General features: G+C 43.3%; 5 protein-coding genes across 14 annotated transcripts; 3 read left to right on the top strand and 2 right to left on the bottom strand.

Moving 5' to 3' along the window:
• The first annotated feature begins 22,065 nt into the window (after positions 1 to 22,065).
• Positions 22,066 to 47,970, top strand: rflnb (refilin B). Its single transcript, XM_060848265.1, has 4 exons — positions 22,066 to 22,268; positions 22,482 to 22,741; positions 43,979 to 44,088; positions 45,700 to 47,970. Exons 2-4 carry the CDS (start codon positions 22,526 to 22,528, stop codon positions 46,031 to 46,033), a joined length of 660 nt encoding a protein of 219 aa, XP_060704248.1. The 5' UTR covers positions 22,066 to 22,268; positions 22,482 to 22,525; the 3' UTR covers positions 46,034 to 47,970.
• A 7,848-nt stretch (positions 47,971 to 55,818) lies between these two features.
• Positions 55,819 to 62,447, bottom strand: liat1 (ligand of ATE1). Its single transcript, XM_060848441.1, has 2 exons — positions 61,323 to 62,447; positions 55,819 to 57,160 (listed from the first exon to the last, which is right to left on the bottom strand). Exons 1-2 carry the CDS (start codon positions 61,492 to 61,494, stop codon positions 56,718 to 56,720), a joined length of 615 nt encoding a protein of 204 aa, XP_060704424.1. The 5' UTR covers positions 61,495 to 62,447; the 3' UTR covers positions 55,819 to 56,717.
• Positions 62,448 to 62,503: 56 nt separating this feature from the next.
• On the top strand, positions 62,504 to 74,789 carry exo5 (exonuclease 5). Its single transcript, XM_060848439.1, has 6 exons — positions 62,504 to 62,623; positions 67,798 to 67,894; positions 69,122 to 69,387; positions 70,310 to 70,414; positions 70,785 to 70,957; positions 73,065 to 74,789. Exons 1-6 carry the CDS (start codon positions 62,557 to 62,559, stop codon positions 73,530 to 73,532), a joined length of 1,176 nt encoding a protein of 391 aa, XP_060704422.1. The 5' UTR covers positions 62,504 to 62,556; the 3' UTR covers positions 73,533 to 74,789.
• Positions 74,790 to 82,001: 7,212 nt separating this feature from the next.
• On the top strand, positions 82,002 to 103,212 carry LOC132830592 (tapasin-related protein-like). 5 transcript variants are annotated; one of them, XM_060848438.1, is made up of 9 exons: positions 82,002 to 82,137; positions 84,410 to 84,589; positions 87,241 to 87,348; positions 87,821 to 88,159; positions 89,527 to 89,853; positions 94,746 to 94,838; positions 95,549 to 95,565; positions 97,429 to 97,465; positions 101,595 to 103,212. In XM_060848438.1, the coding sequence occupies exons 1-8, from the start codon at positions 82,092 to 82,094 to the stop codon at positions 97,441 to 97,443; spliced, it is 1,125 nt and encodes a 374-aa protein (XP_060704421.1). In that variant the 5' UTR covers positions 82,002 to 82,091; the 3' UTR covers positions 97,444 to 97,465; positions 101,595 to 103,212. The 5 variants fall into 5 exon arrangements, with proteins under 5 accessions (XP_060704421.1, XP_060704419.1, XP_060704417.1 ...); XM_060848436.1 differs by having other exon boundaries at positions 87,241 to 87,531; positions 101,598 to 103,212; XM_060848434.1 differs by having other exon boundaries at positions 87,241 to 87,531.
• Positions 103,213 to 112,372: 9,160 nt separating this feature from the next.
• rap1gap2a (RAP1 GTPase activating protein 2a) lies at positions 112,373 to 466,513 on the bottom strand. 6 transcript variants are annotated; one of them, XM_060848310.1, is made up of 25 exons: positions 466,453 to 466,513; positions 395,264 to 395,299; positions 223,646 to 223,730; positions 186,513 to 186,548; positions 177,046 to 177,090; positions 174,764 to 174,796; positions 171,487 to 171,699; positions 162,738 to 162,841; positions 160,863 to 160,941; positions 158,522 to 158,575; positions 156,766 to 156,849; positions 155,199 to 155,299; positions 153,515 to 153,644; positions 145,960 to 146,115; positions 145,235 to 145,306; positions 143,889 to 143,975; positions 143,474 to 143,608; positions 137,040 to 137,177; positions 135,506 to 135,606; positions 133,281 to 133,394; positions 128,020 to 128,140; positions 127,324 to 127,429; positions 125,543 to 125,619; positions 124,437 to 124,487; positions 112,373 to 118,042 (listed from the first exon to the last, which is right to left on the bottom strand). In XM_060848310.1, the coding sequence occupies exons 3-24, from the start codon at positions 223,718 to 223,720 to the stop codon at positions 124,476 to 124,478; spliced, it is 2,073 nt and encodes a 690-aa protein (XP_060704293.1). In that variant the 5' UTR covers positions 223,721 to 223,730; positions 395,264 to 395,299; positions 466,453 to 466,513; the 3' UTR covers positions 112,373 to 118,042; positions 124,437 to 124,475. The 6 variants fall into 6 exon arrangements, with proteins under 6 accessions (XP_060704293.1, XP_060704288.1, XP_060704289.1 ...); XM_060848305.1 differs by lacking the exon at positions 466,453 to 466,513 and adding an exon at positions 417,522 to 417,667; XM_060848306.1 differs by lacking the exon at positions 466,453 to 466,513 and adding an exon at positions 417,522 to 417,667 and having other exon boundaries at positions 124,437 to 124,484.
• Between the last annotated feature and the right edge of the window lie 30,328 nt (positions 466,514 to 496,841).

Genomic DNA, 496,841 nt, shown 5'->3' with positions numbered 1-496,841 from the left:
TTAAATTTCCTGAGCAGTTCATTTCGAGAGCAGAAGCTGTTAAATATATTATATCCTTACCACCATAACACAAACACTTATAAGCAGGATTTCTGTTATATGGGGCGAGAAACTGTTTTTGGAATTGCTCGGTTGCATTTTCTGGTTTTTCTGTAAATAAAATTCTACTGTATTCCTTATGGAATTCATAATAATGCAGTACTGTTGTTAGAACAATTTTACTTGTATCAACATGTAGAGGCTACAATAATTCAGTGTAACTTTATTCAAATTTCTGACAGTTCAATGTGTTTGCATTACATTCCAACGCTTAATTTAAATCAGATCATTTAAGTTATCTAGCACAAAAAATAGGTTTGAATTATTGAGTAGACTGTAATTCCTTTGGAACTGCTCAGTGTTAAACTTGAACAGTCATTGTCAATTCATGCAAAGGACTTCAAAGATATGGGGATATAATTTTTTTTTAAATTGCCAATGCACATTGTTTTAAACCTGGTTTTAAAAAAAACAGGAACTTCTCTCTCTGTTACACTCTAACACACAGATAAATATACCTAATGGGGTGGATATTGTTTCAAGTTTATACACTAATTTATTCTCTCTGTCTTGTGAAGGCACTAATGCTTGCTGGGTACAGTTTCATAGATATATGCAGCCTGTCAATACCTTTATTCAGGTGCAGTGTTCCAGGCAATGAATGTTCGTAGGTTGTTCTACCAAAGGGAGCAGTACAGTTCAGCACTTCCCCATCAATAATCTCTTTTGTCTTACATCCAGAACACACCTGGGTAGCCATCAGGAATGGAACCTTTAAGATGTCTTATTCCTCTCCTCTTCTCTCCCCACCCCCATCCTGATCATCTGTCTGGTTATTGTGGCCCAACTGTGATCTGTTAAGCAGAACTAATTCACCAGAAATAGAACCAAGATCAAAAATTCTAAATATGTGCAGCACAATTCTGCACCCATTGGGGAAAGTCTTTGGAACTTGTGTTAAAACTTCAGATTTTAATAAAATAATTACTGACACAAGATACTGGAATTAAGTAAATTCAGTAACTGCTCTTCACCGATGCAGACTACTCGTAGGTGTCAGACGTGAAAGAGTAAGACCGGTTCTTTTTACTGAATAGATCTGTTGAATACCTATTGCTTGCAGCTTTCAATCATTTGCCTTTGAGACTAAAATATTTTTGTTGTTTTGTGCATGAATAAGAAACATGCCACTTTAACTTCAAAAAACATGTTAAAGCTATGTAGGTGGCCATTTGATATTTGTGAGGAAACCTAATACCATCCACTGAAACAATGTGCAAGGCATTGGTGACCACCGCCCAGACAGGCTATGGGATTGCAAGCTATACCTTAAGCTTTGTATTCACAGCCTGGTCCAAAGCAAAAACTTTGGAATTGAGGGAGATATTCACAACGCTAAAGAAAGCAAAAGCTCTGTGGTAAACCAATGTTTAGAGAAATCAGTCTTGGTACTTGGCTCCATTATTATTGTCTTTTACACTGGCTGTGTCTGGAGAAACAATGTCCATCTTGCTTTATGTCCCAGTGTAAATGAAAAGCCTTACAAGCAACATAGTTTATCTTGGAATGGATTTTCTTAATTTTCCTTGGTTTGTGTAGCACTTAAGTTTGTTTAAATCTGGGTTCTTCCATTGGACTTTTATATATTTGATTTCAGGATGTAAATTTTATGTTATTTATTTCTGATTTATGTCCAGTTTCACTACTTCCAACATGGGTGTTCAGTTCAGAAATGTTTAAACCTTGTGTGGTGCTGTGTTGAGCCTGTGGTGTATTTTTGGGTGATAACTAGAGTGTTGGAGCTGTTTGCATATTATTTCATCATGCAGACCAGTAAAGATATATTTATCTCATTTGTCGGTGTTTATTTGTGTTGGCGTGATATTTAGGGTTGTGTCAATTAACTGATTATAATCAGTTTTAATATTAATATAAGCAAACATAAATATAAATAATTGATTTAATTAAACAGCTTACTAAAGCAGCCAAGAAGGGAAAAAAGGAGCGATTGTCTATTGTTGATTTTTGTCCAGAACCTATTACTGAGAACTCTGCCATAAAACACTATCACCTTGAATTAATACCATGTGACACTTGCATGCAAAATATTTGATCCCTCTGCATTGTATTTCTTTACTTGTTACTTCAATGGTAGTCTTATCTGTTCACTTTAATTGTTAAAGCTTTGTAAAATTGCATGCAAAGGAATGTCATTTGAATGTCACGCTCAACTATGGCATAATGTTATTTCAAGGCTGCTGTTCTTTAGTCTATAAATTCATTGTTGCAGGCCCTTAGGCAAGTAAACTTTGGGCGATGAATATAATTAATTCCACATGACTGAAACCACATTGAATTATTGGCATAATCCAAATTGTGTTTTGTTGGTTAGCTCCAGCGATTCTAAAGTAGGGAATGGTTACAGTAGATTGTTTCCATCTATGTCCAACTTACAGTTTGACTTTGCATAACTTTTACTTTAGGGATAAGGTTTGTTATTTGAAGTAATCTGAATACTGTTGATTGCTGAATCACAGTGAGAGCATTCCGATGCCAAAAAGAACACATGCCCGATTCTCTGTCCTAGCTGTGTTTGTTGGTCAGCGCTTAGGTCAGTGCCTGAGCATGCAACAGAAAGATCAACCAGAGAGTACACTTCTGATGACATCCTGGAAGAGCTGTGAATCTATGTGTGTGAGAGAGAATATCCAACTCAGGACGGCATTATCTCTGATCAAGATGCTCTGATGCTCACAACCTAGACTTGAGTGGCCATATGAGTGAGGTATCAGAGAGGTGCTGTTACCTGTTGAGCTGTACAACATAGCAAGTATGAACCTCCACAAGAAAAGAGGATTTTTTTTAAAGTTGCATCTTTTATGAAAGGTTTGGACTTGTAAACAGTATTTGGAAGTAGCAAATTGGAGAAGATGTACTTATTTTGATTTATTGGACTGTTCTTTAATTGTCATTCAAGATAAATATAAAAACGTATGAGACTAAAACTTGTGTAATAGTGTCTTGTAAATGAGCCGTGTCTTGGTCAACCTGTTAAATACATTTTAAATAAAAAGACATGACCATAATATTATCATTTCCCTCAGTGCTCTATTACATTAAAATATTTAAAAGATAGCTAAATCCCCCTGTTTCATATGAAGTACATTTTTAGTGATTGATTAAACTATCTTTTTCCTTTGCAAGGTTAAATTCCAATCCCTAGCCTAAATAACGGCTGAACGCTACTGCTACTCATTTACTGCGAGTTGTCAAATCCAAATCTGCAAAGAAGGAAAAGGTACTGTGAAGGTGATGCAAATACAAAGACTAACTTTATAAAAATGAATGGGTGAGTATCATGTGACTATGTTGGAGAGCAAGCAGGAAAATGGAGTTGGGGCTGAGGTCATCCATAATGGTAGTGAATGGTGTAGCAGGCTCGATGGGCTTGTTTACTCCTCCTCCTAGTTCGTCTGCAATGTGGAATCTCTGATTGGAAGGGGTTAGCGGGAATTCAGATACCTATCACACCCAGTTCTACACCAGTTAAAGCTAAAGGAACAAAAGACATTGTGGTTTGGGGATTGGGGGCAAACACTGGCAATCAGAGAAACAAGTGCCCTAACTCCCAAACTGTAGCCTACTTGGCAAGAAATGCTGTGCATCAGGTGTGAAATTTCAAAATATTGTCTGAATGCCTTACTGAACGTTTGCTTGAAGATCTTTATGACATACCAAATAAGATGGGGAAAAATGCAGCTTGTTTGAAGAACCAAGATTTTGTCCAATGTTCATTTTAAATATTTCTAAACTGATCACTGGGAAAGCCTTTCAAACTGCAACAGGCAATGCCATTAATTTGCAGGGTAATTGCTTGTACATGGGTGCTTAAATAGTGCCTTAAACTAGGCTAAAAATGGTCTTGTTTTCCAGTTACGATGCATACTAAAGCTTAAGTAGCTGCATTCAATGTTGAAGTTGTTGTCAGCAGAGGATTGCTAGCTCCAAATTTCCCTCCACATCACACACTGTCCTAGCTTGCATGTATACTGCTGCTCCTTAATCGTATCAGAGTTATAGAGATGTACAGCATGGAAACTGACCCTTCAGTCCAACCCGTCCATGCCAACCAGATATTCCAACCCAATCTAGTCCCAACTGCCTGCACCCGGCCCATATCCCTCCAAACCCTTCCTATTCATATACCCATCCAAATGCCTCTTAAATGTTGCAATTGTACCAGCCTCCACCACTTCCTCTGGCACCTCATTCTATACCCGTACCATCCTCTACATAAAAATGTTGCCCCTTAGGTCTCTTTTATATCTTTCCCCTCTCACCCTAAACCTATGCCCTCTAGTTCTGGACTCCCTGACCTCAGGGAAAAGACTTTGCCGCCTTCCCCTATCCATGCCCTTCATGATTTTGTAAACCACTATAAGGTTACCCCTCAGCCTCCAACGCTCCAGGGAAAACAGCGCCAGCCTGTTCAGCCTTTCCCTATAGCTCAAATCCTCCAACCCTGGCAATGTCTTTGTAATCATGAATTGTTGGAGGTCAATTATTTCAGCACCAGAAAATTTGATGCAGGAATCCTGTAGGAAGTGATTTACCTACCCATCATAGCTATTGGAATGATGACCTCCCTACCCCTCAAGATCAGAGTGGGGATATTTGCTTATCGTAGAGTGTACAGTTCTAATCTCAATGTTTTTGATACTGGTGCAGTCTATGATTGGATAACGCCAGAAGGCACACAACATTAAGTTATAGTCCCAACACGTTTATTTGAAATCGCAAGCTTCTGAAGTGCTACCACTTCATCAGCTGAAGTGAAGAGAAGCCACATGGGCAGAGAATTTATAATCAGAGAGATTAAAAGATCATAGAGATGGTGTGAAGAGTGTTGACAAGCTAAATAACAAGTCTCTGCAGATGATAAGAGTGTCAGACGGTGAGTGTAAAGTGTTAACAGTTGAATAACAAGTGAAAGGATGATGTATAATCTGATTAATTAAGGCAGACCTGGATACTACTATCACACGTGGGAATGCCACCCACCACGTGCATGGCAGATTCTCATGTGACTCAGCCTTTGTTGCCTACCTCAGGCCGCAGGCAAGAACGCCCAGAGGCATGGTATATTGGCGAGACCACGCATATGCTATGACAACGAACGAATGGACACTGCACAACAATTGCTGGGGAGGAATGTTCCCTCTCAGTCGGGGAACATTTCAGCAGACAAGGACATTCAGCCTTCAATCTTCGGGTAAGCATCCTCCAAGGCAGCCTTTGAGATATGCAACAACGCAGAATCGCTGTGCAGAAACTGATAGCCAAGCTCTGTACCCATGAAAACTGCCTCAACCATGATCTTGCTCCATGTGACCTCACCACGCTTCTGTATTCGTAAAATCTTCTGACTTTGTCCACCCCAGCCCAACACCTCCATATCAATCTCCATAACATTCGGGCTTGGGTCAATAAATGAGAAATAATATTTGTACCATGGAGATTCCGGACAATGACCATATCCAGCAAAAAAAATTTTCTCCACTTCTTGCCTTTGAGTAAAATACCATCTCTGAATTTCCAGCACATTTAAGATCCTGGGGTGTTTACCTTTAACCAGAAATAAACATAGTATAAGAGCAAGAGTAGGCCATACAGCCCCTCAAGCCAATCTTACTATTCTATAAGAGCGTGGCTGAACTGCTATGAATTCCTCCTAGCTCTCCACTCTGACATTTCAAAGATGTATCTACCTATGCATTAAATATTTCCAGTCATCTAGCCTGTGCAACACTCTGAGGTAGAGAATTTGCTCAACCATCCCCAAAAAAAACACTGATCACAAGCAGAGACAGACAAGGAATTCTCTGGCAAATAACCTGCTTCCTGACTTTTCAAAGCCTTTCTGCCAAAGCACGATTGTAATGGAATGCTGTCCATTTGTCTGAAGCAGGGCAATTCTGACAACAGTCCAAAAGACCAATGTCCTCTACTAGGGTAAGTAACCCTGTGGATTAATACCTCATTCACCACCTGAAACATATACTTTATGCTGATGGTATAAGGAGTATCAGCAATGTGTACCACCTGCACTATACACTGCAGAAACTCACCAAGGCTCCTGCCACAACACCTTTCTAAGTCATGACCTGTACCACCTCAAAGAATGAAAGCAACAGGCATATGGGAACTGCCAATTCCTTCTACGACCAATACCATCCTGACGTGGAAATACAATAATTCCTTCATCGCTGGGTCAATGTCCTGGACTTTATTGGCTGTAAAGTGTTTTGGGACATCCTGGGGTCATTTACAATTTATTATACATCTGAGTCTTTTTAAAAAGCTAACAGTTGCTAGATATAATAATTCAGTATGCTGCAAAGTGAAAATAGAATCTGTTATACTTTATAATAAAAATCTCAGAAATGTATGGGAGAGTTTGTTTTATCTCTGCATAGCTGGTTGTAAGCTAACTTTGTCTGAACTGACCATAAGATTAACAATGTGTTCCTAACAAACATCTACTTTAACACTACCTCCAACTTCACAGTGTGGGGGTGGGGGTGGGTGTGCGTGGGGGGAGAGTGAGGGAGAATGTGTGGTTTTACAAAGGAATGCATCTAGAAACCACACAAATGCCTCTCAGCTGCAAAAGGAATTATTCTTTTTAATTTGGTTCTGGCAGAAAACCTTCACCTTGGAGCTACGATTATTCCAACAGTCAAAAGCAATTTCTGGATTAAGGCTCAGCAATAGAATATAGTCTAAATTTTAAAAATGGATTAAATATGAGAAGTTCCAAGTGAATTAGCAGTGCTATGAAGAGGAATATAAAATTTAAATTCTATGAAACCTTTTTGCTCAGTTATTCAGTAAAAGAGGCAACAAAAATACAAATTATTGTTGTTGAGTCCAGCCCGGTGATGGGCAACAGAGATCACCCACATTTTATGCTGGGCTGATTCTTGATCAGACCCTCCCAGTGGATCTCTGTAAATTGCGAGCTGTTGGGCTGAATTTCTGATTTTGGGGGCCAAGGTTGGGTTTGTTATCACAACCGAGCTTAGCTGTTTTGAAGCTCTCCCACCACCCATCCACACGCGTTCTTTTATGAGTTGCTTGCTCTGGCATATTACTCAATCTATTTAAATGCTGCCAGATTACGTTAACCTTCGGTACAGTCACTGGGCACAGTGTAAAGTAGAATCTTCCATGGCTATTCACCCCTGTGGTAGAAAACATAAAAATACTTCCACTAATGTGTGGGGCTTTGGGTTACCTTAGAGAACAGCTGGGCAATACTGTAAGTCTGTACTTCATCCTGAATGAGCCATTAGGATCATCAAACTATTCTGTAGAAGATTTAGCACTAACACAGCTGTGTCCATCTCCCTTTGCTTTCATGCTCTTCCTCCCCACACCAACCCCCTTCCAAAAAGGTATGAAAAATCCATCATACTTCTATTGGGGTAGTAAAACAGACATTTTATCTGACTCCAGAGTGTGCTTTTCCTGCTGTGTCTCCAAGCAACAAAGACTGTCATTATGGCCTTTCAGAAAGTGCTGGCATTACTGGAGCTGTCAGACTCCGTCTTTGAGTAAGCCTGGCACTGTGTACACACATCATTAAACAACTGTGAAGAGTCATATTTCTGGCGATCGACTTGCTGGTAAACAGGGCCTCAGTGGCACTGAAACTGCTCCAGCTTTTCTATGGTTTAATATTATTGACAATGTTTCTGACAACACATAGATCTGAGGCTGTTGATCTAGTGTAGTAAGAGATATTCAAGATGAAAGGGGAAAGATTTAAAAGGGACCTCAGGAGCAACTTTTTCATGCAGCAGGTGATGCGTGTATGGAGTTAGCTACCAGAGGAAGTGGTGGAGGTGGGTACAGTAACACCATTTAAAAGGCATCTGTTTGTGAATATGAAGGGTTTAGATGGAAATGGGCAAAATGCTGGCAAATGGGACTTAGTCAGTTTAGGAATGAATGAGTTGGACCAAAGGGTCTGTTTCCGTGCAGTATGAGTCCATGTGTTGTTCTGGAATGTGTCGCCAATTGTTTGGGTTACACCTGAGTGAGCAAATCAAATAATCACTGGTGAAATTGTGAAACTTTCGTTTATCCTGGTCTTCCAACCACCCTGATGGATTAATTTTCGTATTTATACTTTTGCCAATAAGAATTTCGAAGGTCTAAAGTTTTTGAGGTGTTGACCATACCAAACTGCAGGTAGCCCAAACAGATTTATGTGATTACAGGTTTCAATATATAATAGACAATTTCAATTTGAAAGTGTCCAACTAAACTCAATAGACATTAAATCCCCTTTTTCCCTCTCAGAAATATTAAGAATTCCGGAAAACAAGACCCCAACAACTAAGCAATCGGGATAGGATTTGTCAGTTCTCTGACATGGAAGCATCCTCTGTTGAGATCGCACAAAGAGAGCGAGACCAGCTCAGCCAATCTCACCCAATCTCACCCCACTGCAGTCACCCGTTCCTCACATCTGCTGGTGTCTCAGCCCCCCCCGCCTCTGGTTAATACACTAAACACAATGAATTCATTGTGGAGTGCAATGAAGGCTTGTTTAAAGACTGTACAAACACAAGGTCTTCCGCGATAAAGTCTTCTAATGAAACTGTTTGTGACACAGAAGTGCAGAGGTAGCATTCAAAAGAATCTTCTGCCATTGATGGAGAGAGTTGAGTTGGCAGCATCCACACAGTAGGTTTTGTTTATTCCAAATTATTTAACTTCACTGTTGCTAGTGGCAAACTAAGTACAGCCCAATTTCAAATTGTTATTTTTCCCTTGGCCCAGGTTTCAACTCCTATTTGTCAAAATAAACAAAATATCAGTTCATCGCCCACCAGCATTCGTGACAAATCCACCAGAGCATTCGCTCGGCATTTCCCCTTGCTCCGGCTGACAGAGGTCCCATGGGAGAAAGATTGCAAATAAACCTCTCCACTGCCTGTGAGGAATACACTGAGAACACACAAAGTACATTTCTTTGCACAATAATAAGGTGTTCTGGCTTATGATGCGAGTGCCACACTAATTGCCTGACTTGCCAGATGAAACCAATTATCATTCTGTTCTCCCAGATTGATAAACATAATTGCTGTTGCCCTCCTTTGGTGCCTGCTCCCATCCCCTTTAATTGAAGAGTAATTTGGTTTGGGTTGTATAACTGCAAATAGCTGTTGAACAGTATTGACCAAAGGGTGAATTCAAATTCTGAACTGGGGCATCCATGACAGAAAGACACTAGCAGACGTAGACCATCAGGTCTATTCTGCCACTCAATGAGATCATGGTTGATCTAATAATCCTCAATTCCATTTTGCCCATAACCCTTGATTTCCTTACTAATTAAAATTGTTTATCTCAGCCTTCAATATGCTTAATGACCCAGTTTAATAGCTTTCTGCAATAGAGTTCCACAGAGTTACTACTCTTACACAAAAAAAATCTTCATTTGTCTTAAATAAGTGGTCAGTACTCAGCTTGTGTCCTCTGATCCTAGACTCTCCTACAAGGGAACATAACCTCTCCTCATCTACTCTGCCAAGGGAGCGTAACCTCTCCACATCTACACTGCCAAGAGAGCGTAACCTCTCCTCATCTACACTGCCAAGAGAGCGTAACCTCTCCTCATCTACTCTGCCAAGGGAGTGTAACCTCTCCACATCTACTCTGCCAAGGGAGTGTAACCTCTCCACATCTACACTGCCACAAGGGAGCGTAACCTCTCCTCATCTACCCTGCCAAGGGAGGGTAACCCATCCACATCTACACTGCCACAAGGGAGCGTAACCTCTCCACATCTACACTGCCAAGGGAGGGTAACCCATCCACATCTACACTGCCACAAGGGAGGGTAACCTCTCCACATCTACACTGCCAAGGGAGTGTAACCTCTTGACATCTTCTCCCACAGGGGAGCGTAACCTCTCCACATCTACACTGCCAAGGGAGGGTAACCCAGCCACATCTACACTGCCACAAGGGAGCGTACCTCTCCACATCTACACTGCCACAAGGGAGCATAACCTCTCCACATCTACACTGCCAAGGGAGGGTAACCCAGCCACATCTACACTGCCACAAGGGAGCGTAACCTCTCCACATCTACACTGCCACAAGGGAGCATAACCTCCCCAGATCTACACTGCCACAAGGGAGTGTAACCTTTCCATATCTACACTGCCAAGGGAGTGTAACCTCTCCACATCTACACTGCCAAGGAAGTGTAACATCTCCACATCTACACTTCCACAAGGGAGTGTAACCTCTCCACATCTACACTGCCACAACGGAGTATGACCTCTCCACATCTACACTGCCAAGGGAGGGTAACCTCTCCACATCTACACTGCTAAGGGAGGGTAACCTCTTGACATCTTCGCACCCAAGGGAGGGTAACCTCTCCATATCTACACTGCCAAGGGAGGGTAACCTCTCCACATCTACACTGCCAAGGGAGCGTAACCTCTCCACATCTACACTGCCAAGGGAGCGTAACCTTTCCACATCTACACTGCCACAAGGGACGTAACCTTTCCACATCTACACTGCCACAAGGGAGTGTAACCTCTCCACATCTACACTGCTAAGGGAGGGTAACCTCTTGACATTTTCTCCCACAAGGGAGGGTAACCTCTCCATATCTACACTGCCAAGGGAGTGTAACCTCTCCACATCTACACTGCCAAGGGAGGGTAACCTCTCCACATCTACTCCCACAAGGGAGTGTAACCTCTCCACATCTACACTGCTAAGGGAGGGTAACCTCTTGACATCTTCTCATACAAGGGAGGGTAACCTCTCCATATCTACACTGCCAAGGGAGGGTAACCTCTCCATATCTACACTGCCAAGGGAGGGTAACCTCTCCACATCTACACTGCCAAGGGAGCGTAACCTCTCCACATCTACACTGCCAAGGGAGCGTAACCTCTCCACATCTACACTGCCAAGGGAGCGTAACCTCTCCACATCTACACTGCCAAGGGAGCGTAACCTCTCCACATCTACACTGCCACAAGGGAGTGTAACCTCTCCCCACATCTATACTGCCAAGGGAGGGTAACCTCTCCACACATCTACACTGCCACAAGGGAGTGTAACCTCTCCACATCTACACTGCCAAGGGAGGGTAACCTCCCCACATCTACACTGCCAAGGGAACGTAACCTCTCCACATCTACACTGCCACAAGGGAGTGTAACCTCTCCACACATCTACACTGCCACAAGGGAGTATGACCTCTCCACATCTACACTGCCACAAGGGAGTGTAACCTCTCCACATCTACACTGCCAAGGGAGGGTAACCTCTCCACATCTACACTGCCAAGGGAGCATAACCTCTCGACATCTACACTGCCACAAGGGAGTGTAACCTCTCCCCACATCTACACTGCCACAAGGGAGTGTAACCTCTCCTCATCTACACTGCCACAAGGGAGTGTAACCTCTCCCCACATCTACACTGCCAAGGGAGGGTAACCTCTCCATATCTACACTGCCACAAGGGAGTGTAACCTCTCCACATCTACACTGCCAAGGGAGGGTAACCTCTCCACATCTACACTGCCACAAGGGAGTGTAACCTCTCCCCACATCTACACTGCCAAGGGAGGGTAACCTCTCCATATCTACACTGCCACAAGGGAGTGTAACCTCTCCACATCTACACTGCCAAGGGAGGGTAACCTCTCCACATCTACACTGCCAAGGGAACGTAACCTCTCCACATCTACACTGCCACAAGGGAGTGTAACCTCTCCCCACATCTACACTGCCACAAGGGAGTATGACCTCTCCACATCTACACTGCCACAAGGGAGTGTAACCTCTCCACATCTACACTGCCAAAAGGGAGGGTAACCTCTCCACATCTACACTGCCAAGGGAGCATAACCTCTCGACATCTACACTGCCACAAGGGAGTGTAACCTCTCCCCACATCTACACTGCCACAAGGGAGTGTAACCTCTCCTCATCTACACTGCCAAGGGAGGGTAACCTCTCCACATCTACACTGCCACAAGGGAGTGTAACCTTTCCATATCTACACTGCCAAGGGAGCGTAACCTTTCCATATCTACACTGCCACAATGGAGCGTAACCTTTCCACATCTACACTGCCAAGGGAGGGTAACCTCTCCACATCTACACTGCCAAGGGAGGGTAACCTCTCCACATCTACACTGCCAAGGGAATGTAACCTCTCCACATCTACACTGCCACAAGGGAGACCGGCACGGTGGCACAGTGGTTAGCACTGCTGCCTCACAGCGCCGGAGACCCGGGTTCAATTCCCGACTCAGGCGACTGACTGTGTGGAGTTTGCACGTTCTCCCCGTGTCAGCGTGGGTTTCCTCCGGGTGCTCCGGTTTCCTCCCACAGTCCAAAGATGTGCGGGTTAGGTGAATTGGCCATGCTAAATTGCCCGTAGTGTTAGGTAAGGGGTAAATGTAGGGGTATGGGTGGGTTGCGCTTCGGCGGGTCGGTGTGGACTTGTTGGGCCGAAGGGCCTGTTTCCACACTGTAAGTCTAATCTAATCTAATCTACACTGCCAAGGGAGCATAACCTCTCCACATCTACACTGCCACAAGGGAGTGTAACCTCTCCACATCTACACTGCCACAAGGGAGTGTAACCTCTCCACATCTACACTGCCACAAGGGAGTATGACCTCTCCACATCTACACTGCCAAGGGAGGGTAACCACTCCACATCTACACTGCCACAAGGGAGTGTAACCTCTCCACATCTACACTGCCAAGGGAGGGTAACCTCTCCATATCTACACTGCCACAAGGGAGTATGACCTCTCCACATCTACACTGCCAAGGGAGGGTAACCTCTCCATATCTACACTGCCACAAGGGAGTGTAACCTCTCCACATCTACACTGCCAAGGGAGCGTAACCTTTCCACATCTACACTGCCACACGGGAGTGTAACCTCTCCACATCTACACTGCCAAAGGAGGGGAACCTCTTCACATCTACACTGCCAAGGGAGCGTAACCTTTCCACATCTACACTGCCACACGGGAGTGTAACCTCTCCACATCTACACTGCCAAAGGAGGGGAACCTCTTCACATCTACACTGCCAAGGGAGCGTAACCTTTCCACATCTACACTGCCACACGGGAGTGTAACCTCTCCACATCTACACTGCCAAGGGAGCGTAACCTTTCCACATCTACACTGCCACACGGGAGTGTAACCTCTCCACATCTACACTGCCAAGGGAGGGTAACCTCTTGACATCTTCTCCCACAAGGGAGGGTAACCTCTCCATATCTACACTGCCAAGGGAGTGTAACCTCTCCAAATCTACACTGCCACAAGGGAGTATGACCTCTCCACATCTACACTGCCAAGGGAGGGTAACCTCTCCACATCTTCTCCCACAAGGGAGTATGACCTCTCCACATCTACACTGCCAAGGGAGGGTAACCTCTCCACATCTACACTGCCACAAGGGAGCATAACCTCTCCACATCTACCCTGCCACAAGGGAGCGTAACCTCTCCACATCTACACTGCCAAGGGAATGTAACCTCTCGACATCTTCTCCCACAAGGGAGTGTAACCTCTCTTTATCTACTCCAAGGGAACGTAATCTCTCCACATCTGTGGAAAAGGAAATGGAAGATATTGACTGTAGGGAAATAGATGGTGACATCTTGCAAAATGTAACCTCCAGATTACAGAGGAGGAAGTGCTGGATGTCTTGAAACGGTTAAAGGTGGATAAATCCCCAGGACCTGATCAGGTGTACCTGAGAACTTTGTGGGAAGGTAGAAAAGTGATTGTTGGGGCTCTTGCTGAGATATTTGTATCATCGATAGTCACGGGTGAGGTGCCAGAAAACTGGAGGTTGGCAAATGTGGTACCATTGCTTAAGAAGGGTGGTTAAGGACAAGCCAGGCAACTATAGACCAGTGAGCCTGACCTTGATAGTGGGCAAGTTATTGGAGAGAATCCTGAGGGACAGGATGTACATGTATTTGGAAAGGCAAGGACTGATCAGAGATAGTCAACATGGTTTTGTGTGTGGGAAATCATGTCTCACAAACTTGATTTAGTTTTTTGAAGAAGTAACAAAGAGGATTGATGAGGGCACAATGGTGGATGGGATCTATATGGACTTCGGTAAGGCGTTTGACAAGGTTCCCCATGGGAGACTTATAGCAAGGTTAGATCTCATGGAATACAGGGAGAACTAGCCATTTGGACACAGAACTGGCTCAAAGGTAGAAGACAGATGGTGGTGGTGGAGGGTTGTTTTTCAGACTGGAGGGCTGTGACCAATGGAATGCCACAAGGATCGATGCTGGGTCCTCTACTTTTTGTCATTCACATAAATGATTTGGATGCGAGCATAAGAGGTACAGTTAGTAAGTTTGCAGATGATACCAAAATTGGAGGTGTAGTGGACAGCGAAGAGGGTTACCTCAGATTACAACAAGATCTTGACCAGATGGGTCAATGGGCTGAGAAGTGGCAGATGGAGTTCAATTCAGATAAATGTGAGGTGCTGCATCTTGGGAAAGCAACTCTTAGCAGGACTTGTACACTTAATGATAAGGTCCTAGGGAGTGTTGCTGGACAAAGAGACCTTGGAGTTCAGGTTCATAGCTCCTTGAAAGTGGAGTCGCAGGTAGATAGGATAGTGAAGAAGGCGTTGGTATACTTTCTTTTATTGGTCAGAGTATTGAGTACAGGAGTTGGGAGGTCATGTTGCGGCTGTACAGGACACTGTTGGAATATTGCATGCAATTCTGGTCTCCTTCCTATGGGAAAGATGTTGTGAAACTTGAAAGGGTTCAGAAAAGATTTACACGGATGTTGCCAGAGTTGAAGGATTTGAGCTATAGGGAGAGGCTGAACAGGCTGGGGCTGGAGTGTCGGAGGCTGCGGGGTGACCTTATAGAGGTTTACAAAATTATGAGGGGCATGGACAGGATAAATAGACAAAGTCTTTTCCCTGGGGTCGGGGAGTCCACAACGAGAGGGCATAGGTTTAGGGTGAGAGGGGAAAGATATAAAAGAGACCTAAGGGGCAGAGGGTGGTACGAGTATGGAATGAGTTACCAGAGGATGTGGTGGAGGCTGGTACAATTGCAACATTTAAGAGGAGCTTGGATGGGTATATGAATAAGGAAAGGCTATGAGGAATATGGGCCGGGTGCTGGCAGATGGGAATAGGTTGGATTGGGATATCTGGTCGGCATGAACAGGTTGGATCGAAGTCATTTATAAATATTGTAAATAACTGTGGCCCCAAGCACTGACCCCTGTGGCACTCCACTAGTTGCAGGTTGCCATCCCGAAATGCCCCCCTTATCTCAACTCTGTTTTTTATTAGCTAGCCAGTCCTCTGTCTATGCTGATGTACTACGTCCAACATATTGGGTTCTTGTTTTATTAAAAGTAGCCTCACGTGCAGAATTATATTGAAGGTCTTTTAAATGTATTAAATCTACTGGTTCCCCTTTATCAATCCTCAAAGAACTATAATATATTAATCAGGCTTGGTATCGCTTTCATGGAGAAACAGAGGAAAAATGGCTGTCAATGTATTCACACTGAGATGAGGAAGTTTTATTTCATTAAGTCTGTGGGGGTAGCCTGTTGAGCTACTGAGCTGCGTCTGAATCATAATTGAGCTTTGGTCATGAAGAATCCTTCATGTGCAATCCCTTGTTAAACATGTCAGTAAAATTAACCTCTGCCTCCAGAGGTATGCGTACTCATAAATGATCACATACTCTGAGAAATAAAAGGTGGCCAAAAGTTTGGAATAGGAGTGGAGGCAAGGACCTATTTGAAGGCGTTCATTTTATCACCAGCTCAGTGATCTCCACAGTAAAGGGCTAAATCTTCACTGCACTCATGGACACAAGAGTTGGAGGATCCCTAACCACCTTTTGCTAGCCAAGATACTTCTTAGATGTGAGCAATGCCTCACTAATATAACATACTTCCTTCTTGGGATGCAGAAAGAGGCTTCTTAACTTTGACATGGTAACCTTGTAACCAGATCTTGCACCTAAAATGAGTGAATCACACATACGGCAGGTGGAAGTGCAAATATGACATTACGGATGTGAACGTGGTATATTTACAATGATGTGTCACCCATGCTACATAAGTGCAATGGGTGTATTTTTTTCTATTTGTCCTGCTACTAGGTGCAGTACCAGGAATCATAGGTGGGGGTGGGGGAAGGGAGCCTGCTCTGTAGTAGAACCTGTTTGTGGCCAGAGTCCAGATAAACTGAGAGAATCCTGCCCAGTTGCAGGCACACCTTCAACTGCGATTTCTACAGGGTTGGAGAGCACAGGCAGGGAGGAGCAGGAGGGGAACCTCAAACATCCTCCGAGGAGACCTCTCGGGGGATTGCGCCTCCAGCTGAGTACCGACTGGCAACACTCTGCCCTCTGAGAGAAAGGGACACCTGGTGTGAGGTTAAGGTCCCTCACATCTCTCTTGCTGTGGAGTAGATGCTGATCAGCAAGGACTAAGGCGTTGGCTGGCAAACATCGCTGGCAGCTGCTGAGTATTCTACTAGACTGAGAATGAATGACAGCCACTGACCTGTCCACATGGCCAACCAAAAACACAGATACCATCGTATTGATAACATTAGCTGACTCTTCCAACCTTCAGTTGACTGAGAGTCTCCAACAACCCTGTCTGCTGGCCCTGTGGCCATCTGTCAATTTGCACAAAGTTATGAATGGCTGACACCACGTGCTCCTGTCCTGTCTGGGGATGAACAGGATCCTGGTCTCTATCAGTCCTCCAAGGGCCAGGGGCTGAGGCCTTGCCTCCTTGCCCAGCTGTGGAGACACGGCAATGATGTGCTCACAAGAGTGCACCCCCAAATCTAGTCTGGATGGATACCCCCTGGAGGTGGAAGTCTCTGGGCTGGTGGAAGATGCAGAAGGCTTTTTCGGTGTGTGTCCTTTGAGGAATCTGTGGCCACTTCTTCAGGGGTGGGGGGAGGAGCTGATAATGGGAGGCATCAGCCTCTTCAGGGTAGAAGTTATATGGATGACATTGTAACTGCAGCATGAAGAGAGGCCATTGCTACAAGAATAAAGGTAGATGTTTCAGTATCATAAGTATATGTTCACAGTGGAGTTGATGCAGGAGCACAGCACAATGAAGCTTACTTGGTTTGTTTCAACACTGAGGTCACAGCAACATCCCCAGTCATCACAGCCCTCTCCAGCCATTTTGAGGATCTCCTTAGCGGGCATGATGACACAAATAACACCCATTAACCCCAGGCTACCCCCCACCACCCCACCCCCATCCTCAGCCCACCTTAGCCCTCTCTACTGGTTATGCAACACTTCTCCTAAGACCAAATGAAGGATTGAGGGTGGTGAAAGTGGTGGAAGAACTGTTAGATATGGAGCAGGAGCAGAAGTGGTGACGTGTCCTGCGTAAGTACGTAGGAAGTGCAGAGGGCAGGAAGGGATATTAGTTTGAGGCGATGGGTGGGTGAGAGCCACTGAGTGGAGATGTTGCACAAAGCAGTGAGTGTTGTAGACCACTGACCTTGGTTGGAGGTGTGTGCAGCAGTGAGTGTGACATAGCAGAGAGTTGATGATGGCACTTCACCTTGTGAAGTGTGGGTTACTCACCTTCTCATGGCACTGCTGGGCATTCTGTTTGGCCTATGAAATGTTAGTGACCCAGACTGCCAACTGAGTCCTGGCTTGCATGTGGGTTGGGTGCCTTCCTTGCTGGCCCACAGGGAAAGGATTGCCCCTCTTCTCTGCCACCCCATCTATCATCACTTCCAAGTCCCTTTCTCCAAAACAAGGTGTCAGTGTCCCTTCCTGAGACATCTTGGAGGACAGAAATGTTGGGACAACAGCAGACAATGAAATGTCGTTCCTGATTTGCAGCATTTTAAAGTGGTTAATTGTAACTGTTATCTAATAGTGAATAATTTAGTCAACACAGATAAATGATACTTACATTTGTTAAAAGAAAATTTAATCTCAGACAGTAAATACACGTATGTTTACAAGATTACACTTTTCACAGAATGAAGAAGAATGCAAAGTCTCACAATTACATGCAAGGCCTGCCTATTTCTGGAGAGTGTCCAGGCTTTGTGAAAGAAGGAAACGTGGGAGGTCCCCAGTGGCTCAGCATAGGCATGTGGAGGTTTTATAGTATGTTTGTAACATCCTCTATGTAAATAGAGGTCTGTGTTTTGTTTGTTTAAATAGTTTGAAGCTCCTGCTGATGGAATCAGCTGCCAAATGATGCCAAGTAGTGAGAGCAGCAGAGATCTGTGCTCTCCATTCCACACACACACACACACACACACACAGACACACACACACGTACACACACACAGAGTGATCGCCATGGCTTCATGGCTTGGACACAGATTGCAGCTTGGAGAACACAAGTGCCTTTGTAGATAACGCTTGATCCATTGATCAATCGAACAGATTTTGATTACATGAGAGGGTTAGAAAGGAATTTTCCAAACTGTGTTTTTCTCTTACAGACCTTAGGCTTTTTCCTTCCACAAGCAGATTTTGTGTTTGGAGGGAGGTTTGGAGTTACATATGAGGGAAGGTGGGAGTATTTAGATAGGAAGGTGCTGCTACTGCTGCTATTGTAGTGGAGGGCTGGCTCTCAGCATGGTTAGCACTGCTGCGTCACAGCACCAAGGAAACAGGTTCAATTCCAGCCTTGGGTGACTGTATGGAGTTTACATATTCTCCATGTGTCTGTGTAGGTTTCCTCCGGGTGCTCTGGTTTCCTCCCGCAGTGCAAAGATGTGCAGGTTAGGTAGATTGGCTATGCTTAAATTGATCATAGTGTCTATGGATGTGCAGGCCAGGTGGTTTAGCCATGGGAAATGCAGGGTTAGAGGTAGGGGTAGGATGCTCTTTGGAATGTCAGTGTGGACTCGATGGGCCAAATAGCCTACTCCCACACTGTAGTGATTGTACAATAAGCCAGCTGATCTTTTCTTATCTGTCAATTTCTTCTGTGGGAAATGATTTTTCCAATTATTCTCAGGGGAGATAAATGCAGTATGAATGATGGGAAATCAATGGCAAGGTTTCAATTCACTTACCAAAGTCAGACACCTCCAAAAAACTAGCTCTTGAATGGAACTGATTAAAATCCAAGATTAACCCCTTCGTCCACTCAAATACCAGGTTGATGCAGTGATAGTACTCTTTGAACCAGAGCTTCCTGGATTTCAGCGTGTGTTGTAGCTATAATTGTAAATCCAGCATGGATGGAGGGTTGCAGTGCTCGAGGATGCCAGAAACAAAGACCCTGCCTGGTTGTCACATTGAATGTGGGAACAATCCCACAGCTCCCTTTCACAGAACAGACCTTGTTCTGGCCAACATTTACTCTCAACAGATTCACAGTTCAGTTAACAGAATTGGTCTCTGTTTGCTTACATAACATTTGTGACTGCATATCACATGAAATCTACTGTGTAAGATACTTTGAGGATGTGCGCTGTTATATAGACACACGTTCTTTCTTAGGAATAGCATGGAGTGTGACATATAAAAAAGGTGAGAGAAAATATGTGTGCTTCCTAAGAGGCTTTCAAAACATTGATCTGTTCAAACAATGTTCCAATTCACTTTGCAAGTAAAATAAAATGTATTTGGGATGAGCAATTCAAAATTCAATAGCCAGTAAAAGCACTGACAAGGAGTGACAGAAGAGTTCTAATGTCCTCCAATGTATGGGTGTCAGGTTATTGTGTTAAGAGTAGCCACAAACTAAGAGCTTATTGTATTGACTGTAATTTAAAACAATCAGAAAATTAAAATGTACCAGTTTAATAAGAAGCACCTCTTTCAGAGTGGGAGCTCAAGTAGGCTGCCACTCTGTCGAAACAAAATACCCGGATGCTGGAAATATGAAATAAAAACAGGAAGTGTGAGAGAAACTTAGCAGGTCTGGTAGAATCTGAGGACAGAGAAACTCCCAGTATCTCTGCTTCTATTGACTCCTTCAGAATTTTGAAGGAAGAGTCCGGAAGAGTCCAACTGGACTCGATCCTCTAACGTTGTTTCTCGCTCCACAGAGTAAAAAGTGAGGTCTGCAGATGCTGGAGATCAGAGCTGAAAATGTGTTGCTGGTTAAAGCACAGCAGGTTAGGCAGCATCCAAGGAACAGGAAATTCGACGTTTCGGGCCAGGGCTCTGGCCCGAAATGTCGAATTTCCTGTTCCTTGGATGCTGCCTAACCTGCTGTGCTTTAACCAGCAACACATTTTCAGCTCTCTCTCCACAGATGCTGCTCAGTTTCTCTAGCACCTTTCTGTTTTTTCTGTCGTGAGTCTGAAAGTAAAATTTCACAACACTAGTAATGATTATGAAAGTTGGCCCCAAGGTGCTTTAGAATGGGAGGTGATCTCATTGAATCACAGAATTGTTACAGTGCGGATGGGGGCCATTTGGCCTATCATTGTTTGTACTGGCACTCAGCAAGATTCTGAAGGAGTCAATAGAAGCAGAGATACTGGGAGTTTATTTGCCCTTGCCAGGAAATTTAGAGTACTGAGGCACGGTCTGAGGATAAAGGGCTGATCATTTAGGACTAAGAGTGAAGCAAAATTTCTTCAATCAAAGAGTAGTGAATCTTTGGAATTCACTAGCTGCACATTCCATTATTAAATACATTTAAGGCTAAGAGAGACTGGTTTACAATCTCTTGGGGAATCAAGGGATATGGGGAGCAGGTGAGAAAACAGATTTCAGACAAAAGACCAGCTATGATAGTATTGAATGGTAGAGTTGCCACAAGGGACAAAATGGTTAACTCCTGCTCCTATTTCCTATGCATCATCAAACAGAAAACTGTAGTGAAAGCTGTCAAAGTTTAACCTAACCTTAAATGTACTGTTTTAAAAAAAAGTGAAATCAAAGAGGGTTTTGTATGCAGTGTTGCCACTCCCTCCTACACACAACCACATCATTTATAAATCCACATTAGCCCCTTTAAAAATGCAAAAAATACTCTTTGGCATTCTCTTACAGCTTGGTAAAATTAGACACATTGGACAGGATTGAAAAATTGAAAGCAGAGAAAGATGGAGTTGAGTCCAGTGTTGCTTGATGGAGTTGACAATTCCTTCTCAGGAGTGTAATGAGTTTGAGGCTTGTGCTCCATGTCTTCTGGCTCTTGACAAAACACTCACATATAATTCAGCATGAAAAATGATAGTCTCATCAAGAGAGGCAAGAATGAATGGTTGGGTGCGTCATTGAATATTTTTGACATGGGGTGGGCAGGCAAGGGAATCAAAGATCATTGGGGTCAAGTCCAAGGGTGTGGACAGGGCTCTGTCAATAACCAGGGTCCAGCTCTCTTGGGTGGACCCCAGTGTACAGTGGGTCAGGGTCTCGGGACCTTGTTCAGGAGCAGCACCCAATACTATGATGGGGTGGATTTAGGCAGAGAATACGAAATTCAGAACCCAAACTGATGAGTTGTGACCCGATTGAATGGTGGGGCAGGTTTGAAGGGTCGAACGGCCTTACTATAGGTTAGCATGCTCATCCCATCTCAAAAGACTCAAACCACTTCCTACAGGTCTAACTTGACCTGAAAGTGCCGGATACAAAGTCAAGGAGAAATACGCCTGAAATCCAACTCCCTCACTTTAACAGGTTTCAAAATTCAACCTTGAACATTACCCCCACCTTCCACCCTCCAACTAAAGTGAAGACGATGCGGTTTGTGTACACATCAGAACACACCCCACATTCTCCTCCCGTTGGCAGATTTCCACACCACCACACACAGACATCCCCGACCTGGGTTTATAAATATTCCGTCCTGACACCACACTGGCCTTTTAAAATAAAGTCATGTTACAGCGAGCGAGCAGGCGGCTGTTGAACTGTGCGAAGGTGGAAGGGGCGGGCCGGCCAGCAGCACACAACGGCCCATTCAGATGATTTTGCAAAGTCTGTTCTGGGTTGTCCTAAATTCATTTCCCTCTGCCTCCTCCCCTCGCCCCGCCTCACTCATGATCCCCAGCTCCAGCCAATGTGCCGACTTGGAGGCGTTCCCTTTAACCTCTCTCTCTCTAATCAGCAGGCTTTGTAGAAACAATGAAATCTTTGAGCGGGCCGGAGTTTTGACTTTGGTGAGGCTTTAGCATTTACATACCAGCATTCAGGTCTGTGTGTGGGAGACAGATACACACACAGCTGACGGGGCAGAGTAACTTAGCAATTAATAGTTGAATTCTAGGCTACTTTGTAAAACTTTATTATTATATAAAGAATTGCAGGCCACTGGATCACAGTATTAATTTTGCAGGTTTTTAATTTAAAACATTTATATTTATACACACAAGCGTACACGAGAGGTGTTTCGGTGTGAGGTTATCGGAAAGCAGCGATGGTGGGTAGCCTGAGCCTGCAGGAGGTATCTGGTCCCCTCGTGGAGCCCAAGCGCCTGGGCGAGCGGGTCCTGGATAGTCCCGACTCCGGGCTTCCCCCCAGCCCCAGTCCCACGCCCAGCGTCTGGCTGCCGTCCCCGGGAGCTGCAGAGAACCGGCTGCTGGAGCAGGAAGACGTCGGCTTCCCGCTCAGGAGAGGACCGTCTCTACAAACGGTGGGTATAAGCCGTGAACACCGGGGTGTGCAGGGAGATGGGGCTGATTTCGGTACAGATTCCAGAAGCTACTCTCTCACCGTGTTAACTGAGGGGACGGTACTGCAGGTTGAAAATTCTTTTGCAAGGATTTTTCCCCAAATGCTGATCGATGGCTTCATTATTAACGTTAACACAACTGAGTGGAATTGAGCAGCAAAGGTTGCTGAACCGGTCTCTTTATAGATAAATGTCAATATTTTAAAGAAAATAATCTTGAAATCGTGAACAAGGATGTATCGTAGATTTAACATTTTTCAAAAATAAGTGGAGACTTAAATATTTAGTGAGAGCTGTTTGATCAGATTTTAGGAGGTGCTGTAACTTTCTTTTTTAAATGCTTTTCCTCAATTTGGTTGTGTTTTGTGTGGACGGGGGATAGTTGGTGCCCCTTGTGACTCAGTTTAAATGAAGAGTATGTTTTGAGAGAAGTACCGTGGAACGAGCCTTGCCGAGTTGGTGGTTGGTGGTGGCGGTGTATCTCGGAGGGGTCCATGATTACTTTTCCTAGCGTGGAGTTTATAAACTTGTTGCATTATGCAGTAGGAAGCTGGAAGGACTGCTACGCGTAAAAAAAAATCCTCTGGGCGAGCCGGCTGTAGGCTTTTGGAAAGGTGGTCACAACATAGTTTCAATGTCAAAAGAGACTGTGTGTGTGTGAGATGGGGTGGGGTGGGGGTAGGGGTTTGCCTGTAAGATGGGCTGGTGGATAATGACAGGCGCTGCTGTGGGTTACTGCTCCTGGGTGCGGTGGGTGCGTGCGTTATATTTCGCCAACAGCACACGTGTCACTTGCCAATTTATCAATGCATTTGTCTCGAATGTTAATCATCACGTCAAACCATGGCTGAATTAGAAATCTAGGCGGTTGATGGTAAACGGCACGTTTTGAGCCACACCGTGAATGTGAGTGACTCAGTTGGTCACTGGGGAGATGCACCGTGTTGTTCGTGCTTCTGTCAGTCATGAATCTGCGATTTGCTTTCACCTCCTCCTGGCCTCTCCCTTCAGCGGTTGTGAAACAGCCGCCCTCACTGAAACCGTGTGCTGGAGATCAGAGTTAGGGTATGGTGCTGGAAAAGCACAGCAGGTCAGGCAGCATCCGGGGAGCAGGAGAATCGATGTTTCAGGCAAAAGCCCTCCATCACCGACCTGTTTGTTTCAAACCAGTTGACTCCGGCTTTCTGGGTTCTGAGACTGAGAGCAGCAGCTGAAACTGTTGATTTGAAAGATCTCCCATTATTCTGATCCATAATAAGAGCCAGCATGTCAAGATAAATTTGCCATACTCCTTACCAGACCAGAGAGCTGGTCTCTGGGAGAAAGGGACAACTGATGGTGGTTTGATCAGAAGGGCACATGCCTTGGGCAAAGGGAGAGGTTGAGAAGGAGACTCCTTTTTGTGGTGACCTCAGCGATGTGGGATTTGAACCCACACACTTGTGTCATCACTACCTCACAATCCAGCGAGGCGAAAGTGAGGACTGCAGGTGCTGGAGGTCAGAGTCCAGATTAGTGGGGGAAGACATGGAGTTAATTTCCCAGTTTCCTTGGTAGCTGGTTTGTGAAGATTAAAGTGGTGCTGGAAAAGTACAGATCAGGCAGCATCCGACAAGCAAGAAAATCTCTTTCAGGCAGGAGTCCTTCATCAGCCCTTCACCAGCACCACTCTAATCTTCACAAACCAGCTACCTCTAACTCCACCCCCCCCCCACTTACCAAATCATGCTAAGAGCCAACATGAGAACAACTCAGGTTCTGCCGATCTACATTATGATGCTACTTACCATTCTGCTTTCAAAATGCCAATTTTCCCCAGACAATGGCTGCTATGGGCAAAGCTGTTTTGGGTTTTTTAAGGCAAGAGTCTCAATGTATTGAGGGCTTTTTTTTGATTTTATTTTTTACTGCGTCCTAATGCCTTGGTGTCCTGCTGGAGGCTAAGCACCCAGTGTTGCTTGTTCATCTTTCAGTCTGTTTGTAACAGTTCCGGCCAGTTGGGGAGGTTCGGAGTGGAGCAGTGAATAACAAAGTGCAGTCTCCATTTGTCTCTTGTCCTGTTGTCCAGCTCAGATTGAGTTGGTCGAAAACACTCCCTCTGACTTTTTTCTAAAGACCTGAAAATGTTTGACCAGTCTGAATCCATTGTCAGGTGCAGAAATTCACCAAAGATCCTCAGACAGCACCTTCCAAATCCATGACCACTTCCACCTAGAAGGACAAGGGCAGCAGATACATAGGAACACCACCACCTGCAGGTTCCCCTCCAACCACCTGACTTGAAAATATACTTCCTTCAGTTGTGGGTCAAAATCCTGGAATTGCCTCCCTACCGGCATTGTGGGTCACCTTCCAGCAAGTGGAATGCAGCAATTCAAAAAGGCAACTCATCACTACCTTCTCAAGGGCAACTAGGGATGGGCTGTCAACGCTGGTCCAGCCAACGATGCTCAAGTCCCACAAATAAAAAAAGAACTTGCGAGTGCATCTTTACGTCCAGTGTAGTCACTCTTCCTGAGAATCTAAGAAGTCAGGTGAGGAGTGGGACGTTCAGAACTCGAGCCTGCCCTGCTATTCAACAAGATCATGGCTGATCTGCCCTCGGCCCCAATCTGTCTCTCCACAGCCCAAACTCTTCAATATTTCAAATAAACTATCCACCACCTCTTTAAACAGTACCATTGCTCTTGTCTCCACAACCTTCTGGTTAGAAAATTCCAAATAACTGTTACCCTTAGAGATGAAATTCCTTTACATCTCAGTTTTAAATGAGTGTCCCTTTATTTTGTAACTACATCCCCCCCCGTTCAAGATTTGCCACCACCATTGGAAACATCTTTCCGACATTTACCCTGTCAAGCCCCCTCAAATCTTGTATGTTTCAAAACAATCATCCTTAATCCTTTTAAATGTTATCTGGTTTCTAGCTGCTGTGGACAATGGAGGAATTTACATCCCCTTTGTGAAGGGTGATTCTCTGCAGTAGAATAGAACACTTTTGCTGTGTATGTGGTAATGTTGATGCACTGACTTGGAAATTTGCAATTTTCAGGTTGTGACATCTTACATAATTTCATCCATTTTAAAAAAAGGAAATTATTTTTATCCAGAGATCTGGTAACAGGAACCTGAGTTTTGGAAAATATCCATCTCTACCATGGAGTATGAGCAGTAGCCCCTCACCATACCCCTAGGAGGGGCTCTTGGCTGATCTTATGGGAATGTTTTGTGCAGAATAGAGGTTGCTTGGTTAAAAGACTTTCTTTTTTCCCTCTTACTTTATGCTTCCCCCATTCAAAAATAGAAGATATTTTAAGATCTCTTCTGTTTCAGTCAATTGGTGGACACAAGCTGTTTTCTTCAAAGGCTCCATTTAGCATACATGCTTACTAATATAGGTGCCAATAGGAAACTCTCTGGATCTGAATTTGTTATTGGGACACTAATTAGGTAAATGCTAATGTCTTGAGTTGTGTATTTTAAGTCTTTGAACTCAATGATAAGTCAACAATCTGACTTCTTCCATCCCACCACCACCACCACCTGATATTGCCATCTTCCCAACCAAGAGTCAGTTGTTGCTGTGTTATGATGCACTGTTGTCAGCAGCTTCCCAAGTACCTGGTTCGAGTGGGCCTTTTCATTGGGCTGGGACAGTGAGCCTTGGTGGTCAATTGATTTAAGGCTGTCGTAGCTAAACCCAATCCATACCTCAACTAGAATTACTGGATAGTGATAGTAAGCAAGGGACCTAGTTTTTTTCCTCCTTTTTTGCCTCAGCTGAAAGATTTGATCAAATTGTTATAGCCTGACCACTGTCCTTGCTTATTACCAACTGGAAATTAAATCTTTCACTTTAGGTTAATGTAATCTGTCATGATCATAGAGTTATTGCAGCATAGAGGAAATTAATCTCATCCATCCAAGCTGAAATTCTGTATCTCAATGCTGTAGATGTTGCTCTTATGTCATTGGAAAGGTATTTTTGCAAACAGAATTCATATGCACATTGTCCATGTTTCAACTTAAATAGACAAGTTAATCTCTGATTAATTTCAAGGCATCAATCGGTCTGGTTTAAATACAAATATAAATTTGAATATAAATATAAAAACTGCCAGTCATCATCTAACCGCATTCCCCATGGCAACAACTCTATCGATCAGAGTCCACTTACTAACCAAACAGCTCTCTTCTTGTACAGTTGGTGCCCTGTGCATTAGTATTCTTGTAAATGTCTTGAGTACAAGATTAAAACCTTTGACAAATTGCCTATTTTGTCAGCAGTGCCATTAGATTGTACGACAGTGCTGGCTTCCGGTCTTATGTAAAGCCCTCCCTCTCCTTGTATTTTAAGACACTTTAAAATCTACCTCCTTGAACATACTGTACTAATGTCTCTTGTTTTGTCAAGCTTCATGTATAACGTTCATGTGAAGCACCTTGGGACAGTTTGCTATGCTGCAAGCCTGGGTTGTGCTATTTCTGCCTCCCTTCATGTAGCCAAGATAAAATGATGCACAATATTTTGTATTCGACTGATGAACCAGAAGCCAGCCTCATACCCATTGAAAACAGACAGAAGTTTTTGTATGTGTTTTGGTACCTTTGTGGAAAACATAGTGAATCAAGGGCATGCTTCCTGAGTGATGTACCTAAAATCAAAGCCATTTGATACAGATGGTGGTGGAGGGTTGTTTTTCAGAATGGAGGCATGTGACCAGTGGAATGCCACAAGGATCGGTGCTGGATCCTCTACTTTTTGTCATTTATAGAAATGATTTGGATGCGAACATAAGAGGTACTGTCAGTAAGTTTGCAGATGATACCAAAATTGGAGGTGTAGTGAACAGTGAAGAAGGTTACCTCAGATTACAACAGGACTTTGATCAGATGGGCCGATGGGCTGAGAAGTGCAGATGGAGTTTAATTCAGATAAATGTGAGGTGCTGTATTTTGGGAACGCAAATCTTAGCAGGACTTATACACTCAATGGTAAGGTCCTAGGGAGTGTTGCCGAACAAAGAGACCTTGGAGTGCAGGTTCATAGCTCCTTGAAAGTGGAGTCGCAGATAAATAGGATAGTGAAGAAGGCGTTTGGTATGCTTTCCTTTATTGGTCAGAGTACTGAGTACAGGAGTTGGGAGGTCATGTTGCGGCTGTACAGGACATTGGTTAGGCACTGTTGGAATATTGCATGCAGTTCTGGTCTCCTTCCTATGGGAAAGATGTTGTGAAACTTGAAAGGGTTCAGAAAAGATTCACAAGGATGTTGCCAGGATTGGAGGATTTGAGCTATAGGGAGAGGCTAAACAGGCTGGGCTGTTTTCCCTGGAGTGTCAGAGGCTGAAGGGTGACCTTTATAGAGGTTTACAAAGTTGAGGGGCATGGATAGGATAAATAGACAAAGTCCTTTCCCTGGGTTGGGGGAGTCCCGAACTAGAGGGCATAGGTTGAGGGTGAGAGGAGAAAGATATAAAAGAGATCTAAGGGGCAACTTTTTCACAGAGGGTGTTACACATATATAAAGGGCTGCCAGAGGAACTGGTGGAGGCTGGTACAATTGCAACATTTAAGAGGCATTTGGATGGATATATGAATAGGAAGGGTTTGGAGGGATATGGGCTGGGTGCTGGCATGTGGGAGTAGATTGAATTGGGATATCTGATTGGCATGGACAGGTTGGACTGAAGGGTCCATTCCCATACTGTACATCTGACTCTAAAATAAATTATATGTTTTAAAATCGAATGTACTCTACCAGACTGAAACCTGAGTTAGGGTCTGCAATATTTTGTTATTCTCCAGAGCTAAGCAATTGGAAGAGTTACCTGGCTGTCCAACTGCAAACAAAAAAAAACTAAGACTGCAGTCTGTACTGGATTGTTTATTTGGATCTGAATATTGACTCTGGCAGCAACCAGAATATAAAATAACAGCCAGTGAATTGCTCTGAAAGTGTAACTTCTATGAGTAAGAGGTTCGATCTCAGCTTTCGTCATATCCTTCCAGTATCTACAAATGCCCCCTTTCCCTAGTTTTTGGGAAATAGGAATTTGAATATTTACTTTGTTTGATCGCCTGTATTTGATCTAAATTGGCTTCAGATCTCTTGGCGGCGTGACCCGGATAGAAAAATCGATTTGGTGTTTGTTCACTGTATCCACAAAGCACTGGGAGGGGACTGGCTGACTGTCCAGCACCTGATGTCCCTCGTGATCGTGATCCAAGTGTTGGGTATCACTTGGATGCCACAAGTCAGCAGCAGGACATTGGGTTGCAGCCCATTCTATTTTTAATTTAATTTGTTCTTTTTCCTTTTAGGGCAGAACTCCCCCATCTCCCCAACCACTACTGCCACCCCACATTTTAATGAAATCCTGGCAATCCTTGTCCCTTGTTGACATTTCCTTCATGTGTAATCTAAATGGGTTGCATATTGAGAGAGATTGGGGCAGAATGGATAAGATGAGTGGTATTGCTCATTCTCTCGCACTGAATCTATAAAGGGGAAGAGAAATTTTGCCACTGTCTTTGTGAAGACCCACTTACCTAATTTTAATACCGTTGAAACTCAATTGATTGTAAGTATGTTGTTTGAAATTTTGTCAAAACCCTGTGGAGTTGCTGTAGTACGAGCCATATTGTCTACAGTCAGATTTTGCTTCAATCCACTTCACTTTATTTCTACTTTGTTTCACAGACCTGTCTCTCTCCCAGCGTTCTGTGGGCTATTTTGAATTTTGTTGAACTAGATCCATTGGTTCATACACTCACACAAAGTCACGATTGTTCAACTCTGAGGAACAGTCTTTCTGCCTGTTGAAACTCTTCTGTGTAGCTTTATTTTTAATCCTCCCACACAGTCTTGAAAATATTGCTTTTAAACTCGCTGAACACATTTGCCTTTTAAAAATTGTCGTCAAAGACTTTATAAAGGTTTAGGAACACTCCCTGTATAGTGGAATGCAAACGCCCAGGTATTTAAAGAGGGTGGAGATGTTTTGCCATTTCTTTGCGAGAGAGATTCCAGCTTTGATCAAAAGTGAAATTATTCTGCCAGTCTCGATCTGTTCACTGGCAGTGGAATTTAAGCTCTAATTGCTCAGCCCTGCCAATGTTCAGTTTTGTCTGAGTAATTGTGAATCTTATTTGAGTGGTAAAGATTACCTCTAACAGATAAAAATCAAAGGGATGATTGAGAAACAAATCTTGCATGTGAATAAAGCACTTGCCACAATCTCAGAATTGAAGGGTTTAGTCCATCATTGCAGATTGTCATTTCGTCCATTTGGTTAATACTGGCTCTCTGCCTGGGATCTTGCACATCCATCTAGGAAAGTAAACAGAAGGCGGCACCTCAGACAGACTAGCACTCCGTCAGTGCTCCAGTGGAATGTCATTTTGGTTTTGCAATCTAGAGTGGGAACGTGAACCCACAAGTTTCTGACTGTTAACACACTTCACTCAATGAGGCCACAGTTCACTCCCAAAGAGAGAAAAGAGTATTAAATGTTGGTTAAGTCTTGCCAGTTTCGGTAACTGATACACCAGGACAGGAGAAACTTATGAAAAAAAAGTAGAAGTTTTGGATCTACACCAGATTTAGTAAGTTGAGTTGCCTTAACAAGGAAGTTGCTTGTATAGTATTTATTGATTCCAAGAGGTAATCTTGCTGTTTCAACTGACCATTTTGCTGTCATTCAATTGATTGTGAAATATGTTGCCTTTGTGTAAATAACCTTGCTGGGGTGGCTCTTTGGTATCATTCCAGACTCTGCTAGTCTGTTGGGAACAATCCAGCAACTTGGAATACAGGGAATCTTTGTATATAATTTCTAATATTCCAGTTTTATAGAGCCCACTTGCCCTGCAAATTAGACCTATTAATTTAGTGAGTAATGCCTAGTGTTTCTTGATGCCCACACCACAAGTGCGCCCCCCCCCCAAAAAAAACCCCATTCCTTTTTAAATGAATAGGATTGTGGAAGGTAATTTTGTTTTTCTTTCTTTGACTTTCCAATATATTTCTGGGTCAGTTTAGAAGCAAGCTTGCTTATAGACTGTGTTTCCATGCTGTATGACTCTTTGCTCTAGCCAGTCCATGCTGAACATAATCCCAAACTAAACTAAAGCCCCTGTCTGCTCCTGGCCCAGATCCCTCCAAATCTTTCCTATTCATGTGTCTATCCAAATGTCTTTTAAACATTAATTGTACCTGCATCCACCACTTCCTCAGAAAGCTCATTCCATATGCGAACCACCCTCTGTAAAATAATTTGCCTCTTTAGTCTTTTTAAAATCTCTCTCCTCGCACCTTAGAAATGTGCCCCCTCCTCTCATTATTGTATAAACTTCTATCAGGTCACCTCTCGACCTCCTGTGCTCTAGTGAAAGAAATCCCAGTCTATCCAGCCTTTTCTTTATAACTCAAACCTTCCATACCCAGTGACATGCTGGTAAATCTCTTCCAGCTTAACAATATCCTTGTGATAACTGGGTGACCAGAACTGGACACATTATTCCAGGAGTGGCCTCATCAGTGTCCTGTACAATCTCAACATGACTTCCCAATTTTGACTGAACAATGAAGTGTGCCAAGCATCTTTCTAACCACCCTGTCTATATGTATTGGAAACTTCAAAGAATTATATACCTGCACGCCTAGGTCCCTCTAACACTACCCAAGGCCTACCATTAATTGTATAAGGTAAAAACAATGACTGCAGATGCTGGAAACCAGATTCTGGATCAGTGGTGCTGGAAGAGCACAGCAGTTCAGGCAGCATCCAACGAGCAGCCCTACCCTTGTTTGTTTGACCAAAATGCAATAGCTTGCGTTTATCCGGATTGAACTCCATCTGCCATTTTTCAGCCCATTGATCCATTTGATCAAGATCCTCTTGCAATCTTAGAAAACCTTCTTCATTATTTACTGTCACCAATTTTGATGTCCCCTGCAACCTTACTAACCGTGCCTTCTGTATCTTCATCAAAATTATTTATACAAATGACAAACAGAAGAGGAGCCAGAACCGATCCCTGTGGAACACTGGTCACAGGCCTCCTGTCCAAAAAGCAATTTCTCCACCATTACACACGTGTTGTTAAGCCAAATATATATCTAATTGGCAAACTCCCCCTGAATCCCATGTGACCCAACTTTACTCATTAGACTGCCACATGGAACCTTGTCAAAGGCTTTACTAAAATCCAAATAAACAACGTCTGCTGCCCTGTCATCAACAATCTTTTTGGTAACTTTCTCAAAAAACTCCAAGTTTGTGAGACACGATTTTCTTTGCTATCATGCTATCCCTAATCCATTATTGCCCCTCTAAATGTCCATAAATTCTATCTTTTGTAATCACTTCCAACAATTTTCTCACAACTGAAGTCGGACTTGCAGGTCTATAGTTCCCCAGTTTCTCGTTAAACCTTCCTTGAGCAAAGGTACAACATTAGCCACCCTCCAGTCATCAGGCACCTCACCCGTAGTTATGGATGATGCAAATATTTCTGCAAGATGTCGTAATTTCCTTCCTTTCTTCCCACCATGTTCTGGGATACCTTAGATCTAGTCCCTGAGATTTATTCACCTTTATATTCTCTAAGACCTCCCAAGCTACCTCTTCTATACTATGATTTTAAAAACATCATCATTTATTTATCTGCATTCTCTAGACTCCCGTTTCTTTCTTTGTGTAGTAAAAACTGACATGAAATATTCACTTAGTATCTCTCTCATCTGGGGTTCAAAACAAAGATGACGACCTCGATCTTTAAGAGGCCTTGCCCTTTCTCTAGTTACCATCTTGCTTTTGAAGTGTTTGTAGAATATCTTTGGATTATCCTTAACCTTATCTGCCAATGCTCTCTCCTCTTTGTCCCTACATTCTTTATAATGGAGAGATTTCATTGAACCAAGCTGTCTATATCTAAAATAAGATTCTTTTATTCTTGACTAGAGCCTCCATATCTTTATTCAACCATTGCTCTTTAAGCTTACCAGCCTTACCCTTCACTCTAACAGCAACATAATGTCTCTGAACTCATCATCACACTCTTGAATGCCACCCACTTGTCAGACGTACACTCCAATCAACTTTTGAAAGTTCTTGTCTTATTAAAATTTGTCTCCCTCCAATTAAAAACTCTAACTTTTATGGAAGACTTTTCCTTTTCCATAACCATTTCAAAACTAATAAAATTATGATCTGAGTCATAAATTCAAGCTTGGCTCAAGACTTCAGCCCATGATTTTGGCTAATATCCTGTTGTAGGGCTGAGACATTATTCTCTGGAATGGGCATTAAACCGAGGTCTTGCATATCCACCCAGGACAAATGTTCGGAGAAGAGCAAAACTGGTTGATCATCATTTTGCTATTTATTTTTGGAAATTGCCATTTGTAACTTCCCTCCCTGTTTCACAAATAATGAAATGCTTTTGAGGAGCAGTCACAAATTATTGGCTGTACTCCTGTTCTGTGTCCCAAGGTGCAGAGATGCCACTCCAATTGCTTGGCAGATGATGGTGGCTTTTACATAACTTTCAAAGGACGGTGCGATAATGAAGACCCTGTCAGTCAGCAGGAGATGCCAAATATCAATTCATTCTGCCTCTCTAAAGCACGGTGTATTTTAGCATCAAAAGTCACTATACAATTGAAGGTTGTAAAACACTCCTGTAAGTTTGGCCAACTTCAAACATTCAAAACGCTAAGGAAGGGTTATTGGACCTGAAATGTTAACTCTGCTTTCCCTCCATAGATGCTGAGTTTTTCCAGCAATTTTTGTTTTTCAGATTTTGAGCATCTGCAGTTCTTTGGTTTTTCTTTACATTTTCACACTTTCAAAACCTACCAAACATGTTAAGGTGTTGTTGAACCCCAAGCCTTTGAGCACTCAAATTGAAATCAAAACCTCACCTGGAAGCTGAGTGTTTTCTAATTTTAAATGCATGTATTTTTTCATTACTGATTCCGTTTCCGACTGAGGTGGTGGTATGGTCCACTGGATTCTGAGCTATGGAAGCCGTGCATCAAGGTTAAAACAGTCTCCAGTTTATTTCCCCTACCCTTGATAGGGGGAAATCTAATTCCCCTTCTGCAGCAAGATGTGACAGTAATTCAGGACACGAGTTATAAGTTTGAAACAGTGTCTTCTGATAGTGCTCTCAATTATTGCAGTGTTTGAGTTGGGACTGGAAAGGACCTGACGTCTTGAAAGTTTTTGAGGCTGATCTCGACGCCTGGACTTGCCCTTCTCTCAGCATTTCCTTTTTGTAAATAAAAACAAATTCTGAATGCGAATGGCCCAGACTGTTCGGCCTCAACAGGGAGGGACCACAGCAGGAACCAAACGCAATGGGTGGTGATGGTGTTGCAATGTTGCTTAAAAGGAATTTCATTTGAATTATTTGCCTAGAGCTAGGTGACAGTCCTCCAAATATCTGTGCAACGTTTAGACAAAATGGAGCAGATGCAGGTACAGTTTTAAGTCTGTGTGAGTAGCAGTTACATTTACTGTTAGATGATACTTTAGTGATTGGGGGGAGTTGCTCCCATGAATTGAATGTTAAGACTTGTTTGCAGCTCTGGCACTGACTGTAAAACTGGGTAGTGGCTGCTTGATTGCAGACACTCTGCTTGTCTCTGTGTAAAAACATTGTACTGATGTTGTATTTTGATAACTTCCCCTTCTCAGCTGGGGAATTACCAGAGGAAGATTGAAGACCCTGCAGTTTAAAAGTGGGAGGGATGGGAGAAGTTCCATGGAAAATTAAGTGTGGATTCTACGCAAGATGATAGCCTCTGCATTTGTCAAACCAAGAGCAAAGTTGGGTTGCCTTGTGATTTTTTTTAAGTTAGCAGTTCCAACTATGAATGGGTTTCTCTGTAAACATTGACCTGACTGCTAGTGTGTTCTTTGATTCTGACTTGCTTTTTCTGATATATGATATTTTAGGATTGTACTTTAAATGGGAAATTTTGTTTTGGAGGCTTTTGTGAAATGTAATTTATTCACGGAGCATATTCAAATTTTGCTTCTATTTCCTGATAAATTTGCATTGACAAATGAGATTCATTTGTTGTGTGTTTGCTTTATCAAAATAGCACTATGGGATTGGCAGCATAACATACTGTACTATTCTTTTAATTTTGCTGCAGCTACTGAGAATTTACATGTTGATCTTTAGGTTGGACGTGTGTTTTTAAAAAGGGCTACATGCCAAGTTTGTTTTACGAATGGTTATCGGATATGCGCGTGTTGGTTCTGTCGTGAGTTAGCTGATCTGGAACTAATTTCTTCTCGCTTTTGATTCATATCTGCCTCATTCTTAACTGAGGAAGTCTTTGTGTGATCTAAACACTGCATTCTGAGCAGCTCCTGCAGTGAGAATTGCGGTCAATGTTGTGTTTAAGTGGACTGTCGCTTGACGGGAATTGGACTGTACTGGGGCTGGAGGAATTCTGAGGGAAAGGGGTACATGGCTACTAAAGGTGTCTGTTGGCAACTTGATCGTCTTACCAAACGTCCATAGGCTCATGATTTTTCAGAGGTGACTGGAAAGTACTGAGCAATTAGAATATCAGACCGAGTCTTTTATCATCTGCAAATAAAGGGGCTATTTGAAGCCATAACTGAGAGCACCCAAAGTTCAAACTGGGGGGTTGGGCTTGTATGGCCTGATCACTTTGGCTTCATTGTGGTCTTCATTCTTAACAAAACATGTGGGTTGAGTTTAGAGTGGTGCTGGGAAAGCACAGCAGGTCAGGCAGCATCCGAGGAGCAGGAAAATCCATGTTTCAGGAATGGAGTAAAAAATGAGGTCTGCAGATGCTGGAGATCACAGCTGCAAATGTGTTGCTGGTCAAAGCACAGCAGGCCAGGCAGCATCTCAGGAATAGAGAATTCGACGTTTCGAGCATAAGCCTTTCATCAGGAATGGAGGCAGGGAGCCTCCAGGGTGGAGAGATGTGCAGATTGTTTAGTTTGAATTCAAGTGAACTGTCCTTTAGGATTAAATCTCCTGTTGTAAGCTCACATTCATATTTGGAAAATGTAAACCACCTCCTCGGATGCTGTCTGGCCTGTGCTCTTCCAGCACCATACTCTCGACTCTAATCTCCAGACTCTAATTCAAGTGTTTCTTGAGGTACACATTCTGCTCCATTTCTCATGTGGGCGGAAGTGAGTACTGTAGGTGCTGGAGATTAGAGTCGAGAGTATGGTGCTGGAAGAGCACAGGTCAGGCAGCATCCGAGGAGGAGGAAAATCGACGTTTCAGGCAAAAGCCCTTCTCCTGTAGTTTCTTGAACAATCACTTCATAAAGCAAAGTGCACTAATTTGGTGACTCAAAGGGCCCAAGGTTTTGCAGCCCATGTGTTGAATGGAGAGCCCTGAGAAAAGTCGGTGCTGATTTCAACCAGTTGAGATTGTGGCTGTTAAAACTGACCATTGTAACTTTGAGTTAGAAAAGCGAGGAACACAGTGGATTCTTTCTTAGTCGGGTATTCATGCAGAACATTTCCATGTGGCTCTTTCAACAATGTTGAAAAGCTGCCAACTCTCAACATGGGCTTATGTACCAAGTGATTGTCAATTGCTTTGTTCCCTCACCTAAACAATTTAAACGCATTTTCTTTGCCTTAGTCCCATCCCCCAATCCAGACAGCAAAGTGTCAAAGATAATGTGTCACGTATCATATATTTCACAGTTAAAGGAATAGCCTGCATGTGACCGTGTACGCTAGTTCAGTACTGTGCAGATTTGTTCCTTTTCTGCTCCCCACCAGTTATTGTTTGCTGCTAATCCCCTCTGGGATCTTGTCTAATTCCAATGTACAGTTTTCATGAGTGCTGTTATCTAGTAGTAGCACTTAACATCCTGATACACACGAGGGGTGAGATTTCAGTGTCCCTGCTGAGCCTGATTAGTCCTCACCCAACAACTTCACGTGTAGTTTTCTAGCAAGTTAGAGGTGTGAAATCATTAAATAGCAATCAGTGGGAATCTTCTGTTCCTCCCCCTCCCCTGAAATCGGGGGCACTGGGGGTCATATGTTATTCTTGTCACTGCCCCAGGCAAATGTCATCGAGCTCCCTTGCGGGCAGGGAGTTCAATCTGTATTCCAGTTTGAGGTCCCTAAACTTCCTCTCCCTCTCCCTCTGTTAAACTCTCTATTATTCAAGGCAAAAGTGGGGACTGCAGATGCTGCAAACATTCTTCAATCCAACTTGATTTATGGTTTCACTTTTAAAAGATTTGATGGAACCCAACTCAGATTTTTCTCTCCATTTTGTCTTCAGGTCAGGTTAACTAACCAGTTCCTTGATGAAATGATTGGTAAATTTAAGACATTACTTCTTTAATTCCTTTTTTTATTTTTCTCCATTTAGTAGTTTTAAGTGGATGATTTGAATTGGCAAACCGTGAAAAGGCAAGTACGGCAATCAGTCCTTTGGGGTAGTACCACTGCAGTGCAGGAGGCCACATATACACACGCTGGATTAGTGGTGCTGGAAGAGCACAGCAGTTCAGGCAGCATCCGAGGAGCAGGAAAATCAACGTTTCAGGCAAAAGCCCTTCATCAGGAATACAGGCAGAGAGCCTGAAGGGTGGAGAGATAAGCTAGAGGAGGGTGGGGATGGGGAGAAAGTAGCACAGAGTACCAGGGAGTTGCAGTGGGAGAGGAACTCCGAGATTCTTGTAGAGAGAGGAGGAAAACTTTTTCAAGGCAGGCATCCTTGCAAGCCTCTCCCACTGCAACTCTCAGGTACTCTGTGCTACTTTCTCCCCACCCCCTCCCTCCTCTCACGTATCTCTCCACCCTTCAGGCTCTCTGCCAGTATTCCTGATGAAGGGCTTTTGCCCGAAATGTTGATTTTCCTGTTCCTCGGATACTGCATGAACTGCTGTGCTCTCCCGGCACCACTAATCCAGAATCTGGCTTCCAGCATCTGCAGTCATTGTTTTTACCCCATATACACATGCAGCAGGGCTCCACATGTTTGAGAACCTTGTCAATCAGATGTTGGTTCTGGTGAATGATTTGTTGATGCAGTAAAACTATGATAACCAGCATTAAGTGCTTTTTTTGTTTTGTAATTTTAGAAAAATTGAGTAGCAGCTGACGTCATTCAGGAAGCTAAAGGAGGTGGTTGAAGAGCCTGGTTACATGTACATGTTTTTTAAACTTGTCACCTTGGAGTGAATGTTTATCTTTTTTAAAATGTTGGAAGTGCTGGCTTGTTCAGAGTAAAACCTGGATAACCTAGTGTTTCAGAGTGACCGGAGAAAGGATGTAAGGCTGAGAGGACAGGAAACTTACTTTTACAGAAAAATATGCTCATGTATTTTTGGGTCACTGAATTATCTTCCTCAGTTTTGGAAATCATTCGCAATTAAAATTAATGGAAAACCTATTTTCAAATGGTGTAGGGAATGTTGTTCTGTGCTTGGGTAACTGCTCACGGAATTACCCAACAAAGGAACTCTGAACAGGAATGCCTTGGCAACAAGCTTTCTGTAGCTTGCTTTTTAAAACAAATTATTGTTCCTCCTGGTGTATTTTTACTACTTTTGATAGCAAATGTTTTTTTAAAAAAACACTATTTTCAGTGTTCTTTGAGTGTTTCCAACCACCACCCAAAAAACATGTCTCCTTCTTAGTTGAATGTTTGTCAGATGTAATTTTGCTGTCAGACCCACAGTATAATGGAGAGCTGTAATACCACCATGGAGTGGGAGGTGCAGTGATAGAGGTTAAAATATGCATTCATGGAAATCTGTTTCCATAGTTTATTTTCGGTTGGGCATATTAAATACCTTCTTAATAGCTTTCAATTGGATCTCCAAAAGTTGTTACTCAGTAAACATATAGCTACTGTAATGTGGAATCCATAATTTGGCTTAAACTTTTGGACTTTTCGAAGGCGTTGTCTGCTTGGGGGTGCGTTGTTCAACACGTGGTTGAAAGTACTCCCTGATCCAATACTACCAAAACCAGATTAGCTACCCATGCATCCCTCTTTGGGATGCTGTTGGTACTGACTGCCTACATAAGTATTTCAAAAATTGACTTCTGTGAAGTAGTCTCAAATGTTTTGTACTCGTAGGGCACTGTAGATGAGGACATGTTTTATAATGTGTGAGGTCAGTTGACTTTCTTCATGCTCTGTTTTCTTCAAATCTCCTGAACCATTCCACTTTCCAATGAATGTTCTCCTTGAAGGGAGTGAGCAGTTTATTGGGATATTTATAGAAAAATATAATTGAGACAAAGATGAACACAGATTGTGTCATGAAGTCATACGATCAGGAGCATTATCCTGATTATCGTTAAGTCTGGAAAAGCTTTTGCAAAGACCAGGTCTAGCTCTTTCTCCCCCTGGGAAGGAGATGCAGAGTTGAAATATGTGGAAAAATAGAATTTAAAAAATCATCACTGGCTGTTTGAATAGACTGTAAACAAATAACCAGAACTGAAGCTGTCCCAGAACTGCTTGCCTAATGCTGCAGTTGGCCATAGTGTTTCAACATATAGTTACTCGGGCAGTTTGTAGTGTGGCTGGCTATGTGAAGCATCCTGTTAAGAAAAAGGCAAGATTTTAAGCTAGAGACCAATTTTTTAAAAACCATTTTAGAGTTAAGTGCTACAGTAATCTTGGGAAAGTTCAAACATTGGGTGCCTCAGATGGCCTTAAATTGATGGATCACTAATTGCAAGTGGAAATTTTTATGCAAGATTGTGGTTAAAGGAGTGATGTTGCCTAATTTCCTGATATCTTCAATTATTTCATATAGGAAAGCCAACCATAACCTCTGTGCTATCTTCCCACCCCCATTCATTGCATTAAATGAGTACAACGATTTGGGACTGCATTTTGCTCATTGGAATAATTTCTCCAACTTCCAACCCATCGTTCTACCATCAAGGTTTACTGAAGTTGTTCTCTGAATTTATCTTTCCCATTCTATGAACACACACTCTTCCATTTTGTAAATGTAGAACCTAAATATCTCTAATCTTCCCTTCTGTGTAGGGAGACAAAAATGCCAATTTATAAGTTTTCACATACTCCATGCATTGAAATGTGACAGCCGTTTTTTTGAAATTATTTCTTCCCACCCTGACAGTGAGTATGTACTGAAACTGCATGCGGTCCTGGCACACACCTTCAGTTCCAGTTACTTGTTTTCTCTCTTTGTTCTAAATGCGTGTAATCAAGGCTTTTTAAAAGTTTAGTTTTTTTTCCTCTCTTTCCATCCCTGTAAGGGTACAGAAGATTTATAAATTTAAGTGGACACCCTTTGCCCAGCTAGCTGCCTTTCTAGTCAACACCTGGAGAATGTATAATAGGCTATTGGAAGCATTACTAAGCCTCAAACTGGTTATGGACAGCATGTGTGTATTCTGGTAACTCTGACATTTTCTGCACTTCAGATTATTAGCTAGAGTCATAGAGATGTACAGCATGAAAACAGACCTTTCGGTCCAACCCGTCCATGCCGATCAGACATTCCAACCCAATCTCGTCCCACCTACCTGCACCCAGCCCATATCCCTCCAAACCCTTCCTATTCATATACCTATCCAAATGCCTCTTAAATGTTGCAATTGGACCAGCCTCCACCACATTCTCTGGCAGCTCATTCCATGCACGTACCACCCTCTGCGTGAAAAAATTGCCCCTTAGGTCTCTTTTATATCTTTCCCCTCTCACCCTAAACCTATGCCATCTAGTTCTGGACTTCCCGACCCCAGGGAAAAGACTTTGCCTATTTATCCTATCCATGCCCCCTCATAATTTTGTAAACGTCTATAAGGTCACCCCTTAGCCTCCGACGCTCCAGGGAAAACAGCCCCAGCCTGTTCAGCCTCTCCCTGTAGCTCATATCCTCCAACCCTGGCAACATCCTTGTAAATCTTTTCTGAACCCTTTCAAGTTTCACAACATCGTTCCCATAGGAAGGAGACCAGAATTGTACGCAATATTCCAACAATGGTCTAACCAATGTCCTGTACATCCGCAACATGACCTCCCAACTCCTGTACTCAATACTCTGACCAATAAAGGAGAGCATACCAAATGCCGCCTTCACTATCCTATCTATCTGCGACTCCACTTTCAAGGAGCTATGAACCTGCACTCCATGGTCTCTTTGTTGAGCAACACTCCCTAGGACCTTTCCATTAAGTGTATAAGTCCTGCTAAGATTTGCTTTCCCAAAATGCAGCACCTCGCATTTATCTGAATTAAACTCCATCTACTACTTCTCAGCACATTGGCCCATCTGGTCCAGATCCTGTGTAATCTGAGGTAACCCTCTTCGCTGTCCACTACACCTCCAATTTTGGTGTCATCTGCAAATTACTAACTGTTCCTCTTATGCTCACATCCAAATCATTTATGTAAATGACAAAAAGTAGAGGGCCCAGCACTGATCCTTGTGGCACTTGCTGGTCACAGACCTCCAGTCTGAAAAACAACCCTCCACCACCACCCTCTGTCTTCTAACAAACTTTTGTTGAGTTTCCTATTTGTCGGCCCAAAGCATGGTGCGATGTAACCCCCTATTTCTTGTTTTGGGGGGGGGGGGGGGGGGGGAGAAAGCACCACTTATTTAATTGTCAATATTTAGAAACAACCAGCAGCAAAGTGGCTTACACAGGCCCCTATGGAGGTGGCTTGATAGCTCTGCACATAGTTGAATACTGGAGCTTAGTAATTAAGGGGAAATTCAAGGATAGCTGTTTTTTGTCTTGAGAAACTGCTTTTGAATTAAGTTAATAGTGTATTGTCAGTGAGTGAATACAGAGGGGATGGGTGGAAAATTACATGGACTGGCAATTATCGTCACAGCCTGACAGTCCTTAAAAGGCAACCTGCCTTGTGCAATCGACTATTGTTGTGTGTGGATATAAAAGATTAATGTTTTTACAGCCTGTGAAAATTTAGAATGGTTAGAGTTTTTGGCACTAATTGCTTGATCTCTTTATAAAACAAGGGAATGGCAGACATGGGCAGTGAAACAAGAAAATGCTGGCATTTCAGAACTCCCGCTTTTGACAGATCTGCCCAATTTGCCTGTTGGGACTTGACACACATTTAATTACCTAGTTCAGTGACAGGGTAAAAACAATGACTGCAGACGCTGCAAACCAGATTCTGGATTAGTGGTGCTAAAGCAGCAGTTCAGGCAGCATCCGAGGAGCAGGAGAATCGATGTTTCGGGCAAAAGTTCAGTGACAGCCAACCTCGGGAAATGTGGGTTGAATACTTGGGACAAAAGGAGAAGGGTGGAGGTGTGATTGCTCAGTAGAAATGGGGAATGAAAACCTCCATATATAAATATTGTGGGACTCCTGTGAAGGAGCACGAAAGCAAAACCATCCATACTCCAGAAAAAGCATGCACTCTCTGCAAAAACTGCTTGATGAGGGTTTTCATGTGTTTTCACCTTTCCCAAGCCTCCCTCAGAAGTTTGGGCTGGAGAAAGCTGTAAGTGTTTCCTCCCTGGCTTGTGAATTTAGACCATTGTCAGTTGTTGCTCAGTTGGTAGCATACCCATTCCCCCTCTGAGTCAGGAGGTTGTGGGTTCAGGCCCCACTCCAGTTACTTGTAATCCAGTACAGTACTGAAGGAGTGTTGCACTGTTGTGGGTGCTGTCTTTTGGATAAGATGTTAAAGTCAAGGCTCTGCCTGCCCTCTGGTGGTAAAGGATCCCATGACACCAGTTCAAAGACCAGCAAAGGAGTTCTTGGAAGCATTTTGACTGAAGTCCATTTCCTAATCAACATCTCAAAAGGATACTGTCCAGTTATTATCACATGACTGTTTGTTTGTTGTGCCCAATACTGTAATTGTTTCCACATTACAGTAGTGACCACACTTGCTTAATTAGCTTTAGTGTTTTGGGACATCTAATAGAACAGATCTCAGCTGGGTACACATGTAGCCCTACAAACTCACTCTACGCTTGAAGTAGATGCAGTCTCGATAACAATAAATCACAGGAAACAGTTGATAAAAAAAATCTGCCTGTACATCAGAATGCACTTTTGGAAATTGCAGAATATCACATGTAAACAGGATTTTCAAAAGGTGATGAGCCCTAAGTCATCCTTTGATTCCAGTGGTAGTGCTTGTACTGTTTATCTGGTGCTTGCGTCCTCTTTCCCTCTTGAGCGCATAGTAAGATGTTAACTCCCATTTAAGTTTTGTTTCATATCCAGTAATTTGATGGTGAATGAAAGCAGCTCATGAACAAGGTTTACTCTTTTGGTGGGGGGGGTTGGGTGAACACTCAATTCTATAAAATTGATCTGCGACCCATAATAATTGATTCAAACTTCACTGTCTATATTAAAACTATTAATAAAACCTGACCAACTGCTTGTCACTTGTCTGATAGAAGCTATCAACCCAAAATGTTAACTTTTGTTTTTCTCTCTCTCTCTACCACTACTATCTCACTTATTGAGTGTTTGGATACCAGTTTTGCAACATTGACATTCATTCACTAATTTGTCACTGGTGGCAGGTATGTGATCACAGCAGCATTTGACTATCTCTGGCTAATGCCATCTCACTTTCTGTCTTGGGATTTGTATTGATTTATCTATTACTGGGATTCTGTTCCATGTGGACATTGGAGCAGGAGAATGGATTTTTTTTTCAGGCATTTTAAAATACAGCTGACAGCTAGTTCAGCTGCAGGACTAGAGCTGAGATGCATTGACTGCACCTTACACCTCTTTACTATCCGTTACTAATGTGTGTCAATTCAGAAGACTGTCATCATGGTTGGCCACACTCTTCCTCTTGATGGAGACAAATTCACAAGTTTCAAGTACATTTCTATTCTTGGAACTCAAACAACTAATTGGTTTTGATGTCAACTAGTTGTAAACACAGCTGTTGGTCTCTGAAAGGAGGTGCTTGATTTAAAAACAAAGACAGCTGTCTTACTGATTTACCACACCACTTGTATTCCAAATCACAGTTAAGGTTCAGCAAATTTGAGATTTTATCCCCCTCCTTGAATGGAGTTTGCTGCTTTTCAAATACCATGAGTTTCACGATACTCAGTTGAAGACTGCCTTTGGAGCTGAGGTTCATAAGGCTGCATTGTCCACACTAAACTCTCAAAGCTTACATCTTTTGCCATTTTGTTTTTTGTTGCAGGACGCTCCAGTTACTTCCTCTTTCCTAATCACAGGGTTTGGGCCAAGGCTGCAGCCATCATCATTTGGAGAAGGTGTTGAAGTGGACCCTTTGCCACCGAAGGAGATTAGGTAAATAATATGACGCTTGGTGTTGGAGTTGCGAGATGTTTTGGGCTTTTTTATCCCCCCAGTGGTAAAATGGGGAAAAAAATTGTAATTGAGCAATACAAATTTTGCTTCCTCTTACCTTTATAAAAATCCATGTTGGGATTATTATGGACTGATAAATGGAGCTGGCACCATGAGCAAATTCTACATGTCCCATTTCTGCACTGTACCCAGCATTACAAACTGAACACTTTCTAGATATTTTTGTTAAATCGGTGTGACTGGCTGTACGCTCTCAAAACCAGATTGGTTGTTTTTAACCTATTTTTCTAATCAACCTGTTCAGAGTTATTACGTATCTCTGGAGAGAGTGGGACTTGAACCCGGGCTTGCACTACACCACAAACTCCTGGCAGCAATGGGTTCCCTTGTCACCCAAACTTTATTGCTAGCTATCTTGTAATAAAATGTGGCAGGCTGTTCCTGTTACATTGCTATATGTAAGTCTTCTGGGTAAAATTTCAGTTGGGTACCTGGTTAGCTCCATTTTAAAAGGAATAAGTGTGCTCCTGTTATGTTTCCCCATTTACTAGATATTTTTAACAAATGACTTCAATCAAGTGTTTTAGCCCTTTTGCCCCTAGGCTGGTCAACCAGCCAGCGGCTTGACCTCTAACCCCCTCACTCCTTTTATACGTTGGTTATGTAGGGCTGACAAATTGGTTGCTGCATCCCTCCCCCCTCATTCTTTGAGACTAGCTGCTCCTGAAGTCTCAAACTGGGTATTCCAATACCTACGGTGTTTATTTGCTGGGATATCTTTAATGATTCCCATTGTCCTCTGATGGACAGATACTTCCTTTTCAGCACCAGGACTTGGAACAAATCTTAACTAGAAGGTCAAATTCTAAAGCAAGATATTTGTGTGTGACATTTTAAAATGTTTGGTGGACTGTTAGCTGCTCTTCCTGAACTGGCCTTGCAAGTTCTGTAGCGTCTCGACATACAAACGACCCTGTTCACAAACAAATCAGTTTACGCACAGGATTGTACGTAAAATTTTGCTTCAACGTACATACGAAATTCAAGGTACAAACACAAAGCCTGTGTGAGACCATGTGATTTCATTGTTCTGCTTTGCTACGCACTTGTTGAACGCAAAAGCTTTCGGGCCCCGCGTGATCTCATTCAGTTTGTCTTTGGTGCATGCGCTGTGAACAGCTGTCCAAGCATTCTTGTGCTATCCGAACAATGGGAAATATTGATTCAGTTCGCGAACTTTTAGGTACGTGAACCGGGTCCCGGAATGGATTAAGTTCCTAAGTCGAGGCACTACTGTAGTCACAAATGTATTTTCTGATAACTTTAGATTTGCCATTCGTGGGTCATCAAACTGAAACACCACCACCTCTTTCCCCCCCCCCCCCCCCCCCCCCCCACTCCACCTAAATAGATTGTGCCTTGGAGAGCTTTGTTAGAAATGGAAACAAGCATGTTTGATTCCTCGGTAGTAACATCCTGGCTATTTCCTCTAGGCTACCATCCAGTAGAAGACTCTTGTGATTTGGCATGCTGGTTTTGTATAGAAAAGTTAATGTTTTGAATAAAAGGTGCCTTGTCTGCATGTTCCAGGTACACCTCTTCTGTGAAATATGATTCGGACCGACACTATGTCAACAATGTACTCCTCCAGCACACACTGGGTGTTGATTCTTGCAGCCAGACAGTCATCTGCGTTCCCAATTGCACATGGCGGAACTACAAGACGGAGCTGAGATTTGAGCCGCAACACCAACCGTGGAGGTTCCGCAGCACTATCATTGTGTACCCAAAGTATGCAAAGACAGTCTATACAACCACTGTGGATTACAACTGCAGAAAAGCAGCACGAAAATTCTTGTCCAGTGTGGAACTTGAAGCCACAGATTACAATGGCAGTGAAATGGTGTTCCAGGATAGCCAGTGACTTGACTTAACCACAGTCTGTGTTTTTTTTCTTCTTCGAAAGAGGATTTTAAAAAAAGTTTAACTTTTTAGACTCTCCAAAAAAAGCTTCTGAATCTCTTCAATACTGTATTTTTTTTTGCTCCTTGCAACATAGCCTACATTGTTTCTTTTTTAATCGCACAATAAAATTTAGGAATTTCCTTTTAGAGATTTTATCGCCATTAATATGTATAAGACAGGAATAGATTAAGGAAGCAAAACACACACAACCAGTTGTGATATTGATTGTTTTAACATGCACAGGCTGGAGATGGGTGTTGAGGTGCAAGGTCTCAGCTGTTACCCATTTACTGGGAGCCTGTTTCAGTCTCTGGCAGAATGGGTGCTTGGTTCCTGAGGCTCTGTTGAGAAGGAGTCGAGCTTGGCTGTGTCTGGTCATGACCAGCCTATACAGAGACTGGAGATGCTGAAGGCTTTGCTTTCATTTTGGGTATATGAGACTGGGGTTGCAGGCAAAAGACTGTAAATGTGAACCTGAGGAAATCTCACTGCATGCATCAATTTGTTCTAATCATTACATAAAAATATTTCTTGTGCATTTGATACATGTTTAAATGCTGTATTTGAAACATGGATTAATTCATTTGAAGTACAATTAGCAGTGTAAGGTTTGGAATAAGTAAACCTGAGGTATATTGGAATTAATTTCTCCTCCACTGTGATAAATCAAACAATTGCCATTGGTTCCAATGTGGAATATTTTAGATCTTTTTCTAGTTTGTCTCCTGCTTGAATGAGAGTTTGTACAAATGATGTACACACTGGTAACCACATTTTTTGTGAAAGTATTACAATTCCCCTATGGTCCAACTGAAGTTTAAATGTAATAGGACTTAGTTTTGAAATGTACTAATTGCCTGGTAAATGGTAACATGATCCCATATTTGCTTATATTAAACAATTTCATTTTATCGTTATCTTCGCCTCCCTCCACTCCCACCCCACCCCTTAATCCTCTTAAGTGTGAAAACTACATGGCTGTTGTATGACAAAAGGAGTTATTCTCCTGATTTAGAATTGAGTAGACAAACCAGATGGATGCAGATGAGAGCTTCATTCTCTCCTTGCTATCAAGACATCTGCTTGCTCCTCGAATGAGTCTTGCCGACACTGGACCATGACCTACCTGCACCATTCATTAAGCACTGTCTTGCGAACAACTTTCTGACCTGCTAGAATTTACCTTTAACTTATATCAGGCATTACCTTCTCATCATACTGTTGTGGTTTATTCTCATTGTGATTAAAATGAGTCAAATGATGTTAAAGCAGAGAATTTACTCTACGAAATTTAACAAAATTTTATGGTTTGAAAAGAAAAAGTAATTATCTTGGGTGATCACTCATCAACTGCTGATCACTGAAGCTGTTCAATTCAAATAGATCTGATTTTTTTTTAAAACTTAGAATCAACAAATCAGTGGTGGTAAAGTGAGTGAGTGATTGTAAAAGGTTACATGGAAACAAGATTTATTTCCAGTTTGATTGTGGCCGGGAGATGGACCGTTCCTTTAAGACACTTTGGCTATTAGCATTTAATATTACCAGATTGTTCCATCTCCAGTTGGAAGATAGGGTATTTGGTATAGTTCAGTCAGTTTTGTTTTGGGAGGGTGAGGGAAGAAGGGAGAATTGGGGAGGGTTCAGCCACTTTAAAACTGGTCAAGCACTTGTAACTTTTAGAAAGGTACTAATGAGAATGCTTCCCATTTCTTCCTTTTTTTTTGGAGAGGTTAAAAAGACCAAAGAAGGAAGATTTTTTTTAACGCACTTGTCTAGAATGTGGTTCAACAAATGTTTGCACAAATACACCAGGTTAGTCAAAGCAGTTTTAAGAAACAATCTGTAGAGGTCTTGCTTTTAAAACTGGCTCAATAAATGTGGAATATTTTAATATATCTGCATTCATGTGATTATTAAGGTTACTAGGTTGATTGCCAGAGACCATTGACTTTTGGACCTTTGTGTTTTAGAAGGTAACTTTTTCAGGCCTCTGAATGGAGTTGAGTTTGACACTGCTTCAAGGTGGCATTGAAAAGGTCAATTTAACCCATTGTAAACAACTGCATTCGCTTCAAGTTTGCACACGTACTTGACAAATATGTTGCATTCTAAATACCTGACACCTGACTAGGCTTTACAGCAATGATTTAAGTGGGTGGGGAAAGACATGATTCTGGCATCTTGGCGAAATGTGACACTTGTCCTGAAATAGTTCAGATAATCCGTGAAACAGATCAGCTCTGCTCATGCACATTTGGTAATTGAAATGGACTAGATACATTAACCCTGTTTTAAAAGGGCATGGTTATTTAACAATGAATTCGGTAGTCTCTTCCACTTGCAAAATTTTGAATAGATATTGTTTTTATTAAAAACTGAATTTTAATTGAACTTTGAAGCAGTAGAAATATGTAGAACTTTGCAAATCAGCACAATGCAGGTATTTCCCAAACTTTGGACTCACATTTACACTGAAATTTTGGAAGGCATTTTCCCAAACCTACAGCATCCACTTTAAGTTTTAAAAGTCATTATTAGGATAAAATCTCAAATGTGCTGGTTATAATGTGTTGAGTAACACATAGCCATTGGATTTGAATGGTAAAATGGTATGTCACTTTATAATTGTTTCAACTACAATAGATTGGAAAAGTGAGAACCCACCAAAATATATCAATTCCATTTTTTTTTAAGCCAACACTCCTTAATGCACATCATGGCTCAATTTCCTTTGCTCAACTCAGCCCTCCTAACTCTGTGAATATTTCATACTTGCCAGTTTTATGCCATAGGCTTATCAGTCTTTAGATTGTGGCTGCAAGTCTGTGAGGATGTTATTTTGCAATCTTGCATAACCGTCCATTTTTATTTGTTCACAAATTTCTTTGGAGGATTTTTGATGATGGTATATAGGATGTTATGGTTGTAGGTTTGCTCGCTGAGGTGAAAGGTTCATTTTCATGAAATATTCATGAAAATGAACCTTCCAGGTCAGTGAGCAAGCCTAAATCCAGAACCTTAACCTGAGCTACAAATCTTCTCAAATCTCAGTAGGATGTTATTTTGGATGAGGTAGATGAGGAAAAGATGTTCAGTGATGGTATGAGGATGTAATGGACATACTGTTAAGGTTTCAAGACTATGGGAGGAATAAACTGTTTGCACAGTGATCGCAAATAACTTGCGACTTCTGCTGATGATGGGTAACTGAATAGAGTAAAAAATGAGGTCTGCAGATGCTGGAGATCACAGCTGAAAATGTGTTGCTGGTCAAAGCACAGCAGGCCAGGCAGCATCTCAGGAATAGGGAATTTGATGTTTTGAGCATAAGCCCTTCATCAGGAATGAGAGAGAGTAGCCAAGCAGGCTAAGATAAAAGGTAGGGAGGAGGGACTTGGGGGAGGGGCGATGGGGTGGGATAGGTGGAAGGAGGTCAAGGTGAGGGTGATAGGCCGGAGTGGGGTGGGGGCGGAGAGGTCAGGAAGGAGATTGCAGGTTAGGAGGGCGGTGCTGAGTTGAGGGAACCGACTGAGACAAGGTGGGGGGAGGGGAAATGAGGAAACTGGAGAAATCTGAATTCATACCTTGTGGTTGGAGGGTTCCCAGGCGGAAGATGAGGCGCTCCTCCTCCAGCCGTCGTGTAGTTGTGTTCTGCCGGTGGAGGAGTCCAAGGACCTGCATGTCCTCGGTGGAGTGGGAGGGAGAGTTAAAGTGTTGAGCAACGGGGTGGTTGGGTTGGTTGGTCCGGGCGGCCCAGAGGTGTTCTCTGAAGCGTTCCGCAAGTAAGCGGCCTGTCTCCCCAATATAGAGGAGGCCACATCGGGTGCAGCGGATGCAATAGATGACGTGTGTGGAGGTACAGGTGAACTTGTGGCGGATATGGAAGGATCCCTTGGGGCCTTGGAGGGAAGTGAGTGTGGAGGTGTGAGCGCACTGCCCTCCAAGGCCCCAAGGGATCCTTCCATATCCGCCACAAGTTCACCTGTACCTCCACACACGTCATCTATTGCATCCGCTGCACCCGATGTGGCCTCCTCTATATTGGGGAGACAGGCCGCTTGCGGAACGCTTCAGAGAACACCTCTGGGCCGCCCGGACCAACCAACCCAACCACCCCGTGGCTCAACACTTCAACTCTCCCTCCCACTCCACCGAGGACATGCAGGTCCTTGGACTCCTCCACCGGCAGAACATAACAACACGACGGCTGGAGGAGGAGTGCCTCATCTTCCGCCTGGGAACCCTCCAACCACAAGGTATGAATTCAGATTTCTCCAGTTTCCTCATTTCCCCTCCCCCCACCTTGTCTCAGTCGGTTCCCTCAACTCAGCACCGCCCTCCTAACCTGCAATCTCCTTCCTGACCTCTCCGCCCCCACCCCACTCCGGCCTATCACCCTCACCTTGACCTCCTTCCACCTATCCCACTTCCATCGCCCCTCCCCCAAGTCCCTCCTCCCTACCTTTTATCTTAGCCTGCTTGGCTACTCTCTCTCATTCCTGATGAAGGGCTTATGCTCGAAACGTCCAATTCCCTATTCCTGAGATGCTGCTTGGCCTGCTGTGCTTTGACCAGCAACATGTTTTCAACTGAATAGAGTAAGGCTTGCAAGGCTATTGATGTATAGTAGAATAGTAGGACGAGCTGGATTGCTCTAGATAGCCAGAATGGACTTGAGCCAAATGGCTCCCTGTGCTGTCTTGATTCTGACGTTTTTGTAGGAAGGTGGGATGTTGCAATACTGCCCCAAGTAATTGTTTTTCACAATATTTTGCATTTGGCCAAAGGTACATTTCTACCTAAGGATATATAGGTTCAGCATCAGACTTCCCTTTTTTTCAAATGTTGTATTGCATGATCTGTAGTAGCATAGTTCTGCCAGAAAATGGGTTTAACATTGCTTCAATGTACAGATTTAAGCAGAGGAAGAATGTTAAAGTGAGCAAACTTGATTTTAGCTCAGTAACTGCAATTTAAACCACACTTGTCTATCAGATGAAACTGTTGTAAGAGTCATGCTAGTCCTTTCTCTAGTATAAACTAATGTGATGCACTTTATAGGTGGAGATTTGAAAGTGTGCTACACACCCCCTCTATAAACATTTAAATGGATAGTTATAGAATGGCTTCATTGTATTATAGTTTGGATTAAAGTTCAATACTGTGAAAGCCATACGCCAGGAATAGCATTCCACAACATGAGGAATTTGAGAGGCTGAGTAATGTTAGTAGTAACGTTTTGCATTCTCTTATTCCATTCTCACTTCTTGATCCTAAAGGTTAAAGAGTTGACTGTATCTAAAACACTATAGCCCCTCTTCCTTGAATATGATTAAAACTGATGATTGGGAGTTGACATTTTCCTGCTACAGTAATCTGTTCAGTGATCTGTCACTCGTTTAATCTTGTATGATATCAGAACATTGTTTAACCTGACATCGATATATTTTGATAACTTTTTTAAGAAAAAGCTTTTTGTATTGTTGAACTTTGATTTGAAAAGCGTGTGAATAACAAATCAAAACAAAATGGCTCATACCAGAAATGTGTTGTATTAATATGCTGATTTTACATTTTGCATCTAATTTCCCTCTATTTACTGAAATAGATATCGTTTTGGGGTAGTGTAGCACCACAACATGGTTATATCCAAAATGCTGAAAATGTGTTGCTGGAAAAGTACAGCAGGTCAGGCAGCATCCAAGAAACAGGAAATTCGACGTTTTGGGCATAAGCCCTCCTGAAGAAGGCCTTATGCCCGAAACGTCGAATTTCCTGTTCCTTGGATGCTGCCTGACCTGCTGCGTTTTTCCAGCAACACATTTTCAGCTCTGATCTCCAGCATCTGCAGACCTCACTTTCTCCCCTTATGTCCAAAATGCCAGACTTCACCCCCTGATGCTGCCTGACTTTTTCTGTTATTCCAGCCTCCTGCTTGTCTACTTTGGATTCCAGCAACGGCAAGTTTTTTTTGTCTCCAACATTTTTATAGTCTTTGCTCATAAGACAATCCCTCCATACTGTGAATCATCCTAATGTAAAATTCTGGGGATCTCCTGTACATTTGACAGCAAGCGATCTTGAGTTAAATCTAATGTTTGAATCTAGCAAACAACACTTCCAATAGTCCAGCTTTCCCTCAGTACTACAGTAAAATTTCACCTCAATTAGGCACTTAAATCTGTAATGGGAGTTGAACCCACATTTTTGATTCAGAGGCAACAATGCCAACAGCTGAGCGACAGGCAATACATGCTGGATCCTCTGATTTAAAAGTCTGATCTAGCAACTGAGCTACTCAGACTCCAAAAGAAAGAAGTGCAACTTTTTCATTCTGCGACATTTATATTCACCCTTGTAGTAAAACAGAATTGCATCATTAGTACCTTCAATGAAATTATTACAACAAAACTTTGGGTCAAGCCAGATTAACTTATTGTAAACCTTTAACAGCAAGGAATAGAGCCAGATGGAACTTTTTAGTGAAAAATACTTTTTAATAATTCAATATACACTCAGTCTAAAGTTTTGAATACAACAAACTATTGAAGAGAATAATTCTTGAGGAATACTTCAATTCTAAAGCAGTCAGACCATGTGTTTTTCTTTTGTAAACATGTAACATTCAGATGTATTTTTAAATTGAATTCTATTTTGTGAGGGTTTATTTTTAAAATTTGTAGTGAATAATTTGTGCTATCTTCATACTCTGAAAAGAGATGGCTTTTTTATCCCATGAATGAAAGATTTTAATGGAACATGTATGTACATTCTACAAAGTGTTTTTCTATAAGGGAGAAATTTTACACTCTTGGTAATCAGTTGGATTCCTAGTACAGGTCAGTAACTCCACTTATCACGAGATATGACCTTTCAGTGGTTGTTTGCTAGATTACAGAATCTTGCTGTTGCTGATCTCTGCACTATTTTGGGATCATGTTTATAGTGACTGACTACAAATTTATAGAAGGTAGAAATTAACCTGTGCTGGGCTGTGATTAAAGGGGCCTACAAAACTGAACAATGAGTGAATGACTGAAAAATACCTCTGATCTGTTGATTGCAATGTCCAGTACTGTATATCTCTACATATATACAACTTACATCTCACTTAAAGTATAATATTCTGATGAGACAAAAAGCAATATTTTAGAATGGGCCATTTTTGGTGTGACAGAGAACTAGAACAATGCCTGACTACCCTAACTAGGACTGAAAGAAATCGGAGATCATTCTGCCTTGAACTACTTACCTCTTATGAAAAGTGGTCTCTGCTGCAATCAGAAGCTATAGAGTTGTCACTTTGAAGGAACTCATCCAGTCAGCATGCACTGCATAAGCTCATAACCTGTTCCAGAGATTCTGTTCTCTTACAAAAGGAATTACCTGATACTCAACCAAAATACGAACTACTGCAATCCTAATCCTCCTGCATTTAGTAGGACCAAATTATGATCTAGAACACCATTAATTTCTTCCTCATACCTTTCAAATTGTGAACTAATTCATGATCATAATCATAATTTTTTTAAGAGTCCTAACTCTCAACCTGCCTTAATAACTAAGATGCTTTATAACAGGGCTTCTCTAAATGAGAATTGGGACTCCTACTGGGATAGCACTCTGAAAATGTAGGCTTTCTCCCTTCCTCATTACTCTCTCATGAAAACCCGAAATAGGGTCATAGGGAAGATATTTGGGAAGTACTGCTTTGTACTGTGAATGAAGCTAGTTGCCACATTTGGCACTTTTTTCAAAGCCTCCGTTCTCTCTTTTGGTCGAGAAGTGAATTAAAATTGGTTAAGCTGCATTTGAAATATTGATTCTAAAGTGTAACCTATCAGACTACATTGGAGCACTCCATACTATCAGTTGAGGGAACCTATGTTTTTGCCCTTTTCCCTGGATTGCCAATAATTTAGTTCTACGTTAACACATTATTGGTGTTTTCTGTTTAATTGAGGCAAAGTGTATACATGTTATACTCTGCTCAATAGGGCATTCATTCCGCTTTTGTTTTTCCAATTAGGTCTCTATTCTGTAGATAATCCATGGTAATGTTAGGTAACCTGCTTTTGGGCTTCTGCCAATGCACCTTTGAGGCTGGTTGTAAGTGGGTGTGTAAGAGAATCTAAAGATAATTAAACTGAAGCAATTAAATGACATAATTTACTACCTACATAAAAGGTGGTTATTACTTGTCTCATTTCAATTAAAGTGTTTGCTGATCCAACATTAATTGCTTGATTGGCTACCACAATCTCTGGCTTGCTAGTCTGATCAAGCATCCAATGACAACATCTGTTGAGAAACACACTTATTGGGGTGATATGTTCAAAGGTGATCGTTACTGAGATCAGGCAAGATTTAAAGATCTTAAAGGGGGCAGGGGTGGGGGAGTGAAGAGGCAGAGAGGATTACCAGAATTTAAGACCGTTGAAGTTACAATAGTTAATGGTGTGGTAAAGGGAATTAGAATGCATAGACCAGTGTTAGAGGAATGCAGAATCGTCGATTGTAGAATGTCTAGAGGTTACAGAGAAAGAGAAGTGAAAATCCACTGAAGGAGTTGAATTAATGGAAATCTCAATGGACCAACAAACAACGCCAATCAGCAAGAATAGGGAAGATGGTAAAGCATGGTAAAATGGTGAGGCTTAGAATTCAAATGACAGAGATTTGAATCATAAATTTATGTAGGGAGGAAAATAGAAGGCCAGTCTGAAAGCATTGCAATAATTCAATCTGGAAGCAATAAAATGAGGGTTTCAGTGACACATTAACTGAAACACTGAGGCAATATTATGGAAGTGGGGTACATGGTCTAGATAATGGAAGAATAAAACACTGGAAACTTAAGAGTGTCAAGCAGGAAGATGACTGAGCATTGTGACTGTATCTTGATATAAAGCCTCATCCATACAAATAATGCCCTTGCACGTGCTCACTGCTAGGATATTTTGGTGCTGAGAAGCATTGCTTGCTTGCTTTCTTTATCTACAAAGAGTGACATCACATGACTGCATAGTCAGGAAAGGAGATCACTATGTAAAATTCTTTACCATAGATAAATAGCTTGAAAGTGTCTGTTTTAAAATATAGTCCACTGCATCCTTTTGAATCAATGATAACTGTGCATGTGCAGCATAGCATGGAACTTGTGATAATCCATACCAACTGAACAGTGAAATGACAGACCAAATATTTGATTAATTGCACCATGGGCAAATTTAAAATCAGGAACTTTGTGTAGAATAGTTTAGAAATACATGGAGGCTGACAACAATTTCTTGTTCAAATTACTTTTACAAAGTTGCATAAACAAAAATGTAAATGGACAATTTCAGATGGGTTAAATTTAAATGCACAAATATAGCAAAATTGATTCTGACAATTGATTTTAGTATACTTTGATTTAATATCTTTTTGATTAAAATCATTTTACCGAAGCATTTTTACATCCGAACGCTGTGTTGATTTTCTATCCCAGAACTCTGCAACTTGTCAAATATGCTGAAGTATAGAAAATATTTTGAAGCTGGAGATTTAACAAAGATAATCCTGAGGCTTAATCTAAAAATCAGGTGTACAATAAGGCAGGATCTTCATGAAATGAACAATTCCTGTTGAAAGAGCAGATTTATTTGACTCACCTAAACAAAATCATGCAATAATTTGTGCTCAAAACTAACTATGGCTTTTAAAATAGCTCTGTTTTTCAATCCCTCTTTAATCCACTGGTAGACAAAATAATGTTTTTGATGCACTAATTGTCCACTAGCAACATCTCAAATTCTCCCCTTGCATTTTTGAGTACATATCACTAACTTGTGAATTTATCAGTTTTTGAAGTATCTTAATTCATATTAATAATATTCATCACAATTTCACATCTTAAGTAAATAATCAGACTGAGGGTACAGTTGGTGATCCAGTTTCGAGTATTGCCAACATGAAACCTGGAATGGCTATATAAAGATGTGTGGGAACAGCCAGAACTGGCTCAACAGTAATTTTTTCACTTCCATGGAATCTCCTTTGGGCTGCTCATTCTGTTCAAGATGGATTGCAGCAATGGACTTTGTTTGCAAATCAAATTATGAGCAGCTTATAAGAACAACAAAACTTCATAGTAAAATAAAAAGTACACTTTGGCAACCTAGTTTATAATTTACATGTAGAGAATATGTTCGAACATCTAAACAAGTACGGTTTGGTCTCAATTTGAATGAGTAAAAACACCATTAATCTGAGCAGTTGTAGGTTTAAGTGCCTACTGATTTTACCTGATAATAACTGGAAACCCGAGTGGCCATGTTAGATACAATGATTTTGGTTATTTCCCTCCGTCCCCCCAAAAAAGAGAACATAAGTGGAGGCAAAGCCTTAATTGTTTTCTTCAGACCTCAAACTGTCATGTCTTTACAGAAGAGGTTACCAAAGAGTTTTGATAAACAATAGCCTTCCTCAGTCCTAGTTGTTCAGTCTGAGATCTGCTTTTAGAACATTTCAGAAACCATACAAAAGGGGAATTTAAACCACCTTCACAGTTATGTTTGTAGGTTTATAACTGCAAGGAACATTGTGATTAGAAGGTTATGAGCTGGGATGCCAGCTCAGGCAAAAATGTACTTTGGCCTTCAGAGTCTTTGGCCCACAAAATAAGGATTGGAGTGATCCTTTATGGCTAGTTGCTGTAATGTCTTACTGCTGATAATATATGGATTCTCCTTCTGAGACTGGATAACAGAAAGCTCCTGTTGGCAACGTTCAATATCCTTGCGAGAACGTTTCTGGGCAGCCAGGTACCTCAGCTGCCGATTTAGCTTGTAAAGTCTGATCCTCTCCTCTTCTGCTACGGGATCTTCAAGAATTCCATCCCACCGCAGAGTCTCATTTATTGACGTGGTGAGCTGATCTACAGAGTAAAGGGAATCACCATCGGAATCCTGACTTCTGTCGGCTTTACTGCTGATATTCTTAGGTTTTGGACTTTTCTTGGTGTCACCTTGACTAACCGGTGGTTCAGTATTTGGAGGTGTAGAATGCGTATGTCGTTTACTGCTTTTCCCATGTTTGTGAGCTATAGAGAAAGGAGATGTTAGGATCTGGAAAGCAATGATTGATTATAAAGAGACAGCTTACTTGAAGATTTTAGTCAGTTTTAAAATAATTAGACGGGGTGGAGGATTAGAGATCAAAATTATTGAGGAACAAAGGGCAAACAAGAATGGTAATAATTGTAATGAAGAATCAAAGCCCAGTTTTGGTCCCCAGACCTCAGGAAGGACATACTGGCAGTGGAGCGTGTCCAGCGGAGATTCACACGGATGATCCGTGAAATGGTAGGTCTAACATACGAGGAACGGCTGAGGATCCTGGATTGTATTCATTGGAGTTTAGAAGATAAAGGGGAGATTTAATAAAAACTTACAAGGTAATACATGGCTTGGAAAGGGTGGACGCCAGGAAATTGTTTCCGTTAGGCAAGGAAACTAGGACCCGTGGACACAGCTTTAGAATTAGAGGGGGTCAATTCAGAACAGAAATGTGGAGATATTTCTTCATCCAGAGAGTGGTGGGCCTGTGGAATTCATTGCCGCAGAGTGCAGTGGAGGCAGGGATGCTAAATGTCTTCAAGGCAGAGATTGATAAATTCTTGATGTCACAAGGAATTAAGGGCTACGGGGAGAATGCTGGTAAGTGGAGTTGAAATGCCCATCAGCCATGATTGAATGGCGGAGTGGACTCAATGGGCCGAATGGCCTTACTTCCACTCCTATGTCTTATGGTCAAAAGCATTATTCCATAATTGGTGTTAATAGCAAATTTTGTCAGCTTTGATTGAAAGCAAAAACATGCAAACAAGATATAGATACACAGCAAAAAACAAAATCAAAATGGAGGAAAGAGTTCACGGTCTGAAGTTATTGAACTTATGAGTCCAGAAGGCTGAAAAGTCCTTAATTAGAAATTGAGGTGTGATTCCTGCTCCAGTTTTTCTGGTTTTTTTTAGGCAGTTTATTGGAGGTAGATTACAGCAACTCAGACTGCCGTGGCATGGAAGTACAACTTGTTCGGGATTCAAGATTCATTATCATTGAAAGAATTAGAATTGTTTTGCAATATCACTATCGCTTTACTTAACTCAACAGTCTCAGGGAGAGAGAGAGACAGAGAGAGACAGAGAGAGACAGAGAGAGACAGAGAGAGACAGAGAGAAAGAAAGAAAGAGAGAGAGAGACTGTCCATTTGATGGTGATATGGAGTATTATATCTGCTCAACAGTTTATGCTTGCTTAACATTTAGCTTTTGCCTAGTGAACCGTTGCATGACTCCCGTCTCACTGAGATCAGAAAAAGAGAGCTGAATCACTAGATGAGTCTGCCACTTGGTATTTTTGTTCAACTAAATATCACTGCATTATGAGGTTTGACTATTGTACTGTCATTTATCTCTTTAGCTATAATCGCTTCCTTGATTTCTCTCCAGATTACAAAATATCTTTTCCATATCCTGATGGGAATGTAAATATGCAATCTGCTTAGGGTGTCTGCCAATACCACCCTGAATTATTTAAAAGAAAGTATGGAAGAATGGCTATTTCAATTCCCTTTTGAGTAATTGATAATTGCCCCAAGTTGCTCTTCTTATACTGTGAATTTACTGACATGAAACATTTGCAGGAGTGGCTGCCATGAAGTTTTACTCTGCACTCATAATAAAACAGCTAATTTGTAACAATAATAAAACGTAACTCAGATTTGGAGCAAGTTAGCAGTCTGGTGCTTCAGCTACCATTTACAAAACATTTCAGCATGTGGTGCCACATGAACCCTGTGATTCTGTAAATAATCTACATCATTCCCAGATATCTATTTATTCTGTAACTCAGTAAGAGGAGAATTCACATTAGGATTAAGCAATACTATTCCAGGCATCCACTCATGCCTGCTCTGTTACAACTTGTAGTCACAGGATGCCATCTACTGGAATCCATGCAATCTGCAATAATGTAACCCCTATCATAAGAATTTGGCAGTACTAAATTCCTATTATAATAATGTTTTGACATGTGATGCTGCTTTAATTATTCAGTAATGAGAGGCAAGTAAGGTTTGATTGAATAGATTGCATGGATTCAGAATAAATCTGAACTCCACTGAGCTTTAGGTAGCTTTCCACACCAAACTTCCAGCTCTGGTACAAAATAGTAAATGGGAAACAGTCCACATACATTTATGTATATTCACTGCCATTGCCCTATTTCTCCATGGAGAATGATATAAATGAAGGTAAATTATCTTTAAATGAACACTCTTGAGGCTTTTTGAGACTTTTAAAGATGGTTCTTTTGTCCAGCATCTTGAAGAATGCATGAAAGTAAATCGGGTTTACAGTTAGCAATTTGTTTGCAATACAACTCAAATGCATTTACTGTTATAATGCCAGAACAAGTGACAAACTTTACTATGAAGTTGACTGCAGTCAAAAAAATCCATATCTTGCAATTGTTAAATACCATACTTCTATGGCTGCAAAAGATTGAATGCTTTTGAGCGGATACAGAAGAAATTGACCAGATTGCTTCCAAGGATGAGGAATCACAGTTGTGCGGATAAACTGGAGAAACTGAGGTTGTTCTCTTTACAATGGAGAAAGTAATGAAGGCTTTAGATAAATGAAAAAAGAAAATTCTTGTGAATGGTTGAAAGGATGACAACAACAGAGCATAAATTTAAGGTGACTGGTAAAAGAGGTAGCAAAAAAGGATAAGCTTTTACATATTACGAGTAGTTAGAATTTGGATTGTTTTGCTTGATCAGTTGATGGGAACAGATTCAATTTCCTAGAAATTGGATAAATTATTGATGGAGAAAAAAAATTCAGGGACATGGAAAAAAAACGCAGGAGAGTTCTTCAAAAGAGCTGGTGGAAACTTCATTTATGGGACAAGTACATCATTGACAAGACCAGCATTTGTTAACCATCCCTAATTCACCTGAATGGAGTTGCTTGCTCGTGCCACTTCAAACAGTAATTTAGAATCAACCACAATGCCCAACACCAGGAGTCAATTACAGGGGCCATATTAGGCAAGAAAGGCAGACTTCCCTCACTCTCAGGACATTAATGAACCATTCAGATTTTTATGAAAGTCAATGATAGTTTTCATAGTTGCCATCAATGAGACTAGCTTTCAATTTCAGATTTATTGGTTCAATTTAAATTCCATCAGCTACTATACTGGGATTTGAACCTGTATTACCATAGCATTAACCTTGGTTGTTACATTAATAGACCAGTCACATGAACACCATGTCACAGTCTCCTTCTATACTATACTATTCTATCACTCTGTGATGTAGAGCTTCCACCAGCAAGGGAGTAAAACATGAACTCTTAGCTTCTTAGAAAAGTAAAGTATTATACATGCTGGAGATCTGTAATTAAAAGAGAAGGTGCAGGAGAAACTCAGCAGGTCTGGTAGCATCTGTGGAAATGGCAACAAAGTTAACAATTCAACTCCAATATGACTCTCCTCTGGACTCTTCTTCAAGCACTTACTGTTCTTATTCCTCTTTATTTATGTTTAGGTCATTAAAACAGTGCTAGGATAAAAGAACATGGAGGATAAATCCATATTAGCAAGATATTAAAGCAAAACTGAAAACAAAAGCAGATTGGATGCAAGATGAATTCGTACTTTTGCTGAATTCAGGCCCTTCATCAGAAAATAATTTCGATGTGTAGGAATGATGTGGGGGTATCCTAGTGATGGGTGATTTATAACAACATTTAGGAAGGCTGTATCTTACCCTGATGATCTGTTCTATATCATTTTAAGGTTTAGTAGCCCACAGTTTACATCTTATTTCAAACCTTTACCAAATTTTTCAACTCTCCAATTTCCACCCCTTTCTTTAGACTTCCTATGGAGCTATTCATTTTTTTAAAAAAGCATTTAATTTGGTTAATCACCCAATAGATCATTCCCGCGGCATGTCCTCTTTGTGTTGTGTTTTTATATCTACAGTTTTGCTCCCTCCAATCAACTTTCTGATACCAGTATATTTCTATATTCATGAATAAGTGCACAAGACCAAAATGCTGTCTCCTGTCATCACAGGTGCTGACAGACCAGTCATTTTTCTTGCAGCTTTCTGTGGTTACCTTTACTAAAGGCAATGTATACATTTCACAATCATAGATTTTAATAATCCAAGTTTGATATGTGCCTTACCCAGAACGGTCTCATCTGAAGTCGATGGGGTACTTGAAGAATTTCTTCTTGTCTTAGAGGATTTCTTCTTTGCCTTGTCTCTCGTCTTCTTTTTCTTCTTTTCTGCTGACTCAACACTTAAATTTGCCATTGATTTCATCTTACATTTGCTGGCTGATATTTTGTCCTCCATTACTAGTTAACCTTGCTCAATTTGCAATTTTATTAATTTCCCCTTTTCCTTTTAATTTTTTTTTGTCAGAGAATCTTTTGTTTCATTTCCGTAATATTATTGACCCGTTTCATTCAGGTAAGGATTTTCAAAAGAACATTTGGATGCACTAATCCTTAGGTCTCAAAGGCACATTTTAAGTAAGAAACTAGCTTTCCTCCTCTTTTAAACTGCCCAAAATTTTAATTTGTAGTCATTCCCTCCATTTATTCATCGTTAAAGTAGTTTTTTTTAAAAAAATTACATAGTATATCCTTTGATTTGTAGCAACTGCTCTCAACTACAACAAACAGACCCCTAGCCTGTACTTCATGCTTATTCCAACCGCCTCTTGTTTAATCTATCAAATTTTCTTATTATTAATTTTCGCATTCTTTTCCCAAAGTTAAATTATTTCGATCTCTCTCACTCTATTTAAAGTTACCGACCCTATCTATTCAGACTGCAGGCTGCTATGTTTTAGCCACCCCGGACTCCCAACGACTCGTCACCATGGAGACGCCTCTTCCCTTTTCCTTGACAAATCCGCCTCGGAACATAGTCCCCGTGACAATAACAACAATGCCATTCAAAAATCAAGCTCAAATGATCAGGGATCCTTCAGGGATTTCCAGCTAACAACATACTATGGCTGTGACTCTATTTCTCTTCGCCGTTCCCCCCCGACTCATCTTTTTGATTCATGTATCATTCCGCGGCCGGCCCAGCCTGAGCTCCGTCCGGCTGCGGCTGTAAAATGCCCCTGTCGGCTCTCTGGTTTTCCATTCCAGGTTTCAAAGTCGTGGCGTTCTCAGCCGTGCTTGGCGGGAGGAGAGGTGGCGAAAGCAATGAGGAGCGTTATGGGTTTTGGAATCTAACAATAGTTAAAGTGCGCCTGAAGTGTGAACTTCGAAGCGGAACTGACCTTCGGCGTGAGTTTCGACGGCACTGGAGGGACGGTTGAGGTGGACGGACAATCACAGGCAGGGAGGGGGACGGTTGAGGTGGACGGACAAAACGCCGTGCCGGAAGTCGATTGGAGCGATGCAGCCGGAGCTGAGTGACGAGGAGCTGCTCACGTTGGAATTGGATTTGTTCTGCACCGAGTGTGGTACCTGGTTCATTGATGCTAGTAGATGAAGCATTTACAATGAGGCTGATCCTGTCTGTTATAGAGTCAAGCAGCACGGAAATGCCCTTCGGTCCAACTCTACGCTGATCAGGTTTCCCAAACTAAACTTGTCCCCTTTCCCGTACGTTTGACCCATTTCCCTTCCAACCTTTCTTATTCACGTACCTGTCCACATTTTTAAAAAATATTGTAGCTGTACCTACATCCACTACTTCATCTGTCAGTTCATTCCACACACAAACATCCCTCTGTGTGGAAAAAGTTGCCCCTCAGGTCCCTTTTAAATCATTCCTCTCTCACCTAAAAAATAAGCCACCTTAGTTTTCAACTCCTGCACCATAGGAAAAGACCGTTGCTGTTCACCTTATCCATTGCCCCTCATGATTTTATAAACCTTTATAAATTCACCCCTCAACCTTCTACACCCCAGTGCAAAAGTCCCAGTCTCTCCCTATAACTCAAACCCTTTATTCCTGGCAACATCCTCGTAAATCTTTTCTGAATATTTTCAATTTAATAATATTTTTCCTATAGGGCGAGCAGACACGAATACAGTATTCCAAAAGTAGCCTCACCAATGTCCTGTATGATCTCAGCATGATGTCCCAACTCTTATACTCAATGATCTGAGCAATAAAAGCAAGTGTGCTAAGCAACTTCTCAACCACCCTGTCTACTTGTGACACAACTTTCAAAAAACTAGGTCCCTAAGTCTCTATGTTCAACAACACTACCCTGGGCCCTACCATGAGCTGCCTGTTTTCCTGTTCAGGTGGCTGTTTAAAGATTCTTTAACAGTGGAAGTAATAGCCTAATGATATTCCCACTGGACTATTAATGCAGAAACCCAAGTTTGAGTCTGAAATTAAATGTCTAATGATGACTGTCGATTCTTGGGGAAAATGTAGTTGAATAATGTCCTTTTAAAGAAGGAAATTGCTGCCTCTTGTGACTCCAGATTCACCGAAATGAAAATAGATGCAGGTCAAAACAATGGTGCCCACATCCCATGAACTACTAAAAATAAGGTCTTGTGACTCAGTCTGAAGTGTCAGGGTTCAAGTACCATCCAGAATTGGAGTGGAGACTGACCCTCCTTGCTGGTGCACTACTCAGAGCATAGCACTGTTATTTGGAGAAATTGAGCACTGCAGATGCTGGAGATCAGGGTCGAAGATTGTGGTGCTGGAATAGCACAGCCAGTCAGGCAGCATTTGAGGACCAGGAGAATCAACGTTTCAGGCATAAGCCCTTCCTGATGAAGTGGGGAGGCTGTGATTTAACAGTAATGTCACCGGATTTATCAGGTTGAGGCTAATCCTTAGGTTTGAATTCCACCTTGGTTAAAGTCAAATTATATTAATTAATTCCATTGAAAAATCAGGAGTTGCAAACTAGTGTTAGGAAACTATCATCAGCTGCTGTAAAACTTTATCTGCTTCACGGTCGTTCTTACCAACTCTGGCCTCTGTGATTCCAGACCTGCAGGTAGTCTGCTAGCCACAATCCAAGGGTAGGTGGGGATGAACAACAATAGTGATGACACATCCCATAATAGAAAATTAAATCATTCTCACATTCTTGCTTGTGAGAGCTTGTGTGCATACTGGCCAATATTACTATAGCTACTACACTTTTTAGATGGCTTCATTAGTTGTAAAGTGCTCTGGAATGTCTGATGGTTGTGGAATGTGTTATATAGGTGCCAATCTTTCTTTCCGGAACACACAATTTCTTAGTAACCTGACTAATATTCTTCTCAGGGAGAAAGTGAGGTCTGCAGATGCTGGAGTATCAGGGCTGAAAATGTGTTGCAGGAAAAGCGCAGCAGGTCAGGCAGCATTCAAGGAACAGGAAATTCGACGTTTTGGGCTCAAGCCCTTCATCAGGAATGAGGAAAGTGTGTCCAGCAATCTCACCCCACCCCAGTCCGGCCTATCACCCTCACCTTGACCTCCTTCCAGCTATCACATCTCCATCGCCCCCTCCCCCAAGTCCCTCCTCCCTACCTTTTATTTTATCTTAGCCTGCTGGACACACTTTCCTCATTCCTGATGAAGGGCTTGTGCACGAAACGTCGAATTTCCTGCTCCTTGGATGCTGCCTGACCTGCTGTGCTTTTCCAGCAACACATTTTCAGCCCCAATATTCTTCTCAATCAACATGACCAAAATACACATTGGCCTAAAATAAGAATAGAAAATGCTGGAGCTATTCAGCAGGTCTGGCAGATCTGTGGAGAGAAAAACCATAAACATTTCAAATCTATTTCAACTTTGCTGAATATTAGCTCAAATGTTAGCTCTATTGATCCATAGATACGTGTCTTATTTCCTGCATTTTCTCTCTTTATTTCAGATTTCCATCATAGGCAGAATTTGACTTTTGTTTTTCCAGCATATTCTATTATTTCAACTTGTAATTTTTTTTGATTTTCCGTTTTTGAGACTTTGTTGTGTTTAAATTGGTTACCACATTTACAAGTAAACAATTTTAAAAAGTAATGCAGAATCTGTTTTCTGGGGTCCTGAGGATAGGCTGTAAATACTGTATTTTTTTTCTCTGTAATTTCAATTAGAAATACTGCACTTCTTTTTAAAGCAAGCTGCTCGACCCTCATTGTAAGTGCTATTTTAAACTGCTGTTTGTTCAAGCAGTGGGGAAGTCTAGTTGCAGATGAGCCTGAGCCAAGGGGTGTGTATGAATGGAGCTTTTGGTGGGCAACAGGTACCTGATGGACAACTGGGCACCACCCACCAGGCCAATAACAACAATAGCAATAACAATATCAATAAATGATTTTGATGCGAGCATAAGAGGTACAGTTAGTAAGTTTGCGGGTGACATCAAAATTGGAGGTGTAGCGGTCAGCGAAGAGGGTTACCTCAGGTTACAACAGGTTCTTGACCAGATGGGCCAATGGGCTGAGAAGTGGCAGATGGAGTTTAATTCAGATCTTAGCAAGACTTATACACTTAATGGTAAGGTCCTAGGGAGTGTTGCTGAACAAAGAGACCTTGGAGTGCAGGTTCATAGCTCCTTGAAAGTGGAGTCGCAGGTAGATAGGATAGTGAAGGCGGTGTTTGGTATGCTTTCCTTTATTGGTCAGAGTATTGAGCACAGGAGTTGGGAGGTCATGTTGCGGTTGTACAGGAAATTGGTTAGGCCACTGTAGGAATATTGTGTGCAATTCTGGTCTCCTTCCTATCAGAAAGATGTTGTGAAAGTGGAATGGGTTCAGAAAAGATTTACAAGGATGTTGCCAGGGTTGGGGATTTGAGCTACAGGGAGAGGCTGAACAGGCTGGGACTGTTTTCCCTGGAGCATCGGAGGTTGAGGGGTGACCTTGTAGAGGTTTCAAAATTATGAGGGCCATGGATAGGGTAAATAGGCAAAGTCTTTTGCCTGGGGTGGGGGAGTCCAGAATTAGAGGACATAGGTTTAGGGTGAGAGGGGAAAGATATAAAAGACAACTAAAGGGCAATTTTTTCACACAGAGGGTGGTACGGGTGTGGAGTGAGCTGCCAGAGGATGTGGAGGAGGATGGTACAATTGCAACATTTAAGGGGCATTTGGATGGGTATATGAATAGGAAGGGTTTGGAGGGATATGGGCTGGGTGCTGACATGTGGGACTAGATTGGGTTGGGATATCTGGTCGGCATGTATGGGTTGGACTGAAGGGTTTGTTTCCACGTTGTACATCTCTATGACTCTAATTGTGGACTGAAATAGGAAAAGAACAGTTTTTAAAACTGCACTTGGAAAGAAAGACTGCACTTCTTTTTAAAGCAAGCTGCTTGACCCTCATTGTAAGTGCTATTTTAAACTGCTGTTTGTTCAAGTAGTAGGGAAGTCTAGTTGCAGATGAGCCTAAGCCAAGGGCTGTGTATGAATGGAGCTTTTGGTGGGCAACTGGTCACCACCCACCAGACCAATAACAAAGGCCTTCCACAACAGTGTAATTGTCACCCAGGTAACTGAACAGCTTGTGGATGTGAATGTTTGGGTAGGAGTCATTGGACCGTCAGAAAAGAAGGAGCTAGCCTCTCTGCAATAAAAACAATTTGCACCTGAAGAAAATCTATTTTCTTTCATCAGTTGCTGTGAGCTATGGCTCTTAACCAATAAATCAGATACTTTATTGGTGTGACCCAGTCACCCTGTACCTCCTACAAGCAATTAAAAGTACTTGGAACGTTGAGGAGCAGCAAGCCAGACAAGTTGAACAGGGACCATTAAACTGCCTTCACAGACTTTCCCTCTGCCATGACTCCAGTATTTTACATTCTGTGTCGGGAGTTTTATAAGGTAGTTAGAGTTTCAACTAGTAAAGTTATACATTCGTTCATAGTTATTTACCTGTAGCTAAAATAAGTAAACAAACAAACCTGGTTTGTGCTTTATGTCAACCTGGGTCTGAAAGATGATACATTGGGGAATTTCGTGCACTGTTATAAAATGTGAACTTTGGTGATGACTCTGGGGAAAGCTGGGTTTGATTGCTAGTGCAGGACCCCAGTGAGACATAACAATGCTAAATACATGCATTTTTTTTAACTACCCATCTTTTGATTAATCTTTGTCACTTCTGTGTTTCGCCTGAGCTGTCTTTGTAGTTCACCACATGCTTCCGTCATGGAAATAGGTTGAGATTTTCAATTAACAAATCATAGTTTTTTAAAATGTGCTTCCCCTATCTTTCTGAAACCTTTCGCCCCCTTTGTGATGACAAAGTAGGTTTTCATTGCTGGAAAAGTTCAGCAAGTCTGGAAGCAACAGGTATTGATGTTGGAGTTCTTTTTGAATAAAATGGACAATACAAGAATGCATTTAAGGTTGTGAAATTATTGATAAATTGCATCACCTATTGTCATTTATCTTCACACATCATTCTGTCTGTCAACAAATTTACTTTTTTTTGAATGAGTATGCAATTTACTTTGAAGTTTAGCAAGTCAAATGTTTCTTGGTAATGTCGGGTATACATTTCCTGAGATATGATACAGCTTTGTCATTTTTGTAGCCAGTTGGTGAGAGCTATAAGTCGTCAGTTTTAGCACAACTGACATTGTAAATCAGTTTGAAAAGAAAATATGTAAAGTTTACAGAAATATGTATCTTGACCTGTTTGTTTAATTTCTGATCTCCTAGATAAACCTGAACTATGTGAGGGAGATAATGATCGCACCTCTAGCAGATCTACTGAATCTTGCTGTACTGGACAAGTAACTGTTGAAGAAATTTGTAGGTAATTTTTAAGCTTGTATATTATTGTGGCTAATACTTGTAGTACATTGTAATAAGTCTTGGCTTAGAGGTATGGGTTAGTTTGCTCAACTGTGGTGTAAATAATTGAACGTGTCAGTGCTCTTTATCAGTTGAGCTTTTTGCAATTTTAATTAAAACATTCTTGGTGCCTTCCCACAGGCTCCAACACTGGCAACTGCAGTTCTTGTGAAATCCTTTTTTTTAATACTTTTCAGTGAAATGGAAGAAGAAACAAAGGTGCAGAGTACTAAATGTGTTAAAGATTGGAAAGTGTTGACATCCAAAGCCATCCTTGTTCAGAAGTCACTGAAAGCTAGCATTCAGGTGCCGCAAGCAATTCTGAAGACAAATGGTATATTTGTCATAATCACAAAATAATGTATGTTCAAGAGCAAAGAAGTTTTGCTTCAGTTGTATAGAAACTAGTGACACCATAGCTGGAGTATTGAATGCAGTCTGATCCCATGCCTAAGGAAGGATATAAATGCTGTAGGGGGATTACAGTGGAAATTCACCAGATTAAATTGTGGTACTGTCTATGAAGAGAGATTGTGGAGACTACCTGGTATTCTGTGTTCAGAGTTTAGCAGTCTTCCAGGAAGTTACACAATTCTGAAAGGCATAAACAGTATATACAGAAAGGATGTTTATTCTGTCTGTGGTATATAGAACTAGGTAACATAGCCTCTTACTTTGAGACTGTTTAGGACTGAGATGAAGAAGAACTTCTTCACTTGGATGTTGTATCTTTGGAATTCTCTCCCTCAGCAGGCTGTGTAAGCTCGGTCATTAAGTACATTTCAAGGCAGAAATTGATATATTTTGAGTCACCAATAAAATTGAAGGATTTTAGACAGCGTCAGCATATAGATTGAGGTAGTTGATGACCCATTATCGAGAATGGCTGTACACATCTAAAGGGCTGAATGATCTCCTGCTGCTCCAATGTTCCTATGACTGTTTTGGAGAAGGAAGCTTCTGTTTCAGGTTGAGCAATGCAATAATTAAAATTGCCCTTAATTGCATGCTTGAACACTACATGTCACCCCTGGTTTTGACAGCTGGTCACTAATTACAAGTATTTCCTATTTCTCTATGAAAAGAAGAATTTGATGCTGAGGTGCTCTTTACTTACTTTTCCTTCTGCCCCCATAATTGAAAAGTAAATTTGGGCAATCAATCTTTCTCTCCCCTCCCCTGACCCTAGTGGAAACAAGCAATCCTCCAATCAGCTAAATGTGTCTGAACAGAAAAGCCAGGTGCGACCTGAGGGCAGTGGCAGTAAACGGAGAAAGCAAGATGAAAGGATCCCGCTGGAGCGCTTTGGTCGAAAGTACCTGAATGTCACTGACCTGAGTCGACAGGCTTGGTGCGAGCAGCAAGTGGTTTATGGTCTGGAACTGCCACACATTGAACAACTGCGAGAAGATGTTCCAGTTGTGAAAGCTGGTAGCTGTCTACACCTGGCAAGAGGTAACCTTTTAGACTGAAATGAACATTGCTAGTCCTAGCGTCAGTCAGTGCTTAGGGTCCATAGTCACCTCATTTATGAATATGTTTGCTTCCAAACTTTGCCTTGTTATTTAGTTCTGAGCTGCATCACAACCAAATCTCATCCTATCCACATATGTAGGGGGAGATGGTGTAGTGGTGATGTCATTACACTCGTAACCCAGAGGTACAGGCTAATGCTTTGGGGGTTATTCCATCATGGCAGCTGGTGGAATCTAAATCCAATTTATAAGTCCGTCTCAGTAATGGTGACTGATTGCCAGATTTTTTTTTAATGACAATCTACTGTTCTTACCTGGTCTGGCTCACATAAGAATCCAGACTGTCAGCAATGTGATGACTCTTAACTACCTGCACAAATGGCCGCACAAGCCACTCTGTACAGGGGCAACTGGAGATGGGCAACAAATTCTGACCTTGCCAGTAATTACCATTTCCTATTAAATAATTTATAAAGCAGACATTTTTCACTAGGGACACCAAGTAATGATCAGAAGTTGGAACTGTGTGTCATGTCTATTCTTCATATTTTCTTTGATCTAATGTGATAGAGGAGGAATCAAAAGTGGATTTTCTGCTTCTGAATGAGGCCTCATTTACCTGCTGTTTTTATTAAACTACTGCCTTGGCAGACACAAGGCTGATGTTGAGATTTAATTTAATCACTACTCCTGACATTAATTTAAGAACCAGTGCTGCTTCATTGATGAACAAAGTCAGCTGGGATTGAAATGTCTTTCTTCAAAAGTCAATAGTTTTCAAACATTTTAGTGGCAGGCTTAACCTCCCTCTCCGTCAGTCCTTCCATCCGAATTCACACTGCAGTTCTGCTGTGGTTGTTAAAGGGCAAGTGTGAATAAGGTTATTTCTGCTTCTGTTTTAGAATTGGAGGTCCAGGATATTGTCCCAATAAAAGTAGAGAGCCGAGAAGATAGCTGGGCTGTGAAGATACTTAATCTTCTCTCAATGATCCAGTTCTTGCAAGCAGGTATATAAAAACATTGTCAGGTTTTACCTTAAAGGTAGGAAACTTCTTTCATCATTTATGCTACAAAATAATTTAATGTAGCCAGGAAATTTGCTTTTGCTTTGTAGCATTTTCCACAGCGTCATCCAGTTTTTCTAACACGCTGGATAGGTTTTTAAAAATTTGCCTCTTCAGAATATAACAAGCCTTATTATGGTGAGCTGCACCACCTATGTAATCAGCTGAAAACTGTCTAGCTGAAAGAGAGTCGGGTTTGAGTCATTGTCAACATAGGACTCAAATTTATAACCATCTGCATGAGTAGTGAATGTCATTGTGGCTGTCCACTCAGCTATACTCTAACCAAGTGATTTGGTTGTGTATTGAATAGGAGAGCGTGTCCGAGAGCTGCCAGTGTTTGGAGAGCTGGAGGGGATTTTTCTTGTTGGTGTTGTTGATGAGCTGTGCTATAATTCCAAAGGTGAACTGGAATTGCGTGAACTGAAAACACGTGGTCAGCGAACATATCCCAGTGTAGCTCAAAGGAAGAGTCATCAGTTACAAGTAAGTGGGGGCAAACATTTGCAAAGGATCTGTTTTCATTGGCTCACTTTAGCTGTTTATTTAAACATTGACACCATGCTTTGTATCATTTGGAATAAAAATGACCACCCCATTCTGAAACCTCATTGAATTGGTAAAGCATATGTACTGATTATGTTTTGAATCACTGCTTAGTAGAGTCATAGCAACACAACGTGAATTCTAACTTTACAGTTCAATGTGTTCATGGAATTTTTGCACATCAATGCAGTTTCAAAGTTGGGATTGTGGAAGTATTTTCATGAACTGTCTCTTTTTGGTTAATTTGACAAACTTTCTGACCCATAGGTGAGAGAGTTTATGCCTCCTCTTAAGATTCTAGTGGACAAATGTGTTCCGTGCATTTGCTGGAGTTGAGAAATCACATTGAATTATTATCACACCAGCAGTTCAGTTGTGGATTAAAAATATTGGGGGTATCTTAAAAGAGAGTAAGTTTGTAGATTTATTGCTGTTTTTGGTTTCATTCTTTCCTCCTTGCTTCTGTTTGGCCAGTGGTTCTCGAGCTTTATTGACTGAAGGACCAACTTCTAAAATACTTACAATACTATGGCCATAATTATTAATGATACTCCTCTTTCAAGTTGTGCATGGAGTGTGTTCGAAATGTACTTGGGTAAATGGGTGTTTGAGATGGATGTGCCTTCCTTTTTAAAATATTTCTTTTAAAAACTCTCACTCAATCAAGCTGAACTCACCCAATGCCTACCAGCAGCCTTGGTTACTGCAGGTCTACCTGATGAACTTTGTGCCACTCTGAGTGCTGCCCTCTGCACACTTGTGCTTCGAGATAACTAGCCTCTCTGCACATCATCTGCACTCCACTCCTTACAGCAAACCCGCTTCTGGCTGCTGTTCAGTTGTTCCCTTACTAATTTCTCTGGAAAGCAGTCTATAGTCGTTGGCTTGAGAGGCACTATTGGATTAATTTCTGGTCATTCTCAATATTCTTTTGAAAGTATTATCGCTTATTCATTAGTATTCCCAACTCAAGATAATAAACAGAACAACTAATTATTTAACTAATAGAAAATATAATTACCTACAAGATTTTTCAAAGTGTCAAGACCTTCGACCTCATGTTTATCTGATTAATTCTCTTGTAAACATATATTCTAAAACTATAAAATTCTTTATTATAGAATTTATAGAAAATGTTAAATCCTTAAAAAAAGAATAACTTTTCCATACAACTTTTGTCTTGTCATCTCTAGTTACAAAGTCTTGTTACTCCCATTGTATTTCTGTGATTCAGTGCAGTTTGATAAAGCATCAGTCAGGAATTGCAGGGTTTCATGTTGATTGATTAGTTACTGGTTGGACTTGAATTTAAGTATCAAGTCATTTAACAATAATTGACTGTTAACTCCTATCTACACTGTGCATATATTGGAAGCGTGAAGTTCGGTTTCTCTCCAACTACAGAAATCAATTGGAAAATCTCTTGTTTTTTTCTACCATTTGCTGGCTTTTAATCCTGTAATTATAGTCACTGAATGTGATAGCTGCCTGATTCAGAATACTGGACCATTTAGTCTGACTGATCAATATCCCTCCCTCAACCAATTTCTCATTAATATTTGTGGGCCACTGCTGCAGCACAGTGGCTCTTGGTGGCTCTGCACAGAACAGTTCTAGCATTCTTAAAGGGGAAATTCTTCAATAAGAAAGCTCACTGTTTAAATGCCAGTATTACATTTTTTAGTGTTGTTGGGTTTTGTGATTCCAACCAGCAATTAAATATGCTGTCACAACATTCCAGTTGGGAAGACGTTATAGATTACTCTCATGTCATTTTGTACATGGATTCCAAAGCTTTTAAAAAAAAAAGAAATACACTGCAGAACCAGGGAACAAGTGAAGACTTCTGGTGTGTGAAATGAATAGCAAAGATATGTTGAAGTGAAATAAAGAACTGTAGATGCTAGAGATCTGAAACAAACAAAAAGAGAAATTTGTGAAGAAACTCCGGTCTGGCAGCATATGTGGAAATGTTAACATTTTATTGAAGTGATATTGGCTCTGTATTGATCATTTCATAAAACTAAATCCCCTTTTTTATTAACAGGTTAATATATACAAACTTCTGTTTGAGGCTATGATAAAAGGCCAACTGAACAAGGACACTATTACTCACCATCTTTGCTTAAGGACAGAGCAGCCGTTTAGTTCAGAGATTCTGTTGCATGCTCAGAAGGTGGGGTTTACCATAAGCACATTTGGTGACCTTCTGGATTTAATGTTGCTAAACCTGAGATATGCAGAGATCCCCAATATTGACACCATGAAAATAGAATACTGTTACCAAGCAGATGCCTCTCTAATTGGAACAAAAGAGGTCAACTTTGAAGAGGAGTGGGTTAAAAGTGAGCTAAAGCATTATTACTCCTTCTGGAGGGGCCAGAGGGAGGCCAAGGGTGTGGATATTGAGGAGGCGTGGAAATGTCGGTCTTGTGACTTTGCTGACATTTGTGAGTGGAGACAAAGTAAAGCTGAAGAAGCTACACAAAAGAATCAGGCAAATCGAAGCAAGTGAGGATTGCAATCAACATCTGGTTTTAAACGCAGACCAACAGATTTGCCTTCTAACTGGAAGGAAGCCACAGTCACGGTATCACTGTAGGATGTAAGCACAGTACAGGTTGACGATCCTTTATCCGAAATGCTCGGGACTAGCTGTTTTTCAGAATTTGTAATTTTTCGATTTTCAGAACAAGTGAGAATTTAATGGTGAAAGTTTTAAAAATCTTACTGGAGGAGCAGACTTTTTATTAAGGACGTGCTTGGCCATGCCCCCCATGTTGCATCTGAGTGACACACATCGAGTGGGTATCGACTTGGGGGTTTTCACAGAGAAACCCCAGGCCTGTCAGTGCTTGGTCACAACCCCACCCCCCCAACATCAGCATCTTAGTGACATGCATTGAGTGGGTGTCGACTTGGGATAAAAGTTTGCTCGCCAAACAACCTTGGTAATGAGAAAAAAACTTCACAAAAAACCTTTTGGATTTTGGAGCTTTTCAGTTTTTGGATGTTCGGATAAGGGATTTTCTACCTGTAATATCAGAATGCTTCTTGATACTGCGAGAATACTGATTTTATTCTGTGACTTTACTGCCAAGAACAATAACTTGGCTTTCTGCAGAGGGGGTTTCCATTATGCCTTTCTGCTCCCTCACAGTTCTGTAAAGCAGTTTCCAATCTAATATATTTTTGTATGTGAAGTACCTTGTGATACTGTTAATTATTGATATTTAGTTAGTGGCCTTTTGGGTAGATGTGATTTCCAACAGGCTAAGCTTATCAGGAGTTAGTGTCTCCTTCAGCATTTGTCAATATCTGCCCAAATGCTGCTACTGTCTTTTAACATGAAAGCCTTGCCCATCATGTTTTTATATGAGAGTGTCCTGATCTTAAATGGTTGATGTAAAAAGTGGGGTGGAAGAAAACCATTTTGAATGCTCTAATTTGATGGACCATGCAATGAAATGATTTTTAAGTGTAGCCATTGTTGTAAAGTGGAGCTAATAATTTTGTTGATGTACAGGCTGTACAATGCAACTGGTCATTATCACAAAGTTTGCCAAATTGCTCTCTCTCTCTTTTCAGAGCTCTTTGCTGTCGGTTTTATATGATTCAACCTAAGCCACCTTATTGATCATGCCCAGGGAACCATAATTATAAGCTGTGAGGAGAAATGATTTGGAGATGCCGGTGTTGGACTGGGGTGTACAAAGTTAAAAATCGCACATCACCAGATTAGTGTCCAACAGGTTTAATTGGAAGCACTAGCTTTTGGAGCGCTGCTCCTTCACCAGGTAGTTGGGTGGTGGTGGTTGTCACAATCACCTGATGAAGGAGTAGCACTCCAAAAGCTAGTGCTTCCAATTAAACCTGTTGGACACTAACCTGGTGTTGTGCGATTTTTAACTGTGAGGAGAAAGTTTGGGAGAAAAAGTAATAATGTTTAGCATTCATTTCATTTTATTCCTTTATCCTGTTTACCTTTATTCCCTTCCTCTTCCTGTTTTTTTTTTAAAGATCTGATTCCTTGGAAGTCCATGCCTCCAGCTGTGTCATCTAAATAGCTTTGACTCAAGCATGAATCATAACTTTAGAGCAGGGGCATCACTCAAAGGTTGGAGCAATGAAGGCAAGCATGCTAAATGCCTTTTTAACCACCCTGTCTACCTGTAACGCAAATTTCAAAGAATGTGCTGGAACCCCCTTTGAAGGTATAATGCTTCAAGAGTATACTGATCTCATTTAACCTCTCAATCAGTGCTAGATCGTTATGGATTCAGAAGGTCCATATTATGGTGAGGCAGTCCTTTTCAAGCAGTGCTCTGCCACTTGTGGGGCACCAGCACATGGTGCCATACCATGTGACTGCATCATGCAAAAGACCTACCAAAAGTTTTTTATAAAAATCTAATTGTAGGGGTAAGTCAACAATGCACACCTTTGTTTACAGTTAGTAATATAGCCTGCACAAATTGAAGGGCAATAAAACAAGGTTTTGGGGGATGTTACTTTGAAATAAAGGTGATCCCATGAACATAAGATTAAGGCTTTGTACTTTGAGATATTAGCATCTGCATGTTTAGCCAAATTCCTTTACACTGAGCTTGATCGTGAGTTTTGAATACTGGTGTAATGTTTGTTTTTGATGGCAATCAAGGAATTTCATAGGAAAAGCTAAGCAGTATTCCATAATGTAATCAGAGCCTTCAGTCTCTATTAGAATTAAGCTACACCTATTAATAAGCTAGATATTACAATTATTAAGTTCCAGAAATGTCTAAATTCTATAGGAACAGCTTTTGGTAAAGTAGAACTTCTGGTCTTGGCTGTAAAGTTCAACGCACTACATCTACACATATGGAAGTAAAGAATTATGGAATATGAAATTCTGAAATAAAAACAAAGCACTAGAGAAATCTGGTAGCATCTGTGGAGAGAAAGAGACAGAATTAATGTTTCAAGTCAAATAATTCTGCAGAACTGAAGATGGCTGAAAGATTATGGATTTTTGTGCTGTGCAGACAAAGAGGCAGGAAGAGCAAGTTGAACAGATGGTGAGCCTGCCGGGAGCAAAAGGCAAATGAAGTGCTGATGGTAGTAGAGGAGATCTATAGATGTAAAATGTGTTTTATGGAAGTTTTAAGTAGCAGAAAATAGGCCAGTTCTGCTCTTAACATCTAACAGCTTTTCTACATCTGTGTCTCTCCTTTACCATCCTTTTGCTGTGGACAGCCTCACCATCTGTTCAACTTTTTTCTCCTGCTCCCCTTTAGTTAACAGCAAAAGTGCTATCATTTTCCAGCCCCCTTCAGTTCTGAAGGACTTGAAACATCAACTCTATTTTTTCTCTCCACAGATGCTGCTGGACCTGCTGAGTTTCTTCACTATTGTATTATTTTCACTACATTCACACAGATTATTTTTCTTTATGGTTTTATTGTCTAAATGGTCACTAATGTAATGTCTCACATGCATTCCTCTATCAAGTTTCCTTAACTTGGAGTATTTTAATGTTACAATGTAAAACATAATCCGCACTTTGTTTTTGTTATAAATAAACAACACTTTATGTCTCATTTATTTGAATGGTATGTTATTTCCTGAACTTTTCTAAAGCTGGCATACTAAAATTGTTTACCAAGTTCTGATTGATCCTGTCAGATTTTTATGCTGTGATAGAAATACAAGTGTTTCTGTAACTTTAGCATTGCATGGATGATACATGTGGATCTGTAAAGAGGCAAAGTGCTACATGCTCTTTTTAGGAATAATACTTAATATTTGTTCATGGGCTGTGGGTGTCACCAGGCCAATGTTTATTGTGCATTGCTAATTGCACTCAAGGGTACTGGTGAACTGCCTTCCTGAACTATTGCACCTACCATAGTGTTTAGAGGAGAGTTCCAAGATTTGGCCTAGCAACTTTGCAGGAACAGCAGTACGGTGCCAAGTCCAATTGCTGTAGCTTGAAGGTAATGCTCCTTGCTGCCTTTGTCCTTCTCGGTTGCAGGTTTGAATGGTGCTGCTGAAGAACCCTTGAGTTGCTACAGTGCACGAGTGGTTTCAGCAATTCGAAGTGCGTGCGGAACTGACACAGTTATTGCAGTGCACCTGTGTGGATCTGGTAGCATTTACCATCTACAATGAATGTTTAAAGAAGTGAATATGTTCTAATCATGTAGGTTTTTTAAAAATCTGTGGTACTGAGCTTCTTGAGTCGCTGAACACAAGAATTAGGGGCAGAAGTAGGCCATTCAGCCTGCTCCAGTATTCAGTAAGATCATGGCTGCAATGGTGATGTTTTGAGTTTCTCATTCCCATCTACCCTGATAACCTTTTGAGTTGTTGTTCAATAAAAATGTATCTAACTTGTCCTTTAAAAGTATTAAATTATCCTGTCTTCACTGCCTTCGGAGAAACCGAATTATCACCTCTATCTGAAAGGGTGACCCCTACTTTTTATAGTCCCTAGCTCTGGGCTCACCCACAAAAGGAAACATCCCTTCTTTGTAAAGGCTGTTTAGTATCTTGTATGCTTCAAACTATATGTGAGATTAGATTAGATTACTTACAGTGTGGAAACAAGCTCTTCGGCCCAACAAGTCCACACCGACCCGCCGAAGTGCAACCCACCCATACCCCTTACCTTACACCACAGGCAATTTAGCATGGCCAATTCACCTGACCCGCACATCTTTGGACTGTGGGAGGAAACCGGAGCACCCAGAGGAAACCCACGCAGACACGGGGAGAATGTGCAAACTCCACACAGTCAGTCACCTGAGGCGGGAATTGAACCAGGTCTCTGGTGTTGTGAGGCAGCAGTGCTAACCACTGTGCCACCGCGCCGCCCACAAACTAGTAAACCCTCTCTCTTCTAAATTTCAGTAAAAGTACCAAGTCTGTCCAACCTTTCCTCATAAGACAAGGGTAGCTTTTTATTTATCACTTCTACCATTTACAACAGAAACAGTAAAAACAAGACAGCGTCGCTCCAGGACTGAGGGTGACGGACTACACACTCGTACATGGCATAAAGTGCATAAGAAGTGCAAAACACACAAGTTACAGTGTAATAGAAGAATGATAAATAATAGACATTTTTCTAACAGCAAATCAAAGTTGTGCTAAAAATTTTAGATGGGAAAGTGCCTGATGGCTTGCGGGGGGGGGGGGGGAAGAAACTGTTGCACAGTCTGGCCCTGAGAGTCTGAATGCTCTGTAATCTTCTGCCAGATAGCAGGAGGGAGAAGAGTTTGTGTGAGAGGTGTATGGGGTCTTCCACAATGCCCTTAGCTTTTCAGATGCAGCATGTAGTGTAACAAGCCATTAATTCCAGGTATCAACCTAGTAAACCTTCTCTGGTCCATCTCCAATGCATTTCGATGTTTAAATAAAGAAACCAAAACTGCACATGTATTCAAGGTGCTGTCGTATTAATGCTGTATTTAACTGAGGCAAAATGTCCGTCTTTCTCTGTTCATTTCCTCTCACAATAAATAGTATTTCATTAATGTTTCTAATTGCTTGCTGAACCAACGTACTAATATTTTGTAATTTGAGAATTAGAACACTTACATCCTCTATCCCTCAATTCTGCAGTTGTTCTCCGTTTTGAATCGTACTATTTTTTTATTATTCTTTCTGCCAAAATGAACAGCTCCACGCTTTCCCACGTTACATTCCTGCCAGATTTTTGCCCACTCACTCAACCAATCTAAATCCATCTGCATGTATTGATCCCGACTGAATGTGTTAACAACGTTGAAGTAGATGCTGAAGCCTAAGCTCTTTCATGCAGTATTGTGTGGCCACATGTTGGCAAAAATCTTAAAGGGTTTTGACCAACTTGGGCTGTGGTGAGATGTGTGGTAGGATCAGTCCAATGAAGCCCCTCTTAGCAACTCGAGCCATATTTATGCTTTTCACAAGTGATGTGGTACAATTAGAGCTAGGCAGCGGTGTGTTGCCAATTGACAGTAATTATTGCTTATTGCTGAGTGTCGAGTTATTCTGGGAATAGTGCATGGTAAGACAAGGCGGAAACCAGACTTGAGAAATGCAACAGGCATGTGGTAGGCAATTTAATGCAGTAAATTTGGTAAAGTTAAGCAAGAAAACTCACTAAACCTCATGGGGGGGAATACATTGCAACTTTAGCCAAATAAAAATTTAATCCATATGTCTGCTTGATGTAGAATAGTTTTGTTTCTCAAATTTGTACTCATAGGAGGCATTTCTCAATTCTATTTTTTTAAAAATGGATGAGAAATTCAAAAGAAAATATGAAGGTCACATCTATCGGTTTATAAGTATGGTATGTTATAATTGCTTTGCAGCATAGAACTTAACCATTGCTAAAGAGAAATACAAAGTCCATGTTTTTCATCCTAAACTCATTCAGGTTCAGATGCTATAAACCAGCCCTGAAACTGTGTATAGTTGAATATCTAAGAGTTCAGACAAATATTATTTGTGTTATCACAAAAAAGTAGTCTTCAGGATATTACAATTAAATGTGGCTTTGACTATCCCACATCCACAAAGTAAGGTCACCACAGTCCTACTCCTTCATTAAAGGTAGGTAGAACTGGTAGTGGTTTAACCGGTGTGTCACCACAGCTCAGGGGAGGGGAGAGGTCCTTCATGGTAACCTCAGCTGGTGTATGAAATGAACCTGTGCTGTAGGTATTGCAAACCAGCCATTCAACCAGCTGAGCTAACTGACTCGTCAATATGAAAAAGGCACAATGCCTTCATACAATTGCAATAATGCATGATTTTTGTGACATTGCAGTGCAGAATTTCACCGTTTAATATTAAGGTTAATTATTACAAATGAGTGTAACTACTGACAAATTCTCTGCAAAGCAGTTGGCTGCTACTTTGAGTCCCTCAAACCTGCTCCACCACTCAAAAGGATCATGACTGATCTGTCATTCCTCACGTCTACCTTCCTACCCTTCCCTATAATCATTTATTCACCTACTGATCAAGAATCTATCTATCTATCTATCTCACTCTTAAATACACCGTATAAATACATCTCAAATACCCACCTTCAGCTGCTTCTTCAATTACCTTCTCTCCATCATAAGGTCTGAAGTGGGGATGTTTGCTGATGATTGCACAATGCTCAGCACTCTTCATGACTCCTCTGATATTGAAGAAATCCTTATCCAAAAGCAACAAGATCTGCACAATATCCAGGCTTGTGCTGACAAGTGGCAAGTAGCATTCATGCCACACAAGTGCCAGGCTGTGAACATCACCAATAATGGACAAACTTACCACCACCCCTTGACATTCAATGGTGTTACCATCACTGAGTCTCCTACTATCAACATTCTGGGAGTTCTCATTGGTCAGAAACTCACCTGGACTCACTGCATGAATGTTGTTGCTATGAGAGCAGGTCAGAGGCCAAGAATACTGCAGTGAGTACTCCCCTCCAGAATGCCAAAACCCTGTCCACCATTTACAAGGCACAGTCAGGAGTGTGATGGAATACTCCCCACTTGCCTGGATGAATGCAGCCCCAACAACACTCAAGCTTGACACCATCCAAGACAAAACAGCCAGTTTGATTGGCACTATATCCATAAGCATCCTTTCCCTTCACAGTGCTTGGTAGTAGCACTGTGTACTATCTATATGATGCACTGCAGAAATTCACCAAACATCCTCCGACAGTACCTTCCAAACTCACTACCACTTCCACCTAGAAGGTCAAGGGCAGCAGATATATGGGAACATCACCAAGTTCAAGTTCCCCTCCAAGCCACACACCATCCTGACTTGGAACTATGTCAGTGTTTCTTCCCTGTCACTGGGTCAAGATCCTGGAATTCCCTCCTTAATGGCATTGTGGGTCAATTCACAGCAGGTGGACTGCAGCAGTTCAAGAAGGCAGCTCACCACCACCTTTTCAAGGGCCAACTAGGGACAGACAATAAATACTGGCCAGCCAGTGATGCCCACATCTCAAGAAATTTATCAGCTCAGTCTTAAATAGGTACCGCCTTATTCTGGTCATATGCCTTCTGGTCCTAGATTCGCCCATGAGGGGAAACATCCTCTCAGCATTGACCCTGTCTAGCCCAGTAAGAATCTGATATATCTCAATGATACCACTTCTAGTGAGTAGGGTCCCAACCTGTTTAGCTTTTGCTCATACAGCAATCCCTTTATATAAGGAATCGTCTGAGTGAATCTCCTCTGACCTCCCTCAAATGAAATGACATCTTTCCTTAAATAAAAGGACCAAGCTGTGCAGATATGGTCTAGACTGTTCCTTGTGCAGCTTGTAATCCCTACTCTTATAATCCAACCCTGCTGAAATCAGAACCAACATTCCATTAAGCCTTTCAGACTCCTTGCTGCACCAGTGTGCCACTTTTCTGTGTTTCATCCACAATAATGCCCAATACCCTTTATGTTGCAGCTTTCTGTTGTTTCTCTTCATTTAAATAATAATCTGTTCCATCTTTTTCCCTTGTAAACTAACTTGGCATTTTCCCATAGCACATGCTGGTAATATCCAGTCGGTCAAAGACTACTCCAACATTTCCAATTTCCCTTTTCGCTCTTTAAAGTTCCCCTCTTCCGCTCCACCCCTGCCCCCCCCCCCCCCCCAAATAAAAGCTGTCCTGCAAACATCCATGGCAACCTTACTCCGACACTCAGTCGCTGTTTAACTGTATTGGAAAATCTTGAATGTAGACTAAATACAGTTAGTAAAAAATGAGGTCTGCAGATGCTGGAGATCACAGCTGCAAATGTGTTGCTGGTCAAAGCACAGCAGGTTAGGCAGCATCTCAGGAATAGAGGATTTGACGTTTCGAGCATAAGCCCTTCATCAGGAATACAGTTGCCTGTAATTGGTTTCTTTTTGCAACGTCCATTAAAGGTGGAATACCACACGAGAAATGAACAACACTCCACCTCTCGCTTAGACCTCGCAACAGTCTATTCTCATTTCGAAACTGGTGTCCCTCCAACTGCAACGATCAGAAGCTTCCTCGCTAAATCGAAACCGAAAGTGTCACCGCGCCTGAACTGAGAATGCACAATGTATCTGGAAATGTTCCTGTTGCTTTTTTGTATCTTTGCTGCCGGTAAGAAGGTCGGACGCGTCCACCAGGATAAAAGAGGCAGAGCGTGTTTGAGCATTGTCAATGATCTGCCCTTGTGTTCCACAGTCGGCCGAGGGCAGCGGCGTCTCGAACGTGACACTGAATACTCATGGGATCCTTAACGTGCAAGACCTGGTTAAAATGGCAGCTTAACTGCCTATATTTCGGTTGTTGGTGATATCTGTAGAATAGTCTTCAATGAACGTGTCAGTCTGAGATGAAAACCATTGGGTCACAATGTCAATGAGGGGCGAATAAAATGGCTTTTGTGACCCCTCCCATTTTTACCATGTAGTCATGTTTAGGCTCTATACCTCTATCGTAATCTGCTCTAGTTTGATTAGACTGGAGCCTGAGAGTGAGTAACTAACCAAAGCAGAGAAAAAGGCACCGCCTGTGTTGTTTACAGAAATCTGAGGGTTTTACTTAAGGGTTATCTATGGGCCTGTGGACTGAATTGAGTGGACAGAGTGGTGTGCAGTCTGGTTGAAAGCCTTTGAAACCTACAACTGGATTTGAAATTCAGCGGAAACCAAGAGTAGGAATTAATAGGTCCTTTTCAAATCAGCAGGTAGTAACTGGAGCTTAGTGGCTAGCACTGCTGCCTCATAGCACCAGGGTCCAAGGTTCGATTCTAGCCTTGGGGTGCTCCGGTTTCCTCCCACAGTCCAAAGATGTGCAGGTCAGGTGAATTGGCCATGCTAAATTTCCCACAGTGTTAGGTGCATTAGTCAGAGGGAAATGGGTCTGGGTGGGTTACTCTTTGGAGGGTTGGTGTGTACTGGTTGGGCCAAAGGGCCTATTTCCACACTGTAGGGAATCTAAACTAGCGAGGTGCCAGAGGGATCAGTGCTAGGACCCCACAATATATATTGGATGAGGGACCAACATGTAACATCTCAAAGTTTGTAGATGGTACTAAGTTGGGAGGGAGGGTGAACTGTGACGAGGATGCAGTGGTCTTTCGGGATGATCTGGGCAAATCAATGGCAGATGCAGTATAATTTGGATAAGTGTGAGTTTATTCTCTTTGGAAGTAAAAGTAAGAAGGCAGATGGCTACCTGAATGGGTACAAACTGTTAGAAGGGAGTGTGCAGCAGGACCTGGGTGGTCCTTGTGCATCAGTCGCTGAAGGTAGGTATGCAGGTGCAGCAGGTGAAGAAGGCAAATGGTATGTTAGCCTTCATTGTGAGAAGCTTTGAGTACAGGAGCAGGGATGTGTTGTTGCACTTATACAGGGCCTTGATGAGGCCACACCTAGAATATGGTGTGCAGTTTTCGTCTCCTTTTCTGAGGAAGGATGCTATTACTCGAGGGAGTGCAGCGAAGGTTTACCAGGTGGGTTCCAGGGATAGCAGGACTGATGTATGAGGAGAGATTGACTAGGTTAGGATTGTTCTCGCTGGAATTCAGACGGGTGGGGGAATCTCATAGAGATTTGTAAAATTCTAACCAGACTAGATAGGGTAAATGCAGGGACAATGTTCCCAAAGGTGGTTGTGTCCAGATCCAGGGGTTACAATCTAAGGATTCAGGGTGGACCATTTAGGATGGAGATGAGCCATTTCTTCACCCAAAGAGCAGTGAGCCTGTGGAATTCATTACCACAGGAAGTAGTTGATGCCAAAACACAATGTATTCAAGAGGCTCAGCTAGATTTGGCACTTGGGGTGAATGGGGTCAAAGGTTATGGGGAGAAAGCAGGGTTAGGCTATTAGGTTGGACGATCAGCCATGGTCATAATTAATGAGTGAGCAGGCTTGTAGGGCTGAATGGCCTCCTCCTGCTCCTATGCTTCTATGAAATAAAGAGACCTATTTATACTTAACTTCATATTAGGATTGAGGCTAGTTTGACTGTAGTCAACTAAGTAATATAACAGCGATGTGCATGTACACTTGGATTTAAGGCTACTTTAATTTCAGGAGTCACAAAGAATCTGCATGTAAAATGAGTAGGCTTCAGAATGAAGCCCACTAATGAAAACTTTAGGAGGAGGGCAAAATCCTAGCTAATATTCTCAAGTTCTGCAATCTTTTGATCAAATGGCAAATTGATCTTGTTACGAATGGACGAAATGTTCAACTTTTAGTTTACTGTATGTTTTTGAACTTTGAATGCATAGGCCACTGTGAGATTAATTTATATGATGAGAATCAGTGTGACAAGATTTGTTTATTCATTAAGGTGTCTGGGTATTTTGTGGAGTGGTGTTAAAATTTTATTTTTTAGCTGTTTCTATGTATTTTTAAGGAATCGTGCAGGCACAGTATGGCCGAAGGATTCCAGGCAGAAAGTTGGACTGCGTGTTTGTGGAACAAAAACAAAATGAAGGGACTGATATGTTTGGACCAACGACCCTCAAGAGGAAGGCAAACCTACTATTTGGTGATATCATTACGAATGAGGAGGCCATTATTTTTAAAGTTCAAGGTAAGGATGAAACATATCCTCAAATCGATTCTCTCAGGCGTGCCCCCTACTGTACACAGAGTAAAACAGCATGGAAACGTTTTAATGCTCCCTAAGTTACCTGTATTAAAGTCCTGCATTGTTTATTTTGTTAGAGTAGCAGATCTCCAATGGCATTGCTCATAATAATTCAAACAATACACTGATATCTAAGGAAAGGCGTAATAAATGCTGTAAAACACATTTGAAGGGTAAATTGTAACACCCATCAACTCCTATTGGGAAATTAATAGATTTAAGCGCAACACTGGTTTTATATTTAGCCTGATTTTATTTTAAGTTGCTGGTGATTAATATTGGCCTAAGATTTGAACAGATGTTCCATATGATCCTACAGTTTCCCAGCAGACAAGCTCAGTCAAAAATATCCTCAAGACGAATTACTGTCTAGCTAAATTTCAGTATGTATTTCTTTAATTGTACAACAGTAATTGAATCCAAGATCTGAAGCTAAGCAAGAAAACTCATAGGGTAACGCATGGCCAGCTGAAGGCAATACTTTAAAAGGACCAGAATCACATCAATCCTGGTCTTTATTGAGTGGTTGAACAGGCTTGAAGAATCAGATAGCAAACTCCTGTTCCTAAGTTTTATGTTTCTATGTCCTGCACTACAGTTTCAGTCAGTGTCTTTTAAAGTGTGCTCAAGATATTTTCTGATTAATCTGCTCAGAGATGCTATAACACACCTCTGAAGCAGGTGGGACTTTAACCTATGCGTTGGTACCAAGCAACAGGGACACTGTCACTGTAACACAATGACCCTATGTGCACTCAATTATATTTTTGAATCAACTTGTTCAGAGATGTTGTCACACACCTCTGGAGCAGATGGGACTTCAACCTAGGATTCCTGGCTCAAACTCAGGGACAGTACAACTGTACCACAAGTGATTGACTTTGTAATTTGTTAAAATTAAATCTATTTTTCCTAATCAACCTGCTCAAAGATGTTATTACACACCTCTAGAGCGGGTGGGACTTGACCCTGGGCCCCTAAGTCTAGGTAAGTTGTCACCTAATGTAGGGTCCCCTTCTGTGCAATCAAGTGAAGCCTCAAAGAATGCCATTTACCTGCATATAGAGTCATAGAGATGTACAGCATGGAAACAGACTCTTTGATCCAACTCGTCCATGCTGACCAGATATCCCAACCCAATCTAGTCCCACCTGCCAGCACCCAGCCCATACCCCTCCAAACCCTTCCTATTCATATAACCATCCAAATGCCTTTTAAATGTTGCAATTGTACTAGTCTCCAGCACATCCTTTGGCAGCCCATTCCACACACGCATCACACACACATTTAAGTAAGGGAGGACAATTGGTGCCACCAAGCACCAAGGGTTTGATGCCTTCTGGTTAGGGGAGGAATATTGAGGAAGGCCTCCTTTCACTAAAGTGCTCAACTTCAAATAGGTACTGTTTTAAGACCATAAGTGATTGAACATAATTGACATACAATTAATATGGAGTTTAGGAGAGACTTCGTGCATGGTCTTTTGATTGTAATCCAATAGAGTATAAAATTGATGCAGTCATTTAGGATTAACGTTAGCCATAGGTTATGTGACTTGCCGTGTCAGAGTACACAACGTGAAAGAACGAACAATCTTGCGCACCCCCCAGTTCAATTTGGTGCATGTGGAGCTTAACATAGTGAAGCAATTCATTTACTGAGTCTTCCAATAAAGTGAAGTTTTGGGAGTATACCTGGGCAGGTTGCTGTGCTTCAATTGGCTTCTGCATTTCTTATATTACTCCAATGATTACTTGTCAAATGTAATTCCTTGGTTTAAAAACTCTTGGAGATATCCTGAGCTTGTGAAAGGTGCTAAATAAATGCATTTCTTTCTGTTTCTTGGAGGAAAATGTATTAACAAGAATCCATTGTTGGAAGAAAAAAATTCTGCACAATTTCTGAAATGGTAACATGACAGGGTTAGCTTACTCAAGAAGGTTGACCTGTTTCAATCAAAAAGTGGACTTCACTGGACTTCACCAATTTCCTCATTTCCCCTCCCTCACCTTACCCCAGTTCCAACCTTGCAGCTCAGCACCATCCTCATGACCTGTCCTACCTGCCAATCTTCCTTCCCACCCATCCACTCCACCCTCCTCTCCGACCTATCACCTTTTTCCCCACCTCCTTTCCACCTATTGTACTCTTAGCTACCTTCTCCCCAGCCCATCCCCCTCACATTTATCTCTCCACCCTGGATGCTCCCAGCCCCATTCCTGATGAAGGGCTCCTGCCCGAAACATTGATTTTCCTGCTCCTTGGATGCTGCCTGACCTGCTGTGCTTTTCCAGCACCACTCTAATCTTGACTCTATTTCAATCAAAAGTTAGACAGCATTTTCAGTGTTTAGTTGGAAGACATCTTTTGGGACTCTCAGGTCTACAGGTTCTTCAGCTCTTTGAAGTCAGTCTATGAAAAATATGTATATTTTCAATTTCTAAATTCAATGTACTCAGAAAGGTTTCTAGGATCTTACAATGTGGGAGGAACAGCAAACTCTGCTTCATTAGTATTGAAACTTTTCTCTGATTTGCATCTGTTTCTAATAACTTGCTGTTAATTATTATGTGAATCAATCGTTTTTTTAACAGAATCTTCATTAGATATTTTCCAATATGCGGACAAGAAACTGGACACAGTGGGATGTGAAATTAGTCGGTATTCTACTCATGGCATCCATGTGCCCTGGCCACACCAGGGTAAGGAGACCATTGAGGACGTATGGTTCACAGTGACTTTAAAATATTTACCTAGCAGATTCACTGTAACCAGCTTCATGAGGATGGTAGAAGAGCCCGATAGCCAGAAGGTTGAGAAAAGTGAAGCAAAAACTGATGATGAAGATTTAGTCATCGCTGACACTGACACTCTGTTAGTTCAAGGTAATATTTGAATGTTGACCAGGTAAGTGCATGTTCAGAGTGAGTGCTGCAAGAATGTGTGCGCGATGTGGGCAATATTTGTTTTTCATAAGCTTATTAAAACTCTTATCAATTTCAATAATAATGCAAGAGATGAAACATCGGATGTAATATAAACAACTTACAACCGCATATTTAAGATGCTGAACTTGAGGGAAAGTACAGTTTCAAACAGTTTTGGCTGAGTTGTGTGTAGTGAGTTAACTGTTACAAAAATGGATGGTAATGACTTTTTTCTTAAATTTGTTAGTGGCCTATATTGTGCACACCAGGACCCCATTGATCAGAGCCAAATTGAAGCAAGACCTTGTTCTGGACTGTGGCTACACGATTGATCACAGCACCGACTTTAACATTGACTGGCGATACCAGCACAAAGGGAATAAGAAGAAATTATTTGCCTACAACGGGCGACATCAGCGGGTTGAATACATTGAGAAAGGAGTTGAATTATTCATGGACCAGATCAAGCAGGGAAATGCTTCACTCCTCCTAAGAAACATTGGCGTTAAAGATGAGGGATCCTACCTTTGCTCTGTGTATGTGCCTCCACTCTTTGGAACTCACACCATCGAGGTGGAGATTATGGGTAAGGTTTTCAATCACATAAATTAGCTAGAGTTGAAAATGAACAGATGACGGTGGAAATGTATTAATTTGGTAACAGAACAGTGCAGAAGTCAGCAGAAGGATCATTTTCACCTTACTGCCTCCTGAATAAAGCTGAAGTTGTATTCTGGAAATTGCGCCTAGATTAATTATTCCAACCTATAGCCAGGTGCATTTTCTGATCAGGTTGAAAAGTCGAGTGTAAGTTGTTCAGATTTGTACCAGCAAAGCAAAAAATCTTCACCCTGGTTGTCAGAAAGATATTTTCTAATCAATTCCTCAGAGGTGTTATATTAAGTATGTATCTCTTTAATTGTACAACAATGATTGAATCCAGGGTCGAAGCTGAGCAAGAAAACTCATAGGCTCATGCATTGCCAGCTGAAAGGCAATACTTTAAAAGGACCAGAACTACATCAATCCTGGTCTTTGTAGATTGGTTGAACAGGCTTGAAGAATCAGATAGGTAAAAACAATGACTGCAGATGCTGGAAACCAGATTCTGGATTAGTGATGCTGGAAAAGCACAGCAGTTCAGGCAGCATCCGAGGAGCAGTAAAATCAACGTTTCGGGCAAAAGCCCTTCGTCAGGAAGAATCGGATAGCCAACTCCTGTTCCTAAGTTATATGTTTCTATGTCCCGCAGCGCAGCTGGGAATTGAACTTAGTTACTTAGTCCAGAGGCAGGGACACTACCAGTGCACCACACATATGCCTGCCCTGATCAATGTGATTGCAATCCAGTTCAGTTGTGCACCAGCTGTTTGCTGTTTACTATAGAGGGGCTCAGTGACTTGCTCCTGGTCTTATGTTCTCCACATTCGAAGAGGAATCATACCAGACTCAAAGTGTTAACTCAATTCACCTCTCTACAGATGCTGTGTGTCCATCTGCTGAGTTTCTCCAGCATTTTCTGTGTTTGGATATGGGTTGAGATTCTGCTGTAGAGACATATGAGCCAAATTTAGCAGTGTAGGCTTGGGGGAGCAGTGCAAGATTATTGTTGTCCTGTACTGAGCAAATGCTGAGGCTTCATAGATGGATGTTATTATCTGTGCCCTGCTGCTGTCATCATAATTTTCCATCAAATACAAGCTGTTTCACCAACTTTTGATATAGTGTGTTAACAGTGTAACATGATTGTACAGAAAATATTACTGTCAAAGGCTGTATGATTTTAAAAAAGGTATTTCTTGGTTACTTGTCATGTTCTCAATGGAAAGCACTGTTATTCTAATTAAATGGATTGAAAGCTGAAAATCCTAAGTGTTAAAAATCACCTGTAAAACTTGAATGTGTGTTCAGTTGTTGTGAAGTTGCAATACAGTATGTTTGCTTATTTTCTAGAGTCGCCCATTGTCTCAGTGTACCCCAATTCGGTTTCCCTTATAGAAGGGGATGAGCAAAAGCTGGTCTGTGACGCAGGGAGGTATTATCCACTTGATGTAGAGGTGAAGTGGCTGCGGCAGAAGGGTGAGAGGCACATGCTGCCCGTTTACATGACCAATGTCGTCTTCTCACCCCACAAGCGGAACATGGATGGCACCTACAACGTGACCAGCTTTTTCCGGTTCACAGCGTCCCTCAGTGACAACGGTGTTACCTATACATGTCGAGTTGAGCACGTCAGCATAGACAAACCAATCAAACGCTACATCCAAGTGAGTGTAGAAGGTAAGCAATGAACAGAGTCCTGTGGTACTTGCTTTTAATTGTTCATGGTAAAACTTTCAATTTGCATTAAAGTTAGATGCCATGGCTTTTCATGACTTTCATTGAATCTCTCAGATTTCTGTTGAAGTTGCACCAGTTCAGTGAAAATATCTATTAATTCACCTATCATAAGTTTTGAAATCCATCTGATCCATTCATTTAGCCATCCCAAAGGTCCACCCTTTGTGTCAGTTGTCTGTCTGTCATACACCCTTGTTTTCTCAAAATCTGCTTCAGTCGGGAAAAAGGAGCTGAGCGAAGCTGGGAAATCTGCACACATTGATATGTTTCTCTCCAATGGAATGGAGATGGCCCATCATAGTTACTTTCCATAATGTCCAGGTTTTTACTAAGCTTTTATAATACTTTGTACCTTGTGCCGATATTGTGGAGAATGTTCAACCAATTGTAAGAAATGTTCTTGCAAATACTTTGTTACTTTTTGTTGTGCGTTCAGCATGTATTCATTCTATAGTTTATGCCCCATTTGCATCAGCAAGAGCTCCTTTAGCCCGCTTAGTTTTGGCATATCGGGCTCCATATTCTAAGATGGCTATTGCCAATGTCACTGTCAGATCCTCTGACAGGGAAGCAGAGGTCAATCTTTGACTCTTTTCCTCATAATGGACCATTCTGCCTTTGCCAGGAAAACCAGCCTCCTAAGAACTATCCTTGGTGAGACCCTGTGGTAGGAAGTTAAGGATAGCATCAAATTGAAAGAAACAAATGCACAATGCTACAGAGATTAGTGGTAACCCAGAGTATTAGGAAGTTTTAAAAACCATCAAAATATGACAAAAAAAGGGAGAAAATAAACTTCATGGGTATACTGGCAAGTAATTTAAAAAGGACAGTAAGGGCTTTCTTCAATGTATAAAAAGCAAGAAAAAGACAATGTGGATTCCTCAGAGAATAAGGTTGGTGAAATAATAATGAGGAACCAGGAAATGGTAGTGAAGTTGAATGAGTACTTTGCATCAGGTTGTGTCATTAAGTACATTCAAGGCTGAGATAGACAGAGTTTTAGTCAGAAGGGGAATTGTGGTGTGTAGGGAAAAAGCAGGAAAGTGTATTTGGGAATTGTCAGATTAGCCATGATATCATTGAATGTTGAAGGAGACGAGATGGTCTTAATGGCCTATATCTTAAGGTTTTATACAAGGTGCCAATGAAGGAATCCAAACGAGTTGCGGCAGCATATCTTGCAGATGGTACACACTGTTATGATGTGAGCTGGTATTACTATTGGAGAAGACAGATCCAAGAACAAAATCTGGTTTATTGGATCATATTTTGTTTTAATATGGCTTTCTTTCATTGAAACACATTGCTACAGATTCAGCATGAACAAAAAAACAGAAATTTATTTCACTAAAAGCATAACATTAAAATAAGACAAGCAAAGCTATTTAAATGTAACATAGTTTGAAAAATATAAAAACACAAAGTGAGCATAATCCTAGCTACTTCGCAAAACCATCACTTTACAAGATCCAGAGAAATTCCTTCTCCATCGAATTTGTAGGTTTGACTTAACTGCTTCTTCTCAGTTCTGGTCCCATGAGCTGTGAAACTTTTTCACTTGACAATTGATACCACTGAGAGCTTAGACTTTCTCAGCATCATAAAAGTCTGAGGGTTATAATCAAACACTTCTGGTCTGGAAGTTTCACAGACTACACCTTTCACTGAGGTAATTCATTTCCTTAACTGCTTTGAACAGTCTCCCATTCTAGAAAATGCTGTACCTGTTTCTCAGTCTGGTTAGATCTCCTTTCATCTCCCCAAAAGCTTTTGAACTAAATTTAAAATACTTATCCTAGCTTCTGCTAAGCTAATGGCATAATGTTTTCTTTCTCTGGTCACAAACCCACACGATATAACCACATTTCCATTAGCACTCTGGGAGGTATAAACTAGTTTAAAGTTCTGGAAAGACTGACCAAGTTAATGTTTAAAACACCCTTCACAAAAATGGACAAACACACATATGGCACTAGTTTGAGATACAAACTCTCAACGTAAGTTAATGTATGTAAGTTATACACTTTTCGTTACAACACTGCTGCTGCTGTGCATCAGTGTTGAAAGGAATAAATGTTGATGGTTAATGGCGTGCCAGGTAAGCAGACTGATTTGACCTGAATGGTGTTGGGCTTCTTGAGCATTACAGCTCTAAGGGGAGAGCGCTCAATTACACTCCTGATTGTGCCTTGAAGATTGACAAACTTTGAGGAATAAGGAGGTCACTCACTCTCAGCAGTATTCAAATTCAGTTCCTAGTCAGTAAAAACAGCTAGAATGTTAATAATAGGAGATTCAGAGAATGTAATGCCTTTGAAGTTTGGGGTAGCAAATTGGATTTTATTTTCTTAACAATGGTCATTGCCTGGCAGTTATATGGCACAAATGTATCGTGGACAGCGAAGAGGGTTACCTCAGATTACAACAGGATCTGGACCAGATGGGCCAATGGGCTGAGAAGTGGCAGATGGAGTTTAATTCAGATAAATGTGAGGTGCTGCAGTTTGGGAAAGCAAATCTTAGCAGGACTTATACACTTAATGGTAAGGTCATAGGGAGTTTGCTGAACAAAGAGACCTTGGAATGCAGGTTCATAGCTCCTTGAAAGTGGACTCGCAGGTCGATAGGATAGTGAAGAAGGCGTTTGGTATGCTTTCCTTTATTGGTCAGAGTATTGAGTATAGGAGTTGCGAGGTCATGTTGCGGCTGTACAGGACATTGGTTAGGCCACTGTTGGAATATTGCGTGCAATTCTGGTTTCCTTCCTGTCAGAAAGATGTTGTGAAAGTTGAAAGGGTTTAGAAAAGATTTACAAGGATGTTGCCAGGGTTGGAGGATTTGATCTATAGGGAGATGCTGAACAGGCTGGGGCTGTTTTCCTTGGACCTTTGGAGGCTGAGGGGTGACCTTATAGAGGTTTACAAAACTGTGAGGGGCCTGGATAGGATAAATAGGCAAAGTCTTTTCCCTGGGGTGGGGGAGTCCAGAACTAGAGGGCATAGGTTTAGGGTGAGAGGGGAAAGATATAAAAGAGACCTAAGGGGCAACTTTTTCACGCAGAGGGTATATGTGTATGGAATGAGCTGCCAGAGGAAGTGGTGGAGCTGGTACAATTGCAACATTTAAGAGGCATTTGGATGGGTATATGAACAGGAAGGGTTTGGAGGGATATGGGCCAGGTGCTGGCAGGTGGGACTAGATTGTGTTGGGATATCTGGTCGACATGAATGGGTTGGACCGAAGGGTCTGTTTCCATTCTGTACATCTCTATGACTCTACTTAGCAGCTAAGCCTGATTGATGTCCAGACCTTGTTACATATTGACAAGAATTAAGTTTTTTGGGGAGTTGTAAATTGTGCAGAGCATTGTGTATCATCAGTATTCTTGCAATTACTTTGTTACTATTTGTTGTACATTAAAGATTACTTACAGTGTGGAAACAGGCCCTTTGGCCCAACAAGTCCACACCGACCCGCCAAAGCGCAACCCACCCATACCCCTACATTTACCCCTTACTTAACACTATAGGCAATTTAGCATGGCCAATTCATCTGACCCGCACATCTTTGGACTGTGGGAGGAAACCGGAGCACCCGGAGGAAACCCACGCAGACACGGGGAGAACGTGCAAACTCCACACAGTCAGTCGCCTGAGGCGGGAATTGAACCCGGGTCTCAGGCGCTGTGAGGCAGCAGCGCTAACCACTGTGCCACCGTGCCGCCCATTAAGCATATCATTATTCCATTCTTCGTTCCCCATTTGCAACAGCAATGACTCTTTTAGCCTACTTAGTTTTGGCATTATGGGTTCTACATTTTAACATGGCTATTGTCAATATCACCATGAGATCCTTTGACAGGGAAGGGTAGGTCATTCAAACCATCAATGTTCCCACTCTGGCCTTATGATGGAGGGAAGGTTATTGATAAAGCAGCTGGAGATGATTGGGCTAAGAATACTACTGTGAAGAATTCCAACAATAATGTCCTGGGGCTGAGATGATTGACTTCTAACGACTACAATCATCTTCCTTTGTACTAGATACAACTTTAACCAGCAGAGAACTTTGCCCCTGATTCCTATTTACTTCAGTTTTGCTGAGGCTCCTAGATTCCATTCTCAGCTCTATTGCTGTCTTGATGCCAACAGCAGTAGAGTCACTCACTCTTGGGTTCAGCTCTTTGGTCCTTGTTTGAGCCAAGTCTATAATGAGGTCAGGAACTACTCTGAGGGCATTACAAATGAAACAACGGAATTCCTTGCAACAGCGATTAACTGGATTTTTAAATAGCTGTTGGAAATTTATAACAAGAAAGATATCTGGCAAAACTAAAACCATCAGAAGTTAGGATAAAACCTGGGAACTGGACATGAGGTTGAATAAATAATTTGAATTAAAGAGTACAAAGTCAGTATAATGTTCGCAAAGTGCACAGGGTTGCACAGAGTGTTGAAAATTTTAGGGTCCTTTCCTTGGACTCTTGTTTTGCATCAACATAAACGACCTTGGAAATAGACATTAATTTGTTAATGATCAAACAATTTTGAAATTGAGTAGAAAGGCCAATAAGTTAACTCTGTGAAGATGTATTTAGAACAGCTTTGCAGTTGAGTAAATAAGTTAAATTCTGCCAATAAACATATTGAATGAAACATTAACAATGAGTGTTCTGTTTTGTGGTATCAGTTTGAAGGATAAATGTTGGCCAGGATATCCCATTCTTCTAATTCTCCTTTCAGGGTAACAACTCTTCACAACATACACAGTGACCTGTCGTAGAAGTCTGAAAATAAAGACACTGATTAAATGTTTCCTTGATTCCACAGCACAATCTCGGACACTTCAGTTTCTCTTACTGTCAATTGTGATCATCTTAATCTGCGCTGTTGTGATCACGCTGCTGATTTACTTGAAAAAAGGTTAGTATTTTGCTATTACCAATGCTGCACTGTTAGTCGGCTTTGGCTGTACAGTCTCTCGACTTCCACAATAACACCTTCTCTCTGGGCTAAACTTCACTCGGTACTGCAGAGCTGAGCTTTGCTGAAAAAAGACAGGTTTTGTCAATGCTTTTCATCTTGTACTCCTCAGGACATTTCAGAAGAATATCCATAAATGAGAAAACCAGCATTTATACTGCATGAGAGTAGTGTGTTGATTGGTTTGCAGTTGGACCGCAACTAGACTCTGGTCGAGGTGTTGCCTAGAAGTGTGCATCCATGTATGTAATGCTGATTGACACTTAATAGCCAGGCTTTGTTTAAATTTTAAACTTGGCAGGTTGCCTATGATTAGTCAGGGCATTGCTTTCAGAGTTGAACCAGGAAATGGTTGTCATGTGTTATGTTGATTTGAAATCGGTATAGTCCGTATATACCACTATTTCTATCTGCAAAGATCAGGGCTATGTGCATTAATGTATGCAACTTTGAGTATACAGCAACACCACTCGCCATAAGAGTACACTTACCAACTTCTCCTGTCATGCAGTACAAACATTGATTTCCCCCTTGAATTACCCTTAAAAAACCTTCCCAATCTCTTAAGTAGTGTCAGCACCAACTTTCTATCTGTTCATGACATGATGTGGTTGTGAAATTTTAATTGTTTTCTATCCTTTTATTTACAGTTGCAGAAAAAAACAAGGTAAGAGCAATATAATTCAAAATTTAATAAAAGCCACAAAGTTTTGCAATGAAACTGTGCAAGGAGAGGAAAATTTTAGTAAGATTTAATGTGCAGAGATTACTTGATATATTCACAATGCAGTTGTGTTGTTTTTTTTAATTCCCCCTGACTATGAGAAAGAGGTTCAACAGGTTGGGCCTAAACCGATGGGATTTTTAAAACAGAGCGATGGCCCAAAGGGCTGATGCTGAGAAGCTGTTTCTCCTTCTGAGAGAATCTAGAATTAGGAGGCCCAGTTTCAAAATATAGGCTGTATGATTTAAGGTGGAGTTGAGGACATTTCTTCTCTCTGAGGGTCTTTTGCATTTTATAGGGAATAGTCAGCAAATGTATCAAGACTGGGTTTTAGATTAGATTAGACTTAGTGTGGAAACAGGCCCTTCGGCCCAACAAGTCCACACCGACCCGCCGAAGCGAACCCCACCCATACCCCTACATTTACCCCTTACCTAACACTACGGGCAATTTAGCATGGCCAATTCACCTGACCCGCACATCTTTGTGACTGTGGGAGGAAACCGGAGCACCCGGAGGAAACCCACGCAGACACGGGGCGAACGTGCAAACTCCACACAGTCAGTCGCCTGAGTCGGGAATTGAACCCAGGTCTACAGGCGCTGTGAGGCAGCAGTGCTAACCACTGTGCCACCGTGCCGCCCACACGGAGATCACAAGTGGCAAGATGCTATCAAAGGAGCCTTGGTGAGTTGCTGCAGTGAATCTTTAGGTGGTATTCACGGGTGCCACTGATTGGCAATGGTGGAAGAAGTAAAAATTGAAGATGGAGTGTCAACCAAACAGACTCATTGTCCTGGATGATATCAAGTTTCTTGAGGGTTGATGGAACTGCAGCCATCTTGGCAAGTGGAGAGTGTTCCATTACTGACTCGTACCTTGTAGACAGTGGGCAGGCTTTGGCCAGTCAGGAATTGTCCCAAAATTTCCAGCCAGTGACCTGCTCTTGTATTATTTATATGGCAAGTACAGTTCAGTTTGTTGAGAGTGGAGGATTCTGTATTTATGATGCCATTAAATGTCAAGGGGAGATGATTACACTCTCTCTTGTTGGAGATGGAGATTGCCTGGCATTTGTGTGGCATGAATATTTCTTGCCACTTACCAGCCCATGTGTGAGTGTTGTCCAGGTCTTGCTGCATTTGTACATGGACTGCCTCAGTACCTCAAGGAGTCGTTAATAGTGCTGAACATTGTGAAATTGTGAATAATTGTACCCCTCTTGTCCCTTGGCACATTCTCCCTTATCTCTAATCCCTGCTCCCCATATGGTCCAAGAGTGTGGCATAAGTAGGCTTCCACTCTCAAGCCCTCAGCCCCCAGCCGCGTTTCTCACCTGCCAGGAAGGCAGGCACTCAGGCTGGAGATGAACTGAGGCCCTTAGCTCGATATTCATGGACCATAAGGGCCTTAATGAGTATTGAGTCACGAAGAACCCGACTTTAACTGTTGAAGTTGTAAGAAAGGGGGCAAATATTTCTCCAGGGCCAACCTGTATGTCTTGCCACCTCCATAGAGGGAATAATCACACCATTTGAATTTGGAATGGTCAACTTTTTCACTGTGCTGAGGTGGGAGTAGATAACAGAGATGTTGGGTGGAAGTCGTTGATGTTACTAATAGTGGAGTTTGAAGTTCAGCTCAGGTTTAATTAACAATTTAAACTTGTTAGTCAAAGTAAATGTGATTCAATGCTTTTTTTAATTCCCTTACCTTTCAACTTTTCAGAATAGCCCTCAAAGTCAATGTGTTATCACCAAATGGAAATGCGTTGTCTAATGTTCTTCCTTTTTATCTCTTCAACAGAAGAAGCCATACTGAGCACTGTAAATGAGGATTCAATGTAAGTCCTGATAAGGAAGGAAAGTAAAAGCTGTTATTTATACGGACTTTTAGTGTGTCCCTTGGAGCATTTGCAAACACCTCAGCAGCAATGAATTATCGGGTACTTTGAAGGGCTGAGTGTGCAAGCAAATGCTGCAGAGAACCTGTGCATGACAGAGAGCAAGCAAGGCAATTGGCTGATTCATCAGTTTTGATGCTGTTCTCAGAGGGAGGAATGTGGATCAAGACACAGTACTAATTCACTGCACTTGTTCAAGTAGATGCTTTACATCTGCTTGAACCAGTGGAAATGGAGGACAGAGCCATAGAATCAGAGATGTACAGCATGGAAACAGATCGTTCGGTCCACCCTGTCCATACCGACCAGATATCCCATCCCAATCTAGTCCCACTTGCCAGCACCCGGCCCATAACCCTCCAAACCCTTCATATACCCATCCAAATGCCTCTTAAATGTTGCAGTTGTACCAGCCTCCACCACATCCTCTGGCAGCTCATTCCATACACGTACCACCCTCTGTGTGAAGAAGTTGCCCCTTAGGTCTCGTTTATATCTTTTCCCTCTCACCCTAAACCTATGCCCTCTAGTTCTGGACTCCCGCACCCCAGGGAAAAGACTTCGCCTATTTACCCTATCCATGCCCCTCATAATTTTGTAAACTTCTATAAGGTCACCCCTCAGCCTCCGACGCTCCAGGGAAAACAGTCCCAGCCTATTCAGCCTCTCCCTATAGCTCAAATCCTCCAACCCTGGCAACATCCTTGTAAATCTTTTCTGAACCCTTTCAACTTTCACAACATCTGTCCGATAGGAAGGAGACCAGAACTGCACACAATATTCCAACAGTGGCCTAACCAATGCCATGTACTGCCGCAACATAACCTCCCAACTCCTGTACTTAATACTCTGACCAATAAAAGAAAGCATACCAAATGTCGTCTTCACAATCCTATTTACCTGCGACTCCACTTTCAAGGAGCTATGAACCTGCACTCTAAGGTCTCTTTGTTCAGCAAACTCCCTATGACCTTACCATTAAGTGTATAAGTCCTGCTAAGATTTGCTTTTCCAAAATGCAGCACCTTGCATTTATCTGAATTAAACGCCATCTGCCACTTCTCAGCCCATTGACCCATCTGGTCTAGATCCTGTTGTAATCTGAGGTAACCCCTTCGCTGTCCACTATACCTCCAATTGTCAACTGCAAACTTATTAACTGTACCTCTTATGCTCACATCCAAATCATTTATGTGAATGACAAAAAGTAGAGGACCCAGCACCGATCCTTGTGGCAAAATAAATAACAGGGGCATAAGACCTCGGAGGATTTGAACCCACACTGCTTTGGAGGGGAGACCCTTAAACACACGCCTTAGACCGCTCAGCCATCACTGCAGGCACAGTTTAATGTCTGATCTGAAAGACTGGCACCATAAAGGGCACATTACTTCCTCAGGAATCTGTTGATGACTCCATTGTCAAGTCCTAGATTGAGGTTTAATCTGCAGGATTCTGGCTCAAACTAAGAATGCTCCTGTTTGAGCCATGTTCATCGCAGCGTGAATTTCACTTCACTTTCACTTGTCTCCGAACGTCAGTCACTGTGACAGCATACCCATGACAAGATAAGGTCCTGCATAAGGCTCACTTATTCCTGACCCAAGCACCTGTATTTTCTCTATTAATCTGAGCATGTTTATGTTTAAAGTTTAAACTAAGTTTAGGTCAGTTGTTTGTTGAGCAGACCATTCCAAATTGTTCTCTTCATCTTCCATTGTGTTTGTTTTAAATTATGGAGAGCCAGCAGAACATTCACTCCTTCTAAGGTCAATTTAATTGCCAGCCCGATCCCAGACCTCCCTTTCTCTTGATGAGAAATATAACAGAGAGCCAGCAGTATAACTCCAAACTACTGGATAGGTAGTTGGTGATTGGTTTTGTATCCATCCCATTTGTATATTTTTGTTTGCATATTTTATACAAACATAGAAAATAGGAGCAGGAGGAGGCCATTCGGCCCTTCGAGCCTACACCACCATTCAATGTGAGAGGGCTGATCATGCAATCTCAGTACCCCACTCCCGGTTTCTCCCCAGACCCCTTAATCCTTTTAGCTGCAAGTACCACATCCAGCTCCCTCTTGAATGTATCTAATGAACTGGCCCCAACAGCTTTCTGTGGTACAGACTGCTTTCTTATCTCAGTCCTGAATGGCTTACCCCTTATTCTTAGACAGTGACTCCAGTTCTAAACTTCCTCAAAATCGGGAATATGTTTTCCACATCTAGATTACCCAACAGGATTTTAAATGTTTCCATGAGAATCCCCCTCATTCTTCTAAATATCAGTGAGTACAAGCCCAGGTTCAGTCAGACCTGCCATCCCAGGAATTGTTGGACCCTCTCAATAGCGAGAATGTCCTTCCCCCTTCTCGGAGATCAAAACTGCACACAGTACTCAAGGTGTGGCCTCACCGACGCTTTGTATAACTGCAGTTGCAAAATGTGGTGCTGGAAAAGCACAGGACTTCAGGCAGCATCCAAGGAGCAGGAGAGTCGATGGTTTGGGCAAAAGTCCTTCATCAGCAACCTGACCTGCTGTGCTTTTCCAGCACAACACTTTTCACCACTCTGTGCAGCATCTGCAGTCCTCATTTTCTGCAGCAAGACCTGCCTATCCTGTATTCAAATCCTCAATTATACTCAGTTTCCTGCTGCTGTTGTTCCGTGAAGAGTATTTCCCATGAACGACATTCATCAAAACAAGTCATGTACCACTTTCAATTGACAATTCTTCATTCAGTTTTCTTCAGATTTGTTCCAGAGTCGTGCAGTCAGTCCTGCAGTTTGTATGTTTTAGAGAAGTATTGTTTTAACATTTTATATGAAAATATCATCCCTTACCATTCCTTCGGTACTACACCGAACATACCTAAGTCCCTGAAGTGAGATCTTCTTATTCAGCATTGAAGAAAATGAGGGCAAGTGCTTCCAGACAACCCTGACTCGGCCATAATTCATTATCAGGTCACTAACTAGATGCTGATTTTTTTTTTGTAACAATGAAGAGGGTCACCTGCATTAAAGAATGGTGCCAAAGCCTCACTCCCAAACTTGGCATCCACCACTTTCATCATGAGGGTGTATGCAGGCAGGTTGTGGATTACACCACTGGGCTTCACAGAGGCTGCTACATGTGAGTTGTGCTTCACTAGATCGTTGTCCACAACATGACGTGTGCATTTTACACTATTAGGAAAAGGCCAAAAACTACTCAAAATTATTTTGAGAAGGTAGCACCCTTTTTGGATGGTCAAGGGTCAGGGTTGCTGAGTATCCCTTGGAAAATATCAAGTGCCTTTTTAGATTATTAAAAGTTGACATGAATGCATGTAAAAAGTAGGATTCATAGCTTGTCAGATCTCTCTTGATGTAGTGGGAAGTGCTGGGGCATTTAAAACTTTGGCTTGTAAATTTAAAAATACGTCTATAGTTTTTAAGAAATCAATGCTTGCTGTTTCACTCTGTTGATGTCAGCTGAGGGCTACCATTATAGAAGGATAACTGCTCCCACAAGCTATAATTATCACAGCAGTGTGCCTGTCAATTCATATTTTAATTCACAACTACAAATGCTTCTGAAGTCCTTGATACATGTTTATGAATGCAAATGCTCATTTTTTTATATAAAAGATTAAATTGTTGAAGGAATTTAAATGGAGTGAATAGATTTTTAATCATTGGGAGTGTTTCTTCTCCATGTCTGACAGCCCCTGTGCCTTCCGCTGCATTGCCTTTGGAGGCAGCAGGACTGAATTCTTTTAACACCTGGCTGCTCTGTGCAATCCATAAGCAGGCCATCCTGGCCACTTCCTGACAAGTCAGGTTTCAGGCTCCCACACATCATTCCTGACCCAGGATGGAAACTCACTCCAAAAGAATGCAGTCAAGGCTGTACAGAATGAGACACATGAATTCAAGTGACAAATCATTGAGAGATATTATTGATTGAATGTGAATAGAAACCTGTGTGTGTAATTGTCCCCTTTCTCCTGTCAGGAGAAATTACATTCCCTGATGAAAGTGGGCTATAGCTGCAACTTATTGCTTTATTGAACTCCCCCCAGAAGCTGCGATATTCCAACTTGGTCCATCAAGCCACGACATGACCCTGAAGGATGCTATTTGTCTTCAAGGACTGGTTATGACGATAGTCACCAGCGAGAGTATTCGCAGTTTGAAACTGAAAGTTGAGCATTGTGGAAAGGTGACTTTATTGAGATGGTAAAACCTTTCAGGCAATATATCCCTGCCTGCTGATATGGTTAAGACATTTCTTTTGGTCAGTCTGTCCACATTGTCTCGAATGTTAGCATTAACCCAATTTTTTTATAGCCTGGCTGAGGTGTTACATTTTATTTAATTCCATTTTTTTAAATAAAACCTTTCATCTCTTTATGTTCACCTTCTTTTTCCAAAGAAGGGAAGATAAGGAGGGCAGATTCATTGTGTGTGGAGGTGGTGGATATTAAATAGGCATTCACTGGGGCTCCTATAAATAGTGAAAGCCTGAAACTACTGCTGTTGGGTTAGGGGATGTGTGCTTGTAATGCATTACTCTGCAAATAACATATGCCAGTCCTCTCCATCACTATGCCCAAGCGGAGCTGGCAAAAAGCAATTCCTAGTGAATTTATTTTCTCTCTCTCCACTATCTCCCATTGGCTCCATAGCTGATTCCCAGTCTAAAGAGCACTGTGAGAGTATTGTCACCACCAGAGGATTTCACTGCTTCAGGGAGAGAGGCATTCCATCACCAACTCGGGGCAATCAGCAACAGGCAGTAAATACAGCCTTGCCAGTGTCACCCACATCCTGAGAACTGAAATAAATACCGGGAAAACTTACAACCACCGCCTCCATCTCCCAACATTTGATTGCCACCTCCTTTGTTTTGACAACTGAGTTCCAGCAATCTATTGGTTTTATTGGTTGGTTGCGGGAGTCTTGAATCGACCAGGGCTCCTAGCTTTCATTCATTTTCTTCTTTAGCTATTTTAGGGTCTTCCATGGTTCTGGGTATGTTGCTCCTTTTTCCTTGCTGTATGTGTTAGTCTGCATTACTCCTCATGGCCAACTGCTCTGGCTATTTGCACATTTTGCCCACCCCATAGTGCCATTTCCGAACCGGCCTGATAAAACTCCATTGTCTGCCCGTTTCGGTTTGATATCCTCTGCAGATCTGACCATTTTGCACCAAGATCCTGAACCCAGGTCACCCACTTAAGCTCTTTCACAGTCCTACGCAGAAATGTGCCTCAGATCTGAGGACAGGGAATCCAACTAAAATACAGTAGAACATCACCGGGGGTGAGCTTTACAAGCACTTGTTGCTTTCTCTTATTTTTGTAAAACAGTTATGCCAACATTTTCTGCTCTTTTTAATTGTCCTATTTCTGGTGTAAAAAGTTTACATTGTCAATGAAAGCAGTTTGCTTACCTGTGTACATTGCTCATTATGGCACACAGTTCTTTGCAAATGGGACATCTATGTAATAAGTGAGAGCTGTACACATTTCCTAATGTAATGAATTGAACGAAAACTTGATTTTACTGAGTTTGTCTTAGTCATAGGGGATATACTTTTTATTCTGTACTTCTTTCACTGGAATAAATGTGCTGATTCTGTGATTTCTCAGACTTAACACTGATACAAAAATAAATGCAAATAACAGTTCGAATGATCTCCAGTCTTTGAGTTCTTAATAAGTAAATAAATATAATTTTTAAAAAAAGTTCTTATTGCCAGTCTTATTCAGTGATGCTCCAATGTGGCACTGAGGGAATGCTACACCGCTGGGGGTGCCATCTGTTGAATTCAGACCCCAGCTGCTATCTCAGGTGGATATAAAAGATCCCATGACAATATTGAAGATGGACAAAGGCATTCTCCTTTCCTACTGAAACCTTTGGGCAACAAATCACTGGGTTGGGCAGAGAAAGTAAATCATATTGAAAATGCAATCAAATCCGAAACTAGTTTTTCATATTCGGTGAAACTAGTGGGACAGGTTTTTAATCATCTAATTATAATACAGACCCTGATATGATCTTGTAACCAATAACAATATCAATAGGCATTTTATTTGTATGAATGTGCTAGTCAATATTTAGCCCTCACTTGGCATAATTCAAACATTCACAAGAATTTTTAAAAAAAGAGTTTTTTATTCTCATCTCAGTAATGTTTATGGGACGTTATTTTGTGCAAATTGGCTGCTGCTTTTGCCTAAATCATAATGGCAGCCATGCTACAAAAGCAAGTAAATAATTGGAAAATGCTTTGAGGTATTGTGAAAGGCACTGCATAAATGCAAGTTCTGTGTTCTTTCGGAGGGTTCACGGGATGGGCTCTTGTGGGAAGAGGAAAATTTCCAAGTTAGTGCACTAGGAGGCGAGCTTTAAAGTAGAAGTTGAGTTATGCCTTGGGTGTCAAATAGAGGAAGTATCACCCATTGATCTATGGGATCAGATGACAATCCATAAGACATGGAGGCACAGGTATGCCATTTAACCCTTTGAGTTTGTTGTAGTTAATGCTGATTCTCAGTAGTTTGAATCTTTTAAAAAAATAAGATGACTGATGGAATCAATAATGTCCACACCGATTTTCAACATGTATGTTGTTCATGTCAACTGTGGCTCAGTTGGTCTAGCACTGGTGCCTCAAAGGTTCAGGTTCAAGTCCCATTCTAGAACACAAAAAAAAGTGGCTGTTGTCACTTCAGTGCGGTGCTACATTGTGCCACCATCTTTCAACCATGACTATAACTACAAAAGTACTTCATAGGCTATAACACACATGTTGCCAGGAATAGAAAGTTAGAGTTATAAAGAGAGGCTGGGTAGGTTGGCACTTCTTCCACTGGACCATACGAGGTTGAGAAGTGACCTGATAGAAGTTTATAAAATCATGAGGAGTATGGATAGGGTTAATGGTAGGTACCTTTTCCTGAGGAAGGGGGTCTAGAGAGCATTGTTTTAAAGTGACAGAAGCGAGATTTTAAAAAGACACGAGGGGTAAATGTTTTGCACACAGGCCGGTTCGCGTGTGGAATTAACTTTCTGAGGAAGTGGTGGATGCAGACACAGCTACAACATTTAAAAGATACTTGGATATGTACATGAACAGGAAAGGTTTCGAGGGATATAGGCCAGGAGCGAATAATTGAGTTTGCGCATATGTTTGGCATTGACTGGTTTAGATTAGATTACTTACAGTGTGGAAACAGGCCCTTCGGCCCAACAAGTCCACACGGACTCACCAAAGCACAACCACCCAGATCCATTCCCCTATATTTACCCCTTCACCTAACACTACGGGCAATTTAGCATAGCCAATTCACCTAACCCGCACATGTTTGGACTGTGGGGAGAACCCAGAGGAAACCCATGCAGACACTGGGAGAATGTGCAAACTCCACACAGTCAGTCACCTGAGGCTGGAATTGAACCCTGGGTCTCTGGCCCTGGGTCTATGCCACCCACCCACTGCGCCACTGTGCTACCCTTTGGTTGGACTGAAGGATCTGTTTCTGTGCTGTATGGCTCTATAAGATGTACAAAAGTCATGTAACAAGCTCTAGAAATGCATATTGTAGCTATTGGATGAGGCAGAGAAAATAAACCATGTTGAAAATGCAAAATGAAATCAAATCTGAAACTAGTGGGATAGGTCTTTAATCATTTGATTGTAACATGAACCCTGATATGATTTTGTAGCTCATAGCAATATCATTATGTATTTTATTTGTATGATTGCATTATCTCCAGGATATTGTCCATCCAGGGTTACCTGTAATGGACTGGTTTTCAACAGTAGCTATAATTTGAGAGAGTCGTAGAGTCATATACAGCACAGAAATGGATCCTTCAGTCCAACTTGTCCACACCAACCAGATATCCTAACCTAACTAAGTCCCATTTGCAGCAATTGGCCCATATCACTCTAAACCCTCCCTATTCATATACCCATCCAAATGTCTTTTAAGTATTGCAATTTTACCAGCCTCCATCACTTCCTCTGACTGTTTATTCCATACACGCACCACCTTCTGTGTGAAAAAGTTGCCCCGTAGGTCCCTTTTATATCTTTTAAACCAATGCCCTCCAATTTTGGCCTCCTCCACCCTGTGGAAAAGATCTGGTCTATTTACCCTATCCATGCCCCTCATGATTTTTAAAAACTCTATAAGGTCACCCCTCAAGTCTCCGGCGCTCCTGTAGTCTTCAGACAGCTTTGTATGTGTAACAGGGAGTGTTGTGTGAAACATCCTCGAAACTTACAACATATGTTTACAAATTCACACCTAATAAATAGAATTGGGTCTTTGTTGTAGCCTTTGCCTCTATTGCATGACTAGGTCATGTGGTAACGTCATTGAAAATGATTGATGGCAAAGGATGTGGAGACTGTATGTTGAAATCTGATTAGAATATAAATTGTACCAGCCTGCCTGGCCTCCCGTGTAGTAAGGTGAATGATTCATTGAGTTTTTTTTAAAAAAACAATCTGGCATAAAAGAGTAGAACAGCATAGCTCCCCCATCCTGCTAAAGAAAGACAGATCAGCATTTTTAATGAATGCTTCGTCAGACCAACTCTGACTAAGAGCCACATGATGAAACTGTTATTCCAGTTATGTCTGTGCTGGTTAACAACAACTATCTAACCAGTCCAGCTTTCATGTTCCCACTATTAATTCCCCACAGACCTGTAGATTTTACCTGCTTGGGTATTTATTCAATTCCTTGTAGCAAGATATGGTTCAATCAGCCTTCCCACCCTTTCAGACAATGCTGTTCAATTTATAATGAGCTGCTGCATAGAGAGATTTATTGGCACTACTGAATTCAGAGTAGACTATTGGGCCATGAGAGCCTGCTCTGCTAATCAATAGGATTGTGGCTGATCATGGCCTTAACTCCATGTTGCTGCCTACTCCAGGCTACCTTAGAACCCTGTTGTCTTGTAGTGCAGTGGTCATGTCCTTACCCCTGCACTGAGAGACCTGGGTCGAAGTCCCAGCTGCTCCAGCTTTTGAATGGAGCTTTTGGTGGACAACAGGTACCTGATGGACAACTGGGCACCACCCACCAGGCCAATAACAACAATAGCAATAGCAATATCAATATGGGCGGCACGGTGGCACAGTAGTTAGCACTGCTGCCTCACAGCGCCTGAGACCCGGGTTCAATTCCCGACTCAGGCGACTGACTGTGTGGAGTTTGCACATTCTCCCCGTGTCTGCGTGGGTTTCCTCTGGGTGCTCCAGTTTCCTCCCACAGTCCAAAGATGTGCAGGTAAGGTGAATTGGCCATGCTAAATTGCCCGTAGTGTTAGGTAAGGGGTAAATGTAGGGGTATGGGTGGGTTGCGCTTCGGCGGGTCGGTGTGGACTTGTTGGGCCGAAGGGCCTGTTTCCACACTGTAAGTCTAATCTAATCTAAAAAAAACATCTGTGGAGAAAGTGAGGACTGCAGATGCTGGAGATTAGAGTTGAAGAATGTGGTGCTGGAAAAGGACAACCGGTCAGTCAGCATCTGAGGAGCAGGTGAGTCAACGTTTCAGGCATAAGCCCTTCATCAGAATGAGGCCATTGCCTGAAATGTCAACTCATTCCTGATGAAGGGCTTATAATTTGACTGTAATAACATCTGTGAACAGGGTGATTACAAAATAAAAGGAGAGCAAAAAATAAAAGCAGCCCACGGGTGGGGCCTCTTGTGGCACAGTGCTTGTGGCATGAGAGGCCTGGTGCAAGTCCCACCTGCTACAGAGCTGTGTCTAAATAGGTTGATTAGGTCTGAACAAAATCAAACTAACAACGAACTTAAAAATATTCAATGACCCTGAACTCCACTACCCAGCTAGACTTCATAGAATGTGAGTTCCCTGTTTGGATCAGATTAACAGCCCCAATCAGGGTGCCCTGGCTGACAGATAGAGGCATGTCAGAGATTCTGACACTCTGGGGTGCTGACTCTGAAGAGGACTCTCCACCTGTAAATAAAGGTTGACTTGGTGCCGAGATACCGAACTCTGTGAAGTTATTTCACCCATTGGAGCAGAGAATTCCACAGCCTAGACTTCTGAGAGAAGAATGTTCCCCCTTCTTAAACTAAATGGGAGACCCCCTAAATTTTATACTGTGTCCCAAACTACAAGTCTTTCCTACAAGGATAAGCATCCTCTCAGCATTGACCCTGTCAAAACCCCCTCTGGATCTTCTTTGTTTCAATAAAATCACTTCTCATTCTTCCAAACACTGATGGACGCAGGCACCACCTGTCCAATATTTCCTTGAGACATCACCGTCAACATCATGAAGTGTGCTAAATTAAATATTAAGTTATAATTTCATTGGTTGGCAGGACATGGGACTGCATAAGACTGCATATTTTGCTGAACAAGGGAACTGGCTGGAACCAGCTGTTAATATGCACCATAAAACCACACTCCACTCCATGGAGTGTCAGGAGCGAATCTGATAGATACATAGAGAGCAGGAACAGGCCATTCAGCCCCTTCAAGTCTGCTCTGCCATTCAGAGTTGATCCTTTATCTCCTATGATCACATTGAATGAGATAGAAACCTTGATGTTGACACTCCAGGGGTGTGATCAGCTCTTTCCAAACCCTTCAAGAGTTGGGACCATTCTGGAGTAATAGCTGAGGTCTGTTCAGTTATTGGATCCTCCCAATGCCTCAGATACATGTAAATTGTACCTTGCATAATTAAGAAATGCGTTTGGCTTTGTTGTAACTATTGAGAAAAAGTCGAACCCCAATATTTGTTTGTTCTCCAAACACAAAGACGGTTCAGAACTGATCTGCTTTAGTAACTGTGTGTGTACATAAAGATTTTTAATGAATAAAGTATATGTTTGCAATACAAAAAATAGCTGGATATTAAAAATCAAATTCCTCAGCTATCATGGATGGATAAGGAGAAACCATGTGAGAAATTCTGTATTTTTTGTATTAAATTACTGTCATGTAGAGAGATCCATATAATCCAGCCCTTAGTGCCTGTGACTGCTGGATTCAAATGTGCAGAGTGCGGAGATTGACGCAGGGGAGCAAAGGTTACTGCTTTACCACCCTATACCCACATCTCTCTCACTCTCTCTCAAACTGCCCAAGATAACTGTGCACCTTGTGGTTTGATAAACAGCCGGTAAACCCCTTTGCTGCAAACAGAGACTTTTAAAGGGAGTTTTCAACCCAGAAACAGTGATGGCAGGGCTAAGGGATCTAGCAGGTAAAAACAAGGACTGCAGATGCTGGAAACTAGATTCTAGATTAGAGTGGTGCTGGAAAAGCACAGCAGTTCAGGCAGCATCCGAGAAGCAGGAAAATCGACGTTCGGGCAAAAGCCCTTCATCAGGAAGCAGCTAATGCCGCAAAGGGAACTGCTTCAGACAGAGCTAATACGTAAGGGATATAATCATGAAACATTATGTATTTCCCTATTTTAAAATTTGCACTGTTAACTAAGGTTAACTCTGCAAAGTTGTATTTTTCTGCATGTTTGGGGTTTGAGTGTGTGTTTGTGTGTGCTAGAATCATAAAGCACAGAAACAAACCCTTTGGTCCAACTCACACATGTGACCAGATATTCTAAACTGAACTGATCCCATTGTCTGCATTTGGCCCATAACCCTCGAAACCTTTTTGCATTCATGTACCTGTCTAGATGCCTTTTAAATGTAACTGTATCCATCTCTACCACTTCCTCTGGCAGCTCATTTCATACACGTACCACCCTCTGCGTGAAAAAGTTGCCCCTCAGTTTCCTGTTAGATCTTTCCCCTCTCACCTTAAACCTATGCCCGCTAGTTTTGGATTCCCCTACCCTGGGAAAAAGGCATTGAGCGTGGGACATGTTTGTACATTTTAAAAATATTTTTAGTATTTTATTTACCAAACTGAACTGTATCAATAAAACTGATTTCTAATGTGTTAACTCGAGAGTACATGTTTGGCTTAATTCTTGCAAACTACATAGCTACAGGCTAGTACATAATGAATTGGCAATCTAGTATCATATTCGAAAATTGAAAAACCCATTGTTGTCACCAGGTGGGAAAAGAGAAAAAAAAAGTTACCCCTCCTGTACCAATAATCTTTTCTTTTCTTGTGTGTGTTTTCAATTGCTGCGTGGTATGAAATGGTAGAATTACTTTGATGACTGATTTATTTTGCTAACGTATATGCATAAACGTTATGGACCAGTAGCAGGAACCTGAAACTGCAAGGAATGAGAGAAGTTATTTATTTCACCAAACCCCGCACTCTCTGACAGAGCATGTGGTAGTGACACCACGGGTAACCAAACTGGCCCTGATTTGCCCCCTACCATTTCAGACACTTCAGTAAATCACTACATCACTGTGCAACCTGGCTATTGCTCCTGTCGGAAAAGACGTCCTGCCCGTTTGGAGCTGGCGAGGGGAGAGGATGGTCTCTTCTGCAAAAGTGCTGAGTCACACTTCCTGTTGCCCCCCCCCACCACCCCAACATTTGCAAGCCCCACCCCTGTGGCTCCCCCTCCTCATTGCAATGTCACCCCTGAGCCTGGGTCCCTCCGGCCCCTGGAGCCTCAGCTGAATATAGTTCCAACAGCAGTCACTGTCTCCCCATGGGGTGCTGCTCAGTGCAGAGGAACTGACCTGATCTTAATTTACTCTTCACAGGCTGACCATCTCTGACCCTGTATCCTGTTTGATTTTATAAAAATGTTGATTTTTACAAATGTTTGTAAATTCAGAATTTACAAACTCTACGGTCCGTTTTTAACCTGGAGTCTGTTGCTCTCCAGAAGGTTGTGAGTGACCCCCAGAACCTAAAGGCAGATTGTTAATTTACATTAATCTGATATCTTTCACATGGAGGCCATGTTGAAAACAACCAGGTGACCTCTTCCTGATTAATATTTGTCTTTGATTTTGTCATGGGATGTGGGTTTGGTTTGGTGAGGCCAGAATTTATTGCCTATCTCAAATTGCGCTTGAATTGAATGGTTATTAGGCCAGTTCAGAGGTTAGTTAGGAATCAACCACATTGCTGGGGGTCTGGGGTTACAGAATGTCTGTTCAGTCATGTAGACATCACTGGCTAGTTCTGCATTTATTGCCCATCCCTACTTTCCCCAGAGACGGTGGTAGCCCTCTTGAACTGTTGTAATCCATTTGGAGCAACAATGGTAGACTTTTCTTTCCCAAAGGGGCACCAGTGAACCAGGTGTGTCTTTACAACAATGAACAATAGTTTCATGGTCACTGTTACTGAGAATAGCTTTTAATTCCAGATTTCCTTTGATTAATTGAATTCAAATTGTGTTACTTGCCCGGGTGGGATTTGAACCAATGTCACAAAAGCAATGGCCTGCTCCAGTGATAGTACCATTACACATTATTCTGGTATAACGTGTTTTTCATCAACACAAATTGGCTACAGGGCAACTGACAAATTGTGGACAGTTTGGAGAGCGCAAACTTTCTACTGAATGGGTATAGTGATTTTCTATAGCAATCCTCTACTGTGCAATTTTCAATAACAGATTCTCACAGTGCAAAGTCACAGAAGAACATAACTCTCACATTATAGCAGAACGACATGTGCGTCATCACCTCCCTCACCAAAACAACATTGTTAGAGCATATGAACGGGTCATTATGACAATACTGATTGTGGGATCTTGCTGTGTGTAATCTGGTTGCTGTATTTCCAACATTCTGGTACTGACTACACCTGAAAACTATGAAGTTGGCTGTGAAATGTGTTGGCATGCCCAGGGATGTTGACAGGCACTATATAATGGTTAAACCTTTCATGATGAACACGCTATTCCTGTTCCTGAATGTGCAACACTTTGAATTCATCGCTGGGTGAAAAATATATGATTGTGAGTCAGCAGCTGTTTTGACACCTGGAATAATGTTTCTTTTCACTGTAGATGTGCTGGTTTATTACAACCTCATTATCTACACCGTGGTATCATTTTCTAAGAGTAAATGGCAGTTTCTTGGTAGCAAAACTGTCATGCCAGGACGGTGTTGCTATTTCTGTACAGGCATGTTTGAACAAAGTCCTCTGATCTATCATGGAACTTTTGCAGCATGGAAAGAGGCCATTCAGCCACTGTGTCTGTACCTGCTCTCCAAATCAGAGACACACTAAAGCTTGAGGAAGCTGCTTCCAAGATGCAATGGGGAAAGACCACCAGCTATTGTCTTTCAGCCAAAGTTAAATGGGAATCCATTCAGTTAAGGGTGCCTCAAGTATATGTAACTATAGTCTTGTACAAGTAAAAAATGTCTTTGGTTTGTTTGTTGGGTAGAGTCAAACTCCAATGTTTGTTTCTTCATATTTTATTGTACAGAACTGAACTGTGTTATTGACTCTAAATATTTCTGCAGATATTTTTATGAATAAAGTACATTTTTGAAATGAGAATAAGCTCTCGAAGTCAGCATATCACATTCTCTTGTGTTCTCCTCATAATCCAGGATACCGCTCCTTTTTTAAAAAAACACAGGCAATTCACTGGTGAATAAGTTGAGTGAACCTGCCTCCACCACACTCTCAGGCAGTAACATTCCTGACTCCAGGCATTTATTGAAAAAGTGCATAAGTTTTTGCTTATTTGACTAATTAATTCAAATCTGTACCTTCTCTTTCCTGAGTATGTACACTTCCTCAAGCTCCAGGTCGAACCATATTCCCTCTGGCTTCTACGTACGGAGCTTATAAACGTGCTATGAACCTATCATAAGAAGTACCTAGATTAAGACTCGAAATCATTTTGACACAAAATACATTTATTATTGTGTAGCGTCACACAGAAACATGGGCAAAATATACAAACAAGGATATTTGACATCCTCCAGTTTTTACATCACAACGAAAGGAATTTTGCCAAAGTAGCAATAAATTAATTGTACAATATTTACATCTGTGGATAGGTCAGGCAGCTTCATAAATCTCTGCCACATCTCATTAACAGTTCCACACACATAATCCTAACCATTCACCTTAGTTCATGTCAAAAAGTCCTCAACTGTAGGTCCTGGTCCCACTGTTTTGAATTTCAAGTGTTTTGCATTCTGTGTTCGATCAATACACAGGAGTTAGCAGGAGTGTAGCTCCAGGAACCTCTTGCATTTCAAAGATGACACCTACTGGGGCGTGTTTATGTATATGTGTGACAGTGAAACAGAAGAAAAATCACATTATAGACACATTGGCATTAGGCTTTAAGTGATGCCATCAACTTCAATCTCCTGAGAATCATTCTGTTAATGGCACTTCACCATTCAATGCAGTAAACATCCTGAGGTTCTTCATAAAGGCAAAAGAATACTAAATGTTAGTGAAAATACTTGGAGAAGTGGCTCCAAGAAGTCTTTTAATAGCAGATACAAAGGGGCAAGGAAGAATGTTTCAGACAGTGAGATTGCTGATATCTTTGGCACCGTGGTGAAAGGATGGAAAAGATGTACAGCCCACTGGAGTTTGACAATAACAGACATGCCAACTCACCAAGTCTCTGCAGTCAGACCTCCCTTACAGAGTCTGTTCAGTCCATCTCCCTTTGATTTATAACTTAGCTCAGCCCTAAGGGAAGAGGACAAGGCTTAGCTGACCAGCTTTCTCCTTGAGCTAACCTCACTGACTGAGAGAAAGCCAGTGTGATTTTCACCACTCTGCAGTACCAATATGAACACATTCCCCCAATATAGAACGAATATTGTCATCAGACTAACTGTGTGTGCAGTCTCAAACTCATGACCATAGGGAAGGTATCCACCAGTTAGAAGCCCACTAAGTGATTTATCTCTCCATCCTTAAACAAACAGAATTACAAATTAAATTGAATTTTATGATTTATTTAAAAGACATATTCAGATTTATCCAGAGCTGTAATATTTGCAACCTCAAATAAATACTTTCCATACACCTGTCAGCCATTTTGTTCAATTTGTCAATGGTGAAGGTCAAACTTGGAAAATCAAGATGACAGAATTGATATCTGGTTATAGGCTGTGATAATACCTGAGGCAATAAAGTGGTTAAGTGCTGCTTTTTTAAATAGGTTTTTTTGTGTTTTCTATTTCTCTGTTTATCATTCCTTTTGTCAACAGCGTGATATTTATAATGTTTGTAATGTCTTAAGGGAAATGCATTTATTTAAATTCAGTCTGAGGTGAACCTCTCTTGAATGTCCATGCAGGGGATGAGTGACTGTGCAGGGAAGTGTGGGGAGCCAGAATCTAACCTCTATCTGTCACCTCCAGATTCCACAAACCAGGACAAGAAGTTTTCCAAGATGCAAGAAGTGGGGAGTACAATCTTAAATTCCAACACCCACGGATATTATGGTTGGTTACAAGGAATATCTTGCAAATTCAGTTCAGATTTTGGTAAGCACACAGAAGAACACAGAAGACTTGATTTTGAATTTGTGCAACAACCATACAAGATGACTTCCATTAAATCCGTGATTAGACATTCTCTGGGCATCAGGAAGGCTCCTAAATCTGCTGCCTCTAAGATCATAGGTGATTTACAGTCAATTCAATCAGAGGCACCTTACAGAGGGCCAACATAGGACAGAACCATCTAGCTGTGTCTTGTGGATGTGGTGTTAAAATAATCATTTCAGTTCTGAAATAAGGGCAAGAATACAAAACATGTGTTGAAATGCTTGGAAAACATTTTAGAATTTCAAAGAAGGAGATGTTGCCAGATTTTGGCCCTGCCTTTACTCCGAGAGTGAAGGGATTTTAAATGGTGCAAACTTCCGTGACAGTTGGAAAATAATTGGCCAAGCACATTTCAATTGCGACAGGCTGGTGAGTGGAAGGGAGAGAAAGGACAAGTAAGGAGTTAAAATGAGTAGAAGAGAGGACAATGAGAGAGTGAGGAGAAATGAAGGAAACAGACAGAATGGAAGTCCACTCTAATGAGAGAGACAGAGAAGCAGGAGAGAGAAAGTCAAAATAAATTGATGAGAATGAAAGGAGACAATACAACAAGAGATTTAGGTGGGAGACAATATTTATGGAACTCCAAGAGGAAGCAGAGAGTTAGAGATTCGACAGAAAATAGGAAGAGTGACTAGGAAGAGTGCTATGTAATGAGCCAGATTTTATAAAAGATCTTAAAGTAAGGGAATATTTAGGAGGTAGTGAACATAATATGGTAGAGTTCAGATGGTAAAGAGAGCAGGCAAAATTGAATGTAATGATGTTACAGTTAGCTAAAGGTAATTGCAGGGGCATGAGAGAGGAACTGACCAAAATTGACTGGAAGCACAGCCGAGTGGGGAAGACAGTAGAGCAACAATTGCAGGAGCTTCTGGGTGTAATTGAGGACACAGTACAGAGGTTCATCTCAAAGCGGGGGAGGGGGGGGGAGGTGGTGGTGGTGGAATTACAGAGCCATGGCTGACGAAGGAAGCCAGAAATGTTTCAAAGATCAAAGAAAAAGAGAGAGAGCCTATAAAGTGGCCAAGAGCAAGCAATGGGAAATCAGAAGATTGGGAAGACTACAAAAACAGAGAATAACAAATAGAGAAATAAGGAAGGAGAGGATCAAATATGAAGGTAAGCTAGCCAGGAATATTAGAAATGATAGTAAATTTTCTTTCAATACATCAAAATAAACGAGAGACAAAAGTAGACATTGGGCCGCTCCAAATTGATGCTGTAAGGCTAGTGATGGGAGATGAAGAAATAGCTGAAGAACTTAATAAGTACTTTGTGTCAGTCTTCACAGTGGAAGACATGAGTAATATCCCAACAATTAAGGAGAGTCAGGGGCAGAGTTGAGTATGGTAGTCATTACAAAAAGAAAGTGCTAGAAAAGCTAAACGGTCTAAAAATTGATAAATCTCCTGGCCCCAGTGGGTTACATCCTAGAGTTCTGAGGGAGGTGGCTGAGGAAATAGCGGCGGTGTTGGCTATGATCTTTCAAAAATCACTGGAGTCAGGGAAAGTCCCAGATGATTGGAAAATTGCTGTTATAACCCCCTTATTCAAGAAAGGATCAAGACAAAAGATGGAATATATATATATATATTTATATATATATAAATGATCTGGATGAAGAAACTGGGGGCATTGTGGTGAAGTTTGCCAATGATACAAAGTTAGGCAGACAGGCAGGTAGTACTGAGGAGGTGGGGAGACTGCAGAAAGATGTAGACAATTTAGGACTGTGCTCCAGTAAATGGTTGATGAAATTCAATGTGAGCAAATGCGAGATTTTGCACTTTGGAAAAAAGAATGCAGGCATAGACTATGTTTTAAATGGTGAGAAAATTACGGTGAGTCAAAGTACAAAGTACAAGGGGATCTGGGAGCGCTAGGCCAGGATTCTCTCAAGGTTGACTTGCAGGTTGAGATGGTGGTTAAGAAAGCAAATGTAATGTTGTCATTTATCTCAAGACAGTTGGAATGTAAAAGCAGTGATGTGCTTCTGAGACTTTATAAAACTCTAGTTAGACCTCATTTAGAATACTGTGTCCAATTTTGGGCCCCATACCTCAGGAAGGACATACTGGCACTGGAGTGTGTCCACCGGAGATTCACATGGATGATCCCTGGAATGGTAGGCCTAACATATGATGATCGGCTGAGGATCCTAGGATTGTATTCATAAGAGTTTAGAAGGTTGAGGGGAGATCTAATAGAAACTTACAAGATAATGCAAGTTTAGGGCAGCAGACATGCCTTTTTCAAAAGAGCTCTCTCTCTCTCTCTATAAAATGGCTGTTGACAATTCCACTGTAATCTCCAATTAATTAAAAACTCAACATGATGATACAGTACACACTGACCAATCAGTTTCTGAGTGGTGTCACTTTTCTGAAAATAGAAAGACATCAGTCCACATCAAATTGAGAAGTTTATCAAACACTGTTCCATGGGATAGTATTAAAGTAAGGCAAAACTTTGGGGGTTCTCACAAAATAAAGGATTTCTGTTTCTCTTGCCAATTTTAATACTGAATAAAGTAGGTTTGGGACAACAAGAGAGAACCAGGGAATAGTTGGCAGCTCTTCCAGGGCTGGAGGAGAATGCCGACACCAACCAGAATAGTCTTTGAATTAGGAATCAAGGGTTATTTCTGTATACCAGTTACCCTTTTGTCAGGAAGGGACACTGAACGTAGATCAAGCTATTAGAAGTCAGTGAATCGGGTGGACATGGTGAAGTTTGGATCTCTCACATTTAGTAAGTGGTTCTTGGGTGAGGGTGGCACCATGGGTTGGGGGCACTTGTTCATGGCAACTTTGGGGTGACACTAATAATTGTTGGTGTTCTGCAACACATGGACTTACTGCCACAGGAATGGGGTGGAAGGCTGCTCAGGCCAGATTCACTTTAGTTCCCAAACTGCGCAAGAGGTGAGTAATCATTGCTGACCATCCAGTGCCCATCTATAAGGGGCAAGATCTGGTGCCTGCCATCTGACTTTCAAAACAAAGAATGACAAAGATAAAATAAAACTGGATAGCAAAGTGCTTGAAGCTTTCACAAGATATATCAATCACATTGTTCAGGGAACAAACTAAAATGAATTATAATCTTGTTGAGCATGTTTTACTATAATCCTTCAAAGACCCAGGACCGAGAAAGGCAGATTTTTTTTTTTTACTTTGAACATCTATCGCATTTAAATGTAACATCAGATATACAGATGACAAACCTAGCTGGACACAACAAACATTTTTGTTAATTGGCAGTGTAAACATGGTGGATAACAAGTTACAACACAAAGTTTAGGCTCTGGTACAATTACTGTGCGAAGCAACATTGGCAGGGATTCAGGTACGACCACCTCACTGCCTCAGAATGACTAGACAAGGGAGGATGTGTTTGAAGATTGAGATCCCTGAAGTCTCCTGGTTTTGTTGCCCTCTGTCCTTGGACAGGAGGCAGTGAGATCACCTCAAATGTTTTCCCAGTGGGCTTGGAGACCTCTAGGAGGTCTGTTTTTAGGATATGCAGAATCTCTTTCAATATATCTGTCCCAGATACATCCCATCATAAGTTGCAAAGAAGCAAGCTTAATGCTTTTGAAACAGTACCTCACCAGTGAGGTGCCCATAGAACACTTCTTTTCAAGGGGCTGCAGCACCAGGCAAGGGAAGGATACAGGGGACATTGAAGATTATCCATATCTTCTACAGCGTACATGCGTTAGACTGCTGAATTACCTAAACCCTGACAGTAACACATCTCCGAGTGGGCCCTGAATAGGCCTGCCTTGAAGCTGGAGTGGACTACCTGAACCCCTGTAACAGCAGATGTAGGACAGAATTTCCTGGTGATTTCCAGCCTCCCAGGACACAGGAAGGTGTGTTTCAGATGCAGAAAGGACGGGTGCAGCTCAAGGTGAACCAGCTGTAGCTACATTTGCGGTGAATGGAAGTTTCCACTAGCTGTTGGAGGGAATGAAGGGCGCCTTTACTGTCAGCTGGATTATCCCTGAAATGGTGTTCACTGAAAAACAATTTATAGAGAGTATAGACAGCAGAACACTCAAAATTAATGAATCTAAGTATTTTCAAAATAAACTTTAAAAGCATTTTCAAAACTAGACTTTGGTCTGTGTCATACAGCAATCCTTAATGGTTTTATGTGAAGTTGCTTTGTGCATTATTTTGACTCTGTAACCTTGACAATTTAAAATTGTTTAAAGCCTCTGTTATAACAAGAGTAACTAATCACCAGCCTATGCCACTTGTATAAGCAAGTTCATATTTACTGTGCATAGTTTTCTGTTTTTGCAACCATAGTGTTGATTAAAATGATTTTCCTCAAAATTACAGGATCCAATAGGCGGAAAAGCGAAGAAGTAAACTTTGTAGCTGGTGCTCATCTGGGTTCATATATAAATACCAATCAGTCAGACATGGATTAGTGAGAGAATTGTGATTTTATTCTTCAAATATTCAACACTCCCTCAGATTTCTCTCCAGACTTTATGCATAGATATACTCTCCATGCAGTTTTAGCTGTATCTGATTAAAGACAGGGGTGTCAAGGGGCTAACTGACCATGCAGACTGCAGTCCCTCACGCAATTTTTTTCAGAGACCAGCAATTCAGTTCAGGGATTGATATGAAACCTTGTTGGGCTATTTTTCCTTTAATCTGCCATGGGATGTGGATGTTACTGGCAACACCAATACTTGTTGCTTATCTCTAATTGCCCTTAAACTGAGTGGCTTGCTAGATCAGTTCAAAGTCAACCACATCACTGTGGGTCTGTATTCATTGTAGGCCAGACCAGGGAAGGAAGATAGATTTCCTTCTTTGAGGGTGGCACGGTGGCTCAGCGGTTAGCACTGCTGCCTCACAGTGCCAGGGACCCGGTTTCGGGCGACTGTCTGTGTGGAGTTTGCACGTTCTCCCCGTGTCTGCGTGGGTTTCCTCTGGGTGCTCTGCTTTTCTCCCACAATCCAAAAATGTGCACGTCAGGTGAATTGGCCATGCTAAATTGCCCCATAGAGTGAGGTGCATTAGTGAGAGGGAAATGGGTCTGGGTGGGTTACTCTTCAGAGAGTCGGTGTGGACTTGTTGGGCCGAAGGGCCTGTTTCCACACCCTTCAGGGAAATCTAATCTAATCCATTAATGAACCAGGTGAGTTTTCTTTGATGATTTAAGTTAGCTGCCTGGTCACCTTCACCAATTACATTTATATTCTAGATTTGTTAATTTAGCAGCAATGGTGAGAGTCTGAACCCATGTCCCCAACTTGTGACTCTCAAGTACACACCCAGCAACATGACTATATCACCATCTCCCCATATTCATCCACTGCACGAATGGTGATGGATTTAAAACATAGGCTATGAGGGTATCTAATTGTCTAGCTCCTGTCCAGAGGTGAAATTAATCCTGTGGGAGCTAAAGGGCTTCAAGGAACCAGACAGTCTCACTGAGGCCAGGGCAAGAGGCTTAAGAGAAAGCTGTGGAAGGTTTAAATTTCAAGTCCAACATGGAACACGTAGAGTCATAGAGTCGTAGAGATGTACAGCACGGAAACAGACCCTTCGGCCCAACCTGTCCATGCCGAACAGATATCCCAACCCAATCTAGTCCCACCTACCAGCACCCAGCCCATATCCCTCCAAACCCTTCCTATTCATATACCCATCCAAATGCCTCTTAAATGTTGCAATTGTACCAGCCTCCACCACATCCTCTGGCAGCTCATTCCATGTACATATCACCCTCTGCTTGAAAATGTTGCCCCTTAGGTCTCTTTTATATCTTTCCCCTCTCACCCCACCTATGCCCTCTAGTTCTGGACTCCCCCACCCCAGGGAAAAGACTTTGTCTATTTATCCTATCCATACCCCTCATAATTTTGTAAACCTCTATAAGGTCACCCCTCAGCCTCCGACGCTCCAGGGAAAACAGCCCCAGCCTGTTCAGCCTCTCCCTATAGCTCAAATCCTCCAACCCTGGCAACCTCCTTGTAAATCTTTTCTGAACCCTTTCAAGTTTCACAATATCTTTCCCATAGGATGGAGACCAGAATTGCATGCAATATTTGAACAGTGGCCTAACCAATGTCCTGTACACCGCAACATGACCTCCCACCTCCTGTGCTCAATACTCTGACCAATAAAGGAAAACATAGCAAACGCCTTCCTCAGTATCCTATCTCCCTGCGACCTATGAACCTGCACTCCAAGGTCTCTTTGTTCAGCAACACTCCCTAGGACTTTACCATTAAGTCTATAAGTCCTGCTAAGATTTGCTTTCCCAAAATGCAGCACCTCGCATTTATCTGAATTAAACTCTATCTGCCACTTCTCAGCCCATTGGCCCATCTGGTTCAGATCTTGTTGTAATCTAAGGTAACCCTCTTCGCTGTCCACTACACCTCCAATTCTGGTGTCATCTGCAAACCTACTAACTGGACCTCTTATCCTCATATCCATATCATTTATGTAAATAACAAAAAGTAGTGGACCTAGCACCGATCCTTGTGGCACTCCACTGGTCACAGGCCTCCATTCTGAAAAACTTTCCACCACCACCCTCTGTCTTCTACCTTTGAGCCAGTTCTGTATCCAAATGGCTAGTTCTCCCTGTATTCCATGAGATCTAACCTTGCTAATCAGTTTCCCATGGGGAACCTTGTCGAACGCCTTACTGAAGTCTATATAGATCACATCTACTGCTCTGCCCTCATCAATCCTCTTTGTTACTTTTTCAAAAAACTCAATCAAGTTTGTGCAACATGATTTCCCATGCACAAAGACATGTTGACTATCCATAATCAGTCCTTGCCTTTCCAAATACATGTACATCCTGTCCCTCAGGATTCCCTCCAACAACTTGCCCACTGCCAAGGTCTGGCTCATTGGTCTATAGTTCCCTGGCTTGCCTTTACCGCCCTTCTTAAACAGTGGCACCACGTTTGCCAACCTCCAGTCTTCCGGCACCTCACCTGTGACTATCGATGATATAAATATCTCAGCAAGAGGCCCAGCAATCACTTCTCTGGCTTCCCACAGAGTTCTCGGGTACACTTGATCAGGTCCTGGGGATTTACCCCAAACAGATCCAAAAAAGCATCAGACCAGACTCGAAACGTTAACTCTGATTTTATCTCCACAGATGCTATCAGATCTACTGAGTCTCTCCAGCATTTTTTGGTTGTATCACTCAATTTATGCTAAGGTGAGAGGGTCATCTTATGAGGAGGGATTTATTAAAATGGACCCGTCTTTGGAATTTAGAAGAATGACAGAACATCTCATTGAAATGTATAAAGTTCTCAGAGACCTTGATGCTGCTACCCTAGCTGGGAAGTTTAGCATCATTTGTCCCATTGATAAGCAGATGGCTATTGAAGATTGAGATGATGAACTTCTTACACATAATGTTGTGAAGCTTTTGGTTTCTATAACCCAGAGACCAGTGGAGTCAATGGCTGTACTCAAGACTGAGTCAATGTATTTTTATACGGTGAGTGAATCAAGGAATGTGGTGATAAGGTGGAAATGTTGAGATATTGATCTCAGCCATGATCTTACTGAATGATGGGTCATTCTTCAGTGGGTATGATTTACTCCAGCTCCTGTCTCTTGTGTTCTACTCTGCACTTTCTGCTTTCATTTTCGATGTGTGACATTTTGTTACGAGTAATCAATCCAGTGAACCTTCATTACACTCTGACTGAGGCAACTCGATTTTTCCTTTGATAAAAAATTGTGTAAGGCATTCCAGATGTCTCTTACAAGTGCTCTGGGATCACACAGAATCACCAAAGTCCTACAAAACTGGAGCGAGGTTTCTGCTAGTTAATTGGGAGAATGTGAGGACTGCAGATGCTGGAGATTGGAGTCAAAAGGTGTGGTGCTAGAAAAGCACAGCCGGTCAGGCAGCATCCAAGGAGCAGCAGAGTCAGTGTTTCGAGCATAAGCTCTTCATCAGGAATGGGGGGATGGCCCAACGGGGCTGAGAGATGGGGGAGGGGGTTTGGTGGGAAGGTAGCTGGGAATGTGATAGATTGATGGAGGTGGGAACTGATGGTGATAGGTTGGAGAGGAGGGTGGAGCAGATAGGTGGGAAGTAAGATTAACGGGTAGGACAGTTTAAGAGGGCAGTTGGAGGGATGAATCTGGGATAAGGTGGGGGGACATGAAATGAGAAAACTGGTGAAATCAACATTGATCCTGTGTGGTTGGAGGGTCCAAAGGCAGAAGATGAGGCGTTCTTCCTCCAGGTGTCGGGTGGCTAGAGTTTGGCGGTGGAGGGGGCCCAGGACTTGCATGTCCTTGGTGGAGTAGGAGGGGGAGTTGAAGTGTTCAACCACAGAGCAATGGGGTTGTTTACTGTGTGTCCCAGAGATGTATTTATTATCCATACCCTGAAGTCTTCTACCTCCCAATCAATTCCTTAACTATTTACTAGACTAATACCTGGAACAAACTGGTGTTTTATGACAGAACTTTGGACAGGCTAGGATTGAATTCGCTGGAGTTTAGAAGAGCAAGTGGTGTTTTGAATGAAACATATCATACAGTCACAAATTCATCGAGTCATACAGCACAGAAATAGATCCTTCAGTCCAATTCGTCCTTGCCGACCAGATATAGAGTCATAGAGATGTACAGCATGGAAACAGACTCTTCGGCCCAACCTGTCCATGCCGACCAGATATCCCAACCCAATCTAGTCCCACCTGCCAACACCCGGCCCATATCCCTCCAAACCCTTCCTATTCATATACCCATCCAAATGCCTCTTAAGTGTTGCAATTGTACCAGCCTCTACCACATCCTCTGGCAGCTCATTCCATACACATTAGGTCTCTTTTATATCTATCCCCTCTCACCCTAAACCTATGCCCTCTAGTTCTGTACTCCCCCAACCCAGGGAAAAGACTTTGTCTATTTATCCTATCCTTGCCCCTCATAATTTTGTAAACCTCTAAAAGGTCACCCCTCAGCCTCCGACGCTTCAGGGAATACAGCCTCAGCCTATTCAGCCTCTCCCTATAGCTCAAATCCTCCAACCCTGGCAACCTCCTTGTAAATCTTTTCTGAACCCTTTTAAGTTTCACAACATCTTTCCCATAGGAAGGAAACCAGAACTGCACGCAATATTCCAACAGTGGCCTAACCAACGTCCTGTACAGCCGCAACATGACCTCTCAACTCCTGTACTTAATACTCTGACCAATAAAGGAAAGCATACCAAATGCCTTCTTCACTATCCTATCTACCTGCGACTCCACTTTCAAGGAGCTATGAACCTGCACTCCAAGGTCTCTTTGTACAGCAACACTCCCTAGGACCTTACCATTAAGTGTATAAGTCCTGCTAAGATTTGCTTTCCCAAAATGCAGCACCTCGCATTTATCTGAATTAAACTCCATCTGCTATTTCTCAGCCCATTGGCCCATCTGGTCAAGATCTTGTTGTAATCTGAGGTAACCCTCTTCACTGTCCACGACACCTCCAAGTTTGGTGTCATCTGCAAACTTACTAACTGTACCTCCAGTGCCATTTGCCAACATTTGGACCATATTCCACAGGACTCATCCTATTCATATACCCGTCCAGATGCCTTTTAAATGTTGTAATTCAGATCCTGAGGGGTCTTGATAGGGAAGATGTGGAAAGGATGGGTGAATCAAGAACTAGGGTGACTGTTTAAAAAAATAAAAGTTGCCTTTTTAAGATAGAAATGAGCAGTTTTTTTTCACAGGGTCATGGAGTCATAGAGATCGAGAGCACATAAAAAGGCCCTTCAGCCCATCGCATGTGTATCAGTCAAAAATAATCCCATTTCCCATCACTTGAGCTATAGCCTTGCAATGCCTTGGCATAATGAGCCTTTGGAACTCTCTTCCTCACAATGAGGAGAAAAGAAGAGCATTTGAATTTTTTTTAAGTCAGATGGAGATAGATTCTATTTAAGCAAGGGGTGAAAGGTTATTAGGGGTAGACAGGAAAGTGGCATTGAAGTTACAATCAGATTAGATTAGTTACAGTGTGGAAACAGGCCCTTCAGCCCAACAAGTCCACACCGACCCGCTGAAGCGCAACCCACCCAGACCCCATTCTCCTACATTTACCCCTTCACCTAACCTGCACATTTTTGGACTGTGGGAGGAAACTGGAGCACCCGGAGGAAACCCACGCAGACATGGGGAGAATGTGCAAACTCCACACAGTCAGTCACCTGAGGCAGGAATTGAACCCGGGTCTCTGGCGCTGTGAGGTAACAATGCTCCCCACAAATCAGCCATGGTCTTACCGAATAATGGAGAAGATTTGAATGGAGGGTTTGTGACTCCTGTTCCTAATTCACATGTTCTTGCATATATTGCTAGGAATATATTGATAAGGAATGAAGAAGGACTGACCTTACAAGTGCATAATGCCAGGTGGGGCACTGATTCTTGTTAGTGACCCTGCTGAAAACAATTGGAATAAAATCAGCTCAGCTGCTGGTTAGTTTTTAAAGGATTACTAACAATAGAATCATGAATCAGCTTTGAACTCAACAAAGTTAGATCACAACCACTGCTCCTCATTTCACAGTGCTGTAAAACATCTCTTGTGACCTTGACCAGAACAAACCTCTCCTTTCTCACAACCTGCTTTTCCCTTGGATTGAAGCTGTCATTTAGATCACTTCTGCCCTCCACCTTGTTGTTGACCTTTCCTTTTCTTCCTTCTTTTCATCTACCCTTTTCTCTGGACTCTAAATGGTAAATCTGTAATGTTCTGTCAGCTCGATGGAAGGTAAACCCCGCTTCTGTCCTCACAGGTGCTCAAAGACCTGCTGAGTGTTTCCAGCATTTTCTGTTTTTATTTTAGATTTTCAGCATCTGCAGGTTTTTGTGCTGTTACTAAAGGAGGCTAGAACACTATACTGGAGACCCATATAGATAGCCTATAGGGCAGATGTAACATGGGATTACTTGAACATTGCACTGATGCATACAGCTTAGAAATCAGGTCCTGATGAAGGGCTTTTGTCCGAAATGTCGATTTTCCTGCTCCTCGGATGCTGCCTGACCTGATGTGCTTTTCCAGCACCACTCTAATCTAGACTCTGTTTTCTAGCATCTGTAGTCCTCACTTTTGCCTAGCTTTAGAACTCAGCCTATGTAGGAAGCTGAACATTTGCTGAAAATGGGGATAGACCACCGAGGAAAGGCCATTAGTTACCAGCTCTTTGCCAGAATAATTCAAACCTAATCCCACTATTGCTGTTTTCTCCATCTTTCTCTGTTTCTCTGTTTATCTCTCCACAACCCTTCAAAGGTTCAATGGTTGCTGTCTCTGACCACTGTCCAGCTTCTCCATTGGACCCTCTCAAAACAACGTGAAGATTAAATCACTGAGCCAAGATGCTGCTGAACAATTGCGATCGTGACAAAGGTTATCGTGAGAAAGTGCTTTAACTGAGGAGTTATTCAATGTTACGACAAAGAAGAGATGGACTCCGCAGCCCTGCACTTACCGGGTTTGAGCTGTGATGGAGTTTATCAAATCTGAATTTTAAAGTAGTTCTTGGAGAGGTTTTACTCTTGGCTGTATCTGTGGAGAAAAGTAAAACTTTCAAAACATATAGATTGACAATGCAGTGTGCAATGAAGGGAAGAGGCTTTCATGGAAGGAGCTGTAGAACTTTATTTCAGATTTCTTTATTTTCAATTAGACGACACATGGGCCAAAGCAGGACAAGGTTGGGTGGAGTAAAGGAGATAGGTCAAGATGCGATGATTAGTTCACTGCACATTCTGTCAGCCTGAACCATATCACACCATCTCCAGACATAACACAGGCAGAATTACCTCTCTGAGTTGTAACCAGTTTTATTTTACAGACAGGAATTAGAAGGCCAAGTTGCACTCTTTTCCCATCCTCACGTAAGCTACACCTCAGGATTGCTCCCTCTGAATTTAGCAGTTGTTCCAAATTTAAGTTACAGGCACTGGGTATGTGAGTAGAGAAGATTTGGTCAATTATTTACTCACAACCTCTTCAAACCACACCTTCTGAACAGGTAAACCCCCAGCGGGATAACAAAATGTGTTCAAGGTTCCACACGTTATTCCAGAACTCTGTGTTGCTGCCCTGTGAAATATTTAAACAAATGCTCTACCATTGACTGATTAACATTGATATTTCCTGCTGTTGGGTTTCACTCATATAGCCCATGGTTTCATTAAATAACCTGAAACCGCAGCAATCTGACAGTCAGATACTCTGAGGTTCGGTGACATTTGTACCTTGGGAAAATGCATATTTTATTAATTATCGGGATATGAGAGCTTGGTGGTGGGTGTAATATTCATCACCAACTCCTAGTTCCTCTGAAAATACAGTGCAGGGTTCCTCCAGGTATGATACAGCTTAGTGACCTGCTCGACTATTTCAGAAACATAAAACCAGGAGTAGGCCATTCAGCCCCTCAAGCCTGTTCCACCATTTAATGAGATCTGTGGCCTAACTCTATATACCTGCCTTTGGCCCTTTGCTTAATAAAACAATTATCAATCTCAGATTTAAAACTAACAATGATCTAGCCATTTGTGGAAGAGTGTTTCAAAATGTTATCACCTTTTGTGTGCATAAGAGCTTCCTAAACTCTCTGTTGAACAGCCTGGTCCTAATTTTCAGACAACACTCCCTAATTCTCAAATCTCCAACCAGTGGAAATGATTTATCTTTATTCAGAGAGCAAACACATTGGTATAGGACTGGAGTCCCATATTGACCAAACTAGCCTCTGCTTCCAGAGATTTTAAACTGCATTCAAGTTGCCTTGCTGAGATTGAAACCCACCTTCTTTAAGCCTTTGGATTTCCAATGCATTAACATAACCCACACGTTCAAACTGGTGAAAGTTCTTAAGTTCAGTCCTCTCTGTCTCTGCAACAAGTGTTTACTATTGTATTCGTTCATGGGATGTGGGCATTGCTGGTTAGGCCAGCATTGATTGACCATTCCTAAATGCCACCAAGAAGATGGTGGTGAACTGCCCTTTGGAATCTCATTGAGATGTAGGGACTTCCACAGGGCTGTTAGCAAGAGAATTCCAGGATTTCAGCATAGTGTGTGGCTGGGCGGGGCATTCCAGACATACAGACTAAGGTCTGCACCCAGGTTTAATGCTGGCAACTTTGAATGGGAAATAGCACTCTGGCTTAACCCCTCAATTGTCCTGTACAGTTGATGGGGCAATTGGTTAGGTTCTCGGAATGACAGGTGAGAATGTCGAACTCTAGAGATGCAGACCTGTGGGACTCTTGCACAAGCTCATTTGATTTGGGCTGCTTTGGTTTTCATTGCTGTAGACAAAGACATCTTGTCGGAAAGGAGATGCTATGGATGGCTGATTCCCCTGTGTGAATAGAGAGAGCATTTACCAGTCAGACACATGATATAATAATGACCAATAAGTTGTACTCTACATGACCATACATTTACACAATAGCAGTATAAAGAATGATGAGGCTATCAGCACCTACAATTATGTGAACCAAATTGCAATTCTAGTATCCTCACATACACAGTTCAACACGGAAGTCCAGAGGTTCCTATGAGATTTTCTGTTCTTCTGCAAGTGTACTGTTTCTAGTTCTTGTCTATAGATCTTGTACTGAAATCACTGCTCTAACATGAACTTGAGATTCTTGCCAACTGAATTTAGACTAAATGGACTAAAAAAAAATTAGGGCCAATACATTTAATAGTAGACAAGTCTTTAATGATATAAGTGGTAATTATTGCTGAACAGTCACTGAAACATTAACAGGACACCTCACTTCCTCAGAAGAATGTTTGATGTTACACATAATTAATGCCTGACCTAAGGATCAAGAATAATTATCCTCAACAAGCACTGCTATACTGACAAATGCACACCAAGGATTAACCTCACCCATCTTACTTGGTCCAGCTTTCCCCACCGTGCATCCTGTATATACTCACTGCACTGGACTCATAGTCCTCCAGAACTTCATTGTCACCAGCCGTGCTGCTAAAGCTACTTGTGCTTGATGAAGAACGGGAGATGTTGCTCTTGCCATTCTCCTTGAGTTTACTGCAGATCCTGGTGAAGAATGATGAGAGACAGCATGAGGACCACGCCACCTCCCCCCAACTTGGGCTGACAATAGGAGAGCACTGTCAATGGTGGCTGCAAATGGGATCTGAGGATGAGCGCAGGTGGGGAGAGAACAAGTCTCAGAAAGAGGTGTATGAGCAACATGGCTACAGCATCAGCAGATTGAAAGGATATGGGTCTAGAATCTGGGAAAGTCAATGAGTGTAAGGAAACTTGATAGATTTTTAATCAGTGAGGGAATAAAGACAGGAAAGTGGAGTTGAGGATTATCAGATCAGCCTTGATTGTAATGAATGGCAGAGCAGACTGAATGGGCTGAATGGCCTTCTAATCCAGTGTCTTATGATCGGTTCATGAACAACTAAGGATGAGAAGGCATTGGAGAGAGTGCAGGGAAGATTCATAGGAATGGCTCCAGGGGTGTGGAACTTCAATTATAAAGATAAATCTGAACTGTTTTCAGAACACAGACCATGGAACAGCCTTCAGCCCACCATGTCTATGCTGACCATGAAGCCATTCCAAACCAGCCCCATCTTCCTACACATAGTCCATATCCCTCTATTCTCACACTGTTCACATGGCTGTCTAAATGCCTCTTAAACATTATTATCATACATCTGCCTCCCTAGCAGCACATTCCTGGCACCTATCACCCCCTATGTAAAAACACTTGTCTTGCACATCTTCTTTAAACTTTCCCCCTCTCACCTTTAATCTATGCTCCCTAGTATTTAACATTTCTATCCTGAGTAAAGGACTTTCAACTATCCACTCTGTCCATTCCTCTATCAGATCACCCCTCAGCCTCTAATGGTCTAGCAGAAATAAGCCAAGTTTAAGTAACCTTTCCTTATAGCTAATCCAATCCAGGCAACATCCTGGTAAACCTCTTTTGCTCTCTATGCAAACGTCCACATGCCTTCTCTCATGTGGCAAGTAGAACTGCACAGTCCAAACGTGGCCTAACTAAAGTTTTATATATCTGCAACATGACTTGTCAATTTTTATACTCAATGCTCTGACTGATGAAGGTAAGCATGCTCTATGCCTTATCAGCTTATCCACTTGTGTTAACACTTTTAGGGAACAATGGACTTGCGCCCCATGATCCCTCGGTCTATCAAAGTTTCTAAGGGTCTTGCTGTATTCTTTACTCTTTACTGTATACTTTCCACTTGCATTTGTCTGCCCAAAATGCAACACCCCTCAGCTGTTCAGATTAAACTCTATCTGCCATTTCTCTATCGAAATTCTACTGAGCTATGTCCTGCTGCATCCTTTGATAACATTCCTCACTATCTGTAACTCCACCATTTTTGGGTCATCTGCAAACTTACTAAACAGACCACCCACATTTTCATCCAAATCATTTTATGTATCACAAGCAAGAGGACCCAGCACTAATCGTAAAGTCATAGAGTCATAGAGATGTGCAGCATGGAAACAGACCCTTCGGTCCAACCCGTCCATGCCGACCAGATATCCCAACCCAATCTAGTCCCACCTACCAGCACCCGGCCCATATCCCTCCAATCCATTCCTATTCAGATATCCATCCAAATGCCTCTTAAATGTTGCAATTGTACCAGCTCCACCACTTCCTCTGGCAGCTCATTCTATACACGTACCACCTTCTGCGTGAAAAAGTTGCCCCTTAGGTCTCTTTTATATCTTTCCCCTCTCACCCTAAACCTATGCCCTCTAGTTCTGGACTCCCCCACCCCAGGGAAAATACTCTGTCTATTTATCCTATCCATGCCCCTCATAATTTTGTAAACCTCTACAAGGTCACCCCTCAGCCTCCGATGCTCCAGGGAAAACAGCCCCAGCCTGTTCAGCCTCTCCCTATAGATCAAATCCCCCAACTCTGGCAACATCCTTGTAAGTCTTTTCTCAACCCTGTCAAGTTTCACATAGGAAGGAGACCAGAATTGCATGCAATATTCCAACAGTGGCCTAACCAATATCCTGTACAGCTGCAACATGACCTCCCAACTCCTGTACTCAATACCCTGACCAATAAAGGAAAGCATACCAAACGCCTTCCTCACTATCCCACCTACCTGCGACTCCACTTTCAAGGAGCTATGAACCTGCACTCCAAGGTCTCTTTGTTCAGCAACACTCCCTAGGACGTTACCATTAAGTGTATAGGTCCTGCTAAGATTTGCTTTCCCAAAATGCAGCACCTTGCATTTGTCTGAATTAAACTCCATCTGCCACTTCTCAGCCCAATGGCTCATCTGGTCCAGATCTTGTTGTAATCTGAGGTAACCCTCTTTGCTGTCCACGACACCTCCAAGTTTGGTGTCATCTGCAAACTTACTAACTGTACCTCTTATCCTCACATCAAAATCATTTATGTAAATGACAAAAAAAAGGACCCAGCACCGATCATTGAGGCACTCCACTGGTCACAGGCCTCCAGTCTGAAAAACAACCCTCCACCACCACCCTCTGTCTTCTACTTTTGAGCCAGTTCTGTATCCAAATGGCTAGTTCTCCCTGTATTCCATGAGATCTAACCTTGCTAATCAGTCTCCCATGGGGAACCTTGTCGAACGCGTAACTGAAGTCCATATAGATCACATCTACTGCTCTGCCCTCTTCAATTCTCTTTGTTACTTCTTCAAAAAACTCAATCAAGTTTGTGAGACATGATTTCCCACGCACAAAGCCATGTTGACTATCCCTAATCAGTCTTGCCTTTCCATTTACATGTATATCCTGTCCTTCAAGATACCTTCCAACAACTTGCCCACCACCGACGTCAGGCTCATTGGTCTATAGTTCCCTGGATTATCTTTACCGCCCTTCTTAAACAGTGGCACCATGTTTGCCAACCTCCAGTCTTCCGGCACCTCACCTGAGACTATCGATGATACAAATATCTCAGCAAGAGGCCCAGCAATCACTTCTCTAGCTTCCCACAGAGTTCTCGGGTACACCTGATCAGGTCCTGGGGATTTGTCCACCTTTAACCGTTGCAAGACATTCAGCATTTCCTCCTCTGTAATCTGGACATTTTGCAAGATGTCACCATCTATTTCTCTACAGTCTATATCTTCCATATCCTTTTCCACAGTAAATACTGATGCAAAATATTCATTTAGTATCTCCCCATTTTCTGTGGCTCCACACAAAGGCCTCCTTGCTCATCTTTGAGGGGCCCTATTCTCTCCCTAGTTATTCTTTTGTCCTTAATATATTTGTAAAAACCCTTTGGATTCTCCTTAATTCTATTTGCCAAAGCTATCTCATGTCCCTGTTTTGCCCTCCTGATTTCCGTCTTAAGTATACTCCTACTTCCTTTATACTCTTCTAAGGATTCACTCGATCTATCCTGTCTGTACCTGACATATGCTTCCTTCTTTTTCTTAACCAAACCCTCAATTTCTTTAGTCATCCAGCATTCCCTATGCCTACCAGCCTTCCCTTTCACCCTGACAGGAATATACTTTCTCTGGATTCTTGTTATCTCATTTCTGAAGGCTTCCCATTTTCCAGCCGTCCCTTTACCTGCGAACATCTGCCTCCAATCAGCTTTCGAAAGTTCTTGCCTAATACAGTCAAAATTGACCTTTCTCCAATTTAGAACTTCAACTTTTAGATCTGGTCTATCCTTTTCCATCACTATTTCAAAACGAATAGAATTATGGTTGCTGGCCCCAAAGTGCTCCCCCATTGACACCTCAGTCACCTGCCCTGCCTTATTTCCCAAGAGTAGGTCAGGTTTTGCACCTTTTCTAGTAGGTGCATCCACATACTGAATCAGAAAATTGCCTTGCCTTGCGGGACATCGCTGGTCACAGATCTTCACTCAGAAAAATACCCCTCTGCAACTAATAACTAGTCTTCTGTGACCAAGCCAATTATGCACCCAACTTACGAACTCACCATGGATCCCGTGTGACTTCATCTTCTGAAACAACATACTATGAGGGACCTCGTCAAATGCTTCAGAAAAGTCCATGTAAACAACATTCTCTGCCCTACCCTAATCAATTATCTGTCACTTCCTTTAAAAACTCAATCAAATTTGTGAGGCGGGACCTGCTTGCATAAAGTCACGCTGACAATTCTCAAGTCCATTTTTTTCCAAATGCAAGTAAATCCTGTCCCTAAGAGTTTGCTCCAATAATTGCCCTACTACTAATGTAAGGCTCACCAGCCTATAATTTCCCGGATTATCCTGTTGCCTGTCTTAACAAAAGGACAACTTTGGCTATTCGCCAGTCTTCTGGGGTTCCACTTGTGGTGACTTTTTGCTCGTAGATACATATTCTTAAGGGGCTTGACAGGGTAAATGCTGAGAGGATGCTTCCCCTCATAGGAAAGTCTATGACCAGAGGATATAGGCTCAGAATAAAAGGGCAGTAATTTACGACTGAGATGAGAAGGAATTTTTTTCTCCCAGAGGATTGTGAGTCTTTGGAACTCCTTGCCATGAAGAACTGTGGGGGCACAGTCCTTCTGTGTATTTAAGGTCAAGATAGATTCTTGTTCAGAGGGGAATCAGAGAAAAGGCAGGAAAGTGGGCATGAGGCATCTCAAATTAGCCATGATTCTATTGAATGGTGGAGCAGGCTCGAGGGCACGAATGGCCTACCTTTGCTCCTATTTCTTATGGTGCTATGGTCTAGGGCTGAAAGGAGATTTCATAGAGCTATTCAAAAACATGAGGGATCCAGACAGAGAGGGAGGCAGGGAGAAACTGTTCCCACTTGCAAAAGCTTTAAGAATGAGAAGGTACAGATTCATGCAATTAGTAAAGGGAGCACGAACAATATCAGGACAGAGTTTTTTGACACAGTGAGTAATTACGGTCTGGAATGCGCTATTTGAGAGTGTTGCAGGAGGTGGGATGGTCATCAGAAATGGAAGAATGTACAAGGTTATGGACAGGAGGGAGAACGGCTACTCATTTGGAGAGCACGATACAGACAAGATGGGCTAAATGGCCTCCTTGGGCGCTACAATGATACTAAGAACATCTGACTATGTTTCCTACTGTGATGCATATCGTTAAAAATGCAGTTTGAAACAAAAGGTCAATGGAAATGTCAAGAGAGGGAAGTCCTTGTGTTTCTGCTGGCATTTTACACTGCACTGTGAAGATTACCTGTCTTTGTTGGGACCCATTTCGGGAGAGCTTGGATTCGACGATGCTTCCCGTCTGATGTCCGATGAGATCTGACCACTCTCAGCGGTCTTTGACAAACTCGAAAGACTTTCACTATCCGAGATAAATTGAAGACAATATGTCAGTGCCACAGCTTGAAATTGTGCTAACCATTCTCCCTGTGCATCTATGTCTTAATGTTACGCGAGTGATTCGGAGAGGCTTGGAATTATTCTGCAACAGTCCTGATGCAATGAAAGCGATTCCTTACATACCTCAAACAAATGCTGCCTTCATAGCTAAATAAAAAACTGAAAGAACTGAAGATGCTGGAAATCAGAGACAAAAGCAGAAATTACTGGAAAAACTCAGCAGCTCCGGCAGCACCTGTGGAGAGAAATCAGAGTCACTGTTTTGGATCCAATGACCCATCTTCAGAACTGTTCTTCAAAACCAGTTTCTCTCCACAGATGCTGCCAGACCTGCTGAGCTTTTCCAACAGTGAGCATTCATAGCTGCCTGGCTTCAGTGCAAGTGGTTTTTGTTCTTTGTGAAAGTTAACCTATGGAAGGATATAGCACTAGAAATGAAGGAAAGCATGAATATCAAAAACGGTTTCTGTGGTTGAACAACTCTGCGTCATTCCCTGTATTCACAGTCTTTCCCCGACTGTAGCACAGCTATAACCAGTGAGAATGAAATGAAGGATTTTGCAGGATCACAACATTAAGGAACCCTTCATGTGTAACGTTAGATGGCCATCATAAAGGAGCAAAGTCCGATTGTGGGAAAGGACATTAGGGCAATCCTTCCTGCCTGGAGCTCAGTAAGGTGATTTTATTTGCTTTCTCTGGTCTTTAACTGAAAAATATCTCTTTTACACTGTCAAATGCATTATCCCATGCAAGTGCAAAGCTTTAAATGTGCGCATCAACAACTTGTATTTACCTAGCACCCTTGACCTAAAAAGACAATCCAAGGCATTTCACAGGAACTCTGACACTGGGATGGGTGACTGAAAGCTTGGTCAAAGTGAAAGGTTTTAAGGCACATCTTAAATGAGGAGAGGGTGTGCAATTTCAGGACAGAATCACTGCTTAGGGCTTTGTTTGTTTGTGGAATGGCTGCGAGTGTTAGGTGATGGGAATCTGCAAGAAGACAGCACTGTAAATAAAGTGGAGTTGAGGCTGAAATGAGATCAGCCATGATGGTATTAAGTCGTGCAGAAGGCTAGAGGGGCTGAATTACCTACTCCTGCTCCCAGTTCTTATGTTTTTGTATTGTAGGAGAGCAGAGATGGCAATGGAGGAGGTTACAGAGAGAGGCAAAACCACTGGAAACAAGGATAATGATATTTAAATCAAGGAATTGTTAATCAGCACAGCAACACAAGAGCCCTCAAAAGGACTTTTACTTTGAATAGGTTATATACATGGTAACTGATCCGATGATATCACTTACCAGAGTTAACCTCCCTTGGTACATATTAATATCAGAATACTCCCTGGCCATTAGACTTGGATTTACAAATAGAGGAACAGAATATAAAGGGAAAGCAAGCGTTGCTAGGATTTGATTGTTCATTGATTGGTACTTAGTTGGAGTATTGTGGAGGATCCTGGGCCCCAGTACTTCAGGAAAGGTGTAAAGGACGCTAGATGTCACCAAGGATGAGGAATTTCAGCCCAAAATGGAGGGAGTTTGGCCAAACAACATGAGCTTTTCGGCCCACCATGTCTGTGCTGACCATGATGCCATTCTGAACTAATCCTATTTCCCTGCACATGGTCTGGATCCCTATAATCCCTGCCTGCTCACATGTCTGCTTAAATGCCTCTTAAATGTATTATCAAGAAAATAGGAGGAATCCAGAGAGCAAAATGGGGAATAAATAGTTTCAAAATCATTGGAACTATAGCCGTAGAGAAGATGAAGCAAAATGCAATCATCCTGAGAACATTTCCATCTCAATGCTCTACCTGAAATAATGAAAGTTGATTCCCTCAATAACTTCAAAAGAGAGCTGGATGGGTACTTCTCAATAAGGAGCTCACCAGTATATGGTCTAAAAGTGGAGACGTGGGACTAAACACAACTACTCTCTCTTAAAGGTTCAGTGCAGATATGACAGACCAAATGGCCTCCACCTGCTCTGATGTAAATTTCTATCATTCTATTCTACAAAAGACAGAGCAAATTAAGCACTCCAGACATCACATATTTACCAGCGTGGTCTCCCATCCAACTGACTGTCTGAGCTTGTATGAGGTCGAGGGAAGACAGCTGATCTCCTTTTCCCTGGACTCTTCAGAAGTTTTACTTGCTGCTAAAGTAAACGAAAAGTTTGTTACAGTGAGAGATTTGCTATGTCACTGCATACATGGATGAAGTATGGGCCACAGAGCTGGGAGAACAGCAAATGTGGTTCAGAAGTCAGCAGAATCTGACAAATTATCTAGGTTCAGGTCGTTTCTCTTTATTCCGATGATAGTGCCATGGACTGTAGATCATTTATATCACAGGTTATATAAACTGTTGGTTAAGGTCACATCTGTAGTTGTAAAACCAAAGCCAGGAAACAAAGTTAACATTAACAGTTAACCTCTCATAAGGTCGGACAATACTCCAACCTTGTGAATTGATGTGTTTACAGCATTTTAATTCAAGCACAATTACCAATTTAAGAGGGAGGTGGTGACATGTTGGTAGTGCACTGGCATAGTAATCCAGAACACCAGCTCAACGTTCCCTGGACATGGGTTCAAATCCCACCATGGCAGATGTCAAAATTTGAATTTAATTAAAAATTTAATGTCAATCATATAATCACTGTTACAATAGTCACAAAAACAAATCTAGTTCACTGAAGTCCTTTAGGCAAGGAAATCTGCCGTCCTTATTGGACGTGGTCACACACTACAGATGATTCTGGACCCAAGTAATGCCCTCTGGGTAATTAGGGGCTGGACAATAAATGCCCACATCCCATGAATGAATAAAAAGAAACCATGACCTTCCTACCATCCGTGCAAACAGGACTGATGTTAAGCTCACAGGTTCCCCTGCAAAATTTAGCCCTGAGAATTGAATCAATATCTGAGGTAACTCTTGCCGGATATGGTTCAGTGTCCTGTGCAGTTACCATGTACATGTCCTAGATATCCTAGATCTCGGAATTCACCCATTCCACAACTGAGCCTCAGGAGACACAGCAGGTATTTATACATCTCTCACAGCTCAGCTTGGTGATGCTGACAGTGCAGGCATTTTGGCATGCTCTCGTTGTTTTCACTAGCTTCAGTCGGGAATACACCACCTCTACCCCCCAACCCCCACCCCCAATCCCTGCAAATCTGCATTTCCCATGGCTAATCCACCTAGCCTGCACATCCCTAGACATTATGGGATATTTAGCATGGCCAACCCATCTTTGAACTGTAGGAGGAAATCCAAGCAACTGACAGAAACTCACGCAGACAGGGGGAGAATGTGCAAACTCCACACAGACAGTCTGCCCGAGGGTGCAATCAAACCTGGTTCCCTGGCGCTGTGAGACAGCAGTGCTGACCAGTTTGCCACCATGCTGCCCAAGAGCTAACTCAGGAACAATGCCCCCAAGGGTCTCTGCCTGTTGCTTTATCATCGTATCGCGTAACGTCACCATGAGTGGATGTTCCCGTAGAATGGAAATGAGAGTCGCAGCTAAGTTACCGAGAGGCACCTTGATGCATGCCCAAGGGTCGAGTGACGTGTACTCACATTAGGAGGGTGCTTGATGATGTCTACCACATTGTGAGAGATCCCACCACTCTGGCTGCCTGGCAACCCTCCGCTGTGATGCTTCTTGTGACCTGACACCATGGTCTCCATTGAGTGGCTGCGGACACGGAGAGCCCTCTAATTTGGAAAGAAAGATGTGAGTGTGCAGTGCAGAAAGAGTCTCTGTCTTTGAATCCAAAACCACAAGTATTATACATCTGCTTGGCTTGTTTTAAACTATGTGTGCTTCTCAGCTCACTATGATTTTCCTCCTGGTTGGCTCAGCTTATATTTACACCAAGTGTGAGAACTATGCAGGCTCCCTGCATTTTCCATTCCCAAAAGCCAGTTGATAAAGGATGACACTGACAATTTTTCATTGTCTCACATTTAGTTTCAGACTGACATATTCCAAGCATATGTCTCCTAGCTCAAGCACATCACAGTGACAGCAAATGTTACTTTGTAAGATATTTTATCCAAACCCATTTGGCTAAGTTATGACTTAGGGCTGTGGCCATCATATCCTGAGGGGGGAACCTGAACGCAAACCTGCTAGACCAGAGGTAGGGGCACTACCATTGAGCAGTAAGGGCTCTGGTAATGTCTCTTTAAATTTTTAAATCAGCGAACAATGAGGCAGGTCTAGAGCATGTGGGATTTGAACTAGGCCTTACTGCCAGACTCACTGAATGTTTCAGCAATTTTGGTTTTCATTTCAAATTTACAGCATTCTGAGTGTGTGTTTTTTGTGTTTAGTCATTTGTTGAATATATGGTATCACCCTCAGATGAATCTGCCTTCAGAATTTGTGTCAGCACCAATCTCACAAGGGTGTCATGGGCGATATTTCTTCACTCTGCAAATCTGAGACTATCCAAAACTCCTTTACACATTGGTCTCATTTGCACCAATGCCACCCGACATACTTTATATCCCACTCTCACTGAAAACATACAATGTTGGGGATGGGGATGGGGGGGGCAAGGCCAATGTTCTTGTAAAGTGCCTTGAGAACATTTACGATTAAAGGTGCTATATAAATACAAGCAGTTGTTGTCACAGCCACAGCAGGGCATTTGAGTGCAATTACCAATTTAAGGTTAATTTCTGAGTGGTCCAACCAAACCCTATCTCAGAGTCGAGAGTGTGGTGCTGGAAACGCACTACAGGTCAGGCAGCATCCAAGGAGCAGTAGATTCGACGTTTTGGGCATAAGCCCTTCATTAAGAATCCCAAAACGTCGATTCTCCTGCTCCTTGGATGCTGCCTGACCTGCTGTGCTTTTCCAGCACCACACTCTCGACTCTGTTCTCCAGCATTTGCAGTCCTCACTTTCTCCAATACATGTCTCAGCTTTAAATAAAACACAGGACCAGAAAGAGCAGGTTAATTCTCATTTTCACAATATCCTCCATCAGATGAGTATGTGGACAGTGGGAGAGTAAAGCAGATTCTGCAAAGCGCATTTTTCCAAACAAGATTCCATGTTTTTTCCTCCTTTATTAATGGAATAAGGGCATCATTAGCTGAGCCAGCATTTATTGCCCAGAATGCGTTAATAGTCAACCACATTTATTCTTTCTGCTTGGACATTTGCGATCATCATACATAAGTAACATGTGGGAACCAAAGCTGCAATACCACTTTGTCATCTCTGTTTACAAAGTTAAAAATCACACAATATCAGGTTATAGTTCAGCAGGTTTATTTAATTATAGTCCAACAGGTTTTACTGGAAGCACTAACTTTCGGAGTGCAGATCCTTCATCAGGTGGTTGTGAAGTATAAGATCGTAAGAAACAGAATGTATAGCAAATGTTTACAGTGTGATGCAACTGAAATTATTTATTGAAAAAGACCCAGATTGTTTGTTAAGTTTCTCATCTTTTAGAATGAACATGTTGGTTTCAGTTCTTTCATATGTAAATCGCAGAACTTTTTTAAAGTTACATACTGAAATGAAGTTTAACAATTGGTGTCATGTTGACCCAGAGAATGCATTTAAGGTGTGAGGTGCCCTGTGTGAGATTGTGCCCCACAATGTTCAGACTGATTCTAATCTAAAAAAATGGATTCACAGAATCTTACATGGATTCATGCAGTTTCTGAGCAAAATATAATGTAATTCTGCAAGTACAAATTCACCTCACAAATTTATATGTGTATGTGTGCACATGTGTGAGTGTGTGTGTGTGCATGAGTGTGTGTATGTGTGCATGTGTGTGTCTATGTGTGCATATGTGTGTAGGTGTGAATGTGTGTGTATGTGTGCATGTGTGTGTGTGTGTTTGGGGGGGAAGGGCGCGAGGAGTTTATGAGTGTCTGTGAGAGAGTGTATGTATGTGCGGAAGTGTGCATGTAAAGGGGTATAAGTCTGTGAGAGAACGCCTGTGAGTGAGTGTATGTATGAGCGCAAAGAGTGCAGAAGATTACACTCCACAGCGACCTGATGAAGAAGCAGCGCTCTGAAAGCTATGATTTGGAGATGCCGGTGTTGGACTGGGGTGTACAAAGTTAAAAATCACACAACACCAGGTTATAGTCCAACAGGTTTAATTGGAAGCGCACTAGCTTTCGGAGCGACACTCCTTCATCAGGTGATTGTGGAGGGCTTGATCGTAACACAGAATTTATAGCAAAAATTTACAGTGTGATGTAACTGAAATTATACATTGAAAAATTGATTGTCTGTTAAGCCTTTCATCTGTTAGAATACAGTGATAGTTTCACTTCTTTCATGTGTAAATCACAAAACTTTTTTTTAAAAGTTGCATTCTCGGGTTAGCTGTTAACAAAGGTGATAGCTAGACAATATGTTGAATGTGTTCTCTGTCTATGACCTGATGTTTAGATTGATTCTAATCTAAAAAGTGAGATAACAGAGTTTTACATAAATTCATGCAGTTTTTGAGCTCAGAGTTCACATGAAAGAAGTGAAACTATCGCTGTATTCTGACAGATGAAAGGCTTAACAGACAATCAATTTTTCAATGTATAATTTCAGTTACATCACACTGTAAATTTTTGCTATAAATTCTGTGTTATGATCGAGCCCTCCACAATCACCTGATGAAGGAGCATCGCTCCGAAAGCTAGTGTGCTTCTAATTAAATCTGTTGGACTATTACCTGGTGTTGTGTGATTTTTAACTCTGAAAGCTAGTGCTTCCAAATAAACCTGTTGGGCCATAACCTAGTGTTGTGTGGCCTTTAACATTGTCCACCACAGTCCAACATCAGCTCCTCCATATCTGTTTTCAGCCCTGGTGCAGGTAGGCTGTGCAATGTTAATTTTGTCCCATTTCAGAACCCCCAATTCCCAAATACAAAACAAAACTCCATTTCATAGCAGCTACTAGTTTCTCCTCCCTGTTTGAAGTGGAAAATCAACTCTTCAAGGATGACTGGGTCTGGAATGTGAAAAACATTTCACCTTAAAAATATTGAGACATTTTGTCATTAGGGCTTATCTTTATCTGTGACTCACCACAGCTGTGTATTCTTCTGTATTATTGTTTGCAGATTAAAGCAGTCAAGGATGGGAAAGAATTCAGGGTGAGAGTATTAGCTGCCTCTCTCAAATGATTCCAACCTTGATTGTTTTTATATGTGTATCACCAGGTGACATTAAAGATAGGGATTAAAGCACTTTTCTTTTCAACTTTGCTTTTGCCTCAAGGCAATCAGCTGGAGGTGATAAACTTTTCAGTATCAGAAGCACACCTAAGTAGCATGCAGAATTTGTGCGCTTATTGTTCCCTTCCTTTCCATCTGTCATTCGTGTTTTTTTTAAAATCTCTGTCATAAATGAAAGAGTCGACTGTGTAATTTTAATTACAGAATTTATATCTTATGTGCTCAGCCTGAGCAAACTACCTCACAATGAATCAATGCGTTGGACAAACCCAACAGCTCACAAAGAGCTCTGAGAGAAATAATTAGGGTCAGAAGTCACACAACACCAGGTTATAGTCCAATAGGTTTATTTGAAATCTAAAGCTTTTAGAGCCCTGCCCCTCTGTCAGGAGTGCTCCGAAAGCTTGTGTTTGCAAATAAACCTGTTGGACTATAACCTGGTGTCATGTGACTTCTGACTTTCTCCAACCCAGTCCAACACTAGCACCTACACCTCAGAAATAATCAAGACATTATACAGGAAGGTTGACGTTGTTTGAAGGATCAGACTAGAGCTTCCCTTCACGTAATCATGTCTATCCTCAAGACAGCAGAAGGAGCCTGTTTTAATATCTCCTCAGTAAGATGCCATCTTCACTGATCTCACACTGAAGTGTTAATCCAGATTGTGTACTCAGTCTTTGGTCTAGCACATGGACCCATAGCCTTCTGACTCAAAAGGTGGTTGTGTTGCTACTGAGCCAGGTTGTAATTTAAAATCGAAGCCATTCAACATTTTAAGTGAAAAATGCCAACAAATCAAGCAGAAAGCCATGACCGGAGGGTTTGAGCTATAGGGACTCTTTTCACTGGAGCATCGAAGGCTGAGAGGTGACATTTTCAAAGTTTATAAAATCATGAAGGACACAGATAAGGTGAATAGCCAAGGTCTTCTTCCAAAGTTAAGGGAGTCCAGAACTAGAGGGCATATTTTTAAGATGAGAAAAGATATAAAAGGGACCTGAAGGGCAACTTTTTCCACAGAGTGTATGGAATGAGCTGCCAGAAGAAGTAGGGGCAGGTACAATTACAACACTTAAAAGACATTTGGACAGGTAGATGAATAGGAAGAGGTTAGAGGGATATGGGCCAAACTCGGGCAAATAGAACTTGTTAAGTATGGGATACCTGGTTGGCATGGACGGGTTGGGCCAAAGGGTCTGGTTCCGTGCGGTATGACTCAATTAACAACAAATTCTGGCAATATCCAGCAATTTGAGAACCAAGAAAGAAGGGAGATTAATAACGCAGGTGGATTGCAATGTCGGGTTTGGTTTTAGACAGACTTTTTTGAGGAGGAAATACTGACAGCGCACAATTAGTCAAACACCAGCAGCCCAGAAGATAGGTTGCTGGCTTGTATTTCCCGGGGTTAGAAAACTGATGGGTGACCCTAACCCATCTTTACAACAATAAAAGGGTTTGAAAAGGGTCAATGTCTCAAAATCTTTTCCACTAGCAGGGAAATCGAAAACAAATCTTAAAATGAGGGTCTGACTATTAGGGTTTAAATCAGAAAGCACAATTTCACAGAAAGGTTAGCAGTACCCTTCCCCTCAAAAGGCTGCAATTGTTAAGACTGAAATTGCTAGACTTTTGTCCAGTAAGGGTTAAAATCAACAAGGTAAAAACAATGACTGCAGATGCTGGAAACCAGATTCTGCATCAGTGGTGCTGGAAGAGCACAGCAGGTCAGGCAGCATCCAACGAGCAGCGAAATCGACATTTCGGGCAAAAGCCCTTCATCAGGAATAAAAGCAGAGAGACTGAAGCTTGGAGAGATAAGCTTGGGAAGGTTGTGGGTGGGGAGAAAGTAGCATAGAGTACAATGGGTGAGTGGGGGAGGAGATGAAGGTGATAGGTCAGGGAGGAAAGGGTGGAGTGGATAGGTGGAAAAGGAGCTGGGCAGATCGGACAAGTCCGGACAAGTCATGGGGACAGTGCTGAGCTGGAAGATTGTCAAGGAGATGAAATAAAGGAGGAGTTGCAGAACAAATCAGAAGTCCAACAGAATGATAGAAAATGAGTGGGTGGGTCAAGTTCTGGGAGATGGAATGGGTTGGGTAGTTGTTTCTGACCAGGTGCAGACACAATGGGCTGAAAGGCCTTTTCTGTGCTTTATGTCTCTCTGATTCTATGATAAGTTGAATGTCCTACTGTCGTTTCGATATTCCCCTTTGTATTCATCCAGCTAAGAAGAGCACATCTGATACAGTCACACAGTACAGACAAAGGCCATTGGTCCATCATGTCTCCACCAACAAAATAATCCCATCACCCATCTACACCAGTTCCATTTGCCAGCGCTTGGCCCATAGCCTGAAATGTTTTGACATTTCAAAGGCTCATCCATGTACTTTTTAAAAGTTATGAGGTTCCCCACCTCTACAACCCTCCCAGGCAGTGGGTTCCGGATTCCCACCACCGACTGGGTGAAAATGTTTTTCCTCAAATCCTCCCCAAACCTCCTGCCTTTTATCTTAAAGGTGAGCCCCTTTGTTATTGACTCTTTAACTAAAGGGAGCAGATGTTTCCTATCGACAATGTCTACGTTCCTCACAACCTTATGTACCTGAAACGGGTACCCCACCACCCCCACTCAGCTTTCTCTGTTCTAAAAAAAAAACAACCTGTGTTTATCCAGCCTCTCTTCATCGCTGCACTGCTCCAGCCTGGGCCTCATCCTGGTCAATCTTCTCTGCACCCCCTCCTGTGCAACCATATCTGAATGTAACTTGTTCAAATAGATGGCTTTACCTTGAAAGACTCCAGGAATCCTCCATGACCGCCATTTTCCATCTTATCTTCGTCAGAGCCCAGTCCCAACATTGCCTGTGTCTGATTGTGGAGCTCATCGTGCAAGTTGTCCAGCAGTGCTGCCCGTGTGCGGTTCTGTGCAATGAGATTAAGGACACAGATTTCTTAGTGAGACCGAGAACAAGAGCTTCCTGGACATTCTGTTACACACTGTATAAGCTAGACTCAAGCCAAACAAAAATATACAATATACAGTACTGCCTGACCTGACGTATGGTAATATCGTTCCAAAACAGCACTGAAAATGGGCTATTTAAATTAAATTGCATACGCAGCATTTTAGACATCAGTACTGACGTGATTGTTGAAAATCACTCTGCAGCATTCCTTGAATGTTTTAAATGTACATCCTCACCTCCAGCTTTGCAAACTTCTCAGACTTGTAACAAGCCGTTTCTGCATTGATGAGCTTTGTGAGTAGAAACTCTCTGAATTCAGGGCCCTGCACATAAAAAGTACACATTCAGGAGCTTGATTTCTGAGTAAAATCTATTGATATATATGATTATGTTGATGCTGTGCTGTGAATCTCCATAATGCACTGTCACAAAATGCAGGGTGGACACATTTACAACTATGGGTGTCTTGCCAATGCATTCTCAGTCTCAGTCAATGGCATCATAAAGGCAACAGGAACAATAAAGCTCTCCTTACACAGTGGAGCAGTAGATGGCTGAGTGAATCAGCATGAACAGACCACGTTATATGACTCTAAGGCAGAATACATGGATCCATACCACCTACAATCAGTATAATGTGTGACAGCCATCACATGACTCTGGGCTATATCATTGGGGGATCATTAAGTTAAAAAAAATCCAAGAATCAAATTTCAAAAGCATTTTGTAAAGCATTCCCAGGGCTAACACTAACTTACTAATAACACCAGGGATGAGAAAGAACCATCAAAGTTATCCATCTAATACATCAGCTATCCCATTATAGCAGTTCAATGTATTATGAATGGCCCCAAATCTTTAACTTGTGTTGATTTATTTGCTATTTTATTGCAGTCATTTACAATTTTGAGTAGTATTAACAGCATAAGAATGTAAGAAACAGGCCACTTGTCCCCTTGACTATGCTCTGCCATTTAATAAGATCATAGAATCAGAGAGTCACACAGTCAGACCCTTCAGTCCAACTGCTTAATGCTAACCAAATATTCTAAACTGATCTGGTACCATATATCAGCATTTGGCCGTTATCCCTTTAAACCCCTCCTGTTCATGTACCAATCCAGATGCTTTTTAAATTTGGTAATGGCACCCACCTTAACCACATCCTCTGGTAGCTCGCACCACATTCTGCATGAAAAAGTTGCGCTTCAGGTCCCTTTTAAATCTTTCCCCCATCACCTTAAACCTACACTTATCTTCATGACTTACCTTCAACCCCAAATTTATCTTTCCAAATGCATTGATTCACTCTCAAAGTCCATTGACCTTGATCTCGAACATACTCAACGAATAAACATCCTCAAGCCATTTGGATGGAAAATTCAAAAGATTCTGAGTGGAGAAATTACTCCCCATCTCAGTCTGAAGTGGCCATTCCTTATTCAGAATACACCTCCAGCTTCTAAACTCTGCAGCCATGGGAAACTACTTTCAAAATACTTTTTGTAAGAAGTACCCACCCTTTAAGTACATAAGGAACTTTTCTTGAACATTACTTGGTACATGCATTAGGCCTTCTTACCTTTTTAAACACTGGTGGGCTGGGCAGTGGGGGCCCAAACTGACGAACACCCTCTCGGGCAGTGACAGCAACCTGCCAAGGGAAGGGAAGATTATTATCAGTGAACCTTCTCTGAACAAAGTTAAGCTCACAGTACACTAAATGTCATTTATCTGAACGTCAGTTAATCCCACTTCATGAGCAACTCCAGGTTTATAAAATGGCTATTGGCTTAGTATAGGAGAGTAACTTATACCACTTAATTAAATCAATTTTACCTCCTTCGTCTGTCGTCTACTATGGATTGCTGAGTTTACTGTAAAGTAGATAGCAATGTGACAAAAACGTCATAAGTTACCAGAATAGGCAAGTTGGCATCAATACACCATATTTGTTCTTGTGGTTCTGTTCGCCGAGCTGGGAATTTGTGTTGCAGACGTTTCGTCCCCTGCTTAGGTGACATCCTCAGTGCTTGGGAGCCTCCTGTGAAGCGTTTCTGTGATCTTTCCTCTGCCATTTGTAGTGACTAGAAGATCACAGAAGCGCTTCACAGGAGGCTCCCAAGCACTGAGGATGTCACCTAAGCAGGGGACGAAACGTCTGCAACACAAATTCCCAGCTCGGCGAACAGAACCACAACAACGAGCACCCAAGCTACAAATCTTCTCCCAATCTTTGAACCATACTTATTTTGCTGTGGGTTATTCTCCCCTTTTCTTTTAACCAATACATTTTACTTCAGTTACCTTGTAAGTAGTTATATCTGTACAATAAGTCTCCACTTGCACCACAATGTATGCATGAAGGAAATTAGAAGCAATCATATCTGGAACAAACGGTGTGTTTTCCTCTTGGAATACAATTGCCACAATGTCATTCCCGATGTGCCGCTTTCTTTGCAGCTGCAATGGAGAAGCCAGAAAGGTTAGCCAAAGTGAATCCTGCATCTTAACTTAGGACAGCATCATATTCTCAGTTGCCCACGGAGAACATGAATACTTGGTTATCACCGTGTTTGATATTGGGAATTTTTATTGTCTAAACTTTGGTTTATCACCATTTCCTGTGAAGGAGCTGGCTGAATGGATATCTCACAGAGTCATAGAAATGTACAGCATGGAAACAGACCCTTCGGTACAACACGTCCATGCCGACCAGATATCCCAACCCAATCTGGTCCCACCTGCCAGCACCCAGCCCATATCCCTCCAAACCCTTCCTATTCATATACCCATCCAAATGCTTCTTAAATGTTGCAATTGTACCAGTCTCCACCACTTCCTCTGGCAGCTCATTCCATACATGTACCACCCTCTGTGTGAAAAAGTTGCCCCGTAGGTCTCTTTTATATCTTGTCCCTCTCACCCTAAACCTATGCCCTCTAGTTTTGGATTCCCCGACCCCAGGGAAAAGACTTTGCAATTAATATATATCAGCAGTTATTTCAGGAAAGGAAATCCTGGATATTTCACCTCTCCCCAGCTTAGCGATACTGACAAATACTCTGTCATCTCTATTAGTCAAGATCATGTAACTCAGCGTAGACTTGGTACTGAGTTTGGGATCTTCATCTGACTCAAATGCAGACACATCATTGTGGAAAGTTAAGAAATTAACATTGGAATGCAGCAAGCTTTGCTTTCTGCAGGACCTTATAAACCCACACTTATAAAACCCTCGAATACTGGAACTTTGTAGTATTATTGCGATCTCCACAATGTCCAAGTAGTCAAGTCATGGTGCAAATGAGAAAGCTTTCTGTGGTAAGTTTCATTTAAGGCAAAGTTACATTATCATTAAGTGACTTATGCCATAAATTATAACTGAGCTGTGTAAACAGCTATAACTGTTTTTACACTGATTATGTGGACCTCTTGATCAACTGTAACATTTGACCAACCTACACACTATTGTCTCCGAGGTGCTGGTTAATAAACAGTTTGTCCCATTCCCATTTCCACAATGTGCCGCTTTGAAAATGTTGGCTCCCTTTTGATGTTAGGTAAACACATTGCTCGAATTGATGATAGCTTACTGAAAAATATAAACCTATGTGTGAATGGGGATAGAGAACAAATGTGACATGATCACTGGCAGGAAACTCTTAAGAGTCATAAAGTCATAGGGTCATACAGCACGGAAACAGACCCTTTGGTCCAACCAATCCATGTCTCACATAATCCCAAACTAAGATAGCCTTGTTCTGGAAACAGCTGAATCTTTATCTACAGCTACAAATAACTTTTGATTTTATCTGAAATTCAAAGTAAATGCTTTATTATGATGTTGTTGAAAAAGAATACTTCCCTGTTTATACATTGAGTAACCAACTGGAATTTGGACAGCTGTTTTTTCATTGGGACACTCCTTTCTCTGAAATTAGAGTTTGTTATTCAACCCTATGTTCTTCCAAAGAAAGAATATTGCGTATTACACAGGATACTCAGACATATAGATTACTTCTGGATGGGGATGGTTGATTAGGGAAATGTCATTCAACCCATAGAACCTGTTCTGCCATTCAATCAGATCATGGGATAAGCTGTATCATAACTTTATTTATCTCCTTTCCTCATTGAACTCTATAATATAAAATACAATTGATTAACAGATAATAAACCTGAATAACTCAGCACTTCTGAGACTTGCAAATCACAGTGAAAGTCAAAACTTCCCATTCGCAAGAGTCTTGAGCTAATACTGTCAAAGTGTTTCAGTGCTACCTCATTTGGCCTTCACCTGAAGACGGCCTTTAGGAATGAGAAATATCAGCATTGCTACCGCATCAACTATGAACCTGAGTAATAGTTTTATTGTCTATCCCTTCAATTCGCTGCAAGACTTCCTCTCCTAAACTATTTTCCTACAGTGGTATCATATACCCTTCAGCCATAACTTAATTTTACTGAAGTAGAAAAAGATGTAGCCCCCTATCTTCCTTGATTTCCTAAGAGTTCAAAAATTCTGTGTATCCTGGCCTTGAATATATGCAATGTTGTATTGTTCACAATCCTCTGCGGGAAACATTCCATAGATTCATAACCCTTGGAGTAAACTGCTCATTTGTAAATGATGGACATTGTGTTCTTCACACTCATATTAACCCAATAAACATTCGTATGTGCAGGCGACACAAACACAGACACACAGAGATGGACACACACACACACACACACACACACACACACACACACACAGATGGACAGACTCACACACAAACAACATATACACACGAGCATGTGATTGAACAGGTAGACAAATTACAGATGAAATTGAATGCAGATAAGTGTGAAGTTATTCATTTCGGTATGAGCTGTGTGCAGCGACATTGTAGTACATACGTAGTATAATTCTTAAGGATGATATGTGTTAGCCACAAGTAATGACGGTGCTAGGACAGGTTGAGAGTGGAGTTAAGTGTAAAGGATCCTGAGGTTTTTTAAAAATAGGCAATAAGAGTGCAAAAGCAAGGAAGTTATGTTAACTTGTCTAAAACACTGGTTCGGTCTCGGCTAGACCTTTACACACAGTTCTAGGCACCGCACCTGGGAAGGATGTGAAGGCATTTTCTTTCAGAAAGAGAATTTTTCTGCCATATCAGTTCAGTTGATAAACTCAGATCGGGTAAAGGATTCACTGTGGCAGTTTTTAAGTATCTGGAAACGTAAAGTTAAAATGACAGGAGCAGATTGTAAGCCAGATAGGGCATCTCTTTTAAAGCGAAGAGTATTGATGATGTTCCCGGGAAAACGTTGACAGTAGAAGAGATGCTCACATTGCTGCTCTGGAGGAGAAAGTGATTAGTGATACAATGAGGATCGGGCAGCTGATGGTATATCAATCAAGAAACAAGCAGTTCTAAAAGCTTGGACAAAGTAATGCGCCACCAAGGTCATTCTTATTTGTAAAATAATCTGTCTTTGTTGTGGTTCTGTTCGCCGAGCTGGGGGTTTGTGTTGCAGACGTTTCGTCCCCTGTCTAGGTGACATCCTCAGTGCTTGGGAGCCTCCTGTGAAACGCTTTTGTGATGTTTCCTCCGGCATTTATAGTGGCTTGTCTCTGCCACTTCCAGTTGTCAGTTTCAGCTGTCCACTGCAGTGGCCGGTATATTGGGTCCAGGTTGTACAAAACCAATGTAGTGTACAAAATCCCATGCAAGGAATGCACAAAACACTACATAGGACAAACAGGAAGACAGCTAACGATCCGCATCCATGAACACCAACTAGTCACGAAACGACACGACCAGCTATCCTTAGTAGCCACACACGCAGATGACAAGCAACATGAGTTCGACTGGGACAACACAATTATTATAGGACAAGCCAAACAGAGAACAGCCAGGGAATTCCTACAGGCATGGCACTCATCCACAGATTCAATCAATAAGCACATCGACCTGAACCCAATATACCGGCCACTGCAACGGACAGCTGGAACTGACAACCGGAAGGGGCAGAGACAAACCACACTAAATGCCGGAGGAAAGATCACAGAAGCGCTTCACAGGAGCCTCCCAAGCACTGAGGATGTCACCTAGACAGGGGATGAAACTTGTGCAACAGTGGGTGAATGTTTGCCAAGGTCCGTCTAGACCCCATGAAGCCACCGCGCCACCCCCAAACTCCCTTCCCCACACTCCCCTCCTCTTGTCCAGGTTTTCAGGAACTCGAGTATGTCTGCATTCTTTACCCCTCAGGGCAATCTGTGGACAATTTGCAGTCTGCCCAGGTCACTTGGTGCTCAGGTTCTAGTTGTACGTTAGGTTCCCACTGAGCTGGGAGAGCAGTCATTCCCACTGTATGTATTCCCTGACATCAGGGTGTCAGTTGAACATAAGACATAGGAGCAAGAGTAGACCATTTGGCCCCTCAAGTCTGCTTCACCAGTCAATACAACATGGCTGGTCTTGAGCTTGAATTCCACTTTCCCATATTTCCTGATTGCCTGAGAGACCAAAAATTATATTTATCCCAACCTTGAAATGTGTTCATTGATGAAGCATCCACAGTTATTTGTGATAGAGAATTCAACAGATTCTCAAGCTTTTGCATGAAGTGATTTCTCCTGATCGCAGGTGTCCCTGTGTTTTAGATTCCCTGATTTGCAAAATCAATCTCTTAGCATCTACCTCATGAAGCCTCTTCAGGATCTTCTATCAATCAATGAGATCACCTCGGCTTCTTCTGAACTCCACAGAACCAAGGCTGAGTTACTTTGTCTCTGTTCTTTTCATTCACTTGTCAAATGCGGGCATTGTTGGCTGCCCAGTATTTATTGCCTATCCTCACTGCCCTTGAGAAGGTGGTGGTGAGCTACCATCTTGAACTGCTGCTGTCCTTGTGCTGTAAATTGACCCACAATGCCTTTTGGGAGGGAATTCCAGGATTATGATCTAGCAACAGCAAAGGAATGGAGTTATTTCCAAGTCGGGATGGTGAGTGAGATTTGGAGATGAACTTGCAGATTCCCATGTATCTGCTGCCCTTGTCCTTCGAGATGGAAGTGGTCGTGTGTTTGTAATGTACTGTCTAAGGATCTTTGGTGAATTTCCTCAGTGCATCTTGTAGATGGTACACAGTGCTGCTACTAAGTGGAGGTGGTGGAGGGTGTGGATGCCTGTGGGTATGGTAACAATCAAGCGGGCTGCTTTGACCTGGATGTTGCCAAGCTTCTTGAGTGTTGTTGGAGCTGCACCCATCCAGGCAAAAGTGGTGAGTATCTAGCCTCTGATTTGCTCTTGTAGACACTATGTTTATATGGTGAGTCCAGTTGAGTTTCTTGTCAATGGTAACCTCCAGGATGTTGATAGTGGGGGATTCAGTGATGGTAACACCATTGAATATCAAGACACTTTGGCTAGATTACCTCTTTGTGGAGATGGCCATTGCCTGGCATTTGTGTGGGGCAAATGTTAGTTGTCACTTATCAACCCAAGCCTGAGTGTTGTCCAGATATTGTTGCATTTAAACATGGACTGCTTCAGTATCTGAGGAGTCGCGAATGGTACTGAACATTATGCAATCATTGGCGAATATCCCCACATCTGACCTTATGATGGAGGGAAGACCATCGATGAAGCAGCCGAAGATGATTGGGCATAGGATACTGCCTTGATGAACTCCTGCAGAGATGTCATGGAGCTGAGATAACTGACCTCCAACAATCACAACCATCTTCCTAAATGCCAAGTGTGACTCCAACCAGCAGAGAGTTTGCCACTGATACCCATTGATTCCAAAATTACTACAGCTCCTTGATGCCACACTCGGTTGATTATGATCTTGATGACACAGGATATCACTGTCACCTCACCTCTAGAATTCAGCTCTCTTGTCCATATTTGAACCAAGGGTGTAATGAGGTCAGGAGCTGAGTGGCCATGGCAGGACCCAAACTAGGTGTCACTGAGCAGATTATTGCACATGTTGCTTGGTAGCATTGTTGATGACATCTTCCATCACTTTGCTGATGATTAAGAGCAGACTGATGAGGCGGTTAGTGGATAATCTTATAAAGGGTGAATGGATATTTGGCCTTTTATAAATGTAGTCTGGAAGAAATTCTTCCTCATCTCAGTCCTTTCTTCTTAGACTGATATAAAAATGCACAAAACATCTTCATTAAAAAAATTCATTTTCATTTGTGTCTTCGGACCAGAGAGTTGATTGACTCAAATAAACATTGATCTTCAGCACCTCACCTTTCTCAAATATGAATGTTATTTTCATAAAGGAGTCCAGTGCTGTGGCTTAAAACTCTTTCACGGACAGAATTCAAAATGGAGGAAAGGCAGTGGTGTAGTGGTAAAGTTACAGCATTAGTAATCCAAAAGCCTAGCTTAATATTCTGGAAGCATGGGTTTGAATTGCGCCACAGCAGATGGTTAAATTGGAGTTGTTTAAAAAGCCCATTGATGGTTGTGAAAGGCCCATCTGATTCATTCACATACTTAAGAAGGAAATCTGTTGCCTTTACCCTATTGCTCCAGACCCACCACAACAGAGGCTGAGTCCCTTTGGGCAATTAGGGATAGACAATAAGATTAGATTAGATTACTTACAGTGTGGAAACAGGCCCTTCGGCCCAACAAATCCACACTGACCCGCCGAAGCGAACCCCACCCATACCCCTACATATACTCCTTACCTAACACTACGGGCAATTTAGCATGGCCAATTCACCTGACCCGCACATCTTTGGACTGTGGGAGGAAACCGGAGCACCCGGAGGAAACCCACGCAGACACGGGGAGAACGTGCAAACTCCACACAGTCAGTCGCCTGAGGCGGGAATTGAACCCAGGTCCCTGGTGCTGTGAGGCAGCAGTACTAACCACTGTGCCACCGTGCCGCCCTAAAGTGCTGGCCTCGCCTGCAATGTTCATATCCTGGAGAGAAAGGATTTGTGTTCCTGTGACAAATGCTTTTGGAATGTGTACAGCAAGCTCCCAACAACAGCACTGCGATTATAACCAGTTAATCTGCTTTTGTTAATGCTTGTTAGCATTTCTTCTTTGAAACAGAGGACAAAGGAATGATGGGTTTGATGTTTTAAATGAAAATAGTGACTAAGTAAATCACTTTTTTTTTCTCTACAGAGGGAGTCACTGCTTGGGGCATCATGACAAGGAAAGTAGAAGTAGGGCAAACCTTTTTTGGAACACGCTGAGTACGGATTACAATTTTGTCACGGGATTATTTGAAGCAAGGAATGTTTCAAAGGAAAAAGTGACAAATAGATGCAGAGGAAGATGCAACACGCTAATGAACAAACAGGGGAGTGGGATTCATTTTGCAATGATTAGATTAGATGACCTACGGTATGGAAACAGGCTCTTCGGCCCAACAAGTCCACACCGACCCTTCGAAGAGTAACCTACCCAGACCCATTCCCCTACTCTATATTCACCCCTTACACTATGGGCAATTTAGCATGGCCAATTCACCTGACCTGCACATCTTTGGATTGTGGGAGGAAACCGGAGCACCCGGAGGAAACCCATGCAGACACGGGGAAAATGTGCAAACTCCACACAGACAGTCGCTCAAGGCTAGAATTGAACCCAGGTCCCTGGTGCTTTGAGGCACCAGTACTGACCACTGAGCTACTGTGCCGCCCCATTTTTTAGAGATTAGATGTGATGATTAGATTCCTTACAGTGTGGAAACAGGCCCTTTGGTCCAACAAGTCCATACCGACCCTCTGAAGAGTAACCCACCCCCCTACAAATTGGTACAGATAGTAAAGGACAGAGTTTATCTTTTGCACGACATACATGTTACGGTTATATTGACCTACCTGCTGAGAGTCCCCTTCTGTAAATGGCAGCTTTGTAGAAACATGGAACATAATCTCTCTATCTTTGAAGATGGTGTAGACAGACTCTGACCCTGTTTGACCATGGGCAACATCAAGGCCTCCTCGGAAACTGCATTGGAAAGTTAATATATACCCACGTTATACTCTTTTTTGAGTGAAAACTTTCAAAATCAGTTACAACCTGTATAATCCTTATTCAACTTTATTTCTGCACATTTATAGGTCATAACATTAAAAGATGGAAAGTGGGAGTAGCCTTGGCTGAGAGACTGTCGATGAAAGTTTCTACTTTGGGTGTAATTGGTGACTTGGAAGCCAGTTATGGCCAATGTTGCGATAGTTTTGAGAGGAATTCCTTTTTGCTTAAATTTTCACTCGCAGCATAATCTTCCATGAACCAGCGCAATCTGGCAACAGCTTTCTGGGCAATAAATACTGGCCTATCCAGAGATGCTCTCACCTCGACAATGAATGAAAAAAAGAGCAGGCAAAAATCAGGGAGTTCTGTGGCACATACATTGTCTCCGATTCCATAAAGCCTATATGCCGTCAACAAGGCACATGTCAGGAGTATAATAGAATACTTTCCATGGGTGCAGCTCCAGTGACATTCAGGAAAATCACCATCATCCAGGAAAAGCAACCTTCCTGACTGGCAATCAATTCTTCACCTTAAACATTCACTCCCTTCAGCGCCAATGCCACAGTATACCCTACACGATGCACTGAAGAAATTCACTGAAGCTCCATTAACAGTGGAGGGCTCCATTAAAGCCCTCTTCCACTTGAAAGGACAAGGGCAGCAGATACATGGAAACCATCTCCAAGATCCCCTCCACCACCCCAAGCAACTCACAATCCTGACTAGGAAATACATTGCTGTTCCTTCAGTGTCGTTGGGACAAAATCCTGGAACTTCCTTCCTAACAGCATTGTGGGGGCTGCAGTGCTTAATGAAGGAGAATCACCATCACCTTCCTCGGGGCAATTAGGGATGGGTAATAAATAATGACCTAGCCAGTAATGCCCACATCCCATGAATGATTTTTTAAAAAAAGGCTACAACAATTAGCTTCTTAAACAATCAAAAGTATTAAAACCTTTCAAAACATGCATTTCAAGTGTCCTTAATTTTAATGGTCCCTTGCATTTGGACACATGCAGCAGCAAGTCTTCACAATAATTAAGTCGATCTGGGGTAGGTGTCAGTTTTATGAGTGGGGCCAGTGTGTCTCTTTAACTCGTGTGAGAAGTGTGACGCAGCCTGTGCTTGAAACTGCTTGACATTCTCCTGCAAGGTTAGCTAATTTTGGATGAACTGTTCTTCAGTAATCTGTCATGATTTGGAGATGTCGGTGTTGAACTGGGGTGTACAAAGTTAAAAATCACACAACACCAGGCTATAGTCCAACAGGTTTAATTGGAGGAAAGCTAGTGTGCTTCCAATTAGATTTGTTGGACTATAACCTGGTGTTGTGTGATTTTTGACTAAGTAATCTGTGCAATTTTAAAGAAGTCCTGCATACTTTACAGTATGTGCTAACAAACAAATAATTTGACTGAAAACGTAATATAAAATTAACTAAAGCATTGAGTTTGACTGTAGGAAAAGAGGATTTCTGAATTAGCAACAAATACTCAGAATGTGCAAGCTTTTGCTCACCCTTTAAAATCCTTGAGCTCAACTGTGTCTCCGAGTAAATTCAAGAATTCCTTAAAAACAGGGCTTTCCTCATTGTTGCCAAATAATTCGGCTTCAGTGGTCTGCAACACAGGAATAAACATACATTACAATTTCTTTTAAAACAAATACTAGAACAAGTGAAGTGTGAGAATGCAGGCTTGGTTCAATCACTCGCAACAAACTGTAATTGCATTGAGTTAACCCTTATCTGGACAATTATTACATGATATATCCGAGAAACCCGAAAACAGCCTGACCAGGGATGTGTTGTTGAACATGTTGGGTGTTGCTGCAAGGTTCCAGCAGTGAAACAGCCTTAAGAAGGGTCTGTTCTGACCATTCTGACGATCAGTCACTAGACCCAAAACGTGAACTGTGCTTTTTCTCCACAGATGCTTCCAGACCTGTTGAGTTTTTCTAGCAATGTCTGTTTTAGATACTTTTAATCGATCTGTTCGGAAATGTTATGACACACCTCTGGAGCAGGTGGGATTTGAACACAGGCCTCCTGGCTCAAGGATAGGGACACTACTACTGCCATAAGTGCATCTGTCAATACTTCTCCATCTAACTCGTTGCATATATTCTTCTATTCCATTTTCCTATATGCAACACTTACCTGGAAATTGTGCTCAAGTCTGTATCAAACCTTTAGATTCAAAGGTGACAGTGTTACCAACTCAGCTATAACTCTCATTAAATTGTGTGGGCATCATTGAATCATCATATGTGCTCTATCAAACTTAGAGAAATGTTGGACTGCATATTACATCCTCCAGGAAGTATCTTTTTGGAAGGGAGACAAGGAATATAGGAAGGTTGGCTAAGCCTCCATCATCCCACTCACTCCCAAGCTCACCCCCATTATACAGAGGCTGGGAGCACTCTGAAATAGGAAGCCTGGCCACCACATATAAATAAATACTTAATGGCCAATTGAGCTGATCAAATGACAAAAACAAATGCTGAATTTCTATCTCGCAAATGCATACTTCAATAATTTGTACCGCATCAGAAGGATTACAGCTGCAATGTTAAGATTTCTATCAGTGTCTCTTGATGTTCCAAAAAGCAATCGCCACCTCAGGGCAGCCCACATTTACCCTGACCTTTCTTCAGGTTAACCAATGGAGATGCATTAATCTTACATCATGCAACTCCACAGAAATTCAGTTTAGGTGGCAAATGTTTACCTGCAAATAAAACTGTGCGCCCGCATGTTCTTTTGTGTGTGTGAAATAGTTAACAAAACATGAATTGAGTGAAATTAACATTTAAGTTATGTCTTTATAAATGGGTTAGCTGGAAATCCCCTCATCTGAATGCACAGGAGACTGTAAAAACGCCTGTGACTGATGTGGCTGTTACCTCAGGCCCTGTAACTACTCTGTCAACTGGCTCATATTAACATTAGGGAACATTGCTTGGCGTTAGCTCCAGGTTGCGACCATAACATACCTAATAAATATGAAGTGAAGCTATTTTGATAAATGCTGGTATAAATAAAGATTGAATCTTATGTTTTTCTAGGACAGTTATTACTCACCTGTCTGACCTTCTGATAAATGACACCAAACTTGAAGTTGTTATTGATCTCGTGTTCATCATATGCCACTATGAACTTGGATCCCTTAGAGACAATGAAACAAATGACAAATGACGAGAATGACTTTACAAAATTATTCTGTCCCTCATTTTCCACTGGCTTCTGAGAGAAGTTGGGAGTTTGATCATGATCGGGACGGTCATGTCCTGGTTAAAAACTCAACTTTACCTCATTAGAAAAATAAATCCGGAATTAAAAATCCAGTGATGGCCATGAATCCATTGTGGATTGTTCAGGGAAGGAAACCTGCCATCCTTACCTGGTCTGGCCTCCATGTGAATCCAGACCCACAGCAATGTGGTTGACTCATAACTGCCCTCTAGGCAATTAGGGATGGGCAATAACTAGCCAACGCTGCTGATGTCCCATGAATGAATGAGAAAAAAGGATAGACTTGGTCTGCAATGGTTAGAAAACATATTCAGTGAGTAGGGGAAAGTTGCTGGTTGGAAAGCTATGGGTTGATGCATCTCATTGGGGTTTTACTCCTGGGACATGTTTTGAATCTAACACAGATTGAAGGAATGAAAGACTCCTCTTTCTCTCTGTGACCAGGAGATCCTGTTTGGTGGGACTCTGGGTTGTCATAATGATCCCTAGCTGGTGCAAGCACCGAGCACAAATCGCTCTCGAACTCAAGGTTTCTGAGCACAAATTGCCAATCGCACTTGGAGAGGACAATGTGGCGCCATCATTGATATGGTACGGATTAAAGGACATTGACAGGGCAGATAGCTGGAGCTTCATTACTGTGTCTGATGTCTTCAGCCTATTTGAGTTGACAGAAAACCAAGCAACAAATCCTGATGTTTTGTTACTTCCACAGCTGCCAAAATTATTTTAACAATTAGTTGACAGGATCTTGAATTAGGTTGAATGCTTTCTTGAACAGTGGTTAAATGTATTTAAATACGTTTGACAGGAATATCTGATCAGTGATTTCTGTCTCAGTGAGGGTTCAACCAGTTAGACATTTGGTGCTGAGGAAGCAATAATGAAGCAAATATTTTGGAACTTTATGACAACTTACAAATATTACATTTCAATTCCAAATGTGCATTGCATGAAAGTAAATCAATCTCCTGTAGATTTTGCTGAAAGGGATGGAAGATGCCAGTGAATACCCAAAAAGTACAACGTTAAACTCAAAAGTATAATATTTTCGCCATATTTTTGATAACTTTTTCATTACACATTCCTGTATCCACAATTCAACTGCAAACAAGTGCAGGGAAATGGGGTTAGTATGGATGGACATTTTGGTTGACATGGACCAGTTTGGGCCAAAGGGCCTGTCTCTGTGCTGAAGGACTCTATGACTCTATAGCAGCTTTGATAAACAGGTAAGTACATCACATCCTCAGGCAGGCACACTGCAGTAGCACCATTGGTTGGATGGTGTAATTTCATCACGTAGAAAGGTATATTGACTGCTTCACCGACAAGTGCACAGAAGAATTTATAATGAAAATATGACAATAAATATAGACTACAACTGAATTACGTTTGCACATCCTAATCCAATTATCTTCCACCCTTTTGTCAAACTGAAGACTGCACTTGACTCTTCCTGTGCAACACCATTGCCAATACCAATGTATTACATTGTGATTGTTTTCTGCTATTCCCACTGAAGAAGAAAACTCAGAATACAGTTTGGGCGTCCAGGAATAGCATAATGTTACTGAAAACTTACCTTAGGATAAAGTACGGGGGAGAATTTCACACAGGTCAGGTCATCACAGAGAAGCTGAGAAAGAGAGAGGCAATGGTCCTTTAGAACAATTAAAAGTTGCTTTTCAGTGTAAATGCAGTTATAATTTCTGCAAATTTATTTCTCACCATAAAGACCAAAAGAATTGTAGATGCTGCAAATCAGAAAAAAAAACAGAAATTGCTGGAAAAAGCTCAGCAGGTCTGGCAGCATCTGTGGAGAGAAATCAGAGTTAATGTTGCAGGTCAAGTGACCCTTCCTCAGAACCTTCCTCAGTTCGAAGGAAGGGTCACTGAACCTGAAACGTTAACTCTGGTTTCTCTCCACAGATGCTGCCAGATCTGCTGAGCTTTTCCAGCAATTTCTGTTTTTGTTACTTTTCACCATGTCAAAGTTAAAAAATCACACAACATCAGGTTATAGTCCACCAGGTTTAATTGGAAGCGCTAGCTTTCGCAGCGGTGCTCCTTCATCAGGTGGTTGTGCTCCGAAAGCTAGTGCTTCCAATTAAACCTGTTGGATTATAACCTGGTGTTGTGTGATTTTTAACTTTGTACACTCCAGTCCAACACCGGCATCACCAAACCATGTTCACCATGTCAGGTTATTTTTCTTCCAGGGCCAAAGTTATCAAATTCAACAACAAGTAATAGAGACTTTGTACCTGCCTGTGATGCATGTAAGCGTGCAAGGGCTGTTCCATGAAGAATTCCTATAACTTTGTCAGAATTTTTAAAAGTTAACTTGATTTGCAAGACACAGCAACAAGAACTGTATCAATTACTTAATCAACTGTCATTTACAGTACATCTTTTCACAGTCCCCAGTGAAGGTGAGAAGATGTCTGTTCTTGGGCTACACACTATCTGCTAGGAGAAAGTGAGCACTGCAGATGCTGGAGATCAGAGCTGAAAAATGTGTTGCTGGAAAACCGACATTTTGGGCAAAAGTTCTTCATCAGGAATTCCTGAAATGTCAATTTTCCTGCTCCTCGGATGCTGCCTGACCTGCTGTGCTTTTCCACTCTAATCTTGACTCTAATCCGCAGCATCTGCAGTAGCCACTTTCAGCTGAATGGTCCAACTCTGTTTCTATGTCTTATGGTGTAAGCATCTACAGATTTAAATGTGGTACATTTGGCATTTTTCATCCAAATATTTCTACCAGTTTCCGTTCAGGATGAAAATGATTGGCAAAAGAGCCAGAGTGAGAGATGATTTAACTCAGTGAGTTGCTGTGATAGAAGATGCTGAAAGAGCGATGAATGTGGTTTTAACAATAACTTTCAAAAAGCAATGGGGATTGATAGATCTTAAAAGGAAAAAATAAATGCAGGTCACGAGTTACTAGCAGAGGATTGAGACTAACTGGATGGGTCTGTCAAAGAGCCAAGAGAGAGGCAATAGCTGGAGAGGCTGTGCTTTAAGTTTTAATATATGTTTGTAGAATTATGTTAAAATAAAAGCAGACAACCTGCTCAGAAAGCAGACTCTGGCCATAAATCAATAGTGTGCTAATCCTCTTGTGATAAGTTGTGAGGGTTTTGTGGATGTCCCATTCTGGAGCTTGTTCTGTTTCACTAATTGAACCAAACTACAGAGAGATGTCCAACAGATTTCCAGCAGAACTATGCAGAATTAATTTTGGCCTCCTCAGCTGTGATCATTCTAATACCACACAGAGATCTGCTGATCTAATAAAGAGACTGTATTACGTAGGCTCACATCACACTTCTACCTGTGAGACATGCTACTTCACAAAACCAGCTGTCAGTGTTCACATTATCAAGGTGTCCTTGTATTCTTTTCTTTCTCTGTAGGTTTCAATTAAGTTGCACTTCTGAAGCATGGCACAACATCTGTGATTAACATGTATCCAAAACGACCGCAAAGATTAATGTTAGTGGCAGAAGTTAATTCCAATTAATTGACAGCCCAAAAATAAAGTAAAGCTTCTTAAAAGGGATGGGTTGCAAATAAAGATTACAGAGGCTTAAGCGATTTATTCAGAAAATGCAGAAGCTTAACGTATTTATTCAGGAAACATTGCAGCTAAGGGAAGCACATTTAAAATATATTAAAGAGAGCTCTCTTGTAGCATCAGGTAATTTACTTTGCAAATAAATTGCCTTTTCTGAGCCCTTTTATCATGTTCAAATAAAACGCTATGGTGTGTAAACTTTGTTTTGCTCAACCCTTGGAAATAACTATAAACCGATAATAGATATCAATGGAGCAATGTATTAGTCTGAGAAATGTCTAAGTGGCTATGAATAAACATTGGAGTAAAGAACAGAGTGATTGGTTGCAATGACTTAGCTTACCTTTGCTATCAGTGGAATACTGGGAATTCGGGATACTCCATCGAGAGGGAGTCGCTCGTGGATTGTTTTCGATTTGGACCTATCAAAACAAATGTCAAAATGAAAGTTTCATGCATTTGAAATTGAAACATGCAACTTCTTCAGTGTCTGCAGACGCGATAGCCCGTTATGGGTTGAATGGTTTAAAATCGAATAACCTGTGACCATCAGATCTGGTTTCCATCTGATACAGATATCAAACGTGCACAGGCTTTAGGATGATTACCGATGGACTGCAAACCAGTTGCGTAACATTTGTGAGATGCTCAGATCCTTCCAGGATCAGGGATTCGTCATTGCTCAGAAAACCCTGCTTCTGCCACTTCAACTTTTTAAAGCTAAGTCCTGGCATTCAAATGGGCAATTGGCCGCCACAGGGCATGTTTAGAAGCAGCACGGTGGCACAGTGGTTAGCACTGCTGCCTCACAGCGCCGGAGACCCGGGTTCAACTCCCGCCTCAGGCGACTGACTGTGTGGAGTTTGCACGTTCTCCCTGTATCTGGGTGGGTTTCCTCCGGGTGCTCCGGTTTCCTCCCACAGTCCAAAGACGTGCAGGTCAGGTGAATTGGCCATGCTAAATTGCCCGTAGTGTTAGGTAAGGGGCAAATGTAGGGGTATGGGTGGGTTTCGCTTCGGCGGGTTGGTGTGGACTTGTTGGGCCGAAGGGCCTGCTTCCACACTGTAAGTAATCTAATCTGAAAAAAGCTCACAGGGTTTCACATCTCATAACATCGCTTGCCTCAGTAATAGGACTGCTTATTATAAGCGATGGCATGGTAGCTCAGTGGTTAGTACTGCTGCCTCACAGCACCGGGGACCTGGGTTTGATTCCAGCCCCGGGTGACTGTCCGTGTTGAGTTTGCACATTCTCCCTGTGTCTGTGTGGGTTTGCTCCGGTCTCTTCCCATAATCCAAAGATGTGAAGGTCAGGTGAATTGGTCAGGCTAAATTGCCCATAGTGTTCAGGGATGCGGAGATTAGGTGCATTATTCAGGGGTAAATAGAGGAAAATAGGGTCTGGGTGGGTTACCCTTCGTAGGGTTGGTGTGAACTTGTTGGGCCAAAGGGCCTGTTTCCACACTGTAGGGAGTTTTTAAAAAACAAAGTTACTACTAATCTGGGTTAAAGAAACCAGTTCTGCAGTAGTTTTGTATGTCAAATTGCAACCATGTGAATTCATGGTTTTAAATGGAGAGGCCACAAAAATGCAACTATGCATTCATACCGAACTTAGAGAAAGAATAGCATTTATGTAGTGATTTTCGCAACTAGAGGATACCCCCAAAGTACATTAGAGCTAATGAAGTGCTTCTGAAGAGCTGTCACTACTGTCATGAAAGACAAATGGCAACCAATTTGCACAGAGCAAGCTCCCACAAACAACAGGATGACCATTTTGTTTGTGATGTTTATTCAGCGATTTGGGAGGGTGGGGGGATGTTAGTTGAGATACCAGTTACAATTCCCTTGTCTCCTTTGAAATAATCAAATGCCTGCGTCAGACGGCTGACAGAGACTCCGTTAAATATCTCTTCCTTTCAATGATGCAGCATTACCTCAGTACTGCACTGGGGCATCAGCATTCAGTTTTCCTGGAATGGGGTTTGAGCTCATAACCCCCTGGCTCATAGCTGCTATTAAGTGTATCAGCCTTGACTAACTTGCAAAAGGCTGACACACTTCGTAGCATTACCCCATGTACAGACAGAATAAAACAGTAGAAACTGTTGGCTTACTGTGAGAAAATGCTTTGGAGATCTGCTAGTGGATTAAGGGAAATGCCATAGTGGCCTTGTAGCATTTGTGTATCACACAGCAGAGCTTGCCTCTATTACCTGAGTATGATCCTCAAATATTCTTGCTCATCAGTATCTTCATACTTGACTGAAATGACCAGGTTTCCCAGAACACCGCAGGAGGTGTAAAAATTCAAATGCTCCTAAAAGAATGAAAGGTGTTATTCTTATCTTGCCAAAGAATTTGTTTGAATTAAAGAGGTCGCCTCCGCAGATAGGTATTACATCAAAGGATGTACTTTTCATTCTTTCTAACCTCAAGATAAATATCTCTTGAATGACAACCAAAGATGGTTTGTTGTGGGAAAGCAGGGCTTTTCCGATAATCTCTTGGCAACTTGAGGTCACACAATTGCATATTAGGCTTGTGCAGCTGTCTTTGTGCATGCCTGCATATCTTTAATTGAGCTGATTTAACTTCTGTTAATTTAACTTTATACAAGTGGAGTATAAAGACATTCACCTCACATACCTCCCTTGGTTGGTTTTTTATAGCATGTTATTGAACAGACAAGATTTGGGGATCTCCCTTGGCATTGCTCAGAGCTGAGAAGGAAATGGCTTCCAACACTGGCTTGAAGTACAGGAGTCACGCAATTGAGTTTACACTTGCACAAATGTTAGAGTGTAGCTGTGTCACTTGGCTGTTTCGATCTGGAATGCACTGTCCAATTGGGCTTTGGAAGCCCTTTTAATCGTACTTTCAAGTGCAATTAGTGTTCAACAGACCGACATGTGTTAGGCAGCAAAAGACTTGGAGATTTATAAAGGATGTTATTGTAAACCTACAGCTTCAGCATAAACACTAGTTTCACATTTCCCTGCTGGAACCTTCCCCTGTCTGGAAGCAATTCCCCACTGGGGCAGCACCACCTTAGACAGCAGTCCAGGCCTCATTTCCCATCTCACCAGAAAGACGGCTCTTCCAATACTAATACTGCCTTGGTGCTGTACTAGTGTTACAGACTAGCTTCTTCTTTGCTCAACTCTCTGATGTGAGACATAAACACGCAAACTTCCTAATCAGGGAACCAGCGTGCTACTAACTAAGCCACAGCACAGAAGGAATTAACCATGGAATTGCATCGTAAATTAATTTCTGCCTGAGGACAACAATCTGTTCTCATTACTCATTTCTTTTCCATTTATTAATTAACCCAGGATGTGGCAAGACCAGTATTTATAGCCCATGGAAATTTTTTTTATTCACTCGTAGGCTCAGCATCTATTGCCCCTCCCAATTGCCCTTGAGAAGCTGATAGTGAGCTGCCTTCTTGAACCACTGCGGACCACATGTAGTAGGTAGACCCATGATGCCATTAGAGAGGGAAGTCAAGGATGTTGACCTAGTAACAGTGAAGAAACCATGTGTTATTTCCTCATTAGACTGGGCAGTGGCTTGCAGGGGAACTTGCAGGTGGTGGCATTCCCATGGATCTGTTGCTTTTTCCCTTGTAGGTGGAAGTAGTCAAGGTGCTGTCTGAGGATCTTTGGTGAATTTCTGCAGTGCATCTTGGAGATTGTACACTGCTGCTGCTACTAAGAATCAATGGTGGAGGAAATGGATGCATGTGTATCTAGTGCCAATCAAGTGGGCTACTTTCATGAGGTTGGTGTCAAGCTTCTTGAGCTTTGTTGGAGCTGCACCCATCCAGACAAGGGGGGAGTATTCCATTACACTCCTGACTTGTGCCTTGGAGACGGGGGACAGGCTTTGGGGGAGTCAGGAGGTGTGTTACACACTACAGTATTCCTAGCCTCTGACCTGCTCTGGAAGCCACTGTGTTTATGCAGTGAGTCCCGTTGAGTTTCTTGTCAGTGGTAACCCCAGAAAGTTGACAGTGGGAAATTCAGTGATGGATGTCAAGGGATAGTGGTTAGATTGTCTCTTATTAGAGATGGTCATTGATTGGCATTTGTGTGGGGCGAATGCGACTTGCTATTTTGTCAGTTCAGGCCTGGATATTATCTAGATCTTATTGCATTTGGACATGTACTGCCCCAGTATCTAGGCAGTCACGAATGGTGCTGAACATTGTGCAATCATTGGCAAGCGTCCCTACTTCTGACCTTATGATGGAGGGAAGGTCATTGATGAAGATAGTTGAGTAGGACACTCCCCTGAGAAGCAATGAACATTCTTCCAGTACCATTGCAGCACATGTGGTGTTGTTATTACTGGTAAATTCCAATGTTGGCAGAATCTTGTATCACTTTAAGTTTGATTCATATTTCTATTGTGCGTGTGTCAAGGTAGGAAGGATTGAACTTCATTGTTAAGGTCTGTGGGTAGTCAGGGGTGTCTGGAAAGGTACTTAGATGCATTTAAACAAATTTTTGAAGAACTCTTGAAGTGACCAGTTCAGTGCTTTAGAAAGCTCAGGGTAGAAGAGAGAGAAAAAAAATTGTTGTCCTGTGGCACAGGGAGACAGAGATAGAAACAATTTACTTTGGAAAGAAAGAAGCACCCAGAGGGTCAGTGAGTGTTATCTTTCAGATAACAGCAGGTCAATCAGTGAGGAAGAGTCTATAAGAGCAGCAGTACAGGTTAACAGTGTCCAGAATAGGAAGGACTGGAGAAAAAAAAAGTTTAACATCAGTAAATGAATGCTCAGAAATGAAAGGCTGTGGACGAGATATTCAAGGAATCCATGTTAAGATGCAAGTGAACTATGTTTGCAATTTGCTCAAGTTTCTCATGAAGAGACATTAACAAAAGAAGATGTCATTGAGTGAATACAGAGGTTCTCCAGGAATGCTCCAATCCCTGCTCACTGAACAGGGAACTTTAAAATGGAAACTAAGTGCGGTTTGACTATCTGTGAGGTTGTTGTTGTGGATAAATGAGTTAAAACTTTATTGCTGATGTTTGTAGTCAGTAAGCAATTTAGATAATTCTTATATGTTATAAAATAGTTTGTTAATTTTTCCTTGTGTGTAGTATACTTTCTTGTTATTTTGTCAAAGGTACTTTAGAAGCCCCTTGAGAATATATTCAATGACTGATCACCATGGTGACCAATTTACAAAAAATAAAACTTATGGTGTATTAAAGGCAGAGTTCACTCTGGAATCGGAGGTGTCCCATATTACCATCATATAGGGTAATAACAAAATTAATTTATAATGGATTAAAAGTTCATTCATTCAAGAAAAGTTGAAGACAAATATATTCAGTCAGGATAACTGGCCAAATAAGAGACAGGATCAGGTGAATTATTCAACACAGTGAGTTCTGATGCTCTGGAATGTATTGCCAACCGGCTGGAAGAAGTAGATTCAAAAGGGGAAAATTGCCTGGTGAAAGGGGAAGTAGACAGTAGAGTGTACGGGTTTAACGTCACCATAGTCTCACCAGACCACAGGGCTCTTATTAGACAGAGTGATGACAGGTGAGGGGATTAGTTTGAATATGATTGGATGATACTGTCTTAGGCATTAGAATGGATATGATGGATAATATAGTCTTGTGTATTTATTCGGAATGTAAAATAAGCAAACATGGTTAGGTAAAGTTATGGGTGAGTATAAGTGCAACCTTTTGAGTGGAGTTATTATTTGCAGGATTGGTCGATTGGAAGCCTGTTATCCGATTGAATAGATAAACGTTTGATTGCGCAATCATGATTTTTTTTAAGCGATTGCCATTTTCGGATCTGTACATCTCCCATATGTGAATGAATAATAATAGATGACAATATTGTCTGGTTTGTCTTTCGTTATGTAGATGCCCCCCTTCAGGTGCTTATTCAATTGTCTTTTAAAACCCACTTTTAAGCTTAAGTGGGGACAGCCAGTGTGTTTGGAGTGGGGGGGTGGTGGACAGTGTGTCTGGAGTGGAGTGAGGACGGTCAGTGTGTCTGGAGTGGGGGGGGGAGTGGGGACGGACAGTGTCTGTGGAGTGGGGGGGGAGTGGGGATGGACAGTGTGTCTGGAGTGGGGGGGTGAGTGGGGAAGGACAGTGCGTCTGGAGCAGGGGGGAATGGGGATGGACAGTGTGTCGGTGGGGGGAGTGGGGATGGACAGTGTGTCTGGAGCGGGGGGGGACTGGGGATGGACAGTGTGTCTGGGGGGGAGTGGGGAAGGACAGTGTGTCTGGAGTAGGGGGGAGTGGGGACAGACAGTGTATCTGGAGCGGGGGGGGTGGGGGTGGACAGTGTGTCTGGGGGGGGGGCAGTGGGGACAGACAGTGTGTCTGGAGTTGGGGGAGTGGGGATGGACAGTGTGTCTGGAGTGAGGCAGAGCAGGAACAGCCAGTGTGTCTGGGGTGGGAGGGAGTGGGGACACACAGTGTGTCTGGGGGGGGCAGAGTGGGGACGGCCAGTGTGTCTGGAGTGAGGGGGAGTGGGGATGGACAATGTGTCTGATGTGGGGGGGAGTGGGGATGGACAGTGTGATTGATGTGGGGGGTGAGTGGGGGTGGACAGTGTGTCTGGAGTGGGGGGGAGTGGGGATGGACAGTGTGTCTGGAGTGGGGGGTAGTGGGGAAGGACAGTGTGTCTGGAGTGGGGGGGAGTGGGGATGGACAGTGTGTCTGGAGTGGGGGGGAGTGGGGATGGACAGTGTGTCTGGAGTGAGGGAGGAGTGGGGAAGGACAGTGTGTGTGGAGTGGGGGGGAGTGGGGAAGGACAGTGTGTCTGGAGTCGGGGGGAGTGGGGATGGACAGTGTGTCTGGAGTGGAGTGAGGACGGTCAGTGTGTCTGGAGTGGGGGGGGGAGTGGGGACGGACAGTGTCTGTGGAGTGGGGGGGAGTGGGGATGGACAGTGTGTCTGGAGTGAGGGAGGAGTGGGGAAGGACAGTGTGTGTGGAGTGGGGGGGAGTGGGGAAGGACAGTGTGTCTGGAGTCGGGGGGAGTGGGGATGGACAGTGTGTCTGGAGTGGAGTGAGGACGGTCAGTGTGTCTGGAGTGGGGGGGGGAGTGGGGACGGACAGTGTCTGTGGAGTGGGGGGGAGTGGGGATGGACAGTGTGTCTGGAGTGGGGGGGGAGTGGGGACAGACAGTGTGTCTGGAGTGAGGGAGGAGTGGGGATGGCCAGTGTGTCTGGAGTGGGGCGGGGAGTGGGGACAGACAGTGTGTGTAGTGTGAGGCAGAGCCTGGACGGACAGTGTGGAAGATTGTTGCATTGGGGATCGATGTGGATGGTCAGCAGTTTGTGAGCCCAGTCAGACCACATGGGGGAAGCCTCCTGCATTCAACTACTGCAAGCCCTTTATAGAAAGATTGCAATGTTTATCACTGTAATTGTATTTCTCATTTTTCTAATGTATACAATGAATAACTGTAAGGTAATGTAACTTTTTTCATTTCTCCATTTTGTATCTAAGATTTGTACTCTGTACCTAAGATGGCACTTTTGGGGTGACTTTGTAAATGTTTCAGTGTACTCCTGCATTTAAATATAGGTGACAATAAACCTCCTGTGGGCAGCATTCCACCCTGTGGGCAGCATTGATCCAAGGGAACCTGTGTTTCATCTGTTCAAAGAGGGAGTAAAGGGTTGAATAACCCTATCACCACTCTACAGGAATAGGGCAGGGAATGAAACTACTTAGCACTTTCCAATTGCTATCACAGGTCTGCTGGGCTGAATGGCCTCCTGTACACCATATGAGTTTATGATTTTTTACATCATGTGGCTGGTATCCTGCAACTCACTCTGAACAAATATCTGGAGGGCAAGATTTTGTGCTCAGGACGTTTCACAAGGAAAAGCTATAATTATATAGTGTCAGCTTGAGTCCAGTGCCAAAAATATAGTTCAGAATAGAAACGGTGTGTTAACACATGAACAATTGTGTAGCTTTAGGACAAACTATACTGAGGGTTTGGCAACTGTTTTGCCGGATTTGGAAGAACTGTACCTGTCTCGGAGATGATTGCTGTTGGTGCAATGTGCCAAATGTGAAAAATGTTCCATTCCTCATGTTGATGAGGAGAAAACAAACTTTTTAAATAAAACAAGATACAGCGATGTTATTTGTGCACATTCCATTTCTAAATAATTTCTTGCTAAATAATTTCTTTAATACTCATTCCAAGTAATTGGATGTTGACTTCTGCTCCTAAATTTGGGAATTTGGTGGTGGAATAGGACACTCAAGTGGAGCTGCTCCGCTCCACCTGTTTCTACCTTTTTCCTTTTTTTTAACCTCTCCCCTCCCTTCTCTCAGCCTTGGACATCTGCCCCCTGGCCTCTGATTTCTGGCCTCTGAAACAGGGGACTCTGTCAATGACTAGGGGCCTGAAGCAGGGACTGTGACAATGACCAGGGGCTGAAGTAGGGATTCTGCCAATGACCAGGGGCCTGAAACAGGGACTCTGCCAATGACCAAGGGCCTGAAGCAGGGATTCTGCCAATGACCAGGGGCCTGAAGCAGGGCCTGTGACAATGACCATTAGCGTGAAGCAGGGATTCTGCCAATGACCAGGAGCCAGAAGCAGGAACTGTGACAATGACCAGGGGCCTGAAGCAGGGACTCTGCTAATGACCAGTGGCCCAAAGTGGAGCAAGGCAATATCCAGTGGTCAGACCACATGGAGGCTCCCTGCGCTGATCTGCTGTGGTGAGTCCTTAGACAGAGACTGAGATGCTGGTCGTTTTAACGCTGCTTCTTGTTTTTCTGACTTATGGTCATGTTGTGCTTAACTTCTTTTCTTCATTTCTCTATTCTGTCACAAAGGATTACCTTTTTTACCTAAGATGGCGCTATACGTGGTGACGTATAAACTTTTAACTGTACTCATTTGAGTACATGTGACCATAAAATTAGAACATAGAACATAAAACGGTACAGCACAGAATAGGCCCTTCAGCCCACAGTGTTGTGCCAACCATTGCTCCTCAAATATACGAACTCTCAAATTTCTGTGACCATATACATGTCCAGCAGGCTCTTAAATGTTCCCAATGACCTCGCTTCCACAACTGTTGCTGACAACGCATTCCATGCTCTCACAAATCTCTGCGTAAAGAACCCGCCTCTGACATCCCCTCTATACTTTCCGCCAAACAGCTTAAACTATGACCCCACGTGTTAACAATTTCTGCCCTGTGAAAAAGTCTCTGGCTATCGACTCTATCTATGCCTCTCATTATCTTGTGCACCTCAATTAGGTCCCCTCTCTTCCTTCTTTTTTCCAATGAAAAAAATCCGAGCTCAGTCAACCTCTCTTCGTAAGATAAGCCCTCCAGTCCAGGCAGCATCCTGGTAAACCTCCTCTGAACCCTCTCCAAAACATCCACATCTTTCCTATAATCGGGCAACCAGAACTGGACACAGTATTCCAAGTGTGGTCTAACCAAAGTTTTATAGAGCTGCAACAAGCTCTCATGGCTCTTGAACTAAATCCCCCTGTTAATGAAAGCCAAAACACCATATGCTTTCTTAACAACCTTGTCCACTTGGGTGGCAATTTTAAGGGATCTATGTACCTGCACACCAAGATCCTGCTGCCAAGAATCCTGTCTTTGATCCTGTACTCAACTTTCAAGTTTGACCTTCCAAAATGCATCACTTTGCATTTATCCAGGTTGAACTCCATCTGCCACCTCTCAGCTCATCTCTGCATCCTGTCAATGTCACGCTGCAGCCTACAACAGCCCTCTATACCGTCACTGACACCTCCAACCTTTGTATTGTCTGCAAACTTGCTAACCCATCCTTCAAACTCCTCATCCAAGTCATTAATAAAAATTACCAAGAGTAGGGGCCCAAGCACAGAGCCCTGTGGAACACCACTCACCACTGACTTCCAGGCAGAATACTTTCCTTCCACTACCACTCACTGTTGTCTGTCGACCAGCCAATTCTGTATCCAGACAGCTACATTTCCCTGTATCCCATTCCTCCTGACCTTCTCAACGAGCCTACCATGGAGAACCTTATCAAATGCCTTACTGAAGTCCAAATCCACCGCTCTACCCTCATCAACTTGTCTAGTAACATCCTCAAAGAACTCAATGAGATTTGTGAGGCATGACCAGCCCCTCACAAAGCCGTTCTGACTGCATTTAAACAAGCCATGCTCTTCCGGATGGTCATAAATCCTATCCGTCAGAATCCTTTCTCACACCTTGCAGACGACAGACGTGAGACTGACTGGTCTGTAATTGCCGGGGATTTCCCTATTTCCTTTCTTGAAGAGAGGAATTACATTTGCCTTCCTCCAGTCCTCAGGTACAACTCCAGTGGAGAGTGAGGATGCAAAGATCTTCACAAGCAGCGAAGCAATCACATTTCTCGCTTCCCAAAGCAGCCGAGGACAAATCTGGTCTGGCCCTGGCGACTTGTCAATCTTAATGTTTGTCAAAATTTTCAGCACATCAGCTTCCTCAATCTCTATCCATTCCAGCATGCTTACCTGCTCCTCAATGGTTTCATTCACAACAAGGTCCTTTTCTTTCGTAAAGACAGAAGCAAAAAATTCGCTTAGAGCTTCCTCTACCTCCTCAGACTCTATATTCATTAATTAATTCAATTAAATTCAATTTGTCTGTATGTCTATTTGACTTAGGAATAGAAGTAGGCCATTCACCCCTTCAAGCCTAATATAAGCCTGTTAGTCACGCCCCAATCCTGTGCTAGGTCCTAACCAGCTGCTGGTTCAGTGCCACAGAAATGAGGTTTTCCTGTAGGTGGGAACATCTCAACAGACTAGCAAATCAAAACTTGGTAGCAATATTAACATTTAAGGCAATTGCTCTCAAAATTATTTCTCGATTGATAATTTCATTCTGTACAGTGGGTCAACTGCATGGCATGCCAATCACTTCCTGGGCCACTGACCTTATTGAGAAAGTGCTTCCTGTAAACTCTGGCAGTACTGTTGCATTCCAGCTTGTATCCAAAGGTGCTGGGACTCAGGCTCTCTACCACATCCTCCTCGCAGAAACTACTCTCGGATGATGTTGGAGTATTAATGGTATCCATTCCTTCAATCCAGTACCCTCCAAACTGGGGGAGGATAATGGACTGATATGGCCCCGCTTTCTCGATGACCTGGATAACACAGTTCATTCCATTCGTTAATCCTCAGGTAAATATCTGCACCTTGTCCAGAGGGCATTTAGCATTTTAATTCTCCTCTGAAGAATTTTACTCAAGGATATTTCGGGGAGATATTTGGGGATGATTACTGCCTGGTGGCCATTGAACTGATGAAGTGGACCCAATATCCATTGTGAAACCCGACTGATTTTATGAAAATAATCATGTGGCCTTTCATCCTCCCCACTATTTCACCAACCAGATGTAGCACGATGAATTTTCTTTTGATAGGGACACAGAAAAACACACCTCAGGCTTTCATTGCACAGGGCAATGTTTCTAGACTGGCTGCAAAAGAGGGAGGTGTCCCAGCCCAGAAAGGAGACATTTCTGTGTCACCTGAGGGAGAATCACTGGGGCTCTGGTGAACCTAGATCATTCAAGTGGATCCTATTCTGATCTTGTAAAATGCGCCCTGCAACGCCCAATGAGGAAAATCTGGTTGGAAATTGGGTTTTAGTTGGCCACTTTGCACAAACACCAAAACTGGTGATCTGCTCAAAACCTAAAGAAGCCAATCCTAAAGGTGAAAAACGAAATTAGTGATGTAAGACGCTGAATAAGACTCAAACCCTAGTCAATGGATAATATTCCATTTGAAACTTTTGAGTGAGTTTAAGGCATAGAGCAGAAGTAGACCATTTGGCCCATTGAGTCTGTGCCACCATTCAATGCGGTCCTAGCTCATTGGATCAATCTCAACTTCACTTTCCTGCCTTATCCCCTTTAAACATTGATTTCTCACTGTTTAAGGGAAGGGATGAAATGGTAAAATCAATCAATGCCAAGATCTAGATCTGATGAAATATCTATGAATTAGATAGGTACAAATGTTGTGGTCCTGTTCGCCGAGCTGGGAATTTGTGGTGCAGACGTTTCGTCCCCTGTCTAGGTGACATCCTCAGTGCTTGGGAGCCTCCTGTGAAGCGCTTCTGTGATCTTTCCTCTGGCATTTATAGTGGTTTGTCTCTACCGCTTCCGGTTGTCAGTTCCACTGTCCATTGCAGTGGTCTGTATATTGGGTCCAGGTCGATGTGTTTGTTGATAGAATCTGTGGATGAGTGCCATGCCTCTAGGAATTCCCTGGCTGTTCTCTGTTTGGCTTGTCCTATAATAGTAGTGTTGTCCCAGTTGAACTCATGTCGCTTGTCATCTGCGTGTGTGGCTACTAAGGATAGCTGGTCGTGTCATTTCGTGGCGAGTTGGTGTTCATGGATGCGGATTGTTAGCTGTCTTCCTGTTTGTCCTATGTAGTGTTTTGTGCAGTCCTTGCATGGGATTTTGTACACTACGTTGGTTTTGCTCATGCTGGATATCAGGTCCTTTGTCCTGGTGTGTTGTTGTCTGAGAGTGGCTGTTGGTTTGTGTGCTGTTATGAGTCCTAGTGGTCGTAGTGGTCTGGCTGTCAGTTCAGAAATGTTCCTGATGTATGGTATGTGGCTAGTCCTTTGGGTTGTGGCATGTCCTCATTCCGTTGTCTTTCCCTTAGGCTTCTGTTGATGAAATTGCGGGGATATCCGTTTTTGGCGAATATATTGTATAGGTGTTCTTCTTCCTCTTTTTGCAGTTCTGGTGCACTGTAGTGTGTTGTGGCCCTTTTGAACAGTGTCTTGATGCAACTTTTTTTGTGTGTGTTGGGGTGGTTGCTTTCGTAGTTCAGGACTTGGTCTGTGTGTGTGACTTTCCTGTATACCTTTGTGCTGAATTCTCCGTTCGGTGTTCTCTCTACCATCACGTCTAGGAATGGGAGTTGGTTGTCCTTTTCTTCCTCTCTAGTGAATCTGATTCCTGTGAGTGTGGTGTTGATGATCCGGTGTGTGTTTTCTATTTCTGTGTTTTTAATGTTTACAAAGATGTCATCTACATATCTGACCCAGAGTTTGGGTTGAATTTGCAGTAAGACTGTTTGTTCTAAACTTTGCATTCTAACCGCTTCTGCTATGAGTCCAGAGATGGGTGAGCCGTTGATTTGTTCATATATTTGGTTGTTGAATGTGAAGTGTGTTGTAAGGCACAGGTCCAGTAGTTTGAGTATGCAGTCTTTGTTGATAGGTTCCCCGTCTTGTTGTCTGTTCTGTTTGTCCAGCGGGTTGGCTATTGTTTCTCTGGTTAGGGTTTTGTCGATAGAGGTGAACAGTGCCGTTACATCGAATGAAGCCATAGTTTCTTCCTTGTGTATATGTATATTTCTGATGATGTCCAAGAATTCCTGTGTTGACTGTGTTGATTGTATAGAGTGTCTGGATCCACTGATCAGGAGTTTCAGTTTCTGCTGTAGCTCTTTAGCCAGTTTGTGTGATGGTGTCCCTGATACGATGGGTCTGAGTGGGATGTCTGGTTTGTGCACTTTAGGTAGTCCATAGAATCTGGGGGCGGTGTTGCTTTCAGGTTTCATTCTCTGTAGATCAAACCTGGTTATCTGTCCTTTTTTTTGCAGGTTCCTCAGTGTGTTGATTATCCTATTGGTGAGCTGTGGGGTGGGGTCAAACTCTCTCTTTTGGTAGGTGTTGGTATTTGCAAGTAGTTGTTGCGCTTTCGACACGACCAGCTATCCTTAGTAGCCACACACACAGATGACAAGCAACATGAGTTCGACTGGGACAACACTACTATTATAGGACAAGCCAAACAGAGAACAGCCAGGGAATTCCTAGAGGCATGGCACTCATCCACAGATTCAATCAATAAGCACATCGACCTGGACCCAATATACAGGCCACTGCAATGGACAGCTGGAACTGACAACCAGAAGCAGCATTTAAACCACTATAAACGCCGGAGGAAAGATCAGAGAAGCGCTTCACAGGAGGCTCCCAAGCGCTGAGGATGTCACCTAGACAGGATGAAACGTCTGCAACACAAATTCCCAGCTCAGTGAACAGAACCACAACAACGAGCACCCGAGCTACAAATCTTCTCACAAACTTTGAATAGGTACAAATACTTCACGAGTACTCTCATTTTCTCACAGCAAGCCTCTCTGAATAAATTATTTGAGTATTTAAGATAGACTTACCTCATCAATACTGGGATAGGGGATGTAATCATCCTGGAAAACAAAACAAGCACGTATATGAACCTGTGTAAATTGATGGCAAAAATATCTATTTAAATACAGCATGTGGTAAAATCTCTGACACTGACAGTGTCCTTTTCCTGTCAACCTGCAGAAAGGATGTTAGCATTCATTGTTGACTAGGTATATAAAACAAAAAGTGTAGCACTGGAAAAGCACAGCAGGGTCAGGCAGCATACGGGAGCAGGAGAATCGACTTTTCAGGCATAAACTCTTCATTCCCGAAACATCAATTCTCCTGCTCCTTGGATGCTGCCTGGCCTGCTGTGCTTTTCCAGCACCACACTCTTCAACTCTGACCTCCAGCATCTACAGTCCTCACTTTCTCCTAGCTATTTAAAACCCCTTGTGTCTTAATTCTGTGCAAGTATTACAACTAACCCAGGTGTTAAAACAGAAAGTTAGAGGTTATCAACATAACCTAAACCTGACAAGGAATTGAGATGATTTAAAGGAGTGGGAGGATGTGTGCAGCAGCAATACCAACATTGGCCAACTCGTCTGTTCTTGCATTTCAGACGCTATAGAATGGACGTCCCATTTTATATAAAACAACTGGTCACAACCGATCAATGCTAAATGGGTAACAAAATTTACTGTTTTTCTGACCGTCAGGTAACTGCTCCCTTAGTGCAGCGACAAAACAACTTCCAAGTTGGAGCATGTTGGAGCAGAAGGTGGCAATTAGCAAATCAAACCTGTTTTGCCATTGATGGAGATTAAGCACTTCACGCCACACATCTGCTTTTGCCTCATATTCATTAAGACCTGTGATTATCCAAAATGCATCAACCTCAAATTTAAGAATACTAATTTGAGTAATTGCAGAATTGTCATTTGCAGAAGGGAGTTCCAAATTTTGTGTTGAGAATTACTTCCTAACTTCACTCCTGGAAGGTTTGGCACTAATGTTTAGACCATTCCTCTGGTCAGTGAACAATAATAATTTCAATCTGAAATGGCCCAGCAAGCCACTGAGTTCAAGGGCAATTAGGGACAGGAAGCAAATACCCTTGCCAGTGATGTTTCTATCCCTTGAAATAACTTTTTAAAAAATTAATTCCCTTTATTATCTTGAACTTTTCAACTAAATCATCTTTTACCTTCCTGGGATTACAACCGCAGTTTGATTGCACTTTAAGGTCAGGTATCACTTTGGTAAACAGAAACCACACTCCCTCCCAATCCTTCCTAAGATGTGGTATGTCAGAGGCGTTCATAATGTGTGCTCCCCAGTTTGTGCCACATCACTCAAACAAAGTTAGCAGGAAACACAAGCCCCTGATATTGCTGCGCCACAGCATTGATTGGGACTGGCTACTTTCCTCTCTCACTCAGCAGGAAGTCCCACATCGGACGGCTGTCAGTCAATCTAATTTACGCTTGTGAAGACAGTGATACTTGCTATGACGTTGCTCTCTAACAGATAGCCACTTATTGTCCCCATCTCCCTTCCCCTCATGGACTCCCTCCCATCTTCTCTCCGACCCTCATTCCCACAGCTCTCACAGAGGAGTCATGACAATTTTCAGGCCTTAAAAATAGGTCACAGTGGGAAAAATATTTGGGAAGCACATCCTATGCTGTTTGGTATTATTTTCATTTGGTACTAAGCTAGGGGGAAGCAGCAGTCTAATAGCATAATCGCTGGACCATTCATCCAAAAGACCCAGGGAATATTCTGGGGACTTGGGTTTGAATCCTGTCAGGACAGAAGGTGGAATTTGAATTCAGTAAAAAAAGAATTCATTGTTGATTGCCAGTGGGAATAAAAACCATCTGGTTTACTAACACCCTTTAAGGAGGGAAAATGTCATCCTTACCTGGTCTAGCCTACAAATGATTCTAGATGCACAACAATGTGGCTTACTCTTAATTGCCCTCTGGGTAATTAGGGATGGGCAATAAATGAGGGTCTTGTCAGAGATGCCCTCATGAATGAAAAAAATCGTTCCAATTGCTGTGACTTACTTGGGCATCAATACTTTTGAGACGTTATGTTCCCTATTAGAGATCCTGTCATAAGTTTGGGCAAATACTTGAGTGTTGTCCAAATATTAGAGTGATCCAGAGCTTTGTTGAATGAGACATAGACAATATCTGGGCCCCTCGGCACAGAGCAGATGCCTGAATTTCCTACATAGCTACAGTATCTAACAAAGGATTCCTGGAGTCAGACTGGTATAACAATATTTAATTAAAAGCTACAGTGAGTAACAAACCTTCTGCCTGTTGCTCTTGTCCTTCTGCTCATCAAATTTTAGAGTCTGTTGGAATCAAAAGAATGTTAAGGCTTATTTGGAAGCAATAAAATAAGTTTACAAGGTCAACCAACAATACACGTTCTATCCTGTATCTCAGAGCCATGAGAACTACTGCAGGGAAGAAACACAGTTAGCTAGATAGTAGTGTGGCTGTCCGATTCAAAAATAACTCAGCAGAGGCAAATTTTCCGTCATTTTCAGAGCATCCCCCTTCAGTCACTGCTGGGGATTGGGAACACCGAGAGTGGTGTATATTGTAAGGTTGGTGTTGGTATCCTTGCACCAGTCAGCTGCTAACACCCTGTTTCATTGAGGAGGTGTAAGACGATGAGTGGGAAAAATAATTAGATTCATCAATGGCCATCCTATCCAACTTTGGGTATTGTCTTCCTCAACTGCTGGCAATGCTAACTTCTCCAAGAATGAAGGGAAACAAAAGGAGAGATTCTCAGGCCAAATCTGAGGGGCGCCCTCCCAATATCTCTCCTGGTTCCAGGAGCGCTCATTTGCCATGTCATAGTGCTCATATTCTGTTGACTCTTCACTCATTCACACTGCCCTCTGGCACTACCCTCCCCTCAGACATTGTAATGAAGCATCTGTTGGTGGGAAAAAGGATATGGATTGAAGTCAAGTGCAATGCTCATTCGGGTAACATGAAAAATGTAAGTCACCCAATCGTATTTCAAACAGGCCTCTCCTGCATCAGCATTGGGACAAACTGTACTTAAAACTGTGATGTTAGGAAATTCGAGAAAAATCATTACGCTAGGGAGGTGAGAAACGTTTCTGTAATTTCTCCCGTTTCTGTTCTGGGGAATGTGTCGATCCAGCAAGGCCACATGTAAAGCCCATCCTGCCTGCTCCAGAAAGGTAGCTAATAGAACTTCTCTTTGACTCATTGCAATCTTGATAGTGGAAGTGTTCCGACAATGATGTTAAGTTGGGAACTTCTCACATTGGTCCAATGGTAATGAAGGAATAGTCATGAATGACTGAAGCAGGTTGGTATATAGCACCAAGGGAACCCTGAAGCAGATGATGTTCCCCTGACACTTGCAAACCTTTTTGAATTCACAGAAGCAGAAGATCCCACTGAATTAGTTAGAGTTTGAGTTTGGAAGCACTGCTTAAGCTTATGAACCTGTTATGTAGCACCAGTGATTGTGAAAAACTTAAGTGATGAATTATTATTGTAGCCAACATATTTTGCCACATTAAAATATGTTGACTTTACTGCGATTGTTCCTAACTCTTTCACAGCCAGTACAGTGAATGCTGACAACATTTGCTCTTACACATGTCCTGCATCAGTACTCAAGATGGCATATTTCTCTTGGAATGAATTGAAAATGCATAGCTTCTAAACACCCAGTCAGACTCCCATTACAACATGCTCCTGGCCCTAGCTACTTTGGAGATTACTACAAGAAATGCTCCATTAATTTACAAACCAAGCACATGGCATGATCCAGTCAGGTGATAATTTGCGGCACTAAAGCAAAGATTGTTAATGGTGTGAAACTGAGTTGTGTGTGCAGTGCAGAATGGAGTCAAATGTCAGGGATAAAACCTGATCATTTAATACTCAGGACTCTCAACAGTTGAGCAATGATCTACAAGACAGGGTTGCTGCATTCATTCAGTTTTGTAGAAACATTGCTTTTGTTTAACAACTGATGTTAGATGATTAATTACAGTATTATGTGATGCTGAACTCAAGCCCTGGCACATGACCAGCATTGTTCTTATCTAGTGCTTTTCAACGTGAAGAGAAAGCTTGATCTCCCCACGGGGGCTTCTTATTGGATTTCAGTCTTTGTTTATAGCACAATGAAGTGACAAAGTCACACTACACTCCGTCTCGACCTTAGTATCACCTCACGTCGTCAGTGTTGAGCGATGATTTGATTGTGCAAGCTGCTAATCAATTGCTGCCTTCTCCCCAGTTCCTTCCAGTGAGCAAAAGGCAGGAGATGGTCAGGCTGAGGTAGAGTGACCCTGTAAACTAATCTGCTGTTAGCAAACTCATTTAGGAGGTGGGCATCTAGAAAATCCAATGTATCGGGTGATGCTATGACTTCCCCTGCCCCTTAGTTTGGCCAGAAGAGGAAATTCTGTCCAAAAAACTGTAGCTTAATAATCGATAGTGCAAATGTAAGGATGGATAAATAACTTGGAGGGTTGTTGATTGCTTTTGGGAATTAGGGAATATTTATCCGAACATATCAAATGGAAGTCAATGAGAGGGGAGATTATATACAGTCTGTTAAAGGAGCATTAGATGATAAAAAGCTTTTCTTTGCTTGCGTGACAAGATTTTGAAATTTATTTCACAAATAAATTCTTATAATATATCCATACGTAATGCGGTGAGTTGCTATTCTGGGTATTATAGCAATTCCAGTACAATTTGTACTTAAAACTGCACGTATTTTGAAAGTGCTTTTTCCTTCTCAAGTTTCCATTCAAACTTATTTGCCCATCAAGGCTAACCTCTACCATAAACCAATGCCACTGGACAGCTTTTTAAATGTATGTTCTTCCAGCTCGGCGAACAGAACCACTACAACAAGCACCCGAGCTACAAATCTTTGCACAAACTTTGAAGAAATACTTTAAATAATCCTCAGAAATATTTAAGAGTGATAACTTGGTAAAGGCTGACTTACACAGCGAAAAAATACTTGTAAAAATTCTTTTAAATAACGTCGATCTGCCAACCTGAATTTCAATTCTTGAGAATTGCTTTTAGAAAGTACAACATTATTACTTAGAGTTATTAGTAATAGTTGCTGAGTAAATTTTAAAGAAATAATTCAAAATCTTTCAAAATGTATCGATGAGGAACAATGTGCCTGAAGGTTTGAGCTTAATTTTTGTAGCGGACTCAAGTTCTATGAATGCATGCAATGGCGAAAACTCCTAATGGTGATTACTAGACAGAGATATTGCTTAACATTCTATTTTCTTTCATACTAATATTGCAGAGGATTATACTGAAAACATTGTAGCAGGAATGTCAGGCCATAATATAGACAGAAATATTATCCAACATAGAGGTAATGTCTATATACTTATTCATTCATTAGATGTGAACATTGCTGGCTATACTGGCATTTGTTGCTCATCCATAATTATCCAGGAGAAGGTAATAGTGAACTAGGATTGGGTTGGAGGGTTTGAGCTATAGGGAGAAGCTGAATAGGCTGGCGCTGTTTTCCCTGGAGCGTTGGAGGCTGAGGGCTGTCCTTTAGGATGTTTGTAAGATCATGAGGGGCGTGGAGATGGTGAACAGCTAAGGTCTTTTCCCCAGTGTAGGGGAGCACAAAATTAGATGAGAGGTGAATGATTTAAAAGAGACCTAACAGGCAGCTTTTTCACACGGAGGGTGGTGTGTGTATGGAATGAGCTGCAGAGAGATTGGTGGAGCCTGGTACAATTACAACATTTAAAAGGCACCTGGGCAGGTTTATGAATAGGAAGGGTTTAGAGGGGTGTAGGGCAAATGCTGGCAAATAGGACCAGATTAATTTTGGATATCTGGTTGGCATGGTGAAGGAATGGGGATCCATTCCTACATTAGGATGGAGTGTTGTTTGAAGGGGAATTTGCAAGTGGTAGCACTCCACTTGTACTTGCTTCCTTTGTCCTTCTAGGTGGTAGCGAATCTGGGTTTGGAAGATGGAGCCATGATGTGTTGCTGCAGTGACCTTGTGGATGGTACACACTGCTGCTACTGTGCATCGTTGGTAAAGGGAGTAAATACTGAAGATGGTGGGTGGGGTGCCAAGCAATCAAGCTGCTTTGTCCTGAATGGAATCAGCTCTCTTGTGTGTTGCTGGAGCTGCACTCATCTGGGCAAGTGAAGAGTATCTCATCAACATTTGAGAGAAGTTTCTCCTCCAATCACATGGCCATTCTTGCAGCCCGCCCATGTTTACTGAAGACAGGTGAACCAGTGAGCTACTCAGCAGCAAACAGAGAGGGGAACACCCTGGGATTGGAGAAGTAGCGCTAATCTGTGGAAGGCTGGAAAGGTTAGGGTATAGCACACGTTTGCCAGGTAGGGATGCGGAGGAGGGAGAGCACACTTGCCAGGCCAGGTGGGTCAAGGCCCCTGGGGTGAGGGCAAGGAACAAAATGAATGGCCAGAAAGAAGGCAGAAGAGAAGCAAGTGGGGGTGAGGCAGGGCTATTGGCAAGGAGAGACTGCTCACAAAGAAATACTTAGCTAACTGGGTGTCAGGACAACCTGAAACCGCAGGAAACATATCAATGCAAATTGACGTCCTTTTAATGCAGAGTACGTCAGACACTAAAAGAAAAACCTTTCATACAAGGCTACGGCTGTTGTTTTGCTCCAGTTTAAATACTGGGTGTCTGGAAATTTAAGCTTTCCTTGTGTGTCATGGCTTTATGTTTAATGGCAGGCTGTTACTTATTGAGGATATTGATTAATTTTTCTCGTTTGGCTGAGTCTAAATAGTCAACACAAATGCAGAAAACAATTTTATGACATGGTATCTCGCTTGTTAAGAGTTAATGAGAACAGAAATGAGAACAGAAAATCAAAAATTAGCCAATGAGAAAACTCAAGAAGAGTCCAAAGGGGGGATAACAATATTTTTACCCTGGATGACAGTAGTGGGTTCAGCGATAGTAATGATATTGAACATTAAACAGCAATGGTTGGGTTCCCACTTGTTGGAAATAAACATTTGCCTGGCATTTGTATGTTAGTTGGCACTTGTTAGACCAAGCTTGAATGTTGTCAAATCTTGCCACAAATGGACATGGACTGCTTTATTATCAAAACATAGGAGTAGCAAGTGGTGCTGCACTATGTGCGATCATTTGCAAATATCCCCAATTCTGACCTTATTCTGGAGCAGAGTGCATTGATGAAGCAGCCGAAGATGTTTGGGTCTAGAATATTACTCTGAGGAACTTTGTAATCGATATATATCCTTATATGCAGCACATGAAGCATCGGAGGCTGAGGGGTGTCCTTAAGGAGGTTTGTAAAATATGAGGGGCATGGATAGAATAAATAGACAGGGTCTCTTGTCTGAGGTGGGGGAGTCCAGAACTGGAGGGCATAGGTTTGGGGTGAGAGCAGAAAAATATAGGGGAGACCTGAGGGGCAACCTTTTCATGTAGAGGGTGATGTGTGTGTGGAATGGGTTGCCGGGGAGGTGGTGGAGGCTGGTACAGTTGCAATGTTTGAAGGGCCTCTGAATGGGTATATGAATGGGAAGGATTTAGAGGGATGTGGGCCGGATGCTGACAGATGGGACTGGATTAGGTTGGGATATCTGGTCGGCATGGACAAGATAGACTGAAGGGTCTGTTTTCGTGCTGTACATGTCTATGACTCTGACATATACACTATATAAAATGGATCCCTCTTTTCATGTCCTTACCAATATGTGGTGGCACACCTTTGCCACATAATCAGCATATAGTTTTGCTGATATACTGTACATCAATCTAGATCTTATCTCTAGGATTCAGAGGGTTAGCATCAAATTTTTCATAACAAAAACTGACCAGCAGGAAGCAATAGCAATATGTTAGAAAAAAATGCCAACTGAAAATAACCTCTGTGTTTCCAAAATGATTGAACTAGACACGGCATGGGTTTCAAATGATTTGGATGTATGTGTTTTGCATTGCTGTGGGATTTAATCTCCCGAATATAACACTGTAGTACTTGTCTCAATGCCCAGATAGAACACTTTTCTGTGTCCCCACTGTTCCAAAATTCTGTTAAAATGATAAACTGTGAAAAGTACCTTCCCTTACTGTGCGCTCTCTGCAGAAGATTATCGCTTATTAACTGATTACAAGCAAACAGTATAAGCACGAGTGGGGGAAGTGTTAGCTAACTGTTCATTTTTGCCATCTGTGGGACTGCTGGATATGCATTGCTTGTACATCTTAAAAGGAACAGCAAGTTCTTGGAAATTGAGGTATATGGTTCTGAAAGAGTTAATACCTGATTAAGCGCAGTAAACCCTGCCGATTATGATGAGGTCATGGGGACTTTGTCCATATAGAGAAGGTGGTATTAGAGGAGAGATATTTCTCCATAGCTAAGTTGGTTATGTTCATATAAACTGTAAATGGTTGCAGTAACTCAAAAATCTTCATATGTTTACTCAACTCCTTTGGCTATAAATTCTGTGAAAATGACCTTAACCTCCACAGTTACCTGATGAAGGTACTCCAAAAAACCTGTGCTTCCAAATAGATCTACTGGACTATAACCTGGTGTTCAACACAGACATCTACTATAAACCGACTGACTCCCACAGCTATCTGGACTACACCTCCTCCCACCCTGCCCCCTGTAAAAACGCCATCCCATATTCCCAATTCCTTCGTCTCTGCCGCATCTGCTCCCAGGAGGACCAGTTCCAACACCGCACAGCCCAGATGGCCTCCTTCTTCAAGAACCGCAGATTCCCCCCAAACGTGATTGACGATGCCCTCCACCGCATCTCCTCCACTTCCCGCTCCTCTGCCCTTGAGCCCCGCTCCTCCAACCGCCACCAAGATAGAACCCTACTGGTTCTCACCTACCACCCCACCACCTCCAAACGGACCCCACCACCAGGGATATGTTTCCCTCCCCTCCCCTATCAGCGTTCCGCAAAGACCACTCCCTTCGTGACTCCCTCGTCAGGTCCACACCCCCCACCAACCCAACCTCCACTCCCGGCACCTTCCCCTGCAACCGCAGGAAATGTAAAACTTGCGCACACACCTCCTCCCTCACTTCCCTCCAAGGCATCCTTCCATATCCGCCACAAGTTCACCTGTACCTCCACACACATCATCTATTGCATCCGCTGCACCCGATGTGGCCTCCTCTATATTGGGGAGACGGGCCGCTTACTTGCGGAATGCTTCAGAGAACACCTCAGGGACGCCCGGACCAACCAACCCAACCACCCCGTGGCTCAACACTTTAACTCTCCCTCCCACTCCACCGAGGACATGCAGGTCCTTGGACTCCTCCACCGGCAGAACATAACAACACAACGGTTGGAGGAGGAGCGCCTCATCTTCTGCCTGGGAACCCTCCAACCATAAGGGATGAACTCAGATTTCTCTAGTTTCCTCTTTTCCCCTCCCCCCATCTTGTCTCAGTCGGTTCCCTCAACTCAGCACCGCCCTCCTAACCTGCAATCTCCTTCCTGACCTCTCCGCCCCCACCCCACTCTGGCCTATCACCCTCACCTTGACCTCCTTCCACCTATCACATCTCCATCGCCCCTCCCCCAAGTCCCTCCTCCCTACCTTTTATCTTAGCCTGCTTGGCACCCTCTCCTCATTCCTGATGAAGGGCTTATGCCCGAAATGTCGAATTTCTGTTCCTTGGATGCTGCCTAACCTGCTGTGCTTTAACCAGCAACACATTTTCAACTATAACCTGGTGTTGTGTGATTTTTAACTTTGTCCACCCCAGTCCAACACCGGCACCTCCAGGTCATGGATGAAACTAGTAACACTAGAAAAATGGCCATCTTAATCTGTACTTGATCACTTCAGGCTTGAAAGATCCCTCACAGAAATAAAATGTGTTTCCTTGGCTATTACCAGGTGCAGTGACATAAATTTATCAGTACACTGTGAATGAAAAGACAACAAATCCCTTTCCGTGGTTCTTTGATGAAAACTGAAACAGCAGCTCCTCAGTTGGGTGGGGGGGGGGTCACTGACTAACTCTTTCAGCTGATGTGTTAATTAACCTGACACACACGGGACCTCTGGTCTCACTTCCACTCTTGGTGTGTGGTGAGCTCACTGATCTCAGCTGTGGAGTCATTGGGGTGAACCAACTGACCAAGCAAATACTAAGGGGAAGCAAAACGGAACAGAACAAGAGTTACAGCTATTGCATAATACTCAGTGCTCAACAGTGTATGTCAGGGTGAAATCTGTATGTGTATATTTAAATGCATGCATTTATGAACATTTATATCTGTAAAGATTGGGTGTCTGTGTGTATCTTTGTAGATATTTGTTTCTCTGTTTATGAACCACATGTGTTGTGGTGTTTATGCACACGTGTGTTGTGGTGTTTATGCACACGTGTGTGTGTGTGTACACGTGTGTGTGTGTGTGTGTGTGTGTGTGTGTGTACACATGTTTGTTCATTTTCCAGATCATTCTGTTCAGGGTGTGGTAGTGACTGAAAAAGGTCAATTTGTGTTAACTTCAGCCAGAAAAGATAAAATAGAACACAATGGCCGTGGGGCCTTCAGATTATTTTTGCAGCATTTATCAGTAAAGGATTTCAATTGTTGGAGAGAGTAATGGAAAAGGCTTTATACGAAGGAGTGAAGTCTTAGTCAAATGTGAGTTTGAAAGAAGGAAAAAGGACGATGTAGTGTGCACTGTGCAAGAAAGGGGTCATTTCAGGACAAGCTTTCTCTTGGGAATCTTTGTTAGGTGGCAGCATGGTGGCTCAGTGGTTAGCTTTGCTGCCTCACAGCACCAGGGACCTGGGTTTGATTCCAGCCTCAGGCGAGTGTCTGTGTGGGCTTTGCACATTCTACCTGTGTCTGCGTGGGTTTCTTCCCACAGTCCAAAGATGCGCAGGTTGGCTGGACTGGCCGTGCTAAATTGCCCATAGTGTCCAGGGATGTGCAGGCTAAATGGGTTAGCCATGAGAATTGCAGGGTTACAGGGATAGGGTAGGGGATGTGTCTGGGTAGGATGTTCTTCAGAGAGTTGGTATGGACTCGATGGGCTAAATGACCTGCTTCCACACTGTAGGTATTCTATGATTCACTGCCTCTCTCCTCTACTTTAAAGATAGGCTTTAAAACAGACCTTTCTGACCAAGCTTTTCAGTGTCTAATCAGGTATCTACTTATGTGGGTCTATGATATATTTCATTTTACAATGTCCCTGGCAAACCAGCCTGGATGTTTTATGATGTGAAATGTGCTGCACAGACACAAGTTGCTGTTGTGTGAGCCATTAGCCCCGTGTCGCAATTTCAAGATCCAGTCTTACGTTTTTGTCCTTTTTACCGTATGACTGAAAATGCTGCCTGTTACCATGACAACAGTGCCCAGATGTGGTGCGTTCCACATGTCCATCAGCATCGGCCTATCTGAAAAATCAAAACCTATTTCTGGGTACGTTCTAATCAACCTGTTCAGAGATATGAGGATTCTACATTATTACGCACTTCGGAGCAGTGGGACTTGAACCCGGGATTCCTGGACAAAGTTACTTCTTTATAGTTTGTGTTGCACAGATCAGCCTTTTTAAAATAATCGATTGTCAAATTTATTGGTCTGCTCTAATCACATCGGTTAAGTCTTATTGCAATTATGACTCTCTCTGGTAAGAAAGGCCAGTTTGCTCGGTAATAGTGGGTCTTCAGTACAAAGAGTCACCTACCTGCATCTTATCCAGCATTTCAAAGAATTCTGTTGACTGTTGGGAAAGAAGAAAAACAGAATTAATAGATGCAGGCTTCAAAATGAGATTATCCCAGCAAGGATACAGCTATTCTTCATCTTCCCATACATCAAGCTTTCTTTATAACTTCAACAGAGGGAAGATGCCTACCTGTGGAGTGTCTAATATCTGCAATAAATCAGAATCCTCACATGCACTAAACAACAGAATATCCACTTTATACAAAGGCTGGTGGCAGCCTCCACTTCATGAGCAGAGCCTTGCCCCTGGAAACGTAGATATTCTCCTCAGGAGGTAATTATTGGGTGTCAGCTACCACTGGTTCTGCCAATGGCTGTGCTGAATGTTCAATCTCACATGTAGGCTGTGATCACCCATATAGCCCTGCACTAAAGCTATCCATATAGTTCCACTGCTCAGCTGTCTATATGTACTCTGGTCATCTGTGCATTTCAAAGAGACAATATTGTGGATACTGGAAATCTGTAACTAAAAAATAAATAGAAAACTCTGCAGTGTCTGAGACAAAGAGTTAATGTTTCAGCTTGATGACTTTCCAGCTGAACATAAAGATATTCAAGGTTTAACAGAATTTTAGTAAGTTCGTCAAGGAAAGGCGGACCTAAAGAGAGGGCCCTGTGATGGGGTGGAGGCCAGCAGGGATTACAGGGCAGATCCCATGGATTTGGGCCCAGTCAAAAGGCCTTTCAAAAAATGGTGAGTGACACCAGGAGCCCAGGAGGGAAATCACAGACCCTGATACTGCTCCCTGTCAGAGACCCTGGTCATAGCTGCGACCCTCAGTCTAACCAGCAGTGGGAGCTCCCTGGAACCCCAGTCTCCAGGCGTTGACCTCTGATGCACCAGGCCCTGGGTGAGACCAGCAACTTTGGCCTATTCAGCCCCTCCGTTCCAGTTTCCAGTAATTTCCATTGGCATTGAGTGAGGGTGAGGATAACTCACTGTCACATAGCAATGCTGCCCATTGTTGTTTCTATTCAATGTCCATTCCAATTCCACCCATGCTCCCTAACCCCCAGCAACTTTGATGGAGTCAGGCCTACTCCATTAGTAGAGGTGCCTCAGGTAAATTACAATTGAATGTTTAAATAATTCATTTGCAAAGCAATGACTTTGTAATATAAATATGAACATAGGATGCATAGCAGGGCTTGGTACCTCTCCATGAGGTCAGGATTGGTCTATATTTTCACTCCATTTACTCATCTTACCTTTACATTTTCTCCTCATGAAAAGTGATTGATCTCAATTATAAAAATATTTAATTGACTCGGGGAAAATGTTACGGATTTTTGTGAAAGTTACATAGAGAAGAGTAGGTAATGCCTGTGAGAGATGGTTCTCTGAATGATCAGGGTGCCCATTAGCAATGTTTACAAGCACACGGGATACAGTCAGAAATCTTCAGCAACTCCCACTGAGCTCCACACTACGTAGAACAACATCTTCAAAGTGGCAGCTTTGCAGTGGCTTTTATCCGGGTGAACTGCTTTCCTTTGAAGACTTACTTCAAAGTGCTGGAGAGGTCGGTGTTGGGGAATCTCATCCTTGGATTTCGTGGTGGGGTCATCCACTTTGAAATCAAGAAAGATGAATCAGGGAATGTTCGAAATGCAGATGAGGAACTTCGGAGGAATTGAAGGATTTTGGCGTCCAGGAGCACAAACCATGAAGAGCCGCGAGGGTACCATGAGGGTACAAAGGGCAGCTAAAAAACAAACAGGAACAGAGGACATTCAGCCCCTCAAACCTATCCTGTCATTGGATCACAACTGACCTGTCTCCTAACTTCTTTTATCCATCTTTGCTTTGTAATATTTGATGCCCTTGCCCAACAAGATTCTGCTCATCTTGGTTTTGAATTTTTCAATGAACCCCTGGTGTTTGTTTTTTGGAGGTGGGGGGGGTGACAGATTTCTTACTTTACATGTAAGGAAGTGTTCTTGATTTAACCCATGATAGCCATAGCTCTGATTGTCCTGTCCTCTTACTCTGGACACGCGCACCAGGGAAACAATCTCTTTGATCGCTTTAAATCCCTTAATAAAATAATTGCTTTCACCACAAGAGGGTAGGAATTCACAAGGGAGAGTGAGATGACTCAATTGGACAGAGTTCTGGTTAAACCCCAACTAGAGAGCTGCATTCAGTTTTAAACCCCAGAGCTCAGACAACATGTTGGACTTGGAGGGAGAACAGGGTAGATTCACTTCAGTTACAGAATGGCTAAAAAGGTTAAATGAGGAGAGCAGACTGCATGACACTTGAAGGACAGCACAGTACTACAGATGCTGGTGATCTGAAATAAAAACAGAAAGTGCAGGAGAAACTTGGCTTCATCTGTAGAGAGAGAAACAGAGTTGATGTTTCAAGTCAAAACTTGGACACGGGATTTTTAAAAATTCATTCATGGGATGTAAATGTCGCTGGCCACACCAGCATTTATTTCCCAGCCCTAATTGCCCAGAGGTCAGATAAGAATCAGCCACATTGTTGTGGGTCTGGAGTCACAGGCAGGCCTGACCGGGGAGAGTCATATTGGACTTGAAACGTTAACTTTGCTTTTCTCTCCACAAAAGCTGCCTGACCACAAGACCATAAAATGCATGTTCAGGAGTAGGCCATTCTGCCCATCGATCCTGCTCTGTTATTCAATGAAGTCATGGCTGATCCGATAATTCTCAACTCCACTTTCTTGCCTTTCACTCACAATCCTTGATTTCCTTAAAAATCTGTCTGTGACTGCTGAATGTACTTAATGACCCAGCCTCAACCACCCTCTGCGATAAAGAATTCCACAGATTCACTGCGCTCAGCGAGAAGACATTCCACCTCGTCACTATCTTTTAGGTGTGTCCACGTATTCTGAGATGATGCCATCTGGTATTAGACTCTTGCACAAGGGGAAACAACCTGTCCACATATATCATGTCCAGTCCCCTCAGAATCATGTAGGTTCAATATGGTTACCTCTCACTCTTCTAAATGACCCACTGTCCTATTGACTTTTTCCAGTAGTTTCTGTTTTCATTACTGAAAATGCTTGACTTGTGTTCCTTTGCATTGAGAAGGTTTTCGTTTATGCTTTCATGGGCTGTGAGTGTCACTGGCAAAGGCAGCAGATTTTCCTCATCCTTAATTGCCCGTCAGCAGGTGGTGGTCTGGTACCCTCTTATTGAGTGGCTCGTTAGTCTATTTTGGAGGGCAATGAAAGGTTGACCACACTGCTGGTCACAATGCCATATTTCCTTCCCTGAAGGGCATTATGTGAACCATATGAGCTTTTTTAATTATCCAATAATTTTGGTCACCATCACTAATAGTTTTTGTTTAACTACTGATTAATTAAGTTGACCAGTTGCTTTGGTGGGTCTTGAATGCATGAGGTGAATTTTACTGTCCCACACTGGTGTATTTGACGATGAGTGGCCAGGTGGCCATTCTCCCATCCATTCTCAACCTTTCTCCAATATTCCAGGGGGCAGGAAAGGTGAGAGGCAGCCTGGTTGCCTTTTGGCCGATTCAGTGGACAATTGACTAAAAGGTCTCATTCACCCCTGCTGCAGTTTTTCAATCAGCAGTTTTGCAGGCCGCTGGTGGGCAGCAAGGGGGCATCTCTTTTTGGGGGGAATGGGGGAAGGAGGTGTGATGGTCTAGTGGTAGTATAACTTGAACATTAATCCAGACAGGCAGGTAATGTGCTGGGGACCTGGGTTCAAAAGCCTCCATGGAAGGTGGTGGAATTTGAATCCAATTTTTTAAAATCTGTAATTAAGAGTCTGAGAATGACCATGAAACTACAGTTGATTGTCAGATAAATCCACCTGGTTTTAGGGAAGGAAACTACCATCCTTACCTGGTCTGGCCTACATGTGACTCCAGCAAGCCAGGCAACATTAGGAGGTGCAGAAGTCGATGTTTCGAGTGTAACTCTTTACCAGGAACCACTTGACTTCTGCATCTCCAGGTTGCTTGGCTTATTGTGTTCTTCCAGCCTCCTGCCTGTCTCCTTTGGATTCCAGCATCTGCAGTTTTTTTGTCTCTACATGTGACTCCAGATGCACAGCAACGTGGCTGACTGTCAACTGTCCTCTGGGCAATTAGGGATGAGAAATAAGTACTGGCCTAGCTAGCGATGCTTAAATGCCATGAATGAATTTTTAAAGATACCCTGTGTCCACCAGGGGCAGCCTCCCACAAGATGGCACCCCTTCATACAGAACTCTCAGATAGCTCCCCATTTCTGGCCACCCAAACCTTGCTTTCCATTACTACCCCATGTCCTTCCCCTGCCCACCTCATAGGGGTCTCTCAGCCATACTGTGCACAAAACCTTTATGCTAACCTGATGTCGTGATGGCATCTCTCTTCTTCCTTGGAACTGCCTGCAGTCCCAGCAATGGCCACTACACCCCTATTAGTGCTGTTGCGACCACAGAGGTGGTGAGATGCCAACCAGCTTTTAGCTCACACCCACAATACCACCCCCCCCCCCCCCTTCCCCTCCCACCCCTTGCACACCTTGTAACATCCAATCTCCAGACGATCAGCCAGGACCTCCAGATTTCTTATCCAGCAGTAGTACCTAACTATTCCTCTACCACCTCCCAAAAAGATGAACTGTTTGACTTATTTTTGAACTGATGCAGGTGAAAAACAGAGAAACCATCTCCTCTCCCACCCAAGGGGGCACAGGAAGCATATTGCGAGCTCAACTGTTTAGAAATCAAAAAGAGTTTTTCATTAGAAATGAAGGATTATTCAGGATTTGGCTATGTGAGTCATGGGGATGTCTGGTGGAATTTGCAAAATGACTGATACAATCATTGTCCTTCAAACAATGATTAACACTCAGTTATGACATCAAGCACTCCCCGATCAGCTGTTTAACATAGGGAACATTCCAGTTAAAATTAAAAGCCAAAATTGCTGGACTATCTCCCTCCGGTTTCTCTTCGTGGTTTCTACATACTATGTTTGCACATCTGAGCAACTGTTCAGCAAAACAATTTGTTGCTACCTGAGTTTTGCAAGGAAATAATTTAATGTGTAACGGGGAGTCTGCACAGCTGTGCTTTGACTGGATGCACAACAACTCTCCAACATTTGCAAAATACTGTGGATACTGGAAACTTGGAATAAGAATAGAAAAAGCTGGAGGAACTCTGCAGGTCAGCCAGCATCTTTGGCAAGAAAAACTGAGGTAATATTTCAGTACTGTGACTGCTCGAATTGGAAAAAGGTTAGAGCTGAACAACGTCTAAGCTGGTACAGAGGCAGGAAAAAGGAGAATGGACAGATGAGGAATGAAAGAAAACAATGGAAAATGGGAGAGATTGACTATGTAAAGGGATAACATGTAAGATATGAGAGATTGATAATGGGGTCAGTAAATAACAAATGACCCTTCTGATAAATGGTTACAGTGGAGTAGCCATTATATACCAATTCTGTTTCTCTCTCTCCATGGATGCTAAGGATACTCTGAGATATTTTGGAAGTTTGATCCACTGGGATTAAAAAACAATTTGATTAGGTTTGTTAACCTGGGCCAATCAGGAAGCCCTCGCTGACCAATATAAACAGAGGATTCTGGGCTTGGGTGTTCTTGGAGAAGGAGCACGCGGTGTCCACCAAGACCCTCGAGACTTTCAGGGAAAGGTGGGCATCGCAGGGTGTGGAGTGCATTATTTCCCCCTCCAACTCTATTTTGATTTAATCCGTGCGCTCCCCTTCACTGTTTGATCACACAGCATTGCCTTTTGTGAAGGGCACTGCTTGTCACTGGCCACTCAGGTGTTTCCTTTCTTCCTGGTGGTGGAATGTGAATAAAGTTTTCTGCACTTGTTGGTCTTCACTGTGTCCTACACCTGCACACACACAACATGGGTGCTGGGGAATAAATAGACACTAGCACTGTGTGAGATTTTGGGGGGAAAAAAGAAAAAAAAAGAGAAAAGAGAAAAAAATATATAACCTGGGTATTTAGAATCTCCTCAGTTCAGTGAACTAACTCTGAGCTGGCTGGCCACAGCCAGTGTACTGTGTGCAAGTAAATAAAAGGTGATTTGATGACAGGATACCAGCCTCTGTGTAGTTATTTCAGTGCAGTATTGGTTTAGGAAGATCAGACTTGCGAAAATCATTACCGGGAATGTACTGACAGACTTAGGGAGGTTGACCTCACAATGATTGACATAACAGCTGACCAATGGCAACAACTGAGGGAGTGGGCTGAGGCAAGATGAAAGTACAGACAAACAATGGTTCATATGAACATATGAATTATGAGCATGAACAGGCCATTCAGCCCTTCAAGCCTGCTCTGCCATTCAATAAAATCATTGCAGATCTGACTGTGGTTTCAACTCTGGATTTCCACCTACCTCAAATAACCTTTGACTCCCTTGTTAGTGATAAATCAATCTATATCTGCTTATAAGAAAATTTAATGACAGACCCTCCCACCCTGCCTCCATTAGTCTCTGGGGAAGACTATTCCAAAAATTCATGATCATCTCAGAGAGAAAAAAGAATTTAATCTCCACCCTAAATGGAAGACCCCTTCATTTTAAACCATGGCCCCTGGCTCCAGTCAGAGGAAACATTCTTTCAGCCACCATTTTGTCAAGACTGCTCAGGACCTCAGTGAGACCACCTCTCAATCTTCTAAACTCCAAAGGATGGTGGCCCAGCCTGTTCAACCTTCCTTCATAAGCCCCCCTTGTGCCACCTGCCCAATCCCAGTTATTAGCCGATCGAACCATCCCTGACCTGCATCTAACACATTTATATCCCACCTTGAGGAAGGAGACCAAAATGTATACAGTTCTCCACAAGTGGTTTTAACGAGAATCTGCACAACTTTAGATTAACTTTTACATTCCACTCCCCTTGTATTAAATGTCAACATTCTATTTGCCTTTGTGTGATGCCATCTCCTGGAATATGTTCAACCAAAACCGACAGTCCGTGAGAATCCCTCATCGTCTGCACAATTCCCCAATACCACAGCTAAATGATTCTCTCTTTCAAAACACATTACTCATTCTTCGAAGATTGACATGAGTCGATAGTTCAACTTCACAGATACGGTATTTTGCCTGGTTTCTCATTGTGTTGACTTCTAGTACCTTTTTTTTAATTGAAAATGGTTTTTATTTTTTACAAAATTATAAAAGTACAAAAGATAATCTTATGGTACAACAACAATAACAATAAACTGCCCACTATTCTACTTTACAGAACTAACCAAAACTATTGCAAAGACACTGAACCATCCTCCCACATTACAATGCAATAAATAACTAAAAATAACAAATTAACATTAATTTTTAAAACTGACAAGCAACTGCCCTCCTCTTCCACTCCTATTAATGAATGTCTTACTCTTACAGGATCTTTAACTTTTTTTTTACCTTTAGAATGCAGGCTTGGAATTTCCACCCGAACATGTCTCAGGTTTCCAGCAGAGCCATTAGCAAATACTGAGTTCAGTATCCCAAAAGTTTACTCACTATTCTAAAGGGGAAAAAAATGTTTCTCGGAACTGTTCAAAACTGGATCTGGTCTCAATTTTTCTGCTGTATGGGTGATTTCTTCTTGTTAAAGGAAGATTTACACTGTTAAGAGACAGATATTGAAATTCAGTGGCAACAATTTCTTCCTTCTTAATCTGACAGGCAGACAAGTGGCACAAGTGTTTGCAGTTCCTGTTAAAAGGCTGGTGTGCATCCAACAGGAAGAGCTGTCGCCTATTGTGAAAGTATTGAGTAAAATTGACGAGCCCTGTCCATGTGGTAGTTTGCATTTTGTTGCTATGCAGCAAGTGGATGGAAACATTCCGAATGAATCAGATTCATCAGTGCAATGTGATCGAGTGGATGGTCAGGACTAGACTGGGTGAGCAAGAAGGACAGCACATGAGCATTAAATTTCAACATAAGTCTCACATTTCACAGACTTGGCCTTTTCAAAGACCTGGAATGTCATGTATATTGAAAATGTATTGAAGTTCCTCGGAGTGGAACTTGGTGTGTTGCACTCAGGGTAATTCCCAAATTGAAATGTTTTATCCTTTAGTTGCATACCTGACGTGAAATGTACATTGTAAATTTTAACACTATTGCAAAATTCAACTAGTCTCCATACCTGCAAATGCCCGAAACGCCGACCCTCCTGTTCCTTGGATGCTGCCTGACCTGCTGTGCTTTTCCAGCAACACACTCTCGACTTTAGACTTCATACAGCATGTTCCACCCAATAATATATATTATGAATGAAGTATATTTTTGAGGAATAAAAGACCTGGAAGATCATTAGGTGCTGACATTCTCCCTGTTTGAACACAACGAGCAGGTTAAAGGGGAGGCTTTTCAGGAGAGCTGGAAACCTAACTGGTTTGAGAATTTTCCAGAAAACTGTTGGGGCACCAGGACACTTAATAAAAAAACCTAACCAGTATAGAATGTCTGATCACCGTAAGTTACTGAGGAAACATTAATCTGATGATTTGTTGTAAGTGATATTAAAAGTCACATCAAATATGCCTAAGTAAATGTTCTCCTGTACTGGGAATGGCAATCAGAGCTTCAGGAAGAGCAGGCACAACAGCAGCAGGACAAGAACCTGCTGGCCCTGCAGTTATGGCCAATCAGCTTCCTGTAATCAATTATGGGTGGCATAGTGCCTCAGTGGTTAGCACTGCTGCCTAACAGTGACAGAGACCTGGGTTCAATTCCACCCCTGGGCGACTGTCTGTGTGGGGTTTGCACATTCTCCCTATGCTTATGTGGGTTTCCTCCCACAGTCTTAAAAATGTGCAGGTTAGTAGATTGGCCATGCTGTGTACAGGAATGTGCAGGCTAAGTGGGTTAGCCTTAGGAAATGCAGGCTTACAGGGATTGGGTGGGATGGCCTTTGCAGGGTCAGTGTGGACTCGAGGAGCCAAATGACCTGCTTCCACTCTGTAGGGATTCTATAATTACATTGTTGCTGCACTCAGAATGGCCGCTGTGCTTCCAACGTTGCAATCCCATCTGCACTTGGGAGCAGCCCACTGCTCAGTCCTTGTTTGGCACATTTCAGAGTCACGTGATGAGGTACTATTTAAACACAAGTTCTTTATCATTACCAGTAAGCATTGGTCCTCTGAGTTCACACACCCACAGGTTTTAGTTATTTGTTATCATCATACCAAGCATTCCTGGTGCATAGTTATTGAGAAGATCAGGTTCAGGGGGCCCACACTGAAAATGGAGGGTAATTCTGCTGATGTTTCACATCAAATGGGAATATGAAATATAAAAGAAACACTGTTACTGGATGGACTGAATGAATGCAGCAGGCAGTTTGATAAGTTCCTTCTTTAATGCTTTGCATGTGGTGATGGAAAGGCTTTAGGATAGACTACTGTCTTCATTATATACAGTCGAGATGTGGTGCTGGAAAAGCACAGCAGGTCAGGCAGCATCTGAGGAGCAGATGAATCGACGTTTCGGGCTTATTCCTGATGAAGGGCTTATGTCTGAAATGTCGACTCTCCTGCTCCTCGGATGCTGCCTGACCTGCTATGCTTTTCCAGCACCACATTTTAGATTAGACTTACAGTGTGGAAACAGGCCCTTCGGCCCAACAAGTCCACACCGACCCGCCGAACGCAACCCACCCATACCCCTACATTTACCCCTTACCTAACACTACGGGCACATCTTTGGTCTGTGGGAGGAAACCGGAGCACCCGGAGGAAACCCACGCAGACACGGGGAGAACATGCAAACTCCACACAGTCAGTCGCCTGAGGCGGGAATTGAACCCAGGTCCCTGGCGCTGTGAGGCAGCAGTGCTAACCACTGTGCCACCGTGCTGCCCTTAAACTTTCTTGACTCTAATCTCCAGTATCTGCAGTCTTCACTTCCTTCAGCCTTCATTATATAGTCTGGTTTTCTAGAATGGATCACCTAACCTGTAACTATGCTGTTCAACCTCCAAGCTCTTAAATTCAATGTTTACAAGCATTGACAATGGAACAGGAACAGTATGGCACAGGAACAGGTCCTTCAGCCCATCTAGTCTGTGTCGTCCACATTACCATTCTAAACTAATCCCATCCTCCTGGACTTGTCCTGTGCCCTTTTTTCCCTGCCTGTTCATGTGTCTATTTAAATGCCTCTTAAACATTGCTGTTGTATCTGCTTTGACCACCTTCCCTGCAGTGTGTTCCAGGCACCTACCATCCCCTTTGCAAAAAAACTTGTCCAACACATTTCCTTTAAACTTTCCCCCTCTCACTTTAAATGTATGCCCCTAGTATTTGACATTTTCACACTTGGAAAAAGACTCCTCCATCCATACCTCTCACAATTTTAAATTACTTCAATTCGGTCGCCTCTTGGCTCTAGTGAAAACAATCCAAGTTTATCCAACCTCTTGTTATAGCTAATACATTAAAATTCAGGCAACATCCTTGTAAATCTCTTTTGCACCCTCTCTAATGCCTCTACATCCTTCTCACAGTGTGCCAATCAGAACTGCACACAATACTCCAAATGTGGCCTGACCAAAGTTCTATACAGTCGCAACACAACTTGCCAACTTTTATGGTCAATGCCCTGACTGACGAAGGCAAGCATACTGTATGCTTTCACTACCACCTTATCCACTTGTATTGCTACTTTCAGGGAGTTAAGGACTTGCACCACAAGATCTCTCTGTTTAACAATGTTCCTAAGGGTCCTGCCATTTATTATATACTCTCCATAATTGCGATGTTAATTATTGCAATAGCATTGAGATGAGACAGATTGCTATTTCAATGCCACATCTCTCATTTACCTTGACAGCAGAATCAATGTTGAAATTCTTTTCTCTTTTATTTTATCTCAAAAATATACTTTATTCATAAAATATTTTGATGGTCTGTACAGTTGGTCATGCCATATATACGTAAACATTTGCATACAGAGATCAGAATTTATCATTTTTATATACCGGTCTGTACGTTTATCAATCATAGCTCCATATATTTAGCTGAGGCGTCAGCAGAGCCCAAATGACTGCGTGGGCCTCCTGTTCTTCTCAGACAGGAAGATGTTACACGGTGGTCTTTCCCCACCGTGCCTTGGCGGCAGTTTCCCCAAGCTTCAGCTCGTCCCTCAACACGTAGTCCTGGACTTTGGAATGTGCCAGTCTGCAACACTCAGTCGGGGTCAACTCCTTCAGCTGGAAGATCAACAGGTTTCAGACCGGCCAGAGAGCGTCTTTCACTGAGTTGATGATCCTCCAGGCACAGTTGATGTTCGTCTCGGCGTGCAACCTGGGGAACAGACCGTAGAGCACGGAGTCCCACGTCACGGCGCTGCCCGGGACGAACCTCGACAAACACCACTGCATTCCTCTCCAGACTTCCTCTGCGTAGGCACCTTCCAGAAGGAGGTGTGTGACAGTCTCGCACCCCCCTGCAGCCGCTTCGAGGGCAGTGTGCGGTGTGGGAGAGAGTCCAGGCATGCATAAAGGATCTCACAGGCAGAGCCCTTCTCACCACCAGCCAAGCCATGTCTTGATGCTTGTCGAAATACATCAGACCAATGCAGAGTGCTTGATTCTCCACTGGAATCTTATGTACAGAAACCCCAAGCGTCAACACCATTTCTCACCCGCATCTTACTCAAATGGACACAAACATTTCACATCTCAGCAAAAACCGCTGATTCTAGCAAGAACAAGGAACCCGATTGTTTTCGGCTGGTTGAGAAAGACAGAACTGGAGCCTTTATTACAGTTACAAAGTTTTATTTACAGAGACCTGCAAACCTAGCCAACCCTCTCCAGCCTGCACCTATATATAGAAGCACAAGTGAATCCTCTGGGAATGGCTACCATGTTAATATAACTAAACACTCAAATAAACTACAGTTAGCTCTGAGATTTTAGGTGGGATGGGGTGAGTAGCAGACCTGATGGGCATAAGCCCTGAAGCTGGGGTTGGGTGAGAAAATGCGCTGGCAATACTAGGTTTTCCAATGTTTACCTTATCCACAGTGAAAGGCTGAGCCTCTTGACATAATGACACAAACTATTCTCTCCCTGCCATGATCTTATTGATGGACAGAGCGGCCTTGAGGGGCAGTACGGTCTACTTCTGCTCCTATATAATACATTTGCAAAACACAGGTAACAGGCTGCAATCCCCTGTTTTATTCTACACTCCTCAAGCTCGCCCCCTTCTCTCACTGGCAGTGCTTAAAAGCAGATCAACAGATGGCTGCTAACTGTTGCTTTGCAAAAGAACAGTGTTACAGCTGGTGCTGCTGGCACAGTGTGGCATGGGGAACAGCTGCCAACAGGGATAATTATATACAGCGCTGTGCATTAGTGCTATGATTTTTTTTAATGTCTTGGATTGTCCTGTCAATGTTACTTGCAGCAGTAGAACAGGAATGAATCCTGTGCCCCAGCACCAATGTGTAAAGATGGAATGATTTGTTAGGACTGCCTGAGTTGCAGTTCTGGTGCCCAAGACCCTGACACTTTGGAAGTGGCAGGGGATGAAAGTGCCAGAGAGATAGAATTCCAGCTGCTGGTGACCCGGAAAATCCCAGGCAGCGACCTGGTGATCTGCCCTTCCCCAGAATTGGCAGCATGACCATTCCCATCAAACCAAAGCTGGCGACTCAGTGCCAATCTGTGGCACAGACGGCACTGCATTCCATGTCCCCTGTAGGTGAAATCTCATTCATCATAGTTTCAATTAGATTACATTACTTCCAGTGTGGAAACAGGCCATTCAGCCCAACAAGTCCACACTGACTCTCTGAAGAGTAACCTACCCAGACCCATTCCCCTACACCTAACACTACGGGCAATTTAGCATGGCCAATTCACCTAACCTGCACATCTTTGGACTGTGGGAGGAAACCGGAGCAAACCTACCCAGACACGGGGAGAATGTGCAAACTCCACACACACAGTTGCCCGAGGCGGGAATTGAACCCAGGTCTTTGGCACTGTGAGGCAGCAGTGCTAACCACTGTGCCAATGTGCCGCCCTCATTTCTTTGCTTGAGACCAAACAGTTCCAATCCCAAATTGAGAGGACAAGACCTTGCTTTGCTCCAGAAGCAATTAATTAGACCGATGCACTGCAGGTCCGGCATCAGGTCCTGTGAACAACCCAGACACTAAACACATGTACTCACTGCATTCTTCAGCGTAGCATACATTTTTGAGTGCATCCAAACCAAGGCTTTGCTCTGTCGTGTTGGTTTAAGTCGTGTCATGGAAGGGTAAAGCCTGGAGACACATGAGTGGCACACCCGACTCTACTCCTTATCGGTCTCCCTTTCCCCTGTGTCTGCTTCTTTCCCTGGAGATAATGGTGAGCATTGATTTCCACTGCAGCCACTCTCTGGGAAAGTCGAGCTTTTGGAATGGGTTGGACAGGAAGCAGAGGCTCAAGCTGCACATCTGCATTCTTTCTCACCTCCTTGGCCCCCATCCAAAAGCCGCTGTGTAGTCGACACAAAGGACCTGGGCTATTAGTTGGAGGCAGTTTGTTTGCAGGAGTTATCTCAGGGTAATTACATTCTAATACAGAGCCACGCATTAACAGAGCTTTGAAAATCGAACCATAACCTATCGAATAACGACAGGCAAGTCTGTGCATGTGCTGAAAGCCACAATTCATCGCAGGTGTTAAACTGACTTGCCTTTCTTCACTTCACTGTCACAGCTCTAATAAATCACTGCAATACGCATCATTTGGGTCAGACCCTTAAATGGGAGCCATGATGTGGAGGTGCCAGTGTTCGACTGAGTGGACAAAGTCAAAACTCACATGACACCCAGTTATCGTCTAACAGGTTTAGTTAAAACCACAAGCTTCCAGAGCCCCCGTTCCTTCTTCAGGTAGCTAGAGAAGGGATTGCTTTCTTGTTTGAGGTGAAGATGACCATCCTTTCTCAGCCTCATTCTCCTGTCTTCTCCCCTGTAATCTTTGATCCTGTTACCAATCAAGAACGTTTCTATTTCTGCCTTAAATGCACTCAATGACTTGGCCTCCATAGCCCTGTGCGGCAATGAGTTTCACAGAGTTACCAACCTCTTGGCTGAAGAAATTCCACCTCTTCTCAGTTAGAAAAGGTCGTCCTTTCAATGGGTCAGCGGGTCATCATCTCTCCTGCTGATGGAGATACTTTCTCCACGTCCACTCTATCCAGGCCTCTCAGTATTCTTTAGGTTTCATGGAGATACCCTTCTACTCCATTTCAGGTTCCCATTAAATGCTGTGATATTATTCCTTCCTGTTCCATGAAGGACTGCATTCTACTGCTGGTCCTCTCGCCTGAACGTATTCGCTCCCAGCTCCCTGGGGATACTTTCTCATTGAGAATGCTGTAAATGTGGTGGCTGGAGCACAAAGTAACAAATTACACATCCCTAGCCTTTGATTTTCCATCCATTATGATGCACTGGGACAAGTGCTGTGGTCCTGACACGGCTTCCCCAGTGGGATTAATTCAACTTCAGATTAGGAACCGTACTTCCACCCCTCAATGATACCTCGAATAACTGAGTGCACAAAGCAAGGGCCACAGCACTTTCAGTAGGAAGTCAGGTTAGAGGTAGGGAATTAGTTCTGGGATCTATAAAGGGAATCTTGCACACCAAGAGATATACAGGCAGCAGTGCCAGAGACACAGATTTCAGAAAAATAAAATCGGCATTTGTATAGTGCCTATTGCAATCTCAGACTGTCTCACAGTGCTTTAATGCTAATGAAGGTAGAGTAGGGGGTGATAGCCAAGGGGTTTTCGAACTGAGTTTTAAAATCAATTTCAACTCTGGTATGGTGTTCATAAAACCCCTACGGTGTGGAAGCAGGCTAGTTGGCCCATTGCATCCATACTGACCATCCAACGCAGACCACCCCCTTACTCTATCCCTGTAACCCTGCACTTCCCATGGCTAATCCACACATCTTTGGACTGTGGGAGGAGACCCATGCAGCCACAGCAGGAACATATAAACTCCACATGGCTAGTTGCCCAAAGACGGAATTGAACCCAGGTCCCTAGGGCTGTGAGGCAGCAAGGCTAATCACTGAGCTACTCATTGTGAAGTCACAGAATTAAAGCGGCCATTCGGTCTATCATGTCTGCATCAGCCCTCTGAGCATTTGGACTTAGTGAAGTGAGGGAGATTAGTTAGGGGGACACTAAGGGATCATGAGCAGATCTCTTGGGGAATTGCTCCCCAGGAGCCAGAGAAGCAGGTGAGTACCCTTTACACCCAAAATCCTTCAAAACCTGGATGGCTTGGTCCAAACAGAAGAGCATTCATAACGACCGTTAGATGACCAGGTTAAACATGTGATGCAGTTTGTGTTGTTAAAAAGCAGTGTCAGGTTAGCGCTCATGTAATCCAGTGAATGCTCCAAAGTTGATGAGTTAATTCTTCTCCGTGCTTTGCATTTTAATTTTGACTGACCTGGAGTTAAACTCGAGAGATATAAAAACCTATTTCTCCCTATGGAAAGGCTCAAGCATCATACAATCATCAAAATCACCAGCTGGGCCATAGTGCTGACTCTGAAGGATCTGTTCAATCCAGACCCCAATGATTTCCCCATAACCTTAAAAGGACATACTCTTAAAATTCCTGTTCAACTGTGTTTTGAAAATAGAATCTGACTGCATCACCCTTCATATGATTCTAGACAGCCAGAAACTCCCACTACATTTAAAAAGTACTTGGATGTCCAACTGCATAGCTGTGACTAGCAGAGCTATGGACAAAGTTGGGGATGGTGGGATTCGACTGTGTAATCTATTGGTGACCAGCATGGAGACAATATGCTGAATGGCCTTTTCCTGTGTCCTACATTTTGTATGATTTCAGCTGTCTACTACCTTTTCTCCTGGTGTTAGCTTTAACTGAACAGCTAATGTTTTGATATATAAAGACTGCGGATGCTGTAAATCAGAAACAAAAACACAAACAAAAATTGCTGGAGAAGCTCAGCAGGTCTGGCAGCAACTGTGGAGAGAAATCACAGTTAACATTTCAGGTCCATGTGACCCTCCCAGCGATTCATGTTTTTCCTTTGATATATGTTTACACAGAAGGCAATGGCGCAGTGGTATCATTGCTGGACTGTTAATACACAGACCTGGTTAATATTCTGGGGACCCAGGTTCAAATCCCATCACAGCAGATGGTGAAATTTGAATTCAATAAGTATCAGGAAATAAGAGTTTAATGGCAACTGTTGTTGGGGGAAATGCCCATCTGATTCACTAAAGCCCTGTAGGTAAGGAAGCTGCCATCCTTACTTGGTCTGGCCTACATGACTCCAGACCCACAGCAATGTGGTTGACTCTTAACTGCCCTCTGAGCAATTAGGGATGGGCAATAAATGGTGGTGAATGAATTTTAAAAAACTCAGGCCATAGGCTGACACAAGGGGAGTGCTGCAAATTGGGTCCGTTGGTTAATATTGTTCTCAGTGCGGCATACCTGAACCTGTTGCGTAACATCAAAGACAGACAGTGTCAGTCGCACCTTGTATTTGACTTTGAGTGCCATCCTCTCATCTGTGCAACTTTTCAACAAAGAAAATACAAAGGCGTTACAGTTTGTGGGGGTGGGGTGTGCAGTGAGGAAGACAGGCACTTGGCACCTTGTAGGAAGTCAATCATTAACAGGACCCTTTTTAGAAGGTGATTTACTGATAGCTCTCCAGCCCCCTGGTCACGTACTGAAATACACTCCTGTCTGATACGTTTGCCAGACAAAAGTGCACTCTGCTGATGAAATCATCCACAATTAAAAAGAGTGACTGGAGAAGAACCTTTAAGCAATTAGGAGAGAAAGTGCCAAAATGTCTTGCTCAGGATGTTCTTTATCATCTCTGATCTAATTTCTTGAATCACCGCTAGCCTTTTATGTTGGTCACAGGTCTGTGAAGGGCAGTTAAGTGCAGAAATAGGTTGTCTTCTGTGGGGATAACTTGTGTGGAATCACAAATCACTTCAATTTGACCAAGTGAAGACATTGATCAAATTGAAGTGGCAAGTGGATGAATTTAAAATTGAATGTGCGTTGTGGCTTTTAAAGTGCACACTTTGTAGTTTCAAAGGCTGCACTTAAAGGCATGCTTTTTCAAAAAAAGACAAATTCTGAGCTCATTAAAATCTGGTACGTCGGCACTGGGGATCAGAATGTTGCAACATGGATTAGACAGTATTAAGGCTTCCTTAAACTCTGTCTCTGAAAGGCTTAACACATACTAAACCCTCGTTGCATCTTCAACTGCATTACACTTTTTCTGCTTGAGACTGTCTGATTTCATAGATGTGGAAGTGCCGGTGTTGGACTGGGGTGGACAAACTCACACTAAACCCAGGTTATAGTCCAACAGATTTATTTGGAAACACTAGCTTTTGGAGCGGTGCTCCTTCATCAGGTAGCTGATTTTTAACTGATTTCATAGTCGTACAGAACAGAAACAGAGCCTTTAGTCTATGCTGATCAGGTTTCCCAAACTAAAACTAGTCCCATTTGCCACTGTCTTTCATGGGGATGTACGTGTCTCCAACAAGCCCATGATTTGTTGTGTATTACTAATTGCCCCTTGGGAAAAAAAATGATGGCTAGACCACTTCAAAGGGCAGTTAAGAGCCAATAACATTGCTGAGAATCTGTAGTGACACCAGGTAAGGATAACAGACTTCCTTCCCTAAAGGACTTTAGTTTTAACAACAGTAGTTTATACACTATCACCAAGAATAACTTTTAATTGAACTTAAATTCCATCAGCTGCCCCAATGGGTTTCAAACCCACAACCCCACAGCATTCACCTGGGTCTCCAGGTTACTAGCCCAGTGACGTTATCACTGCACCAGCACCTTCCCATATTCCTGGCTCCTCATGTCCACTAGATATATGGTTACAAAGGTTTCAAGCCTCCAGAATTTAAGCGACAACTTGAATCTGTATAGCGTCCTTAACATCCAATGGTGTTTCACAGAAACATTTGGAGTTGGATCCTATAAGGAGCTATTAAGGCAGGTGGCTAAATGATTGTTTAAAGAGATAGATTCTAAGGAGCATCTTAATGATGAAGGTAATAATAGAGAGGTGAAGAAGCTTAGACAGGGTTTGCCAAGATGAAACATTCATCCAATTACTCTGGCAGATCTTTTTGACTGGTTTGTATTTTGATCTTAATATAAAGCAACTTTGACCTTAACCAATATAAATGGTCAATTCTATTGCTGGGATTCAAACCGTGTGCAAGCAGTAATTTGAAAGCACTTGCTTCACGTTCTAACTAGCTCCCTCCTTATTAGAACTTTAATTGATTTGCAATAAAGAGTTGGATCCACGTGGAGAGCTCATATCCTCCAGCGTGAAGGCTGAAGAACCAAATGTGGGTCTTGCAAAGTTCATGAGTGCTTCAGCCCCAGAGGCTTCAGCACAGTCCATAAGTGCAGTGCAAGGGGTGTGGAGGGGCTGTGTGCAGGGTAGGGGGGAGTGCTGCAGGGTAGAGGGAGTGCTGCAGGGCAGGGGGAGTGCTGCAGGGAAAAGGGAGCACTGCAGGGCAGGGGGAGAACTGCAGGGCAGAGAGGGTTCTGCAGGGCGGGGGAGTGTTGCAGGACAGAGGAAGCGCTGCAGGCAGAGGGTGTTCTGCAGTAGAGGGAGTGCTGCAGGGTAGAGAGAGCGCTGCAGTGCAGGGGGAGTGCTACAGGAGTGCAGAGGAACTATAGCACTGCCAGAGATGCTGTCCAGTTGAGGAGATGGTGAGTTGCCACTCTGTCTGCTCCCAGGTGGATGAAAAGTGCTCTATAGCAATAGTACCCAGAAAAGGGAGTTCTCTCTGGTGCCCTCACCAGTATTTATCCCACAATCAGCTGCATTGAACAACATTATGTTCTAGTGGGGCCACTCTGCACAAGCTGGCTGTCGTTTTTCTTACCACATTGACTGTTCTTCAAAGGTAATTCATTGACTGTAACACACTGCAGGGTGACCCAAGGTTGTGAAAGGTCATTAATATATACACGTTCTTTCTAAAATATAAGAGAACACAAAAAAAAGGAAAAGGCCAGTCACAGTACAGCAAAAAGAACTGATCAAATTAAGGGTGGTGGTGGTGTTGAAGTCTTAATTTGATCTGGGGATATAAAGGCTTTCATCATGTGATGTAAGACAAGGTGATGGGTTACCTGGAGCACTCGTTCAGAAGCATGTTGCATGTAATTTTCCAACAGTGACATTTTCACATATCCTATGTGGAAGCTTGGTTCACATTAAACACTGCTGAAAATGTGTTGCTGGTTAAAGCGCAGCAGGTCAGGCAGCATCCAAGGAACAGGAAATTCGATGTTTCGGGCAAAAGCCCTTGATCAGGAATGCCCGAAATGTCAAATTTCCTGTTCCTTGGATGCTGCCTGACCTGCTGCGCTTTAACCAGCAACACATTTTCAGCTCTGATCTCCAGCCTCTGCAGACCTCACTTTTTACTCACATTAAACACTGCCCAATACTCTTGCTTACTTCGGATACCAGTGGACAGTTTATTAAACTGCTCATCTCCTGCACTGTTGTTTTAACTTTAAGAAGTTACAGAACTTTTCACAGAAAATCTTCTTTGGAGCAGACATTTGGCTCCTGGATTACAAAGCATGCGATTCTCCTGTCCACTCTGGCTCTCATTTCATGAAACACTTCATGTGTTTTCCAAACATCAAGTACCTGCACTGCTCATCAGTATTTAACTCAGTAAAAAACAAGCATTTAGTTCAACTGGTATTCACCAGAAAACTGTTGAGGGTCTCATGAGATATTGGAATATTTTATTTGGATCACAAATACAATTTAATATCTTACGGATGCTTTGTGATTTAGCTGTTAAAAAAGGTAGAAGGAAGACTTAAGAACACAAAAAGTTATTAAATATAGGCACATTTGTAGCTTTACACAGTATGCCAAGTGTACAGTAGGGTGTGGGACAGAAGTTGCATATAGTGCTACTCAGTGAGACCATTAAATTCAGGAGACTCAGAGGGAGGCTGCTGTTTTATCTCCCAAGCAGGAGGCTGGAAGAACACAGCAAGCCAGGCAGCATTAGGAAGAGGAGACGTCAACGTTTCGGGTGTAACCCTTCTTCAGGACTTGGGGTGGGTGTAAGGGGAGCTGCAGATAAGTGGGGGGGAGAGGTTGGTGGTGGGGCTGTGAGATCAGGATAGGTGAACACAGGTAGAGGATATGACCTGGTTGGTCGATGGAAGGAATGAATCTGGTTGGTAGCTGGAAGGAAGGGTCGATGGGAGGAATGGAAGGAGGGGGAAGGGCTGGGAAGGGAGATGGGGAACAGTAAGGGAGGTTATTTGAAATCGGAGAACTCAATGTTTCTGGTTTGTCACTGGAAGGAAGGGTCGATCAGAGGAATGTTATCTCCCAGAGCTATGTATGGACCAGGCCAGACCCCTCAAAACATTCCAAAAAGGTAGCCTAGACCCTAACCTTGCTCGTTGTTTCAAGCAGGTGCAGAGAATCAGCTTGTCAAACCACTTAGTTTTAAACAAAATAGAATGTATTTACAAGATTACTGAATGAAGCACAAACAACAGAAAACAGAGGAGAGAATAATTTAACCTCTCCGAAAACTCAACAGACCATCCCAGCTTAATGATGCTGTTCCAAATACCTGCAACAATCCCCATAAACACCCTTTGGCACAAAAGGTAAAATCAAACACAGAGTCTTCCAGGAGAGATGTCAGAGAGAGAGGAGGAACAGCCTGGACCTGCTTCTTTGGGTCCAGCAGCTTTTTCCACACGCTGCTCAAAACCAAACCAACAAGACAAAAGCTGAGCTGGGAGAACTGGCCACTCCCTTTCACTACACAAGTGTTCTTTTTTAAAACATGAAAGCCTTCTGCCTGAGGCAGTATCTGTTAGTTATTATCAAATTGGCCCTAAAACCCTTCAACTCCAGACTTTTTGGAGTCTGTGTTGTGTATGACCTTTCTGAAAAAAAAAGCCAAGGACAACATAACTTTGTTAAAGGAACAGCTTCATCGCAGATAGATCTTCCCACTATCAGAGAGAGGCAGGATTGTCTGTTCCTCCAATCAAAATGTTGTCTTGCTGTCTCGTGATTGTCCAATGAATGGCTAGTCCTCTCCTGCACTTCCTGCTGATAGGGTCACTAATGAGCCTATCAGGAACAAACACAGGAAGGAACCAAAATCTGATTGGTGGAGCAGCTGGGAAGTGATGTTGCTGTTGTGAGTGAGTTGCTGGGGGAATTTCAGGGATTGTCACTAGGAGCAGGGCATAGGGAAGATTGAAGACAGGCCCCAGGCCTCAGAGGGATTGCTGAGCCCAAGCCTCTGGGAATGCTGCTGGGAGTTGAGCCTTAGAGAGGTTTGTTGCCAGGAGCCTGGACTTAGGAAGGACTGCTTTAGGGATCTAGGACTTGGAGGCTTTTCTGCTGGGGTTCAGGCCTTTAGGATTCCTGGGAGCCTGTCTGGAGGTTGCTATCAGTTGGGGTCAGAGGATGCCACTTGCTACCAAGGGTGAAGGTGAATGAGAGTATGTGCCTACATGAAAGGGTGGAGGGGTTGGGAAGGGGAAGGCTGAGAAAAGGTGTGGGGTGTGGAATGGAGAAGTCTGCAAAGGAAGGGAGGAGGCTTCAAGAAGGGTTGGGGGCAGCTTGAAAGAGGAGGCTGCAACAATGAAGGTGACAAGGAAAATGGAGAGCAGGGTAAATAGAGATAATAATACTGGAGAGATATTCCCTTGCTTTGACACCTTCAGCAATGAAGAGCTAGTGAGAAGTTCCAGGGCTGATCCTCGTGACTCATCACTGACTAAGGCCCTGCACTGGCCAATTAATGTCCACTTTAGGACCTCCTGGCAGGTGGAGGTGCCGGTGTTGGACTGGGGTGGACAAAGTCAGAAGTCACATGACACCAGATTTCAAATAAACCTGTTGGACTATAACCTGGTGTACCGTGACTTTTGGCAATGTGTAGCCTTCTTGGTTCAGGCAGCTGATAAACCCTATTACACCAGTATATGGTGGATTTGAGTCCCTAAACCGGGTGACTGAATAGTTAGCAATTTCTTTATTTTACAATTGTATGCCTTCAGTGCAATTGATGAATGCACTTAGTCAGAAGAATTCAGACTTGAAAGCTAACATTACAGCTTCTAAGGATCAGTGCTGGAATTAATAAAGGGAGAGAAGTGCAAGAGAGGATTTTGTTCAATCACGGTGTGGAAAGTGAAGAAGAAATGAAAGTTTAAGTGGGCTGAACTCAGGTATGGTATTGACTGCCACCTTTGGCTCAAGGTTGTGAATTAAATGCCAGACATGCATATCAATCTATTCCATGTCAAGGGTGAAATAAGAGTTGATTTTTAAGCTTAAAACAAAGTTTCTTTGATAATGAGTTTGATTAGACAATTGATCTGCAATTTCCCTTTTACTGAGGTTGGACAATGCAGTTATTGTAATCCATACACAAGGGAAGGTCAGCCCTGTAAAGTGTCAATCGTTGAAAAAACCTATAGCTGTTCTTCCGGCTGTGTAACACAATACCTTTTGTGTATCAGTATATAACATGATCCCAAAAGGTGTGCCCATACTTTACTCTGAGATCATCAAAACTCACTACTTGCTTGGTTCAGGTCAGTTGGAAAAAATACATTTGAAAGAATGCACCATTCACAATCATAATTAATAGTGATATTGTTTCATGTACACCCTGCCTTTCAAAACCAAATGCATCCAGTTTATGATGTAGGAGTCATTATGGCCTAGCTGTATACTTGTGTTGCCGTGGTTGTGGGTATGTGTCGCCGAGCTGGGAAGTTGATTTGCATACATTTCGCCCCCTGTCTAAGTGACATCTTCAGTGCTTTGGAGCCTCCTGTGAAGCCTTCACAGCACCAAAGCATTGAAGATGTCACCTGGACAGGGGATAAAACATCTGCAAATCAACTTCCCAGCTCGGCGACACATACCCACAACCACGGCAACCGGCACCCAAGCTACAAATCCTTACACAAACCTTGTATATTTGTGTTTTCAAGTCATGGAGTCATACAGCATGGAAACAGGGCCCTTGGCCCAACTCTCCCATGGAGAAAGTGAGGTCTGCCGATGCTGGAGATCAGAGCTGAAAATATGTTGCTGGAAAAGCGCAGCAGGTCAGGCAGCATCCAAGGAACAGGAGAATCGACGTTTCGGGCATGAGCCCTTCTTCTGGAATGAGGAAAGTGTGTCCAGCAGGCTAAGATAAAAGGTAGGGAGGAGGGACTTGGGGGAGGGGCGATGGAGATGCGATAGGTGGAAGGAGGTCAAGGTGAGGGTGATAGGCCGGAGTGGGGTGGGGGGTGGAGAGGTCAGGAAGAAGATTGCAGGTTAGGAAGGTGGTGCTGAGTTCGAGGGATTTGACTGAGACAAGGTGGGGGGAGGGGAAATGAGGAAACTGGAGAAATCTGAGTTTATCCCTTGTGGTTGGAGGGTTCCTAGGCAGAAGATGAGGCGCTCTTCCTCCAACCGTCATGTTGTTATGGTCTGGCGATGGAGGAGTCCAAGGACCTGCATGTCCTTGGTGGAGTGGGAGGGGGAGTTAAAGTGTTGAGCCACGGGGTGGTTGGGTTGGTTGGTCCGGGTGTCCCATGCTGACCAGGTTTCCTAATCTAAACTAGTCTTCAGGATGTCGCAACTAAAAACAGTAGCTTTGACTATCTCACTTCCCACCCACACCCCAACCCCATCCTGCCCTACCACCACTTAAAAGGTAAAATCTCCATAGTCCAACTGGACTGTAGTCTGATCTCTCACGAATATGACTGTGGTGATTTAACCTGACGGTCACCATGCCTCAGTTCAGGGGAGGGGTTGGGAAGGAGACCATTACAGTAACCTCAGCCGGTGTGGTAATTGAACCCATGCTGTTGGCATCACTTTGCATTGCAAACTGGCCATCCAGCTAACTGAGCTAACCAACGCCCTCCCCACCACCAAATCATCCAAACTGAGAGACAGCAATAGGCTAACTAGATCCGTGATAATGTATCAAGCTGAATCTGCAAATGTCCCTCTCCTGTGAACTAGGAGGCTGCAGTGCTTTTATAAGCCACAGTTCACTCAGTTGTTAATAACAGCTACTGATATTTGTCTAGCGTTGGGATTGATCCTCAGGGAACAGAAACAAATGCAGCTTCTTTCAGGTCCATGTAAAGGTTAAGCCTACAGATAAGGGGGACCAAGAGAGGGTCCAATCTGAATTTGTAACAGGTCAGCCATGTCTCTTGAACCTAAATGAACCTTTTGAAGAATGAAAGCAGGGAATCGATCAATGGATCAAACAAGCAATAACCGAAATTGTTGGAGGAACTCAGCAGGTCTGTCAGCATCCATGGAGAGAAAACAGAGTTAATGTTTTGTGCCCAGTTTATCTCCAGCATCTACGTTTCTTTGTTTTATTTTTGAATATCAACGGATGGGTTTATACAGACTTCCAGAAGATATTTTGTAAAATTCCACATTGATGAAGCTCAGGGATATGCAGAAAAACAATTGACCTGGTTAAGGAACTGGCTGCACAGCAGGAGACAGAGGGTATGGGTAATCAACCAGTACAATGTGATGAGTGGTGTCAGATAAAGTTCTGTTCAATGTATTTGTTAACTGCTTAAAAAACAGAATAGGAAACGATCCAAGTTGGACATTTGGGTTAGGATTGGCGTTACAGTATATAGTATTGATGAGATTTCTAATCAGTTTATGGGAATCAAGGATCATACAAAAGGCAGGAAAGTGGAGTATTCTCAATTCCTCCGCCTCTGCTGTATCTGCTCCCAGGAGAACCAGTTCCACCACAGAACACACCTTCTTTAGAGATTGCAATTTCCCTTCCCATGTGGTTAAAGATGCCCTCCAATGCAGCTCATCCACATCCCGCACCTCTGCCTCAAACCTCACCCCTCCAACCGTAACAAGGATAGAACCCCCCTGGTGCTCACTTTCCACCCCACCAACCTTCGCATTAACCGCATCATCCGTTGACATTACCGCCACCTCCAAGCGGACCCCACCATCAGGGATATATTCCCCTCCCCACCCCTTTCCGCTTTCCGCAAAGACTATTCCCTCCGTGACTACCTGGTCAGGTCCACCCTCCCGTTCTGGTACTCTCCCCTGCCACCACAGGAATTGCAAAACCTATGCCCACACCTCCTCTGTCACCATCATCCAAGGCTTCAAAGGAGCCTTCCACATCCATCAAAGTTTCACCTGCACATCCACCAATGTCACTTATTGTATCCGTTGCTCCCGATGTGGTCTCCTTTACATTGGGGAGACTGGACGCCTCCTAGCAGAGCGCTTCAGGGAACATCTCCGTGACACCTGCACCAATCAACCACACTGCCCTGTGGCCCAACATTTCAACTCCCCCTCCCACTCTGCCGAGGACATACAGGTCCTGGGCCTCCTCCACCGCTGCTCCCTAACCCAACGCCTGGAGGAAGAACGCCTCATCTTTTGCCTCGGAACATTTCAATGCCAGGGCATCAATGTGGACTTCACCAGTTTCCTCATTTCCCCTCCCCCCCACCTTACCTCAGTTCCAACCTTCCAGCTCAGCATTGTCCTCATGACCTGTCCCACCTGCCAATCTTACTTCCCACCTATCCACTCCACCCTCTTCTCTGACCTATCACCTCCATCTCCACCCCCATTCACTATTGTACTCTTTGCTACCTTTTCCCCAGTCCCACCTCCATCCCCCCACTCCCCCACCTCCACCATTTATCTCTCCACCCTAGAGGCTTCCTGCCTCCATTTCTGAATTTGGGCTTTTGCCCGAAATGTCGATTTGCCTGCTCCTCGGATGCTGCCTGACCTGCTGTGCTTTTCTAGCACCACTCTGATCTAAATACTTGAGGATTATCAGATCAGCCGTGATCTCACGGAATGGCAGAGCAGACTGAATGGGCTGAATGGCTGATTTATACTCCTCTATCCGATGGGTTTATAATCTTACGTTCTTATAAAATTACAAAGAGGCATTAATAGATTAAGTTAGAGCAAGACTATGGACGATAACTTGCAATGTGGGTAAATGCATGGTCACTTCCTTTGGGCAAGAAAAGGTTACATTCGAGTAGAGGTCGTTCTGCTAATGTTCTGTTAATGTGAATCCGTTGTAAAGCGGTTGACAAGTTGGGGTCACTTCTTCTAAAGTGCGAAGTTTTAAAGTGTGTATTGGTTATAACGCTGTTCTGGTCCCATTAGTTTAAATGGTGCTGCTATTACGTGATTGTACAGGAACGGAACCACTGCGTTATAACAAAATCAACTGTATTATATAAATAAGCAATAGCTGGGAACAGTGGAGAACAAAAGACGAACACTGTACACAGATCACTAAAATGAACAAATCATTAAACAAACTGAAATGCAACATCCACTCTTGAAGTGAGAGGTGTGGTATGTAGAGAAGGAAAGTATTGCTCCAGCCATACAAAGCCATGGTTAAATCACAGTTAATTATTATTTGTGGTTCTGGTCGTTGCACCATTGAAAGGATATAGCAGGTGGAAGGAGTAAAGTGCTCATTCATCAGAATGTTACCAGCGCTCCAAGTGTTGGATTCTGAGCAGAGATTAGAACATAGAACATGGAACAATACAGCACAGTACAGAGCGCTTGGTCCTCAATGTTGCTGCCAATCTTTTATCTTATTCTAAGATCGGAGTCTGGAACATCAGAGGCTGAGGGGTGACCTTATAAAGGTTTACAAAATTATGAGGGACATGGATAGGGTAAATAGACAAAGTCTTCTCCCTGGGGTGGGGGAGTCCAGAACTAGAGGGCATAGGTTTAGGGTGAGAGGGGAAAGATATAAAAGAGACCTAAGGGACAACTTTTTCACGCAGAGGGTGGTACGTGTATGGAATGAGCTGCCAGAGGAAGTGGTGGAGGCTGGTACAATTGCAACATTTAAAAGGCATTTGGATGGGTATATGAATAGGAAGGGTTTGGAGGGATATGGGCCGGGTGCTGGCAGGTGGGATTAGATTGGATTGGGATATCTGGTCGACATGGACGGGTTGGACCGAAGGGTCTGTTTCCATGCTGTACGTGTCTATGACTCTATGATCAGACGAACCTACATCATCTTCATTGCACTATTTTCCATGGGCCTATCCGAGAGTCACTTAAATGTCCCCCGTATATCTGACTCTACTCCCACTGCTGGCAGTGCATTCCACGCACCCACCACTCTCTGTATAAAGAATCTACCTCTGACATATCCATTAAACCATTCTCCAGTCACCTTAAAATTATGCCCCCTCGTGATAGCCATTTCCGCTCTGGGAAAAAGTCTCTGGCTATCCACTCTATCTATGCACCTCATTACCTTGTACATCTCTATCAAGTCACCTCTCATCCTTCTTCACTCCAATGGGAAAAGCTCTAGCTCCCCAATCTTTCTTCATAAGACATGCCCTCCAGTCCAGGCAGCATCCTGGTAAATCTCCTCTGCACCCTCTCTAAAGCTTCCACATCGTTCCTATAATGAGGTGACCAGAACTGAACACAATATTCCAAATGTGGTCTAACCAGGGCTTTATAGAGCTGCAGCATAACCTCAATCCCCGTGCTAATGAAATCCAACACACCGTATGCCTTCTTAACAACCCTATCAACTTGGGTGGTAATTTTGAGGGATCTATGTACATGGACCTCAAGATCCCTCTGTTCCTCCACACTGCCAACAATCCTGCCTTTAACCTGGTAATCTCCCCACACTATCTCCACTCCACCAATCTTCATGTCATTGGCAAATTTACTAACCCACTCTGCCGCTTCCTCATCCAAGTCTTTTATAAAAATCACAAAAAACAGCGGTCCCAGAACTGATCACTATGGAACACCACAGGTCACTGAAACCCAGGCTGAGTACCTTCCATCTATCACCACCCTCTGTTTTCTATGGGTCAGCCAATTCTGTATCCAGGCAGACAGGTTTCCCAGTAGCCCATGCCTCCTTATTTTCTGAATGAATACAAACACCGGGCTTATATTCCTGAAATACTATCGGTTAAGGAGCGACTTTATTGAGGATGTTTCATTCTTGAAGGAAGTTGATATAGAAAAGCTGTTTCAGTTGATTAGATTGTCCACAGCAAGGGGATAGAAGCTTAAAATTAGAGCCAGACCATTCTGTAGTCGAGTTAGTAAACACTTCAGACAAAGATGTGGCCACTCACTCCCACTAAATGTGAGAGAAGCTATTTCAGTTGTAAATTTGAGGTTGTTAGACTCCTGTTAGTCAAAGTCACTAAGAGATAGGGAGCTGAGACGCATCCATGGAGTTAGAATACAAATAATCATGGTCTCACTGAGGTGTGAAGTGACCATGCATCACAGAAGGTCAACTCGAAGGTGCAATGTGACTGTGGAAGTTAAAAATATTGACCGATATTTCAAGGTAGCTGGAGCACAAAAATGCAGAGGTCTTGCTAAACTATACAAAAGTACTGCATAGAGCTGTGGCCACCTTAAAGGGGGACATACTTTGTGCCGGAAGCTGTTCAGAGGAGGTCACTAGATGGATTTCTGGGATGAATGGCTTTTAAAGGAAAGGTTGAGCAGCTTGGGCCTCTACTCACTGGAGTTAGAAGAAGGAGGAGTGATCTTATTCAAAGTCACAGGAATCTGAAGGGTGGATACTGAGTGGACATTTGCCCTCAAAGGGGGTCTTGAGTCAGGGTGCAGTGTTTTGAAATAAAGGGTCTCCCTCTTTGGATGGAGATGAGGAAGAATTTCTTCTTTCAGGGAGTCTTTAAGGAATTCTCTTCCAAAAAGAGTTGTGTCGTTTAATAGATTCAAGGTTTAGTTAGACAGATTTTTGATTGACAAGGGAATGAAAGGTCAATGGGGGAGGCAGGAGAGTGTTATTAAGGCCATTATTAGACTAGTCATTGAATGGTAGAGCAAACTAGAGGGGCTGATTGGCCTACTCCTAATTGTATGCCTTACCTGCGCTCCACAGACAGGATCAATTGAGAACCAGATGTGGTTCAATATCCTGATTTGGATGTTTGTGCACTGGTGTTCAACTTAAGAAGGAAGGTGAATATATATATTGGGGACAGCAATTCTGATCAGCTCACCTATATTTGCACATAAATGTCACCATGGGTAACATTTTACAGATGGCTGCCAAACATACTCAGTGAATGACTGAACAAACACAGGAGTAATCTATTTTGTTTGTCAATTGATATTGTATCACACCTATTCTGGAAAGTCATTTACATCAAAAATTCCCTGCAGATAAAATATTAGTGTCATGTGGATTTTCAGCCTTAGCCAATAATGAACAAGCAGATAATTGTTTCTGGTTTCTTTTATACATGCAATAAACTAAATAGGATCCTGAGAGAATTTGGATTAATAATAAAGATGGTAGGACATCTTATACTTCAACAATTAAAATGTTATTTAGTATCAAAGTTAATTATAAAGAAAACAGTGGCAGGGCAGTTTTACTCAGTGATTTATGATTGCCAAGGGTGGTGTAAACAGATTTAACAATTTACAAATGGATTTGGATTTATGTTTCAAAAGGAAATAATTTAGAGGAAATTGGAATGGAGCAATAAAGGGGCACTACTCAGATATTTCTTTTAGAATATGGATCGGGCAACTTCTTCCTGATGAACAGCTTATGCTCGAAATGTCGACTCTCCTGCTCCTCGGATGCTGCCTGACCTGCTGGGTTTTTCCAGCACCACACATTTTGACTCTGACTTTCCAACATCTGCAATCCTCACTTTCTCCCAGTGCGGATAGGAGCAGAGTGGCCATGATAGTTTTGTCTTGCACTGTATTCATTCTCTGAAAGGCCTCTTTGTAAAGCCATCAACCTGCGTCTCTGTGTCTCTCCACAGATACTGCCTGACCTGCTGGGTTTTTTCCCAATATTTTTCGTTCTGCATTTCAGATTGCCAGCGTCAGCGGTATTTTGCTTTTGTATCAGTTGGTAGCAATTTTGTGCCGAGTCTCAACATTCACAGGCAGGATTCACAAACTTATCATCTTAACAATTTAGAAGCAGGTCATTTGACCCCTTGCACAAGTCCAGCCATTCATTAAGATCATGCCTCATCAGTTTGCAACCTCAACTCCACATTCTCACTGACATCCCCAAAAACCTTTCAATCCCTTTCTTACCATGGGCCTTTATTCTCTGCAACAATCTTTGATAGGGGACCTTATCAAATGCCCTTCGGAAATTTCGGAATAGTACATCCACTGGTGCACCTTTACCCATAGCATTTACTATATCAAAAAACTCCAATAAATTGGTTAGATGTGATTTGCCTTTCACAAGCTACACTGACTCTATCTGATTCCCTTGTACTCTTCTAAGAGTCCTGTGACAATATCTTGAAAAATAAAATTATAGGAAAGATATTATCAAGGGGGTTCAGAAGAGATTTACCAGGATGTTGCCGGGTATGGAAGGTTTGAGTTATAACGAATGGCTGGATAAGCCATTATAACGAAGGGCGACACGGTGGCACAGTGATTAGCACTGCTGCCTCACAGCGCCAGAGACCTGGGTTCAATTCCTGACTCAGGCGACTGTCTGTGTGGAGTTTGCACATTCTCCCCGTGTCTGCGTGGGTTTCCTCCGGGTGCTCCGGTTTCCTCCCACACTCCAAAGATGTGCAGGTTAGGTGAATTGGCCATGCTAAATTGCCCGTAGTGTTAGGTGAAGGGGTAAATGTAGGGGAATGGGTGGGTTGCGCTTCGGCGGTCGGTGTGGACTTGTTGGGCTGAAGGGCCTGTTTCCACACTGTAAGTAATCTAGAAACAAAAAAGCTGAGGCTTTTTTCACTGGAGCGTAAGAGGTTGCAAGGTGACGTTATAGAGGTTTATAAAATAATGAAAAGTATAGATCAAGTTAATGGTAGTTGTCTTTTCCATGGGATAGGGGATTTCAAGACAATGGGGCATATTTTTAAGGTAAGAGGAGAGAGATTTAAAAAAAGACAAGAGGGGCAATTTTTATACACAGAGAATGGAATGAACTTCCAGAGGAAGTGGTGGATGCAGGTACAATTACAATGTTTAAAAGACATTTGGATAGATGCATGAATAGGAAAGGTTTGGAGGAATATGGGCCAGGAGTAGGCAGGTGGGTTTAGTTTAGTTTGGGATTATGTTTGGCACGGACTGGCAGGACCATGCTGTATGACTCTATGACTCTATTTTCCAACATTTATCAGCTAACTGGCCAGCATTTTCCAGTTCTTTGGCTCCACCTGTTTTTGAATAAAGGAATTACATGCTATTACCCAATCTAATGGAATATTCCCTGAATCTAGGGAATTGTGGAATATTTAAACTATCATGGCAACTCTCTCCCTGGTCACTTTTTTGAAGATCCTTGGGTGAAATACATCAGGATACGGGGATTTGTCAGTCTGTGGCCCCAACAATGTATTCAGTACCACTTCCCTGGTGATTGTCATTTTCCTAAGTTATATTCCTAATTTGCAACTATTTTTGAGATGTTACGTGTACCCCCTACACGAAGGCTGATGCAAAGTAACTGGTCAATCTGCCACCTCCATATTTTCCATTCCTGGTAGCGTTTCCACAGACAGTCAGACAGTACCCGAGGAGTAGGAGAGTTGACATTTCGGGCATAAGCCCTTCATCAGAACATTCTTCGGCTCTGATCTCCAGCTTCTGCAGTCCTCACTTTCTTCTAGCATTCCCACAGACATCTGGCAATCACGGCCTAAGAATGTCCAAAATGGAGGAGCAGCATCTGGGAAGGCGTCGAGCATCTCGAGACTTGTCATCAGGAAAATGTGGAAACCAGGGCAAAACTACAAAAGGACTGTGGGTGCTGCACCAACGCCCCATCCGTCCTCATCCTGAGATCTCATTCTGCCCCCAGTCTGATAGAGCTTGCAGTAGCCTCATTAGTCTGGACACCACTATGGACTCACTCTGAATAGTGGAGAGAGTCATCCTCATCTGCAAGGGAGCGCCGATAAATGAATCATTTCCCTCTATTAATTGCCTAGACTTATTTTCTGTGGGACCATGCTCACTTTTCTTTTTTTTAAGTATTCATAGAAACTCTTACGATCTGTTTTTATGTTTCTATGTAGTTTTGTAGTTTCCCCCTCTTTCTTTACCATTTTAAATATTTTGTCCAATGTTCTGGCCTACCATCTGTCTTTCTGCAATTATATGCTTTTTCTTTAAGTTTGATACTTGGTTTGATGGATGATGGGTCTACTCCTTGGAAGTCTTGTATCTTGTTGAAATGCATCTATACTTTGTTTTCTGATGTATCCCCTAAAATAATACTGTTAGGATCTCTTTTGACCTGTCTCTTAACCTAATTTGCCAGTTCACTGGGAGCAGGCCCCTGTTCTATTGCTATGGTCAGGGATATTGGATAAAGGTTGAAATTTAAAATGTTGGTGCTGGGTTAGCAGAATGGTTACAAATAATCCGAGTATTTCAGGAGAATTGAATTTGACAATTTCATTAAAGGCATTATTGCATCTTTGCAAGATTGACGAGTAATCCTTAATTGACGAGTAATGTCCATGTTATGAATAGTGCTTGAGGTATTTTTTTGTCTCATGAACAGGATGAATATAACCAAGCTGAGGCAATCTGTTATGAATGTACAGTTTTACACAGTAATTGCCATCTTTACAGCACTGATATTGTCAAAGTAAAACACCATACCTTGCTGTTTGCGAAAAGGAATCACCCAATGTGTCAGATAAGGTAATGTACATCATTCCATAATGACACTTCGTTTCTAACCTGGAGGTAGTTTGAAATATGATGAATAGTGAAAGAAAAACTGGTGGGCACTGAAAATGCAGGAGAAAAAGCACTAGCCTTTCACCTTCACCATCTGGGGACAAACCCAGCCCCTGATGGATGGAATAAAAATCCTTCTGTCTTGTCATCGTACGACCTTGAAATAGTGGATCTTGCAGTCACTCCTGAGATTCAGGCTTATTTCTAGATTTACTTCTGGATTTCTTACAGTTATTACATTTCGGTAGTATGAGATTTTTATTTTGATTCATTTTTTGTTTTTTTAGTCGTCAAAAACGCAAAACAAAATCCTCCCCCAAAAAGCACGCATTTTCTTTTAAAAACGGAGTTACAGTTCTGGTCTTCCTGTTATAGGAAGGATATTGCTGAACTGGAGAGGGTTCAGAAGAGATTTACCAGGACGTTGCTGGGAGTGGTGGGTTTGAGACATAAGGAGAGGCTGGGGAGTAGGAGGTTGAGAGGTGACCTTATGGAGCTTTATAACATCATGAGAGGTACAGATAAAGTGAATGGCAGGTGATTTTTCCCTAGGATAGGGTATTTCAAGACTAGGTGGGCATATTTTTAAGGTGAGAAGAGAAAGATTTCAAAAATATGCAAGGGGCAATTTTTTAACGCAGAGCGCGGTTTGTGTGTGGAACGAACTTCCTGAGGAAGGGGAGAATGCGGGAACAGTTACAATGTTTAAAAGACATTTAGTTAAGTACAGGATTAAGGAATGTTTGGGGGAAACATGGCCCAAGTACAGATAGGTAGGACTAGTTTGGGATTATGGTCAGCATGGATTGGTTAGACTAAAGGGTTTGATTGCATGCTGTATAACTTTGTGACTAAGACTCTTTGACTGCTATGTGAAGCAAATTCAGACAGCCTCTAATCAGTTCTGATCCTTTATTATCGCAATAATTGTTTCAGAAGCAAAAAACTATGAATTCTGTATAGAAACAGAAAATGCTGCAAATACACAGTATGTTTGGCAACATCTGTGGAGGGAGAAGCACAGTTAGTGTTTCAGGTCAATGGCCTTTCACCTGACTGTTAACTCTGTTTCTCTCTCCATAGTTCCTGTTTTCTTAACAGTACATTGTCTCAGGAGGAAGTTACATTTTTAAGTATCTTTCTTGTAAGTAAACTTATACAAAAATTCTTTTATTTGAATTTTCAAACTAATCACATGCACCGATAATATAAGCACTTATAGATGTTTCCTAATTCTAGTGTGTGTTTCATATCAATATGAACATTTACAATTCCTTTCCAATCAGACTCTGAAAATGCTTTGGCTAAACAATCAATTTCAAACAGAGAGAGTTTGAATAGGATATTGATGAGGCCACTTTTAGGAGACTGTATAGTTCTGGTCGACCTTCTATCAGAAGGATGTTGTTAAACTTGAGAGGATACAGAAAAGATTTACAAGGATGCTGGAGGGTTTGAACAATAGGGAGAGGCTGAATAGGCTGGGGCTTTTCTCCCTGGAGCATTGTAGGCTGAGGGGTGACCTTAGAGAGGTTTATAAAATCATGAGAGGCTTGGATAGAGTGAATAGCCAAGGCTTTTTCCTGAGAGCGTGAAGTCCAAATCTAGAGGCCATAGGATTCAGGTGAGGGGGGAACAGTTTAAAAAGGATCTGAGGGGTAGCATTTTCGTGCAGAAGGTGGTGCATATAGGGAATGGGCTGCCGGAGGAAGTGGTGGAGGCTGGTACAATTACAACATTTAAAAGGCATCTAGATGAGTATGTGAATAAGAAGCGTTTAGAGGGACATGGGCCAAGTGCTGGCAAATGGGACTAGGTCAGATTGGGATATCTGGTCGGCATGGACGAGTTGGACTGAAGGGTCTGTTTCCATGCTATATAACTCTATGACACTGAAACTTGTGAGCCGAGATTAACCTGATAGATACTGAGCAAATAACGTTGCTTCATATCTTTCAAATCTTAGTTAGTCTGGGAGTACAAAGTGTAAAAATGAAGTTAGGATGCTTATGTTATTACACATACAACTACAAATCCCCTCTGGTAACAGGTTATTTCACAGAAACATTCTGACACCTTTTGTCATATTCTCCTGGCTTTCATCATTTCTGGAAATATTAATAGTTTAAACCAAAATTATTTTCTAAAAGTAAGCCACATTCAGCTAATTATCGTTACCTTTGGGTAAACTCAGAAGAGTTGCCAAAATAGCAAAGGGCAGAATTTGAATGCGGCAGGGTTTCCCATGACCATTTAACACCCTGAAGAGCATTAAATGTCTTTTAACTGGCCTTCTACCCAAACCAGGGAGCAGGGATGTCTTTGAGTGTTAGCTTTCTGGTGTCAGGAGCGCCACCAGGAGTAGTGGCCATGGCTGAAATTGCACCCAATCGCATGGAGAAAGAGCTAGGACTATTGGTACATTGATGGGAATGTGGCGGTGGTGTTGGTGAGGAGCAGATTTCACAGTGGGATCTGGTTTGGACTATAGAGACTGGGAGTAAAGGGGACACGTCAGGGGGATTGTTGCAGGTGACATGGTGGGAGCAGTTCTTCAGGGAACTTCCAATTGGAAAGGGAGACCATGACAGAGGCACCTCTTTACTTCCTGGTTGGAGACTCAGGCAGCAGGGCTTCCTGACCTCCACCCTATAGTTGAATAAATGCAGGTGGATGGGAAATGGACATTAATGGTGACTTGGCAGAAGCCTTGCCCACTGCCCCTTAAATCACAGCACCCATGGAATTGTATGAACCTCCCTGTCTCAAAATCTGCTTGTGGGGTAGTGTAAAATTCTGCCTAAGGAGCCAACAGTTCCAGCAACAGAATAATCAACTTCTCTTTGTCTGATCATTTTTAAGTCTTTCCTGGGATGTGGTTGTCATTGTTAGCATTTGTTTCCCATTCCGAATGGCCCTCAGGAAGATAATGATGAACTGCTGCAGTTTCATCTGTTACTGGAATACCCAAAGGTACTCTTAGGGAGGCAGTTCCCACACTCTGACCCAATGACAATGACAATTACCAACCAGAGATTCTCTAACAGTGATTTGAAATGAGACAAGCCTACAATGGCATAGTATCTTGTGGTGGAGTGGTAATGTCCCTACCTCTAGGAGGGATCTTGTAATGTAGTGGTAGTGATCCTATCAGTTGACTACAAGGTCCTGGTCCACACCCTACCTCTTCCAGAAGTGTGACATATGGACACTTTCATTAACCACAATGGCATGTGAACAATACAATGAGAGATCTGTTGGTATACTACAGTGCTCAAAAGGTGGGGTTTCATTTTAGCTACCAAATCTTATTAGTGCAGAATGGAAATTGTGCTTAAAATATTGCAGTCTTATGATCTGGCACTGTATTCACCTATTCTGAATTAGTTACACTGAAAGACAACGTTCAATTGTATAAGAACTCCATGCTCAGATTTGTCTAGTTTTCCTCTTGAAAGAAGGTCATTCTCGAGTAATCCTTATGAGTTCTGATCTCTTTGTTACGTAATAAATATGGAGCCCATGAAAAGGCACAAACAGTTTTATAAAGATAGAACCAGAATGAAATATTTCAACTGCTGACAAAGACTGAACAGGTTTGTGCCCTTTACTCCAGGAAAAAGAGGACTTTGGGGTCTCCTAACAGTACTTTGAAAATTGTTCATTTTCCATACAGGCCGTGATCTGTTTAAAAGGCAGGGCTGGCTTAAGAGAGCAAATGGCCTATTCCTGCTCCTATTACTTATTCTCGAATGAAGGGATTTGATAGGGCTGAGTAAGAGAATATGTCTCCAATCGTGAGGAACAGCAAATCTACAAGCTATAAATGTAAGATGGTCACTCGGGAAATCCTGTTAGGAATTCACAAGAAACACTGTATGCAGAAAATCACTAGAATGTGGAACTTGCAAACACAGGAATCATTGGGGTGGAGAGTGTTGATGCATTTAGAATGGATAAATCCATGGGAAAGAAAGGAATAGAAGGTATAGAACAGAATATGTAGAGCATAAACATCAGCATAGACCAATTGGCCCAAATCTCCTGTCTCGGTGTTGTCAGTCTTATATAATCAACTTAAACAGTACACATTAGGTGAGCTTTTCTCTGATTTAGCCCTACACAAATATGATAAAATATACAGTTAGTCCACGACTCATTGTGATGAGAATTTGGAGTGTTCTACATACCCGAGTGGATGGTGGAGCTGTGAGAGGTGGTGATAAGTGTGGTTCGAGGGAGCTTGTATTGGATCCATTTGCCATCTCTTGTTTCCTGTCAAAGTAAAAGAAAGTCGTTGAGAGTGTGTGAAAGCACAAAATATGAAGAGACCATTTAACCTATCAAGCCTTCTCTTTGCACAGACTAAAGTTAAGCAAATGAAACTGCAGGATATTTATCCCATCCCATGACATCCATGCCATCAATCTCTGAGCAGCGCTTTCCCCCTCCCCTCTGCAACAGCTCAAGAGCTTTGATCCCCTCTGAAAGGAGATACTTGCATTTTTTGAGAACTCTTTCAAGGCTCCTGGATGATACTGCTTTTATTTATTCATGGGATGAGGGTGCTGGAGGCTAAGCCAGAATTTGTTGTCAATTTACAGTGAGCTCCGGAGTTTCATGTAGACCAGACCAAGTAAGGATGGCAGTTTCTTTCCCTAAAGGACATCAGTGAACCAGACGGATTTTTCCCAACAATTGGCAATGGATTCATGGTCATCATTAGACTCTTAATTCCAAATGTTTTAAAATTGATTCTAATTCCACCATCTGCTGTGACAAGATTTGAACACTAGCTAGGCCTTTGGATTAACAATCCATTGATAATACTACTAGACCATTAGCTAGGCCTTTGGATTAACAATCCAGTGATAATACTCCTAGACCATTAGCTAGGCTTTTGGATTAACAATCCATTGATAATATTACTAAGACCATTAGCTAGGCCTTTGGATTACTAATCCAGTGATAATACTACTAGGCCATTGCCTCCCAATACATCCAATAAAGTACATTGTCTTAAAATTTGATCACAGATGGAATGTAGGAAATACAGCAATCAATTTGCAAAGAGCACACTCCCAGAATTAGCAATGTGATAATACCAGATAATGCATTTTTTCTAACTTTTGACCAGGACAGCACAAATCCCACTTCTCGCATTTGAAATTATGAGTGGAATCATTTATATTCAATCAGGAAAGAAGACAGAGTTTTGGTTTAACATCAAGAGGATAACATTGCTGACAATGCACTGTTGCTCTGTAGTTAAATTTTAATCATTCATGGGATATGGGCATCGGTATCAGCATTTACTGTTTATCCCTAATTGCCCAGAGGGCAGTTAAGAATCAGCCACAATGCTGTGGGTCTGGAGTCACATGTAGGCCAGACCAGATAAGGATGGCAGTTTCTTTCCCTAAAGGACATTAATAAACCAGTTGGGCTTTCCTTTACAATCGGCAATGAATTCATGGTCATATTAGGCACTTAATTCTTCTATTGAATTCAAGATCCACCATCTGCTGTGGCAAGATTTGAACCTGGGTCCCCGGAACATTACTTGAGTCTCTGGACTAACAGTTCAGCAATAACACTACAAGGCTATCACCTCCCCGCTGTGCTGGAGTGCAATCCTGAAGCTTGCCCTTAAGTGGGACCTTTAGTTTCAGAGGCAAGAAAGCTGCCTACTGAGCTGCAGTGCTACGTATTTGTAAGATAGAAAAATATGACAGGTACAGTTTATAAACTGTGTATTGTCTTGCATTAAGACATTTGCCAAACTCTTGCGCAAAAAGCTGCCTATTGTTGGCACAGGCTCTTAGCAACAAAGCTAATCATTGATGAAAGAATGACCCATTAACAAGCACATAAAACTGCTGATTATTTGCTATTTGTTTCACACCTGGAAATCACACGGCTCATAAACTCTCATTCCAAGCAATTTCTCCAACCATCGTTGCGAAAAGACAAGGAAGGAGACAAAGGGTCTGTTTCTAAGGCAATCTCATTAGGGCCAATTTATGGTTGGCTCATTGATTATCCACTGGATTATTTGTTTGCTTGCTAAACAAGCTTTTCATGTTCAATTCCACATCCCAAATTAATGGCAGAATTAAGAAAGATCTATCCTGGCCAATGTAGCTGCGAGAAACTTCATTGTGGGCTGCACATTCCTGTTGAAGGGCTGGTGTCCAAAACGTCGATTCTCCTGCTCCTTGGAGCGGCCTGATCTGCTGTGCTTTTCCAGCACCACACTCTCAGCTGCAGTTTGGGATATACTTTGCGCAATATGGGGATCCAATATAGCGCTCTGCTAAAACCTATAAAATTAGAAGCAGGGTAAGCATAAAGGACACTTCCATGTTTGGCCCTGATTTTCCATCTGCCCCCAAGTGTCGATGGGAGGTCCACATGTAAAATCTGAATTTTCCAGTGGTTGGGAATATTATGGAGGCAAAAGTGAGGACTGCAGATGCTGGAGATTAGAGTCTAGACTATAGTGTTGGAAAAGCACAGCAGGTCAGGCAGCATCCGGGAAGCAGGAGAATCGACATTTCAGGCAAAAGCCCTTCATCCGGAAGGAGGCTTGTGGGCCAGGGGGTGGAGAGATAAATGGGAGAGAGGTGGGACTGGGGGGAAGGTAGCTGAGAATGTGATAGTGGATGGAGGTGGGGGTGATGGTGGTAGGTCAGAGAGGAGGGTGAAGTAGATAGGTGGGAAGGAAGATGGACAGGTAGGACAGGTCACGAGGGCAGTGCCAAGTTGGAAGGTGGGATAAGGTGGGGGGAGGGAAATGAGGAAACTGGTGAAATCCTCTACGTTGGGGAGATAGGACATCTACTCGCAGAGCGCTTCAGAGAATATCTCCAGGACACCCAAACTAACCAACCCCACCGCCCTGTGGCCAAACACTTCAACTCCCCACCCACTCCGCCAAGGACATGCAGGTCCTGGGCCTCCTCCATCACCACTCCCTAACCACCTGATGCCTGGAGGAAGAACACCTCATTTTCCTCCTTGGGACCCTCCAACCCTACGGCATCAATGTGGGATTTCACCAGTTTCCTCATTTCCCCTCCCACCCCCCACCTTATCCCTTCCAACTCAGCACCGCCCTCATGACCTGTCCTACCTGTCCATTTTCCTTCCCACCTCTCTGCTCCACCCTCCTCTTTGACTTATCACCATTACCCCCACCTCCATCTGCCTATCGCACTCTTAGCCACCTTCCCCCCAGCCCCAGCTTCCTTCCATTTATCTCTCCACCCTCTTGGAGTCTAGTGCCAAAGAGCACCACCTTCTGTTACGAATAGGTAGTGCTGCATCTCTGGCAATATGCTTCCTCTAGCTGAACTCTTGTCTAAATATTAACTCTCTGGCTCCCGATCCCGACAACCGTCTGCTTCTACCACCCTGCCCCTACTGGGAGACCTCTGTTGCAACTGGGAAAACTGTTTGGAGTTCTGTGTGAGGGCTACATAGAATATGCACACACAGAAAAAGAGACCATTCAGGATTTGGAGTGTGCTGGTGATGGTGCGCTACCTGACAGGCCACTATCCCAACTGAGCTGCTGAAATTCTTTTCTCTAAGAAGTTTGTTTTGACCATCCAAAGCAGAGCTGTAGAGTACACATCCCGATTCCTCATTACCAGACTTGGGACAGTGAATCGACAGCCAATGAATCTGTCTCTCAGATAGGGTCAGATGGTAAACCAAGGGCTCACTGTATTAAAGATCCCACAATGCCACTTTCAAGAAGGACACAGGAGTTTATTCTAATGCCCAGGTCAATTTTATCGCTCAATCAACATCATTAAAATGATCTGATCAACCCTCCAATGCTGCTTGTGGGGACTTGCTGTCCTTAGGATTGTCTGCCGCATCTCTTACATTACTACAGTAACTGTCCTTCAAAATGTACTTTGTGATACACTGGTGTCACTGCAAGGCAGTCTGTAACTCCAAGTTGTTTGCTCTGCTCTGAAATCAGAATGCCCATGAACTCTGAAGAAGTGCAGCACTGTTGTGAAATGGATTTGATTAGTACTCAATGTCGCCTGAGATCATTCAACAGACATGATGAGAAAGGCCTTCTGAAAAACAGCGCAGTTTCTCCATCATGAGTGAGCCCTCACTCACCCCTTCACATCAACCATTCCCTCGGATTGCTAATGTGGACGTGGAACCAAGTTGCTGTAGGAATATAAGGTCTGATTGATTCTTAAAAGAAATACTGAAGTTTATCTGCTTATCCTTCTACAATTCCGCTGGAGGCATGATACAACAATAATGGAATTGTTGGCTAATTCAATCTTTATCAATTAATCCATACCAGACCCGGACACAAAGAAAATTCCCAGAGGTGGAGAGCTTTTGGACAATAACTTATCGAATGACATATCACAGATGAGTCATGTATTCTTTTCCAAAATGTGATTTTCTGAAGGAAGTCTATTTAATTTTAATTTGAATAAATCAACACTAACTACTTCCATTGTCTCCCCAAGGAATCAGCAAATGTACTGGAAATGAAAAAAAAAAGACTCAATTAATGAGACAAACCAGAAAAGAATAAAGATGGTGTTTTAGCCTCCTCCCAGACAGATAAAAACAAAATAATCCATTAACTTGCAGAATCAATCGGAAACCCTCTGGCACTCCTCATTGTTGGAGACTGGAGACTGGAGACACTTCCCACCATCTGTATTACAGCCCATGTTACATTGCAGATTTAACAAAGCAACAATACAAAGTCAAGACATCAGAGTTTAGCACTGACAATCTGCAGTCTTACTACCACTCAACCATCTGGGACCCGGAGGAACTTTAACCTGATACATATTGAAGACATTTTCGAGAAGGGTGAAATTTCCCAGTTGTTTTAAATATAGGATTTTTAATGTAAGAAGTTTAAAAACAACCCTAACAAAAAACTCAATGGGAATCATGGAGAGAAGCTCCCTTCCAGTCGGAGTCACAGGGAGCACCATGAAGATGGTTGCAGTTGTAGAAGACAATCATTTCAGTTCTGGGTCATCTCTTCAGGAGTTCCTCAGGGTAGAGTCTTAGGCCCAACCATCTGCTGCTTTATCAATGACTCTCCCTCATCATAAGGTCAGAAATGGGGATGTTTGCCAATAATGTACAATAATGTTCAGCACAACTCCTCATATACTGAAACAGTCCATGTCCAAATCCAGCAAGATCTGGACAACAATAGCTTTGGGCTGCCAGGTGGCAAGTAACGTGAACACTACACTGTGTTGTACAATGACCATATCAAACAAGAGGCAATCTAATCATCTCCCCTTGACAATCAACGGCCTAACCATTGCTGGATTCCCTAATATCAACATCAACATAGTTTACCATTGACCTGTAACTGAACTAGACAATCCATATACATACTGGACTACAAAGTAGGTCAGGGCTGGGATTTTGGTGGCAAGTAATAGATCTTCTGACTTCCCAAAGCCTAATCACTGTCTACCAGGTACAAGTCAGATATGCAATAGAATATGCTTTGCTTACCGGGGTAAATGCAAATCCAACAACACATAAGAGGTTCAACAGTATCTGGGACAAAGACGTCTGTTTGATTGGCAGACACTACACGCTACCAACAACATTCACTCCCTTCAATACCAATGTACAGTAGCAGCAATTTGTATCATCGAGAAGCTGCACTGCAAGAACACACCTTCAACGGCATCTTCCAAAGCCGTTATCTCTGTTGCTGAGAAGGACAAGGGCAGCAGATGCATGGGGATGCTGCCATGTCAATTCCCCTCCAAGCCACACATCATCCTGACTTACAATTACATCGCTGTTCCTTCACACTCTCTAGGTAGCAACCTGGAACTCTCTTCCAACAGGACGGTGGATGTGCCGACATTCTCATGGGCTGCTGCAGTTTAGGAAAGAGGTTCACCATCTCTTCCTCAAAGTTAATTAGGGATAGGTACTTAGCCAGTGGCATCCAAACTAATACAATTTTTAAAAAAGTAAAAAGACATATATGGTGTTTTCAGATACAATGTGTGGAATCTTGCCACCTTAGATTTTGTGCCAATGGTGAGGTGAGTTCCAGGGCAGGAACTTGACCACATCGGGATCGGACCTTCCAAGTGAATTTTCCAGAGGATGCATGATTAAGAACCTGCTTCAGGGATCGTCATTCCTTAGGGGTGGTAGGCAGGGTAAACAGGATTCAATGCACATAATTTGAAGAGCCATCAATAGCCTTCACAATGGCTACACAGGGATGTGTGTTCCAGTGGCGTGGATGAGATGCTTGTGAAGAAGGAAGGGAAATAATCAAGGTCTGTAGCCTGTTGAGTGGTGGGGGTCCTTGTACAGGAAATGCCAGCAATTTCCTTATCGTTATATATTAACCAGTAATCTAGAAACCCAGACGAATGTTCTAAGGACCTGGATTCAAATCCCACCATGGCAGATAGTAAAATCTGAATGCAATTTTGAAAATTCTGCAGTAAAAAGCTAGGAATGTGACCATTGTCAATTGTCATAAATAACAAACTAGTTCACTAATGGCCTTTAAGGAAGGAAATCTGCCATCCTTACCCAGTTTGACCTACACATGACTGCAAACTCACAGCGACGTGGTTGGCTCTTAACTGCCCCCTGGGTAATTAGGGATGGGCAATAAATGCTGGCCGTCATCCTGCGAATGAAGTTTTAAAAAATCTTTCATATAGGTTTGAATTACATTCCATCACAAGCCTCTGAGTTTGGAAGGTGTTAGGCCTGTTCCTATGCCTGGCTCCTCCTGTTGAGTGCCATCAAGTTCCAGACCTCAACAATCCCCACATTGCACTTGCCTCCTCTAAGCCCAAAAAATGGGAAGAGTGTAACATCCAGATGATGTCACTGGAATGATAATCTGGAGACCCGGCTACCGTACTTTGGAGATAGAGATTCCAATTCCATTATGGCAGCTGATTTTTTAATCTATAAAAAAATCTGAAATTGAAAGTCTCAGTAGTGATATTCGTGAAAGAACTATTGATTGTTGTAAAGACTCATTGGGATCACTCCTGCCCTTTGGGGAAGGGAAATCTGCCGTCCCCACCTGTTCTGACCTGCATCAGGCTACAGATCAATACCAATGTGATTGCCCCTTATTTGCTCTCAAGAGAAATGACGGGGTTTGACTACAAATACTGGCCTGGCCAGGAATTCCACATTCCATTAAGGATTATAAGAAGATTTGCCACGTTCCAGATGGGGTGTGTCACCCACTTAATGTTGGCAATTATAGAGAAAGCACGCAATGTTGTGAATGTACAAAACCAGCTGGTTTTAGCATTTGGGGTAGATGAAAGGTTAACACACAAACTTTCATCCTATTCTTCCCTCTTCAGGCACCAATTACCTGCTGTATTATTCTGTTTCTGTTTCAGATGTGCAATGTTTAAAAAAAACTCTTCTGTGAAGGTTTAAGACCTTTCATGATTACTTTGGTACTTTTAAAAAGCGTAAATATTGTATTAAATTGTTACAAATCAAGGAGGGAGATGCCTTTCCCTTAAATCACTTTTCTTTCCTAGGTCTATGTTAAAGCTAAACACACAGCATTGTAGCAGGATTCCACATGGATTTAATAGCCAAATCTCCAAGTCCTTTCCTCTTGGCCTGGTGAGTGGTGTCTCATCTCTGGTCACTTAATTCTGGTGGGACCTACTAAGAATGACAACTGTAGATATTTGCTGATAGTTTTAGGCTGGACTGTAATCTTTCCCTGTCATTGCGGAGTTAGCACAAGGGCCAGTCCTTTGTATCTGTCAACTGGTTCCTTATTTGCCCCCATTCCCCTTTAATGGGTAGAAAACTGACTCTATGACTCTAAAACCACAGATGGCAAAAAGGTACCCCCTCTCCCAAATCAGCAATGTTGTGACAAGGAGAGTAGCTACATATGTGAGGCACTGGGAGGGGCTGGCCAAGACACTAGGACAACCCCCAGCTCTGGATTTGTTACATTCGCTAGAACAGGCGGACATAGATGCAGTTTAATGCCTTGTCCACAAGATGGCACCTCCTGCCAAGCAGTACCCCCTCAGAAGAACACTGCTGGAGAATAGCCTATATGACATGATCCAGGCCTGGACTAGGGCTAGAATCCAAGACCTTCTGACTCAGGGATGAGATTCTTACCAAGAAGGTGAGGTTGGAAATTTCCTGGCATTTCAATGTCATGTACAGCACATGACATTGGCTCATGAGTATAAACTGTACACAATGCAAACCAGGAGGCCATTTGGTAGATTTTGAATCGTCTATCTCGTGAGAGTCACATTCTCTTCAGACACCTGACTGAGAGTAAATTGGACCTGTGGGCATTTCTTGACACATGTAATGTGCTCTGTGTATAATCTTTCACTTTAATGGATTCCAAATGCAGTGCTATTGCTGAAGGAAGTACTTATGGTCTCATCATCATTATCCAATCTCTCAAATACATCATGAAACTATTAGAGAAAATGAAATATTTCCAGGATTGGAAGTAAACAATCTATTTGTTGAAAAATGAGACAGAAACCATCCGTTCAGAGAGCTGGTTAACTAATGTTTTGTATTGAATTACATTCTGGAAAAACTAAACCATTCTTCCTTTGAAATATTTTGTGTCAGTGTGATGTTATTTCTCCTTCCATGATCCAAAAAGCTGTAATGGTATCAATTAATGTGTTTGTATGGATTATGTAAACAGGTTCCTCAGTTGGCTGTCCATCACATCTGGTCCGTTAAAAGCAGAGAGGTAGCAAAACATTCAGATCAAAAACAGGCACTGGCTATTTGTTATAAAACCTGAAAATGCCCAGACTGTGTTTATAGAGTGAAGGAACAGTTTGTTCTATATTGGTGAGTGGATTTTCTTTTTTTATTTTGGTGTCTGAGTGTTGGAGGCAAATAAAGCAATGATAATTCTGCGACGCCTGCTCAGCAGCCACCATTTTGAGCTGCTTGTCCAAAGTGAGCAGGAATGATGGAAGTGAAAGAAAGGCTGGTTTCTGGCTGGTGAAGCAGTGGCCATTGGTTTGGTTAGCTTCTTGAAAAGACTGAGATTGGCTTGGCTTCTTGACAAAACAAGTTGCGTCTTCGTCCGCACTGAGCAACGGATGTGGTAATTGCAGATGAGTGAACAATGTTGTGCCTGGGAGGGGCTCATTGACTTGGGCTTCAGATCGGGCAGCAGGCAAATTCAACTTATCACCGCACTTTTCAGGACCTAAGAAATGACAAACAGTGGAGAGACTAGCTGCAGGTCAGGTTTGGAATTGCAATTCCAGTCTATGTTTTTTAAAATTCATTCACGGTATGTGGATGTTGCTGGCTAGGCCTGAATGTATTGCCCATTGTCAGTTGCCCCAGAGGGCAGTTAAGAGTCAACCACATTATGTGATGTGGAGTCACATGTATGTCTGATCAGGTAAGGATAACAGACTTCCATTCCTAAAGGACATTAGTGAACCAGATGGGCTGTTATGAGAGTAGTTACATGTGCACCATTGATCAGGCTTTTTAAATTTTAATTTTAGTTTTTAAATTTTAAAAAGATTACTTTTTAATTTAAAAATTACAATTGGAATCTAAAAAGCCTGCTCAATTTAAGTTTCTTTTACTGAATTCAAATTTCACCATCGGTTATGGTGTGGTTTAAATCTATCTCCTCAGAACATTTGATTTAAGTTCGGGATTGCTAGTCTAGTGACGTTACCATTGCCTCCCCAAATTTATTTGGGTCTATTTCCACGCTTACAACATTTTCAGATTTAGTTGGACGTGTTTATCATCATGAAGCAAACCTGCTACATTTCTACAAGGAAGGCCTTGAATTAGAATTGCTGCATAGAATCAACTCAGCATGACACGTGTGGAGCACTATTTGTCTTCACGTCATCCATCCCTTTTCCCGCTATTAATAGTGTTTTAGTTATTGCTGTCCCTAATAAACTTTCTAAAGGGTGTCTTTGTTTTCTGCAACTATCAGCCCTTCACCTTGGGGGCAATCAAAAGCGTCACTTAACAAGTCAAAATAAAAACTGGAAATCAGAAACAGAACTTGTTGGAAAAGCTCAGCAGGTCTGGCAGCAGAGAAATCAGAGTTAACGTTTCGGGTCCACTCACCCTCCCTCAGAACCACTTGATAAGCCAATGCATGTTGTTTCCATTGGTCCCATTGCTGTTATTATTGCCGTGCAGTAATTCCCCAACACGCAGCAATTTTTATTTGCTTCACCACTCATTCCTGGTACACATTGGATAACGAGGAGAAAGTGAGGTCTGCAGATGCTGGAGATCAGAGCTGAAAATGTGTTGCTGGAAAAGCGCAGCAGGTCAGGCAGCATCCAAGGAACAGGAGACTCGATGTTTCGGGCATAAGCCCTTCTTCAGGAATGAGGAAAGTGTGTCCAGCAGGCTAAGATGAATGAGGAAACTGTGTCCAGCAGGCTAAGAACTTCCTCATTCTTGAAGAAGGGCTTATGCCCGAAACGTCGAATTTCCTGTTCCTTGGATGCTGCCTGACCTGCTGTGCTTTTCCAACAACGCATTTTCAACACATTGGATAACACAAATTTATTGTCACTTCAGCAGTTATAGAGTCATAGAGATATACAGCACGTAAGTAGACCCTTTGGTCCAGCTCATTCATGCTGACCAGATATCCTCAATTCTTTTTAAAGCTTATTATTGTCTACTGACCCTCATTCAAAGCATAAAGTCCACTGCTTAAAATCTGCTCTGCAAGAGTCTCCCAGCTAATATCTTGACTGTACAAGACTGATGTCATTATCTCATTTCATTCTCACAACATGAACTCGACCTGCCAACATTTCAGAGAATTGTTTCAAAGTATTCAGGTGCTCCAAGATATAAACTCAAACTGTGACAAGATCAGAAAAAAAATGTTATAGGGGACAAAAGCACATTGTACATTTTGCACAGGGTAATGCCTCCTCCTCCCTCTCCTCCTCCTCCTCATATTTCACCATGTTACTGACATTAATCTTATCGATCACTCTTTTATTATTCATGTTGTCCAAAAGCAGCAAGTTATTTCCATCGATTGCCCACTAGGAGGCTTTGATTCTTATTTCAATGGGCATCTTGGAAAGAAAACGAGGTTGAACAATATCAAAATTCACACATGAATTGAATTTTACCAAACAAATAATGGATGTGCATTAACTATTCCTCTCTCCTCTTCGAATTTTCAGCCCTTGCTGCTCCTTACATTCGCTCTGCTCCTTTCTATGAATGCCAAGATCTTCATTTTTTTCCATGAAGATTACTCATCCCAGCTCTTGGTAATCATTCCCTCGCCCCCGCCCCCCCCCCCATTACAATGACTACACATCCAGAATACTTTATTGGGTGTGAAGAGCTTAGAGACACTTTGAAATTGTGACAGCTGACAAGTAAATGCAACTTCCTCCTTTTTCTTAATTGTGCACTGCTGTCTGTGTACTTTTCATCAGCAACAGGAGCACCTTTGCCTTTGAAATAGTGTCACATTGACAATCTGATTCTGGAACTATTCATGCAGTCGTAACATTCATCGGTGCACAGCTGGCTGGACAAATCTAGCTTGCTATCTTTCAGCCACAGAGTTACTGTGCTCAAAGTAATCTGGGTGACTTCTGCCCCTTCTCGGTGGAATCAAACTGGGTTATCCTCCTAAATGAAACCCACCGTAATTTCCCTGCAAATAGATTTTCATTGTACTGAGAGGACACCATGGACCATTGATCTCCAGGTGTCTGTGGGTAAGATGAAACTCTTCAGCACCCAGCTATCCTCCAGCTAAACAATGCTACAATGCTCAACAGTGCGGGCGGCACGGTGGCACAGTGGTTAGCACTTCTGCCTCACAGTGCCAGAGACCCGGGTTCAATTCCCGCCTCAGGTGACCGACTGTGTGGAGTTTGCACGTTCTCCCCGTGTCTGCGTGGGTTTCCTCTGGGTGCTCTGGTTTCCTCCCACAGTCTAAAGATGTGCGGGTTAGGTGAATTGGCCATGCTAAATTGCCCGTAGTGTTAGGCTAGGGGTATAGGTGGGTGGTGGGTCGGTGTGGATTTGTTGGCCTGAAGGGCCTGTTTCCACACTGTAAGTAATCTAATCTACACATTTGAGTCCCACAATGCATTGCACACAATCTCAGGCCAACGTGCATGGCATACCAGCATCTTCTCATTCACTCATGAGATGTAGGTGTCGCAGGCTAGGCCAGCTATTTATTTATTGCGTTTTTGTAACTGGCCAGTGGAAGGTCAAAAATCAATAACTTAAAAGGGTTCAGAAAAGGTTTACAAGAAGGTTTACACCGTGGGCGGCACGGTGGCACAGTGGTTAGCACTGCTGCCTCACAGCGCCTGTAGACCCGGGTTCAATTCCCGACTCAGGCGACTGACTGTGTGGAGTTTGCACGTTCTCCCTGTGTCTGCGTGGGTTTCCTCCGGGTGCTCCGGTTTCCTCCCACAGTCCAAAGATGTGCGGGTCAGGTGAATTGGCCAAGCTAAATTGCCCGTAGTGTTAGGTTAGGGGTATGGGTGGGTTGCGCTTCGGCGGGTCGGTGTGGACTTGTTGGGCCGAAGGGCCTGTTTCCACACTGTAAGTCTAATCTAAAAATGTTGCCAGGGTTGGAGGGTTTGAGCTATAGGGAGAGGCTTAATAGGCTGGGGCTGTTTTCCCTGGAGCATCGGAGGCTGAGGGGTGACTTTATAGAAGTTTACAAAATCACGAGGGACAGGGATAGGGTAAATAGACAAGATCTTTTCTCTGTGGTGGGGGAGTCTAGAACTAGAGGGCATAGGTTTAGGTGAGAGGGGAAAGACGTAAAAGGAGCTTAAGGGGCAACGTTTTCACACAAAAAGACAGGCGTGTATGGAATGAGTTGCCAGAGGAAGTGGTGGAGGCTGGTACAATTGCAACATTTAAAAGGCATCTGGATAGGTATATGAATAGGAAGGGTTTAGAGGGATATTGGCCAAATGCTGGCAAATGGGACTAGATTTATTTAGGATACCTGGTCATCATGGACGAGTTGGACAAAAGGGTCTGTTTCCATGCTGTACATCTCTATGACTCTATAACATTGCTGTGGGTCTGGAGTTACAACTGGGCCAGACCAGGTCAGGACGGCAGATTTCCTTCCTTAAAGGAAATTCATGAACCAAATGGGTTTTATGACAATTGCCAATGGGTACATGGTCACCACTACTCTAGATTTTTGTTTGACTCAAGAACTCCCACCACATGGTGAGATTCCAAACCACATCTCCAAAACGTTAGCTGAGGCTTCTAGATTACTATGCCACTGATATTGCCACTGCACCATCACCTCCCCATTAGCCCCAGCCCTTTCTGATGGGAATGCAATTTGTGCAAAATCATCAAAGTTCATTATGTAGACCCTGGTTGTAGACAGGCAGAATAGGGACATAGCCTGGAGAATTTAATTTGGTTTAAGCATTAAGTGTCCCTGCAGTGGCACCTTGAGGAGGAGGGTGAAAAATAAAAGGCAAGGTAAAGCTTTGGAGTCATGAACTCAGAGGCAGTAATGGCCACCAGTTGGCACTGCTTACCCCTCTCCTTCACTCTCACATGTCTCGTGTTCCCCACCCTTTGCTTTCATGGCTCTACTCACGTTCCCAATCCCCTCCAACCCCACTTTCACACAGAGGCCATAGCACTTCCAAAATGGGGTCACGGTGGGGAGAAAGGTCAGGAGGCACTGATGTAAGGGAAGTTTTGAGGCTTAATGGGGTATAAGCACGACTTGTTTTATCCAAATGCAGTTCCAACTGGCACCCAGCCTGTTTGCAGGGAGCCCTGGGTGACAGTTGTTGCAATATTCAACCAACCCAAAACTGACATTCCATTCTCGATCATGGTCATAGGTTGCAGCTTTAAATATTACAGAGTTGCTTTGCTGCATTTACAAACAGCTCAGCAACATTGTCAAAAGACATGAGAAACACCGGAAAACATGTGCAAAGAATTCTAAATCAGGAATGTTAACCTCAAAGGAAAGTCTAAAGTCTATACAGTTTGTGGTCATGTTGGGGAGGCTGGGGTGGAGGTGGGTAGATTGGAAATTCTGGCTGGCAGGTCTTACAGGTTGCTAGTGGGAATACAGCAGGCTAGTGGGAATTCTGCTGTATCCAGGGACACTTTCTACGGGAAACAGATGGTGGGAGTTTTACTTTGGCAGAGACGCTCTTTGAGAATCAGAAGTATGCCATAGCAGTGATGCAGTCAGTGCAAATGAGGCAGGAACGTGGTTAAAGGGACATTGACCCTGGCATCTGAAAAGAATTGATGATGACTTGACAGATTTGTCAGTCCTGGCACAGGGTCTGAACCAACAAGCCTCTCAATCAGAGCCATCAACCAAGTCAAATTGATGTCCAAATGTAACATAGCTACATTCACTTCAACCTCCAAGAGTATGACATTCATTTCCACCTGTTAACACTTCCATTTGCAATTCTTCATGATGGACTTTGAAGGAAAGGCAGCGAACTGAAGAAAATTCCACGGTGACACAATTATGAAAAATGTTTTAGTTTGATTATGATCTGTTTGTAGTTTGGATGTTGGGTGAGGACTGGCAGTTAGTGAAAAGTAAATACTGTTGGTTGTTAAATGCCAATCAGTACTGGGGCAGGGAACCTAGTTACTGTTGTGGTTCTGTTCGCCGAGCTGGGAATTTGTATTGCAGACGTTTCGCCCCCTGTCTTGGTGACATCCTCAGTGCTTGCGAGCCTCCTGTGAAGCGCTTCTGTGATCTTTCCTCCGGCATTTGTAGTGGCATTGCAACACAAATTCCCAGCTCGGCGAACAGAACCACAACAACGAGCACCCGAGCTACAAATCTTCTCACAAACTTTGAACCTAGTCACTCATTGCCGAAGTGATTGAAACTTGTGCGGTGGTAGCTCACCCTGAAAGTGGGGCCCTCACAGTAAAGAGAGCAAAAGGAAAGAGGGTCTGTGTGGCAACCTATGGCAGCTCAGTGAAAATGAAGTCAGTCCTATCAATGAAAACGATCTGAGGTCATTACCTTGCTTATCGTTTGCTGCTCCAGCCTCAGGTTTTCATTGTGAAACATTGGGAGATGGAAGTCAACTTGGACAAACCCTTTTTTTAAATCAAGCGAACTAAAATAGGGAGGGAGTAAAGTTGCTGAGAGATATTGGCATAAAGGTGGAGATGTTGGCATGGGACTGGAGGTGTTGGAATAATGTTGAGGGTTTTGGTATAGAGCTGGGTTTTGGCATTGGGCATGGGGTTGGCAAGAGAGAAGAATGAAACACTGTGTGAGTGATCTATTGATATCCCTTTGTGTGTCTCTCAGCTTTTGGAATTGGCAGACAGCCACTTTACCACGTGCACCCAGTTGACTATTGCTGCTGACTAAATAAATGGTCTCTAACAGATTACTGAGGATATTTTGCAGAACTGTTCTTTTCACGAGTGCCTCCATGATTCAAACAGTCTGCATCTTGATGCCAGCATGGCCCCCATTGACCTGTATTGTTGGGGAGAAGCAGCTTGATCAAGTGATACGGAACACAAGCCCAGAATTTACACAGCCTCCAGATGTTTGAACTGCAAGAGCAAAATGAGATTGGATTACCAACTTCAAATCACTTTAGTGGGTTGGACCCCTTCATTAACGGACTGTTAATTGGAATTGGCTAATGCAATCAATTTGGAATCTATCCTCCTGTGCACTCTGTTTAAGGGGATGTGCTAATACTCCCAGGGAAGCATTTGTGTGAGTGTAATTTGATCACGCAATAATTTGAATATAGTAAATATATTGTAAAACGTACACAGGACAATTTGTGCAGCAGTACATAATAGTGGGATACTATTCCTTGAGCTTTACGCTCACATCTGCAGATTGATGGCATTAATAACTTACTATGACTTAGGCCTGATGACTGTGACCTTATCACAACAACTTTATTAAGGAATAATTTAGAATCAAATCTACGAAATTTGGTAGCCTATATGCATCATACATATTGATTGACCATTTCAATTTGTTCAGAGAGCCTCTTAATGTACTATGAGTTGCGGAGTCATCAGATGAACAGAGCTTCCCATCAGGATTGTGAAAGAGAGATGCTGTCATATCCAACTGACATGTAATGTGCTCAACATTGTTCACAGTTCACTGGCACCTTCACACACAGTGGAGGACAGTTTTGGCAAATGTTGTGCCACCTGCCCTTTGCAAAGTATTACACCCACAGGAAGAGTTTAAAATGAAAACTCATTTTACTCGTACAGCGAGAGAAGGAACTTTGCGAGGCCAACGTCTAGACTCCCGTGATGTCCCTGTTAACTGCCTGACATTCAGCTACAGTCAAATATTTACCTTCAGAGGTATATTGGCTTGAATTTATCCTCTTGACCAAAATCCAGAAAGTACCACCGATACCTGGTTAGTTATCGTGTTATAGTTTGCTGTGTGCAAATTGTTGGCCATGTTTCCTACATTGCAACAGTTGCTGTCATCCTCAAAATGCATCCTTGACTGCAAAAGGGTTTTGGGATGTCTTAACATCAAGAAAGGTGCTATATAAATGCCAGCTTTCCTTTCCCTTTTTACATGTGAAGAAGGTCGCAGACAACTAAGTTCAAAGTTCAGTCAGGATATGAACATATGAATAATGACGGACAGGAAAGCCATCGCAAAGCCACTGCTGTCGTCCCAATGCTGGCCATCGATGTTCCTTCTGGTCGGGAAACCATGCTTGAAAGGTCTCACACACCAACTGACGTGCAGGCACACTGGCTTCCAATTCTGGAAGTCACTGCCACACACTGACCTCAGAGGTAAATGAGGGGAATGTAGCTGTCTACCATCTACAAGGCATAAGTCAGAAGGATAATGGGATACTGTATGCTTGCCCGGATGCATGCAGCTCCAACAACATTCAAGAAGCTTGGTATCACCCAGGATGAAGCAGTCCCAATGGTTGGCACCCTACCTACCTGATCATTAACATTCACTCCCTCACTAATGCACAGTAGCAGCAGTGTGTACCATCTGTAAGATGCACTGCAGCAACTCACCAAAGCTCTCTTGACACCGTCTTTCAAATTCAGAACTTCTACCATTTAGAAAGACAAGGAAGCAAATATGTGGGAACAGCATTCCCTGCAACTTCCCCTCCAAAACCACACAACCCACCAAATCCATATATGCCTTTCCAACAGCACTCCGGAGGTGTCTACAACCTATGGACTATAGCAGTTCAAGATGGCAGCTCACCACCTTCTCAAGTTGAATTCCCCTCACCTGAAGCAATGAAACCTAGCATGGCTTGGGGATGGAGGGGGTAAGTGGTGACAGGGAAGGACACCTGGCCTACTATGGTGTCCCTGCTTGAGTGATGCAGGGTTATGTTCCATGGGGATGCCTCCCACAGTCGAACAGCTTTAAAAAAAAAGTTGGTTGAGTAAAGCAGAGCAGGAAACCAGGTGCCCAGGCTTCCTGTCAGTGTCCTCCACAGGTTGGCACAGCAGTGGGCAGCATGGTGGCTCAGTGGTTAGCAGTGCTGCCTCACAACTCCAATGACCTGGGTTCAAATCCCACCTCAGGCAACCCATTGTGTGGAGTTTGCATGTTCTCCCCGTGTCTGTGTGGGTGTGCTCCAGTTTCCTCTCACGATCCAAAGATGAGCAGGTTAGGGGAATTGGCCATGTTAAATGCCCCATAGTGTTCAGGGATTTGTAGGTGAGGTGCATTAGTCAGGAGTAAATGTGGGGGAATGAGTCTGGGTGGGTTACTCTTCAGAGGGTTGATGTGGACTTGTTGGGCCAAAGGGCCTGTTTCCACACTGTAGGGATTCTATGAAAGAAAGAGACCCCCTACTGTGGGCTTGTAAGAGGGAGCTCCTTGGCAGTGACCCAACCACCTTGCCTGTTCTTTCTTTGTTTTATTCCTTCACAGGATATGGCTGCTGCTGGCTAGGCCAACATTTAGTAGTAAAAAGTGAGGTCTGCAGATGCTGGAGATCAGAGCTGAAAATGTGTTGCTGGTTAAAGCACAGCGGGTCAGGCAGCATCCAAGGAACAGGAAATTCGACGTTTCGGGCCAGAGCCCTTCATCAGAAATGAGGAGAGGGTGCCAGGCAGGCTAAGATAAAAGGTAGGGAGGAGGGACTTGGGGGAGGGGCGATGGAGATGTGATAGGTGGAAGGAGGTCAAGGTGAGGGTGATAGGCCGGAGTGGGGTGGGGGCGGAGAGGTCAGGAAGAGGATTGCAGGTTAGGAGGGCGGTGCTGAGTTCAAGGGAATCGACTGAGACAAGGTGGGGGGAGGGGAAATGAGGAAACTGGAGAAATCTGAGTTCATCCCTTGTGGTTGGAGGGTTCCCAGGCGGAAGATGAGGCGCTCCTCCTCCAACCGTCGTGTTGTTATGTTCTGGCGATGGAGGAGTCCAAGGAGCTGCATGTCTTCAGTGGAGTGGGAGGGAGAGTTAAAATGTTGAGCCACGGGGTGGTTGGGTTGGTTGGTCCGGGCGTCCCAGAGGTGTTCCCTGAGGCGGCCTGTCTCCCCAATATAGAGGAGGCCACATCGGGTGCAGCGGATGCAATAGATGATGTGTGTGGAGGTGCAGGTGAATTTGTGGCGGATCTGGAAGGATCCCTTGGGGCCTTGGAGAGAAGTAAGGGAGGAGGTGTGGGCGCAAGTTTTGCATTTCCTGCGATTGCAGGGGAAGGTGCCAGGAGTGGAGGTTGGGTTGGTGGGGGGGTGTGGACCTGACGAGGGAGTCACGAAGGGAGTGGTCTTTGTGGAATGCTGATAGGGGAGGGGAGGGAAATATATCCCTGGTGGTGGGGTCCGTTTGGAGTTGGCGGAAATGACGACGAATGATACGCTGTATACGGAGGCTGGTGGGGTGGTAGGTGAGAACCAGTGGGGTTCTGTCTTGGTGGCGGTTGGAGGGGCGGGGCTCAAGGGCGGAGGAGCGGGAAGTGGAGGAGATGCGGTGGAGGGCATAATCGATCACGTCTGGGGGGAATCTGCTGTCCTTGAAGGAGGTGGCCATCTGGGCTGTACGGTATTGGAACTGGTCCTCCTGGGAGCAGATGCGGCGGAGACGAAGGAATTGGGAATATGGGATGGCGTTTTTACAGGGGGCAGGGTGGGAGGAGGTGTAGTCCAGGTAGCTGTGGGAGTCAGTCGGTTTATAGTAGATGTCTGTGTTGAGTCGGTCGCCCGAGATAGAAATGGAAAGGTCTAGGAAGGGGAGGGAGGAGTCTGAGACAGTCCAGGTGAATTTGAGGTCAGGATGGAAGGTGTTGGTAAAGTTGATGAACTGTTCAACCTCCTCGTGGGCCAACATTTAGGCCCATTCCTAATTGCCCAGAAGCTAGTCAAACGTCAGCCCCATTGCTATGGGTCTGGACTCACCTCTAGGTCAGACCAGATAAGGACAGCGGTTTCCCTCCCTCATGGACATCAGTGAGTTGGATGGGGTTTCTTTAACAATTGGCAATCATTTTCATGGTCATCAACAGACCTTGATCACAGACTTCCTTTTATTGAATTCAAATTCCACCATCTGCCAGAGCTAGCAAGAGTCGCGCAGTCCTCTTTCAGGAAGGTCTGCTGAACAACATAACAATCAGGCAGCGGGAACACCTCCGAGCCAGGAGACAGGTTCGAGTCCCACCCTCTCCACAGCAGTGTAGTAACACCTCCAAACAGGTTGATTAGGAGATATCGACTGGAGTCCTGCTGCCTGACTTGTTTAAACTTCTCTGCATCAGGAAAACAGCAAAAAGCCTTGGTAACCGGCCAGCCCCAGAGCGAATGTCGTCATGTCGAAAGGGTTCAGAAAAGATTCACAAGGATGTTGCCAGGGTTGGAGGGTTTGAGCTATAGGGAGAGGCTGAACAGGCTGGGGCTGTTCTCCCTGGAGCATCAGAGGCTGATGTTATAGAGGTGTATAAAATCATGAGGGGCATGGATAGGATGTATAGTCAAGTTTTTTTTTCCCAGGGTAGTGGAGTCCAAAACTTGAGGGCATAGGTTTAAGGTGAGAGGGGAAAGGACCTAAAGGGTAACCTTTTCATGCAGAGGGTGGTGCATGTGTGGAATGCTGTGCCAGAGAAAGTGGTGGAAGTTGGTACAATTACAACATTGAAAAGACCTCTGGATGGGTACATGAATACGAAGGATTTAGAGGGATATGGGCTAAATGCTGGCAAATGGGATTGGATAAATTTAGAGTATCTGGTCGACATGGACTAGTTGGACGGAACTCTCCCTCCCACTCTACCGAGGACATGCAGGTCCTTGGACTCCTCCACCGGCAGAACATAACAACACGACGGCTGGAGGAGGAGCGCCTCATCTTCCGCCTGGGAACCCTCCAACCACAAGGTATGAATTCAGATTTCTCCAGTTTCCTCATTTCCCCTCCCCCCACCTTGTCTCAGTCGGTTCCCTCAACTCAGCACCGCCCTCCTAACCTGCAATCCTCTTCCTGACCTCTCCGTCCCCACCCCACTCCGGCCTATCACCCTCACCTTGACCTCCTTCCACCTATCCCACCTCCATCGCCCCTCCCCCAAGTCCCTCCTCCCTACCTTTTATCTTAGCCTGCTTGGCTACTCTCTCTCATTCCTGATGAAGGGCTTATGCTCGAAACGTCGAATTCTCTATTCCTGAGATGCTGCCTGGCCTGCTGTGCTTTGACCAGCAACACATTTGCAGCTGTGATCTCCAGCATCTGCAGACCTCATTTTTTACTAGTTGGACGGAAGGGTCTGTTTCTGTGCTGTATGACTCTATGACATGACGTTCAGTGATAGTGGCAGCACGACTCAGGTGCAGGGCCTGAAATCAATTCTCCACCACAGCTGTCAAGTTAATCTCAGCAAATAACAAAAGAAAATCTACCCTGGCTGCCATATCTTAAATCACACAGAGACAGCCGACTGCAGGTTTCTGTGGAAACACACAGTTATGGACACAGCCTTAGAATGGTCTAAATCGCCTGGCTTTATCATGACAGCCATTCAGAGCTGGCCACTGGGCAGATGACAAACAACTGCTGATTTTCGCTGTGGGCTGAATTCACTTCCACGGCAACATCGGGGGTGAATCTGCCCCTTAGCTCCCTCCCCCATAACCCAGGTGACAGCTCTTTAATTAATACGAGTAGGACCAGCGTCTCTCCCCAGGAGGATGGCTTCATTGGAGGGTAACAGCTTCTGTGAGTAGGCTAAGGAACCTTGATATTTTAGTGACAGACTCACTTATTGAGGTAAACCCGGGGTCTGACTGAAGTCTGGCAGGTAGGACCTGGTGAGATGGAGTGAAGGGCAAGGTGGACAGGGTGCTGCTGAGGTGGTGGTCTGTTTGGTTGAATGGGGAGAGAGTTCCAACTGGCACTGGGCCTTGGTACAGGGAACGCCCCTCCCAGTTGCCCATTACCCACAGTGGCAGCTTGTGGCCTGCAATTGGGTTTAATTGCCCACGTTAGGGCTAAGAGTGGATGACCCATCTGATGTATCCCCCATGATGCTTCAGGAGGTAGACGATAGGGTGCCATTGATGGCACAACACCCTCATTTACTGCCTCCTCCACTCACCTTTTTTGGTGTATTTGTAAGACCAGGAGTGGTACTGATGAGAAGAAGGTACTTTCTGGCTTAACAAGGTGGGGCTGGGGGTTAGGGGGGTGGGGGTGGGGGGTTGCGGTCCTCCATCCCTAGTAAGTAGCAGTAATGCCACAACTAAAATTGCTAGTCAGACTCAGTGGGTCAGAAATCGGCAAGAGTTACATCTGCATTCCAATGTAAAAGGGCTACGTAAACCTGCCAATTTAGCAAAGGCCCAACCTCTTCATCTGTGCAAGCTTTGAGCACAATATTAATTCATAGGCTGGACTGGGCCCTTTATCAAGCACAACAGACCTCTAAAATAGGTGTGAGCACTCTTAACTATGGGACTTAGAAGCCTAAAGCCCAACCATCCATAACTCAGTGGTGATGGACTCAGGTCCTCTCTCCTTGGGATTCTTCCTCTTGGCTGCCAGTAAATGATCTTTTGCTTTGGAGTCAAGCAGGGCAAGGATTGGCATCAAAAGCACCCCAATACTCATGCTGCCAATAGTTGGCTTCACGGGTTGTTAAAAAATGTATTCCCTTGTGGGACATGGGCGTCACTGGCTGGACAGCATTTATTGCCTGCTTCTAGTTGCCCTTCAAAAGGTGGTGGTGAACTGCCTTCTTGAACCACTGCAGCCCATGTGCCGTAGATAGACCCAGAATGCCGTTCGGGAGGGAATTATATAGGATTTTGACTCCCATGTTGGTGAAGGAATAGTGATGTGTTTCCAAGTCAGGATGGGCGAGTGGGACTTTAGAATCCCTATAGTGTAGGAAATAGGCCCAACAGGTCCACACTGACCCTCCGAAAAGTAACCCACTCAGACTGATTCCCCTACTACTCTACACTTACCCCTGACTAATGCACCTAACCTACACTTGCCTGAACACTATGGGCAATTTAGCATGGCCAATTCACCTAACCTGCACATCTTTGGATTGTGGGAGGAAACTGGAGCACCCAGAGGAAACCCATGCAGACACAGGAAGAATGTGCAAACTCCACACAGACAGTCGCCCGAGGTTGGAGATGAACCAGTACTAACCACTGAGACACTATGCTGCCCCACCGTGCCTTCTCTCAAGTGTATCTCCAGAGGAGTTCATTTGGGCTTGTCAGAACACCCGACAGCTGCACTACGTCCACAAAAGTGTTTGGGTTCACCAGAAAAATTTTGGAAAATAATGTTCAAGAATAGGCAGGCAACCTTAACCAGTTCTGAAAAGGGATCATGTTGGACTTGAACCATTAACTGTGTTTTTCTCTCTCCACAGATGCTGCCAGACCTGCTGAGTTTCTTCAATGCTCTTTATCTATGTTTCAGGCTCCTTAGACAGCTCTTTAAGGAGCTGGTCATTAATCAGCAACAAGTATAATTCCACGTCCCCTCCACAATCCTACCCTGAATGACTCTTGGAAAACTTCACAGTGTCCCAGAGGCATTGGGATCCTGAGGTGAGTTCCAGGAGCACATTTTGCAAAGCCTACCTGTACCAGGTTCTAACCCCAAGAACGCTGGCTACAATGTAAATGTCTAATAAGTCCAGGCCTTGATTTTGTGGCTTGTCCTTAAATATAGGGCTGGCTTGCTCAGTCAGCTGGAGTGCAACAAGTGACATCAACAAGGTGAGTTCGATTCCCCTACCGACTGAGGTCATCTTGGCCTTTGCATGAGATATGACGATCCTTAGGATAAACTCAGCACCAAACATCTCTCTCTAATGATAGAACTGACTATAGTGTCTTTTACTGTTAACTTCCAGGCTCACACTGAAGAGAGGTCACTTTGGCAAGGGATTAGCTGCTCACAGTAGCGACAGTATCATCGCCGAACAAGCAGTCAGGAGAAGAGTTGGGAAGTAGGGCCGAGCAGAACAGAGAAGGTGGGGTTAAGAATCGACAGAAATATTGTCATCAATGGCTTTAGTGTGAATTCCAGTTCAATGCATCATTTTCTGGACCTCTGTTAAAGTAGACACTTCTTGCCCAATTTACACACAAACTCTTCCCACGTTTGAAAAGTGAAATCAGTGGAAATGAGAAACACCCTTACATTCTCGAAAGGATCCAGAGATATCCAAAGCAGCTCACCTAGGGATTTCACTTTAATGCATCACCTGTTACATATCAGTGAAAGTAGTTGTCATTGCAAAACTCTTACCAGCAGCAGCCAATAACCTGCGTTTTTGCGGTGACGTGAGATTGAGGAAAGAAATATTGGTCAGGAAGGCCATCAATTAAGTTGGGGACCTTTAAGTACTCCCTGAATAAGGGCTATAACATTTATCTAAAGGATACCTTTTCTACCACTGAGCACTTGCTCTGTGTTGCATTGAAGTCACACCTTAAACTATGGCTCAAGTCCTGAAGTGGTCTTTGAACCTACAGGCCTTCAAGGTGTTAAGACTGAAATTTAAACGGCCATTACGTTAACATAGAAATACGGACAATTTACAGCACAGAAGGGGCTATTTGGTCCATGTCTACGCCAGCTGAAAGAGAACTATCTAGTTTACACCCCACTGTCCAGATCTTGGTCTGCAGCCCTGTAGATTATGTCACTTAAGCTCATAACCAAGTATTTTTGAAATAGGTTGAATGTTGTTGCCTCTGTCACACTTCCAGACAGCAAGCTCCAGGCTTTCATCACACTCTTGGTGAAAAACCTAACTTCTCTAGTCCTTCTGCCAATCACATGAAATCTCTGCCGCCTCTGTGCCTCCTCACTCTGTGAGGGAAATAGGTCTTTCTTATCCACACTATCCAGGTTCTCAATCATTTTTACACTACAATTAAACCTTTGCGTTAAATAGCCGCCTCTATTTGAAAGAAAACCACACCAACCTTTTCAATCTCCTCTCACTTCTAAAACTCTCCATTTTTAGCAACATTCTTATGCAGTATATTCTGGATCAGTGGTGCTGGAAGAGCACAGCAGTTCAGGCAGCATCCAACGAGCAGCGAAATTGACGTTTCGGGCAAAAGCCCCTTTACCTCTTCTGTACCCACTCTAATGCAATCACATTGTTCCAGTAATAGTGACCAGAATGATGCACAGTCCTCTAAATAAGCCCTAACTACTGTTTGATATGGTTCAGCTTAACTTTGCTCAATACCTGCCTATTAAAGGAATACATCTGGCATGCCTCCTTAACTACCCTATCTACCTTTTGGAATCCATGAGGCATGTTGTTCAAGCTTCCTGGTTCCCATTCTCAATATTTGATCTCTGTTGTTTACTTCCATTTGCTTTTGGCAAATACATTACCACACACTTCCATTCACCACTTTTCTCCCTACCTGTTGACAACTTCCTTCAGTCTGCTGCATTTTCACCCTCAATCTTTGTACCATTTTCAACTTCTTAATTATGTCTCCTACAATTAAGTCTAAATCATTGATATTTATTATAATAGGCCAAAGGACCTAATACTGAGCCCTATGGAATCCCACTGGAAATAATCTTCCAGTCACACAATCTCCCATCAATTCCAATCCTTTGACCATGTTACCCTTGAATCTCTTGCTAAATCCACGTAGATCAAATGCATTGTACAACCCTCATCATCCTCTCTTGTTACCTCCTTAAAATATTTAAGCAGCTTGTTAGAGATAACCTTCCTTTAAAATATCGGTGCTGACTGTCCTTGATAAATTTGTGCCTTTCTAACTGATGATTTATAATGTCTCTCAAAATCTTTTCTAATAATTTGCCCATGACTGGTCTGTAAATTAATCAGTCTATACTTCCTCACTCCATCAATAAACAGTCCTCAAGGAAACACGTTGTTCACAAAACAAGGAACAACTGTACAGTAAGGGCAACATTTAGCCATTCATTGTGATTGTCACATAAATTCTGAACATTTCAGACTTGACAAGACATGGTAGCTCAGAGGTTAGCACTGCTCCTCACAGCGCCAGGGACCTGGGTTCAATTCTCACCCTCAGGCGACTGTCTATGTGGAGTTTGCACATCCTCCCTGTGTCTGTGTGGGTTTCTGCCCACAATCCAAAGATGTGTACGTTGGGTGGATTAGCCTTTCGAAGTGCAAGATGGTGGGGGGAATGGGATGCTCTTTGGAGAGTTGCTGTGGGCTGAATGGCCTGCCCCTATACTGGAGGGATTCTATGAATATCTCCATAAATGAGACTGTTCAGTGACAATGTCTCAAATGGAATTGTGCCCATCTCCTGACAAGAAATATTTAACATCTGTCAATGGGAATAGTTCCAAAAAAGATGTTATTGTTAATTAACATTTTCAGACATGTTAGAACACACCTCAGGGGCATGTGTGTCTTGAAACCAGACTATCCAGCTCAGAGATGGGAGCACTACCACTGCACCACATGAGCCTGTGAGAATAATTTGTAGATATTTTCTGATCAGCTGTTTACAGATGCCAATACCCACCTCTGGGGCAGGCAGGGATTGAACACAGGTCTCCTAGTTCATGGGTAGGGACACTACCACTGCATGACAAGTATATTTCTCAATTCAAATCAGTTTTACATTTTGTTATGCTCATAGGTGTGCTTCGAAAGCTGTACTGACAACAGTGGGAAGTCTGGAATATCAATGAAGGTGACATAGCCACCTCAAACTCAATGAAAATTGATTTAGAGAGAGATCTGAGTGTTCAGATCCATTGTTCCCTGAAGGTGGCAATGCAGGTCGATAGGGTGGTCAAGAAGGCGTATGGCATGCTTTCCTTCATCGGACGGGGTATTGAGTACAAGAGCTGGCAGGTCAACTTACAGTTGTATAAGAGTTTGGTTTGGCCACATTTGGAATGCTGCATACAGTTCTAGTCATCACATTACCAAAAGGATGTGGATGCTTTGGAGAGGGTACAGAGGAGGTTCACCAGGATGGTGCCTGGTATGGAGGGCGCGAGCTATGAACAGAGGTTGAGTAGATTAAGATTAATTTTATTAGAAAGACGGAGGTTGAGGGGGACCTGATTGAGGTCAACAAAATCATGAGAGGTATGGACAGGGTGGATAGCAAAAAGCTTTTTCATAGAGTGGGGTACTCAATTACTATTATTATATTACTAAATAATATTTCCTCCTCACCATGAGTTCAAGATGAGAAGAGAAAAGTTTAAAGGAGATATATGTGGAAAATTCTTTATGCAGACGGTGGTGGGTACCAGGAACGGGTTGTCAATGGAGGTGGTAGAGGCGGGTATGATAGCATCATTTAAGATGTATGTAGACAGATAATGAATGGGCAGGGAGCAGAGGGATATAGATCCTTAGGAAATAGGTGACAGGTTTAGATAGAGGATCTGGATCGGCGCAGCTTGGAGGGCCAGAGGGCCTGTTCCTGTGCTGTAACTTCCTTTGTTGTTTGAGTGTAGAACTACTCAAGATGGTGGATTCGGTCCACTCCTCTGGGAGGATAAAGGTGAATATTCAGAAGTCTCCATAAGTTTTGCACTGCTGACCCATTAGGCAAGGACCAATTAGCAGAAATCCTGCACTTTGCTCATTGCCCCTGAATCTTGGACCCCGAACAATTGGTTTAGGTATTTTTCAATGCTTACCAAAAGGACACTCAGCCTGTAGCTGCCAATCCAAAGCAGAAAGCAAGCCTCAGAAGTTGGCAGCCAGAAACACGGATGTTCGGTTTTGCTGTGATGGTCTACTATTATCTCTGCTGGAGCCAGGCATGCACCAATGTGTCCTGGTGCACCGAACCCAGACCAGGAACTGCTGCAGTTCCACTGGATACACTGTTTGTATGCAATGCTGAGTTAGAAGGACAGAATGAGTGTTTTGGAGTGGTGGGGTGTGTGGAGGGTTGGGTGGGGGAATGTAGTGTGGAAAAGGTGGCCATGGAGAAGTTAATTTAACATTTGGTTAGATATATAAATATTTCCAGATAGTTGCGGATGAGCTGGAACACTTGATAATTTCAGGATCATGGCACATTTCCCTCTTGTGAGGTCTGCTGGTGGGAGGGATTCTCTCCTCAACAGGCCCTGCCAGCCTTCTCCACTCCTGGGACCACTGGAAGGCCACCTGAGGTATAACTGACCCTTGCCATGGCTGTGCAAATCTCAGACATCATTACCCTTGCCGGTTCTCTTCACCAACCTCTTCAAACACTTACAAAGCTCACATCCATCACTGCACAGCATCTCATCTCCTGCCTGCAGCAGCCACTGCTCCCACTAGTGCTATTGGTGCATCAAGAGATGCTGGCATCTGATTGGTGTTGACTCTTACTCGTTCTCGTTCTTCACAGTTCTGATGAAAGGTGGTTGACCTGAAACATTAACTTCTCTTCTCCGCAGGGAAACTGTGTGAAACAGGTCCTTTTACCACTGTTCAAAACACACAGAAATGTAATGCAACATACATAAAATCTGATCAAAGAGAATGCTGGAGAAACTCAGCAGGTCTGGTGGCATTTGTGGAGAGAGAAAAACAAGAGTTAACATTTTGAATTCAATATAACTCTTCTTCAGAATGGGATTCATTTCAGATTACTAGCATCTGCAATATTTTGCATTCATACAAAAATCTGTGTGTTTTGAGCATTCCTCTTCATTCATTTGAATGGCATTGGCCTCCATTAATAAAAAAAAATGTTTCTTTACCTTAATCCTGTTTGTCTTTCCCCTTGGTAATGAAAAACAGGAATATGTTGGTTTAGTCTGTGACTAATGAAGTCACTTGAACACCTAACCTCAAAGTGTTCTATTCCTGAGAATTGAGATTCTATTATTGATTTGTTAACCATGAAGAAAAACAGACACATTTTTATGTTTCATTACAGGAGAGATTTCAGACTCTCAGATCTTCCCATGGAAAGGGTTTTGCCTGAGGCAGAAGAAACAAACAATTGACTTACAGGCCAAAGAAGCATTTTGACATTCCCCTGCTCCCTCCTTCACTGTGCGAGGAAAACTAAGCTGCAATATTAATGGGAATATGGGAGTAGGAATAGACTGGGCAGGGGTGGGTGAACTGAGCAATGAGCTTCCATGGGCATACAGAGAGAGTGGGTGTGGGGATGCAGTGGGAGATGGTGTCTCACAATGTGGCTAGAGTCACTAATAGAGTCACAAGATCTTTTTAACCCTTAGGCCTCGATCAAACATTGGATTTGTTTTTGTGCATGCTGCAGCCCTGAATCCTCTGCTGAGGCCAGGCATCCTTCTCTTTCCAGCCCTCAAAGAAACCAATGATTAAGGTTCACAAACATTCCCAACTGGGTCCTTTCTAACCCTGGAGCCATTCTCTACAAACTTGCCTGGCATTTTCAGCTCCTTGGTCAGAGTTGTGTGACCTGGGGTTAAAGTCATGCCAGGAGACCAAATGATGTAACTGTACTCTGACTTTTCAATGTCCATTCTAACATGTCCCATCCTCTTCACTCATATTTAACTCTTAATATCACCTTTCAGATATGTCCCTTGGATGCTGGAAATGCCAATACTTCCTAGTTTGGCCTCATAATACAGGTTGATGAGAGTTACCTTTGAGTATAGGAGTTGGGATGACATGTTGAGATTGTACAGGATGTTGGTGAGGCCTCTTCTGGAGTACTGTGCACAGTTCTGGTCACCCCACTATGAATCACTCTTTTCAGCCAGCAGCTTTGTGACTGTCATTGCAATGTTCCTACCTGTTGTTTCTTGGCTACCAACAATGAACATAAAAATATTTGCTTATTATACCCTCTGACCATCTTCAGATGTTTAGTCCAGTGTCCTACCGGTGCTGGTCATTGCTTTTCTGCACTGATTGTTATTAGTAAAATGGGGGAGTCCAGAACTAGAGGGCATAGGTTTAGGAGGTAAAAACAACGACTGCAGATGCTGGAAACCAGATTCTGGATTAGTGGTGCTGGAAGAGCACAGCAGTTCAGGCAGCATCCAAAGTGCAGCGAAATCGACGTTTCGGGCAAAAGCCCTTCATCAGGAATAAAGGCAGTGAGCCTGAAGCGTGGAGAGATAAGCTAGGGGAGGGTGGGGGTGGGGAGAGAGTAACATAGAGTACAATGGGTGAGTGGGGGAAGGGATGAAGGTGATAGGTCAGGGAGGAGAGGGTGGAGTGGATAGGTGGAAAAGGAGCTAGGCAGGTCGGACAAGTCCGGACAAGTCATGGGGACAGTGCTGAGTGGAAGTTTGGAACTCGGGTGAAGTGGGGGAAGGGGAAATGAGGAAACTGTTGAAGTCCACATTGATGCCCTGGGGTTGAAGTGTTCCAAGGCGGAAAATGAGGCGTTCTTCCTCCAGGCGTCTGGTGGTGAGGGAGCGGTGGTGAAGGAGGCCTAGGACCTCCATGTCCTCGGCAGAGTGGGAGGGGGAGTTGAAATGTAGGGCCACGGGGCGGTGTGGTTGATTGGTTGCATAGGTTTAGGGTGAGAGGGGAAAGATATAAAAGATACGTAAGGGGCAACGTTTTCAGACAGAGGGTGGTGCGTGTATGGAATGTGCTGCCAGAGGAAGTGGTGGAGGCTGGTACAATTGCAACATTTAAAAGGCATTTGGATGGGTATATGAATAGGAAGGGTTTGGAGAGATATGGGCCGGGTGCTGGCAAGTGGGACTAGATTGGCTGGAATATCTGGTCAGCATGGACAAGTTGGATCAAAGGGTCTGTTTCCATGCTGTACATCTCTATGACTGTATGACTGCCTATAACCACAAGGCCTATTAAATTACATATTAACTGTGGTCAAGTGAAAACTACTTAAAAGTTTATTTCTTTGACAAAACATCACTTGATGCCTATAATATAAATTCTTGACAAGATCTTGCTGACACTACAAGACTCCTAACCTTTTCCATAATTGGCTTTTAAAAGGCGCATCAATGTTGCTGACTAACTGAGCTACAACAGCAGGATCACCATGACTTAAATAAATTTACAGCACAGGCACAGGCCATTCCTCATCCTTCTCTTTCTTTTGAACAGAAAGGAGCAACGAGCACAGATGTTTTCTCGGAGAAATGTTTGACTGATCATTTGTTATGGTCGGCTCAGTGCAGGTTCCCAACAAATAGAGTGAGAATGGGACATTATAATTATGAAGACTGGCAGGTCATAGCATTGGAAGGTGGGGAACCTAGCAGCACTCCGAGGATATTGAAGAGGCTGTGCTCTGGCAGAAATAAAAAGGATGCTGCAGCATTACAAAGGGCTGCAACACCTTGGGGGCTGGGAGGCGTTGTAAAGGGAGGTGGTTGGGATTAATCAAAAGGGGAACACTTAGCAAAGAGTCTGCCAGTTGGATGATGGATGAGAATCGCAGCTCTGTGAGAACCCAGGAAAGCACCTGGGTTATGCATGACGGGGTTGAGGACTTTGTGGGGAACGGGCGAATGTGGAACCAGAGAAAGCTGCTTGACTGCTTTGAGATGAACCATGCTGCACAAAGACTAGGAATAGATCGAGTGAAGGAAGACTGGGGATAGAAGCAGCAAGAATAGATGCTGAATTAACTTGTCAGACTGCAATTTTCATTGCTGAAAGTATTCTAAGTTACACTCCTACTGGATGAATTTGAATTTATCCTATTCTCTATTTAAATTCTCTTCATGACATTGCATCAATTCAGTTGAAGAACGTTTCTCAATGCTCTTGAAAAATGAAACCCCACCTTTCACATCATCTGTAGAGCCATATATCGACACTAATTGTCCACTTATTAACTGCGCTAATGTGTAAGAGAGGGAGTAATCCTGTTGTTAATTATGATTACTGAGTCACATACTCCGCGGTAAACCTCAACAAAGAGTTAAAGGTGAGTGCAATGATACAGGACGGAAGTTCAGGTTGTGTATGTACCTTGAAAAAAGATGAGATAATGAGATTCAGGAGGGCATCAGCTGCACGCAGCACTGTGATCACTGGTTGTTAATCATTCAGGCATGATTACAGCATGACGCCCAAATCACTTGGCTTCCCATCCAAATCCAACAATTTCACAGTTTCCTGGAGTTTTCTAGACCTGCAAATTGAGATTTCTAATGGAGACTCACACTCTTTTTTTCATTCCCAGGGACATCAGCAGTAAGACAGATGCAGTAAAAAACAGAATGAGATTGATTTATTGACTGCAGAGGCCAATACTGCAATCAGTTCAGTTCAAACTGGCTGTACTAACTTCTCCGACAATGGAAAATGACCTCTGTTTGAGCAAAGTTTTTTTTAATATTAAAAACAAATTTAAGCAGAATTATTTGCTTCTCATCCTTTACCCTCACATGTCTGCAACCATTCTATCATTTTTCAGCAAGGAGCACTGGGCAGGTCTGGGCCCACAGCTTTGTGGCTGACTTTCCCAGGCACAATGGGACCATCAGTGCGACTTTGCATGCAGCTCATTAGAGTACTGCAGCTGTCTTGCAGATGAAAATGCAAGGGTGAAGCACTCAAGATTTTCCAATGAGTTGCAGTCTGTTGACAAGACCCCCACCAGAGGCATATAGCTTTAGAATGCTACCCAAGTCTACAGGGGGGTTGCTTGTGGACAATGGCATAGGCACTTAAATGAATAGCTGCCTCAATTGGTAGAGTGTTCCTTGTTGTGCTGGGACAGGCCAATGGCTAGATTTTGACCAGATGTTTCACATAGCTATGGCACTACATCTTGAACAGACCAGGCGGATCAGGGGAAGAAACAATCATTGAGTGTGACAACACGATATATTTCATAACTGCTGATAACAGGATTGCAGGTTATGGATTTGAAAGGAAATTTTGAACACATAACAGCAATATCCAAATCTCTACTTAGAAAACTAGAGGGCATGACTATATAATATGTGGGAACCATGTGGGATGGGTGACTGGCAATGTTTTTCCTCTAGAGTACTGCCAATGTATGGAGCGAGGTGTGAATGTGGGGATACTTCAGACCCTACAGGAGGCAGAGAATGGAAAGTCATTTCCCCAAATGACTGGTGTATGCCTGGAGAAGTTCATCTGATAATAAGTCATGGATGTTGTGGAATTTCCTTAATGATCTGGTAGAATAGAGATGAATTCACCAGTTTTAAGCACAAGCATTTCCGTCTACTCCACTGTTTCCGTCAGAGGAAGGAAGACACAAAGAGGTTGCAAAATGTAACTGTTAGTTCCTGACAACTCGGCTGTCAGAATCCTATTGATCTTTGTTACCATTTTGGTGAACATTTCTCTTTATTAAATCCAGAGGGCTATGAAGGAGCTTAACAGTGATCACCACTGGTCTTTTCTCATCCTTCCTCGGAACACAAAAGAGGAAAATACATCTTGGACTTTCTTGTGCCCACAGCAACTTCATCAAACTCACCAAATCTGTTTGGTCCCAGAAACTGAAGATGAGAAGCAAACATCGCTAAACGTAAGTTGCTTAAATCTAAACACAGCGATAAGAATTCTTTATAGATTCTTTTCTATACTCACCCATTGATGGAATTTCGGTAGCAGAATGAAGATAAAACTCCCAGATCACTTTGCCTGTTTAAGTCAATAAGCCTTGCAATACCTTTTCAGTTGCTCAGTCAATAAAACCAAAATTAGCTGCTGCTTATCGGAATACAACTACTGGGAAGCAGTCTTTAGTGAACTCATTGCTGGACAAGTTCATAATATTCATAATGAATTCTGAGAGGTAATGTTTCACGAGATACACTAGACCTCTGGGTTTAGCCTCACGCTAAAGTTCCCTGTAAATGTGTATGCAGCATAAGCTCTGAATGTGCATTCATACAGTCATTCACATACAGAAGCTCGGTCTCTTATGCATGTGCTATAACATGCATAAGCTTTTCAAGCCTTTCACTATAATTCTTACAGATGTTCTGCAACACGTTTTATTACCAGCATCCTCCCTGCTGCACGCCCCTCACTACAATACACATTCTAACTCACTCCTTCTCAAAATGGATTTACAAGAGCCTCGGAACCAATGCAACCAATGTTGTCATTTGTCACCCTTAATGGATGGAAAATGTATCTTCAAAACCATCCATGTAAAGTGGTCATCAATAAATTTAGTAGTAAACTCAAAAGAACCTTGTTTACTCTCAGAGTATAATGATGGAGACAGATAGCATTGATGTGTTTAAGGGGAAACACAAGAGGGATAAAAGAAAAGAATATGCGGATAAATGGGGCGGAGGAGGTAAGAATAGATCGTAAACAGTGGTGTAGACTAGTTGAAGCCAAATTGCCTGATTCTGTAATATGAATATGATGTAATTGTATGTAACTTCTCAGATCTGTCTCTTCACTTTGAGTCTGAAGCCCACTGGAGCTTTAAAATGCATCAGCATTATTTGGTACCAGGGTTCGAAAACTCTTAAGATGTCTGGAAAGCAGAAAATCAGAACTCCCATTGTTTTGAAATATTTATTTGCAAATATTTATTCATGTATGACAGATTTTATTTTTTTGAGTATGTAAAGATTTTCAAAGATTCTGGGGGCATGATGTTACTGCAAAGGACACAATCCTCATTAACTTCTGAACTTGAACACCATCTCAGCTGATGAGATGGTGAATTCAGTAAAATGCCCACTCATCACTTCCCAGCTGTTATCCCATGAGCAAACTCAGTTTTCTTTGAGTAGATCAGTGCAGAATGGAGATTGGAAGGAAAAAAGGGGTGTAGCTGAAGAGTGATTAAGCAGAACTTCATCGTGCAAAGTGAGTGAAAATCATTACTTACTGTTTCTCATCACTGCTATTTGCTGAGATAAAGGTATTGTTGGTAAATCCTACATTTGTTACCCATCTCGTACTGTTCTTGAACTGGGTGGCTCACTAGGACACTGGAGAATTAGGAGCACCACATTATTGTGGACCTGGAGTTACAAAATGTTCAGACTGCATAAGGATGGCAGATTGTCTTCCCAATAAGACATCACAGAATCACATGATTGCTATGCTGCAAAAGGAGGCCATTCAGCCCAGTGTACCTACACCAGCCCTTCAAACAAATGCCAACCTCCTGTCTGTTCCCCACTAAGTTGCTCTCTATTTCCATCCAATGCCAAACTGAATTAATGCCCTCTTGAATGCCTCAACAGAACCTGTCGCCTCCATATTTCCAGGCAGCACATTCCATTTCTTAACTATCTGCTTTTTGGAGGCATCAGGGAAACAGATAGGTTTTATAATTATTAAGGTCACCATTAGCATTTTAATATTGCTGATTTATTCATTTAAATTAAACCTCAGCAACTAATATAGTGCAATTTGAACCTTCATACCCTGAGCTTCTCTATTATTAATCAGTCTCGTTACCACTATGCCATCTCCTCCTGAATCAACACAGCCAGAAACTCGATTTGGAGCTTATAAATTATATTGGCCTCAATCTTTTATCTTGAGTCTGACCAAAAGACTCAACTTAGGGCCTGATCACATGATCACATTTTATTCCTAAACCACTCACACCGAAACTGGATTAATGGGTTCATTATTCATTCGTTATTATGGACCGTAAGTGGTTGCAAATTAGTTAATACGTTCGTTGATATTAATCAAAGTTACTACATTTCAGAAGTAATTTCTTGGCTGTGAAAGACTTTGGAATGTTCTGTATGTATGAAACAAAAATATTGTTGTCCCTCAGTCGGCATCATTAAAACATCTTGTCTGATCATTATCACATTTGTCTTTGTGGAAGCTTGTTGTGCATAAATTGCCACATTTTTGGAATTATGGCAGCAACCGCACTTTACAAATATTGGGAGCTCTTGTGGTGTAGTGGTAGTGTTCCTACCTCTGGACCAGGAAGACTACGCTCAAGTCTCACCTGCACATGAGCTGTGTAATAACATATCTAAGCGGATTATCCACTTTATAAGCAGTTCATTTGCTTTTGTATGCCCTGGCATCATGAAAAGCACTATATAAATGCAAATTGTTAAGTTCTTTTTCCTTTTATATAGGGCCAGTTGCAAGATGTTCATTCTGTTTACAAATGGTGGAATTCAAGCTGTGCTCATAAAATGTACAAAGATGTACTTGAATGAAGGGGAGGACAAATTATAAAAGCCACAACATTTGAGATATAACACAAGCCTCACTTTCACTTTAACATCGTCAGATGAACAAAAACCATACAATTCCAGACCATTGCTTCTATTAACCCAAGGTCAGGAGGAGTAATAGCTGGAGCTCATCATTATTTTATTCATTCTCACAAAATCGTTTCTACTTTTACTGAGCAGTTGTGGTCCCCTTGTGAGATCCAGAATCATGTGTACACAAAGTAATGTCACATTTATTTCACGGTATCACAGAATGGTTCAGTACAGTAGGAGGCCACTTGGCCCATCATGCCTGTGCTAACTCTTTGAAAGAGCTTACCAATTAACCCTGTTTTTCTCTTCTTTGTTCAGAACCTTACAATTTATTTCCCTCAAATGCTTTAACTGTCCTGTCAGGAAGCAAAGTTTGGGTTCTAAGACCTTGTTACATGAAAAACACAGTTGCCTCTGGACCTTTTGCCAAATTACTTACAACTGAAATAAAATGGAATGAATCAGCAAAATTCCAAGTCATTTTGCTTTCCTGTGGAAGTGTATGACATCAGATGCCTAAATTCTTTCCTAAGCTAAATTTGTTTTGGAGTGCAGGGTGTATGGTGGTGAAGCCAATGACAAATAGATGTCTTTCCTCTATGTAGCTGCTGTCATCATCAATTTCAATTTGTTAGATTTGGATTTGAGTTTATAAAGTGTCTTAATGCAGATAGGCCTGTCACTTTCAATTACTCAGTGAACATGTCATCATCATATTCTTGTTTTTTTTTAAATGGCATCGTCTCGTGCATCTTTCATAACAGGGCTTTCAGAACAAGGACAGAAAATCACTTCTCTCTTGCAGACTCACATCAGGTTTACGACAAGATGCAATTGATATACTGGCCTCGTATCTGGCTGCTTTGTCCTGTGGTCTCAGAGCTGCCTCATACACCTGCAATAGGTTTTGTCTGCTCTCAGCTGCGTCATGGTCGCTTTTCATACAGCCTCTCTCATGGGACAGAGTGACAAATGCAGGCAACCTTGTTTCATTGATGCCAGAGTCACCGTGATATCTACCATCCTCTTACCTCCTCCACATTTCAGTTTATGGAGGGGAGGAATTACTGGACATGAAACATGTCCTCTTTTCTAAATTAAATGGCAGAAGCGTTTGGATTAAAATAACACTGCTTCACATCTCCACAGCTACACCTCAAAGCTCCAGACTGGTAATTCTTTTGACCTCTAATGGCTGTTATATAGATAAATGCAGCTGCCAGTTTGCACACAGCCAGACTGTAGCCTCGAGATGACAGAGTAATTAATTTGCTTCTGATAGTGTTGGGCCAAGTATGGAATATTGGTCAATAGGTCTTCCTGTTTAAATAATGGATATGTAACATGCAAGCTAACCACCAGAACAGGATTTCCATCTTGTACAAAGAAAATGCCCTCCTTCAACAATGAAAACAATAGTTTAGCCACTGAGTTAAATTGTCAGTCATGTAAATGACTGAGGAAGGGTCACCGGATACAAAATGTTCATTCTGATTTCTCTGCACAGATGTTGCGAGACCTGCTGAGCTTTTCCAGCAACTTCTGTTTTTGTTTGTGGTGTAAATAACTTTGTCTGAAATATTCTGGCTTAATTATTCCTTTGTTTAATCACACACATAGTCACATCAATTCATTCACGCATCAAAGCTTCCAGTTTGGTCCATCTTCCAATTTTAAGTCTGGAGGTAGGTTTGCTCGCTGAGCTGGAAGGTTCATTTTCAGACGTTTCGTCACCATACTAGGTAACATCTTCAATGAGCCTCCGGATGAAAATGTTACCTCGTATATTGACAAAATGTCTGAAAATGAACCTTCCAGCTCAGTGAGCAAACCTACATCCAGAACCTCAACCTGAGCTACAAATCTCCTCAAAACTCCCTATCTTTAAGTGTGTGAGGAAGCAGGAGCAGGAGTAGGTCACAAGTAGCCCTTGAGCATGCTCCATCATTCGGTAGGATCATGGTTGAATCTCTATATTGATCGTCACTGGGAAGGTGAAGGCCTAGTGGTATTATGGATAGATGATTAATTCAGAAACTCAGCTAATGCTCTGGGCACCCAGGTTTAAATCCTGCTGCTGCAAATAGTGGAATTTGAATTCAACTAAAACAAAAATCTAAAATTAAAAATCTGCTGATGACGAAGAAACCTTTGCCAATTGTCGGAAAAACCCATCTGGTTCACTGATGTCCTTCAGGGAAGAAATTCAGCCACCCTCTCACCTGGTCTGACCTATATGTAACTGCAGACCCAAAGCAATGTGGCTGGATGGCAGTTTCCCTCACTAAAGGACATTCATTTTAAAAAAAGTCATCATAATTCCAGCTTTCATTGCACTCAAATTCCACCATGTGCTGTGGCAGGATTTGAACCCCAGAACATTATCCAGATCTCTGGACTAACACACCTACGATAATACCACCAGGCTGGCATCAGCTTTCCAAGATCTAAGCTCTGCAGTCCTGCTACATCCAGTTGCAAATGATTAAATAACTCACTGGATGAGGAGTCTCCACAATTATCTCTATCCTCAATGATGGAAGAACCCAACCCATCAATGCAACAGATAATGCATAAGCAACAATCTTCAGCCAGAAGTGCCAAATGGATGATCCATTTCAGCTTCCTCCATTTGTCCCCATCTCACAGATACCAGTCTTTAGCCAATTCGATTCACTTCACGTGATATCAAAGAAGCAGTTGGAGCCACTGGATACTGCAAAGGCATTCGGCCCTGACATCATTCCTATAATAGTAATGAAGACTTGTGCTCCAGGACGTGCCACGCACCTAGCCAAGATCTTTCAGTACATTTGCAACACTGGCATCTACACACCAATGTGAAAAATTGTCCAGATGTGTCCTGTACACAAAAACTAAGACATATCCAATCCAGCAAACTACTGCCCCATCAGTGTACTCCCAATCATCAGTAAAGTGATGGAAGATGTCGAGGAGAAAGTGAGGTCTGCAGATGCAGGAGATCAGAGCTGAGAATGTGTTGCTGGAAAAGCGCAGCAGGTCAGGCAGCATCCAGGGAACAGGAAATTCGACGTTTCGGGCATAAGCCATTCTTCAATTCCTGAATTCCTGAAGAAGGGCTTATGTCTGAAATGTTCCTTGGATGCTGCCTGACCTGCTGTGCTTTTCCAGCAACACATTTTCAACTCTGATGGAAGATGTCATCAAGAGTGCTTTCAAGCAGCACCTGCTCAGCAATAACCTGCTCCGTGACACCCAGTTTGGATTCTGCCAGGGCCTCTCAGCTCCTGACCTCATTACAGCCTTGGTTCAAACATGGATAAAAAAGCTGAATTCCAGAGGGGAGGTGACACTGCCAGCCTGTGACATCAAGGCTGCATTTGACTAAGTGTAGCATCAAGGAGCCCTAGCAATAATGGAATCAATGTGTTTCAGAGGGCAAACTGTCCAGTGGTTGGAGTCCATGTACCAAGTAGGTACATAGAAAGATGGTGGTGGTTGTTGAAAGACAGTCATTTCAGCTCCAGGACAACTCTGTAAACATGGGCACCACTCCTAATTATGAAGCAGCACACAACACAGTCATTCTGGCAAATCTGGTAGTCCAACCCCAGCGAAAGAGTTTGATGGAACAAGGCAAGGTGCTACATCACCAGAAATTGAGGATTTGCAGTGAAGGAAGACAGGATATAACCTGTGGAGGGAAGAATGAAAGTCTTCACTCTCCTCCATTCCCAGTCCTGTGACGGTGTCAGGGAAGTGAAAACATTCCCATTTCACAGGACTGCTATGAACTATTTATATGGCATATTCAGCAGCTGGTCAATGTGTTTTCTTGGCAAATACTAAAGCCTTTAGTTCAATGTAAAGCAAAGTACAGTAGACAAATTGGATGTAACTTTAGCAGAGTGACAATGAGCTGTAAATTCATGAGACCTATTACTACTGTCATGGTGTGAAAATGGACTTGAGAAGGAAGCTATGGCTCATGGAATAAAAGGGGCAGTTGTAATGAAATGTTTTGAGTTGGAGGAAGGTTTGCTGTGATGTTCTCCAAGGCTCACTACTGGGACTCTTGCTTTTCCTGATTTCACAGTGATCTCGATTTTGATGTGTAGCAAAGCTTGAAAATGATATAAAACATAAATATAAAACACAATCATAAATTGTGAGGACGACCGCACAGAAATCCAAAAAGATATAGAAAAGTTGGTGGGGTGGGCAGATAGGTGACAGGTGAAATTCAACACAAAGGAATGTGAGGAGATGCATTTTGATAGAAAGAACATGGACAGCTAGTAATAAAATATGGGGTAAGGGTTAGACCTTAAGAGGTTGCAGGAGCAGAACAGGATGTATATGTGCACTGATCACTGAAGGTGGCCAGATATATGGAGACAGCACTTAATGAAGCATACAGTATCCTAATCTTTACTAATGGGGGTATAGAGTGCTGTGCTGAATTTACTTAAGATACTTATTAGACCTCAGGTAGATGCTATAAAAAGGGAAATGAGCACACTGGAGTGAGTGCAAAAAAGGTTGACAAAATCGATTCCAGGGATGAGAAACTTCAGGTATGAGGGTGGATTGGGGAGTTTAAGGAGTTTGGGGAGTTTGGAGAATTTGAGGAGTTTGGGGAGTTTGTGGAGTTTGGACAGTTTGGGGGGGGGGGGTTTGGGGTGTTTGGGGGGGTTTGGGGGAGTTTGGGAATTGGGGGGATTTGGTGAGTTTGGGTGGTTTGAGGAGTTTGGGGGGTTTGGGAAGTTTAGGGGGTTTGGGGAGTTTGGGGAGTTTGAGGAGTATGAGGTGTTTGAGGAGATTGGGGGGTTCTGGGGGGGTTTGGGGAGTTTGGAGAGTTTGGGGGGTTGGGGAGTTTTGGGGTGTTTGAGGAGTTTGAGGAGTTTGGGGGTTTGGGGGTTTGGGGAGTATGGGCGTTTGGGGAGTTTGGTGGGGTTGTGGGGTTTGGGGAGTTTGGGGGTTTGGGGGAGTTTGTGGTGCTTGGGGGAGATTGGGGAGTTTGGGGGTTTAGGGGAGTGTGGGGAATTGGGGGGTTGGCAGGTTTGTGGGGTTTGGGGGAGTTAGGGGAGTTTGGGGAATTTGGGGAGTTTGGGTGGTTTGGGGAGTTTGGGGTGTTTGGGGTGTTTGGCGGGTTTGTGGGGTTTGGAGGAGTTTGGGGAATCTGGGTCACTTGGGGGTTTAGGGGAGTTTGGGAGTTTGGGGGTTTGAGGGGGTTTGGGGTAGTTTGGGTATTTTGGGGGGTTTGGGATGTTTGTGGAGTTTGGAGAGTTTGTGGGGTTTGGGGAGTTTGAGGAGTTTGGGGAGTTTGGCAAGTTTAGAGGGTTTGAGGAGTTTGGGGGGTTTGGGGGGTTTGGAGGGTTTGGGGAGATTGGAGAGTTTGGCGGGTTTGTGGGGTTTGGGGAGTTTGGGGGTTTGGAGGAGTTTGGGGAGTTTGTGGAGTTTGGGGAGTTTGGGGCAGTTTGTTGAGTTTAGGGGGTTTGGGTATTTTGGGGGATTTGGGGAGTTTGGAGGGTTTGTTCGGTTTGGGGAGTTTGGAGGGGTTTGGGAGGGTTTGGGGGAGTTTGTGGAGTTGAGGGGGTTTGGGGAGTTTGGAGTGTTTGGTGGATTTATGGGGTTTGGGGAGTTTGGAGGGGTTTGGGAGGGTTTGGAGGGGTTTGGGAGGGTTTGGGGGGGTTGAGGAGTTTGGGGGAGTTTGGGGAGTTTGGAAGGGTTTGGGAGGGTTTGTGGGGGTTGGGTGTTTGTGGAGTTTGGGGAATTTGGGGAGTTTGAAGGGTTTGGGGAGTTTGGGGGTTTTGGGGGGAGTTTAGGTCTGTTTGCCTTGAACAGGAGGTCAAGAAGAAATCTGCTAGAAGTCTTCAAAATGATGAATTAGATTAGATTAGATTACTTACAGTGTGGAAACAGGCCCTTCGGACCAACAAGTCCACACCGACCTTCTGAAGAGCAACCCACCCAGACCCATTCCCCTAAATTATCCCTCCACCTAACACTATGGGCAATTTAGCATGACCAATTCACCTAACCTGCACATTTTTGGACTATGGAAGGAAACCGGAGCACCTGGAGGAAACCCATGCAGACACAGGGAGAAAGTGCAAACTCCACACAGGCTGTTGCCTGAGGCAGGAATTGAACCTAGGTCTCTGGCGCTGTGAGGCAGCAGTGCTAACCACTGGAGTTTGTAGGATAGATTCAGACAAATTGTTCCCATTCGTGAAATGATCGAGCACAAGAAGGCATAGGTTTAAAGTGACCGAGAAAGTTGACGTGAGAAAATGGTTTTTCACATAATGAGTGGTTTGGGTCTGGAAAGCAGTGCCTGGAAATGCGATGCAGTGAAGTCAGTTGTACCATTCAAGAGGGGCACTGGATGATTTTGCAATAGAAACAATGAGCAAGCCTGTGGGCAAAAGTCACAATGCTCATTAGAGACCCAATAACAGATACAATAGGCCAAATGTCCTTGTACTGCATTGCAATAATTCTGACATTCACTTTTAATTGGTGACCTTACATGTCTATTCATTAACTGTGATGGCAACATGTATTTAGCATTTTCCCCAACTTACTGATAAGGAAATGACAGCTGCAAGTTGCAAGTAATGAACAGGTTATCTTATACGCTCAAAGGATAGTTCCTTTGAAATTTACATCTCATGATATTTCAGTGATTATAGATTTAGGCTGTAAGCTGCTTTCTTTGAGTAAGATATCGCAATGCTGTTGGTTGCACTGGTGTAGGAGATCATAATTAATAATTTTTTAATCTCTTAATTTTTCTACTTTGATTCTGACACAAAAGTGAGCCCCTCAAAGAGCAAAGATCAAAAACAGAAACTTGCATTTCTGTAGCATTTTTACTGAATTAACTATCCCAAGTTGCTTCAGAACATTGTTATCAAATAAAATTTGACACTGAGCCACATAAGGAGATATTAGGACCAGTGACAAAATCTTGGTCAAAGACGGAGGTTTAAAGGACATCAGAAGTCGCAGCAGTAGTTGGCCATTCAGCCCCTCAAACCTGCCATGTAATTCAATAAGGTCATCGTTGATCAGCCCCAAAGCCTCAATTCCTTTTTCATGCTGGGGCCTTGTTGCCCGCAACTACCCAGTAATTCAAAAATCTTTCTACGTTCTCTTTAAATACTTTCAATCATCTAACCTCCACAACTCTCTTGGGTAGAGAATTCCAGACGTTCAGAGAGAAGACATTGCTTCGCATCTTGGTTTTAATGAGCATCCCGTTATTCTGCAATCACGCCCCCGTAATTCGAGACTTCACCCATGGGGTAAGCATCTTCTCAACATTAACCGGGCCCAGCCACCCAGAGTCTTCTATGGCTCGTTAAAAACATCCTCCATTCTACGAAAATAAAAGCCTGACCTGTTTGTCATAAATCAACACCTTCACTCCAGGAATCAATCTGGTATGGAGGGGCTGCTTAAAATTAGGAGAGTAAGGCAGAAAGGTTTAGGGAGGAAATTCCTCAGTTTAATTACATCTGCTAATGATGGAGTCATCCAAATCAGAATATGACAGCATCCTGGGACTGAACAATGTAGAGATTTCGGATGATGGAAGGGTGAAAAAGGATTTGCAGAGGCAAGGATATAGGGAGTGCACAGAATTATATACAACTGGAAAAATAAGACTTTAAGACATAACTGGTAAGTAAGACATCAACTTCCTTCAGACACTGTCTGAACTACAACATCTTTGGTAATCTCCTGGCTTTATCTTAAATTTATGATCATTCAGTTTTTCCAACCTAAAATTCGGTACCTCTTCTTAGAGTTTGTGCAGGAGAAAATAAATGTCTCCTAGTATTGGAAGGTCAATTTAGTGCAATACATTAATAAACATGGCCAGGCCAGGAATTCTATGAATACTGAAAAGTTTGGGTTTTTTTTCATTTCCAGCCATTATGTCTATAAATATTTATGAGGAAGCAACATCTGCAAACAATATCATTTCAAAGCCATTATGCTGCAGATTAAATCACTGTAAAAGAAACATAGAATTAAAAGCAACAGTTCAGTGAGGTTTTCAGATGTTTGAATCAATGGTATTGGAAAGAAAAGAAATGGGTCTGATGTATGCTCTCACTAACTCATAGAGTCATAGAGATGTACAGCATGGAAATACAGCCTTCCGTCCAGCTTGTCCATGCCGACCAGATATCATAAACTAATCCAGCCCCATTTGCCTGCATTTGGCCCATATCCCTCTAAACCCTTCCTGTTTCATATACCCATCCAGATGTCTTTTAAATGCTGTAATTGTACCAGCCTCCACCACTTCCTATGGCAGCTCATTCCACACATGCACCACCCTCTGTGTGAAAACGTTACTCCTTAGGTCCCTTTTAAATTTTTCCCTCTCACCCTAAACCTATGCCCTCTAGTTTTGGACTCACCTTTTCCAGGGAAAAGACCTTATCTATTCACTCTATCCATGCCTCTTATGTTTTTATCAACCTCTATTAGGTCACCTATTGGCCTACGACTCTCCAGGGAAAATAGCCCCAGCCTATTCAGCCTCTCCTTCTAGCTCAAACCCTCCAACCCCAGCAACATCCTTCTAACTGTTCTGTTACAACACTGGCTGCAGTGCTGAAGTCTGCGGTGCAACTATACAGATATGCAGTTATACAGGGAATTGGTGAGACCACATTTCCAATATTATGTGCAGTTTTGATCTCCTTGTCCACGGAAGCATGCAAATGCATCAGAGGCAGTTCAGACAAAGCTGACCGATTGACATCTGGAATGAGTGGTTTGTTTTATGAAGTTAGACTAGGCAGATTTAGCTTGTTTTCTGTTGAATGAGGGATAATTTCAGCAAAATTTATGAGCTTGAATAGTTTAGACGAGATGGACTCAGAAAGGATGTTTACATCGAGAACAAGAGGACATTGTTTTAAAATTAAGAACCACCTTTTTTATATAGGGATTTTGTTTCTCTCGGAGAGTTGCATAGCATTGAAAATCTGTCTCAGAAGGTAATTGAGGAATGACTATTGAATATTTTTATTGCAGAGTTCGATAGATTCTTGTTAACTCAGGGATTATAGGTTATTTTGGATCAATGGGAATGTGGGATTTGGAACACAAACAGACAAACTTGATCTGGTTGAACAGCCGAAGAGTTTGAAGGGCTGAATGACCTACTTCTGATTATAGGTTCTAACGTACTGAGAAAGAAAACAGGCATTTATTAACCAGGAATCAGCAAAAGATATTTATTATGTCATTCAGTCTTTCAAACTTGTGTTTTCACCCATTGATATTTTCACTTACCCGTTCCCTTGACCTCTTTCCTTCACTTGTTCTTTGTCTGACAACTATTTTGAGGTATCAAAGAAAAATTCTTCAGGCAGACTTTACTGGGCCTTTTGCCTTTATTAGCACCAGCAGTGCCTCAGTTGGTAGCACTCTTGGGTCAGATGGTTGCTAGTTCAAACCTCACTTCAGCACAAAAATCAAGGGCTGACAGTCAAGTGTAACACTGGGAAAGTGATGCACTGTTGGAGATAGTATCTTTCGATAAGATTCCTGCCTACTCAGTTCTCATGGTACTATTCCAAAGAGAAAACAGAAGAATTCCCCCGAGTCCTGGCCACATCTCAAGCACAGGTTTTCTTTTCATTATTGCATTGCTGTTTTATGGGAACTTACAGCATGAGAATGGTTGCTGTGTTTATATGTAGCAAACACCCACAAATAGCAAGGTAATAATCCCAGAGTGGGATGCTGATTGAGAGTTAAATATTGGGCAGGACACCAGGGAAAATTTTGTCCCCAAACAGTAAAATGGGATCTTTTATGTTCACGGAGAAAGTGAGGACTGCAGATGCTGCAGATTTCTGAAGAAGGGCTCATGCCCGAAACGTCGATCATTCCTGAAGAAGGGCTCATGCCTGAAACGTCAATTCTCCTGCTCCTTGGATGCTGCCTGACCTGCTGCGCCTTTCCAGCAATACATTTTCAGCTCTTTTATGTTCACCCCAGACAGAGCTATGGTTTAAAGTCTTATCTAAAAGAGCACCCCAAACTGTGAAAAACTCACTCAGTCCTGCAGTGGAGTGCTAGCCTGGTCTTCTGTGTTTACATGTTACCAAAATCTGAATGGAACTGGACTAGCCAAATCAGTACAGTGGCTAAACGAGACAGCTCAGAGGCTAGGAATTCTACCAATTAACTCACGTCCTGCCTCCCCAAAGCCTGTCCACCATCTACAAGTCACAAGACAGGAGTGTGGTTGAGTATTGCTCCAACAACACCCAAGTAGCTTGACAACATCCAGGAGGAAGCAGCCTCCGCTTGATTGACACCACATCTACCAGCATCTACTCCTCCATTGAAGTTCAGTAGCAGTGGTGTGTACCAGTAACAAGATGCACTAAGAAATTCACTAAACATTCTTAGACAGCACCTTCCAAATGCACAACCATTTCGAACCACAATGGCAGCAGATACATGGGCGCACCACCACCTTCAAGCTCCACACCAAGTCACTCACCATCCTACTTTGGAAATATATCATCATTCCTTCAGTGTCGTTGGGTCAATATTGTCAGACTCCTGGCCTAACAGTATCAAGGGTCTACTACAGCACATGGACTGCTGCAGTTGAAAAAGACAGTTGTGGCTTGAGCACTTACCCCTGTGATAATGGGTCGTAATGGTCTAGGAGATGTAAAGCAACTTGTAAAACACTACCTTCTTAAGGTCAACTAGGAATGAGTAACAAATGTTGACAACGTCTCATGAATGAATAAAAAAGTCTTACGGTTAGTCTTGAACCTGCAACCTTCTGACTCAGAGGATTGAGAAAATTACTAATGAAGCAAAGGTTGATACTGACACCAATCAATTAAAATCAAAACAAGTTGCTTTACATCTCCTAGACCATTATGACCCACTATCACCATACACAGAGGCCACAATTATTTACAATATCGATTAATGACTTGGTTGAGGAAGGTGAGTGTACGATAGTCAAATTTGTGGATGACACAAAAGTCAAAGGGAAGCGCAAGGAAGGCAAGTGCTGAGCATGAACAAAGAGTCTGCAAGGGATATAGACAAGAAATAAATGGGCAAAAACTTGGCAGATGGAATACAATGTGGGAGAATGAGAGGTGGTGCACTTTAGCAGGAAGAATAGAAGAACTAACATTATTGACGTGGAGACACACTGTAGAAAGTTACAGTACAGAGACATTTGGAAGTCCTCATACGTAGGTCACAAAAAGCTAGCATACAGGCTTTGCAAGTAATAGGGAAGGCAAAGGGATTAGATTAGATTAGACCTACAGTGTGGAAACAGGCCCTTCGGCCCAACAAGTCCACACCGACTCGCCGAAGCGCAACCCACCCATACATTTACCCCTACCTAACACTACGGGCAATTTAGCATGGCCAATTCATCTGACCTGCACATCTTTGGACTGTGGGAGGAAACCGGAGCAAACCCACGCAGACACGGGGAGAACGTGCAAACTCCACACAGTCAGTCACCTGAGTCGGGAATTGAACCTGGGTCTCAGACGCTGTGAGGCAGCAGTGCTAACCACTGTGCCACCGTGCCGCCCAGATTGTTGATCTTTATTTCAAAAGGAATGGAGTATAAAAGTAGGGAAGTCTTGTTCAAGTGATACAAGGCACTAATTAGACCATGCTGGGAATAGAGTGTATAGTTTTGGCCTCTTATCGAAGGAAAGGTATATTTTTCTTCTGTGGGACAGGCTACAGAACATTCACGAAGTTGATCCTTGGCGTGGAGGAAAGGTTGAAGAGACTGGTCCTGTACTCATTGCAATTTAGAAAAATGAGAGGCAATCTTATTGAAACATACACGATTCTTCAGGGACTTGACAGTGTAGATGTGGAATGGGTGTTTCCCTTATAGGAGAGTCTAGAACCAGAAGGAACAATCTCAGACGAAGAGATCACTCACTGAAGCCAGAGATGAGGAGGAATTTCTTCTCGTGGGGGCAGGGAATCTGTGGACTTCTTTACTTCAGATGGCTATAGAGGCTAGGTCATTAACTACGTTCAAGGCTGAGACAGACAGATTTTTAATCAATAAGGGAATCAAGGGTTTGGGGAATAAGGCAGGAAAATGGAGTGGAGGATCATCTGGCTAGCCATGATTACATTGAATGGCAGAGTAAGACTCAAGGCAGGATGATGAGTGACTTGGAGTGGAGCTTGAAGGGGGTGGTGTCCCATGTATCTGCTGCCATTGTGGTTCGAAATGTTGGGCATTTGGAAGGTGCTGTCTAAGAATCTTTAGCGAATTTCTTAGTGTAGACTCAATGGGCTGAATGGCCTACTTCAGCTCTTACATGGTATGGTCTCCCTTCACAATAAGTTGCACTGAAATACTCTCAGAAAAGGTTAAAGAGTGAAACAAAATCAAGTTCCAGCAAAACATTCAATAGATATTGACGTTGGAAATTTTTCTTGTCAAAAAATAATCAAAAAAAGGGAGTTCTTGCAGTGATCCCTCAATGAAAGTAAACCACTTAGAGAATTTCTTTTCACCAACATTTGAATATACAACAACAGTTGGTGGTTCCATTCATTCACAACATCCCCATTGCTTTGGGGAGCTGTTCAGTCATGCAGTCTAGTTGCCACAAACATTTTAATTTTGAAGGCAAGGGAGAGGAGTGAGTGCATGCGAATTGGAAAGGGTGAAATAGAGTGATAATATCAGTTCAGAGTGAGAAAATGCCAGTGATCCACATGAGTGAATATCAAATGTATTACAAAAGCATTTATTGCAAAGAATCAGAAAGGTTCCAGTGAGATGCAAACTAAAGGCCGAATCCTAGCAGGAGCTCTCTCCCTCAAAGACTGGGTAATACTTGAAATGGGTAAAAACAATGACTGCAGATGCTGGAAACCAGATTCTGGATTAGTGGTGCTGGAAGAGCACAGCAGTTCAGGCAGCATCCAAGGAGCAGTGCTGTGCTCTTCCAGCACCACTAATCCAGAACACTTGAAATGGGCCTCTTAATAGCTTAATAACTCCAAAACAGTTAGTCTGTGTGATGGGGCCTCAGCAGATTCTTTTGCGTCCATGTATTTTGTAAAACGTTTCCCTATTGATAAACATTCGTAACAACTGGCATAGTACCTTGATGCTCCTGAATTTGGATTGTGATGGGCTGTGTTTTGGTGTTTAGATGTGGTACTTATCTCTAGACATAGAGGACATGGGAGTTAGATGGGTAAAAGTACTTTCTATTCCAAACAATGCCAAATGGCTCCATGTAGAAATAGACACCTAGAACTTTTTCAGGTTCTTTTCTCTCCAAGGTTTCACTTTTGATATCCATTAATATTGAGAAACTAGAAACCTGGAGGTTCTTACATGGCACCACATAGCTGAATGGACTTTAAACTTACTGGCTGGGATTGAATCTTCTTTCTTTTAAGGATGTTGAGTAGGCATCCTAGTGGTGCTGAGGGAAGGGGCTGAGTTTGTACTCTTCACTGTGTTGAGGGTAGATTGGAAAGTCCAGCCTTACAGGGCAGGGAAAAGGCAATGTAATATTAATGGGTCAGGCACTGCAGGTTATATAGCCACATCAGAATGGCAGCTGTGCTGTCCATTTGTCCAGCTGGAGGTAGGGGGCCTGCACTATTCTGGTGAGATGGGGGTTATAGAAGGTAGAACAGAGAGCATCAATATAAAGAAGAGATGATCACGTTTTATGTCATAAAATATTGAACATGGCTTGCACTGTCACCTGAAGTGGTGTTAGAGTGAGGCCTAGTGACAAATGGAAGTGGAAAAGCAGACAGGGCAGATTTGCAGTTGGAGATGAAGGATCGCTCCTAAAATGTTTAAGGAATGACCAAAGTTCTCATATTTATGGTGCAAAGTGCACCTGAAACTTATTGGTGCTGTGATAAGGTCAGTGCCATATAATCACTGAGCGATAGGGAATGGAGAGAAATGGACCAGTTCTGACGTTCTCAGTTGGAGTCAAAGCTCCACATTCTGATCACTTTGGTGCTTCCGATGAGCTCAGTTCGTTATTCCACTGTTCGACAGGAGACCTAGATTCAAACCAGATGTTCACCTCAATCCTTTAAGGTGGTGAATGAAGGATGTGGGATTCAAGTCGGGGAATTTAGCTTGGCATATAATCAAAAATGGAACACACAACATGCAACATGGAAGAAAATAACAAATCAATTTGCATAGCGTAAACTAAAAGTGTTCAAAAATCAGGTTAAGGAATCACAGGCAGGCATTTGTTGCTTAACTCTAATTCTCTCAGGAGTGTCAACATTTGGCTAAAATATCATGACGGACAACCTTTTGGAAGATATACAGACGAGGCTCCATTTCCTACTGGTCAATATGTTTGCATAAAATATTGTTGTTATGTAGACAAACGTATCAGTCAGCCTGTGCACAGTAACGTTGCACAAACAGTACAGAGATGTTTATGGTAGTGTTCGTTGGATGGTAACTGTTAGTCAGCATCTTTTACGCTCACCTGACTGAATAGATGAGAACTCAGTTTAACCCCATAACCAATAAAGTCAGCAGTTTCAATGATATTGCACTTGCTCATGGAGAGTTCTGTGCAGATTATGTATCCCGTTTTCCCCAGATATAATGCTCAGTCAGTTGTAGCTCAATTAGTAAAACTCTTACCTCTGAAACACAAGGTTCAAATCCCATCCTAACCCTTGAGTATAATCATTAAACCTAACACTTTGGTGCAATACAGCGGGGCTAGTGCATTGTCAGACTTGTTGTCTTCTATATACAACTGTTAAACCAAATCCCTTTCTAGCTTTGCAGATGACTGTGTAAGGACTCCATGGTACTATTTTGATGGAGCGTAGCAGAATTATTCCTGATGCACTGGACAATATTTCTTCCTCAAACAACTTCACCATAAAAAAAATTACCTGCTCACTACCATATTGTTGTTTGTGGGATTTTACTGTGTGTAAATTGGCTGCGGTGTTTCTTCCATCGCACCAGCAGCTATACTTGAAAATCACTTCACTGTAAAGTGCTTTGAGATGTCCGAAGGTCATGGAAAAGTGCTATATAAATGCAAGGCTTCCTTTTGTTGCTGACACAAAGGTGACAAGGCTGGTACTTAATTAGATTTTAATTGTCACAGCAATGAAGGTCAGTTGTCTTATGCAGCTTCCTGCAGCAGCAGTCTCACATTTGTACCAGCAGTAACCATGACTCAGACAGACACAGCTAGATAACCTGAGTTAATGAGGTTGGCTTAGAGCTCTGCTTGGAAGTGCTAGTGAGAAAAAACAACAGTTGTTTCAGGCAATGCCTCAAAGTGGCCCCCGATAGTTCACCACCTCGTAGGCAGGGCATCCAACTCAGATTTTAGGAAGCCTTTTATTCCTCTACTATTGGCCTCTGAATAGTTTTGTTCAAAGTCCTCCGGTATAAAATTCTGGGAATTACTTCAGGAAGCAATTGTTGTCACAGCTTAACAATAAGGGAAGAAAACAAACTCAACTTAAGTCACAAACTGTAGATACTTTTGAATGAATTGAGGGAAGATTTTCACTAGGCTATTTTGGACAGATACAAGCATTCCCCAATTCCATCATCCCTGCCTCTATCACCAGTTGAATCAATCGCTCACTCTCTCTCTGTCTCCCTGTTGACGAAGACAGCATCTCCATAGTGAATGAACAGTATGGGAACTTACGGCTAGTCAGGGTTTGACAGGCTTCAGTGATGTGTACACCTCGTTATTTTGTGCACCTTCTAACAATCATATATATGATAGGTTAGGTGAATTCGCCATGCTAAATTGCCCATTGTGTTAGGTGCATTAGTCAGAGGTCAATATAGGGTTGGGGAATAGGTCTGGGTGGGTTATTCTTCAGAGGGTCTGTGCGGAACCAGAGGACACAGCTTAAAAATACGGGGTAGACCATTTAGGACAGAGATGAGGAGAAACTTCTTCACCCAGAGAGTGGTGGCTGTGTGGAATGCTCTGCCTCAGAGGGCAGTGGAGGCCCAGTGTCTGGATTCATTTAAGAAAGAGTTGGATAGAGCTCTCAAGGATAGTGGAATCAAGGGTTATGGAGATAAGGCAGGAACAGGATACTGATTAAGGATGATCAGCCATGATCATATTGAATGGTGGTGCAGGCTCGAAGGGCAGAATGGACTACTCCTGCACCTATTGTCTATTGTCTATTGGACTTGTTGGGCCAAAGGGTCTGTTTCCACACTGTAGGGAATCTAATCTAATAATCGGTTAAGTTATGGTTTGCTAATGTATTCCTAGCAGCTGGCAATCTCAGAAAACCCTTCTAGTTCCATCTATCCCCAAAGTTACACTACAGCACAAGGACACCCTTAATACACCAGACTTTCTTTCAATTTGATACACATACGTTCCTAGATATGGTATTCTGTTAGAGAACTTCAACCCACGCATCTGCGATGCTTGCGATACTGTATACTTGCAGCGAAAGACGCTATATAAATGCAAGCTGTTGTGAATGCTGTCTCCCTGTTTAAATGTTAATAACTGTTAATACTGTCGCGTGTCATTAACAGTCATGCAACCAGGTTAAAAGGCTAGAGTGGCTCGAGAAATGAAATGAAATTTGTGCAGCTGCAGTCTGTCTGAAGGGGAACGAGCAAACTTTTAACCCCTCCCCGTCATTTGTTTACAAACATCGACCCAATGGTGTGAATGTTGCCGAATTGTCCAAAGTGCAGGGCTCCCAGTGATACAGTGACCTGTGTTTCCTCCAACAAAGGATCACTCATTCCCCAGGGACACTCTAAATCTTAAAAAGCTGAACAAATATCAAATCTGACAGAATGAGTCGCAACGACAATACAGCAGACGGTTAATGAATGCAAGCCTGTTTCATTGTGCACTTTGGGAGCGCACTTTGCAAACACAATGCCACTTTCATAAGTTTCCCCTCAACTGACACCCGCAGCACTCAGATTTGATCAAGCAGTCAGGGAATCGGGAAGGGGTGGATTCTAATGAAAAGCAGACCATACCGTCTGTCCTTTTCCTTTCGGGATCTGTGCAGTAACCCTATCAGGACCACTGCTGCTCGAAGGCCTGCCTTTTTCGAGGGCACCTTCTCACTTCTCTCAGCCATGGTGTGTGAGCGCAGGAACTCTGCAGCTGCCTGCTTCGTCTGTCCCGGCTAGCAGCAGGAGCCTGAGTGTGAACCAGCTTCTCCCTCGCCCGGCAGCTGCCCGCTGGCACTGCTCCCCGGACTCCTCTGCACGTCAGGTGTTTTTATATTTCTGTCTCTCTCTCCTCCACCTCCAGTGACCTTCAAGTCACCTGGCTGGCTACCTGACAACTGCAGCTGCTCCTCTCGCCCAAGGTTTGAGTCTGCCCGGAGCAGGCAGTGTGAACTTGTTTCCCTCCTTATTTCTTGCCCGGTAGATTTTAATGTATCAGCTGCTGCTGTCGGCTGAAACATCCCTCAAACACATTTGCTCAGGGAGGTGAACCTGCTCCTGTGCAAACCCTGCACCTCCTCCCCGCCCTCTCGCAGAAGTTGTGAGCTTCTGGGGACAGCAACACTGCGAACTGCTCAGTAGCTCCTGTCCACTTGCTTGAATTACTCGCCCTCCAGGATTTTCCCCAAATCTTCTCTCCTATGTACTTTCTGCCCGTGTGTGTTGCCATGGCGACATGACAACTGTGGAGACTCCGCCCTCCCCCTCTATCTGAGTCCCTCCCAGGGTTGCATGCAGCAGCTCTCTGGCTTATTAGGTTAAAAATCACACAACACCAGGTTATAGTCCAACAGGTTTAATTGGAAGCACTAGCTTTCTGAGCGCTGCTCCTTCATCAGGTGGTTGTGGTTCTGATGAAGGGAGCAGCGTTCAGAAAGCTAGTGCTTCCAATTAAACCAGGAGTTGTGTGATTTTTAACTTTGTACACCCCAGTCCAACACCGGCTCCTCCAATTCATGGCTTAGTCAGGAGATATACGTAAATTAGATTAGATTACTTACAGTGTGGAAACAGACCCTTCGGCCCAACAAGTCCACACCGACCCGCCGAAGCGCACCCCACCCATACCCCTACACCTAACACTATGGCCATTTTGGCATGGCCAATTCACCTGACCTGCACATTTCTGGACCGTGGGAGGAAACCGGAGCACCCAGAGGAAACCCACTCAGACATGGGAGAATGTGCAAACTCCACACAAACAGGAGGCAGGATATTGAACCCGGGTCTCTAGCGTTGTGAGGGAGCAATGCTAACCACTGTGCCACTGTGCCACTCACAGTAGCTCTTCCCTTCATTAACCCTTTCGAGGAGGTTGGGTCTGGGAAATGTGGAGCTCTCCATCCTCCACCTCGCAGGCGGATAGCAGGGGTGGGATGGGGGGGTCATCAGTTCAAAGTTTCAAAAACTGAGATTGTTAGACATGGCGGGTTTGAAAAGTTACAAAAGTGAGGCAGGTAAACAGAATTCAGAGACGGTTCGGCCAACATCTTACCAGTTGGTCAAATGGCCTTCAAGATCTGAATGACCTTTCCTGTCTCTGATGTTCGAGGGGCTGAATGGCCTACTCCTGTTAGCAGTTTGTCAGATTGGACTCTAACCATCAGTACATGGATGAATCACAACTGGTAAAGTGGGAATTCAGAAAATAGTAAGGTTCCTGGACTAACTTGTTGAGAAGGCAGTGCCCAGAAAAAACAGAGTGAACCCATAGCTGGCACTTGCTGGCAAGTTGGGTGTTTGGTGACCCATTTGTTTGAAAAGTGCAAAATGGGTCATCAAAGAAAGGTGTGGATTCCTGCCCTTGACCATGACACAGTGATTCGCTGGCCAGTGATGACACAGCAAGAGGAACAAGCCCACTGTGAGTGCTCCCCCTGGGGCTGCACAACTGACTGATGATTATTAGTCAGGCTTGACTTGCAGAAACAATGAGAAGGTGGCTAAGCCAGGCACTCTAATCCATAGCAAGTCCTGAAGGGCACACATGGGACTAAGGGAGCTCAATGGCAGAAGAATAAAATTGGAGCTTCTGCGAGATGTGTAACAGAGATACATAATCAAGTTGTTTGTCTTGGACCTGATCCTACACATCTAACTAACTAGTCTGCACAAAGGGTTACTTGTGAGGAACTACTGTTCTGGCAGACTCCCTCTGACAGGTGGATGGAAACTCTGCCAGGGGTTCCAGTGTAGCTCTAGATTTTCCAACTGGTCTCATAGTGACGGCACCTCTGCACTTACCAACTCTTCTCTGCTCCTGTGTCGTTATCTGCCTGCATCTGCAATCCTCTCCCATCCTCAAGCTTCTTCAGCCCAACTTGTCGCAAGGTCCTCCCTCCGGCCATGTTATTGCAAGCCTGTCCCTGGCACAACCTCTAACAATCCCTGTCATAGAATCCCCACTGTGTGGAAACAGACCCTTCGGCCCAACAAGTCCACACTGAGCCTCTGAAGACTATACCACCCAGACCCATTCCCTTATCCTATATTTACCCCTGACTTATGCACCTAACTAACACATCCCTGAACACTATGGGCAATTTAGCATGGCCAATTCACCTAACCTGCACATCTTTGGATTGTGGGAGGAAACCCAAGCAGACATGGGGAGAATGTGCAAACTCCACATAGATAGTTGCCTGAGGCTGGAATCGAACCTAGGTTCTTGGTGTTGTGAGGCAGCAATTCCGCCTCACTGAGCCACTGTGTCGCCCCTTTCTTCACACACAACATCCACATGCAAAGGGACCACTCCAATGCCCACTAGAACCTCCAACTGCAAATAGCTCCACTCATGCACCAACAAGCCTCACCCACTGCACACACAAGTCCCACCCACTGCTCATAATGCTCCTCCTACCACACCCAGATTCAAAGGCCCCACTTGATCCCCACTGGTCCAAATCCCAATCACTCTTCCTACAAAATCTCCCTGCACCTGCAACCCCGCCCCTGCACACAAGGTCCTCTCCCTTGACTGTCAGGGATTGTCTGGATTCAGAGTTCTGATTACCAATGATCCAGCATAGTCTTGGTGGAGCTATGTTTCATCCGAAACTGTTTGAAGAGAACAGAAACAATCTCTTCACAGGAATTCAAAAGTTTAATAGTTAAATAGAGGAAGGCGTTAAATAAGCTAATCTATTAATACTTTGCACTGAGATGATCCCACTTTAAAAAAGTCATAAATCTACTGCTCATGCAGTGAATCTAACATCTAGTTAAACATGATTAAATTCTCATACCCAATTTAACAAGTACAAATCTGCAAAACTGGTTAGTACAGCTTTGTCAGTTATGTGGTTGTAGGTTATATTTTTCTGAAATTCAGTCTCAGCAGAGAGGAGCAGCTTATGTAAGATCTGAGATCACGGGAGGAAAAAGTCAGACCTGTTGTGTCAACTTAAACCGCACAAAGGCAAAGATACCTGGATACAAGAATGAGGAAATCCTCATCAAACTGGAATAGCTGGTGAATGGAGCTTTCCTGTGCAAGGTAGGCCTTCATTGCGATTAGTCGAGTGGTGAGATTGCAAACTTTGTCAAGTGCAGAAGGTATTTAGTGTCGCATAAAGGGACTAAAGTGTCACTTCATGTCAAATTGTCTTTAGGCAGATTTAGAAACTAATCTAAAACCCTAAAGACTTCAATTCTGTTCATTTTTCCTGGGCGCAAATGAATTCATGTTCTAAGTTAGACAGAGTCCGTTCCTATATCTTGTTCACCCTCTTAAACGATCCTGCGCTGACTAGGGAATCAACTCCTTCCATTTCATCACTGTATTGTTGCAAGTTGAGGAACAACACCCGGGTTTGCAGTTATATATCACCAAAAGGTACCAGCAAGGTACTTCACAGGATTGTTTGGGACATATCTATTTCCTCAATCTCAGTGGAGCTCTGACCTTTTCTGGCTTGTTATTTGGTAAAGGGGAATGGAGTTGGGGACTACCCTCAGTGGTAGCTCTCTTGCCTCTGATTTGGGAGACCCGTGTGTTTAATACCTGTTTGGGAAGCCTCAGCACTAAATCCCTCCAGTCCAGCACAGACAGAGTGCCGCACTGTCAGAAAGGTGGCATTTGAAGAACAGCAGGATGGTTATCTCTCGGGTTCTGTGCACATTATCAGGAAAACAGATCACCTTGTCACATATTTCATTGATATTTGGTGTCGGTACTGTGTGCAAGTTGAATGACACCTGTCCCAACATGGCAATAATGATTTTTTTTCAGAAGTGTTTCAATGGTGATGTAGTCCTTTGGCACATCACCAAGGGTGCTCTATAAATGCAAGCCCTTCCTTTCTTCCTTTATCAGTATTGAGAAGAACTGAATCTTGCTACCAACTCTCCAAGTGTTGGGTTTGACACAATCCCTCAGCAAAGCATCCGTGAAGTTAACAAGAACATATTAAAACGTGCAGGTGGTGTTCAATGGTCCAATGCATTTCTGTTCTGTCTATGTTGCACATTAACTGAGAGCTCTCAACTTGAGCCTCACCCAGTCCAAATTTGGACTAGGGTACAGAATACCACTGGAGGTAGAGCTGAAATTTTGGTCATAGATTTTGGTTCCAAGCCTCAATTTCCTAAGTATGGAGAGGAGGAGAGGAAGCCTGAGTGGGTGCGAATGTGGAAGAAGAGAAATAATTGGAAACAGTTGTGTTAATTTCTTTAAATTTGCAAAAGAGGTGAGGCACCTGGTTATCAGCTTGAACTGGTAACAGATGTAAAGGCACCAGAAAAAGCATTAAAAAACCCATGACTAAAATGATACCACAACAAAGAGACAATAAGTAAGCAGGACGATTGCACAGACTGCAGTGATTTTCTTCAAAGGTAAAGATGAAGGGGTGATCTGTTAAAAGGCTTTAATAATGAAAGGATCAACAAAGATATTTCCACTTGCAGAGAAAACAAAAATTACGGACCATAAATGTAAGAGTAATGTAATAGCGAATTCAGACTAAATCACCTTTTCCAGTGAGTGGCCAGAACGGGGATGTTGCTCCATGGAGTAATTGAAATAGAACGGATACAATTAAAGGGAAGCTAGATAGACACATGAGGGAGAAAGGAGTGGAAGGAGATGTTATTACAATGAGATGAAGAGGATTGGGAAGAAGCTCACATGGAGCATAAATGCTGACACTGACCTGGAGAAAGTGAGGACTCAGATGCTGAAGGGTCAGAGTCGAAAAGTGTGGTGTTGGAAAAGCACAGCAGGAATTCCTGATGATGAGCTTACGCCCAAAACGTCGATTCTCCTGCTCCTCAGATGCTGCCTGGCCGGCTGTGCGTTTCCAGTGCCACACTTTTCAACTCTGACATTGATCTGGTCAGCTAAATCTCTTTGTCTGTGCCAGAAATTCTATATAAAAGATACCTGACACTTGAGGATTTTCATAACTGAAATGGTTTCTTCATGAAACACGGTAATAAAGGGTCTCAACGACTTGTAGATTCTACTTGTTGCATATTTACAAAGGGCCCAGCATGGAGTGAACATCTAGTGAGACAGATTTACCATTTTGCATGACATGAAAAGAACCCAATGATTGAACTGGGTGTGAGAGTGGTGGTTAAGGACCTGCTTTCCTTTCCCCAGAAGCATCGAAGGCTGAGGGGTGATCTTTCGAAGGTTTATAAAATCATGAGGGGCATGGATAATGTGAATAGCCAAGATCTTTTTCCATGGATAGGGAGTCCAAAACTAGAGGGACATAGGTTTAGGGTGAAAGGGGAAAGACTTAGAAGGAACCTAAGGGACAGTTTTTTTCACTCAGAGGTTGGTGGGTATATGTAATGAGCTGTCAGAGAAAGTGGTAGAGGCAGATACAATTACAACAGCTAAAGGACATTTGATAGGTACATGGATAAGGAACATTTAGAGGAAAAAGGGCCAAAAGCAGGCAATGGGAGTTTTGGATACCTGGTTGAAATGGGCGAGTTGTACTGAAGGGTCTGTTTCCCTGCTGTATGACTCTATGACTCTGTCTCCAAAATGATTACGTCTGTTGCAGAAGCCTTTGATGTACTGCTCCAACATTGTCATGGTCTCCATGCAGCCAACTTAAGCCCTTAATTGGGCAACTAATACTCACTTTAGACCCTCATTCCAGCTTGGCTTGTGTTAAACTGAAGGTGGACAAGAGAATGTGCCACTAAAGCTGCCAGCCTCTGCTCAGTAGGCAGGTTGCAGCAGGTGGGACTCCCCTCAGTAAGGTCCTTGAACCTGGGGGCTGCTCTGCTGCTGTCCATTATATGCCTGGTTGGTACTTCATTCAGTGACACTTTTTCTTCTCTTCAGCCAGTGGGCAAGACCTCTGTCATCTCCATGAAGTGGGTAATTCCATTAAACCCAAAACTTTTCATTCCCTAGTCCGATGAATTAGTAGATTCCTGAGTTGCTGATACCAAACAGTGTAATGTGGAAATCTGAGTTGGGCTTTACACATTAATGAGGCCCAGTTCTAAGAAAAGTCCTGGTGAAGCTGTCACATTCTAATGATATTCAAAGAGGACAAACAAAGCAATTGAAATAGAAACAAAACTTTGAAGGCTTGAGTACAAAGTTCCACTAATACTGAAAAGGATGGTGTGGGAAGTAGAAACGTTATAACTGCTATCAATGTACTTCTGGTGACTGGACAGTTGAATGGAATATGCCCCTACCTGCATCCATCTATTGCTATCTCACTTATTTTTCCCTAGCCCATCCCCTCCTCCATCTAGTTATTTCTGGGCTCCCTTACTCCTCTCGGGTCCTGCTGAAGGGAGTCGACCCGAAATGTCAGACTTCACCTCCTGACGCTGCCTGGCTGCTGTGTTCTTCCAGCCTCCTGTTTGTCTACTTTGGCTTCCAGCATCTGCAGGCTTTTTTGACTCTAACTACATTTGGATCAGGCCATTTTCGACTTTCACGTAGTTAACGCTAACCCACTGATCAAAATGTGAGTCAAAACATTCTCTCCCGACCTCCCCTCTCGTTGACCTATACATTGATTTGAAAAAGATGAAAAGACAGCGGTGCTAAATCAGTTTGAGGTCGACTGGACACATTTCTTGATCCCTTTCTGGCTTTGGCAGCATTGTCCCTCCACCTGCTACAATTGAAAGCAGCACAGTTGGAACGACCTGACGCTCAAACCCAAGGCTGATCTGATTATCACCACAACCAAGCAGAAGGCTGTGAGGGTAATATTACAGGCCATCTCCAGAGTTATTTAATCAAAATTTCTGACATAGTAAATGGAATTAAACCTGATGCTTTCTATTAAATTGTAGGTGTTTCAATAACAAAAATAATGATATTAATAAAACAACTGCAATCTAGGGTGCTGATTTCCCAATAAACTGCTTGTCATTGACGTCAACACTGCACAGTCTGAACAGGAAAGAACCATTGTACCAAAATCTCTTTACAATCATGTTTTTTAAAAAAAAGTTCACTGTTAACCTTTCATAATGACTGGAAAGCGGTTTGGCAAAATGGATTGTTAGCAAAACTCTGCGACATGGAACATGTTCTGCTCATACCGAAGGCACATAATGCATGAAACTGCTGATAAAAGAGATATTTGTTTGACTCTTTAAACAAGAGATGGTCACTGTAAAATGTTCTGTCAAGACCGTAGCAATTAGCTCCCTTTAAAGATGCTGAACGCAATTTTCCGCTCGATAATATTCATCATCCCAACAGCCCAGCACCTAATTAACATCCCTTTTATTATTTGTTTAGTGACTTTTCTGTCTTCGATCACAGTTAGTTGGAGAAAACAGTTTGCCTTTTAGCTATGTTTGTTGTACGCAGGTTGAGAGCAGCGAACACAAATGCAGCTTGAAAGCATTACCTCTGAAGTAAGTAATAACAAGATGGTTCACTGTTACTGCATTATTCATTAATATCAATGGCCTGGGGTGTGACAGCATTATGTATTGATTTTACTGGATGGAGAGCATGACAATGAAGGAACACAAGAAATGGGTGCGGGAATCAACGACCTGGCCCATCAAGCCTGTTGCACCACTCAATCTGATCATCTTCCTCTTCACTGAGTAACCAAAATTCTAACAAATTCTGACTTCATAGAATCCCTACAGTGTGAAAACAGGCCTTTTGGCCCAACACGTCCTCACCAGCCCTCCGAAAAGTAACCCAACCAGACCCATTCCCTTACCCCATAACTAAATTGGATGCTGGGTGGGGATTGGCTGTTTTCCCAAGTCCATGGGTAGAGCGTTCATAGATGGCATTCTCACTCCCACTACCAGCTGAGGTCCTTAAGTGGGTTATCAAAGCCTGTTCAGATACTTCATCCTGCTATTGTTGATATTAACCTAGGGGTGGGTGGGTGTGTGTGTGTGTGTGTGTGTGTGTGTAGGGGAGGGAGGGGGTAGGGCAATCACCATATAGTAAGCATGACAAGCAAACCATGGTATGTTTCATTGTGGATTCCAGGGGAGGAGAAGGAACAGTATGTCTCCCTTCTTTCAAGGTAGTCAGTGTCTGTCAAGGATTAGACTAGATTAGATTAGATTCCTTACAGTGTGGAAACAGCCCCTTCAGCCCAACAAGTCCACACGGACCCTCCGAAGAGTAACCCACCCAGACCCATTTCCCTCTGACTAATGCACCTAACACTATGGGCAGTTTAGCATGGCCAATTGACCTGATCTGCAGATCTTTAGACTGTGGGAGGAAACCGGAGCACTCAGAGGAAACCCACACCAGACACAGGGAGAATGTGCAAACTCCACACAGACAGTCGCCCGAGGCTGGAATTGAGCCCGGGTCCCTGGCACTGTGGGGCATCCTGCAAAGAGACAACCCAGGGGTCATGCCAACCCTCCAACACAATGGCTGAGGGCCCTGCTGTCTCCATGAGAACCTGCCTTTTGAAAGAAGGACAGGAGGATGGATAGTACCTGACAACCAGGAGAGAAGGGAACAGAACTGGAATTGTAATTATGAGGAAACAAAATGCATCAAGCCACTGGAATTTTACCTCATATTTCTGCTGAACAAATGTGACCGGAAATAGGTGTGGAATAAACAGCCTGAATTTCGTGATGTACAGGTACAACATGTACTTGCAGACAAGGGCCTGGGGTATTATAGATAACGCAAAATATTTATACATAGCTTGGGAACATTTCCCACAGTGTGTTGGCAACAATATGGCGCTGACAGTCAGTGTTTGGTCGCTGGTTGTATGTAATGTGCCAGGGTAACATTCTTGGTTTGGGTGGGAATCACTGAGTACAAAGAGGAGATACTTAATTGTCATGAATTTGCTAAATCACGTGGTGCAGTTGCGCTTGCCAGAAGCTACTTACATGAGTACTCAGGACCCTGTTTTTAATGCAAGCAACTGGAAATCGTGCAGACATTACCACTGTCTTTCCTCATAGAATGAGTCATGGAAACAACCTCCTCCATCCACATGGAAATGCCCTGACCAATCAGAATCACCCTGCCTGGTTTGAGAATTAATTAAGAATTAAGCTAAGAGCTCTTGCTGCATCTCCATGTCAATTATTATTTCAACCAATCAGCACCCTCTTCTGTTTCTCTATCTATGGTGTCTGCGCGGTGTCCACCAACACCCTGGAGTTGTTCAGGGAGAGGTGGGCGCCGCAGGGAGTGGAGTGCATCATTTCCCCCTCCAACTCTATTTTGATTTAGCCCCTGCCTTCCCCTTCACTATTTGATCACACAACATTGCTCTTTGATGTGAAGGGCATTGCTCGTCACAGGCCACCCGGGTGTTTTCCTATCTTCCTGGTGGTGGAAATTGAATAAAGATTTGTGCACTTTGTGTCTCTCACTGTGTCTCACACCTGCACACACACACTATGGGTGCTGGGGAAAAAATAAGCACTACCGCAGTTAGGCGGTAGTGCGGGGGTAAATAAGAGAAAAAAGGAAAAAAAAGATAAACAGGAATGTTTAAAAAAAACAAAAAAAAGAAAAAAAATTCAATGGTGTCTGCTTTCTCCAGGCAGCTTTGTGCATTTTAGACATGATCATTGGAAGAGAAAAAAACCTCAAAGTTGAGTCTCTATCTGCCAATGTTTCACTTCTCTCCTACAGAGGTGGCTGTTATAATCACGGGACTGGATTTGCTATAACCTTCTGGGAACTTCTCAGAAGTCCAAATGAACCAGAAATTTGTGATTTTCTGAATTTCTGATGGATCTGGAATGCTAACTAATGTGCTGCCAGCTGCTACCAAGACAAAGTCTCAGCTCCGCAATAGAATTGCAAACTACACCCATCCTATGCAAAGATGTACAGTCATTTCTTCTATCACGCGATAGTCGCGTTCCTGTGCGATTCCACGTTATACAAAAATTGCGCAATACAAATAAAACTTAAAGTGTTACCGATCTAATCATATTACAGCCAACACATGTTTCACAAGTTTGCATTTTAGAAGCAGTGTTCCCAATTTGCCAATTGTATTCCAGCCAATTTGTGTTCAAGAAAGACACATTATCGCAGAACTAACAGTATTAATAACTTTCCACGTAACTTCTAGGATGGCTGTAGAGGGTAATATTTGCAATGCAAGGTGGGTCTCACAGTAGTTGCTCCCCACCAGACCCCACTTCTGAGGAAGTTTGGTCATGTGACTCCCACTTCATACAATATTGAAATAGTGGGCAGTCAGGACCATCTCAAAACCCCAAGTTCTGGGCTACAAAGGAACATCTTCTGGCCTTAGAAAGCAGCCAACAAACAATATTCGTGTCTCTGCAAATGATCAACTTTTCAAAACCGCTGAAGACCTTAAAAGACATTCTTTTTTAAAAGAGAAGAATCTGCCAACAACTTCTCAACTGCTGAGTAGCCAATTGACCGATTTCACAAGGAAAGTCCAGGCTGCTAACTCGAGCTGTGAACTTTTGGAAGCCATCTCAAAAGCAAGGGCATTGATATACCCCCTCAACTATTCTGCACATAAATTGCTGCAAAACTCTTTATAATTTCTGGTCAAATCTCTCCTTTTGAAGTGTAGTTCCTATTATACCCTGGGGAAGCGTCTCAGAGTCTCATGTGCACCACAAAAGATAGTCAAGGTCAAAATCTTATATGATTTCAGAAAGGAGTTGGATGTAGTACTTTGCGCTAAACGAATCAAAGGATATGGGGGAAAAGCAGAAGCAGGCGATGTGTTGGATAATCAGCTATAATTGTAATGATTGACACAGCAGGCTCAAAGGGCTCCTGCTCCTATTTCTGCATCTCTATTGTGATCAGTTTCAGGCTCCCAAATTAAAAATAGACTCGCTGTCCATGAGTTTGCTTTTTTCTGCAAATTTCTTTCAAGTTACAAAAGCAGTTTTTGTATTATCAGGAACTGACCCTGAGGTGGCACGGTGGCTCAGTGATTAGCACTGATGCCCACACTGCCAGGGATCCTCGCTTAATTCCAGCCTCGGGTGACTGACTGTGTGGAGTTTGCACATTCTCCCCACGTCTGCGTGGGTTTCCTCTGGGTGCTCCAGTTTCCTCCCACAGTCCAAAGAAGTACCGGTTAGATGAATTGGCCATGCTAAATTGCCCATAGTATTCAGTGATGTGTAGGTTAGGTCCATTAGTTAGAGTGCAGATTAGAGTGGAAAAGCACAGCAGGTCAGGCAGCATCCGAGGAACAGGAAAATCGATGTTTCAGGCCAGAGCCTTCATCAGGAATGTCCCGCTCCTGCTCCAAGGATGCTGCCTGACCTGCTGTGCTTTTCCTGGACCACTCTAATCTTGACTCTAATCTCCAGCATCTGCAGTCCACACTTTCACCCTGTATTAGTCAGAGGTCAATATAGGATGGTAGGGGACTGCATCTGGGTGGGTCATCTTCAGAAGGTCAGTGTGGACTTGTTAGGCTGAAGGGCCTGTTTCCACACTGTAGGGATTCTATGATTCTATTCAACGACTTGGCTACCTTAGTCAATGCTGTGGCTCAACTATTGGCACTCTGGTCTCTGAATTGGAAGGTTATGGATTCAAATCCTGGCCAATATCTAGATAAATGCAGTACTGTACAAATTAAAGGTGACATCAGTCAGGTGAATGAAGAAAAGATCCCATGGCATCACAGTATTGTCTTTGTACAGAAGGAGACCAGTTGTGCTAGTGCATCCACACTGGTGGGCGGCACGGTGGCACAGTAGTTAGCACTGCTGCCTCACAGCGCCAGAGACCCGGGTTCAATTCCCGCGTCAGGCGACTGACTGTGTGGAGTTTGCACGTTCTCTCCGTGTCTGCGTGGGTTTCCTCTGTGTGCTCCGGTTTCCTCCCACAGTCCAAAGATGTGCAGGTTAGGTGAATTGGCCATGCTAAATTGCCCATAGTGTTAGGTGAAGGGGTAAATGTAGTGGAATGGGTCTGGGTGGGTGTGCTTCGGCGGGTCGGTGTGGACTTGTTGGGCCGAAGGGCCTGTTTCCACACTGTAATGTAATCTAATCTAATCTAGCTCAGTTTAATCAATATCTTCTCTGCACAGAATTGCGGGTTCTTCCTCTGAATGCTTCAATGGAACATATCTCTGTCACATTCAAAGGCGTTGCATTTCAGAGTTGAACCCCCTCATGTCACTTTTATTCTTTCACCAATTACTCTACATTCTGCCTTCTCATGTCCTCGATCATTTTGAGAGTAAGGATCACTCTTCTGAAGAAAAGCAGGAATTCTCCTTAATGTGCGGGCCAGTAGTTATGCCTTGATCAGCGTCACACAAATGATGACCTGGTTCTTAATCACAGCGTGAGACGCTGCTGTGTGAAAATTGGTTCCCCGGGATACAACAGGAACTACACTTCAAAAGGACTTAATTGGATGTGAGGTATTTTGTGACATTCTGAGATCATAAAAGTCTCTATATAAACGCAAATTTTTTATTTTTAGCATGGCAATTTACCCACAGCAGGTTTACTCTTCTGCCTATCCCTCCCGCGAAATAAATATTCATTTGCTATTCTGTTAGTAGCTCAGAAAAGGAACAGGGAGAACTCAGATGTGGAGGTGGTAAATTAATGTATCAACCATTGCTGGCCAGAGGCAAGAACCTGCCACTTATGGACTATCAACTCAGAATACATTATTATCGGGCTTCTCCACAGCAAAGACCTTCCCAAACCAGCAGACCAGAGCAGAAACCCAAAGTACTGCAATAAATGGCTCTCCGTTTTCTGTTAACTGTTTAAAAACAGTACAGGACAGCTTGCAATTTTTTTGTAGCCCTTTCTTGTGAGGTGTTTCATTGAGGGCTGCATAAAGTGTGTAAACAGGCCATCAGCCTAACTGTTTAATACTGATATTTATGCTCCATTCCTGTTCACCTAAACCTATTAACACATCCTTCACGTTCTTTCTCCCTCATGTACTTATCTCAATTGTACATGAATGCATCGACAATATCTGCCTTAACTAATCCCTGAGGTAGTATGGTCTATATTTTCATTAATCTTTGGGTAAAGAGGCTTATCCTGTGCTCCCTGTTGGATTTATTCGTGTCTGTCTTGTACCTTCAGTCTTTCGTTTTGGATTCCCCTACAAGTGGAAATGTGTGCTGTATATTTACAAGTGTTGGATAATTTTAGGTGTCTTTACAGGTCACCCTTTTAAAAATGTACTTCTGGGATCTGGGCATCACTGTGTGGACAGTGTTTTATCGTCCAAGCCTAGTTACCTCTTGAGAAGGTGGGGGTGAGCTGCCTTCTTGAACTGCTGCAGTTCACCTGCTGTGGGTTGATCCACAATGCCATTAGGGAGGGAATTCCAAGATTTTAACTCAGTGAAAGCGAAGGAATGGTGATATATTTCCAAGTCAGGATGGTGAGTGGTTTGGAAGGGAGCTTGCAAGGGGTGGTTTTTTTAGATTAGATTAGATTACTTACAGTGTGGAAACAGGCTCTTCGGCCCAACAAGTCCACACCGACCCACCAAAGTGCAACCCACCCATACCCCTACATTAACCGCTTACCTAACACTACGGGCAATTTAGCATGGCCAATTCACCTGGCCCGCACATGTTCGGACTGTGGGAGGAAACCGGAGCACCCGGAGGAAACCCACGCAGACACGGGGAGAATGTGCAAACTCCACACAGTCAGTCGCCTGAGTCGGGAATTGAACCTGGGTCTCAGGCGCCGTGAGGCAGCAGTGCTAACCACTGTGCCACCATGCCCCTGTGTTCCCATTTATCTGCTGCCTTTGTCATTCAAGATGGAAGTGTTTGTGGTTTTGGAAGGTACAATGTGAGGGTCTTTGCTGAATTTCTGTAGTGCATTTTGCAGATAGTACATACTGTTGCTACTGAGTATTGCTGGTAGAGGGAGTGGATGCTTGTGGATATGGTGCCATACAAGTGGGCTGCTTTGTCCTGGATGGTGTCAAGCTCCTTGAGTGTTTTTAGAGCTGCACCCATCCAGACAAGTGAGGAGTATTCCATCACACTCCTGACTTGTTGTCTTGTAGATGCCAGACAGGTTTTGCAGAGTCAGGTGGTGAGTTACTCGCTGCAATATTCCTAGCCTCTGACCTGCTCTGTAGCCACTGTGTTTAAGTGGGGAGTCCACACTCTGGTCACTGATAACCCCCACAAAGTTGGCATTGGGGGATTCAGTGATGGTGACACTATCGCAAGTCAAGTGGTTAGAATGCCTCTTATTAGAGATGGTCGTTGTCTATCATTTTTGTGGCACAAATGTTACTTGTCAGTTGTCAGCCCAAGCCTGGAAATTGTCCAGATCTTGTTGCATATGAACGTGGACTGCTTTGTATCTGAGGAGTTGTGAATGGTGTTTTAAATTGTGCAATCATCAGTGAATATTCCCACTTCTGACCTTATGATGGAGGGAAGGTTATTTATGAAGCAGCTGAAGATGGTTGGGCCTAGGACAGTCCCTTGAGGAACTCCTGCAGAGATGTCCTGGAACTGAAATTACTGACCTCCAGCAACCACAACCATCTTTCTATGTGTCAGAATGACACCGAACAGTGGAGAGATTTCCCCTGAAACCCATTGATTCCAGTTTTGCTAGGGCTCCTTGTTCCCACCTACCACCCACCAACCTCCAGATACATGGCATCATTCTTCATCATTTCCACCACCTCCAAATAGACCTCACCACCAAGGATATATTTCTCTCCCCTCCCCTATCAGTGTTCCGGAAAGACCACTCCCTCCGTGGCTCCCTCGTCAGATCCACACCCCCCACCAACCCAACCTCCACTCCCTGCACCTTCCCCTGCAACCGCAAGAAATGCAAAACTTCCGCCCACACCTCCTTCCTCACTTCCCTCCAAGGCCCCAAGGGATCCTTCCATATCCATCACAAATTCACCTGCACCTCCACACACATCATTTACTGCATCCGCTGCACCCGATGTGGCCTCCTCTACATTGAGGAGGCAGCTGCCTACTTGCGGAATATTTCTGGGACACCCGCTCCAACCAACCCAACAGCCCCATAGCTGAACACTTTAACTCCCCCTTCCACTCCGCCAAGGTCATGCAGGTCCTTGGCCTCCTCCATCGCCAGACCATGGCAACACAACGCCTGGAGGAAGAGTGCCTCATCTTCCACCTAGGAACCCTCCAGCCACAAGGGATGAATGCAGATTTCTCCAGCTTTCTCATTTCCCCACCTCCCACCTTATCTCAGTCCCAATCCTCGGACTCAGCACTGCCTTCTTGACCTGCAATCTTCTTCACGACCTCTCCGCCCTAACCCCCTCTCCGGCCTATCACCCTCACCTTAACCTCCTCCCACCTATCGCATTCCCAATGCCCCTCCCCCAAGTCCCTCCTCCCTACCTTTTATCTTAGCCTGCTTGGCACACTCTCCTCATTCCTGAAGAAGGGTTATGCCCAAAACGTCGATTCTCCTGCTCCTTGGATGCTGCCTGATCTGCTGCGCTTTTTCAGCAACACATTTTTCAGCCCCTTGTTCCCACACTCAGTTGAATACCAAGGGCTGTCACTCTTATCTCTGGCTGTGCCAGCATTAATTACCCATCCATGACTTCCCCAAGGAAGGGGGTTAAGATTCAACCTCATTGCTGTGGGTCAGGTAAGGATGACAGATTTCCTGGCCTAAAGGACATTAGTGAACCAGATAGGTTCTTCCTGTCAATGGTTTCACCATCATCAGTAGATCCTTGATTCCTGATTCTTTATCTGCCATGGTGGGATTTGAACCCTGGACCCCAGAACATTAGCTGAGTTTCTGGATTATTAGTCTAGCAATAATATCACTAGGCCATTGCCTCCCCAGCCTTTCCTTATCTAAGGAGCCCAGCCTGTTCAGTTTTATTTTCTGTTCGGTAGGTACAGTTCTGGTGTCATCCTTGTGCCACGTTCTGTGTCAAGGAAGAGAACTAAATGGGAAAAAAATGTTTAGATCAAGGTTGTTGGGGGAGGGGAGGGATGCATGAGGATGGGAGTCTTGTAGCTACATTTGCTCTGGTCTATACTTGCTGTAAAGCTTTACATCTCTTGTGACCTCCAAAGAACTGAAGATGCTGATTAATCTGCTCAGCATTTCCAACAGTTTCTGTGGTTATTTTCAATTTTCAGTATTTCGTTTTCATTTAGAATTTATTCTGTATTGCTTTCTGGCCCCAAAGAACTGTTTTTATGTTCTTCCCTTTTCTGGAGATGGTGACACAGACTTGGTATGGGGTGGGGGGAGGGAGTTGGTCAGTTAGCTGGATGCTTGCTTTGTAATGCAGACTGACACCAACAGCATGGGGTCAATTCCCGTGCCACAGCTGAAGTCACCATGAAGGTCCTTGCTTCTAAACCTCACCCCTCGCCTGAGGCACGGTGACCCACACATGAAACCACTACCAGTCACGTTTCTCTGATGAGAGAGTGGTCCTCTTGGATTTTACCTTTATGACTCCAAAAGAGTATCCTTCTGATCTTCCGAGGTAATTAAGCAAAGACTGAAGTTTTCAAATCAGTGGAAGTCTACTTTCAAAATCCCTTTGGAATATACATACAGTCTGTTCTGATAAAAAGCGATAGTTCTGTTCCCGTGCAATTCCGTGTTATAAGAAAATCGTATAATAGCCACACCATTTAAACCAATAAGACTGGAATCAAGTTACAGCCAATAAAGGAGGAGAAAGTGAGGACTGCAGATGCTGGAGATCAGAGCTGAAAACGTGTTGCTGGAAAAGCGCAACAGGTCAGGCAGCATCCAAGGAACAGGAGATTCGACGTTTCGGGCATAAGCCCTTCTTCAGGAAAGGGATTCCTGAAGAAGGGCTTATGCCCGAAACGTCGAATCTCCTGTTCCTTGGATGCTGCCTGACCTGCTGCGCTTTTCCAGCAACACATTTTCTGCATAGCCAATAAAGGTAATGAAAGTTGGCGTTCTACAATTAATGGCCTAAATTCTTCAATCGCATTATAGCCATTTTGCATTGAAGAAACCTGAGTTATAACAGAGCCGACTGTATTAATTACTGCTCCCAGTTTTGTATTCTAATGTCTTGGATGTTGACATTTGATATCACGGGACTATGTGTGAATTACTCCTAATTTCTCCACCCAGAGTTAAAGATGGAATGTTCGACAGGTTCATAAATCCTGTGAGAGATAATTAAGCTCAAAAAAATTCCAAGAAGAGCTGTAATTGCTACTGAAATAAGGCATCTTGTTTGGCAACTCTTTCATAGCATGCGATTTACTTTGTCAGAACAAGATGGTACATGGAGCATTTTGAAGGGCACCTTCACAACTGAAGATAAAGAGAGCTGCATTTCACGCTGGGCAAGGTCACTGAACACTTGTCCCAAAAGATTAAAAACAGGGGAACAAAAAATGTGGCTCTTGGCAGCTCTTCTGGACATGGATTTTTCTACCTTTCAGGGAAAATAATTCCCTGAGCATCTTAAAATGGAGTCTTTGCCTTCATCTCTCACTGACCAGCAGAGCAGTAGGTCAGCAGCTGGTGAGCTTGGGTGGGACTTCACCCAGTGCAGCCGGGGAGGGGTGTGTGTGTGTGTGTGTGTGTGTGTGTGTGTGTGTGTGTGTGTGTGTGTGTGTGTGTGTGTGTGCGGGGGGTGGGGGAAGGGGAGAGGAGGGGAAGCGGTGTACCCATTGTTGGGGGAGGTAAGTGTTTGCCCAGTATGGGGGAGAGAGTGTGCCCAGTGTAGGGGGGGTGGGAATGTGCCCAGTGTGGGGGGAGAGAGTGTTCCCAATGTGGGGGGAGACAGTGTGCCCAGTGTGGGGGTGTGGGAATGTGCCCAGTGTGGGGGGAGAGAGTGTGCACAGTGTGGGGGAGAGTGTGTGCCCAGTGTGGGGGGGGAGATGCCCAGTTTAGGGGGGGGGAGTGTGCCCAGTGTGGGGGGGAGGGGAACAGTGTGCCCAGTCTGGGGGTAGAGTGAGCCCAGTGTGGGGTGGGGGAGAGAGTGTGCCCAACCTTTTGGAGGGGGGGTTGGAATGTGCCCAGTGAGGGGGGAGATGCCCATGCCCAGTTTGGGGAGGAGAGTGTGCCCAGTATGGGGGGTGGAAATGTACCCAGTGTGGGGGGGGAGATGCCCAGTCTGGGGGGGTGGGAATGTGCTCAGCATGTGTGTGTGTGTGAAGGGGGAGGGGGGGAGATGCTCAGTGTGGGGTAGAGAGTGTACCCAGAGGGGGGGAGATATTGTACCCAGTGTGGGGGGAGGGGAAGATGCCCAGTGTGGGGGAGAGAGTGTGGGGGGGGGGGGGGGTGAGATGCCCAGTGTGGGGAGGAGAGTGTGCCCAGTGTGGGGAGATATTGTACCCAGTGTGGGGAGGGGGGCGGGGGGGAGATGCCTAGTGTGGGGGAGGAGAGTGTGCCCAGAGTTGGGGCAGGGGGGGAGTGTGCCCAATGTGGGGGGAACAGTGAGCCCAGTGTCGGGGGGAGTGTTAGATTACTTACAGTGTGGAAACAGGCCCTTCGGCCCAACAAGTCCACACCGACCCGCCGAAGCGCAACCCACCCATACCCCTACATTTACCCCTTACCTTACACCACGGGCAATTTAGCATGGCCAATTCACCTGACCCGCACATCTTTGGACTGTGGGAGGAAACCGGAGCACCCGGAGGAAACCCACGCAGACACGGGGAGAACGTGCAAACTCCACACAGTCAGTCACCTGAGTCGGGAATAGAACCCGGGTCTCTGGCGCTGTGAGGCAGAAGTGCTAACCACAGTGCCACCGTGCCGCCCACGAGTGTGCCCAGCGTGGGGGGGGTAGGAGTGTGCCCAGTGTGTGGGGGAAGTGAGCCCTGTGTGGGGGAGCGAGGGTGCCCAACCTTTTGGGGGGGTGGGGTGGAGTGTGCCCAGTGTGGGGGGGGGACAGTGTGCCCTGTCTGGAAGAGGAGTGAGCCCAGTGTGGGGGAGCGAGTGCCCAGTGTGGGGGAGCGAGGGTGCCCAGTGTGGGGGAGCGAGGGTGCCCAGTGTGGGGGAGCAAGGGTGCCCAGTGTGGGAGAGCGAGTGCCCAGTGTGGGAGAGCGAGGGTGCCCAGTGTGGGGGAGCGAGGGTGCTCAGTGTGGGAGAGCGAGGGTGCCCAGTGTGGGGGAGCGAGGGTGCCCAGTGTGGGAGAGCGAGTGCCCAGTGTGGGGGAGCGAGGGTGCCCAGTGTGGGGGAGCGAGGGTGCCCAGTGTGGAGTGGGGGAGAGAGTGCCCAGTGTGGGAGAGCGAGGGTGCCCAGTGTGGGGGAGCGAGGGTGCCCAGTGTGGGGGGAGAGAGTGCCCAGTGTGGGGGAGCGAGGGTGCCCAGTGTGGGGGAGCGAGGGTGCCCAGTGTGTGGGAGCGAGTGCCCAGTGTGGGGGAGCGAGGGTGCCCAGTGTGGGGGAGCGAGGGTGCCCAGTGTGGGGGGAGAGAGTGCCCAGTGTGGGGGAGCGAGTGCCCAGTGTGGGGGAGCGAGGGTGCCCAGTGTGGGGGGAGAGAGTGCTTAGTGTGGGGGAGCGAGGGTGCCCAGTGTGGAGTGGGGGAGAGAGTGCCCAGTGTGAGGGAGCGAGGGTGCCCAACATGGGGGGGGGGGGGGGGGAGGTTTGGAGTGTGCCAAGTGTGGGGGAGCGAGGGTGCCCAGTGCGGGGGGAGAGTGTGCCCAGTGTGAGGGAGCGAGGGTGCCCAGTGTGGGGGAGCGAGGGTGCCCAGTGTGGGGGGAGAGTGTGCCCAGTGTGGGGGGAGAGTGTGCCCAGTGTGGGAGAGCGAGGATGCCCAGTGTTAGGGGGCGGGGGGCGGGTGTGGCGAGTGTGGGGAAAAGACCAGCGCCAAGCAACTGCAGACCCCAGGCTCCAGAAAGTACTGCAATGTTCAACTTTTAACTTTTCTACTTTATACTAAGAAGAACTGTGGTGATGAACTTTTAAACTTATTTCTTTATTTTACACAGGTCTGGCAACATCTTTGAAGAGAAATCAGTTAAAGAGCTTGAGTTGTGCGAAAGGGTCACTAGACCCAATAAACTCTGATTTCCCTTCACAGATGCTGCCAGACCAGCTATTTCCAGTTTTGTTTCTGATTTACAGCATCTGCCGTTCTTTCAGTTTTTCTTTATTTTTCTGTTTTTGTACGTAGGTACTGTAGCACCTAAGATGGCACCTTGATTGGCAAGATTATACACTTTTCACCGTACTCCTATACTCCTGAATACACATGACGATAAAACCAAAATCTAAATCTAAATCTTTGTTGCTGTGCTGTTGGCATTATCCAATGGTGCTTCCAAGTGTTTTGTGCCACGTGTGTTCAGGTGAAGGGTTGGGCATATGAAAGAGTATCCATATCAAACTACACGACAAGATATAGAACTGAGGATGTTGTAAGGATGAGACTTTGCACATTGGAAGCTGAAATGTGAGGCGGGTGATGAGTTTGCTTGTAACATAATTATATTAATGACAATAGACAATAGACAATAGATGCAAGAATAGGCCATTCTGCCCTTCGAGCCTGCACCACCATTCAATATGATCATGGCTGATCATCCTCAATCAGTATCCTGTTCCTGCCTTATCTCCATAACCCTTGATTCCACTATCCTTGAGAGCTCTATCCAACTCTTTCTTAAATGAATCCAGAGACTGGGCCTCCACTGCCCTCTGGGGAAGAGCATTCCACACAGCCACCACTCTCTGGGTGAAGAAGTTTCTCCTCATCTCTGTCCTAAATGGTCTGTCCCGTATTTTTAAGTTGTGTCCTCTGGTTCGGCACTCACCCATCAGCGGAAACATGTTTCCTGCCTCCAGAGTGTTCAATCCTTTGATAATCTTATATGTCTCAATCAGATCCCCTCTCAATCTTCTAAACTCACGGGTATACAAGCCCAGTCGCTCCAGTCTTTCAGCGTAAGGTAGTCCCGCCATTCCAGGAATTGATCTCGTGAACCTATGCTGCACTCCCTCAATAGCCAGAATGGACAAACAATATGGGAGCTGTTGTGGTGTCAATCCCTAACTTTGGATTCATGTCTCACACTTGAATTTTTTTTTGTTATTCATAAATAGGATGTGGGCATCACTGTCGAAATATTTGATTAGATTAGATTCCCTACAGTGTGGAACAGGCCCTTCGGCCCAACAAGTCCACACTGACCCTCCGAAGAGCAACCCACCCAGATCCATTCCCCTACATTTACCCCGACTCATGCACCTAACACTATGGGCAATTTAGCACGGTCAATTCACTTAACCTGCACATCTTTGGACTGTGGGAGGAAACCGGAGCACCCGGAGAAAACCCATGCAGACACGGGGAGAATTTGCAAACTCCACACAGACAGTTGCCCAAGACGGGAATTGAACCCAGATCCCTGGAGCTGTGAGGCAGCAGTGCCACTATGCCGCCCATCATTTGATCCGTCTCTAATTGCCCTGAGGGCAGTTAAAAGTCAATCACATTGTTGTGGTTCTGGAGTCACATGTAGGTCAGACTAGGTAAGGATGGCAGATTTCCTTCTCTAAAGGACATTGGTGAACCAGATGGGTTTTTAAGAATGATTGACAGCAGTGAGATGGTCATCATTGGACTGGCTTTTGAAAAAATTTCCAGAATTTCATTGAATTTAAACTTGACCACTTGCTATGGTGGGATTTGGACTTAGTTTCCCAGGATATTCATCGAGGGTTCTGGATTGGTAACCCAGTGACATTCCCACCATGTCACTGCCTGAAACAAGGAGTTATTGCTGTGATGGGAAGATTGCTCATGACACCATTCAGTGGGCTATCAGCCTTGGAATTCTTCCAATGCTTTCCTACTATCCCCTAAGCAGGAAAAATGTGTGTGAAGTTACACTCAAAGAAAACAGACTTCTAATATCTGAGCTGTTTTACTTCTCTTATGTTTGGGATTCTTTCTCCTGCACAATGGAATCTGAAAATTAAAAGTAAAAGTGACTGGCCCCAGGTTCCAATAACTGTTGGGTGCGAAAGGGTAAAGGAATAAAACAGAGACTAAGGGAGTTATATTCTGCTTTTTTTCTCGAGACTTTTAGATATTAATCCAGCAAAGATTTGGTGGAGAGCAATAACAGAACCAATCTGGATGTGAATTGACCTTTCTAAGATAGGTTCGTTCCTGCATCTAACATAAAGACCAATACCTCTTTCTGCTTTGTTCCCAGTGAGATTTCTCAGACAAAGCTGGTCTCTTAACAATTCGTGCATGTGTTGTCACCTTATCTAGTGAGGTAACAATGTGAGAATGAACAGCATTGTTGAAGATGATAAAAATAACATATCAGCGTAATTCTGAAGTCCCCAGCATCACAGTTGCCAGTCTTCAGCCAATTCAATTCACTCCAAGGGATATAAGAAAAGGCTGAAGACACTGGCTACTGCAAAGGCTATCCATTGTGACAACATTGAGGTAACAGTATTAAAGATGTGTGCTACAGAACTGGCCATGTCCCCAACCAACCTGCTCCAGTACAACTAAAATACTGGCATTGATCCGACAATGTGGAAAGTTGCTTAGATATGTCCTTGCAGACAAAAAGCAATAATTCACCATTTGTCACCTATCAGAATCAAAAAGTGTGGTGCTGGAAAAGCACAGCAGGTCAGGCAGCATCCGAGGAGCAGGAGAGTTGACGTTTCGAGCATAAGCTCTTCATCAGCCATTCCTGATGAAGGGCTTATGTGGAAAACATCGATCTCCTGCTCCTCAGATGCAGCCTGACCTGCTGGGCTTTTCCAGCACCACACTTTTTGACTCTGACTCTCCAGCATCTGCAGTCCTCACTTTCTCCTAATTGTCACCTATCACGTGACTCTCCATAACCAGCAAAGTGATGGAAGATGACATTTACAGTGTTATCAAGCAGCACTTCACAAAAAACAGCATGCTCACTTTCAATTTGGGTTTTGCCAGGGTTCACTCGGCTCCTGACCTCATCACAGCCTTGGTTCAAGCGTGGAGAGATGTGCTTAACTCCAGACATGGGGTGAGAGTGTCTGACCCTATCATCAAGACAGCTATTCACCTTGTATAGCATCAAGGACCCCTAACAAAACTAGAGTCAATGAGAATTGGGGGGAACTCTCTGCTGGTTATTCTTATACCTGGCACAAAAGAAGATGGTTATCGTTATTAGTACTCTGAGTTCCAGGACACCACTTTAGTAGTTCCTCTGGGTAGATATTTTCCTATTCAACTTGTTCAAAGATGTTATAACACCTCTGGAGCAGGTGGGATTTGAATCCAGGCCTCTTGGTTCAGAGGTAGGGATTATACCATGCACCACAACAGCCCCTTAGTTTCTCAGCGTCGTGTCCTAGGCCGAGCCATCTTCAACTGCTTTCATCAATGACCTTCCCTTTATCATACAGCCAGAAGTGGGAAGGTTCACTGAGATTTGTGCAATTTTCAGCATCATTTGTGATGACTCCACAAATAATGAATCAGTCTGTCTCCATACACAGCAAGACCTGGACAACATCCAGGCTTGGGGTGATAAGTGGTAAGTAACAAGTGCCAAGCAATGATCATCTCCAACAAGAGGGAATCCAACCATTGTACCTTGATCTTCAAAGGCATTTCTATCACTGAATCAATGTAGAATGGCAGAGATGTGTACCACCTACGAGATACACTGCAACTACTCAGCATGGCTCATTTGATAGCAACTTCCAAATCTAATCTCTAAAACCTCGAAGGGCAAAGTTAGCAGATGCATGGAAACACAACCAACTGCAGATGTCCCTCCAAGCCCCTTATATCACTGCTCCTTCACTGTCCCTGAGTCAAAATCCTGGAAGTACCTTCCTAACTGCATTGCACAGTCGTTCAAAAAGGCTGCTCATCACCATCTTCTGGAGGGCAGTTAGGGATGGGTAATAAATGCTGGTCCAGGCATCCCATAAATGAATTACAAAACACAAAGTAGCATGAGAATAGAGTTGCCCATCAGCTTTATTGTATTAGGGGTAGAGATAAGGAAGTGCCCCATCCATGTGTTCTTATGTAGACAGTCAGTCTGCGGTCTGTGGTCAGCAAAGTTTTGGAAAGAATTCTGAGGGATAGGATTTGACTATTTGGCAAAGCATAGTGTGATTAAAGGCAGTCAGCACGGCTTTGTGAGGGGCAGGTCATGCCTCACAAATCATATTGAGTTCTTTGAGGAGGTGATAAGACAGGTCGATGAAAGTTGAGCAGTGGATGTGGTGTATATGGACTTCAGCAAGGCACTTGATAAGGTTCCCCATGATAGGCTCATCTATAAAGTCAGGAAGTATGGGATACAGGGAGATTTGGCTATCTGGATTCAGGATTGGTTGGCTGACAGAAGGCAGAGAGTGGTTGTAGATGGAAAGTATTCTGCCTGGAGGTCAGTGTTGAGTGGGGTCCCACGGGGTCTGTTCTTGGGCCTCTGCTCTTTGTAGTTTTTATAAATGACTTGGACGAGGAGGTTGAGGGGTGGGTTAGTAAATTTGCAGATGACACAAAGGTTGGAGGTGCCATCAATTGTATTGAGGGCTATTGCTGGCTGCAGCATGACATAGACAGGATGCAGAGCTGGGCTGAGAAATGGCAGATGGAGTTCAACCTGGATAAATACGAAGTGATGCATTTTGGAAGGTCGAACTCAAATGCTGAATATAGGATTAAAGACAGAATTCTTGGTAGTGTGGAGGAACAGCGGGATCTGGGTGTGCAAGTACATAGATCCCTCAAAGTCACCACCCAAGTTAGATAGGGTTGTTAAGAAAGCATATGGTGTTTTGGCTTTCATTAACAGGGGGATAGGGTTTAAGAGCCGGAAGGTTTTGCTACAGCTCTACAAGACCCCGGTGAGACCACACTTGGAATATTGTGTCCAGTTCTGGTCGCCCTACTATAGGAAAGATACAGAGGCTTTGGAGAGGGTGCAAAGAAGGTATACGAGAATGCTGCCTGGACTGGAGATCTTGGCTTATGAAGAAAGGTTGAATAAGCTCGGACTTTTCTCTATGGAGAGGAGGAGGAAGAGAGGAGACCTGATCGAGGTATACAAGATAATGAGTGGAATAGATAGAGTCAATAGCCAGAGACTTTTCCCCAGGGCAGGATTGACTGGTACGAGGGGTCATAGTTTTAAGATATTAGGAGAAAGGTATAGAGGGGAGGTCAAAGGAAGGTTTTTTACGCAGAGAGTTGTGAATACATGGAATGCGTTGCCAGCGGTGGTGGTGGAAGCAGAGTCATTAGGGACATTTAAGTGACTGCTAGACATGCACATGGATAGCAGTGAGTTAAGGGGTGCGTAGGTTATTATATTTTACATTAGGATTAAACCTTGGCACAACATCATGGGCCTAAGGGCCTGTTCTGTGCTGTACTTATCTATGTTCTATGTTCTAACTCTAACATTCAAAACTTATTTTCTCTCTGTACATTAGAATTTGCTCCTGTTTAGATATTCAAATCTGACCAATGTGCCCCTTTGCTGCCATTCTGGATTATTTAATATTCCGTAATTATTTTGACTAATATTTCAAAGTACAATGTACTGATTGAGGAACGTTCGGACAAATGAATTTGAATATTAGCTTTGTGCCGTAGCTCAGTCTAGTAACAGTTTTCTGTAGAGTTGAGGTTTTCCAATTATTCCCATAGTCTTAGGTCTCAGCTTCTTGAAACATAGAAACATTGAAAGCATGGGAAGAGACTATTCAGCCCATCATGCTTGGGGATAGCTGAGACATTACGCAGCCTGAACCCACTTTCCAGCTTTTGAACTCTATCCCTACCCATTGCAGCTTTGCAGCATTTCAATTCCTCCCCAATTTTTTTTAATACAATGAGGGTTTCTGTCTCAATCACCACATCAGACATGCCAACTTCTCTCAGGGTGAAATAAATTGTCCTCAGCTCCCTTTTGCCAGTTATTTGTTACTTAATTTTAGTAACTGATCTAATGTGATCAATAGACTTTGTAAAACAGCTTTCTTATATCCATTTATCTCTGCTTGAAAGCTTTGACCTAGTCCAAACCTTCCCCGAACTGGGAATTTTCACAAAAACATATTGCAGAGGTCATATTTTTCTGTGAAAAGTAATACCCAAGAACCCCATTAGATGGAGAACTGAAAGACATTTGTCAATACTGATATAGCCCAGCAGTAATATCTTTTGGATAGTGTTCAGAGATTACCATTTCTCAGTAAGGAGCTTGTGAAGTATCTCTGTGCCTCAGTTTTGCAATGGCTCGAATTAGATTGGTTATACCTTTCTTCTATGGCACTCAATATTCTAATGCTGCCATTGCCCTTCCAGAATCTTCTGTGCAGAATGGTATCTGAGTCACATGACGGCACATCCATAAGATCTTATCCATTCACACACAAGCCCTGATTTTTAATATGGGACAGGTTCCTTACATATTGCAGAGGACAGCAAATCCTCAAGTGCGAGCCCCTGAGAACGTGAGCTTTGACATAAATTATTACTCCTATTCAAATGGGGTGGCATAGTGGCTTAGTGGTGCCTCACAGCGCCAGGGACCCAGGTTTGATTCCAGTGTCGGGCGACTGTCTGTGTGGGGTTTGCACATTCTCCCCGTGTCTGTGTGGGTTTCCTTCGGGTGCTCCGTTTCCTCCCACAACCCAAAGATGTGCAGGTTCAGTGAATTGGCCACGCTATATTGCCCATAGTGTTCAAGGATGTGTGGTTTAGGTGCATTGGTCAGGGGCAAATGTCGAGTAATAGGATAGGGCAATAGGTTGGGTGGAATACTCTTCGGAGGATCAGTGTGGACTTGTTGGGGCGAAGGGTCTGTTTCCACACAGTAAGGAATCTTCTTCTTCTTCAAAATTGAAAAGGGGAGGTCAGGTTACTGCCATGGACCCACAGATACACTATTGGCAAGGGAAGTGAGGATTCATCAGGGCTAGAGAGGAGATCGGGTTGGTGTGGTAATTAGGGAACTGCAGGTAAGTTAGGATTGTTCGCTATCCCATTAGACATGACATCCAATTTGCCACTTGTTTACTTGACATACAAAAGTATTAAATTTGATCAAATCTACACAAATTTGAGCTGAGCTCTTCAACTTTGGATCAGCAGTTCCAAAGAACATGTGAGTTATTACAACCCGATGGTGTGGCATGCCGTAGATTGAGTCCAGAATCATATCAAATGTTAAAATGACCATTGGGTTAACTTTTTATTTCAGAGTCTGCTATGGTAGCATTTGAATCTATGTCTCCAGAACATTGGCCTTGAGTTCTGCATTGCTAGCCCAATGACATCACCATGATACCACCTCCGCCCCATAAATTTCAGAATGTGAGGTTCTGGTCTATTTCTGGGAATGTTGGTGTCAGGAGGAGGGGCGAATTTCACTCCTGCGACTTGGGCAGTAATCTGATCGCCCTCCCATTGTTGGACGGTGATGCATTCTGGCAAGGGTACTGAGCTGAACATGAGCATGGATTTAATGTTTGTATTGCCATTATATTGCACTGGAGTTCAATGAGGATGATGTCAAAGATCAACCAACATAGTCCAACAAGATTATCTGAAATTGCTTTAATCTGGCGTCTCACAACGCACAGCCCTCCAATCCCTCTGCTCCAATCCCAATCTTACCATTAAGCCAGCGGATAAAGGGGGCGCAGTGGTAGTCTGGCGCACCTCTTTCTACTGCCCCCTCGACCATGACCCCACCCCCATCACCAAACCATCATCTCCCAGACCATACAGAATCTCACCCACAGCTTCCAACCTCATAGTCCGGGAACCCCGCTCTGCCCGGTTCAACCTCCTTCCCAAGATCCACAAGCCTGACCACCCTGGCTGACCCATTGTCTCAGAATGCTCCTTCCCCACTGAACTCATCTCTACCTACCTGTCCTATCCCCCCAGTCCAGGAACTCCCCACATAAGTTCGAGACACCACCCACGCACTCCACCTCCTCCAAAACTTCCGTTTCCCCAGCCCCCAACGCCTCATCTTCACCATGGATATCCAATCCCTCTACACCTCCATCGGCCATGACCAGGGCCTCTAAGCCCTCCGTTTTTTTCCTCTCCAGACGTCCCCAACAGTACCCTTCCATTGACACTCTCATTCGTTTGGCCGAACTGGTCCTCACCCTTAACAATTTCTCCTTGGAATCCTCCCACTTCCTCCAGACCAAAGGGGTAGCCGTGGGCACACGTATGGACCCCAGCTATGCCAGTCTCTTTGTTGGCTACGTAGAACAGTTGATCTTCCGTAATTACACCGGCACCACTCCCCACCTCTTCCTCCGCTACATTGATGACTGCATTGGCGCCACCTCGTGCTCCTGCGAGGAGGTTGAGCAATTCATCAACTTCACCAACACATTCCACTCTGACCTTAAATTTACCTGGACCATCTCTGACACCTCCCTCCCCTTCCTGGACCTCTCCATCTCCATTAATGATGACCGACTTGACACTGACATTTTTTACAAACCCACCGACTCCCACAGCTACCTGGATTACACCTCTTCCCACCCTACCTCTTGCAAACATGCCATCCCGTATTCCCAATTCCTCCGCCTCCGCCGTATCTGCTCCTAGGAGGACCAGTTCCACCATAGAACACACCAGATAGCCTCTTTCTTTAGAGACCGCAATTTCCCTTCCCAAGTGGTTAAAGATGCCCTCCAATGCATCTCGTCCACATCCCGCACCTCCACCCTCAGACCCCACCCCTCCAACCGTAACAAGGACAGAACGCCCCTGGTGCTCACTTTCCACCCTACAAATCTTCGCATAAAAGTTCCTGGCACTTTCTCCTGCCACCACAGGAACTGTAAAACCTGTGCCCATATCTCCTCCCTCACCTCTATCCAAGGCCCTAAAGGAGCCTTCCACATCCATCAAAGTTTTACCTGCACATCCACTAATATCATTTATTATATCCGTTGCTCCCGATGCGGTCTCCTCTACATTGGGGAGACTGGGTGCCTCCTAGCAGAGCGCTTTAGGGAACATCTCTGAGACACCCGCACCAATCAACCACACCGCCCCGTGGCCCAACATTTCAACTCCCCCTCCCACTCTGCCGAGGACATGGAGGTCCTGGGCCTCCTTCACCACCGCTCCCTCACCACCAGACGCCTGGAGGAAGAACGCCTCATCTTCTGCTTCGGAACACTTCAACCCCAGGGCATCAATGTGGACTTCAACAGTTTCCTCATTTCCCCTTCCCCCACCTCACCCGTGTTCCAAACTTCCAGCTCAGCACTGTCCCCATGACTTGTCCGGACTTGTCCGACCTGCCTAGCTCCTTTTCCACCTATCCACTCCACCCTCTCCTCCCTGACCTATCACCCTCATCTCCTCCCCCACTCACCCATTGTACTCTATGCTACTCTCTGCCCCCCCCCCCCCCCCCCCCCCCCTCCTCTAGCTTATCTCTCCATGCTTCAGGCTCACTGCCTTTATTCCTGATGAAGGGCTTTTGCCCGAAACGTCAATTTTGCTGCTTGTTGGATGCTGCCTGAACGGCTGTGCTCTTCCAGCACCACTGATCCAGAATCTGGTTTCCAGCATTTGTCGTCATTGTTTTTACCTACCTGACTTTTGACCTTGTCCACCCCAGTCTAACTCCGGTATCTCCACATAATGAGGATACCGTCAGACATGAGAAACTAACAGGATGTGTTCCTAGAGGTTTCTTTTGCAGTTTGTACAAAGCTGCCCTGCTTGGTGCTTTTTTCCTCATCCAGTTCCCAACTGCTGTCCTCAGGAGCACTGCTCCCATGGCTAGTCATCTTGACCTTTTTTCTTGTGCTTCACTGAATTAATTTGGGACCTCGTAACATAAAGAATTAATATACAGGTTTAATCTTATCTTAGTATCATGCTTGAATGATCCAGTAATTCGGAGTGTTGGGAAACATGCAGGAAGATGTTGCGTTCTGATTGACTTATTCTGAATTAGAGTTACTGAGGTAACAATCACTGTGTGTGAGTCATTCTGGTTCACTCGTGTGAAAAATGACTGTCTTACTTGGAGTTGATGTGTTAATGTTGGTGCTATTTTAATCACTTATTTTGGGGGTGCAAACTTGAGATTGAACAGAAGTTAGCAGTCCCTGTGAGTCACAGCCACATAGAATATTCTCAGCCAACACTGTTTAGCAATGAACGTTAATGTTCATATTCATTAATTAATAACTAATAAATAGCTTTTAAAAGCCAAAAAAACCTTACTAGTTGAAGTGAAGCCATATCCTTCTGAACAGGTATTTTCTGTTCCAAAAGAGATCCCAATGACCTAAAAAACTGAATCCCAACACATTGCACCATCTCTTCAGCCATTGATTTATTTGTCATGTTCTTCTTTTAAGATAGGATACATTTCAATATAGAATATAGGAGGCACGATTAGTAAGTTTGCAGATGATACCAAAATTGATCGTAGAGTGTACAGTGAAGAAGGTTATCTGAAGTTACAAAGAGATCTTGCTTAACTGGTCAATGGACTGAGGAGTGGCAAATGGACTTTAATTAAGGTAAATGTGAGGTATTGCATTTTGGTTAAACAGACAAGCAAATGCCAGAAATACAAAATAAAAGCAAAATATGCGGGAAACATTCAGCAGGTTTGGCAGCGCCTGTGAAGTAAGAAACAGAATTAACGAGAGGAAATTTTGTGTAGCAGGACCATCTCTAGACACCTTTATAAGTGGTGGCCAGGAATTAGATGCAGACATTCCATTTTCACTTCTGACAGATCCCATTTTCATTGACAGGGGGAGGAACGCAGGCATGAACCCAGAATGACCATTTGAAATTAGTGATAAAATCAAATTTAGATGTCATTTTCAGTCATCAAGGGCATCTGCAGTGTGGGAATCAAAAATTAATGGAGTGAGTGCAAACGCTTTTGAAAAGTGAATAAGGTCCATCTAAATATGCTGGTATCAAGTTATTTAAATCTCAGCCGTTTAAAAATTAAGAAAAATGCTGAATCTCAGTGTGAAATTAAATACCTGATGTAGGTTAGAAAAGCAAACTATCATGTGTTCTTTTGCTTTTTATATAGTCAATTTCAAATTGGATGGCAAGGTGGCTCAGTGGTTAGCACTACTGCCTCTCACTGCCAGGGACCTGGGTTTGATTCCTTGGGCAACTGCCTGTGTGAAGTTTACACATTCTCTCCGTGTCTACATAGTTTTCCTCATAATCTAAAAATGTGCAGGTTCGATGAATTGACCATGCTGAATTGCCCATAGTATATTAGTTAGGGGTAAATGTAGAGTAGTAGGGGAATGGGTCGGGGTAGGTTACTCTTTGGAGGGTCGGTGTGGACTTGTAGGGCTGAATGGCCTGTTTCCACACTGTAGGGTTTCTATGATTCTAATGTCTCCCAAAGGCTATTGTTACTGCTGAGGTCATTATGAATGCTTAAGTAAGTATTAAAAACAGGGGAAGGAAGGAACTGAGTTCACATTGTGACTGATAGTTTATTAAGACTGTTAAATGATTAGGTTGTATTGATGTGGATACAGAATAGTGTTTGTTATTGACTACTTGAAAGGATTTAACATGTGGCAACATGTATGGGTGTCAGTTCCATTAGATTGCTAAAGTTCACTTTCATTTTCCTCTCTCTGTAGCTCCTGAAATTTGCCAACAGTGGATACTAAATGCATGACTATGGGGATGGCATGGAGATACAAGTGGGAATGAGGAGTCATGGGTTAGCATGGAGGAAGTGTGCATTGGGTGATAGGGTGTGCTGCAAGAGGGCTAGAGGTCTAACGACATCCATAATAACTGGGACTGAGTCCCAAACAAGGCTTTCTAACCAGTCTGCTGTGGTACCTGCCCGTGAGTATGGTCACCTCTGCTTCCTGTGACATTGGGAGATAAGCAGGAGACTGGAAGAACAGAGCACACCAGGCAGCATCAGGAGGTGGAGAAGTTGAGGTGTAACCCTTCTTCAGGATGGTCGGCCTTATTCTAGACCACTAATACACCTAGGAACTAAAGGAGCACTTTAAACCGTGGTGGATTTGACAAATATGCTGACTTGAGTTCCCAGCCTTATTAGCAATAATCAGGTCAATGTCAGTTCTAGTGAAAGGTCAATCAATCTGAAACATTAACTGTGTTGCTCTCCCTACCATTGGTACCTGACCTCCTGAATATCTTGAGCATGTTCTGATTTTATTATTCATATCATGCAATATTTTGATTCCAGTTATAACTGCCAAACTGAGAAAGATGAGTTTGTATTAACAGAACTAATGTTTTCATAACAGTTAAGCTACGTAACTCTTCATGTCATAGTAAATAAAAAGGTGCCCGTTTCAACTGAACAAAACAGTAATAATTATTCTTTGGTTCATTTCTCAGGGCAGCACCTTGACCAGTTCCAGTCAATGGCGAGAGTGTGGTGCTGGAAAAAACACAGCATCTCAGGCAGCATCTGACGAACAGGAGAATCGATATTTCGGGCATAAGCCCTTCATCAGGAATGAAGCTTGTGAACCCAGAGGGTGGAGAGATAAATGGGAGGGGCTGGGGCTGGGGGGAAAGGTAGCTAAGAATGGTGGCACAGTGGTTAGCACTGCTGCCTCACAGCGCCTGGAGACCCGGGTTCAATTCCCGACTCAGGCGACTGACTGTGTGGAGTTTGCACGTTCTCCCCATGTCTGCGTGGGTTTCCTCCGGGTGCTCCGGTTTCCTCCCACAGTCCAAAGATGTGCGGGTCAGGTGAATTGGCCATTCTAAATTGCCCATAGTGGTAAGGGGTAAGGGGTAAATGTAGGGGTATGGGTGGGTTGCGCTTCGGCGGGTCAGTGTGGACTTGTTGGGCCGAAGGGCCTGTTTCCACACTGTAAGTAAGCTAATCTAATCTGAATGTGATAGGTGAATGGAGGTGGGGGTAATAGTGATAAGTTGGACAGGAGGGTGGAGCGGATAGGTGGGAAGGAAGATGGACAGGTAGGACAGGTCATGAAGGCGGTGCCGAGTTGGAAGATTGAATCTGGGATAAGACAAGTTGAAATGTTGCAGTCAATGTACCTGTTATAAAATTGAAACAAAAATTGACCGTTAACTGTCAGGCATCATTAACTAATGCATTATTCAGGGAAATACCTGGAGTCGACAGGCCAAACAATCAACACTCTCTTATTTATTATAAATGCTGTTTTCCCTTCATACTGTAATTCTTGCAAAATTATCTTGATGAGTGCAAGTCAAATTGCTTTGACAAAACGCATCTTTTTTCAGCAGTAGCAAGTTCTGTACTACCAAAGAACGATAAGTAATAAATGTAAAAATTAAAACAAAAAACTGAATTTGAAAGAAAAGGAACAGAATCACATGAATAGCTAAGGTCTTTTTCCTTGGACGGGGATGTCCAAAACTAAAGAACATAGGTTTAAGGTGAGAGGGAAAAGGTTTAAAAAGAACCTGAGGGGCAATCTTTTCATGCAGAGGGTGGGGTGTGAATGGAAATGAGCTGCCAGAGGAAGTGGTGAAGGCTGGTACAATCACAATTTAGGAATCTGGATGGGTATGTGAGTAGGAAGGGTTTAGAGGGATATGGGCCAAGTGCTGGCAAATGGGACTAGGTCAGATTGGGATGTTTGGCACAAATGAGTTGGACTGAAGGGTCTGTTTCCATGCTGTATGACTCTCTGACTTTATAACTGCTTTTTGGCCCTAATTGTTCCATAATTTATAATCTCTGCCATTGAGTTGAAGTATAATATCAATAATATTCTTCATTCACCATTAATGAAAGCTATCTGGTATATCTCTTTGTGAACGCTAAAGATTCTGTAATTTGGCAAAGACAGGCTGAAAAAAGCAGATTAGTGTCCTGTAAAAGTAAATAATAGCCTGTTAAAGTCAAGAAGAGCTCCCAATCTGAAGTCACACCAGATGTTTGCTTCTGAATTAAATCGCTTGGCTGCTTTTCTAGGCATTTAACCAAAGCAGGACCCCCGACTTTGGCAAAGAGTTCAAAAAAGATTTACAAGGATGTTGCCAGGGTTGGAGGATTTGAGCTATAGGGAGAGGTTGAACAGGCTGGGGCTGTTTTCCCTGGAGCGTCAGCGGCTGAGGGCTGACCTTATAGAGGTTAATAAAATCATGAGGGTATGGATAGGGTAAATAGACAAAGTCTCTTCTCTGGGGTGGGGGAGTCCAGAACTAGAGGGCATAGGTTTAGGGTGAGAGGGGAAAGATATAAAAGAGATGTAAGGGGCAACTTTTTTACACAGAGGGTGGTGCGTGTATGAAATGAGCTGCCAGAGGAAATGGCAGAGACTAGTACGATTGCAACATTTAAAAGGCATTTGGATGGGTTTATAAACAGGAAGGATTTGGAGGGATATGGGCGGGGTTCTGGCAGGTGGGACTAGATTGGGTTGAGATATCTGGTCGGCATGGACGGGTTGGACCGAAGGGTCTGTTTCTGTGCTGTACAGCTCTATGACTCTAACTATTTTGAAACCAGTTGGATTTCTTCCATGAATGGGCTGTTTAAAACTGGTTAGGAGCAGTGACAGGATGAAGGGAATCTATTCAGGTTTCTGCTCCAATGAGTGTTTGCTGGAAGGACAGAGCACATGGACTCCCAATCAGCACACCATGGGCATTTCGACAAGTGGCTGGTATTCGACGCACAAACCCAAGGTCAAAACAGATTAGGCTTGCTGCTTCTTGCATCGTCTGACACCGTTAACTGTCTGCACGCTGGTAATGCTTCCCTTTTACTGAAATCAGGGAAGCCAGAATTAAAACAATTCTCCCCAGGTCAGAGCTGTTCCAGATTGAAACCCACCAGTCAGTAAGCTTGGAACAATACATTACGGCGTCACATTGGTAGTGTCCTCCTCTGAGCCAGGAGAATGTCTACTCCAACTGTGTGTAATAACATCTCTGAACAGGTTGACAAGGAAAACGTTATTGTTTTCATTTGTAAATAGTTTCAGCTCAGTGCCCACTTTGATAAGGCATACAAGGTCACAAACTACCTGCTTTGAGACAGATGGCTGTGTGGGACGACAACAGACACTCCCACATTCTGTGATATTTGAGTTCTGTAAAATTCAAAAGTAACTCCAAAGACTCTGAATGCTCACACAGTATAAACATTCCTTGCACTGTTAAGTATTCCTTGTAATTTGCAAGACTCTGAAAAGGATCACTCAAACCCACTGAATCTTTCCATGGAGCTGTTCACTAATTGAAAGCTAAATGCACAAAAATGTGTTTTGAAGTCTAACATTCCTTGGTGTCGCATATTCCTTGAGCAAACCGACTCCTAGTTACTGATTAACTCAGACACTATTACTGGCGAATACAAGTGCTCATTTGTCAATTGAACTGTCCCTTGCAGCTTCAGTGATTCTCATGTGTCACATCTAACTTGTTGAGATTAATTCAAAAGGAAGAAATAAGGAACATTTGGAAAATCAGGGAGGAAAAGATCCTTAAAGCCCTGAATTAAATTCCACCTAGTTTCGATGGAAGAATGCACATCAAAAACCACATTATTCCTGCGGTGGAGGTTTCAATGTTAACACTGCAGAGAATCAGGCAGCAGGGACCATCTAACTCTGCGCAATCATCAGCACATTCAAGTGTTAATAAATCACAGACTTGCTAATTAATGCCTTCTTTCATCAGATGATTCAAGTAACATCCCAGAAATAGCTGTAAATCAGCAAGTGGAGGGGAGAGGGGAGCTCACATCATTTGCAGCCGCTAAGGTAGGGGTACTGAGCCATGAGCTTACAAGTCCCTGGACTTAATTCTAGGGTCTTAAAAGAAGTGGCTGGTAAGACAGTTGGAGTATTTTTACTTACACTTTTCCAAAATTCCCTAGCTTCCAGTAGGTTACCATTACAATGGAAAATAGCAAACATAACTCCTTGATTCAAAAAGAGAGAGAACAGGAAACCACATGCTAATTAGCTTCACACTTGTCACAGGGAAGATGTTTGAAGCTTCAGTCTACCATAGAAATTGATGCCGGGGTCTTAGCTATTTACAATTTATATAAATGACTTGGATAAAGGGACCAAAGGTACGGTTGTTACATTTTTAAATTGTTAAATAACACAAAGAGAGGTAAGTAAAGTTGTGAAGAGGACATAGAAAGAGGTGTTAATGCCATCTGTGCTATGGCTAAAATAGGAAATAATGATGATCCAACATGTTGCATTCAGCCATCACCAAGCCCAACAAACGTTCTGTTATAAAACTAACTTGTGAGACACTTTGAGTGTGTAGCAATGCCTCCATTTTGCTGGTGACATTCTCTATTAATAATCTTAGTTGACTCAAGCCCAAAGCTGTCAAAACACATATATCCCGAAACAATAAACATCAGGAGGAGTCATCTATGTTCGGTTCTTCTGTTCTCTGCTTCAAGTTGAGGATTTTGAGGTGAACTATTGCATCTGGACTGGGGTCAGCTAATTCAGCATAGATCAGGCATTAAAGCTTGCCTCCTAGAATCTCCTCATCATTTGCTGAGGAGCATTGAAGGAACAGTATGTCGACGTTACTTCAGAGTCTCTGCTGATCTTCCACCAATGTTACAGCAGGAGATTGAGGGGAAGCCTCTGGACAGTTTACCTGGGATCTACTTACAGGCTCAATACTCCACTGACCAATGAATGAGCCATGTTGCCTTGGGAAACATGGATTGTGAGGGTCAACTGAGATAAAACGTCAAAATATCAAGTAATACTCGCAAATACCAGAATGCATTACTGTGGAGAAAGCTACACAAAATGCTGAGAAGTGATTCCAATATTGTCAGGAGCAGAAATGGGACTCTCTGTACTTTCAGAAGTTAGTTTTTGTTAGGGTTGTGCATGCAAGTTCAACTGTATTTGAAATAACTTCGGGGTGGTGGAGGGGATGAAAAATCAAACATGATAAAGAGTGAAGAGACACGTTTGTAAAGGTCAGTGAATGTAGATAATGGCTTCGGACAGCTGTTGGATGATAACCACAATGAATGGAATGATAGATGGATATCAGACTCTGCTGATTACCATTCAAAGCATTGTACATTTTGTCTTCAGGTAAAAATCTCAAATGGCGTTTACTTTCTGGTATTTATAATCGTAGCCCACACGCAGTACACACACAATTAATCTTTCTGTTCTAATAATGGTACAGCTCTTTCAACGTATCTACATGCTCAGCTAATTATATCTTATTTGCTATATATCTACAGCCATTTCTATTGATTCTCAGAATTGCCTCCATGCATTTTGAATTAAATTTAGCTGCTACTTTGGCATCATTTCCTATTGTCTTCATGTAGAAATTCTAAAATGGGAGAAACAGCATACTCTCCATTTAATTATTTCCATTTAGTTGTTAGCTCTGCTTAAAGAATCCCTTGCCCCAGTATTAATATCATGTTTATAAAGCCTTTTTAAAAACTTTGATAAAATGCATTAAGAGAATTGAAAAAATTAATGCAACATTCAGGATTGAACTTTCAGAAGTAAAGGAATATGATCAGATTATTGTCAGAATGTACTGTATAAACAGAACAGAAGACTTGACAGAGGATATTCCTTTATAGGTAAAGTATTATTGCTCTTATCCTGTCTTTAGTTGTGTGTTGTGGAGGGTAGTGTTTCAGCCTCCCCTTTCCAAACTAACTGGTTTGATTTCTGTGGTTATAAACTTCAGAGTAAGTAGATTATGGGTGTAGATAAACCCACGTCAATCTTGAGGAACATGATAAATGCTTCGAGTAAAAAATGAGGTCTGCAGATGCTGGAGATCACAGCTGAAAGTGTGTTGCTGGTTAAAGCACAGCAGGTTAGGCAGCATCTCAGGAATAGGGAATTCGACGTTTTGAGCATAAGCCCTTGTGCATAAAGTTTTCCCACACACCAGTCTTGCACTCTTCCCAAACTTTTGTTCTAAACAAATAAAAGGCTAAACAAGGAACAAATGTATGTTGCATAAGGCACAAGAATCAAACATTGCAGTTGAAAGTTGAAGCAAGGAGTCTGAGTCATAGTGCAGTTACCACTTTAAATTTCAAAGCTCATGATGCTGTCAGTTTGTGAGCACAATATAAACTGATTAGCAGTGTTTGGAGCTGGTTATATTATCAAAACGCTATGTGACCAGACTTCACACAGACACATTTATTAGCGACTTTGGTTTGACAGGTCTCTGCAACAGACAGTTAATAGACCCCCAATGTAAATTACTAATGGTAAACATGTTTAAATCTAACACGATAAGTAATAGGGAACTCAACTGTACAGGAAATCATTATCTATTAGTTTCATTTCTGGGATCCAGATCATACACCTTTGACTCCTTATTAAGAAGTTTTAGTTTAACTTTAAATGTTTGCTGAGGCAGATTCTATAATTTCTCTCCTAAAGTACATGCTTATATTAAAATCCTCCTAAGTAAAGGCATGTTTTGAATATGAGAGTTCATAAGGTGGTTCTGTTTTAAATTGTCTTCTTTACCCTAAGACGAAATAAAGTGTCCTCAATAGGAGGACAGCTATCATTGTAAACTGGATCCGGAAACAGCGCCATGTGATCAGTAATGGAAACTTATTGACAATCAGATCACTACAGGAACTCAATTTGGGGATATTCAGAAGACTGTGTGGAATGACTTTTAAAACACACAGAAACACTTGCCTTGACATGACAGAGAGGTGAGAACATGCAGAAAGGTTGGGAAGAGTGTGAAACTTAATATTCAAGTTTCTGCTAAGAAAATGGTCTGAATTAATATGTTTTGGAATGTATTTTGGTTGTATTACTTATTGGGGAAGTGTCTTTTCCATCTATTATTTGCTTGTTAAGTAACATTCAGTCGATGTTGAGTTTAGTTTGTTTGTTACAGTAAAAGTTTTAAAATCTGAAACCTTGTCTGGCGATTATTTCCATTGATCACTGGGAAATTTATCCTTCTTTTTAAAAGGTTATTGGGCACTATATGGACATAACAAATGCTTGAGAAGGCAATAATTGTTGACCCACCATTACTCAATCTAGGTATTAAGACCAGGCAGCAACATTTGACATCTTAACATTGACAAAATTACTAATTTTTCTCCCTTTACAGGAAGTATATTTAATTGTGCTTAGAGGACTGTGCTAAGGAGATTTTGTTTACAAAGATCCTGGTGGAATAGGGAGAAGAGATAGGAGGATCTTAGGACTTTAAACACAAGACTATATTCCTGCTGATTACATGGTGTAATGTATTAAACATGGAATTTTAGACTGTGTTAAAAGGTTAATAGACAATACCTTTTCCGAAGATTGATGTATTGATTACCTGTTAAGTAATGTTTAGTCAATGTTGATTTTTGTTTGTTGCAGTAAAGGTCTTAAAACGTTTTCCATACTTTTAAATGCAACTGAATCAATCCCCCCGCTATTTGGTTGAAGTAATACATGTTTGTATATTATCCTTCCTCATCTCTGATTGGAAAACCAATGCATAACTTTTGAAATGTAGTCACCATAGTAATGTAGGTCAGCAAAAGAGAAGAATATATGTGAATTTAATACACAAGAAAATACTGAACATGATTGACTAGGCTTTTTAGAGGAGCAACAAACCTATAGAAATCCTATTTCCTATCCACAAAATTTGCTTCTTATTACAATTTTGATTGCACTTTTCTGACATTTCACAGTGTAAGTTGCTCACACGCCACTTGCTATTCAATGTTTCTAGGTCAACTGTCACAGTGGTATTGCCAGCTTTATCCATCTGTGGAGCAAAATTCTGAAGTCTCCCTCCTACATTTATTGACATCTTGATGTGAAAAAATATTAATCAACCCACATAGATTGACACCAGAGGCAATGCATTAATGAAAACAGGAATCTATGGTTTTAGTTTTTATACAAAGAGAAATTTGTTAATAAATGTAATTCTGGAGCCCGTCCTGAAGTGGAGAACAAAGGAACATGGGTAATTTACTGGCAACATTTTTGCTCAGCAAATTCTGTTCTCGGTTGGCGAGGTTGGAGATGAGCTTGAAAGGGTAGTGCCTGTTTGCAAAAGATCAACAAGTGAACAGCAAAAGTACATGGGGATGATTGAAGGAGCAGTAATGTTACTTCCTCATTTTGCACCCTGCCTGATTTTCATATTCTTGGAACTCAAATGTTTCACTGCAGCCGTTTGCCAAGTGACAGAAACAGTGAGAGTCACCACACTGTGGACACCCATGCAAACCTTCGGGTGAATAGCCAGCTCTTCCTTGCAAATGTAAGTCCACTTGCTACTCATCCCATGTCATGGACAAAACCTTTAAAAGAGCACAGCGACTGTTTAACAAAACCTTTTCTTTTAGCGTGTCTGTTTATTCAAAATAACACTGATTCAATTCAACATGTCATCGTGACAGAAAAACCTTACTCACACAGACCTCTTTTCTGTACTCAGTGATTTACAGTTATAGAGTCAAACAATCTTTACAGCATGGAGAAAAGGCTCTTTGGCTCATTCTAGCCTCACTGGCCATCAAGCATTTGTCTGTTCTGATCCCATTTTTCAGCACTTAGTTGGTGATTTGTGACATTGTGCAGCTCTAGGATACTTTTTGCATCATGTGGCGATGTCTCAACTTTGCACTAATGTGTTGGATAACTCATGAATGTAAGTCTGCATGCATTCTGAGTCGAGAGTGAGGTGCTGGAAAAGCACAGCAGGTCAGGCAGCATCCGAGGAGCAGGAGAATCAACATTTTGGGCATAAGTCCTTTGTCAATCTTAGATGTCAGATTTCTGATGAAGAGCATATGGTTGAAACATTGATTCTCCTGCTCCTTGAATGCTGCCTGACAAGCTGTGCTTTTCCAGCACCACACTCTCGATTCTGATCTCCAGCATCTGCAGTCCTCACTTTCTGCTGCAGTCAGTCTGAGCTTGGTTTCTCCAGATAACAAACCAATATAGACCCAGCAGTATGGTTTGGATCCACCAGGCTTGCACTGCTGCCATCTGTGGCATTAACAACATCGCTCATCAGAGAATGCAAAAATCAGGCTTTTACACTTGCACTCATCAGGACTAGGGTGCAAGAAACAAACTTGAGAAAGGGACAGCAAATTTATAAAGCATCAGAAGAGGGTATTTTGGTGTGTCATTGTTGGTATGGGGCTGCAACAGGAACAGTTAACTGTCAATCTTAGATCTCAGACCAGGCATGTAGACTTTGATTGGTCAGGATGTTACCTGGCAAAGGCAGAAATTGGCAGTTTCTATGAATAAAAGGTACAAAATAGGTATGAGTTCCTTTTGCCTTTAGAAAATAAGGTCTTGCGTGTCGATATCTTTTGCTTCTAGAATATGCAAATACATCATACTGCAATCACAACGGGTAATCTTAAATTGGTTTCTGGTGTAATCCTTAACAAAGCCTGAAATGTTTAATAAATGTTGTTGAATAGCAACATCCCATCTAATAGTGGGAATAGTGATCTGAGGCTTGCAAGCACAGACTGGTTGAGTACACGCAACAGGATGGTCACTGAGGATGGTGAATGAGAGCTGTTGTTTGATGCAATGCATCAATCATTGGGACGTATGGCCTACATATATGGCACCAATCCAGCGCTGAAACTCATATACCATATTGATCATTTCTGTGGGAGACAAGCTATCTTTTTAGCTTGACTGCAGCATCCCATCAGTGGAGAAAATCTCTTGTGAGTCTATTGCAAAGTAACAGCATGAGGCAGCTTGCTTCCATAAGTTTGGTGGCTCAAGTGTCCAAGGACATGGTACACTGAATCCAGGATAACCCCAACAACAACAATTATCTTTGTCCAGGAGCTAGGCAATAGTATTTCTTCAAGCAGATTGGTATGAACAAGGTCAAAAAGTGATTCAATTTGTTCAAATTTAAGAGACACCTTCCTCTTCCAGGCTAATCTGAGGTAGACTGGACAATGTTCAGGTCCAAAACGATAGGCCCTAAAGAGAGTTTGACTATATACAACAAGGGATAAATAACAACATTTAGAGAATATCTCTCTTGTAGAAGAATTTTCAGAGTAAGGGAGAGAACAGAGAAATTATATGAAAGGAATAAGGCTCTGCCCAAGATCATAAAAAAAACTACAGAGAGTTGTGAACACAGCCCAAACCATCACGCAAGCCAACCTTCCATCCATTGACTCCATCTATACTTCTCATTGCCTCAGAAAGGCAACCAACATTATCAAAGCCACCATCCCCCCCAACCCTGGCTTTAATCTCTTCTAACCTCTTCCATCAGGCCAAAGACACAAAAGCTCAAACACACGTACCAATAGGGTCAAGAACAGCTTCTTCCCCGCTGTTATTGGACTTCTAAACGGATCTCCCAAATTTCAAATCTAATGTTGATCTTACTTCTTGTGCATCTTCTTTGCAGCTTTAACTTTGTATTCCTCGCTCTGCTCAAAGACCCTATGATTTGTTACGATCTGCCTGTACTGCACGCAAAACAAACCTTTTCACTGCACCTCGGTATATGTGACAATAATAAATCAAATCAAAGACCTGGCAATGAGCTATTCTGTGAGAGTTGAAGAGAGGTGACTGAAAGCTTATGGTGGGCCTACAAAAGGCTTCAATGATAACAGAAGAAATGGAGAAATGATGGGGCTTGAGGATAAAGCATAGCCAAAATGACATAAAGCTCTGCAGCCAATGATAATAACACCTTTAGCCACACAATATCTAACTCACAACACTTACTTGTATTCATTATTTCAAACAAAGTGAACAAATAAATTTACCTAGCAACAGTTACCTGAAGATTTGGAGAAGTTAATAGGCTTTTGACATCAGATAATATCATCTCTTTGTCATTTGTTCCCTTAAGCATAGGTTTTGAGATTTTATTTTGCAAGTTTCTTTTTCTTTGTATAGTATAGCCATTAAGACACAGATAAATATCAACTCTCCATTCGAAAAATACTCTTATTTTTTATTAAAACTAGTTTTAGAAGAGTCTCAGCTGCTGTTTCCAGTTTTAATTGGAATCAGCAGCACGACATACATCTAGCTGCTCATGATCAAGTTAAAGGGTCAATCATAAGTCTTCTGAACATGACCATTTAGGAACAGAAAAGGTCTGTTAGTACGCTTTTACATCTTTATGTCATGACTAAGCACTCCTCGGAGCTACATCTGCTATGGAACAGCAAGAGCCATGTCACGGTTCAGTCCCAAGGACGCCGTTTTCTTAAGACTCATAGTCATAGAGTCATAGAGATGTACAGCATGGAAACAGACCCTTCGGTCCAACCCGTCCATGCTGACCAGATATCCCAACCCAATCTAGTCCCACCTGCCAGCATCCAGCCCATATCCCTCCAAACCCTTCCTATTCATATACCCATCCAAATACCTCTTAAATGATGCAATTGTACCACTTCCTCTGGCAGCTCATTCCATACACTTATCGTCCTATGTGTGAAAATGTTGCCCCTTAGGTCTCTTTTATATCTTTCCCCTCTCACCCTAAACCTATGCCTTCTAGTTCTGGACTTCTCGATCCCAGGGAAAAGACTTTGTCTATTTACCCTATCCATGCCCCTCATAATTTTTTAAACCTCTATAAGGTCACCCCTCAGCATCCAATGCTCCAAGGAAAACAGCCCCAGCCTGTTCAGCCTCTCCCTATAGCTCAAATCCTCCAACCCTGGCAAAAATCCTTGTAAATTTTTTCTGAACCCTTTCAAGTTTCACAACGTCTTTCCAATTGGAAGGAGACCATAATTGCCGCAATATTCCAACAGTGGCCTAACCAATGTCCTGTACAGCGCAACATGACCTCCCAACTCCTGTACTCAATACTCTGACCAACAAAGGAAAGCACACCAAATGCCTTTTTCACTATCCTATCTACCTGCGACTCCATTTTCAAGGAGCTATGAACCTGCACTCCCAGGTCTCTTTGTTCAGCAATACTCCCTAGGACCTTACCATTAAGTGTATAAGTCCTACTAAGATTTGCTTTCCCAAAATGCAGCACCTCGCATTTATCTGAATTAAACTCCATCTGCCAATCCAAGTTCTTCTGGTGTACGTCGATGTTAATCGACTTTGGACAACATGAAGAAGGTATTGCCTTTGTAATGGAGACTCACATGATGCTTCTTAAAACCCATCCTGTAAGATGGCTTGCAATGAGCCCATCCTATGTTACTACAATAGTACATTATCATTATTAAAACCATGCTGCAGAAGGAGGCCATTCAGCCCATCACGCCTGCACCAGATCCATTACCTTGTGCTAATCTCCTGTCTTTTCCCTGCACATCATTTCCATCCAAATTATCATAGAATCCCTACAGTGTGGAAACAGACCATTTAGCCCAACAAGTCCACACTACCCCTCTGAAGAGCAACCCACTCAGAACCATTCCCTACCCCTATCATCTACATTTCTCCCTAACTAATGCACCTAACCTACATATCCCTGAACGCTATGGGCAATTTAACATAGCCAATTCATCTAATCTGCACATCTTTGGATTGTGGGAGGAAACTGGAGCACCCGGAGGAAACCCAATACCCTCTTGAATGCCTCAAATTGAACCTAGCTCTAGCACATTTCCAGATCCTAACACTCTCCTGTGTGAATTTTTTTCCTCATATCCCTCCTGTTTTATAAGCGCTTCATTTTAAATGTATGCCCTCTTGTTCTTTTCTTTTATGAGCTGGATGTATCACTACCTGGTATGGCAACTGTACCATTTAAGAGCGGAGACGGTTACAGAGAGTGGTGAACTCGGCCCGGACAATCACAAAGGCCAACTTCCCATCTTTAGAATCCATCTACCAGGCCCGCTGTCAAGGAAAGGCTGCCAGCATTCTCAAAGAGCCATCCCACCCTGGCAATGTTTTTCTACAACCTCTACCATTGGGGAGAAGGTACAGAAGCCCGAACACACACACACACACACACACACACACACACACACACACACCAGCCGTTTTCACAACAGTTTCTACCCTGCTGTTGTTAGAATACAAAATGGACTCACAAACTCTTAACATTTGCCTGTACCTGTGTTTTTGTTTTTGTCGCTGTTTACCTATCATTTACTTATCTATGCTACTTACCTCTGATCTACCTGTATTGCTCGCAAGACAAAGCTTTTCACTGTGTCTCGGTACACATGATAATAAATTCAATTCAGCTGCTTCTCCCTAATTATAATTCCCTCTGAAGGCTAAAACTCGAAAACTATCACTCAGTCATATTGAAAAATCCAGGTTGAGGTACCATGAAATTGATCGTGCCCATTGAGTGGTTGGCTGTCCAATAAAGTAAAGCTGACATGGCAGCCTGAGGTGTCACCTTCAAGATGCTTTCTAATGAACCTGCTCGGAGATGCCAGTACACATCTCTGGAGCAGGTGAGATTTGAACCTGGGCCTCCTATCTCAGAGCTAGGAATACTACCACATGAGACTTGGTGACATATTCAATTGTTCAGAGTTTGATTATGTGAATCTGTTTGCCACTCATGCTCACTATGCTTGATTAGGTAGGCCTGGGTGTGGACTCAGAACAGAAAATGAACTATGTAAAGAGCTGGAAGCCATATTTGAAAGACAGGTTTTAAAATATTGTATGTAAAACCTGTTATACTCGTAGAAACTAGTGCCATCACTGCATAAATCTGAGAAATGAAATATACAACAATATAAAATGTACGACATACAAATATTCCTGAAATGTTTCTCTTTCTGAATCCGAGGACATTGATTGGATCTGGCTGTACAACAACAACTTACAATTCTATCGCACCTCTAACAGAGTTAAACATCTCAAGGCACATTGTCAAGTATAATTTGACACTATACTACATCAAGAGTTACTAAAACAGGTAAACCAGTGCCCCATCCACCAGCTTCAACATCCACTTCCTCCACCAATGATGCCCAATGGCAGCAATGTACACTCACTAAGAATTCTTCAACAACACCTTCCAAACTCCTGACCTCCACCAGTTAGAAGGCCAGAGCAGTAAATGCATAGGAGCACCAGTATGTGCAAGTTCCCCTACAAGTCACGCACCATTTTGCATTTAATTATATTGCCACCTGTGCCAGTGGATAAAAATCCTGGCACACCCTACCTAACAGCACTGTGGGTGCACCCAACATCTGTAGATGAGCATGGCCCATGAAAGCAGTGTACTACTCCCTTCTGGAAGGCATTGCTGATATCCCTAAATCAAATGGACCTGAAGTGATTTCAGAAGGCAGCTCACCACCACTTTCTCAAAGGTATTTAGGAATGGGTAATAAATGATGGCCCAGCCAAATACACCCATGCCCCATGAATGAACAACAGAAAGGTTAGGGATGGACAATAAAAGCTTGTCTCACTAGCCACACTCACATCCCATACGCAAATGTAAAAATGGTAATTGTCCCACTGAAACGGAGTTCAGGATGTTGGGGTGCAAAGAAATCTTGGTGTTTCAATCTTTTCTTCCGAGTTCAGTTGGAGGGTGGGTCATGGAGACTGAGTCAAGGGTCAAGGGAGAGAGGGGAAAATGGCAAAATTAAGGCAATAATCAGATAAGACATAATCTTATTGAATTGGATAGCAAGCTTGAGAGGCAGAATGGCCCATTCCTGTGTCTTTTCTCTTAAGACTTGATTAACCAGATCAATCGATTGTCAACAACAACCTGATTAATAATATTGGGTTAATAATAGAACTGGTGTTGATAAACTAATTTTCTAAATGTGGGGTACAGATAAATGACCAATTAATGAAATGCTTTAAACTGTACTTTTTAAAGACTGGTTTCTTCAGCATACTTTCAATCTTCACCATATTGGTGCGTCCCAAACATTAACTTGCGCCTTGTAATTCACTGTTAGAAGTGATTTTGATTCTATTATTTCTTGCTTGGGGATTGGGGTGGGGGGGCAGTCTGTGAAAATTCTTTAATCTGATTGGTTGCTTGGCTATCCCCGTGGTTCCATACTGCAAGTCCCCACTAAAGAATGCTGCTATCAGTGCCACCCAGCATTTAGCTGAGATTCTCAAGAGATCACAGGATCCCTTAACAAGTCTTACGTTATGGAGAGTGGAAAGCCTCAACACTGGGTCAATGTTGGATCTGATCCTGTCACTGGGTAGATGATGTTAAACTAAGCCCCTTGGGTTTCTTCTGTTAATGTTCCAGAACATAATGATAAACCTAATCCCACATTTAGGGAGATGATGGCCGAGTGGACTTATCATGGGACTGTTAATCCAGAAATCCAGGTTTGAATCCTGTCATAGCAGATGGTGGAATTTGAATTAAATAGATATCTGGTCTAATGTTGACCATGAATCTACTGTTGGAAAAACTCATCTGGTTACTAATGTCCTTAAGGGAAGGAAACTGCCATCCTTACTTGGTCTGGCCTACATGTGACTCTAGACCCATCGTGATGTGGTTTATTCCTAACTGCCCTCTGAGCAATAACAATAAATGCTAGCCCAGCCAGTGATGCCCTTATCCTATGAATGAATTACAAAATAAAAATTGTGTTATTTTCAAGGCACCAATCTTAAGAAATATCCAACAATAGAATCAAAACTGAATTAGTTCCTTGCTGGGATTAGTTCTGCAGGAGATTTGTAGATTTTGCTCTTTGTTTTTTTAGATGCATCATTTCAAAGTCAAAGGGAACAGCAACATGCTTCAGGTTCTCTTTACCGATCATCCATTTAACTGTATTTTCCAGTGCTTTAGGCACAGATTGGGCATATTCTAATCAAAAACACTTCCAGACATTAAGTGGAGGCAGTTTCCCACTTCGATTGATCTTTCTGAGCAATTTAGATCCAAAAATAAAATTAAATGGAGAGTGGAAAGGTGACTTTAGGTCATCTTTACATCCTTCAGATTAAAGGAAAACCAAAACAATTATTTTAAAGAGATGATTTATCTTTAAGCCATCCTATTACGTTTCAGTTGGGGGAGCTTTAGAATTTAAGAGGTGCCCGTTTTACAAGATAAAGATGAGGCAAAACATTTTCTTTCAGATGGTCATTAGTGTTTGAAAGTCCCTTCCCCAGAAAGTACTAGAGGCTGAGTCTTTAAATTTATTCAAGGTTGAATTAGATAGACTTTGGAGTCAAAGGGTATAGGCAGCATTCTCGCTAATGTTTTTCCAGCTGTATTGTGCTCTGAGGTCTGCGTGCAGCAGTGATTTCCAGAATCAGATGTCAATGCCATGATGGGTGTGCTGACGTCGATCGCCGAGCGAGGAGCCTTGGTGCAGTTGCAGCTTCGAGGTGAACCTGGTTATGGGACATACACAGGATAGTAGAGCTGAGACCACAACAAAGTGAGCCACAGTCTTACTGAATTACTGAACAGGTTTGAAGGGGCCAAACTCTCACTCCCACGTCACATAGAATGACAGAGTCATACAGTGTGGAAAAAGACCCTTTGGTCCAACTCTTCTGCGCTGACCAGGCATCCCAGCCTGATCTAGTCCCATTTGCCAGCATTTGGCCCATATCCCTCTCAACTTTTCCTATTCATATACCCATCAAAGTGCTTTTTAAATGCTGCAATTATGCCCGCCTCCACCACTTCATCTGGCAGCTCATTCCATCCATGCACCACCCTCTTGCATGAAAAGGTTACCCTTCAGGTCCTTTTTAAATCTTTCCCCCACTCACCTTAAACCTTTGCCCTCCAGTTTTGGACTCCTCCACCCTCGGAAAAAGACCTTGACTATCTAACCTATCCATGCCCACATGATTTTATAAACCTCTATAAGGTCACCCCTTGGCTTTGAACAGTCCAGGGATAGAAGGCCACAGCCTATTCAGCCTCCCCCTACAATTCACACCTTCCAGTCCCAGCAACATCCTTGTAATTCTTTTCTTACGCATATAACAAGCAATAACAGTCCCAGTACTGATCCTTGTTGTACACTACTGGACACTGACCTCCAGTCACTTGTACAGTCTTTGTGTCCTATTACTAAGCCAATTTATGGTGTCCCCGAAATCCACGTGCTTTAACCTTCTCAATCTCTCTTCCATTTGGTACCTTGTCAAAAACTTTGTTAAAATCCATATAAACTACATCCGCTGAACTTCCCTCATCCATAACCTTGAACACATTTTCAGAAAATTTTCACTGATTTGTTAGCCACGACCTCCCTCTGAAAAAGCCATGCCGACCATCCCTAATTAACCTATGCTCTTCCAAGTGAATATTAATTGTCTCCTTTAGAATTTACTCCAATAGTTTCCCGATCTCAATCAGGTTTGTGAGACAAGATCTCCCCCACATAGAGCCATGCTGACCATCTCTAATAAGTCAATTCTTTTCCAAATGACAGTAAATCCTTTTCTTAAGAACCTTCCCCAATAATTTCCCTGTCACTGATGTAAGGCTCACTAGCCTGGGTTATTCCTGTTGCCCTTCCTAAACAAGGGAACAACATTGGCCACTCACCAGTCTTCTGGGATCTTCAGTGTAGCTAAAGAAGAAATAAGGACTTCTGTCAAGGCCTCAGCAATCTCCTCCCTTGCCTCCTTCAGTATCCTGGGATGGATCCCATCAGGTCCTGGAGGTTTACCTCCCGAAATATTTTCAAGACACACAATACCTCCTCCTTCTTAATATTGACAATACCCCAGAGTATCAACAGACCCCTCCCTGATTTTACCAGCTTCATCTTCATGAACACTAATGCAAAATACACATTAAAGACCCACTTCCTCTAGCTCCACACTTAAATTCCCTCCTTTGTCCTTAGGAGGACCTACTCTTTTTCTAGCTACTGTCTTGCTCCAAATATATGTATAAAATGCCTTGGGATTCTCCTTAATCCTTTGTGTCAAAGACATTTTATGTCCCGTTTTGGAAGAGGATAACTTAAAAGAAACAATGGGGGAGAAAATGAAATTTGACAGTAGGCTATAAAAGGAGATGCCAAAACTTTTTTTTTGGCATTTCTACAAGGTAAGAGAGAGGCAAAAGTGACCACTGGGCTGATGAGAAATGAGGCTAGAGATGTAGTAATGGGGAATGAAGTGATGGTGGAGGAACTAAACAGGTACTCTGCATCTGTTTTCACAGAGGGAGACACCAGCAGCATGCCAGAACTTCAAGAAAATCAGGGGGCAGAGATGAGTGGAGCGGCCATCACTAAAGAGAAGGTTCTGGGTGGTCTGAAGGTGGATTAATCTCCTGGACCAGATGGACTATACCCCAGAGTTCTGAAAGAGATAGCTGAGGAGATTGTAGAGCCATTGGTGATGGTTTTTCAGAAATCACTGGAATTTCAAACATTGGAATGAATTATCAATTTCATTAAAGATGGGAGCAGAAATCTTTAGTTCAAACTAGCGTAGTTAGTAGGGTGACTGTCAACCTTTCAGAAGCAAAAGCAACAGCCCATTTGATTAATTTAAAGTATGTAATTTTTAATACTAAGTAGTAGCATATCTAGCTTAACCTTTATGATAAATTTTAAATGTCCATGTTAGGGAAGGTATCACATTTTTGAGACTGTTAAGTTAAATGGAAAAGGAAATTTTGGGTAACCCTTCAAAGTGAGCTTCCCTCAGAAAGGGACAGGAAGAGATACATTCTTTCAAAAGTATCAACAGGATGGATATCGACTTTTGTGCGATAGTGTAAAAGCTGGAGGCAGTTTTAATTCTTAGCGCTTTGAAAAGTGTCCATGATGAGGTAAATTATCCATGGTCTCTGAAGAAGCAGACTCGGTGGCCCTACATTGTACTTGCTACATCGTGATTAATTCTCCAATCAAGCCTATGATTATCCAGAGCCAAAGTCTGAAACTGGAAAGGGTTATTACTTTGCTGCAGCAAAGATTACAAAATAATGCGTCAGCTCTCTGGGAGACATTGTCAGCTCTAATGGGGATCGTACCAAGACAAACAGAAGCCATTTTCGTATTTGAAGACTTAATTTCCATCAGGAGGCAATGCAGGGGAACAAAAGACAATTTGTTGCACTTTAATGAGTTAGATTTTAAACAAAGTGATACAGAAGGTCTAATCCAATGTAATATTTGAAGCCTGAATCAACTCCTTGACCTTGAAGCACAGGACACAGTGAATTGGTAAGGATAAATGTTCAGCTGATCATTGTAATTCATGGCAAATAAATCAGCACCACCAGAATGTCTACAAGAGTTCAGACATAGATTTACATCAGTTCTCTCATCTCTATTTTTGGATGCCTAATCTTTCTTGAAGAGAACTTCTCATCTTGTCAAATTAACAACTTAAGTTCAGAGTTAAGCGTGTGAAGCAGCATTTCATATCAGTGGGATTAATAGTTCTAAAAGTAATGTTTGATAACATTAAAAAAGAGCTCATTTAAAATTATACCAGCTGCATTTTCCCTTTTACTTTCCCTTTTAATTTTCCTTTTCTGTTTGACATCATTTCAAGTGTACGTAAATTGAGCAATTCCATTCTGGTTGTTATGGTCGAGCAGGTGTGGTGGTGGAATCAGATTAAATAGTCAATTTAAAACAGAACTGGATATGTGTTTGAAGAGAAGAAACAAAAAAAACACAGGATCTGGGGACAGGGCAGGGAAATAGGATCAATTGGATATCTTTATCAAAGAGTTGGCATTGACACAATAGGAAACAATTTCTATTGGAGTTGGAGGGAATGTTTATATGGAATTTCTTTTTCATTCTGGGCAATATTTGCAATCCTCTACCTACTGTAACTGTTCAAATTAATTTCCTCCTCAATTGGCCTTGGTTTTTGCTTCCCTAAGCAAATCCTGGGCAGGCTAGTGTTTATCACAGATGCATTAGGCACCACGACCTGTGATGGACAGGCTCAATGGACTATTTGGTCTTTCCCTTCCCACTGTGTATGTGCATGATTCAGCCACTGAAAGGCCCATTTAAACTATGCCAATACTGCGAGCAATTATAACAAGCACATTCATTTCTAATTGCTGAACATTTTGTATCCGTGCGCTGCAATTATTAATTTTGCATTAGCATGTTAATGATCTGTTAAAATTCGAATAGGACTGGGACAAAGCACAACGATGTGCATTGGTTATGAATGGTTATAAATGATTTATGCAATATAATAATCAAGAGAGTAATTATTCTAGGACAAAACCACAATTCTGGACTTAAAATAGCTGCTAATTGGTAAATGAAAATACACTCAGTGGACAAAATGTTCACACGAAGTAGTTATAGCTGGCTGAGCAGTGGCACAGAGATAGCTTGAAAACTCTATTATTGGTGTTGCAATGGACAATATTACTCTCCTTCGTTCTCTGCAATACACATTCAATTCAGCTCAAACTGAAGAATGAAATATCTTTCATTTTCTCTCTGTTTGTTTTCACATTACGTGAATAGAAATTGTGCTGTCCAAGACTGTCTTCTCGTGGCTGCAGTCTGCTCATAAACCAGGAATAATTGTCACGGTCTCACTCAGGAAGGCTGGCTACAGTGTCAGATGTTATTAGGACAACGTTGAATGAGCTTTGATCTGGGTCTGGCTTTCGCGATGAGCTCTGGAGCATAGATTTACCACCTAGGCAATGTTTTATCAGAGGGGCAATCCATTTAGGACAGAATTGCTAAAATAACACTGACAGAAAAGTTCAGGTTTGGGCACCAACATTGGGACAAAGGCATTTGCATCTCTCACACTATTAGAGTCACAGAGACTTACAGCACGAAAACAGAGACCCTTCTGTCCAACTTGTCCATGCCAACCAGATATCCCAACCCAATCTAGTCCCACCTACCAGCACCCGACCCATATCGCTCCAAACCCTTCCTATTCATAAACCCATCCAGATGCCTTTTAAATATTGCAATCATGCCAGCCTCCACCACTTCCTCTGGAGCTCACTCACGCACCACCCTCTGTGTGAAAAAGTTGCCCCTTAGGTCTCTTTTATATCTTTCCCTTCTCACCCTAAACCTATGACCTCTAGTTCTGGACTCCCCCACCCCAAGGAAAAGACCTTGTTTATTTACCCTATCCATGCCCCTCACGATTTTATAAATCCCTATAAAGTCACCCCTCAGCCTCCAACACTCCAAGGAAAACAGCCCCAGCCTATTCAGCCTCTCCCCATAGCTCAGATCCTCCAACCCTAGCAACACACTTGTTAATCTTTTCTGAATCCTTTCAAGTTTCACAACATCCTTCCGAAAGGAGGGGAGCAGAACTGCATACAATATTCCAGATGTGGCCTAACTAATGTCCTGTACAGCCACAACATGACCTCCCAACTACTGTAGAAATGCTCTGACCAATTAAGAAAAGCATACCAAATGCCTTCTTCACTATCCTATCGACCTGCAACTCTATTTTCAAGGAGCTATGAATCCAAGGTAGCCTTCTTCGCTGTCCACTACACTTCCAATTTTGGTATCATCTGCAAACGTACTGACTATACCTCCTGAGCTCACATTCATATAATTTACATAAATGACAAAAAGTAGTGGACCCAGCACCGATCCTTGTGGCACTCCACTGGACACAGACCTCCAGTCTGAAAAACAACCCTCCACCACCACCCTCTGTCTTCTACCTTTGAGCCAGTTCTGTATCCAAATGTCGAGTTCTCCCTGTATTCCGTGAGATCTAACCTTGTTAACCAGTTTCTCATGGGGAACCTTGTCAAACGCTTTACTGAAGTCCATATAGATCACGTCTACCACTCCGCTCTCATCAATCCTCTTGTTACTTCCTCAAAAAACTCAATCAAGTTTGTGGGACATGATCTGTACTGCAATGTATTTTTCTATGTTCTATTGGGCTAGTGTAGGTTAGGTAGGCTTTGGTCGGCGCAACATCGAGGGCCAAAGGGCCTGTACTGCGCTGTATTTTTCTATGTTCTATGTTCTATCTCCCACGCACAAAGCCATGGTGACTATCCCTAATCAGTCCTTGCCTTTCCAAATACATGTACATCCTGTCCCTCAGGATTCCCTCCAACAATTTGCCCACCACCGAGGTCAGGCTCACTGGTCTATAGTTCCCAGACTTGTCTTTACCTCCTTCTTAAACAGTGGTACCACGTTAGCCAACCTCCAGTCTTCCGGCACCTCACCTGTGACTATTGATGATACAAATATCTCAGCAAGAGGTCCAGCAATCACTTCTCTAGCTTCCTACAGAGTTCTAGGGTACACCTGATCAGGTCCTGGGGATTTATCCACTTTTATACATTTCAAGACATCCAGCACTTCCTCCTCGGTAATATAGACGATTTTCAAGATGTCACCATCTATTTCTCCACATTCTATATCTTCCATGTCCTTTTCCACAGTAAACACCGAAGGAAAATACTGGTTTAGGATCTCTCCCATCTCCTGTGGCTCCACACAAAGGCTGCCTTGCTGATCTTTGAGGGACCCTATTCTCATCCTAGTTATCCTTTTGTCCTGAATGTATTTGTAAAAACCCTTTGGATTCTCCTTAACTCTATTTGCCAAAGCTATCTCATGTCCCCTTTTTGCCCTCCTGATTTCCCTCTTAACTATACTCCTATTGCCTTTATACTCTTCTAAGGGTTCACTCAATGTATCCTGCCTCTACTTGACATATGCTCCCTTCTTTTTCTTAACCAAACTCTCAATTTCTTTGTTAAAAATCACACAACACCAGGTTATAATCCAACAGGTTTAATTGGAAGCACACTAGCTTTCGGAGCGACGCTCCGAAAGCTAGTGTGCTTCCAATTAAACCTGTTGGACTATAACCTGGTGTTGTGTGATATTTAACTGTGTACACCTCAGTCCAACACCGGCATTTCCAAATCTCAATTCCTCTAGTCATCCAGCATTCCCTACATTACAGAAACATGGCTCAGGGATTGTCAGGACTGGCACCTTAATATTCCAGGATACAAATGCTACAGGAAGGACAGAATTGGAGGCAAGAGAGGAGGGGGACTGGCATTATTGATAAGGGATAGCATTACAGCTGTACTGAGGGAAAATATTTCACTTTTCACCCTGACAGGAATATATTTTGTCTGCACTCTCGATATCTCATTTCTGAAGGCTTCCCATTTTCCAGCCGTCCCTTTACCTGCAAACATCTGCCCCCAATCATCTTTTGAAAGTTCTTGCCTAATGCTGTTAAAATTGGCCTTTCTCCAATTTAGAACTTCAACTTTTAGATCTGGTCTTTCTTTTTCCATCACTATTATAAAACTAATAGAATTATGGCTGCTGGCCTCAAAGTGCTCCCCTACTGACACCTCAGTCACCTGCCCTGCCTTATTTCCCAAGAGTAGGTCAAGTTTTGCACCTTCTCTAGTAGGTACATCCACACACTAAATCAGAAACCTTTCTTGTACACACTTAACAAATTCCTCTCCATCTAAATGCAACACTATGGCAGCCCCAGTCTATATTTGGAAAGTTAAAATCCCCTACCATAACCACCCTATTATTATTACAGATAACTGAGATCTCTTTGCATTTGTTTCTCAGTTTCCCGCTGACTATTAGCGGGTCTATAATACAATCCAATAAGGTGATCATCCCTTTTGTATTTCTCAGTTCCACCCAAATAATTTCCCTGAATATATTTCTGGGAATATCCTCCCTCAGCACAGCTGTAATGCTATCCCTTATCAATAATGCCAGTCCCCCTTCTCTCTTGCCTCCCATTCTGTCCTTCCTGTAGCATTTGTATCCTGGAATATTAAGCCGCCAGTCCTGCCCATTCCTGAGCCATGTTTCTATGATATCCCAGTCCCATTTTTCTAACCATGCCCGGAGTTCATCTGCCTTCCCTGTTAGGCCCCTTGCATTGAAATAAATGCAGTTCAGTCCTACCTTGTTCTCTACTTTGTCCCTGCCTGCCCTAACTGGATGAGTCATATAATTACTACGGCTACAAGAGCAGGTTAGAGGCTAGGGATCATACACCTTCTACAAGAAACAAGTCAGGAGCTTGGTGTAAAACTACCCACTTGCAACTCCAACAACACTCAAGAAGCATGACACTATCAGGTCAAAGCAGTCCATTTGATTCACTCCCTCTATCACTGATGCTCAATCTGTATCACCTACAAGATACACTGCTGATCTTCACCAAGGCTCTTAAGACAGCACCTTCTAAGCCCATGACCACTTCCATTTAGAAGGCTGGCAGATACATGGTAACATCACCAATTGCAGGCTCCCCTCCGAATCACTGCCCATTCAGACTAGGAAATACATAGCTATTCCTTCAGTGTCAGATTTCCCTTCCTCATAGCATTGGGGTCGACCTACAGCCAATGGAGTGGTTCCAGAAGGCAGTAAACAGGTTCAATCAGGTGGTAAAGAAGGCAAATGGTTTGTTAGCCTTCATTGTGAGAGGTTTCAAGTACAGAGGCAGTGATGTGTTGATGCAGTTATACAGGGCCTTGATAAGGCCACACTAGAATATCGTATGCAGTTTTGGTTTGCTTTTCTGAGGAAGGATGCTCTTGCTCTTGAGGGAGTGCAGCAAAGGTTTACCAGGCTGATTCCAGGGATGGCAGGACTGATGTATGAGGAGAGATTGACTGGGTTAGGATTGTTTTGGTTGGAATTCAAACAAGAGATGGGGGTTCTCATAGAGACTTATCAAATTCAAACAGGATGAGACAGGGTAGATGCAGGGAGGATGTTCTCGATGGGAGCCCAGGCTGAGGATTTGGGGTGGACCAATTAGGACGGAGATGAGGAGACATGTCTTCACCCAAAGAGTGGTAAGTCTGTGGAATTCATTACCACAGGAAGTAGTTAATACCAAAACATTGAATGTATTCAAGAGGTGGCTAGATGTAGCACTTGGGTGCGAATGGGATCAAAGGTTATGGGGAGAAAGCAGGATTAGGCTACTGAATTGGACAACCAGCCATGATCATGATGAATGAAGAAACAGGCTCGAAGGGCCGAATGGCGTCCTCTGCTCCTATTTTCTATGTTTCTGTTTCTAAGAAGGGAGCTCAGCATCACCTTCTCAAGGGCAACTAGAGATTGGTCAATAATATTTGGCCCAGCCAGCGATCTCATATCCACTGAACGAGTAACAAATGAAATTTCTGTTGATAGTCTCACTGCGTAAAAGTTCACTGTCATTTTTCGACAAGACTACATGTTAAAGGGTAAAAACCAATAGAACAGTTCTTTGAGGATGTGACTAGAAAAATTGATGAGGGTCGAGCTGTGGATGTGGTGTATATGGATGTCAGCAAGGCATTTGATAAGGTTCCCCATAGTAGGCTCATTCAGAAGGTCAGGAGGAATGGGATACAGGGGAACTTAGCTGTCTGGATACAGAATTGGCTGGCCAACAGAAGACAGTGAGTGGTAGTAGAAGGAAAATATTCTGCCTGGAAGTCTGTGGTGAGTGGTGTTCCACAGGGCTCTGTCCTTGGGCCTCCACTGTTTGTAATTTTTATTAATGACTTGGATGAGGGGATTGAAGGATGGGTCAGCAAGTTGCAGATGACAAAAAGGTTGGAGGTGTCGTTGATAATATAGAGGGCTGTTGTAGGCTGCAGTGGGACATTGACAGGATGCAGAGACGGGCTGAGAGGTGGCAGATGGAGTTCAACCTGGATAAATGCGAAGTGATGCATTTTGGAAGGTTGAATTTGAAAACTGAGTACAGGATTAAGGGTAGGATTCTTGGCAGTGTGGAGGAACAGAGGGATCTTGGTGTGCAGGTACATAGATCCCTTAAAATGGCCACCCAAGTGGATAGGGCTGTTAAGAAAGCATATGGTGTTTTGGCTTTAATTAACAGGGGGATTGAGTTTAAGAGTCGCGAGATCCTGTTGCAGCTCTATAAAACTTTGGTTAGACCGCGTTTGGAATACTGCGTCCAGTTCTGGTCGCCCTATTATACGAAAGATGTAGATGCTTTGGAGAGGGTTCAGAGGAGGTTTACCAGGATGCTGCCTGGACTGGAGGGCTTATCTTATGAAGAGAGGTTGACTGAGCTGGGACTTTTTTCATTGGAGAAAAGGAGGAGGAGAGGGGACCTAATTGAGGTATACAAGATAATGAGAGGCATAGATAGAGTCGATAGCCAGAGACTATTTCCCAGGGCAGAAATGCCCAACACGAGGGGTCATAGTTTTAAGCTGGTTGGAGGAAAGTATAGAGGGGATGTCAGAGGCGGGTTCTTTACACAGAGAGTTGTGAAAGTGTGGAATGCATTGCCAGCAGCAGTTGTGGAATCAAGGTCATTGGGGATATTATGAGACTGCTGGACATGCATATGGTCACAGAAATTTGAGGATACATACATGAGGATCAGTGGTCGGCACAAATTGTGGGCTGAAGGGCCTGTTCTGTGCTGTACTGTTCTATGTTCTATGTTCTAACTGTGGATGCTGTAAATTTGAAACAAAATCAGAAATTGCTGGAAAAGCTCAGCAGGTTTGGCAGCATCTGTGCAGAAAAATAAATGTTAACATTTCGGGTTTGATGACCTTCCTCAGAAGTTAAAGGGTTTCTCATTGGCTGTAAATTGCATTAACTGCCTTCATAAAAAGCCTCCACTGTTGGCACTGTAATACTGAGAATTTCCATAGTTTCACTAAAGGTCATAAATTTATGGGCTTGCAGACACAGAAGCATAACACCCCAAACCAACTATCGGCTTTACTCAATTATCCACCAGGTTACTTGTAAGGCAAAGATGTGAGTGAAATATCAGCTCTAACAATAGAAGCATCAGTGGTCCGTGTGTAATGAGAAATGTACTTATATTCATTTCCCTGCCTCAGGTTTAGTTGTACCAGCTTGTCGCCAAGCTTCGAACGATCTCAATTATCCATCAACATCCATTATTCATTTACCTCACTACTGCACAGGATTCACTGTCTCTGACCTTACATTTCCTGGACCTTTTATTTAAAAATAAAATTGAACCACTTGAAACTTCACTCCTCACCTGATATAAACATTTGAAAACATGGAACAATATGAAGTTAAATGCCAATAAGTTGGATATATTCACCAATGTAGGTTTTTAATGATTTTTTACACTGAGTTTAGATTTATTTTACTCACATTGGGGTCCATATCCTGACAATTATGTTAATTGTGAAGGTTAAGGAAGACGCACATTCTTTTTCTTCAGTGCGCATGTACCAGTAGGGCATGCTTAACATTTCCGCACATCAATAAATAGTTCACCTGCTAAGCAAATGACTAATATACAGCAACCAAACTGGTATATGGTTCAGTGTGGCTTGTTTAAAAAGGCAGTGATTTTTTAAATCAGGTTACGCACAAGACAGATTTTGATAAAATTAGCTTCATTTTGTCAATAACTCCTCCTTTCAGTTGTTTTAATAAAACTTCACCACGTTTGCAACTCATAAATATCTTGAGGAATGGATCACAATAGAAAGGAAAGTAAACCATTTACACTCTTTTACACTGTCAATGTAACAGTTCTTTGAAGATTTTATCTTTGTAATGATACAAATCAATTTTAATGGGAACCTATTTCAAGTACACTTTATGACGCAAGATTTTATTACTAATATATATAGCAAAGTAACCAAATACTGACTGTCATGCATGATGCTCACCTCAGGCAGAGAATTTAAAATGGCTGAATTAATCAGCAATTTAAAGTCATATACATGACTTGGCAATATTATTATTCTTTTCTCATTATATTGTACTGGAATTACATTCAATTACCTTGTACCTTACTATCAAAGGCCTATTTTATGAGACATGGAAGATTGATGATTAAGGTGCAGAGATAATAAGAAAGCTGAACAGGTAAGGATGCAGGAAGCTGATGTATTTAAAACAGCACTGAATTCATAAAGTAAACAGATTAATTATACAATTGACCAATCATGAAGATGGTGTAGAAGTTGAAATTAGTCCATTCGTGATATTACTGGAGGTTACAATAGGTTGTCAAGATTAAAAACTAATGGAGGGACTCAGAAATTCTATGAAGAAATATAAAAATTAGCAGGGAGTCCAACTTTAACTCACAGTCATAAGCTATGAAAGAGATTTCTGTCCAGATTGAATCTCAGGTATGCAGAAGAGACCATACTCAAAGTCAGAACAAAGAAAGTACTGGAGATTATAGCAGGCCTAATCAAGAGACATAGTGAGTCTTTAGAACTGAATGTAAGGTAAATTAAGAGCAACATATGGCTCTGAATGTCAATGGAAAAGTCAAAACTGAAAGCCCTGAGATGGAGATTATGGACAAATTCAAGGACCTTCACTCAAGGATGAACACCAAAGTTACATGAAATAATGAAATCCAAGTTAAACTTCATACAGTAACAGGTGAGACCAGTGACTCATTCATCATCTCAAAGTTGAAAAATAACAAGCTGAAAGTAGGACAAGTGCAGTCAATAGTCAGGAATGTTGCATTCGGTGGATATAAGTGCACAAACTTTGCAGAAAATAGCATGTGAGGAGGAAAACAGCTTTGAAACACGGGCATGGCTCAATTGGCAGATTCAAAAACCACTAATGAGACAAAACTTGAATGCGGTCAATCTGGTCTATATCTTTGCGTCAAAGGAACGAGAGGTTGGAATGCTTGGATACTAGGCCAATGACTTCAAGAGGAAGTTTACTTGCAGAATGCTTAACCACCCAGAGCAACTGAACACATTCAGTAATACCTGCGATCTGAGCGAACAAAATCTTGGTGGTGCAACTATTTCAGAGTTGATCACCAGCGACAGCATTGCTATTGAATTAGTAATTCAGAGAAGACCCAAGAAACAGGAATTGAAATCCCACCACAGCGACTGGGGGAACTTACAAGGATGGAGGAGCTTGATTCACACCCTCAATCCTTTTCTATTAACCTAAAACATAACTGCTACTTTAATTCACTTAAGTTTAATTAATTAATAAATCTGGAAGTAAAAACTAATGTAATAATAATAATCAGATTGCTGTAGAAAGAACAAAATAATGCAAATGTTGGAAATGTGAAACGAACAGAAACTGCTGGAGAAACTCAGTAGGTCTGGCAGCATCTGTGGAGAGAGAAACTGATTCGAGTCTGGTATGACTTCTTCAGAACAATGCCCTTTAGGGAAGGAAATCCTTACATGTTCTGGCCTACATGTGACTCCAAATGGAAGCAATGTGATTGAATCTGAACTGCTCTCTGGAATAACATGGTTTCAGTTAAAAAGCGACCAAGCATGGGCAACAAATATTGGTCTTGCTAGCGACATTCTCCATCTATGAATGAATAATGGAAAGCCTCTTCCCCAGCACCAAGGGATCCACTCAATAAAGAATTCAGGATATTGGGGACTAGGCAATGGCATTGCTTGACAGATTTAGCAAACAGTTTCAGTTCCTCAGGTGAGCAAATTTCAAATAGATACAATCTGCTCCCCTTGGAACCATAAGATCAGTTGCACAAATTGCTACTTTGAGAGGTAATGATTGAGAATAGCACTTGTACAAATCATATTGTAGGTACACCAATAAGAAAATAGCAGAGAACATTTCAGAGTTGTCAATACATATGTGTGAAAGAACCCCCACAGTAATTATAGCAGCTGACTGTGGGTATTCAATATTCGCTAGCCAGATTCGAGCCGTCAAACACTTTGACATACTCAAACTGAAGCTCGCTAGGGAATTCTCAAAATAAATAGTGCTGAGTGTCTAAGAAACAGGATTTCTTTTCCTGCTGAAAGTAAACGGCGGCTGTGAAGGAATATTAATTTAATAGTCTCAATCTTTTTATGAATGGATGACACTGAGCCAATCGTCAGGATGCTGGGCCAGTGACTTCACCTCAGTAAATGACTATACCTTTCAGTGGCCCCATTACCATTCCATTTTCAGGGTGGGAGGCAAATGCACCCACAGAGTGCTGAAGGGCAACTCAAGTCTTCCCATACATTAATAAAAAATCCAGTGCCTACTGTGATGTGGGGCAAGGGGCAGTTCATGAAAAACAACATGCGGGACTATTTGGGGGGAGAAAAATTGTGACTGAAAAATGACTGAGAGTGGGCGCTGAAGCTGCTTGTGATTCCCTGGACAGACGGTCACAGACCACATGCCCTTGTCAATGCAGAGCCTGCATCATTGATTGATATACCTTGCCATTTCCAGTCTATGCAGTCTTCACCTGGAATTTATTTACTGCTGGGTCAGCTGGAGTCTCTTTATGGCAGTCTACAGGTGGTCCTTACAAAGCTGGGCAAGACATCAGATTTACATGTCAAAGACGGATTCACGTTTTAAACTTTTAATCTTGTGGACTTGCCTCTCATTTCCTCATAGAATCCCTACAATGTGGGAACAGGCCATTAGGCCCAACAAGTCCATGACAACCCTCCGAAGAATAACCCACTCAGACCCATTCCCCAACCCTATTACTCTACATTTACCCCTGACTAACTTACATATCCCTGAACACTATGGACTATTTAGCATGGCCAATTCACCTAACCTACACATCTTTGGACTGTGGGAGGAAACCCACACAGACACAGGGAGAATGTGCAAACTCCACACAGACAGTCACCTGGGGCTGGAATCGAACCTGGGTCCCTGGTGCTGTGAGGCAGCAGTGCTAACCACTGAGACATCAAACCGCCTATTTGTATGTTTTGTTTTATTATCTTGCCTTGCATTTTAATAGCTATTAAAATCATCTTACTCTAAGCCAGGTTAAAATCATTGCCTTTTACAATATGAATACATTTCTATGGAAAGGGGTATCCACTGGAAGGGATCCTTTTAAAATTTACCTTAATGTGACCAAGTGAGGGAGAGGCTGAATAAAGAAGGGGAGCTGGTGGCACAGTGGTTAGCACTACTGCCTTACAGCACCAAGGATCCAGGTTCGATTCCACCCTCGGGTAACCGTCAGTGTGAAGTTTGCACATTCTCCCCGTGTCTGTGTGGGTTTCCTCCCAGAGCCCAAAGTTTGCAGATTAGGTGTGTTGGCCATGTGATATTGCCTGTAGTTTTCAGGGATGTGTAGATTAGTCATGGGAAATGCAGGTATAGGGTGTATCTGGGTGGGATGCTCTTCAGAGGGGCATGATGTGCCAAATGGCCTGCTCCCATACTGTAGGGATTCTATGATTCAGTGCATCCCTCCCCACCCAGGAGCCATTCTGGGAATTCTGCCTGGAAATCTAATGAATTGGAACCAGTCATGACAAGGTACTTGGGGAGAACCTATTATCCAATTCTCCATCCCCGTTGCCACTCCTCGTGTGCCAGTTTGGTTCATAAAACATCAACAGACCATTTAACAAAGGCGTGTGTTTGTGGAGAGTGGGTGGCTTGTAGTGGGGAAGACAATAACAAAAGTTGTATTTATACTTCACTTTTACTGTATCAAAATATCTCAAGGGGTTTAAACTTGACTCTCTCTTCACTGTCATCCACATACAGCACAGTCACAGAGGGGGTTGCTAATTCACGATCACAGACAGGATCCCTGGCTGATTCATTCTTCCTCCAACCCGGGGGTGTTAAGATAATTGCAGAGCCCCCTGCAGTCCCCTTAATTGAGATCAATAGACTCTGCAGCGACAGGGAAGTGATGCTGAGAGATTCCTGGCCAAGTGTTCCCTGCTATAAACAGCAGGGGGTTCAGGTTAGGCTCACTTTTGTGTTTTTAATGAAGCCTGGAGTAAGAGCACAGTAGGAGCACTATCTGGTTATACATGTGTCTATGAACGTAAATTTATAACCATGAAATAGCATCTCCTAAGACTGCAATGCTTAGCTGTGTGCGAGTGGCAGAAAGAGGAGGAAAAAGCAACACTACATTTAAAGAAAGTTGGATTGAGTGGACACAACTGGGCACAGCAGGCTATAGGGAGCTGTTCACCTTCCAGGGAGTTGCATGTCTGATAAATTGAGACATGGGGCAAATCACACCACAGAGGAAATTACACAAGTGTTATAATGTGCACTCTCTTTTCGAAATCAAAAGGAAATCAAAAGCAAGCAGATACTCCAGTGTAGTCCTGAGAGAAGGCAGATATTTCAGCTTAGTCCTGAGGGAAGGCAGATACTTCAGTCTAGCCCTGAGGGAAGGCAGATACTCCAGTGTAGCCCTGAGGGAAGGCAGATACTCCAGTGTAGCCCTGAGGCAAGGCAGATATTCCAGTGTAGCCATGAGGGAAGGCAGATACTCCAATGTATTCCTGAGGGAAGGCAGATACTCCAGCGTAGCCCTGAGGGAAGGTAGATACTCCAACGTAGTCCCGAGGAAAGGCAGATACTCCAGCATAGTCCTGAGGGAAGGCAGATACTCTAGCATATTCCTGAGGGAAGGGAGATACTCCAGTGTAGTCCTGACGGAAGGCAGATACTCCAGTGTAGCCATGAGGGAAGGCAGATACTCCAGTGTATTCCTGAGGGAAGGCAGATACTCTAGCGTAGCCCTGAGGGAAGGTAGATACTCCAGTATAGTCCTGAGGAAAGGCAGATACTCTAGCATAGTCCTGAGGGAAGGCAGATACTTCAACATAGTCCTGAGGGAAGGCAGATACTCCAGTATAGTCCTGAGGGAAGGCAGATACTCCAGCGTAGTCCTGAGGGAAGGCAGATACTTCAACATAGTCCTGAGGGAAGGCAGATACTCCAGTGTAGCACTGAGGGAAGGCAGATACTTCAACATAGCCCTGAGGGAAGGCAGATACTCCAGCGTAGTCCCGAGGGAAGGCAGATACTTCAACATAGCCCTGAGGGAAGGCAGATACTCCAACACAGTCCTGAGGGAAGGCAGATACTCCAGTGCAGTCCTTAGGGATGGCAGATTCTCCAGTGTAGCATGAGGGAAGGCAGATACTCCAGTGTAGCCCTGAGGGAAGGCAGATACTCCAGCATAGTCCCGAGGAAAGGCAGATACTCCAGTGTAGCCCTGAGGGAGGGCAGATACTCCAGCATAGTTATGAGGGAAGGCAGATACTCCAGCGTATCCTTAAGGAAGGCAGATACTCCAGTGTAGCCCTGAGGGAAGGCAGATACTCCAGCGTATTCCTGAGGGAAGGCAGATACTCCAGTGTAGCCCTGAGGGAAAGCAGATACTCCAGCGTAGTTATGAGGGAAGGCAGATACTCCAGCATAGTTATGAGGGAAGGCCGAACTGTCTGATATGCCAGCTTTCATATGTGCCATTAAACCGAGATAACATTTCTGACATTTGTTCACCCCAGAGTGGTGAGCATGTGGAATTCTCCTCCACAGAATGTGGATGAATATTTTCAAGAGGCCGTTCAATACAGTTCTTGGGGCTAAAGAGATTAAAATTTATGAGGAGAATGTTGATAGAAGGTACAGAGCTGGGAGATAAACCAACTGGAACAAATATGAAGAGCCAATCGGCTTTCTCCTGACTCTATTTTCTATGTTTCTGTGAGATGTTTAGATGAAAGGTGGTAGGAAGGTTTCTCTCTCTGCGTACTGAACATTACAGCCTGCCCACTCTGAATCCCTTTCACATGAATCACTTTAAGAAGGTGACATGAATCAATATCTAACCATGTGGATGGTAAGGGCAGACTGCAGATATATTCTTTAACCTTAAGATGACAAATCTGAGATTTCAAAATGTCATCTCACAGAAAAGAAGACGTGACAGAAGCTATCGCCTTGACCTTCTCTGAAACTCCCGCTAGTAATGAATCCAGTCACTTTATTCTGTTATAAGATTTATAGAACTAACCTGCAGCTGAATTCGAGCATCTTTTCCCGAATGCTGAACGCTCTGTCTGCTGCAAAGTCATCCCCACATCTGCTGGTCTGCCTGTCACAGAACAGGCCAGCAAAACCCAAATCTAGTCACAGACAACAATGACACACACTGTGTGGATTCCTGCTGGCAACTGGTAAGAACTGCCATCAGTAAGCAGAAGGCAGCTAATTTTGTTCGAGAGACAAGTTCAATTTCAAAGCTGTCCAAGCAACAGGAGCTGAAGACATACAAAAGCCCAGGCTTTTAGTGGTTCGTTAAACTGGAACCATCTAGGTCTATGCTATTATGACCCTCAAAGTGACGAATAGTTGAGTAGGGTCCCAGGTTTATGAGCACTATGTTATCCTGTATCAACTGATGGGGCTCTGTAAACCATAAGAAGTGGACACTGCCGAGAGGGACTGAGTGTCCTGAGTGAAGAATGGAAGCTTTAGCCAGGACTTCTGCTCCTGATTGACATTTATTGATCTCTGCTTAAAGTGTACATGCATGAATAATGGACAAGGGATAGGACTAAAATTGTCAAGCGTCGACTCCCATGTTTGCATTAATCCCTTGCTAATCTTTGTATTTCAAGCAGAAATCAGTGGATGGCAACCAGGAACAGAAATCCCAACTGAAATTTATATTTCTGGTGCAGTTTTGGGGCAGCAGGGTGGCTCAGTGGTTAGCACTGTTGCCTCACAGCGCAAGGAACCTGGGTTTGATTCCGGCCTTGGGTTACTGTCTGTGTGGAGTTTGCATATTCTCCCTGTGTCTGTGTGAGCTTCCTCCGCATGCTCCAGTTTCCTCCCACAATTCAAAGATATGCGGGTTACCTGAATTGGCCATAGTGTTCAGGGATGTGTAGATTAGGTGAATTGGCCATGCTAAATTGGCCATAGTGTTCAGGGATGTGTAGAAGGTGAGTTAGTTTGGGGAAATGTAAAAGTAATAGGGTAGGGGAATGGGTCTGGATGGGGTTACTCTTTTTTTCAGATTCCTTACAGTGTGGAAACAGGCCCTTCAGCCCAACAAGTCCACATCGACCCTCCGAATAGTAACCCACTCAGACCCATTTCCCTCTGACTAATGCACCTAACACTGTGGACAATTTAGCACGGCCAATTCACCTGACCTGCATATCTTTGGACCATGGGAGGAAACCGGAGCACCCAGAGGAAACCCATACAGACACGGGGAGAATATGCAAATTCCACACAGTCACCTGAGGCTGGAGATGAACCAGTGCTAACCACTGAGCCACTATGCTGCCCCACCGTCTTTCCTTGAGTTCACAAATAAACAGGCCGTTTTGTACTGGATCACTTTCTGAAGAGTTTGTCTTCGTCCGTGAGACTGTCTGAAGTTGACATCAAGGCAGCTTTTGACTGAGAGTGGCAATAATTGAAAACAAGGGAAAGAACTTTCCACTGGCTAAAGCAAAGAGGAAGATGACTGTGACTGCTGGAAGTCAATCATCTCGGTCTCAAGACAACTCACAGGAGATCGTCAGTGTAGCATCCTTGGCAAAATCATGTCCAGTTGCTTCTTCAGTGACCTTCCTCCATTATAAAGTCAGAGGTAGAGATATTCACTGATGGCTGCACAGTTTCCAGCACCATTCTCAACTCCTCACATGCAGAAGCAGTCTGAGTCTATGTGCAACAAGAGCTGGGCAACATTTGGGCTTAGCTTGATACATGGCAAGGTACAAGTGGCGTAAATACCAAGCATTACCACCAATGGATCTTGTACTATCAACATCCAGGGAATTACAATTCACCAGAAATGGAATTGCACTAGCCTTATAAATAGTCTTACCATGATAACAATGGTGAGAGTGGAAGGTCTAAGCCTCCTGACTCCCAAAGCCTGTCCTCCATCCGCACAGCAACATGTCAGGAGCGTGATGGAATATTCTGCACTGACTTGGATTAATATGGTCAGACAATAGTCAAGAAGGTCCAGGATGAAGCAATCCATTTGGTTGGCAACCCCTCACACCTCATTCCTGGTGAAGGGCTTTTGCCCGAAACATTGATTTTCCTGCTCTTTGGATGCTGCCTGACCTGCCGTGCTTTTCCAGCACCACTCTAATCTGAACCTCCCCACACCTTCAACATGTGCTCTCTTCACACTGAAGCAGCAGTCTGTGCCATCTACAAGATGCACTGAAGTAACTCTATGCACCTCCTTTGGCAGCACCTTCCAAACCCATGGCCTCTACCTTCCAGAAGGACAAAGACAGTCGACTCATTGGAGCAGGCCCCTGCACTTCCCCTTAAAGCCACACATCTTCCGGACTTGGGGAACTACATCATCATCCCATCACTGTCGCAGAATCAAAGTCCTGGAAGTCCCTCCACAACAGCATTGTCAGTGTTGCCCAGGCCACACTCACTGCAGCCATTCTGGAAGGTTCTTCACCATCATCTTCTCAAGAGAAATGTAGAACAGAGTAACAAAAGAATAAGAAAGTTAAGGTTTAAGGTCTACTTTTGCTTCTATTTAATATCTTCTCATGAGGACTTTACATAGATACAGCAAAATAGAGACATAATCCAAGAACACTGGGCCGGGATAGCTGAAGGCATGGCTGTCAGTGTTGGCAGCAGCGGAGGCCTTTATTAAGGGGAATTTGAAATCTTGAGAATACAAGCAAAGATATGTAACCTTCCAGTAAATATTAACTATTTTTTAAATGTAATGGTTGTCAATGTTATAGAAAGCAGATCAGGTTTCAGGAAGAGGTCAGCCAAGGTTGACCCTTTATCCAGGCCGATGTCTGCATTCCTGAAGAATGTCCGAAACGTCGAATCTCATGTTCCTTGGATGCTGCCTGACCTGCTGCGCTTTTCCAGCAACACATTTTCAGCTCTGATCTCCAGCATCTGCAGACCTCACTTTCTCCTCGATGTCTGCATGTGACAATGCTCCACATGTTGCTTCAGTTGATATTTGCAAGTGTGCAGGTTCACTTAATTGAAAGTTCTCTGTCACCGGGAAGCAGAGAATTACCTAGCATTTATTGGTTGTCTCATTACGCAACCAGCCAGCTGGTGACCTTATCAGCCTTGTTTATTATCATTAACAGCAGTTTAGAGCTTGCTATTGTTTCCAGACAACCACTTCCTAGTCATTATCAAACAGTGCTTCACATCTGAGGTCATACTTGGGATGAAGTAAAAGCTAATGTGAGTTGATCATTTATTTGGCGCTTTCTTGATCACACTATATCAATATACTGCCCACTCAGATCAGTACTGTCACACCTTGCTGTAACATTAATGGTGTGTTAACAATGCATGCTGACATTAACGCACAAAGTGTCCAGGGCATTAAGTGCTTTGATACGATATGTGAACTTGCTGGTCGATTAATGCTGCTTCACTGTCTGCTTCACATAGATGGCATCTTGCCATTAGGCTCCCTGTCATTTTTGAGAACTTAGGAATGAAGTCATTTCTCCATTAAACTCACCACATTAAACTCACATAATTAACCTTTGTTAATTAACAGCATCTTTCTAATAATGTGATCATTGGCATTTTGCGAACAATCAAATTCTCTGGTCCAGAGACTGAACAATTGAAACTAGGGAATCTCACTCCTTCAGGTGTTAAATTATTTGAAGAGACTGCTGATGAGCTTTCGATTGTCTATTGGGTTTCAGGAGTAATCATTCCTGAAGAAGGACTCATGCCCGAAACGTCGACTCTCCTGCTCCTTGGATGCTGCCTGACCTGCTGCGCTTTTCCAGCAACACATTTTCAGTCCAGGAGTAATCACCCTAGTAACACAATCTTCAGCAGCAAGTAGCAATGGTGAGGGCAGGTGCTGCACAGGGGAGCTTGAGCAGTTGTGCTGAGACCTCCAGCAGCAGGTGGCGATGTTGGGCGAGGCCAGCTTGAATAATCAAATGGACCCTCCCTGGAAAAGTGTGTCTTTGGGGGTGAGGTCTCATGAGATGAAAGAACAGAGAGACAAAGGATTCCTACACCCCATTTTTGAACAGGCTTTATTCCTTGTACAGCCTCCTTCCCTTCAAACTTGTGATGACCTGATGGCAGTGGAATAAAGAATCCCAGCTTCATGATCTTTGGACCATCTGTGTTCAAATGCGATGTAACATGAGAATCAAATAAAATTCATGAATGTCAGAATTGTTGACAGGTAGGCAAAATAACAATCACAGAAACTGAAGTCTAGCCTTTACTGTTTGAACCGTGACTGATTGCTTCTTCCACATCTATCTTTCCCAACTCTGCCCATCTATTTAACAGACAGCCAGACTTTTCCCCATATACAACACAATGTTAGATGGTTGTATGTTCCTGTGGTTGCAGTTGCCTCCCTGTCAGAATAGTTACTTCAATGTCTCCAATGTGTCACAAATCTCCTTGTTTTGACAGGATGGGACAGGTAGTGCGTGCGGTTATCAGCTGTCCAGAACTGTGAAGTCAGAAGTCACATGACACCAGGTTATAGAGCAACAGGTTTATTTGAAATCACAAGCTTTTGGAATGCTGCTCCTTTGTTACTTCACCTGAAGGAGCAGCGCTCCGAAAGCTTGTGATTTCAAATACACCTGTTGGACTACTACCTGATGTCGTGTGACTTCTGACCTTGTCCACTCCAGTCCAACACCGGCACCTCCACATCACAGAACCATAAATACACTTACTGAGCAAAAGACATTTCAATCTATGATAGTTGAATTATTTAACAAAGTCATGGTTCAACCATTCTGATGTATAGAGTGGATCATATGTTCCCATGTGGTTGAGTTAGAATTAATGCTCACTCCTGTAGCCAGTATTTCACCTGTTAGGCACTACAGGAAGTCCGTCAATTATAACGGTGCAGACTGGCAGCAGGAAAGGGGGGATCCTCCTTGATTGCCTACCTGGGCCTATCGCATCCTCCAGTCACGCAGCTCCCCCATTTAACCCTACTCATTACTTTCTTGAGTCCTACTTCTCTACCCATCCTCTTGCCAAGATGGACAACCTGAGGCAGGGCTGGGATTCCCAGCACAGTGGGCTAGTCTGCAGCATCAGCAGTGACATCTGCTTTGGATGGTTCAAGTGCCTCCTGAGAAAAGGTAGGCGGTTTCACCTTAAAAACAATGAACACTGCCCCTGGTGGTAAGCTGCTGCAGTTGAAATTGGAGGCCAGCTGTCCCTCACTTTTAATTGGGTCACGGTGTGGGAGGTGGGGGGAAGGTGCCAAAGACAGAGACAGCCTTTAACAGCCAGCCCATTACGTGATGATAATGAAGTTTTATGTTGCAGGGGTAATGAATGATTGATTAGGAAGGACAACATTGTAATTTTGCTGGTGAAGTGTGCATTTATAATTTTGTTGTCAATATTCGTCTGTAACTCTTCTACTGTTGTAAATTGGATAACGATCATCAAAAGGTATTAACACATGCTTTCAAACAGAATACATAACTTTTGACATAAACTAACCCCATATAACTGTGTTGAGATGTATTGAATCCTCTAACTTGATAGGCATTGATTATAGTTCCCTCAGTGATGCGTAAACTTCCTGAAAGTATGAGAGGCTATATTCCATATGCAAAATAGCATCAATTTCAGCATAAACTAAGTGATTCTTCAGTTCAGGAATAGCCTTTCTTTTTCTTCATTTGTGGGATGTGGGGCTTTGCTGGCTGGGCCAGTATTTATTGCCCATCCCTAGTTGCCCCTTCTTGAACCACCGCAGTCCACCTACTGTATGGAGACCACCAATGCCCTTGGAGGGGAATTCTGGGATTTTCATCCAGAAACAGTGAAGGAATGGCAATATATTTCCAAGTCAGGATGGTGAGTGGCTTGGAGGGGGATTTTGAAGGTGATGGTGTTCCCAAGAATCTGCTGCCTTTGTCCTTCTAGATGGAAGTTGTCACATGTTTGCAAGGAGCTTTCTGAGGATCTTTGGTGAATTTCTGCAGTGCATCTTGTAGACAGTCCACAATGCTGCTATTGAGCATGAGTAGTAGAGGGAGTAGATGCTTATGGATATGGTGTCAATCAAACGGGCTGCCTTAACTTTGATGGTGTCAAGTTCCTGAGTGTTGTTGGAGCAGCACCCATCCAGGCAAGTGGGAACTCTTCCATCACCCACCTGACTTGTGTCTTGTAGATGATGGACAAGTTTTAGGTAGCTGGGAGGTGAGTTACTCACTGCAGTATTCCTTGACTCCGACCTGTTCTTGTCAACATTCTGTTTACGTGGCGAGTCCAGTTGAGTTTCTGGTCAATAGTAACCCCCAGGGTGTTGATAGCATCAGATTCAGTGATTGTAACACCATCGAATGTCAAGGGGCAGTGGTTAGATTGCCTCTTATTAGTGATGGTCAAAGCCTGGCATTTGTGGCATGAATATTACTTGCCACTTGTCAGCCCAAGCCTGGATATTGACCAGATCTTGAGTTACTAACGGTGCTGAACATTTGTTAATGATTGCACAATATTCCCACTTTTGACCTTATGATGGAGGTAAGGTCATTGATGGAGCAGTTGAAGACTGTTGAGCCTGAGAAATTCCTGCAGGGATATTCTGGAGCTGAGATGACGAATCTCCAACAACCACACACCCTTCCTATGTGTCAGGTATGACTCCAACCAGCGGAGAATTTGCTCCCAATATCCATTAATTGCAGTTTTGCCAGGGCTCCTTGATGCCACATGGTGAAATAATCCAGAAACAGGTGTTCAAGTCCCTTCAGAGTAGCTGAGGTTTTAGCTCACTGACCTTTCGTTAGAACTCAAAGGTCATTGACCTGAAACATTCCTTTCTCTACAGATGCTACCTGACCTGCTGAATTTCTCCAGCCTTTTATTTTACTCCTATTTCAGCATCCATAGTATTTTGCTTTTATGTTACAATTAAGAATTTAAACCCAGTGAAGTAAATCTAAAATGGAAAGTTAGCCAAAATGGATAAAATAAGATCTCATTGGGTTCACCAATGCCCTTCAGAGAAGGCAATTTCCCGTCTTTATCACATGTAACTCCATGCCCACATGATGTGGCTAACCCTGAAATGACACAGCAAGCTACTCAGGAAAGTGGCTCCTCAAGTGGTGATGGGTAATAAATGCTGACTTGACCAGCAACACTCACATCCCATGAATAAATAAGAAAAAAAAAACAATCTGCAGTTATACTGTTGAGGGAAATCTACTTCCAGATTTTCATGGCTTACAGACTAATGGATTGTGATACTGATCTTCAGTACAATGTTATGGAAGGATGGGAGGATGGCTGTTGGTGGAGGGGGTGCATGGTGGGGGAAGAGTTGGAGGGCGGGGAATGCTGTAGAAGGGTTCTTTGTTCCAAATCTGCATTAGAATATTGGAAAATCATGGGTCTGAAGGCCATATTCTTAATGCAACATGCTCATCAATGTCATTTCTCACCAACTGCAAAACTGTGGAGAGCATCATGCAGGCACCTGATCCATTTCTATCAGGTCCTTGTCAGAACCATTATAAGGTGGTTAACATTTATGGGAGGAAATGCCCTCCTTTCCTTTCCCCAAGTTCTCTCCCTCAGTTGAAATCAGATCAATGACAGCACAGGCTGGAAATTGAGCCCGGGACCTCTCTCTGCTGCTTGTCCCCACCCCACCACCCAGCTAACTGGGTTAGTCCAGCTTTCAGTGACCTCTATAAAGTTAGCACTTCACTCAGACCGTTCAGGTGCCTCTGAGTTGTGCAGTTAATGAGGCTGAGCCTACTTCATGCTTGCGGAGGTTTAATTCCTGCTTCCTTGCTGCTGAAGCAGGAATAATAGGAGACAGGAGGGGAGTTTTCACCCCGCTGTCCCACTGGAACACTATGTTGTCTGAGATTTAAATGCACTGAAGGTTCAATGCAGTTTTATACATCATGGAACTCTAAGGATTGTAAAATTGGTTGCAATGTCAAAGCAATAAACCAAGCGGTCCCCTCACTGGTTCATTGAGCTGCTACCAATGTTTGTATTACACAACACGTCTCTGACATGCTGTGCGATTACAATGAAGGTGTTTAATAAAGGAGATTCATCCTGCAGTGTGCTCCCCAGTAAAACAGCTTCATTCTTTTCTCTCTCATGTCATGAAAGATGTCATAAAGGCATTGCAACGTAATTCGAGGCCATTCAGCCCATGAAGTCACAGGGAAAGGCTGAATAGGCTGGGGCTATTTTCCCTGGCGTGTCAGAGGCGGAGGGGGTGACCTTACAGAGGTTTGTAAAATCATGAGGCACATGGATGGGGTAAATAGCCAAGGTCTATAGCTAAGGAGAGTCCAAAACTTGAGAGCATACGTTTAAGGTAAGAGGGAAAAGATTTGTAAAGGACTAAAGGGGCAACGTTTTCATGCAGAGGGTGGTGCACGTATGAGATGAGCTGCCATTGGAAGTAGTGGAGGCTGGTACAACATTTAAAAGACATCTGGATGGGTATATGAATAGGAAGGGTTTTGAGGGAAATGGGCCAAGGCAAATGGGACTGGAATAATTTAGAATATCTGATCGGCATAGGCAAGTTGGACCGAAGGGTCAGTATCCTTGCTGTACATCTCCATGACTCTATATGTCCAGACTGGCCAAGATAGAGATGAAAGCTAAGCCATGGTTTTCTGGGGGAAACCAGCTGGCTTATCCCCATTGTGGAATCCTTCATCTGCATTTTTCATCTAACAAGCTAATATCTGATTTCTGTTCCCTTCCCCATCACCACTGGGTTACTGCTCTTTCACCCCAACATACAATCTTCCCCCTTCTCCCTACTCCCTCACTGACCCTGCCCTAACCTCCTCCACTTCTTTACTTCTCTCTGAAAGCTCACAAACCCCACCCCCCCACCCCAACCCCACCCACTCAGGACAGAATCTGGGTTTGTTTCTACCACCATAGCACCATTCATGTTTCACAGATCATGGGGACCTCATCCCACAGGGATGCAGTAAAATCCATTTCATGGAGTCCCTACAGCGTGGACACAGACCATTCGGCCCAGCAAGTCCACACTGACCTTCCACAGAGTAACCCACCCAGACACATTCCCCTACCCTATTACTCTACATGTATCCTGGACTAAGGCACCTAACCTATACACTCCTGAACACTATGGGTAATTTAGCATTGCCAATCAACCTAACCCACACATCTTTGGATTGTGGGAGGAAACCGGAGCACACCCACGCAGACATGGGCAGAATGTGCACACAGACAGTAGCCCGAGGTTGGAATCGAACCTGGGTCCCTGGTGCTGTGAGGCAGCAGTGCTAAGCACTGAGCCACTGCGCTGCAATTTGCCACAAAATCCTTCTCACTTGGCATATCCAACCTGGTGGCTTTGCTGCATTTGGTCCACCTAACATACAAGGGTGGTCTGCTCTTCATGGTCAACGCTCAGGTTCTGCTGCGCTGAATATAATTATGCCAGAGGTGATGTTTCTATTTAAATGTGTTATTTATTTTCAGAATAAACATCCTAGGGGCAATATTTGTCTATAATTATCTCCTTACAGAAGGCAGGATGAGAGATAAATCTGTGAGAGGGCAAAGTGCTCCTATTTCTGGAGCTGACTCTGAACATACCACAGTGACAGGCACGAACTTGTCCATTTTGACATGTACATGTTGCTGTTTAGAGCTCCAAGGCATTTCTTAACCACCAACATGCTCTGAGAATCAGCAGCTTCCAAGTTAATTGATCTTCCCTCAATCTTCCAAAGCTTTTCCTCAGATTTTCCGATAGCCAGACATTTCAGTATTCCAGTGTCGATGGAAGCTATGTGTAGGGGACCCTTACAGAATCCCCACTCTAGGTGACCCCTGAGGGAACTGCCTGTGAAATTGAAGATTCCACAAAGCAGAATCTGGGAACCAGATTCCCTGAATCCCAGAATCTGGGACACCCAAAGTCTCAGACCAAAGATTTCAGAGGATTCTAAATAAATTAATTAAATACAGAGGAACCTTGATTATCCAGCATTCGATTATCCAAATTTCCGATTATCCGGCAAGACCGCAAGGTCCCGATCCTCGGCTAAACTGTATTATCTGGCATTCAATTATCTGGAAAATTCGATTGTCCAAACGAAATACTCCCCAGCCATGTCCTTTGGATAATCGAGGTTCCTCTGTAGTTGCTGGGGAAATGTTAGACTACCAAAACACCATCCAACTCCTGGGTAACTATTCAACTGACCCCATTTTTACCTCACATCCCCTCAACTGTACCTCCTCCAGGTCACTTACAGAGCCAGACCCTGACCTAATACCCCCAGGGACCCTAACATCCTACCCATTCCTTGCAACACAATTCCCTTCAAATCATCACCCACCGCTGTCCCACCCAACCCACCTTCAACTCTCTACATCCGACCCTTTGGGAGGTGACCCCTTTTACTTTGATCCAACCCACTCTATCCTTCACCTACTTAGGACCTGACTCCATTCTCAACCCCTCCCCCCAATTCCTGCTCCAGATCCAACCTCCTCTGGGCCTGATTCCACATCCCCTTACCACCTTCCACCCTATTCCCTGCCCAGATGGCAAACTACCCAGTTGGTACCTTACTTACCTGGCACTCTAACCCTCTACCCACCTGGCAAACCTCATACGTACAAAAGCTGCCAAAGCGCTGCCTGTGATTAAGGACCAGAAGGTGACTGTTGTGATTGGATGGTGTAGTTTGCCTTCCCCTGACACATGTCTGTGCTACCAGGGAACAGGCCGAATGGAGGGACAACTCCGCATTTCTGAAGGAGCCCCACCCAGAATCTCCTGTTAAAAATTCTTCTGGATCAACGGCCCCTTCTTTCACTTGCAACACATTTAGGTAATTAACGGGAGTGACTGCATTCTTGTAATTTATGACATTACTACTTATCTTTTCTGAGATCAGTTGATTCGCAGGCAATGTGCACGTGTTGTACTATTTCCCACTGTGTCAAAGAGGATGAATGCAAGACAGAGTTTTCTGTGTAAAAAAATGAGGCCATTCCTGTTTATTGAGTCTTCCTCGCTCAGTAACATTGCAACGCAAAGGGTCGGGTGAAGTAAGTTAGGAAGAATCTTTTGTGATAGAAAAATCATCTATATTGTAGAAGCAGGCCAGTCGGCCCATTGAGTCTGCACTGACCGTCAGAAGGGCATCCTACCCAGTTACATCAGATTCCAGATGATACGAATACAATTTACAGCTTGGTCCTGCTCTCTATTGGTGCTCCGACACCTGGTTAAACGTTTTCTGGCAAAGAGACCTTTCACGAAGAATGTTGACCTTTATTTCAGAGCAAAAGGCGTAAAAAAGTGTAGACATTTTGATAAAACTATACAGGGCACTAGTCAGACCTCAACTTGAATACTATGAACAGTTTTGGGCACTTCAGGGTGGCACAGTGGTTCAGTGGTTAGCACTGCTCCCTCACAGCACCAGGGACCAGGTTCAATTCCAGCCTCGGGCGACTGTCTGTGTGGAGTTTATACATTCTCCTTGTGTCTGCGTGGGTTTCCTCCAGGGGCTCAGGTTTCCTCCCACAATCTAAAGATGTGCAGGTTAGGGGAATTGGCCATGCTGAATTGCCCGCAGCATTCAGGGATGTGTAGGTTAGGTGCATTAGTCAGGGGAATGGGTCTGGGTGAGTTACTCCTTGCAGGGTCGGTGTGGACATGTTGGGCTGAAGGGCCTGTTTCCACACAGTAAGGATTCTAATTCTTAACTCTGGAAAATTGTACTGCCCTTGGAGGCAGTTCAGAGAAGGTTCACTAGTTGACACCAAGTACAGACAGACTGCCATATGAGGCGAAAGTGAGCACTGCAGATGCTGGAGCTTAGAATCGAGAGTGTGGTGCTGGAAAAGCACAGCAGGTCAGGCAGCAACCAAGGAGCAGGAGGGTTGATGTTTCAGGCAAAAGCCCTTCATCAAGAATGAGGCTGGGAGCCTTGGGGGTGGAGAGATAAACGGGAGGGGGAGGGGGATGGGGGGAAGGTAGCTGAGAATGCAATAGGTGGATGGAGGTGGCAGTAAAGGTAATAGGTCGGAGGGGAGGGTGGTGTGGATAGGTGGGAAGGAAGATGGACAGATGGGATAGGCCATGAGGGCGATGCTGAGCTGGAAGGTTGGAACTGGGATAAGGTGGGGGCAGACTGCCATATGAGGCAAGGTTGAGTAAGTTGGGTCTGTATTCTTGAGAATACAGAAGGATGAAAGGTGACCTTATTGAAACATACAAGATTCTTTGGCAATCTGACAGGGCTGATACTCCCATTAATTCTATCTGTACCTCATTATTGTATAAACCCCCATCAGATTGCCTCTCAGTCTCCTACGCTCCAGCGAAAAAAGTCCCGGCCTATCCAGCCTTTCTTTATAACTCAAATCTTCCACACTCGGCAACATCCTGGTAAATCTCTTCCGACTCCTTTCCAGCTGAATAACATCCTTCCTATTACTGGGCGATCGGAACTGGATGCAGTATTCCTGGGAGGGGGCACATCTTAGTGAGAGGAGAGAGATGTTAAAAAAAGACATGGGGAGGGGGAATGTTTTCCACAGAGGGTGCTCCGCGTGTGGAATGAACTTCCTGAGGAAGTGGTGGGTGTGGGTACATTTACAACATTTAAAAGCCATTTGAATAGGTACACGAATAGGAAAGGTTTAGAGGGATAGGAGCCAGGAGCAGGCAGGTGGGACTGGTTTAGTTTAGGATTATGTTCGGTAGGGACTGGTTGGAACGAAGGGTCTGTTTCCCTGCTGTGTGACTCTGTGTGGAGAGGTTACCTCCCCCTTGTGGCACTCTGTTCTCTGAAATGGCCAAACAACCCATTCAGTTCAATTCCCGCCTCAGGCGACTGACTGTGTGGAGTTTGCACGTTCTCCTTGTGTCTGCGTGGGTTTCCTCCGGGTGCTCCAGTTTCCTCCCACAGTCCAAAGATGTGCAGGTCAGGTGAATTGGCCGTGATAAATTACCCGCAGTATTAGATAAGGAGTAAATGTAGGTATATGGGTGGGCGGTGGGTCGGTGTGGACTTGTTGGGCTGAAGGGCCTGTTTCCACACTGTAAGTAATCTAAACAGCTTTTGTATAATACCCCAAAACATCACTTGTACAATTCTCACAACAGAATCCCTGTTTCTAACACCACGGTATGTTTAAATCACTTGTGACTTTATATACTAGAACTGCAGCTAACTTTTTCTTGGAATCAAGTTTGAATGTAGTCAGTTTTAAGTAACCTCCTTAGGGTTCTATCACAACTCCCCTGTTCTCAGACGAGCGCTAACTCTTTGCCTCGAAGTAATCTAGTTCAGTATATCCTCGCCTTCTCAGGAGCACTGGTCTATATAACCATCTTTCATCCAAGAATTTCACGAGTCTGCTCAAAACCAAAATAACATCACTGTCTCAGCTATGGGTGTTTCCTTGAAGCTTAAGAAAAATTGCTAGAAATCACTAATAAACCTAAAGGCCCCATTAATTATCTTACAGGATCGTAAAACAAAGATAAACAAAAAACAATGATTGGTGTACAAAAAAAACATTAATTCTAAAGTTAGGCCTGAAAAACCATTTTAAAAGAACTCACCATGACTATAGGAATAACTAAAAGTTAATTATTAACATCAGATACACAGAAAACCCACATGTTGCAAACTCATAAAACAAAAACCCGAACTTACACTAAGTGACATAAAAAAAGTACATGTTCCACAGTTTACATCACATCTGTTGCTTACTAATCTTTTACAGTTCATGCACAAGGACTCCTAGATCTCTCTGCATCTCACAGCGCTCACCCTCTTACCATTAGGATCTTAGATTTGAATATTGCCCTGCAAGCCACTGGCAGCTGCCTGTATCCTCCGTGTATACATGGGAGCCAGTCCTATCCTTTCAGACTATTCACAAGTAAGAATTCTCACTCATAATGCAGAACAATGCTGCCCTATTTACAGGATCTTACTAGAAACTGATCAGTGCATTGAAAACTGAGGGGATTATCCTGGAAGAGAATGTGGAGAGGAACCTCTGGAGTTTAAAAGGAGAGCTGACCAAACTAAAAATATATAAAATACTTAAGGAGGCTTTTATCCAGCCCGGGTCACCTACAACCTCTCCAAAAGAAGCGTTTTAGGATTGAGGTGAGAAATGTCTTCATTTTAGAGGTTGTAAATCTTTGGAAGTCGCTCCCCCAGATGGTTCTGGATTCTCACACCCCAAATATATTCGACACAAGCCTTCAACTGAATCTTGGGAATTGAGGGATATGGGGATAGTGTGGGAATGTCAAAATGGGGTAGAGGATCAGTCCTAGAGTCATACAGCATGGAAACAAACCACATAGGTCCAATCAGTCTATGCTGACCATAATTCCGAACTAAACCAGTCCCACCTACCTGCACTTGGCCCATATCCCTCCAAACTTTTCCTATCCACAGGCTTATCTAAATGTCATTTAAACAAGGTAACTGTATCTGCATCCAACACTTCCTCTCCAACCATCACAAACTACTTTGTGTCAAAAAAATTGCCTCTCACATCTTTAAATCTTTCTCCACTCACTTTAACGATGTGCCCCCTAGTCTTCAAATCACCCAACCCTCGGGAAAAGATAGCTCCCATTCATCCTATCTATACCCCTCATGATGTTGCAATCCTCTATAAAGTCATCCCTCATCCTCCTGGTCATTATCCTATTGAATGTTGTATAGGCTAGAAGGGCAAAATGGCCCACTGCAGCTCTTATTTCTGACGTTATGATTCAATCTTAGCACTGAAGGCAGTGCTGGATTTATGGTTCAGCTCTGGTTACAAACTATTCAAACGACTCCCTGTTTACTATTTCCACACTTAGTGGATCGTAGCGAAATCGTGTGATTCAAGAAAAACAATGTATTTCCGCCACATTCTGCATTTCCTCCACTGGTCTTATCATCGCAATTCCTCCAGATTTCCCACATATTCCCTGTTCTGTGATTACAGAATCATGGTAAAGCTGTGGAATGTTTTCCCACACAGGGCCAGTGGCTGGGTCTTTAAGCAGTTTCAAGGTTGAGACAGGCAGATTTTCAATCAGTAAGGGAATCAAGAGTTAGAGGGAAAAGGCAGGAAAGTGGAGCTGAGGATTATCAGTACGGCTGTGATCTCATTGGATAGGGTAGCAGACTTGATGGGCTGAATAGCAAAGTTCTGCTCCTATGCTTTATGAAAGAACATTAAGCTAAAACCCATCCCCAAGATAAAAGTGTCTGAAATTCTTGGGCTTTCCTTGATGACTCAGTTGGTAAATGATCCACCCTCCTTTCGATTGAAGCCTTATGCAGCTGAATAGGGTGAGAACTGAGATTGCAATTGCTCTGAGAACCTGGAAAAGCCCAGAAAGGGCATAGCAGCCAGCGCCTTGTTCACACAGTGCTCCTACCGCTGAATCCTGTGTGTATCAGGCTGAAGGGATGGAAACTGGGTTTGGATTGTAAAGGGTGCTGGGTCCCTGTGGACAGTTCCCCAACCAGAGATGGTTCTTCTGGGTAACCACAGAAGGATCATTGTCCCAGGAGCACTGAGGGAATCCGAATCCTGCAAGTTGGCTCAGTGTCGTGGAATTCCTCAGCAACAGGGAAAACAAATCGGCAAATTCATGAAGAATCATATTAGGAGCAAAGTACTGCAGATGTTGGAATCTGTACTGAAAAACAACAAATGCTGGAGATCACAGCGAGTCAGACAGCATCCATTGAGAGAGAGCAAGCTAACGTTTTGAATCTAGATGACTCTTCATTAGAGCTGAAGGACGCCCTTTAGGATTCTTTTTAACTTTTTAAATCACCCATTGGAACAGGAATTTTATTCCTGATTATTGCCTGAATAGTTATTTGCACTGACACCTATGTAAGCATTATTTCAGGGACACGTGTATTACTGGGTTCTGGTGCCATCTAGTGTATGGAGGAGCAGCCAGCACACAGAGACAAAACTCTACCTCTTGCATCTTGGAAAGTAGTGCTGACAAACTAACCAGCCAACTTGCAATTATATTGTTCTGTTTACAACCTCAGGGATATATCAAAGTGGTTTACGGCTAAGTTTTTTTTCAAGTGTAGTCACTGTTGTAATTTGATTTGTGCAGTGAGCTCCTACAAAGAGCAATGTGATAAAGAGTATATCAAATGGTTTTGGGAAAAAATGGGAGGCGATGGTCTGGTAATATTATCACCCAGTTGTCAATTCAGAGACCCAGGTAATGTTCTGGGGGCCAGAGTTTGAATTCTACCACAACAGATGGTGGAATTTGAATTCATTAAAAATCTGGAATCTAATAATGACCATAACTCTCTGGGCAATAAATGCACAATGACACTTTCATCCCCTGAATGAATAAATATTGGGAACTGGGGTTAACCTGGTACTCTTAACCTTCTCTGTCTGTCTCAGACAAAATGCTATCTGATGATGATGATGACTTAATGTAACATCTTTTTGTGTGAGGAATTTCTAACATAAATTCAAAATGACCACTGCATCAGTCTAAACGTTTCCCATTTGTCCAAATCTCTATCATTAATCTTCCCTGTCGCTGTTTAAGACAAGATATGATGTATTCTCAATTAAGAACAGCAAATCGTAGCAATTGAGTGTTTCTGTTTGAAATCATTCTGTTCCTGTAACTAGTCTGCCCTCTAGTGCTCACAACTGGAATCTCAGTGAAGTCGCCACACAATATGAACTTCTGCATAAACTGCAGGTTGTTTGAAACTGGTTAGCACTCAGTCCAGGGATGGTAAAACTGTCAACTCATTTACAACTCTCATTGCAACACTTCGATATGGCACTGAGGAGTCGAGACTGCCAGAAACAACTGCCTATAAAGAATTCTAATAGATATATACAGGGGTAAATGCAGGAAGGATGTTCAATGAATATGTAACAGTGTGGAAAGAGGGTCATTTGGCCCATCAAGTCCAAACTGACCCTCCAAAGAGCATCCCACAGTTCCAGCCCCCACCCTAACCCCATAACCCTGCACTTTCCATGGTCAATCCACCTGGCCTGTATATCCCTGTACACTATGGGAAATTTAGCATGGCCAATGCATCTAACTTGCACATCTTTGGACTGTGGGAAGAAACCAGAGCACCCAGAGGAAATCCACACATATGCAGAGAGAATGTGCAAACTCCACTGTCACCTGAGTCTGGAAGTGAACCCATGTCCCTGGCGCTGTGAGGTGGCAACGTGAGCCACTATGCTGCCCTAAAATCTCAGTGACTGGGACATCCCAAACCAGAAGTCACAGTCAAAGGATAATGGGTATTGTTGAGACCAAAACATTCAAGGATTTCAAGGAAGGTGTAGATATAGTTCCAAAATGGAAGGGATCTCAGGATATGGAGAGAAAGTGGAAACAAGGTAGAGAGTTGGATGATCAGCCATGATCTCATTGAATGGCAGTGCAGGCTTGAAGGGCCGAATGGTCTACTCCTGCTCCAATATTCAATGTTTCTATGGAAGCTGAGAATAAGAGTGAGAAAGGACAGCAGTTATAGACAGTGGCGGGGTGGGAGGGTCACAGAGAGTTAAAGACAGTAGGAACAGGGTACAGAGAGTTAAATGCAGCGAGGAGTTGACATAGAGAATTACTGACCCTTGAGAATGAAGGGAATGAGGATGGACACTGAGGAAACTGCCGTCGGTGAGAGGATGAGGTTGGGAAAAGGCCTGCAAAGCCTTGAATGGGGAATCTGAGAGAACCAAGATTTAGATTGCAGCAAATTGTATGAAAACCAGAGAGGATAATTAAAGTTCTCAGGCTGCATGTCATCACATTCCCAGCTTCTCTGATCACTTTGTGGTTGTATCATGTTAATATCATGGGCGGCACGGTGGCACAGTGGTTAGCACTGCTGCCTCACAGCGCCAGAGACCCGGGTTCAATTCCCGACTCAGGCGACTGACTGTGTGGAGTTTGCACGTTCTCCCCGTGTCTGCGTGGGTTTCCTCCGGGTGCTCCGGTTTCCTCCCACAGTCCAAAGATGTGCGGGTCAGGTGAATTGGCTAAGCTAAATTGCCCGTAGTGTTAGGTAAGGGGTAAATGTGGGGGTATGGGTGGGTTGCGCTTCGGCGGGTCGGTGTGGACTTGTTGGGCCGAAGGGCCTGTTTCCACACTGTAAGTCTAGTCTAATCTAATCTAAAAAAGTCACTAATGAAAGGCTCAGGTTGCCTAGATCTCAGAATCTAGAACTTGAATCAAAATCCTTTCTCACGTATAAGTGAACAATTTAGGCTCTTCCTTGCCCACAGGGCACTTGTCTTCTAACTAGGCTCTAAGTTTTCTTCAATGAAGAATTAATGAAACTCTAAATACTGTTGTCTCCTGTGAATCTGTTTCAGAGACAAAAAAAAACTGCAGTTGCTGGATTCCAAGGTAGACAAGCAAGACTGGAAAAACACAGCAAGCCAGGCAGCATCAGGAGGTGGAGAAGTCAATGTTTCAGGTGTGACCCTCCTTCAGGACTAGGGCTGGGTGTAAGGGGAGCTGCAGGTAAAGAGGCTGGGGAGGGCAGGGTGGTGAGGTGGGGATAGGTGAACACAGGTAGAGGGTACGGTCTGGTTGGTCGATGGGAGGAATGAATGCAGTTGGTGCCTGAGAGGAAAGGAAGGGAGGGGGAAGGGAGTCGGGGGATGGGGAGGGAGGTTATTTGAAATTGGAGAACTCAATTAGATTAGACTTACAGTATGGAAACAGGCCCTTCGGCCCAACAAGTCCACACCGACCCGCCGAAGCGCAACCCACCCATACCCCTACGTTTACCCCTTACCTAACACTACGGGCAATTTAGCATGGCCAATTCACCTGACCCGCACATCTTTGTGACTGTGGGAGGAAACCGGAGCACCCGGAGGAAACCCACGCAGACACGGGGAGAACGTGCAAACTCCACACAGTCAGTCGCCTGAGTCGGGAATTGAACCCGGGTCTACAGGCGCTGTGAGGCAGCAGTGCTAACCACTGTGCCACCGTGCCGCCCGGGGGGTACATGTATGGAATGAGCTGCCAGAGGATGTGGTGGAGGCTGGTACAATTACAATGTTGAGTCCTCCGGGCTGTAGGCTGCCCAGGCGGAAGATGAGGTGTTGTTCCTCCAATTTGCGGTTTGGTTTGTTGTGGCAATGGAGGAGCCGAGGATGGTTCTGTCGGGAAGGGAGTGGGAAGAGGAATTAAAATGGGTGGTGACTGGGAGGTCAGGTTGGCCCCTACGAGCCCAGCTGAGATGCTCAGTGAAATGTTCCCTTAACCACTAAAATTTGTGGGATTTTAAGAAATTCTGGATCACTAAATGTCCTTCTGGGATGGAACTCCTGGTCTCCACAGCCATCCAGACAATATCATTGAGTATCTTTAAGGCAGGTATAGGTTCTTGAGTAGTATGGGGATCAAGAGTTGTGCGAGAAGGCAGGAGAATGGAGTTGGGTGACATATGAGCCATGATTGAAAGGCTGAGCAGACCCAATGGGCTGAATGGCCTAATTCCACCTCTATATCTTACAGCCTTAAATCTGACCTTCCCTGCCTGACCTAAAACGTGACTCCAGACCCACAGCAACGTGGGTGACTGTTAAATGCAGGCAATAATTGCTGGGCTTGGCCAGTGATACCCACATTCTGTGAAAGAACGAATGAATAAATAAATATCCACGCTGACTGGTTTGGTGGAATGGCCTGCTTCTGCCCTTTATATATAATACAATTGTAAGTTAGAAGGTTAAGCGTTTGTCCAGAAACTAGTGGGAGTTAACAATAGATAAGGCCACTGAAGCATCGCTGCAATGTTCACAACTTGGTTAAAATGTTGCTGCTGGCACTTTGGTGGTTTCAGGGTCAAGAATGAGGCAGCTGCCAAATGTGCCATAAACAGTTTTGGGTGTGCCCTTCACATTTCAACCAGTGTACTGCCTCCAAAATAGGATGTGGGTTTTCATTCAGGGTGCGTGGTGAACCTAAAGCAACGACTGACTTTATTTTTAAAGCTAGCAGATGACTTGGGAAATCCTAACCCTTCCTTTTTCTCAGTGTGTGAGAGATTATGAACTTGACCTTTAGATGTGTGCAGTTTAACATCACACATTCATTCTTTGTGTGATCAGCACTGCGCACTAACAGCATGACAGTAGTATGTAGTAGCCACAGCTCAGGCCATTCAGCCCAAATGACTGTGATGATGTTTATGCTTCACACAAGCACTACTCCACACCCCTCACCCACAACCACTGCCCTTTTCATGACCTTGTCTGCATAGCCCTTTGTTCACTTAGCTCCCCTCTGAACTGGGTATAAAAAGGGTCTGTCAGCTGATCTCACTCAGTGTGATGGTATCAAGTGGTCCCTTGGCCTGAGAAAAGGAGGGAAGCTGCCCTCAATCACAATCCAGTGTGTGTGTGTGTGTGTGTATGTGTCAGTGTGTGTGTTTATGTGCGTGTGTGTGTTTCTGTATGTGTCTGTATGATTGTCTATGTGTATGCGTCAGTGTGTGCGTCGATGTGAGTGTGTGTCTTTGTATGTTTATGTATCTGTGTGTCTGTGTCTGTATGTGTGTAAGTCTGTCTGTATGTGTGTGTCTGTGTGTGTGTCTTCTGTGTGTGTGTGTGTCTGTCTGTCTGTATGTATGCGTGTGTGTCTGTGTTTATGTATCTGCAAGTGTCTGTGTGTGTCTGTGTCTGTGTGTGTCTGTGTGTGGGGGTGGGGGGTGGGGGTGGTGGTGGTGGTGGTGTAGGGGCAGCACAGTGGTTAGCACTGCTGCCTCACAGCGCCAGGGACCTGGGTTCGATTCCAGCCTTGGGTGACTGTGTGGAGTTTGCACATTCTCCCATGTCTATGTGGGTTTCCTCTGGGTGCTCCAGTTTCCTCCCACAATCCAAAGATGTGCAGGTCAGGTGAATTGGCCATATTAAATTGCCCATAGTGTTAGGTGCATTAGTCAGGGGTAAATATGGGGAATGGGTCTGGGTGGGTTACTTTGCAGAGGGTCGATGTGGACTTGGGGGGGGGGGCAAAGGGTCTGTTTCCACACTGTAGGGAATCTAATTTAATCTATATGTGTGTGTCGATGTTGGGGTGGGACTCAGGTGTTGAGGCTCCCTCGCATGCGGTCTGTCAAAAAACAATGACCTGGCTCAAACAAGAGGAGTGAGGATTTGCTCCATTTATAGGGGGGAAGCCCATGGGACCGAACTGCCTCCTCCCAAGACAAGAAAAGTTATTCCACCCAATGCACCATTGTGCAAGTGAAATAGAATCCCTCCAGTGTGGAAGTAGGCAATTCAGCCCATCGAGTCCACTCCTACCCTCCAGAGAACATCCCAATCCTTTATTCTATAACCCTGATTTCCGAGGGTAATCCACCCAGTCAGCACATCCCTGAACATTATGGGCAAGTTAGCATGGCCAATCCACCCAATCTCCACATCTTTGTGACTGTGAGAGGAAACCGAAGCACCCGAAGAAAACCCACGCAGACATGGGGCGAATGTGCAAACTCCACGTAGACAGTCGCCCAAGGCTGGAATCGAACCGGTGTCCCTGACGCTGTGAGGCAGCAGCGCTGACCACTGGGCTGGCACGCAGCCCATAAATCAGCAAAAGAGAGAACCAGCTAAGAACTTAGTGATTTTAGCAGAACCAAAAAGAAATAGTTGTAAGTACGGCGGTTAATGCCACACAAGCAAGTATTTTGCAAAGACTAGCATGAAATGACAACAGCTGTACTACGACAACTTTACAGCTAGAGGAGTCTGTAAATGGAGTGCACATTTGGGAACTTGCTCCAGAAGCCTTATTTACTGACTTGAATGAAATTCATAAGCCATTAATTAATTAACATACTAATTAAAACACCCCCCCCCCCCCCCAACGTGACTGTGCCTTCAGTTGGATGGACCCAAAGCTCTGGAATTTTCACCCTGAGTCCCTCCGCCTCCTTATCCAGCACTTCCCTCCTCTAAGAAGAACCTACAAACTTTCTCCTTCAGCCATGTGGGCTATCTCTTCTATTACCTCCTTGTGTACATTACTGCGAAATATCTGAGAGGGTTTTATTGTGAGGGACTAAATGATCTTCGACAATTGACCTTCTATGACCTCATTAAAGACACTGTATAAATGCAAAATGTAATTAGGTTTTAACAAATCCCCAAATGTGCATTTCTTTATTATTAACTAAATAACAGCAGATCTCCCGATGTTTCATACAAGGTACGTTGGATGACACATTCTTTCATTATGATAGGTGTTTTACAAAAAGCTGTAGCTTGGGAATTATATGTAACTGACTCTAGCAATACTCTACACAAACTAGATGACTCTTATCTTTTCATGACTATATTTCCTGACGTAGTGGTTTATTTTCCCCTCCCCACCAACCCATAACTCCACCAATCTCAGGCACTGAATGTATGAACTTATTGTTCTCAGGTACTGACAGGTACCAAAGTAAGGACATGGTGATCTGTTGGCATTAGCTTGGCATTTGCCTCCCTGTACACCTCTACCTTTCCAAAACCACTTCAACCTTCCACCACCTTTCAGACACACCTTAGAACATAGCACCTTGACAAATTCTGCTCTGAAGTCTCTATATTAGGGTCAAGGTCAAATGTTGATGATCATGATTTCTACTCCAGTGTTAAGGCTGCTCCAAGATTGCAAGTTGTTGTTAATCTATTCACACAGAAGTGGGAACATAATTCAAAATCGGCTGCCACATTTCCTAAGGTGACAAACTGATTGTATTTATAGAATTCCTACAGTGTGGAAGCAGGCCATTCGGCCCATCAAGTCCCTGCTGACCCCCTGAAGAGCATTCCATGTAGATCTAACACTCCCTACCGTATCCCGACAACCCTGCATTTCCCCTGGCTAATCCAGTTTACCTGCACAGCCCGTTTCATTGGCTGTAAAGAGCTTTAGCATTTCCCAAGATGCTACACGAGCGCAACCCTTTCTTCTTCACTACTTGTCGCTGAAAATGGCAAAGGTGGTCCTACCGCCTGACCCACATTAAAGCAACTTTATCTCCTTCGATAGACCCCCTTGAAGTTTTGTGTTAAGCAAGTTGTGGCAAAGATGGGGTAACAGAGGTTCCCTCTCCACTAACCCCATTCGGGCTTTCACATCACTGAGTGTCCATAGTTTTAGATCGGATACTAGCAATTGAAAATTAATGACTCCCTCTCACTGCCCAATGACATATTTGAGCTATAACATTTGCAGAGACCTAACCTACTGGAATTTGCAACTCTACATTCACTGGCCTGCTATCTTTCACCCATGCACACTGAACGGTTGGAAAATTGGGAACTAGCTAAGTGCAGAATTGCAAAAATCAGCAAGTTAGCAAAACAAAATCAACAAGCACGCGTTTTGTGTTATTTGGGTGCTATTACTGAAGAGTAGAACAAATTCCATTTCCACATGCACTCCCACGTCAGGAGCTGCAGCTTGTTATTTATATTTATATAGCACCTTTAACAATAGCAGGCACTCTCGTGGTGTTTCAGCTGGGACAGAACTCGACACTCGGCCACAAAAGTTTAAAACAGGGTCATGGCCAAAGAGCTTGGCTTGATGGAGCAATCTAAAGAAGGACAAAAAGATAGAATGACATGACAATTTCAAAGCTTAGAGCCTAAGCAGCTGAAGGCATACATGCTGAGAGCTCAGCAATAAAAATCAGGCATTTGTATGGGGCCAGAACTGCAGCAGTGCAGATGTCTTAGGATGTTGTAAATGCTGGAGGGTATTAGAGAGGGATAGGGAACGCTGAGACCATGAGAGGATTTGAAAACAAAAGGTCTGAGCGATATTTCTGCTGTTCTCCCTCAACAACACAATTGTCCCGATCTCAGAGGAGTGCTTGTGTAATTTTCTCCCCCCTCTTTTAACGTTCAGCTGACTCTCGAGATGTAATGACAAATATTCCTGAAGTGGGGGGCAGGTTTGTTCTGAGCTTCCCTGGGATCCAGACTAAGACCAAGCAAGTTCATCTCATGAGAATTAAACTTAATTCGAATCTTTAGCTTCCCCACAAGTTCTCCTTGTGAAAGAGGAAGTAATACTGTGCACGTCTCCTGCCTCATGGGTGCAACCATTGTCTTTCAGTGATTCTGCTCTTTTTTCCATCGTCAGTTCAGGGACACAACCGCACACCACAATCATGAAAATGGTAGCCTTGTAGTGGTTTGAATAAGGTTACACTGAACATATGCAAATAAGTAACCTCTCGTTTTGTCTTTCATTCTAACAGTGTTCTAAAACAGCAGGGCCTGAGCAACAGCGGACTGAATGCAAGTACATCTGATTAGAAGTTGCAGAAAAAAATGACAGCCACTGAAAGATCATGACAGCTTTAATGTACAAAACAACCACAAGTTTATGATGAGGAGAGAGATTGATATCAATTGTGAATGTCACAAGTCACTGGACAATTGCACCAAGCCTCTGTTAGTTTTGTGTTAATGGTATCTCCCCCTTTAATTGTCCTGTAGATATTGTGAAGTACCTTTTACACCTAAATGATAATTGTTGGTGAGTGTCCATTAACCTCTATAGCCCAGAAAGTGACAAATTTAAAGAGCCAAATATCATTCCTTCAGCTATGAATTTTGAATGAAGAGTTTTTAAAACGTCAGTTTTAAAGTTTTATTTCATTGAATCACAGATTCCCAACAGTGTAGAAGCAGGCCATTCAGCCCATTGAATTCACAGCCCTCAGAAGAGTTTCCCACCCAGATTTATTTATTTCATCTTACATTTTCTCAATTCAAAGAGAAGGCAGAGAATACACAGCTCCTGAGAAAACTAGAAGCTGAAGGACATGATCTATATGCCTTGCTCTGTTGGTCAGAGCATTGAGCATAGGTGTTGGGAGGTCATGTTGCAGCTGTACAGAACTTCAGTAAGGCATTCGACAAGGTTTCCCATGGGAGATTGGTTAGCAAGGTTAGATCACATGGAATACAGAGAGAACCAGTCATTTGCTTATAAAACTGGCTCGTAAGTTGAAGATAGAGGGTGGTGGTGGAGGGTTGCCTTTCAGACTAGAGGCCTGTGACCAGTGATGTGCCACATGGATCGGTGCTGGGTTGACTGCTCTTTGTTATTTAGGAGGTGTAGTTAGTAAGTTTGCAGATGACACCAAAATTGGAGGTGTCATGGACAGCAAAGAAGGTTACCCCGGAGTGCAACGGATCTTGATCAGATGGGCCAATGGGCTGTGGAGTGGCAGATGGAGTTTAATTCAGATAAATGCGAGGTGTTGCATTTTGGAAAGGCAAATCAGGGCAGGGCTTATACAATTAGTAGTAAGGTACTGCGGAGTATTGCTGAACAAAGAGACCTTGGAGGTAGGTTCATAACTCCTTGAAAGTAGAGTCACCAATAGATAGGATAGTGAAGAAGGCGTTTAGTATGCTTTCCTTTATTGGTCAGAGTATTGAGTACAGGAGTTGGGAGGTCATGCTGCGGTTGTACAGGACATTGGTTAGGTCACTGTTGGAATATTGTGTGCAATTCTGGTCTCCCTCCTATAGGAAGGATGTTGTGAAACTTGAAAGTGTTCAGAAAAGATTCACAAGGATGTTGCCAGGGTTGGAGAGTTTAAGCTATAGGGAAAGGCAGAATAGGCTGGGCCTGTTTTCCCTGGTGTGTTGGAGGATTAGAGGTGACCGTACAGAGGTTTATGAAATCATGGGAAACATGGATAGGGTAAATAGACAGTTTTATTCCCTGGGGTGGGGAAGTCCAAAACTAGAGGGCATAGGTTTAGGGTGAGAGGGGAAAGATATAAAAGGGATCTAAGGGGCAACTTTTTCACGCAGCGGGTGGTGTGTGTATGGAATGAGCTGCCAGAGGAAGTGGTGGAGGCTGGATTTAAAAGGCATCTGGATGGGCATATGAATAAGAAGGGTTTAGAGGGAAATGGGCAAAGTGCTGGCAAATGGGACTAGATTAGTTTAGGATATCTGGTTGGCATGGATGAGTTAAACCAAAGAGTCTGTTTCCATGCTGTACATTTCGATGACTCTATGACCTCATGGCATATTTCAGCATAATTGACTTTGTTGAACAATGATAACTCAAAGATAACATAGCAACCATTTTAATAGGCTGTGGTAAGATGCTGTGAGATACCAGTTTGCTCGAACTTCCACAAGGACTCTACAGGATTGCCTCAGAGGCAGAGTTCTCAGCTGAAGGGAGCACAAGGAAAATGAAGCTCAGTAATCAACAACGAATTTGTTTAAGGAGGGCAGGCAATCTGCAAAAGCCATAACTGCAGAATCACAAGGAGCAAGAGACTCACTCTCCTTCTCTCCAGACCGGTCAGTAAGTTCATAGATAGTTACCTTTTCCCCAAGATGGGGAATTTCAAGACTAGGGGGCACATTTTTAAGGTGAGAGGAGAGAGATTTAAAAAAGACACGAGGCAATTTTTTTTACACAGAGAGTGGTTCGCCCGTGGAGTGAACTTCCTGAGGAAGTGATGGATGTGAGCACAATTACAATGTTGAAAAGACATTTGGATGGATACGTGAATAGGGAAGGTTTGGAGGGATGTGGGACTAGTTTGGTTTGGGATTATGTTTGGCATGGACTGGTTGGACAGAAGGGTCTGTTTCTATTCTGTCTGACTCTGTGAGAGAAACATTGGTGTTGTGTAAGTAGTGAGGAAAGGTTGAACAGTGGCAAATGGAATATAATCCGAGGAAGTGGGAGGTGATGCATTTTGGAAGGTCTAACAAGGCAAAGGACTACATTACAATTGTAGGAAATACAGAGGATCAGAGGGACTTTGGAGTGCATGTTCACAACTCCTTGGAAGCAACAGGACAGGCCGATAGAGTGGTTATGAAAGATTATGGGACACTTGCCTTCATTAGTCAAGGCACTGAATACAAAAGCAAGATGGAGTTATGTATATATTAGTTAGGGCACATCTGGACCACTGTATGCAGTCCGGTTGTCACACTGTAATAAGGGTGTGATTGCACCAGAAAGGGTGCAGAAGAGGTTGACCAGGATACGCTGCCTGGCTTGCTGTGTTCTTCCAGCCTCCTGCCTGTCTCCTAAGGATATTGCCTGGGCTGGAACAATTTAGTTCCTCAGAGAGACTATGTAGTAAGGGTTTGTTCTCTATAGAGTAGAGAAGGCTAGGGGAGGGGGCAGCTGATTCAAGTATCTCCTGTTCTGAGGGGCATAGACAGGGTAGATAGGGAGAAACATTTCCCCATACTAGAGGGGTCAATAATCAGGGGGCAACATTTTAAACTAAGGTGTAGGAGGGTCAGAGGGGATTTTGAAGAAAAATGTTTTCAGCCAGTGGTTTCTGAATATCTGTAACTCACTGGACAAAAGGGTGATAGAGACATTCAACAACTATTAAATGAACATTTAAAACACTATAGTATGCAAGGCAATTAAACATGGGACTAGAATAGATGGTTGTTTCATCACCAGCATGGACACTTTCATTGCTGTAAAAACTCTATGACTCAAAGCCTGGCCTAACTATTGAGTCCACTGGTAGCCACCAACTATTTGATGACAGAGGCTATTGCAGCTCTGAGTTCAAACATCAGGATTTTATTCCTTTGATTTTGGAAAGAGAATCTTTCTTTTGAAGGAAGCGAAGCCTGCAATTCCAACACAGTGATGTGTTGGCTAATAACTAGATCAGTTTTTCACTTAGCAACTGTCACTGATTGCTATGCAAAAAAACCCCTTCTATCTTGTTTAATAATAACGATTTTGCTGCTTTTTAAAAAAATTGGCATGCTTGAGAAGCGACAAATTTGCAGTTCATGGATGACAGTGTGGCCATATGTGTTGTGACATACTGCGTGATACAATTTTATACAGGCGAATGAACATAGGGAAAAGGAAGATACCATCTGTTAATTCATTCTGCATCTAATTCAGGAATGGTCAACCTTGAATCCACTATCATCCTGATTTCCCCAACCTCTCTGACAATGCCCTGGAGTAAAAACCGGAATTTAGGGTAATATCCCTCTCCAAGTCAAGAACAGTGATCTCCAAAAGACACTGATATTAATGCTAATTGCTCGTAGGAACTCATCCAACTCCTAGCTGCTGAACGAATCTGCAGTCACTACATGAACTGGTAACTGATCATCTCACTGTCAAATGTAAAACATTGTAATATATCTATTCCATGCTCTATTTTCAGGCACTTTCTACAACTTGGTTTACCTTACTCAGAGTCCACATTCAACCTTAACCAATCACCAATTGCAAACAGATTCCCAATGGTGAGGGAGGTCCAGGACCAAGGTTCATATTCTAACGATACAGGGTAAACCATTTAGGATTGAGTTGAGGAGGAATGTCTTCACTCAGAGAGAGTGGTCAGCCCGTGGAGTTCACTATCACAGAAAGCAGTTGAGACCAAAACATTTTTTGATTTCAAGAAGGAATTGGATTTGGCTCTTGGGGCCAGAGGGATAAAAGAAAAGGGGTAAAGCAGGAACAGGCTATGAAGTTGGATGATCAACCATGACTGTGGTTAATGGTGGAGTTGACTCAAACAGCTCAATGGCCAGCTCTTGCACTATAACCATTCCAGTTCATCCAATCCCTATAGTGTGGAAGCAGGCCATTTGGCCCATTGAGTCCACAGCAATCCTGAACTGCATCCCACCCAGACCCACCCTATCCCTGTAACTCTGCATTTCCTATGGCTAACCCACCTAGTTTGTAAATCCCTGGACACTATGAGCGATTTAGCATGGCCAATCCACAGAACCTATACATCTTTGGAATGTGGGAGGAAACCCACACAGACACAAGCAGAACATGCAAACTCCACATAATCACCTGAAGATGGAATCGAACCTGCGTCCCTGGTGCTGTGAGGTAGCCGTGCTAACCACTGAGCCACAGTTCTCCAAGTCATCCTGGTAACTAAGGATATTTAAAGTAGATGTGGATCAAGTGTCCCTCCTTTGAAAGATAATAAGGGGCTCATTCTTTTGTTGAGCACTTCTCGACGGTGCTGTTCTGTATCAAGTGTTCTTGATGAATTCTGGAAGGGCTTGAGATGCTGTACCATTTGGAAATGCATATGCAGTTTCCTGAAATATTAGTGTTTAAGTCCTTCGTAAAAAAGCATTTTTTTATTTAACGGTTGTGGGCATCACTAGCAAGACCTGCATTTATTGTCCATCCTGAATTGCTCTTCAAAGGCCACCTTCTTGAGTAGAACTGAATTGCTTGCTAGTCTGGGACTAGTGGTGCTCTGCAGGGATCTGCACTGGGGAACTCTGCTGTTCGTGATATATATGAATGACTTTGATGAAAATGTAGCTGGGTGGGTTAGTACGTTTGCAGATGACACAAAGCTCGGGGGATTAGTGTATAAGGTTGTCAAAGGATACAGCAGGATATAGATCAATTGCAGATGTGGGCAGAGAAACGGCAGGTGGAGTTTCATGTCGGCAAATGTGAAGTACAGTTTGAAGATCAAATATTGAGTGAAAGTACACAGTTAATGGCAGGACCCTCAATAGCATTGGTGTACAGAGGGATCTTGGGGTCCTAATCCATAGCTCCCTGAAAGTGGCCATATAAATAGCTAGGGTAGTAAAGAACGCATACGACATGCTTACCTTTATTGGTCAGGGCATTGAGCACAACAGTCAGGAAGTGATGTTGCAGCTTTACAAGACTTTTGGTCAGGCCACACTTAAGATATTGCATTCAACTGTGGTTGCCACATTACAGAAAGGATGTGGAAACTTTGGAGAGAAACTTTGCAGAAGAGCTTTATCATGATGCTGCCTGGATTAGAGGGTATGAGCTATAAGGAGAAGCTAGAAAAATGAGGGTTGTTTTCTCTGGAACGGTGGAGGCCGAAGGAAGACCTGGTCGAAGTTTATAAAGTTGTGAGAGGCATAGATAGGGTTGACAGTCAGAATTTTTGTCTCAGACTTAAAATGTGTAATATTAGTGAACACGAATTTAAGGTGAGAGGGGAAATGTTCAAAGGAGACGTGAGGAGCAAGCTTTTTACACAGAGTGGTAGGAGTCTGGAGTGTGCTGCCAAGGTGGAGGCAGATAGGATAGTGGCATTTAAGGGGCTTTTAGATAAGCACTTGAATAAGCAAGGAGTGCAGGGAAATAGACATGGCAGACCACAGGGATTAAAATAATTTGGCGTCATGTTCAGCGCTGCTTCCGTGGGCCTGTTCCTGGGCAGTACTGTTAAATATTATAAGGTTTCCTGCCTCAGTTACGCAGTGCAATCCAGATTCCCACCTCCCTCAAACCTTTCCTCAAATCCCATCTAAATCTCCAGTCCTTCACCTTAAAATTATGCCCTTGTTGTTGACCTTTTAACTCCGTGTCCCTCATAACCTTATACACCTCAATCAGCTCCCCCATCACCCACCCCCACCCCCCAGCCTTCCCTGCTCATCCAGGGAAGCTCATCCAGCCCCCCTTCACTGCCATACCACTCCATCACAGGCCAACATCCTGGTAAATCTGCTCTTCACCCTTCCAGTTTCATGGACACCGTCACTGATAATAGCTTTCCATTTCGGGTTTGTTTAATTAATTGCATTTAAATTTCTGTGGGCTGTGAACTCTTAATGTTCAGATCAGTGCTGCTGGCCTCTGGAATGCCCTGGAAGCATAGAAACTATTTTAGCTCACCCTCATTTGAATAAGCCGTGCCTGACCCCAACCTGTTGCGAAATATGTGACGGTCAATGGAAGTCCCATTGAGGTGCAGGCACGTATAGTATTGCAGGAAATACAGCAGCTGGTCTGTGCACACAAGATCCCACTTACAGCAACAGGGTGATGGTGATGATTGAGGAATAAATGTTGGTCATAGCCCCCAAGGGAGATTCTTCGAAGTAATGACGTGGAATCTTTTCTCCTCTGTCTGAGAGGTTTAACATCTCCATCACAAAGAAGGCCCCTCCGACAGCACACAGCTGTCAGTCACATTCCTATCCTCAACTCCTGACAATGCAACTAGCTGAGGGGGGGTGGACTCTTATGACCCTAAGGGCCCCACATGCCAGCTGGAGAGCCATCCAGAACCCCATGCTGCCTAATCCAGAGAGGTCCAGCTGAACCACACTCCACTGGGCAGCACGGTGGCTCAGTGGTTAGCACTGCTGTCTCACAGCACTAGGGACATACTCTCCACTGGGCAGCACGGTGGCTCAGTGGTTAGCACTGCTGTCTCACAGCACCAGGGACCCACACTCCACTGGGCAGCACGGTGGCTCAGTGGTTAGCACTGCTGTCTCATGGCGCCAGGGACCCACATTCCACTGAGCAGCACGGTGGCTCAGTGGTTAGCACTGCTGTCTCATGGCGCCAGGGACCCACATTCCACTGGGCAGCATGATGACTCAGTGGTTAGCACTGCTGTCTCACGGTGCCAGGGACCCACACTCCACTGGGCAGCACGGTGGCTCAGTGGTTAGCACTGCTGTCTCATAGTGCCCGGGACCGATTCTGCACTGGGCAGCATAGTGGCTCAGTAGTTAGCACTGCTGTCTCACAGCACCAGGGACCCACATTTGACACCAGCCTTGGGGGTCTGTGTGGTGATTGCACATTCTCCCTGTGTCTTTGTGGGTTTTGGTCTCCTCGCATAGTACAAAGGTGTGAAGATTAGGTGGATCAGCCATGCTACATTTCCCTGTGCTGTCTAGGGATGTGCAAACTAGGTGGGTTAGCCATGGGGAAATGTGGGGTTATGGGGATAGGCTGAGACATGCTTTCGAGTCGGTGCAGACCCAATGGGCAGAATGGCCTCTCTCTGCACTGCAGAGATTCTTTTCTATGATTCAATCAGGCACTGTTGAAGCCATCAGTGGGCCTTCCCTGGGAATCAAGACCCTAGAGGTCAAAATCCCACCCAAGGCTGGCAGCTTAGAAAAGGCCTTGACTATTGGCAGAAGAACTCCCTGGGACACCCAGAACCTTGAGTGGTCATCAATCGGTCAGTTTATGGCCTCAACTTGAGAACCAGAGGTCAAAGTCTCAGGATATGGGAGTAGTCCATATTGGACTGAGCTGTGGAGAGATTTCTTCACCCAGAGAGTGGTAAGCCTCTGTCACAGAAAGTGAATAAGGCCAAAATATTGAATGTTTTCAAGAGAGGAGTTAGATGTAATTCTTAGGGCTAAAGGAACCAAAGGTACATGGGGAGAACAGGTCAAGGTACTGAGTTGGATGACCAACCAAACTGAATTGAACTACTGATGCTGTTTTCTATATTTCAAACTGGCAGCACCATGACTTTTCTCAGCCAGAATTTAATCCTGGTGGAAGTGGGAAGCTGGTGGGGCTTGGTTCCACTATCAATCTGTCTCATTAAGTGTCCTTCCTGTCTACAAGCTCACAGCCTCTTGGGACAGAGATTCTGCACAGGAGTACAGATGATCCATTGCTTTAATCTCTCATTGCAAAGGCAACACTTCCAAAGTGCAGAGCGTCAGTCTAGATTTTGCCCTTACGTACTCATCGTGCAATCAACTCAGCCACGGTTAACACGAGAGACCATTTGCCACATTTACATAACAATTCTTTGTCTACTAGTTTAATGTTGGTGTTAATCCAGGCTGAAATCTATTAAGATGGGTAATGGGATACATCTGTGCATTAATATCACAGATCTAAAAAGGAATATGAAGAAAAATTTAACAAGTTGCACGTAAACTTTTAAACAACGTTATAACCATACACATAAATGCTCTGTATTGGCTAGATCTAAGCAGCCCAGAAGTCTCGGGTTAATTAGCACCTTCCCAATTTTTTTGCTGCAGATCGTGTTCAGCATTGTTTCACTCATTCCCTGAGTGCCAGCCAAAACGCAATTTGGATGTAAAGAATAAAGTGAACTCACCAGAACTTCCTTGGTCTCCTGTGTTTTGAAGTCTAACAAGACATTTGCCTGTATCTCCTGAAATTATTGCCACGAAACCCCTGCACCTCCACACACCCCCTGAAGTACAATAGCAAACAGATGCTATCTCGGGGCAGAAAGGAATGTAGGTCAGGATGATCAAAACTGTGGAGATGTCCTCTTCTCTCCTCCCAGTGATGGCTAGACAGATTTTGTTTCTTGCAAACCGTGGAAACAGCTCAGCTTTGCTTCCTCAGAGCCCAGTGTCAAGCTTTCTCATTCTCCAGCACTGCAATAGTTTCCTTTATGCCTGAATCCCTTTACAGTCGGTTTGCTGAGTTGCCATGGAAACAGATGAGAAAAAAGAATGCTGGAAGGACTTGTGATGCCGCATAATTGAATTTGTTAGCACAAATGAAAACAAGAGACTTCTGAAGGGATAATGATGCTGTGTCGGACCTTATTGCAATCCAATGGACATTGGATGAGCTTCTGTTACCCCAGGGGCTGTTAGCCGGGCACTCTGGGACCTGTAGCTTTGCGACTTGTCTCTTTTGCTCATGTGGAAGGATCTGTGTCTCACACTGAACGGGTTCAATTAAAGGAACATTGTCAAAGCAATTTCTGCTAACTGACCCGGCATTTACCCAGATGAATGCTTTCACAAAGTGTGACCAAGTCACGGTCAAGTGCAAAATGTAATGATGACACACGTGGCCATCAGTGCCCTGGGCTGCATTGAAAACGCAGCTTGCGGTGCAGGAAGATGGTGAATAAATCCCACAGGCGCGTGGAGAGCAAACGAGCCTCAAAAGGGATCATTAAAAATCGGGAATTTCTAATTTCCCAGGCACACACTCCATCCAGGGTGGAAAGTGACCAGCAGCACTATCCTTTCCATTGAATAATAGGAGGCTCCTGGTGCAGCATCTGATCACTGGAGTAGGAAAGGGTAAAACTTGCGCCCACACCTCCACACTCACTTCCCTCCAAGGCCCCAAGGGATCCTTCCATATCCGCCACAAGTTCACCTGTACCTCCACACACATCATCTATTGCATCCGCTGCACCCGATGTGGCCTCCTCTATATTGGGGAGACAGGCCGCTTACTTGCGGAACGCTTCAGAGAACACCTCTGGGCCGCCCGGACCAACCAACCCAACCACCCCGTGGCTCAACACTTTAACTCTCCCTCCCACTCCACCGAGGACATGCAGGTCCTTGGACTCCTCCACCGGCAGAACATAACAACACGACGGCTGGAGGAGGAGCGCCTCATCTTCCGCCTGGGAACCCTCCAACCACAAGGAATGAACTCAGATTTCTCCAGTTTCCTCATTTCCCCTCCCCCCACCTTGTCTCAGTCGGTTCCCTCAACTCAGCACCGCCCTCCTAACCTGCAATCTCCTTCCTGACCTCTCCGCCCCCACCCCACTCTGGCCCATCACCCTCACCTTGACCTCCTTCCACCTATCCCACCTCCATCGCCCCTCCTCCAAGTCCCTCCTCCCTACCTTTTATCTTAGCCTGCTTGGCTACTCTCTCTCATTCCTGATGAAGGGCTTATGCTCGAAACGTCGAATTCCCTATTCCTGAGATGCTGCCTGGCCTGCTGTGCTTTGACCAGCAACACATTTTCAGCTGTGATCTCCAGCATCTGCAGACCTCATTTTTTACTAGGAAAGGGTAGTAAATCAGTAACAATTGCTGGAAAAACTCCACAGGTTTATCAGCATCTGTGCAAAGAAATCAGAACGTTCCTCTAAGGAAGGGTCACCGGACCCAGAGCATTAATTCTGATTTCTCTGCACTGACGTTGCCAGACCAGCTGAGCTTTACCAGCAACTTCTGTTTTTGTTCCTGATCCACGGCTCTTTCAGGTTTTTATTTAGTAAACCAGCCAGGTAGGAGTGTTCCCAGTTCTGATGAAGGGTCACTGGACTCGAAACATTAACTCTGTTTCTACTGCCAGACCTGCTGGATTTCTCCAGCAATTTCTGTTTTGGATTCAGATCTCCAGCATCTTCGGTTCTTTGTTTTATTTTAAGTTAGGAGTGTGCATCTTTTGCAAGAGGTTTACTTGGGAACTGAAAGCCTGCCAATCAGCAAAGGATCAGCAAAAGAATTACACATAAGACAAGATTTTTAAAAAAATTATATAGTGCAATGAAGATTTGGAGTGTGTTGCTTCTGAAGGGAGATTGATCAGTCCAGTTACTGTGCTGAAAGTGGATGTATTCTTGGAAGGGAAATATTTACAGGGCTCGGGAGGAAGAAATGACGGTGGGGGTGGGGGACTGCAATGAATTGGATAGCTCTTCTGCTGGGAGTAAGGGCTGAATGGCCACTTTCCTTGCAGTGTGAGTCAAACATAAGATCCCACCAAGTGGCAAATGTTTTTGTGACAGCAGGAACAAATTCCAACCCTGGAAATGGAGTGACAAAATCTGCCCAGTCACTTTGCTGCAGTTTTGCACATTTCCTGACTTGCCTTGTCACCTCATGATTTCAGCTCCAAGCTGGATGTCAGCTGATCAGATCTGGACCAGAGAAGTCCAAAACAGCAAAAGCTAAAGGTGAGGCAGAGCCAACTGTGAATCGCTGTGCCTTAAAGGATTTTCCTTCATTCCTAACCCCCTTCCTCCCCACTATCTTTCTTTACCACTGCTGGAGATGGGTATACTGTATATAGTGGCACAGTGACTAGCACTGCTGCCTCACAGCGCCAGGGATGTGGGTTCGATTCCAGCCTCGGGCGACTGTTTGTGTGGTGTTTGCACATTCTCCCCGTGCCTGCGTAGGTTTCCTCCGGGTGCTCCAGTTTCCTCTCACAGTCCAAAGATGTGCAGGTTAGGTGAATTGGCTATGCTAAATTGCCCATAGTGTTCAAGGATGTGTTGGTTACGTGCACTAGTCAGGGGTGAATGTAGAGTAATAGGAGAGGGGAATGGTTCTGGGTGGGTTACTCTTCAAAGGGTTGGTGTGTACTTGTTGGGCCGAAGGGCCTGGTTCCACATTGTAGGAATTCTATAATATGTAAATGGCCTTGATGTTACTGGTCTTCTCCCATTTCCATTTGCCATGATCGTTCTGTTTAGAATTCTGCTGCTCAGAACTCCAAACTCTCAGTCAACCTTACAATAAGTAGAAGACCCATACAGTAAGTTTGAAGATCAAGGAAAGTTCTCCCTAGAATCTTCAAACCGACCTTGAAACAAAGTCTCCTCCGCAGACATAAACAATCTTCCATCAGGCTCATCATGATTGTGGGATCTTACTATGTTAAAATAGCTGCTGCATGTTACACCAGTGGCTGCATTTTAAAAAAAATTAAACAGCTGTGCACTGTTTTAGCACCTTCGGGGGTTATCGAAAGGCGCTATATTAATGCAAGGCTTTTCTTCTCCTCTTCATTGATATGATCAATGTTTTCAAGTTACTGTGTGTTTTCTGAATGTCTTCATTTTGCCTGTTCCTGTTAATGATGTATACCTATTAGGTGGGTGGGGGAGGAGTGCTTATAAACATCTGTGAGGCTATTAAGTTTTGACTGACACTACCAAATACAGTATGTTAAAAAATGGATCTATACCAAAGTGACTGAAAACTCATTGAACATACTCCTGTTGGTTACATTCACAACTCTTTGACTTGTCACAGGGAGCTCCACTTATAAGGAATCTGATTGGTGACAAAAACAGCTTGATTACTGCTAATTACAGATACATGAGGCAGCATGGGACATATTTCACAACATTAATTTGTCACAACTTTACACACATGCATATAATTAAGCAAAGTCTTCATTGTTTTTGCACTCCATTATATAATAATAATTCCACATAGCAACGGTGAGGTGGCGAGTGAACTCAGTAACCACGACAGCAACTAGAAATCATTCTCCCATGCTCTGACAAGCAATTAAGATGTTCCAAAGAAGATTAGGCAGATATTGAATTCGGTTATACAAAGGCAGCTATCAAATTGCTATTAAACTATAAACTTTCATATTAATCACACCTTTTTATGACAGCAAGTCACCAGAAAAATAGTTGCCAGAGAGAATATCTTCTGGACATCTGAAAATTGTTGTAATTATACTTAGTCCGTTACATAAATTGCATGTTAACTTTGCAACATGTCAAATATCAAAGAAACGCAATGATTTTTGCACAAACTAAGACATTGAAGATGGGAGTGTGGGGTAAAGATACAAAAGGAAAATACAAAGGCTGTGCAGCTGCAGGGAAAGGGAGAGGCACAATGGGCAACAGAGATGCATGAACAGAGAGGTAAATGTGAACAAGCAAGAGACAGAAGCTGAGGATGTGAGAGAGAGAGAGATTCACAGAAAGAAGAACCAGGCAAAGCATAACTGAACGAGCATCACAGACAGGGAGAGAAACACAGTCAAAAAGACAGGCAGAAGGATAGAGAGAGAGAAAGGGGGGGGGAGAGGAGAGTGGGTGTGAGAGAGAGAGAGATGACTAAAGCACACAAGCAGGTTATAAGTTGAGAAGGAGAGGTTAGATAGGCTGGCACTTTTTTCACAGGAGTGAGGCCTGCAGCTGCTGGAGAGTCAGGGTCAAAAAGTGTGTTGCTGGAAAAGCACAGCAGGTCAGGCAGCATCCCAGGAGGAGGAGAATTGACGATTCGGGCAGAAGGCCTTCATCAGGAGTGTGATACATTCCTAATGAAGGGCTTATGCCCAAAATGTTGATTCTCCTCCTCCTGGGATGCTGCCTGACCTGCTGTGCTTTTCCAGCTCCACACTTTTTGACTATGGTCACGGAAGTGTAGGAGGTTGAGGGGTGACCTTTTAGAAGTTTATAAAATCATGAGGGATGTAGATAAGATGAATGGCAGGTGTCTTTTTCCTAGGGTGAGGGATTTCAAAACTAGGGGCATATTTTTAAGGTGAGAAGAGAAAGATTTAAAAACTACACGAGGGACAATATTTTTAGAAGAGTGTGTGAAAGAAACTTCCCAAGGAAGTGATGAGTAAGGGTACAGTTACACCTTTTAAAGGATATTTGAATAAATACATGAATAGGAAATAGGCTTTGCACGCACAGTCGGGACTAGTTTAGTTTGGGATTATGATTGGCATGGACAGGTTGGATGGAAGGGTCTGTTTCTGTACTATATGACTCTATATGAATAAGGAACAAGAATAGGCAACTCAGGGATTCAAGCTTGCTCTGATTTTTCCTGGCTGATCTGACTTTAACCTCAATTGTACATTTCAGCATACCCCTGATCATCTTTCAACCTCTTGGTAATCAAGAATCTAGCTACCTTTGCCTTAAAAATATTTAAAGATTCTGCGTCCTCTGCCTTTGGAGGCAAGGAATTCTTAAGACTCACAGAAAGAGGGGGTTAGAGAAACATACTGAGAGAGAACGACAGCAGGAGAAAACGATACACACAACAGGGAGAGTGGGGAGACAAATATTGTCAAAGGGAGAGCAAGACACAAGCAAGAAATAAAGACAAACTGGGAGGGGTAGTTTGGGAGAGAGAAGACAAGAAATATAGGGAAGGACAAGAGAAACAAAGAGAAAGGGAAACACAAGAGAGGGCAAACAAGCACTCAAGGGAAGCACAGGTAGGAAGTGAGAGAGAGGCACGAAGGAAAGGAGACCTTGGGAAGGGAAACAAAAACAAAATGCTGATAAAAGGAAAGAGAAGTAAAACAAGACATAAAATCACAGACAAGAAATGATGTCAGGGTTTTCAGACTAGAAAAGGGCGACAAGACACAGATTTAAGAAAGAAAGTAGCACAAAAAGATAGAGAGACAGAGAGAAACAAAAATAGGAAGGGAAAAAGTGGGACACGGAGTAAGAGTCAAATGCCCTCCATGGTAGACATGCTGTGTTGGATGACACAGAGTCACATTCAGCAAAAATAAGTTTGCTCCTGAGCTGCAGGACCTGGCTCCAGCAAAATGAGCAAGACCAAGGCTTGAGAAGTAATTATTAGATCACTTACAATCCAAGTTCTAATTTCGTAGGCGGGAAGTTGTCAGAAGAAGCGAATGAAGGTTATTGACTTCCTGAGGAAAGATGGGCTACTGAAGAGCCTCAGGGGAAATTCCACCCATCACACACTTCCCAAGGGGGTCACAAAACTGAAGTTGATGCAGAGGAAAGAAAAGCCAAATCTAACAGTTTGGAACGCTACCTTGAGAGCAACTAAATCCTCAAAGCCACCTGCAAATTCAAGCATAAGCAAGTCAATCATGAACAGAAGGTATATTGAAAAATAAGGCAGAGAAGAAATTTTTATTGACCATATTGGTAACCGGTGCCGAATATTCCTGACATTACATGAATCTGCATTCCCCTGAAATGTCCCATACAGCAGTGACTGCTTTGCTCTTGCAAGTTGCTGGAGACCAATTGAGATTGTACCAGTTGACCCTCTCCCATCCCAGAGATTAATTAACCTTTTGGCATCAATTATCAAGATTCATTGCAATTAGAACATCTTGAGATGGACTGTTGAGTGCCAGTGGAACCCCGTGGAGAAGGATATTAGAAAAGTAGAGAAAAGAAATAGATTATTTTGCAAGTACCTATTCCAGCTAATTGATTTATTTCCAGAGTATTTGTAAGCAAGGCCTATCCCTAACTGACCTCAAGATGGTGATGTTAAATCACTTATAAGCTTGTAAGGCTCGTTACCAAGTCAACCACATTGCCATGGGTATGGAGTCACATATTGGCCGGACAAGAGAAACAATTTCTTTCCTAAAAGCACATTAGTGGACCATATGGATCTTTATGATAATCCAGTATTTACACAGTCGCTCCCATTGCTGCGAACATTTTAGTTTCAAATTCAAACAAGTAACGCACAAGTAAATTCTGCATGAAGGATGCTGGGATTTGAACTCACATCTCTAAATCCGTCTGATGAAGAGTCATCTAGACGTGTATCATTAGCTTGCCCTCTCTCCATGGATGCTGCCTGACCCGCTGTGATCTCCAGCATTTGTTGTTTTCAGCACCTGCATTTACGAGATTGCTGGTCCAGTAACAAAGCTATTCCAATGCCATGTCATTTAACGTGCAGTGTCTGAGATGCAGACAAGGTCAGAGACAGATTGTGTCACTGTAAACCCCTGTGCAGTAATTCCACAAAGCAAGTAGCTAATTTATACAATTACAATTGTTACCAAATGCAAGCTTAGACACAGAATGTATCCTTAGAGTTGAATTAAATCAGAGAACCGGAAAATTACAGCAAAGGCTGATTGCTTGTTGTGAACAATCAGTGTAGAGGTTGTGGCTGATTTATTTTCCAGTTACATATCCTATTGGACACCGAATGACTCACAGCTCCTGATACATCCCTGCATTTACTACTTATAGTGCATACTCCCTTAAGTATCAAGAGGCGAAGGATAATGGCATTTATTTTCAATTAGATTTGTTTAATGGAAGGCTTAGTGATCTTTATGACACACAGTGAATTTTCTTTCTAATTACAGTATACTTGTTTGAGTCAGGGTTTTAAAAGTAGGAGGGGTCTGCATAGTATAGGATTGCGAAAAGCTGTCCCCACTGCTGGAAGGATAGACAGCTAGGTATCAATGAAAAACCAAAAAAAAAGGTAATATAAGGAATTTTTTATGCATAGCTGGTGGTTAGGGTGTGGAATGCATTGCCTGACAGCGTGGTGGAAACAGGCTCAATTGTGTCTTTCAAAAGAGAAATGGATCATTAATAGATGAGAAAACAAATCACAGTCGAAAAGACCCGATGAGCTGCATCGCCTCCTTTTGTTCCCTATCCTTCCTCAATTCTGTAATTTCTACCCTATTTTGGAATATATGCTAATGATAATGTAAAGCCAACTGATCAAGAATTGGCCAGAATTGGAAAGGAATGATGAAACATGTATGGAATAGCGTGGACATACCGATATCCCTACAACAATTGTAACATTAAACCATATCCTTCCTGTCGGTTTCAACGCTTCTAAATTGCAGTACATGGAGGAGGAGTGACAACTGTGAAAAATATAATTGACTTTTGGGCTTTCTCTTCAGCTGATCTAACAAAAGGAGGTTTGGGTGAGAAGCGAGCTGGATTGTTGGTAATTTTTTTAAAAATTCACTCGTGAGATGTCGCTGATTGGCCAGCGTTTATTGCCTGTCCCTAGTCGCCCTTGAGAAGGTAGTGGTGAGCTGCCTTCCTGAACCGCTGCAGTCTGTGTGCCGTGGGGAAGATGTTACACAGGAACAAATAAGAGCTCTTTTGCATGCAGTAAGGCCCTTCCCAATAGCATTGAGACAACTAACAGGTAAATTTTAAAATGAAAGGCCATCGACTTGAAACATGAACTCTATCTCTCTCTTTCTACAGAAGTTGCCAGATCTGCTGAGTGTGATCAACATTTTCTGTTTTTATTTCAGATTTCCATTTGCAGTATTTGGCCTTTGGATCAGTAAAACTTGATTTTTTCATATTCCTTCTTGAGTTGGAAGGCTATTCCGAACTGCCCTTGAGAGGGTAGCAATGAGTCACTGACTTGAATCATTGCAGTCAGGAAGAGAGAGAGCTTTTGGCCAGGACAGAATGGAAACAGACCCTTCGATCCAATCAGTCCATGCTGACCGTGTTCCCAAACTAAACCACTCCCACGTGCCTGCACTTGGTCCATATCCCTCCAAACATTTCTTATTCAGGTACTTATCTTTTAAACGTTGTAACTGCACCTACATCCACCACTTCCTTTGGTAGCCCACCTGATACAGTCTCTGTGTTATAAAATCACCCCTCATGTCTTTTATAAATCTCTCTTCTCTCACCTTAAAAAAAAATGCCCCCTCGTCTTGAAATCCCCAACCCTAGGGAAAGGACATTTATCATTCACCTTTTCTATACCCCTCATGATTTTATAAACCTCTATAAGGTCACCTCTCAATCTCCTACACTCCAGTGAAAGAAATCCCAGCCTATATGGCAGATAAATTCACATCCTTTTAAGTGGAATTATTTGCTGAGGATACAGTTCAATGTCTCACAAATAGACTGACTGAATCAATTATTTAGAAAGCTAAACTTCTGCTACTTTCTATGTTTGTGTTCATCCAACCACCACAGGGAAATGGTGATACAGTGGCAATGTCACTGGACAGGTTATCCACAGATCCAGGCTAACGCTCTGTGTTCAAAGTGAGGTTCCAGTAGAGATGGGTTCAAATCCCACCATGGCAATAAGGGATTTCAAATCCAATTTATAGAATCTGGAATGATGAAGGTAGTATCAAGGATGACATAATAAATATCAGAAATTGGAAAAACCCACTCGTTCATAAATGTCCTGTCATTGGTAGCTGGTGACTCTAGATGCTGAGCAATGTTTAACTGCCCATGAAACAGACTACCCAGTCCAAAGTCAGTTAGGGTTGTTCATTAAATGCTGTCATTTCCATTGAGGCCCACATTCCATGAAAGAATGAAACAAACATAAAAGTAAAATAAAGTAGCCTTGGTCCCAGAGGACCAAAGAGAGAGGGGAAGCGAGAGAGAGATGTCTGGTGGTGGTTTAACCTGAAGGTCACCACGCCTCAGGTGAGGGGAGAATTTGGAACGGAGGGATTTCATGGTAACCTCAGTTGGCATCACAAATCAGGTGTCCAGTCAACTGAGCTAACCCATACCCTTGAATGTGAACATTCTGAAATCAAGGGGGATAATGGTAGATTTAGACAAGGAAGGATACGAGGAGCTTGAGTGGGTCAAAGGCACTGGCAGGACTGGTTAAGTCCAATGGTCTGTTTTTCTGCCATGTATCCATTGTAAATCAAAGGGTAACGCCATCCTTTTCCAGCTGTTCCTTTATCTGTGACATCTGCCTCCAATTAGCTTTTGAAAGTTCTTGCCTAATACCATCAAAATTGGCCCTTCTCTAATTTAGAACTTCAACTTTTAGATCTGGTCTATCCTTTTCTATCACTATTCTAGATCTAATAGAGTTATGGTCGCTGGCCCCAAAGCGCTCCCCCACTGACACCTCAGTCACCTGCCCTGCCTTATTTCCCAAGAGGAGGTACATCCATCTACTGAATCAGAAATTTTCTTGTACACACTTATCAAATTCTTCTCCATCTAAACCCTTAACACTATGGCAGTCCCAGTCCATGTTTGGAAAGTTAAAATCCCTTACCATAATTACCCTATTATTTTTACAGATAGTTGAGATTCCGTACAAGTTTGTTTCTCAATTTCTCTCTGACTATTAGCGGGTCTATAATACAATCCCAATAAGGTTATCATCCCTTTCCTATGTCTCAGTTCCACCCAAATAACTTCCCTGGATGTATTTCCAGGAATATCCTCCCTCAGCGCAACTGTAATGCTATCCCTTATCAAAAATGGCACTCTCCCTTCTCTCTTGCCTCCCTTTCTATCCTTCCTGTAGCATTTGTATCCTGGAACATTCAGCTGCCAGTCCTGCCCATCCCTGAGCCATGTTTCTGTAATTGCTATGATATCCCAGTCCCATGTACCTAACCATGCCCTGAGTTCATCTGCTTTCCCTGTTAGGCCCCTTGCATTGAAATAAATGCAGTTTAATTTATTAGTCCTACCTTGTCCCTGCCTGCCCTGACTGACTCACTTCTGTTCTCAACTGTACCAGTCTCAGATTGATCTCTGTCCTCACTATCTCCCTGGGTCCCACCTGCCCACCTTACTTGTTTAAATCCTCCTGAGCAGCTCTAGCAAATCTCCCTGCCAGTATATTAGTCCCCTTCCAATTCAGGTGCAATCCGTCCTTCTTGTACAGGTCACTTCTACCCCAAAAGAGATTCCAATGATCCAAAAATGTGAATCTTTCTCCCATACACCAGCTCCTCAGCCATGCATTCATCTACTCTATCCTCCTATTCCTGCCCTCACTAGCTTGTAGCACTGGGAGTAATCCAGATATTACTACCCTTGAGGACCTCCTTTTTAAATTCCTGCCGAACTCTCTGTAATCTCCCTTCAGCATCTCAACCTTTTCCCTTCCTTTGTCGTTGGTTCCAATGTGGACAATGACCTTTTGCTGGCCCCTCTCCCCCTTGAGAACATTCTGCACCCTCTCTGAGACATCCTTGATCCTGGCACCAGGGAGGCAACTCACCATTCTGATTTTTCGCTGCTGGCCACAGAAACGTCTGTCTGTACCTCGAACTCGAGAATCCCCTAACACAAATTGATCTCTTGGGAGCCGAGGTACCAGTCTCAATACCTCACTTTGACTTTTCTGGGATTGCTGTGGCTTACCGTGGCTTCTCCATTTAAGGATGGAAATGACTGGCGTGTGATTGCTCATTTCCTCTCTAACTGCCATCAGCGGTGTTAAATTAATTCCTGGTGAGTTAGTGATAACTAACCTGCAGCTACTGTGTTAATGAGAAAGAAAGAAACACAGTGCAAATTACAAAACATTTCAGCTGCTTCCCAGACAATTTCACAGCTTATCTGAGACAAGGAAGTGACATTGCATTAAAATGAAAATTTTAAAAATCAGTCACATTTTCTGGATGTCCTGTGTCACATCTGCATATCCAGCACTGTGCCTGCACAAATTTAATTTTTCAGATGAAAAATCTACAACTGCCTTTTTGGCGTTTTATTCATAACTAGATTCAGAATTCATGAATTTCCAAAGTTTGTAATACGAGTCACCACTGATGGACAACATTACAAAAATGATGGCGTCAATGGGGGACGTTGCTATAATAATTTATAATGATGGTACGAGAGCTAAAAAGCTATAACTGTCGGAAAATTCTGATTAGACTGGGATTTTTTTTGGAGAAGGCTGAGAGGGGTGACCTAATAGGTGGATGTGGAAATACTTCCACAATATATAGAAAGCAGGAATCATCAGCAGTGCTTGCCCCAGAGGCCCACTGAAGATGTTACCTAGCTGGGTGACAAAATATCTGGAAATGAATCTTCCAGCTCAGCGAGCAAACCTACATCCAATACTTCCACTTGTAAAAGAGTCTGGAATGAGGCTGCTGTATAATTCATTAAAGTTGCAAGTCTTGAATATATTATTTTGTTCACGGAGAACAGTTCCTGCTTATGAGAGCCTGGGGAACATGTAATTCCCTTGGCCCTCTTCATTAGACCAGACGTAGGCCATTTAGCCCATTTTTTCCATGGCAATCCCTCAGCCAATCAGAATTGACTTGCCAACCAATCAGCTTCCTTTTCTCCTGTAGTGTAAATTGTTGTGACAGCTTGAAATTTGGCATTCTTGTGTTTGTCCTGATGAATCCCAGATAAAAGGCTTCAATAACATGTCTCTCTCAACATGTCTAACCCTAACCCTGTTACATTTGAATGTTCTTGGATATGGACACATAAGGTGTTGTAAGATATAAGGGGTCAGTTCAAAAGCTGGCAGAGGATTAGCCTGGATTGCTCTTTCACAGCTGGCACAGAAACATAGGGCTGAATGGCCTTCTGAGCCTGTAAATTTAATGATATTATGTGTACATGAGTTGATACAGTCTCTTCTGGTCACTCAATGTGTTCACACAGATTGGGTTGTATCTTTTCTCTGCAATGGTTAACAACATGAGATTAATATTTAGTCAAGTTGAATAAAATGTATAAACTCCATATTAGTCATCAAAAAGTTATCGTTTATGCAATTTGGTGCTGAATCTATGCAGTAACCATTAGGCAATTAAACTTAATTGGTTGTTTAGCAGGAGATTAAATACTTAATTTATTTTTCATGGTCACCAAGGTACACACAGGTTTTATTGAGCTTTTACTATTGGAAGATCTTTTATATTTTGAAAATGTATTGAAAAGGATCCAGAAAGATTTAAAACAGGAAATTGCTTGTCATAAAACAAAAGGCTAGTGTAATAAACTTCTTTACCCAGAGAATGGTTAGAATGGAGAAGTTGCTGAGATACATAATAGAGGTGTATAACGTAGGTGCCTTCGGAGGGAAAGGTAGGGAACTAAATGAGGGAGAATGAAATAGATAGATACGCAGATAGAGTCAGAGTCACAGAAATGTACAGCATAGAAACAGACTCTTCAGTCCATCTCGCCAATGCCAACTAGATATTCTTGATTAATCTAGTCCCATTTGCCATCATTTGGCCCATTTCCCTCTATATCATTCCCATTCATACACTGATCCAGATGCTTTTTAACTGTTGTAATTGTACCAGCTTCCACCACTTCCTCAAACAGCTCATTCCATACATGCACCACCCTCTGCATGAAAATGTTGCTCCTTATGTCCCTTGTACATCTTTTTTCTCTCACCCTAAACCTATACCCTCTAGTTCTGGATTCTCCCACCCCAGGGAAAAGACCTTGTCGATTTATCCTATCTATGCCCCTCATGATTTTGTAAACCTCTATAAAGTCACCCCTCAACCTCTGCTGCTCCAGAGAAAACAGTCCCAGTCTATGCAGCCTCTCCCTCTAGCTCAAATCCTCCAACCCTGGCAACATCTTAGTAAATCTTTTCTGAACTCTTTCAAGTTTCACAACACCCTTCTGATAGGAAGGAGACCAGAATTGCATGCAATATTCCAAACGTGGCCTAACCAACCTTCTGTATAGCTACAACATGACCTCCTAACTCCTATACTCAATGCTCTGACCAATAAAGGAAAGCATACCAAGCGCTTTCTTCACTATCCTATCTACCTGTGACTCCACTTTCAAAGAAGTATGAACCTGCACTCCAAGGTCTTTTTGTTCAGCAACACCCCCTAGGACCTTACCATTAAATTTATAAACCCTGCTCTGATTTGCTTTCCCAAAATGCAGCACCTCGCATTTATCTAAATTAAACTCGATCTGCCATTTCTCAGTCCATTTGATCAAAATCTCGTTGTACTCTGAAGTAACCTTCTTCGCTGGTCCAATTGTATGGTTTATTATTTTGTTATCATGACCAATTAGCATAATTTTAAAAATCTGCTCTTCAAGTAGAAACCTTTCACAGTAGTATGGTATACCATTATCATAATTAATTTGTCAAAACTACAGGCCATCAGATGATCAGAACCAGCCTCTATACAGTAAATAATTCTGATCATCATGATATAAAGAATACTGCAAGTCTCTCAGACTGTACTGACTGAACTGCAGTGTCTCGGGTGAATTCTAACTTACTGCTTGGTAAGCTAGAACTCTGCAGCTTTGAAAAGTGCTGTTTGAGAAAGAGGTTTACAGAAATTTGTAAGAAGCTTAAGAGGTGAAGGCAAGTAAACTAAAAACAATATTGTCAAACACAACAGTGCAGCAGGACAGGGCAGACCAGGCTCAGGGTTATGGGATGCTGTGTTCTGTCTCACAGCACACGTACAATATACATTTAAGGGACATGGTAATAATGTCATGTAGTTTCCATGCTACACAGCTCTATTCCCTTGCAGCATTACACGCTCAGGAAAGGGTGCTAGAATTGCTTAGCCTATACCCAGACACATAAGTGCCCGTGATCATCATGTACATACTTAGGTATCAAGTGGTGTCATAAAAACTGGAAGTTTAGAGGGGATATCAGGATAAAGCTTTTCATTCAGAGGGTGGTGGGAATCTGGAACTTTCTGTCTGTAAGGGTGTTAGATACAGAAACCCTCACAACATTGAAGAAATATTTAAACATGCACTTATGATACATGGCTATGGGTCAAGTGCCTTAACATGGATTGGAATAGTCAGGTGATTGTTTTTGACAGAAAGGGTAGAATGTCCTCTTTTCTGTGCTATAAACCTCTATGATTCTAAGTTTGTTGCATTCTTCATTGCAATGTGAACTGTGTCTCATCTGTATGGGTATGGGAGCAAATGTGTGTATTACAGCAGAACACCAGCATATTTTACTCCCACATACCATGGTGGCAATAGTGGAATCTTGGAAAAGATGTTCAGAAAGGATTTGACACTCTGTGCTTAGAAAAGGAAAAAAAATGTTTGTTAAAACTTGCAGACGATCCAAATGGACAGCTTTTAAAAAGCATTAATTGCCTCGTTCAAATTCATGCAGATAAAGGTAAGAACTATTGATGTACTGGCACCAGTTCCTTCAAGGTTAAACATGATGTGGATCAGATGCAGACTAAAGCCCCATCTATTCTGCAACAAAATGTGCACTCAGTCTCTTCAGTGCTTATTCCACATTATCCTCTAACCATTGTCCCATATTTTCTGAGTGAGACTTTTACTTGAGCTGATAGCTTTGTGCTGCAAAGCTATGGATCGAGTGTGGTGGTGGAAAAGCACAGCAGGTCAGACAGCATCCGAAAAGCAGGAGAATCAACCTTTCAGGCATAAGCCAATTCGTGATTAAGGGGTTATGCCCGAAACGTTGACTCCCCTGCTCCTTGGATGCTGCCTGACCTGCTGTGCTTTTTCAGTGGCACACTCTTGACTCTGATCTCCAGCATCTGCAGTCCTCACTTTCTCCTGCTGCAAAGCTGTGTCAAATTGGAAATGGTTGAAAGCATCAATATTTAACTTGAGACTTTCTTTGGAAGGAGGCTGACCTCATACATTACTGATTGGACTCAAACTCAAATCATGGAAGTGAAAGGACAGTGTGTTCACTCACATCATCACCCTGTGCTAATAAATAGTACTTTTGCTTCCGTATATGTTTTGCTATGAGTGGAATGTTTAAGAATAGCATCTAAATTTTTGGCTCATCCAATACAAAACACATTCGCCTGTGAAATAGGTTAATTGTTAAGAGGCAGTATACATTCTGGACAGTATAGACTTGAATTATCTGGAGTAATGACAGAGGCTACGTTTTTTTATCCCAAGAGCAGAGAAGGTTAAAGGGATATTTAATTGATGTGTTCCAAAATTATTGAGGGATTTGACATAGTAGATGGGGAAAGGCTGTCTTCATTATCAGGAAGATCATAAAAACATAGAATTAAAATAACATGACAAAATCCTGGAGGAAAATTAGGAGATTTCTTTTAAACCCTGTAAATTATGATGACCTGGTACACATTGCCTGAAATGGTGGTTGAAGCATATTCAACAGTACGTTTCAAATGAAAATCAGATCTATATCTGAAAGTTTGAGATTGGAGGGGCTCTGTGCAAAGAGCAGGGGAGCGGGGTTAACTGCCTAGTTCTTTGTAGGAGACAGCACAGACATTATAGAATGAATAGCCTCCTCCAATATTGCCATGTTCGATTCAGTGAGCCAGTGCTGTGTTACTGATGAAAGGGTGTGGAGTGAAGTAAATAACTGGTGAGATTGAACATTTCTGGAGCAGCAGACCAAGTTGGTGAAGTCCTTAATTCTTGCTCTGGACATTTGGTACCTCCGATTTCTATGAGGAGGAAACATTCATCATTGAGATAGGATCACACTGACTTTTCAGGCTAGCTTAGCCTCTCGAATAATCTGCTCCAAAAGGTCATATTCAGAACCAACAGCTCGACCATCTGGAAGATGCTGTGAGTTAGTCATTAAGTCTGCAAGCACAGAAATCTCACTGGGGCAATTCTACCATTGCTCTGCAAAAACACCTGTACAAAATGGGCTGGTGCTGACATGATTGTTGATCAGTAATAATCTCAAAGCTCCCTTTGCATCAGTGTAGATTTCTCTGACATATAACTTCAGCACTCAATTGTGGAGAAGAGTCAGAACTGACCTGAAAAGTTAACTAATTCTTTTACCACAGATGCTGCCAGACTTGCTGAGTTTCTCTCTATGTTTGTTTCAGATTTCCAGCATCCTCAATATTTTGCTTTTATTCGAGTGTCTCTTTAAAGGCCAGTTAGGTTAATTAAACACTTGGGCACTGCAGCTTATTAAAGAGATTTTAAAATTATTTTAATACTTTGGCTTCCTCATTGTGTACAGAGTTATTCTTCAATGATCACCCTGTTCATTAGGGCTTCTTAAACAGTGCCATTTTCATGGTTCTATATTTAACCTACATTTGGGGTACATCTCTTTGTTCCTGTAAGGGGGCTTTAATGTGTTCTTCCTCAATCTTGGATTAGCTCAGGCACTGAATCACTTAGTTCTTTGGGCAAACCGACCATCGAACGTGAATGAAATCTGGAAACCTCAAGTGGGAAGTTTTTGCATGTTCACTTACACTTCAAGTTCCAAAATGTTTTGCACAATTTCATTTCTTTCCAAACAAATTCCACTGTAAGCCAGGTAGAAATCATAAAGAAATCCTGGGCCAATATACAGTTAATTTTAAATGGGTTTAATAGAGTTAATGACTGTGTTAAATATAAACACCCAGAAAAGCTTAATTGTCAATATGAGCATTAATAGAGAAACTGCAATCGCAAGCAACAGAATTCCTCCAAGGTTCTCCTGACATAACCTGACAAGGAGACCATTGGAGACAGAGGAGAAATTGCACAAATCACAATTTTGAGTCAATTCTTCAGGGTGGTGAAAGGGAAGATGGGCTTTATTTTTATTTCTTTTCTTTTTTTTTCTTTACCCCCGCACTACCACCTAACTGCGGTAGTGCTTATTTTTCCCCAGCACCCATGGTGTGTGTGTGCAGTTATGAGACACAGCGAGAGACACAAAGTGCACAAATCTTTATTTAATTTCCACTACCAGGAAGAAAGGAAACACCCGAGTGGCCTGTGACAAGCAGTGCCCTTCACATCAAAGAGCAATGCTGTGTGATCAAACAGTGAAGGGGAGGGCAGGGACTAAATCAAAATAGAGTTGGAGGGGGAAATGATACACTCCACTCCCTGCGGCGCCCACCTCTCCTTGAACAACTCCAGGGTGTTGGTGACACTGTGTGCTCCTTCTCCAAGGACACCCGGGCTCTAACGTAACCGTGAAAGAGGGGCAGGCAGTCGGCCCTCACGACCCCAACCACAGCCCGCTGCCTGGACCTGTTTATGGCCAGTTTGACCAGGCCCAGGAGCAGACCCACGAGGAAGTCTTCAGACCTGCCCTCCCTCCTCCGTACTGGGTGCCCAAAGATCAGGAGCATGGGACTGAAGTGCAACCAAAAGCAGAGGAGAAGGTTTTTCAGAAAATCAAAAAGGGAGTGCAAATACCCACATCCAATATACTCATGGTCCACGGACTCCACAGCGCCACAGAACAAGCAATTGGGCTGGGAGTCTGTGAACCACCGCAATCTGCGGTTGCAGGGGACTGCTGGTTGCAGCATCCTCCACCCCAGATCCCCGAGAGAAAGGGGGAGGACTCCTGAGTAGAGAGCCCTCCACTGGGGATCCTCACCGCCCGGTGGCAAGTGGGCACACCAAGGCATGTCCGGACAGTGGATGAGGGAGAAGAGGTGGACGGTGTGCAGCAGCAGTCGATACAGGGCCCGCCTTTTTACCCCCTGAAAGGAAACAAAATTAAAACTTCGGAGGCGGCTCAGGTTGTGGGGCACAGGCTCCCGCGGGAAGTACGGGACCTTGGGGACAATGTGAAATTCTGTCCGGGCAGGGGTGAGCGCGGACGGAATCCCACCGCACACCTGAGCGTCCTCCAACTGGTGCACTACATTGGGTCCGAGCACCACCGTTTTAAGGCGTCGGATGGCGATGGCCACATACAGGACGTCTACCGCTGCCCTGCTCGCTATGTCATGCGGCAATGTCCAGCCCAGGCCCCCGGCACCCAGCACGTCCCCGACCCTGGTCACCCTCGCCGCCACGGCCCTCTTCTCCAACAGCCACTCGAACCCGCGAGCACGGAGGTGCGGATTCCTGAGCAACGGCTCCCTGACGACAGCCGCTACTCCTGCCGGAGGGTAGGCGCGGCGCGATTCGACCATGTTCCAGACAGTGATCAGGTCCTGGTAAAAGACAGGCAGCACCTTGAGGGCGAACTCCAAACCGTCATGGTCGACGAACAGGAGCTGCGTGTCGTAGTTGAGGTTACGCACCTGGCGGAAAAAATATGTCGCCAGATCGCACCACCTAGGAGGAGGCTCAATGTAAAGGTATCGCTGCAAGGTCTGAAGGTGGAGTGTCGCTACCTGGGTGTGGACACACACCAGCGACTGACCGCCCTCCTCAATAGGGAGACTCAGAACCTGCGCAGTGACCCAGTGCATCTTTTAGTCCCAGAAGTAGTTGACCAACGTTCCCTGGATGTCAGCGACAAAGCCAGGAGGAGGGACCAAAGTGACCAGCCTGTACCACAGCATGGCGGCCACCAGCTGGTTTATGACCAGCACTCGGCTCTTGTATGATAGCATTCGGAGCAGTCCTGTCCAGCGGCCTAGGTGAGCCGAGACTTTGGCCTCCAGCTCCTGCCAGTTGGCCGGCCAGGATTCCTCGGCCGGGCTGAGGTAGACCCCCAGGTAGAGGAGATGGGTGGTACTCCAGCTGAACCCCTGAAACTCCTCCAGCAGGGAGTCCACCCGCCACGGACCCACCAGTCGTCCGGAACATTTGGCCCTGTTGATCCTGGTGGAGAAGTTGGGCTTTACTGAGCATTCATCTCAGCTGAGGGAAGTCCATGTGATAATTGCAGACAAACATGACAACTTTAAACGAGGTTTTATCATGACAACTGCTAAGCAATAAACTCTTGCTAAACATCAGACAATAACAAAAAATAGTGATGGCCTCCCAGAATTGGCTGTTGAGGTGTGAACAGAACAAATCCAATTATTTTACAGAAACAATGCGTACTCTGGCCCTGGAAATCATAGCATTTCACAGTGGGTTTAAAAAAAATTCAGACTTCAAGTTCATTTAAATAAATCAGCTGAAAGGAGGTAAGCAATTGCAGAATATTCAGCTTGAACAACAGCAGCACAGAACACCATTTACATAACATCCTGACCTGAAAGAATGAAGCATTGTTAGAACCTACAGTAACAGACCATATTGCACTGTATTCACAACCAAACAAGGCAATGTCCAAATGAAAGAGCTCACCTCTGTCTTAAGGCAGCCACAGTAGATTTGTCAATCCTGAAAAACAAAACAAAAACTATAAATCACCCACAAGCACTGGACAGAAGTTAATACGTCCAACAGTAAGTATCCTTTTGACTCGATATAACTGTTCTTTTGAAGAATGGCACATGAGGGAGACTGATTTTAAACTTCTCTGTCTCACTGGAACCAGGTGAACAGGCAATTAAAAGCCGAGAGGTTCTTTTTAAATTTATCCGCAGAATGTGGGTGTTGATGAGGCCAGCTCTTATTATCCACAGGACACTTCAGATTCAACCATATTGCTGCCTGTCTGGAGTCACATGTAGATCTGATTAAGCAAGGTCAGCAACTTTCCCTTCTTACAGAGCATAGTCAACCAGATCTCCATTCCAGATTTTATTGAATTCAAATTTCACTGTCTGTCATGGTGGGATTTTGTAACAATGTGTCCAGAACGTTGCCCATACGGTTCTGGATTGCTGATCCAGTGAATTTACTAAATACTAAACCACTGCCTCCCTCACTTTCAGTACAAGTGTTTAATTTGGGTCTCACTATTTTACATTTTAACCTCCCATTCCGAGTGAACAGCAGAAGGCAGCTACCGAAAGCCAACTGGTGCCGTAAGTGTGCAGATTGTGTATCATTAACTGTCCAACAATATCTCCTGGTTCCCACCACTACTTGAACTGAGCAGGGAAGCCATGTTCCCATTCAATACATTTAAGTTGGAAGAAAATCAGAAGCTGAAAAGACAACTTCAGGTAAGTTTTGATTATTTTCCTTTCCTTTGTAGAGTTAGGCCTGGCATGGTAGGAAGATCTTATGAGGAAAGGCTGAGGCACTTGGGGCTGTTCTCATTGGAGAAAAGAAGGTTTAGGGGAGATTTGATAGAGGTGTATAAGATGATTAGGGGTTTAGATAGGGTTGACAGTGAGAACCTTTTTCCGCTAATGGAGTCAGCTGTTACTAGGGGACACAGCTTTAAAGTAAGGGGTGGTAGGTATAGGACAGATGTTAGGGGTAGATTCTTTACTCAGCGGGTTGTGAGTTCATGGAATGCCCTGCCAGTAGCAGTGGTGGACTCTCCCTCTTTATGGTCATTTAAGCGAGCATTGGATGAGCATATGGAGCTTATTGGGCTGGTGTAGGTTAGGTAGGCTTTGGTCGGCGCAACATCGAGGGCCGAAGGGCCTGTACTGCGCTGTATTTTTCTATGTTCTATGTTCTAAACTTCTCTGTAATGAATCAGCAGTAGGCCATTCATCTTGGGCTTGCTCCACCATTCCACAAGGTCATGGCTGATCTGTTTACAATCTGAAATCCACCTGCCCACCGGCACCTGATAACTTTTCACCTCCTGGTTTAATAAGAGATAGAGGAGGCTGGTACAATTGCAACATGTAAAAGACATCTGGATGGGCATATGAAAAGGAAGGGTTTAGACAGATATGGCCAAATGCTGGCAAATGGGACTAGATTAATTTCGGATTTCTGGTTGGAATGGACGAGTTGGGCCAAAGGATCTGTTTCCATGCTGTACAACTCTAAAACGCTACGAATCTATCTAGTTCTGCCTTAAAGTAGTTCAAAGACTCTTCTTCTACCACCTGTACAGGGAGACAGTTCCAAAGACTCGGAACTCAGATGAAAAATTTTGCTTTCTCTATGTCATAGAGTAGGACCCCTGACTTTTAAACAGTGACCCCGATTCTCGATGCTCTCATAAGAGGAAACACCCTTGCCACAGCTATCCCATCCAGACCTTTTGGGATTCAATAAATTTCAAGCAGGTTGTCTCTCATTCTTCGAAACTTCAGTGGATACAAGCCTAACCTGCCCAATCTTGCCCCACAAGATTATCTGTGTCAAGAGTCTGGCGCTGGAAAAGCACAGCAGGTCAGGCAGCATCCGAAGAGTAGGAGAATCGAAGTTTTGGGCAAAAGCCCTTCATCAAGAATAAGGCTGGGAGCAGAGGCTGTGGAGAGATAAATGGGAGGGGGGGTGGGGCTGGGGGGAAGGTAGCTGAGAGTGTGAAAGGTGTATGGAGGTGGGGGTAAAGGTGATAGGTCAGAGGGGAGGGTGGAGCAAATAGGTGGGAAGGAAGATGGACAGGTAGGACAGGTCATGTGGGGCGGTGTCGAGTTGGAAGGTTGAATGTGGAATGAGGTGGGGGGAGGGGAAATGATGAAACTGGTGAAATCCACATTGGTGCCATGGGGTTGCAGGGTCCCGAGGTAGAAGATGAGGCATTCTTCCACCAGACATTGGGTAGTTAGGATTTCGCAATGGAGATGGCCCAGGACCTGCATGTCCTTGGTGGAGTGGGAGGGGGAATTGAGATGTTTGGCCACGGGACAGTGGGGTTGGTTGGTGCGGATGCCCCAGAGATGTTCTCTGAAGCGTTCTGTGAGTAGGTGGCCTATATCCCCAATGTAGAGGAGACCACATCAGGGGCAACAGATACAGTAAATGCCATGTGTGGAAGGGCAAGTGGAACTTTGATGGATGTGGAAGGCTCCTTTGGGGCCTTGGATGGAGGTGAGGGTGGAGGTATGCGTGCAGTTTTTGCAATTCTTGCTGTGGCAGGGGAAGGTGCCAGGACGGGAGGGTGGGTTGGTGTAGGCCATGGACCTGACGAGGAGTCGCAGAGGTCTTCACAGAAAGCAGATAGGGGTGCAGAAGGAAATATATCTCTGGTGGTGGAGTGCGTTTGTAGGTGGCAGAAATGGCGAAAGATGATGCGATGTACACGGAGGTTGGTGGGGTGGAAGGTGAGGACTAGGGGGTTTCTGTCCTTTTTGCAGTTGGAGAGTGGGGTTTGAGGGCTGAGGTGAGGGAAGTGGATGAGATGCACTAGAGGGGAAATTACGGTCTTTAAAGAAGGAGGCCATCTGGTGTGTTCTGTGGAGGAACTGGTGCTCCTGGGAGCAGATACAGCAGAGGTGGAGGAATTGGGAATAAGGCTTAACATTTTTACAGGAGGCAGGATGGGAGGAGGTGTAGTCCAGGTAGCTGTGGGAGTTGGTAGGTGTGTAGAAGATGTAAGTGTTGAGTCGGTCACCACTGATGGAGATGGAGAGGTCCAGGTAGGGGAGAGAGGTGTCAGAGATGGTCCAGGTGAATTTAAGGTTGGGCTGGAATGTGTTGGTGAAGTTGATGAACTGTTCAACGTCCTCGTGGGAGCACGAGGTGGCACCAGTGCAGTCATCAATGTTGTGGAGGAAAAGGTGGGGAATGGTATTGGTGTAACAATGGAAGATGGAATCTTCCACGTAGCCAAAAAAAAGACAGGCATAGCTGGGGCCCAGCGAGTGCCCATGGCTATCCCTTTCGCCTGGATCTTCTCACTTCCAACAGACGTAAGGGGTAGCAATGGGCACCCTCTGGCCCCAGTTATGCCTGTTTCTTTGTCGGCTACGTAGACCAGTCCATCTTCCATAGTTACACTGGCACATTCCCCAACTTTTCCTCTGCTACACTGATGACTGCATTGGCGTCACCTCGTGCTCCCACAAGGACGTTGAGTGGTTCATCAACTTCACAAACACTTTCCACTCTGACCTTAAATTCACCTGGATCATCTCTGACACCTCTCTCCCCTTCCTGGACCTCTTCATCTCAATCAGCGGTGCCTGACTCAACACTGACATCTTTTACAAACCTACCAACTCCCACAGCTACCTGAACTACACCTCCTCCCATCCTGCCTCCTGTAAGATTGCTATCCCTTATTCCCAATTCCTCCGCCTCTGCTGTATCTGCTCCCAGGCGCACCAGTTCCACCACAGTACACACCAGATGGCCTCCTTCTTTAAAGACTGTAATTTTCCCTCCCACGTAGTTGATGATGACCTCTAGCACATCCCATCCATCTCCACCCTGAAACCCCACCCCTCCATCCGCAACAAGGACAGAAACCCCCTCACCTTCCACCCCACCAACCTCTGTGTACAATGCATCATCCTCCGCCATTTCTGCCACCTACAAACGCCCTCCACCACCAGATACATTTCCCTTCGCACCCCTATCCGCTTTCTATGAAGACTGTTCTCTCCGCGACTCCTTTGTCAGGTCGATGCTCCCTACCAACACACCCTCCCCTCCTGGCACCTTCCTCTGCCACTGCAGGAACATCAAGAACTGCGCGCACACCTCCCCCACCCCTCACCTCTGTCCAATGCCCAAAAAGAGCCTTTCACGTACATCAAAGGTTCACCTGCTCTTCCACACATCATTTACTGTAACCATTGCTCCCAATGTGGTCTCCTCTACATTGGGGAGACAGGATGCCTACTCACAGAGCAGAGAACGTTTCTGGGACACCCCGCACCAACCAACCCCACCATCCCACGGCCAAACACTTCAACTCCCCCTCCCACTCCGCCAAGGACATGCAGGTCCTGGGCCTCCTCCATCACCACTTTCTAATGACCCAAAGCCTGCAGGAAGAATGCCCCATCTTCGACCTTGGGACCCTGCAACCCCATGGCATCAATGTAGATTTCACCAATTTCCACATTTCCTCTCTCCCCACCTTACCTCTGATCCAACCTTCCAACTTGGTATCACCTCCATGACCTGTCCTACCTGTCCATCTTCCTTCCCACCTATTCGCTCCACCCTCCCCTCCGATGTTTTACCATCACCATTCACCTATTGTACTTTCATTTATCTCTCCACCCCCTTGGCTCCCAGCCTCATTCCTGATGAAGGGCTTTTGCCCAAAAACGTTGATTCTCCTGCTCCTCGGATGCTGCCTGACCTGCTGTGCTTTTCCAGCACCACCATCTTGACTCTGATCTCCAGCATCTGCAGCCCTCACTTTCACCACAAGTGTATCTGTCCCTTCCAGGTATCAATCCAGTAAACTTCTTTCTGAACTATCTTCCTTAAAATGAGGCGATGAATGCTGTGCACAATACTCTATAGTAAAGGTCAGACCTCCTCTATGCCAGTTGTTGACCCCTCCACTCATCCCCTATTGTAAGACTCTCTGCTAAACCTTGATCCACACTGACTTAAGATGCCAGAGGAGAAACCAACCACACAGAATTATGATCATTGTGAAACTCAAAAACCACAGACAGGCCGATCTCACTCATCTTCAGCCTACAAATGAGCTTTCTATGCGCAATCAAATTCTCGTAAGACGCTACGGTCCACTGGGACTCAGGTGACTTTATTTTGAACCTTAAAACACACCAAAGTCCAAAAACATATGCTTTCTTTGAACAATCCAATCAAAAGAGGTAGAAAGCTCACAACGCATCTGGAAAGTTGTTGAGTTGGGAATATTTGGATCAAATTAAACCGACTTCAATCCAGTTGATTTGGATCTGGAAATATTACCCTGGCCTTTCATATGCCTCAAATCACGGAGGAGAATTTCTAGTTGAGTACTTCTAAGCCAAATTGGAACACACACTGGGAGAGTGCCCCACTCCTGGCCCTAGGTTCATGACCATATGATTTCATGGATGGAAAATCACCAGCTGGGAGTCCGCATTTTCCCACCATTCCCTGCCAGTGTGTGCCAGGAGCAATGATGTTGACTATCTCCCTTCCAATCTCCTGTGCATCTGTGGAGTATTATTTCTCACAAGTCAACTATTGAGATAATCCATTGACACATTCTTTCTCCCCCTGCTAGCTGCTCCAGCTGTAGTTACTGTGAAAGATGCTTAAAGAATGTTTGAGTGGAGACAAACTGGGAACAATCTCATGTTGCCATTACTGGAGACAATCTGGGCACTGGGCAAGAGTAAATCCATTGGCCTTTCACCCCCGGGATTTGGCTTTGATGTAAGCGAGCATGAGTGTAACTTCAGAAATATTTATATTTTCCATGGAAAATAATCAAGTATGAAATCCCAGTTTATAATTTAGCCAAGATGTATATGCTTTCTGATCGGTGCTATAAAACGGTGTTATTTAAAATGCGTTAATACCAGCGTCAAAATCATGCTGACTGGAAAAACTAGGCCTGAGTGATTGCATTCCATACATTACACTCCTATGTTCCTGGCAAAGTTTCACACTGCATCTTCGAGTTTGTCTATAGGGCCACATTTCACATTTGTTTGCCAGCAATTACAGTACTCATGGCCATATGCTCTACCAACAACTGCTGGAATAGTTGGGGGAATTTAAGATTGTTTCTCATGAAGGCTGCTGCTGCTGCTAGTTCAATTTGATCTCAGAAACAAACCATCTGAGGCCTGCACTCTGGTTTCAATCTTAGTCCCAGTCACCCCCTCCTACTGGGTGCAATAAGTCCCAGTCCAAAACCATCAGCCACTCATCCTCATGGTACTTTAGCTTGGCAATCATGTTCAGTACTCTATCTTTGGCTGTGTTTTTCAATCTCGGGCTTCACATGCATCTCTATCTTCCCTTGCCCTTGAAGTAGTGGCAGATCCATCAGTCATATCAGGTTTACACTCTTGCTAAAACCTTCCACTCCAAACTAGCTTCACATGCCACCCCTCCACCCCCCACCCAAACCGACTTTCTTGACCACCTTCTCCATTTTTGCCATCACCGTTGGCATCCACTCTTTCCTCTATGAAGTGCTGTCAGATGTGAAAGACAGAATGGGGCAGAATATTCTGTTGCTCAGTAGTACAGAAACACCATTATACACATAATTGGAGTGGTGGAGCAGAGAAAGCTCTGGGACCCTGTTCCACTAATAGATAATTGCAAGTTCTCGCACATTGTTATTTTTTCAGTTCTGGTTTTAAGAGCCTCTTCATCTGTTTGACAAAGAATTTGGAAAGTACCATGTGATTGTTAGAAGGTGGGTCACTCCAGCACAGGTTTATCAATGAATAGAGAAGCTGCCTCACTGCATTTGCATGAGGAGTTCTGTAACTTGGCAACCATTAACTGTTAGTAGGACAACGGAAACAACAACATGCTAAATTATGCAAAACTGTGTTCACTGATGTACATGGACAAATACGTTTGACCATATTATCTGTCTATTGCCCTGCCAACATATTGTACACCATAAAGAGCAGAAAATGTGTTGCTGGAAAAGCGCAGCAGGTCAGGCAGCATCCAAGGAGCAGAAAATTTGACGTTTCTGGCATAAGCCCTTCATCGAATTTCCTGCTCCATGGATGCTGCCTGACCTGCTGCGCTTTTCCAGCAATACATTTTCAGCTCTGATCTCCAGCATCTGCAGACCTCACTTTCTCCTCCATCATTAAAGAGCAAACTGGAACCAAATCTCCTGGGACTGTGATATCCCAAGAGATTATGCCAGGATTACACTAGTGTCTGAGAAGTCCTAGAGTCAAAGCATCCCTGAGGCAGGGCCTAAGGTCCTACTCCAATCCCGAGACAGTGCACAGCCTCTCCCGTAATCCTCTGGATTTTCCTTCCAGTCCCTGAACAAGGGTCTTTGTGTTGGCAGATTTAATTTTGCTCTGGTGACCATGCCCTCCTGTCACACAGCACCAATCCCAGTATTTCAAGGGTTACCCCACCCCAGCTCCCAGTTCTTCCTGATATCTCTAGTTCCTCCCAGAGCAGGGTCCCCCAAATCACCTGATTCATCCAACCCAAGAGTTAGTTCTGCCCAGAATAGAGAAGACCCCATCCCCAATCCGTTCCTCTAATGGTATTTTTTCTTGTAATGGGCAATTGGAGGTTTCACTGGATGCAAGAGATCGATAGAATGTCCAAAGTGCTTTCCTAGAATCCCTACAGTGTGGAAACGAGCCCTTTGGTCCCACAGAGTAACCCACCCAGACCCATTCCCCTACTCTACTACTCTACATTTCCCTTGATTAATGCAGCTAACCTACACATCTCTGAACATTATGGGCAATTTCCCATGGTCAATTCACCTAATCTACACGTCCTTGGACTATGGGTGAAAACCGGAGCACCCGGAGAAAATCCACACAGACCTGGGGAAAATGTCCAAACTCCACACAGACAGTCACCCAAGGCTGGAATCGAACCTGTGTTGCTGGTGCTGAGAGGCAGCAGTGCTAACCACTCAGCCACCGTGCCACCCACTTATTCATTTTGGACCCTTGTTCATTTTTGCTATATTCATATCGAAATAGCAAATTAAAGAGGCGTTGCCCTCATGCTGGGCTCTTGACTTGTAGGTGAACTGAATCAGGAAGGTTTGGCTTCCTGGACAGAATTCTAATGTAACTGACACATTTATTTGCATTAGTTTGTATTTAAGGAACTGAGCAGTGACTGAGTTTAGAACCTGCAGCCGATATAGCTGATGTTGTTTCACAGAGCGGTGAGATATTATATCCCTTCTCTTTGTCAAAATATTTGCATCTGTACCCAGTCAGAGTGAAAGATGAACTGTTCCTTGATGGGTTATAAAAGCCTATTATAGGAAAGGGAGAGGACAAATCACACTCACAAAAACAAAACTTGTGTCCCAAACACTGGACCTCCACACTTTTTTTTAATTCTAGGGTTTAGACTCAGCATTTTGAATAATTAGCCTGTCTGTAGGTAAAAGCAGGTCCTCTCCTTTCTGAGAACATTTCAAAAATAAGAGTCAGACCCTGGAAGTAAACATCAGGTTATCTGGAAGAATCCCATTGGCTGTTTTCTCTAACCTTCCTCCTTGAACGTTTAGCATCCAAGGAGCAAGAGATTCGACGTTTCGGGCGTAAGCCCTTCTTCAGGAAGAAGAAGGGCTTATGCCCGAAACGTCGAATCTCCTGCTCCTTGGATGCTGCCTGACCTGCTGTGCTTTTCCAGCAACACATTTTCAGCTCTGATCTCCAGCATCTGCAGACCTCACTTTCTCCTCCTTGAATGTTTAGTCCATCTTTCTTAAAGGTTTAGGCCCACCTTGGGGTAGGTATTCACTGTTATTGGGGTATGGCTGCCCTGGCTGGACAAACACTTACATCCCCTCCCCAAATGCTTGAGAAGTTGGCCATGAGCCACCTTCTGGAATCGTGACAGCCTGCTTCAGAGCTCCTGTACACCCACAGTGCTGTTGTGGAGGGAGTCCCAGTGTTTTGACCCAGCGATGGTAATAGAACAGCAATATAGTTTCAGCTCAGAATGGTGTGTGGCTTGCTGCATCTGCTGTCATAGAGTCATAGAGATGTACAGCATGGAAACAGACCCTTCGGTCCAACCTGTCCATGCCGACCAGATATCCCAACCCAATCTAGTCCCACCTGCCAGCACCTAGCCCATATCCCTCCAAACCCTTCCTATTCATATACCCATCCAAATGCAGCTTCCTCGGGCAGCTCAATCCATGCCCGTACCACCCTCTGCGTGAAAAAATTGCCCCGTAGGTCTCTTTTATACCTTTCCCATCTCACCTTAAACCTATGCCCTCTAGTGACTTCCTCACCCCAGGGAAAAGACTTTGCCTATTTACGCTATCCATGCCCCTCAATTTCGTAAACTTCTATATGGGCACCCCTCAGCCTCCGACGCTCCAGGGAAAACAGCCCCAGCCTGTTCAGCCTCTCCCTATAGCTCAAATTCTCCAACCCTGGTAACATCCTTGTAAATCTTCTCTGAGCCCTTTCAAGTTTCACAACATCTTTCTGATAGGAAGGAGACCAGAATTGCATGCAATATTCCAACAGTGGCCTAGCCAATGTCCTGTACAGCCGCAACATGACCTCCCAACTCTTGTACTCAATACTCTGCCCAATAAAGCAAAGCATACCAAACACCTTCTTCACTATCCTACCTACCTACCACTCCACTTTCAAGGAGATATGAACCTGCACTACAAGGTCTCATTGTTCAGCAACACCACCTAGGACCTTTCCATTAAGTGCATAAGTCCTGCTAAGAGTTGCTTTCTCAAAATGCAGCACCTCGCATTTATCTGAATTAAATTCCATCTGCTACTTCTCAGCCCAATGGCCCATCTGGTCAAGATCCTGTTGTAATCTGAGGTAACCCTCTTTGCTGTTCACTACAACTCCAAATTTGGTGTCATCTGCAAACTTACTAACTGTACCTCTTATGCTCGCATCCAAATCATTTATGTTAATGACAAAAAGTAGAGGACCCAGCACCGATCCTTGTGGCACTCCACTGGTCACAGGCCTCCAGTCTGAAAAACACCACTCTACCACCACCCTCTGACTTCTACCTTTGAGATACAGAAGTTTGCAAAATTAGAATCTTAGCGTCAGAGGTTTTAACAGCATGCAAAGAGACCCTTTGGGCCATTGTACCTGCACCAATCGTCAAATATTTATTTATACTAACTTCAGTGTGCCATTAATTAAGAGTTTTTACAGGAGTAACAATAGATTTGAACACTAGCTAGTGATTTAGTAACAAGGAGGAATAAGCACAAGGTCACAAAAAAAAATGACATTCATGCTAATATTTTCCATACAAAGAGGCTTTTGGAGTAGGGAGAGCTCACAACATATAAAAGCAAGATATTGTAGGTGGAAAAAGAAATCCTGGAAACACCACTCAGCAGGTGTGGCAGCACGCATGGACAAAATAGCAGAGTTAGTATTTTGGAACCAGTGACTTTTCATCAGAAAACAGACCTCGAGTTGAACACTGTTTCTCACTCCACTGATTATGTCAGAGCCACCAAGTATCCCAGAGTTTGTGTTATTTCGAGTATATATTTTGGAAGGCAGGTCCACTAAATAATTTAAAAACAATATGGACTAGCATTTGGATAAGTACAAATGGTTGTAGCGAAATCACAGTGAAATGGATCTGGAAAAGACCTCTCCTTTTGGAATGTAGCTCATGAAATCGCTCTGTTATATATTTTAATTAGAATATTTTCAGGGTTATTGTTTCCTTGTTCTCCTAGGTGGTAGCAGTCACGTCTTTGGAAGGTGCTGTTGTAGGAGCCTTGATGAGTTACCTCAATGCATCTTGGAGAGACCTTGCACTATGCACCAGGGATGGAGGGAGGGGTTGTTGAATGTAGCAAATGGGATGTCAGTTTGACAGGCTGTTTTGCTCTGGATGGTATTGAGCTTCTTTAAGTGTTGTTATTCCCATCATTTACCCAGCATCAATGCATAGGTGAAAGGTTTTGCCTCAGTTGTATAGCCTACACCGCAATTGGAAAGGTGGAGGAGTATGGACACACGTGTCATATGTGAACATGGGCCTATTCTTTTTCTAATTCTGGATTAGTGGTGCTGGAAGAGCACAGCAGTTCAGGCAGCATCCAAGGAGCAGCGAAATCGATGTTTCAGGCAAAAGCCCTTCATAAAGAATAAAGGCAGTGAGCCTGAAGCGTGGAGAGATAAGCTAGAGGAGGGTGGTGGGGGGGAGAAAGTAGCATAGAGTACAATGGGTGAGTGGGGGAGGGGATGAAGGTGATAGGTCAGGGGGGAGAGGGTGGAGTGGTGGAAAAGGAGCTAGGCAGGTCGGACAAGTCCAGACAAGTCATGGGGACAGTGCTGAGCTGGAAGTTTGGAACTAGGGTGAGGTGGGGGAAGGGGAAATGAGGAAACTGTTGAAATCCACATTGATGTTCTGGGGTTGAAGTGTTCCGAGGCAGAAGATGAGGTGTTCTTCCTCCAGGCGTCTGGTGGCGAGGGAGTGACGGTGAAGGAGGCCCAGGACCTCCATGTCCTGGGCAGAGTGGGAGGGGGAGTTGAAATGTTGGGCCACGGGGCGGTGTGGTTGATTGGTGTGGGTGTCCCAGAGATGTTCCCTAAAGCGCTCTGCTAGGAGGCGCCCAGTCTCCCCAATGTAGAGGAGACCGAATCGGGAGCAACGGATACAATAAATGATATTAGTGGATGTGCAGGTAAAACTTTGATGGATGTGGAAGACTCCTTTAGGGCCTTGGATAGAGGTGAGGGAGGAGGTGTGGGTGCAGGTTTTACAGTTCCTGCGGTGGCAGGGGAAGGTGCCAGGATGGGAAGGTGGGTTGTAGGGGGGCGTGACCTGACTAGGTAGTCACAGAGGGAACGGTCTTTGCAGAAAGCAGAAAGAGGTGAGGAGGGAAATATATCCCTGGTGGTGGGATTTTTTGGAGGTGGCGGAAATGTTGGCGGATGATTTGGTTTATGTGAAGGTTTGTAGGGTGGAAGGTGAGCACCAAGGGCATTCTGTCCTTGTTACAGTTGGAGGGGTGGGGTCTGAGGGTGGAGGTGCAGGATGTGGGCGAGATGCGTTGGAGGGCATTTTTAATCACGTGGGAAGGGAAATTCCGGTCTCTAAAGAAGGAGGCCATCTGGTGTGATTTATGGTGGAACTGGTCCTCCTGGGAGCAGATATGGCGGAGGCGGAGGAATTGGGAATACGGGATGGCATGTTTGCAAGAGGTAGGGTGGGAAGAGGTGTAATCCAGGTAGCTGTGAGAGTCGGTGGGTTTGTAAAAAATGTCAGTGTCAAGTCGGTCGTCATTAATGGAGATGGAGAGGTCCAGGAAGGGGAGGGAGGTGTCAGAGATGGTCCAGGTAAATTTAAGGTCAGGGTGGAATGTGTTGGTGAAGTTGATGAATTGCTCAACCTCCTTGCAGTCATCAATGTAGCGGAGGAAGAGGTGGGGAGTGGTGCCGGTGTAATTACGGAAGATCAACTGTTCTACGTAGCCAAACAAAGAGACTGGCATAGCTGGGGCCCATACGTGTGCCCATGGCTACCCCTTTGGTCTGGAGGAAGTGGGAGGATTCAAAGGAGAAATTGTTAAGGGTGAGGGCCAGTTCGGCCAAACGAATGAGAGTGTCGGTGGAAGGGTACTGTTGGGGACGTCTGGAGAGGAAAAAATGGAGGCTTGGAGGCCCTGGTCATGGCGGATGGAGGTGTAGAGGGATTGGATATCCATGGTGAAGATGAGGCGTTGGGGGCCGGGGAAATGGAAGACTTGGAGGAGGTGGAGGGCATGGGTGGTGTCTCTTTTTCTAATCCAAGTGACTGCACAGGTACATTCCAGCAAAAGTTACTGGTGTTTCAAATGCTTCTGTCACCAAGATCAGCAAACATAAGATGATCAAGCAAGCTCTAGGCCTAGAAGCACATATGAGATGTTCTGAAATCAGAGGTTCACAAGCTCTTGAATCTTTTTTAACAATATTTCGAATGGTAGCTTTTGCTTATTTCAACGGAAATTGTGTGGACTACATTTTAAGTTGCAGTAAAAGGTTTCCCTTTTAAATTTACCCATTTCTAGATTTATCAGGCTAAATCATTCAGCTGAGGAAATAACAATGTTTTATCCCAGGTTGTGCTAAAATATTTCAATTTTTAAGAAGTAGAATAGACCTTTAAAGAAAAGTCTTATTTCAGAAACAGAATATCTGATCATTTTGCTGTGGATTGGTCTCTTCTGTCAGTTCCTGTTTCAATTTGATTTCCCTAAATAATTTCTTGCAGTGGCGCATTATTTTCCCTTTGCTTCATGGACAGGTGTTATTTAAATGTTTTAACATCTGCGTTAAAATATTTTAACACACTTTATATTCGATGAATCAAATAATTTCTTATTGGTGATTCCCATCCAGAGATAACTTGCTCTTAGTCAATGAGGAGAACTCACCTATTCTTCTCTGAATAGGAAGACAGTACTTTGGATAAATGTTAAATCTGTAACTCATGCTTCTGAAACAGTGTCCCTTTAACGTCTGGTCCACTTTGCTAAATTAAGCCAACTGAATGTTAATGACATTTTTCCATTACAAAGGGTTTTGGCAGGTCCAGGCAGCGGGCCATGGAGAGGGTCGTTAGGGCCGACTGCCTGCCCCTCTTCCGCAGTTACGTTAGGGCCCGGGTGTCCTTGGAGAAGGAGCACGCGGTGTCTACCAACACCCTGGAGTTGCTCAGGGAGAGGTGGGCGCCGCAGGGAGTGGAGTGCATCATTTCCCCCTCCAACTCTATTTTGATTTAGTCCCTGCCCTCCCCTTCACTGTTTTGATCACACAGCATTGCCCTTTGATGTGAAGGGCATTGCTTGTCACAAACCACTCGGGTGTTTTCCTATCTTCCTGGTGGTGGAAACTGAATAAAGATTTGTGCACTTTGTGTCTCTCACTGTGTCTCACACCAAACACACACACCATGGGAGCTGGGGAAAAATAAGCACTACCGCAGTTAGGCGGTAGTGTGGGTAAAATAAAAAAAACAAAGGATTTTGGTTCAGTTAAACACTCTGCTTTGTGAATCCGTGATTTCCTGCTCATCCAATCTTACTTACAAATACCAAGTTACAGTTCTTGTCCTCCTACCAAATGAGAGTTTTGAAGAGCATAAAACCAGAGGGAGTGTTCTGGATCCATTTGTCCAACTAGAAGTTCGAACACAGTGTGGATTCTCTTACTCGTGTTTTTATTTTCACTGAATTATGTGTCATTTTTCACGTAACATTTTCACACCTGTTTCACTTCTGCTAAACCTATTCAGCAACTACAATATAACAAGGTCAGAACCTGCATGGGTTGGGACATTAGGTTCCTTTCTGGTTGAATTTTCAGAATGTCCAGACCTTTTGGGAGGTAGGGTTGGAATCAAAATTTCTGTCCATCCCCATTGGCGGGTTATACATTTGCTATTAAGTGCTTAAAATGTTTTGGGCTGGTTGAGTTTCTCAATTGTAATTGATGGGAACATGTTTTACATTCATTAGCATGTCATGAATGCTCACTAATACCCCAGGACGCTGAAATTATTTCCAAATATGCAATCTTGTTGGACAAACACATCAGTTCACAAATTTCAGTCTATATATGAGGTATGACAATGGTAAGGTAAGATGGTAAAGTTGCCATAGTCTTACCAGGCCATAGGGCTACTCTCAAGAGAGTATATAGTTTATCCTCAGGGTCATCATGCCTCTGGTGAGGAGAGGTTGAGAAGGAGAATCTGTCAAACTGATTGCAGTCTTCGTGGTAAGGTAGACCACATCCAATGAGTATGAGCCTCTTTACTAACTTGGCTCCATCAGAAAATAGCCATTTTCTGAGTCATGGAGTCATTCTGGTGAGTACAAATGCTTACAGTGTGAGGATTGAAGCATTTCCATGCTGATCAGCTCATGAAAAGTCTAAGTCATGAGTAATCTGGTTGATTGTTAGTAAACAACTTGTGGTGTTATGAGCTCAAACTCAACAGGCGACCTTTTGTTGGCATGTACTAGGCCCTTGTAAGTCTTTGGTGAGAAGTGCTACATTCCAGTTGTGTTAGAAAAAAATAGAGACCTGGTGGTGTGTGAACTGCTGAGAGTTGCAGCTCCTTTTATGTTTCAGGGTGAATGCTGGCAGATGTGGTAAGGGACAGTACTACTGTCGTGCCTGTAGGGGTCAGTGCAATGAAATGACATTCATTGACTTCCCATGAGGCATCTGCTGAAATACTGACACCTGGTCTTGTGTGTAACAGCCCTCTACAATGGCAACCTTCAAACATTAACTCGTAGGTGCAGGAAGCATTGAGTACACAGTGGCACACATCCATGACAGGGTGCAGCAGATCATTCATGCTCTGGTTCCCACTGGAGCTAGAGCTCTCTTGAGGCACCTGGGGGCACTGACCTCCCTCGTCTATCCAGGTTGTCTTCATCACTTGGAATGGCCTCTCGATGTCTTAAGGACAGCTTGGAGGAGAGCATTGCTAATGTGTGGCACTACCTAAATTGGCACTTCCAAAACCTCTACAGAACAAAGAGGTGCATGTCTCTTAATCATTTAGGTTTGCTGTTATGATTGACTTTCAACAGCAAAGCTTGGCCTAACATGGAACAGAAGTATTTTCTTATAAACACAGAGAATCTGGAGAAACTCAACAGTTTGGCAGTATCTGTGGAGGGAAAAACAGAGTTAATGTGTCGAGTCTCATATGACTCCTCTTCAGAACAGGAGGTACGGTGCTGCCCTTTCAGGAATGGGAACACAAATCTGTTGAAAACGACAGTTTCTGGATTACCTCTGGATATGCAAACTTTCTACTTAACGTTGGCCCCAGTGATAACTTTTTATTCATTCGTGCAATGGGGGTGTTGCTGACTAGGCCACCATTTATTAAGTTGAGAGTGAACCCCATTGCTGTGGGTCTGGAGTCACATTTTGGGCCAGACCGGCTTAGTTTCCTTCCATAAAGGGCAATCATGAACAGATTTCCTCACAATCGACAATGGTTTCATGGTCAACATTAGACTCTTAATTCTAGATTTTTATTCAATTCAAATTCCACTGCCTTCCATGGCAGAATTCAAACCTGGCTTCCCAGAACATTACCGGTGTCTCTGGATTAACAATCCAGTGATAACACTACCAGACCAACACCTCCCCAAAAATGGACCACATTGGAATCAGTTCAGGATTAATGGACGTAAGTGGAGATTGTGTCCTAATCCATTTCAGATCCTTCCATCTGGCTGGATGTTTAGCCCATGCCTGATCTGCCATCAAACATTGGACCACTCTCCTGCATGATACTTCCCTGTCTCTAACACAGCCCAATTGTCTTGTTCCTGGGAATTCAATTACTTGCCCAACTATTTGTGCTGCTCATGTTGTGGAAGTAGCAGAGTGTTGATGTAGCAGATACATGTCACCAGGGTATTGTCATTTCAAGTATGAGCTGTCAAAGCATGAGACATTTAATAGGAAAACACTGCAATAGGTGAAGATGATCAATGTATCTGAGTGACTACAATTCAAACAAAGTAATTCATTGACGGAAACACTGGAAACATCTGGTCATGGCAGGTGCTACAGAAATGCAAGATTTTCTTTTCTTTAGTAAATGTCAATCACTCAGGAGGAATGCTTGTTTCCTGAAGACAGGGACACCACACAATGTATTACAGTGCTGCTAATGTAGCTAATAAACCCTTCTGGATTAATTCCATCATAAGATCGTAAGGAGGCATGTTCACTGGTACAATGTTCAGCATCGTTCACAACTCCTTAGATCTGAAAGCAGTCAATGTCCATCCACATCAAGACCTAGACAATATCCAGACTTGGACAGATAAGTGGAAAATAATACTCATACCATACAAGTGCCAGGAAATGACCAGCTCCAACAAGGGAGAATTGAACCATCTCCTTTTGACATTCAATGACATTGCATTCGCTGAATCTCTCATTGGCAACATCCTGGGGGGTTACCATTGACCTGAAACTGGACCAGCCATGTAAATATGGTTACGATTACAAGAGCAGATCCAGAGGTTAGGAATTCTGTGGTAAGTGACTCAGCCCCCTTGACCATCCCAAAACTTGTGCATCATTGACAAGGCACAGGTAAGGAAAGTGATGAAATATTCCCTATTTTCCAGGATGAGTGCAGCTCCAACGACTCACAAAAATGTAACACCATCCAAGACAAAACAGGTGGAAACAGATGAGGTGGAAGGAAGGAATTGCAGGATGATGCATGTTGACAGCATAAAATACAGCTGACAATAATGGGGTCAAGTGAAGTTGATGAAACAGAAGCTAATAGTCAAAGGAATGAGGAGATCACAGGGCATCGTAGCACTAATATGAATGTGTCAAATGCAGGGAAAGGTAATGAATGGATTTAAAGTGCAACAATCAAGTGAATCACACTGCCTTATTCAAAGGTTATTGACTTACTTAACCACTGATGTGTTATTTTTTGAAAAAAAGAGAAGAGTCAGATTTACTGGTACTACTGCTACACATGCTATGGGTGTGTACAGCTGGAAGTCAAGGGTGGGGTTGCACTTCCTGGTAGCTTTTCTTTAAATCTGCAGAAGTTATCTGATGGTGTAAAAGTGCAATTACTGAAAAGTCAGTCAACTTTAAACACATCCATCCAACACTTGAAAACAGATGGCTATTGCACCATTGAAAGCATCTCCACACTGGGTGATATACAAGGGGTCAATCTTATGGTATTTTGGCTAAGTGCAATTTTGGCAAGTGTCATCGTGTCAAGACACTATGAATTGCTAGTCCTGTGGACAATTCATGCCAATCCCAAATTGGCATTTGTAACCATGAGAGGACCCACAGAAGAAGATGAAATTATGTACAGTTTTGGTATATGTGAATAATGCAGGGTTTCCCACAGTAAGATAAAAATTAGCGATACTATTGAGGCTTCAATCTGGGTGTCTAATGTTGTACAACTCCAAGCATTGTAGGATCCTGAACTGTCACTCACAGACTTCCACTCTGTTTGGCCAGTGACTATGTTAAATGTAGCAAACACAAATGCTTCAAACTAGAGGCGAGAGCAATGCAATTGTATTGAGTGAGGGCAGGCAGAGGCAGAATTTGAGAGCAAAGGTTCATCCAGGTCTCACCATGCACTTCCTGAGTATCAGTGCGGTTCTGGCAAGGGAATTCAGTTCCCGGAAAATCCAGGCCCAGATCTAAAACTGTGGCAGTCAGATAAAGTTCACACAACAACAGGCAACATTGTACATGCCTGTTACCACATACTTTTCGCAGTGTGGTGCTTGTCTCATTAAAACGAAACATTCTATTTGTGGAGATAAAGGAACTAATTTGAAATGGGAAATCAGAAGCTTGAAGATGTCCAGTGGGTCGCAAGATAAAGTCAGATAAAGAGGCCCATTTGATTTCCCCTTTTCAAAATATCATCCTCCTTGTTTTCATGCTATAGCATTCAGCTGTTTCTTAAGTGAATTCAGGTCACGCTGACTGGAATGTATTCACCATGTACTATCAATCATGCCACTGCAGTTACCTCGATGCACGGGGTGTGACAGCATTTCCGATTCCCTCTCTATTACAAAAAATCTCTGTCTAATTCACTGTACGTAGTGGACTCAGGTGATCCATCCAACCTAACTAGATATTTCAGCTACAGGACATCTCTACAGGTGTTCCTCAGGGGAGTGTCCTAGGCCCAACCATCTTCAGTTGCTTCATCAATGGCCTTCCCTTCATCATTATGTAGGAAGTGGGAATGCTCACTGATAATTGCATAATGTTCAGCACCATTCGCGACTCCTCAGATATTGAAGTAGTCTGTGCCCAAATTTAGTAAGACCTGGAAAATATTCAGGTCTGGTTGACAAGTGGCAAGGAACACTCACGCCATATGAATGCCAGGCAATGACCATCTCTAACAAAGAGGGAATCTAACCATCACTCTTTGATATTCAATGGCATTACCATCACTGAATCCCCAATATAAATATCCTGGGGGTTACCATTAACCTGAAACTGAACAGGATTAGTCATAGGAGAAAGTGAGGACTGCAGATGCTGCAGATCAGAGTTGAAAAATGTGTTGCTGAAGAAGGGCTTATGCCTGAAACGTCGATTCTCCTGCTCCTTTGATGCTGCCTGACCTGCTGCGCTTTTCCAGCAGGATTAGTCATATAAATATAGTGGCTTAAGGAGCAGTTCAGTGGCTAGGAATTGAGTAACTCACCTCCTGACTTCCCAAAACCTGTTCACCATCTACAAACCACAAGTCGGGAGTGTGATGGAATACTCCCCAATTGCCTGGATAATTGCAGTTCCAACATCACGTCCACAGCTTGACACCATCCAGCACAAAGCAACCTGCTTGATTGGCACCACATGCACAAACATCCATTCCCTCCATAATGATACTCAGTACTAGGTTCATGTACCAGGTACATGGTGCACTGTAGAAATTCACTAAGGCTCCTCAGGCAACGTTTTCCAAACACATGACCACCACCATCCAGGAGGGAAAAAGCAGCAAATACATGGGAACACCCCCACCTGCAAGTTCCCCTCCAAAACACTCACCATCCTGATTTGGAAATATATCGCTGTTCCTTTAGTGTCAATGGGTCAAAATCCTGGAATTCCTTTCAGAATGTAATTGTGGGTCAACCTACACCAAATGGACTGCAGCACAAGGAGGCAGAACACCACCATCTTTCCAAGAGCAATTAGGGATTGGCAATAAATGCTGACCCACCCACATCCCATAAATGAATGAAGAAAGACATTATAAATACAAGTACCCTCTAATTCTGTTCTCAGGCCACGTGACAGTCACCTACATGGCTGGAGGCTGGGAAGAAGAGGGAGTGCGAGAAGCCTTCATTCAATTTTTCCCACCTCCAATACTGTACAGGGATTTGGCCTCACTTCAACTTAGAGTGGCACCGTGCAGCTCAGATCAGAAACACAACAAGGTCATTCAGGGGAGTTGAATGATCATCATCTCAAACTGTGGGGCTGCTCATTGCATTGCTGATTATAAATGATAGGGAAAGCAATGTCACTTTTACCATCAGCTATATAGCTACATCCTTTTATGTTAATAAACTTGATAACCATCCAAATGTATTTCGTCAGGAAAATGAGACACCATTTGTTGGCTGACAATAATACATCAGACAGTTTATGAAGTTTGCACTGAATTATTAATTCAGAGGAGCTTCAGTGTCACCTGTAGGCATTGGAATACCAGCTACAAATTCTTTGTGTATGATACAAATAAAAAAGGTAATATTTAATTATCCTCTCCACAAAATGACCTGCAAATCACAATCTCGTGATGACTATTGCATTGAAGTGGATTTGCACTGATACTTTGCCAGAGCAGGCAGATTTTACTTTGGAGTCAAGATAATTGCTAGCAAAATTCCTTGGGCTTTCTCCCGATCTGGTAAAAGCCACAGGCTTAAAAGGTGGAGGAAAGGGCAAGAAACATTCCTAGCTAGAGCTTGGCAGGCCATTTCGACCATGGGAGTATCACAAAGAAGTCAGGTTCTCTACACAACACTGGATAGGAATGAGGAAGAGAAATCCAACAACAACTTACACTTATAAAGCAAGTTTGAAAGAACTGCTGAAGCTTAAATCAGAAATGAAAACAGAAGTTGCAGGTCTGGCAGCAGCCATAGAGAGAAATCAGAGTGGGTGGCACAGTGGTTAGCACTGCTGCCTCACAGCGCTAGAGACCCAGGTTCAATTCCTTCCTCAGGTGACTGACGGTGTCGGGTTTGCACATTCTCCCTGGGTCTGTGTGGGTTTCCTCCCACAGTCCAAAAATGTGCAGGTTAGGTCCATGCTAAATTGCCCATAGTGTTAGGGGAATGTGTCTGGGTGGGTTGTGCATCGGCAGGTTGGTATGGACTTGTTGGGCCACACTGTAAGTAATCTAATCTTAACATTCTGGATCCAGTGACCCTCAAAACTATTCTGAGTGCATTTCTGAGGAAGGGTCACTGGACCTGAAACGTTAATTCTCTCCACAGATACTGCCAGACCTGCTGAGTTTTTCCAGCAATTTCTGTTTTTGCTACGCTTATATAGTACCTCCAATGTGATACTCATAGAGTCATAGAGAATAACAGCACGGAACGTGATAAAGAAATTCAAGAAACTTCACAGCAGAGTCATTCTAAAACAGAATATGACACCCAGCCACTCAAACAGAAGGCAAATCTTGCTCAACGGTCCGAGGTGTGCTTTAAAGACAGAAACAAATGTAGAGAGGTGGCAACATTTAAGGGGAGAATTTCTGGGCCACCGATGATGGAGAGATTAGATTTGGGGATATACAGAGGACAGAGTTAAATGAAAGCAGAATGTTGTGAGATTGGAAGATGGCCACAGAGATAGCGAGGGGCAGATATTTTTTAATGAATCTGTCCAAATACTTAAAGTCACACCTCTGGAACAGGTGGGACTTGAACCCAGAGCTCCTGGCTCAGAGGTAGGGACACTACCACCACACTCCAGAAGAAGGGTGTGGGCCGGGGTTAAGACTTATTTTAAGCCAGGAATACTGAGGCCAAGTTCAGCTCTTTCAATCAATGAAACAAAACGAAGATCTGAAACAAGAACAGTAATTGCTGGAGAGACTCAGCAAGTCTAGCAACACCAGTGGGGAGAAATTGGAGTTAATGCATCCAATCCAGGGACTGCTGAGTTTTTCCAGCATTTCTGTTTTATTTCCGATCAGTTTACCGGTGATTTACTTATCCATGCTATTTAACTCATATGATCTGCCTGTATTGCTCGCTTTTCACTGTGCCTCGGCACACGTGACAATAAATTCAATATCCAACCTCCAGCCAATCGGTTTTTTATAAACAGTTCTCTTCTCTTTGACTCACTGGCGGGGGGGGACATTTAACTAGCGCCTGACACTTAGCAAAACAGAGACCTGCTACAGCAGCCGGGTCACTGTACCCTCATGACTTTTATCAGTGTGTTCCTCTCCCAGCCTCTGATGCTGCTGCACAGTACACAGATGGTTGATGTCTCTTTTAAAACGACCGGGAGAAAAGGTATTGGAAAGAGAGAGAGAGAAAGCAAGAAAAAGGGCAAACCAGTCACAACTTAAGAATAACACTCACCATCCGAAACCCCCAAATGAAACGCTTCGCTTTCTTCGGAACATTGTTGCAGGACGTCAGTTCAGTTCAGTGCAGAGTGTGTTTGACAGACAGCGTGAGTGTGTATAAAGCTTTAATTCAGTCAAACCGTGCTGGTCGTCTGACGTGATGTACAACCAAGCTTCCAATTATTCACCGCTTGAACCAATCAAGCAGGAAATCTATTTGCACCACTTCCTGCAACTTTCTGTATAAGTCGCTTCGCTGTGTCAAAAATTAAAATCAGCTTTGCTTATATTTTGTTTTGGTTTCCCACAGCCTGGGTAGGCGGGGCTCAACTGGCTTCAGCACTGGGTGTTAAAACAAGAGAAAAGCCCCATCAGTTCCTCCATTCTCATTTAAATTCACACGCAAAAGAAAGAAACTCAAATACAAAAAACCCCACATTTTCCTTTGATCAGAGTAATCAAGAAAAGCTCCTTTGTATTGTGGTGTTGGTCGATTTTAAAAGTTGAATGTACTGCAACGCTTTCTTCTGACACCATGCAACGACTGTGACTAAACTTGGACGTTCAAGAAAACAGAGGGGAAAAAAGAAAGAAACTTTGGGATGTTTTATTCATATTTGCCTCAAAAACAATCAACGATGACATGGGGCAAAGCTGTTTCCTTTTCCCCGCGGCGACAGGACAAGCTTATCTTTTATTTCACCTCAAACCTTGGGACTATAGCTTACAATGTGGGCCTTATCAGGCCGTGAGGGTATATACAGTAAGTACATATGCTCGGCTTTCAGCATCATCACTGAAAATGTGTTGCTGGAAAAGCGCAGCAGGTCAGGCAGCATCCAAGGAGCAGGAGAATCGACGTTTCCGGCATAAGCCCTTCATCAGGAATGAGGAAAGTGTGCCAAGCAGGCTAAGATAAAAGGTAGGGAGGAGGGACTTGGGGAAGGGGCGTTGGAAATGCCATAGGTGGAAGGAGGTCAAGGTGAGGGTGATAGGCTGAAGTGGGGTTGGGGGCGGAGAGGTCAGGAAAAAGATTGTAGGTTAGGAAGGCGATGCTGAGTTCGAGCGATTTGACTGAGACAAGGTGGGGGGAGGGGAAATGAGGAAACTGGAGAAATCTGAGATCATCCCTTGTGGTTGGAGGGTTCCCAGGGGGAAGATGAGGCACTCTTCCTCCAGCTGTCGTGTTGCTATGGTCTGGCGATGGAGGAGTCCAAGGACCTGCATGTCCTTGGTGGAGTGGGAGGGGGAGTTGAAGTGTTGAGCCACGGGGCAGTTGGGTTGGTTGGTGTGGGTGTCCCAGAGGTGTTCTCTGAAACGTTCTGCAAGTAGGCGGCCTGTCTCCCCAATATAGAGGAGGCCACATCGGGTGCAGCGGATGCAGTAAATGATGTGTGTGGAGGTGCAGGTGAATTTGTGGCGGATATGGAAGGATCCCTTGGGGCCTTGGAGGGAAGTAAGGGGGGAGGTGTGGGTGCAAGTTTTGCATTTCTTGCGGTTGCAGGGGAAGGTGCGGGGAGTGGAGGTTGGGTTGGTGGGGGGTGTGGACCTGACGAGGGAGTTACAGAAGGAGTGGTCTTTTCAGAATGCTGATGGGGAGGGGAGGGAAATATATCTCTGGTGGTGGGGTCCGTTTGGAGGTGGCGGAAATGACGACGGATGATATGATGTATATGGAGGTTGGTGGAGTGGTAGGTGAGGACCAGTGGGGTTCTGTCCTGGTGGCGATTGGAGGGGTGAGGCTCAAGGGCAGAGGAGCGGTAAGTGGACGAGATGTGGTGGAGGGCATCGTCGATCACGTCTGGGGGAAAATTGTGGTCTTTGAAGAAGGAGGCCATCTGGGTTGTACGGTATTGGAATTGGTCCTCCTGCGAGCAGATACGGTGGAGACGAAGGAATTAGGAATATGGGATGGCGTTTTTACAGAGGGAAGGGTGGGAGGAGGTGTAGTCTAGGTAGCTGTGGGAGTCGGTTGGTTTATAGTAATGTCCATGTTGATTCAGTCACTCGAGAAAATCCAGGTAAATTTGAGGTCAGGGTGGAAGGTGTTGGTAAAGTGGATGAACTGTTCAACCTCCTCGTGGGAGCACGAGGCAGCGCCGATACAGTCATCAATGTAGCGGAGGAAAAGGTGGGGGTGGTGCCAGTGTACCTGCGGAAGTTGGACTGTTCCACATATCCTATGAAGAGGCAGGCATAGTTGGGGCCCATGCGGGTGCCCATGGCTACTCCTTTGGTTTAGAGGAAGTGGGAGGATTGGAAAGAGAAGTTGTTCAGAGTGAGGACCAGTTCAGTCAGTCGAAGGAGAGTGTCAGTGGAAGGGTACTGGTTGGTACAGCGGGAAAGGAAGAAGTGGAGGGCTTTGAGTCCTTCGTGATGGGGGATGGAGGTGTACAGGGACTGGATGTCCATGGTGAAGATAAGACGTTGGGGACCGGGGAAGCGAAAATCATGGAGGAGGTGGAGGACGTGGGTGGTATCCCGAACGTAGGTGGGGAGTTCTTGGACTAAGGGGGACAGGACCGTGTCGAGGTATGCAGAGATGAGGTCAGTGGGGCAGGAGCAGGCTGAGACAACGGGTTGGCCGGGGCAGTCAGGTTTGTGAATTTTGGGCAGGAAGTAGAAACGGGCGGTGCGGGGTTGTGGGACTATGAGGTTGGAGGTGATGGATGGGAGATCCCCTGAGGTGTTGAGGTTATGGATGGTCTGGGAGATGATGGTTTGGTGGTGGGAGGTGGGGTTATGGTCAAGGGGGCAGTAGGAGGAGGTGTTCGCGAGCTGGCGTTTAGCGTCAGCGGTGTAAAGGTCAGTGCGCCAAACTACTACCACGCCTCCCTTGTCTGCCGGTTTGATAGTGAGGTTGAGGTTGGAACGGAGGGAGTGGAGGCTGCACGTTCCGAGGGTGAGAGGTTGGAGTGGGTGAGAGGGGTGGACAGGTTGAGGCGGTTATTTTCAGCATCATTGTCAATGTTGCCTTCCACCAGTGACGGTAGTGAAGTGTTACAGTTCACTGGGATCCCACTGGCTTTGGCAACATGTCCTCACAACATAAGACTTTATGATGTAGAGACAGAAATAGGCGATTCAGCTCATCGAGTTTGCTAGGTCATTCAATGAAATCATGGCTGTTCTGATAAATCTCAACTCCACTTTCCTGCCTTTTCCCAGAAAGTCTGATTCCCTTCCTGTTTAATAATCTGTCTATCTCAGTCTTAAATGTACTTAATGATCCAGCATCCACAGCACACAGTGGTAAAGATTTCTACAAATTCACTGCCCTTTGAGAGAAGGAATTTCTCCTCGTCTCTGTCTTAAATGTGTAACCCCTTATCCTGAGATGATGCCCTCTGGTTCTAGACTCTCCCACAAGGGGAAACCATCTTTCCCCATCTACACTGTCAAGTCCTCTAAGAATCTTATATGTTTCAATAAGGTCCTCTGTCATTCTTCTAGATTAGAGAGTTTTGAGAAGATTTGTAATTCAGATTGAGATTCTGGTTTTGGTTTTTGGATGTTTTGTCACCAAAATGATGTCACCACAGGAAATGACATCACAAACCCAAGGCAACCTAAACACATAAATAGAAAGTGGGCCATGCCACCAGTGCTTTATCTGGAGGCTCACTGATGATGTTACCTAGTATGGTGACGAAACATCTGAAAACAAACCTTCCAGCTCTGCGAGCAAACCTACACCCAATTCTTCTATATTCCAACATGCCCAATCCATTCAACCTCTCCTCCTAAATCAAGCTTCCCTTACCTGGTATCAGTTTCAGATGCCATTATATCTTTCCTCAGGTAAGGGGCCCATCATTGTTCCCTGTATAGTACCTGTGGTCAGACTAGCAGCTTGTAAAGTTTTAGCAAAATCTCCCCACTTTTATGCTCCATTTTCTTTGAAATAGCCAACATTCCCTTTGCCATACCTATATCCAATGAACTTGAATGTTTGCTTTTCATGAATTGTGTACGAGGACTCCCTAATCCCTCTACTCTGTACATTTCTGCAGTCTTTCTCTATTTGAATAACATTCAGCTCCTCTATTCTTCATGCAAAAGTGCATAATTTCACATCGTCCCACATTATATTCCATTGGGCAAGCTTTTGCCTTCTCACTTAACCTGTCTGTCCCCCTGCAGATGCAATGTCTGCAGTGTCCTGTAACATTCATGTTGCAATTGGGAGCTCTAGATAGTGATGGTAGAGGCACTAATGCTCTTCTAACCACACGGCTCACCATGAATCTCTCCCATCCCCCATTGCAGTGTGTTGGAAAGGTTTGCAGGTTCATATGCAATCTGTTTGGCCGTGTAATGAACACAACTTCCATTGCCATCAAGTCCCAGGTGAATCTGCAGTGTCTGGCTCAAAGGCTTAGGGGCTACCCACTGCATCACAAGACCCACACTCAATATCAAAGGTGCCCTGAAGTACAGCATATGTCTGCCAAACCCACAACATCCATCACCAAGAAGAACATGGGCAACAGATGCATGGGCTCACCCCCCAACTTCTAGTTCGCCTCCAAATACTCATCATCCTGACTTGGAATGACATTGCCATTCATTCACTGTTGCTGTGTCAAAATCCCGAGAACTCCCTTCCCAACAGCATAGTGGCTATCCCTAAACACAGCAGTTCAAGAAGGCAGCTCACCACAACCCTCCCATGGGCAATTAGGGTTGGGCAACAAATGGTGGTCTAGCCAGTGACACCCACATTCTGAGAATGAATAAAAATAACATCGATAAGAGATGGAGCTTTATCTAATCTTGAAAACAGGGCAGCCAATTTCTCTTTAACTCCAAACAAAATTAATGTATTTATTTCCTCCTCCATTCCAACAGGTATAACGCTCTACATAGGCTGTGACTCTAATCCCTAGCATGTAGACTGATGGGCAGTCAAATTGAAGGATTTATACTGATGAGGGGGTTTGATAGGATTGTTCTGGAAAGCACCTTCCCCTTGTGGGGAAGTCCAAAGCTAAGGGTCATACATCTGATTGTAACTAGAAAATCCAATTCTGGATTCAGAAGAAAGTTGTTTTCCCAGAGTGTTACTGACCACCAAACGAAATGGTTTAAAAGAATAGCATAGATGCATTCCAGGGAGAGCCAGATAAATACATAAAGGACAAAATAATCAAAGGATATTTTGAGACGACAAAATTTCGGAAGATGGGGAAGGGCTAATTTGGACCAGTTGGGCTAGATAGTCTATTTCTGTGCTGAACATGTTAAATAATCTGTCATACATCATGCTTTGACCACAGGACAGACAGAGGATGATAACATTCTACTTTTAATCTCTATTGAAATTATTTTAATCTAAAGTTTAATGCCATGCAACTGAGGCAAGGCTGGTACAGTCATGTGCTACATGAGCCCTTCAGCGTACTCTGCCATTGTGTTGTTAAGTGTGGATTGCTCTCATGTATCAAAACTTTAAAGGCTTTAAGATTTTACAATCTAGACATTTTTCTTTTGGCACTGTTTAAATTCGCTTTTTTGTAAATTCTGGTTTTGTATTTTGTATTTTAAGCTGGCACCAGAAAATGGCAACCTTCTACATTTTTCACTATACTCCTGTATTTCTGTACGTCAGTAGAGTCCTAGAGTCATAGAGATGTACAGCATAGAAACAGATCCTTCGGTCCAACCCATCCATGCTGACCAGATATCCCAACCCAATCGAGTCCCACATGCCAGCACCCAGCCCATATCCCTCCAAACCCTTCCTATTCATATACCCATCCAAATGCCTCTTAAATGTTGCAATTGTACCAGCCTCCACCACATCCTCTGGCAGCTCATTCCATACAAGCCCCACCCTCTGTGAGAAAAAGTTGTCCCTTAGGTCTCTTTTATATCTTTCCCCTCTCACCCTAAACCTATGCCCTCTAGTCACATGTGACAATAACATTTAATCCCAAAATAAACTGGAAAGATAATAACTGATTTGCTTCATGAATTACCAACTTACCTGTTCATTTCTGTGTCCCCTATTTTGAAGCTATTGACATTCACTCTTGGGCTATAACTTCCTAGACAAGTTGGCAGAATGACCAATAATACTGTCTCTTCAAATAAAAGCAAAATATTAGGGATGCTGGACAACGAGGATCCTGGAGAACTAGTCTGGCAGCATTTTTGGAGAGAGAAACTGAGTCAGCGTTTCAAGTCCAGTATGACGTCTTGAGAACAGAACAAGTCTGAACAGGTCATACCAGATTCTAAACATTAATTCTGTTTCTTTCGCTACAGATGCTGCCAGACCTGCTGAGCTTCTCCAACATTTTCTGCTTTTAATTTTCCAAGCCTTTGGCAGGGATCAACTTTGTTGCATAATCCTAGCTGTGCCTATTTTTGTCCTCATTGAATATCCAGACATCTATTTTCCACTGTGAAAGTTACATGGGAACACTGACTGCTTTTCCTTTCCCCCAGTCAACCCCAGCTTACATTACCTAACTTGACATAGAGTCATAGAGTCACACAGTATGGAACCAGACCCTTTGGTCCATCCAGTCCTTACTGACCATAATTCCAAACTAAAATATTTGGTTATTTTCTACACAATTCCCACGTTCTGACCTGCTTTTGTAGCTACAGTATTTACATGGTAGGCCTACTTAAGTTTCTGGTCAGTACTAACCTCCAGGGCGAAGATAGTGGGGGTAATTAATGATTGTAATACAATTGACTGTTAAGAGATGGTTAGACTTTCTCTGGTTGGAGATGGTTAATGCTTGGTACATCTGAGGCACAAATGTTGCTTGCAAGGTAAGGAAGTATTCCTATTGGACATAGGGCTTCCTTTTCAAACTCTGTAGAGTGGGGATGATTGGAGAAACTGCAGAAGGGTTCCAAATGGAAATTGTGCAATGGAAGAAAATACAGAATTGATTTTTCTGGTTTTAAACCTCAGTCAAGAAGCCCACATTATTGGGATTTTACCTATAACCCATAATTACACTCTAAGTAACTCAGCTTTTCAGCTTCATTCACATCTGATAGCTTTACATATATTTCCATGCCATATGACTTTATGGCTATGATTTATTCTTGAGGCTTGTCACTATACAGTTTAATGAGAAGTGTGATGTGCAACTATGAAATCCACCATGAGTAAGCCTTAAATTAGATTGAAGTTTTTAATGAGATGAACTGTCTAGTGGCATTATCGCTGGACTGTTAATCCAGACCCCAGATCTGGGGACCTGGGTTTGAATCCTGCCATGTTAGATGGTGAAAGTTGAATTCAATAAAAATCTTGAATTAAGAACAAAAATAGAACTTGATGGAAAAGCTCAGCAGGTCTGACAGCATCTGTGGAGAGTTCAGAGTTAACGCTTCAGGTTGAGTGACCCTTTCTCAGAGCTCCGAACTCAGTTCTCTCGACCTGAAATGTTAACTCTGGTTTCTCTTTACAGATGCTGCCAGACCTGCTGAGCTTTTACACCAACTTCTGTTTATGTCTCTGATTTACAGCATCCACAGTTCTTCTGGTTTTCACCTGAAATTAAGAATCTCATGATGACCACGAGTTGATTGTCAGAAAACCCACCTGGTTCACTAATGCCCTTTCGGAATCTGCCATCCTTACCTGATCCGTCCTGCATGTGACTCCAAAAATGTGACTTTTAACTGTGATAATTAAAGATGGCCAACAAATGCTGGCCTAACCAGTGACACCGACATAAAGGAAAAAAATAAGTAAAGGACAGGATAGGGGACATTAATCTGCCTTAACCACTGTTTGATTCACCTTCCAAATACAAGCCTTGTTACTTGGATAGTAAGTAAACAGTAAATATATAGTGCTTCATGTTTCCTTGTTTCACTCTCCCCCATTGTCAGCTACATTACATACAGATTATACCATGCAGCCTGCTTACAAACCGTACAGAGCACAATTGGATTGCATTTCTAATGTTCAAATGAGATCAAGAGTCCAGAATCTGTGATAACCAGATTTTAACTACACCAATCCAGTAACTCTAACAGTGGATTGTTTCCAATTCTTTTCTATGTTTTCTATACTGCAGTAGAAGTTGCACTGAAAAAGTCATAGCTTTTATTGGAAGTACTGGAATCTACCCTGAATCTACACAGATCTACACAACTCTCCAAGGATCTGGAGTTTCTAAAAATACAGCTTCATCTCCGAGACACTGCAAACACTGGAGAAAAAAAAACTTTTATAGTCATTGGAAAAAGCATTTCTCTCCCTCTCTCCAGTTACTTATTGACTTTTTTTGTTGTAACAGGAAACTTCTCCCAGTCTGAGAGTACGAGAGAGGCTTATAAAATGAACTTGGAGGTTCTCTTTGCAAAGATGTGGATTTGAGTAAATCCTGCCATTGCAAAATCCCATATTTTGTGCTTTCTCTTGAAGTGAGGGAAGATGGGAATTTCAACCCCATTCTTTCAGTTATTTGTTAAAGACACAATTGCAATTCTCAAGCTCCAATAAAACAAAATAAACTGTAACACAGAACAAATTTCTAAGTTTAAAGTTGTTGTGTATGATTAAAAAAAAGAATCAAGGCTACAGTTGCATTAAAGTCTATCTGATGATGTCACACTATATTTAATATTAATTGTACCTATTATTACCACATAATAAAATATTCTTATGAGAGACATGTCCCTCTTCTTGTTAAGACTCTCTAATGGTTAATTCTCTACCACCCATCAATGCACATGTTATTAGAAGCAATATAGAAAGGATTGATAGCAGTCACATAGCCCAAGTACAAGTTGACAGTATATAGTACAAATTTGGAAAATATTATCTGTAAACATAGATCTTATCAAGCGGAATGGCCTCTTTCTGTGCAGTAACCAAACTTTAATACTACATTTTTGTGTAATTTAATTCCAAGTTTTTTAAAAATTAGCCGATAATACTATTTTAACTCCTAAATTTCAATTTTGATGTGTCCTTTGCATTTGTTTAATCAAAAAAGATGGTTGAATTATTAGGAGTGCTAAGTAGTTTGCTTTTCTATTGCTGGTATTGTCCCACAACATCCTTCTACCATCTCATTATATTGCTCAGTGCAGCTAATGCATATCAGCAAGAAAACAATGAAGCTAATTAAAATGAGAGCCATACTCTTTAATAGAAACTGCCATCTGTTTGGCACAGTGCACTGGCAGCAACTCAAGGTTTTGCTGACATTCATGAACCACTTGAACTTTTCTCTCACAGTCTAACACTTCACCAAATCAGCATCCTTGAATTACTGTCTGTAGTTTTCTGGATCTATGCACTAGACGATCTGTACTGAAGCAAAACAAAGCATATCCTGTGTGATGTTAGAACATCGTTGCTTTGAATACGTTCTCTGAATTCGGTGGAAGCCATCAAATTATTTGGACTTTGAATATGGGTTATTTGTGGGCAAATGTTGTCTTGGGGTCAGTTCTAAAAGAGCAATTGAACTTAATACCACTTTCCAACTCTTGGTTAGAATCCTGTACATTATGGCCCTTCAAGAGCACACCTTACAGAGCAAGTCCTTGTTGAACACACCGACCATTTCAGTCCCTACTGCTTACTCAAGGAGTCCATATCCCCACTTTCTTCTGGATGAAAAGGTTTGCCCCTCAAGTCCTTTCTCATCCTTTAACTAATAACTTCAATTCTATCTAAGCTCTTGCCCAGTTGGCTGAAGTGCTGGTTTGCGATGCAGAAAGACACCAACAGCATATGTTCAATTGCTGTATTGGCTAAGGTCATCAGGAAAGCCCTGCTTTGTTAACCTTATCCCTTGCCTGATGCACTGTGACACTCAGGCTAAATCACTGCCAGTCATCTCTCTCTCTCTATTGAGAAAGCAGCATACGGTCATAGAATCATAGAAATATCCAGCATGGAAACAAATCCTTCAGTTCAACCAGGTACCTTAAATTAACCTAGTCCCATTTGCCAGCACTTGGCCCATATCCCTCTCAACTCTTCCTATTCATATACCCATCCAAATGTCTTTTAAATGTTGCAATTGTACCAACCTCCACCACTTCCTCTGGCAGTTCATTCCATACACACACCATCCTCTGCGTGAATAAATTGCCCCTTAGGTTCTTTTAAAATCTTTCCCCTCTTGCCCTAAACCCATGCCCTCTAGTTCTGGAATCGCCCCATCCTAAACTATTTACCCTTTCCATGCCCCTCATGATTTTATAAAGCTTTATAAGGTCACCCCTCAGCCTCCAACACTTGAAGGGAAACAATCCTTTGGGCTTAGCAAGTTTTGAGAAGATTTGTAGCTCAGGTTGAGGTCCTCTATGTAGGTTTGCCCGCTGAGCTGGAAGGTTTATTTCCAGACGTTTGTCACCCTGCTAGGTAACATCTTCAGTGGGGCTCCTGGCAAAGCACTGCTGAAGATTTCTGCTTTCTATTTATATGATGCCAAGGGGTCTGAGTAGTCTGGTATTGTGGCAGTCCACATACCCACCAACACACTAAAACAAGAGCTAATGAACTTGAAAGACCCTATCCAGACAACAAGCAAAACTAATATCATTTAGAAAATACCATGCAAGAACTGTAACAAACACTATGTTGGGCAAACAGGCAGAAAATTAGCCACAGGATACATGAACATCAAGTAGCCACAAAATGACATGACTCTCTCTCACTAGTATCCTTACATACACCTGAGGAGGGATACCATGTCGACTGGGCCAACACATCCATCCTAGGACAAGCCAAACAGGGACATGCATGAGAATTCCTAGAAGCATGGCATTCCAACTGGAACTCTATCAACAAACACATTGACCTGGACCTCATTTACCACCCCCATGAAAAAGAATAGGAAATGACATCACCACAGGAAATGACATCATGAACCCAAAGAAACCAAACATATAAATAGAAAGCAGAAATCATCAGCAGTGCTTCACCTGGAGGCCCACTGAAGACGTTACCTAGTAGGATGACGAAACGTCTGGAAATGAACCTTCCAGTCAGTGAGCAAACCTACATACAGTCCTTTGGGATTATGATGCCTTTCATTTTCAATTCAACCCCTAGTGTTGTGGAAATAGTGCATTACAAATGGCTTTAGTAGTGATGACCTTGGGTGAGAAAAGAATTTGGCCTCCACTAAACATTTCTGAATGACTTTTGTTAAGAAGTGCACACGTGAGAACATGCCAGTCATCAATATCACAGAGATATGGTGCCATAGTCTCTTCACAATTGCAATAGCCAGCTGCAGCTCAAACACGAGGTTTAGGTGCCTGGAGAAATTTAAAATGAGTAAATTTGCAATTGTGTGCTTGTGCAAATTCAGAGAGAAAGGAAGAAATGCCAAACTGGAAGTAAACATGTTTGTGATAAGCTTAAACAAGCAACCAAGTACAGGAAGTACTTGGAAAATGGGAGACAGAGGAGCTAATATGACTAAGAAGCTGATGAGTTGCTGTGGCTTTTCAACTGAGCAGAATCAGCAAACATCTTTCCTTTGGCAAGTTGATGAGCTGAATCGTCGAGTTCTCGTATGTTGTCTGCATCAACTGCAACTGAATACTGGTCGCATGCACCGTCAGCCCATTATTCAAACAGGATGAGACCGTGAAGAAACTTTCAGCATGGGTGCCCATCTTTTCCTGTGATTATGACATAATAGTTACTGAAGTCTTCAGAAGATTTGCACAGCACACTTCATGTCCAGTGGGGGCCTTACAGCTCTCAAAAACCATTGCTGAGTGAACAAAATGCACAGCAGAAATTAATTGACACAGCAGGAGATGTTGAAGATGTTGACAGGAGAAAGTGAGGTCTGCAGATGCTGGAATATCAGAGCTGAAAATGTGTTGCTGAAAAAACGCAGCAGGTCAGGCAGCATCCAAGGAACAGGAAATTCGATGTTTCGGGCATCAGGACGTTTCCTGATGAAGGGCTTAAGCCCGAAACGTCGAATTTCCTGTTCCTTGGATGCTGCCTGACCTGCTGCGCTTTTCCAGCAACACATTTTCAGCTCAGAAGATGTTGACATTCAGGATATTAATTTTTTTCAACTTTTTTAGTCAATAAAATAACCTTTAATTCTCTCGGACCCAAGTTTAACTCACACTGAGATGACCTGGAAATCTCCTTCATCAGGTCACTGTAAAGAATGCCAGTAGAATTGGATCTGAGCATTGCCAATGCAGTATCCACGGAATACAGTCTTACACCACAATTCTACCCGGAATCCACCAGTCATCAATGTTACAGTGAGCTATGGTACTGCAGTAGAAGAGTTTCATACTAATGGTTGTGTGCCCCTCAGAACAAGGAAGATGCTCACTCGTATCAAACACCCAAACGTTTTGGAAAAGTTTTAGACAGGTTGCTGCACAACAGTTACCAAACTGTTCAGACTGAGCAGGAAACTCCGCTACACTTAGCGCCCACTACAAACATATTGGAAGGATTTTGTTTTGCTCACTTGTTGGATGTGGGTGTACTGGCTGGGCCAGCATTTATTGCCCGTTCCCAGATGCCCTTGAGAATGTGGTGGTGAGCTGTCTTCTTCAACTGCTGCTGTCCACATGCTGTAGGCCAATCCACGATGGCATTAGGGAAGGAGTTCTAGCGATTGTGAAGGAACGGTGATGATGAGGATCCAAGTGAGGATGATGAATGGCTTGGAGGGGATCTTGCAGGTGGTGATGCTCTCCATATCTGCTGTCCTTGTCCTTTGAAATGAAATGGTTGTGCGTTGAAAAAATACTGTCGAAGAACCTTTGGCAAATTTTTGTTGTGCACCTTCTAGATAGTACACAGTACCGCTGTTACTGAGCATTGGTGGTGGAATGAGCGAATGTTTGTCGATGTGGTGTCAATCAAGCAAACTGCTTTGTCCTCAATGGTGTCAAAGGTCATTTCCCTAGGTTAAGAGAGTTCAAAACCTGAGGGCAGAATTTTAAGGGTAAGAAAAGAAAGATTTAAAACATTCCTGAGGGGCACACAAAGGGTGGTTCGGATGTAGAATGAACTGATTTGATTTCATTTGATTTATTATTGTCACATATACCTAGGTACACTGAAAAGTTTTGTTTTGCGTGCAGTACAGGCATATTGTAATCTACAAAGTGCATTAGGGTCATAGAACAGAACAGGATGTACAATGTCATGGCTGCAGAGAAGGCGCACAGAAAGCGAGATCAACACTAAATTTAAAATTTGAGAGGTCCATTCAGAAGTCTAATAACAGCGAGGAAAAAGCCCTTCTTGAATATGTTGGTCTCTGTGTTTAACTGCCAGAAAAAGTGGTATACGCATGTATGTGATAACTTGTAAAAGACATTCGGACATGAATAGGAAAGGTTTCGAGGGATATGGACCAAGCCTGGGTAAATGGTTTTTGTTTAGCTTGAGAAATCTGTTTGGCATGGATGAGCTGGACTGAAGGGTTTGTTTCTGTGCTGTATGGTTCCATGGGCTTCTTCAGTGTTGTTAGAGCTGCATTCATCCAGGCAAGTGGAGAATATTCTATCACACCCCTAACTTGTGCCATAGATGGTGGAGAGGCTTTGGGGAGTCAAGCGGTGAGTTAACCACTTCAGTATTCCTCCCGACCTACTCTTATAACCAAAGTATTTAACACCTTCCAGAGCTGTCCAGTCTTGGGGTGGGATTTGAACATGGAACTTCTGGCCTAGAGGTTGGGATGTTACCCATTGCACCTCAAGAGTCCCATAACAACATAGATCATTTAGGTGAGTTAGAGTGGGGAGTGGGCAAGTGCCTGGTGTGGCATTGGTGTTTTGGGGAGTGGTGGAGAGTGAATACAATTGTGTAAAATAAAGGGAGGAGCTGAGAGTTACTTGTCCATTAAGGTTGGCCCATACCCACCGAGTTAACCACTTCTGCACTGTCCATTGACTCCTTCACCTTTGCCATGTCATCTTGGAGAGACAATGAAAAGAGCAAAACTCCAGGTAGCTTTTTTTAATATCTGGCTTTGCTACAGATGGGGTAAAAACAGACTGTTGTTCCAGTAAACATGAACGAGCTGATCCATAACGTGAACACAAATATTTAGTAACATTGAGACTTCACATAACTTCTCATTATCTTGGTTTTTGACTAACTATATCCAACATTACCCAGGCCAGTGACTGCAGTAACATTTTTTTGTATCACAATAAGAGAAATGCAACCAATTTGTAATTCTAAACAAAACAATGAAAATTAACAAGGAGAAAGTGAGGACTGAAGATGCTGGAGACCAGAGTCGAGAGTGTGATGCTGGAAAAGAACAGCAGGTCAGGCAGCATCCGAGGAGCAAGAGAGTCGACATTTTGGGCCTAAGCCCTTCATTCCTGATGCCCGAAAGGTCAATTCTCCTGCTCCTTGGATGCTGCCTGATCTGCTGTGCTTTTCCAGCACCCACTCTCGACAATGAAACTTAGCAATGTGACTGCGCTCGCCTTGACTCTGGTCATATTATCATTTAAACATAGCAGTTTACCTTATATAATCCTGAATTTTGACGCAAGTCTGCCAGCTGTGAATTTTCTAAAGCACACCAACTGCAGACGTAAGTGCTGAGCACACAGTGACTGCAATACCAACATTTCCGATAAGCTCATTGGAATAAGCAAATCTTAACTTTTCCAGCTAGTAATTTTTCTGTATGATACAGCAATGATAGATGTAGTGGTGACTTGTCATCCTCCCAACTCCCTTAATTATTTAGGAGCTGTATTATTTCAGAAACACTTTCACGTTTATATTGTTTCTTAGTACTCAATTAGCGATTAGTCTCAAAAAATGCTCAAGGACCTTTTCTTAATTTACCCTAAAGGGTGATGTAGACATCGAGGACTGGCCCAGAATTTGTTGCCCAACCCTAATAGTTCTTGAGCCATGATGGCCAGCCACCTTCTTGATTTAGACCATAAGAACATAAGACATAGGAGTGGAAGTAAGGCCATTCGGCCCATCGAGTCCACTCCGCCATTCAATCATGGCTGATGGGTATTTCAACTCCACTTACCCGCATTCTCCCCGTAGCCCTTAATTCATCGAGACATCAAGAATCTATCAATCTCTGCCTTGAAGACATTTAGCGTCCCGGCCTCCACTGCACTCTGCGGCAATGAATTCCACAGGCCCACCACTCTCTGGCTGAAGAAATGTCTCTGCATTTCTGTTCTGAATTGACCCCCTCTAATTTTAAGGCTGTGTCCACGGGTCCAAGTCTCTTCGCCTAACGGAAAAAAATTCCTAGCGTCCGCCCTTTCCAAGCCATGTATTATCTTGTAAGTTTCTACTAAGTCTCTGCTTAATCTTCTAAACTCCAATGAATACAATCCCAGGATCCTCAGCCATTCCTCGTATGTTAGACCAACCATTCCAGGGATCATCCATGTGAATCTCCGCTGGACACGTTCCAGTGCCAGTATTTCCTTCCTGAGGTGTGGGGACCAAAACTGACACAGTACTCCAAATGGGGCCTAATATAATGGAGCTTTATAAAGTCTCAGTAGCACAACGGTGCTTTTATATTCCAACCCTCTTGAGATAAATGACAACACTGCATTCACTTTCTTAATCACGGACTCAATCTGCATGTTTACCTTTAGAGAATCCTCGACTAGCACTCCCAGATCCCTTTGTACCTTGGCTTTCTTGCAGTCCATGCAGTGGCAGATGATGTTAGCAAGGGAGTTCCAGAAATTTGACCCAGCAACAGTGAAGGAATATCTATATAGCTCCCAGTCAACATGGTGTGTGACTTGAAGGCAAACTTGCAAATGGTGGTGTTCCCATGAATATGCTACCCTTGTTCTTCCAAGTGAGAGAGTTTGTGCGAATCTGGAGGGTGCTGTCAAAGCAGTTGCATCCCGTAGCTAGCACACATTGTCACCACTGAGCATCATGGTGGAGGAAATAAATATTTATGGTGATGGAAAAGGTGCATGCCAATCATATAAGTTCTTTTGTCACGGATAGTGTCAAACTTCTTGAGGGTTGTTGGAGCTGCAGTCATCCAGGCTATCAGAGAATAGTCCATCCCAAACCTGACTTGTGCCTTGTAGGTGGCAGACAGGAGTAAGGAGGTGAGTTACTCACTACAAGATTCTTAGCCTCTGACCTGCTCTGACAGTTACAATATTCATAAAGTTAGTCCAGTTCAACTTCTGGTCAAAGGCAGCCCTCCGGATGTTGATAAAGGGGAGATTCAATGATAGTAATGCCACTGAATATTGTGGAAAGATTCTGAATTGTTCGAAATGCTCATTGCCTGGGACTTGTGCGGCCAGTTATCGGTCCAAGCCTGAATGTTGTCTAGGTCTTGGAGGCAGCTGTTATCTTTTTTAAATGCCATCCTCATCCTCCAACAGGAGGAACCCGACCCTCTTGTCAAATTATCACTGAAACCTATACAAATCTGTAATACCCAATGCAATCAGTTGACTTTAAGGTCTCACATTCTGTGTACACAGAGACAGTGCTGACATATGGTCATTGTTGCTTCTATAAATATAATGTTGAAAAATATCTGTATCAGGTAAATACAATGTAATGAAGATAACACTGCAATAATTCCTTGGAATGTTGTTTACTACATAACTCTTGGAAGTGACATGTTCTACTTGGCGACCTCAGTATTTTAACCTTCTGAAATCCATGCACTTCATGTTACTACAATCTATATTTCCAAACTTCAGATTGGAAATTTTACATGATAGTTTCTGGGTGAGAAATAGGAATAAAAATTACCAATTCTGTTGCCTATGTCCTGTACCTCAAAGTGACTGAAGTGAGATGGATTACTCCAATTCAGGACCCTCTGAGTAATTCTGTAGTTCAGCCACAACAGGTGACACTATCTCACTTAATTTAAAGAAATGAAGCCCAAGTTCCAACTCCATACCAGCCCCTTTGGGTCACGTGAGGCACATGATGGGCGACACTGTGGCACAGTGGTTAGCACTGCTGTCTCACAGCGCCAGAGACCCGGGTTCAATTCCCGCCTCAGGTGACTGACTGTGTGGAGTTTGCATTCTCCCTGTGTCTGCGTGGATTTCCTCCGGGTGCTCCGGTTTCCTCCTATGGTCCAAAAATGTGCAGGTTAGGTGAATTGGCCATGCTAAATTGCCCGTAGTGTTAGGTAAAGAGGCAAATGTAGGGGAATGGGTCTGGGTGGGTTGTGTTTTGGTGGGTCAGTGTGGACTTGTTGGGCCTGTTTCCACACTAAGTAATCTATTTGTTACCCGCTTTGTATGCTATAGGGGGTGATGTAACTACCACTGGCAGTGCCGTGTTCCCTCAGTATTGTACTGGCAATAACGTGGATTGTGTGTTCAAGTCTCTGAACTAGAACTTAATCCAATAACCTTCTGACTAAAAGGGAATTTGCTGTGGGATAAGATCTTAAACTAAGACCCTGTCTAGCCTCCCAGATCATTGTAGCAATATCCTCTGGCACTTTATGAAGAGGAAGTGGTGGATACAAGCACAGTTTAAAAGACATTTGGATACATACATGAATAATAAAAGTTTAGAAGGATTTGGGCCAGGAGCAGGCAGGTGGGACTAGTTCTGTTTGGGAACGTGATCAGCATGTACTTGTTGGACTGAAGGGTCTGTTTCCGTGCTGTATGACTCTAGGACACTAGTGACTGTTAAAGCTATAAAACCAGCACCTCTTCAATGTAATTGATGAAACAGAACATCTGATTATTTATCTCATTGCTTTTTATGGCAGCTTGCTGAGGATAATTTGTTACTTTAGTTCCCGACAACATGTCACTATACTTCAAACCTACTTCTTTAGCTATAATGGAATGTGGATGTGAAAGCAGTTGTTTAAGTGTGTTTTGTTTTGTTTGCTCAGCTAGTACTGATGCCTTCCAAAGCATGAATTATTCAATACTCTACATTGTATTTGAGTGGTTTTGAAGAAAAGTCATAAGGTGCTAACAAAAGGCAATTATTGCTGTTTTTGCTGTTTTTGTTAAAGAGGTAAGGAAGAGAGTGGTAGGGTGGCTCAGTAGTTAGCACTGCTGCCTTAAAGCACCAGGGACCTGGGTTCAATTCCAGCCTCAGGTAACTGTCTGTGTAGAGTTTGCATATTCTCTCTGTGTCTGCATGGGTTTCCTTCCACAGTTCAAAGATTACAGGTTAGGTGGATTGGCCATGGTAAATTGCCTTGTTATCCAGAGATATGTAGATGAGGTGGATTAGCCATGGGTAATGCAGGGATGGGGGTGTGTGAGCTGCTCTTTGGAGGGTCAGTATGGAGCAAATGACTTGCTTCAACACTGTAGGGATTTTTTGAAGTCAACACGAGGATACTTTGTTTAAGATATTTAATCCAAGTCTTACCCTGATTTCTTTGACACGTTTAAAGAAAGTAACAATCTTGTTACATCAAGAAAACAGAAATTTCTGCAGAAACTGACAGTACCTGTGGAGTGAAAGCAGAGTTAAGATTTTGAGTCCTTGACCCATCTTCAGAATTGACCGTAGCTGGGAAAGGGTGGGTGGGGAGGCAGAGGCGAGGAATGGGCAGGGAGGCAGAGGTGGAACCCAGAGAGAGAGAGACAACAGCAGTTAGGCAGACAGATGATGGCACACCAGGGAGAAAGAAAAGTTGATAATGGGACCATAAGTAAGTGGAAATGGGTTGGTTGTGCTGAAAGCAGCCCAGGTCATGAGAGGCCTTATGCTGAGCTGAAAATGTGTTGCTGGTTAAAGCGCAGCAGGTCAGGCAGCATCCAAGGAACAGGAAATTCGACGTTTCGGGCATAAGCGCTTCATCGGGCTTATGCCCGAAACGTCGAATTTCCTGTTCCTTGGATGCTGCCTGACCTGCTGCGCTTTAACCAGCAACCCATTTTCAGCTCTGATCTCTAGCATCTGCAGACCTCACTTTTTACTCGAAGGCCTTATGCTGAGCCATAGTGGAACATAACAGCAAGCTGGAAGAACAATTCAGGTATTTCTGATATATGTTTCTCAATGCAAATTTGGCTATAAGATGATTGATGAATAGTGGACGCTGTTTGGATAGTGCAAACTTTCTACTGCACAGCTATCGCGATTTTCTATTGTGATGTTCTACAGCACGATTTTCTATAGTGCAAGGTTGCAACCATCGTGTTAAACAAGAAATATCTGCACTTGTTTGGGGAACCTACATCCTTCAGGACTCAATGTCGAGTTCAATAATTTTAGAATGAGTACCCCTTCTTCTATGTCCCTTAAGCTCTTCATCGGGAATGTACTGATGAATTCCTGATCAATAGCTCATGCTCAAAGCGTCAACTCTCCTGCTCCTCAGATGCTGCCTGACCGGCTGTGCTTTTCCAGCACTACACTTTTTGACTCTAATTGGAAGCCAAGCCTATCAAAGAAGAATTTACTTCCAAATTACATCACAGAAGAAAGGCCAGCCCATCAGGTCATGCCTTTTCTAGCACGCTACCTGAAACTACATATTGTAATCCCACTTTTCTGTCATTTCTCTGTGTTCATTCATATCTTCTCTTTCAAAAAAGGATCTCACTTTCTTTCATTAATAATTTGCATATGGAGAAGCACCTTTAAATTAGAATAATACATTGTTAGTCTTCTGTCCTGAAATTCGGGGAGAAGAGAAAAAAGAGATTTAACCTGTGGTAGGGAGGGTATGAGATATTTGGGCTGGAATCCAATTCCAGTGGAATCATGCTCCTTTAAATTTCTGTTGCTCGGGTGAACGTCAAGGATGGGTAGCTTGTTATCACTCCTTCAGCAATGTCAAGTGGTCACACCTGGAGCAGTTCCTGAATTACACCAGGAAAATACCAAATACATGCCTTTCGGCCCACACAGGACTTATAAATGCTGAGAACTATTCTTGCTAACAGTCTCCAAGAATGTGTCGAAATTTTGCGAGGGAGAGAACATCAATCCCAGAAATGTTGCACTGTGCAGGCCTAACAAGTTACAGCCTGCTGCACAAGGCCTTATTACCTGTCCCATCTGTCAATCTTCCTTCCCACCTATCTGCTCCACCCTCCTCTTCGACCTATCACCCTTACCCCCATCTCCATCCACCTATTTCACTCTCAGCTATGTTCTCCCCAGCCCCACACCCCTCCCATTTACCTCTCCACCCCCGAGGCTCCCAGTCTCATTCCTGATGAAGGGCTCCAGCCCAAAACGTCGATTTTTCCTATTCCTCGGATGCCACCTGACCTGCTGTGCTTTTCCAGCAACACACTCTCAACCATGCCCTCTAGTTCTGATCTTCTCCACCCAAAGGAAAAGTTCTTGTCTATTTACCCCATCCATGCCTCTCATGGTTTTATGCACATCTATAAGGTCACCCCTCCGCCTCTGATGCTCCTACTTGACGCTGAAATCGAATCCGGATCCCAGGTGCTGTGAGGCAGCAGTGTTAACCACTGAGCCACCATGCCCGCCCCTTGCCAGGTTTTACGTGAGGTTGCAACATTTCGTGACAAGGGGTATTATATCAATGAGCCTGTAATCTTCTGCCTGTTCACCCTAATGGACGGGCTGTTAACATTGGCCAACAGGGGCGTGTTCTAGCCACAGGGCTATGCTTTTAATTCTCTCTGGAATATTTCCATGTTGTAGTTTAGGAGTTAAATTTCATTCAAATGACAAGTGGGTAGAACAGCAAATGTATTTCGCAATGAGAAGACAACGGCTTTTATTTCCCCTGGCTGTGTTAGAAGTTTTTGCTGTTTCTAATTAATCTATTACAGAGTGTAACAATCAAGCAGCAATGGGCTGTGGTGGGTAACTGCCAGATTATTAGATTCTGAGGGAGAGCTTCCTGTTCAGAAAGTGCTGCAACTGAATGCATGGTTCGAACAGTGAAGAAAGAAAAGCCTTTTGTATGGTTCGGCTTGTCTTTGTTTCAACAAAAGCTGTTTATCAGGGTGGGGTGGAGTGAAGCGATCAAGCACACATAGGTGAACTAGCAGATATCACAGGAAGCCCTGAGAAATCTTAAACATAATCTGGACACAAACCATGAAATGGTACAGAAATTCTGATACCCCACTTAAGCAAGGCTGTCTCCAGCATTATTAGAATTCCTTTGGAGGATGTGGAAAGATTTTGCATTCTACTCTTGTGTTCACAAGCTGCAGTCTTCCTTCTTCAGCTCAGAGCTTATAGCTTGCAGAAGCATGCTGGGTGTGGTCAAAATACTCTATCCCACCTCTCACACACAGGGTCCAGAACCTTCTTTAATGTTATTGACTTGCAGTTGTACACAGGATTTATCTGCTAAAACCACAATTTGTTGTGAAGATGCACATCTTCGAAAACAACTACATTTGATTAAATGCAACTCAATGTCAAAGCACAAACTGGAAGTACTGAATAAGAGCAATTATTTCAAGAATCGCTGGGGCTTACTTTCACCTCCAGCACAGGTAAAAACTGACTCTTGCCAATCATAAGATATGGTCCTGCTTCTTTCCTTTGTCCATTTTACTGAATTTAATCAAATGGAGGTTTGGGTAGGTGCCACCAAGCTACAATCTCCAATTTGCCAGCTAAAAAGAAGTGAATCATTGACTCATTGATCAGAAATCACCCAGGGCACTGGGTGAACTCTCTTATTCTTCACTGAATTATGACTATCCCCTGGAGAGGACAAGTGGGGGCTTAATTTATTTACTCATTTGAAAGGTGGCACGTTTGATAGTTCAGCAATCCTTCTGTACCCAATTGAAGTCCCAGACTAAGTTATGTGCTCATGTCTCTCTTGAATGGAACTTGTACCAGTGACCTTTCTGATTCAGAGGGTAAGCGTGCTCCCACTAAACCCCAGCTTACACTTGAAATAGAAATTTAAAACCGAATCACCTGATGGTACATTTGTAATGTTTACAATGACAAGAATCACAATAACTCAAAGCAGTGAAAGACACAAGACTTTTAACTTTGGTTGTGAGATCTATGTGTTTTGTCTCCTGTTTTCACTCACTATAGAGCAGTAAAATTAGAAAGAACAGTTTGTAGATTTAAGTTTTTGGGAATTACATTGGCGACTGTAAAGATAAATATTTTACAGGATGTATTCAAGTTAATTGATTTGATTTATTATTGTTACATGTACCTAAATACAGTGAAAAGTTTTGTTTTGCATGCAGTACTGGCAAAAGATTGCAGGTTGGTAGCCCTTTGTATCCCCCACCCAAATTTCCATTTGATTAATTTCAATAAAATGAACAAAACAAAAAAGCAGCAGGACTATATCTTATGATTGACAAGAGTTAGTTCCTACATACGCTGGGGAGCCCCTTCCTAAACCCCAGTTTGAAATAATTGATGTTATTCATTTCCTCCAGCTTGTGCTTTGACATCTGGTTGTATTTAAACAAGTGCAGCTTCTCAATAAACTGTGGTTTTAGCAGAAAAACCCTGTGCACAACTGCAAGTAAATAACATTAAAGGAGACGCTGGCTGATTAGTGCTAGCAGAAGACAAATCCAGTCCACCGTAATTTGCATTAGTTAGTCAATGAACAGCACAAACTGTTAGTTAGATTTGCCATTGACAATTTAATTGCCACAATCTTTTGGGTGGTGGGAAACTGAAATTAACTGCGATCTGAGTAATCAGTGAGCGAGTGAGGAACCTCCATTAGACTGAAGAATGGTGGAAGAAACAGCATAAGGGTGAGCAAGGGAGTAAAAGTTCAGCATCAAATCCCATACAGAAAGAAAAATACTGGGAAAATAAGAAAAAGTGGATAGAGAGAGGGAGGGAAGAAAGGCCAAATAATGATGGCAGCATTCTCATTTCCTTGTCTATTTACAGACTTATCCTTTGCCTAGAGTTGCTGTGTTGTTTTCTGTTTCAATAATGATAAGCATCATGAGACTCCACATCATGTTGACCCCCAATTCCAGACCACCTCATATCTTTTGCTGCGCTTCAATAAAACCCTTTGATTAAATGGAGAAAAACAGAAAACGCATTTTTTAAACTTCAACTCAGGAGAGGATCAGTGGAATTTGGATTGAGTCCAATCACACTGCTCTATCATTGTCAGTGCCATTGTTTCAGCTGCACTTTGTGCCAATAGATCATCATTGCAGATTAAGATGGAGGCACTGGACTGAGACCAGTACAATGTAGCAATAACCTGCTTGCTGCATGACGGTTCTCTGGTCTGATTGGGCCAAAGGATACATTTGAATGCCAACAAATGCTCTGATACTCAGCAAGATTGACACATTTACCTAATACAGAAACCAACCTATTCGCACTTGTAAGTTTATATGCAATTAAAATGAGTGCACATCACAGAAGCAGGCTACTTAACTCATGTTCCACTCATAGTTCCTCACATCGTTCCTCATCAAACAATATCCACATAACCCCCTACTCCTTTCTTCTCCATGGGCTTTATCGGCCTCTCCTGAAATGCATTAATGTTAAATTATCGCACATAATTTCACTTTTATTACTTTTAAGAAGTTATTTTGAGTAAAGATGATCCTTTCAGATGCATGCAATCTAAGGGAGATGTTTGAAGAAGGAGATCCATATTGTTTAAACTGGCAAACCAAGTGAGTGACTTGCTTCTCTGGCCAGTATTTGATTAAATACAATTCTACATCCTGGGAGCAGTAAAAAAAAGTATTTGTGTCAAAATCAAAGGCTGTGGAAGGTAAAACATCACTTAGACAAATGGCCACATGGATTTCTGTCACCAACTGTGAGATAGAGATCAGTTACGATTGGTTGGGATGGCTGTTGCAGGTTGATGGACCGAATAGCCATCTCCTGCCTCTATTCCCCACGTTCCTATTTTATTGGAAATTGAAGGCATTGTAAAACTGCCAGCTGGGAGCTGTGGGAGATCAACCTGAAGGCATTTTACAGGCTGCATGCAAAAATAATCTTAGCTTTGCTTTGTCAGAGGAAGGGTATAAACCTGCATTCAACCAATCTACAGAGGCCAAAAATATCTTGATTTCTTTTTCCACTTCTTCTGCACAAACTCTTGAAAGCCAAACACATACTAAATAAATGCAATGCACAGCACATCCAAAAAAACTTTTTTCTGTATCAACAGCAATGGAACACTATGTCTGTTACATGAATTACTGAGGCAAATCTGCCCTGTCTACCCTCCCTTCCAGTATCAAGAGGCACTGTACCGAGTAAACATTCTTGCACACAAAAACAAACCAAAATATCACGTTCCTAGATTTTTCTGAAAGAAATTTGACAGATCTGAATTATTTTACAATGTGCTTTCAAGTTGAAGCTGGGTATAGAGGGCTTCAGTAGAAACTCAAGCAATTTGGAATGTGTTCCAAGGTCAATTATCTTAAAACACAAGTAATAAGAAAGGAATATTTCCAAATCCATACATGTTTGTTCGATTTTTCCTTCCTCTCAGATATAAGTAGATTCATGGTTCAACTGTCTTCTTTTTGAAAGCCTCAGGTAAGTAAAAGATTTTGTTTACAACAGAAGTTCAGGCTGTATCTGCCCTTGTGTAAAGAGGCCAAACTATTTTTTCCTTTCCCAACAACAAAAGCCAAAGTTGCTGGAAAAGCTCGGCAAATCTGGCAGCATCTGTGAAGAGAAATCAGACTGAACGTTTTGGATCCGGTGACGTGAAACATTCACAGATGATGCCGGACCTGCTGAGCTTTTCCAACAATTTCTGTTTTGGTTTCTCATTTACAGCATCCACAGTTCTTTCGCTTTATCTTTTTCTTTAAGTGTCTGACCTTCTTTAAAGGTCAGAGGCAGACATCCAGAAAGTTGGGGGGACATTTTGAGCAATTTGGGAATCAAGGTGATATCTTAGTAAAGAAATTAATAGGCTGCAGATGATGGAATTCAGATCTTTCACTCCTTACTTTCTGCACTCATTAGACAAATCATTTAGTCTGTTCTTCCTGGTACACAGATTGCCTACTCAATAGACAGAATATAACAATCCTGGCCAATTCTTAAAGCAATATCAATATACTGAACATCACAGACCCAACAAGGATTTGAATGAATGCATATTTAGTCCACTCCATGCAGTTAGTGGGGATATACAGATGGAAAGCATTTCGGAGATCACATTCTGTTTCATTTGCCTAAGCTTCAGATTTTCTTGATGTCACTTTGAGCCCTATCCTTCACTGGAAAATAGACTGCCTTTATTTGGTGAGCTGACTGTTCATCTTCCTTATGTATTGTGGAGGCATTCCAATCACTGTTTCATGGAGGAACCAGTCACTTTCACTTCCTCTGGCCGACAATTAAGATGAAACGTATCACATTTGTATTTCTACTGGAAGCAGACTGCGTCCCGGAATCATGACTTTCCATGTATTTCTTTGGCGGCAAAATGAGAATTTTGCCAAGTGTCACGTGAATTGGGGAATAGGCAATAGTGGAAGAGCCAAACGTTGCACCATCAGGATAAGGTTTTATAATTATTGAGAAGGGTTGGGGGTTCCATGGCTTTTCATTTTCTCCATCTTCATCATCACCATCACTGACCCCAGTCCACCCACACACATACAAAAGCTGTTCATTTATTTTGCTCTACAAATAATCATTGCATAATGGCCAGCGACCTTGATGAATTAAAAAGAAGCGTGTTCTGAAATGCTCCTTCTGTTGATGACAATTCCTGTGACAAAATGAAATGAATGCAATTTTATAATGTAATAACGAGGTTTAATGTGACAGGGATTGTGATGGATAATGCTTGTCTGTCTGACTTTCAGCTTGCTTACCTGAGCAAGGACACCCCAGGATCAGAATTGCCTGAGCTGCTGTCTTTAATGGGACCTGAAATGCATCCATCAAGATGTCCTTCATTTGAAATTTCTGTTGAAATACACAAATACTGGAAAATGCAGAAAAGGAAATCTTGCAACTACCAAAGAGGAAAAAAATCTTACGCTTACTCCTGCCCCAGAACTAACATACTGCTATGTGTCTTGGCTGTGATGAAAAATCTTATTATGGGAATATTATAAAATTAATCTGTCCAGAAAATCTTGTTGAATCTGGCCTCAAGAAGTTAAAAGTATTTATAAAACATGACCATACATTGCAACTTTTGTCCAGTATATACCAGATCTACAAGGTCTTATTTATAATGAACTCATGATAGACTCATCAGTGAAATTAGATCACATGGAATTCAGGGCGAACTTGCCAATTGGATACAAAGTTGTCTTAATAGCAGAAGACAGAGGGTGATGGCGGAAGGTTGGTTCTCAGACTGAAAGCCCGTGACCAGCAGGGTTCCACAGGGTTCAGCAATGGGTCCACTTTTGTTTGTCATTTATACAAATTACTTGAATGTGAATATTGAAGGCACAGCAAGTAAGTTTGCAGAAGACACTGAAATTGATGGTACAGTGGACAGTGAAGGTTATCTAAGATTACAAAGAAATCTTAATCAATTGGGTCAACGGGCTGAGGATTGGCAGATGGAATTTAGTTTGGATAAATGTGTGGTATTACATTTTGGTAAATCAAACAAAGGTGTACTTATCCACTACAATTAATGATAGGGCCCTAGGTAGTGTGGTAAAACAGAGACCTAGGGATTCAGGTATATAATCCTTTGAAATTTGAGTCACAGGTAGACAGGTGGTTAAGAAGTTGTTTAGCATGCTTTTCCTCTTTGTTCAGACCTTTGACTATAGGAGTTGAGACATCATGTTATGGTTGTACATGATGTTGATGAGGTCTCTCCTAGAGTACTTCATGCAGTTCCAGTCGCCCAGTAATAAAAATTTTTAAAAATGGAAAACGTTCAGAAAAGATTTAATGGGATGTTGCTGGAAATGGAGAGTTTGAGACATAAAAATTTACTGGAAAGACTGGGACTTTTTTCACTGGAGCATAGCAGGTTGAGGGTGACTTTATTGAAGGCTTTCACAAGGTGAATGACAATGATCTTTTCCGTAGGAGGGAGGAGTTTGAAAGTAGGGAGTATATTTTTCAGGTGAGAGGATAAAGGACATGAAGGATAACTTCCTTACACAGCCTGACTTATGTATGGAATGAACTTTCAGAGAAAACGGTGGATGCAGATACAGTTACAACATTTAAAAGACAGTTGGATAAATACATGAATAGGAAAGGTTTCTTCAATGCAAATTGGCTATAATGCAATTAAAGAATTCAGACCATTATTTGCAGAACGAGAACTTTCTAACCTGTATTGGCTATAATGCGATTCTGGTCTCATTGGTTTAAATGGTGTTGCTATTATGCAATTTTCTTATAACACATGATTGCACAGGAACGGAACTATTGCGTTATATCAGAACAGACTGTATTCTATTGCCAGATCCGGATATTAAAGAAAAACATGATAAACTACTATTGTGGGAAAAACTACAAATAAGCATGCTGTTGTACTAATGATTTGACAGTTATACTTTTAAAATGTAAAGCCAGCATCTCATACTGGAGGAGAAAGTGAGGACTGCAGATGCTGGAGATCAGAGCTGAAAATGTGTTGCTGGAAAAGCGCAGCAGGTCAGGCAGCATCCAAAGAGCAGGAGAATCGATGTTTCGGGTATAAGCCCTTCTTCAGGAAGATTCCTGAAGAAGGGCTTATGCCCGAAACGTTGATTCTCCTGCTCTTTGGATGCTGCCTGACCTGCTGCGCTTTTCCAGCAACACATTTTCAGCAGCATCTCATACTGCCAAGGAGATTCTGATGCGTCATAACCAGATATTGGTTAGTTGTTTATCAATGATCTCAATGGTTAACATGACGAGTCAGATCTGCAATGAACCCACAAGTCGCTCCCAAAGTGAGATCAACAAGAAGCATTCACTCTGTTCCCATTCCATCCAATTTCACAGTAAATAGGCTTACCCAGGAACGTACTGGATGGCTGTGTCGTAACAGAAGTGTCAGCTCCAGCTTCACTCAAAAAGCTTGACACCATCCAGGAAAAAAACAGCCCGCTCGATTGAAAAACATCTACAAGCATCCACTTCCTCCATCACTGATGGCCAGTAAAGGCAGTGTGTATTATTGACAAGATGCACTGCAGAAATTCACCATTTGGCCCTTCTATACCTGCTTCACCATTCAGTATGATCATGGCTGATTATCCATCTCAGTCCCCTGTTCTCACTTTCTCCCCATACCTTTTGATCCTTTTACCGCTAATTCCTTCTTGAAAATAGTCAATGTTTTAGCATCAACTGCTTTCTATAGCAGAGAATTCCACAGGTTCATCACTCGCTGGGTGAAGAGATCTCTTCTCATGCCAGTCCCAAATGGCCTACTCAGTGTCCTTAACCAGCAACTCCTTGTTCAGCCACCGCTGGTATTAACCCAGCATAGGATGGAGATTGCTGGGGGATGGCATCTTACTAGAAATGAACCTGTTTGAGGACGGGTCAGAAGCTGGGTCCCTCTTCAATTAAATTTGGTGCCTGATTGAGGAACCCTACATTTGGAAAAGAAGAGAGGTGGACACTGAAAACTAACTTCCTGCCTTTACTGTCAAATCCCCCAAATCTGTTTGCCCCCTCCATGTAGCTCCTTTCCACCTGTCACCACTGAATTGTGGTCTGGGAGCTAGCAACAATATGAGGCCTTAGACAGATGTCAAAATGGCTGCAGCCACCACCAACTTGGTGGCGCTTTGTTGGGCCAGTCTCAGACCTTTGACCCCCAAGGGTAGGCCTGCTCCTGTCCAACCTGAGTAGCATTTAATTTGGCAAGGCCTTCCTGAAAAGAGTTGACATAGGGCAGTCCGTGACTAGTCAGCCAGCAGCCAAGGCTCCATTACCTCCATTTAATACTGTCCATTTGTGAAGTGGAATAATTTCTCTTCCAGACACTGTTCACAGTTATCGTATTGTTGTCTGTACATGTCCCCGAATCTTCCCACCTCTTGCTCGTCTAACAAAAAGTTGCATTTACAAAGCACCGTAAACCTGGCAAAACATCCCCAAGTCTTTTGCGAAACTGTCATCAAGCAAAATTTGACAACTTGCCACTTGAGGTGATTAGTTAAGAATATCAAAGGTCAGATGCCATAGAGGAAATTCCTGACATACTTTTAACAATCATGGAAGCATTCTGATCATAAAATCCAGGTAGAACCTTAGAATATTTTGGCAAACAGTCATTTTCATTGAGACTTGGCTAGTGTCCCACATTCACCTCACTAACTACCTACAATACCGCTGCGGTATCCCCCTTGTCCAAATCAAGCCCTGATTCTCTCACTCACTGTAGGCAGAAGGACTAGCTATGGCTGGAATATCTGTGGAACCCCTTGTGCTGACCATGGTGTGCCAAGACCAATGCTGCCACTCTGGAGCTGCCCAGCACAGTTGGTGATGTTTGCCCCAGACACGATATACCAGGGGAAATAGCTGCTATGTTTTGTAGACAGTGACCCGAAAACCTGCTGGTTGTAGACAGTAACCCGAGAACCTGCTGGGTGTAGACAGTGACCCAGGATCCTGCTGGGTGTAGACAGTGACCCGGGATCCTGCTGAGTGTAGACAGTGACCTGAGGGCCTGCTGGGTGTAGATAGTGTCCCGGGATCCTGCTGGGTGTAGACAGTGACCCAGGATCCTGCTGGGTGTAGACAATGACCCGGGACCCTGCTGAGTGTAGACAGTGACCTGAGGGTCTGTTGGGTGTAGAAAGAGACCTGAGGGCCTGCTGGGTGAAGATAGTGACCAGGGATCCTGCTGGGTGTAGACAGTGACCCTGGATCCTGCTGGATGTAGACAGTGATCCGGGATCCTGCTGGTTGTAGACAGTGACACGAGAACCTGCTGGGTGTAGATAGTGACCCGGGATCCTGCTGGGTGTAGACAGTGACACGAGAACCTGCTGGGTGTAGAGAGTGACCCAGGATCTTGCTGGGTGTAAACAGTGTCCCGGGATCCTGCTGAGTGTAGACAGTGTCCCGGGATCCTGCTGGGTGTAGACAGTGACCCGGAATCCTGCTGGGTGTAGACAGTGACCCGGGATCCTGCTGGGTGTAGACAGTGACCCGGGATCCTGCTGGGTGTAGACAGTGACCCGGGATCCTGCTGGGTGTAGACAGTGACCCGGGATCCTGCTGAGTGTAGACAGTGACCTGGGATCCTGCTGGGTGTAGATAGTGATCCAGGATCCTACTGGGTGTAGATAGTGTCCTGCGATCCCGCTGGGTGTAGGCAGTGACCCGGGATCCTGAGGGGTGTAGACAGTGACCAGAGGGCTTGCTGGGTGTAGATAGTGACCCGGGATCCTGCTGGGTGTAGACAGTGACCCGGGAACTCGCTGGGTGTAGACAGTGGCCCTGGAACTTGCTGGGTGTAGACAGTGTCCCGGGATCCTGCTGAGTGTAGACAGTGTCCCGGGATCCTGCTGAGTGTAGACAGTGTCCTGGGATCCTGCTGGGTGTAGACAGTGATCCAGGATCCTGCTGGATGTAGACAATGACCAGGGATCCTGCTGGGTGTAGACAGTGACCTGAGGGCTTGCTGGGTGTAGATAGTGACCCGGGATCCTGCTGGGTGTAGACAGTGACCCGGGAACTCGCTGGGTGTAGACAGTGGCCCTGGAACTTGCTGGGTGTAGAGAGTGACCCAGGATCTTGCTGGGTGTAGACAGTGTCCCGGGATCCTGCTGAGTGTAGACAGTGTCCTGGGATCCTGCTGGGTGTAGACAGTGATCCAGGATCCTGCTGGATGTAGACAATGACCAGAGATCCTGCTGGGTGTAGACAGTGTCCTTGGATCCTGCTGGGTGTAGACAGTGTCCTGGGATCTTGCTGGGTGTAGATAGTGACCAGGGATCCTGCTGGGTGTAGACTGTGACACGGGAGCCTGAGGTCCTGCTGGGTTGGTTGATCTAGAGAGAGATCTGTCCACACATGAGCAGCAGAGGAGACCACCTGACCTTGTGGGATTGGTTGGAGATTGCCATGTGGTCTCAGAATTTTGAAGGAACACCCGGCAGAGTAGGAAGAAGGTCATTGACTTTCTTCACTTTTCCATCTATGCCCATGGCCTACCCCCAACACTGAAGTATGTAGCAGCTTTCCCCACTCGATCCCATCAGCCTCAGAAACCTCCACATCACTCATCCCACATGGTCTCTGCGCTGCCTCTTCTCTGACTTGGGGCACCTCACCACCTTCCCCCCAACATCACCTCACTCCAGCTCCAACAGCTGTGCCAACCACTTTCCTCTCACTCAAAACCTCCCTCTCTCCCTTGTCCCTGGGAAAAGAAAGCTCACAATAAGGTATAAAAAACTAAGATAACACCTGACTCTGACCACCCGATTGGCTGAGTGACCATACCAGAGCCCTGATCTTTATCAGCAGCTGCCATTGATCTACAACTAGGGACTCATGGCCTGAAGGGTGTTTGCCTTGAAGTGATTCTCCTTAGACTTTAAGACATGGTCATTTGCTTGAGGCACACACAGCGTGTTGCTTTCACATGGTGCATGTCTGACCTAGAAATAGCTTGGTGTTATCCAGCAACATGATCACCCCATTGACTGACCATTACTGACAACCAATGACAAGCCTTGTGTCTGTGCTAAAAAGAGCAAATAAGATAGAAATATGGTGACCCTGTTAACTCTGGCTGAAGGGACAAGGCATTATAAAGTCAAGGCAGGGATACAGGGAGCATCCAGGAAGGTGCTAAGTGAGTGAGCACTTAGACAGCAAACGAGCAGCCCTGAGATGCAGCCAATCCATGAGCTGGGTGTCTTCGAAGAATCATTGCAATAAGAGCTGCCACTGCACTCCAGAGCACAGCAGTGAAGTGCAGAAGTGTACTGTAAGTAGACCGGAGACCTGCCCAGATAGTGCGAAATGGGTATCAGATGGCAGTGTCTGTGGATGTGAGGCATGTGCAGCCAATGCCCATGGAGAATGCCCTGAAATGCTGGTGCTGGATGTCCAAGATGGAGATGTGGAGGAGGACGGGGTGAGGTGGAGTTACCAGCTACCTGCTCTGACATCATGTTGGGAATTCTTATGGTTCATTTTGTTTTAATCGAGGGGTAGTAGTAGAATGAACCTGCATATTAATGAGGTAGTAATGGGGGTATAATGATTGCTGTATAATAGACCCACAGTGCTCACAAGTGTGAATCTAGCTTTGACATCCAGAACTTTGTGACTTTTTTGTTGTTTCCAACGTTGAGAAAGGCCTCGCTTAACTTCTCAAGCAATTCTCCCATATTCCTCAGGGTTGCCCACTTTGTTCAGGGCCTGGGAAGATTCCAGCCTTTGTTTCATCACATGCTGCCTCTCTGCAACACGGTCGGAAAGCACAGTGTCACTATTCACCTGTCCGCTGATGGCTAGCAGTTGAGAGTGTGTTGCTGGAAAAGCACAGCAGGTCAGGCAGCATCCAAGGGGCAGGAAAACCTTTGAGGAGAGAGGAGGAGAACTTCTTCAAGGTAGGCATCACAGTAAGGTTGAAATGGATTCTGGGTAATCCAAGATGAAGGATGGGAAAAATTTCTGGCTGTAACAGTTGCTCCTTTTTTGAGGTATTTTAGGTTTTGGAGGTGCTTTCCCTGGGCTGTTTTCCCTAGAGCATTGAAGGCTGAGGGGTGACCTTATAGAGGTTTATAAAATCATAAGGGGCATGGATAGGATAAATAGACAAAGTGGGTAAAAACAATGACTGCAGATGTTGGAAACCAGATTCTGGATTAGAGTGGTGCTGGAAAAGCACAACAGTTCAGGCAGCATCCGCGGAACAGGAAGATCAACGTTTTGGGCAAAAACCTTTCATCAGGAATAGACAAAGTGTTTTCCCTGGGGTGGGGGAATCCAGAACTAGAAGGCATAGGTTTAGGGTGAGAGGGGAAAGATATAAAAGAAATCTACAGGGCAACGTTTTCACACAGAGGGTGGTACGTGTATGGAATGAGCTGCCAGAGGATATGGTGGAGGCTGGTACAATTGCAACATTTAAAAGGCATTTGGATGGGTATATGAATAGGAAGAGTTTGGAGGGATATGGGCCGGGTGCTGGCAGGTGGGACTAGATTGGGTTGGGATATATTGTCGGCATGGACTGAAGGGTCTGTTTCGATGCTGTACATCTCTATGACTCTAAATCAACTAGGAGACAATGAGGTCTGCAGATGCTGGAGATCAGATTTCAAAGTGTGTTGCTGGAAAAGCACAGCAAGTCAGGCAGCATTCGAGGGGCAGGAAAATCTACTGTGCTTTTCCAGAAACACACTCTCAGCGCTGATGGCTAGCAGCTCCACCTCACCACCATCTCTCCCCAACCTTCCAGCTTTGTGAAATTACCAAATCGCCCACGGGAGCAGATAGATCCTCCAACTAAATATCAGGAAGGTTGAAGTCACTGTTTTCGGTCCCTGCTTCAAACACTTCACTGTAACTTGCATTCCTGCCTCTGGTCAAGAGCTTTGAGATTAAGCCAGTCCCACAGGTGACACCAAGATGAGATTATGGCCTCAAAGACAACCACTTTCCATCTCCATAAATCCTTTGTTTCCCTTTTCGGATTCAGTGGTGTATAAAGTGGGTAGGGCAGTGCTTATATATTCTTCTGTAGTTAGTGATTCCTGGAATAGTTAGCTAGCCTGTCTTGTGAGGAGTGCTACTCTGCATCAAGTGTGGCTAACCAGGATGTTGTCCTGCATTTATCTTCTGCTAAAAGAATAAGCGAAGGATTTACAAGTTGATAATCAACTCATTTGTTTACAAGATGGACACACCTTCAAACCTGGAACCTTTAGCTCAGAGAGAGGGATGATACATCAAGGAACTCTCCCAGCTTTGTAACACGATCTACACTGAATTTCAATTTTAATCGCACCACCATTGGTGGCCTTCAGTCGCCTGGGCTCTATACTTTGGAACACCTATCGAGAGTGTGGTGCTGGAAAAGCACAGCAGGTCAGGCAGCATCCGAGGAGCAGGAGAATCGACGTTTCGGGCATGAGTCCTTCACCAGGAATCCAGTGGTGCATTAAGTGCAGAGTAGAACTCCTCAAGGGACAGGCGAGTTAACTATTCCAGGAAATAATAACTTTCAAAGTAGATCCATGCACTGTCTAATCCACTTTATGTACCACTGGATTTCTGATGAAGGGCTCATGCCTGAAACATTGATTCTCCTGCTCCTCGAATGCTGCCTGACCTGCTGTGCTTTTCCAGCACCACACTCTTGACTCTGATCTCTAGCATCTGCAGTCATCACTTTCCACTTTGGAACACCGACACCTCTCTACCTCCTTTAAACCTGTCTCTTTTGCCAAGCTACCAGTCGTCAGATCTAATATCTCTTTTTGTGACTCCTGGGAGGAGTCTTGTGGTGATTTAATATGTTAAGGGAGCTGTATAATTATAAGTTGCCGTTTCAGTCATGAATTGATTCTTTCTCCATTTGTTTCATTTCTGTTAGGCTCTTGTTTTGCTCATCGTGCACCACATTGCTCAGCCCATTCCCAGTGCTGCTCTGAGGTGACCCATTGGAACATTGACACAATGCCTCTCTCATAATGAACAAGAGTTTTGTGTGTTCTCTGCCTTCTGCCCTTGACCTGTTACCCTTCGCCATGTCAGGAGGTCATCATGTCAAAAGGCAACAGCAGCTTTCCTTCTTTGTTACAAAGGCTCTGGTTAATCTCAACTCTTTACCTGCTCCTTAGCTGTGTGGTACACCTGGTTAAGTTAACCAGGTCCTTAGACTCTGGAGATCAAATCTTGTTGCTGCTTCTTGTTGAGTTAAGAATTGGAGCTGGGGATTAATGGCAGTACGATTGCCCTCAGAGTCATTAGATTGTAGGACGGGGAAAGTGGCTCTGATGGACAGAATCGGCCAGGTCCCGGAGGTTCAGTGATAGGAAGCGGGAAGGCAGCTTGACTGGCTGGGTTGGTGCTGTCGCAGAGTCCCATCACCTCCCCACCTCCACACCAGGATTCCGGTCTGAGCCCGAAGGCCCCATATGTGGATCTTTCTGTCCCTCTGACAGTTAAGGCCCTTCCTTGGTCAATGAAGGAGTACAGAAGGGCTGATTCTACAATGCAATGCAATGCAATCGGTCAGATGGGGCAGGCAACAGTCAAGATTAGAGTGGTGCTAGAAAAGCACGGCAGGTCTGGCAGCATCTGAGGAGCAGGAAAATCGACATTTCAGGCAAAAGCCCTTAATTGGAAGGCTTTCATCAGGATTCCTGATGAAGGGCTTTTGCCCGATAAGTCGTTTTTCCTGCTCCTTGGATGCTGCCTGACCTGCTGTGCTTTTCCAGCACCACTCTAATCTTGACTCTGATCCCCAGCATCTGCAGTCCCCACTTTCACCCTGGGACAGGCAAGAAGTAGCCAATCCAACTGGGGAACCAGTGCGGGGGGTGGAGAGGGTCCCTTGATTGGCACCAACTTGTGCAGAGTTCAGGGTGAGGGCAGAGTCTGGGAGGGGAGGGGATGGGCGGGGAGCTGAGGGGGGAGGGGAACTGGAGGAGGGGCGGGGGAAGGAGAAAAGGGGATGGACGGGGTGAGGAGGTAGGGAAAGGAGGACAGAGGGGAGGGGAGAAGGGAAAGGGGGAATGGGGAGGTGGAAGTGCAAGGGGGAGGAGAGAACGGAGAGGGGAAGTGTGGAGGGGTAAGGGAGTGTGGAAGGAGGAGAGGAGGGCTGAGGGGAAAGGGGAAGGGGAAGAGGAGGGGAGTGGAGGGGGCTGGGTTGTTGATGACCAGCTGTTGTTAACCATTCCCTTGCCCTTACTTCTGGCCTCTTGACCCTCCTATCCCTGATGCCTCCCAACCTCAGAAACCAGCCCCATCACAGCCACCCCCGCCCTGCCCAAGGGCATTCATCAAGTGAAACATTGGGCCTGGTGGTCTTGACTGTCCTTCCCACAGCAGCAGCCTGGGCCTTTGCCATGGCACTGCTGAATGTGGGAGCTGCTGCTCTTTGATTGGGGCAGAGCCTCTCGCTCTGGGGACTTGATTTCAGTGGAAGCCACAAGTGCCCTCTAAACTGCCTGATTCAGAGAAGGGAGGCCCTTCCTCAGAGTCACCTCCTGAGCAAACAAGCAAGAAACAAAAACAGAAGGTTCTGCCCTCTTATATCTGCTTCTCTTCACAGATGTTTTCATGCTAAATACTTCCAGAATTTTAACTTCATTTTTGTCTTAAAATACATAAAAACTTGATCAAGGTTGATTCAATTTTTTTCTCAAATCAGTATCCAATGACGACTGGCAATAAACATATATTGGTGGGATTTTAACATACACCTGGGTAAATCCTCACTATTCCATGACCCGCAGTCAACAAGCTTGCCATTATTCCCAGATCATATAATAACATTTGGTCCAGATTCCTCTGTGCTCCAGCTCCAAGCCCACCATCACAGGGCTGGGAAAATCCAGCCACAAGAGGCTGATTACTCTCACTGTCACGTTCACACTAGACTTGTTTGGGGAAACGTTATGATATAAATACAAGACAATAATACCGTAATCATTTCTTTAGGATACAGTGACCCCTGCAGGAATGAACACACATTGCAGTTGTTAAAAAATGGCAGGAATGACTGGATCACTGCTTATTTGCCACTGACATTTGTATCTAGGGTTGTGAAATTTGCAGTCCCTTTGGATGTCAGTCATTGCACTGTAGGCTGAGACCAATAGATGGAGCTTGGTGCATTTACACCTTTCATTTATTTCAGTTTTTAAATTATAATATGGTAGATATTCAGAAGATGTGCATCACCTAGATTGGGTCGGCATGGACAGGTTGGACCGAAGGGTCTGTTTCCATGCTGTACATCTTTATGACTCTATGACACATATAGACAGAGTGGTTAAGAAGGAGAAAGTGAAGACTGAGATGCTGGCGATCAGAGTCAAAAAGTGCGGCGCTGGAAAATCACAGCTGGTCAGGCAACATCTGAGGAGCAGGGGAGTTGATGTTTCGAGCATAAGCTTTTTAACAGGAATTTGGTATGGAGGGCAAGTAGGCTGAAAGATAAATGAGAGGGGGTTGGGGCTGGGGTAAGGTAGCTGGGAAAGCAATAGGTAGATGTGGGGGGGTGATTCTGATAGGTCGCAGAGGAGGGTGGAGTGGATGGGTGGAAAGGAAGGTGGACAGGTAGGGCAGTGTCCTGTTGGAGGGTTGAATCTGGGATAAGGTGGGCGGAGGGGGAAGAACAAAACCGGTGAAATTGACATTGATTCCATGTGGTTGGATAGTCCCAAGGCGGAAGATGAGGCATTCTTCCTCCAGGTAGGATTTGGTGGTGGAGGAGGCCCAGGACTTGCATTTCCTTGGCAGAATGGGAGGGGGAGTTGAAGTGATTGGCCACAGGGCGGTGGGGTTGTTTAGTCTGTGTGCCTGAGATGTTCTCTGAAACATTCCGCAAATTGGTGTCCTGTCTCCCCAATGTCGAGGAGACCACTTTGAGAGAAATGGACTCAATAGATTAGGACATACAGGAAAATCTGCTCCACCCTCCTCTCTGACCTATCACCATCACCCCCCCCCCCCCCCCCACCTTCATCCACCTGTAGCATTCCTAGCTACCTTCCCCTCAGCCCCACCGCCTTCCCATTTATCTCTCAGCCCCCTTGGGCTCTCCCTTTGACATTCCTCATGAAGACCTTATGCTCGAAACGTCGACTGTCCTGTACCTCAGATGCTGCCTAACCAGCTCTGCTTTTCCAGCGCCACACCTTTTGAGAAGGGTTAAGAATGTGTTTAGCACACTTGCCTTCATTGCTCCGACCTTTGAGTACAGGAGTTGGGTCGTCATGTTGAGGCTGTACAAGATGCTGGTGAGGCCTGTTTTGGAGTGCTGTGTCCTGTCCTGGTCGCTCTATTATTATCACGCTGCAGAGAGTTCAGAAAAGATTTACCAGGATATTGTTAGGTTTGGAATGTTTGAGTTATAAGGAGAGGCTAGATTGGTTGGGACTTTTTTGACTAGAGTAAAGTAGGTTGAGGGGTGACCTTATAGAGATTTTCAAAATCATGAGGGATTTCAAAATCTTTTCCCTAGGGTGGGGGATTTCAAGACGAGGGGCATTTTTAAGGTGAGAGAAGAAAGATTTAAAAAGGACATGAGGAACAACTTTTTTACACCAACAGTGGACTATGCGTGGAATGGACATCCAGAGGGAATGGTTGATACAGGTACAGTTTAAAAGACATTTGGATAAGTACATGAATAGGAAAGGTTTGGAGGGATATGGGTCAAGCGCAGGCAGGTGGGACTAGTTCAGTTTGGGATTATGGTCGGCATGGACCCATTGGACTAAAGGGTCAGTTTCCATGCTGTATGACTCTATGTCTGATGGGCTGAATGGCCTACTTCTGTTCCTACTTCTTATTGTCTTATTAAGGCTGCGATAGACAGATTTTTAATCAGTGATAGAATCGAGGGTTATGGGGAAAAGGCAGGAAAGTGGAGTTGCAGATGATTAGATCAGCCATGATCAGCATTGAAGAGCTGAACAGACTCAATGGGCTGAATGGCTTATTTCTGCTCCTATGCCTTATGGTTGTGGAAATGGTCTTGTTTACACATGGGAGAGACTGAACCTCTGGTCCTTATAAAATAGATTAGATTTTTTTTAGATTAGATTACTTACAGTGTGGAAACAGGTCCTTCGGCCCAACAAGTCCACACCGACCCGCCAAAGCACAACCCACCCATACCCCTACATTTGCCCCTTACATAACACTACGGGTAATTTAGCATGGCCAACTCACCTGACCCGCACATCTTTGGATGGTTATGGGAGGAAACTGGAGGAAACCCACGCAGACACGGGGAGAACGTGCAAATTCCACACAGTCAGTCACCTGAGGCGGAATTGAACCCAGGTCTCAGGCGCTGTGAGACAGCAGTGCTAACCAGTAATAGTCACTGATAAATCTAGTAGGGAATTGACAGGAAATGCTCTTGCTCAGGATGTGAGGAAATGAGGTACAGACTAACACACAGAGTACTTGGAGGTGTACAGCATTAACACATTTAAAGGGAAGCTGGATAAATGCAGGGTTGCATAAGACACAAACATCAACATAGTTAACTGGACCATTTGTTAGAATCATAGAATCTCTACAGTGTGGAAAAAAGGCCATTCAGCCCCTCCAAAGAGCAGACCACTAAGACCTATCTCATTCCTGTAACCCTGCATTTCCCATGGCGAATCCACCTAACCTGCACATCTTTGGACCATAGGATGAAACGAGAGCAGCCAGAGGAAATCCATGCAGACACAGGGAGAATGTGCAAACTCCACATAGACAGATGCCCGAGGCTGGAATCAAACCCAGGTCCTTGACGCTGTGAGGCATCACTGAGCCACCATGCCAGCCCATACTTTGTTATGTTTGTGGAACCAACCACTGACAATTACTGGCTGGGGTAGAGTACTGCCACCCATACTCCTTTTGACTTTTTTTTCTTTTTTCAGCCTGTATAAATCCCCTTGAAGCATCTTTGCATCCTCCTCACTGAAATAACTCTACAGAGGCTGGTATCCCGTCACCAAGTCCCCCTTTATTCACACGTGGAGAATCCTTCACACTGATCCAGCTCCCTCAGAACCAGCTCTCAGAGTGAGCAGAAACTCTGACACTCTTGTTTTTTTAAAAAAATTAACCCCCACACTACCGCCTAACTGCGGTAGTGCTTATTTTTTCCCCAGCACCCATGGTGTGTGTGTGCAGGTGTGAGACACAGTAAAAGACACAAGGTGCACGAATCTTTATTCAATTTCCACCACCAGGAAGAAAGGAAACACCCGAGTGGCCAGTGACAAGCAGTGCCCTTCACATCAAAGGGCAATGCTGTGTGATCAAACAGTGAAGGGGAGGGCAGGGACTAAATCAAAATAGAGTTGGAGGGGGAAATAATGCACTCCACTCCCCGTGGCGCCCACCTCTCCCTGAACAACTCCAGGGTGTTGGTGGAAACCGCGTGCTCCTTCTCCAAGGACACCCGGGCTCTAACATAACTGTGGAAGAGGGGCAGGCAGTCGGCCCTAACAACCCACCCCACTGCCCGCTACCTGGACCTGTTTATGGCCAGGTTGTCCAGGTCCAGGAGCAGATCCACGAGGAGGTCTTCAGACCTGCCCTCCCTCCTCCGTACTGGGTGCCAAAGATCAGGAGCGTGGGACTGAAGTGCAACCAAAAGCAGTGGAGGAGGTTTTTAAGAAAATCAAAAAGGCAGTGCAAACGCCTACATCCAATATACACATGGTCCACAGACTCCACAGCGCCACAGAACAAGCAATTGGGCTGGGAGTCCGTGAACCACCGCAATCTGCGGGTTGTAGGGGCCGCTGCGTGCAGCACCCTCCACCCCAGATCCCTGAGAGAAAGGGGGAGGACTCCTGCGTAGAGGGTCCTCCACTGGGGATCCCCACCGCCCGGTGACAAATGGGCACGCCAGGGCGTGTCCGGGCGGTGGATGAGGGAGAAGAGGTGGCCAGTGTGCAGCAGCAGTCGATACAGGGCCCGTCTTTTTACGTCCTTAAAAGGGACATACTCCTTTTTACTCTGTGTTAAACGATCTGTTCAAATTAACAGCAATAGAGGAGGAAACATAAATGCATTTTGACAAGGAGAGGCATTTGACTTAAGAAGAAAATGTAATTTATTGTATCATAGCAATAAGTGAAAGTAAACTTGTCCAGTTAGGCATTATTACTGAGACCGACAGGAAGGCAGTGATTATTGTACAGTATAGTGTTATGGGTCTGAAGGTGTTAATGTTCATGTTACATTGGCTCCACCTATTCTACTGATGTTAGACACAGTCTATGCATGGAGATAAGTATTGTAGATTTTGGTGGGAACAGCTCTCTCTAGAGTCCTAGTAACTATGCTTGATATTCCTGTTATCTAAGAACAATGTATCTTTTGTAGATACTCGACAGTAGTAAATCCTCAGCTATTAATCTGGCTTCCATGGAATTGTATGCAGTTCCTCACTATTATGTTCAAGCCAATCTATACTTTCAAACCAATGATACATCTTTGAGGAAGTATGTAAGCAGGTTACTTCAACCATCCAAGTACATTGGACATCATTGCCTGTCATGTATGTCTTTAATGAACTAGACATTTTCACATCCACAATCATGGTACAAGAGGATTGTCACTTACTGACCATTTTCCTTGTCATAGATGGCTGCTTTTGATTGGTGCAGACCTGATCGGCTGAAGGGCCTTTTTCTGTGCTATAGACCTCTATGACTGTGGGACTGTGTACTGAAAACGCAGACACTGGGAGAACGTGCCAACTTCATGCAGACAGATGCCCAAGGCCAGATTCAAACTCAGGTCCCTAACGCTGTGAGACACCACTGAGCCACCATGTCGGCCCAAACTTCGTTGTGTTTGTGGAACCAGCTAGTGGCTCGGGCAGAGTATTGCCCCAGTACTGAAAACAGCTTTTTGAAAGATAATGGATTGAAATGTTGCTCTTGAACTTGTGTGGGTTGTCATACAACGTTAAAGTCTGCTATATCAAGTTGTTTTACTGTTTGAACAACTTCAGTTACAGATTAATCAAGTTGCACTGCTCATTCTTGTTCTTATTATTAGCTTCTTATGACGAACATTGCTAACTTTTAACTTCTGAATCTTCTTCAGTGACTATAGGAATGGAAAACATTTTCACTAATCCTGTATAGTTCTTGTGCAGATACTGTTTAGCATTCTTCTTCCTGTTAACAGTATAAAACAATCCTCTTATATTAACATAGGTAATCTTAATGAGTCCTTTTATCTTTTTGGCTTCTGCTAATAGTCTAAGAAGCCCAACCAAAGCTTCTACAAGTCGACCCTTTGCCCATTGATTAATAAAAGTTTGATTCTGAACCATTTGTTCTCTTGGAAGGCTGGTATGGACACCAGGGGCTGAATGACCTGCTTCCATGACGTGGGGATTCTATGAATTGGAACTGATTAAACTCCTGCTATTGCAAGGATATAGAGATCAAGATGTATGTGCAGGCTCAAATGGGGTTGAATGTAAATTACTTGCATATTTTCAGTTCTGGAACCCTATTAGTATTGCAATGCTATTTGAATCATACTTTCTCTCTTAAGTATTATTCCATCTGGAGCATGTAATTTCAATACTATAGGCTGCAACTTCTGTTTCTTCAGACATGTATTGGATCAAATAGGAATGTGACACCCATCCCTATATGAAAGTTAAAGTTACTGAGATGTCCATTCACATAAACAAGTCATGTCAGACTTGAATCCATTGAATGATCAATATCTCCTGGGAATGCATCTTTTTTTAATGGTGGAGGAACTCTCATTAGTGTTTTTGTATGAGTGAACATTTACTGCTGTGGAAGTGTGCCCTATTTCTGCACATCTGGAAGTGACCCATAATCTTTTGGACATAGCATTATTTTATCTTAGCTTTTTCAGCCACATTTTGTATCTTGAAGAATTTGTTTGATATGCAGACAATTATTCCCATACTCTCCCTCCCTGTTAGCTGAATTTGCTATTCTTCTTCTTGCTGGTATCCATATCAAATTGCATCAAATCTACTTTTCTCTGTAACTGTCAGCATTGCCTCCCACTTTACTCTCTGGACAAAGGGTAGCACTGGAACACAAAGCAAAATGCAATGGTGTGGAGCGAGACATTAAAGATATTAAAGCTGGAGATAACCTCGCATGTAAAATAAGCAGCTGGCAGCTTGAAAGCATGGGGAGAATGAGAGCAGGAAGATAAGACAAAGGTAGCAGCATGGGCAACTTGGAGGGGACCCAACATCAAACAAAAGGTAGAGAAATAAATTATGAGTTTATGCTGTTTTGGCAAACAATATGAGAGGAAACTGCAAGAGTTTCTATAGGTAAATGAAAGGAAAAAGAATTGCTAAAGTGAATGTGGGACTCTGAGAGGCTGTCATTGGGGAATTGATAATAGGGAACAGTGAAATGGCAGATATTTAAACCAATATTTTGCATTGGTCATCATGGTGGAAAACGCTATAAACATCCCAAAGATAACAGATAAGCAAGGTACTATTGAGAAACAAGGTCTTTTAACAGTCTCTATCCAAATGGATAAAGTACTTGACAAACTAATGGGACGAAGACAGACAAGTCACCAGGGACTAGCGGCCTGTATTCAAGGGTTTTAAATGAAGTGGCTGCAGAGATACTGGAGGCATTGGTTGAAATATTCCAGCTCACTGGATGCAGGAAGGGTTCCAGCAGATTGAAAAACTGCTAATATATTCAAGAAATGAGGGTGACAGAAAGCCGAAAACTATATTCTGGATTAGTGGTGCTGGAAGAGCACAGCAGTTCAGGCAGCATCCGAGGAGCAGTAAAATCGACGTTTCGGGCAAAAGCCATTCCTGATGAAGGGCTTTTGCCTGAAACGTTGATTTTGTTGCTCCTCGGATGCTGCCTGAACTGCTGTGCTCTTCCAGCACCACTAATCCAGATTCTGGTTTCCAGCATCTGCAGTCATTGTTTTTACCTAGCAGAAAACTATAATCCAGTCAGCTTGACATATTTTGTACGGCAAATACTAGAGTCCATTATTAAGGAAGAAACTGAGGGACATTTAGAAAAGATTTATGCAATCAAACAGAGTAAACATGGTTTTGTGAAAAAGAAGTTGTGTTTGACAAATTTGCTTAAGTTCATAGAGGATATAACAAGCAAACTTGATAACAGCAAGCTGATAAATGTTGTGTATTGGATTTTGAGAATGCATTTGATAAGTGCCACATGAAAGGCTATTGCAAATTATAGGAACTCACTGCATTGGGGGCAATGGATTATAGTGCATGAGGATTGGTTTACACACAGAAGAGAGGGGGTCAGAATTAATGGGTCTTTTTCATTTTGGAAAGATATAACTAGTGGGGTGCCACAAGGATCAGTCCTCGGCCTTGATTATTTACTATTCATATTCATGACTTGGAAAAGAGGGGAAAAGTGTAATTTAGACAAATTTGTTGATGATACAAAAAGGGTAAGTTGTGATGAGGACATAAGAAATCTGCAAGGGGGTACTGATTGATGAATGTAAGGGCAGAACCTGACAGGTGAAGTTTAATATAAGGTAGTGTGAGATAGCACATATCAAATATCAAATATCAAAAGTGATAGCAAATATCAAAAGGCAGACTATTATTAAAATGGAGGGAGACTCCAAAAAACGCAGCAAAGATGGATTGGGATGTTCTTGTGAATGAAACACGCAAAGTTAACATTAAATTGAAAATCTCTGCTTAGTGCCTAAGATTACTGAGGATGGAGTTGAAAAATATTTCACTGATTTGAAATTTACCTGGATAGGTAATGTGATAATAATGAGGACTAGAAGGTTTGAGCTATAGGGAGAGGTTGAATAGGCTGGGACTGTTTTCCCTGGAGATCAGTGACTGAGGGGTGACTTTATAGAAGTTAATAGAATCCTGAGGGTATGGATAAGGTGAATAGCCAAGGTCCTTTTCCTTGGGTGGAGGAATTCAAAACCAGAGGGATTAGGTTTAAGGTGAGAGGGGAAAGTTTAAAAAGGACCTGAGGGATAACATTTTTATGCATGCACTGCCAGAGGAAGTGGTGGAGGCTGGTACAATTACAACATTTAAAAGGCATTTGGATGGGTATATGAATAGGAAGGGTTTAGAGGGATATGGGCCAAATGCTTGCAAATGGAACTAGGCCAGACTGGAATATCTGGCAGCATGGACAAATTTCCTTGTTGTATGACTCTGTGATTCTATGTGCAGTGGGTAGTTAAGAAGGCATATGGAATTTTGATTTACAATGTTAGAGGATTGGAGATTAAAAAGAAAAATGTCCTGATAGAACTCCTTTGGGATGTTAGTGAGGCTGCACCTAGAGTGCTTTGTACAGTTATACAGTCTCTGTATTTAATAAAAGATGTAGTGGCATTGGAAGCAATTCAAAGAGATTACCAGGAAGATTCTTCAGATGATAGAGTTGACTTATCAAAAATAGATAAAAATATTAAATCTATATTCATTAGAGTTTAGAAGAATGAGAGGTGATTTTATTGAAACATACAAGATCCTGAGGGACATAAATGGAAGTTGTTGGAAAAGCTCAGCAGGTCTAGCAGCAGCTGTGAGGAGAAATCAAAGTTAATGTTTCAAGTCCAGTAACCCTTCCTCAGTGGGGACTTGGCAGGGTAGATGTTGAGAGGATATTTCTGTTAATGAGCAGTCACAAACTGGGTAGGTAGTTACATAACAAAGGGACAAAGCTGAGATGCGAAGAATTTTTTCTCCCAGAGGATGGTGAATGTCTATCCCAGAGAGCTGTGGAGGTTAGATCACTGCCAGTAATGAGAGAGGAGGAAGAGAGATTTTCGTACAATCAAGGAGCTGAGGGCTATGAGGAGTTGGCATGAAAGAGACGTTGAGGCCTGGGACGGATTATAGAGTTAAAAATCACACAACACCAGATTATAGTCCAACAGATTTATTTGGAAGTATAAGCTTTCAGAGCTCTGCTCCTTCATCAGGTAGCTAGTGCCACATGGTTACCTGATGAAGGAGCAGCACTCCGAAAGCTAGTACTTCCAAATAAACCTGTTGGACTATAATCTGGTGTTGTGTGATTTTTAACTCTATAATCCGTCCCAGGCCTCAACGTCTCTTTCATGCCAACTCCTCATAGCCCTCAGCTCCTTGATTGTACGAAAATCTCTCTTCCTGGTATTGTGTGATTTTTAACTTTGTCTACCCCAGTGCAACACTGGCACCTCCACATCATTATAGAGTAGCAGGTCAGGAGTGAAGGGCTGAATAGAATACTTCTGCTAATTTCATATGTTCCAATGCTTTAAAATGATGAAGTATTTGTCAGCATAAACAGAGAAACTACTTTATCAGGTTGAGAAGTCCAGAACAAAGTTTCATAAAATTAGAATCTTAAAATTCAAGGGATGTCACTTGGAGGAGCCATTTTCAGACTAAAGAGTGATGAAAACCTAGAATTCACTGCTCGAGAGGTCATTTCTCAAGACTCTGTTTTATTAGGTAAGGCTATCAAGAGGTATGCAGCAACAGAGACGAGATTCTGACCAATCACTGAAAGGACAGAATAGGTCAGAGGGATTGAATGGCCTGCTGTTGTAACTAAGTGTCTACAGAGTAGCTCACTGAATTCAGTAGCAGGAAAAAAAACGGATATTATTTTCTTCCAACCAGCAGCTTTCCAGCCTGTGTTATTTACTGTTGTGATCTGAAGATAGGATATAATTACTGATGTCTTGGTTACTGCGGAGAGGTTTCTGACAATCAGTTAGTCCGCCTTTTGTTTTAAAAAGGCACAGGAGTTAAAGTTGACATTGTTGTATAAACATAGCTGATACACAACTGGGAAGGCTCTGTATGTTTCCAACACTCTCAAATGACCTCAGTAACACTGTTGTGCAAGTCTTTCTTATCTGAATTTACTGATGACACAAAAACAGCAGGCCTGGTATTGTAAGACAGGATAGGATTACTTAATGTCCACATGGTGAGGGTGGCCCTTGATAGCAATGATATTTGTATTTTATGTTTAATTTGAGAGAGAGAAGGGAGGGCCCTTCAAACATGAATAAGGTATGAAAGCAAGTGAGTGAAGTAAGAAAAAGGCAAAAGACCGAAATGGTGAGAGATCACTGAGCTCTGGGATGCAGTGGGATCTGGGTGTTTTGGTGCATGAAGTTAAAGGTTAGTATGCAGATACGGCAAGCAGCTAGGAATGTTATCATTTATTGTGCGGGGAATCAAATACAAAAGCGGGGGTTTCTGCTTCAGTTATAAGGCACATTGGTGAGACCATGTCTGGTGTACCTTCAAACTCATAAAGTAGTTTCTCTGTTTATGCTGAGTATTAGTCTCTGTTTTTAAGCAAGGATGTGACTGCATTGGAGGCATTTCAGGGAAGGTTTATACGTCTAATCCTTGAAGTGGGCAGTTTGGTGGTGGAAGCAGAATCCTTGAATATTTTTAAGGTACAGTTAGATAGCTACTTGATAAGGGAGGGGGTTGATGCCCCTCAGGGGTAGATGCGAATGCAGAGTAACCATATCAGCCATTATTGTTCTGAATGGCAGAGAAGACTTGAGGGGCCGAGTGGCCTATTCTTACTTGTAGTTCCTGAAGAAGGGCTTATGCCCAAAACGTTGATTCTCCTGTTCCTTGGATGCTGCCTGACCTGCTCCGCTTTCCCAGCAACACATTTTCAGCTCTGATCTCCAGCATCTGCAGTCCTCACTTTCTCCTATTCGCTATCTCTATCCACCCTTACAGGGAGAGATGGCAGCTTCAGAGTACTGCCCTTTACATACCTCACAGCAGAAACAGAACCACAGTATGAGTGCTAGCAAATTAAATTTCATTTATAATGCTTGCAGATTCCTGATTCGAGCCTGTCATTTTATTAGATTGCACAGGTTTAGCTTCCTGCCTTTGGGTAAACTCAGTTCCTGAATTTTATCAGTGGAGATAGGATATGTACAGTCGGACCTTATGGCTGAATTCCCATTCAGCATTAAGGAGTGCAGCTAATGCTTTTTTCAGATTCAGAGCCAAAACTATACTTGCATTAATTGATCAGACTTCTTCTATGACATAAAAATTGGAACCTGGAACAGGTAATCTCTCCATCTCAGTTTCCTCTATCCTGTCCCTTTGCAGATTAGCTCTTTTCTAAGTACCAGGAGACAATTGTTTGAAAGGCTTTTAAAACATTTGCTTCTTTAAAAAATTCAGCAGATTACCTTGCAAGTCTGAGGTGGATTACAATCAGACAATTTTAAGAGTAAGCATAATTATAGCTACCATACATGCAGGCATATTTAAGATAGATTACATTATATACAGATAAACCTTATACAAGGTTTATGTAAAATTGTGATGCAGCATTTAGAGGAAATAACATAAAGATCCAACTGTAAATCATTCCTTAAATTGCAATGGAATAATTGCTGTCATTTAATAATCTGATATGACCATCACCATCCAAAGCACACACACTGAACAGTTCCCAGTATGAATAAAAACCCCAAACATCACACCAGATAGAGGTTTTATACAATCATTGGAAAGAAAACACAATAACAAGCACCATGAGCTGATCTGAAGGCTGCAATTTCCTCTCAGTATTCTGAAGGCTAATCTGCTTGAGCTATACTCAGTGCTGAGTATCAGCTCCACCTTTGATTATATCGAAGCTGTAGAATCATTTCCAGATATTAAACTTAATGTTTCATTTTCTTAAAAAATAGAGCATTGTGTTACAATATAAGATGTATTAATGCAATTAAATATTGCTGAGGTTGAAGAGAAAACTATCAATCTATTCAACATGTTGTTTAACCCTTTAACAGCACCATCAATGTTGCAGCCACTGTAAATGTGGAGTTCAATAAGCAAGTCCATCTCATTTGTGGTTCACTTTTTCTAAAAATGCTATGATGAGCAACCCCTCCTCCATTATCACCCCCTCCCCATTCTCTTGGATACTTGATAGAGGGCTGAAACATCTTGGTATAATCCATTGCACGAAAAGCATTTTTGAAAAAGTCACCATTCAAACCTCTCACATATTAATTTCCTACTAATCAAGATTTTGACTCATATTTTGATTTAATATTCAATTTATCAACAATCATTCATTTGCGTTTCACATAGCTCTTTCCCACTATTGCAAATACATTAAATCATTAAATCCCTTGTTGTCTTCATGTCTTCTATTTTGCTGTTTCGCCCACTCTCACCCTCTCAATCTTCCTTGTGGTTTTCAGACATAACAATGCATATTATACATATCATATGCCCCCAGCTCAAATGAATAGTTTCTTAGTAATTGTGCCAGAATCACTCATTCTCTCAAGAAAAATCATTACTTTTAGTTTTCTTTCAAAATGACATAAGTATTTACTGCCTTACCTTCTGCGTTCTACAAAACACTTCAGATGGGGAAGGAACAGTCAGCAGTTGCCCAGAATGATGTCAGCACTTTGCTGATGCAGTTGCACAGTGACTGAGCTTTCCCGAGGTGGAGCTACACACAGTAAGGACTGTCTTGGTTTCTTTCACCAGTTTGCCAGGAACTGTTGCCCGAAGCTGCTTTTGAAAGCTCCACTCTCTCCAGGCACAGAGGCAGGCAAGTGTCAAAATGCACTGACCAATGAGAAAACAAGTTGAAGATGATCATGCTGCTGGAAATTTCCAGTTCCTGAGTTGCACTGGGATTTTCTCTTCATTAAAATAAACTTGATTGACAAGCGCTTCCTTTATTGAGTCCAAAAGACCCAGGAGCCAAGAGTTATAAGTAACATTGGGACATGAGTAACTCATTTAGGCCCTCAATCTTATTCTTCTATAGAGTGGGGATCATGGCTCTTTCTGTAGCCAACTTCATATACCTTAATATGTTTGCTTCACGAAAACTTGTCAATCACACATTTAAAATTAACAATTGATCCATTTGTCATTTGTAGCAGAATTCCAAATGTTTATTTTACATCTAGAACAGTTTGTAATCGAATTTTTTGAATATTCTTCCTATTCTTCCACCAGTGGAAATGATTTCTCTCTTTATGAGGCTTTTTGGAACTCTCAAATATCTTGAAAGCTTTCATCAAAGTTTCCCTCAATGTTTTAGGGAAGGTGACCCTAGTTTTTGTAATTTCTCCTTATAGTTTCATTTTTGCAGTACAGATGTCATTCTGGTAATTCTTTCTTGCTCACCTTCCAAAGTCAATACATCTTTCATACACTGTGGGATCCAGCTCTCAATACTCCAGGTACAGTCTAACCAGGGCATTGTAGAAGCAAAACTTAATTTCTACCCTCGCATAATTTAATCTTCTCAATATTGATATCACATTCCCCTTGCCATTTTTATTATTTTACCTAGTTGCTTATAACATTTTAAATTTCAGTGAGCAAGAGTCCCCAAATATCTTTGACTCTTTCCAGCTTTTGCCAAATTAGAAAATATTTCATTTTACTCCCAATGTGAACATATGGATTAGGAGTAGGCCACTCAGCCCAGGAAGCATGCTCCACCCTTAAACTCATGCCTTATCCCCTTACTCCACTCTCCGACCAACCCCTGATAACCTTTCACTCCTTTGTTTATCAATAATCTACCTGCACCTGCATACTAACCTTCTGCAACTCACTGCTGAAAATGTGTTGCTGGAAAAGCGCAGCAGGTCAGGCAGCATCCAAGGAGCAGGAGAATCGACGTTTCGGGCATGAGTCCTTCTTCAGGAAGGACCTGCTGCACTTTTCCAGCAACACATTTTCAGCTCTGATCTCCAGCATCTGCAGTCCTCACTTTCTCCTCAAAGATTTTAACCTACTGCGAATCCTCTTGCAAGGATGCCTTCCTTGAAGAAGCTCTCTTCCTCCCTTTCTCCTGCTCCGTGGATGCTGCCTGACCTGCTGCGCTTTTCCAGCAACACATTTTCAATTCTGATCTCCAGCATCTGCAGTCCTCACTTTCCCTTCTGCAACTCACTCACTAGGACACCCAGATCCCACTGCATCTCAGAGCTCTGCAAGCTCTTGATATTGGGATAATATGCTCTTTTTGAATTCTTCCTGCTGGCAAGCACTCTGAACTTATGTATTTATTCAGTCAACGAAGGTGATATTGGGGAGACAGGGATGGTGCCAGGTGTGCAGAGGGAGTTGTTTTCAGGAATTGGGGTGGGGGCACGTCTCAGATCCAAGTCTGGGGCATAAAAGGGTGGGCAAAGTTTGGGGGGAGCGGGGCATCATCGGTGTGTTGAGAGTCAGTTTAATAATTCCAGAGGAGTTAGAGTGGGATTTTAATCTTCCAGCTTTCCCTCAGTAAATATGGGCTTAACTGCATAGCACTCCTGAAGAATCAGAGTGAAATGGATAGCTTTGGATAGTTGCAGGTGCAAGGGAATTGCCGATCAGAATTTTCAACTTCATCAGCAATTCTCTTGGGGTTTGCTCTTTTGGGATTTAGCAGGATCCAATGCATTGAAACAACTCTCTGACCTTTGGAAATTTGGGTCACTAGAATAGTATTTTAAATAATAATAGCTTCTAACATTTTCCCTGTGACATACATTAAGTGAGCTGACTTGTAGTTTCCTGATTTTGTCTCCCTCCTTTTTTCAACAAAGTAACTGCATTTGTTATTTCCAATCTAATGGAACCTTGCACAAAAATAGAGGACTTTGAGTAATTGAAATCAATACATCAACTTGCTCACTAGCCACATTTCTTAAGACCTCACGATGACATCCATCAGGACTCTGCGATTTGTCAGCCCTGGCTTTATCAATTTGCTTCCTGAGTGATTGTAATTTTCTCGTGTTCCTCTCATTTCTTTTTGCTGTTTTTCAGCTATTTCTGGTAGGTCACCTGTACCCTCTATAATGAAGATAACGCAAGATACCTGTTCAATTCATCTGCCATCTCCTCATTTCTCGTTGTTACTTCCCCAGACTCACTTTCACATTGCTAATCATTTTACATTTCTACAGAACTTCTATTGTCTGTTGTTATAGCTGAATTTTACTCTTTTATGTCTAAGTGTGAACTGCGTTGTGTTTTTAGAGGGTGCTTGCCATGAGATCTGGTGAGATTTCTCAGTATCTCTTAACAAATGTGTCTCATCAATGATCTACCCCGCTCCCATGGCTTCCCATATGTCTGATTCCAGCCCCATCTTAACATGCACCCTTCCCAAAACAACTCAAACGCAGCGGATATCGCAGAATGCACTGGCATCCCTTGCCTTTGTGCCAGTTTTATAAGCTGGTTGTGTACCCAGACAAGACTATCATCTGGAGCTATGCTGCATTGTTCCTGACATTTGCCCCAGACATGGTAGACAGGGGGAAATTGTCACCTTCCTTTATGGGTAGAGACCTGGAGCTCCTGCTTGATGAGGTGGAGTGGCAACATCTTCCTCAGGAACCGCAAAACTCAGACCATGCCACCTGGGTTCAAGCACTCTCAGTGTCTGGGGGAATAGCCCAGCAATGTAGGGAGAAGGTCAATGTCACTCGCTGCTCCACCAGTGTAAATGCTACCACCTTCTCTCTGATACCTCACACTCACTCTGTCTCTGCTACTGTACCCAAGGCCTGCTAAGATTCAGGCTCGACCCCTCTCACTGTTTCCTGCAGCTCTCTCATGATCAGCCACCAACCCCTGACACCACTAACCCCACATGCCCTCTGTGCTGCCCACCCTCTCATTTGGGGCACCTCTCCACCTGCACACGAGCTGCGCCAACCCACGCTCACCTCTCTAATACCTGTCTCTCTTTCATTCCAGGAGGAAAACAGCTACCAATAGGGTAGAAAGACTCAAGATGGAGTGTCAGGTGGACTGCCTGAGACTCAGCTGCTGTGGTGACCATCCTAATTCTGACCAATCCATGTCCTGGCTGACCGTATCCAAGCTCCTAGAATAGTATCAGAGGCTGCCCTTGACTTACGGAGCGGAAATTCTTTGGCCTCCCTTGACTTGACTGAGGCTTGCTTCAGCCCTTCGATCCTGTTGTATCAACCTGTAAAACCAATCTAAAGCCCACTTAACCTACACTATTCCAGTTTCATCCACATGTATATCCAATGACCATTTAAATGTCCTTAATGTTGGTGAGTCTGCTACTGTTGCAGGCAGGGCATTCCACACCCTTACTACTCTCTGAGTAAAGAAACTATCTCTGACATCTGACCTACATCTATCACCCCGCTATTTAAAACTATGTCCCCTCATGCTAGCCATCACCATCCAACGAAAAAGGCTCTCACTGTCCAATCCTTTCATTATCTTGGTTGTCTGTATTGAGTCACCTCTCAACCTTCTTCTCTCTGATGAAAACAGCCTCAAGTCCCTCAGCCTTTTCTCATCAGACTTTCCTTCCATATCAGGCAACATCCTGGTAAATCCCCTTCGCACCCTTTCTAATGTTTCCACATCCTCCCGAAATGTGGCGACCAGAACTGTACGCAATACTCCAAATGTGGCCACACCAGAATTTTGTACAATCTCTCTGCCAATAAAAGCTAACAAACCGTATGACTTCTTAACAAACCTATCAACCTGGGTGGCACCTTTCAGGGATCTATATACGTGGACACCGAGATCTCTCTGCTCATCCACACTACCAAGAATCTTACTATTAGCCCAGTAGTCTGTATTCCTGTAAATTCTTCCAAAGTCAACCATCTCACACATTTTCAAATTAAACTCCATTTGCCACCTCTCAGCCCAGCTCCACAGCTTTCCTATGTCCCTCTGTTACCTGCACTGATCTTAGTGTCATCAGCAAATTTATTAATCCATCCTTCCCCGCCCTCATCCAGGTCATTTATAAAAATGACAAACAGCAGTGGCCCCAAAACAGATCACTGTGGTACACCACTAATAACTGAACCCCAGGATGAACATTTCTCATTAATCACGACCATCTGTCTTCTTTCAGCTAGCCAACCTCTGATCCAAATTTCTAAATCATCCTCAATCCTATGCCTCCGTATTTTTTGCAATAGCCTACTATTGGGAAACTTATCAAACGCTTCATTGAAATCCATCTACACCACATCAACTACTGAACCCTCACCCACCTTTGGTCACCTTCTCAAACAACTTAGTAAGGTTTGTGAGGCACGACCTACCCTTCACAAAACCGTGTTGACTATCCCTAATCAAATTATTCCTTCCTAGATGATTATTAAATCCTATATCTTGTAGTCCTTTCCAACACTTTACCGACAACTGAAGTAAGGCTCACTGATCTATAACTACCAGTGTTGTCCCTACTCTCCTTGTTGAACAAGGGAACAGCATTTGCTATCTTCCAGTCTCCTGATACTATTCCTATAGACAATGACAGCATAAAGATCCAAGTCAAAGGTTCTGCAATCTCCTTCCTAGCTTTCTAGTGAATCCTCCAATAAATTCCATCTGGCCCAGGGGACGTACCTATTTTCACACTTTCCAGAATTGCTAAAACCTCCTCCTTATGAACCTCAATCCCATCCAGCCTAATAACTTGTATCTCAGGGTCCTTCTCAACAATATTGTCATTACCCAATGTGAATACTGATGAAAAATATTCATTTAGCGCCTCTCCTATCTCCTTGGACTCCACACACAACTTCCCACTACTGTCCTTGAGTTGTCCTAATCTTAATCCAGTCATTCTTTTATTCTGTGCTGGAGAAACTCAGCAGGTCTGGCAGCATCCATGGAGAGAGAAACCAAGTTAACATTTTGAGTAAAAAAAGTCAACTCTATTTCTTCACAAAGTTGCTAGAATCATGGAATTTTCCAGCTCTTCCCATTGTTAATTTAGATTTCCAACATCAGCATGATTTTGCTTTCATTGATTTACAAATGACTTAATTGTCCATCCCTGTAAGAAACATAAGCTAAAAGTTTAATTCAAACCCATTCATCTCCCAGCGGATTGCTTATTGCAACATCCTGTTATCTCTCTCTTAAAGCTTGACCCTCTCCATGATTCTCCATCCTCTCCCTAAACTATTCCAGATATTCAAACTTGACCAGGTTGGGTCTGGGATTCTGGTATCAAAGTCTGGTCAGTTTGAAAAGAAGCTTAAAGACAAGCTCCTTCTTGGCAGCGGAATCTCCACCCCCCTGAAGAAGGCAAAAACCTCTGAATAATACAAGATGGAAAGCCTGAGACACAGACCTTAGCACAACTAACACTTATATTCTGACTGTCTTTGTGTAGGTAACAAAAGAGGAGTGTAGGTGTTCAAAGGATGAAAGGACCTTACTCAAGAACCAACAAGTTAAGCTGCCCTCTACCATTTTTAAAGGGACAAGTGCAACTGAATCTGATATCTGATCAAATCGAGGAATCAACTGCTTAACTGGATGGACCTCATACTCAGGAACAAACAGAGCCTTGTAATATTGCAGGCTGATAATAAGCATTTGATGTTGATTAATTTTGATTAATGTACATAAAGGCACACACAATCAAAAGCTCAATGAGGTCAATTGATATCTCAGCGCAAGCCTGACAGGAGCAAGTAATAGTGATAATTACTTTATAACCATATATAAAGTTCATCCTCCGTATAGAGTTGGGTCCAGTTATAAAAGGAATCTCTGACTTTGTTGAATTAGGTGGTGGTGTATTGTCCTTTGTAAAAGGAGTGCAATGTATTTGGACAGTGAGGGTGCATGTTTGATAGTTGAATTGTAAAACATTAACTATTATTATCTGCATATTGTATGTACTTTAGTGGCAAACCTTCCAGCCTAGCAAAGCAACCCAGCACTGTGCTATTGCTAATTTACAGGAATATCAGCTTAATCTCTAGTCTTCCCTCCTCAAAGGCAAAGACAATGGGATACAATACTTAGAGTACCAGCTCCTTTCCTGTAAATTGGCCTTTTAAAAAATTAATTATTGGAATATAAGTGTCAATGACCAGCATTTGTTACCCATTCCAAAGTGATCTCGAGCCTCTTTCTTCAATTGCTGTAATCTAAGCGGTGTTGCAAATTCCAGGATTCTGACCCAGCAACACTGAAGGAGTGGTGACACAGTCCCACGTCAGGATTGTTTGTGACCGGGTGACGATGGACCCTTGCATCTGCTGCCCTTGCTCTTCTAGGTGGTAGAGGTCACAGTTTTGGAAGTTGGTATTGAAGGAGCCTTGGTTAGATGTTGCAGTGCATCTTGTAGATAGTACACTGTGCTGTCACTGTGCATCAGTTGTCGATGATGTGAATGTTGAGGCTGGAGGTTAGGATGTTAAGTAAGCAAGCTGCTTGTGTCCTGGATTGTGCTGAGTTGAGGAGTATTGCTGGAGCTGCATTCATCCAAATAGTTGATGAGTATTCACACACACTCTTGACTTGCGCCTAGCAGATCGTGGGCAGGTCTTAAGGAATAAGAGTTGAATTTCTCACTTCGGAATTCCCAGTATTTCACCTGTTCTTGTGGCTACAGTATTTTTATGGGCTAATTCAGTCAGATTCTAATCAATACTAACGCCCTGGATATTGATGGTGAGGGATTCTCTGATGGTCGCGCTGTTGAATATCAAGAGAAGATCGTATGACTCTCTCTCTGATTATTGTCTGGCAGTTGTGTGTCTTAAAGGCTACTTGCCACTTATCAGCCCAAGTCTGGCTGCTGTCCTCAAACTGTTTGTGGAGTTGTGATTAGCAGTGAACAATACTATCAGCAGTGAATATCCCCATTTCCAGCCTTGTGTAAGTCTCAGCATTGAGTGTCTGAAGGCGAAAGTGAGGACTGCAAATGCTGGAGATTAGAGTCGAGAGTGTGGTGCTGGAAAAGTACAACAGGTCAGGCAGCATCTGAGGGCAGGAAAATCAATGTTTTGGCCAAAAGCCCTTCATCAGAAATGAGGCCTGAGAAATTGCGTGTCTGAAGCCCATCTCACCACAGTGCATCAGAGCAAGTTTGATGCTTGATCTCCCCAAATATCTTACACAAATCATAGTTTGCAGGAGACTTAATTGGAACAGCAATCAACATTTGGAATAATGGTGGGTTTTATTTCCAAACTCCATTGCAATGGAAAACTGTCACCAATTTATACTGTCCTCTGTGATCCAAATTGAAATCAATTAAATTGTTACAGACTAAGCATAAAGCTTTGAATGGGTGCCAGTGGTAGTGTCCCAACCTCTGAGCCAGAAGGCCCAGGTTCTAGTCCCACTTGCTCTAGATATATTTCACAACATATCTGGTGGATGATAAAATAACCAAACTTCATTTAACTTGATATACCTTTTTTGAATTCACTCATGCAACAGGGGAGGGTCGCTGGCTGGGCCAAATTGGATTGCCCATCCCTAGTTGCCCGTGAGAATGTGGTAGTGAGCTGCTTTCTTGAACCACCACAGTCCACATACTGTATTTGGACTCTCAATACCATGGAGGAAGGAAATCAGGATTTTGACCCGGCAACTGTAAAGGTATGGCAAAATATTTCCAAGACAGGATGGTGAGTGGCTTGGAGGGGAACTTGCAAGTGGTGGCGTTGCCATGTATCTGCTGCCCTTGTCCTTTTAGATGAAAGTGGTTGTGAGTTTGGAAGGGGTTGTCATAGGACCTTTCATGAATTTCTCCAGCACATTTTGTAGATGGTATACACCGCTGCTACTGAGCATTGGTGATAAAGAGAGTAAATGTTTGTGGATGTTGTGCCAATTAAATGGTCTGCTTTGTTCTGGATAATGTCAAGATTTGTGAGTGTTATTGGAGCTGCACCAATTCAGCCAACCGGGGAGTATTCCATCACACTCCTGACTTGTGGGTGGACAGGCTTTGGGGAGTTAGGAGATGAGTTACTCACAGTAGGATTCCTAGCCTCTGTGAGTGGTTTAACTTTTTTCTTAACCACCAGCTACCAGTGAATTTAATTAAAACAAATGGCTCTATGCACAGATATTACAATTAAGATTGGTTCTATCAACCTTTGCCAGAAAGATTTATTTCTTTGTTCTTGTTACTTATCTACTTTGCGTTTTGGTCCCAACTGAGTTAGATTCTGTACTTTTTTATTTTATTGTTCTGACTCACAATTTTGTTCAGCCTGAAGGCTGCAGTCTTATTGGAAACTGCTGCATCAATATGGAGTAAATAATTTTTTTTTCAGTAATTGCTTACGCCCTTCTATCTCATTTAGGCACCCAGAGAAATTCTCACAGCTCTTCCTCACGGCTTTTTGCAATTAAATTGGATCTCTACAGAGGAAGGGGATCAGGCTTACACCTCAGGGAATTGCCTGATCCAGCACAATCCTGCCTTCTCTCTCAGGGAACTTTTCAAGGTCAGAAATTCCTGACGGAATTGCAGAATTCCTCCTCATGATCGAAGCCTGCTTCAAATCCCAGGAGCAAACACACAGCAGAGTTCTTTGCAACTACCACTTTCAATTAGAAAGTGGGTGGGTGGGGGGGGGGTTGCTGGAAATGTGAGGCAGTGTTACTGCAGGAGGCCGCTTCACAAAAAAAAACACAAAATAAATTGTTGGCAATTTCCCCAACTGACAACAGAATTAATAGAATGTTATCATTCATTCAGCTCATCGGTTCTGTACTGAGCTCTCCTCTGCCTATACAAACCATCCAATCTAAACTCATTTTCCTTATGTATTAGTCAACATTGTTCATGATTTGAATTCTAATCTGTGTTCAACATTGTTTTCTGATGGGGAAATTCCATAATATAATTGTCCTATGATTGAGATGATTTTTTATTTAATCACCTCTTTCATTTTTTGATTACCTTAAATGAAGATATAAAATTTTGAATACACGCACAAACAGATTCAAGAACAGCTTCTTCCCTGCTGTTATCAGATTTTTGAATGGACCTCTCAAATATTAATTCTGATCTCTCTCTCTCTCTCTCCATCTTTTCCGTGGCTGTAACATCGTATACTGCACTCGGTTCTGCTACCCTGATGCACTTTCTGTAGTATGAACTGCCTGTAAAATATTCAAAATAGTACTTTTCACTGTATCACAGTACACATGACAATAATATATCAGTCACCTCTCTGATGTGTGAAAACAATCCCCTTTATAACCATCATTATCTTGATAATCTTCATTGGGTTATATCATAATCTTCTCACCACTAGTTAAAAGTAAGATGCTGAAATGACAGTGGACCTTTCATTCATGATGTCTTGGAATTTCATTGGTGAAAGGTAGGCTTTGGACTCTGATTCCTGTGCAGCTTCTTTCACAATTAACTGGACTCCCAGTTCTTTTCTCAGGGCCATACAAACATTTCCATTGTAATATATAGTGGGCGGCACGGTGGCACAGTGGTTAGCACTGCTGTCTCACAGTGCCTGAGACCCGGGTTCATTTCCCGACTCTGGCGACTGACTGTGTGGAGTTTGCACGTTCTCCCCGTGTCTGCGTGGGTTTCCTCCGGGTGCTCCGGTTTCCTCCCACAGTCCAAAGATGTGCGGGTCAGGTGAATTGGCCATGCTAAATTGCCCGCAGTGTTAGGTAAAAAAGGGGTAAATGTAGGGGTATGGGTGGGTTGCGCTTCGGGGGTCGGTGTGGACTTGTTGGGCCGAAGGGCCTGTTTCCACACTGTAAGTAATCTAATCTAATATCCTTTTAAATAGCCAATGTTTTCTATATGCAATTATGAAAGAGATATTAAATTCCCCTTTGAAAGTTATTATCGATTTTTTTTCCCTCTGCTCTTTCAGGCAGTGCATTCCAATTCACAACAACACACTGCAGAAAAAATAACTCTCCTCAGCTCAATTTTTTGTCAATTATTTATTCCACGTTTCTTCCACTGGAACCAGTTTCTTCCCATTTGCTTTATCAAAACTCTTCATAATTTTGAACAGTTCTACGGAGCTATGAATACTGTGGGGATTGAGGGATCTGAGGATAATGAGGGACAATGTAGATGAGCTGGAAGATCAGCCATGGTCTTAATGAATTGCAGAGCAGGCTCAAGGGGATGGCTGACCTCTTCCTGTTTCCGTTTCATATGTAAGGCGACAACTGCAGAGTGAGGAGAAAGTGACAACTGCAGATGCTGGAGAGTCAGAGTGAAAAAGTGTGGTGCTGGAAAAGCACAGCAGTTCAGGCAGTATCTGAGGAGTCGACGTTTCGGGCATAAGCCCTTCATCGGGAGTGTGGAGGGGGAGGGGGAGGGGGAGGCAGCTGGGAAGGTGAGAGGTGGATGCAGGTGGGGCTAATGGTGATAAGTCGGTGGGGAGGGTGGAACAGATCGGTGGGAAGGAAAATGGACAGGTAGGACAGTTCAAGAGGGCGGTGCTGAGTTGGAGGGTTCGATCTGGGATGAGGTGGGGAGTGGGGAAATTTGGAAACTTGTGAAGTCAATGTTGATGATGTGTGATTGGGGTTGGGGTAGGGTGGGGGGAGGGGTAGGTGGTCCCAAGGTGGAAGATGAGATGTTCTTCCTCCAGACGTTGGGTGGCTTGGATTTGGCAGTAGAGGAGGTCTCCCCATGTAACTGAAGTCCTCTAATCTTGATACTGTGGTAGTAAATCTTCTCTGTACCTACTCTAAGGTTTTGTGATTCTATTAACTTTATTTTGTGCCTATTCCAATACTTATATCCTTCCCATAAAAAGATGTCTAGACACAATACTCTAACAGTGGTGTGAGTCAGGTTCAACATTACCTCTTGGTTTTGTATTTTGCCTCCCTCAGTCCAAACTCCATTGAAAAATGACAGCCATAACCAGATCCAATTGTGTTGGACTTTTAATAACCCATTTCCATACTTGCCAAAAGTCCATACGCTTTCCCAGTTCAGGGAGCTTTTTTTTAGCTATTCGCATGTTTGTACCTGAACTGCACTTGACACCTTACTACGGACCTTGTCCATATCCTTCCAAATCCATCCATTTGCCAAACCGAGGAGTTGGCGTGTGGGAGAACAATTCACATTTTTGGACCATTGGAATTTCTTCTGGGGTAGAAGTGACCTGTACAAAAAGGATGTATTGCACCTGAATTAGAAGGGATTAACATACTGGCAGGGAGGTTTGCTAGAACTGCTTGTGAAGATTTAAACTAGTAAGGTGGGGGGTGTTGGGAGGTGGGGGGAGTGGGGTGGGGGGTGGGGGGCTGGGGGAAAGAGTTGGAATGGGACCCAGGGAGATAGTGAGGAAAGAGATCAATCTGAGACTGGTATAGTTGGGAAAAGGAGAGAGTCAAACAGTCAGGGCAGACAGGGACAAAGCAGAGAACAAGGAAGGATTGATTAATTAAAGTGCATTTATTTCAATTCAATAGGCCGAACAGGGAAGGCAGATGAATTCAAGGCATGGTTAGGAACATGGGACTGGGATATCATAGCAATTACAGAAACTTGATTCAGGGATGGACAGGACTGGCATCTTAGAATACAAGTGCTACAGGGAGGACAGAAAGGGAGGCAAGTGAGAAGTGGGGGGTGGGGGGACATTTTTGATAAGGGATAGCATTACAGCTGAACTGAGGGAGGATATTCCTGGAAATACATCCAGGGAAGTTATTTGGGTGGAACTGGGAAATAAGAAAGGGATGATCACGTTATTGGGATTGTATTATAGACCCCCTAATAGTCAGAGGGGAATTGAGAAACAAATTTAAGAAGATCTCAGTTGTCTGTAAGAATAATAAGGGGGTTATGATAGGGGATTTTAATTTTTCAAACATAGACTGGGACTGTCATAGTGTTAAGGGTTTAGGTGGAGAGGAATTTGTTAAGTGTGTACAAGAAAATATTCTGATTCAGTATGTGGATCTCCCTACTAGCGAAGGTGCAAAACTTGACCTACTCTTGGGAAATAAGGCAGGGCAGGTGACTGAGGTGTGTCAGTGGGGGAGCACTTTGGCCAGTGACCATAATTCAATTAGTTTTAACATAGTGATGGAAAAGGATAGACCAGACATAAAAGTTGAAATTCTAAATGGGACAAAATCAAAGGTCACACAACACCAGGTTATAGTCCAACAGATTTATTTGGAAGCACTAGTTTTCGGCGCGCTGCTCCTTCATCAGGTAGCTGTAGGCCATACTCCGCAACCACCTGAGGAAGGAGCAGCACTCCGAAAGCTAGTGCTTCCAAATAAACCTGTGGGACTATAACCTAGTGTTATGTGATTTTCAACTTTGTACACGCCAGTCCAACACTGGCACCTCCAAATCAAATTCTAAATTGGAGGATGGCTAATTTTTGACAGTATTAGGCAAGAACTTTCAAAAGCTGTTTGGAGGCAGAAATTCTCAGATAAAGGGACAGCTGGAAAATGGGAAGCCTTCAGAAATGAGATAACGAGAGCCCAGAAACAGTATATTCCTGTTCAGGTGAAAGGAAAGGCTGATAGGTGCAGGGAATGCTGGATGACTAAAGAACTTGAGGGTTTGGTTAAGAGAAAAAAGGAAGCATATGTTAGGTATAGACAGGATGGATCGAGTGAATCCTTAGAAGAATATAAAGGCAGTAGGAGTATACTTAAGAGGGAAATCAGGAGGGCAAAAAGGGGACATGAGATAGCTTTGGCAAATAGGTTTAAGGAGAATCCAAAGTTTTTTTACAAATACATTAAGGATAAAAGGGTAACAAGGGAGAGAATAGGGCCACTTAAAGATCAGCAAGACAGCCTTTGTGTGGAGTTGCAGGACATCAGGGAGATACTAAATGAGTATTTTGTATCAGTGTTGACTGTGGAAAAGGACATGGAGGATATAGACTGTAGGGAAATAGATGGTGACATCTTGAAAAATGTCCATATTACAGAGGAGGAAGTGCTGGATGTCTTGAAATGCATAAAAGTGATAAATCCCCAGGATCTGATCAGGTGTACCCTAGAACTCTGTGGGAAGCTGGGTAAGTGATTGGTGGGCCCCGTGCTGAGATATTTGTACCATTGATAGTCACAGGTGAGGTGCCAGAGTCTGGAGGTTGGCTAATGTGGTGCCACTATTTAAGAAGGGTGGTAAGGACAAGTCAGGGAACTATAGACCGATGAGCCTGACCTCAGTGGTGGGCAAGTTGTTGGAGGGAATCATGAGGGACAGGATGTAAAGTATTTGGAAAGGCAAGGACTGATTAGGGACAGTCAACATGGCTTTGTGCGTGGGAAATCACATTTCACGAACTTGATTAAGTTTGTTGAAAAATTAACAAAAAGGATTGTTGAGGGCAAAGCAGTAGATGTGATCTATATGGACTTCAGTAATGCATTTGACAATGTTCCCATGGGACACTGGTTAGCAAGGTTAGATCACATGGAATACAGGGAGAAGTAACCATTTGGAGACAGAACTGGCTTGAAGGTAAAAAACAGAGGGTGATAGTAGAAAGTTGTTTCTCAGACTGGAGGCCTGTGACCAGTGGAATGCCACAAGGATCGATGCTAGATCCTCTACGTTTTGTCATTTACATAAATGAGCATACGCGAGCATAAGAGGTACAGTTAGTAAGTTTGCAGATGACACCAAAATTGGAGGTGTAGTGGACAGCGAAGACGGTTACCTCAGATTACAACAGGATCTTGACCAGATGGGCCAATGGGCTGAGAAGTGGCAGATGGAGTTTAATTCAGATAAATGCATTTTGGGAAAACAAAACTTAGCAGGACTTATATAGTTAATGGTAAGGTCCTAGGGAGTGTTGCTGAACAAAGAGACCTTGGAATGCAGGTTCATAGCTCCTTGAAAGTAGAGTTGCAGGTAGATAATATAGTGAAGAAAGCTTTTGGTATGTTTTCCTTTATCGGTCAGAGTATTGAGTACAAGGGTTGGGAGGTCATGTTGCAGCTGTACAGGACATTGGTTAGGCCACTTTTGGAATATTGCATGCAGTTCTGGTCTTTGTCCTATTGGAAGAATGTTATGAAACTTGAAAGGTTCAGAAAAGATTTACAAGAATGATGTCAGGGTTGGAGGATTTGAGCTACAGGGAGAGGTTGAACAGGCTGGGGCTGTTTTCCCTGGAGCATCGGAGGCTGAGGGGTGACCTTATAGAGGTTTATAAAATTGTGAGGGGCATGGATGGGGTAAAAAGACAAAGTCTTTTCCCTGTGGTGGGGGAGTCCAGAACTAAAGGGCATAGGTTTAGGGTGAGAGGGGAAAGATATAAAAGTGACCTAAGGGGCAATTTTTTCACGCAGAGGGTGGTACGTGTATGGAATGAGCTGCCAGAGGAAGTGGTGAAGGTGGGTACAATTGCAACATTTAAAAGGCATCTGGATGGGTATATGAATAGGAAGGCATTAGAGGGATGTGGGCTGGGTGCTAGCAAGTGCGATTAGATTGGGTTGGGCTATCTGGTCAGCATGGACGAGTTGGACCGAAGGGTCTGTTTCTGTGCTGTACATCTCTATGACTCAATGACTCTAATCAGGCAACAGTTGCCTTGCTGCCTCACAATAAACTGACACTTCAGCCCAACCACAGTTAAAATAAAATGGCAGCCTGGAAACCTGTGGTACTGAGTTAATTCTGCCACAAACCACATTGCCTCTGGGGACAGAATAAACCATTTTGTGAGCTACATTTGCTGCCCTGGAAACATGCATTAGTACATTTATAATAATGCTTCATAGAGAGATGAGACTTGGTATAAATGATGTAAATGCCAATCCTGTGCACCCGCGTCATTTTCCTATGTGTCACTGAAGAATTTATTGACAATCTTTCTTCAGAGTGTCTGAGGTGAAGTAAAATGCTGTGGCTGACTTTTCAATCACTCTTAATACGATTAAAATAAGAAGTAAAGTTTCTGAAAATTCTGCAATGCAGAATGGGGATCATTCAACCCAGTAACTGTGTGTTTTAGACTGGGAGCCTGTCCAACCAGGACTAGTATACTGCAGGCAGACAGCTCAGGATTTTCTGTACATTATTGAGGGTTGAATGTTGGCCTGGATATCAGAATAATTCCTTGAACTTCCTTGAATATGGTTTGTGGAGATGGTCAACAGGCAGGCAAAACTTGAGTTTGTGTCGTAGCTAAACAAGAGCACCTCTGACAATGCAACACTCCTCAGGTACTGCAACGGAGTGATAGCTTGGATTGTGGGCTTGAAGTTTAGTGGAACCTAGTCATACTGGGGACACAAACAGGTTTTCGTTTTTCTTCCCTTGTGCTGAATCAGGAAATATTCACTTTCATCAGCATGGCGAAGCTCCAAACTCCAGCTGTGGTTCCATCCTGATACATTCCCCCTTCCAAGCTGGCTGCTGTCAAATTGTGTTCTTGGAAAAAATTGTCAAAAAGCCAGAAATGAACTTGGCAACAAGATCTGTCAAACAAGTGTCATACTGTGAGATCCTGACAGCCTGTTGAGCAGTCTTATGAGGATTCTTCATCACGTCAATCAATAACACAGCCAGAATCACATCAACAGCCTGCCTTAAGAGAGCATGTATCACTGCCATCTACAATTTGGGAAGGGAAGGCTGCACTGTTAGAAATTCTACAGGGAACTGAAGCTTTGCTAATGCACCAGGGCAGCTTCTGGTTAAAGGCTACACACTGACAGCTTGCTGTGAATCTGAAAGGACAATTGTGTGTTTGAGTACCATCTTGTCAAAAGTCCATTGTAAATGTAACTGGGCAGTTCCTGGTTGAGGGCTTTTCTCTCAATAAAGGAGAGTAAATATAAGAGGACACTCTACAGCTTCTTGCTGAATGGGGAACAGACTGTTGGGGGGGGGGGAGGGGAAATCAACTGGCAAGTGAAAAAAAACTAACACATACTCAGGCAGTCAGAGACAGAGTAAGAAAATGCTGGAGAAAGAAACAGAAAGTAAAAAGAGAAAAGGAAAGCCAGCAATGAAGAAACAGACAGTGAAGCCATTCTCACTTTACTGTTGTATGATGGAATAGTCTCTATTTCTCTAATAATGATCTTCCCTCCACCAAAAGGTCAGAAGTGGGAATGTTTACTGGTGACTGCACAACATTCAGCACCACTCCCAATGCCTCAGACACTGAAGCAGTTCACATCCAAATGCAGCAAGATCTTGACACCATGCAGGCTTGGGCTGATAAGTGGCAATTAACATTTATGTTACACAAATGTCAGGCAATGAACATCTCAAAGAAGAGAGAATGTACCACCTTTCAATGGCATTCAGTGGCATTATTATTTCTGAATCCCCCTTTATCAATATCCTAAGGGTCGACCAGAAACTGAACTGGACTAGCCATATAAAGACAGTGGTTACAAGATCAGGTCAAAAGTTAGGAATCCTGCAGTGAATAACTCATCTCCTGACTCCCCAAAGCCATTCCACTATCTATAAGTCAGGAGTGGAATGGAATACTCCCACTTGTCTGGATGAGTGCGGCTCAAACAACACTCACGCTTGACAGCATCCAGGACAAGTTGTTTGACTGATGACACATCCACTCTCTCCACCACTAATGCTCAGTGGCAGCAGTGTGTACCACCTACAAGATGCACAGTAGACATTTAGCAAGGCTCCTTGGATAGCACACTCAAAACCTATGATCACCACCATCCAGGAGGACAAGAACAGAAGATACATGGGAGCGGATAGAGGGGAAGGCAAGCTCCCCTCCAAACTACTTACCACCCTGAGTTGGAAATTCCAATCATACTGGGTCAATGTACAACAATGGTTTGGAGTTGGTTACCAAATGTAATATTTCCAAATTTGTGAACTATACAAAGCTAAGTAGGAATTTGTGCTGGAAGGAAGATATAAAGTAACTTAGAAGAATTTGGACAAGCTGAGTGAATGGACAAGATCATGGCAGATGAAGTATAATATGGAAAAATATGAGGTTATCCACTTTGGTAGGAGAAACAGATGTGCAGAGTCTTTCTTAAATGGTAAGAGGTTGGAAAGTTTGGGTGTGTAAACAGACCAAGATGACCTTGTCACCAAAGGCTAACATACAGGTGCAGCAAGCTATTAAGAATATTAGTCTTTATTGTAGGAGGATTCGAATACACAGGAGGAGTAATTGGGTCTTGTTTCAATTGTATAGGAGCTTGGTTAGTCCACACCTGAAGATCTGTGTAGAGATAGAGGAAGTGCCTTGAAGGTTCATCATCCTTGTTCCTGGGATGGTGGGACTGACCTATGAACAGAGATTGGGCAAACTGGGCATCTAGATTTTTGAAGAATGTAAGCGGTGATCTAATTAAGCTTATAAAATACTTAAAGGAACAATTGAGTAGATGCAACACCCTTAGTTGTTTTGTCTAGAACTAGGAACACAAAGTAAAAATATTGGGGTTGCCACTTAGGTCTGAGGTGAACAATCAAAGTTTCACTCAGACAGTCTTGAATCTTGGGAATTCTTAAACAACAAAGGGCAGATGAGGCTCAGTCTAGAGTATGTTAAAGATAGAAATCGATCGAGTTATGGTTTCCATCGTAGACAGTTATGGAGATGGGTGGCATTGACATATTGGATCAGCCATTACTCTATGGAATGGCAGAGCCGGCCTGATGGGCTGAATGGCCCATTCCTATTTCTCTGATCATATCAGCACCCCTTCCATATACCCTCCACCATCATTATCTTGTCTCAGTGGTCAGTTGCACCTACAAGTTGCACTGCAGCAACTCAGCAATACTCTTTCAACAACACCTGCCAAACATCCTCCTCCCATACCTAAGAAAGCCAAGACTGGCAGCTGCATGGCTACACCACCATCAAGATCCCCTCCAAGCCTTACCATACACCACAAAGACCTGAAACTGCATTGCCAGTTCCTTCACTGCAGCTGAGTCAATATCCTGGAACCTCCTTCATAGCAGCACTGTGGGTATATTTACATTACATGGACTGCAATGGTTCAAGAAGGTAGCTCATCACTGCTTTATCAAGGGATAGGCAATATGTACCGGCCTAGCCAGTGATGTCTACATCCTGTGAATGAATTACTAACATGCAGCTTGGGATGCTGGGGAGATAATAAGGATTGTAGAGTTGACCTGAACTACTCTTATGATCACATACATGTCTATCAATTAATGGAATTCCATGGAAATGATGAGCACCATGTAATAACAGCTCTCTGCTTGACAGGTTGAAACACATCCAGAAATTGACCTGTTGGTCTCTGTGATGAAGCTGTGACGATTTCAACAAACCAAGCACTCAACCTTCAAAGTGTGATCCATTCTGGATCCAGGCTAGCAGGAGGCATTAAGGAGTATAGAGACAAAGCAGGATTGTGCTGTTAAAATAGAGGATCATTCATGACAACAATTAAATAGCAGGGCAGGGTTGAATGGCCTTCTCATGCTTCTGGTTTCTATGTGCAACTTCAAAGCCTGTAAGTAGCCAAAGTAACTGGGAAAAGCCTTGAGTTTTTGACAGGGAACAGCTGGTTTGTGAGCCTTGAGGAAAGAGTCTCATTTGGTGAACGTGCGGAAACTTATCTGTTCTTCGTAAGGAAGAGCTCAATTTCAAGCATGCTTTCTGCCTTAAGAAAGGGAGTGCGACTCAGAGGTCAGGAAGATAGTCAAGGAAAAGAAGTAGAAAGTGTGTCATGGAAATGGTTGGATTTTAAAATTATTCTTCCAAGGCTAGTCTTTCTCTCTTATGTGGATGGACAAAACAGGCAATTTTGCAGAAATGTTACAGGTAGAAAATCTGGGCATAAAAGATTCAAATTCTATGGATAAAGAATCCAAACTATAAAGAGGTAGAACCAGTTGTCTTTCTAATTCTATTTCGGTTTTTGGTGATGATATCATGTTGTTGACAATCATGGTGAACTCCAGTGCAATAGCCGGTCAGTTGGACCTAGGGTTTTTGCCCGAGCTAGAAATTATTTTCTTTTGAGTCCTTTAATGCTGGGGTTTTCTTTTACTCACCAAGATCGAAGGAGAGATCTGTCTTGGCTTCTAGCTTTTGGAGGTTTGACTGCAACTATCCCTCAGGTGTTGACAAACTGCTAGTTAAAACAAATCCAAAGGCTGTTTCCTGGTGCCAACTAATCTCATAAAAGTATCAAATTCAGTTTCTCCAAAAGTTATATGCCAATTAACCAATAAGTGAACACCACACTGCCCTACTTTTCCGTGAACTGTTAAAGAACGGTGATATTCCAACCTTCTATTTTCCCAGTTTATATTTCCAAACAAAATAAACTTAGTCCTTTCAGAGGGGGCATAAGTGAATTCAAGTGGGGTCAGGGGGAAAGGTTTGTTTTTATGCCAGTTCACCAGCGTGAGATCACAGAGATCCTGGTACAAGGTCTTTCGATAGGGTGTCATTCAGGGGAACATTGAAGAGTTTGTACACGGAGATGCCAGGTGTGTGAGCTGGTCTCCATCACAGTATCCAGGGACATAGAGGACCTCAGCCCCAACTGGCAGAGGGCATTGCACAGAGTTGGCCCTCTCCTCAAACTCTGCCTCATCATAAAGTTGCGTTGTAGACCCAGAAGCACCTCCATTGCTGCCCCCACATGCAGCCTTTATGATTCACCAAATCCTCCATCCATGAGGAAGTGGAAACCTACCCTGCTAAATCCAACAACTCACCAAAACACCTCAAAAAGCATTCCATAGTATTTAGAGTCAATGAGTCATAGTGTCATTCATTACAGAAACAGACCCTTTGGTCCAATTTGTCTGTGCCGACAAGACATTCCAATCTGACCCAGTCCCATTTGTCAGCATTAGGCTCGTATCCCTCTAAACCCTTTCTGTTCATATACTCATCCAGATGCCTTTGAAATGTTGTAATTGTACGATTTTCTGGCATACTTTCAATCTACAGATTAGGAAAATGGTGAAATGACCTGCAATTCAGCAGGAATTCCTTCAGTGCTGGTGGCCTTGTGGGCTCTTAGCTGTCACAGAATCATAAAATCCTTACAGTGTAGAAGCAGGCCATTTGGCCCATTGAATCCAACACGGACACTCCAAAGAGCCTCCGACCCCCCTACCCCTGTTAACCCTGCATTTCCCATGGTTAACCCACCTAGCTTGCACATCCTGGACACTATGGGCAATTGAGCACAGCCAATCCACCTAACCTGCATGAATCTATGCAATTGTACAAGTTAGCATCAATCTTGAAAGTCAAATGACTGCCTCTTCAAAGCACACCAGTTTGGGAGTGTTGTGATGAGTGACAAGTGAACAGATCCAGGTTTTTAAATTGTGAATCAAACTTGTCAGTGCAGTGTCTGGCATCACAATTGGGAGGAGTCTGGAATGCTGGTTGTGGTAAAAACCCATCTGGTTCATTCATGTTCCTCACCCGATGTGGCCTCCATGTGATGCCAGACTCATAGCAATGTGGTTGTCCATTAACTGTCCTCTGAAATAGCCCAGCAAGAAGCTCGGCTCAAGGGCACATGCAGATGGGCAACAAATATGGACCTTGCCTGCAATGCTCACATCCCATGAAAAATCAGAAAAAAAAAGTAATATACGTTTGTGACTTTCCACTTTTTTGATGTCTAACCACTGTTTGTCCAAAGCTCACAGAACTTGCTCATGATATTTAAATACCGACTGTGTACCTCCATTGTGTGAGAGCTGAAAGCCACAGGAAATGAAATGGATGAGGCCAGGAGGCAGGAATGCCCCTGGGCCTACCCAAAACCTAAAAGTTAAATTCAAACGTTTGGCAGCAACTACACTTCTGCATAATTTATATATTTTGTACAGCAATCAAGATCTTAAAATACTGTCCAACCTAATTATATCAACAATCTATTCCAATAACATACTAACTTTAAGAAATGTATTAATGAAAGATCTGATTATTTTATCTTACTGAACACAGCATGCTATTTTGTAGGCATAGTAGTGTCATCAATTTAGTCATCTGGAGAAAGAAGTTGTTGATATAAGTTGAGCTCTCAAACTCATTAAAAGCTGTAGACAAGAACTCATGCGGCTCCATGTAATTAACAAGGTCTATAATCAGTATCAGTTTCCTTCAGAAATGGTCTGATCAGTTTCACATTTAACATTGTTTTGAAGACAATCAGACAGGTACATTTTCTCCAATAATGCAGCAGAGATTTTACTTTTTCTCTCCATTGGTATGTGTTGTCCCCCAATTGATTTGGAGGGGCCATCGTGAATCTATCATTAAAAATATTCTGCCTGTGACAATATTGACATCAATTCACAGTCAGCACAGTGTTGTTACAACTGCTGGAACTGGAGACTGTCACAGCCTGTAATTAAGGATTTAAACTAACTGCATGTCATCCTGAATCACAATATTGTTAGGCACTAAAATAACATGTAAAATACTGCAGATTCTGGAGATCTGAAATAAAAACAGCAAGTGCTGGACGGACTCAGCAGACCTAGCTGCATCTGTGGAGAGTCAATCTGAAATAACACTTGGAGTCCAGTAAGGCTTTTCTTTGACAATAAACCAGATAGGTTGGTGATTAATTGCTTAACATAGCAGGGATAAGTACAGTGGCATATATTAGGGACAGGTGGTACAGTGGCTCAGTGGTTAGCGCTGCTGCCTCACAGCACCAGAGACCCAGATTCAATTCCAGCCTTGGGCGAATGTCTATCTGGAGTTTGCATATTCTATCGGTGTCTGTGTGGGTTTCCTCTGGGTGTTCTGGTTTCTCACAGTCCAAACATGTGCAAGTTAGGTGGATTGGCAATGTTAATTTGCCCATAGTGCCCAGAGTTATGGGGGTTGGATTGGATGGAATGCTCTTTAGAGGGTTAGCATAGGCTGAATGGCCCCCTTCCACACTGAAGGGATTCTAAGTATATTAGCTTATCGAACATTTTCCTTAATTATATTTAAATTATTAATAGGCCAACAGGAGGGACAGATGCTGCCAGACCTGCTGAGGCCTGTACTGTACAAAACAGTACTTTCTGTTTTCATTTCATATTTTTAGTGTGTGTGAAGTTGTGAAAAGAAAAGAATCTCAGAGTTTATTTTCCCCTGTTTTAAGCCTCTGAGTAACATATTTGTGCTGAATTCATGCCCAATGTTCCTTCAATGGAACTTGTTTATTCAGATATCTTCAGGGAAATTATGCCACCTACTGATTTCAATGTGCATGAAAATATACAGTATATTATCATAGAGACATAGAATGTGCTCATTTAAAATCCTCCCTTAGAAATTATAGCTGTTTACAATAAACGCTAAATCGGCAGAGATGAGTACATCTAACATTGAATGTTAGAACACCTTTCTCTCACTAGCCTTGCATTATTAATGGACCAGCAGAGGGCTAAAGACCAGTAACGTAAGGTCCATTGTGACAGCTTTTGAATTCAATTAGCAAATAAACGTAGAGTCTTGAACAGTACAGCACAGAAACAGGCCCTTCGGCCCTCCATATCTGCACTGATCATGATGCCAAACTAAACTAATCCCATCTTCCTGTTCATGATCTGTATCCTACTATTCCTTACCTGTTCATGTGTAATCTGGAATCTTTTAAAAATAAAGCTAGTATAATGTCAAGCAGGGAATTGTCGCTAGTAAAATCACACCTGGTTCACTAATGTTCCTTACCTGATTGATCTCCATGTGATGTCACATCCATAGCCATTCTGTTGGCTCTTAAATATCCTCTGAAATGGCCTAGTGGGCAGCTCAGTTAAACAGCAGTTAGGGATAGGCAATAAATGCGGTAATGTAACTTTTCTTTCTCAGACAAATCTCTGATAAACCAGAATAACTCTGGTTATTCTGTCAGCCTGAGTGCATGGCCTTCAGTAGGCTAGCACTGAATTCAGGGAGTTGTCAAGAGGCAGGATTGTACAGTTAGCTCCCTCTCTCATGCCTGTGATGTGGGGGCAGAAGCCGTCAGAATTCAGTAAACATAAAAAGGCATGTTGACAGCATGGAATAGACAAGTCAACAATGGCTGTGCAATTCCTGAAGGCTTCATCACATTATCTCTTGCTTGCAACAACTAACCCCTACCCTCACACTGCTGCCATTGCTCAACTGATATTCTCATCCAACCCTCACGATGTATCCTCTCCACCAGGAATGACAACAGGCCCTTTCTCACTCTATTGGCTGGTTCCTGACTGCCAGTTAACCAGTCACTTTGCCCCAACTCCACTATTTTAAAATTGCTAAGGAAAGGGTATTCAAAATTAATGATGAGAAACAGAAATCCTTCCAGTAATGCAAAGATTTTTCTCTATATCAAGAGTGGTAATGTAAAATCCCCTCTCTCCCTCACAACTGTACCTCAAGCTCCCTTCAACATTTCCAATTCCCCTCTCTCCTGGCTGCTGATCTTTGTCATTTGTCCATCCTTTGGTGAAATAGCAACTTCCACTGAATATCTGAATCAAGATCACCCACATTGCAGGAGGAGAATGGCCTGATAGTGAAGTACGTACATTTCAAGCTATGCTCAGCATATCTTAGGTTTTAATGCTTTCTACTTTTTCCCCCGACTCCATGTAAAGAACGTCTCTTCCACAGAGATCACAGATTGCCTTTCCAAATTGGAAATAAAACAGGTTACCTTCAATGCCCACTGAATGAATTAATGGGAGACAAAGTGAAATTGGTAAAGATAACAGTTACATCATTATACTGAAGAAGACACCATTTAACTTTGCGCAGAGTGAACTCAAGATAGCAATAAAAGCAAAATATTGCAGATGCTGGAAATTTGAAACAAAAAAAACACAGAATAGAGAAATTTCCACCAGACCTACCAAGTTTCTCCAGCACTCTGTGTTTCTTGTAAACCCAGGATTCTGCAGATGTAGCAAAGTCAACATAATCATTCCTTAGCCCAGCCTGTAACATGCCTACTGTTAGAATTACATCAAAAATACATCAAGGAAACATGCCTTTCAACCTGACCACTCACACAGCTAGATATATTCCTCCTATCTGTCCTTTGTTAGCTCTATCATGATCAGCATCTATTCCTCCTTCATGAGGTTTGAGAAGATTTGTAGCTCAGGTTGGGATTCTGCATGTAGATTTGCTCACTAAGCTGGAGGGGTTGTTTTCAGATGTTTCATCACCATACTAGGTAACATCTTCAGTGAGCCTCCTAATGAAGCACAGGTGGTGTAGCCTTTTTTTATGTTTGGGTGTCCTTGGGTCAGTGATGTCATTTCCTGTGGTGATGTCATTTCCTAGGTGATGACATTTTCTGGTTTTTTTCTCAGGGTTTGGTAGATGGGGTGTAACACGATAGAGTTTTGGTTCAAATGCCATGCTTCTAAGAATTCTCATGCATGTCTCTGTTTGGTTTGTCCTGGGATAGATGTGTTGTCCCAGTCGAAGTGGTGTCCTTCCTCATCTGTGTGTAAGGATACTAGTGAGAGTGGGTCATGTCTTTTTGTGGCTAGTTAATGTATGTATCCTGGTGGCTAGTTTTCTACCTGCTTGTCCAATGTAGTGTTTGTTGCAAGGTATTTTGTAGATTACATTAGTTTTGCTTGTTGTCTGTATAGGGTCTTTCAAGTTCATTAGCTGCTGTTTTAGTGCATTGGTGGGTTGTGGCCTACCATGATGCCAAGGAGTCTGAGTAGTCTGGCAGTCATTTCCGAGATGTCTTTGATGTAGGGGAGGGTGGCTACGGTTTCTGGACATGTTTTTTGTCTGCTTGTTTGGGTTTGTTGCTGAGAAATCAGCGGACTGTGTTCATTGGGTACCTGTTCTTTTTGAATACACTGTATAGGTGATTTTCCTCTGCTCTGTGCTGCAATGTGTGGTGGCTCATTGAAATAATGTTCTAATGCAGCTTTAGAAGTAATCATCCCAACATCCACCAATGATCAAAGCATTGCTGAGCTGTCAGCAGCTTCTCTCCTCCCATTCGGGCATCCGAATGATTACAGCACAGGAAGAGGCTATTTGGCATATCACTGATACTTTGCAAGATCAATTCCCACTCCCCGACCTTTTCTCCTGTAGTGATTGGAACCAGGTGGATCTTTTTGACAGTGACGTCCTAGATTGGGGTTATTAACCTGGACCAATCAGCCCTCACTGACCAATATAACCAGGAGATTAGAATCTCCTCAGTTGAGGACCGACTCCGAGCTGGCTGGCCACAGCCAGTGTACTGTGCACTAGTAAACAAAGGGTGACTTAGTGATGGGATACCAGCCTCTGTGCAGTTATTTCACATCCCTAATGTCTTCTAATGTTTCCTTCTCTTATGAATCTATCTAATTTTCTTTGGAAAGCCTCTCTACCACATACCCAGGTATCCCAGATTCTTGCCACTCAGTGCAGAAAACCTATTTTCCTCATCCCATCATTGCATTTTTATTTCCACAAACTTTAACCTTTCCTTCTGCTCTGATGAATAATTTCTCCATGTCTAGACCCAGGACTTGAGCTCCATGATCTCCTTTTAATCTCCTCTTCTCCAAGGAGAACAGCTCCACATTCCCCACTCTAAATAACTGGAATTCTTCCTCCCTTGTAAATGATTAGATTCCCTACAGCGTGGAAACAGGCCATTTGGCCCAACAAGTCACGCTGACCCTCCGAAGAGTAACCCACCCAGACCCATCTCCCTCTGACTAATGCACCTAACACTATGGGCAATTTAGTGTGGCCAATTCACCTGACCTGCACATCTTTGGACAGTGGGTAGAAACCGGCGCACCTGGAGGAAACCCACGCAGACACAGGGAGAATGTGCAAACTGCACACAGACAGTCCCCAAGGTTGGAATCGAACCTTGGAACCTGGTGTTGTAAGGCAGCAGTGCTAACCACTGAGCCATCGTACCACCACACTGAACCTGGAGCTGGGGTCCAGGCCATATCTTCCTGAATCCTTTTTAATCCGTTCACATCCATCCTAATCAATGCTGCTGTTACATGTGAATTTAATGAGCAAGAGGAGTTCCAATAAACACAAAGTTGGCAAAGTACCTTGAGATGTGGCTCCTCATTCTATCCATTCCTGAAAAGAACACCTGCTGAATTTGCAGCGACTGATCGCGGGGACGAAACAGGCCATACCTTCCTTAACAAACACGCAGGAAGATGCTAATGCATGGCCAATATCTGCTGTCATAGGTGTAATTTACTGAATTAAAAACAACTGAAATTATGAGAAATGGAAGGATTTAGTGTAGCGGAAAGAAGAGGAATGTTATATGACCCTCAGACTAGAGGAGGTAGGAGGCTATTCAGCCCACTGAGTCTGCTGCCATTCAACAAGATCGTGGTTGATCTGACAACCTTCAACTGCATTTTTATGCCTTTTCCCATGATTCCCTTACCATTTTAAAATCTAGTTCTCTCAGCCTTGAAAGCACTCAAAGACAGCCCTCTGCAGTTAGGAACTCCACAGATTCGATTTGTAGCCCTGCACAGTATGTTTACTGCCTCCAATCATTAATCAACAAGCTCTGGCAAGCACCATCTTCCAATTTTGAATTTGTTAGTCACTTTTGTTTGGAACAGACGCCATATAAATGACTTGTACCTCCTGCACCAATATTTCCTGTGTGAAACCTTATTAATATACAGACAGTATACAGTACGGATTATATGGTCTGGACATTTAAAGCAGGATTTTCCCATGTTTGTCTCCCCATTTTCAGATGCATTGAGGAAGCCAATGGCATGAGATGAAGTGGGGGTGTGGGAGTAGGGAAGTTGAAGCCCAGCTAGAGGTCTCTGCCTCCAAAGAATGATTTATAAATCTTCCTTGAGGCAAGCATTCTTGCCTTCTCTGGCTTTGTGCTTTGTCTCAGTTCCTGTGCGGGTGCTGAAAGAGGGTGGTGCATTACCAGCACCCAACGCTTTTTTTTGGGGGAGGAGCATTGGCCAAGTACCCTGTCAATCCTGATGGTCAATGACAAAACAGGCAATCAGGGGTGTAGACCATCATAATGATGGCTGTTGTTCCGAACAGCATCAACATCCTGCACAAAATAAAACTGGTCCATCCCACATTCGTTACCATGAAAAGTGTTGGCAGAATGCAGATGTTAGTCTACCTTACTAACACACACAGTGTTAATTCAAGCCCCGAGGAAGCTGTAAAGTCATTGCTATACCTTGAGATTCTGTGCCAGGATATTTCAACTCATAATACTGTATTTAACTTGATAAACTGTAAGCAATATACAAAAATAGTTTATTGAAAAAGAAACACAAATACAAACCATGAAAAAGCCATTAGGCATTTCTCCACCAAAAACTGACAACATAGAAGTCTCTTCGTGTTTATTAATGAAATTACATGCTGCCACCAGGCTTCAAGTTCTTGTCACTACTCAAGTCAATAATTATTAAAACTCTCACTGCTGTCTCACAGCAAGTGTGCAAACGTTAGTCTTTCCATGCAGATCTGAGTTATTTTTCCAACTGATATCTTTGGCAAGATGCCTGGGTTCTGAAAGCAGATCTCACATACGTTGCTAAATTGGAAAGAAATCACGTTTTTTGGAAACAAGATGCGTTTGGGATTCAGTCTCCTGCTCTCCCTCACAAACCAGAGGCCGATCACATTCAACACTTAAACATAGGAAGAATGTAAGTCTTTTACAGTTGGTGCAAAAAGCTGATGCAGTTAGTGGTTTCCAATATCTCCCACCATTAGAGACTAAAGATGAGTACCTGTCATTCAGCATTAAGACCTCAGACAGCCATGGGGATGGATTGTGAACACTGGATACTTCCAAGGACATGATAAAGGTCCCACATCACTTTCCTTGTTACACACAGACCCCGAGTGAGGTTCCCCAATTTGCATCAAAGCTGGTTAACATGAGACTTGACAGAGATATGCAAATAATTTTGATGAAGTGATTCAGCAACAATAGCAGTAGGATTAGTAATTAAAAGGTGCAGATTAAAGGTGATTGACAAAGGAACCCAAGGTGACACAAGGAAACAATAAGTTGCTGTGATCTGAAATGCGCAGCCTAAAATGTGGTGGAAACACATTCAGCAATTAAAAAGAACTTGGAATAAATATTTGAAAGGTAAATTATAAATCTATGGAAAAAGTGCAACGGCTTGGGATTAATTCAAAAACTTTACCAAAGAGCTAATACAGGTGAGATAGACTAAATGGCTTCTTTGCAGGCTGCTGCAGCACCAAAAACTGATTCATTGGGTGGTATAATTTTTTGAAAAATGTGATTATTTATTCCTTTCCATTTATGAATCATGTATTTTATAAAATTAGCTGCTGCATTTGTCAACATGCTCACATTTTGAAAGTGGCTGCAGAGTGCTTTTACACATCCTGAGAAAATAGATTATGTTTCGGAAGAGCAACCTCTTCCCTTGTTTTTTCCCTACCTGTTGGGAGATTCGAGATCAGCTCTGCTGACTATACGATGCTGATACGGAGTGTATAACCAGTTGAAAGCTGTGAGCGTCCTTTCTTCCATTTTGAATTTCCCTTCTCTCACGTACCTGAAAAATAAACCAGGGAGTTTCAGCACACAGTCTGTACATCCATTGGCTAACTGAACAGAACTTCAGTTTAACGTCCCCTTGAAAAGATGGGCACATATTAAAAGCCACTAATCACTCAATTGGAATTGTATCTGATTTAGAGTCATACAGCATGGAAACAGATCCAGCCAGTCCATGCCGACCATAATCCCAAACTAAACTACTCCCACCTGCCTGCATTGGCGCATATCCCTCCAAACATTTCTTATTCATGTACTTCTCTAAATGTCTTTTAAACATTGTCACTGTACCTGCATCTACCACTTGTATGGTGGTTCACACCATGGTATCAAAACAACAAGACTAAATTTCAGTCGCACCCATTATTAATAATTCAGGTAACTAGTGAACATATTTTCATGATGCTGACTGAATGTTTATATTTGAGCTAGGACATTGGGGATAGATCCCCCTCTTTTCTTCAAAATGGTATCAAAACATTTTTCATATACTAATGAAGGCAGGAGGGCCCTGGGTTTACCATCTTTGAAAAATAAAAGCCGAAGTAATGGTGACAATCTCACTTGCTCTTCGTTGTCAAAGAAGCTGTGATGTGTGTGGCATTCCAATTTTTAAAATATTTTTAACAGGACAACTTCCACTTCTGCAGGCTGCTGGAAACACACCTTTCTTTTCCAAAATCTCAGCTCTTTGTCAAAGCCTCTCCATACAACGCCACTGCTTCTCTGTCCCTCAACTCAATCAATTCAAAGCCATGTTCCGTATGAACATGTGGATTAGGTTTTAAACATTGGTTTGTAAACTCTCAAGTTTTTTTCCGCAACTTGCTCCAAGCATTATACCCTTGTCTTCAATTTCCAACTCTGATCTCCAGTATACTGGCTGCCTTTGCCAATTCTCATATCCCTTGATGTCTTCAATATCTAGAAATCTATTATGATTCGAATATACGTACTGACTGAGCCTCCAGTGCTCCCTGGGGTTGAGAATTCCAAAGATTTAACACCCTCCAAATAACAAAATTTCATCTCAATCCTAAATAGCCCACCTCTTTACTCTGAGACCGTGCTCCCTTTCTCGAGTCTTCCCTGTTGTGCACAATAAGAGGTTTATCCCCCAAATGTGGGCAAAGATTTTCAACCAATAAATCAGAGGCAGCATGAGAAGTAAGTTTATCCAAAATGAGATTAAAATAGTACAAATGAACCTGGGATATGAGCCTATTCCATGGATAGTAGTTGGACATAGGACTTTCATTTTACCTTAGATAACACCCAGATCATTGGATCATCAAATATTGATAAACCTTTGATCCTTCCTGATTGGAATAATATAGTGATTCATGATTGCCTTCAGTCTGTTTGGAGTATCACTGCATGTTGTATTTAACTGAAGTATCCTGTAATTGGCTGCAGTTACAAATGATAATTAT

Source organism: Hemiscyllium ocellatum, chromosome 31 (genome assembly GCF_020745735.1).
Source record: "Hemiscyllium ocellatum isolate sHemOce1 chromosome 31, sHemOce1.pat.X.cur, whole genome shotgun sequence".
In the NCBI taxonomy this organism is placed as follows: Eukaryota; Metazoa; Chordata; class Chondrichthyes; order Orectolobiformes; family Hemiscylliidae; genus Hemiscyllium; species Hemiscyllium ocellatum.
This window is presented reverse-complemented; position numbering and strand designations above follow the sequence as displayed.

Excerpts from the sequence above, each read along its gene's own strand:
- rflnb (XM_060848265.1), top strand. The coding sequence starts at position 22,526 with ATGGTGGGTAGCCTGAGCCTGCAGGAGGTATCTGGTCCCCTCGTGGAG. Across the intron at positions 22,742-43,978 it reads GAGGACCGTCTCTACAAACG|GACGCTCCAGTTACTTCCTC; the intron begins GTGGGTATAAGC and ends TTTTTGTTGCAG. Across the intron at positions 44,089-45,699 it reads TTGCCACCGAAGGAGATTAG|GTACACCTCTTCTGTGAAAT; the intron begins GTAAATAATATG and ends TGCATGTTCCAG.
- rap1gap2a (XM_060848305.1), bottom strand. The coding sequence starts at position 417,565 with ATGTTCCGAAGAAAGCGAAGCGTTTCATTTGGGGGTTTCGGATG. Across the intron at positions 143,976-145,234 it reads GCCCACCAGTGTTTAAAAAG|GGCCCTGAATTCAGAGAGTT; the intron begins GTAAGAAGGCCT and ends TTTTATGTGCAG. Across the intron at positions 128,141-133,280 it reads ATGGGTCCCAACAAAGACAG|GATCTGCAGTAAACTCAAGG; the intron begins GTAATCTTCACA and ends ATTCTTCACCAG.
- LOC132830592 (XM_060848436.1), top strand. The coding sequence starts at position 82,092 with ATGTATCTGGAAATGTTCCTGTTGCTTTTTTGTATCTTTGCTGCCG. Across the intron at positions 88,160-89,526 it reads CATCGAGGTGGAGATTATGG|AGTCGCCCATTGTCTCAGTG; the intron begins GTAAGGTTTTCA and ends CTTATTTTCTAG. Across the intron at positions 89,854-94,745 it reads CATCCAAGTGAGTGTAGAAG|CACAATCTCGGACACTTCAG; the intron begins GTAAGCAATGAA and ends TTGATTCCACAG.
- liat1 (XM_060848441.1), bottom strand. The coding sequence starts at position 61,494 with ATGGAGGACAAAATATCAGCCAGCAAATGTAAGATGAAATCAATGGCA. Across the intron at positions 57,161-61,322 it reads TTCAGATGAGACCGTTCTGG|CTCACAAACATGGGAAAAGC; the intron begins GTAAGGCACATA and ends CTTTCTCTATAG.
- exo5 (XM_060848439.1), top strand. The coding sequence starts at position 62,557 with ATGCAGCCGGAGCTGAGTGACGAGGAGCTGCTCACGTTGGAATTGGAT. Across the intron at positions 67,895-69,121 it reads ACTGTTGAAGAAATTTGTAG|TGGAAACAAGCAATCCTCCA; the intron begins GTAATTTTTAAG and ends CCCTGACCCTAG. Across the intron at positions 70,958-73,064 it reads GGAAGAGTCATCAGTTACAA|GTTAATATATACAAACTTCT; the intron begins GTAAGTGGGGGC and ends TTTTATTAACAG.